Source organism: Gobius niger (assembly GCF_951799975.1).
Source record: "Gobius niger genome assembly, chromosome: 1".
Lineage (NCBI taxonomy): Eukaryota > Metazoa > Chordata > Actinopteri > Gobiiformes > Gobiidae > Gobius > Gobius niger.
Genome location: NC_136852.1, coordinates 24,409,544 through 24,986,259, shown reverse-complemented (window position 1 = coordinate 24,986,259; position 576,716 = coordinate 24,409,544). Strand labels below are relative to the sequence as shown.

At 42.0% G+C, this 576,716-nt stretch overlaps 9 protein-coding genes across 16 annotated transcripts; 6 read left to right on the top strand and 3 right to left on the bottom strand.

Annotated features, from left to right (window-relative positions):
* Positions 1–2,018: 2,018 nt before the first annotated feature.
* On the bottom strand, positions 2,019–4,430 carry LOC306975425 (uncharacterized protein). The gene is made up of 5 exons (XM_079572958.1): positions 4,266–4,430; positions 3,319–3,660; positions 2,824–3,069; positions 2,418–2,446; positions 2,019–2,275 (listed from the first exon to the last, which is right to left on the bottom strand). The coding sequence occupies exons 1-5, from the start codon at positions 4,318–4,320 to the stop codon at positions 2,174–2,176; spliced, it is 774 nt and encodes a 257-aa protein (XP_079429084.1). The 5' UTR covers positions 4,321–4,430; the 3' UTR covers positions 2,019–2,173.
* Positions 4,431–5,201: 771 nt separating this feature from the next.
* Positions 5,202–24,248, top strand: blmh (bleomycin hydrolase). Its single transcript, XM_079566399.1, has 12 exons — positions 5,202–5,427; positions 7,646–7,849; positions 8,054–8,163; positions 8,744–8,885; positions 10,347–10,435; positions 10,509–10,601; positions 16,856–17,011; positions 17,639–17,797; positions 17,886–17,953; positions 18,673–18,790; positions 19,026–19,092; positions 23,957–24,248. The coding sequence occupies exons 1-12, from the start codon at positions 5,418–5,420 to the stop codon at positions 24,103–24,105; spliced, it is 1,365 nt and encodes a 454-aa protein (XP_079422525.1). The 5' UTR covers positions 5,202–5,417; the 3' UTR covers positions 24,106–24,248.
* Positions 24,249–37,738: 13,490 nt separating this feature from the next.
* slc6a4a (solute carrier family 6 member 4a) lies at positions 37,739–56,627 on the top strand. The gene is made up of 14 exons (XM_079558304.1): positions 37,739–37,897; positions 38,736–39,479; positions 42,179–42,313; positions 43,730–43,952; positions 44,617–44,755; positions 46,004–46,138; positions 46,397–46,500; positions 46,583–46,710; positions 46,785–46,897; positions 53,102–53,233; positions 53,300–53,399; positions 53,671–53,771; positions 54,854–55,021; positions 56,039–56,627. The coding sequence occupies exons 2-14, from the start codon at positions 39,029–39,031 to the stop codon at positions 56,111–56,113; spliced, it is 2,004 nt and encodes a 667-aa protein (XP_079414430.1). The 5' UTR covers positions 37,739–37,897; positions 38,736–39,028; the 3' UTR covers positions 56,114–56,627.
* Positions 56,628–74,733: 18,106 nt separating this feature from the next.
* ssh2a (slingshot protein phosphatase 2a) lies at positions 74,734–110,387 on the top strand. Of its 2 annotated transcripts, XM_079558189.1 has the most exons (15): positions 74,734–74,938; positions 78,514–78,557; positions 97,541–97,653; positions 98,944–99,008; positions 99,170–99,291; positions 100,187–100,252; positions 100,612–100,677; positions 100,829–101,023; positions 105,172–105,265; positions 105,453–105,581; positions 105,966–106,012; positions 106,199–106,345; positions 107,160–107,360; positions 107,440–108,319; positions 108,517–110,387. In XM_079558189.1, the coding sequence occupies exons 1-15, from the start codon at positions 74,876–74,878 to the stop codon at positions 109,936–109,938; spliced, it is 3,654 nt and encodes a 1,217-aa protein (XP_079414315.1). In that variant the 5' UTR covers positions 74,734–74,875; the 3' UTR covers positions 109,939–110,387. The 2 variants fall into 2 exon arrangements, with proteins under 2 accessions (XP_079414315.1, XP_079414314.1); XM_079558188.1 differs by lacking the exons at positions 74,734–74,938; positions 78,514–78,557 and adding an exon at positions 89,656–90,060.
* Positions 110,388–114,044: 3,657 nt separating this feature from the next.
* ankrd13b (ankyrin repeat domain 13B) lies at positions 114,045–145,060 on the bottom strand. Of its 2 annotated transcripts, XM_079558327.1 has the most exons (16): positions 144,978–145,049; positions 144,569–144,850; positions 129,593–129,728; positions 128,807–128,931; positions 128,129–128,174; positions 125,551–125,694; positions 123,600–123,840; positions 121,197–121,263; positions 120,195–120,276; positions 119,269–119,333; positions 118,196–118,326; positions 116,598–116,755; positions 116,255–116,425; positions 115,889–116,052; positions 115,685–115,761; positions 114,045–114,353 (listed from the first exon to the last, which is right to left on the bottom strand). In XM_079558327.1, the coding sequence occupies exons 2-16, from the start codon at positions 144,674–144,676 to the stop codon at positions 114,158–114,160; spliced, it is 1,911 nt and encodes a 636-aa protein (XP_079414453.1). In that variant the 5' UTR covers positions 144,677–144,850; positions 144,978–145,049; the 3' UTR covers positions 114,045–114,157. The 2 variants fall into 2 exon arrangements, with proteins under 2 accessions (XP_079414453.1, XP_079414452.1); XM_079558326.1 differs by having other exon boundaries at positions 144,569–145,060.
* Positions 145,061–146,208: 1,148 nt separating this feature from the next.
* Positions 146,209–163,559, top strand: git1 (G protein-coupled receptor kinase interacting ArfGAP 1). Of its 5 annotated transcripts, none has more exons than XM_079577639.1 (21): positions 146,210–146,593; positions 150,175–150,308; positions 150,736–150,848; positions 151,133–151,238; positions 151,653–151,739; positions 151,862–151,992; positions 152,195–152,289; positions 152,378–152,420; positions 152,994–153,020; positions 155,053–155,101; positions 155,323–155,395; positions 155,874–155,971; positions 156,681–156,792; positions 157,433–157,560; positions 158,994–159,146; positions 160,049–160,378; positions 161,349–161,429; positions 161,517–161,593; positions 161,671–161,844; positions 162,028–162,091; positions 163,334–163,559. In XM_079577639.1, the coding sequence occupies exons 1-21, from the start codon at positions 146,542–146,544 to the stop codon at positions 163,547–163,549; spliced, it is 2,343 nt and encodes a 780-aa protein (XP_079433765.1). In that variant the 5' UTR covers positions 146,210–146,541; the 3' UTR covers positions 163,550–163,559. The 5 variants fall into 5 exon arrangements, with proteins under 5 accessions (XP_079433766.1, XP_079433765.1, XP_079433764.1 ...); XM_079577638.1 differs by having other exon boundaries at positions 157,433–157,566; XM_079577640.1 differs by lacking the exon at positions 152,994–153,020 and having other exon boundaries at positions 146,209–146,593; positions 157,433–157,566.
* A 3,577-nt stretch (positions 163,560–167,136) lies between these two features.
* Positions 167,137–170,028, bottom strand: tp53i13 (tumor protein p53 inducible protein 13). The gene is made up of 10 exons (XM_079561172.1): positions 169,937–170,028; positions 169,684–169,863; positions 169,542–169,616; positions 169,366–169,401; positions 169,023–169,081; positions 168,874–168,952; positions 168,662–168,790; positions 168,405–168,581; positions 167,494–168,331; positions 167,137–167,320 (listed from the first exon to the last, which is right to left on the bottom strand). The coding sequence occupies exons 2-10, from the start codon at positions 169,783–169,785 to the stop codon at positions 167,214–167,216; spliced, it is 1,602 nt and encodes a 533-aa protein (XP_079417298.1). The 5' UTR covers positions 169,786–169,863; positions 169,937–170,028; the 3' UTR covers positions 167,137–167,213.
* A 2,309-nt stretch (positions 170,029–172,337) lies between these two features.
* Positions 172,338–192,401, top strand: LOC306962594 (uncharacterized protein). Of its 2 annotated transcripts, none has more exons than XM_079555775.1 (32): positions 172,338–172,449; positions 173,139–173,260; positions 173,342–173,449; positions 180,386–180,466; positions 181,737–181,833; positions 182,952–182,986; positions 183,099–183,194; positions 183,281–183,385; positions 183,622–183,747; positions 183,839–183,946; positions 184,039–184,152; positions 184,236–184,263; positions 184,946–185,019; positions 185,102–185,138; positions 185,217–185,335; positions 185,444–185,521; positions 185,630–185,719; positions 185,800–185,901; positions 185,997–186,044; positions 186,127–186,183; positions 186,897–186,977; positions 187,604–187,717; positions 187,948–188,058; positions 189,071–189,181; positions 189,412–189,522; positions 189,629–189,748; positions 189,994–190,083; positions 190,410–190,517; positions 190,585–190,644; positions 190,759–190,818; positions 190,899–190,934; positions 191,190–192,401. In XM_079555775.1, exons 1-32 carry the CDS (start codon positions 172,422–172,424, stop codon positions 191,901–191,903), a joined length of 3,369 nt encoding a protein of 1,122 aa, XP_079411901.1. In that variant the 5' UTR covers positions 172,338–172,421; the 3' UTR covers positions 191,904–192,401. The 2 variants fall into 2 exon arrangements, with proteins under 2 accessions (XP_079411901.1, XP_079411902.1); XM_079555776.1 differs by having other exon boundaries at positions 183,099–183,200; positions 184,958–185,019.
* Positions 192,402–200,133: 7,732 nt separating this feature from the next.
* Positions 200,134–442,706, top strand: igsf11 (immunoglobulin superfamily member 11). The gene is made up of 8 exons (XM_079558355.1): positions 200,134–200,696; positions 245,113–245,142; positions 329,964–330,127; positions 435,399–435,606; positions 437,016–437,171; positions 438,982–439,104; positions 440,104–440,251; positions 440,832–442,706. The coding sequence occupies exons 1-8, from the start codon at positions 200,636–200,638 to the stop codon at positions 441,574–441,576; spliced, it is 1,635 nt and encodes a 544-aa protein (XP_079414481.1). The 5' UTR covers positions 200,134–200,635; the 3' UTR covers positions 441,577–442,706.
* Positions 442,707–576,716: the final 134,010 nt, after the last annotated feature.

Here is a 576,716-nt window from a genome sequence, read left to right as displayed (position 1 = left end):
TGATTTTAATCAGGTGAAGAGCGATGACAGACAACCCCCCCCCCCCTCCTTTTTTGCCCTAACTTGAACCGCCTCTAGGTGCGAGCCATACCAACCCAACCTGCTCCACTCCTCCATACCGAAAGGGACACTGCCAACTCGCACTTAAAATATAGCCAAAGCCGCGCCTTAAACAATCTACTTTATCTCCTCATTTCACCGTGAGAAAGAAGAAATACTTTGGGGGTCGGGTTATTTGCCACAGAGCGACTCCTACATCAGCTGAAAATAGCCTTTGCACTCGCTCCAAAACATTTTTTTTTTGCCTTCTTTAAATACTGCACCTCCCTGTTAAAGAAACAAACTTGATGTATCTGTGGTATATATTTAGTAGATCTTTTTACCTGAGGATGTGACCTTGGCATTTCAACGGGGCATTAGTTCATCTGCGAAGGCATTTTGAGAATAGCTGGGGGGTTGGAAAAAGGGTGAACCACCATGGGGGGAAAACGAAACGAAAACTTGAATTTCCTTTTTTTTCTGACTGAAATGTACCTATTCAAATATAGTTATGAATTACCCTAAGCGTAAAATTCATTGTTAACATGCACAAAACAATACAATAGTCTTTAAATTGGGTTGCACAAGCTGTGAAGTATATTTGAAGAACATAAAATGCTGCTTATTTTAGTCAACTGTTCATTTCTACACATTACTATATGGTAGTACTTTTTCAGGTCACGAGTGCCCATTATGTTTTGAGATTTAATATATGGGATTTTATTGCAATGAATGAATCCTAATGTGTCTAACTGGCCCATAGCTGTGGGGAATGTCTCTGTTTCATAGTACAGTAAAAATGTCTGAAATCTTGTCTGTGTTAAAATCATTTACAAAATATATGATGAATGAAATCATCAGAAGAAGATATGGTTCTGCCGTTATAAAGGATACTTGAGACTTAACTCCAAGGGATCAGGGAATGAAGCTCTTTATAATGTTTTAGTTCAGTTTTGTAGCAGGTTTTGCCCCCAAAAATGTTCTGCAGCTTATTTCTGTTAAAAAAAAATACTTAATTTATTATAACATTTGTTTGTTTTTTTGCATTGATGTCTTTTCACTTGTAAATGCAGAGTACGCTTATTAATAGAGTTTAAAGATGAAGGAAAGATACAATTATTAGAGCTGTCTCCACATGTATATGTATATTTGGTTATGTAATGTGCCATGGAGAGTTTATTCTAAATTAAAATGTTGTATTTTGTGTCATGATGTTTCAATATTCAATCATATTTCTACAGATTATACATTTAATTATATATTTATTTATTTATGGAGATGATTTAACCTCGAACTAAAGCAGCTATTGGTATTTATTTTGTAAATGGCAATGAAAAGTAATATGACAGAATTAGCTAGAAGTACTGACATAAACCCAACACAGCTAATAAGCACATAAACATTGCCTTTCACTGATCGATCAATTAATAAAGATCGATCGATACTTTATTTATCCCTGATTGGGTGAAATTTGAGTGTCCAGCAGCATACAGTGTGTGCCATCCAGCACTCCAAGCACTCAATACAATACAAGCATAAGTACCAAATAAATTTAAAGTTTAAAAAGCTTCTATCAATAGTAATAAAAACAGTACACATTACGAGGGTCCACAGTCTTATTGCTGCCAGGACAAACGACCTCAAGAACCTCTTATAAATAAATAAAATATGGAGAATGTTTTTAACTATGTTTGAGTGATCTGCAAATACACAAAACACACCCAGTGGCTCAGTGTTTAACTGTGTGAGGAGTTTACATATTCTCTTCATGTATGGGTGGTTTCAACACAAACTATGAAAAATATACGATGTAGTTAAGTAGTCTGGACCAAACCAAGCTTAAAATCGGACAAGAAATGTGATGATGAGTAGAAAAAGAAAGTGACATCAATTTTGACATATACATAAAAAACAGAAATTGCAATTGTCATCAAACATTTTACCAGTCTTGCAGTTGCTTATTCCATTCCATTAATTCCATAAGGATAGCAGCTATACAATATTAACATTCAATAACACAACATGTCATTATTAACATTTTGTACATCTGCACATTAAAGGTAAGCATTTGTATAAAAGACAACTTTACATTTAAAAGAGCCATTCCATGAAACATTCAGGTAGTTACTTTGAGTCATGCAAATCTGAGTGAGGAGTAGACTGTGGATGACTGCTCGGACGGTTTGACCCTCTGCTGTTGCCGCAGAGCATCCTGAGAAATATCTGCGTACACCACCTGTAACAAAATGGCACTGAGAAATGACTAAGGTCAATCATAAAACAATAGGGCAGACTCTTAGGTCAAACTGGCGGAGGAGTAGATAGATAGTTTAGGGCAAAGTTAAGGGCATCCTGTAAGGAAGAGGATGTGCACTGACCTCTGTCATCTGCTTGGGCTGGTGTGGAGCTGTGGAGGAAAAATGATATCATCAACATGGTACAACATGGCTTCTTCTAACTATTCTTTCAATATGCTGGACAAAGGTTGATCCACACTGCTTACACTTTAACTGCTTATCAACCTCCCTTACATAATAGCTTAAGTTTTAGAAAAATTAAAACCCTCATGAAGATGATTTGGACAATAAGAGTTTAGTTGTTGGAACAAGCCTTTTGACTGGTTGAGGACCTGGCTTAGTGAAGCCAATACCTAAAGATGTGGTGTTTGCAGAGTTGAGTGAAACAAAAATCTCAATTTGGCCAAAGAATTAACTTGGGTAATCATGCTAATAATCAGCTAAAGGTCTTTCATTTCCCTATAATTCCCCTTTTCAGAGGACGTACTGTTTTTCTGCGGTGCATTTCGTCTGGGAGGAGGTCGGGGGGTGCTCTGGTGCAGCGGAACCTGGTACTCAGCTGCTGGGTGGGGGATGGTGCGAGGTGGTGCCACAGGGGTGAACTTCCTGTGATGAGACAGCGGTCCGACCTTTGACCTTAGATAGAAGGCCAGGCCCAGGATGACAACGACACAGAGGGCAACACCAAAACAAATGAATATCCAGTGCAGCACTTTCCTGTCAACAGAGACACCTATGGGAAAAACACATGAAAGTGCATATTATAGCGTCGTACATGTATTTGTCTCACAATATATTATTACTTATTGTACATGATAATGGGTAGGGTTAGGTGCTATGATTTAAATGTACTCATTTGACTATTAGTAAAATCCTAAAGTGCTACAGCATTAAAAGACATAAACAAAAAAGTACAACAAAGAACATTAACACAGAACACACACACAGTTTATCTTTGTTCGCTAGATTCTGCCAAACGCACCTGCTGTGACGTTGATATACATTAAGTGCCCTTGGTCGACCTCTGCTGAACTCCACTCAACTCTGCACCCGTAGAAGCCTTCATCCAATTCACTCACTCTCTCCAAATCCAGAATGAGCTGTGTTTTATTGGGTGACAGGGACACACTGGCCAAACTGTGGCGACTAGTTCCTGAAACCGAGTCAAAGGTGTCATGTGTTGAGTTTTTCCAAATCCATTTCCAGGTATACTGGTCCCCACAGTGTTGGACAATGCAGGACATAGAGAGGCTTTCTCCAGACGCTACGTTATAGGTCTCTCTTCTGTTTAGAACAGTCTTAATGCAGTCTTCAGCATCGGCACCTGTAACACACAAGTGAAATTCAATGATAGGATCACATACAGGGTAATGGGAAATTTAATATGGCACATTATGGTGTGATTAAGTGCAAATTACATTTTTACGTATAAGCTGTATTTGCGATTTAGCTAAATCCCTGGTATGGCATTTTGTGATATTTATAATTATTTACAGAGAGGCAGAAGTTAACAATAACTGCTGAGAAATGGGACATGAGCGAGCCCTATTTCTACCTCTATCTTTCTTTCCTTTAAATTTTGGAACATAAATATCTATCTTTTCTTCTATTTCTTCTATTCAATTGTTTTCTTCATTTGAACTATAGGCTTTATTGTCCTAGTATACAGGGAGTATACTGGGACATGAAGAATTCGACCCATACTTCATTACCACTATGAAGAACAGTGGGTGACAGCAGTGCAACACCACATCTAGGTCAGGAGTGCCAATGCTTCGGTGAAGGGGAACCAGATTACTTGAACAAAATCCAAGACACAAGACAACAATAACAGTGGGACGACTTGTAGAGACTAAAACCATTAATCTTCTCGTAGTGCAAATGCAACCAAGCCAAGATATAAGTCAGCCCACAACTGAAACCACTTACCCAACAGCGAAAGAATGCAGAGAGAGCTGATGGCACAGCACAGAGAGCAAAACATGTTCCAAGTTTTTTCCCACCACTGGATACAAAATGCTGGTAAAGTATAACGCTTTCCATTTACAGAGGTTTCTTTGGTGAACTGCTGCTCGAGGTGTAGGCTGCAGATGTGAGGGAGGAAGGGAGTTTGGCCAATCTCCCTCACTCTCATTTCCTAAATGTTCAGGAACTGTAACGCTCCACCCAAAAGGGTAATTTGAGACAGAATGAGAACTCTATCATTTCAACTGGATTGTAGGAGATTAAATGTGTTTGTTTTTTCACCCTTATTCACATTTTAATATAACATTTCAGAGTAGCACAAACATAGGCGGGGTAGGCACCTATAATTCGGGGTATAGGCACCTATAAGCTTTCTTGCTTCAGCCTACTCCCTTTGAGTGTTTCTGTTCTGTGACTATGTAATGTAAATAATGTAAACAATGTAAATATATTAACTCAAATAAATCATAAGCCTAAACTGGCCTTTGTTTTGCTACAGTGCTTTAGTCCTTGAATTGCTGCAGTAAGTAAAAAAGTGAACAGCAATGATGTAGCAATAATAAAGATTTAAGATGGGTATTTCACATGCATTTTTGACTCATTGACACCTCACATAGGAAGTGAAACCAAAACTTAATAGAAGTTGTTCATAAACAGGTTATGTGTAACATGTTTGGCCAGTGTTGTTGACTTTATTCCTTCACACGAAACTGATTTTAAATCTACAGCCATCATTATGCGTTTTCTAGTAAATGGCATGAAATAGAACTACCTCAAGCTTTAGTTTTACTTCACTTTATGATTTGAGCAATGTACTCGTGAATTTATATACACTCTTTGCAAAAATAAGAGTATGCACAGAGATGGAATAAGTTGGGCCTATGCTCCTCTGCCACTTTTCACAGCAGGGTTGCCCCACGGGGTTGCCAGGTCTGGAGCAGTGTTCACTGAACGGGCAAGGCACTTCTTTACCCCGCCCCGCCACGTCAAAGACGCGCCCTGAGTGCATAAACAAGCGCACCCCCCGCTCTCACACGGACTGCTGTCTGTGAGAGATAAACAAAGAGCCGGTGACTTTTCAGGAACAGAGAAACCACTCCCCAAGCACCCGGAATCATGGAAATGGGTGAGATATGTACCACTTTGTGTCGTTTCTGTCATGGTCTCTGATCGAGCCTGAAACCGGATCGCGTTTTGTATTTGACAGCTCCCGATGACAGCTGTGGAAGCTAACAGGCTAAGCTAACACTGAATGAGTTAGCATACGAGACTATCATAGTGTTGGCATTATTTTACAGCGGTCAGCTATTATATGTTGTTACATTACAATAAGCTAAAACACACCGGCTGAAGACAAATCCGTTGCACTTGTTTTTTTCAACATCGTTGCTGTTGATGATGTGAATGAAATGTGTTAGCATCGGCAGCTAGCAAGTGTAGACTGGAGTTGCAAATACCTGCATCTGTCAAACTCTTTAAAGTGGCAGCGGTGCACTGTGGCATTGGTTTCGGCAACACCAAATAACAAAAAACAAACCAACTTTGTATTATTTGCTTGAATTTATCACACCGTGGTGTTTTGTAGAAGCGAAAGCACGGAATGTACAATATGTGACAAGTTTGATTTGAACTATCCACGTGTCTCAATCTCAGTTTTCACGATTTTCACGCCAGCCAATTGACAGAAAACGATTTCTGAAAATTCAATTTCTTTGACATTTTGTGGTTAATTTTAATAGTGTATTTTTTTCCACTCATCATTCATTGATGTCTTAATGGTACAAACAATAGTTTTGATGTTGGCTGCACAATGACACGTTGTATAACCGGGAAATTAGGAATTATGCAAGTCAGTCACTGCTTGAACTTTGCCCTATTTTGCTATTGAAAACTACATCTTTCCTCAATCTAACGCTTGCCTTTGATTTAAATGCGGCCCTTTTGCATTCAGATCCTCTCCCTTGAAATACCAAAAGCTCTTGGTACTTGTTTCAAACCACAGAGGGAAGTTGAATCTTGCCAGCTTGTATTACAAGGTCACCTGATTTATCAAAACTGCTACTGTTCAGGAAGGATGACTTTTCATTCTTATGTAATCGAAACTAAAGCCTGACACTAACTTTGTCAAGTTTTATACTAACTTGCAAATTAAATATATATATAAATATATATATTAAAGAGGTCTGTATACTTTCTGAACCTTCTACGTAACTTTATTGCCCTCCTGTGCCTGCTTGAGCTCCTCAACTGCTCAAAACTGAGCTTTACACTTGATGAGTTTTGACAGTGACCCTCTGTGCAGAGTTGCTTTGTGTTCGTGGAAAATAACAGAATGCAGCTGAGAGAGAAGGGTCAACTCCAGGCAGCATGCATGACTAGGCAATGTCCCTCTCAATGTTTAATTGCATGGCTTTATTATTTGACGGAGTCGCACACACACCACACCAGTGCCAGTTTGATTTCATCGCAGTGTTCATCACACGACTCCTGTTTTGCTCGGACTAGCTGGACTCCCTGGGTTTTCCAGTGGATTCTTTATTTGGAGCCAATTCAGACAATTGATTCCTGCAATGATAGTGATGTATCGTGTGCAATATTTACAAAACTGAACTGTACTTAACGAAAGCTTAACCATTGCTTAATTAGAGCTCGGACTAAAACCGTCACCAAACACTAAACTGCTAGTCCTACTGGTCTGGGGCTCAGCGCCAGTTCCAAGTTTGTTTGATTTTCTGTGTATTTCGTTATGGAAGTATACATTATTAAATAAGCTTTAAGTCCAATTAGCAATACATTGTACAGACCTGCCACTACCTGATCTTGTGGTTTTCTGTGGTCACAAATGGCTATGTCCATACCTTCTGGATGTTTAGTTTCCACTGTATCATGTATTTGTTTATTGTTGATCGTGGAACAAGCATTATGTCAGTCAGTGTTCGATAAAGGATGTTTTACGCTCCGTTTATGAATATTGATCGTGGGGTTTTCCGGCCATTATAACGATGTCGTATAACTGTGAGAGTGCCTATGGATCAGGCTCTAAGTGGGAACTGTCTGAGCCCAGTGCGCACAGGACACATGGGAATTAGGACATTCCCATCCCAGCGGAAATTCCTTTTTGGAGTTCATATCTGCACTAGACTTAACATTTAATTGTTATTTCAGTACATTGGTCAAAACATGTCTTGAATATCCCAATAATTAATGACAATGCAATTTGCAATTTGAATTTGAATTATTATCAAATCCCTATATTATTTACAGTACTGGTCAAAAGTTTAGAAACTGTTATTTTGTGTATTGTTTTTTCATTTTTACATGATCTGTTTATCTGGCTGCTGCAGGTACAGGTCTGAGCCAGGAGAAGGTGTCCCTCTTTCAGAAGCGGCTGAGGTCCGAGCCGCGGTACCTTTTGGCCCAGAACGTGTCCACGTGTATTGACCCGCTGGAGGTTTGTCTGCACCGACAGACCGTTCAGGACACAGTGCACATCTTCCAACACTCTATCCCCACAGAGGGCAAGCCTGTCACCAACCAGAAAAACTCAGGTATGCTTTACAAAGGATTTATGTAATGTGTTATAGAAAAAGAGATTTAATATGTGAGGTTTATGGCAAAGGAACACTGTGTAGATGGAACAATATGCAATGATAGTAAATACAGTAAAACAAGTACAATCTTAAATGTTTACAAGGAGTTATGTGATTAAAATAAAGTCATACTTAAACAATGCTTCTGTTTTCCTACTCAAGGGAGATGCTGGATCTTTTCGTGCCTCAACGTCATGCGACTTCCCTTCATGAAGAAGTTCAACATAGAGGAGTTTGAGTTTAGTCAGTCCTACCTTTTTTTCTGGGACAAGGTAAGACTTCAATTGCTACATCTGCTTTTGAATTGTGCAATGATATGCAAAAAACACCTTTCCATCACTTTGGTGGTAAGCGGTGGATGGCGTATTTGAACATGTTGTTTTGCAGGAGTGTGATGCCATGTGCCGTTTGTCATTATGTTGCACTCTCTTCAAACGCAGCCATTGTCCAACTTAAGCCCTTTTTTGTTTGTTGAGTTCACCACCTTTCCAGAATTACGTCACTCTGACATTGCCAAACATGCCTTCCCTTGTAAAAACCCAATTTTTACCATTTCAATTCAAAGTGAAATAAGTATTTTACATTCAGTACATGCACATTGTGAAACATATCACACCTATTGCAACAATTATGGCATTGAACAAAAGCATGTAACATTTATTGCAAATGCCAGTGCTGTAGTTAAAACCACACCGTCATTCCAGATTAGCCGGAGGTTTCAGTCACATGACCATTTCCTGTAATCTAATAAATAGTCATAGATATGCCACTGAAAGCCCGAATGAAATAAAGTGATGTTGAAAATGCTGCGTAACAAAGATTCTTGTTCCTCTTGCCTGTGTTCACCCTCAGATCGAACGCTGTTATTACTTCCTTCACGCCTGTGTAGAGACCGCTCAGAGGAAGGAGCCAGTTGACGGGCGCCTGGTTCAGTTTCTGCTTTCTAACCCCACCAACGACGGAGGGCAGTGGGACATGCTGGTTAACCTCATCGGTCAGTTCCTCTTTACGTAAATACTGCAGAGTGGTGAAGTTACAACGGTGGACACTCATTTGTTCACATCTTGTTGGTCTGCCAGACTCAACTCACTTGGTTAATCCGCATCAGTCTTTCATATAGATCAGGGGTTCCCAAACTGTGGTACGTCGTTTGTGTACGCAAAGAAATTTTGGAGAAAACAAAAAATCCCAATCTGATATCGATATTAACCCGTTTAAACCCGCCGCACGGAAAAGCGCTTATACAGGTGAAAGAGTGTTATCATTCGTAGTGTAATAAAACGTAGATCAGCTTGTTCTGAACCTAAATGTGTCCACTCCAAAACAGAGGAGCCTGTGCGCCGTCAGACTGATGGTGACTTCGGGAGACGCAGAGGGGGCGGGGCCAGAGTCCAAACCTGAGTCTGATGTTCAGAATGAGTGACAAAAGCAGCAGAGTCCTGGTCCACTGGGACAAAGCAAAACATTCAGCTTTACCCATTCACGCTAACAGCCTTGTTTTCAAAATAATATGATAATATCACCCAGACAAGCAAAAAAATATACAACGTGGAAAATCTGCTTGAGTTCATTGTAATAATGGAGGGAATTAACATAATATTACATGTGATATTCCCAGTGTTGTCAATCGCGTCAGAGTAGGGGATACGCGACTCGTCACCCAAAGCTTCAGGGGGTACGCGGCTCCAAAAAGTTTGGGAACCACTGATATAGATCACTTTCACAGGGCGCAGTAACAGCATTAGCCAAAAGGTAATGTAAAGTATGTCAGCGTTTGATGGAAACACAGAAGTGGACCTTTATTGTACTGCTTTATTACTGCCGACTTTGATAGATCATATATTAAGTTTAACGCAGCGATATTGAATTGATATCGATCAGCACCCACACTTTATGACATCTGCGTTGTGTTGGCAGATTTAAACTGTTGATGTGAGAAAAAAAAGGATTTAGTCTGCACTTCATCCACTCGTTTGTGGTGTAACTTTGACCAACTCGCTCCTGTTAGATGCTCATATGTTTTTATGCCTCCTACGGCATTTTATAACATTGATTTTTTTCAGTGAATTCTCTCATGTTGGTTCTTGGTTTGTTTCTCATTTGGTTGATGCACACCAGAGTCAATTTGTGTTCATCAGCTGCACACGCGTGACATATTTTGTCAACAGAAGCACCAGGGTTTGCTTCACCAGGGTTTGGCCTAAAACTTTAAAGATAATTTTGTGGACTACATAATCAAAATCTTACAGAAATAAACTAATTACAAACTATGCCTGTTTCATTAAGGAGTGAATGGCACAGATCGTTCTTTATAAAAGCAACAGGTAAATGGTTAGGATGCAGTGTAAAAAGCAGATGGTGATAGCCTGTCCTTTATGTTTATGCATTGATTTGAGTTATATTGTAATGGATCATGTTGTCTACTTTGACTCTGAAGCATTTTTCTTCTGTTCAGAAAAGTACGGCGTCATTCCAAAGAAATGCTTCCCAGAGTCCCACAGCTCGGAAGCGTCCCGTAGAATGAACGACATTTTAAATCATAAGGTGTGTAGCGACTTATAAGACCAATGCTTATTTCAGGAGAAGTGAGTGGCGTAACATTGTGTTGCTTTTCCAGCTGAGAGAGTATTGCCTAAGGCTCAGGAACATGGTCGCCAGCGACGCCTCTAAAGCAGAACTCGATGATGCCATGGACACCATGATCGAGGAGGTGGGACATGAACATCACACTCAATGTTTATAGAGGAAGGTGATCCATGATTTCCTACTGAGTATTTTGGGAGGGGCAAAGTGCAGAGACATTTAAGAAGCACACAAAACACACACACTGCTCTACTTTTGCTAGATGCTAAGTCAAAGTTGTAATAATAATGGTAATAACAGTAATAATGCAGCAAACTTGTGTATAGCACCTTACATACAACAAAATTAACTGAAGAAATTTAAGAAAAAGACAGTTTTATTGTGTAATCCTTCCTTTAAGCATAACAGCTCTTTTACTACATTGTAGTTTGAGGCAGCAAGGTCATAATATCTTGCTTTAGCTAAACTAGTCACTCCACGTTTGTTTCACACTGTAGAATTTAAATCAATAATCCTCTCGCTTCTGTGTGAGATAATACCTCTCAAATATTGTTCAGCTGCGCAACCGTAAACTGTAACTTCCTCCTTGGTTTGGTCTGCTACATTGTTTAACCAGAAGAGGGAGCTGTCAAATAAGCTTTCATACAGTGCCTCAACATCGCCAGGTATTACAGTACACTGTGCTTGTTTGACCAAGGTGGATTTTAAAATCACAGCCAGAAAAGTATACTTGCAGCTGAGCCTGTTAGCTTATTTATCTCTACAGTGAGCAAAGCTTCATTCATGAGTTAAACAACGAGAGGAAACGTATAAATTAAGGAGGTGTTGATTTTTTTTGTTACATCTTTATACTTTAACAGATTAAGAAAGTAGTGATACAGTAACAATGTACTTCTTCAGAAACGCAAGCAGCCATTTTAATAAGGACATTCACATTCATAACAACAAAACTCATGTGCTCAGCCCAGAAAACAAGAAAGACAGATAATAGAACACTGCAAATGGAGTTTGGCATTTTATAATAAGCAATTTCAGGTTTAATCATGGTTATATTTCAGTTGTTACTTCTGTGAGGTCATCTCTGGGCTATATTTTTTTCGTATTAGAACACACGATATCCCGTGCGTACTTCACTGGTTTCGTAGACTGATAGTGATCTTGTTTACAGAAACGGGCTCCAAACATATGACGCGTTGGGTTTTTACTGACTAAAGTTGGAACTGTTAACACGGTACTGTTTCTGCAGAGAAGCAGTGTTTGACTTTGAGGCCATGTGTGGACCGAATGTTGAGGCCGTACCTTGACTTGAAGCGGTTTCCATTTTGCCAGATGCCCTTTCTGATGCGACCCATTGAGATCACATGGAAGCACACTGAATAAAAATCGCTTTCTGAGTGGCAGAAAATTGCAAAGACTACGATTGCTTGGGTACAATATCCTTTGCCTACGTCGTGTATGGGACTGGGTTGATCGACTTGAGGACAAAATAGCAATGACCGTATATTCCGGACTATGAGTTGCTCCGGAGTATAAGTCGCACCAGGCTTGGCAACTACCTGGGCATGGAGGCATAACTGCACCGTTTACAAGCCTCTCCCGGCATCATGTTCAAGCTCTCATTTGCAAACTCCTTCCTCTAGCTGTGGCCATCGAGCTTTTAGACCGCGATTAGCTATTTTTGTAGCAAGAGTAACCTGCTTTTCACTAGTCCCTCACAAGTTTCTCACTCACACCAAACTTTGCCCTTTTTTTCAGTGGTACAGTAAGTAAGTAAGTGATTTATTTGTCATTGTACAACTGTACAGTAGTAGCAGATACCGGTACACAAGCCTAGAGCCCAAAAGCGACTTTGAGCATCTGGAAAAGCGCCATATAAGACTAATGCATTATTATTATTGTTATTATTATAGTCCGGAAAATACGGTACATATTTTTTATTTAAGCATGCCGCTCTACAAAACACTGTATCCTATTCATAGAGGTTTTACTGGGCCATTTTTGTCACTTTTTTGTGCTCCATATTTTTCTAAACTCATAAAACGCTTTGACGACTAAGTCTGTCCGATCAGCCCCATCGATCTCCGCTTTTGTTATTCTGATACTGTGCGTACACTGGCGGCATGTTTAAACCGCGTCCCTCACCTCGCCACACCTTCCTCCTCCCGTGGATGCTCACTGGCCGTCACCACCTCCTCCAGCTCCCAGTCTCGGGTTGTGTAACAGAGCCCGGGACAGACGGGAGAGAGGGGTAGAGGGGTTGGGGCGGTGGTGGGCGGCAAACTGTCCCGTGTTTGTTTGTGCACCTGGAAGTGGTTTGTTTTACGAAACGCCGCGCTGTCACGGCCACTGCTGATGTGGGATTTGCTCATGGCACAAGAACGACCGGAGGAAAAGTTTAAAGTCAAATTACGGAGCTTTTACGGGGATTGTTGTCAAGAATTTGCCCTCAAGCCTTTGACTCCACAATTAAAGGTGGTGCAGCGAATAATAATATATAGATAATGAATGTTTTTTCTGCGCATACTGACTAAGGTTGCCCAAATACCAATCTTTGACTGTATATTAAAGTTGGGTGGTGGTCTGCCCCATTTCAGTCAGGAGCAGGGCAGCTATGGCCACAAAAGTGTGTGGGAAGAGAATTAATAATGCAATATAAGGGATTAATACATCAAAATATGTATGTGGAAATAAACACTTTTCATGTTTTAAAACGATCTCTCAGCTTTAATTTTAAGTCACTTTTAAATGAAGCAACGGTAGATGAAGCCGACATGCACAAAATGGAAACTGCTACAATTAAACAAAGATTTGCTATAGCTGAAAAGGCATTGGATTAGCATTTATGTTTTCTCCTTTTGCGTGTTGCACTGGTGTTTGCTCTTGTGGTTAGCCTTTAAACAAGGAAAGTGGCATTTCCTCACAGCCATATGTTTGCATCTATGCGTGCACACGTGTTTTTCCCCATCAAAGCGTCGTGTCAGCCCTGGTTTGGCGTTGGGAAGCGGATGCTGTGCACGCTTCCTTCTCAGAAATGCTGTTTCTCATCACTCTCACCCCCAAACTCACAGCTCTGACAGACAACCGGGTCAACTCTGCTTTCACTTAGGCTGGATTTTATGGATGGACAGTTTTTAGATATTTGGGACAGGTGGATACGAATTTGATTTTATAGGGGGGGAGAGTGCCAAAAGCCGAACACGCAAGTCCAGTTACATGGCTCAGAAAATGTATTAAGGTGAAAGTGGAGAGTTCCCGAATATGAACTACTTTTTAAGTTCTTAACCCCGACTTTAACCAAGCACATTTTCAGTTTGGCTTTACCCAGATCTGAAATCTTTTTGGAAAAAAGCAACAAAATAGCAACAAAACAAGTGACAAAAAACACAACTAAAAAGTGACAAAAAACACAGCTAAAGAGCAACAAAAAATGCTAGAAAAGAAAAAATAACACAATAAATAAGCAATAAAAAACGTGACAGAAATGCAACAAAAAAAGCGCAAAAAAAAATCAACAAAAAGCGACAAATACGCGACATAAAATCAACGAAAACATGACAAAAAACACTTCCAAAATGTGAAATACACGTGGCGAGAAACGTCTTCGGTCAAGAAGCTTTTAGATTGGAGTAAAGCCGAACTGCATTTAAAGCTGCACTCGGTTAAAGTGACAGTCTGGCAGTCTAAATATTAAACAAATTGTATAAAATGTGCTCAATCGACCACCTGGTCTTGTGCATGTTGATGTAAATATACTGTGTATTATTATAAAGAAATTTTGTTAAGTCCTTCATTCCCGGATCTCAGCAACTAATCAGTCTAGCATCCTCCTGCGTCGACCAATGAGACGAGCTTTTCCTGTGAACCAGCCTGTCCTGTCCAATCGGGAGGGAGCTTGATCATTTCCTTTTAAAAAAATTGTTCCAAACAAAGAAGGACTTTCCAGTTAAAGACGGGAGGAATTTGATTTGGAACGTCACTATATCCCTCCTCACTTTGCAAACTTACAGACTATCACTTTAAGAGGTTAAATTTGAAATGTAAACTGTGGATCAAACAAAATGCCTTTCAAGAGTCGTCGCAGAATCAAATGAATATTCTCACCTTACTGTTTTAGTTTCAGCTCTGCATTTGCGTGAGAACTCTAGTCTGTGCCCATAACTAACCCTGACTTACGCTGATCCGAGTCCGTCACCATTCATCTTCAAGGCGTTTTGAAACCAGCACCTGCAGTATCTGCCCGTCCTCCATCTTTCTTCCTGTGACAGTGCCCATATGGTGATTTATCAAGGGAGCGGGGATTAGTTTCAAAGCGTGCTTCCTCCTGGTATATCTGGGTTTTCTCCACGTCTTTGTGCCTCTCTTTACATGGATGGAAATGAGGGGGATATTTTTGACTCCCAGATGCGATCCTCAAGCTGTAACTGGACCAAATAAACTACCATAACTAGGCTATTAATACTTATAAAGTTAGACTTTGTACCGATTTCTAGACCTGTAGTCTTGAGGCTAAATGTTCAAAGAAACATTTTCAAATTATATACTATATATAGGAGGGCCCTTTACTTCAGCGTTCACTTCATTCCTGACTTGTTGTGGACGATGTGGGTGGCTTCCTGTGTATGTCTCAATTTTAGGGGTCTGCGGCAATAGCCTTGGCAGTTTTGACCTGTCAGGCTAAAATTACCTCAATTGTACAACGGCCACATGTGTTGCTTGTTTACAAAACACGCAAGTTTAATCAAAACCCAGATCATTTTTATCCAAACTGTTTTGCATGCGGTCATTTGCTTACACTCACTTGTCCGGCTTCTAGACAAAAGTTATACATTGTCCAGATTAGAGACGGGGGCAGGCCAGGTCTCGACTGAAATAATTATATCCTGGCTCAAAGAGATTTTGAAAACGGGAACATTGAAAGTTTCAAAGCACAGTAAATGGTATTCTTAATTTCACTTAATTGTTAACGTTTGGGGGGACTTGAATTCTGTACGTAACCGCGTGTGCTCGTATGAAAATCGATTAGTGTTGGAACAAGTGCACAAAAGGTTTAAATCAATACGCTTTTGAAATGTGAGGAATTCCAAAGGGTTCACAGACATTGTCCTCGCACTGTATGTTGTAGTTTGGTTTAGTTAACTGAAAAAAATCGCACTTTGAACAAAATGAAAACATGTTTAATTCCCGCCCTGGCCCAGATGGTTAATTTTTTTGATCTCGTGTCTTCCTGTCGTCAGCGCTTACCACCGCATCCTTCAGTCCGTCATCGCAGAGGCAGGTGTTTCAATATTGGCCCTCCTCTGATGTCACTGATGTGTTTATGCCTGCATGTGTGGGCACCGGGCACAGAGCGGGAGGTTCGGCTGAAAATTAGCACCTTGTTCTGATCACTTTTGCTGACGTTGTGTTTTACAGCAGCTGTATAAGCAGGTTTAGCCAAGTTTAAAAGTGCAAGAGACCTAAACAACTGCTTTCGGATTTCACTGTGGCAATCCCGTAATTGTAAGAGAAATGTTGTGCACGACGTGATGAACGTGAGCAGGAATGCCTAAGTTTGTTTTGCAGTTTGAGCGTGTCAAAAGGCACTGGTTGAGGGTGAAGGAGGTGTCTGTCTTGTCCCGCTGCCAAAGGGGCATAAAACCTAGAAGAAGCAGACGGAGAGATGGACGTAGCGGTATATACTAACCCTGATCCAGCCTAAACAACAGGGATTGTACTGATGCCTTTGTTGTCTCTTCTCAAATGTCTATTTTGTCTGCCACTCTGATGAAAATGATTTATTTGAGTGGCCACTTATGTTTGCTTTGCTCAAGTTACAGCACCACATACATCATGCAATAAACAAAAAATACGCAAAGTTGGGATACAAGGAACGTTGAAGGCACTGCTCCGATTCCTCATGGATTTTACTGCATTACTAGCCGCAAGCTAATGAAAGTAACTGGAATCTTTACCCTTTTTAACCCTCTTGGTCGACATTGTGATTGATTCCTAATGGTCCGATGTTCGCTTGCGCTACATTTTATAGCTCTGAATAAATCACTGTCCTGAAACACTTTTATTTTCCTTCAACAATGGCCAACAGTGCATGTTAATTTCCCAGCTCTCTAATCATATTTGATAGCAAAAGCATGTGCTGCAGGGAGTAAGAAGGGGTGAATTCCTGGGAAAGCTGTATCCGGGGGTTAGAAGGGGCTGAATTGAAAGACTATGATCCAAACAACCCCGATTAACCCACGAGAACTGGATCTGAACTCTCGATCTGACGAGAGGCAGAGCAGGCAGGAGGAAGGGGAAAGTTGAAGCATATCGTCTTTTGTGTCTGATAAAATAGATGAGTTATGCACGGATTATTGAGGTTTATGTTTATTTATTTTTTCTTAGGTGTTCAGAGTGGCCAGTGTTTGTCTAGGCAGCCCCCCGGAGACCATCTGCTGGGAGTACCGCGACAAAGACAAGAACTTCCACCGAATGGGACCCCTCACGCCGCAGGACTTTTACAAGGAGCATGTCAAACCCCTTTACAACATTCAGGACAAGGTGGGGGTCACTCATAACACAGGGCTGTTCCCGGGAGTGAATAAACCATAGCCCCCCCTGATTAAGGTTTTTACTCTGTAATAGCATTGTTTTTGCAATATTGGCTAGCGCAGTAGTATAAACTTGAAACTACATGTGTCACAATGAGGTTCTAGTAGAGCTTTACACTGTCTTTTGTTTTTGTCATCTATGCACTTGATTTTGGATCAGTTTGGCTAATTCATGCCAGATAGAGCCTATTTAAACAGAAAAATAACATGGATTGTCTTATAAATAGGGATGAACGATACCCAATATCGATAAGAGTATCAGTTTGTAAGTAATATTTACAGGCTACTTTTGATTGAGGATGCCAGCAGAGTTAGAAAACAAAAATCATACACCAAAGTCCTTCCTAGAGTGAAAGATTATAAACCAAGGCACTCGTATAAGCAGCACAAGGTAGTACTTTATTGCCACTCCAATTTATGATTTTCATTAAGTGCTCAATTTACTGTAAGGCAAGTCTCTGCTCGGTTTGGTTGATTCCCAAAAAATCTATCAATATCAGGAAGCTGGATTTTCACCGTATCGTATTTTCCCGTCTTTTTTCTTCACATTGTTATTGTTCCATGTCTCTGTCATCAGATCTGCCTTGTGAATGACCCGCGGCCGCAGAATCCTTACGGGAAGCTGTACAGCGTGGAGTTTCTCGGGAACATGGTCTCAGGCCGTAGCACTCTTTACAACAATCAGCCCATCCAGCTGCTCAAAAAGGCGGCAGCAGATTCTATCAAAGACGGAGAGGTAGGGGCTCGACATAAAACGCTGTTCGCGTCTGCCAGTATCGTAAATCTGAACTTACCCAATGTTTTGACTGTCCCACGCTTTCTAGGCCGTGTGGTTCGGTTGTGACGTCGGAAAACATTTTCATGGGAAGCTGGGAATAAATGATATGAATGTGTGAGTATAAACTAAAGCAGTGTAAAGTTTGTGTAAGAAAACCAACTGTTCTGTCGCAAAATGAATTGTCTGAAAGGTTTACAAATTTGTGTTTCACAAAGACTAAACAGTAGGTTTACAAAAACGCAAAAACCTCACACAGTTCTTCTACTAAGAAATTCACCAAAGAATGGCAGTTACAATTCCATTTGAAAATCAGATCATTGTAGCAATGATCAACATTAAACAAAATGATCTTTGGTCAAACCTTCTTTTGAAAGGTTCATTAGTTATGTCCGAGTTACTGGCGCCAGGCTAAATTTATCTCCTGAACCTGTTCACTGTGAACGTCTGGCACCATCTGTGCCGAAGCTCATCATCTCTGCAGCGCTCTGAGCTCTGGTTATTCTCATTGAAATGTGCAAGAAAAGTTATGAAGTTATGTTCATTGTCCAGTGTCATTACCGCAGTAGTGTAAAATAGAACCACAGATTGTACAGGCAACACCGCCTGGTGCGAGAATCACATCCTCAGTCATGAAAAAATGTCCCAGGCTCGATTTCTTTGCATTGGTAGACTTTATTGTGCCAAAGGTAGAGGGGTTTTCTAGAAAACACATGTTTATGTACAGGAAAAAAAAATCTAGGTAATATTGAAATCTAGTTGAAATCCCCACACAAAACTAAGCTCATTAGTATCTTTTGATTAAACTTGAATGTGTTCTTCTTGTGTGTTCCCAGGTTTAATCATGAGCTTGTATTTGGCGTCTCTGTGAAGAACCTCTCGAAGGCGGAGCGACTGATTTTTGGAGACTCGCTCATGACCCACGCCATGATCCTGACCGCCGTCACAGACAAGGTACGCACTCGCCACGGCACAGGTGCGTCACTGTCCCCAAAGCGCGTGCAAACACGGGCTAGTATTGCATCAAACATTGCACACTGTTTATGCCACTTTAATGGGCTGCAGTTTCTCACAGTGCTGTCAATTTCATTCATGTAAACAAGCCCAGCTGTCCCGACACGTTTTTGACTGGTGATTCCGCTTGTCCTATTGCCCACCTGGTCATATACATGCGCTTTCTGTCCCTCAGGAGGGGAAAGAGGGCTACGAGAAGTGGAGGGTGGAAAACTCGTGGGGAGACGACCGCGGAAACAAAGGTAACATTTCAAAATATTAATACACAAAGCTGTTTTCCAAGTCACAACAGCTGACATATTTCCACATGAATATAAACACAAATGTATTTGTTTATACCCTGGATATATTAAACCTATACAGAATTCCCTCACCTTTCAAGTGAAAGTATGTGAGTTTCCTCTCTTGGAAACGTCCTGTGGAAAAAAAAGCCTTCAGCATGTTCTCGATCAAGCTCCTATTGATTCACACATCAGTGCACCCGCTTTATCTGGGGCTGGGTCGCAGCATTCTAACCACAGACGCCCAGACATCCATCTTCAGCTTCCTTAGGAAATCCCCTCGTGGGATATGCCCTTAACATTATCAGGGAGGCATCCGAAACAGACGCCTCTCGATGTGGAGGAGCAGCAGCAGCTCTACTCCAAGCTCTTAACAGCAAGTGCTCTTAGACAGCCACATTCCGGTTATGTCCCAGAGCTCATTACCACAGGAGAGTAGGAACATGAAATCCTCCGACAACAACAGTTCGATACATCTCACGCTCGGTCTTTCCCACATTTTTTCCTTTTTCCTCTCTGCCTTGTCATGAAACCATCCTCACCAGTTTTGTTTTCACTGAACTATAAGCAGTATCGGACTAAAGGCTTCCCCGTGTGGCTGCTTTATAAACTTATAATTGGCTGTGTCCTGGTAGTAATACTCACTTTGTGTTTTTGTTTTCCTTAGCTCAGAGCCTTTGGGGGGGAAGTTGCATAAAGTTAATGTTATAAAATGAGTCAACCTCAAACCACTGGAGAAACCACAGTGACTTTGTTCATTAGACCTCTCGGTGGCTGGGGAGTTTTGTTCGCCACAACTTGGCTGTGATAACCGAAGTCCGGTGGTTTCGCTACCACTATAACGTCATTTAAGGCAGGTTTTCTGCAATACACAAATGCTGTTATTGAATTTTATCAGATTTGACGAATGACAACTTTTTAAGTATGGGGAAAGGAATGGCAAAGAGGTTGAATTTTTATATACCGAACTTCAAACCTTTCTTAACACTTTCATTTTCACACGTAGAATTTAAAATATTCCCCCGCTTTGAAACGTCAAGGCTCTCCTGGCTTTTGGGAAAACATCTGCAGACCTCTTTTGTCAAGTCGAATTTCTTTCACACATATTCCGTTGCATAAACATCAGGGCAGTCTGTCGGCGGCCAAATTAATAAAGTTTGAGAGAACAAAACGTTTTTGAAGACGTGGATCTCCCCTGGGAATCCGGCCGCTTTGTTTGTTTGACAAAAGCTGGAGGGGAAAAGACACACAAGCAGAGGCGGTAGGGAAAACACCGCGGGAGAGAGGAGAGGGTTTTTACACACGGGGACGATGACGGACTTCGGGTTTAAAATGACAACGCGTACATTGGGAAAGAAATGCTGCAGAAATGTCAGGATTAATCAATTTAATCATTGTCAATTGCACCATATTCCTTTTTTTTGTTTTGTTAACCATTTAACCCCCACCTTAAGCAAGCACATTTTCTCCTGTTCGGGATAACCCAGATATAAAAGCTTCTTGGGACAAAAAGAAACATGAACATGAAATGAAGAAAACAACACGGCAACAATGCAAGGACAAAGACCCATCATTTGTATAGATCTTAGCTTTCAAATGAGGCGTGATACTGGCCTATAGGTTGTAAACTCCAGTCGAGAAACTTTTTTAGATTTAGGTAATGGTGAAATGGAGAAAACGACAGATCAATTTGAGCAACTGTCCACAGCATTTGACTTGCATACCAGTCTTTACACTAGTCCTAAGTTACTTTTATTTAGTCTTTATTTGATTCATAGTTTCAAATCACTGGAAGGGTCAGTGGAGGTTCTCTTAATTCAGGATTGTATTTATCTAAGGCCTCACATCGTTTTCAGAGCTTTTATTTCCTCCTCGTCCCTTAAGGGGCTCTCCTGAGAGGTGTAACTTTCTGTTTTCTCCATCTTTGAGCCATCAATCACACTGTTATGGCTCTGATTTCAATGTAGTTCTTTACACTTTGTCCGAGAAGAATTTTCTTTCTGAATCTGAATGTTAACCCTTACCACAGTTTTTGGGTAAACGTTTTCTATTCCTGTGAATCGATCGGACCCAGTGGGTTGTGGGTAATACCACTGAGGGCTTCTTGTATGGCACCCATGGCAAGAGACAAGTGAAAACGACTAAAGGGTGGTTGTTTCCTTTATTGACATGTGCCTTTTTTGTGCAAGTGCAAATCTAGAAAGCAAAACCCAATCTTCAAATGTAGAATAATTTATTTTTTTCTTTATTTTCCATGTTATGTATGTTGAACAGAATCTGCCTCTCCCTCAAAACAAATAGTGACGCCCAACACTCTCTGTGCCACCCAACACGCTTCCAGGAAATGTTCCCCTGCAATCGGAGTCAGACACCGCGGCGAGCGTTTAAGATTTGCATTTTTGAAACACGCACACAGCCGTCTCAGACACGATGTTTTGAAGTGTGGCATGTTTTTGTGGTTATTCTGACGTCTTTGATATCGTCAAACAATGAGGGTGGTGAGAAGAACTCAAAGGAGTTACATGGCTGATATGAATAATTTATACAAGCTTGGATACCACTTGGATACCACCTTTTCCTCACATGTTCCAGGCAAGAAATGTCACTGCCAGTCAATTACAGAACATGAACGATCCTGTTTATTCATCATTGTTATGGTCAAGTCAAATGTACGTGTTTTAATGCCACAAACACAAAATCTGCATCTTGTAATTTCATTTCAACCATTTCATCAAACAGGGGGAAGACAGGACAAAAGTGGCTCCCAAAATTTACTTTTGAATATCCAATTTTCCCCTAAGTTGTACACTATTTTTGCTAAAAACTGCAGTTGAAATATGTTTCAGACCCCATTTTTGTCTTTTTGATAGATTTTCTCCTAAGAAATTAAGATTTAATGCTAGTTGAAAATTTGAAATCCAATGCAATGCTTTTAATTACATTTAAGGCCCCAATTTCTAACTTTTTAGCAGCGCTTTTTAGCACACAAAAACACTCGCAGACAAAAATAGTCTGAAGGTGCGTACACACCAAAAGCGTCCACGCCTCCAACTTCCATGTTAACCCTATGTAGAGGCGCTTCAACGCGCTTCGAAATGCAAGCAAAGCTGTCCGCGCGTATTGAGCGTAGCAAACGCGAGCGGATGAGGAAGGACGCGCGTGAAAGCCAGGGAGAACAGCGCGGTGAGCGAACAGGGAGGCCGCGCCCACTGCTTCATGCACTCAAGTAATCCAAGCCACACGTGCGTTCATTTATGCCTTGTTAACCAATCAGGGATACTGACTGGGCTCAGGCGTCACCTGTTACCTGCAACAAACCATGCCCGAGTCGGACTCGGTTCCGGACTTTGGCCGCTTGGAGGAGGTGGGCGGAGCGCGGCTCGGTTGCTCGTGTATGCGCACACGCACAGATACAAGCGGCTGTTGTATGGGCGGGTGCATTTGTCACGTAAAACAGTGAGAAAAGGCTGTATTTATCAAACAGAGCAGCGGCTGCCTCGCTCTCGTCTCCCCGGCCCCCGACCGCTTCTCTCCCGGGCGGCTCCCCGGACCCCCGGCCACATACCGCTCGTCTCCCCGACCGCTCACCCCGACGCCCTGGACGCTTCACGCGCGTCTCGGGCTGACTATACGGGGAGCGGCTGCGCTTCTCCCGCCCTCTCTGCTACTGTACCCGGTTTGGCCACAGGCTTTAGTGGGACAGATAAAACCTGCGGGTGCATTTAGATCACTTGTGATTTTGGTGCGTTCGTGTTAAGTGCTTTGTTGTAACGTAAAGCGTAAACTTCCAAGAGTTCGCCAACATAAAGCTGTTTAACCAGTGGCCGAAGCAGCAATGAATGACATAAACTGAGAGTCAGATCTTCTGTTCAGGCTGTATATGACTCCAAAGAAAGGCTCAAAGCGGCAGGTGCCGTGTGTGAGTGCGCCCTCAACAACCGGTGGCCAGACACGCCTCCCATGTATGACGCTTGCCAACCTTCACGCGCCAGCAAACAGGCGTTTGTCGCGTGTGTGAAGCGGCGTTGTTTGGCGTCCAACGAGAGGCAGATGGGGCGTGGACGCACGTTTGGTGTGTACGCACCTTTAGAGTTGTAAAAACCTGCTCTAAAATCATTGGAGTTCAGTTGAGGGATCTGTCTGTTTCCTGTGACCAGCAGATCTCCAGGAAAGCCAAGACAATTCTTGCTTCACCAGAGCATGTCCTATATGGTGAATTCTCATTGTTGCCTTCAGGGCGTCGTTAGGCCTTGCCATGCGGTAAGAGGAACCGCTATATGAAATCTTTTGTCCCGGAGGCCATACGACTCCTGAACTCTCCTTAATTTAATTTGAGGTTGTCACCTGCCTGTGTTTCAGACAGACTGTATCTATGTGTGAGCTCCACTTGCTTGCTTAGTTCATGTGGTTTGTGTGGCTGTTTTGTATATTTTATGTTTTCTGCTCTAAAGGAATTCCCCCATGTGGGATAAATAAGGTTTACTGAACTGAACTGAACTTATCCAAGCACGTCCTCCTTATTTAAACGGCTCCACATTTTGGACACAACCTCTTGCAATTGAGACATTGTTCTAGTTTTTATCAGGGCGGGCGTGTTGAGGTGATGGCTGATGTGGGTTGTTGGGTCGGGAAGTGCACATGTTTCCCACATCATTTAGCTGCCTAAAACAATAATACAAGGTTATGGGTGAGAGTGCTGATAATGAGCGCTTGAACTGACGGCCTAAGTCATTTGTGTCACGAAGGCACACGCAGAACTGGATGGACGATGAGACAAGAAAATGGCTAGACACTTGACCTACACTCGTCTCCTCTCTCCTCACAGGCTACCTGATCATGACGGACGACTGGTATTCCGAGTTCGTGTACGAGGTGGTGGTGGACAAGAGGTTCCTCCCTGCAGAGGTCCTGGAAGTGATGCAGCAGGAGCCCGTGGTGCTTCCTGCCTGGGACCCAATGGGAGCGCTGGCTTAACGGGAAAATTCGGATTCAGCCCCACAACTGTCCGGCCTTTTCCTCTGCTGCTTTTATCTCTACACCTCCTCCCCTCCCCCTCACCTTCAAATCAAACTCTTCTAGATAAAATAATAAAGGTTTTGATTTCTTTTTTTACCAGACTTCTTTGTCTTTGTGAGTTATATTATTGCAGATCGGGTGTTTTACTGGTTACTCACTGTAAAATGGGTCAATTAGGCAATACCAACTTTTCAAGTACTTTATGGAAACCCCTGGCTACAACTGTTGCCCATAATGTTGTTGGAATTATTTCAATTCTCCAAAACCTTTAGACGGTCCAGATTGACGTTAACGTCCTCATCCTCCCATAAATATATCAGATTTTGACTGATTTACCACATAGGCTTAAGTAAACCTTACATTTGGTAACCGTGCAGCTCCTTAATATTTCAACATACATGCAGTGCACAGGTCACTTACATTTAAAAGTGTAAGTATTTTTGTCTTCTAGCCAACATAAAGCTGCTCTCGTGTGATTTTTGTCTCAATGTGGACTTTATCAAGAAGCCGCAGGAAGCCGCAGGAAGCCCCCTCCGAAACCAATGAATCACACGTTGGAATTAAATGCAGGTGTAGAGGGCCTCGTACCTCAACCCAAAACACAAGACGTATGGTTGTCTTCAGCCTTATTTCAACTTTTATGCGATAATAATGTCATGCCAAGGTGTTATTCAGGAGCCGATCAACAGTGGATATCAGCACAGTACATTTTTTGCTCTATATTCAAGGCACAGAGGAAAAGTTGAGGCGGGTTTTTTGGCTGCTCAGTAGTAGCTTTCTGAAGTGGTGCATCTTTGAGTCGTTTATTCACACAGTACTACTTTAATTTGAAGTTGTACTCATACTTAGGCGACATGAGTAAAACATTTTGTTACTCTCCACTGTGAGTAGAAGTCATGATTTTATGTTTTAGTGAACGTTATGACAGTTCACTGTTCATTTTGCTCAGATGAATTCCGTATAAAGACTAACGGTTTAGATGGTGCACTTGGCATGACCTGTGTTAAATGTAATGAAAAGATTGAGAGTGCAGGTTGCTCGTACACGTTAAGTTTTTAGATTAAGTTCTTTAAAGACCTAAACACTTGAATATTTTTGCACTAGAGCGCATTTTGACACAGTACAGCAGAATTGTGCACGTCTGTTTTATTCATTACCAAAATAAAGATTTTTTATTTGAAAAAACATTAAAATTAGAGCTTTTATTTACCATTTTCCTGCCTTTGCATTTAACCCATTCTCCAACCACAGACTGGCAGGATCAGCGGGCGAGCTCAGTGAGCACTCCAGATCTTAAGCCAGGATGTTTTAAGGAATAGCCTACCTAGCAGCTGAAGGATTAGCCTCCTGTGCGAGAGAGTGAAGATAATGAAGAATGCATGCTGTACAGCCTCATACAGTGTGATCCATATTTCTTTGTTTTGCCCAAATGACAACAATGAAGGAGCAACGTGTCCTTAACATCTGACACACTGAGGGGAATGCATTGTACTTGAAATTATACAATTATCTTGCATTATAAAAATCTGCACAGTGACTTTTTAACAGTGACTGCTTTTGCTATTTTTCAAGGTTTGTTGATGCACTTTACAAATCTCAAAGTGTAACAGTAAAATGTAAAAGTAGCCAATGGTTTAAAAGTATACAGCACTGAATAAAAAGATGTTTTTTAAAAGAGTCTGCAGACTACGTGGTGCCCTGGATGTTCTGGAAGGGCATTCCAGAGCCGCAGGGCTGTAGCCTGAAAGGCCCCGTCTCCCATGGTGCGGAGATTGGTTTTAATTTTTGAGTGGGTGACGGAGGTGACTGCCTGTGCTGTGGAGTCTTCTGGTGGTGATGTGGGGGGTCAGGAGTTTGGTAAGATATGATGGGGCAGTACTGTGGAGGCATTGGTGGGTGAGGAGACAGATTTTGTACCCTGTGCTGGATTGGGGAGTCAGTGCAGTGAGCGGAGTATGGGGGTGACGTGCTCATCAGGACCCTGGCAGCGCTGCTCTGGATGAAGACTCTTGCCAGGGATTGGTGATGAGGAGTGCGCGTTGCATTAGTGTAACCTGGAGGAGATGAAGGCCTGGACCAGCTTCTCAGCGTCTGCAAGAGAAAAGGACCAACAGAGTTTGGAAATGTTGCGTAGATGAAAACATGTAATCTTACAGATTAGACACTTACATTAAATGTTAGGTGGGGATCAATTCAACCCCAGATTTGTGATAGTGGACGAGAGCATGGTACTGACCAAGAGAGTGAATTTGATTTTTAGAGCCAATAAGGATGACCTCAGTTTTAGGGCCGTTTAGCTGGAGAAAGCTCTCAGTCATCCACACCTTTATCTCCTCCAGGCAGTTTGAAACCACTTAAGAGTAGTTCCACAGAGTCTGGTGGTGTGATGAAGACAGTGCAGCTGTTTAACTACATTTATTTAAAAAAAAAAAATATATATATATATATATATATATATATATATTTAGTTGAGTTTTATAATCGGGGGTAAAATATATCGAAATTGTATATCAAGTTTTTAATAGAAAAAAATCAAAAGATTTTTTTTTTTTATAAAAATTCGATCAAAGATATTTTTGTAGGAAAAAAAGACAAAACAAATCTGCGACCTCTAACCTTTATACATTGTACCTGCCAAATTTAGAACAGTGTAATCTTCTTTGCAACAATCTGTAATAACTTGTACTGTGCATTAGTAGTTTGGAGGAACATAATGTTTCAAGACACAAGGGTTACAACTTACTTACTTGTGTCTCATTACATTATGTAGCTCTACATTACATTGTACTAAATTTGGCAGGTACAATGTATCAAGGGTAGAGTCAAATAAAGTCACAACAGTCCGATACAGTGACCGCATCACTGCTGACGCCGCACCGATCTGTCTGTCGATCTCACGCTCCGCTTCTCACTCGTGAACAAGACCCCGAGATACTTGAACTCCTCCACTTGAGGCAAGGACTCCCCACCGACCTGTAGAGGGGAAACCACCTTTTTCAGGTGCAGAACCATGGCCTCGGAATTGGAGGTGCTGATCCTCATCTCAGCCACTTCACACTCGGCTGCAAACCGCCCCAGTGCACGCTTGAAGGGCCTGATTTAATGATGCCAACAAAACAACATCGATTCGTCTGCAAACAGCAGAGATGAGATCCTGGTTTCCAAACCGGACACCCTCCGGCCCCTGGCTGCGCCTAGAAATTCTGTCCATAAAGGTAATGAACAGAACCGGTGACACAGAGACCAACAAGCACTGGGTACAGGTCCGACTTACTGCCAGTAATGAGAGCCCAGGACTTCATTTGGGTCGAGGATCGCCCAGTGTCTTGACGGACAGCCAATTGGAACCTCCTGCTCAGTGCTTGTAAAGGGTTTTTTTTGTCTTCCACTTGACTTTTATGGTCTATTACCCCTTGGATCTTTTCAGAAATTCTAAACGCGTCCCATTTCAGCAGCGATGGCGCGCTGCTTATGCGTTCAAATGTTGTTTTTTTTCTTTATAAAGGACGTCATGACAGTGTGAACACTTGTGAATACTTGACACCGAATCCACATTTTTGCACAGATGTGGCATGAGGTCCTAAACCTTTGATCAGTTGCAAAACAGCTAATATCAGTTTAATTGTGGTTTTCAATAAAAGGTGTCAGCAGCCTCTACCAGCTCTGGTGACCCTGGGAAAAGAGGGGCGCTCGTGAGTGCAAATTGCGTACGCAAAACAATACGCCAAACTCACCCGCGAGGACGTTCCCAGCTGACCAGGCGCCAAAACCAGCCACCGGAGCACTGAACAGAAAACGCTGTTGAGCGCACATTATTCACACATGGAGTTTAAAGGGCGACAACAGAACTCACCGACGGGGAGAAGAAAGAGTGGTGATTGCATGAGGTGACCACAGCGTGTTTTAACCCTGGTTAGTCAAGCGTCAAATCCCGCTCTGCGTTGAACGCACCTGGCTGCTCATCAGTTCAGCCCGTGGGAGCTGCACGTGTGGAGGCGGTTGCGTTCAACGCAGAACAGAGAAGTTTACGCACACACGTAAACCAGGCATAGCGTAGCTTGTGAGCCCCCAGTCAAGGCCCCCCATTAACAACCCGTTATTCTGAAGTCTGCAGTAAACGCTTGATGATTTCCTAATGATTTGGATGGTGCAGTTACATCATCTATCCACCAATGCTCCGTGGCGCTGTTCATCTCCATCCTGCTGCATGCTTTAGTGAGTCATGGTTCCCTAATGTTCACTTACAATGAGCAGTGGACTTTTTTACTCATGGCTCCACCAGATTATGTTTCTAATAGTGAAAATAGTTTATTGTAACACGCTTCATGACCTAAAGAACCTCAGCCTTATGTTCTGAGGAAAACTTATGCAAAGAACTGCATTATGGGAGTTGTCAGGTGACCCGCTCCTGCCCAAATGATGTCCTCTCCCAATGCACAGTACATCGATCGATCGGCCACCAGAGGGCCCCCACCAACATTCTTGCTTAGGGCCCCTTGGTACCCTTGCTACGCCACTGACCAGGCCTCAGCCGCCACCGGTGCGGGCACAACTCCACGGAGAGATAACAGCACATCCGAGCCACAACGGACCCGCTTCTGTCCCTTTGGTTCCCACACCACGATCAGCACCAAGCCAGGTGAGTAAGGAGCGGCGCCCCAAGAAACAGACAGGGCAGGGACGCACTTCTTCAGTTTTTTTTTTTTATTTTCTCCGCGGTTGCAGGGGCGCACACTTTGCCACACCTTCATATTTGTGCGCACGTTCTGATGGTCAGACATGTTCCTCAAGTCAAGTCCCGCCTCATGTGTTCAGTTGTCAGTGGTTGAGTGACTTCTTTCCTAGTTAGCCAGGCGGTGTCACACAAACACATTACCGTAATGATGATAGGGTTATTTAGAAAGCCCAATGGCTCTGCTTGGAGGCACAGGTGTGTTCTCAAATAAAGTTGTGGAGTGATGGGATCTGTGGCTATTTCATTGGCATCTGCTAACTTAAGAGAGCTGTTCAAAAGACGGGCTTTTTTTTAATATAATGACTTTTTAATAAGCCAGGAAACTCGTATTGTCTGAGAACTAATTTGTAGGTACACATTTAGATCATTACTGCTTACAGAGGGCATCATGTTAAAGGTACACTGTGTAACATACATTTTGTTTTCTTCTGTTGCCAGTCATCGCTACAAAATGCACTCCTTATGACCTGCTAACAGCAAATATTATTTCTGGATAATTAAAGGATGGATTTGGATGAGAAAGTAACCTATTTGGCAGCTTTTAGTCCACATCTCCATGAAGATGAGCTGCCTGTAAAGTTACAGTCAGGTGGTCTTAAAAGAGGTGAGCGGCTTAGAGCAAACATCACTACTGGGTAACTACAGTGGGTCTACATCTGAGTTCCGCGCGTTGGGGTCTGGCAAGGGTTCTAGACCCCAATTTATAAGTTGTAGTACTCTGGTACTCTTTGTATTATTATAAAAAAAATAAAGTTTATTCTTTTTTTCCCCCTTTTAGCTATGCCAGGAGCGCCACACTGGAATAATTGTCGCATTTGGGAAAAGAAATCCACACAAAACACATAGTCTATAGTAGCCTTTTTTCTTTTCTTTTTTTTTTTAACAACATGGTAGTTTCTGTGCTATTTATATAGGCCTAAAGATTATATTCAACAGGCTGCTGTAAAGCTGTTACTATTGGGCATAATCTCGAGCATGTGCAGAGCTTAGCCTACACTACAGAGATTCAAATGTTTTGATTGTGTCCATTTGCCACTTGTATGTGACAGGTCAGAATCACACCTGCTTTGACCTGTGCACGTTTACCTCCTCCTCCTCCTCCTCCTCCTCCTTGTGTGCATAAGAGTGGCTTCCTTTCGTGTGTGTGTGTGTGTGTGTTGCAATGAGGAGGAGGATTAACCCAACACTTCAAGCTGATGCTGATTGGAATGACGTCCAACACCCAAACAGGCTGCTTTCGTCTGCAGTGAAAAGTCACGGGGCCTTGACATAGTAAGTAGCCTAATGCAAGAGCAGATTAAGAGGTCAGTAGATATATATTGATTTGATTCAACTGATTAACTGATCGATTAACTGAACTTGATTAACTTCATTGTCCTCAGTTGGAAAATATATCTTTGGCTCATTGCACAACCATTCAAATTCAAATTCAGATATTGACTATTGGCAGCTTTTTATTTTCATTGTCATCAATATCCTACTGAGCTAAGTTGCCTGGCCATCCGCACTGTACTTTGGCTTGTTCCCAATGGCCCAATAAGTTGCAGGCGGCATTAAACGGGTTAGTTACAGCAAGAGCACAGACAGGATTAATCTATCTTTGAAACAAAATCTCCCTTATAAGACGTCCCAGCCATTTATAACCTAATTTATGCATTTGTGGCTCTCGTGTTTCTCTTTGGCCTCTTATGAATATGCAGTAAGGAACCAAGGATTAGGGGTAAGAATCCTTTTCTCTGGCTTCATGTGGTGGAGTGGTTGCTGCCTGCTCGGTAAGAGGCTGCCTTCTGCATGCATGCTTGAGGGTATATGCGTGTTTGTGCCTTAACTAAGCCAGTGGCCAATGCAGAGTATGGCCCGCTGTGTAAGCCTACGCATGTGTGATCTGTGTGGGTTTAGATGGAGCTGAGAGAGGAGGAAAATGACAGGAAGCCCACAGACAACACATACAGACATACCAAGGTAAGATTGCAAAGTTTGTCTATAAACTTATCTTCTGGGCGAGGTGGGTGCCCTGTTTGTATATAATTAGGTCTGTAGTAAGTACCATGCCAATCCTATTACCATCTTGTTGCTGTGCTCTGAAGTATTTTGTTAAATCTGACATATTTGTTTAAAAATGTAAATGTAGTCAATTTAGAGAGAGCATTGAAATATTGACTTGTTAGCTATAAGCCTACAAGAATCACATGACTGATTTATGCAGGTCTGTAGGTCTAATCTTTTGTTTAGGTCAGTAATTAGGAATTATTTTGAAAGTATGATTTTGTGTCATAGTTGGATAAGAAGAATTTAAGAAGAAAATATATGAGATCAAAACAAGTATTAGGTGATGCAGAATGCGGAAAAAAAGTTTGATTGATAATCATGTATCAGTTTGGTTATCTAATATTAATATACAATGAACTTAATTGTGGAAATATTGCACTATGATGCCGATAATGCGACAGTCACCTGACAATGATTGTTCAAAACAGTGAACTGCAAATCAGTATCACTTGATTTGTGTAAAACTCGTGGAAAATTCAGGTCAAACTAAACTGAAATGTGGCATAAATCCAGATTCCAGAACATTTCTAGGAAATCCTTTAGTAATTAACACAATATGAGGCAAGCCCTGACTTCAATCAGCAACAGGTTTTTCCGAGAGGAAAGACTTGTTTCTCAGTTACAGGGAACTTAAGAATTATGACTCTTGCAAAACCTAAATAATATTTGTTTATCAGTCAGTGATACGTGCCAGATGTTGGTGTTATGGTTTATCTGATTCCATTTTTAGATGATTTGTGTTTGCAGGGTATTATTGAAAAAAACAATAGATACAATTTATACAAATACTTACATACGCATTATTATCTGCCATAGGTAATAGATCAATAAGTTATTAACATATTAAAACACTCTCAACAGTATCTGTTCTCACTTCATAGAAAATTATAGTAAATAAAGTCTAGACCTGTTGAGGAGTCAGGGAACAAAAGTCTCACCTGTATCACCAGTGGTGAGGGTACCACTGTTTGAGAACCACTGGCTATGTTTACATGCAGGGCACACATCTGATCATGATCTTATTTCTGGAGTTCTCAGATTATTAAGGGAGCAAATAAACATGATCTGATATAATGAGATGATTGTGTCATATGTGAAAGATATCAGATTATATCAGAGACAAATATTAAAAGATATAAAAATATTAAAATAACCTTTTTCAATTTGAATTAAAAGCATCTTTTATAAAAAATAAAATAAATAAATAAAAAAGGGTCCTTTAAATGAATCCCAAAAGATAGCATAGCTGAAGGCGGCTGCACGTGTTCCATCCTTGTGGGTTTGAGTCCCAGCCCTGGTTATTTATTGAATTGGGCGACAATGGCGCAGATGGTAGAGCAGGTCGTCTCATGATCAGAAGGTCAGGGGTTCAAATCCCACCTCCTGAGTGCACACTGTTGTTGTGTCCTTGGGCAAGACACTTCACCCACATTGCCCCCAGTGTCTGCGTACATTGGTGTATGAATGAGAGTATGAATGGGTGAGTGGATCCTTGCTGTAAAGCGCTTTGAGTGCCTAATGTAGGTGGAAAAACGCTATATAAGTTGAGACCATTTACCAATTGTCTCTCCCTAGTCTTTATATCCTTTATAAAAGTCAAAGAACAGTTTATGCTATTTTTTGAGTTTTACTTTGCTGAAGATAATCATTGTTTGTTTGTTTGTTTGTATACTTAATTATCCCCGTAGGGAAATTTGTCCTCTGCATTTAACCCATCCTTTGATGCCGCTGGGGCAACCCGTAAGGAGCAGTGGTCGACGGCAGTGCCGCGCCCGGGGACCCATCTCCATGATGTGGAGCCAGGCTGATGGTCAGAATCACCTGGCTGGAGGATTCACCTATTGCACATGTTTTTAGTGGTAGGGGAAACCGGAGTACCCGGAGGAAACCTATGCAGACACGGGGAGAACATGCAAACTCCACACAGAAAGGCCCCGTTCTGGTGGGAATTGAACCCAGTCAGCTCCACCCGGTTCTGCAGATGGGTTTGATTGAAGAGAGAGTTTTGGTTCTCCCACTTCTATAGGTGAATATAAACCAGATGTGATCGTTGAGTCTGATCATTCCAGATATCTGATATTATGACCATGTACCATATATGTCTATAGCCGTTGCTTTTCATGCTCTGCCTATTTTCTAAGTGGCTGCTCAATGTCTCTCAAAGCCGAGGTCTGTCATAGGATTAATCTCGCCTTGTGACTGTGTGCTTGTTCATTATACACCTTTTTATTACTTTTGATACAAGCCTGCTCTATTATCTGTGTATCGTTAAAGTAATGGATTTTTTCTGTATTCATTTCATGTTTTTGAATAATCAAGGTCCTTCTCCATTCTCCACAATAAGATGAAAATGTATATATCATAGCATTTCTTTACGATTTCTATAACTATTAAGTTGGATGGACCTTTTTTTTATTAAATAGAAATAATTTAAGCACAATAACAATGACATAGCACCAAGGATAATCCATCAGTCGACCCTTTAGCATCTCATTCCCTTTCTTTGTCATTTCACAGACAGGATGGTGGAAACGCTGCTGCTGGGGGCTTGTGTTAATATCCCCAAAATATCCCAAATGAAAAGTGTTTGTGTCCAAATCATGGCCCATGTCTTTGGCTAAGCACAGACAAATGACTGCATGTCATCACATTGGATTATGTGAAGAATACAGTTGCATAAGAAACATTAAGAAACAGAGGGGACTTGAGGATAGAGTGAAAAAAGATGGTTATTGTCAGATACCCATACATTTGCAACATGTTTTTTTAGACAAATTTTGAATCTTATTTAACCTTTTAACCACCTGAACTGAGCATATTTTGTCCAGTTCGGCATTACCCAAATCTAAAAGCTTCTTGAATGAAGTGTGAAAAATAGCAACGAAAGCGAGGATGAACAACAAAAAAGTGAATAAAAAGCAATAAAAGAGCAACAAAGGCGCTGTTGTCAGAAAAGCAACAATAGCACAACAATAACACTACAAAAAAGTGACAAAAACATGTCAAAAAGCATGGCTGTGTAGGCTCTCAGTCGTACAGGGGTTGTCCATCTTCAATGAAGGTTCTTGAGTGACAAAAAAGCCACGGAAAAAGCGATCGTTCTTACATAGTAAATCCACAACAATCTGGCGTCACGCACAGGATTCCATCAAGTGGTCGTCTCAGAAGAAACCCATCAGGCCTGGAGGAGATCTGGAGAAGGGAGGGCTGGGTTACTCTTCTGGTATCATCATCGTTGGGATTGGAGGAAATACAGAGCCCTGTTGTGGTGAGTGTTAAAGTCTGATGTCAGAATGCTTTAGGCAGGTCTTATAGGTTATGTGTAAACAAGGCCAACTGAGGACGCACTCGTTGCTTTGGCTGTCGTTTGTTTCTCTTCTGTGCATACTTGTCAATGGATGGAGGGAAACATTACTTTGTGTTAGATCCGGGATCTAAATCAAATCTAAACACAGGGAGACCTCTAGCGATCGAGCTTCCTCTCGAGACGTCCTGAACATAGATAGTCGCAAGTCCAGTTGGAAAATTGAGCGAAATCAAAGTGTGCGGTTGACTTCCCTGAGTCCCCTGTGACATTTGTAAAACTGTCATTACCTAAAAAACAGGACGGAGTTGGTTGAAACGACTTCTCAATATCTTGTTATTGCTGTATTCAAGTGTGTTTCCCTAGAGCAGGGAGTCGGCAACGTCAGGCGTGGGGGCCAAATCTGGCCTTCCAGCATAGAACCTTTGGCCCTCAAGATGATGATTTGAGAAATATTTGTATACACTCAGAGGTACCTTAACAGTTTTATAGTTTAACCTCTTAACCCACGCCTTAACATTTCTCCACTTCGGCTTTACCCAAATCTAAAAGCTTCTAGACTGGAGCTTACAACCTATAGGAGTAATGCCTCATTTGAAAGCTCAGATCACCAAAACTGATCTGTGTTTTTACCTTGCGTTGCTGCAGTGTTGTCTTCACTTTTATGTTGTGTTTTTGTCGCCGTTCTGTTTTTTTCCATCACTGATTTGCCGCACGTTTTGTTTTTGCGTTTTTGTCACTTTTTCATATTTTTTTTGCTGCGAGTTTGTCGCTGTTTCTCTTTTGTCGGCCATTTTCTTTTTCTTTTTTGCGTTTTTGTCGCTCTTCTTTTCAAGCCTTTTACATTTGGGTAAGGTCGAAATGGAGAAAATGTGTTCGGATAAGGATAAGTACTGTGAGAAATACTGTCGATTACTTAAACACCAAATTAGATAATCTATTATGCACAGCACTGGCATTTGTTGAAAGTGGTGCTTTACTTTTTGGCTGAAATTGTCAGGCTCGGCCCTTGGCCTTTTTACATTGAAGAAAATCATCCCTCCACCAAGCAAACACGCCTACCCCTGCCCGAGAGAGTGCAGTGCATTTTCTAATGCAGACTAAACTTTCTGTTGTTAACACTGATCTGCAGCATGTTGTGATCAGTGAGACCGGTGTTATTCCAATGTTTTGAAGGCAGGAGGCGGATGTTCTCTATGGGAGTAACAAGGATTGGATTAGGAATGACAACAACATGAGAGGGACAGTTTGTTTTATTTGAGATGTTTTGGAAAGTCAGGGAGGCCGGATAAAGTACTTTGAACATGTACAGACGGATGGATAGTGAAAATGAGTGGAGGATGCAGAGGTTTATGCAGTCAGGCGAGAGGAAGAGTAAAGATAAGTTCTGTGGATGAGGTGAAAGAGGACATCAAGTGAGCATGGGGAGATTTCATGATGCAAGTTCAAACAACTCTATGATTGTTCCACTTTTATGCCACCAAAAAGTTACATTGTGCTCGAATAAATATCCCGTTTCGTAGTGTTTTAATGAAGCGCTCACAAAAAGGTACATCTTTATGTCTTAAAGCAACAAAGGATAAAGCTCGTTTTAGAAAATGTGATCATCTTAAGCTTAAAATGATTCAGGAAACTCCCGAGAGCTCTGATAAGCACATTATTCTCATTCAACCGTTTCTGAAGTCTGCACGATAGGTAGTAATCGCCTACACTCTCCGCTTTCTTCTCCTATAATGTAAATAAGTCAGTGTCGCATAGAAACCGAGGAGAGTCAAGTGTTTTTAGTTTGTTTTTTTAGGGAGTAGCTAGCACCACCTCCTCTGTGCGTTAAAGCGCACGGTCCGAGCCCTGCGGTCCGCCTCGCCGAGGGGGCACTTTGTTTTATCACCCGGAGACGTAAACAAGCGGTAGCTGCAGTAAATTCCTCAAAACGTGAGCTCTTCCAAAAGTGCAGCTAAAACAGGACTACGGACGTCATTTGCAGCTCTGTTGTAAAAGTCTCTCCTCTGAGCAGGTGCGTGTGAGGCTGTCGAGGCGCGACTGTGACGGAGGTGGTGACATGAGGAGAGCTGTTTGTTTGAATGATGTTTTTTTTTTGTCTTATTCTGTCACAAAATCATGAGTTTTTAAAGTCCTCATAGCGTGGTTCAGGGACCGAAGGTGGACGCTGACATCCCCTGTTACCTGCCGTCCTCCCTGATCAGGGGACTAGGGTTAGGGTTAGTTAACCAGGGTTAAAAATGGCAATTATAACATGTGTTTCACTCACACAGATCGCACACATATTATTTAGAAACTAGAAGGTCTTGGCTTTCAAATCAGGAATCACACTTGCATACAGGCTGCAAGCTCTCCAGTCAATACGCTTTGAGATTTGAATGTAAATAATTGTTAACCCTAATCCTAACCCTAAGTGGTTAACCTCTAAACTGAGCCCATTTTCTCCAGTTCAGCCTTACCCAAATCTAAATGTTTCTTGACTGGCGAGCTATAGGCCAGTGTAACATAACAGATCGTTGCAAAACAGATCTAAACGTTGCTGTCCCTTTTTTCTTATCACCGTTTTTTTTTTTTTTTTACGTTTTTGCTGCTCTTTCGTTGCTTATTTGTGGCTTCGTTGCCACTTTTTCCATCGCTCTCTTGTTCGTTTTTTTCCCGCATTTTTGTTTTGTTTTTGTGTCTTTTTTGCCATTCTTTTGTGGCTTTTTTGTCGCCACTTTTTCCGTTGTTTTCTTGTCATTTTTTTGGTTGTGCTTTTGTCCTCGTTGTTTGTCTTGTTTTCTGACGCTATTTTGACACTTTTTTGGCACGATTTGGGTAAAGCCAAACTGGAGAGAATGTGCTCAGTTCAGATGGGGGTTAAGAGTTGAAGACTTAAAGTGAATTTTTGTGTCTTTTTTTTTTATGCCTGAGGGTTGTTCCAAGCGTATGGCCTTGATTCTAGTTCGAGTCAGAATATCCAATAGTTGGCAAAGCTCACTTGCACGGGCAAAAATTACAACGAATATATCTGGATTTAGTCTCTCTTCAGGAACATCCATTGGTTTTGTAGGTGGAGTGGTCACCTTGTTATCAGAAACAGTTTCAATTGTTTTTCTTATCAGGCCCACTGCAATGAAAAGCACAGTTTAAGATCAGTGCCTCTTGTTATCAGTAGAGAAAGTGTAATTCTGATTTTGTCTTATGTTTGAGGGCCACTGGGCTCGAGTATTTCAGCACTTCGCGACAAAATGAGTGTAATAAGAGTCGGCGCAGACCTCACAGTGAACTTGCGCGTGTCCATTACTGCTGTTTAGATTATAATTGTGTGCTTTGAGCCAAACTTCCTCGTGTCTCGCTCTCCGTGTGGACTATGTAACCTGTACGTAACACACACATGTGGCTCTGCATCTCGAACGGCGCTCAACTAGAGAGAGAGAGAGGGAGGAAGAGAAACGGGGGGAGAGAGAAACCGGGGAGAGAGAGAGAGAGAAATGAGAGAGAGAAAGGACCGAGGTTTTGAGCGCTCAATGTGCAACACACTGTTCTGATAGGCTCCTGTTGGTAGTTCCTCCTGCAACTTTTACTCTGACGCGGATTTGTAAAGTTTCGGGTCGCGGCGCCTCCATTGAGCTGCACCAGTTTGTGCAGAGTAGTTTGCCCACTTTTTGGATTCTGAATAGGTAAAGTACAAGATTTTTGTTTCTACTGAGACTGTGTGAGGGAGATTATTTTGTCTCTCTACATCAAAGATTTAAATCATTTTTATCAAACTTTATTTTTTCAACTTTAAACTGTCCTTGCTCTTTAAAAAAAAAAGGTAAATTATGTGAGTATTTTATTATTTTTGAAATATTTAAATACATGTACATTCAAATTTACTATTTATTGACTATTTATGAATCAATGAATTTGCTATTCCTTGTGTGACTGAAGGCGTGTGTGGCTCTGACTTATTTCCATATTATTAAAAATATTATTATCTTCTATCTCTATTCTTACATTTGACCACCGAGCTTTATTACTCATGGAAATTGTGGAAATTGTGGAAATTTTAAATGATATAAACAGAAAAGTAGGGTGTTGCTTGTTATTTGTGGTAAATATAATTCAAATGTTTTTAACTTAAAAGGGTTTTTTCACCCAACTTAGTTTAAAGCATATTGTCAAATCAATCGATCTGTTTTGACAAGACCCCGCACTACAAAAAGTGAATATTTAAGCATTGGTTTAAATGAATAGACTTAAGAAAGTAAAACTGCCAATGGGATAAAAGACAAATTTTCTTACCCCATTGGCAAAGAAAATGACCTGAAATAAGGACAGAATGTATTGAATCAAGTCAGAAACATCTCGAAACAAGTGAAATAATCTGGATCAAATGCCCAACTAAATCTTGACTCGTCAAAACAGCTCAAATGTGAATAAGTATGCTCAAATTGAGACATTTAAATAACTTTTTGCCAATATAGTTTGGAACCTGTTTTTATCTGACAATGCTTTTTTCTTTGTGCCTTTCAGATCGTTCGCCCAATGGAGACGTCCCGCTGCCCCAGTAACTTACAACAGTAGATACATTGACTCTCTGTAGTTACACTCCTCTGCCTTATTTCTCTCTCTCCATTTAGTTAGGAAGGAAAAATTTAGTTCAAATTTAACCAGTCCAAACTTCCTGAACTATCCCCGCTGTCCCGGAGCTCTGTTCCCCTGATGGGCACCTTATCACACTCTGAAACCGCATTCCCGTCTTCATTCCTGGGCTCCTCTCTCCGCCCCTAACCGACCTCGCCAACACCAACAAGCGGCTCGACCCGATGGAGACGGAAGACGTGATGATGACAAGCGCCCTGACCAAGGACAAAGGGGACCACAATGAGGGGCTTATGGAAAGGAACGAGGAGGCGAGCGAGCAAGGGGACGAGAAAGTGGTGCTTGTGGACGGGGTGTATCAGAAGGGGCCCAAAATGTCCAACTCGGATCAACAGGTGTCCAACGGCTTCACGACGACGACAACAAGCGGCGCTCAAGGTTCGAGAGAGGGGCAAGGGAGCGGGGCAGGGTCCGGGGGGACGGCGCCCGGCCTAGGACACAGCGCCTCCGTCCCCGTGGGAGGCTTCAGGACTCTGGTCGTCCAGCAAACCAGTCTGGAGCGGCCCAGGGAGACGTGGAGCAAGAAGATGGACTTTCTGCTGTCGGTGATCGGCTACGCGGTGGACCTGGGGAACGTTTGGCGCTTTCCGTACATCTGCTATCAGAACGGAGGAGGTGAGGAGGGGGAGGGAGGGGAAGAGAGAGAAAGAGGGGAGTGGATGGATGAGGTGTGTTTGGCACTAGGGAGGTCTTTCTGAGAGGGTTGTGAAATAAAGAAGATAATATTTCAGATTATTGTAGAGAAATGGAGACAGATTCTGCCTTTTGACCACCCGGTTTATTAAGTATATACAGAGTCTGCTGTATTTAAAGTATGAGCTGACGTTAAAAAAAGGAGCCTCGTTCAGCCAGGGAGTTGGTCCAGGAAAGATTTGCAGTGGTTCTCAGGTCGCAGGATGATTTTCATGGGATCACAGGCTTTTGTATAGTCCGTCTTTTGATCAAAGCTTGAATCAGCAGAACTCTGAGACTTTATATTGGGTAACAGGGTCAAATTGCAAAACATTTTTATTATGAGGTGAAATTAATGTTTTATTTGGGTCGCAGCATGTCATGATATGTTGGCGAGTGGTGGGTTGCTTGGTCCCGAAGTTGGGAACCACTGCTTTAAAGCAATAAGACATGATGCAGGGAGGTGATTGTTGTGCTTGTGAAGATTAAACATTGACACATTTATAGCCATTAAAGCAACTGCAAAGAAATACTGTGCTTGGAAAAAAGTGCTTCCTTTCTTTGTTGGTACAACTTATCCTTAAGACTAGTAGCAGTGCAGCAGCTGCCATCCAGTGCCTAAGAACCACTCTCAATATTTAGAGGTTGGATTTTGGTCATTGTGCACCAAAGTTTACTTTATCTAAACTTTATTCAGCAAATCCCCTAAAGTTTTGAGGCATTATATCATTTGACCTATCCTTTTATCTTTGCTGTGACCCTTTTTTACAAGAACAAGCAGTGTTTAAAAAGTCACTGTTTTTCAGTGTTATATAGCGCCTACAGACACTTCAAAACTGATATCAAAAGTGCTAAATTGAAACGTCTGAAAAGAAAGGGGAAGGTTAGCAATGGGTACATCAGAGGGACAGCTAATGTCACACGTTTTGGAGTTAAAGTGAGGCCAGACGGAGAGGGTTCGGACATGTACAGAGAAGGGATAATGAATTTGTCAATACAGGGTCGATGTCGGGGTTAGAGCTTCCCAGCAGGACGTCCAGAGGTAGAAGACCATAAGGGAGGTTTACGGATGTACTGAAAGAGGAGAAGCTGTTAGCGAATGGAGCCAAATAGGGAGATAGGGAGTTAGGGGGACATAGGGGTCGAACATTTGGTTTCATTGCTTGAATTGTTGCCATTTGTTTTCGTCAGGGGGCCAGACTTTAGATTGCTGTAATGTCTGCATCCATGTTTGTTTTCAATTGGATGAGTGACTTACACGGATCTTTTGATATTGTTTTATTTGAGTCGGACACAAACGCTCCGGCTCATATTGACACAGGGTATGCATCGAGACTGTTACTACACATCGTCCACCTTGCAGCAAACAGGACCTCCCTTTTATTGGATTTGCAATAATAAAATCTTTGCAATTTCCTGTGCTGTGTGCGTGTCTCCCCGAGCGGGGCAGAGATGGCGGCCGGGACACACTTGATAGAGGCAACGGTATTAATTGTGTTTTTTTTTTTTTTCATGAGAGCGCTGCGAGTTTCTTTCTCCTTACTTAATAACCTGTCTCCCAGGCTCCCGCTCCACCAGGTCCTTATCTGTGGCCCCATGTCACGAAAAGACACTGATGTGCACACAGACACGGCCGCGCAAGATAAATGATAGATCTGCTCTTAAAAGAGGACGCGGCCTAAGTAATAATGTGTGACCAAAAGAAAACATACTTACCTTTTTCTCATGTCATGCAGTCTTAGTGGTATGTAGCCACAGCTGCCCTGGGGCAGACTGACAGAAGTGATAGATAGATAGATAGATAGATAGATAGATAGATAGATAGATAGATAGATAGATAGATAGATAGATAGATAGATAGATAGATAGATAGATAGATAGATAGATAGATAGATAGATAGATAATTCAATCATTCATCTGAACTAGGTTGTTTTAGAGGTGTTCAAGATCATTTTTAGTTGTAATTTGCAATAAAACAAAACAAGGTGACTGGATTAGTAGATCACAAATGATTTACTGTAGAAAGCGCAAATACAATACAATACATATATCCATACGCAGCACTATTTTGCTAATGAATTGTGTGAAGTTTTGTGGATGTGTTTTGGTGTTTTGGTCAGTACGCAGTTGAGTCAATAAGTCTCCAAACACATGACTGAAGAAGACTTTATATTTTTTCAATTCCTTTTGTATTGAGCCAGACGAAGTTGATTTCGACAAATGTTCCTCTTGTGTGCGCTCACTCCTCCCCCTCCATAAAACTCTTTGAACGTTATGCGTCTCCGTTCACATTTCAAATTGATCACATCATTAATCCTCGCGTGGGTTGAATTTGCTGCAGATTTTATCCAGACATTTAATATGAGCAGAAACTAATGCACTACGGTCGAGGAGTTTTTTTTTTTTAATATGAGGAATAAAAAACACACCTGTCACACCTATCGCTCAACATTCCAGATGCGCAGAAGTAAATTTGAAAAGCGAACACAGAAATGATGTGTTATTGCCGCATTTCATCAGGGTTCGGATTAGAGACGACTCAAAATGTGAGCAACTGAACTGATCGTTTCACAAACAAAACCTCACGACTAAAATGCTGAATGTTTTGAATGGTCAGTGATGCAGTAATTTGAATTCACAGGTGCTTTTCTGCTGCCCTACCTGCTGATGGCAGTGTTTGGGGGAGTGCCTCTGTTTTACATGGAGCTCGCCCTGGGCCAGTTTCACCGCAGCGGCTGCATCTCCATCTGGAAGCACATCTGCCCCATCTTCAAAGGTAACACGGGATAGTCACTGAAGGCTGATTAGTCATTAATACGGCCCCGGTGGATGGAGTTGGGCTGCACTCTCGCCTCACAGCCCGAAGGTGCTGCGTGTTTCTTCTCCGTGTCTTGGTGTTTTTTTTGCTCCAGGCGCTCTTTTCCTTGTCAACATGTACAATAGGCTACAACGCTCTGATTAATTGTTTACCGACTTTTGGCAGTGAGAGACAGCTCCCCTCACCTCTGCGTGCCCTCAGAGACAAGCCCTCGTCTCACTCTTACATCTGTGGACTCTCTGTAATGGAAATCCTCACATTTTGCTTCCAAATGCCAAACGCTCACAAACTCGATCGTATGTAAATGACCGAAATGCCAGTCATTTTTACCTGAAGAGACTTGGAATGAGCTTGAAACGCCACTGATCTCCATAAAAGCTTTCCACCGTGTGACTGAAGCTGCAAAGAAAACATTTTTCAACTTTCTTTTTTAAACAATGAGTCCACACTTAGCGGTTGGGTCCCAGGCGTCTCAAATCAACCTTTAGTTTAGCTAGTTTTGGATTGTGAAAAGGCTTGTCCGCTGCACCCATAAATTTTGCTGGGGCAGCCGGGATAAGAGGAGCTATCTTGAGCTAAACACCTACATGTTTTAGGCTGTCCCGGATCACATTCATACAGGCATTAGGGCCCGATCGATATGGATTGGGGGTCCAATACCGATACCAATACGAGCGATCGCTGTTATTGTTTACTTCCGCAATTTTAGCCGTATGTTTTGGTGAATGGTCGGCAACAGCTGATGCATACAGGTCTCTAACTCGGTTTTATAAAATGATAGATCTGTTACAGCGCAAGAGAAGCAATGCCCTGTTTATGGACATTGTTTTTGCTGATTATAGGATTTTAATAAAATGTTTATCAAATATGAAAATGTAAAATGCCTACCACGGCCAACGGATGTGACGACATCGCGATCGCTCATATATGAAGGGCTGATAGTCGATATATTGGCCGATATTTTAAGTATGTAGGATGTAATTTTTTTTTTAATCTCTCGAATAACCTAATATCGGCCTGATATATCAGCTGGCCGATATATCAGTCGGGCCCAAACATACACATATTGGCAAGAATTTCTGTTCAAATGTGTTTGGGGCATTTTTCGTGTCATTTGAAAGTTTCGGATTATTTCTTTAATATTTATAAAGTGTGAGTATTTGTGCCGCCTGTCCTTTGGAAATTGAGAATTTGGCTTTTAATTGGGCCCGGGACTTTTTTCGATCAATTCCAAATAATTAATTGCATATGGTATGATTAAAAATATTAATCGAAATTAATCACTCACACACACTTTTTCTGAAACTGGGGGGTACTGGGGTAAATCACTCATAAAGTCACCCCTCTCTTCTTTACGTCTTTCTTTGATCTCAGGTATAGGTTTCGCCATCTGCATCATCGCCCTCTACATCGCCTTTTACTACAACACCATCATGGCGTGGGCGCTGTACTACCTGCTCTCCTCCTTTCGGCCCGTCCTGCCCTGGACCACCTGCACCAACAGCTGGAACACGGCCAACTGCTACCGCTACACCTGGACCGACAGCAACGTGACCTGGTCCAACTCCTCCACCTCCCCCGCCCAGGAGTTCTATACGTAAGTGCATGTAAGTGGGAGGGAAAGGCTGCGGAGGTGAGGGGGAAAGGATGCTAGGGACTCGACGTTTGCAGTGAACTTTTCCCTTGATTACGGCACACACTGTTTCAAATAACAGAAGTTGGAGCCTTTTCCTTCAGTTTGTCATGTTTGTACAAGTACCTCTCAGTCTAATAACAGGATTGAGGCACTTAGGAGTCCAAGCTCAACCGTGTTTAGTCAAGATCCTGCCCCTATCCCACTGCAGCCTCTATCTGATCTCAGGTGATTTGAAGCAAAGTCAATATCCTCTGTTTAGGAGCACCTCTGCGCCTCTCATATTCCCCCATGTTTTCAAAGTCTAATATCTACCGGCTCAGGCTTTGTCTCTGTGTTTGTGCAGTGGGACATGTCCAGGGTTTATCCGGAGTTGACTTTTCCTTAATCGCATTTTGAAGTAACAAATTCCCCACCTCAGCCCGGCGCCAGAATTTCCTGTTTTTAACATTTATCAAGTCTCGGTTTTATCTACGGAACTACATGTTGCTTTGCCCTCTGAGTGGATTTGAAGGCGTTTCAGTCATGTGCTACCTGATGTTGTTTCATTTTCTAACTGTTTACAATCTACTCTTCATGATGCCATTTAATGATGTTACTATATAACATTGTATTTTGCCCACAACAGTCGGCATGTGCTGCAGGTGCACCGCTCTGACGGCCTTCATCACCTGGGCTCCGTGAGCTGGCAGCTGGCCCTCTGCCTCCTCTTCATCTTCACCATCGTCTACTTCAGCATCTGGAAGGGAGTCAAGACGTCTGGGAAGGTACTGTAATGCCCGGCGCCTCTGCGGCTGATGAGGGGTCGGTTATAAAGGCTGGATGGATAGATATGTGGATTGGCAGAAACACAGAAAACAGAAACTCATCATCATGAGCATGTAGGTTTTTAGATGGGCAGAGGCATTCAAGAATATAGGAGAAAAAAGGAAAATATGTTTTATGTAATATATCGCCAAACTATTCCTATGGACACGGTGAAGTGTGCCTTTTATAAGACAGTTCAGATAAACAGTATTTGGGGAGGGTTGGACTTTTTTGTTTTGTCTTTGGACGATGATTCTTTGCCCAAATGTAATAGAGCGTGAGATTCCTGGTGCGTTCCATAATAATAAACCAAAGGAGATTTTAAAATGCAAAACGCTGCAGTGACGGTTCACATTTAAGCATTAAGACACTTGTGTTTTTTAACTGGGGCTGTCAAAGTTAAAACTTTAACTCAACGATTAATGGCATGGAATAATTAGTGCATTAATCATGAATTAATCACAAATCATTCATATAAGTTTTGACCAAACACACTCCTGTTTCTGAGAGCACACGTCACCTGAACGACAAAGCACTGGTATTTGTTGGAGAATTAACAATGGTGTTCGAGAGGATAGCTGAAGAATAGGCAGCAGTCTGGATGTCTTATACAGGAGAAGTTTATTTACCATCGGTACAGGACTCGGAGACATGAACTCGAGACATTGCGCTAGTCCTACCATTCAAGTTTGTCTATGCTTCCACAGAAAAGGGATAAATACCCTCTCAGAGCGTCATACTTATACGCAGAGAGAGCTAAGTGTCTAATTATGCTACTTCAACAAAAATGACTTTAATTTTGTCCTTTTATGTATCCAACAGTTTGCAGATTCTGTTAAAAAATGTTCTGCACCAAAGCCAATGTACCTAAAATATGACTAATAAGCGCAGGTAGAAATGCCTTGGGCTATGAATTATGAAACTGTGAATATTTGGTTAATGAAATGTGAGCAATATTTTATATTTGAGCATTTCGGACAAGTATTAAAGGGGGTGGTGCTATGTGATTGAAAAAAGCATAATACCCCCTCTTTAATAAGGAATATAATTATTTGAGAAAAATGTATTGCGATTAATTGTGATTAATCGAATTTCACAAGTGTGATTAATCCGATTTAAAACATGAATTGATTGACAGCACTAGTTGTAACTCATTTCCTATTTGTCCGAATAATGAATACATTTCCTTCCTTCCTCCTCTATGTCAGGTGGTGTGGGTGACGGCCACCTTCCCGTACCTGGTCCTCCTGGTGCTGCTCATCCGTGGGGCCACTCTGCCTGGAGCCTGGAGGGGCGTGGTCTTCTATCTCAAACCTGACTGGCAGAAGTTGCTCAGCACTACAGTGAGTTCACTTCTAAAGCAATGCTGGATTTACTTTATCATTATTGTTAGTATATTGCCATAAAAAGTATAGTTTTGAATGACTTTTTCTGCCCGTCTAAATTTCCTTTGGGGGATTTACGTTTCCTATGAGCATCTCTTTGATCTGTAGTGTTTTGATATTTTTTTTACTCAACATGCACTATGTTCTGGTCAGTTCCTGTAGTGCATGTCTTAAAAGGACTCTCGTGTCACACACTTCTTCTTTCATAATCTTCAGGTGTGGATTGATGCTGCGGCTCAGATCTTCTTCTCACTGGGTCCGGGGTTCGGGGTCCTCCTCGCCTTCGCCAGCTACAATCCTTTCCACAACAACTGCTACAAGTAACGCGCACTTCTACAGTATGTCTCGTCTTTCTCAGATCTAAAGCGAATAAATACAAATCGATTCCTACTTGCTTCCCAGAGATGCCCTGGTGACCAGCTCCGTGAACTGCCTGACCAGTTTCATCTCCGGGTTCGTGATCTTCACTGTTCTAGGTTACATGGCGGAGATGAGGCAGCAGGACGTGGACGCTGTGGCCAAAGACGCCGGTAAACAAAATGACATTCGACGTCTCCGAGGCTAAGTTTAACTCGTGACTGCATCATCTCTTTTCTTTTTATAGGCCCCAGTCTGTTGTTCATCATTTACGCAGAAGCCATAGCCAACATGCCGGCCGCCACGTTTTTCGCCATCATTTTCTTCCTAATGATCATCATGCTGGGTCTGGACAGCACAGTGAGTCCCATCTAACCTCTGCTTTACCCCTGCTGCTGTCTGTGTGGTGTTTGTTCTGTTGCCAAGCTCTTGGTGTCTTTTTTAAACCATTAAAAACAGTCCAGTGTTTACCTGTTGCCTCTTCATAGTAACTGGATGTTTATTCTTCTCGTGTTTCGAATAACAGAGCAGAAAAACAAAGTGATAGTCTGTGATATGAGGCAGAGAGGTGATACTGTCTCTTATGTGCCTGGGTTTATCAGGGCAGAAGCAGCCAGCTGGAGACAGGACCAGGGCTGTTATCACCCTGTGATAATCAGGCCTGAATCAGAGGATATTACAGCTTGCTTTCATTGCACATGTTTTTAATGCTGCTGCTGCTTGACGGGTTTTATTTTTCTCTAGTCCATTACGCAAGGTCTACAAGAGAAAAAGACTCATATTTACACATATTTTCTTGTACTTGATTTTAAAATCCACGTTGTTTCCTTGCATTATGTTATTCTTTTTTTTTTTTTTTTTTTGAACTTCAAGTTTATTTAAATAAAGTATGAATGTTATGTTTAAATACAACATTGACAGAGGGTTTTACATTCACATTTGCAAATAGTGTGTCACTGGGGTCCATCTTTGTGAAAACAACTCCATTTTCATTTGGAGTTTTGCGGTCAGCTGTTCCATTATGTAGACTTGTTTAAGTCTCTGCGTCCATTCTGTCGTTGTTGGAGGGGAAGGTTTTCTCCACTTAACAGTGATCATCTTCCGCGCAATCAGCAAAAGAATGCGGAGTATGTACTGTTGGTCTTTATCATTAATGTTTTCAGGTATAGTTCCAAGAAGAAAAAACATTGGGTCCTTGGGGATCCTGACAGTCAAGATATTTTCTATCTCCTGTTGAATGTCCTGCCAGTACTTAAAAAGCGCCGGGCAGTCCCAAAGTATATGTGTGAGATCAGCCACTTTGCCACAGTTTCTCCAACATAACGGTGACATATTTTTGTAAAATTTAGAAATTATTAGAGGGGTTCTGAAATATCTAATTTTAATTTTCCAGTCAAATTCTTTCCATAAATTGCTATTGATACCTTTATGGCTGATCCCACACATATCCCTCCATGCTCCATCATCAATGATAACATTCAATTCCAGCTCCCACTTGTCTCTGACATCAAATGTGTTATCTCCCAGGTTTCCCATCAGCATTTTGTATATGTGGGACACATGATTCTTGATCGGCAGGTGTTTTTCTCTTAAGGTGATGAAGTATTGCTCTATACCTGTGGGCTTTGCTCTTACTTTGTCCCAGTTGGCATGACTTTGGATATAGTGTCTTATCTGCAGGTATCGAAAATGATCTTTTGGGGGTAAGAAAAACTGATTTTGTAGTTGAGAAAAAGACTTTAAGTGATTACCTTCAAATAATTGATTAATTGTACGCAGACCACTGCTCTCCCATCTTTTAAAGCCACTGTCCCACAATGACGGCTGGAATTCAATATTACCACATATAGACATGGCCCGTGATAAGTTAGTTGCACCTCCTAGTTTTTTCCTTACTGAATTCCATATTTGTAGTGTATGTTTCACCCATACATTATTCAGTTTGAGTTTCTTCCAGAGTTTTTCATTCAGAAACGGTAGGACTGATAGTCGTACACCTGATATTGCATTCTGCTCTATTTGGATCCAACCCGCCTCCTGGTCATTATTTATCCACTGTGTTATCGCAAGTAATTGTGAAGCCCAATAATAATACTTAATGTTTGGGAGAGAGACTCCACCCAGGTCCTTTGGTGAACATAAAATTTTTAGTCTAACTCTCGGCCTCTTATTTTGCCACACAAATTTGGAGAGCATTTTGTCTAACTGGGTAAATGTGGACATAGGAACCCATACCGGTAAAGATTGAAATAAGTACAGGAGCCTCGGTAGAATGTTCATCTTGACCGTCTCCACTCTTCCGAATAGGGACAGGGGTAGAACCTCCCACCTCGACAAATCTGCCTTTATTTGTGTTATTAATTTATTATAGTTAGATTTGAAAAGTTGCATTGGATTTGGTGTTAGAGTAATCCCCAGATACCTAAAGCCCTGATGGCATTGTCTAAATGATGTTGTCGTATTTAGTTGGCTTGGCCATGTTCCAGACATCATCATTGCTTCAGACTTATTCTCATTGATCTTGAATCCTGAAATATAACCATAATCATGTAAGCATCGAAGGAGTGCTGGAATGGAGGAGTCTGGATTCTTCAAGTATAACAACACATCGTCTGCAAATAATGCAATTTTGTGCTCTGCTCCGCTCTCGTCTCTTATGCCCTGTATGCTTTGATTTTGTCTCACTGATTCTGCTAGTGGCTCGATGCTCAAGGCGAACAGGACTGGACTGAGCCCATCGCCCTGTCTTGTTCCTCTACCCAGGCTAAAAAAATCAGAGCAGTGTCCATTAGCCCTAACTCTTGATCTTGGATTTTTATAAAACATCATTATCCAGCCCACAAATTTATCTCCAAACCCCATTTTTAGTAGTACCTGTTGCAAATATTGCCAGTCAACTCGATCAAATGCCTTCTCGGCATCTAAGCTGAGAAGCATTGATGGTTCTTTTTTTGAGGTGGCAAGTGATTGCAGGTTTAGGGTCTTTCTGATATTATTTGAACCGTGACGGCCATTAATAAAGCCTGTCTGATCAGGCTTTACCAGTTTCTTAATATATTTTTGTATACGTTTGGCAAGGATACTTGTTAAGATCTTAAGGTCGACACACAGAAGACTAATAGGCCTGTAACCAGTACACAGCGTGGGATCTTTTCCCTCTTTCTTGATCACCGTTATTATCGCATCTGACCAGGAGGCAGGTGGGTCTTTGCTGTTCAAAACATCATTATATATTCTTGTCAGAACTGGAGATAGTTCATTTATAAACATCTTGTAATATTCCCCCGGGAATCCGTCAATTCCCGGTGACTTGTTATTTTTCAAGTTACTAATAGTCTCTCTGACCTCAGCTATTGTTATAGGCTTTGCCAAGTCTGCAGTCTCATCATTAGTTAATTTAACCATGTTAAGTGGCTCCAAGAATCCTGCAATCTTTTCAGTTTTATCAATTTGGCTTTGGCCTTCATATAGCAAAGTGTAGTAAGCTGCAAATGCTTCTGCTATGTCTTTAGGTTGCGTTACTATATCATTAGTTATTGGATGTTTAATTCTTGTCACAATTCGGCTTGATTGAGCTTTTTGTAGTTGGAAGGCAAGTAGTCTACTCGCTCTGTTACCCATTTCGTAGTATTTTCTGTTTACAAACCTAAGGGCTCCTTCTGCCTTGTAAGTAAGTAATTCGTCCAATTTCTGCATAGTTTCTTTTAGTAAGGGGAGTATTTTTTTGTCTTGTGTTTTCTTATGTTCGTTTTGTAACTTCCTTATATTGGTTTCTAGTTTCCCTTGTTCATTTAGTCTTTGTCTCTTTATCCTAGAGGATACAGCTATTATCTTCCCCCGCATTACAGCTTTGCATCCATCCCATAGAGCAGATGGGGGAACATTGTCAAGATCATTAAGATTTAAGTATTCAACCAAATCATTTGTTAGCTCTTGGCACACAATATGATCAGTTAAAAGAGAAACATTAAGCCTCCAATACCTAAAGGATGGCTCTACACCCAGACGGATACGCAATGTAACTGGAGCGTGATCGGAAATTGTTATGGGTTCAATTTTGCTCTCTATAGTTCTATATGATTCTTTTTTTGATATAGCAAAGAAGTCTATTCTTGAATAGGACCCATGCACATGAGACATGAATGTGAAGTCCCGTTCTCTTGGGTGAAGGGAGCGCCAAATATCCACCAGACCTAGTTCTTCCAGCATTCCTTGCAATGCCACCATCTTTTTAGCTCTTGGCCCAACATCTTTAGGTAATCGATCCTGTGTCCTATTCAATATACAATTAAAATCGCCCCCTACAATAATTATTCCTCTTCCTTTGTCGGCCAAGATAGAGGCAATTTTCTGGAAAAACTGTGGGCAGTCTTCATTAGGGGCATACAGATTCAGAACTGTAACTTTTACGTCATCAATTTTGCCTACTACCATGACATAGCGACCCTCATCATCCTGTATTAGTTGTTCATTATGAAAGTTAACTGATCTGTGAAAAAGAATTGCAACTCCTCTTTTTTTTCCACTTTTACACGAAGCACTGTATACCTGATCTACCCATTCGCGTTTTAGTTTCAAATGTTCTTTATCCGAGAGGTGCGTTTCTTGAATCAGTGCAATAGAGCAACACAATTGTTTTAGCTGACTATACAGTTTTTTCCTCTTGATGGGATTATTAATACCTTTTATATTATAGCTGACCAAATTAACCACAGACATATTTCACTAAAATACGTTTTAACAGAAAATGGTTATCTTTACTATATTTTTCAGTGACAAAACACAATGTTTTATGATCATTTAAACCCAGAACATCTGTCAAAAAACAGGGAACATAGAACCTTGGCCGAACCGTTGCCAAAACATGTTCAACTTCCAAGTAACCAGCTGGTCTTAAAGTGATCAGCTCCCGTTGGTACAGGGGCAGAGATAGGTGACGAGCTATCTCTGGGATTGATGTAAGGCAAAATGCCAGTGCAGTCACTTTCGAGTAGAAGAGACTGCTTTGTGAGTGCATTACACTCAGGGGACACTCCTTATCGTCCAAACTAAAAATATGTGGTAAAATTATACAGCGTTTAGTTATACTCTACAAAATTCTTATTGAAAAGCAAAATAAATAAATAAAATTAAATTAAAAAAATAAAAATAAAATTAAATATTCTCGGCATGTTATTATTGTAAACTTAGCGCAACTTTTCTTGATAAGGCAATACTTATCTACTGCATTTCTTTAAAGAAGGTGTTATAGTCCGCAGCTGCAAGCGTCGCCTCTCCTCTGCGCGTATCTTGTCCTGCTAACAGCCATCTGTCCTCCCTCGCCGCACTCTCCAGCCGCTCTCGCTCCTCCGTCCGCACAGCGATGCCCATCTCCTGTAGGTGGGTGGCGGCCTCCATCAGTGTCGCGTAGGTTTTCTCTCCTGTCTCATGATGAATCTTGAGTTGAGCTGGGTACAGACATTTCGCACTGATACCCTTCATTTTGAGTTGCTTGATCACATTCCGGACTCGCCCTCGCTTTCTCTGCAGATCAGGGGAGTAGTCATGATCGAAATAAATCAGTTTTCCCTCAAAGAAAGTTTTCTTCTGGCCCCATGCAAGTCGAAGCACGTTTTCTTTCACTGTAAAGTCTAGAAATCTTACGATTATGGACCTTGGGGGGGCTTCGGTATCTCGGGGTTTAGGCACAAGCGCCCGGTGGGCTCTCTCAATCTTTAGCTCCATGTCCGGTTTATTGAGAGCTTGGCGAATGAGACCTGGTATGAAGCTCATCATGTCTCGTTTTTCGCTGCCCTCTGGTACCTGGTAGATCCTTAGATTGTTGCGTCTTAGTCGGTTTTGCAGGTCCTCGCAGCGCGATGTAAGCTCAAGTTCTCGGTGAAGCAGGTACCTTAATGTACGCTCATGCCGCATTCCCCTGTCCTCATTTTCGCTGATTCTCTTTTCCGCCTCATTTAGTCTGTCTTCGTGCTTCAAGATCTTCGTGTTGAGCTCTTGTACTGAAAATTCGAGTCGATCGAGTGAGGTTTTGGTTCGTGCGTGGCCCTCCTGGTTTTCAGCCCTCACTTTCTTCAACTCTGTCAGTAGCTCTGCGATGCTATCTTGTTGCACACCTGTAGCCGCATTGCTAGCTTTAGCATGGTTAGCGAGGCTTTCATCCATTTCGTTCTTCGCATTGTCGCGTCTGGTTGTAGTTTTGTTTACTTTACTAGGCCCACTCATGTTGTCCACTGTCCAGGGGTAAAAATGCCGAGATTGAGTGACGCTGTATACTTAAAATTTAAAACTTTTGGACGAGAGCCCCCTCTTCAAGCTGCAGTTGCAGGCATGACGTCAGCGGAAGTCTCGCATTATGTTATTCTTAAAACATTTGGAGAAAAAAGAAGCCGCTTCACTGTCTCTGCAGCCTATTATGTTTTGTGCGTGTGAAAGTCGTGAAACTTGCTTGTATCTTCACCCCGGGATGTTAGGAATGTGTTAGGAAAGCTTAGAAAAGAGTTGAAAACGTGAAAAATTGGGTACGTAGTTAAACCCATATAGATCTACATGCAGTTTTCTCCAAAGTTTGCAGGGCTGGAGGGGGTGATCACCGCAATCCTCGACGAGTTTCCCCATCTTCTCGCGAAAAGACGTGAGTGGGTCGTCTTTGGCCTGGTCTGTATCTGCTACCTCGGGGCACTCTCCACTCTCACTTATGTAAGTTAATGCCATCATTTTCAGTGCAAACGGGTATAAATAAAGTGCTAAATGACTTGTTTTCAGGGTGGAGCTTTTGTGGTGAAGCTGTTCGAGGAGTACGCCACAGGTCCAGCGGTCATCACTGTGGTCCTACTGGAGGTCATCGCTGTCTCCTGGTTTTATGGTAAGATGAAAAATTACTTGAAAGTAAGAAAAACACATGAGGAAGAGGACATATTTATGCAACTGTGAAGCACTTTGAGTTTCCTTGTGTTTGAATTGTGCTCGACAAAGAGTCTGTTGTGTCCGTTGGCTCAGTTCACCCAAGGGCAACTGTGGCTCCATACGTAGCTTATCACCGAGTATGGAGTAAATGTCCCTTGTGAAGCACGTTGGGTGACTTGTGTCACATGAACTCTATACAAAAAAGTTTCCCTTTTCCCTTTTTGTTGCAGGCACCAATCGTTTCTGTAATGATGTGTACACAATGATTGGCTTCTATCCGGGGTGGTTCTGGAGAATTTGTTGGGTCGCGATCTGTCCCTGTTTTCTCCTGGTAAGTTCCAAATTATTATTATGCTACAGTACGTGTCTGCGACCTCAGGTCACATTTTGGCTTTGGCTTTTTGTTTTCTCCACGCCTCAGGTGTTGCAGATATCCAGTTCAGACCAGTGACCAGGTTCACTGACCATAATGCTATTACTTCTAGTAGAAGACAACTTGTACTTTTTAAAGTATTTACTGTCAAAGTACAGGAAGTAATGCATCTTCCACTTAAAACAAAAAAGACTAACCGTTCTCTCTGTTAAAAACTCCCTGGCTCCATCTAGTGGTCATGTCTGTTAATCAGCTGCACCTGCTGCAACAGGTGGATCTAATTGAGCTTGATTACACCTCAACAAACAAATGGCCTCTGTGACGCCACTGTCCATGTTCTTCATGTTCTCCATGGCTGCTTCCGAATAGGGCTGTTAGTTAGGAAGGAGGTAGGGAAAGGAACTTCAATGCTTCTTATCATACCTCCTTTAGCATAGGGACCTCTGGTGGTTCCTCACTGGCAATTAGGAGCTTTGTGACATTCAATAAGCCACCGCACCGCCAAGAACATTGCACCAGCCCCCTCTGGCTCCTCCTGCAGGTGGTGGGTTCACAAAAACACGGCCTCACGATTCTATCCGGGCCTGTTGGTCTCTCATAAGAGGCTTCTGAACCGCTCTTTGTCTGACCCGTGAAATAGGACCTGTTTGCCATGTTTACCAGGGGCACGAAGCCCCCGACAACAGAGCTCCCAGGATCATTCGGGTGCTCAAACCCCTCCACTACGTTAATGTGGCATTCCAAGAGGGGGGTTGCTTTTCAGTTTTATTATCTCCCTCAATTATAGTAACTATAGTACATTTTATTTATTTTGGAGAAACTCCCATGAGTCTTTGCACTTCCAGAATCGTGGGGATGTACTGTTTCATTGAATTAAATTAAATTTTACTGCTTCTTCATGTCTTGTGCTTGAATACAGGAGAATCAATCACATGAATTCTAGTTTATTTCATTATATATTCTTTTTTCATATTCTTTAATTGGTACGTTTTATCTGCTACAATATCCATCTATATATTTTAACTGTTCTCTCTCCCCAGTTCATCATCATCAGCTTCCTGGCCTTCCCTCCTGACGTGAAGTTGTTCCACTACCACTACCCTCCCTGGACCACTGTCCTGGGCTACTGCATCGGCGTGTCCTCATTCATCTGTGTGCCTGCCTACATGGTCTACTACTTGCTCAACGCCAAGGGCACTTTCAAACAGGTTCATCTGTATATTTCATTCATAAACCCTGTTTGGATATTGCCCAAAATGTTTGTGTTTATGTGACGGCTCTCAGTCATCCAGGATCGTAGTGAATATCTTTAAAAATTGTTGCTGGACTGAATTAATATAGTGTTACCCAATATCACAACAAATGGACAATAGCTGCAAGAGCATGTCTGCTGGTCATTAGACAAATAAGCTCATTTGTAAATGCCATTGACATTCGACAAACTATAATCTGAATTATACCATTGCAGGAAAAACAGAGCAGGTTTGTTCTTTGGAAGAGTTAGCAACGTAGCATCTGGGATTACAGTCTGTGATTAACTGGAGGTTCTCTTTTCCCTCTGAACCATACAAAAACATGGAGAAGTTGTATCTCAGAGTTTATGAGCATCTATTCACATTTCCCCTGTCTCTATATTAAGCTTTTCTATTCTGCCAAATTAGGTTGAAACACTAAACATACAAACTATTATCTAATTATCTTGAGAATGTAAATTTGACTACACTTCCAGCTACCTCAAGTACATTTCCTTTTAAGGTTAGACAAGTCTGATTGATCTCTCCCGTCATGATTGTAAATTCACCTCTTGCACATTGTGAGAGCGGCGAGCAGCCCATGTCGAGCCAAAGGGTCAGTCTTTGGCTCCTGTCCAGTATTGACTCTACTGTCAGTAGACACAAAGGCGGCGTTATTATGACCTGTCCACACGCAGAAGTCAAGCTTTGTGCCCAGGCTTCATGAAATGTACACAGTCAGCAGTCAGCAGAGCAAACAGCATACTGTTCAGCATACTAAAGGTGTTAACATGCAGTCCGTGGCTCAGTGAGGGAACAGAGGTGAATCAACATGAGTTAGTTGTGTAAATACAGCTCAGTCTATTGCCAATTCAGAGCATTGTATTATTATTTCTCTTTATTTTGTTACAATAAAAGTCATACAAAAAAGTTTCAGGTTAATAATTCTCACACCCCTGACTTGTTAACATTTCTCTCTTTCCTTTCGTCCAGCGTCTGTTGAAGAGCATCACGCCAGTGCCGTCCAGTGAGCACCACAGAGACTACATTGTGACAAACGCAGTCTGACCAAACCCTGATGGGAGAAGGTGCCACTCTAGACACTGCCTAGAGCGCCCTCTACTGGTTACACTGCAAATCTACAGGACAAGGGGGCTACCTATCATTGCCTTTGCCTTTTCTCATACCTCTTCTTAATGTATCCAGATTAATGTTGGGTCAGTCATACATTTGTTTTTGTTTTTCCTACTAGACTTATTTGTTCTACTCCTGATGGAAAAATAAATCATTCATCTTTTATTCAGGTTCAGGGGTAGATAAAAATGTGAATAGCTCTGTTTTTCACTAGATACAGTAACTGTCAGCACAAGACGCAAACAGGAGCAAAGCCACTTACTCCAAACCTCTTTAAGAATTTCCACTTATTTACATGTGTGCCTCAAACAGGATGCTTTATAATAAAAAAAAGTGTTCCTGAAGGATCAAAATATAAAGCCATCTTTGTTTGTTTATAATGTTAAATTTGCGACCCATAGCTACATTGCAAAATTGTACCATAAAGCACTTGATTTGTTGAGTGCCTTTGCATCTGCGGTAAGCACACATGATCACACGGACACATCCGTAGTGTCCAGGCACATAACTAAGTGCAGGGTTCAAACCACCAACCATAGTTCCCCGTTTTCAAGAGCAGAGCCGTAAAAGCACTTTAAACCACCAAGCTGCACTGCAAATCGGCCTTAAAAATCACAACACACTAATTATTGGCTTATCGTTTTAGTTCTGTTAAAACTGTTCAAACTCCATATTCATGATGAACCCCAAAGCAGATAAACGCCTGGACTCTTCCGTTCTACAGTTCAGTGAGATTATCATTAGTTTCCATGTTTTGTGGCCTTTTCTGTCTCCCCTGTTCCCACACTCAGTCACAGTCCTGTCATGTGTCTGTGTTCAGAACGTCCAACGCACTGACATCTGTCCCGTCAATCACAGGCCCCGCCCTCATTTCCCATCTCCCCCTCTGCCTCGTCTTTGCCCACATTTCCAACATAATACACCCCAAACAAAAGACAAAGACTGTTAAGCGCTCCTGTTTGCTTCTTAATGCATAATGCCATATTCAGGAGGAGAACGAAAGCTCTCTGAAAACCCTACAAATACTGGACTATCCATATAAGGAGGCAGCCATTTCTTGTATTTTCTTTCGAAACAATAATGATACTGTCAGCACATAAAGTAATAATTCAACTGTCTGCTATGTCTGTCATAGTCGTATTTTTATACAATACTGTTAGGTTTTGCATTTCAATAAATAGCAAAATTCAGGTATCTTTTAAGTTTGTTGCTGAAGCCAAATATATATAGTTTCAATATTTTAAAGCCTCCGACGGTGTTAGATTTATTGTCACCATTAATTTGTGTCTATTTTTGTGATTATTATGACAAAGGGACATGGTTCGCATTAAGTTCTCAACACTGTGAAACGCTATATAAATGTGTGGTAAATATATGAATGTGTAGAAAAGAGAGACTGTTAACAGAAAATCATGGACCAAAACCAATTTTGTGTTTTTAATTGCAATATAAGAGATCTATTTATTTGATTTATTAATATATTGTGAACTCCATGTGTCTCAATACTGAACCCTGTGGAGTCCCGCTTACTCTGTGTCATAGTCATAGAAACCAAATAAGGATTTAGAGATGACATTGCCATCAATTTCATGGACCCAATGCTCTTTACTTTGGACCAAAAATGAGTGTGTGTTTTGAAAATGTGCCTATGTGAGATCCAGCCGTGTGTGGGTGTGCGTGGGTGTGTGTGTTTGTAAAGCCAATGGGAGCAGGTTACTATGGCGAGTACTGTACCTTTTAATGTGTATTTACAAGTCAAACCTATAGTATTGTTGTAATGATCTATTTAGTACTGACCTGTCTCCTGTGTGTTCGGGGGTGTGTGCATGCTTTCACTTGTGTGTGCAGTAGAGGTGGGAGATATGACAATCTAACCCGGTGACGAGCTCCCCAATTTGGAGATATTGTTTATACGTATGGAGATTCAGTGCTTTTCTGTTTAATGTAGCTCTATGCTTAAAGATACAGATACACGCTGTCTGCCTTTCCCCATTCACTCCTCGTATTGGTCGGCCTCTGTCAAGCACTGAGTGAGTGACAGGCGGATAATCACATTGAAGTAGACAGCTTAAGTTATTTCGTAAGGCAATATAAAGCTACGAAGTTCAAAATTCTAGGAGAAAATTGTCATATGATTTTTTTTTTTGCCATATCGCCCACCACATAGTGTGTACGTGTGTATGTCGATGTATCCTCCTGTCGTCTTAACTGCCAAAAAATCCGATAAAGGAAGTTGACTCCCCCTTTGCCTCTCTCACTGACCTCTCAAGCCTATGTAAGATCTATGTATGTCAAAAATGTATTGAGAAACACATGTGTATAGAATAAAGATATATAAATATATGGTAATAACAGAAAATATTAATAAAGGTATATGGAGAAAAATACATCTGGTTCATTCATTTGTGAGGTTAAACTGAGCGTTGTGGAATTGGGCAAGACACTTCACCCAGTGCCTATGTGTGAGTGGTTGGTGGTGGTCGGAGGGACCGTTGGGGCAGATGTGAGCAGCCGCGCTACTGTCAGTCTACCCCAGGGGAAGCTGTGGCTATAACTGTAGCTTACCACCATCAGCATGGAGTGAATGAACTCTCCCTTTCATGTGTGAAGCGCTTTGGGTGTGACTTGTGTCATATGAAAAGCGCTATACAAATAAGATTCCCTCCCTTTTCAGACGTAACAATTACAAAATATTTCCTTTTTTTTACAATGGTAATAGGCTTCTAATATTATGTTATAAAATATTGGCACTCCAGTAGAAATAATATTAAGGGAGGTACTTTTTATAGTCTATTAATTGATCCTGTTACTACAGTCATGATACTTGTACAAGCTTTCTTGCTTCTGTTTCAAAAGGATTGTAACTGATACTTAATTGCCCCTGTACTTGTATAGATTCTTTTTATAATTCTATTTTGCTATGTAGTTGAGACGGCGCATGTGAATGAACACAAATGAGACACACACATGGCAAAACACTGCTGGATTGAAGCCATGGGCTAATTTGCATCCGTTGTCCCTGTACCCCTAAACAAATAAACACAGACACTGCAGGCCACATGGGTTAAGTGTCTGCCCCTGTCCAAGAACACACACTGGCCATATGCACTGGTCAGAGCTGCAGACTTTTTGGATTTGTGCACGAATGCTGAAGCCACTGAGCTTCTATTCTGTTGGTATAGTGCTATAAACACAATGCCAGGTGCTCAGTGTCATATGTTCAGGAGTATCTGGTTGGAGGGTTTAGCCCTGATGAGTATTTGGAAACCGGATCACTTGGAAGAAATCCACTTAAACAGGGCCTGGCAAATCACGATTGTTCTAGTTAACCATCCATGCTGTGCGATAGTTTCGACATGGAAGAGGGAAAGGTTGAAAAATGCCACGTCAGGTACCAAGACTAAAGTAAATGGACATAGAAGAAAGGGGAGTGCAGAAAAATAGAAATAATAACTTTTGTTCATTTATGACAACTTGCCTGATGCGCCTACCTTCATTTCGTGCCAGGCCCCTCTCCTCATATACTCTTGGTGTGTGTTTGTGTGTGTGCTTTATTGTGGCAATTTCCTATCACCTCACTGCTCCTGCTGATGGGCACATTGTGTATTCCCCGTATCGACCTTATCACAGCAGATCTATATTAAACAGGAGCCTGGTGCCCAGCTCTACCTTCACTTTCTCTCCTTCACTATCTTCAACTCATCAAGACCTCCAGCTCATATACTCTGCTACCTCATTGCTCATATGAAGCTTTTTGGACAGTTTGCTCAAAATGTATATTTTAGAAATGTTTTGTTACATACACTGAGATTACTTTACCTTTAAACATTTTTTGGAAGGCCAGATGACGATGTCATGTCCTTGGAAGCACAAGTCTGGATCATCCTTGAGTGCAATTTCAAGTTGCCTGAAGGTGCCACATTCATTGGTTCAAACAATTATACGCAAGTATCAAAAAGATGGAAATGTCCAGCGATTATACAGATCAGAAAGAAGGTTCTGTGTCCCAGAGGCCATGCACTGTGGTCTGAAATGTGAATATTAACCCACAAACAAATGCAAAAGAATTGTTTGGCCATAATAAATATCGTCATGTTTGGAAGAAAAATGGGCAATCTTGCAAGCCTGAGAACACCATCCCAACTGTGAAATACAGGGGTGGCAGCATCATGCTGTGGGGTTGTTTTGCTGTGGGAGGGATTGGTGCAACAAAATAGATGACATCATGAAGAAAGAATTCTATGTGGAAATATTGGAGCAACACCCCAAGACATCAGCCTGGAAGTTAAAGCTTTGGCAGATGGGTCTTCCAATTGGACAATGACCAAAGCATATGGCCAATACTGGCTACAAAGTGGCTTAAGGAAAACAAAGTCAATGTTTTGAAGTGGTCTTCACAAAGTTGCAATCCAGTTGAAAATGTATGGGCAGAGCCGAAAAGGCATGAGCACGCAAAGTGGCCAACAAATTTGGCTCAATTACACCAGTTCTTTTTTGGAGGAATGGACCAAAACTCCTGCCAACTATTGTGAGAAGCTTGTGGAAGGAAATCCAAAACGTTTGACCTAAGTTAGTTTAAAGGCAGTGCTACCAAATATTGATGAAATGTATGTTAACTTATTGGGGAAATCTGTCCATTGCGTTTGTCCATCAATGTAGAGGCAGTGAGTTTAATTTAATGGTCAGGAGTAGCTATCAAGCCAGTGGATTATAGTGCATGTAATATGATATAATATAGAAATGTATCAATCTCACAGTAGACAAATTCGAAGATAAAAAAAAAGGTGGCAATAAGACTGTCGGTGAAAGTGAAATATAAATGTCAAATGATCCTGAAGTTGAATTCAAATCCCTTTTCAAAACTATTATTTGTTTATTCTTATATATGCTGCTTTTAAAACTTAAAGTTCCTCATAAGTTTTATAGCACTTGGGAAAACCCGTAGGCCTTATCACTTTCTAACTTCAGTTTGACATATGCCTCCTGCTTTCCCAATCCACCCACAGTTCTCATATAAATATTTCTGACAGCAGTCTAGTTGAAGGTCACTATTTTGACAGCAAATCTTGGCATTTACCTCTCCGACTTGCTCTATCCACTGCCTGCCTTCCCCTCCTCTCTCTCTCTCTCCTTCTCCCTCCGCTGATCCACTGATACGACCCCTACCTCTGAAGAACAGGAAATGAAAGTGCGTTTTTCCCTCCCGATCTGTCGCTACCGCCTTTATCACACCGAAACCTTGCTTCCCCGGCTGTGGCTGTCTCTCACTCCTCTAATGAACTCATTTTGCACGAAGGGAGAATACCATCTTATCTCCACAGACGAGGCAGGCAGCTCTCCTCGCGGTCAAAGGCACTCTCTCTTTTCCACATCGCTCACACACCAACCCGACAGGAGGCCTTGCATGGGGCTGCATGGGAAGCTGCGACCTGTGCGAGATTAAGGAATAGATCATTATAATAAAAAACATGTCAGAGTTGAATTTAAAGATGCAATATATTGATCACACTACATTTGAATACTATTGTAATTTTGTAAGAAAGACATGTAACCCACTGAAAATGGTCCTGCTGCAACCCACTTTTGGATGCCGACCAAATGAGAATCCCTGATCTTGACTAGGTTTGTGCCCATAGCCATTCGACTATATCGACCTACTTTACCATCCATAGTTCTGTTAAGCCCGCCAAAGGCCCATGGTAGTTTGCTTGTGCCACACATCAAATTAATAAGAATAAGGCCTATAAAAAGAACATTGTGGATCAGATAGTTCATTTGAGCAGATCATCACACATAATGCACTGGAGACTGTAGAGAGATCTTAGGTTTGAGATTTACCTCCAGCCCCTTGGCAGGTTGATTTTGAACATGGTCGTGTCTCCCTCTGTTGGTTTTCGGCAGCCATCACTCGGCCCCTTCTGACCAGGGAACTTGCATTGGCCGAAGTCCACCACAGGAGGGACTAGAGCTCCGTGAAGCAGAGAGATGGACAGGGATGTGGGCATATCATTTTTTTGTTTGTTTTGTTTGTTATTCATCATCTCATTCACAGCATATTAAGTTCTATTTTACAAGTTTAAATCAGGCATTGTTTTTTAAAAGTTGGTTCTCTAAATCTGTGCTCAAGAAATGACATATTTTATAGGACATTCAAGATAAAACCTTACTTGCCACAACAGCTACTGCTCTACTACTACTACTACTACTACTGCTACTGCTATTACTACTTCTTCTAATTCTATATGTTAGGACTTTTATCACACACTCACACTGCTACAAGGCCACTATGAAGCATGAACAATATCCATCACTTGCCGATCTAGGAAAAAAAAATTGAAATTTACTTTTTATGTGGGGAAAAAAAGTTGATATTTGTGGGTATTTGACCTTGTAGTGACCAAGCGGCTGGGTGAGTGGTCAGTACGGCACCTTTTTTTTCCCCACTTAAAAAGTTGCATTATACATCTTTAAAGACACACCACGCAACGTTTTGGATTATACTGTTGACAGCAATACAAGACATGCTCCTAATGATATTTTTGCAGTGGGTAATCAATGAATGGAATTGGATGGGAACCTATTTAAATGTAATATATTTAACAATCTAATATAACATCTCCACGGAGACGAGCTGGAGACGTCCCCACTCCCAGTGAAGCTGTAGGCATGTCTTAGAGGCGACACAAAGACACATGTGTGCTTGTTTTCTATTAATAATATCTGTAATAAAATGAATTATTGCATTTTATTCTATTCATTGGGTGAAATGACTTTAAATGTGCTTTTAAAACAAACTATTAAAAAAGCATAATAGCTACTATAGAACGCTTAATGTCTGTCCCTGCTCTTCATGTCCTTCCATACTGCGTTGTCCTATCATATAAAGCAAACCAAAAAAAGAAAATAAGTGTGACTTTCTGACCCCTCCATGACCCAGGAAAACAACCTAAAATCCAATAGTGAAGAGATTTAGGCTGCCTCCCTATAACCCCACACACAATACCAAATACCTGCTGTATCCAAATCTCCGCATCCTTAATTACAGGAGGATTGTCTATAGCTTCTGCTGTACCACTAAGTCCCTGTGCAGCCGACTCATCCTCTTCGCTAATCCTAATCCCATTTTCTCCATCTCTCTCCTGTCTTTCCCTGCCCCTAAATTCAGTATACCTGTCCGCCGCCACCTGCCACCATTCGTTCTGTCCTCCTGCACCACTCCCATCCCAGCTGTCCCTTTGTCATTCAAATAAATAGTCTAATATGCGAGGGGAAATTGCATAGAAGTGGGAGACCTCTTTCGCCTCTCTCATGGTTGGCTGGATAGATGCAGCGCTGTGGACGCGGGGAGAGGAACACATTGTGGGGATACGCCATCAATCAACCTGTCAGCCCTCGCCCCGAATAATTTCAACTATTTGCATTTTCTCATCCGTTTACCTTGCGCACATCACTCCAGCTTTGCGCTCCTTCATGGCAACATCAACCACTTAACAATCCTTGGATAATAGTTACATTTAGGCCTACTATTTATTCAATGGTTTAAGTGATCAATACAGAGATGGAGGAGGGGAAGAAGAGCCAAGAGGGACAGAGAAAGAGGCAGTGACCCAGATAATGCAATGAAGTGAATTGAAATGAGACCCATGTCTTATTAAGGGGGGATATCCAGAACACCTTCAGTGACCATTGGGACCGATTGCCATTTCTGATATAGTGCTTCTCATATGGTCGTGCATGTACTACCAATGGTACTAATGGGAGTCTTGATTCCTGATTTAGTTTAATCCAAGTTCAATCCTGACCTATTGACCTTCAATAGACCTGATATAAGCTTTTTTGTGAGAGCAATGGAAGAAACTCTGTCCAGGTTTTTATGCTGTTGACTTGCCTGGTATAAACCAGTGTAGGGTATGAGGGTTTATTAATCAATTAATTAATTAATTAATTAATTAATAGGTTGTAGATTAGCCTTAAAATTTAACGGGGCACCAGTTCGAAAGGCGAACAAAATAAAAGTAAGAATAGGAGGCTAAACTACAGATTTATCTGAAGGAAGTGAGGTCTTGGACGTACACATGGACCCTTAGTCTGAATAATAAACACAGACATTACCAAAGCAAACTGTGGTTTATGGAGGTTTAATGATCAAAATCAATTAACAGACGGCATTAAATATTAAAGTGCAAACAGAATAACCTAGAAGGCTAACAGGATGAATAATCAGATAAAATGTTCTAAAATTGTATCTGAAAGTCAGTAAGGTGGTTATGTGAGTCTTATTGAGCTAGGTCTGTGAGATACGCTTACGACCGTGAGAAAGGTTTTCCACGCCAACTGTGGTCCGGCGATCCAAAGTTCTGGTGTCCGACGGCCTGTTTGGTCGTGGTCTCTCGGGTGGCAATTCTCAAGTTGATGCAGGCGAGGGGGTCTCTCTCCAGCTCCTCGGGGCCTTGGGGTTTGGATTGACCAGCTAGACTCAAATTGGTTTCGCTGAAAGCTCAGCGATCAAAAATGTTGTTGTCTTGTAGGAAAAATGCAAATGTTCTTAAAAGAAGTAACTGATAGTTACAAATTCACGTCAAATGACGGGCTCAAACTTAGAGTTCTTGTGGTCCATCTGAGACAAAGGAGAGGTCAGAGTTCAGCGGGGGATGTCATGCCATGTGCTCCCGTCCGTCTCTCTCTCTCCGGTCCAACTCAACTCAGAAGCGGTTTCAGAAAAGAAGAGCAAGGGTAAGGGAAGTTTCTGGCTATTTCTCCTTCCTTTATACCAAGGGGGCGGCCCCTTTTTCTCCGTGGATTCGACCAATCGACATTCAGTCCGTAACTCGATATGACGATCCCAAGTGGGAATGTCTTTGGGAGAGAATTCAAGAAATACATTTCTATTGCGATAAACACATTAACAACTTCACAACTTTCCAAACAACATTTCGACAGTATGTTTGTACATTGCGTCTTTGTTGACCTGGGGAAGAATTCATCATTAGAACAGATTGGTTGAGTTCATTCTCACTGTCCATGAATTAAAGAATTGGCTTATTACTCAAATCGGATGTTTGAGATTCAGTCTTTAGTCCAATTCGAAGGTCAATACAGAGTTCTCATTTCTGGTTGTGAGGGTTAGGATAGATCGTCACAGTCTTTTTCTCCTGAACTGTATTCGATCTTATCAGCCATTCACAAGACAGGAAGTGACGACATCCCAAAAGTCATAAAATGGCCTAGGAGTTTTGGAGTGGGGTTGAGCTGCTCTCTGGAATGCGTTAACAATGGCGAAAGGCAATAGGCGAACCTTCACACGCTACAGTCCCCTCTTCGTGGCAGGCTCCACCCTACGGCGGAGGTTGGCACGCCATTTCCGTGATGTGATGGGATGGCCGTTGACTGAAGACGATGCCCGATGTTCATTGACACAGAGTCGGCTCAGGTGTTTGCTAACTGTGGCAATATTAGGCTAAATGTGTGTAGCAATAGGCAAGTGTGTTTACAGACTAGGTTTAGTCTTACGTGTTTGTTGCTGTGGCTACAATCTTAGCTAGAAGCTACATGTGTTGCATTGTGTGCAACTATGCACGACTTAAGTCCTAAGGGTTCAGGTTTGACACCTAAATTTGGAAAAGCGGTAGAAGCGCTAAATTTACTGAGGCGGTCCATTGGAAAACAAAGTCTCTAGAGTTGCTGATATCTAAGGCTGCGAGTTCACCAAGATTTCCTTTACAACAAAAGATTTTGCACAATGGATTGAAGAGTCTTAAGCAATACTTGAGCATTGACAACTGACTGCTGATTGAATTGTATTCTGTTGTCCAGAGTTTAACTGCAGTCAAACTGAAAACAAAGCCTCAATAGTTATGACAGCATGCATAGAGGATAGCAGAGGTTAGTAAAAAGTTTAAAGTAGCTCCCCCCTTTGGTTAGAGAAGGAATTGCTATTGAAAAACTTTAGTGATTGCTATTGACACTGAATAGACTGGCTAGTGTCTATTTACAAACAGGAGCTGTGTTTCCTGTTTATTTACAAGTGTGCATCTGGAGCACCAAGTTCATCTGTCCAGTGGACTAGATGTTTTGTTTCAGAGCTTGGAGGCAGTTGCGATAACTTACCTTGTTCCCTGATAACTTACCATGCCATACTGGTTTGGTAATGGCAGGTGTTAAGTGTCTCTGTTTTTGGAGATCGTTCTGTTTGTCTCCAAACCTTTGGTTTGTGGGCTTTACCCATTTCTTCAGACCTGTTGTCTGACATTGGCTGCAGGTTGACCTGTTAATCGTGCCTTTATCATATGCATTTGTACATGCATGTGGGCAGCAGGATTCCTTTTGCCTTATTTCTCGCACTGTCTGAGTGCCTTTGTGGGCCGACAGAGAGGCTTTATGTGCTTGAGCCGGCGCTACCCCCCTGTGGTTCGGGTGCACCATGAGCATAAGAGAAGTGAGTGTGTCCGGGCCAGGCTGGACCCGTTGGCGGGACCAAAGGCCGAAAACATGAGGTAAGGATCGTTCACAAGCAGTGTCTGTGTTAGGGACGACATTGGCGAAGGCATCAGACCGAGGTGAGGCAAGGTCTGATAAGTGTGAGCAGGGAAGCTCAGAAAGGGTGGAGGAGGGGGTTGAGGTGGCCAATGAGGCAGCGTGAGGGGCCACAATAGAAGATAGGGTGGGAAGGGTGGGAAAAGGCTGAACAGAACCTGGCTGGGTGAGTTGGGGTTCTAGGCTAGCCTTTAAAGCGTTGTCATCAACGACTGCCTGCTTGGATAAGATCTTCAATGAACTTTGAAGTTCATTGTTTTGTCTGGGGTCACAAGGGTGACCTTGAGTCTTCTCTGGGTGCATTTGTGGACAGTTCAGCTCAGGTAGAGCTGTGTCCTTGTACAAGAAGTTGGTTTGGGGTCTCCAGACGTTATTCTGAGACTGAGGTGGGTCAGAACCTGACTTCTTGTGTTTGTAGTCCTTATGTTTTGGGACAGGTGTATGTGTTAGAGTGGCACACTGAAAGATCTCACCATAGTTTCCTGGATGTGAGAAAGGCCAAGGTTTCAGCACCTGTGCATAGAGTATTGATTCTTTGAAATCAATAAGAGGCTCAAATCGATTGAGGAGATCCTTTCCGATAAGGAGAGGCATCATATCAAGTGGAGACACAAAGAATGGATGGACCACTGTCATCGGTCCAATTGTCAAGCGAATGTACGCCATTTCTGTGAATGCAGTTTGAATGTCTGCATATGGCTGGATTTCAAGGAAGCAAGAGTGAAGATTTATTTTTCTTCTTTTATGTTGTAGTGCTTCCTGAATTTCACTAAAAAGAGAGGTTGACATTATGCTGACGTCAGCACCTGTGTCAAGCATTGCTTCCTCTTGGAGAGCATTCTCAATAGTGGTTGGCATGTAAAATTTTCCAGCCAAACCTTTTTCAGTGAGATTACACAGAAAACGTTTGAAAGGTTGTTTAATTGACATTTTATCACAGCTCTGATGGATTAAAGAGGCTAATGAGGATAGCTCAGCTTTACCATCATTGTCTGGAGTCTGTTCAATAAAAGTGTCATTTTCATCACTGAAGTGAGTCAGATCAGCTGAGCTGTCAAGTTCACTGACTTGGTTTTGACAGCCATGATTCTGATTTCTTTCAGGTTCTCCTGACGAGAAGAATTGAGAATTTTTGTGTATTCGGAGATGCTTTGTGCTATCCCGATTTTCTCTGTTCTTACTGTGATGAGTGTAATGACCCCCCTGTTGGAGATGCTGCTTTGTTTGGCACTGTTTGCCATAGGCGGGGTTTTGCCTACACTCAAGTTCAGGGCTGGAGAGCAGCGTTTGCTTATGCTTCTCATTTGTCTGTTGACATTGGGCCGGTTTTACTTCACTTTTGCGTTTCTCTGCTGGAGAAGAACGCATGTTTGAACTGCTTGACTTGCAGTTTTGAGTTCTTATCTGTTGTGAGTTCTTTAACTCGAGATTAAGAACTGGGGAAGGTTCTGGATGTTTTATCATCGATTGTTTGTGTTTCATGAAAGCACGCATCGCTAGTTCACGAAGCTGGTAGCTCGTTTGAGTAGCGGGATCTGCGGTGATGCCAAGGTGGTACTTTGTTGTGGGATGAAGATTTAGAACAAAAAGTGTTTTAAAGTGGAGATCTTCCTCCATCTCAAGTTCATTTGAACTAAAGTAGGCATCGCGCAGTCTGCAGTAATAAGCCTGTGGAGACTCTTGTCGAGTCTGCTTCACATTTAAGGCTGCAGTTAGGCCGGTAGTCAGGCAGTTTGAGAACTCTTTTGTGAGAGCTTGGCAAAGGCGACCATAGTCTGCCTTTGTGTGACGCGCCTGTCTATCAATGAAACTTCCCACATTTCTACTTGAAGTAAACCTGATTAGGTAAATTCTATCTTCTGCCGTAGAGTCTGGAAATCTACGCAGGTAAAAGTCAATGTCATTTAAGTAGGTGCTTGTGTCGTTAGCACCATCAGACTTGGGTTCAAAGCGAATGACATGTCGTGCAATTTTGTCAAGATCTTTGATTGAAACACGATATCCACGCTCAAACTCACCAGTGGAGATCTTGACGGGATCGTTTGTTTCCTGTGAAGCATAACGTTGATCAGGTGGCTCAGAGATGAGCCTGTCCAACCGCTGCAGGTGCGGTGGCTTGGGGTTCAATGTTAAAGCAGGTGGGGGAGAAAAGTCCCTTAAGGACTTATTTGTTTTCTCCTGAAGTGTTCCCAGGGGATACACTTGAGATCTCACTCCTTGTTCAGGGGGATCTTCTTGCTCTCTTTTAAAGCTCTTTTCTTCCTCACTGATCGTGCGCCGTAGCGTCGTGTGATCTATTTTAATCTGAGCTGCTGTAAGCTGGCTCTGAATGTGAGTTAGTTTTGTTTTGTCCTTTTCTTGGTTTTCTTGGAGAATCAAAATTTCCGATTTTAAATCTCTTACCTCTAGGGTGGCTTTATTGAGAAGGCACTCAGACCTGTTAAGGTTTTGAGTCGTCCTGTCTAGCTCAGCATGGGCTGTCACTAGTTCCACTTCTCGTTCCGAGAGGGTTCTGCTAGTTTTGTCAAGTTCTGAATCTGCAAATTTCAGTTCTTGCTCTTGCTCGAAGAGTTTTTGTCCAACCTCTTGATGTTGGTTTTCTAGATGTTTAGTTTCCTTGTCACTCATAAGCTTTGCATTCTCTTCTTGGAGAGAGGCATTTTGTGATGCAAGTTCATCATTTTGTCTCCTTGTGTCTGTCAATGCTTCTTGTGTTTGTTTAAGTTGTAAATGCATTGCAACTGCCATTTTAGCTAACAATGTCAGATTCTCCTCTTGTTTTCCTGTAAGTGATGTTATACTTACTAAAGATGTAATTATGGATTCAAGTTCAGAGGGATCTGTTCCCTGCATTTTGTCTACACAGTCAAGGACGTCTCCCTGGCCTGGTCTGTAGACAGCGGCTGTAGACAGGTTCTTTAAGTTTCCAGGAGGCATGTTGCTTTATCAAAGGTCTGACAACTTTAAAGTCTGACTTGACCTTCTGTGGGTCACAATGAAACAAACCAGTTTTAATTGTGCTTAACTAAAACCAGGGTTGATAGATGGAATGAAGCAAGACATGAAAGGGGAATGAGCCAAAAATGAATGAGAAGAAAGGACATGGACATGGAGAGTGATTATTGAATTAAAATCAAATTAATTAATTAAATTCAATATCAAAATTTGACTTAACTGATTGGTGACTGTCCAGCAGTCAGTCAGTTAAAATTGATTTCAAGAGGTGGATGAAAATTCACTAAGTTTTACTTAGAGAGGGTAAATTTGAATTGAGCCCTTTAGCTTAAAAATTGTAAAATTTTATGCGTTACAATTTGAGATTGCAATTTAAATTGCAAGGCTGAGCATTGGTCTAGATAAAGGCAAATAAGAGCTTGTAGTGTGGCCACAAAACAAGTCATTAAGTTAGACCCAATCAGAAAAGACCAGTTAAAGCCGAAGACAAGTGTTAGTCTTGAGAAGGAAGAACAGTACAGTAACTGTTAAAGATGGAAAAGGACAATGTTTTGGCTTTATTTTCAATAAAACAACAGTAAACTAAGGTACAACTGAATGTGTTTATAGTTTAAGTTTTCTTGTCTAAGTTACTCAAGTAAAGCTTACTTACTTGGAAGAGAGCGTTGTGATCAAAGCTCACTTAAAAATCACTTCTGCCTCTGTCTCCTCCTTCACGGTAGGGGGCAGAGATAGTGGCACAGCCTTCGGTAGGCGGGCTCTAAGGAAGTGATGTCATTAAGACCGGCCCACTCTGGGGAATGATTGACTCATTTGGCGCCAAAAGCTGCCAGTGGAGGCATCTCCTCTTGACCAGAGCTGTAGGGAGGGGGTCTAGGGTGTTATCTGTATCAGGAGGGGAGAACAGTTTAACACCAGTGCAGTTTCAAGTTACAATTTCTGGAAAACTCGCAGACAAATTATATTACTTATTGCAAAATACAGGTAATTTTTAATACTGGAAAATTCGCAGCTATTAAAATTTGATTACCTTAAGGCCTTTGAGAATTGTGCTTTTGATAGCACAAAGAGAACATGCATGTTTGAAAGTCACATTTAAAATAATGTGCTGCGACCTGTAACGGTAGCATTGAGAGAGAGTTGCGCAGAGAGTTTTGTTTCCAATGGACACTTTTAAAAATGCATTTTTCTTTCTTTTTCAACAACTTTTTGATAAGATTGAACCTCAAAGTTTGCTTTGGAATGATCAGTGATCATTAATAACAGATAGAGTTTATGACGGCTCACACGGGGGCGCCAAAATATATGTAGGGTATGAGGGTTTATTAATCAATTAATTTATTAATTAATTAATTAATAGGTTGTAGATTAGCCTTAAAATTTAACGGGGCACCAGTTCGAAAGGCGAACAAAATAAAAGTAAGAATAGGAGGCTAAACTACAGATTTATCTGAAGGAAGTGAGGTCTTGGACGTACACATGGACCCTTAGTCTGAATAATAAACACAGACATTACCAAAGCAAACTGTGGTTTATGGAGGTTTAATGATCAAAATCAATTAACAGACGGCATTAAATATTAAAGTGCAAACAGAATAACCTAGAAGGCTAACAGGATGAATAATCAGATAAAATGTTCTAAAATTGTATCTGAAAGTCAGTAAGGTGGTTATGTGAGTCTTATTGAGCTAGGTCTGTGAGATACGCTTACGACCGTGAGAAAGGTTTTCCACGCCAACTGTGGTCCGGCGATCCAAAGTTCTGGTGTCCGACGGCCTGTTTGGTCGTGGTCTCTCGGGTGGCAATTCTCAAGTTGATGCAGGCGAGGGGGTCTCTCTTCAGCTCCTCGGGGCCTTGGGGTTTGGATTGACCAGCTAGACTCAAATTGGTTTCGCTGAAAGCTCAGCGATCAAAAATGTTGTTGTCTTGTAGGAAAAATGCAAATGTTCTTAAAAGAAGTAACTGATAGTTACAAATTCACGTCAAATGACGGGCTCAAACTTAGAGTTCTTGTGGTCCATCTGAGACAAAGGAGAGGTCAGAGTTCAGCGGGGGATGTCATGCCATGTGCTCCCGTCCGTCTCTCTCTCTCCGGTCCAACTCAACTCAGAAGCGGTTTCAGAAAAGAAGAGCAAGGGTAAGGGAAGTTTCTGGCTATTTCTCCTTCCTTTATACCAAGGGGGCGGCCCCTTTTTCTCCGTGGATTCGACCAATCGACATTCAGTCCGTAACTCGATATGACGATCCCAAGTGGGAATGTCTTTGGGAGAGAATTCAAGAAATACATTTCTATTGCGATAAACACATTAACAACTTCACAACTTTCCAAACAACATTTCGACAGTATGTTTGTACATTGCGTCTTTGTTGACCTGGGGAAGAATTCATCATTAGAACAGATTGGTTGAGTTCATTCTCACTGTCCATGAATTAAAGAATTGGCTTATTACTCAAATCGGATGTTTGAGATTCAGTCTTTAGTCCAATTCGAAGGTCAATACAGAGTTCTCATTTCTGGTTGTGAGGGTTAGGATAGATCGTCACAGTCTTTTTCTCCTGAACTGTATTCGATCTTATCAGCCATTCACAAGACAGGAAGTGACGACATCCCAAAAGTCATAAAATGGCCTAGGAGTTTTGGAGTGGGGTTGAGCTGCTCTCTGGAATGCGTTAACAATGGCGAAAGGCAATAGGCGAACCTTCACACGCTACACCAGATTGTCCTGCACCTTAGGAAATGTCTAGCCTATTTGAAAGGCCTATGAGTGCACGCAACAATGAAAAAATACTATATTAAAGATGGTACAAGAGACTGGGACTTAATCCTTAGTGCTAAATATTGATCCATATGTTGCATGTGTACTATTTTTTCAGGTAAAAAGAAACATATACAAAAACATATTTTCTGTGATGGTACGGCACACCTTGAAGTCAAAGGCTTTGAGTACAAGGGTCTATTTCCTATTTCCTAACCTTCTTGCTGTGACCCTCTTCTGACTCTTCAATCACGGTGTCCTCAACTCCTCCCCCCAGCTTGGAGATCACACCCCCATTTCTCATCTCCCCAGGGATATCGACCGCTCTGAGAGAACATAAAAATGTCATGCGGGTCTTAGATCCAAGAACACATACAGAGGTATTTCTTTTATGAAGGACACCCTATGATACGTATTATACGTATTATACACGTCCAAAATAAAAAGAAAAGGTCAACAATTTGTCCATCTTTTCCAAAGTACAGATCCAGCCTGCCAATCATGAGCAATTTCCCCCAAAAACACATAAATAATAGCCTATTAGACTTATTGCAACACATCTGTTAATCATACTGATGCTAACATCCACACAGCAGCAATACTCTCACTGAGAAGGCTTTGCAGCAGCTAAAAAAAAAAAGCATACTAAGTAGCCATGTGCTTCTGGTGTGCGCTGAGTCAGGCCTTCAAAATAGTACAATAGAGATGGAAAGAGCTGAAATAACACTGTCACAGTGAGAGTTAGAATAATGCCTGTTTTTTAACCCCTTAACCCCCAACTTAATTGAGCTAACTTTTTCCAATTTGGTATTGCTCAAATTTAAACGCGACAAAATAGCAATTAAAAGCGAGGCGGAAATGGGGATCAAACCCATAGACTGTAAAAAATAAACCACAACATAAACGTGATAAAGACGCGACAAAAACAAAACATGAAAGTCATCCAAAAAATGATGAAAACGCAACACAAAAAGTACAAAAAAGCATCCAAAAAGAGAAAGAAAAGGTTCCAAAAAGGCAACATAAAAGTGATGACAAAATTTTTTTTTTTTTTAAAAGCAGTGAAAAAGAAAAAAAAAATGACAAAAGAGTGATGACAAACACGGCAACAAACCAAGGGAAAAAAAACTAAAATAGATGCGTTTTGTAGATTTCAAATGAGGCGTTACTCTGGCCTATAGGCTGTGAACTCTCCAGTCAGAAGCTTTTAGAATTGGGTAAAGCTGAACCGGAGAAAATGTGCTTGGTTCAGGTGGGTGATAAGAGGTAAAATGGGAATAAAAACAAACAAGTCCACTATATCAGCCCCATTCAAAAGTTCTGTGGTTCAATATTACCTCTTTATAAACACACGAGCCAACCACAACAACAAACAAATTTAACCAATTTAGAACTACAACATTTCAAAACAACAATGCTTTTAGATTGTTGTCAAATGTACATGTGGGTCCCATCTACAAACACCCAAGTTCACTGCCAGTGCCAAGGATGAATGGATGAATGGCAATGGTCTGAAGAAGCAGCGGTTTGACAGCTGGATTCTAACGCGCATGCGCAGAAAACCGGCGAGGCATTCCCTCAGTGTAAAGCTGTAATGAAACACTCGAGACAAAAGGTTCAGTAACTAAACAATAAAGTGCCTAATGTTCTTTAACCTCTTACCAAACCGAGGGCATTTCCTCCAGTTTGGCTTTACCCAAATCTAAAAGCTTCTTGAAAACAGTGTCTAAATAGCAACAAAAAAATAGACGAAAACGAGGATTTAAAAATGCAACAAAAGAGCGTAAAAAACGTGTGGAAAAAGTCTATGAAAAAGTGACAAAAAAGTGACAAAACGCGATGACGAAGTGACAAAAGAGCGGCAGAAAAGTGAGAAAAACGCAACAAAAGAGCGACACATAGGTCGACGTGAGAAAATAAAATCAATGAAAAAGTAAGAAAAAAAATCGATGAAAACGTGAGAAATTTTTTTGATGAAAACGTGACAAAAACGCAAAAAATGGCAAAAATGTGTGACAAAAACGTAACAAAAAAAAGCAATGAAAAAAAAAAAGTGAAGACAGCGAGTCCCCAAGAAAGACTCGTTTTATCAGTCGTAGATTCAAATGAGCCGTACTGGCCTAGAGGCTGTAACCTTTTAGATTTGGATAAAGCCAAACGGGAGAAAATGCACGTTGGTTTCACATTTTTCCCCCCCATACACTTTCGTCTAAGTAACCTTTTGAGAAATGCCACGAGTTTACGATTATGGTCATTTTATTTTGAAGGCGCTAAACCGGATGCTGCACTCTCCTCTCTTTCCCCTTCACACTTCTGAAGACAAGCGGAGAGACGAGCGAGGAAATAACCTCCAGAACTCGGCATATTTCCCCGGCCGAGCAATAACATGCGCATCCCGGGGCTTTTCTCGCCCAGGTGACCGCAGTCCAGGCCCCGATCAGCCGCGGGCAGGATGGCGCTAGTGACGGTCCAGCGATCGCCGAGCCCGAGCGCTACCTCCAGCCCCTGCGTGTCTGTGAGTACCGTGAACTGGTGTGACATTTGCACTGTGGGGGTTCGTTTCTGCTGTAGGTGTGTCAAATACAGGGGATTAAGATAGTGTGCGCACATTTCAGATCACTTTATTAGTATGATGATGGAGCGATCGGATTATTGATGGGAACTCACTTTTAGGAATTTGGTGACTTGGGTATTGCTTTACACACGTGATTGATAGAAATTGCACTACGTTACTGCACATTTATGTATTCACTGGTTCATATCCACCATTGTGTTAGATGTAGATGTAGCCTACCTGCTGTAATAAACTTGTAATTAACAGTTAAAAAAAAAAAAGTCTTATTAAATCTTATGCATTGTTTTGGTACAATTTGTTATCAAGTAGCCTGAAAATAACTTGAAATGTCTGTTTTTGTTTTATTATCGATCCATGTTATAACAGAGGGTCTTACTAAATCAATGTTGCTGCATTGATTGTAACACAAGACATGGATGATATGCACTTTTACTGGCCAAAGCGTATCAAATCTCCACATTTCAGCACTCTTACAGCAGTACAAGCAATTCTATCCCACAAGGGCAAGATGATATTGTATCAAAAGAGAAACTTTCCAAACTTTTTTTTTTTTTTTTCATGACTCACAGTTTTCTGCCTTTAAATACAATGACAAGATAACTTGTACGCGCTGGATCCAGATCATGTAAAGTCAGTCGAAGCTGCAGATGTCAGATTGTTGCTCATTGTGCCAGTCACATGCACGGATAAATGAAAGGCCGCAACACACTCATAGGGCTGAACGAGTTTGGAAAAATGTGCTCCCCCCCCCCCTGTTGCTATTACTATTGATTGTGCACATTGTAAACCATTCCAAGATGAACCTTTGATAGAAGAAAATGTGAACCGATCAAGTGATACAAGCCTCACATGTCCGTGGAAAGATTAGAGAGACTATTTCTTGTTTTCAGTGAAGCCATAAAACCATAAAGCCATAAAACTTTCCACAGTTCACGTACGTATGTATATCGACTTTGGATGAGGGTAAGCTATTTAAAGCAGGTTAGTGTAACAAGCCTGTCAGATCATTCAGACTTAGCGGGACAGTTCCCTGATCCATGATGACATTTTGAGGCTTTGTGCTTTTTAGCGTCAACCCATAAGAACACTGTGGCTGTACTGAATGTTACTTTGCTCTGCTGAATATTATTTAGGAGATCTACTATTATTCTTGTACCAAATATTACTTTAATCACCCTATGGAGCGGCCGCACTTGTTATAGTAAAGTCAAAGCCAATATTTCTAAACTAGTATAGACAGCATTATTGCAAGAATGCCAACACAGATTTGTATTTGAGTTTGTTGATGGAGTATAACTCTCCCACGCAAGTGAACATAAACAGATTATTATGAAAATCCCCGAGCAGAAGCAGGGTACAAATGACTATGCTTCAGAAATGCAGCGAGTTTACTTCCATTAAATGTGCCTTAAAACCTCCGTTAGGACCAGCGCTAATGCCGTCCCTTTGATGGAACGAGGCCATTACACAAACAGAGGTTCTATTGCTATTGATTACGAGCTACAACCAAACACTGTATTATAGGCTGCTGAGATCAAAGTCATTTGCCACATTAGAGATGTTTTTGTGTGTTTTTTTGTAGCTTTGAGGCGGTGCGGAAGCCTGGGCTGAGGTTACCAGCTGCTTGTCATAAGACCATGAGGAGAGAGACAGCCGTGAGCTCTATGCTACTGCCAGGAGAGCAGAAGCGTAAAAAAACCAAAGCTTGTAAATAATATTAAGTACTTCCTTCAAATTTGAGCCAAAAATACAAAACAATAATGACCTTTGACATGAGCTGTTGACATAAAACAATCAAATTCCTAACTTTGCACGCAACTTAACCAAGGCACTTTAATAAAGGTGCGACTACAACATAATAAGTGTATTTTAAAATGCGCTCTTTTCACATTTTCGGCTACATCGGCGACATACAGCTACATTTGAGACCATATGACGCTTTAAAAATGAACCCCCACCAATCCTTTTAAAAGAATCAACGCGATGTGCTCATTTGCATATCGCTAATGCCATACTGTAGGCTGTGTTTTTCCCGCTCTGTGAACACCAGACCCTCCATCCGTCAAATGCCAAATAATTAAAAGGCATTTTGGGGATTTGGCACGACTTGACGTGAGCACAGCGGGGGTGATGCTCTATACAGCGGTGCGCTAATCTGCCTAGCTGCACACAAATCCTGCCTTTGGATTGGCCACAGCGGCCGCTCCCCTATATGTAACCATGGTGACCAGCCCATATAGCGTCATGTACACGATGGCAGACCTGTCACTTATTCTAGTATTGCGGTAATCCTTTAAGTTACGGTCATGCAAATGTAGGGACTTATTCTTGCCATAAAAGCTTATTCGGAAGTTCAATTGAGCGTGTTGTTCACATAATAACAATATTTTCCGTTAATTCTCTTTCAAAGTCACTTTTTTTTGTCAACCCCAAGTCCAAGTCATGTTGTAAATGATCTTAACAAATTCCCATGCGGTGAGTTTAAAACGTTGATTACTTTGTAGAGTGTCATTGTGAACTACTGCAGTCGTATCGCAGTCGAGGAGAATGTCGGGCAAGTACTTGCAGTAAAGTAAAGCCTAACCCAGTTTTGAAGATACCACTTTTCCATTTGAGTTCTGCTGACTCGGGTGTATTGACAGAGAAGTGAAGACTCCTGTTGTTTCAGCAATAATCACATCTGCGGGAGATAGAGCACAGTCATAGATACACACCCTCAATCTTTGCTCCGTACTGAGTGCAGTTCTACTATTCCTCTGTGGGAAGAAATATATCTCTCCCTGCATGTTGCAAATAATTACACCTTTAATGTCTTCTATCGCTTCTTCATTAATTGTGTCACATCTTTAAGGCGGTCGTCAACACCAGAAAAGTAGAAAGTATTCAAAAGAAATGTCTCCTATGTCTCCTTCAAACACGATACTTGTCTTTGCCGGTGTCAGTTCAACAGACCGAAGCCAGAGGAAAAGTTTTTTTTTTTGGAGGGATTACCGGAGCAGACGGGATTAAAACTGTGTGTACGTTTTGTGTGCTTGTTTGTACAGTTGTGCAGTGATGTGATGTGTTCCCCCAGCAGTGAGCGGGGAGGATGGGGAGAGAGGGGGCGGGGGGAGGATGGGAGGATGATTGCGTTTTGGAAAAAAGAGGGACTCTGCGTGGACTGGACACTAAGTCGGGATCAGCCTTATCCCGGCTTCCTGTGAAAAGCCCCGGTTTGATTAAGAACCACTTTGGGTCAAACCACAGTGAAGGAAAACTGCTTTTTGACATTTACTTTAATTTATCGTGCCTTTTTTTTTCAACTGCCAGGTTCAACATAATGTGTAGACTTACAGTTTTCAATTGATGGAGTCGGGTGGTGGTGAATGACTATTTTATATATGCGACTTGTCAATGATTACATTCATGCGTGTGGCCTTTTCTAATTGGATTTCTTAGGTATTCGAGTATTCTATGATAGTATTGTAAAACGGTCCGCCTGAATTAATAATGAGTATTTTTGTTTGCGTTTCCAGGAGGCAGGAAGTGGGGAGGATGACCGTCGCTCCCAGCAACGGAGGTGAGACCACTTCCTGTTATGTCACACTGCAGCTATTTCCTGGAAAACATATTCAATCACACACTAAACAATACACAATCAGTATAGAACCGACTCAAGTGTGTAAGCGTGCGTGTGCACCACTAGGGGGAGTCTCTGCTTCAGCACTATGAAATCCAAGCAAAGAAGCTCACAAGGAACAGTAGATACTATCATTAATGTAGTACAAGTTGGTAAGTCATATTATTAGGCATCCTTGGCAATCATCTGTCATATTTGATTATTTTTTGATTGCAGAGATTGAGTTTTTAATGTTTACTACATCTTTTGGCATGTTCGATTCATGTGATGCAATACGTCGAGACAGAAGGTCCGTGCCAACAATAACAAAGTAGGAGTGAAAAGTTTATCTCTGCGAAAACATGCCGTGTTTGGATAACTTCTTCAACTTTTGTTTCTCATAAGTTAAAACAACATGCACTCGGGCCAATCAAACCATTGCTGTCCATCACTACAGAAAATGTGCTTTGGTAATGTTATGAGAAGGTATTTACCGTGACATATGAGTGTCAACCAACCATCCTGCCGCTTAGGATTTCTCTCTCTCCCTCTGTCTGCTTATTGTATTAACTCCTTAACCAACTTAGCACATTTTCTCCAGTTCAGTTTTGCCCAAATCTAAAAGCTTACAGCCTATAGGCCAGTGTAATTCACTTCATTTGAAAGCTAAGACCTACAAAACTGATCTAAATGGATCTTTTTCCTTGCGTCGTTGCCGTGTCATGAGATTTTTGACACTTTTTTATCGCCTTTGTTATTGTCACTCTTTTTTTGCTTCTTCAGAGGCTCTATTTATTGTCCATTTGTTTTAAATTTTGCCACTTTTTAATAATTTTTTGTCACTTTTTTGTCACCTTTATGTTGCTTTTTGATCGCATTTTTACAATTTTTTTGTATTTTTGCCACATTTTTGTAATTTTTTAATTGTATTTTTGCCACATTTTAGTAATTTTTTTATTGCATTTTTGCCCATTTAAAAAATATATATATATATATTATTGCATTTTTGCCCAATTAAATTTTTTTTTTTGCATTTTTACCACATTTTTTTATTTTTTAATCATATTTTTGTAATCAATTTGTAATTTATTTGTTGCGTGTTCATTCTCGTTTTCTTTTCATTTTTGTTTTTTCAATACGCTTTTAGATTTGGGTAGTGCCAAACTAGAGAAAGTGTGCTTGGTTCAGGTGGGGGTTAAGCAGTTAAGGCCCATAGTTGCTTAAAAAAAACCCACAACCCTAGGATTAACCAGAAGCAGATGAATTTATAAACACACAAATGTAGGTAATCCTGGCTACACCCTCAACACTGTAGTATATCGTCTCTTTAAGCAAATAACTTGTCCTTACATAACGCAGGATTAGCTGTTGTTAGCATTGGTTTTGTATGCCCTTTTTGAAAAGTGTGTTAATATTTGGTCTGTCAGAGGCGGACATGGTTGTACATTACGGTGAGGCTGAAGGATTAGCGCTCCTTGACGTTCACATACTTTCACACAAAAGCCTGGGGACGTCATCACCTTATACAGTCCTTTTGTTTGGATGAGTCAGCTCATTGTGGCATCGCGCACAGGTTTAGGCCACTGCCCTGTGGCCACAATCATGAATGGAAACCTGCAGCGATTTGACAGTTACAATACAGTACAGTGCGGATTAGTGAGGCGCGCTATGTTGACTATAGGATGTAGGGCAGAGTGGTGTGAGAATAAAAAAATGCAATATCATGGCGATTTTTCTTACTATTGTGATTAGATTTAGAGATTTATTCACATTTAAAACAGACAGCTCGTATAAAAGTACCTAAAGCTTTTTTCTTAATAAATCCTTGACCCTTCAACCTACAAAAGTATCACATTGACTACTTTCAAAGGCCTCTTGGCTTCTTGCGCAGCTTGAAATCCATTCACGTTTACTAGGCGTTTTATAGGTAAACCTACAAACAAGGGAGAGGGACATTAAAGGCTATGCACCTTTTTCCTTTTAATGGACTGCTTTTCTTTGCCGCTCTTATGCAATAGAGTTCCCACGGTACTGATGTGACATGAAATGATAATGCTGCAGTTTCAAGTGCGGAAAGTTAAATTGAGATGAACAGCTTCATTAATGCAAAGAAGACATTTTAATAAGGCTATTCATTTGCTGTTTTTTGAATCCCATTTTATATTCTTCATTAGGAAGTGGGTCTTTTTAGGTTTTGAGGATTCAATATAATGCATGTACCACAGAACTAAACAATCTACTATTTGTATTGCCTTGGTAGGACTTCTAATAACTCCATACTTTGGGTTTTCATTGTTGAACACCGCTCTTTAGATAAAAGTCTAATTTGTTTGCATGTGTTCGCTAAAGTTGCAATATTTGGTATGTGTGTTCAACATTGCAATAACATATTACTGCAATGTTACTGAACTGAACTAGGAAAATCAAAACTAAAACAACTTTTGCACCTGTTATAAGTTTGGTGTTATTGGGTTTTTTAATAAGCAAAATAAAATGTGGAAAAGCACCGTGGTTTTGTGATATTTTTTGGCTTCTTTTTATTATGGATCAACATGGAAGTCGCCACACCCAATATCGCTATAACCAGAATTTGGTGATATATTGTGCATCTCTAGTGCCAGTCCATGTTTAAGAAGTGACAGTACCTTATGTAACACGTCTCTTATTTGGACCCTTGGGCATTGACCGCTGCCAGGAGCATCTCAGCTTTCACTCACGCTGTGGCTCTGAGACCTCTGACACTGTGCTCTGAACAAGTCTTTTGCTGGACAAACGCTCATGTGCATTGCGCATACTTTGGAAAGATTTTTGAAATAGATAACATTTTGTTCACAGGCATAAGTTGTCCATGTGGCAAACTTCAGGTCTGGAGAATAAATCAATACCTCTGCCAATTCAATATGCAAAAAGGAAAGTGAACGTTTGGCTCATGGAAAAAGTTGGCTAAAACAAAAAATATTACAGATTTATAACTGCATTTTTACTACCCAAGCAAATGCACTATAAACCTAACCCCTATAAATCTAGTGAAATACTTGAGACATGAAAACACATTCCTTTTCATGTCTTCCAAGTTGAGCAATATGTTCCTCTCATGTATCCAAGCGAAAGCATAAACAGTAAAACCGCAAATACAAAACAATGGTTAATCCATTGTTTTGTATTTGCGGTTTTACTGTTCTGATAGCCATTGGCTTGCACTTGCAGTAGAGACAATAAAGATCAAGGTAGAAACATTTGCAGCTTTTTTGTGGTACAGCTACAGTTTAAGTGCAATTCACTATAATAAAATTAATGCAATATTAAGAACATTTATTGAAAAATTGGCCCTGAAATCGTCCAAAACCATTCTATAACTGTGCAAGCTTCTGTAGAGCCATGAGCAAGTTCTACATTACTTATCTTTTCTTTGCCACTTACCAGTTCTGAAACTTAGATTTATGCCTAAAAGCGTCAAACCAAGTAATAATTGGAAAAACAAAAAAGTAATTTGCACTTGAAGTAAACGTCCATGTGAATTTGAGTGCAGATTACATAAAGTTGAAAAACACTGTGATGGATAAAACTGATGTCACGCATATTTGAAGGCTGAAGCACAGTGACCTCACTCCTGCACTGCTTCAACACGCCCCGATCGCAGAGAGAAGGACACGCCGCATGTTCTCAATTATCCGTTAGGTAATTGAACTCAACACCAGCGGCAGCAGCGTCGGTGAAGTCACCCCCGCGATGCAAGTGCAGGTCCTGATTAGGTGCTGTTTTATCATTAGAAAGCACTGACCTAAAGTCCTGCTCACTTTTGGCGCACACAGACTCTTAAAAAAGGCCCTTACTGACCCATAATAGGAGTTACATAAGGCCTCCACCCGGCATGTGGATCCAAGAAGCAGTGCATGGGCCTGTACCAGCGAAGACACAGGGCCCATTGATTTGACCACCGCCTATGGATCCAGCAGAAATGTTATGCATGATTCTTGTTTGCACCACACAGTGTCATTCTCGGTGCAACTGTTTATGAAGAGTGAAGCTCAAGACGTGCAAAAGTTGGCATTGGTTTCATTTAAATCAGATGCCCTCGCTGGTGCAGAGGGGATGATGAATTTAAATTGCTTGACATTGGCTCGGGATGTGGATCTGTTGTTCCATGCTCCTGCTCTGTGTAGGACTGTGTTGCTGTAGTTATTATGTTATATTTAATTTTACTTTGGCTTTCTGCTATTCGTGTTATTGCTATCAGACCTAAATTGTTGCTCACATATAACGCATCAGACCCTGCTGCAGTTGTAATGGGTTTGCCCTGTTTGTCTGTTTGCATTATGTCAGACGTCTGCGCAGTTAAAGGTCATTGAATCCCATCAATGGAGCACGCGTTTAACACTCTAAAATGTGTTTTCAGCAACTTCCCACTGCCGTTAATGCTCAGACTGTGCCCAGGGTTTGCAAACGTTTGTGTGTGCTGTGATGTTTTGCATGCATTTGTTTACCCCTTGTTTGTTACTTGAACCACTGTTACATACATGATGCAAACCCTGTTTCTAATGGCCACAAATACACCGCCTCATGTTGCAGTAGTTAAATGTGTCTTGCTGCTTTGTTTTGGGCCATGGTATGGTTGGTGTATTTTTATATGAAAAAAAATAGAAGCAACGCACACCAGAAGTACTCTCAGAGGTGCAGATGTTGAGGAAAATCTTCATAAATTAAAAAAAACAGCATCGCACACAGTGTGGTTCTAAGATGAAAAAAAAAGAATGATCTGATGAAGGCTCATGCAGAAACGTTATCATCCTGATTAAAAATTGGACATCGGCTACTTGAGTGTGCGATGCTGTTTTTTTGATTTGTGTAATATTATACCCATATTCAGTAGAGAGGCCGCTGAATTCTGTCAGGAGAGTAAAAAAAAAACTAAAAAAAGACGTAAAAGCGTGAAGTGTAATATCATTTAAAGAGTCTATGCAAGTTGGACATTTTTATACCCACTACTGCCACGTCAGGTCTTAGGCGTAACTGCAGGTTCTATATTAAGCTCGTGTATGATGGCACTTCGGACCTGAATTATCACCTTTTTGAGTGACAGTGCAGGATTTTAGAGGCAGTTGTGGTGAATTGGTCTGAGCTCATTCTACACATTAGGACTTTGCTGGAACATGTAGGGCGAGGAAAATACGCACTTTTAAACATTTTTAAACTCTGTATAGTCCCTTTAAGTAAACTCCGGGCAGCTTTTCACATCAGTGACTGCAACTTGGCCACACTTGAAACTGAGACAAAATGTTCTCAAACCAATAATACAATGAAAGAAGCGATTGATGAATAATAAGATTTGAATAAAATAAATAACCACTGCTGAAGCCAAGCGTTTGTATTTTAGTTTAAGAAATATCTGATCTAGCATAGTTGTAATTATCAGATCACTTAATGTGAGTTGTTTATATTGATGTAACCTAAAGCCTCATCACACCCAAGGATATTTAGTGTAGAAAAGTCATCCTTGTTAAATGTTTAGTTTTTTCCATAGATATAATTGATAATTGATCTGTAACATGACGATGAAATATGACTTTATTGATCTTATAATGGAGAAGAGTCAATCAGTTTTTTCACTCAGAGAAAGCCACTTAAAGTCTCAACATCGGATGTCGGCAAATACTCAAACCCCAGTATCGGTATCGGTGGCAAAAAAGTTGGATCGGTGCATCTCTAGATCTAGGTTCTCTAAAATGTTGATGTAATATAGAGCTCGTACCTAATTCTGAGTTCAGGACATAGCAATGCTCCCGTTCTCAATTGTGCATTTGCAAACACAGTATGTTTCTCGCTGCCTGTTGCTAGGCTTTGGAGCATGTTTGAACTTCTGCATGTGATATAACTGACATAACCCAGATCTCCTCGCGTCGAGCGGGTCGTCAGGCTTGGAATCTGATACGTCTAAGTGGAATTGGAACGAGAACGTGCTCCTGCTGCCGTTATGAACTCTGTGCTTGGGGGCAAAAACACGAGCGTGGACACGTTTCTGTTTTTTTTTTATGAGAGGTGCCTCGGCAGAGCTGGAACATCTGTCAGTCCATGCACCTGCTCAGTGTTGAACGGTGTCGCAGTATTAGACTCCAGATGAATGGCCAGCCTGTCCCAGGTCAATGTGATTGAAGGGGTGGCATTCATAGTTTTGATGATTTCAATTCTGAAAGCATTCATCTTTTCATACAATATCTTTTTGTATGAATATCTTTTGTGACCTACATCCACAAGCTGCAATGCCGGCCACCGTGACAATGTAAAACTTTATATCGCTTCCTTGTAGCCTGAATACTGTGAAATACAGTGGCTTCTTTTTCTCCCGTTCTCTGTGCACAAGTCGGTCTTTGTCCGTCTTATCTGGCCTCCCTGTTTCTTCAAGGTTAAGTGCTCCAGTATCACGTCTGAGCAGTTTGCAAACATTTGAACTTAAGGCGTTGTACCTGTTGCTGCTTCACTTATTGTGAAGCAGTTTTATTGTATTTGTCTAAAACTGCTCTGAATCTGATTTTTTAACAATTCAAATCTAATCCACGTTGCACTCATGTGGGATTGTTCTCAGATAAAACAACAGGGCTAATAGGTTGCATGTGATACACATAAGTGCGCTTGTAAGCAAACAGATAGTTGCATCGAGCTCTTGGGTGAACCACAAAGTGAGTTCAACCTTTTTAATTGCAGAAGTTGTGCCAGAAGAGGAGTTTCTGCAAGAGAAACGCTGCAGGGCTGCGTGTGAATAAGGAGTGTGCATCAGTTGAACATTTGCATTTTACTGGTGTTTGTCCAAGTCCACTGAGCTGTACTGTCAACAGCAAGTGTAATGGTTGGACTTTTCAGAGTCAGTGGGATGCACCAATGAACTGTGTAAATGATGGGAATAGTTATAAAACAGGTTCTCAGTGTAGGAACATCACTTGATTTTTTTTTTTATTATATAACTATTATCTACTTTTTAATTGTACTCAGTCTTAACGGTATACTACCTTTCCACTAGGGTTGCACAACATATCACAAAAAAATATCTTAGCGCGATATTTGGTGATGCAATATCCGTATTGCAAGACGCCGCAATATATCGCAACATCACTAAAGCTCTCATCTTCACACAAGTACATTTTTTGTTAAATATTTGCTTATTTTGTTTGAGATCGTGTGGGTGTCAGGGGGACCGCTTTGGAGTGGTTTAGGTCCTACCTGTCGGAGAGGTCGTTCTCCATCAGGCTGGGTGGCCTCTACTTCAACTTCTGCCCCGCTTCACTGTGGAGTCCCCCAGGGATCTATCCTGGGACCCATTCTTTTTGCTTTTTTAAGAAGCATGGCATGTCTTATCACCTCTACGCAGATCCATCCATCCATCCATTTTCTTCCGCTTTATCCGGGGCCGGGTCGCGGGGGCAGCAGTCTCAGCAGAGATGCCCAAACATCCCGGTCCACACACACCGCCTCCAGCTGTTCTGGGGGGACCCCGAGGCGACACCAGGCCAGCTCGGAGACATAGTCCCACCACCGTGTCCTGGGTCTTCCACGAGGCCTTGTCCCTCTACGCAGATGACTGTCAAATTTACATGCCCATTGCCAAGAATGACCACAGCCCCCAATGGTGTCCCAAACCTCTTTAAAAAAGCGAGGAGGGACCGGGTCTGTGGGACAGGTGGAGGGTTTAAGTTTTTTAACTATCCCGGTGAGCACAGACATGTTTGCCACAGCGAGATACCCGAACCACACGGTGATATTAAAAACAAGGACACTTTCAATCAGACTAACATAGAATCACTCAAGAATATATGGGCTCACTTCAAAGCCCCAGAGCTTCCTGATCATATACAGTCTCTGGTTGGTTTTCTTTTACATTGAATCCACATTTAGTGAGAAATTAAGTTTGTCATCAATGTGAGTACCTGAGTACTTGAAGTTATTTATAAGCTCCACTGGCTGGGCAGAGATGGACAAAGACTGAACAGGAGTGGAACAGCAAAGGATTAGCTCTTTGGCCTTGTCTACATTGATTATCAGAAAGTGCTGTTTACACCACTCTTCAACCATATGCACTTTAGCCTCATAACTACAACTGACGTTGTGAAACAGGGCAACAATGGCCATGTCGTCAGCGTACTTAAAGAGTTTAACATTACTATCCTTTATCTGCAGAGCATTTAAATACAAAGAAAACAACACAGGTGATGTCACACAACCCGGTGGTGCCCCAGTATAACGATTATAATCTGATGAGATAATACATCGGTCAAAATGATGAGATAATACAACGGTCAAAAACTTGACAGTGCTCACAAAATCTACATTTAAAGCAGTACTAGGTAACTTGTTTACCTTAATTAATCCTTTCCGTAGTCCCTCTGGGGGTGTCTCTGGCCAGAAAACCACAATTGCAACTTCGCTGCCAACTTGTCGGTGTCCCCAATACACACTAGTGGAATCACAAAGAAAAACAAACAGGCTTACGGGCAAAGCTAACTGCGGACTAGCGCCACTTAAACAGTACTTACAGCCAAGTTTGAGTGAAAAATATTATCTCCATTGTGTAATTGGATGTACAATATCCCTCTCTCCCTTTGTCTTTTCTGTCAGCGTAGTATTTACTCTCACGGACAATTAATGAGTAAAAAAATGCAACATGCTATGACAGCTGCAGTGGCACTTATGACCTCTAGGGGCATGAGTTACTTAATTCTGCTTTAAAAAGGATTCTTTCTACAACACACTTTCAGATGTACTTTATTCTTATACAAATCCCTTCAAAACAATGTGATTGAATTAGTGAATTTGTACTTCTAATGGACTCTTAAAACAAGCCCCTATGACCTCCTTGTTATGCCCATTCCCAGTCAGTGGAAAAAGATGATTGTGCAACTAGTCTGGACCAAAAACATCACAACAGCAGCTCGTGTTACAGACCACAGACAGGTCCGTTCCCACAGAGCACTGGTGACTTGGAGAACAAGGCAGTGGTGGGGCGATTTGGTGGGGCTTTGGTGTCGTGGTGGTGAAACAGGTGTTTGTGTTTTGTGGCTCAGTAAAACCAATGACACGAGTACAACAAATGAAACACCTGATGCAGGACGTGAACTGCATAGCTCTACACTGATTTAGTTTCTAAAAGTATTTAATTTTGATATTTCACAGTCATTTTTAAGCAGTCAACGTTCAGACTATCCTGAGCTAGATTGTGGTTGTAGTACTCATTGTAGTCAGATGTAGCAAATATTAAGCAGTTGCGGGATTAAAGTACTTAAATAAACTCCACAACCCTTTGGAATTAAACCGGGCTGCTTTTCACATCGGTGTCTGCAACTTGGCCTCACTTGAAACTAAGACAAAATGTTCTCAAACAAATAATACAATGAAAGAAGCGATTGATGAATAATAAGATTTGTTACGCAATTTGCTCGACGCGGTAGTAAATCTCGACTGAATTATTGTGACTTGCCTGAACAAGATAAATGTCGCTTCCACCTGATCCTCGACGACCTGACTGCAGGTAAATGTGCCAAAGGCGTGCATTGTATAACATAGCCTACACCATGACATAAGAAAGGCCCTGTTTCTCTGTGTTTTGACAGATTCCATTTCAGGTTATTGAAACTGGAACAAAAACTGTCATTATGACGAGCCCCGTTTTTATGTAATGTTGCCGTAACTGGAGAGTGGTGGCGAGAGCGGCCGCGGTGTATGGTTTTAGAGCGGTGGTTCTAAAACGTTCTTTCTTTTTTTTGGGAATGATGAGATGAGGTTTTGAAATGTGAGGCCCGTTTACTGAGTTACAAAGTATCATTTAAAAACTGTTCTGATTAACAATCCTTAACTCTCCACGCTGATAAACAATGATAAATAACATGTCTGAGTGTGATCTCCGGTAATGCCAATAACCCCATGTGTTTTGATTTAGCAAACAGGCCACTCGAGTGCAGGCTGGTGTGAGTGCGAGGAGGTGAGCCCGAGTTTTACTGTGTTTTGCAAATTGTTGTCAGCTTACATAGGGGTAACGGTTGGCAGTTACCCCTTAACTGCACAATAAAAGCGTTTTTTACAAGAAGAAAAATGAGTTAAACCATGGCATGTCAAGTCCAGTCTAACCGCACTTTCTGACAAGTTTGTTTTCCCCTAAGAGTCCACTATGTGAGCTTTACATGCGCTGACATCTGTTCGGCCCATGTCTGTTTCTCATTTGTTCTTCTCAATCCTTATGTAACACGCGGACAATGGCTGCTTGCATGGCCTTATATACGTGCCATAGCTGTCTGAGAGGAGGAGATCTCTAAAAAAAAATGAAACTGAACTTGACAAGCTCGAAGTTTACAAAGCTTAAGTTACTCTGCTCCAAAGGTTTTGAGGGAGGAGAGCTGTGAGGGGTCCTCAGTCCAGCCCAGTGCCAGAGTGAAAAGGTCATGTGGTTCCTAATTGACGTTATTGCTTTAAAATCAATGGACAGGACACATTGCCTCTTGACCCTTGTGTACAGATACTGTAACTGCTTTAATACGTCATAGGATTAGGAAATAGAATGAGTAGTAGTCCGTCACTGATAGTGGTTATTTGGGGCTTATCTCAGAAACTATCTTGGGTATATTACATCATGGATTTTGATCTTAAACCCATGAAGGAACTTAGTATCAAAAATAATTGGTTCCAAAATCTGGTACCAAAAAATGTTTTCTTTTAATTGCAAGTTTTGGTGCCTTTGTGACTTTGTTGCCTATATCCAAACAGTTGGGACTTTTAATTGACATACAGTCGGCCACATTCTTGGCAAAAATAAATCAGTCTTCCAGAAAATAGGTCAACGGTGCCTGCTTTCCACCTGCCGTGTAAATACCATAGACACCTGTATTTCCCCTGCCCATTGAGCAGACTGTCCGGGATCAGGACAGTGCACAGGAGGCGGCAGAGGCGCGAGGAGCGGGGTTCGGCCCTCCCTCGTGCTGTAATTGGCCGAGCCTGTTCCCAAACGCACGTGCGTAAACCCCTCCCTCTGATGACTTCTCTGGGACAGTTTTCTCCCAGTCATATGCTCCGCATGCGGCGAGCGTGTGGGATTACTGTCGTTAAATCGACTGTTTTAAGGACTTTTACTATGTTTTTATACTAATTGTTGGACTGCTTTTATTAACCGGATATTGCTTATATTTTATTGCGCCGCGATCTTCGCACATCTGTGCGGAACAATTTGCGTAATCGTTTTTTATCTGCGGACTTGATTTTAGAAAGAGCGGTCATCGCAAAAATGGGCACAGGACGCGCTCCTGCTGAGGAAGAGTAAAGTTCTCCCGGACTCCTGCAACTTTCTGCCCCACTCTGACGACATGACCCTGGGCTCTATGCCCGCCTCGGAGAGCTCCTCTGCGGTGAGCTTCTGTTCCTGCTGCGGGGCGAAGATGGTGCCCTACTTTAGCGAGGAGGCGGTGGTCAACAAGAACCAGATCAATCAGCTGTAAGTTGAAGGAAACGGCCTGCTTTTTGGTTTACCTGGTGCTACTGGGCTTTGAATGGTGTATGTGGAAACAAGCGTGTGTCATGTCCCATTCAAACTGACATCCCAACCGCAGAACTGACTCAAAACAGGCAAACCAGTGTAAATAGTAGCTAGTCTATACCTCAATACCTCAGAATGACTTATGTAAATGACAGACAACTTGTGAATGTTTGTTGCACTAACTTTGCTCTAATGTGGTCTTCTGTTGTTTAAGGTATTTCTGCTGAGGGTTGAGTGGGTCACTGTAGCATTTTTTGTGAATGAGTAGTGAACCCCTTCGCACATTTCATCTGATTGATCGTGTCATCCAAATTCTTGTGGGAACATAGTCTGTACTTGAGTAAGAGCTTGCAACATCTGTATTCCTCGGTGACTTAATCCCCGGTAGGCACCACGTTTTGTCCATATAAGAGTCATGCCAAGTGTGAATCACCTGCTTTGACGCAGACATCTCCTCCAGTCGGCACCTACGGTCGTAAAACATTTTATTGGGAAATGTTTACTCACAGCAGGTTGTTTGTCTTTGGGCTTCTTTTGTGGCACAGGTTTGCGTGATGACAGACTCAAACAGACAGAGCCTATTGTTTGAGATGGAGGAGCGGTGTGGTACAAAGTTGAGAAAAAGTGGATTAAGTACAAACTAAAAATGATCCAATCTACAGCCAAACATACATCACTATTTGGACTATACATGAATACATAAAATAACTGCACTCGAAAAGGGAAAAACTGTCTCCAAATTAAACAAAATCAAACCTACATAAAGCACCGTATGGAAATTGTTGTTTACTTCCTTGTAATCTGATACAACCGATAATTACGCAGCAACGTTATTCAAATCAATTGCACAAACATGTTGTTGCGTGCCTAATATTCAAATAAGCTTCTATTTTTAGTGTTAAGGGCATGTTGGTAAAAGCACTTCTCTTATGTGCCAACTCTGGGAAAGATTTCCATCATCCGCGATCAGGTCAGTTAATTAAAATGCTTGATCAAAGGCGGCGTGTTTCTTTGACTGTAAACCGGCGACGTCTGCAATAAGTTCTGCAACACGTCAAGGGTTAATCCAAGAAATTGCACGGACTGTTACTCAATTTGTGGTCAGTACCAGGTAGCGCCCTCTTGCCTGGTCATGCTGTCCCTCTCTGAGCGCAGGAAGCACATGATTGCGAAGTGGAGCCGAGTGAAGTGATCATGCTGGGTTGAACGGGCTGCACCCTGCTTTATGAGGAAATGCACTTTTTATTATTGCGTGTTGAGTTTGCGCAAGAAGATGCGGCATCAAATATTCCGGTACATTTGCACGGGGAACATCCTTATTGGTACATCATTTACAAATTCACTGTTATTTTCGCAATACCATACATGATGAGCTGCGCCCCATGTCTAACCGCTCAACCCCGTGATGACCCATCTCTATGTAATCAGTTTTGTGCACAAAGCAACGATGGCAGATAACTCCTAACAATTGATTTCTGCTTGTGTCCCTGACTGTACAAACTTTGACCTGTCCTCCTTATTGAATGTTTCTGAAGGGGTCACAGATGTGTATGGGACCCATAAACGGGAATCAGCCACCGTTGAACCGCACATACCTTACTCTGCTATTCTGAGGAGACAAGCACACGCAGCAACTAATGCCTTAGCTTGGTCTGTGGTTGAGACTTGGTTTTAGGCAGAAGGGAATAGTAACTGTAAGTTTTCAAGAAGTAGGCTTTACTTTTTGAAGATTGACCTGGTGCTATTGATTATATATGGAAGGCTCTTGTGGTGCCTTTATGTTCTGGTTTTGATTTTTCTCTAAGGAAGAAAAAGTTCTCATGTTTTAGTTCTAAAGATTTAAAGGTGCATTATGGAACTTCAATTTTTTGTGTGTAACTGACTTCTTGTGACCAAATGGCTGGATGGCACCTTTACTTTCGATCACGGCGCTACAGGATCAATTGTTTTGTAGGTTTTCTGGTGAGGGGGTCTGTCAGCTGTGAAAACCAACCAGAAACTCTAAAAAACAATTGATCCTGGAGCGTCATATAGGCCACTGTGATGGAAAGTAAAGGTACCATGCTAACAACTGGGTCACTAAAGGTCAATTCAAACTAATATACATATATTTTTTTCACATCAAAAGTTCCCTAATGCACCTCTAATCTGACTATAGTCCTGGTTCAGGCCCCTTGACTCGAGTTTGGTTGAGAAGAACTACAGTATTTTTGGATCTTCTTTTTATTCTTGCATTTTACCTGAAACCTCTTTATTATATGGCTTAGACCAAGCAATGACTATAGTTTGTGAAAGACAACACTTTGAAAACCCACTTTTAGGAGCCTAAACAAACTAATGTTCCAGTCTGTGTCTTGTCATCGTGCCTTGGTAACTGTGCGGCTGCAGTTTGTAGACGGTGTGACTTTAGGCATGTACTGTAAGCACTGACCTATATCCGGCTCACATGAACCGGAGTATGTCACGTTCCAACCGTGTCCTGCAGCGGGGGGAAAAAAAGAGTGGTTTATCTGGAAAATGAGTAGGTAACTATGGTGTTTTTAGATGCCATTTAGCGCCCAGGTATCATTTAAGTCCACCCAGTGCCCCTGCCCGGCCTGTAATTACCTGCTTGAAACACTGGTTAAACATTAGCACACCTCCCGGAGTCCACGCCGCAAAACAGAAACAGATCTATGTACACAAACATTACTGGAGAGGAGGGACGTGCGAATCTGCCACTAGTTCATGTTTTCGTGGCCAACTGTTTCTGCAGCAGTTGATATTGGGGCTATCTTTAGTTTGACGAGGCATAACTTCCACCTTTTTATCAGAGCTGGCCTCACACTCTGCTACAATCCTTTATGTGCCCCACTTTTCCAAACAATGCACTTTAAAAAAAAACTTAAGTGAGTCCGGGAACTCAAAATTAGCATCCATCCTTGTGGAGTATTTTTAGCTTCTTATGACAACAAAAATAACTGCACACCTGCGTAAATAGGTCACCATTTTGTTTCTCTATTGTCTGCCGCATTACTTTCAGCTTCTGTAGGCCATCTGAGTTTTTTGCCCAGAGCATATTTTACTTGAACTATTAGCGTTTCCTTCTTTTGACATTTTTTCCTCCCTTTTTTTTTATTAGCTTGGCATTAGCTACACTATCCCCCTAGCCTTGTGTCTTTCTTTCCCTGGTGCTTGCATTGGTCCTGTGCGCTTATACTGCGCCACTATATTTAACCCGCTCTGCTCCTAATAAGGCCAGGCCAGGGGAGGGGGGGGGGTCACCCAGTTATTTGCGCGCGATGGCGAGTGGTCCTTACATAGTGATGATTGTGTCTGTGACAGTTGCCCGAACAAGTCCCTCGCTCTTCCCTCCTGACCATAAGCTCCGCACAGGCTGCTCTGGGCCAAAAGATGACCCCCCTACTCAAACATACACTACGCTTAATAATACGGCGATTCTTCTGCTTTTTTCCCAATGTGGTTCTGTCCACCAATCTGTTTCCAGAACTAACCATTTCAAATATAAAGCATATGTCCCTACAAAGCCACAATATGCATAATCAACCAACGCTGGCTGGAGATCTGTTATTTCGCCACCGAAACTGACAAGCTATTGTCTATTAAACCCATTAAAGGAATAGGCCACCGTTTCTACATACTGAGATATGTTCTTACCTTAGCTTTGACGAGTTGATGTGGAACTGTCTGGTCTTTGTGCGTGCGCTCAGTCACACAAGACGTTGTTAGCACTTAGCCTCTTTGGAGCCATAGGAATAGCATATTCCTATGGCATATTCCTCTGGGGGTGAAGTTAGAAGCTACCAAGCTCTTCCACGTTTTCCCTATTTAAACACAGTTACGTGAAAAGTTACACGATCCAAGTATAGTTAACCAAAATTAAACATGTCGATTTTCTAAGCCAATAAAAGGAGGTACTATATTATGGCGTACTAATACCTTAGGAGCACTTCAACTTCAAAGTGCTCCTAACTGTATTTAAATAGGAAAACGTGGAACAGCTTGGTTGTTTCTAACTTCACCCCAGTTTGGAGCTATATGAATATGCTGGGAGAGGCTAAATGCTAACAACGTGTTTGGTCTATTTGAGTGACTGAGCGCACATACAAAGACCAGACAGTTACGCATCAACTCGTCTAAGCTCAGGTAAGGACATATCCCAGTATGTAAAAACGGTGGCCTATTCCTTTAAAGCTGCAGGCAAGTATCCGTGCCATATATAGAAGATGTTAGACCCCCCTCCAGTTCTATTGCATCTGCATTTTATAGTGTAAACGCCAGGAGGTTTCACAACGTGTAATATATCAGCCTTTAGTTTGACTTCAGTTTCAGAGGTGGTGGTAGTAAAGCTTGTACAGTAAATCAGCTGAGCCTCTCCGAACCCAATAGGTCAGACTTTGAAAGGACTAGTTTATTTTTAGCGTGTCTATTTCCAGCTCTCAGTCTTGCGTTGCTTGTTTCTCACTTGCAGAGAGTATATTATTGGGTTTGCAGGCTGCACATGCACGGCTGCCCTCCATGCCGGGTTCTTGGGCAGAGCCTGGGCTTATATTACGGATGACATTGTACAGTAGCACTGCTATACATGGTCACTGCCAACCACACGGAGCCATGTGGGAATATGGAGGGCCAATGATGCAGAGCGGAGGGTTAGGGGGAAGAGCCCAGTGTCCCATAAAAATACTTCGCTGTCACTTAGTTTGCTATGCTTTCACAGTTTAGATTTTTATTGTATTTATACTTAGGTCGCAGCTTGTCATGGAACGTTGAAGAAGTCAGCCCTGAAGTTTAATTAGTTAAGAACTTTTTGTAAACTTGACATTTTTGCTGAAGTTTATCCAAGCAATGCTTTTTGAATTGAGCTCAAATAATTAGTTTGTGTAATTTGTGCCTGTCCCAACTCCCAAGCCCTAATGGAGATGTTTACTTGAATAGCGCCCCTCATTAAAGTTGGCAAACTCAATGACTTGGTGCACAGTAGGAGGTAGATTCGTTGTAATGAACCCAGAAAGGCAAGGCAAAACGGGAAAGCGATGCTATCCTAAATGGACGCCGATTAAAGGTTGAAAGAAAGTTTTTCGAAGTCTATCAATCCTGGGAAGTAGGACAGGAGACGCAGCAGCGCTGGTGTTGAGGAAGCGGATACGGCGGGGTCAGCAGTGCCTGCGCCGTGAGGGAATAAGCTCAGCATGTTTAGTAATTTTTTTTTTGTGTGTGTGTGGGGTGTTGTTTATTTTTCCTTTTCTCTGTCTGCGCTTCTCTCCGGTCCATCATCCCCAACGCTCTGTCTCAGCAGATTTGAGGAAGGGCGGATGGAAGGACAGAGGGATGGAGTTACAGCAAAAGAGGAGATGACAGAGAGGCTAAACGGCAGACAGCGCTGTGTGAAACCGAAGAAGAAGTGTGTGCAGACCTCAGTGAACTGTCCAGGTTCAGTGAGGGCAGGCCTGTTGCTATGGTCCAGGGGGAAGCTGTGAAATGATGTACAGTAGTTAATATTTTTCTTTTCCATTATCAGCCACACTGGAGCCAAACTTGTTATGGCGACCGTCTTTCAATACCAATGAGCTTCACTCTCTTTTTGACTAGAGACTTTTTAACGCGCAGTTTGCATGTTGATAAATATTTGGGGCCTCAGATAAGATTGACATTGACACTGTCCAAGCTACTAACCTGACCTACATTTGTGTCTTTTCCCACCATTTGGCTTGCTCTTGATTTTTTTTAACACTGTCCAAATACACTGGTTGACCTAGAGTTTTTGCGTACTGGTGCTCTTTGCCTCCGTCACGTTTGGAACCCGGAGGCTGTGAAACCACCTTTTTATAATGAAGCTTTATTATTACTAACCCGAGCCACCTCCCAGTGTTTCCTCTGTTTTGTTCTATTTTTAACACCAGGGGACTCACGTGTTTACTTTGTACTGTCAGTTTAGCTCTGCGTCTCGGTTACCTCTTCAGGGCGAGGCCTGAAAGGCGGCAGTTCAGGCACAAAGATGGGAACACGGACATTTCTTTCAAAAATACAAATGACCCAGAAATTTAACTGGCATGCTTCGACTTCGACGCAACTGTACTCCCTAACACTGACTAATATTGATCTGACACTGAAGAAGGGACGACCATTCACTAAAAATCCCCAAAAATCGGCATTGGCCTTAGAAAAACCCATATCGGTCGACCTCTACAAATCACCACAAGAGTCAATGACCTCCATGATGTCCATAAGGAAACTGTCCTTTTTTCCCTCCCTTCTCTTTGAATGCTCTGCTGCTGCTCCTCACCGTCGACTTCTCCTCGGTCACATGCTCTTTGATCGGTATCTGCAAGAAATCGGGTCTCTCCACCTGCTTTAATGCCATTTTTGTGTGACTAGGTTACTGTGCCTCCACGGTAATGTCTGGACAAGCCCTCCAGTCTTTTCCTTCTCATGCAAGCTCACAAAGAATCCTCACATGCGTTTGACGGGCACTAAACGAACTTGTTTTTTATCGGACCATACGTACCTCCTCGGGGCAGCTTCAGTCACAGCTAATTCGATTTATTGTGAGAGAGGGGGGAACGGCCACGCAGTATACATGACCCGCAGGGCTTCGCAGCAGAGGAATCTGGCTACTTGTGATCTTTAACACACAAAATGATTTATGCTGTAGCAGTGGCGGATGTTCTGATGAGCCTGAGTCTACACAACGTGGGACACTTCTGGACAACTCTTCCAACCTTTGCCTGTCTGTTTAACTTGTCCAAATCTTGTTATCTAGATTTGGAAACGTCGGAGGAGTCTCTTCCCATTCAAACGCTGCGTCTTCACTCTCCTCCTCCCTATTGGCAGCTGCATTGTGTGTGTGTGTGTAGCCCAGATGTGAGATGTTGAGGGAGGGCAGGGTACACTGTGTTCAGAGCTTGTTTTCCTCGTGTCGGTCGCTCAGCGGTTATTTGGGGGGAAGAGCGTCTGTGGATCCCATGAATGGAGCTTTGTGAGAGTGACATAAGCCACTTCACAATGCGCAGCGTAGTCCAGATTTTGAGAAGAAAAATGACAGCAAGTACACGGCCAACACGTAGATGTCAAGGAGCAAGATTTTAGAAGCCGCTAATATGAGCCAAACTAATCTCAATACTCTTGTACAATTTAAAATCAGAAGCCTTTTTTTCTATCTATCGGTCTTGCCTCATTTTCACTTGTTGTTGCCCCTTCACCCCATTGTTTCAGATTGTACAGTATTAAAAAACGACTATTTGAATACTAGCTCATGCAAGCAAGCGTCATTTGAAGTGCTCAATCAATCTGTCACCGTGCACTGACTAAGAATTCTTATTAGAGCCATAAAAGCTTTTGTATTGCGTTGCGTTAAACTTGTCTCCCAAACATTCAAATGAGAAAAGTTGGCCCGGATCGCTCTCTGACTCACGGCCTGTTGTTTGTTCTCGTCTTTCAGCATCAGTGAGAGTTTCCTCACGGTCAAAGGAGCGGCTCTCTTTCTGCCCCGCGGCAACAGCCCGACCCCCTGCTCCTCGCCTCGCCTCAGCCAGCGCTGGAACAAGCACACAGGTATCCCAGTGACCAGGAGCCACCGCAGACATGTCATTGTTTCAAATGTACACCATGCCAAAAAAAGTTGCAGGAAGGAAATGCATTTAATTTTTTTTTTTGCTGTGTCCAGTCCTTGCTTGATCTACCTTTTTTTTTTTTTTTTTTTTTTACTTCAGGTGTTAATTTCATTATCATATCATATCATTCTAGAGAGCTTTTTTATATAGAGGTAGAGGACAGGTAGAACTGATCTTTTTACTGTCAAAATGCAGATATATATTTGGTATTTCTCGGCTTTTTCACATCAAACAATGTCTGTTTTCTGTCTGCACAAATGAACCCAAGATGCTTCTTTTTTCTTTTCTTTTTCTTCACTTCTAATAAAAAAAAAAGTGGTGGGCTTATTATATAATATCTTATTTCATTTGGAATCTTTAAGAATATTGCATGCGTTCTGTAAATTAAATAATCTCCCAATATCTATCATGGCAGCATTTCAGGATTTTGCATTTTGTTTGTCTTTTATAAACTTTGAATCACCCATAGAGTTTTATAGAACCCCTGGCTGGTGTGGTGAACACAACCTGTTGTCTGTGACCCAATATGAGCAATTAGGCTTCAGTTAGCCTTTATTGACCCTGGCAGTCAATAGTAAAAATAGTTTTTATCATTTGACTTCCTGCCCTACACAGGTATGTCTCTAACACCACAGCTGGTCCATCTCTGGATTTCTCCTGTGACTTTGAACTCTAGGAACGAGCCTCCTAAATACCTCCAGATTAAACAAGCCCTCCCTGGTTTTAATGAACACAAACTGCATCAGCAGCTAACAGCTGGTGGCAACAAGTATCTCAAAACAGAGCAGATTAGCTCAAAGTGCTGGAGCATGAAACAAAATGTCATAAACATAGTTTTCTGTACATTTATAGACCTTTACGAATAACCTGAATCTTTACTCCGGACTAAATAAAAAGTACATTGCTGCTGACCCCAAAAATACAATAAAGGTTTGTCGTGTGAACTTTGAACAAACGCCCTTGATTCAACGTGGCATTATTCAAATAAACAAACATTGCAACTGATACAGAAGCGGGTTTTATGTTGCCTGTCTAAACAAGTATTTGAGGAAACTACAATCAAAAGCATGTGCGGAGTCTTTTTGTGCACAGAGGAAAGGCGATATTGGGTCAGCGGTGTGAACAGGAGGTGAAACTTGCCACAGGCCAAACGAAACCGTACCCAGGATCTCTTTATTCTGGACTAAAATAAGCTGAAACTCGATGATAACGTGACGCTATTTCCATCCAGGTGACCTCCAAAAACACCTCCAGACCATGTTCACGCTGCTGCGGCCTGAGGACACAATACGACTGGTTAGTAACATGAAACTGCACTGTACATACTGTACTCATTCAGTAGATTTCACACCAAAGCACAAGATTATTACGTTGATCTGCAGTAGTGTGTGATTAAGACTTGACTTTAAAGCGCTTTGTATGTCTTGCTTTATTTGGTTTCCTTGTGTCTGCTGCAGGCTGTGCGTCTGGAGAGTGCCTTCCCGCAGATCACACGTTACATGGTGGTCGTCTCCACCAACGGCCGACAGGACACAGAGGAGAGCATTGTTCTGGGCATGGACTTTGTTTCCTCCGATAGGTCAGTGACAGAGGAACCGGACAGTCGTGGGCTGCGGAGAAGGATAAAATGAAGTAGTTTACAAAGGGTGGAAGAAGTATTTAACTGTACCGAAAAGAGTGGGTTATTTTTAACGTACGTTAAAGCAGATGTTCATTTTTGCAAAGCTTTTACCACACTACTCCCTCTGTAATGAACTAAAAAAAACATCTCAACTGAGCACATTTTCGGCATTACTCGTTATCTAAAACACAACAAAAACACAACAATTTTTTTTCACTAAAAATAAAAAAAAACTACAGAAAAGTAGCAAAAAATTGGAAAAAAAGCAACAAAAAGGTACAAAAAAAAGCTTGAAATAAAGCAACAAAACTCAACAAAAAATATTGACTAAAAATAAAAAAAAGCAACAAAAATGTAACAAAAAGCAACAACAAAAATGCAACAAAAGTTATAAAGGCGCAACAACAGAAAATCAACCAAAAAATAATAATAAAGCAACAAAATAGTTACAACAACAAAATCGGGGGAGAAAAAAGCAACAGAAAGGTACAAAAATTAATGACAAAAATCAACAAAAATCCAAACAAAGCACTGGCCTATAGGCTGTAGCCTCCAGTCAAAAAGCTTTTACTGGATAAAATGTGCTCGGTTAAGGTGCGGGTCTAGAAGGTTGATCCTAATATTATTGTTGCTCCCACTACAACTCTTCTCTATGAAAACATGTTTGAAGTGAGTGTGCAGCGCTCGGCAAACACACGAACAGAAGTGACCCCTGTTATCCTGACAGTAATGAGCGCGTGCGGTTGGAAAGGGCACGGACATATCCTCGCATTGTGTCAAACCTGCCCGGCTCGTTTTGTTGCTTTGTTGTTTTAACGTTCTCTCTCTCCCTCTTCTTCCTCTCTTCCTCCAGCTGCTGCAGCGTGGGCCTCGTGCTGCCTCTGTGGAGCGACACCCTGATCCACCTGGACGGAGATGGGTGAGCAACAAGGACGCGCTAATGCAAAACAATAACGGCTCGGACAATTGGGGCTTTGTGTCTTTCAAAAATAATAAAAACGTTATCATGCATTGACAAAACCACAGATGGCTTATATAGAATTTATAGATATACATATATAGATTTCAGTTGACTCCCAAATGTGTGGATATTTCAGCTGCCATACATTTTTGCGCAGTGCTTGCAGGACGCCACACCTTCCTCCGACTTCCTCCAAGTTCTCCCCAGGGATGTGCACTAGGGCCGACACATTCAATCAGAGCCGTTTGTTTTGTTGTTTAACTGTAATGCGTCCTGCCCTTTCTGAACATGCATCTCTTCTCTCTTTCTTGTTGCAGCGGTTTTAGTGTCTCCACGGTCAACAGGGTTCATGTCTTCAAGCCAGTTTCTGTCCAAGCCATGTGGTGAGTTGTTTTTTTTCTCCCCTGACCTACGGGGCAATAAAAATGGAAAGTCCCTCTGTTTGGAGTTCATTTGTCACATGAAACGATGATGGTTTTCAATCGCAAGTGCGTAAGTGTGACCGTTTTTTATTGTTTCATTCTTTTTCTCTAGGTCCGCCCTGCAGTCCCTCCACAAAGCCTGCGAGGTGGCCCGGTGCCATAACTACTACCCCGGCAGCCTGTTCTTGACCTGGGTCAGTTACTACCAGAGTCGCGTCTCCTCCAGCCAGACCTGCATCAACGAGTGGAACGCCATGAAGGACGTGGAGTCTCACCGCGCCCACTCCCCCGTCCTCTTCACCGACCTGTAAGAAAATGCACGGCTCGCTAACTAAGATTATTCATGTCAGTTTGTCATGGTTATTCGGAATTTTGAACATGATGATGATGAAATCGACTTAGCTAATCAAGCTTTAATCAAGCACAATTTCCACTGTTTGGCTTTATCCAAATCTAAATTCTTCTCAACTGGAGAACAATAGTGTAACACCTCATTTGAAAGCGAAAGACCTACAAAACTGATCATAACTTTTTGTCACGTTGTTGCCGCGTTTGCTGCTTTTCCATTGCTTATTTTGTCAGTTTTTTGTTGTTTCGTGTTTTCGTCACATTTTCGTCACATTTTTGTCTTTTTTTGTTGTTTTTTGTTGCGTTTTTGTCACTTTTTCGTCACTCTTCCGGCATATTTTTGTCACTTTCATGTTTTCATCCTCGTTTTTGTCGCTATTTTGATGATTTCCGTTTTGGGTAAAGCCAAACAAGAGAAGAGCAAGCTAATGGCGTGCTTGTGTAAGCTCTCAGTCATCCAGAGGTTTTTTATTATAGGGAAAAGTTTTCAAAAGAAAGCTTCTTGAACGACACACAAAACAACAAACCAGCCGTGACAACTGTTTGAAAACTTTTGCTACAATTTGAGGAGCAGTTATGCAGCATTGATCCTAAATAAAACAATATGCTCAGAAAAGACTTCACATTTACCGTGTTATGAATCAGGATTATCTGTAAATACTTTGATCTCCGCAATTTAATGTTGACCCCATCTACGGAAAGCGCGTAAATCTCATAAACATTCCTGCATTCGCACAAACAGTAACAACGCCCTGCAAATTCAGAGAAAAGCTGTTCAAAGAAGTCGTTTTCCCTGTTGCTCAAATAGAGACGTCTCCTTTCTCACCTCAGCACCGTTGCCTAACCTTTTTTTCCCATAGGCCCCGTGGCTGTAGGTTGGTGCGCTTAAGGGGAGGGCTGTTACTTAGACATTAGGATAGGGAGGTCACATGTCCCCAGGCTCCGACAACAAAGGCATGTTCTCCACGCCTGTCTAAGTTAATATTGAACATATCCGGACATAGATGGCTTTGTAGTTGTCGAGAAATCAGGGGGGAAAAATCCTTAAAGAAAGTCCAGGGGATGACGCGGGACGTGGGATTTATGTCTTTACCAACAGCAGGGAAATTCCCCCAGTGGCTGCCGGCTGGGGTCACGTGCGCTCTTCTGCTTGCTACCTATTTGTGGTGTCTCTTTATGTTACGCACACGCGGACTTAAGAAAGCCCCTGGGGTCTGAAATAGCGGAGTGATGAGCGGGCCAGATTTATGTTCGGAAAAAAAGGTGACAGGCAGGCAGATGATTGGACAGAAAGATTGATATTATAAGGGACAGGACGAGACAGATGGTACTGACGCCAGATGAAGGTGTCGATGGCCTTGAGGGGGACCGTTATTGGCAGCGGAATAAATAAAAGTTAAGGTATAGTTAGCTTAAGATGTTTGACTAACCCTAGCTCAGAATATCACTGTCATTGTACACAATAAATAATAAGAAACTTGGTAACACAGGCTTGTAAAGCACAATGCAAGTATAAGCCGTAATAGTTATTATTATAAATGCAAGTTTCATATCTAAGACCTACAAAACTCTTCTACGTGTATCTTTTTCCTTGCGCTGTCATCCCTTTTTTGACATTTTTTTCTCCATCTTTTTTTTTTTGTTTGTTGGGTTTTTCGTCACATTTTGGCCACATTTACATCGCTTTTTGTCACTTTATTGTTGCATTCTTGTCCCATATTTTTGCAACTTTTTTTGGTCACACTTTTGGCACCTTTTCATCACTTTATTTGTCACGTTTTTGTTGCTCTTTTGTTGCATTTGCATCCTTGTTTACGTCTCATTTTTGTTGCTTTTTTTCAAGAAGCTTTTAGATTTGGGTAAAGCCAAACATGAGCAAATAAGCTTGGTTAATAAACATAAACTTGTACTGTAAAAAGCAGTTTTCTTTTTCATAAACATTTCTTCTGTCTTTTGCCGCACTTTATAGGTGAACTAAAGTTGTATGGATTGGATTAAACTCGAGTGACTTCATATTTGAATGGCACTAAAATAGATCTGGTCATAAAAACACTGATATGCAAAGAGAAAATGATAGGATTCTTTACATTTGATCTGAAAATTATAACACAGTGTCTTGTTTATCTGCTGTTAACAGGAAGCTACCGCTGGGAAATAAGACTTGTATTCAAACAAACGATTTAATGGCTTGTTTTCCCGTCACGCGTTGACAATAAATATTTAACCAGGGATTTTTCTCAACTTTGAGCTCATATATTTATTGATAAGATTAGCGGCTTCAGTAAACGATTTCCAACATGTTCAGATGTGAAATCCCCATTAGTCGGACTTGCCAAACCTAACAACAGAGCCAGCCTTTGTTGACACCGCCACAACTTCCTGGTCTAGCCTCTAATCACAGGTGCAGATAGCGGGAAGCAGCAAAGATTTACTATTATTATCATTACGGGCTTTACTTTGAATTACCGATGGCAGCTTTCCATAAAGGTTCACTTGTTGTTTTTCATGAAACGTTGTGTCGTCATAAAATCAGCACGTCATTTTGGATAATAATGTCCAGTAAGAGTCCCGTGAGGCCGTCTAGGGGCATGTCAGGGCATATTTTACTGCTATGTTTGTCTGTGAGAATATAGTGTTGCCCTGGGTTGGTCTTTGCGACAATAACAGCTTTTCCAAGCAGGCTAAAGATAAAGTAAAGTCCAAAAATGTCACATATACACAATTGCAAAGTCAAATGCAGCAGGAAAAAAATGGTGAATATGTTGTTATTCTGTTGTTTCATGAAGTATATTATTCAGTATTATTTATTCTAATATATTTATGGATATTTACATTATTTGTACAAGGTCTTAGCTTTCAAATGAGGCATGGCACTGGCTGGAGACATGACAAAAAAGCAACAAAATAGCATAAAAAAGCGTCGAAAACACAGCAAAGTGATGAAAAAGCAGAGAAGCGTCAAGAAAGCAATGAGTATGTGACATAAACCAGGACGAAAAAGCACCAAAAACGTGACTAAAAAGTGATGAAAACGCGACAAAAAAGAGACCCTAAAGGGATATTTCAGGATTTTTGACATAGGGCCTCGTTTCCTAGTTATCCAGAGTGTTGTTGATTTCTGGAGATTTTTTTTTCTTTTTATTTCCTTCATGCAGTCCTTCTATTTGAAGAGTTTAGTGGTGCTAGTGCTAGGCTAGCGCATGTCTATGGTAACTAGTAGCCTGGTGGTTAATATAATGTTATATTTAAAACAAAAAAAATTCAGTCAACACAGACATTTACATCGGTAGTCTAGTGTTGCAAGTGATTTGCCTCAGGTGCATTGTGCTTGTGTCAGACTGTTTTTAATGCAGGCTACTAGTTACCATAGACATGTGCTAGCCTAGCACTAGCCTAGCACCACTAAACTCTTCAAATATAAGGACAGCATTAATAAAAAATAAATAAATAATAGTCTCCCGAAAACAACAACAGTCTGACTAGGAAATGAGGCCCTATGTCAAAAATCATGAAATATCCCTTTAAAGAGACAACAACAAAAAAACATGAAAGAGCGACAAAAAAGCAGTGAGTTCAATGACAAAAAAAGGACCAAAACGTGTGAAAAACGTGACAAAAAAAGAAGCAGCTTCTCCAAGAAAGTTATACCTCTACAATGAACAGGCTACACATCGAGTAAGTCTGTTTAGAGGCACGAGTCTTTGACATTTTTTCTTCGACTAAAATGTTCACATCGTAAATCTTAAAAATTTTCCATCACGGTGACGAGGGAGGGGGTAAATAACACTGCCGAACTCTATGGGACAATAGTCAGAAGCACTTCAGAGAAAGCGAGGCATCCCTTCGTGAGCCTGTCCTTCCGAGGGGTCATTAGGCCACTTGTTGCTATCATCAGTGTGACGTACGAAGGCTAAATGCGGCCCATACCAAAGTGTATAGTAACAGTGCTCGGGAAAACATCAGCGGTGTCAACAAAAGCTGCGTTGTTCCTGCTTTTGCGTTGTAACAAGTCCCTATTCAAAACAGCCTTTATTATTATTCATATATTCAGCGTGTTGTTTTAGGGAAATGGAACTGATGATGATGCTTTTGTTGTTGTTGTTGCAGCCCCACGGAGAGAGAGCGAACAGAGAGGCTGATCAAAATGCGGCTCCGGGAAATCATGATGCAGAAAGACCTCGAAAATGTCACCTGTAAAGAGGTAAGGGAGTTGGAATAATTGGATTTCTGTTGGTCTCGTACTATCGAAATACTACATTCCACCTGTTATTGGGTTTAGAGGCTGATTTTTTTTTTTTTAAGAAGAGCTTAGGCATGATTATGTAAAGGGAGACGAGGTCAGAGCGTTTACAGCCTCAGTCTCAAAAATGTCCATCCTTCACCCCCAGATCCGCACAGAGCTGGAGATGCAAATGGTTTGCAATTTGCGAGAGTTCAAGGAGTTCATTGACAACGAGATGATCGTGATCCTGGGACAGATGGACAGCCCCACAGAGATTTTCGACCACGTCTTTCTGGTGAGAAGCCTATTAGATTACTGAATTACTGAATTATTACAATGAATGGCTGGAGCTTTCCTTGTCATGCAAAGTTAGCCTACTTTTCTTGAAAATGATTATAGTCTCTTTGCTTTGGTTGCTTTTTTACATGTACAGTTTACAGTGTCTTTACTTTTTAAGCAAACATAGCATAACCAAACATACTTTTTCCGTGACAATTGCAACACCCCCCAAAAACAACTAGTCCAGTCCTACTGTCAACTATACCAATAAAAATATTAGTAGCTCATGTTATGTGAATTAGTGGTACTAGTAATATAGGTGACTTTGCGCTGACCTTTCAGAGCTATATACCAGTATGTTTTTTCCCTCACATTTTAATTGGCTTCATTTTGTCTGCAGGGCTCTGAGTGGAACGCCTCTAACCTGGAGGAGCTGCAGAACAGCGGGTAAGGATCACCTCAATGTGGTTATAACTCACGCAGCCACTGTTGCATTAAATTAGGTTTTGCGCCGAGGCAGGAGAGCGCGGCCTGCATCATGACTTTAATAATAATACGATTCTGCAGTGGTTTTATAGTTAAGGTCATTTCTTTAACCCGTCTCTCTCTCTCTCTCTCCTGTCCGTTCCGTAGCGTGCGTTACATACTGAACGTGACCAGAGAAATCGACAACTTCTTCCCGGGGATATTTGAATACCACAATATCCGAGTGTACGACGAGGAGGCCACCAATCTGCTCGAGTACTGGAACGAGACCTACAAGTTTATCACCAAAGCCAAGTAAGTTATCCAGGCGGTTTGGACATTTATGATTTGGGCTGGTATCGAGAAAAAGGTTTTGGTACTGCCGGTATTAAAAAAATTGAAGCAGGTGGGGAAAAAGAAATATAAAATATTTACAGTATTGGTGGGTTGCAGGTTCTAGAATATGATGGTGTCATCGGTCCCAACGGGGGGCAAGAGCCAGTTTTTCCTATTAACAGCATTACACTTTCACAAGTCGTAGCTAAAAAGAAAATATATCAATTAAAAAAATATATCATTAGTATCAGTCACTGGGTCCATGATCTCTCCATGATCTCTGACCAAACATTTCCTCAAAAACAAAATAATTTTTCCTCTATATAATAGTATAGGCCTTTAGAACGCTGTGATGTCACCTGCAACCCAGCAATATACATTACATTACATTACATTTCCGGACAATTTTGGAAAAAAAAAAACACTTAGAAAAAAGGGGAGAAAAATTGGGAGATTAAAGAAAAAAAATGAGGAAAATTTCCGTAAAAATTTGAAAAATATGAAACATTTTGGGGGGGAAATTGTTAAAAATTGGGGGGAAAATATATATATATATATTTTTTTTTTCTTCCCTTTTGTAGTTAAAGGACGTTTCTTGGTTGTTTCATCTCAAACAAATGATACAAATGTAAAAGAAATTAAATGGAAAGAAAAGGAATGAAAGGAAGAAGAGGATTATTCATCTGTTTTATGGTTCTATATGATTGATGATACTTTGTTACTAGAACTACAAAAGTATAGTGTTATAGTATAGTATGAATTCCTCCTAACATGCTTGGTCTATGTCCTGTAGGAAAGCGGGTGCCAAGTGCCTGGTTCACTGTAAGATGGGCATCAGCCGCTCGGCCTCTACGGTGATCGCGTACGCCATGAAGGAGTACGGCTGGGACCTGGACACTGCCTTCGATTACGTCAAAGACAAACGCTCTGTCACCAAACCCAACCCATCCTTCATGAAGCAGCTGGAGGAGTACCAGGGCATTCTGCTGGCCAGGTCAGTGCCTATTCTACACAAAAGACTTGAGTGCCTCATCTTTCAAAAGGTCTAACCGTTTCTCTCTCTTTTCTCACAGCAAACAGCGTCACAACAAGCTGTGGCGTTCTCACTCGGACAGCGACCTCTCGGACCGCTCCGACCCCTTGGGCAAACCCCCGTTGCAAACCCTGCTGCGCTCCGACTCCCACAACAACAACAGCATACCCTCCACCCCGTCCTTCAATCACTTCCTGGGCGTGGCCGTGCTGCGGGCTCTGGCGGCAGATCCCGAAAACGACTCCTCGCCCTCCTCTCCTGACTCCAGCGACGGGGACGAGTCGCCGTCCCGCGAGGGTGTAGCGGCAAACCCTGCCCCGTCCAGGCTGCCCCGACCGCGCGCTGCGACTGTTATCCCGGAGGAGAGGGCGGACGGTTCGAGTCGCGTCGCCATAACCGTGCCTGCAGCTATACCCCACCCCCCGCCTTCCATTCACATACTGCCCTCCACTCCCAAAACGCCACATGTCCAGTTAGCCACTTATCAGCTCGCCAACTCTGTGCCTAAACCCAAACTGTCTCTGGATTTGCCTGAAAAAAGTAGCTCGGACGACACCTCGCCCCTTACACTGGGGTCCACCGATACAGACATACAGGACTTGTCGGACCTGCCGAGCGAAAAGGTCACGCCTCTCAGTCCCGTAGTACCTCTACTTCCGCCTGCTCAAAGCGACGACAACAATAACCCGAGTCAGTTGCACATAGACGACGCAGCAGATGGGCGCGGCGAGGCGGACGGGTCGTCCACACACAGCGCGGACAGCATAGACTTCTTCAGCGCCCGGGAGAAGTTTTTAGGACTGGCCCAAGATGATGGGAGACCCCAAAGGCAAACGGAGCAGCTCCCGTCGCCGACCGTGGAAGAAAGGAAAGACGCCGGCACCACAGAGGACTGCAAACCTGAGAGTGGAGACAGCCAGGTATACGCACAGTTTCTCATATTAGTAAATATTTATCTGTTTGCTCTGAATGTAGGCAAAGTGTGCTAGCTCTGCTAATGCTAACGGCCGAAGGGACATTTAACTCCTTTTAGACGTCACTGTAATGCTTATAGTGTAATGCTCTACAATATATCACTGTCAAACCTAAGCATATTTCTTGTTTCTCCCTCTCCCAGTCTGAAGACGGTGCTGCCGACCCCAACCCTCACCATGACAACTGCGTATCGGTCCGCCATATCGTCACAGAGCTCGAAGCCATATCTCATCCCCTCTCTCCTCCTCCTCCTCCTCCTCCCATCGCCACAACCACCTCCCCCTCGTCTTCGCTCCCTCCACCGACCGCCCCCACTCTCCAGCTCAGCAGCCCAGAACCCGAACCCGAAGAATCAGAGGCTGACCCAGGCCCCGCCAGCCCCCCTACAACACTCCAGTCTGCCTCAGCGTTGTCCAGCGAGTGGCCGGTCGGTTCGGTGCGGCGAGCCACCAAGCAGCTGGAGCAGAAACTCAAACAGGAGATGCTGGCTACAAGTCCGCGGTCGCCTTTACATTCCCCGAGTAGCGAAAACTCCCTTATCCGCTCTCTGCAGCAGGCAAATGAACCTTCTCACAATTACGACTCATGTAGCCATTGCCACACTCAGGGAGAGGCCAAAGACTGTGATAAAACAGGGTCAAAACAAGACATTCAAATACTTGAGGCTTCAGATTTTCATAATTCAAGTTGTAGCCAAGTTTCAGGTGCTGTAAGCGCTACTGAAAGCCAAACGGAGATATCACAGGACACTAATAGCCAGACGGTAGGCGCATCTTCACATACCTCAGTCCCATCCCAAAGACAGCATAACATGATAAGCCAAGACATTGTGCCCAGAGAAGTGACTATAGACGGTGCAACTGTGAAGGAGTCGGACACTGACCAAGTTGGGCTTTTGGGGTGTAGTCCCGATTGTGAAGCCCAAAGCAGGTTAGCGCGTGGCAGCCAGGAACTCGCACGGATACAACAAACGATAAAGGAATTACAAGCATTTCTTTATGATGGGGTTGATCTTGAGAATCAACTTCCTGACAAAATGGACACTGAATTTTGTAAGGACCTGCATAGCTATTCAAGTTTAGACATTGCTGGAAGATCTGCTAATACAGAGGCAAAAAGAGCTCTGGAGTCCCCGGGATGGCGTAGAGCTATTGAACTGGAGGCGCGGCTACGCCAAGCGGGGCTAACCCCACCTTCGCTGATGAAACGCTCAGCCTCTTTGGCCAAGCTTGACTGTCTAGAGCTATCGGCAAATGATTTGAATGACTTGGACCTCACGTTGTTGCACTCCAGAAGCTACAAATCCCAACTCCACATGGATGACTCGTGGAAGAAGAAGCAAAAAGTCTTGGCACATCTCTCGAATCTTGAAAAATTACCTCTTTCTGTTAACCAAATTGCTCCGGATAAGTCGACGTCTTGTTACCAAAAAGAGAACGTAGTTGACAAGGCGGAACTCGCACAAAAACAGGGAAGAGGGCATTCAACCTCGTCTAGACGTTCTCGTAAAGTATCAGCAGATAAAAAGCATAGAGCTGTCACTGTGCTGTATAATACAATGTAAAGCCTGGACCGGAGCAGGTATAAACTGGATTCGGGTGCATGTATGTGTGAAATTGTCAGAATACTGACAAGTTGTACGTAGATGAGTAAATGTAGAAATAAATGGCGAGGCTGTTTGCATGTTAAACCACTGGATGTGATATCTAAACTGGATTTCAGGTATTATGAATGTCAATACAAAGACTGAACCATATTATGCATTATTACTGTATCCATGTTCCTTTTTTCTGTTTTGTTTTCAGTGTGTGGCTCTTGCTGTCTCTTTCAGCCAGGGGGCGCTCTCTCAAAACATGCACTTTATACTATTTTTTGGGATGTTGTTTTTCTGTTATTTGCCGTTTCTTATCCGGAGTATTCTTTGCACTGAACTCAGTCGGGGCTAGACGCTCCTCTCTGTGTCTTCGTTCAGATTTTTAAACCAGGACAAAGCTGACATGATATTTCTTAATAAAGGGCTTTAGCAATGTCCAATTTCTGACTTGTGTTTTTTTTTTTACTCATTCAACTACAGTGATTGTTTATTCTGGATTCTTAGACCATCTAGTGGCCACTATGAGTATTGCACATTTCCAGTGCTGCAGTCTGTTTGAGGAGTCATACTGCAGATTAGAAATCATTGTATCAAACTTTTTAAAAAGATAATGTAGACATGTACTGTGACTGCTTGTGCTCCATGACATAGATTACTCCAAGTCCCGCCTTACCCCTAGAAATCGCAATTTCTACTCTCTATAATCGTCAAGCCACGGGACTTTATAATCGTCAGGTTTACAGCCATTTCTTTGGCAGAAAGAAACCGCTCCCATATTGGAGTTTGGACGAGACGATGGAAGATTTTTGTGCGTTGAAGGAGAGCTGAACACTTGTCTGACTTCGTGAACCAGCGACATGTATTTAGAGTATCTTAATGATGAAAAAAAAAAAATCTAATCGAAAATCAAGATTGATCAAAATGATGGGGGAAAAAAACTTGATTTATTTTTATTTACCAGATTGTCACCCGTAGGCTACATTTTTCTCAGTTTTTGAGTTCTTGATTACAGCAGTGGTTCCCAAAGTGGGGGTCGCAGAACACTATTGGGTGATTCTTAGACTTTTTTTTTTTTCACATTTCGGACTGCAGGAACCAGTGCTGCCTCTACCCCACACTTTGATTATTATCCACACGAAACAGTCAGAGAAATGTCAGCCATAATCTTTGCTCTCAGCCCCTCCTCTGATCACTCACAGAGGAAGCTGGCGAAAAGGAAGGCGCCTATAGGAAAACAAATCAACTTTACCAATTCGCCATTAAAATCACTTACACACTTTCCTCTGGCATCTGCAGAGGAGAAGTTCTGAAAGCAGATCATTTGAATACTTCCTGAATATAATTTTGACATTTGAATCTCGATGAGGATGCTGCCGTTATCTCGGGGACTCCCAGAGCTGTCATTTCCATTTCTAGATTAAAATAACTCGCTGGCTGAAACCCCGATGGAGTGTGGGTAATTCGCTGGGAACCCTTGACACATGCGAAAGAGGCGGATGCTAAAAACAGACTCCCCTCTTGACAATTCCAGCTCGTTCCAATCTTGTGAGAAGTTAATTGGTTCTGTCTCTCACTCAGCCAAAGTTACAGTTGTGTGCTGTAGCTAAAACTCCCCTCGGCTCCCTGCGGATTTAAAGGTAGCGCTAATGAAAAGAGATTAGGACGGACAGACACGCATCACTGTTGGCAAGAAATCTTTATTGACATTGTCTATTTCTCAGCATACATCACCCAAAAACAAAACAAAAAAAAGTTTCTTGATTCGTCTTTGCTTCTTTTTAAGTACAAAACGTGTCATCATCAAACCAGCGAGCTATGCACAGGAGAGAAGGCATTGTCATTGGGTTGTGCTGTCAAAAGTGTCACTGTTTTTCTTTTTTTATTCTTTGAGTCTTCAAATGAAAGAGTACCGATCGATGGTTCATATCTTTATAATTCCCCCTTTGAGTCCTGCAATATTGTGAATCTTCGCGATTTTAGAAAGAGTATCATGAGGATCAGTTCAGCGGTTCTCAAAATACCTTCCCCTGTTGCAAGAGTCAAAGCTGGAACAACAGGCAGAACAGACGGGATTTACTGTGCAGAGATGCAATCCATGCGAAATGATAACATTTAACAAAGAATAAACGATTTTATATTGTGTCGATGACAATCCTAGTATTTTATAGCACATTCAAATGCGCTTTTTTTTTTTCTTTCAAGCTTGTCATATTGGTGGTTGTCTTGTGGTTAGGCCCCTAAATGTGGCCCTCAGGCATCTGGCTGAGTGGGCACACATCGCCGGAGATGACTGACCAGCGTCTGATGCCCTCCACGGAGTAAAACTTCAATGAGAGGCCCACGATAATAGACATTTGGACATCCCTGGTTAGGGCAAAGTGAAGCTAAATGTGGTTACTTTGTGCTCACCTACAGCAGCCAATAACAGTCAGTCCTATACAGTATTATCCCATCAAAAGCACAAAACATTACATCGGGACATTGTGCAGAAATAAAAAACACACTGAAGTTAATTGAACCATTGTTATTATGACTACATTGGCCGAAGTAATTACCCTCATTTCTTTTCAAACACTACTGCTGCCAGTAAAAGGTAAATATAAAACATACTTTGTACGAGTGAAGGCAGTTTAACCGCTTACCTCCCGCCTTAACTGAGCACATTTTCCCCAATCCGGTTTTCCCCAAAATCTAGAAGCTAAACAGCCTATAGGCCTGGGTAACGCCTCATTTGAAAGCTAAGGCCGAAGCTCTTTCCTCGCTTTTGTTGTCAGGTTGTCGCGTTTTCCGTCACGTATTTGTCACGTTTTTTCATCCCTTTTTTGTGTGGCTTCATCACATTAAAGGTGCATTATGCAACTTTTTATGCTGAAAAAAAAATGTTTAGATTAGTGCATATTTGATCTTGAGTGAGCATGGCGCCTTTACCTTCCATCACGGTGGTCTCCACAGAGCCCCAGGATCAATAGTTTTGTGGGTTTTCTGGCGAGAAGGTCCGTCAGTTTGAAAACCTTCCAAACAAATAATCCTGGAGCGTCCAATGATGGAAAATAAAGGCGCCATGATGACCACTCATACAGCCGCTGGGTCACTACAAGGTCAAATACACAGACATATTAACTTTTTTTTTCCCACTTCACAAGTTGCATAATGCACCTCTGAAGGGGCTAGATGCACATTGGCCATTTTATGCTCACTACTCCCACCGCAGGTCATACGTGTAACTGCAGCTTCTATATTAAGCTTGTGCATGACGGCCTTTCGGACAGAAGTAACAACTTTTTGAGTGATAGTGCAGGATTTTAGAGGCAGTTGTAGAGGCAAAGTAGAGGACATTGCTGGAACATTTTAACATTTTTAAACTCTGTATAGTCCCTATTACACCGAAAATCTAAATGCGGCAAAAATGTTACAAAAATTAGTTTCGTAGGCCTTAGCTTTCAAATGAGGCCTGGCCTATCGTCTGTAAGGTCTTGGGTCGAGAAGCTTTTAGATTTGGGTAAAGCTGAACTGGGGAGAATGTGCTCGGTTACAGCGGGGGTCAAGGGGTCAAGAGCTGAAATGACCAGCCAAAGGCGTATGGGCATCAAAACACTTCCTGTCACGTCATGACATCAGAGCCTTTTGAGGATACGCAGGATGAAAGAAAACTAAACTCTGGGAGGTTTTTCCAACAAAGATGAAATTGTTGATCAAGCCTAAAATTGGCTCCTTTTTTTTTTGCCAGTTCATTTGGTCTCAGCTCAACACTGTGCTGTCTATGACCTACATGTACTCCCTTTAATATCAAGATATAGTTATTTAGCCGCACGTCTCTCGAATATGAAAACAAAGTAGTAGTAACCGCGGTGGTCCGTTGCAGAGCTGGTATTGAAAAAACACACTCACATGCACACAAAGGAAAATCAACTCGACATCATACATCCAATAGCGTGACCACCGCGTTTGGTCAAAGAGGCATTCCACTTGTTTTTGTTCTTGTTAAGTCGCTTTGTTGCTTTGTAAACTGGTCAGAAGTACATTGTGGCACCAGAGATCACCTGTAGGAGGCGCCGGGGGAGGGAGGGAGGGAGGGAGGGACGGGTCTGACTTAAATTTGAGGAGTAAGTGTGCTTAAAATGTGCTCTTTGCTCCTGAATAGTCCTTTTGCGATGCAGACCCCGCCCCTCCCCAGCCCCTGCGAGCCCGATCAATTCTCCATGAGTGACAGGCGGATGATTCGCTGCAGCTCCTCCTCCTCTTGCCGCCGCCGCAGCTCCGCCTCCTCCTGTTCCCGCGCGGAGATCTCCATGGCGATGCGGAGTTGTTGGTCGTAGCTGCACGGTTGTTTTTTGGAGGGAGTGGGGCAGAGGTTGGAGGCGGGACGGGGCTTGTGCTGGGGTGTCCTGTGAATGGGAGAGGCAGGGGAGGGTGAATCAATCTGGTCAATCTGCTCTTTGTGCCAGCTCCAAGCTTGGTTAAAAGGGGAGTTATTTTGGCACGGAAGGCATTGATGTGCATCAGAACTCCAATAGTTTTTGTCCATTTATACACAGCCAAAAAGGTCACTGGAAACCGCTATAGAAATGATCACAGAAGTTCATTATATTCATTTATTTGCAGTTGTTATTTCTACCTCCAGCATTGACTGGATCATTAGGGGCCAAATTGTATCCATAACCACATAATGTGGCATCTCATTTCCCATAACTGTACTCGGCTGTCCTTGTAGGAACAGGGGAAGCTATAAAAAGAAACGATGCAACATAAAAATGTGCTGATGGCCGACAGAGGGGCTGAAACAGGAAGTGGTAGAGAACAGCCACTTTAAGGTAAGGCTGAGGACTGCCAATAGTGCAGTTCATGTTGGCAAATAAAAGCCACACAAGCTCGGGATTATTGTAAACAAATCAAAACCGCAATTTAAAATGTTTCTCTTTTTTTTGTGGCAGTCGGTTTCACTTACAAAAGTAATATGTCTTATGCAAAGTATCCATGCGGTCTTATGTATGGAATGGGATGAAATCTAATTTGTTTAGCAATTTTCACCAGTCGCCCAAAGCGCTTCACACAGGGTAGGGGATTATGTATTAGCTAAGGCTGAAAACAAACATTAACAAACATGATTCTTGGTTGACTTCAGGTGTTCATTTTCTGTCTTCACTCACATGATTGCTTGTATGAACTAAATCTTGATTGTAAAAATAATTTTTAACTGATCGAAAATAAATAAATCCCGAAATCATGCAACAATCCCACCATTATATTTGAAAAAACATGATTGTGTAGTTGCAAATAATAGACCAATCGTGTCATGACTTGTTTATTGTTCTCTTGTTTTTGTATGTTTTGTCTTTGATCGAGTCCTGTGTTTTATTTTACGTGTGTTCTGTCCTTGTGATTTTGCTTTACTTCCCTCGTTACTCTCCGGCCCCGCCCTGATGTGTCTCACCTGTGCCCCGTTTCCTCTTGTATTTATACTCCTGTGTTTCCCTTGTCCTTTGTCGCGTCATTGTCGTCATCAGCCCCGGTCTGTTTTAGTTTTGTCTCTGGATTTTGTTATTTTGGTTTTCATCGTTCATTATACATCACCAGTTTTGTTGCAGTCCTGCATTTTGGATTTTATTTTCTTCACTCCACCACAATCCATGACAAATCAATCTAATCTAATATTCCGCTTCATCGCGAGAAGAAGACGAAGGAATGTTTATATTTTAAGCATAAATGTGTGTCTGACCTGTCCAGTCGGCTGGGGTCACATGACAGCGAGTGTGTCCCTGGTTTGCTGTTGGTCAGTGCCTCCCAGATGGTCACCTGAAGATCAGACAGATTCAGTTTTTTTGACGAAATGAAAATGACCCTCCGAAAATGCCAGAGTGAAAACATGTAGATGAAAGGGACATGACAACTGTATCCTTTTTTCAATCATTTCAAGTAGTACCTGGTCGTACTCAGACCCCGCCTCTAACAGACTCTGCTGGATGGCGAACTGCAGCAGGTCCTCCTCCTCCTCCCTCAGGGGCTCAGCGTGCCGGGACCCCAGCAGAGTGTAGCCGGTCGGGGGTTCGAACACACACGGGGGGATCTCTCCGGCTCGGCATGACGCTACAGCAGCAAAAGGGCAACACGTATGGAGACGGATATTAGAGATTACACAAGACTGTAGGCTAATCATTAGGTCTGGGATGAGTAAAGAAAACAAGTACTACTATTCATGAGCACAAACATTTGCTTTTAATGTATGGAACCAATTGGAAATTTGGAACCTTGACATAATGAATGTAAAGGATTGTGTTTTGCTGCTCACTTGTGGAGCTGGAGCTGGACACGCTGGAGGAATCGCTGCCCGGGGACGGTGTGTCTGAGCTGGGATGGCTCCGCTGAGTTCCCTCCTCTGAGTCTCTCCTCAGCCCCTCCATCCAGCCGTTCAAGTTACTGAAGGTGATCCGAGCGTTCAGGACGTGGTACAGCGGGATCTCTGCAAAGACACAGGTCAGAGGCATGCATTTCTTTATTTGTTGTTATGCTTTATGTTCCCAAGTGGAGCAAATTTAAAGTTGAACGTCAACGCTCTCCTTCTCCACAAATACTACAGTTTCACTCATTACCCCGCCCTCATTTGATTCATTACGTTCTGGGGATCAGCTCACCGATCTTGACGGGGAACCCAGGCGGCAGGCGCAGGGTGATGAAGTCTCGCAGTTTGGCGAACAGAGCGTTGGAAATGGCCATGAGGTCGATGATGGGCACAACCTGCTCAGCCAGAGACAGAGGGTGGGACTCGCACAGCCACAGCTTCGCCTTGAACCTGCACAGAACCACACATAAAATTACAAAGATTATTGGATTTAAACGTTTTGAATGCTTTACACTGTACACCTTTCAAACCCATAAAAAACAAAGTTAACTGAGAAATAATGATTATATGTATTTGCGTAAATGTATTACATCAAAGACCAAGCAAATTTTCTCCAATTCAGTTCTACCCAAATCTGCGTTTTTGTCCCTCATTTGTCATGTTTTTGTAGCTTTTTCAACACTTTATTGTCGCCTGTTTAGTTGCGTTTTTGTCGCTCCTCCTGATTTTTTTAACCTCTTAACCCCCGCCTGAACTGAGCACATTTTTCTCCAGTTTGGCTTTACCCAAATCTAAAAGCTTCTGGGAAAGTTTCCAACAAAATCCAACAAAAAAGCGATGAAAAAAATAAATAAATGTAAAGTTGATGACAACGCAAGGAAAAAGATCCATTTAGATGAGTTTTGTAGGTCTTAGCTTTCAAATGAGCCGTTAGTTTTGCCTGTAGGTTGCAGCTTTATGGATTTGGTTAAAGCTTAAAGGGACAAGATGCAAGTTGGTAATTTTTGTACTCACTACTGCCACCTCAGATCTGACGCGTAACTGCAATCTCTATATTAAGCTCGTGCACGACGGCACGAACATGTAGGGGGAGAAAAATACTTCATTTTAAAAATTTTAAATTCTGTATAGTCCCTTTAATAGGAGAAAATGCTTTCGGTTAAGGCGGGGGTTAAAGAGTTAAATTGATATTAGTCTTAAATCTTTGCCGGTTTTAATTAGTGTATCTGAAGTGTGGTTTGAAAATTAAACAACATCTTTAATCTTTATAGCTTGAAAGCCCGCCTCAATGGCTGCAAAAATAAAATTGGAGAAGCCGGTATTTCTGCCACGGTTAGACGGAGCAGAAGACTTCGATTGCTTTGGTGAACATCAATTGTCCACAGATCTGCTAAAGTCGTGTCCAAACACAGCGACCAATCAATGCTACAATTTCAGCCGTAATGAACGGAAGATGCAGAGCCGCGCCGTGTCTGTTAGACAGGAGTCGAACACTGAGAGAGACTGACAGCTGAAATAAAAGCGGTTCCCAAACGCGATGGGGTTTATTATGGGGAGTGAATGGCGTTTACTGTGAAGTGATCAAGTGTGAAGACGCCAATAAACCTCCGGTGTGATGTGATGCTTGTTTAAGTGGATCTGATGATTTGACAAATGCTGTAAAGTGGCCCGTCAGAGTCTTCCCATTGCTTTCAACACACTACCATTTAAAACAATAGGACATTTACAGCACAGAAGGAGGAACGCTTTTTATACTGCTTGCTACTTTTTGTCCCATATTGAGACATGCCACCCCGGATGATCCCCCTCTTTCCCAAGTCTGAGTGACACCGCTCTCCTGTTAGGGCGTCCTGTGCGGCCGGCTGTCAGTTCGTGAGTGTCTCGAGGCACCTTTGGGTCTTGGTGGTGAGCTGGCACGGGTGTCCGATGTCCCGCTGCGTTAGGGACGGGTTGAAGTATTCCTCTGCTGTCAGCGCGGACGGGTTAGTGACGGCGGGACACGACATCTGCATCACCAAGGCCTGAGCAAAGTGAAACATGGACAAACGGGTCAAATGACTGTGGCAGCTATGCAAATGGAAGGTTTGATTCAGTTACGATCAAGTCCGGGCGCACAGAATATACGATGTTTGTCAGAAATCAACAGCGACAGTGAATTATGAAAGGTCACAGTCAGTCTGTTCTCTGCAAATACTTTTGGACAACTTGGCCTTTGTATTTATGTGTATTATGGAAGTCTTAGCCTGCGTGTCAAAAAGGGAATGGTGTTAAGAAGTTCAGATAAAAGGGAGCTGCCTGCAGGCTCATAGCAGGACATGTTTTAACGAGAAAAGAGCCATTCCCTAAAATGACGAAGTGAAGAAAGACGGCTCGTTGCACGGGACACACTTCCTGGAGTAAGAATGCACCACCTCGTGACATCAGGACGTGGAACAAGGCTTTTCTTGCTTCCGAGACACAGTATCACAGACGCAGTTAGGTCCAACAAACCAGCAAATCTATATGCTGTTTTTTTGTGTGTAATACTTGGTGACTTGGTTGTTGCTCAGAGTCCACATACACAGCAAAACTCTTTCATTTCTTATTTCAGACTCAAACGTTAGGGTCTAGACAGCTCTGCCTCTGACCTTTACAGCTGCACCAAATATCTGCAAAATGCCATGAGGCTGATTTCCTTTAGTCAGCACTGCAGAGGTGCAATACAGTCTGGATAAGGAATGAGAACGTGGATAGAGGACCTAAACCAGACGGCGAAATGTTGTCCAAATGCAAAATCAAATCAATAAAAAAATATATGTTTGTGATCAGATTCAGAACCTTTGACGAGGGATTATATCACTGTCCACAAACAGTGTCAGGTTTATGTTTTTATCTGTATGTTTGTAAGTAGCCCTGTTAATTCTATAGTCAAGATGATTCATGTTTAAATACTACGCCTCATCATAATGTAAGCCAGTACTCACTCCATTGTTGGGGCCCATGTGTTGCTCAGCGATGCCCAGAAAGTTCTGCAGCGGAGTCCTTCCACCTGGAAAACACAAAATCGAGTCTGATATTTTGCTCATAAATAAAAAGAATTGTCTCTATTATTCAATTTGGATTTTTCTGCAGTCTAACCGTACACACCCTTACAGTCTATGGCAGCCCAGCGGGGGACAAACCAATAATTTATAAATGTCCCCAGAAGTTCAGCCTAGTGTGTTAAAAATACACAGTGTCTGTTTTATTTAAGGATGAGCCGATTCTGTCTTGCCACAAGGGGTCACAACAAGTCAAAGTACTTGTCAGTTACAATTACATCATGGAGGACACCATAATCCTATGTCAAATAAAATCCCACAAAAACGACACACTAAGCTATTTTTTCAATCATCATTACCATGGATTGGTGCGAGGGATCAGACACAACCTACAATGAGGTGAGTTACATTAATAATTGGCACAACTTGGAGGATACAGAGACCAGTTCCCATTACCTTTTGAAAGTAAGCGGCGTGTAAATGTGTGATGAAGTCTTTCCTCAAGGCTTTTTATTTATGTTCATGCACAAACATTGCTATCTGACTGTAAGCAGCCATTTTACCACCAGATGCAATGGAAGCTTATTTGTACGTCGCTTTTTCACATGACATAAGTCACCCAAAGCGCTTCACACACTGTCAGAGATTTGCTCTTCTTCCACTCCACACTCGGTGATGGTGAGCTACGCATGTCTTCAGTTTCCCCTGGGATAGACCGACAGAAGCGCACATCATTCATCCCTATTGCACATGTTATTAGTGGTAGGGGAAATATCCGGAGAAAACCTACACTGTCACATAGAGAACATGTAAGCTCCACACAGGAAGGCCCCGTCCAGGTGGGGAATCAGTAAATGTACGAGTCCTACCTTTGGTTTTGTTCTTGTTTTGGTCTGTCAAGTGGTCCGTCCTGGTTCGGGTGATCAGCTCCACATTGGACGCAGCGTAAACCTTTAAACAAACAAAGAATATGGTGTAATTTAAATGGCTCTGCATCTTTTTCATAAATATTCATATGTTGCAACCACTAACATCAATCTATTAATGTTAGATTGATGTTACAATCTAACATCAATTAGATTGTAACATCCATTGTTACAGAATGGATGATACAATCCATTCTGTAACATCTTCAGACAAGAGTACACTTCTCAAACAGTCCTTTTATATATTAGTGTAAATGTATGTATTTTAGTAATACAACAGTAAGCAGACATAGTGGTGATGATGAGGAGCATCAGAAAGAGATCATCAGGCCACCGTTTTTCCACACTGAAATATGTTCTTACCTGAGCTTAGACGAGCTGATGCGTACCTGTCTGGTCTTTGTGCGTGCCCTCAGTCATGCAAAATGACCAAAGATGTTGCTAGCGTTTGCCCTCTCCCAATGTATTCCTATGGCTCCAAACGGGGTGAAGTTGGAAGCGACTGCGCTCTTCCACGGGCACGCACAATCAACTTGTCTAAGCTCGGGTAAGAACATATCTCAGTATGGAAAAAATGGTGGCCTGTTCCTTTAAGAGAACTAAAACTTGGTTAAGGTTTTCAAAATATTAACCAGTTTGAATATTCATATTTTACTCATCATCATAAGATCATCATCGCGTTTGGTCACAGGACAGTCTTCATCAGGGCCTTTTCACAAATCCATGCCTGTCTTTGAGTTTAGGGCCAAAAGTCCTCCTCTTATGAAGGCGGAACATACAGTATTTTCCCATGTCCTCAGACGTCAGTGCCGAAAATAACTTGAGTGATTCTGGACAAACCTCCGAAATGAAGAGGACTTTCTGGAAATATCAAACTGAGCCACGACACACTGCGCAGATATATTTTGTCTCTTTAACATAGCAGCAGCTGTCAGAGTGCGTTACCTTGGCTTCGTATCCGTTCACCATCTCCGTCTTCTCACTCCTCCAGCCCAGAATACCTGACTTATTCCTGGAAAATCAACAAAACAGAAAAATGTCAAGGCTTAGATTTTGCTCTCAGTACATTTTTTACATTGTGTTTGCTCATATTACGTAAAGTAAAGTAAGTCGATGTTCAACAAATAAAAGAAAAATGTTTATGTCATTGTTTGTCGTCTCGTGACAGCAGCCCCGTGGAGCCATTAGGAAGGATCTGCCAAGAAGTAAGCGAGGCAGTGATCATCAGTGTAATTCGCTAATGACCAAACACTGACAGATCTGGTGTCTTCATTTTGAAAAGGAAAAGAAAACATATATTCTTCTACTCCCACATTTTCATTTTTATCTTGCAAATAAGCTACTGATAGCATATTAGTAACTGAAAACTCAGACCTGCATAGTTATTTAAAACCTCTTAAACCCCACCTGAACCAAGCACATTTTCTCCAGTTTGGCTTTCCCAAATTTGAAAAGCTTCTTGAAAATAGCGTAGAGTAAAATGAAAAGATGAATGAAAACGTAACCAAAAAAAGTAACATAAAAAGCCACAAAAGAGCAAAAAAAAAAAAAGAGACAAAAAAGTATCTAAAACGCAAGAAAAAGGTGACAAAAAAATGAAGACAGTGCGGAAAGAAAGTTACAAAATGGGATCAGTTTTGTAGGTCTTAGCTTTCAAATGAGGCATTACACTGGCCTATAGGCTGTTAGTTCCAGCCGAGAAGCTTTTAGATTTGTGAAATGCACTCGGTTTAAGGCAATGACCTTGAAACTGGGAGGTTGGTGATTTGAATCACACTCTTTTCTTTTATAGAACAAGGCACGTCTCTACTGCTTAGCATTTACTGAGTGTTCATCAGAAATATTGAGTTGCAACTGGAACTAGTCAATTTTAAATCCCCTTATTCATACGCTTGTTTACCGCAAAGGCACACAGCCATGTTGTTTTTTTTGTTGTTGCTGTTTTTTTCACTTTAAATCAGTCCATGCATGTCTGTTGTTGCCACAGTGTAGCATTTGGTTGAACTTAAATGTAATCAGTTTTTGTATGATTTTACTTATGTTCGGGATATGTGCGTGTAGAGATATATCTTCTTCTAACCCTCCATCCTCATGCGTGACAGGTAAAGGAGCACTCCCTCCATGCAGTATATGTGTACTGTATATAACGTGGGTCTGAAGCTTCATAAATACATTATTGTGGACAAGAGCGCTGAGTCGGGCGTATTGAGATGACACGTGTCAGACATGGACATGATCACAGACCTTTCACTCCATATACGGTTGCGTTAACACTGACTTCCCGTCGCTGCGTCTCAAGGCTCCGATCAGTCACTATTTTTGACGCCTGATGAGAGCTGAGAGGACTTCAAAGAACTTACCAAAAGTCTTGAATAGAATCGATGTCCTCTTTTAAACAAACAGCGTCATCAGCTGAAATACCAGGCGACTTGGCATAAGCCTCAAGCGCAAACACTGTATTTACTTTCATGTTATGATGCACTACTACTACTACTACTGTGACTTTAGAATGTTATTCATCAGCCCTTTAGTCCAGGCTTTTTCCCTTCATGATGCCGCTTTCTATCAAACTTTGCAGTTACAATTTCCTCAACTTTGTGACAGGCAACAAGGGGCTGAGGCCGAGTCCGAGTGATCGTTGATAAGCTAGATTTAATCATATGGTTGTCTGTACTTTTCAATGCTGAGGCCACAGAGTCATTTTGACAGCCAGGGATCGTGCCTGACCTTGTGACTCTTCTGTGGGCTGCAGTGTGGGAGATGCAACTAACAATAGAGAATTCTTTTTGTCGATTGAGAACAGGAGCAGCAGTCATGGGTTCAACGTACACGTCAAGCATTACCCCCGACGATTAGGTTTAAAGGTCAATGAATCAAAGAAAAATGTAGCAAAGTGCAAGCAGAAAGAAAGACGCTGCAAAACCTATGAACTACAGTATGTGGGAGGAACCTCAGAAAAAATCTAGCTCTCTGGATACTATTGTGAGTGATATTTCCCCCAATATTCAGGCAGTTCTCTGAAAATATCTCACACTGGCCAAGAAGCACAAAGTACAACATGTTACAATTTATCAGCTGTTTATCTGCTTATCCCTTATGTGGGCCAGCTTTGGTTAGATTTATTAATTGAGGGATTGTTAGATTTACATGTTTTCGACTGCTACAATGAGAACGTATTCTATTGTACTCTTGTCTCGCCAATTGTACATGTTTTTCTGGTAGAGCCCAGAGGAAACCTCCACAGACCCTGGAGGAAAGTGTAAACTCCAGAAAGGCCCTGTCACAGCCACTGCTAAATAACGGCCTGAGTGACCACAGCTCCGCTCATTGTAGTGATGTGGTCCTGACCTCTCGAAGGCGATGTTGCGGGTGTCCAGTTGAGTTGTGACCACAGGGGCAGACAGCCGGGCCGCGACCTGCTCGTCGCTGGGCAGAGTGGCCCCGAGGAGCCCCAGCGAGGCCCCTGTGCCACAGCCGGCGCCGTTGCTGCCCCGTCCCGCTGGGAGAGAGGCCAAGGACGAAACGCACAGGGTCTCACAGAATACCAGCTGCCTGTCGTGGTCCACCTCCATCACCTCTGCGCTGGAGTCTGGGGAGACAGGAGACACCAGTGGGTGAGCAGATAAAACTGGGGGGGAGTTAAAAGGGAAGGCTATTGTTTAACCACTGTGGCATTTCCAAAGTTTTGAAACTAATGTTACAGTAAAAAAAAAAAAAAAAGATTTTCAATACAAAGTTCGGATGCCTGGGGGATCCTAAGACAGCGATATATGATACTAGATAGTCCCAGGATAAAATAAATGACAAAAACAACTTTTTCGGCTACACTTCATTGAACACTACACTTTACCTTCCAACTTTAGTACAATATAATAACCTGCACTGATGTAGTACATACACAATTGAATCATGTGTATAAGACCCTTAGAGTTAGGGTTTCATGTCTAATTTCATCATGCAACTCCAAACTGCTAATACACATTATTCCATTGTGTATGTGACCCATAGGCACAAGTTCTACAGATTGCTACATAGCACATTACATTGTATGAAATGTGATAGGTACAATGTATCAAGGGGAGTATAAAAATAGCGTTGCCAGTAATGAATATTTTATGAATTATATAGATGTTTAAATATATTTTAGAAAATAATCTTGAAAATGATATGAATAAGGGAGATTTGAATGTCTTTGACAGGACTTGGTTGAGGTGAGGACATTTTGGTCCATCTTCAAAAGCTTCTCACTAATGTAGTCAAAAGTAGACATAGAAAATGCAGAGGTCTATTTAAACCATGGTCATAACCCACCCTTTTTGTAAACAGTTTCACATATACAGTACATTCAAATAATTTTAAAGGCCACACCGCCTTTGCTCTGGCGATTCCATCAGACCTTGGAAGCTAATCAGGGAGGGGCCTGTTTTTGGATGGGAGACCGTTTGGAAACACCAGGAAGCCTGGGTGAACGTAGTGTGTGAGTGGTTAGAGGTGCTGATGGCGCAGACTGATCTGTTCTTGTATACCACAGTTACATTAGCACCCCTTAGAAGCAAAATATTCTAGTTATTATTAAACATGGATTCCAAGGTCCCGGTGGCCCAAACCTCTCCATTAATCACTGGACAACTTCAGTTTGTTGGTTTTTGGGGTCAAAATTCTATTGACAATGCCGATATTAATGAAGGGCACTGTGCACAGCAATTAAAGTACTCTTAATCAAATTCAGCACATTCACTTTAATGTGATTAGAGATTAATGATGAGCCGCCCTGGACTCCTCACACGTCTGCTCTGTCACCGAGAAGAGCAGAGAATAAGGCATTATGCAGTTAAGTGCAGCGAGGAGGAGGGATATAAATACACGGAGGTGGGTGCAGTTGACATGCAATGTGACAGAAAAGTATGGGAGGAAAAAGCAATAATCCCAAACAGTAGAAATGAGCTCAGTAATAGAAAGTATAGACTTTCTCTCTTCAATTTGGATTAACTCATCTATTTTGTGTTAAGCAACTTAACTCGAGTAATCAGAAATGCAACCCCTCAGTCAGAGCAAACCAGGATCTCATTATTTATTCAGCATGAATGTAAACAGATAAAAAGAATAGTACAACGTGTATTTCCGCTGGAGATCAATACACATTATCCAAGTCAGCTCCAGTCGTTCTTGTTCCTGTTCCATAAGCATGAACGTTAACCCACATTTTGCAGTTTTATGCATGAGGTAGATAACAGAATGTTGGTGTTTTGCCATGCTAATCATTTTCACCATTACGGGACGGGGGAATACACTTTCTGACCTTGTCCTCTGAAGATGAAGCTGCGGTTCCCTCGTTGCCAGGTCATCTGCTCGAAGCCCGTCAGAGTGGTGTCCACGCGCAGGCTCTGTCCGCTCTTCCACACCCGATAGGTGTCGCTGGGGCAGATACGGGACACCAGCGGCACTGCGGGGCGGGTACAGGCACATGCATTCACTAGTAATCGAGTATCCGCACTTGCAGTGGTAGTGTAAGTCTTAAGTGTAGATGTTGTAGTCAGAGTTAAGTAGTTGCTTATGCTCTGACATAACGCAAAGCTTACTTACTCTGACGGCTATTGCTAAATCCCTCATTCAATTGTATCATGAGCTGTTTATCTCATGGCAGGCATTCATCGCAACCCAGTCGTATCATTTACAATCACTTAATGGGTTTGCAAAATTTCACAGCAGCAATCCCATATGCGTAGTGCCCCCGCATTCCCCAATGGGTCTGATGTGTAACGAGTCAGCACAATTAGTCCACTTAAAACATGGCCTCGGATGCTTTCCAGTGGACGCACGCTTAGACTGCGTGAGGCGAAGGGAGCGGAGGAGGAACAGTCGATTGTCAGCGTCCAAGAAAACAAAACAGGAAAAGCAAAGCATCATGGTCCCCCCGGAGGCAGGTCATAATAATATTAGCGCAAAGCCGCCTCACTCAAATGGGACAAATATTATTGACCAGTCAGACGGAGCTTACGATGGCAAGACTGTTTAATTGGATTCCTACGAAACAGTGATGATAAAAATGAATTCAGAATATGTATCTTGATTTGATTTCTAGTCGTTTAAATACATTATATTGAGCTGAGAAGTGAATCCATGCTGCTGAGAAACAGACATAGGCCCTGGACGGCTTTTCAGTTGACGGATTAATTAATCTCTATACTATATTTTCTTACTTTCCGGCACATATCGGAAACAACCTGTTATTCCTAGCCCACCCCTAATAAAGTATTTTCTATATTGTTTCTTGAGGCAATTATCTCCATTGATGAGTGATTGAAGCGCAGTCCTTCTAATCAGTAGGAATATCAGCTAAGTGAATGACCTGACTTAATAACGGAAATACAATCTCTAGATTTTAAATGAGTGATTTAACTGTGTGCTTCACAGTAATTAAGATCTGAAACTGTTCACTGGCTGTAATGAGATATTTTTCAAAAGGTTAATCTGATTTCAATTAAAAGCTTATTGTAAAACAAATCAGCGGTGGAAAAACAAGAGCTCATCCAGGAGGGCACTGCTAGTTATTGATCTGCTTTGACCTAAAGTCGACCTCGATGAAATAAGACAGTGAGCTTCAAAGTTCAGTTGGATGTGTAATAACAATTTCACCGAGGGAATGTTGGGTGAAATTATTTAACTGATTGACTGCGGAATCTTAAGCAATTTATTATTATATCTTTGTCCGGATTTTCAGCAGCTTTTAGCGCTTTCATGCACATTTTTCCCATTATCTTGTCTTGTGGGGCTTCCGCAAATTCATGGTTTTCAGACATTTTTACGCTGTTTCTGCAATTTCTGCAAGTTCAACTTCCGCATCTTTATCAGTTTTCAGAAAAATTCCACCTTTGGCAGTTTTCCAGTTTTTTTTCCACTGGATTAGGATTTTTTCCCATTCGTGTGTATGTGGAATCCGGCCCATGCATTTTAATAGGATTTCAGGGACTCCAGGGGTTTCCGCCATTTGCGCAGCTTCTGAGATTTCAGCAGTTCAGCGATTTCAACAGTTTGAACAGTTTATGGAATTTAAAAAGTTTATGCAAGATAATTCATTCATGCAAATTAACCAGTTTATGGAATTTAACCAGATAATGCATTTTAAACAGTTTATGCAATGTATATCATGTATGCAAATTCACCAATTTATAAATTTCACCAGTTTTTGCAATTTACCAGTTTATGCTTTTTTATGAGTTTATGCAAATTAGATTATGCAAAAAAAACTTAAATGTATGCAATTTCGGCATTTGTGTCTGCAATTCCGCACAGCCATTTCAAAAGTTTCTAGTTGCTAATGTTATATAATTCTTCAGGTGTGAGAATCTGTTGAGCAAAGTTGATTAAACCCACACTGCGGATCAGTTCAGTAAACTGTCACATAATGCTGCATAATCAAACCTGCCAGCAATGAGCGCACTTGTTTGTTATACGAGGCTATATTATTCCTATTGATACATTTTATCCAAATCTATATAGTTTAGGTAAGATTCATGAAAAACTAGTATTATTTCCCCCTAATCAACTAACCTTACACAAAACTTTATGCCTATTTTATACAAAGGATCTTCCACTTTATGATTGATAGGTGAATTCAAAACAGACGTGGCCGTGTTTTTAAGTAAAAAGAAATGGTTGAAAGAGGACAAATCAATGCAATATATGTCAAACAACATCTATTTCTGCTAAATTTCTGCTAAATACAATAGAGAGTAGGAGTGACAGGTTCACCAGGATATCTCTTAACCAAATCCTGCGCATACAAATCTATCATGTGATAATACAGTACTACAAGTTTTTAACTAATTGCAATATTTTACTCTAAGACATTTCACAAAAATGCTAAATGGACTCACCCCAGCTGGTGAACTCCCACTTCATCTCCACGTAGAAGTCCTGCGCCTGCATTTAGAGAAGGAGAGAGACAAATGGAGGAGAATATTGGCTTTGATAAAGGGGAAATGGTTTGAGCGTGATAAATTGTTCGCTAGACGCAAAACACCAGCAAATTAATGCAGTGTTTGTGCGGTGGCGGCTCTCTCTTTGTGTGGGATTTTAACAGATGAGACAGATTAGAAGATGCAGTGGGAGCAGCATATGACGAACAGAGTGCAGTGTTTTGCACTTCTCCACTGTGAATATGCTGTGTCAACTGTGTAGCTTTGCGCTTACTTACCATATGTGAGCAGTACTAACAATCTTTTCAGAAACTCTAGTTGATTTTTTTAGGCATACATCATCATCATTATCATTCCCATTATCTCCTAAAACTGCAACTGTCATTATATAAGAAGTCCCTGCACCAGTCACTGCTCTGGGAACAGCGTGACTCACCCCTCCCAGAGGCAGGGAACCTCAAAAACAAGTGTTTCCCGTGTCACATAGTAAACAAGGCTATTAATACACTCGATCTTAAGCACACAGCTATAATACTGAGGGAAAAGAAATAACCACGAAGGAAAAGAACAAATGTTTGTGATGCCATCGGAAAACCACCATCATATGCGTGTTTGTTTGCATGTATGAGGTCCCACCTGTCTGAGCCTCTCCAGCAGGATGGGGATCCCCGCCAGCCTCTTAGCCGTCCTCTGGTAGTCACGGTAACGCAGCACCAAGCGCACCAGATCGGGGTCCCGCGTGCTCACCGCCTCCTGCAACACTGCACAAAGGAGATACAGAGGGAGTGTCAAACCAAACGTTTATGAAGAATATACGTCTTTCTGAGCAACAGATTCTTCAGTGAGCGGATTACATTATGGCCCAATTATGTAAAGTCAGGCAGGTTTTTTTCATTTGTCAAGTTTATCCCACCAAATTGTCCTATGTACAGCATGTCTCTAACACATTCTATTTTTTTTTTAAGTGGTCCACGACTGACCAGTGACTCGGACCTCATTCAAAATGTATGACAAGCAGACATTTAGGCAGAGCAGTGGGAAGCACTTACACTGAAGCAGGACAGGGGAAAAGGCCGCTCAGAAAAGGATGAGCGAGTCTCATTCATCTCAATGAGCTTGGATCAGGACAGGTCCATTTAAATTACAGGAGCTGAACAGTCAAAGCTTATACCAGACAATTTGTTAAAGCAAAGTGAGCTGTCTTTTTTTTTTTTTTTTTTTACAAATCCAAGGGAAGAAGTAAAATCGTCTGCTGGTTATTGATGTGAGGGGAAGTGGGAGCCCATATCTGAATCATTCCGGGTCTCAGGAAACATGTTTGTTTATTTCTATATCTGGTCTTTTGGACTTTTCAAATGCTGACCCATAGTCCCATATTTGCTTTATACAATACTGTGTGTGTTGATTCTCGTGTGTCCTTACCTGTCCACCCATTGCGGTTCTCCTTGGACACGTCTGCTCCGTGCTGTAGCAGGACGCTGGCACACTCCAGATGTCCCAGAGTCACCGCCAAATGAAGAGGAGTCCTGCCCCGGGGGTCCACAGTCTCCAAGTCCGTCTGCAACACAAACACGCACAGACAAAACTGCTTCAAAATGCTGTAACTCTTGCCTTAATAATTTGTTGTATCAAATGTGCTGTACCGGGAAATAGAGGTCAACCGATATGGGATTTTCTAAAGCCGATGCCGACTTACTGGGATTTTTATTGGCCGATGCCGATATGCCTGCCCGATATTTTTAACCAATACTTGGACACTCCCGCAGTGGCCGATTTTATTTTATCACTGTAGGTGTAGCTTTAGCATATTGTTTCTAGCCACGGCATTTTGCGCGGTGATCAAACATACAATTGCGGAGGTTAAAACTAACTCATCGAATTCTCCAGGTTCTGTGCTTCAACATGACCTGCAGCATGTCCATATTGACTGAAGTTTAGTTGGTGAAACCTGTGTTAGTGTTTAACAAACTTGTAGCTAACCAAGTTTCATCGTGATGTTTCTCTAGGAGGTCTAGGACGTTGTAGGGGACTCGTTTTAAAGCCCCGACTTACAGCTCTTTCCAATGCAAAAAACAGGAAGTCTCTATCCTTTTCGATCCCGGAGATATCGGCTTTTATCCACGTTACATCGGCCCGATAGCCAACATTGTAAAACACCCAATTATCGGTCCGATATATATAGACCGGCCAATATATTAGACACGTCAGGTTAGACATGTCAGCAGGAACTAGTTTGAAAGGTTTTTTGTTTTATGTGTGTTTATCTGCTCTAACTCTAACATTGCTCTTTGATGCAGTTGTGCCTTTTTGTGTTGTTAACTGAGGAGCTATTTGCTGCTGGTTGGAAAACCTGCTCAGAAATCTTAATTACAAAAAGAAATAATGGGTAACTCGAGTCCCAGTCCAGTCGGCGATATTGGAAAATTTCTATTACAGGGCCACAAGCTGTTACTGCTGTTAAATTGGCTTGAGACAGGAGGATTAAAAACACAAACAAATTCCGCTTAATTGCACAGCCTTTATACAACCTGCCAGTCTGTCTAATCCCACAACCTCATCTGAAATCAATGCCACCTACTCATATTTATTTCAGAAAAGGCAAGGATTTTCATTTGCACGCGCCACACCTCACAGACCACCACACAAGTGCCGAAACAAAAGGAGAGACTATAAAAGCTGTGCAAGGGAGGCATCTGTCGGAGGAGAGATTGATGTGGCAAGTCAAACAGGCTCTGCGCCGCCGTAAAGGATGCTACGGCTCCACAGTGAGATGGTAAAAAAAAATATTCCGTTTTTTTGAAATATGTCAGACACTGAAAAGGAATGTGCCGTTTCTGAATGATGAGCGGTGAAGTATTTTAAAAGTACATGAAAGTGTTTGACAGCCAATCCCGTGGCAGCAGCAGCGCATACAAATCTTATCTTCTCATGAGCCAAGTAAAAGCCATAGTATTTACTTGTCTTTAACAGTAAAAAGCACAATATAATCGAAAATTGACATTGATCATTGAGTGGAGCAAGCAAACGGGGAGTCTAAATAAGAAAAGATGTATTTGGTCCCACTGAACGACTCCAGAAACAACGCCTGCTGCATGTAGAGTTGACAAAAACAATGCTTTTATCACCCCCCCCCTCTGTGAAATGTGAGCAAAATCTTCAAAGTATACAAAACAAAAACAGATTGTAGTAGAGAGAGAGGAGCAAGAAGCGAAAAAGAAAGGAGACGGGAGTGTCTAGTCTCAGCTAGAGCTATTACTCTGCAGCTGTGCCATTTATCAACTTTCTCATTGGTGGATGTCCAGGTCCAATCTGTCCGGTTACGCTCACACTCTTATTACGGTATCATTGTGCAGCCCGGAGGTAAAAACGGTCCATAAATTATTCGAGTGAGCGTAGGCTGTTCTGCTCTCACTGCATGAAGCTGTCTCCGACTCCTCACTCTCTACTCTGCACAGAAAAGAAAAAAGAACCTGTTTTTTTTTTCTCTCTCTCTCTTTCTTTTTGTAGAAATTCAGCACTTTTCTTCTGCCTGACCGACACCCGCTCTGTCACACGCTTGAACAGAGCTGCTGAACACCGCGGTATATATACAACAGCAACTGATCCAGGGTCAAATCTGTCCCGGGCCTGAGTTATAGCTAAAGCTTATTCAACAAAAGATGAGGTTTGTCCCTTTGGAAAAAGATTTAAAGTGCTGTTTTCCAAATGGTCCAATAGTCCTAATGGTGGTTTGATCAATGTGAAAAAATGTTGGTGCTACCTTGAAACTGCATATTCTAGTACTGAAATATGACAATTTATTGGACTCTGGGCAGACACCTTTGTGGAAGATTTTATGTTTAATATATATTTGCCAGGCAGCCATTGATGCAGCAGGCACCGGCTGTTGTTTGTCTGTATCACTCTTTTGAAATGATCAAAAGCAATTTATGTGTTGTCGGCTTTTCAGAGGGACTCTATAAATACTAATGTATGTAGAAATGTAATACAAAAGTAGTCAACTATTGAAAGATGGCAAATTGTACAAGGACAAATTCACGTTAACCCACGTCTGCCTCGTTCCCCAATCATGCACCTATAACACAAAACTCGCAAGAACCTTTCCGATACTTTCCAATAGCATCACCTCCTTTGTGTCCTTTCTTGTCCAAGAGATTACGCCGGCCTCTTTGAGGACTTGAGAGCAAAAAATAAAGTGCATGGCAGTCCATAGCCTATTTTAACTCTGCTTCTCGGAAACAGTGAGGGGAGAGATAAGGATCGTCTTTAGGGAGAGGAGAAAAAAGAGGGATTTCTAAAGCAATACCATAAAAGAAGAAACCAAAACACATTTATGTTGATAAGTACTGATGCCATAGTGATATTTATGCAGCTAATAATGGTTTAATAAACGGGCAGTGCTTGTATTTAGCTACAGAATACTGAACACTTGCCTAATACTGATTACTTAGAATACTTTCACATTGATTTGCTTCACATCTATGCACAAATGTGGTGTATAGGCCTACAGTATATGATGAAATAAATTTGCCTTTATAAACACAGTGTGTGCTTTACGCTTGTTGTCTCGCCTGTTTTGAACTTATTTGCCACAATTAGAAAGGTAAAAAAGAACACTAGCGGCACGGTAGCGCAGCAGTTAGCGCTCTTGCTTCACAGCTAGAAGGTCCCGGGTTCGATTCCCACCTGGATAGGGCCTTTCTGTGTGGAGTTTGCATGTTCTCCCCGTGTCTGCGTAGGTTTCCTCCGGGTGCTCTGGTTTCCCCTACCACTAAAAACATGTACAATAGGTCAGGATGAATGATGTGAGTGCATGTATGGTGGTGGTCAGAGGCACCGTTGGCGCAGACGTGTGCAGTCGCGACAGCGCTTCTGTCAGTCTCCCCCAGGGGAAACTGAAGCTACAAACGTAGCTTACCACAACCGAGTATGGAGAGAATGTACAATTGTCTCATGTAAAGCGCTTTGTGACTATATGTCTGTGAAAGGCGCTATATAAATAAAGATCTTCTTCTTCTTCTGTGCAATAGCACACCGGGTCATTTTGATCTTTTCCCTCTTGTTATATGAAGCTTAAATTGAATGATTGAGTACCATAATGTATCCCCATGATTTTAAGAAAGTCACTGTATTCTAAAAACCCTAAAATGAAAGAGAAGTAGAGAGAGAGAAGTAGCTGTACCTGAATACAGTTACTCAAAATGAGCATTTAGAATACATATTCTAAATACATGTATGTATGCATGTATATACTACCCAACACTGTAAATTCCCTCTTAACCCTTAATCACACCTTTAAGTTACATTAAGGGAGCTTCGACACAAAAATCAGCTGTAGTGACACATAATCTTCGAGAACAATATGTTAAACAACATGTGGAAAAGTGCTGCAAGTGTTACTGTTACTGTGAAGTGTCATTTGCAAGGGAAATTAGGAGCGTAAATGCATGTTATTCTGGCCAATATGCAAATGTACTACTTCTGAGTTATCATGCAACTTCCATATCTGACTCAACTGGTCATCTCCTCATGCAAAGGTAAAAGAAGTAAGTAAGTCAACAGTATCTAATGGATATTACACTTTCAGCGCAACACTGTCAGATACAGTTCATGAACCAAAGTACGGGGTGAGATTTTTTATTATATTGTAGGAACACTACACTCTATAATGATTTAGTTCTTAGCATGATACACAGAATCCATGGTGGTGGATTGTTTAGCGTCGTCATGTGGGGCCTGTCTATGTGGAGTTTGCATGTTCTCCCCGTGTCTGCGTCGCTTTCCTCTGGGTGCTCTGCTTTTCCTATGACTAAAATCATTGTGTTTCTGATTGCAAGAGTGAATAAGTCCAAAATCAAAATGAAAAACTGGTGGGGCAGATTCAAACAAATCATGTTTGTGAATGTACAAATGCCTGACAGATTTAGCTTGCAGGCACGACTACAAAATGCAGCCAGGTAGATAAGACGGAAACAAAGAAAGCAAAAAAGATGGAGGGAGTGGTTTGTAGCAGCAGGAGGTCTCCCCCAGGGAAAGACACTAAACCGTGGGGACAGGTCTGAGGAACGATTGAGTCAGCTCAGTTTGTGTTTATAGTGACACAGAGAGTTTCCTAAGAGCCATGTAAATACACAGCTCACGCACCATCAGCCCCATGTATTTATAACACCAGGCAGATCCCATAGTCCCAGAGGACACGGCAGAGACCAGATGGTACAAAGGCACACTTAGGACGAAAAACGAACAGTCAATAGGAGAAGGCACAGTTCAAGCAAAGCCCGTGATTGAACCTTGAAGTAACACAAACTGACAGGGATTCTGGCAGATTTATTTCTTAACATTTCAAACTCTATAGACTACATTTTTGCCTGATGAGAACTGAAGACTATGCCAAAAGGGAGGTCTAGGGGAACATAATAGGTAGTACTGTCAGCTCAAAAGGAGATAAATTAACCTTTTGTGAGTTTTTATTATTTCAAATTGATGTCCGTCTTGAACAAGAAATGGATGATGGTGCGTGGGTGAGCTCGTCTGTTCATTTGGACATCATAGTGTGACAGCCCAGCTTAAGGCAGAACAGGCCAACTAACCACACAATTATCTCACAGTGTGGAGAGAGTTAATGAGGTATTTCACAGACCTCTTGGAACCCTCATATCTTAGTGGGAATTGTGCTGCATGTATAAAAAAGAAGAGAAAAATAGACTGAAACTCTCAAAAGGGAGAGGGCATCGGATCACAAACCTGATCCTCTGTCTCTGTTTAGCCTGATTCAGTGGAGTGTTTTAAGTTAAAGTCACATTCAGGAGACAGGAAACATCATTTGGTCATACTATATGATGATTGGTACCTTCAGTATAAAATGAACAGAAAAAATACATTACTCTATCAATTCAGTTCAACACCTTTTCACTCACAGTTGGTGGTTGGATAAACGATGGCTCCTCTCCTTAGTGCTACTTTGTCTCACTTTAGACTAATTTATTTAAAGCAGTACTACGTAACTTGTTTACCTTGATCAATCCTTTTCCTAGTCCCTCTGGGGTAATACAAGTGTTAATGGGATGATTTGGGGGTCTTTCATTTCCCCCTGGTGTCTCTGGCCAGAAAACTACAATTGCAGCTTTCCCTGCTCCGGGTCGGAGGCCCTGTGAAGAAGCTAACACAATAGTATTTACAGCCAAGTTTGAGAGAAAAAAAAATATCTCCATTGTGTTATTGGATGTACAATATCCATCTCTCCTTTTGTCTTTTCTATCAGCGCAGTATTTACTCTCAAGGACAATTAATGAGTAAAAAAATGCAACATGCTACGACACCTGCAGTGGCGCTTATGGCCTCGAAAGGGCATGAGTTACTTAGTACTGCTTTAAGAAGCAGCAAACTAAGTGCGATTATGGAATGACAGTCAAAATCTTAGGTTTATGTTATACGCACAACTACAGCTGACATTTCCAAAAGTTGCTACACTTTTTTTTTATCGGCTCTATAACTTTCGGAGATCCTGGCCTACTTATAAACTCAATGACTCACATATTGTATGTCACAGCACTATTGTTTTAAAAGAATATAGCAATGCCATATCTACTTTCACAGACTATGTGTAATGATGTGTAATGACAACATCCATTCACATGGATTCACAGAAGTTTGAGGCTGTCTAAACTAAACTTAGTATACTCTGACTCAAACTAATAACTCTTTGAAATGTTCATGATTGTCTCCTCTGTTGGATGCTTTTCTAGATTGAAAAGCTAACCAAACCTCTTTAACCAACACATGCGATATATTTGACAAAATTTCTCTAAAAAACTAAAACTAAAAGCATTCTGAATGAAATGGCTTCAAAACTTAAAGTATGGCATGTAATATAGTGTTGTAAATAAGCAGCATTACTGTCTGCTTTCCCATATTCGAACACTGCCTCATTAGTTCACTTCACATTTCTTTGACCTTATAAACCTTGTCTCCTAATTACACCTCAGCCTTTCGGTTCCACTGCATGCCTTAAGTCGACTCAGTGGACACTGCATTATTGATGGCCGTCACTATCTCTGGCATCTGCTTCTCTCTCTCTCTATCTCTCTCTCTCTCTCTCTCTCTCTCTCTCTCAGTAGGTCCCTAGTTTGATGCAGCCTGGCAGGTACTTAGGCCCGCATCAATCTTTCATAAAAACACACACACAAGAGCTCAAAAAGTCTCAGAAAATGTTTGTTCACGGAGCGTACGGCGTGGCAGAGGGAGGGCGCGGGGTAAAAATAACCTTGGTTCCCCGCGCGTGCCTCCCTTTTGTGATGTTTTAGTGCAACAAAGACAGTGACAAATGCTACAGCACAGTGAAAACCTTCTCAGTTTGACTGCACTCTAGAAACAAACGGGACAGTTTGCAAAGGTCCGACATGAGATGAGCGGCATGTAATGAATACCAATCACAGTCGAATCAAAATTGCAATTTTAATGGTCACAATTAACAAATCGACAAATCAATCGACAAAATGATCTGTCCTCTTTAAGGAATTATGAAAAACCTAACAGTTTAAACTTCTGCAAACAGGTTAAAACATGTCATTACTGTATTAGTCTAACAGCTCATTACTTAGTCTTCTCTTTAATTTGATCTTGTGCCCAATTAAAATGAGCACCTGCATAGAATATTGTTTGAGGTGTACTGTTTGTGTGTGTGTGTGAGTGGGGGGGGGGCGTGATTGCCAGACAGCATCAACCAATTAGAGCAATGCTAGAAACGTCACAGCAACAAGCGGCAGGAAGCCGTTCCAAAAATGTAGGGATTTCATATTTTCCAAATGATTTAAAACAGATGAAAGAGCAGAAGAAAACAGTGTATCGGTCGCCGCGCCGCCATCTTTAATGTTTTGGAAGAGTATGTGGTGGTGACAGGTGATGGCTTCTGTCTCTTGGTGTGTGATTGGACCGATGTGGGTAAAATTGTGAAATGATTGGCTGCGAGCAGACGGTTCTTCTTTTGAACAGAAAGGAGGAGTGTCTGGCAGGGCAGGCAAGGGTTGTGGGGGATTGGGGGATGAACATGTGCATTTGTTTTGTTCGCGTTTAAGGCCAAGCGAGGACCGATCCGCGCCACAGCAGGACCGGCATAGGCTACGTACATCTCTGACATCAAGACACAAACATTGTTTAGCTCACGATGGGGTTAATTAAGTTTTAAGTTTGACCTGTGAAAGCCTGTGGAAGGCAGCACGATGTAAACAAGAAAATGTTTACATCAACCTATGACATATAAGCGACGCCCTCTCGCAAGTGGCGTAGGCACATAATGCAATGCAGCGCCACTCACAAGATATGCGTTCCTTTTGTCAGTTTGAGTATGCACACTCCTTTCACCAGGCACAAGATCTGGCCCAAACAGTTTTAATAGAAAAGGAACCTGTGGAGCCTATTGCCATTTCCTCTTAAGCTTCAGCAGCTAATAGTGTTGCTACGTCCATGTTTTTCACAGTCTTTGGTTAAAACAAGCCTTATGAGTTTGCCAATGATGCCAAAGATTCAGCAGTGTTAAAGAATATTAAACAGGAATGTTAACATGCGATGAAGGGAGAATATAAGTCAATTTGACCTGGTAAATATCTCTGGGATGACACCACTGCTGGTGTTGGTGGTCAGATGGTGGCTGAGGGGGCTAATGGTTCTGCGCCTGTGGTGGAGACGGAGTGGCTGAGGGTTTTTGCTTGGAATGCAGTCTCATACCGTTTTCCTGTTTAATTTACTCCACCTTTGCTTCCATCATCATAAACCGATGGTATTATAACTATGCTTCATTATCTTAATTGTCAGTGGTGTACACACTTTATGTACCAAATTATGCTTCAAATGCAACAGTTTTATTATAATAATTTGGGGTTACAAAAGGCAAGTGTAAATCCCATACGAGCAACTATGGGCCATATGGAGGACATCTAGTCAGACCCTGCTTATGTTAGCGTGTCACAGCACAGGAAAACACAAAACATAATTCTCATTAATAGATTTTAAAAACACAATGTACAAACCCACTTTTTATGGCAGACCTACACTGTGTAGGTCTGCCATAAAATCAAACCATTGCAGCCAAAGGCACTGGTCCAAGTACAGATGAACACAAGCTTTAAAAACCTATTTCTTTGTCATTACTTTGCAAATCAGTGAATGATGTTATCAGACTGGTGATTCACTGTTCTGCGTTTGGCTTCTCCTCCTTTATTAATAACACCAGCGCAGTGGAAATACCAGCCGCACCGAGTGAGTTCCCTGACCTACATTACAGTTTACTTGATGTTTCTGTGTTTCTCCATCTTTTGCCGACATCTTCACAGTCTGCTGATAGACGGACAGCTGGACTGAAAGACACAACAAGCCTGCACCCTGATAGCTCCATCAGCCTGCGTGATGTTTATCTGAAGACGCCGACAGCTTCTTGTCACAGGGAACCATCTTAAAAGCTCTTCCAAAGATGGGGAGAAAGAATGTATTTAAATTAAGCAGCGTGTGCGGCATATGATGAGTTCACATAATGCAGTGCACTAGTGCGAGACACACCAGCTGTTGCTCTGGATGTTCTTTCTAAGTCTGGGTGTGGGTTTAGATGTATCCAATTAGAAATAAGGAGACTGTTGACTGACCCTATCTGACAAAAGGGAATAGGGAATATTTTACTTAACACATTTCTCTTGGGAGATTAATAAAGTAAACTAACTAACTGACTAACTGACAAACTGACAAACTAACTAACTAACTAAAAAAAACCTCCATATGGACTAGATGGCATAGAGAGCTTACAGCGCACTGTGGCAGAGAGGGTATCTCCTCCGAATAAATGTGCATGGCTATCTACCCATGTATGTTATGGTCCATGTATTAGGCTTTTGGAATTCATCAAATTTCTATCAAATCGTGATTAAGTCTAAAGCTGGTAGCAATTATAAGGCATGGTGGAAATAGGGCTGTCACGATAATTACTATATTGATTAATCGATCAACAAATAACAGATAAACAATACATTTTTGGGCTTGATATTTATCGTCTGTACATTTATTAGTATTTATCCCCTACTTTATCTTCTTAAAACTTTGATTTTTAACTGTAAGTTCAGTAAATTTTAGGATATGATTATGCACTTTTAGAACAAAGGTTTACTGTCATGGACGGATGGAGCGTGAGGTCGACAGACGGATCGGTGCGGCGTCAGCAGTGATGCGGTCGCTGTATCGGTCTGTCGTGGTGAAGAGGGAGCTGAGTCGGGGCAAAGCTCTCGATTTACCAATCGATCTACGTTCCCACTCTCACCTATGGTCATGAGATTTGGGTCATGACCGAAAGAACAAGATCGCGAATACAAGCGGCCGAAATGAGTTTCCTTCGCAGGGTGGCTGGGCGCACCTTTCGAGATCGGGTGAGGAGCTCGGTTACCCGAGAGGAGCTCGGAGTAGAGTCGCTGCTCCTTCATGTCGAAAGGAGCCAGCTGAGGTGGCTCGGGCATCTGTTTCGAATGCCTCCTGGTCGCCTCCCGCGGGAGGTGTTCCAGGCATGTCCTAGTGGGACAAGGCCTGGTGGAAGACCCAGGACACGGTGGTGGGACTATGTCTCCGAGCTGGCCTGGTGTCGCCTCGGGGTCCCCCCAGAACAGCTGGAGGAGGTGTGTGTGGATCGGGAAGTCTGGGCATCTCTGCTGAGACTGCTGCCCCCGCGACCCGGCCCCGGATAAAGCGGAAGAAAATGGATGGATGGATGGATGGTTTACTGTCATTTTTATGCCTGAAAGTTGACAGTATCTAGTATTGTGTCAGTAATATTGTTTATTGCGATACTTTCCTGCCTCAATATATCGGACTTCAAAGTATGTGTGAAAGCACATAGTAGGGATCTACTCTTATTGGGGGTTGGCTCCAGAAGCCTGCCCTGTCCTGAAGATCAGTCCCCAGAAGCAGTGCTATAATCCCCCAGCACCTTACATAGTCTTATAAGAGGACAATATTTGAGAGGTCCACGCAAGGGGATTAAATATCTTTGCTGATTGCCACAATTAAACACTTCTGCCACAAATGTACACTGTTCTAATAATAATAATAATAATAATGCATTAGTCTTATATAGCGCTTTTCCAGACGCTCAAAGTCGCTTTACAATTTCGTGCACTATTCATTCACTCCATACTCGGTGGTGGTAAACAAGGCAACCAGTCTGCACACATCAGCCACCACCACCAACCACTTACTACATGATCAATGTCAATAGTTTAAATCGGGTCAGAACTACCCTCTTTTCAACCAGTCTTTGGACCAGTATAAAAAGACTAGCGGCTTTTAGGATACTGCTCCACCATTAGTGCTCCCACATGAGGTTGATATAAACTTGCTCTTTAAGACATCTCTTAGTTGCAGTCTAGGAAACCGACAGTGTGTTGAACACTTTGGACAATCCCATGGAGATGATAACTGACCCAGAAGATTACATGTCAAACATGTGCCATCACCTTGATTTAAACAATGCAACATTAAATATTTAGACGCCTTGTCCTTCCATGAGTAACTGATCCGGCCTTAAGTATGTAAAGCTTTCTGTGCACCGGGATACCACTCAACTAAAGGATTAGAGAGCATCTTATCTTCGAATATCTCCGACAAGCTCGAGACACAGGATTTTATGAAGACTGGAGAGGCTTTATGCACACAGCACTTTACTTTAGATCAGTTATTAACAATATTTGGTTTATGAGAAGGACAGTAGCACACAATTACTTGTTTTCAAACTAAAAATGCCACGCCATTGACATTGCTTATTTTTAGCAAGTAAAAATTGTTTTGCAGTTCAGCTTGGTCATGTTCATTCATTGGGTTATTTCTGATTGACCAGTTTCTTTGAAGGTAGGTTCAAAGTCTTCACAGCATAGGCCAAATAAATGTCTTATAAAGGTCAATAAAGGCTGCTGTGAGTCACAAGTCTTTAAAGCCAATGCTGTGTGATGCGCTATCTTCAAGATGAACGCCCAATCATTAGCCGGGGTAGTACAATCCAATGCCATTTTTTGTCTTTTATATTCTTGCGCCGCACAGTTGAATCACCCAGCCCCACAATGCGGCTTGGGGTCTGGACAAACAGAACCCTGAAAGTCCCATTTGTTTATATGCTGTGTCACTTGCTCAGGGCTATTGTAAAGCCTTCTGCCCTAAACAATATAAACCAATGTAAAAGTAACTTGGCAGGGCACTTGATTGTTTTACACCAGCTTTGTTTTGTCTTGTTCAGGGTGTATTGTTCTATCTTTGGGATGTTGCATCGACTCGACTAAATCTGACCTCATCTTCTTGTGGTTTCGTGCGCTTGCAGTTTGCGCTTGGATTTCATTACGCCGTTGAAAGTGAGAGGACTGCGGATGGGCCTGACAACTGAACGCGAAAGAACAAAGACAAGTACACAAGATTTAACCAGGCAAGAGGTGAAGAAGTCAGTTTGGTTTATGTGCACTGGAATAGCAGCAGCAGCAGCAGCAGCAGCAGCAGCGCTCAACAGTGAGGAGGCAGATGGCTGGTGTAAAGCTGATGAACCTGTGAAAGTCAATTTGCAGATTGATTGATGCGATAAAAAAAAAATAACATAAGATTTTACCATGTGGACTTAACATTGCATAATCATCTGTGTATAGATGCCTGTGCCAAATCAATAAGTCACTACATATATGCAGACACTATAAGACTTACAATATGTGTAGAGTAGAGCTAGTAAGGATGTTTGTGATGTAAAAGACAATGCCCTATATCACCAAAGATACCACAGACAAAAGGCATTATAACGCTGATAACATTAACAAAGTCGACAAAGTATCTCGGGCCAAAGCTGCAACAGAAAGCAGAGATGGTAGTGACGTTTCCTGGCTTTGATTTAACATAAACTGCCATCCTTTATCCAGAGCTGCTTTCTCTCAACAGAGCTGTGTTTTGTGAGGCTGCGGAGAGACTGTTCATGGTCAGAATCTGTCACTAGCCTCCCCTAATGTCCACCGGCCCCTCCCCTGTGCACTATAGTACAGGGTTCATTCATCAACGGTTTGACTTTACCTCCATTCTTCTCTCCATCCCAGTCACCTCCTTTTGTCTATTTATTTTTCTTTCTACTAGTTTAGCTCAAAGGCAAATGTCACGATTTAACTTATGCCCAAATCTAACAAAATGTCATGCTGGTTTCTTGCATAACCTCGTCCGTTTAGCTAATGTGAGACAGCCCAAAAGTCAGTGAAGACAATGAGTTGAAACAAATGACACGATGTTCTCTTTTGATTTGACCTGGAAACTGCAGCATGTCAGCGAGAAATGTAGGTTTGTTGACTGTGAAAGTTACGATCCATCTGTCTCCAAATGCCCTGGCCAAGTAGGACCTTATTTAGGGCAATATTCTGAACACAAGACTGCTTTCTTTCTCCCGCAATCCCTTTGACACAATGAAGCAATCCAAACTCAGGCATAGGCTTACAAACAGTACAGCAAATACATTATATTATCGACATCATATCTTACATATTGTGCTTTAAAAACAGCTTCTGAAATCATCATGTATCAATATACACTCACACCTGCACACTTGGTGGTGGTAGGCGACCTGTAGTAACAGCTGCCCTGGGGTATACTGATGGAAGCCAGGTTGACCTCTCTGACCACCATCAAACACTCACTCACACAGTACATTCCCACATAGGTGAGCAATCTCATCATAATTTGCAATATGAAGTAGCCAGAGCAGGATTCGAACAGTCAACCTTTTCAGTTATACGACGTCCTGTCTGTCGCCTGAACAACAATAAAGTGGAATCCTTTAGCTGCATAGAGTCACCTGCATCTTACATTTGATTCAATGGGTGAGACACTGAGTATACAAGTCAGCAAGCAATGCGCAAATGGACCATTGATGTAATAAGCAAGAGCTAATGATTATGGGTAATGAATGGAAAACTTCAGCTCTTCGGCCTCATAAGATATTATGGACAAAGGAAACGCTTAAATCACATAAGAATGTCGTGTTTTTATATGGCCACACATTTTGCAGATTCGTTTCCACTGGAATGTAAATTAATTTGTATATGTAAAATCAAAAGCATAAAGCGACTATGACTTGGGTATTAGAATGACGAGGATCATGGTCCTCTTTTAGCAGCTGATGGGTTGTAAAATTTGCATCATGAAATATTTACAGAAGACGTAGTTTTCTGAAAAATAAATTAGGAGGTTCTGGAAACCGGCTACAACTCCCCACAACAACAAATGGTAATTAAAAAAAAAACTATACACATAGTCCATGTCCAAAAAGAAACACATTGAAGATTTTGTTGCAGTAAGAAATATCACATCTCCATAAAACACATTTGGTTAGCAGTAATATTTGGATTTAATGTGTAGGAGATTTGTAGGAGGCTTGTAGGAGTAGGCTGTTATGGTTACAGCACTACACATTTCTCTTATGGGGACAACCACTGCGTCAGTCAATATGTAGCATATTGTGTGACTTCACAAACATATCCCAACAGTCAGCGCATTCATTGAGTTGATTTGTTTCAGTAATGCCACCTCAAAAAAAAAAAAAAAAACACACAATAAAGCCTTCTTCCAACTGTGGTGGCAGGTCTCCTCACCCACATAACCACACCGTTTACATCGACTCTCCTCCTCACGCTTGGTTTCGTTGGCGGAGATGGGCATCCCACACCAATGAGTGGGCAGGACGACTGTACACTGCTTCTGCAAATGCACACGAGCATTACAACACCTCAGGGCCTCGTCAATAATGCTCAGTAAGTCCAAACTGATTTGCCACTGGAAGAAGTGCACTGCAGTGGCAAAGATTAGTGGAGAGATGGCCTAAGGATTAATTAGGATAAATCTGACCGATGCCTGTAATTATAGATGGACGACTAATTCCTCCAAGACCAAACAGACCAAAATAGTAATACAAGGTAGAAGCCTTTATTAGCTGAGGTAATATATGAACTTTATTTTTATTTTTTTTAAGTGTTTCATGATACAACCTTTGCAGTGCCCCTGAGGTCCCCCATGGGCCATGGCAGCACTTTTGGAACCAGTTCTAGATAACTTAAATTCTGATGACACGCACAGTGTGTATAGACATATAAGATATAGGTACAACAATAATAATTAGGCTGCAGCAAAATAAACGAATTGGTAAGGACTGTCAATGTAGCAAATACAAGGTTTGATATCCACAAGTATGCTGTAGCTTATTTCTAAAGCTATAACCGCTATTTTCGGGTAATGCACGTTGGGTACACGCACTATCTTACATATTGTCAATCCATATGCAGACCTACATTTAAATCACCTACCTGTAGCCTGTCACACTAAAACAAACAGGCCTAATACTGTTCACTGTTCTCTTCTTACCTGCTCGTTGCTCGCAAGCTCCCTCTCCAGCTGGCGATGCTTGTTGTGCCACACCAAATAGTGGACCGGAAAACGGCACTTCTCCGGAGTTTTCTTGGCGGATATCATCCTCGGATCATAGTTTGTCTCCTCTCCTCCCTTGACTGCGGGTTTGGGCAACAGTTTTTTTTGTGTGTGTCTATTCACGCTATCATAGCCAATGTAACATCACCATCCATCCTCCCGCGGCGACATATCCAGAGGCGTATCGGAGTCGCCCCGCGCTCCCAGGAACACCGCTGGCTGTGCAAAAATTTTAAAAAAAAATGGCAACCAAAAAATGAAAGCCCTCTTCGGAACTATGGGTGTTAAAGCGAGGTCTAGGTTGCCCGCAGCTTTTATTCGTATCCAGCTGCACAGTATCCCCCACCTTGTCGCTCTCTCCCTCCACTCTCTCCGGAGCATCTGGTCCTACCTCCTCCTCCACGCCTCTTCACTCGCATCCACTCCAGTGCTGGCTGATGCGATGATGACAAGCTGCAATGAAATGTGTGCGCGCACTCTCAGTCAATAAGTGGTCGTAAAGAGTTACAGTTGGTCGTGGATCACTTGCTTTTCACATAGGATATTGCAGACAAAAGCAATGTGCATGAAATAATAACAGTGCATATGACAGGTTTTAATGCTTTTGAAAATATGATTGATTTAGATGAATAATAATCTGTTGTTGCCTAAATAATTATCATTTTATTCTAATGAAGCAGCAATTTAAGGAAGAAATGTTGGGCAGAAATGTTTTTCAAGCTGCTGACAGGAAGTGACATACAGTAGTAGATGTTAAGTTCCATACCATTTTTCCTCACTCATTTCCCATTGACATAACATGGTTGGCACGGCAACAGTCTGCAACTGTTGTCCTCTATGTATGTCACTTCCTGTCAGTGTCCAATAAGGAAGTGGAACTATGAGGAAGTGGAAGCGACATACAGTAGATCGGCTTAGTTCCATAGCATTTGACTCACTCATTTCCCATTTCCCATTGACGTCACATGGTTGGCACGGCAACAGTCTGCAACTGTTGTCCTCTATCTATGTCACTTCCTGTCAGTGTCCAATAAGGAAGTGGAACTATGAACATCACAAAAATGGTCAAACTAAAGAAAACTGGGAACATTTATTTTTCTCAAATATTTGTGAAAATAATGACATTTTTAGAGTACATTATGATGTAAATGTAATGTATTTCTTCAAAATTATCTTGGGGCCAAAGGTTTTATGCTGGAGGGCCGGATTTGACGTTGCCTAGCCCGGCTTAATACGAACGAATAAAGGGTTTAAAATAAGTAAATGCTGTGTACGGTTTGTCCGCATACTTGCCTACGGCTATTTGCGGTGAAGTGTTAAGGTGCCACCATAGATTTAAGATGGAAGTGCCACGTACAAAAAGGGGGGTGGTAAACTACTTCATTATTGCGATGGCATGTTCATGAAGACATAAGTGCACGGCAAAGGTATGGGAGCGCAGAGGTGAAGTTACTCTGCTGTTGGCCTGGAGCAGGGCTGTCAGTGGCCCCTCCCTGGCCCTCGGGTGGCTGTCGTAAGCGTTAGATGCTGCACCGTGGGCTGGCTACTTGGCTCACACCGGTCCAGAGCTGCCGTCTCCCGGTCAGAGGGCGTCAGTGCACCCATAGACGCATCAAAAAAAGTCCGCTATGAGCCTCACACAGCTAGCGATAACACACAGTCATTATCACGCTCCAGTAACTTGGCTCCAAGCTCTGATTTGAGACGTGGACCCAAAAGAGTGGAGGCGGACACAACGGGAAAGTTCACCACTGTGGGCTGGCCCCGGTAGAGCCGACCACACTGCAGCCGGCTTCCGGGGACTGAGGGGCCGCAGCGGCTGAAGGCAGACCGCGGCAGCTCCGGGGAGAAAGGGGCGAAGACGCACATCACCGCCGCTGCTGCGAACTCATCTCTCGGCCACTTTCGACATGTCAAGAAAGCTGCAAAGGGCTGAAATCTGCGCCGACTGCAGTGCGCCAGGTAGGATTCGCGTGAATAGAGGAAACCGAGCGATGCTTTGGAACAATACGCGGACAAGGCGAGCGTTTTGGGACAAGGGCCCGGCCTCCTGTCACTGTCAGAGGGTCCAAGGATCAGGAAAGCGGCCGGGGCTCCCCAACTGCGCTTAGGCCCCAAATAAACACAGCGAATATGCGTGTAATCTCAGCGCAAAGGCTTTTCTCTGGTAGCAGTTCAACACTACTGTGCTCTCGTTCAGAGTTTGTTGCCCGTGCATTTATTTCAGTGCCAGACTTTGTAAAATGTGAGTATCGCCTTGTCGAGCAAAGCCGTTTGTTTTGATTTTCGTGACTGGGGGGGGGGGGAGACTTCTCAGCAGATTAGCATAGCCGGCTAGCAGAACGAGATGGTTTTTATTTCTGGCACAGATGAGATTTGTAGTAAACTTTTATCCAACACGACCTCTGCGTGTGCTTTACCTCCGCTGTTAGCGACTTCAGCCAGATAGACTGACGTAAAAACCAGTGAGGCTAAGTTAGCTACGGCGTTAGCTAGCTAATCTAGCTAACTTTGGCTACATAAGTGATTAATGCTAAAAGTGTCATTTGCTAACAGGCGTCCTGTCAGAAACCCTGTCGTCGCTTCGCTGTTTCCGTATAACACAACTGTACGGCCACAGCACGTTTGAAGCTAACCTGTATCTTGCAATAGGATTGGAACAAAATTCATAATGGTTTAAGTGCTTGGGGACAATTCATAACTATTCATGAAATAATCCAACAATTTGAGCCTGTATGTTCGTCAGTGGCCAATGTTTTTTCCATTTCTCCCAAGAAACTTTCCCCCCGAATGCCCTCAAGATATATTTCGCAAGTGTGACAGCAGTTCATTGCTCAAACTTTCATTCATGTGTAGCTCACATATTTGTAAAACAGCTGCTCTCTTCACAGCTGCTCCCAGTGGCAGTCTGTGCTTAGGAGTCCTAAGCCTTTGGGTCAAAGCCAGCAGTGTAACTCATGGAATAGCTGAAATAGTTTTGGTTGTAAATTTGTTATTGTGCGGCTGCATGTGTCCATCTATAACTTGTATTGTTACTTCTTTTTTTTTTTAACACCTCCACCTACAATGGCATATAAACATATTCAAACATCCTTATTTTGTCAATCCCTTATGTATACAGGTTGGTCTCCTGACGCTCAGTGTAATTTGCAAGAGTCACCTGTTTTAAACATATTAGCACCACTAGATTTTTTTTTTTTAACCTTCGCTTTCTCCTATGCACACTAACAATACCCAATTTATTAAACCATGAATTGATTGATTCTTTTCTTTTTGCTATGGCCTCTACATTAAACACTTCCTCAGGAGACGTGCACACACACGCAGTGAATTCTGCAAAATGCTGACCTAGCCGCCAGTGGTGACAAGCCGCCTCCCTATAGTCCCTTCCACTGCTCACTGTGTGTCTTGATACAAGGGGCTAACTTGATGGCACTGCCACAAAGGACGATTGATAACACACTGTTGAGCCAAGCAGCAGGAAGTTTTAATTGTATGCCACGGCAGTCTATGGTTTATGGTAACAATGAATCATGTCATGTCTTTATTAGGCTCACATGCGATGGCATTTGGAGCTCAAAATCTTGCAGCATGTTGTCAAATTCTGTGCGTTTTCCACTACGTCGTCCATACAATGATACTCAGTGTTTGTCTGGCATTTGACTCATTAGCCTGTTCCAGCTGCAACGGATTTATCTATCTTTTTCAACAGATTTAAAAAGCTGTGAAAGCTAGTGCATAAAGATGATGCATGTTGTCTATACTCTTGAAGCATATGAAGTCTAAACTGTGTCTTGCTGCAGATTGCTGCTATTTAGACCTAATAGCTTAATGTTCAATCTTTAAATTGAGCCAAGTAGATTGCATCCCCTCTGGGCTTTCTTAATGTTACTCTAAACATTTAGGAATTAAGTTGCTGATGCCCAGAATGAAATGGCTGCCTTTCTCAAAACCATGCCACAGTCAGTGCATTTGTACTATACTCTTAGTCGACAAAAACTTTGAAAGATCAAATATATCAGTTGATGAAATTAAAACTTGTGTCAGCTCAATAATGTCAGTATTCTGGGTTATTTTAGCTCCATTAATACCATAAGCCTGGACTGTTTATCCCAGCCACAGACTAATGCCATGGTAGATTGATGTGTATTTGGTTAATTCACTGCTCATCAGGGTCCCCCATGACCAAGTCCGTGACCCGTCGTCACCCTTATCACCAGTGAGTCACCCGTGTCAATTCTTGCCTATAGCTGCCTGTTGTCTTTCTCAAATGAACTATGTTGGCCCAACAACTGTATGTTTTCTGCAAACATTGTAAGCTAAGACGGTTGCAAACTTTGTGCCTCCAGCTTGTTTTTTTTACCCCATTACCAACCCCTACTTGTCCTAACAGCATCAATCGACCAAATCTTGACTACATAAGGTACAAATTTGTATTTATCTAACCTGTTCCACAACCATGGATTCAGGTCTTTGTAATAAAAGACATTTATTTAGCTTTTGTGGATTGTGGTGGAGATTGTAAGTAGTTGACCTAAACAGATTTTTGCTTCTTATTTTTAATCTGTCACAGAAGCAGAAATTAAAAATAAGTAAACAGCTGTTGAGGCAGCGTTGTTGTCGAGTCCCAAGTCACCTCATTGTTTTGAATCCATATTTGAGAAAAGTAATTTGCCTAATCTTAATCTTGGGGGCATTGTATATTGGAAGAGCTAACAAAAGAGTTACAATTATGATTGTCTTGCATCCTCATGTAATTTTAGGAGAGAAATAATTAACAAGTGTACTAAAACCACCAGGCTTTCATTTGTGGTGACTTCAGCCTAAAGGAATACAGTGGATTGTTGTCTGATGCTAGTCAGTGTTTTGTTTATAAATCTGCTGACACTCCATTTGAGTGCTATAATAAATATTTGGGTCACTACAAATCACAGGCCTAAATGCCTACAGCGGACTGATAAACCAAACTGAGGTCTTGACTCGCAAGCAGTTTTAAGCAGTTTATAGAGAGGCTAAAGCCAAGGCTAGTCAGAATATAAGTAATGGGAATATTCAAAGTATTGAAGTTGAAAGTTGACAGATTAAACTATATTGTGTTTGACTGACTCCCATGAATGTATAGTGAATTTAATATTCTATGTGGCCATACCGCCTTTGCGATGCCCAATCCCGTCAGACCTTGGAAGCTAAGCAGGGAAGGGCCTGGTCGGTACTTGGATGGGAGACCGTTTAGTAACACCAGGAAGCCTAGCGAATGTAGTGAGTGAGTGAGTGGTTGCCTCGCTTCCGTCAGTCTACCCCAGGGCAGCTGTGGCTACAATAGTAGCTTACCACCACCGGGTATGGAGTGAATGAATAATGCAATGTAAAGCGTCTGTGAGTGTCCAGAAAAGCGCTATATAAAACCGATGCATTATTATTATTATTATTATGTAAATAATAACATGCTCCAGTAATGGTAACCAGTCCATTTAATTTTTGGTGTTTGGGTTCTTGATATTCCTCTTCCTCTTATACCCTCCCATTTCTCTGTCCCCCTTCAGACCCCGGCTGGAGCAGCATAAACCGAGGCGTGCTGATCTGTGATGAGTGCTGTTCGGTCCATCGCAGTTTAGGCCGCCACATTTCCATCGTGAAGCACCTGAGGCACAGCGGCTGGCCTCCCACACTGCTGCAGGTGAGCACTGAGCAGCAAAAAGCCTTTAAAAACACACTGCGCCCTGTTTATCTAAAACAATGCGTTAAATGAGATTGTGGATGCGCTGCCTTGGGTAAAGATTTGCACAAAACCAGCTCAGCGAAGGAAATGCAAATAGATTTTTTTCTCACTGGCCTCCCCTGCAGCATTTTCTGTCATTGTTGCAATCTGGATGCTATTCTCAGTAACTGTGGTCTTCTTCATCTATGTTTGCATACTGTAATTGGCCTTCGCTCGCATTGTTTGGACCAAATTGCTGGGTTTTTAAACGTTTACATAGTCTAGCTTACAAACAACTTTGTGCAGCATGATGAAAATATCGTGAGAACTGTAACAACATCTAGTTGCTCTAATATGACTGTCCATAATAGCAAACAAACTCTCCATATTTTGCTTATGTTCACAGATGGTTCAGACCTTGGCCAGTAATGGAGCGAACTCCATTTGGGAACACAGTCTGCTGGACCCTGCGCAGGTGCAGAGTGGTCGTAGGAAACCCAACCCCCAAGACAAAGTCCAGTGAGTATACTTTACTATTACTACTCCTGCTGCTACTGCAGCTACATTGTGTCTCTTTCAGGGGGCATGGAATTATTGACTATTTTTCATGGACACAGTTATATTACTTGGTGTGTTAGCATAATGGCTTTGTACCAATGCAGATTAGAATAGTTTGAACTCGATTTTCTTTTATTGTCCTTTGGACAGTTTTAAGTTTGCAATTATTCTTTCTAAGAGGCTTTTGTATAAGCTCTATTAGTATAATGTACTTTGCTTCACTACTTTCAATGTCTCCCTCACAGCCCCACAAAGTCAGAGTTCATCAGAGCCAAATACCAGATGCTGGCGTTTGTGCACAAGCTCCCCTGCCGAGACGATGACGGCGTCACTACAAAGGACCTCAGTAAAGTGAGCAGCACATCTTTTGCTTTTTACTAAATTGCAATAACATTCAAGGGAAATAAATGTAGACTTTTCTTTATGATTTCAGTATCAGGCTGATAGTAACTCATAACAAAACAGAAATAGTTTAAGGTGTTCTGAAAACTTTCTGAACCCACTGTATAAGCACTGATTTAAAGCTTGTCAGTGGAATTGGTCTCCTCCTCCTACATCGTTGTTAAACCCTCTTTAGCAGGAAGTGTGGTGAATGATGCAGCAGGATGTAATAATTATCTGTGTAGCATGGAGCTCCACTGTGGCTAATAAGCGGATTCAGCCCATTGTGTGTCCCGGAGTACAACTTTAATCTTCCCAGCTCTCACCCACGGTTTACTCATCTGCCCCTCTCTCTCTCTGTCTCTCTCATTTGTTACTCTTTAGCAACTTCACTCGAGTGTACGAACAGGCAGTTTGGAAACATGTCTCCGACTCCTCTCCCTCGGTGCCCAAGCCAACTTCTTTCATCCGGTCAGTTTAACAACAGCAAAAAAACACTTGCTAAGCCACTTGGGGCTGTTATTAGCAGTGGTGTTAAGGCGCCCCTCTGCGTCAGGAAGTGTTGTGTGACGTTTGTGCTTGTGACCTTGCAGGAAAAGGGCACCACCCCCCTCCATGTCGCAGCTAAGGCGGGCCAGATCCTACAAGCAGAGCTCCTGGTGGTGTACGGCGCGGACCCAGGAGCGCCGGACCTCAACGGGCGCACACCTATGGACTATGCTAGGTACTTGTCACATCTGAGATGGGTTACATGAGTTGAAGACATTTCACTCAAATGATTAGTCGACAAAAGTGAATAACATTGTTCACATTTACATTTATTTGATGACAATGACTTTTCACTGTTCACTATTGGCTTGAAAATAATTACATCCCATTAGTTGGACTTTCTAAGGAAACATTGCCTATTACTTGTTGTTTTTTAGGCAGGCGGGCCATATAGACTTAGCAGAGCGTCTTGTGGAGTGCCAATACGAACTGACGGACAGGTTAGCCTTCTACCTGTGTGGCAGACGCCCAGGTGGGTCTCCTTCAGCGACAGCTCCTCCTCCATCACGAATACAGAACCACTCTTACCCTCGTGTAACTGCTTTTGTCTCCCGTTGCAGACCACAAGAACGGCCATTATATCATTCCTCAAATGGCAGACAGGTAAGTAGTTTGTTTGGATCCTTGGTTTGAGCGCATGGCATGGATTAACTCTGGTTTTACTTTACGACGTTGGCCTCAATCTGCAGTTTCTCTTCCCACTGGAGTTATTAGATAATCCCCTCATTACAATTTAATGCTCTGGCCATAGGGTGTCTCCAAAATATATATTCCCATTTAGCCCTTGTCTGCCCCAGTCAGTATTGTATTTCTGTTGCTAATTCTGCTTCCTTAAATGTGAACTTAAGCTAAAAGTTTGCGCAGAGAGACATAAATAAATCAATTTCAGCATTTCTTGGCTCAGCTCTTAGCGAGTAACTTGAAGAGAACGTGTACTGCATTTAAATGAACCAAATAACAATTTCTTACTCGGGTTGTTTGCACATCTGGGCTTGTCATCTCACTCCACCTGCATCTCTTTTTTTTTTTTTTTTTTTACTTTAGTAAATGCTACTGCTTCAGAATAACAATTGCAGTGGATTTGTTTGTTGTGGCTTTTCCTATCCCTGCTCCTGTCCTGTTTTTTTTTCTCACTTGGTTTCTGTTCTCTCCGTTTTGCTGCGCTCGGTGGACCAGAGCTCGTCCTAAATGTCCAACACAGAGGTATCTTCACTTTCTTTCATACTTCACTGACGTCTTTTTTCTTTTCTACAGTTACAGCGCATTTTAAATTTCATATCTATTGATTTTTCCTTTCTACAATTAACATTTTACCTCAGCCAGAAGCTACATCGTGGCTAAGATCCATATTGATTCTCAGTTAAGACATTAAAATATGCTAGGGGGAAAAAAAAGTTCAGTCTGATTGCGTGGTCTACAATTTCTGTGGACATTTAGAACATCCTTTGAGCATTCAGGTATCTGTTAGGTGTGCTTTGAAGTATCTATTTTCCTCCTTTAGAGTACCGATAGTTATGAGTCAGTGACAGGGAGAGCATGCCATAGTTACTGAAATATATTCTACTCTGACTCTTAAAATTTTATACTGTATGTACCTATGGACTTTCCTGATATCTACAGTTGTGCTTAAAAGTTTACATACCCTGGCAGAATTTAAGATTATTTATTTTTTTGGTACATTTTTTAGGGAATATGAAAGATAATACAAAAGTTTTTTTATCACTCATAGTTAGTGGTTGTGCGAAGCCATTTATGGTGAAACAACTGAGTTTACTCTTTTTAAATCATAATGACAAAAGGAAACTACCAAAATGAACCTGAGCAAAAGTTTACATACCCCAGTTCTTGATACTGTGTTGCCCCCTTTAACATCAATGACAGCTTGGATTCGTTTGTGGTAGTTGTGGATGGGCCTCTTTATTTCCTCGGATGGTAAAACTGTCTATTCTTTTTGGCAAAAAGCCTCCAGTTCCTATAAATAACTGGGCTGTCTTGCATGAACTGCATGTTTGAGAACATGCTGCATTCATCAATTTTGACCAAGTTCCCTGTGCTTTTGTAGCTCACACATCCTAAACATCAGCGATCCACCTCCGTGTTTCACTGTAGGAATGATGCACCGTTCATCACAGGCCATGTTGACTCCTCCAAATGTAACGTTTATGGTTATGGCCAAAAAGTTCAATGTTGGTTTCATCATTCCAAATATTGTTTCAGAAATGTTGAGGCTTGTCTCTGTGCTGTTTGGCATATTGTAAGTGTATACTTTGCCGTTTGGGAAGTAATGACTTTCTTCTGGCGACTGTCAACAATTTAATTTTTTTTAATTTTTTCGAGAGTCCTTTATTTCAGCTAAAGTTATTTCTTGTTTTTTTTTTCTTTTTCTTTATCACCAGGGTATGTAAACTTTTGATCAGGATCATTTTGGTAGTTACTTTAGTCATTATGATTTAAAAAGCGCAACTGTATATCATTTTACTGTACCCAATTGTACCGTGTAGATCCAAAGCAATGATTGTGTTTTGTCTATTGCTAAAATGACCCACCACCACAATGCCGTTTTAGGGCCACATGAAAAATACAAATCTGAAATAAATAAGTAAAAAAAAAAAAAAAAAAAAAAGAAAGGCTTTATTTTATGGGAGTAATCCTCTAAATCCACTCTTAAAGAGTAAAAACCTGTGCGAAAAAAAGTAGTTTTCGAACTAATAATCTTAATAACTAAGGGACTACAGTTGAAAACGGGCTTTATAGCTAAAACTGGTACATTTTCAAATATGTTTAATATGCATTGCCCAAATAAACAAATATAATGAACAAATAAATGAATAACTGGTTAACCAAAAGTTTATCTATTTACGTTAAAGCACAGCAAGATTCTGAGCATTTTTGAGTTCATCATTTTTGTTTGATATTTGGATTTTTGACTAAATTGAGCAGAGAGTGAAGTCATTCAGCTTGCACTCACTGGCCACTATCGCACGAAACTTCCCACCCCGGTTTACTTAGCCTAACAAACTAACCACCAATGAGTTCAATCTCGCAACTTGTTTTCTCATATTACCCCGTTTATGTCTCTAAAACGCTGTCGTACACCACAGTGTAAAGTAGTGCTTAATTTCCCTTGTAGCCAGTAAATCCTCTCTCCACCTATTTTCCAGTTCTTCTTTCTGCCCCATCACTCTCTTTCACTCTGGTCCTGAGGGCACTGACAGACTTTATTTTTATCTTGTAGTTTGGATCTCTCAGAACTGGCCAAAGCTGCCAAAAAGAAGCTTCAAGCGGTAAGTCCACTACAATTACAGCACACGTTCAGCATGGTTGGAACATCTTGTTGCAATGGTTCCGCCTTGCCTTGCAGAGACTGAAAAAAATCACTGCTCTGTGTATACATTTCCTAATATAGCAAACATTAAAATCTGAAATATTTTTAGGTTGCTTCTTTTGTATGCATGAAGATATTGAGATTAATTATGTATAACAAATTGCGGTGTATTTCTGGCAGCTTAACAACCGTCTGTTTGAAGAGCTGGCGATGGATGTGTACGATGAAGTGGACCGCCGGGAAAACGATGCAGGTAAAACCTTTTGTTTTCCCTGAACACTGTTGCTTACACTCTGAGCTGAAGACGCACTACCATAAAAGATCACTGACTCCACTCCGACTGCCTGGAAGAGATACTAAAAAAGGCAGCCGTGGTTTGGAGAGCAGAGTGAAAGAGCGAAGGAGGGAGGAGAGAGAGAGGAAGTGTCTAAAATCCTTTCTCTCCTTTCTCTCCTCCTCCACAAGTCTTTTTGAGTCTCAATTTGAGTCTTTTTCCCTTCTCTTTGCTCCCGTTCTGTTTGTATTGAAAAAGTTGTCACCGACCCGAAGAACTACAGGTAAGTAGCAGGTTCTGTCTGCACAAAATAACTTTTGTGTGCACATTCGGGTTATTTTTTAAAAATTGTTTGTTTCCTCTTTTAGACAACACTTCGGAATATTGCAATAAATTAACATATTTCTTGCATTTAAACCACTTGGACATCTGCTTTTTCCTATGTTTCTATTCTTAGTTTGGCTCACGACCCAAAACCACAGCACTTTGGTAACAGAACGCAGCGCGGTGCCATTTTTACCAGTCAACCCCGAGTACTCTGCCACACGCAACCAGGTAAGACCTCTTATAGAAACACTACAGGTTTTCAGTTGTTCAGAAAGATGGCTACACAATTGGAAAAATACATTTCTTGTCGTGGTGTGTTGCTATGAATAAGACCATAGTACGACTTTTTACTAGGGTAGGAAAGCTATAACCCAGCTTTGTGTGTCTGCCACACTCCTTTGTTGATCCCATTTAGACAGAGAAACCACATGTCTCTGCGCAGTATAGTACACTGTTATGACATAAACTTGCACACTTGGAAAAAAATACCCGTGTGGCTGCGTTTACTTTTCGCCCATTGGACAGTTCACTGTGGTCAGCTACTGCAGACTATTTATGGAAGAGGAGAAACACTTTGAACTCTTTACTCTAGTGGTTCAAACTGTGGTAGGCAGGCTGCTTCAGGAGGTGCTGTGTAATGTTCAGTTTGAGAAGCACTGCTCTAGTTTCTTGTGAATGAAACGATTGTGATATGCAGTTCAACTTTACAAGTTTCTTAATGCTTTCTTGCTCATGCAATTCCAGGATTCATGTGTGAGATTCAGTGTGTTTGAGTGGTGTGTTCTTCTGACTGTCATTTTCCACTCACCACAGTCATCTCCAAAAGCACAAAGTGGGGGCTGAATCGCATTTGTACACGATAAAGCCAGGGTTAAAAGGCTGTGCAATATGTAAAATCTGGAAGTTTTAACTTTGCTGCCACATCTCCTTCTTACAGGGCAGACAGAAGCTGGCTCGGTTCAACGCCCGGGAGTTTGCGACGCTCATCATCGACATCCTGAGTGACGCAAAGAGGAGACAGCAGGGAAAAGGTCTCAGCAGCCCTACCGGTGAGCAGCAGGGGAGGGAGGGAGGGAGGGAGGGAAGGAGCGCAGGGAACAGATAAAAAAAACACCCAGTGCACTGTACACATGGAGTCACATTAAGAGCGTTTGAATAGTCAAAAGATTACAGCCTCGAGCCATACATTGCTCATACCTGTTCCAGAAATTATACTTGGTCCAGATCTTACTTACCAGTCTTACTTAATCTCTGTTAACTTTAGTACTGTGTTAGTTCTGGTTCTCACCCGTTTCTCTTGACTTAACACTTATTGGTTGGCCTCTGTTTTAGTCCTGAATTAGTTCAGATTTATTTCTGCCCCAGGTGTGAATTAAAACTAGTTCAGTTTGGATTGAGATAAACCTGTATTAGAAAAGCTTTAATTCTGACATTAGCTGTATCTAAAAGCAGCTATATATACTGTATAGAAATAAGATTGATCGTTATTGAACCTCTTCCCAAAGTTACTGCTTCAGGACAAGGTAAAATGTGTGCTACCAGTTAAGTTATAAGAATGAGATGTACACATACACATATTTTGACAAAACCATGTTGCTCCGTTCTGGACAATGGTCACTCTTGGAGACATCACCGGCCTGCTCCCTTCAAACAAACAGTATTTTGCTCAGTACAGTCTCTCTTTGTCAGACCCGTTGGACCTGGGCATCGAAGACGACGACCAGCACGACTACGACAGTGTTGCCACGGACGAAGACTCGGACAGCGAGCTGACCACACAGAACAACAACAACACGCAGCGCAGCAACCGGGCCAAGGTAAAGGTACTCTCTTTCACTTCTCTTTTTCCACTTACACGTACATAGGCCTGAACAACACTAGATGCATGTGTGGTGTTTCTATCCCCAGCCTTGGCTAGTCTTTTCCCTACATCAAACCGCCTGTCCCAGCATGCATTGCAGGGAGTGGCTGTAATAAGGGTTGCAGCATAGCTCGTGAGTGACATCACCAGCTATTCCGGGCTCTTGTTAGGAGGCCATTGTTCACAGAAGGAGTGAGAGGAGTGTGTTGTGGAAAGGAAGAGGAGGCAGAAGTGAGAAGTAGAAAACAACTGCAAAACGTTGCCTTTTTTCAAATTCAACATGTGGAATTTTGACCTACAGTATGTATGTATCAATAAACTTCCTGCCCAAAAAAAACCCAGTTCTGTTACCCATATGAAGTAGTTCAGCACTTCCAGTTTATTGAAAATGTATTGCTGAGGGTAGTTCCATTCTAAATATAGACACAGTATTCCTAATGGTATAAGTTGTAAAATGGGTGTATATACTGCGGTTGAGGTTTTATGAGGGTGAGGGAAGGAGGTTGTTATTGTTACCCTGGTTAGTGGGAGGGGTTTGAGCCTTGGACTCGGGTCACAGGAAGTGTGGGTGGACAGTGCTCTGTGTGTAGACCCAGCTGCAGCGCTGGCATCCAGGCTCCAGTCAGCACTTCCTCTGCCCTTCGTGAACTCTTAAGTAAAGGACACGTGGAAAAGCAAGATAAAAAATGAACCCCAAGTCTTACGGTTCAATTCCACATGAAGCTGTTAGTCGAGCTGTGAGTCAGCAATGTAATCTGATTTATTTTAACTGATCACTGGCCTCAAGTATTGGCCTGAGGCGGTTTCATTGACAGCCAATTGTTTTTTTTGTTTTTTTATCATAATAGCACAATGTTTAGAGTGAAATTGGGAATTTGGACAGAAAAGGGTGAAGGAGTGGAAAACTTCTCTACTATATTTACTCCTTTTACAAAAAAATATCTGAACTCCACATTGATCGATATGATTTTTTTCCTTCCGGCTAGCAGTTAGCATTTGACATCACTCATCAATTAAAGGTGATCTAACAGCTCAAAATCATTACAAGTTTAGGCAGGGTGTAAATCGATAGTTATACAGATGACATTTGTTTAAGATGAGTTTTAGTCGCATTACTGACCTGTTGCAGCCCTAAAGAGGTTTCTGAGTTTCGGCACCGCCATTATCTAAACTATGCTGTCACATGATTCACGTGAAATACTTGACAGGTATGTACACCAGCTGTGTGTTGAGTGCTCTAAATAGTGACATTTATTTGCTTTGCAGTGGTGGTTAGGTAAAAGTAGAACCAAAAGAATATATCTTACTCTATCGTCAAACAGGTCACACAGACTTGAAATAATAAGTCATGTCTGTCTTATAACTATCTCTTTGTTTCTGTATGTCCAGAGTATGGACTCTTCAGACCTGTCAGATGGACCTATCACGTTGCAGGAGTATTTGGAGGTGAAGAAAGCCCTGGCCTCGTCTGAAGCCAAGGTCCAACAGCTCATGAAGGTCAATAACAACCTCAGCGAGGAGCTCCGGCGGCTACAGAAAGAGGTATGTCCCAGACGACAGCCAGTGTGTGCTGGAGACGCATCCTCAACAATCAACAAAACAAAAAGTGGATTTACATTTTAGAAAGATGTACAAGCAGAGATTTAAGACCAGGGAGAGTTTTTTCTTTTTTTTTCTTTTCACTTCATCATTTCACCTGTATTTAGTGCATTGATTGTTACACATTCTCAGTACATCACTGTATCCATCACGTGTCTGTCATTTTTGTAGTGGCTGTTGTAATATACTTTATTTGACTTACAGAAGTATTTTCACATTCACACCTACGGCAGACTCACAATATCAGTGCTTCAGACAGGCTGAGCTGTTTCCATCCATTTACTTAATGACAAACATGAAAACTAATGTAATATCAGTTTGAAGCCCTCCCCTTCCTTTGTGACTGTTCCTGCACATGTCCCCCTTCTGTTTGTTGTGTTAACTACACTCAACAAACGTTCATATTGAACACTTTGCTTTTGCTCCAGTTTTCTCAATCTCAAACCGTTATACTGTATAACAAAAGTGGAAACTATTTGCAGACGCACTGTACTGGCCGTGCTAATGAACAACATGCAGCTTTTCTTGCAGTATGATTAGTGCTCTTTGGCTCTAAATTTGTACAAAGCGATTGAATTGCTGCAGGTATTCAAGTCCGATTAAGTTTGATGCTTTAGAAGGGTCTTCAGATGACTTGGTCTGAATGGGCTGTAAGTGTTTAGCTTCATAAAAAAGCACTCCAAACATTACCACTGTGGTAAAAACTAAGAGCAAGAGCTAAAGTGCTGTTTATGATATTGTTGTTGAGTGTAAGCTATGAAGTTTTGATGCCTGTGTTTTGACCTCAGCTGACCCCTCCTCATGTCCCCCCCTTCACCCTCCATCCTCACCCTGCTCTCCTGTAGATCACGCGGATCCAGACAGAGAACAGTTCACTGCGGGGGGGCCAGCAGGCTGGGGGTCCAGCGGGGCAGGGTCCGGGGGGTCCCGGTGGAGGAGGACAGTGGGTGGGCAGTGGGGGGCGCACAGGGGTGACTGTCGGTCTGACTGTGTTTGGTCCAGCCACAGACTCCCATGGCCGGTCTTTGTCTTCTTCTGTGGCCCCTCACTCCCATCACAGGCGAGACAGACAGGCTGTGTCTATGTATGAACCAGGGGCCGCCCCGGGCCCCACCCATGGGCCCCCTGCACTGGACTCCCTGTCAGCGCGCCTGCAGCCCCTCCACACGCCCAGTGTAAGTTAGACCCCAGACTACCGTTGCCCTGCCTGCTGTAAGCACCTCTGAGCAGCTCTGCCACTGAATCTCCTCTTTCACCTCCAAACTTCCTCTCTCTGACGCCATCTTTCTTTTTCAAAACTCAGTTGTGCATTTTTCTCTCAAACAGCTCACATTATGTTGGATTATTTCTTGCACTTGCAAAACAAAACCCCTTAAAAGATGCGCTGGGACAGAGGAAGTGCAAAACGGTCTCCTGACGGACTCCAGGCTGGTCTGTTGCCTGGCAACAGCTCTGATCCTCATCTTTAGTGCTGCATCTTTGACCTTTAACCTATACTGTATCTTCATTTTTTTAAACGTCAAACTTGGCTCGTCTGAGCTTCTAATACCACTTCATGAGGCTTTTATTACACAGAATACATGTGCACACACTGCAGCAGATGATAGTGCTTCAGATCAATGCTGTTCATTCAAACCTCAGAGCAGCAGTCATATTTCCATGTACACCTCATGGACATTAAGTCGACTCCACATCGTGTCTTTACTCACAGATTTACCTGTTTGTCTGTTTCTTTCTGTGTTTCCCACTGTCCTCTGCTCTGCAGCTCAGCCGTGCATCCTCTGGATGTAAGCATCTGTCTGTCATTGTCTGTTTCCATATCATCTATGTATCTAGCACTGTATCTGTTCATCACTTCTGCTTCATTGGCTAATACTGAATCAACATTAGTGTTGATGAGAAGCTGTGCGGCTTTAGCTAGTGTTATTGCTGGGTAGAGGTAGAGGCATGGAGGCCTGAAACAGTGTTCAATCGATCTCTATACTGTTGCCACCATGGCCACTTCAATATGATGTCACTTGTTTTTAATGTGTTCTCTCTCTGCCCCTTCTGTTTTCCTTCATGTTAATCTCTCTCTGCTCCGTACTTCACGTTCCCCCCTCTCTCTGCCCTCCTCTGTCCCTCTGCCGTTGACACTGTCTACAGATGAGGAAGGGAAGCACAGGAGGACCAGTGTCTTATGGAGGCCATCATCTGTCCAGCACAGCAGAGATGGGCCGATACATGGTGAGCACTTCCTGAAAAGTCAATTCTACGAGCATGTGTAAAACATATCAGTCTACAGTTTTTCCATCACGTTGATCATTTTTGCAGGTGCCTAAATCAGAGAAGCACGGCAGCGGCACAGACAGCGACTATGACAACACGCAAACATACGACGTCTCGCTAAGGTTAGATTCAGCTGCCATAGTTGTTTGTATGGGACCTCAAACTATGGCAGATGTCTTAAAAAGTGCCTTGTTTTCAGTATGGGCCGCAGCAGTGAGGAGGAGGGCCGCGGGGAGTCTGAGGAGGGAGGAGGTGAGCTGGGAGAACCTGACCCCACTCTGCCCTGCACTGAAGACGTTATCCTGAAAACTGAACAAGTGACCAAAAACATCCAGGAGCTGCTGAGGGCCGCGCAGGAGTTCAAACACGACAGGTAAGTGCCAGACTGATAATTGCTGCCTGTCTCTTCATCACAACACAAGGAGGAAAGTCACAGGGACTAACACCTATTAACTTCAGTTGGAGACCTTGTCCTCAAAGCTGTTTATAAAAAACAAGTCTGTATTTATTTGGAAATACCTCTGTGCTGACTAAATTACTGTTTTTCTGTACATAGCTTTGTTCCATGCTCTGAAAAGATCCACTCCGCCGTAACGGAGATGGCCTCCCTTTTCCCCAAAGTAAGTGACTTTGTTTAACTACCCTAAGCATATGTGATCTACAGATGTCTTTGAAACACACAGAAGTGTAAAATTGTGTTGGAGTTAGTTACACATACATAGCTTGTCGTTTGTAACTTTGAAACTTTCCTTCACTGAAAAAAGTTGAAAGGCTTATTAAATGTGCTTCAAAAATACCCAGTGGCAGCAATTACGTGATAGATCACAAAAGAATAGCTCAGAGATGTTCACGTTTATCCCCTCCTGGAACTGCCACCTTAACGTGGTGGAGGGGTTTGAGCACTCGATGATCCTGGGGGCTCTGTTGTCGGGGGCTTCGTGCCCCTGGTAGGGTCTCCCATGGCAAACAGGTCCTAGGTGACGAGTCAGACAAAGGGCGGTTCAGAAGCCCCTAATGAGAGACCAACAGGCCCGGTTAGAATCGTGAGGCCGTCCTTCTGTGGACCCACCACCTGCGTGTGATTTGGGCAGCTCCAACAGCTGCCCCCACAACCCGGAAAAGTGGAAGAAAATGGATGGATGGATGTTCACATTTATAAGAACTATATAGAAAAATATGATATTAAAAAAGAATTAAGTAGCTGGTTTACCTTAATAAATCCTTTCCGTAGGTTCTGGGGGTAATACAAGTGTTAATGGGATGATTGGGGGGTCTTTCATCTCCCCTGGTGTCTCTGACCAGAAAGCCACTATTGCAACATTCCTACACACTAAAGGAATCACGAAGAAGAAGCTAACGGGCAAAACTAACTGCGGGCTAGCGCCACTTAAACAGTATTTAGTGTAAAAAATTATCTCTTTGTCTTTTCTTTCAGTGTAGTATTTACTCTCACGGACAATTAATGAGTAAAAAAACGCAACATGCTACGACATCTGCAGTGGTGCTTATGGCCTCGAGGGCATGAGATACTACTGCTAATTTATAATAATTATATAATTTATATTCATGGTTTTAATATGATCAAGTCAAACCAAAGCTCTAGAACATTTATTTTACTCTGAAACATTTTATACAAAGCAGTTTACAAGCTGCGGCACTGATGAAAACGTATATACCTGTAAAAACTATAGGCGGACAAAAAATAGACAGTTAAACGCTTAATTAAATAGAAATGAGAGCATCAAAGCCTACAAACTAAGCAAGGTGAGGGAAGACTTTGCTGTATGTTGAAAGCACTAATGTGAAATGAATTGAACTGAGTCCCCAACATGACTCCTGTATCTCTCCTGTATCCCCTGTAGCGTCCGGCTCTGGACGCGGTGCACTGCTCCCTGCGGCTGCTGGCCTCCAGCGCCTCGCGGTTACAGGTAGAGTGTCGTAAAGCGGCCCCCACGGATCCCGGGGCCCCCGCCGTGGACTACCAGCTCCTTACACAACAGGTCATACAGTGCGCCTATGACATCGCCAAGGCTGCCAAACAACTGGTCACCATCACCACACGAGAGAAAAAACAGTAATAACGTGGAGTAGCTATTAAGGATCGAAGGGCTTCTCAAATGTGGATCACACGAGGGATTTGTACACACACGGGTGCGAGAGAGGGGAGTGGTCAACCTGTCGAGATGGAAGATGGATGACGGTTGGACCAATGCAAAGAGAAAAACCACTACAACGCTAGTTTACAGCAAAGGAAGAGAAAGCGGAACGAGGGCATTCAATTTTAGTCGACTGGAAACCGTTAAAACTGTGATGCACCAAATCAAGATAAAAAAACAATGTTGCACAGAGAACTGGAAACACTATTTATTTTCTGTCTTCCCCAGTTTTGGAAGGAATTTTCTACTATGAAACGGTTGTCGATGGAGACCTGTCTTGGCGCACTCCTCTCTCCCTGCTCCCACTCCACCGGGCCACCCTCTTTCGTGCCACAAAAACCCGTCCCAAAACCCGGATTTCTCTCAATTCAGAGAAGGACCCCATGTAGCGCTACACTCTACTCCTCGCCCACCCTCCCGTCTGCCCCCTTCAGGCTGTCGCTGGGAGGGTTAGGAAAGGAGCATCTTCTCCAGTGCCCCCTCTACTGGTGGAACACAGCATGATCCGGCATGTTTTCATTTCTCAATGTGTTTTTGTTTTGTTCTTTTTTTTTTTTTTTTTTAAATAAGCAGATGGGCGTATGTCTGCCCTGCTGAGGACAAGCATTACTGACTCACAACACTTACACTGGATTAATTATTGTTCTTGTTCATCCTATGTTTTTGTATTGATATTTTATTGTTAATTTGACTTATCTATGTTATCTCCGACGTCTCGCTCAGTGGAAGCAGGCGACGACACACCCGGGGGAGGGGAGGGTTATCATTCACTTCACTGCGAGACGGTCCTTATTTCTTGCGGTTGGAATTACAATGAAGAGTTACAAAGTTGCCAAATGTGAAAACGAGGCAAGTTCTGGCCACGCTAAAGGCCCCTGTTTACTCGACAATATTGCGTGGTCTCTTTTTAAAACGTTTTGCTTGAGTGGACAAAAGCCAGGCGAATCATCTCAGAAATCACGTTACCTGTGCCAATAACATGCAAATAAGCACTATATTAAGATCTTTTGTTGTTGCACTCAAATGTATTCATCTCTATTGGGGAATCTGTGGTGGACAGCGGCACAGTGTCTTTCTCTAAGGAGGTGGACTCGTTCGTAAGGCTCTTATACCTGGAACACTAAATTGCCATGAATAAATCAATAAATGTTTCCTTAAAATAGTCACCCACAGCCTTTTTACTTTCAATTTCGGGAGTTCAATTTTGTAATATTAAGAAACACTCTATGAACGACCTTCTGAGAATGAGGTTAATCATGAGACGGGCTCCTTATGTGGCCTCTTGTTGTGTGAGAGCATTGGGAACAAATACTTCAACAATAAATCTCCATGTTTTTTGTGATGCGTCGTGAACTTGATAAGTTCAGTTCTATTTTCGATAGTAGCCATTTTTTTTTTTTCATTTTCTAAGTGTCTTTTGGCTTTAGATTCGGTCTTTAAACAGTAACACCGCGCTTCAATTCACTTTTCCAGCACATTTTCTCCGCTCGTGTCTTTAGCTGCGAGCGTTCCAAAAATCTAAGTTACCTACACTTGAAACGACAACTTAAGCGTAACTTCTTACCTCCCCCCCCCCCGTGCTTTTACTGTACTGAAATTGCTTATGTGCCACTTAGATGGGAGACGAATGTTCAGATTGTATCGTTTTGAATTTTGGATGCCTTGCACATGATCGTCGCATAAAACTGACCACTTAAAATGTAGAGAAAAACAAACAAACACTACAACAGAAACGCCGGTAGCCCAGTTTCTGACAAAGCCCAAGTTGCTGACAAATCCTTTTTGGGACCCAACTGAATATGAATGGCTATAGATTTTCATTTTATGCCATTACTAAGCTTATAAAGGTTATGGGTGACACTTTGTAATTACTACACATTTTGTAAAGTGTTGGTAAATACTTAGTTCATAACATTTACAAAGCTTTCCTAATTGTTCATAATTTATGAATGCCTAAGCAATGCATATTGTGTGTCTGGTTAAGGTAAGATAAAAGGTTACATGTTCTGAGCAATAACAACCACTATTTTTGTGCTTCTAAATGATTGTAATGTGTTCTAAATGATAAATTAAGTATTTACCAAGGCTTTGCAACTGTAACTTAATATTGTGTAGTTATTATAAAGTGTTTGTTTATACAGTAGTTATGTTTGAAGAGATACAGGTATAGTGCATGTTTAATTGTCAGCTCAAATAGGCTTCAGGCTCAAGGTGTAACATCCACTTCAAACAATAGAAAAATAATATCTATGAAAATGACATTAGGTGTGGTTAGAGATACGAAAATTGGGACATAAATTAGCCAATCCATTCTTTTGATGTGATTTGATTGTATAGTTTATTTATTTTTATATCGAGATAAGCAATTTTCCATTTGAAAGGACGCAACTAGTTCTGACTGGTGCATTAATGATACAATGTCTGTCTGTCTTGCTAAATGCTTTGGGTGTCAGGATAATAAAGCCTGAAGCTTCTTTTTAGGCGTCGCACTCTTCTCATCTCAATACGGACGGTTTCAAACGCACATCCCAGAATTTCATGGACACTCGATGGTGCCTCTCGTGTGAATGTTTAAAAATGCGTGATCAAATTTTCAGCACATACTGTACTTTCCAGATTTTAACAGGTTTTTGTTTGTTTTTTCTTTGGGAGACTCAACAACTGGACCAACCTTTCCACGAAATAGAACGTTTAGATTATTTGCAGCCAGTCAAAGCGGAGCCACTGGCAGTGCATTGTGGCCTGTACTGGCATGTTTCAACACTTTTGGGAGATGGGAGATCTATCTTTTAACAGATAATAATGTATAAAATAGAGGAAGTAAAAGACTTACTGGGGGTCAATTGTAATGTAAACTCATAAGCTGTACATTTGTAATAAAAAAAAATAAATCAATGAGTTGTTTGTATTATTATTTGTGCTCTACAAGTCAGGGGCAGGATTGAATCATCTTGCGGGCCGGATATGTCCCATGGGCTGCCCGTTGGACACCCCTGTTACAGGACATTCAACTCGGAAGCTCCAGGTGTTTTAAACATGCACTGATCTATATAATATAAGGACGGGACAAATGTAGGATTTATTTCATGTCGACAAAGGAAAATATACAAATCCTGCCTTTACTTGGATGATTTTCTGTTCCACTACTTAATATTCAGCGACACTTTGTGAAGTTGAAGTTTTATTTTACAACAAATCTTTTCTCTTTTAACTTGGTTGCATTCACTTGGAGTAGCGTGCATCTCTCATTAAAACACAACACTAATGCACTGTTTAAACCTCACTATATCCACCAATATTCTCCTTTAAGCAGCGTCTAATCATTCAGCTCATTTACATTTTTGTACCATTCAAAAGTACGTACCACAGCATTGCTTAAAACAGCAACATACACGTCTGTAGCGTAAAACATTGTACATAACACACAACATTTAAGCAGCTAATTCGAGAAAGTTTTTGTATGTGACTGTCTCCAATCATATTAACAGCCCCCGAGCGGATAGGAGTGTATAAGAGGAGTGTTCTTGTCGAGAGCCAATATAAAAATGCCCCATTGTTGCGCATAAAAACAGTCTGTGATGTTCTTCTATGGATATTCCTCTGAGCTGGAGGAGCTGGGCAGCAAAACACACTCCTTTTTTCTACTTCTCTTGCGCCTCTTTTTGGCCAAGCGCAACCTTCTGCGGATCACATCTGTAGGGCATAAAATGTTAAAGCAAATTATTCAAAAAATGTTTATGTACTAATAAACCCTGGCACCGGTTAATGGTAGTACCTACAGTAAAGCACTAGGTGGCAAACACCAAAAAACACCCCAAAAGATTTATTGATTACAGTATGTTTATTATATTACAGCTTTTGTGTACCTGCCACGCTGTCGTAGTCCTGCTGTGGGTCGTGCCAATACAAGCTGGTCCCTCTCCTCCAGTGTTTGTAGAGGCGCGTGTGGAGGATGGACAGGGTGAGGAGGACCAGGAGGAATCCCAGGGCCCCCGCAGCCCACACCGCCTCATCTGTGCGGGGCGTCCTCTGAAAGCCGCCCCTCACTCCAGCAGCAGCAGCAGCAGCAGCAGCAGCGGCGGCTCGGCTCTGGTCTCCTGCTCCTTCACCGCACTCACAAGGTTGATCCACTTTGCACTGACAGACGCCAAGATCACCGGGTGGCTGGGAGTTGGGCGAAGAGTCCGAGCCATTTGATTCACTCTGTTGGGGGTTTGCACCGTTGTTCACATGGTCAGCTTCTCTTTCTTTTACATCTATCACTTTGTTGTCTGAATGAGCAGCAACATCAGCTGATTCACCGCCTTTGTGATTGGCAATCGCTTTAAAAACGTTACTCCTCCTCTTGCTGCTTGATTTCTGTAATTGTACTTCTGGATGTATCACAGGAATATTGTTGGTTGTAGTCCGTGAAATAGTTGCGTTTTTAGGAAGTGGATATTCTTCTAAACGGATGCTTTGATCCACAGTACTCTGAGAAGAAATCGTTTCTAGCAGTCCATTGCTTTGAAGATTGTGGATTACTTTGCTGGTCTGATTGCTTGAAATCTTGGGGGGGTTTGTCGTTGACCCTATAGCTGCCCTTTTCTGCCTTTCTTTTATTTGTTTTCGGCTTCTTGATTGAAAGTTTGAAAGCAGTTGTGTCTTCTTCTTGTCTTCTGTTAGCGATAAGATGGTCTGCTCACAGCATTCCATCAGAGATCCCTGAGAAAAGTCAGATATTAAGAAAAAAAATATCATTAACATATAATTCAGTAGATGTAGAAATATTATAAACCTTATTTACTTTGTGCTTGTCCTGCTCCACGGATCTTGTCAGGAAAAGGTTGTACTGATGTTTATGTGCTCTTTCACCAGCATTTATTTTACTTGAGGCGTTGAGCCAGTCGCATATTTCAGACGAAGCTGCAGTGGATACCTCCAACGTCCGACCCCAGGACACTAAGGCTACGGGCTGAAAACAGAACGTAAAAAGTAAGACATCATGGCGCCCAAAGATCCATTGAAAGATATCATATAAAGCTGCTCTCAAACCCTGCTTTTGTCCAGGTTCTTGTGGGGTGTGAGGATGTAGTCGCTGATGCAGGATTGTGCCAGTGCAGACAGAAGCAGGCGCTCGTCCAGAGGAGAGCAGGGATGGTAGAGCAACACTGTAGCACCACGCTGGACAACACATGAAAATAATATGAACATGCACTGCGTAAGAATTACACTTTTTTTTAAAATGTTCTTGCATTCTGACTTACATGCACGTTATTGAGCCATCTCTGCGGGGGGCAGAAGAGGTACTCGCCGCTCTCGGCACCCACTGGTCTAAACGCACCACTAACACAAAACACATGCACAGAGTAATTAATGTAAGCAGGAGAAAATCAGAAATGCATTAACAGCACACCTGTTAGGAATGGAGTGGTTGAAGGTAATATGTTGGTCCATGCAGGTCAACTTGGGAGGCTACAAAAGGAAAATGGGGTTAGCATGTTTTAAACATAATAAAAATAATGTAGAAAAAAAATATGATTTATAGCGTTCTATTGCAGTCTTTACAAGTTGCGACACAAAACCATTTACATTTTGAATTGTCATCAGTTGTGCAGCCCCAGTTATTACATGGTAGTTGCGTATACCCATCAATCTTTTCATTTTAGGGAACACCCGTGTTATCATTGGGTTCACAGGGCCAAAGTTTAGGGAAAATTCAATAAAGATAACAGTGAGTAAAATGTGTGTTTACTCACCTCCACATCATGCACTGTGTCCACACTGTAAAGTCTCTGTAGATAGATAGAGACAGAGCAAACTTCCCATTAAAAGTTGTGAAATTTCCTGCTCAATTCCACTGATTCTATTTTGAATTTTCATATCTGTAAAAGTTCAAGGAAGTATATCTCAGTAATATGTGATCTTACACTACCTGAGATTTTGTCCACAAAGGGGTCGGACAATCCCAGTGCGCTGCGTCTTTGGGGAGGTCTGTATCCAGCAAAACCTGTCACACAATCAGGGACAATAAATCAAGGGTGAACAGAAGGAAACAAACGCTGTGATCGCTTTACTTTTCCATTGTCGCAGCCTGACCGCGGAGACTCGCCCAGGCACAGGACCAGACCGACCCAAAACGCCGCAATAACAGTGACACTCCCCGGGAGGGTTGACATGCTGGTTTCCACACATTTAAGCGTTACCAATATTAATCACAATATGAGTGATCATTTCTGGGGTTGATCTTGGAACCCCTTAACATGTAGGACGAGGACTATACAAAATAGCTTCAGCTCCAGAAAGGTCTATGAATGGAGCCAGGATAACCTTAGTAAGAACACCATATGGTCGCGTTTTGCGGATTAAAATACTGCTAAAGACGAGACTTTTAAAGGGAAAGATTTCAGCTTCATCTCTCTTCTAACTCCGATGATCAATGAGCAAAGTAAACTACAAGCTGACAACTTTTTAGATGCATTTCAAAATAAGAGCGTAGTTAAGATAATTAACTACGAGCAATGTTACAATAATGTCATTGATATAATGTACACATGTCTTTTAAGTCTAGAGTAATTTTATTTATGTCTATTATCTTTAATTGTGTGTATTGTGTGATTTTCAAACACCAGTGGGACTTTTATTTTACAGACTTGAATCTTACTTCCGCTTTTGTCGTGCAGCGCGCAACGATAGCCGACAGAGCACAAAATAGTGATTTTGTGATTAATTTGTGTAACTATTTAAACAACACAACCTGCTTTTAAACACTTTTGGGCATCAGTGCAAATATATATCCCCAAAAATATATGGATTACTTTTTTATGTATTATAGCACGATATTTGAGTACACTTTATTCAACTGGTCTTGCAGGTAAAACTTGCACTACCTGTTGTCGCAGGTGAAGCTGTAGCACATTCAATAAAGTTATACTTTCAAAATAGAATCCTGTATTTTTTATTCTACAAATGCCCCCATTAGTAGTCCTTTTACTTCATTACATGAATGATATAGGCGGATGTTGTAATATCTACTGCTTGTTCATTTAAAGGGGGGGTATTATGCAAAATCGACTTTTTCAAGCTTTACATCAGGGGTGGCCAACCCGCGGCTCTCGAGCCGCATGCGGCTCTTGGCCAATCAGAGTGCGGCTCTTTGCATGATTGGATATGTTTAATACAATGCGGCTCTTTGCAAAATAATTGGTAAATATTTCCCATAAACTGTAACAGTCTTTGACCAAAAATCCAACCATCGTCCTACAGACCCTGTTTCCATCTCTACATGAATGAGAGTCCGTATCTCTCTCCTTTTCGAGGCGGGGTGTAAAAGGAGCCCGTGCAGCCTCAGTCACAGCGGGATGTAGGTTGAACAACAGGCAGGCAGATCGTGGCACTAGGATTAGCTTTTGTGCTTTTCAGATTTCTGATCAGCTACTCTTTATTTGATGTAATTTGGCCACATATTCACAGAAAAAGATCAAAATTAGGAAATGGAAAAAAGCGGAGCTCTTATTAAGCGTATGATGCGAAGCGCGACATCGTAACGCGGAAATACGCAAAGTCATGACTTTTCTTTCACACGTGCTATAACTGTAACAGATGCAACTTAAAACAGACTCTCAGATCCTCCAGAGGCTCCTGGTTAAAGTTCATGAACTTTGTGCAGCCTAGAGTGCGTTCTTTGCACAGTCCAGTCAGGACAAAGCTGCAGGCACTGAGCGCACAGGCCAGGGGCGAATCAGAGAAGGGGGCTCAGTGGGCAGGGCCCCACATACAAACACACCCCAGCATTAAAAAAAAAAATAATAATAATAATAATAATCTAATTCTGTCTCAGTCAGAACAGGAAACACAAAATGTCATTTAATATACATGTATTTCAATCTTGTTGAGGAGTAAAACCATTCAATCTAACACAATTATTTAAAAAAAAAAAAGAAAAAGGCATAAAGTTATAGTTTATTGTGATTAAATAAAACGGTCACATTCTATTTAATCACAATAAACTACCGCCCCGGGATCTCGCTAATGGTCGGTGCCTTTGTGGCTCTTCACAGGATCATGGTTAAAAAATTTCGGCTCTTGGTCTCCGACTGGTTGGCCACCCCTGCTTTACATCATGTTATTATGTCACTCCCTCATTAAAAACATGCCTGAAGTGTTGCCTTGGCACATTCACGTATTTTTGAGTAATCTGTAAAAACTCTGATGGCGGCCATTTTAGGGATAGGTTTGCCTGAGTCCTCCTAGGAACGCCCCCACCTCCTGGAGACGCCTCCGAGCTTTCGTCACCAGCCGAGTAACCAACCACTGCTCCTCAGCAGAACCCCCTCCCCACTGATGCCACAGACAGCGTGTGGAAGGGGGCGTGTCGGAAAGGGTCAGAGCTTCTTAAAGAGACAGAGGCCTATTTCAAGACATTCACTACAGCCATTTTGAGAGAGCAATTTTATACAAGGCAGTTATTCTAATTTACTGCATTTACAGACCAACAGAAGGTTTGGTCATCATTGTAGTGTGCTATAGACTGGTGCTATGTGATTGAAAAAAGCATAATTTTGATCCTACTTTTGTGCCTAGAAAAACCTTTGAACCAATTCATTGTTGATTCGATGAATGAAGTGGCTTACTATGAAAACTTAATTGTTAGACACTCTGCAAAAACTTTCTCTCATTTTACTTTTGGCAAGACTGTGCGTGTGAAATGACTGTCTCTTTACTGTTTGCTCTGTGGACACTCCCCTCTGTCTTACCCTCTGCGCACACACCTTAAAAACGCTCAGGTGGAGATTGAAGTGGCGCATTCTGGATCATGGAGGTCGCCACCCTCCCCAAAGAAGGTTTGTTTTATTCTATTATTATTCATATTATTTTGTATAACAGACTTTGAGTAAATCACATTCCGCTGAACCTGAGCTCTCTACTTGCTTTAAGTCTATACAATCTCTTCCTTCTGAGCATTCCTATTGGTAACTTAGACTGACAACCTATGTATTAGGTTACAGGTCTATTGAGGATTCTCTGTGTTTAGACATCATTTTAGAATTGACATGCTCTTATCTATGGGTGTTAACAATGCCACTATAGTTATTGCTATTTACGCACCATTGATGTTGCCTGAACCTTTTCCCATTTGAGGAAGTTGTCATGTGGCTGTCACAATTATTACTTGTTCCTGCAATGTCATGCCAACTATTTATAGGTCTTTCCTTTAGATACCTTTTGATCCTGAAATGTAATACAACTGAAGAATATTTTGGGAAAGGTGGAGGTGAGAGTGCAGGCGTGACACTGTATTAGGTGTGTTAGTGGTATAGTAGTAGTGCTAGTAGTAGGCTTGCAATAGTGGTAGTTATTATAACACTTTGCAAAATACTTGCAAAGTGGAAATGTGCCAAGTCCCTAATAATGGCATTGCTTTGGAAATGTTGACAGTGTTAAAAAAAAATGACTCCCCCGTTTTGTGGAATGAAACTTTCTGCAGGAGTGAAAATGTAGCCTAAGTGTCTGTCTATCATGCCTTCCACAGGTGGAGGTGAGAGTGCTGTGGTGGAACAGCCCCCTGTCGTCCCGAGCGCTGGGGGAGTGCAGCCACAGACAGAGACCGGAGATGAGCCGCTGTGCCCCATAACAGGAAGTGGAGATAGAGAGGTCAGCATACAGAAATACCCCATTTTGATTCAGCATATTGTAAGCATTAAACACTTATTAATTGAGCATTGCCTTTTCTAGCAGAGAATTTACTCGGCCGACAGCTCTCCGGACTCTTCTGACAGCGAGGATGAAGGCATAGGAAAGAAAGAGAAGAAGAAAAAACTGAAAAAGAAGAAAAAGAAGAAGGTATGCACGTAATTAGATGTATGAAATAGACTTCTACTAACACTGTCAATATGACCTTTTCTATTATTTCTAGTAGTATTCTCATACTTGCCCCAAAAGTATTCAACTAGTTACTACTCTAATAGTACTAATGGTTGTGCCAGTCCCGAAGATAAGTAGAGAGGTGGGTCAAGAAGAATAAGCTTATATTCCTGTGTAAGTCAGTATTCAAAGTATACATGCTCTATGCAGATGCTTGACCTGAGGGGAAAGGCCAAGTTACAAGGTGCTTTTCAGGCTGTGTCATAGGTCATAGGTCTATTGTTTGTGACTACTTTGCTTGTTGGATTAGTACTTTCTGACATTAATTTGATGCAAGTTATTGTTTTACAAATAGACAGTACAGGGTAGTTCACAAAAGTACCATAATAATGTTTATGTCTTCATGTTATTGCTTAGTTGTTTATTAGGCCCGAGCGGCCTGCCGTCGCAAGGGCCTATTGTAATCGTAATCACAGCGCAGTGCGCGCAGCGCACTGAACCTAAGTGCGCGGAGCGCACAAAAACAGCGCGAAGCGCTGTCCCCATGTCAACCGTAAACTCACCGTGTAAAACAGTGACAGCCCACACCGGAGGTGTGGGCCCTTTATACTTATTATTGCATTAAAATGAATGGGGGTATATAGTGTGAATGGGGGTATATAGTGGATGACGAGCGCGAAGCGCTCGTCATCCACCCAGGACCCCCACGGGTGCGTGCGGTTCGTTGAAAGCTTTCCAAAAATGTATATTATGATATCGTCGCGAAAGCGACGATATTGTTTTTGTAAAAAATATTATTATTAGGCCCGAGCGGCCTGCCGTCGCAAGGGCCTATTGTAATCGTAATCACAGCGCAGTGCGCGCAGCGCACTGAACCTAAGTGCGCGGAGCGCACAAAAACAGCGCGAAGCGCTGTCCCCATGTCAACCGTAAACTCACCATGTAAAACAGTGACAGCCCACACCGAAGGTGTGGGGCCTTTATACTTATTATTGCATTAAAATGAATGGGGGTATATAGTGTGAATGGGGGTATATAGTGGATGACGAGCGCGAAGCGCTCGTCATCCACCCAGGAACCCCACGGGTGCGTGCGGATCGTTGAAAGCTTTCCAAAAATGTATAATATAACATTGTCGCGAAAGCGACTATATTGTTTTTCTCGGAAATATTATTATTCTTTCTTTCTTTCTTCTTCTTCTTCTACTCTTTGAGCAGGAATTTGACCCCCTGAACATTGTCGAAAACTCACCAAACTTTGCCCAAAATTCAGGTCCGGCGAAAAATTAATTAAAATGTGTGTTTCATATTGGGGGGAAAAAAAATGGCGCGACAGCGCCACCTACAAAAATCAAAATACATTGCGCCAATGGGGGAGGGGCCGAAGTAAACTTTGTCGTAGAGCGACGAGATTCGGTACAGATATTCGTCATGTGACGAAAAAAAAAAAATATTATTGTGGCCACGCCCCCTGACAAACCGGAAGTCCGCCATATTGACAGGAAGCCCGGAGATTGCTGAGTCAGCGTTTTCGCTGACGTCGCATTTTAACGAACTCCTCCTAGGGCGTTTCACCAAATGAGCTCAAAATCGCTCCAGCTCATCTCGAGATGTGGGACATCAAAAGTTATCCAAATTTTTTGGCTATGTTTTACGGTTTGTTTGCGGCGAAGCCGCAATCTTTCCGAAGTATTTTGCGATTCATCAAAAACTAAAAATCGCTCCCATTCGCACAATCAAACTCCGATTAAAAATCGGAAATATACATTTTATTGATCTTTCACCCCTGGACACAACAAATGTGTAAAAGTAACATTGGGCGCGATAGCGCCCCCTCCAGGTGCAGAAGAAAAAATGCATTATGGGAAAAAAATTAGTTTGTCGGAAATGGATGAAATTCGGTACAAAAATAGTTGATGGTGTCCCGATCCAAAAAGCCAATGAGACCCATATCGTATTTTGTACGGTGTTGCCATGGTGAATCAAAATACATTGCGTCTATGGAGGCGGGACCAATCTGGGCCAACGTCAACTTTGTTGTAGAGCGACGAGATTCGGTACAGATATTCGTCATGTGACGACAAACAAAAAATATTATTGTGGCCACGTCCCCTGACAAACCGGAAGTCCGCCATTTTGACAGGAATCTGGAAAATGCTGAGTCAGCGTTTTCGCTGATGTCGCATTTTAACAAACTCCTCCTAGAGCGTTTCACCAAATGAGCTCAAAATCGCTCCAGCTCATCTCGAGATGTGGGGCATCAAAAGTTATCCACATTTTTTGGCTAAGTTTTACGGTTTGTTTGCGGCGAAGCCGCAATCTTTCCGAAGTATTTTGCGATTCATCAAAAACTAAAAATCGCTCCCATTCGCACAAACAAACTCTGATTAAAAATCGGAAATATACATTTTATTGACCTTTCACCCCTGGACAAAACAAATGCAACAAAGTGACATTGGGCGCGATAGCGCCCCCTCCAGGTGCAGAAGAAAAAATGCATTATGGGAAAAAACTTAGTTTCTCAGAAATGGATGAAATTTGGCACAAAAATAGTTGATGGCGTCCCGATCCAAAAAGCCAATGAGACCCATATCGTATTTTGTACGGTGTTGCCATGGTGACGCCCGGGGCTCCCCATGTTATTGTAATGGGGCTGACACATGAATCTCACATTATGCAACATTACAGCGCGTTAGCGCCCCCTGTCAGGAGCGTGTGGACAGTGGTCATTGAAATACGGCCCGTCAGGGCCGTCTGATGCTAATTGTGAAATTAGAAAGTTTATGGGCGCGCTAGCGCCCTCTGCAGGCTGGAGCCATTATTCACATTGAGAGGCTAAAAATTTTGTTTTGATGTTTACTGACAACGATTAATGGCACATCAGGGCAATAAAATGCAGTGTGGCACCCTTGGTAGGGTTACATAGACGCGGCAATAGAGGCGCTAAACGAGGCACGGCCCGCGAGGGCCGTTCGATGCCGCTTGCGGCTTTAATTAGGCCCGAGCGGCCTGCCGTCGCAAGGGCCTATTGTAATCGCAATCACAGCGCAGTGCGCGCAGCGCACTGAACCTAAGTGCGCGGAGCGCACAAAAACAGCGCGAAGCGCTGTCCCCATGTCAGCCGTAAACTCACCATGTAAAACAGTGACAGCCCACACCGGAGGTGTGGGCCCTTTATACTTATTATTGCATTAAAATGAATGGGGGTATATAGTGTGAATGGGGGTATATAGTGGATGACGAGCGCGAAGCGCTCGTCATCCACCCAGGACCCCCACAGATGCGTGCGGATCGTTGAAAGCTTTCCAAAAATGTATAATATGATATCGTCGCGAAAGCGACGATATTGTTTTTGTAAAAAATATTATTATTCTTTCTTTCTTTCTTCTTCTTTCTTTCTTCTGCTCTTTGAGCAGGAATTTGACCCCCTGAACATAGTCGAAAACTCACCAAACTTTTCCCAAAATTCAGGTCCGGTGAAAAATTAATTAAAATGTGTGTTTCATATTGGGGAAAAAAAAAATGGCGCGACAGCGCCACCTACAAAAGTCAAAATACATTACGCCAATGGGGGAGGGGCCGAAGTAAACTTTGTCGTAGAGCGACGAGATTCGGTACAGACATTCGTCATGTGACGACAAAAAAAAAATATTATTGTGGCCACGCCCCCTGACAAACCGGAAGTCCGCCATTTTGACAGGAAGTCCTGAGAATGCTGAGTCAGCGTTTTCGCTGACGTCGCATTTTAACGAACTCCTCCTAGGGCGTTTCACCAAATGAGCTCAAAATCGCTCCAGCTCATCTCGAGATGTGGGCCATCAAAAGTTATCCAAATTTTTTGGCTAAGTTTTACAGTTTGTTTGCGGCGAAGCCGCAATCTTTACGAAGTATTTTGCAATTCATCAAAAACTGAAAATCGCTCCCATTCGCACAAACAAACTCCGATTAAAAATCGGAAATATACATTTTATTGACCTTTCACCCCTGGACACAACAAATGTGAAAAAGTGACATTGGGCGCGATAGCGCCCCCTCCAGGTGCAGACGAAAAAATGCATTATGGGAAAAAAATTTGTTTGTCGGAAATGGATGAAATTCGGTATAAAAATAGTTGACGGCGTCCCGATCCAAAAAGCCAATGAGACCCATATCGTATTTTGTACGGTGTTGCCATGGTGAATCAAAATACATTGCGTCGATGGAGGCGGGGCCAACGTCAACTTTGTCGTAGAGCGACGAAATTCGGTACAGACATTCGTCATGTGACGACAAACAAAACATATTATTGTGGCCACGCCCCCTGACAAACCGGAAGTCCGCAATTTTGACAGGAAGTCCGGAGAATGCTGAGTCAGCGTTTTCGCTGACGTCGCATTTTAACGAACTCCTCCTAGGGCGTTACACCAAATGAGCTCAAAATCGCTCCAGCTCATCTCGAGATGTGGGGCATCAAAAGTTATCCACATTTTTTGGCTAAGTTTTACGGTTTGTTTGCGGCGAAGCCGCAATCTTTACGAAGTATTTTGCGATTCATCAGAAACTATAAATTGCTCCCATTTGCGGAAACAAGCTCCGATTAAAAATCGGAAATATACATTTTTTTGACCTTTCACCCCTGGACACAACAAATGTGAAAAAGTGACACTGGGCGCGATAGCGCCCCCTCCAGGTGCAGAAGAAAAATTGCATTATGGGAAAAAAATTAGTTTGTCGGAAATGGATGAAATTCGGTACAAAAATAGTTGATGGCGTCCCGATCCAAAAAGCCAATGGGACCCATATCGTACTTTGTACGGTGTTGCCATGGTGACGTCCGGGGCCCCCCATGTTATTGTAATGGGGCTGACACATAAATGTCCCCTTATGCAACATTACAGCGCGTTAGCGCCCCCTGTCAGGAGCTTGTGGACAGTGGACATGGAAGTACGGCCCGTCAGGGGCGTCTGATGCTAATTGTGAAATTAAAAAGATTACGGGCGCGCTAGCGCCCTCTGCAGGCTGGAGCCATTGTTCACATGGAGAGGCTAAAAATGTAGCTGAGATGTTTGCGCACAAAGATTAATGGCACATCAGGACAATAAAATGCAGTTCGTTCACGCTGGCACCTTAGGTACGGTTATATAGAGGCGCTAAAGGAGGCACGGCCCGCGAGGGCCGTTCGATGCCGCTTGCGGCTTTAATTATTCTTTCTTTCTTCTTCTTCTGCTCTTTGAGCAGGAATTTGACCCCCTGAACATTGTCGAAAACTCACCAAACTTTGCCCAAAATTCAGGTCCGGTGAAAAATTAATTTAAATGTGTGTTTCATATTGGGGGGAAAAAAAATGGCGCGACAGCGCCACCTACAAAAATCAAAATACATTGCGCCAATGGGGGAGGGGCCGAAGTAAACTTTGTCGTAGAGCGACGAGATTCGGTCCAGACATTCGTCATGTGACGACAAAAAAAAAATATTATTGTGGCCACGCCCCCTGACAAACCGGAAGTCCGCCATTTTGACAGGAAGTCCTGAGAATGCTGAGTCAGCGTTTTCGCTGACGTCGCATTTTAACGAACTCCTCCTAGGGCGTTTCACCAAATGAGCTCAAAATCGCTCCAGCTCATCTCCAGATGTGGGGCATCAAAAGTTATCCAAATTTTTTGGCTAAGTTTTATGGTTCGTTTGCGGCGAAGCCGCAATCTTTCCGAAGTATTTTGCGATTCATCAAAAACTAAAAATCGCTCCCATTCGCACAAACAAACTCCGATTAAAAATCGGAAATATACATTTTGTTGACCTTTCACCCCTGGACGCAACAAATGTGGAAAAAGTGCCATTGGGCGCGATAGCGCCCCCTCCAGGTGCAGAAGAAAAAATGCATTATGGGAAAAAAATTAGTTTGTCGGAAATGGATGAAATTCGGTACAAAAATAGTTGATGGCGTCCCGATCCAAAAAGCCAATGACACCCATATCGTATTTTGTACGGTGTTGCCATGGTGACCCCCGGGGCCCCCCATGTTATCCAATGGGGCTGACACATACATCTCACATTATACAACATTACAGCGCGTTAGCGCCCCCTGTCAGGAGCTTGTGGACAGTGGTCATGGAAATACGGCCCGTTAGGGTCATCTGATGCCAGTTGTGAAATTAAAAAGATTACGGGCGCGCTAGCGCCCTCTGCAGGCTTGAGCCATTGCTTACATGGAGAGGCTAAAAATGTAGCTCTGATGTTTACTGACAAAGATTAATGGCACATCAGGGCAATAAAATGCAGTGTGGCGCCCTTGGTACGGTTACATAGACGCGGCAATAGAGGCGCTAAAGGAGGCACGGCCCGCGAGGGCCGTTCGATGCCGCTTGCGGCTTTAATTCTTCTTAAAATTGATTTAATAATATCATTACATTTATTATTACAAATTAATGGGACATTACACAAATAATATTTGATTCATGTAATGGGCAAATCTTTTTTATTTAAAAATCAAGTCAAATAATCCTTCAGTTTAATGCTCTGTCCTCACCTATTTCACTGCTGCTATTAGATTCAAACACACATACTAAACTAGCAGTTATATAATGTATAGAGAAATATATGAGTCACAAGGTGTTTTATGCTCCATTCAAATGATCAGTGGGTAAAGTTCAGCACGTTATGTTCAGGAAAGATCAGGCTCAAGTATATGAGTTGGTTTGATTGAAACATTTCTGGATTGGGTGTGTGTGTGTTCCTCCCTCTGAAACACTTGACAAGTGTTTGAGTAGCCCCGCCCACCACGATTACTGCATAGTTTTTAATTCCGAAAGTATGGCTCATTTGTTAAACTGTATTTTTTTTTTTCACTTTTAACACACAACTACAAGCACAAATGCCAGTTTTAATGTGTGCATAACAAATAATTCCCTGCCTTGGTTTGTTTGGTTTGTTTCAATAGGACTCAAGTTCATCTTCCTCCTCCTCTTCATCCTCATCCTCTTCCTCCAGTAGCTCCTCTGACAGCGACTCTGACAGTGAGGTGGGTTTTGACTTAACCTATACTTAAGTTGAATAAAATGACATAAGCTAGAAGATCTGTTATCTATCTATCTATAGTTCTATCTAAGAACTATTACGAGAGAAATCTAAAGAAATGTATTGAATTTCGGCAAATACAAAGACTAACTTCTCTTAATACTCCTGCTCCAACATTTAGTATCTGTACTATTATATTTTCTATGTTATTACGGATGGACTACTATGCACAATATTTTGACCGTTCAGGACAGCTCCTACCTTTTCATTTATTCTGCAAAGGTTATAGATTCTCAAAATAAAATAGGAACTCTGCTTTAGTGAAGTAGCACCATCTCTAAATTGCCTTCTCACACCAAGCAGTTCTAATTCAAAGTTTCGACATGTTACACCTGTGTTCCTGTCTCCAAGAAAAACACAAGGAGTGTCTGCATGTTGGTTTTGCATTGTAAGCAGTGCAGAATCAGTTAATGCCACACAGTTCTTGCTATGGCCACTCCTAATGGCCTTTCTTCTATTGTTGTACAGAATGCACTTTAAATCTTGCTAAAAAAAAAATCACTTTAGTCACAGCAAATTGTCACTGTGTGTCCTGAATGCTTTGGACTAACCTGTTAGGCTATTCAAAGGCAGTCCAGAGCATAAAAACTAGTCATAAATTCTAGTCAACTGCCACATTGAAAGTAGCACCTGTTACCATCTGAACTCCTCAGTGTGACTCATCAGGACATTCAGGTAAAACAGGTGACATAGCACAGGCTAGTCCCCAAGATAAACGCAGTGTCACGGCCTTTTATATTTTTCACCATATGTAACCGACAGGACCTGCCTTTTGAGAAGCATTCCTGGGCAATGTTTAGACTGTGTCATAATGGAGGGAACTATTCACTATTCACGATATCAGAGACACACGCCCAATTTTACAACATTTCACACACGTATTTTATCAGCAAGTCAAGACAATAAACCTCGCAGTGAGTTAGTATGTCGTCAGGCGTGTGCAGGCGTGTGCAGGTTTGTGCATGACTGCCTCGTAACATAGGCAGGTCTAAAAAAAAAAAGAGCGTCAAAGCATTCCTCTCATACTCGATAGCATAGTGGAATTCATTAGATACAAGATGAACTTCTGTGTAATTTAGTAGATGCTAGTTGTTATTTTTTTGTTACACGCAAAGGTATTGGTCCATATTTGTTTACTGCAACATGTGGCCAAATCTGAGAAATAAAGTCTTCCTGGTTTTTACGCTACATCTTCATTTAATGTCCCGTTGCAGGATGACAAGAAGAAGAAAAAGAAAAAGAAGGACAAGGATAAGAAGAAAGACTCCGGCCCGGAATCTGTTTGGAAGACTGTCATCATAACCGAAGACGGTGAGGAGTCTTAAAGGAATAGGCCACCGTTTTTACACACTGAGATATGTTCTTACCTTAGCTTTGACGAGTTCTTTAGGACCTGTCTGATCTTCCCCCGTGCCTTCAGTCACGTAAACACAGCGCAGACGGCATTAACATTTAGCCTCTCCCCCTCTCCACTATAGCTGCAAAACAGGTCAAGATAGAAGCTACCAAGCTCTTCCACGTTTTCCCTATTTAAATATGGTTACGTGAAGTGTTCCACTACAAAGTATAATTACACAAAATTAAACAATGTGGATTTTCTAAGCGGATAAAAGGGGGAACTATATTGTAAGGCGTAATAATACTAGGAGTAGTTTGGCATCCTCACAGTGAAGATTACTGCGCGGATTTCGAACTACTCCTGGTATTATTATGCCTTACATTATAGTTCCCCTTTTATCCGCTTAGAAAATCCACATTGTTTAATTTTGTGTAATTATACTTTGTTGTGTAACACTTCACGTAACCACGTCCATTATCTCATCGTGTGTGTGTGTGTGTGGCTGCGTGTGTGTGTGTGGCTATGGGGAGGGGGGTGGGGTGAGCAGTGTTGTCTGTTTGGAAGAGTGGGTGGTTGGGTGGGCGGGAACTGCTTTTAATCTGTAAAGCACTTTGTGTTACAACCTTGTAGGAAAAGCGCTTTATAAATAAAGTTTTGATTGATTTGATTGATATTTAAATAGGGAAAACGTGGAAGAGCTTAGTAGCTTCTATCTTGACCTGTTTTGGAGCTATAGTGGAGAGAGGGAGAGGCTAAATGCTAACGCCGTCTGCGCTGTGTTTACGTGACTGAAGGCACGGGTGAAGACCAGACAGGTCCTAAAGAACTTGTCAAAGCTAAGGTAAGAACATATCTCAGTATGTAAAAACGGTGGCCTATTCCTTTAATACTTTCAACACTTAAGAGAAAGTACTCTCCGCCTCTGCCAAAAAAAGGTTGTGGTTTGTGGGTGATGCTCTTTCTGTGTTGCCAAAGATTCTTTTTTTTTTTTTTTACATCTTTCCACACACAACTTTCACTCCAACTGATATAATCCTATAACCACTTGAAATATGTTGTTTTCAATGCATTTTCGACATTTTGCTTCCAGGAGAGAGGATAGTGCAGTGTGAAGACGGCCTAAAGGTGAGTCGCTCAAGCCTGATGTGTGTGTGTGTGTGTGTGTGTGTGTGTGTGTGTGTGTAGAACAATAAATCCCAACTTTGGATGAAATACAAAACGCCCGTCCCCGCTTTAGGACCCCGACGATAAAACTGAGAAGAAGAAGAAGAAAAAGAAGGATAAGAAAAAGAAAGATAAGAAGAAAAAAGACAAAAAGAAGAAGAAGAAAAAGGTGTGTGTTAGTTGCAGTAGTAGTAGTTTTGTGATAGCATCAGCATTCCCGTCTGATGTCAAATGCATTCAAATTATTTCTTCCAGGATTCCTCTAGCTCCTCCTCATCTTCATCGTCTGACAGTTCGTCCGACAGTGAGGACGACAAGAAGAAGAAGAAGAAGAAGAAGAAGAAGAAGAAGAAAAAGAAGGTAAGATTTTAAGCTCTTGTTTTAACGGGGAACGTTGTTAGAAGAGTTTCCTTTGTATGTGTACTCTTTTCCCATTTTCTTTGACTATTTTGAAGTCGAATAGTCATATTTAAACTATAAACAATAGTTAAATCTCTTAATTAAGCTTGTCAATGGTGGTGCAAAATGTTGTGGGCTCTTTCAAGATTTTGTTGTGTGTCTATTGCTTATTGTGTTTTTTTATTCCCCCCCCCCAGGACTCTTCGTCTTCCTCTGGTGCTTCTTCATCCTGCTCCTCCTCCTCCTCAGACAGCGACGACGACAAGAAAAAGAAGAAGAAGAAAAAGGACAAGAAGAAGAAGAAAAAGAAGGACAAGAAAAAGGTCAATAAAGTTTATATCCTTTATAGCAAAAACAAACAAACAAACAGTCGATTTGTAAAAAAAAACTGAAATGTGCAATTCATATTTCCAGGACTCGAGTTCCTCGTCTTCATCATCCTCATCATCCGACAGTGAAAAGGACAAGAAGAAAAAGAAGAAAAAGGACAAGAAGAAGAAGAAAAAGAAGGACAAGAAAAAGGTCAATGAAGTTTTCCGTTTATATCTGTTATGTAAAAAAAAATAGAAAAAAAAATTGATTTGTAAAAATAAATGTGCGGTTCATATTTCCAGGACTCTTGTTCTTCGTCTTCGTCTTCATCATCATCCTCATCATCTGACAGTGAGAAAGACAAGAAGAAAAAGAAGAAGGACAAGAAAGACAAGAAAAAGAAAGATAAGAAAAAGGTAAGTGTGTGTATCTTTGCAGTGTACGTAATGTTAATATCATTATTTCTTAACACTGCAACTCAAGTTATTGTGTATTTCAGGATGAAGAGACAACACCCATTCTATCTGGTGATTTAATTATTTTATTTATTTATATAAAAAAGTCAAGTTAGTTTTAGTCATAATCAAACAGCAAAGCAAACATTTGGAGAGTTAACCTCTTAATCCCCACCTGAACCGATCTGAAAGCTTGTTGAAAAAGTGCCAAAACAGCAACAAAAAAGCCAAAAAAAAGCAACAAAAGAGTCACAAAAACGTGGTGAAAGCGTGATAAAATCCCCCCCCCCCCCCAAATGAGGCGTTGCACTGGCTTATAGGCTTATAAACCTTTTGGATTTGGGTAAAGCTGAACTGGAGAAAATACACTCAGTTAAAGTGGGGGTTAACTTAAAGGTGCACTATGTAACTTTATATGTGGGGGGAAAAAATATATATTTGTGCATATTTGACTTTTCAGTGACTCAGTGACTTTATGGGTGCAGCATGGCACCTTTGCTTTCCCTCACATTGGCCTCTATGATGCTCCAGAATCAATCGTTTTGGGGTTTCTTGACCGTTTCTGGTACGAACCCCTAAAAACATTTGATCCTTTAGCTTCATAGACGGAAATCAAAGGTGCCATGCTGCACCCATGACGCCACTGAGTCACTAAAAAGTCAAATATGCACAAATATTAAGTTTTCTTTCCCACATATAAAGTTGGATAGTGCATCTTTAAGAGGTTATTAATAAAGCTCGATGGATATTTAAGTATGTTGTTCAGATGGCGAGACTCCAGGACCGAGCAGTGAAGCAGATAAATATATGTATGAAGTTATTGAAAAGGTAAAACTCATTCACATTTTAGCTTAATGTAGCACATGCCCCTTTGCTACAGAAGGTACTGAGTCTGTCTGCCTCCTCACAGGATGCTGGAGAATTGGAATCGGCCTCTGGATTGGCTGGTATGTGGACTACAAATCAACAACGTTTGTAGAAATGTGTTATTGTGTTTGTTAATAATGATTTGCGATGATTTGCAGATCGTGCCATGTCCTTCACTTGCGTCATCGAGGAGGGCAACCTCACAGATGACGAGGGCGAGGGAGGAAGCCCCGACGAAGACAAGAAGAAGAAGTTGAAGAAGAAGAAGGAGAAAAAGGTCAGTGGTGACACATACATTTTGTGACTTGATTAAAAGTAAAGAAACCTGTGCTCAAAGATCACTCCAGTAAAAGTTGATAGTTTATCATGTTTGCTTTCCCTGTAGGACTCTGGCTCTGGTTCTGACAGCGATGATGAGGACGACAAAGACAAGAAAAAGAAGAAGAAGAAGAAGAAGAAAAAGGTCAGTGGTGACACATACATTTTGTGACTTGATTAAAAGTAAAGAAACCCGTGGTCAAAGATCACTCCACTAAAAGTTGATAGTTTATCATGTTTGCTTTCCCTGTAGGACTCTGGCTCTGGTTCTGACAGCGATGATGAGGATGACAAAGACAAGAAAAAGAAGAAGAAGAAGAAGAAAAAGAAGAAGAAAAAGAAGGTAAATAGACACATTTCCAGTCAGTGAACCCTGCTCCTTTGCTTTCACAACTTGAAACGGGTTCTTTGCTTGAACCACAGGCCTCCTCCAGCTCTTCTTCTTCTTCATCGTCATCTTCTTCATCGGACAGCGAGGATGACAAGAAGAAAAAGAAGAAGAAAAAGAAGAAGAAAGTAAAGAAGGTATCAAAGCATGTCTAGCTTACTATTATTACATCAATAGTACATAAACGCATGTGTTTCTGTGTCCCTGATCTAAACAACTATATTGTTTACAGGACTCCAGCTCCTCGTCTGACAGTGACAGTGACAGTGACGATGACAAGGTAGGCTCTTCTTACCAATTGTGTGGCAATGCATGTTTTGTCTTAAAGTTAAACTTGAACAATATTGTTTTTTTTATTACAGAAGAAGAAGAAAAAGAAGAAAGATAAGAAAAAGAAGAAGAAAAAGGACAAGAAAAAGGTTAGTTATTGGCAGAGTCGTTTTTTCCTATACACAGATGATGCAAAGGCCTCGTATCTCAGTCAAATTCTGGTGTTGTTTCGCTTGTTAATCAATGCGTTGTTACAACGACAGGCACTGATAGCACTCTCTCACTCTCGGCCTACTCATATCAGGACAGTGGTTTGGTGGATAGAAAAGAGCAAAGCTGTTGTATTTGTCTCAAAAGGCAGCTGAATCTAGTGGCTCTCATGGGCGCAGCAAGTTACTTTCAGTAACTGCATCTCAGTTCTCTGAATGTGCATGGTCTAATACAAATTACCGTCAGACTAATTCTCAGTGGTAAGATGGAAACACCCAGTCAGGTGCAGGTTTCAGCTAGTTTAAATCAGCGGTTCCCAAACTGTGGGTCAGGGACAGGAGGTCAGAGAATGTGATCATTTACCTAATATCATTTTAAAAAGTGGGGAAAAAAATAAACACCAGTCTGACAGGGGCAAATGGTTAGTGGTTCTCACTCTCAACTCTTTTGACCATAAATGGATTTGCTCTTCGTCGATTAGCTTTCCGATGCTCATTGCAGGGGCCCTGAGTGGACTTTTGCTTCGGGCCCCAGAAAGGCGAGCGTCAGCTCTGGATATTGGCAAAAATATAAGCTGTATAGTTACAAGGCCCACTGACGACATGTGAGTTTAGATATTACAACATATATTTAGAAATGACCTTCTGTGCAGGATTCTTCATGTTCCTCATCTGGTGACTCCAGTGATGATGAGAAAAAGAAGAAGAAGAAGAAGAAGAAGGACAAGAAAAAGGTAAAATATTTTGTATCTGTGAATGGTCCTTTACAACACAATGATAGAAGATGGACATAGTTACTAAACAGTGGGGTGCATCAAAGTTTCATGGAGATTCTCATCATTTTAGTTCATTTTAATGCAACTAAAACAGAGGGTTCAAACATTTGGGATATAACTAAAAGTACAATGGATATAGCTTTTATTCCTTCATGTCAAAGCACACCTCACAAGTTTCTCGCTCACTCCAAACTTTCTTTCTGCTGCTCATTGCAGTTTTTTAAATCTTCAGTGGTAAAGGAGTAGCAGCAGTAGTGTACTGGTACACACAAGCCTAGAGCGCCCTCTATTGTTTGTGTGAAATTAACAAACGTGTGAAATTATATGTTTTGATATATAAGTCGTACCCCCAGCCAAACTATGAAGAAAAAGTGCAACTTATAGTCCGGAAAATACAGTATATATGCCTTTTAAATGCAACTCTGAGAACTCCCCTGTTCGGACTTTGGTGAATCCAAGTGTCGTATGTTACCAGTAAAGTCTTTCATAATAATTTTAAATGTATGACAAGCTGACAAGAAAATTATTTGTAACAATATCCTTCTCTCATTTTTCATTTAAACCTTTATGATGCTTCTGTTCAGGATTCGTCTTCTGAATGTTCATCATCCTCATCCAGTGACTCTAGTGATGATGAGAAGAAGAAGAAAAAAAAGAAGAAAGACAAGAAGAAGAAGAAAAAGAAGGATAAGAAAAAGGTATGTTTGTTTACCAACTACAATTTTATTGTATTATATAAGAAAAGTACCATCAAGGTAGATCAGCACCAAACTCGGTATAAAAAGGTTCTAAAATCACAGATGACCCTGAGTACCATTTAAAGAAGCTCCTAAAACTGTATTTTTGGCATAAGTTTAACATCACAACAATATTACTACAATGTCCTTCTCTCTTATCTTATTTAAACTTTGATGATGTTTCTGTTCAGGATTCGTCTTGTGAATCTTCATCATCCTCATGCAGTGACTCTAGTGATGACGAGAAGAAGAAGAAAAAGAAGAAGGACAAGAAGAAGAAGAAAAAGAAGGATAAGAAAAAGGTGAATAGATCTGAAATGTGTAGCTGTAGAATATCGTTTACACTGATTTTAGTTTTGAAATATAAGCGATGCGGCTCATTTTTTGTGCTCCTGGAACCATCTCCATTAAACGAGGTCTTTTCACACCCAGGATGTCGAGTACCACATGGTTTGGGCAATAAAACCAAATATCTGCTGTCGATGCCATACACTTTATGCCTAAGTGAACATACTTGTCAGAAGATTCCATATGTGTTCAGAACATACAAGATGCTTGCACTTTTGATGCTCTCATGAGAAATTGAATGTAAAGATTTACCGTCATTTCCAGACTATAAGTTGCACCAGCCAAAAAATGCATAATGAAGAAGAAAAAAACATATATAAGTCGCTCCGGAGTATACGTCGCACCAGCCTTGGCAACGACCTGGGCATAGAGGCGTAACTGCGTAACCGTTTACAAGCCTCTCCCGGCAGCACGTTGTTCAAGCTCTCATTTGCCAACTCGTTCCTCTCGCTGTGCCCATCGAGCTTTTAGCCCGCGATTAGCTTTTTTTGTTTTCTTCATTGCAGTAAGAATAACCTCTGCTTTTCTCAGGTCCCTCACAAGTTTCTCGCTCACTCAAAACTTTCTTTCTGCTGCTCATTGCAGTTTTTTAAATCTTCAGTGGTAAAGGAGTAGCAGCAGTAGTGTACTGGTACACACAAGCCTAGAGCGCCCTCTAGCGGCTGTTAGTGTGAAATTAACAAACGTGTGAAATGATATGTTTTGATATATAAGTCGTACCCCCAGCCAAACTATGAAGAAAAAGTGCAACTTATAGTCCGGAAAATACAGTATATATGCCTTTTAAATGCCACTCTGAGAACTCCCCTGTTCGGACTTTGGTGAATCCAAGTGTCGTATGTTACCAGTAAAGTCTTTCATAATAATTTCAAATGTGTTGCGTGTTTGACAAGCTGACAAGAAAATTATTTGTAACAATATCCTTCTCTCATTTTTCATTTAAACCTTTATGATGCTTCTGTTCAGGATTCGTCTTCTGAATGTTCATCATCCTCATCCAGTGACTCTAGTGATGATGAGAAGAAGAAGAAAAAGAAGAAAGACAAGAAGAAGAAGAAAAAGAAGGATAAGAAAAAGGTATGTTTGTTTACCAACTACAATTTTATTGTATTATATAAGAAAAGTACCATCAGGGTGGATCAGCGCCAAGCTCGGTCTAAAAAGGTTCTAAAATCACAGATGACCCTGAGTACTATTTAAAGAAGCTCCTAAAACTGTATTTTTGGCATAAGTTTAACATCACAACAATATTACTACAATGTCCTTCTCTCTTATCTTATTTAAACTTTGATGATGTTTCTGTTCAGGATTCGTCTTGTGAATCTTCATCATCCTCATGCAGTGACTCTAGTGATGACGAGAAGAAGAAGAAAAAGAAGAAAGACAAGAAGAAGAAGAAAAAGAAGGATAAGAAAAATGTATGTTTGTTTACACCATGTAAAACTAAACATCTAATGTGCCATCTATCGCATTTGTGTGATTGTGCATTGTTTTAAAACACTACATCTGTGGAATTTTGTTCAGGATTCTTCTTCAGAATCTTCATCATCTTCATCCTCGTCCAGTGACTCTAGTGATGATGAGAAGAAGAAAAAGAAGAAGAAAAAGGATAAGAAGAAGAAGAAAAAGAAGGATAAGAAAAAGGTAGCAAGACTGTAGACCAACATTATTGCTTTTATCACACTATTTGTTTTGATTTGTTTTTAGGTGATTTGTTGTATATAGTGTGATTGTGACGATAGAATGAACAAATGACAACGGTATATTGTATTCTATAAATGTGTGTATGGATATTGTCCTGCACAGTCTGTAAAGACATTATCCTTGCACATAATGACGGCATATCACCTACACGTATACTGTTTATTACTTTATCCATTTCTTTGTAGGATTCTTCATCATCTTCAAGTGACTCTAGTGATGATGAAAAGAAGAAAAAGAAGAAGAAAAAGGACAAGAAAAAGAAGGATAAGAAAAAGGTATCGGACACAATTAAAGACGGCCTTTACTCTTCATTAAATTGTAAACTTAAAGCCGCCATAAGCTGGCCCAGAGTTGTTGCATTCCCATAATGCATTGCTACCTTCAAAACAGCTGTTAACTTTGCCCTGCTGGAGCAAGACAGGTTTTCTACTGACAATAAATAATCCTGCAGAATAGCTTGAAGCATTTTTAATGTTTAATTTATAAACATAAGTAAGTAAATAATATGAAATTAATCACAAAAGTCAATAATAGAATAAATCGGCGTGGCTTTAGGCATGCATTCACAAGCAACATTTTATTCATGATTATTTCCTCGCAGGATTCTTCATCATCTTCATCCTCTTCAAGCGATTCTAGCGATGATGAAAAGAAGAAGAAAAAGAAGAAAAAGGACAAGAAGAAGAAGAAAAAGAAGGACAAGAAAAAGGTAAGGTATACATAGAATTTGACAATGATATTACAATATGGCAATGCTAATAAATGTGTCTTTGTAGGATTCGGACTCATCTGGCAGCGACAAAGACAAAAAGAAGAAGAAGAAAGACAAAAAGAAGGTAAATACAGTTTACAGTTGATTAGATTCTGTATTTAAATTGAAACATGAATGAAGTATTGACATTATCATTACAAGATGTAAAGCCTGTAATGTTTGACCCTTTAATAACTAGGATTCAAGTTGTTCAAGTGACAGTGACAAGGAAAACAAGAAAGAGAAGAAAAAGGACAAGGTCAGAACATCTAGTGTTTAAAAGTTTAAAATCACATGAAAACACTGTATGATTTGTCCTTTGTTCTGTTTATCCCTTAGGCTTCTGGTTCAGGAAGTGACTCTGAGAAGAAGAGTGTAAGTTTTAATCATTATTTGTTGGTAAAATGGTAAAAATGTCAATACACCTGCACTTGATGAATTCACCAGAGTTAGACAGTCGGGTACTGCTTCAATTGATTATCATTTCGAGGCGTCTTCAGTGATTTTGATGACACTCGTCTTGCTTTGTGCAGAATAAACATGTCAGGAAGCAAACCAATCTGAAATCTGACAGCTTGAACGTAACCTTTGCTACCCCAATGGTTTATCAATCCATTCTGTGAATTCCAGGAGAGCTCTATGAGTGTCAAATTAGAGGACGAGTCCAAACTGGAATCCCCCTCGAGCCCCGGAGGCAGTGATCTGTCGGCCCCCAGCGTCAGCAGCAGCGGCGGCATCAGTTCTAAACCTGCAGGATCTACTGCCAGCACCCTGTCCATCAAACCTCTGCCCTCCAAACCCGTAGTCAAAATGGACCCTCCCAGTGCCTTCACTATGCCCAAACCTGTGGTCAAAATGGACCCTCCCAGTGCCTCCGTTGTGCCCAAACCCGTGGTCAAAATGGACCCTCCCAGTGCCTCCGTTGTGCCCAAACCCGTGGTCAAAATGGACCCTCCCAGTGCCTCCGTTGTGCCCAAACCCGTGGTCAAAATGGACCCTCCCAGTGCCTTCACTATGCCCAAACCTGTGGTCAAAATGGACCCTCCCAGTGCCTCCGTTGTGCCCAAACCTGTGGTCAAAATGGACCCTCCCAGTGCCTCCGTTGTGCCCAAACCCGTGGTCAATATGGACCCTCCCAGTGCTTTCACTATGCCCAAACCCCCCACCACCACCACAGTCACCTCCACCATGACCATCCCTGCCCCTGCCCCATATAGGCGCCCTATGAGCCCCATGGAGTCCCTGTTGAACAGCCCGAGAAGAACCACCAGTACCACCACCAGTACCACCACCAGTACCACACCTAGATATCTGACCAGCAGTGACTTATACAGAAAATATTAGTTAACAATACAAGAGGTGTCATGCTACTAAGAGGTTTAGTAGAGAAATATTCACTGTTCTCCATATAGTTACTGTGACTGTTCTTGGACTTCAGTGAATATTTTTACTAACTATTAAGAAAGATCTGTCTGTTTTTTTTTGTTCGCTTGTTTTCAATCAAAGCAACCTTTTCAGTTAAATTATAGCAAGAAGTATACAAGGCTCACAGTTAGTTAATAATGTTTTGAATAGTTCTGGTCCTATAAGGATAAATATTAATAACAGGAAAGGTGCCAAGAGTTTAAATCAAGAAATCCCCCACAGGGTGAATCAGAAAGTTGCTTCACGATAATAATGATCATTCTAAAAAGCCGGTGTGATGTTGTTGTTTTTTAATGGTGAATTCTATGGATGGATGAGGATGCTTAAGCACATTTATCAGAGAAATACATGAAATCATGAGGTGCAAAATACAGTATGACGTGTGGATTGTTGGGAATAAAGATTGACTCAATCTCATTCTGGTGTCTTTCCTTGAAATGGTATAAAGATAAATATGCACATAAAATTTAAAGTGCATATGTCTAGTTTTAGTGCTTTAATAAATGTGACTGAAAGATAACATCAGTTCCAAGTTAATCAGTTGTATAATTATCATTTTATTTCAGTCAAGCAGCAACTTTAATGAAGAAATGTTGGGCAGAAAAGTTATTTTTATTTAAAATTTTAAGCTGCTGACAGGAAGTGACATAGATAAAGGTAAAGTTCCATGTCCAGCAGTTTGACCATTGAATTATATTAGCTTGACTCGCTCATTTCCCATTGACTTAACATGGTGGGCACGGCAACAGTTTAAAATTGCTTGCCTTCATCTATGTCACTTCCTGTCGTGTCCAATAAGGAAGTGAAACTATAAACATCACAAAAATGGTCAAACAAAAGAAAGCTGGGTACAATTCTTAAATATAATTGTGTTGACTATGTTATAGCAAAAATTGTGTCTGATGCACTTTAAAGGCACACTGCGTAACATTTTGGACTATGCTGTTGCTATATAGAAAATGCTATTTCTGCAGTGGGTAATCAAAGAATGGATTTGGATGAGGACCATACCTGTTTGAACCTCAAATTCTGCTGACTTTAGTCACATCTCCATGGAAACGAGCTGGAGACGTACCCACTCCCGGTAAAGTTATGTCATGTCTTAGGAGAGCTGAGGCTGCTCACAGCAAAATGACATGTTTGTTTGAGATATTTTTCAGTGCTGAAAATATCTGTCATAAAATAAAAGCTTGTATGTCAATTTTATTTTTGGGGTAAAATTCTACGCGGTGTGGCTTTAAGTAGAAAGTAGTGCAACACTGGAAAAAAGGCAAAAAAAAAAAAAAAAAAAAAACTATTATGCCAGCCTTTTGTGATTGCTGTCTCAAATTGTATTAACTAAGAAAAGAAGAAAGTAGACACGCTACATATTTTAATTTTCGTTTCATACTGATTATGATGCAAAGAAAAACAGTCCGGTCTATCAAGGTGATGCACTTCCTCGTTGGGCGTCAAAGGGGCGTGGTCTGGAAGGTTGACTTCTCGATAAAGCGACATCCGCGCTTCACTGCTTCGATCTGCGCCACACTACATCGATATAACACTATGTCGTTTAACTTAGGCGACGGTAAGCTCACGTTCCTTAACTTATACTAAAACGTTTAGTTCAACACTGTGGTTTCGATCATCATGAAGCCAATGCATTCAATTGTTTTGTTGACTTGAATTTTTTTTTTTTTTTTAACAAGTCAATCTCTTTAAAATGCCTCACCTGTTCTGTTTTGTGCAGCTGTTGGGGAGGAGGCGGTGAAGAAAGAGGAAGCACAGAAGGATGAAATCAATTGGCCCTGGAGCAAAAAGGACAAGGTACTAAACTAATTCAATACAGGATTTTTTTTTTTAAAGTTGACAACTTTTATGGTGATCATAACATTATTTTAGGGTAGATTAAGCATTAAAGCTCTGAGATTTTGAACATAGGCCTATGTGAACAAATCTTTCAGTTTTCCCCTCCTTTACAATAAATGTGTGCATATCCTTTTTGAAAGCGCTATTTAAGTTGTTGTAATATTGTTATTAATTGGAGGCAAATCTGTTGTTTTAGGACGACAAAGGCAAGTCTGATAAGGGCAAGTCTGATAAGGGCAAGTCTGATAAAGGCAAGTCTGATAAGGACAAGTCTGACAAGCATAAGTCTGATAAGGACAAGTCTGATAAGGACAAGTCTGACAAGCATAAGTCAGACAAAAAAGACGACGGGTCACACAAGAAGAAAAAAGAAAAGAAACACGGCGACAAAGACAAGAAAGACGGAGACAAAGACAAGAAACACGGATCTGACTCAGAGAAGAAAGAAGGACATAGTGGATCCTCTTCATCATCATCCTCTTCCTCCAGTGATGACGAGGTACAGAATGCAGTAACATTCGTAGTTGTATTATTAACTCAGTTGTAGTACTTTTACAGACACTTTGGTCACATTATGATAAAAATACACCTAAGCAATACAAAGCCCAGTTCAGGTAATATTGTTGATGCATATTAGGGAACATCCACTTGATGAAACCTTGTCCAAAAGTCAGACGATCTCCTTTTTTATTTTGTTTTGTGTGTGTTTGTGTGTGTATGTGACATTATACAGCTAGTTTTACTCGTAGGCCTTCTCCCAATAATTAGGCTGACTAGTTTCGCTGCCTTCTGCTTTGTCCCATGTCTCTTACTATCAGTCACAGTTAACCTGTAAGTTTAAGTACACTGTATGGAGCCGGACTGGCGGCATACCTGTCACGCCTGCTTTCAAGACCGACAACTAGATGATGTATGCAGTGACCTGTGTCATCATAGAGTTACCCGTTGGTTCAGTTTTGGTCAGACACACCTTGCCCTCTTCTTTACTTTCCATCAATCACTTGCACTGATGAGCGACAACAAAAGCAATGTGGCTGCATTATTTAGAATGTATTTATTTTTTTGTTTTCTTTGCATTTGTGGTGGTAAAAACTCAAGGCCTTTCACTTTTCACTCTTATAGCTGCAATTACAAACGACTGTGTAGGGTCTCATTCGTCCAACAATCCTCCATTGTAGAAGAGATGACCTACTGTGTGTTGATTGGGTTTAGGATGTTTCCCCTCCATCTTCAGAGCCTTTTTCAGCTAGCGAGTCCAATAAGACATTTGACAAAATAAGCAAAACATCCTAAAGTCAATCAGCACAGTTCGTGGAATCTCTAATATAGTTCCTGTTAAGTAGAATGTGTAGTGGCAATAGCAGTAAAAGGCAGTGGGAACCCAGGTTGCTGAGGGTGCTGCAGCATCCTCTGGTGGATTGTTTTAATTAATTATTACAAACAATATTGATAAATAGGAAATAAGTAAAGGTTATTTTGGGGAGCAATCTTGTCCCTCAACACTCCCTTACCAAAAGATGTTTCCACGGCTCTGGTAGCGTGGGTGGAGTAGTTGTTGTGTTCATAATAGTACTTGTCAAACCAGTTGTGTGTGTGTGTGTGTGTAGTATGCATTTGTAGTTGTGTATGTTATACCAAGTCAATGTAACCGTAGCAGTAGTTGCCTTTTGACAGAAGTTGCTTCAATAGTCGTAGTAGTCTTTGTACATCTGTACACAAGTAAAAACAACTACAGTACTGAGTGTGAGTATTACAACCACCTCGGTATCAGTAATGGTCGTCTATGCAAATTGCAATAAGCAAAACAGAGTAGAGACCTTTGTGTGAGAGTTTACTATAGACGAGTTGGGTTGTTGCCTGAGCTTCTCCTCATATTTCTGAACATATTTTTGTCCTGCCACAACCTGACTCGAATTTATGACCATTATATAACCATCTCTGCTGGCTTTTGGTTGTTTTTTGTTGTTGTTTTTTTCCCACAGGGTTTTTCTTTATGACTAAATAAGCAGTCTGTATTAAAACATGCATCTTTTTGTTCTCTTTGCAGGACTGATGCTTCCTTGCAGACCCATCTGTTCATCTAATCTATTGTAATTATATCTGCATTGCATCACTGTACATTTAGTCCCATTGAATTCTATTGTATGTTCATTTAAATTATGAGAACACTAGATTTATATCAGTGCCCTGTAGATTGCAATAAATAAATGCTATGACAGCTGCTGAACATGACTTGGTCCGTTTGTTAAGTGTAAGTGTACGTTATTACCACAAGATGGCAGCACAGCGCACGTGCAGTAGTCTATACTTGAGCACTTGAAATGCTTCCACTTTTCCCTCTTGGCTAAGTTCTAAGCTGTAAGAGTGGTGTATATACACAGTGCTACGACCATTTATTTCTGGAAGTGTGAATTACGGTAACATTTTATAAATAATTGCATGTGTATATTTAACAGACATTATGCTAATATTATCTTGAAATGCTTTAATTGCATGTTTGGAGAACCTAAAAAAAAGGCCTAAGCCAGTCCTGTGTTACCCAGTACTGTACAGTAACTTAGATCAAACTGACACATTGTTAACTCTAAAGAAAATGAGACGGGGAGGAATACAGCATTTATCAGTGAGTATCTCCTTGGCTCTGAATATTTGATGCAGGCGCAGGGGAAGAAAAATGGGACCGTTTCATGAGGAATCAATAATAAATCAAGAGGACGTCTTTCTTGAGCCTCTACAGAAATCCAATCCAACTTCTCCACCACCAAAAGCCTACATTAATCCTATAATAGCTGCAACGATGACCCCCAGCAAACTTTTATTTTTTTTTCACATTATTTCCACTTTGTTGCATAGTCTTAAGAATATATATAACATTATTTATCATCCTTTTATTCTTTCATAATTGAATCTGAGCAGTTTGGAAAAATCTCAAAGGTGCATCTGCATCTCCAAATGCAACGGTGACATCAAAATATACTTTTAATGAATGTGTCTGTTCCCCTTTTTATTTCTTGTAGCAGCGTACGCGTAAACAAGTACGATAGGTAAACTATGCACTCGCAAGTTCAAGCAGTTCAATTCCTGGTGTAATTCTGAGAGCTTTATTCCAGGGTTAGGTTTAGCTGCGGACATAAATTTGTAATGTTAAGTGAATTTAACCACTGAGCCGGTCTTCTTGGGGGAAGATAAAGACTTTACTCTTTCCTGTGCTGAGAGAAGGTTAAAAAAATCCCCCCAAAATGCTCTCTTTATCCCTATGAGTTATGAAATTGTAAAGGACAGTAGGGTGTTATGTAAAAGTATTAAGTTACGGCATGTTATAAATCTGAATTCAACTGAGAAATAAAACCATATAGCTTACAACCAACACTTATCTTACTTACCTGTGCCTGTTCTGAAGCTCATAAATCAAAGTGGAGAGCGTCCTGGGCTCTTCTCTGGGTCTGTTCTCTGAGTGTTTCTCCTTGGTGCTATGGGAGAGGAGTGGAGAGTGAAGTACTAACAAAAAAAAAACAGTTTGTGTCCAATACTTGATCTGGCTGCAGAGCATTTGTCTATTTTGATCCAACTTTGCAGAATAGATAGTGCTGGATCCAGACTATGTGTTTGTTGTGGCCCACCAAAGGTAAAAAGAAGTTTGCACATCTCTGGTTTATGAATTTATTTGCAAAAAAATGGATGGTAAAGATCACCCCCCCTGGCAGATGAAGAACCTTAAATGTATAGAAACCGTGACCATAGTTCGTGTTCACTGCAGGATGTTACTTGTCTTGTTTTTTTTAGCTACGTATATCCGGTTTAGAGCATTGACAGGATTAGCTGATGGAAGGTACCCATCATGACCCAGATATCCTTTTTAATAATTCGTCCAGTCGTGGGTCTTGGCGGGACAGTCGTGGCTGACCCTGCACATCCCGGTCTTTGTGGCGGGGCGAGAGCAGGCATCTGTGAAGGAAGAAGTTCATGTCTTTCAGGTTCAACGTGCAGTCCCGGATTAGGCGTCGGATGAAGCTGGAACGAGATTTAATACGTGATAAAAATGGATGTTATGTGGCAGTTCACGGTTGACAGTTATTTCTTAATTGGACGCTGTGCCTGACACATAGCACTGCACACTTTGAGTCCAATTCTCACTTCATCTCATTTTTTTTTTTTTTTAAAAGATGCGTCAACCTTTTGCAATAGGTGTTGCGTTTGCTGAAAGTGAGGAATGAGCGTAAATGTGTCCAGTGCTCTGACCAAAAGAGTTGAGTCTTGGAAACTTTGTGCAAACCACGATCTGCGTTTCAAGGCTCTGACAAGAGAGTCGCGTTTTTTTTTTAGTAATGACTTGTCAGTTTTGTGCAGCTACAGGTGGCACCTTCCGCATATAGGAGACTTGATGAATTCACTCATTGAGCTCCAGTGACATTTACATTACAAATGATCCAAATGACTCACTGTTATTAAGGGCCTAATATAGCAGCAGCACAATTCATTCAAAGAGGCTCGTCAAACAGAGAGGATTAGGCAAATAGAAAATGGAGAGAAATCTGTCACTGTAGAGGATCTTGTTCATGACTAATCGTATTGTTTGGAGAGGAAGAGAAAGGCAAGATAAAAATTATGAATTCTTTTGTTCTCTCACGTTGAGCCCTGAAGATGATGCCGCTGGTGTCGACACAAGGGGGCGCACGTGTCTCTCCGTCCCCGTGTTCGCTCAAGGATGGCGTCACTGGTCTCTCAGCAACAGCCCGTGCTCAAATCACTGCTGCTGAGAACTGTCAAGCCGCACACACATGAAACCGGAAGTCTATTGGAAAAGAAAGGCTCCTGATGACGCTGTATTTTCATTGAAGGGAATTATTTTGTTGCCATGCACAGACTTTTTTTTTAAAACACTTTTTCTATCTTCCACAATTTAGTTACAAACCCTGGAGGATTTTAATCTTCAAAAAAAGTCTACTGAAATCTATTCAAACTATACTTTAACAGTGTTTATAGTCATTTTGGTGTCTGGATATTGACTGTTTTAAAAGCAGTGTTAAACTCTTAGGCTATTCTTTTATGTTTCCCAAATTCGAAATAATGATGACTTATGGGCTCTGTCTTTTGTGGTGCTTTATGTGTGTCTTTTGAGATAGTTATGTGCAAATGCTTTGTTGTTTAGATTAAGTAGCTGTAAGGTCTCCCTACTGTGTGTTATGTGAATTTCAGGTCGAGTAGGGAAACGATTCCTCACTAGTGTGTTCTATGAAAATCAGCCAAAGTTTGCTTACAGATTGAACAGCTGCAGGGTTTCACTGGTGTAAGTGTTCTTATAAGGCCTTTTTGGTTTGTTTCTCACAGGCTGTTGAACAGCTGTGTAGCCTCTATTCAGAGGCGGGTAGTACATTTACTCAAGTAAATATACTTGAGTAACTTTTGAAGAAATTGTAATTCTTAGAGTAGTTTTATCATATGGTATTTTTTACTTCTACTTGAGTAAAACTATAGTGAAATACCTGTATTCTCACTAGAGTAAAAATAATTGTTAGTTTATCCATTGTGAGTAAATGTTTAAGTGGCAAATGCTTGTTCTTTAGAATTGAATTTGCTATTCTGTATTTTCATTTTCTGGGAATTTTCTTTATAAATATCACACCACATAATTGTATGTTTTGTTTCACACAATTTACGGCGTCATTGAAAATAAATCTGACTTTTTCACTCAAATAGTTACTCAGTTACTCACACTGCTCTCCAAGTACTTTATTTTACAGTTACTTGAGTAATTGTTTGGGCCATTACTTTTTACTTAATTACAATTATTTCAATGCAACGTTACACCTCTATATTTGAATGTATACAAGAACAGTACCTTTTAGGCTTACAGATTAAACAACAGGTTGAACTGCTGCAAGGTTTTTCTTGTAAATCTCTCTTTTAACTAACTGGCCTGCTCCTCCATGTCCGTTCCTGACATGTCTCCATTCTCTGACAGTGGCAACCTTTTCTGGTGTTGTTTTTTTTAGAGTTTAGCGCCTCTTGGTTACCTTTCGTCAGTCTTCATCATTGTCGGTGCTCCGTTTGTCTTTGTTGAAATACTGTGGGGTCTCTTCTGTCTTTACAATCCAAACTACATCAACGCTTACTGGCACAAAAACAAAAAAACAAAAACACCCACCACACACCAAACGAGCGAAAACATTTCCCCAGTCGTCATCCAACCCCGGCTCAGGTGCGCGTCCTGTGTGCCAGCCCCCCCCTTTTATTGTGACATCACCGGCTCCGGAAGTCCCGCTCGCCTGTCACTCCCGGCCGTTTGGCGCTCGCAGCACGGCGCACGGCTGCAGCAGCAGACAAGAACACACGGGAAAGCATGGAGCGCAACAAGACGCGCAGGAGACACTCGCCAGGCAGACTGTGGGCAAGTGGCGCTTACTGACGCCTCACTTTCAGCGACAGAAGGACGGCGTCTCCGGCCCAACAGGTGGACTTTGCGCTCTCCCAGACGAGGCGAGGATTTCACAGCGAGAGTGTGATTGTACTTGAAGTGAGCAGCGACCAAAAGGAGTAGAAGGAGACGGTACAGCGCGGGACTCGGATGGATAGAGTCCTCTGGTCATCTTTTTTTTCTTCTTTTCTTCCACATTGGGGAATATCGCTGGAATGACTTGCTATGATTTGCTGTTTAATTTGATGTTCACGTGAATATTTCTGCAAGATATCACTTTTGCTGAAGTGAACTCAACTCTAGCCCTGCACACACACACACACACAAAAAAAGAGCGAGGCAAGTGGTCTCCAAGTGAGGACGCGCGAGGCACACGCAGTCGGGAACCATGGTGAAGTTTCACAACTCGGATCTATGGATAGCTTGGACGGTGCTTTTCTGCATGGGGGGTAAGTACGCCGCCCTACACACCAACTTACAAGCATCACACAGGGATATTAAACGTGTCACGTGGATAAGTAAGTCACCACTACAATACGGATCCGCACTTTGACAATAGCAGCAGATGCGACAACAAAACGCGCGCCACGGCCATTTGATCCAACCTCCTTTAATACAGTATGTTTGGATCACGTTGACAAATCCCTTTGCTTTCCCCCCCATAAATAAATTGAAACTCCCGATCGGGATTGACTCGCCCTGCTATCTTTCAGCAAAAGGTGCCCCCCTCTCTGCTCGCAAAGACCCCACATGAACGCGTTCGGAAATTGTACAGTAACGGCGCGCGTCTGGGTCCGCTTTTTTACGCAGCGTCGGTGGGAGTGTTTTGAAATAGAAACGGAGCAGACGGTAGAGGGCTGCGCTGGTAATCCGCCCGATTAACGGGGAAGGCGAGGCAGGGACAGCAGACAGTTGCAGCAGGCAGACCCCTAGAGCCGGGGAAATCGCCGTATACACGCCTGTAATGCTATCCCACCGGGTATTACGCGCGGGGGCTTTTCGTCGGATGTTGCGTGCGTTGTTTGGTTGGGAGAGATGCTTTACGTTTGCTTATCTTTATCTTTACTTTCAAGTACAGCAGTTGTGATTATGCGTCTCGTAATCCCCTATATCCCCTAAGAACAAGTAGTGTAGTGCGACTTGAGTGACTTGAGCAAGTTGGCCGTGTGTGCAGTGAAGTATAATAGGAAAGTGAGAGATTTTAGAGCTTGCTTTACTTTGCTTTGATCATGAATTTACAGTACATTGATTGGGGTTTGCTCATTTATTACACCCTATAAAGCAATACATTTAATATTACATTGCATTCCATATAATTATAAACATCAGGGAGCATCAATACAGAAGCTCTCATACCAGGTGCAGGTGCCAAGCAAAAGAAAGAGGATATTTTCAAACTATTGGCTACTGCAAGGCGATAATAAATGTATCATGTAAAACAATGATGTAAAGCAAGCAAGTATTGAACAAGTACTGGACCGTAACCACAAATGATATACATGTAACTTATACATGATTTAAATCCTCATGTCAAACTTCACAACTGCAACACAGTTCCATGCACATTACCTATTTTGCTTGAGTGTACTTTGGGATTTTTAAGATAAGATAAGATAAGATAATCCTTTATTGATCTCACAAAGGAGAAATTCACTTGTTACAGTCGGCGTTCAGTAAGATCACTCAGAGTTAATAAAGTGCGGCTGATACAGAGATTATTGCACATGTTACTTCACAGTCTTATTGTACAGTCTGACAGCAGTGGGGATGAAGGCTTTGCGGTAGCGCTCCGTCCTGCACTGAGGGTGTCTCAGTCTGCCACTGAGAGAGCTGCACAGCTCTTCTACAGTCCCGTGCAGTGGGTGGGAGGTGTTGTCCATGATGGAGGTGAGCTTGGCTAACACCCTCCTGTCACTCACCTCCTCCACAGAGTCCAGGGGGCAGCCCAAGACGGAGCTGGCACTCCTGACCAGCTTGTTCATTCTGTTCTTGTCCCGCTCTGTGCTGCCCGGGGCCCAGCACACGGCAGCGTAGTGGAGAGCAGAGGCTACCACAGAGTCATAAAAAGTTGTTATATAAAGTTGTTGCATAAAAGTTTGTTGTTGTTGCTTTTATTAGTGAAAGTCTAATTGTTTGTCCATTGGCCAAATAATGTGTTAATAATATCATTTAAGTTGTTGTGTGGTTTTTAAGCATTTGCACCTTTTAAGTTGTGTACTTCGGGGCAGCCCTTTGGACAACGACTAAATGTTAACTTCAGCTTTAACCTTACTGATCCCAGATTCCTCTGCTGTACAAAAACAGCATAGCGCAGCAGAATAAGGCTTCAATAGCCGCCAACTCCCTCCAAGCCTTAGCCGAATGAGGGACAGAAGCATTCTTTCCCCCTGTAGAGACACACACGGCCGCTGTAGTGACACATCAATTTGGACACTACCCGTGCCCTGATTGAATTAAGTCCGTGATTGTCCAGGTGCTCCGCTCCGGCTGGCTACATTTAGCTCTATAAAAGTGAGAGAAGACTGCCGAGGGAGGAGGAGAACCCAAGACACTGTCCCGGATTGGCCCGTGGCTGGTCCGATTAAGTGGCTCCAAATGAAAACAGTAAATTGCGGTCTCCTGTACAGTTAGAGTCAAAGTGAGGAGGAGTGGTGTGGTCAGGACAGTGTTATTGAAGAGAGAGAATTGGGCCCGCTGCTGAACTGTCGTATTGGATAAACTTATATGACCAAAGTGTTGTTGGACAATAGTGTAACTCTAAAAAAAAAAAAGTGTCCAGTTTCAGTGTACAGCAGTATCACTTAAGTGGGGCTTTCCATGTTTCCCCCTGTTTTCCTGTGTTTTCCTGTTAGATTAGTACAAGACATATCACTCCAGGCTCATCGTTGCTGGGATAGCCTCAAACAGCCCTCTGTCCTCGTCCGGAAAGACTGTGCAACAAATCTCCAAAACTAAATGACTTTGCATAGATCCGTTACTCGCACTGTATGTTGCCTCAAATAAACTTGCTTACACACAAACTTCTTGCTCCGGACACTTTCTCCTGTCTTCATCCGAGAGCCGCCGCTTGCTTTTCTATAAATAGCTCTGGTCTGGACAAACAGTATCGATCGCGGTCGCTTGTTTTGGCCGTGTTTTCTGACCTCCACTTTATACATGCCACGCTCATTGTCACTAGATTGACCTGATCAGTTTGTCACGTTAAAAGAGTTCTCACACACTATACAGGCTCCATTGATTCACCTTGCTGCTACTCTGAAAGGGCTATCTACCGGAAAGAAGATAGTCATGCAATATTTCATAAGAAGTGTATACTCAGTGGCCACATTATTACATGCACTTGATTCAGTCCTTCTAATTTCCCATCTTTTCAAGGGAAACAAAAAGCAAAATGAGCTATCATTTTTTGCAGACGCCGTGCTAGTTTGTCGATGGTGCCGTGATAAAGTCCACAACTGCTCAGAACAGGTCCAGTGATAGTTTGTGGGCTTTAATGCGCTATGGACACTTTTGTGGGCGGATGTATTATGCAACTAAATCCAGGAAATACAGGTCAGAGTGCCTCAGGTGTAGAAGAACAAATGATCAAATCAAACAGGATTACACAAAACTGTGTGGATGAAACACATTTCTGATGAGGGAACAACATAATAACTTGGGTCTAAATCTAAAAAAAAAGTAGATTTAGCGTATTATGTCTTGAAAGCAACTGGGTACCAAGGGTAAGTCTTGGTTTTCAGCTGGGTTGGGCTCTACATAGGCACTAGTCTTATATCGCAAAACACTAAACATAGTGTGTCCTGATCTCACACTGGTAATTTATGGTCTCACGGTGGACTTCAAAAATAATATATATATTTTCTATGGCTTTGAACACTTGTGGTATTTTTATAGCTTATATTAAAAACTTCACAGTCACCATTTGATAGCTATTGGGAGAAAAACAAACACTGTAAGTGGCTTAGACAGGTGTCATTTTGAGACAAGTTCAAGTCAGGGCTCCTCATCCTGTCCTGCTCTTGGCCATCAAGCTCTGCATAAATATTGCATCCTTCTATCCCTCTTATCAAAGTCAGAAGGCGGTGACGGAGTTCTGTGAGTTTGTGGAAGTCAAATGTGAAGCGCTCGTCTGTTCTATGCTCACAATGTTACTGCTTCGAAATGCTGTCAGCAGAAATCTCCCATCGGCGGCTGTTTGGACGGTTCGCTCGCAATGACACGGACAACACCAAAATCAATTCCGTGAATTAATTTGGGGAAGGAGGTGGCTTTGAACTTTTCAACTGATGTTTGTTTATCTGGCTGGCATAATAAGAGCTTATGCAACAGCTCAAATTAGCACACAGTCAAGTGTTTCTTTGTTGTTTTGGGTTTAACTGTTACTGTCCCTAATGTTTGTATAGAGTCAGCATTTGCTCTGATCAGTTCAGTCCAGCTTTATAGGTAATTCTACCGCATGTAAAGCGCTGCACAGAATGGGGGGCAGCAGAGGGAGTGGGAAGACTAAAAGCTTCCTGACAGACTGGTGGATAAAGCTGCTCTTCAGTCAGCTGGACCTGTCATGGATCAAGACTCTGCAGGCTGTGAAATCTGTGCATTCTCATAGCCTCATACTTTGATCGATATAGCTACTAGCAGATGAGTAAATGAATTGTCGTGAATTTTAGTGGAAGTTAGAGTTGACATATTGTTTGTATTGGCATTGCCTCATCTCGGCAGCTCAGATTTGTGTAGCCTGGATGCACATGGGTTCACTGAGGGACTGCAGTGATTGGTTGCAATAATTACAACTGGTGAAATTGGCTGTTCATGTGAAGATTGTTTTATAACTTATACAGTAATCATCCTAATGAAGTGTTAAAACATTGATTATGCTTCAGCCAGTTTAAAGTAATAGGTCTTGATCTGGGCAAGCTATTGTGAACGTACGCACAGAGCTATAATGCAAAAATGGCATTTCATTGTCTCTCTCCATCTCAGTCATTACGACAGGGGAATGTAGGAGAAAGCTTGATAGAAGGCAAATACTGAAAACAATGTTCGGTGTGTTCAGTCATGGATTTGTCACGCGAGAAAAGTGTGGCTTGGAATTATACGGATGCGACAACTGTTCTAAATGGCACAAAAAAGCAACGATTTATTGAAAAGGCACTTTAACAAGTGCCACATTGGTAAAGAATTATTTCCTCTGACAATTGAGTTTAAAGTAAAAATGGTACAGATAATCACGATTCCTTTATGCATAGCTTTTAGCACTTAAAGTGATTGTCTGTAAGTCTAAATGTTTTATACATTTTATAAAATGTGCAAAATCGACCACCCGTTCTTGCATTTTGATGTGAAGTAAAGTAATAATATATGTATTTGTTGTTGTTGTTGTACAGCCCCATCTCAATCATAGTCTAGTATCCTCCCGGTTTGACCAATGAGACGAGCTTATGAACCGGCCTGTCAGGTCCAATCAGGAGGGAGGGGGAGGAGCTTGATGGTTTACTTTTGAAAATTCTGTTCCTGTTCTCCTCGTTTTGCAAACTAATGGCTTTCTGGTTAAAGAGGGGGAGGAATTTGATTGTTTACTTTCAAATTTCACTCTCTCTCTCTCCTCACTTTGCAAACTTACGGACTATCACTTTAAGAAACCCCACCCTACTGTCCTACTTTGAGATTTCTTTCTAAATGCAATATTCTGCTTACCGTATTTATCTTTATCTCAATTAATTGCAATGTCTTCCAAAGAACAGCCATATGTTCCCGAGTTCCAGCTTAACACAATTTGAGACACTAATTTGCATACGAATGCTCCTAACATCCGGGTTGTGCATTTCATCCCATAAGCACATAGTATTTTTCTCCCTCGTTCTCCGCCTGCCGCTAAAAAGGAGCAGCTGGAACAAGAGTGTTGGCCAGATGGAACCTTCCACCTCGATTATTTTTGACACTAAAAATAACCTCTCAAAAATTAAAAGACCCTTGGGAGCGCTCTCAAAGTGCGTGTATGTCTGTGTATGAGTGACAGAGGACTTCGCATGACCATACCTCAGATGATGACGCCGTCCCGGGACCGCGTGAATGAATAAATGATGGGCAGATATTTTAGCAAGACATGGAAGAGAGAGAGGGGGGGGGGGGGGGAGTGAGATACCCAATGGTCTCTTAAGCGCGCATTAGAAGCCGTGTGGGGCCCAGAAGAGGTGCCGCTGCCTGGGCCAAACATCTGCGCTCGAAACATCATCTGAGCTGGCCCGGGATCAGCGCTTGGATGTGGCCCTTGAATCGTGAGGAAAGAGGGAGATGTGGATCAGCTGTGGTTGCTTCGGATCTGGGTTAGAGGCTCAGACACTGCCTCATGGATGTGGGTTGTCAGTGAATGAATAAACAAGGAAGTGACTTACAACATATTTAAAGTTAGCTACAGGGAGGAGGATATAGCCTCTTTATTCGTGGCGACTAACTGGGCACTGTTTATCCCACCAGAAGCAGAATTCCAAAATCGCTGGCATCTTGAGTGCACCCGTAAACAAGCTTAGCGACACAAGGAAAGTGGTAAATATCCACAAACTCATCAACAAACATGAGTCACCGTACGAGCCTTAAAGTTATAAATGCTCCTGGGATGAAGCTCGCCGTGACAGATTGGATCTTTGGGAGGGGACGGGGGGCTAACTTTTGATAAAGCAGTGTGTGTCGGTGTGTGTGTGTGTGTGAGGGCCTTGAGCTTATCCATATTTAAAGCAGATGTCGCCGTCTCGTCGCTGCTCTTGAACATCCTCCTCTCCAAATGAGCCGTTTTGCCTCGCTGGCTCTGGGGGGCTTGACAGGGTTAAGACGGGACGTTTCACCACACATGACAAACAGGCACTTTGAACTCTCACATAAAGGTTGATGCTATTTCCTATTTAATAGTGAAATATAGCAACATATTACATTCAAGCATGTCTGAGAAAAGGCTCGGCTTCACCACTCATACCTCACACATGACGACTGGTGCGGTCATTAATCTGCCTTTGCCACAAAATGTTGTCTTTTCGAGTCCTGTTGGTTGCTGTGCTTTTTGTAGTTGAATATTCCATTTTTATTGAAAGTGAAAGTCCGTGCAAACAGCAGTGAAGTTTTAAAGGAGTAGAATTTAACCTCTTACCCCCCGCATTAACTGAGCACAACAAAAATGCGTTTTATTCCACATTTTTTGCCATGTATTTGTCATGTTTTTTGCCACCTTTTTGTCATGTTTTTGCCATATTTCTTGTCACATATTCATTCCCCTTCTGTCATGTTTTCATTGCTTTATTGTTTTTGTAGTGTAATGTAACATTTTTGTGATCCTGCCACAAGAATGTGACCAAAACATGTCAAGTAAAACACAACAAAAACGTGATGAAAACACGACGAAAACGACAGTCATAACAAGGAATAAGCTTAGATGAGTGTTGTGGGTCTTAGCTTTCAAATGAGGCTGCAAGCTCCAGTCGAGCCAGAAGCCAGAAGCCAGAATTAAGCATTTAGGCATTTTGCAATGACTCTTAAAGGAACAGGCCACCGTTTTTACACACTGAGATACTTCACCCCTGTTTGGAGCCATAGGGATATGCTGGGAGAGGCCAAATGCTAACAACATCCTTGGTCTTTGTGCGTGACTGAGAGCACGCACAACGGCCAGGCAGGTACGCATCAACTCGTCTAAGCTCAGGTAAGAACATATCTCAGTATGTAAAAACGGTGGCCTGTTCCTTTAAGTTTTGGTTAACAACGATGTGGTAGTTATTTCTCTGTCATGTGTCTTTCTGGATGTCTCAGTCACAGCAGAGCATGACTGGAGGCGGGGATTTCCAAAACTCCCGGGTCCAAATCAAGATTACATAACTTTCACAAACAATAAATCTTTTTCATTTGTATGCACTCGGTTACTTTCTCCTTAAACACACAGAGGTTTAGAGATAGTCTCCTTTCACCCGCAACCCGATGAAGTAGTTAAGACATTTTTCCATATCCACAATATTAATCCAAGATATTAATTTTTGCCAGCGTCGCCTGCAGCCTTAACTCAAGCAGAAACTTCACCTCCACACTCCCGTCCACCCGTGAGTTATAACAGTCCGCATCACACATTCATCGCCGGTAGGATCTCTGCTCTCCGGCAGATCCCACCAAAACCCATTCATTGCCTCTGCCTTTGTGAGCCACAGCCACACTCCATCAATGTCTCCCCATGGGTCGTTATGTTGATCTCTGGTATTACAAAGGAGCGTCGGCGTGTTTATCATTGTAATCCTTCACGAGCCCGAATCGATGATGGAGAAAACGCTGTCTCCACTCTTCCCCCATGGCCAACAGGCACCGCAAGTCTGTCTCTCCAGCCCCCTCTACCTGGGACTTCATAACTCCCATTGCAAATAAATTACAGTAAGTCCCCCCCCCCCCCACCAACGAGGAAGAAGGTTTCCCTGGAACAAAAGTGACGTCATCGGCGGCGTCGGCCAATCGGAGCGAGGCCGCGGCTAGAAAAGTGGGCCGGCCTTCTAAAGGTTCATTAAGCTCATTTACTGTCCCCTGTGAGCGAGCGGTGTGGAGGACGCAGACGGCGAACATCTCAGGGGATTGTAGATAATGTTCCCAAAGATGAGTCGTCAAGAAAGTAATTGGTCAGGTACGAAATAGCAATTATGTACAAAAATGCGGGGGTGAAGCATTTGTGGCAGTGATTAAGTGGACAGCCGCATCTGTACAGAAATCGTGAGTCTAGGGTTTTAGATGGTGCCATTGTACGGTCTATATTTAGATTAATTGTGCTTTGTTATTTTACGGTATACATATTTGAAACTATACCATATATTGGTGGACAAAAGCACTTGTTGGGCTGGGCAAAAAGTTTAAATAGTTAACGTTTTCCTTTATATTGATCAATCTTTTTTATTTTTATTTGACTTCATATTATTATGAAAATTATACAAGCAGCAACCTCCCTCTCTATACAGTACAGCTGCGTTTTTTTTGCCTTTTTCTGTGAACTGCATTTGTGGTTTCTGTGCTCCACATTGTTTTGCTGGATGCTTTTGTACGTCTTTGCCGTGTTTTTGTGAGGCTCGGTGGATTTTTTTTACTGCATAATGGTGCTGAAGAAATCAGCTTTTTAAAAGTCAACAAACAGCTAGCGTATGAGCTAAAGACATTTGAGACCTACAAATGTCTTCTTCTCAAACACTGAAGAGGCACCAAGAGCTCTCCACACGTACAGCACAGTGGAGGCGTCATAAGAGGCGCTACAGGAAAAAAGGGACAAACAAGGAGGTATCCGGGCAAGACTCGCAGCTAAGCCACACATGCCATTATCCCTACCAAATTCTGCGTTCTGGCTAATGGATGTTCACTGGAGAATAAAACTGTAAAGCTCTTCCCAGAAGATGATGAAGGACTGTTGTAGGGGGGAGAGGAATGAGGTGGAGGAGCTGACCAGTGCAGGACACCATGCTCTGAAACAGGGACAAACCCAGGAGACGCTGCACCATTTCAGGATCAGAGGAGATTGAAGGCAGCCAGCCAGGTTTCTTCCAGGTGCTACGGTTTCCACTACCTCCAAAAACATGCTGGTCAGGTTGACCCACAGTGGTCATTGTACAGTTATACAAAAAGCACTTACTTACAAAATATGTACTAATATGGATCATTAATCCTGAGGAAAGACACAGACAAAGTATTAAAATGTTCCTCCCAACTCCAACCCACATGCCGTTACTGCTGTAAGATTGTGTAGACTAAAGAAGCACCTTGCGATCAATGACCTTGACCATAGTTTGAGATTGCACTTTGGTTTAAACGTTTAGAATTCAAGTAAGTGCACTGCCGCTTCATGTCTTGTTCACCCCTAATTTTTGTGTCTTTTGTTTAGATTGGGAGCAAATAGAAAACTTCAGGCGTGTCAAACTCATTTGAAGCTGCAGCCCGAATGATAAAAACCTTGCCTTTTAGCCAAATGGTAATGATATTAGTATAATGATACGCTTTTACAGGCTTTTTAGCAGACTACATTTTCCCACTTTTCCATAAAACAAGAGCCATAAGTCACTCAGTCGATATTGAATCATAAAGTAGGAAAGTATTACAATTGGAGCATCAACATTTGACAGATAACTTACCTAATTTACAAGGAGCACATATTTGGAAACATGTGCCAGGTTTTACGCATGAAAACTTCTTGAGAAACTGTTTTTAGCTGTTAAAGTTTACCTTGATAATCGCAGACTTTCAATACTTCGATTCGATTGCCCGTCCCCATGCTCTCCATCTCCATATTGGTTTGCATTGTGTCCAGATTGATATTGAGCCACAATTGGTTTTGTTCTTGACACTGGTCCTGGAGCGGGGTCTATATATAGGTATCCCGCTGTAGTCCCCCGGGCTCTGTGGCCATGCTGCACTAATTTGAAATTGATTGTTAATTGATCCACACAGCGGCTAAATGACCTCCCAGCTCCTGATAAGGCCGTACACCGTCACAGAGAGAAAGAGACAGCGCCTGCTTCAGCTTATAGGACTGTGGGTCGCCCTGACTCAAATCATCTAAATATACACACAGTAATTTCATTCTTCTGAAGAAATGTCATTTAGTAAATTGCTCGACACAAGGAGCTCTCTTTCTTCTCTGTAATGGCTAATTCGGCTTCCCGGCTGAGAGTAAAATGATAGATTTTAAAAGCTTTGGCCTTCAGAGGTCCTACTGATGATGCTGGTAATGCCGGGTTTTGAGAACAGCGCACATGGAAGAGAAGTTGTATGTGGATGAATACAAAGGTGGATGGAGTAAAGTTACTTCAAAGGGTACTTAAAAAATAGATCTATAAACGTTATTTAGGGTGCCTCAGCATTGATGTTTATGTTTTATAACTTGACATTATGTCTCTGTCAGAATAAAAAGTAACAATGAAATACAGGTTCTCGAGCTGGTGAAAACCTTGCCTGGGGCTCCTCCTGTTAACAGCTGTAGGAGTGACATATATATATATATATATAAAAAAATGATAAACACACTTTGAATAGATCCGATACAATATTGGATTATGGGACAATTTGGGGTTTAACAATGACACACATGTTTCCAAAGAAAATGTCATACATTGTACACAAAAACAACTTTAAACACAAACTACATCTATTTTATGTATCAAGAAGTTACTATTACTCAAGTAAGAGTACTGATACTTGTGTATTACTCAAGTAAAAAGGTACTGTTAAAGTGACTCAAGCGCATGTGTCTCTGTCTCTCATCAAAAATGACACAAATAAAAGGAAACAAACCAATATTTCTGACATTATTTCCCCCACATCCTTCTGAATCCCCTGGTTGTTACTTCTAATCACAGCAGATGTTTTGAGGCGAGGCCAGAGAAAGCAGCCAAAAAGGGGGAAGCTTGTGAACATAGTGAAAAAAGGGGACAGATTCTCGTGCATTAAATATGTGCAGGGCTTTCTCACTTATAGGTAATTCATAACCCCACTGTTGGCTAAAACCCGGCTGTTTTTTTCCCCCCATTTTTTTTTATGCCTCCTTCAACGCCTCGACTCAAAACGCATTAACTTCAACATCGCAGAGACGTAGAAAAGAGCAGAGCAAGCAAATAGGCTGGTGTAAGAGGACATGTCATATGTTACGGGGTTTATTGTGTACCATTATATCCTTGCACTGCAGTCTATAGAAAAAAGGATATAAAAGCGGTGTTTCTCAATACATATAGTCAAGGCCAGGTAACCGTGGACACGATAATACTATCAAGACCAGGGCATCTTCCATTCACAAACAGTAAAGCCCTATATATTTCTACAGCTACTCTGCAGGTTACTTGTTGCTATGTCAGAAGATCAACCAAACCTCAACAAAACATTATCGCTCCTGACTGTGATGGGGGGTCGAGCCGGGTTGGCTATAACATAGAATTGTATGACCCAGACCAAAATGCAGCAGGCCTCATTGTGAGGTAGAGATTACTCGCCTGGCACAGTCGTCCCCACTACTTTATCCACAAGATCAACACTTGATTCCAGGCACATATCTGTTTAGCCGTAGTGGTTTGCAAAAATAGTCATCTTTGTTTTAATTTGAAATAACACAGGTATTTCAGTGTAGTAATTTTATTTTCAAATATAACATCATTGCGTAATGTGACCGAAGTAATAACGGCTTACACTTGTATTGCGCTTTTCAAGCCTGAGTCACAAGTTTCTCAAAGTGTAGTCGTTATTCATTCACTCCACACTCTGTTCTCGTAAGCTTCATTTACCACGTGGCTATAATATGTTGTTTATATCCTGATCTCTTATGTCAGTGCCCCTGCTGGACACATGTGGAATTCTTTTTTATTTATTTAAGTTGCCCCCTAGTGGCTGGAATGAGTATACTTAGTAAAAGAAAAAAACTTAACTCTGCACAGAAATGGGCTAGAGACTTACTTTTTTTTTGACATACTCAGGGATTTGTTCTCTACAAGTCCGGGGCCGGTTTAATACCAAATGTGCTCCTAATGCTTAGCCGGACTCATTACTGTTTTTGGTTATCAAAATATAGGATTTGGAAGAGTAGTAACGTCATTCTTTGTTGAGCACTGCACACGGAAAGGACTTTTCTGTAAGAGCGCTAATGGAGCCACCTGTCTTGCAGCCACTGAGCTACTGTGGATATCGTTTGCCACAACAGAGTGGTGACTGCCTGCACAGTTATTACTGACTTTTTTGACCATGTTGTTATTTTTTTCTTAACATTTTCAAACTCCAAACGGCGTAAAACTGAAAGGATGTTGGATTGAAGCATCCCAGGAGATGGCGATGTTTATATTGAAGGTCACAAAACGTCTCTCTTGAGGACATTCCTGACCTAAACTTGTTAGCTTATGTGTCTTGATCAATAGTGGGTGTGTTTTCACTTTTCTCACATCGGCATTGTCTCATTGTCGGCATTGAGCTCTGAACACCTTTTACTTCTCGACACTTCAGGTCAGTTTGCTGACAATGGCAGCACTGGTTGATAATGGATTCCTGTACTTTCCTGCGTCTTTTTCTTGTCATCTCACTTCCTACGACCCTTTTGGCTTATTGGCAGCAAAACGTTTGATGGTTCTATTGTCCTGTCCCAATATTATTATTATTTTCGATCTGTCAAGAGAGCTGCATCCAGATGACCATCTATTAGACAATTATGCATTTTCAGTCATTTCTAGGTGTCTTTTCCTTCCCATTTTGTATGAGGGAAAATGGCTGCATAGTAATTCTGCACCCTTAACCCTAACCCTAACCCTAAAATGTCTTTTTTTTTTTTTTTTTAACACATTACAATAGGTTTTGCTGGTTGTTTCTTTCTGTTCTCCTGGCCCTAATACTGTATCTCCTTTCCCCTCATATCCCATCTTTAAAGGTTAACTGTAGGTTTCTTTAAACATGCATTCTAATTCCTGGGACAAAGTTTTACTGCAGTTTGCAGTTCCCTCTTCAGCCCCTCTTTAGTTCCACCCCGTAGAGGCCATGTCCTGCTTGTGTTCTCATCTAAGGTGACTCCAAAATACTCTTCAAACTTTCTCTGTTTTCCCTAATCTGTTTTCCTCTTCTCCCACTCTCCACTCCTATTGTTCTGTGTATTGGATTTTGGTGGCATCCACATCTGTCTTGCCATTGTTTGACTTTTCAATATAGTCTCGGCTTTTACACACCCTAATAGAGCCCATCCTGGTGTAAGGCTTCCCAAATAGGCTTCTCCACTGCTTCCTTGCTACACCAATATAGTTTAGGTTTACACATTGAATGTCTTGCGATAATGTTTTTAAAAATACACATCTCGGTATTGCTCATAATGTTGTCGCTCAGTTTATCTTTTATCCCGTTATCGTCCTAAAAACCCTATTTTCCAGAGAGACTGCTGGGAAGTGTTCTGTGATGTTCTGAGACTGCTCTCAACCAATGAGCTAGTCAGATGTAATGGTTACGAACAGATACACAGAAGCACATTGAGAGAGAGAGAGAGAGAGAGAGAGAGAGAGTGGAAGAGAGAAGAGAGACAGAGGGATCCCATCTGTGGCCATTGTTTCAACAGACTGCACCTCAAACACTGGGGCTGCTGGAGCAATCCACACAGGAGGGGCACAGGTGGGCGCTACATTCTGACTAAATACTGGACGCTCACTTCCTCATTTATTCGCTACGTTTAGGGCCAGTTCAGCACCCTGCCCGCACTGCCCATCTTCATGTTTAGAACAAATCGGATGAAACATTATATTGCTCATTTATTTGGTTGATGTCATTACGCCGGATTTGATTTATTGGTTTATTTGGTCGGGACAGTGCATGTTAATGAAACATACATGGGTCTCATGCATGTAAACACGCCACACCAGATTGTAGCCTGGGGGATTTCAATGACAGATCTCCACTCAGTCTCCCGTCTTGCATGTTATTCAAAAGGAAGAGACTCTGCATTTCTTTGTGACTTAAATCGAGCTACCTATCCGCCTGTCCATCTCAGTTTTCGTTCACTTTTCCTTTTTTGTCTTGACAACACACAGCAGCAAAAAGAGACAGAGGAAAAGCATTAGAGAGATCCCATCTGGACTTCAGAACAGACTACAGCTCAAAAACAGGAGGAGTGGGGCCACAGGTGGGCATTCATCTCCGGAACAAGCACAGGCAGCAAGAGAAAAATAGAAGAATATATACATACATCACTTGACTCTGAATGATCCATTTCGACAATTCACAGTTGCTTTGCGCCGAATGCACATGCCATCACACATGTGGTTTATGAACACGCATGGATGTCCAGAACATGTCACACGCGGGCGCGCAGCTGAGCGGTGAGACACTTCACAGCACATAGTTAAATAAGACAGTGTTTCAGAGTGGACTGGAGAGAAGTGTGCGTTCAGAGCAGATCTCCTCTCCATGTACCGGCGCACACGCTTTGACAGGCGCGAGGCGCAGCTCCACTGAAGATTCGATGCAAGACGGCGAAAAATGATGAATGTGTGATTTCCTGATTTATTATTCGGACACTTTAGGTGTTGCGCTGCATGTAGCTTGGGAGTAGTTTTAAATTACACTTTGTCCTCGTATCAGTGACAGAAAAACGACAGAGGGAGGGAATAATCAGGGCAAATTGACCTACTCCTTACCCTAAAAATGTCACCTTTTTGTTCCGATGCCCGAGTTCTCCACATTACATTTCAAAGTAAGTCATCTGTGTTTTGAAGTCTTGCCAGAAAGTCGTCACAGTCAAGTTTCCGAGCATGAGCAGTATTTGTTTAAGTTCTAAACCTGCTGAGATTGTAACATGATTGTAGCTCTAATGATAGAAATGAATAGGGCTGGGCACCGTTGATTTTATTTTTTATACCGGTATTGCTTTTACCTGAACAATACTTTTTTCAATACATATGCTAAATGATTATTTGTCATCTAGAACCATAAAACTAATAAAATTAATTATGTTAATTTATTCCTTTTCCTTCCATATATTTTCTTTTACATTTGTATCCTTTGTTTGAGGTGAAACAACCAAGAAACTTGCCTGGCCTGCCAAACTACCGGTATAAGACATGTAGACTGGGAGCGAGCATGATCTCAACGATTTCCCGGCGGGCGTGATTGACAGACGGCATCAACCAATCAGAGCAACGCCAGATACGTCGCAGTAACAAGACCCGGAAGTCTTTTAAAAAAAATCTTTTTTTACGAGGAACGCCGTTTCTTGCTCCAGTTTTAGGGATTTTATATTTTCCAAATGATTTAAAACAGACAAAAGAGCAGAAGAAAACAGTGCCGCCATCTTTAATGTTTTGGAAGAGTGCCGGTTGACGGTTCTTCTTTTGAACAGAAAGGAGGAGTGTCTGGCAGGCCAACCAAGAAACTTCTTTTAACTACAAAAGGGCGAGAAAAAACCACTGCCCAAGTTTTTCTTATTTTTTCCCCAAGTTTTAACAATTTTCCACATTTCCACATTTTCCCCCGTTGGTTTCCCCAAATGTATTTTTTCCCCTCAATTCCCCCCCCCCCCCCAATTTTGCCCCCAAAACTTTTTATCAACTCATGTTTCACTTTTTTTGTTTCCTTTAAATTTTGATGATTTATATTTCTTTTCGGTGGCTGTTTTCAATGCTTTTATTATTTTGATGCCAGTAGTACCTAAACCTTTTTTTTATCTACACCAAACTGGCATTGTTTAACGGTACCCAGCCCTAGAAATGAATCTTTATCATTAACTAAGAGCGGACTGACAAAGCACTAATTCGGGATACGTTTTTCTAAGCAAGGACTTGCATGCAAGAATGTTATTTGTAAACCGACATGAACAGGCGTAATTGTAAGGCATCCACTATTTTTTGGTTGTGTCTTCACTATGATACTACAGTATATGTTTGGTGCAATGACTTCCTGACATAGAACAGCTACAGTCTATATCTCCTTGGATGTTCCAGTTTCTGCGTTGGCTCTTTGGCCGTCGACTTGATTCACAGCCACAGCCCTCCCGACCTACAACACGGGACCCTATGACGGCCGTGTGTGAGCAGGCGGCGCCCTCTCCGTTGACCCTCTAATACAGGGCATGGATATCAGGGTGCGCCATTTGTCCCAGTGTCCCCCTTCAACTCTTTGTAATCCTGCACACAATTTTACACGTACTGCCCGGAGCCTTCGTTTTAAGTCTGTAATATGATTGCGATCGGCAAATCCACTTGGACAGTTTCATAGCCAAATGCTGAGCGTGACCTACCACTGTCCCGTTAAAGTCATGAGGTTTTTTTTGCGCCCACTTAACTTCTAAAAGCAGATAGCATTATTATCTGACACACTGTGAGCATGTGTCCTATTTGTCCATTATCCCGCAAAAAAGCCGTCTAAGTGGATTTGGGGTTTTGTTGGAGCTTTTAATAAGCATTTATATTCCCAAACATTGACAGTGCAGGCTTAACCCACATGATACAAATGGAAAGGAGAGGTTTTTTTGCAGTTTGGTGCAAAATGTGAGCCGTATGGGACTGTAGACTGTTGAAATGGTTTAGTATAATATCACATAAATATGATCGCAGTATCCAAGAGCATATTGGAAAACTTTGCATTTTTGTGTCTTTATCTGTATTGTGATTAATGTTAGTGCTATCATCAGGCCGTTTTCTCTCTTTATTGAGGTTCCTTTTGTCACCAATAACACAGAAGGCTAAGTTAAGTCGGTAAAATATGCTTGATCTGGTGTGTTTTTGTGTTAAGAGGTGATTTGTGGATGTGGAACAATGCCTAAGTCCCGAATGATCTGCTAAAGGAGGGTTTGCAGCAGATTACGTGTGTCATTTAGTCAGCGCAGGCTTATAGGTTATGGATAGATTGTGGATAGATCTGGCTTCACTTAATCAGCATATTGAAATGAAAAGGTCCCTCGTCGTGAGGTCAGATTCACACAGATGTGTCTTGAATTTGACCGTGAAATGAGATGATAATATACTATCAGGAGGCAAAACATAACCCATTTTGTAAATATCATAAGCAATTGGAAATGGTTAACTGCATTTCACACAAATATAATCTAAGGCTACTTAATGCTACTATATGTTTTGTTGTGAAAAGAGCTTCTTAAATAGTAAAACTCTCTAGTTCCTCCTGCACCTGAAGCAGATATTATTTTTATCTGCTAAATGAGTTTCTGTCAGGTCACTTTGTTACCAGGCAACCACAACATTCTTCTGCTCTTCCTGATCAGGGCTAAAATGACCGACACTGGCTTTAGGAAATGAAACATACAATTTGGGCAGCACTATTAAAATGCATGCACTTTTGACCCGACAGTTCAAGCTATTTTAATTAGTTTCCACCCCCCAATTTGTTTTCTTTTTTTTTTACACGTTTCTCATTGGTGTTGTTCTGCGACAGATTTCTCTCCGACCAATCACAATCAAACGCAAATCAACATAACACAGACTAACCTAGGAAATGGTTTGTCAGGCTTAGCCATAAAGTGATAAACCCAATGCACATCTCTGTACTTTACTTAATTACTGAATGGACTCTCACATGACAAAGGGCTTTCATACAGTATGTACGGGGTTGGTTGGGAAATGCACTGGTGCTTCTTAATTTCCTGTGCGATTGTTTGTGACAGGAAAAGAAGATGATGCGAGATAGCTGTGACTCTGAAACATGGTTAGAGTAGAGGTCGACCGATATGGGTTTTTCTCAGGCCGATGCCAATATTTTTGGGCCAATTTTTCCCAAATGTCTGCTCTATAATCCTGTATGTGGCCACTTCAGCAGTGGCAAATTGATTCAGTCATCGTTTCTGCCCCAGCTTTGATTAGTTGACATTAGCATTAGTATGCTGCTGTTAGCATTAGCATACTGTTGCTAGTCACTTGCGCGCAGATCAAAAATACAATTGCAGAGGTTAAAACTGACTCAGCGATTGAATTTTCCAGGTTCTAAGCTACAAAATGACATGCAGCATTGAGGTTTAGTGAAACTTTAAAGCAGTACTAAGTAACTGGCTCACCTTAATAAATCCTTTTTGTAGTCCCTCTGGGGGGTCTTTCATCTCCCCCTGGTGTCTCTGGCCAGAAAACCAGAATTGCAACTTTACCTGCACCGGGTCGGAGGCCCCAAACACACTTAATAGAATCACGAAGAAGCTAACAGGCTAATGGGGCAAAGCTAACTGCGGGCTAGTGCCACTCAAACAGTAGTTACAGCCAAGTTTGAGTGAAAAAAAATATCTCCATTGTGTAATTGGATGTACAATATCCCTCTGTCCCTTTGTCTTTTCTGTCAGCGTAGTATTTACTCTCACGGACAATTAATGAGTAAAAAACCATAACATGCTCCGACACCTGCAGTGGTGCTTATGGCCTTTAGGAGGATGAGTTACTTGCTGCTTTAACCAACTTTAGTCAAACTTGTAGCAAACCAATTTTCATCACAAAGTTTCTGTGTCCCCCCCGAGTCTTTATCTCTTTCGGTCCCAGAGGTATCGGCTTTTATCGGCACTAGATCGGTCATTGTAAAATTCCCACATATCGGCCCGATATATCGGTCGACCTCTAATTTAAAGCATGCGGAGACTGGCTGATCAGACTGTGTACTAAAGGCAAGATGTAACTGCACATTATGCTACATTATTAAATTATATTGAAAGAAAACCCCCAAACAAATACAAAATACAAATTAGCTGTAAAAATGATTAATCTACCGATGCAATTATTATTACGCTTCTATTTAATCAACTGCTTTGTCTGCTACAGATACCACCACCCAATTCATCACTGAAAAACAAACAATTTGCCATTACAGAGGTATACAAAGATGCCCCCAGCACGCACAATTTCCTGGAGAAAACTCGCTAAATTGTTCTATTTTTATCCAACTTTCCCCCCTCTCGCAGTTCGTTTTGTACCCTCTCTCACCGTTGGGCCGCTGTAACACCTGAGGACTCTGCTGATGATCTGTCCTCCGTTTGTTTAGGAAACGTAGCGATGCGGTTTCGTCCTGCTGTTTCCACCAACAGGCTTTCCCGTGGATATAATTTCTTATCCCGTACGCGCACGCACTCGTCACGCACACGCGACCACACAATGTCAAACAAACCAATTAGCCACCATCTACACAATTGGGGTAATTATGCGTAGACTATTAAGCTGTTGTCTTTCGGTGCACCATCACAACTGTAATTATAGCGAACGAAACAATGACGCGCGATTACTGTTCACCCACACAGTTCCTTCGGGTTCGGCGTCGGGCTGAACTATTTTGGGAAGCTCCAGTACAGCAAACGGATCCGGACCGAATATTATTGACTTGAAATGCCGAATGGAGGAGAGGCGGCTGCATGGAGCCCACTTACTCGCCGCGCTAACTCTTCTTAAACATAGTATATTATAATCAATGGGTGAATATCAAGCCATCCATCTTCTGTGGAGTGTAAACGCTTGACATTTTCCATTTATTAGAGCCATGAGACGAAGGCGAGGACTTTAACGATGACATCACATGATCAATGGGCCTATTGTGGTGTGCTGCAGAGTGCTTTGTTATTAACACCCAGCATTTTCCCCAAACCGGAGCGATTTCTCTGCATTTAAGGGTGATTTCCCCCTCGTTGGAACGTATATGTCTCGGGTGGCACACGCTGCTGCTGAGGTGCTGATAATCGGGGGGGGGGAAAAAAAGATGTGGCAAATGTCAAGATAGAAGAATAAAGCTGGGATTAGCCGAATCTTCATCTGTTTCAATAGAATCCATGACATCAGCTTTAGCATTTTTAACTTAACGTTTAAAGCAGACATTTGGAGCCAAGCTGAAGAAGAGACCTCTTAACCCTCGCCTTAACGGAGCACATTCTCTCCAGTTCGTCTTTACCCAAATCTACAAGAGCTGAAGTCTGGTACAAAGCATCTATTCATATGCTGATTAATGCTTCTGTACATGAACGAACGTGTCAAATGAATAAAATAAATGAGGCGTTACCCCGGCCTATACTGTAAACTCCAGTTGAGAAGCTTTTAGATTTGGGTGAAGGCAAACTGGCGACAATGCGCTCGGTTAAAGGAACAGGCCACCGTTATGTTCTTACCTGAGCTTAGACGAGTTGATGTGTACCTGTCTGGTCTGTGAGTGTGTCCGTGGAAGAGCTTGGTCGCTTCTAACTTCACCCCGTTTGGAGCTATAGGAATATACTGGGAGAAACTGGCCAAATGCTAACAACATCTTTGGTCTTTTTGCATGACTGAGGGCACGCACAAAGACCAGACAGGTACTCATCAACTCGTCTAAGCTCAGGTAAGAACATATCTCAGTATGGAAAAACGGTGGCCTGTTAAGAGGTTGCATATACACATTATGTCGAGGATACGATAGAACACGTTCCATTATTATTACCAACATCAATTCATAATGTTGTGGTGGCTGACAGCATATTATGGGCTAATGCTCCAGCTTGGTAATCCGTGACGTCTTGACCAAGAACCTGACTCAAGATCAGGTGAAGGATGCTGCCCAAAGCCTCTTTTATTTCACACTTAGAAGTTTTCTTAACGGTGTGAAATATATCTTCATCTATAAACACCTGTCTTTACTCTCACGTCTCCTCAGGCTTATAACTTTGCTGGGGGCGGGACATCTCAAGCTCATCTCCATCCTGATGTTGCTGCTTTGCTTTGACTACAGATAGCCAAACAAGAGCTTTAAATACATTACATCCTCTCTTCCAAATGCATTATTTTGATAACCCCACTGCGGAAATGACATCGTCTGTGACTAAGCTGCATTAGGAGCACTTCGGGCTGGGCAATTAATGGAAATTGAATCAAAATCGCTATCTCTGCTTGTAGGTCTGCAACGTAAAGCCTAGAATGTTCCTTATTGTTGCTCTAATGATAATTCACATGTAAGAATGTTGCATTGTGTGGAGCAGAATATAGGCCTGTAGGTGTAATGGCACCAATAAAAGACTCTGGTACCAGTCTCGGTTAAAGCTGTGATATTACAATGGTGGATGAGCGCTCCGCATATGGATTACAATACGGAGCGGTTATTGTCAACGCGAGGCAGGTCGAGAATAGCAGGGGCCTATTGAGACTGCCACCAGTATGAATGCCACTATTGTGCCACGTAACAATAAAATACTAGTTAAAATCCCCGGAAAGCCAGTGCAGTCATTCGATAAAGGATTACACCACGGCGGCGGGGGGGGGGAAGAGGGTGGAAAGAAATTACGAATGGAGTTTTAATTAATCCTTGTTTGAAATAGGACGAAGAATTTGTACAGTAAATTGGCTGTGCAGACGAGATGAGCCGCGCATGATACGGGGGGGGGCTGGGGCATCAAAGCATTGGAGAGAGAGGCATGATGGGATATTAGCCGATGCTATATAGTGTAAAGTGGACGGACTTTAAAAAGAAGAGGTGAGCTGCAAAGATTTCACACCTGGGCTTCGTGAGCGTAGAGGACGCAGCTAAACGGGACGGCTCATATAAATGATAGAGGGACCAGAGGCGCACAGGTTTAAATATAGCCCAGGACAGTGAAATCAATATTTTACACTTTTTTATCATAACACAAAAAGACCTAGTTTTGCAGTGTTGCAGACTCAGCAGCTCACCGTTTGAGGAACAGCAACATCCGGGCTCTAGATTTATCGCTATTTTAGGTTTTAGGTGATGTTTGATAAGATTTTTCACTTACTTTCTTTACTTTGTGGTGAAGTCAGATCATAAAAAGTCTTTGAACCTAAGATTGCGGGTTCTAAAATTACTTAAAAGGCGTTTTTATAACAAAGACTATCTGTTAAGTATCTTACATTAAAAAGAAAGGCGTGTGCTCTCATTTGCATTGTAAGAGTGTTGGTGTAAATGGGTGGTCCTCATCTGCACTATAATGTTGTTTAGAGAAGACATGTCACCTAGCATTTCTTTTGAAATTTGTATGACATTTTTTGTTAGAAAAAAATATTCAGGATATAGTAAAAATGCAATTTGTACTGTTATGGTACAGTTTATAGTTTTTTTTCTGGGTTTAGTTTAGGGAAATTGTGTATTGAATGATCATATTGTCCTATTTCCTTGAAATACCAACATTACCATGTTATTACACTTATAGTAACTTATAGTAACTGCACCTTATTTAATGACTACTTAACAACGAATAAGTGAAGTACGTGAAGAACTATTCATTATGATTTAGGCATTAACGGTACGTAGATATTAAGTATTAAGTCACTCTCAACTAATGGAGTGTTCATGATGAATTTTAACTTTAAATTTTAAGTTTTAAGTTTTAACTCATCATTTATTAAAGCAGTACTAAGTAACTCATGCCCCTAGAGGCCATAAGCGCCACTGCAGGTGTCGTAGCATGTTGCGTTTTTTTACTCATTAATTGTCCGTGAGAGTAAATACTACACTGACAGAAAAGACAAAGGGACAGAGGGATATTGAACATTACACCATTTTTTTCCCCCCTCAAACTTGTCTGTAAATACTGTTTAAAGTGACGCTAGCCCGCAGTTAGCTTTGCCCGTTGGCCTGTTAGCTTCTTCTTCGTGATTCCATTAGTGTGTATTCCGCCTCCGACCCGGAGGCAGGAAAGTTGCAATTGTGGTTTTCTGACCAGAGACACCAGGGGGAGATGAAAGACCCCCCAAACATCCTGTTAACACTTCCCCCGGAGGGACTACGGAAAGGATTTATTAAAGTAAACACGTAACTTAGTTCTTCTTTAAGGCTAATAAAATGCAGTTATTATAATGTGTTCCCATTACACTTTTAGGTCTAAGCTACTTTGATCCTTTTATTACGATGCTGTAAAGAAGTGTTACCAAAATGCATCTATTTCAATGCTGCGCTGGGTTCTAAAGCCTCTAAATCTCTTCGCTCAATTTCCCTCACAACATTAACACATTAATCACTTTCTTTTCTAATGTTGAAAAGGCAGACCACTTTCACAAAACCTGTTTGAATCAAATGCCGCTCTTTGCGTCTCTCTTCTAAACCCGCACACTTTTTGTGTTTTATCTCGAATAAACCAGTCGTGACCGCTCCACGTGCTAGAATGCGTTCATGTGACTTCTCATACCACCGGCATTGATGTGAGCAGAGGAGAGGGCCCCAGTATGAGGTCTGGAGCCTAGCCAAGACATGAAGGAGTCGTGTGGGACCAAAGTGCATTCTCTGATTAGGTGAGGAGAGAGAGACTGGAGGCCGGGTGCTGCTGGGATAGAGATAAAGAAGAGAGGCGGAAGTTTAATTTGGCTCTGAAACAGAAACGACTGATATAAGGCCCAGCTCACCTTTGGTCAATGAATAATTAGTGTTGTAATTAACTTGGTGTATAATTTTGGGCTAAATTTGTACGTGCATACACAAAAATGGAGGTAAAAGAAATCAAAATGAGCTTACCTGGTGTTGTGAAAGGGTATCTGATAATAAATCTACCTGCAAAATCACTATGTTTTGCTTTAGCGTGCTCTGAACAAAATGCAACAAGAAAGAACAAACTTACTGAGCTTTTTATCCATGTTTTTGTGTCTAGTTTCAATGTTATTTCTCCGGAACCATAAACAACTCTTTGAGAAGGCACAAAATGTCCACTGACCTCAGGAAGTCTCTCCCTCTCTTTGGTTACGCTTGTTTGCTCGATACCATTCATCCCTCTCTTTCACTTTGGCAGACTTCTCCAAATGTGCCCCCAAAAAGCTTTCTGATTTCACCCTCTTCGCCACTCACTTGGAGCTGATGAATAGAAATATATTCAAATAGCTCCAGCAGCCTTAGTCTTCAGTTCATTTGCGCTGCATATTTTTGCCGGTGCTGCCTGGTGCAGACTCAGGTGGGCCCGGGTATTATTAGCTGCTCTCCGTCGGTGACGTCAGTAGAAATCACACGTGCGCCTCTTAACGCTTAAATGGTGTTTTGTGTTAGTTATCCACATCATTCCGAGCTGCCGCGCTCTTAGCACTTGTCAGAAAGAAGAAGAAAAAAAAAAATAGAAACCTGCCTTCCTGCCTCCTGTTCTCAGATAAAAACCTGCTCTTTTTTTCCCCGCTCTGACTGTGCCGCTTGAACCTGTTGCTAACCACTCTCTACTCTTTTGAAGCAATTGGAACGCGCTTTCAATCATATATGCTTTGAGTAAGTGAGAAGGCTGGAGAGGAGAGCGTATGTTGAGAATGTTGCCGTTTTGCAGCATTTTCACATATTCATTCATACTTGTTTTTTTTCCCCCTGCAATGGCACAGATTGGTGGCCATCCTCCCACCAGTTTGCAACAGGTCCACCACTTATTGAACCTACCCATAGAAAACAAAAACAAAAACACCTCAAATATCCAGGGAAACAATCCGAGTTTGGTGAATCGGTACAACTGGACATTTCTTGACACAAACTGCTGATGTCTGAGATTCATTCAAATCCCTTCTCCAGACCCAAAGCTTGTGACAGGATTTCCACCAGGATGCAAAAGTGGGCAGTGTGTCACTCAACATTGCACAGCAGTGTTGTGGAGAGTGCAGTGATTCTCTGCCAGAATGTTTCAGCTTTTTTCATTTTGTTTAGATTAAATCAGAATTTGGGCAGTATTTAGACACACTTTCTATGGTAGGTGCTTGTCATTGTACAGTGAAATTTCATCCAGGTGTTGGGTTGGTCCTGAGCTGCCTTTAGTGCTCCTCTGATCCTCTGAAACGGTGCAGCGTCTCCTGGGTTGGTCCCCGGGCAGCTCCCTCCGCTCCACAACAGTCTTTCACCGTCTTCTGGTAAGAACGTAGCAGATGATTATTATCCAGCTTATTCTCCAGTGAACGAACATTAGCCAGAACAATAGTAGGCTTGTGTGGCTTAGCTTGCCCGTATACCTCCTTGTTTGTCCCTTTTTTGTTTCTTGCCGCTCCTCTTGTGACGCCTCCACTGTGCTGCAGGTGTGGGGAGCTATCGGTGCCTCTTCAGTGTTTCAGGAGAAGACATTTGTAGATCCTTATTGGGAAATTTGTTCTCTGCATTTGACCCCCCCGTTAGTGTCATGGGGACCACAAGTCAGATACACCTAGTGGGGAGGATCAGCCTGTTGTGCCTGTTTCAGGAGGATGGCAGGCTTTAGTAATTCTCTTTTGGACTTGGATCTGAGCTGCCTCAGCTACAGCACCGCCATAAACAACATGGGAGTCTTACTCGATTCCTCGACAGTAACTTCATTGTTTGTGCGTCCACTGCTTGTGTCAAGGCACTAATAGCCCTGTGCTTCTGTGTGGCCCCATAGAAAAGCCCCGCAGTCTGGTCTATGCCGGCTCTGTACTTGCTGCTTGTGTCTATCGCAATAAATACCAGTCTGTCTCCACCAGGCCCTCCATCGCTCCCGTCTCCGTGGAGATGAGACCGGCAGTCGGGTCATACATACTGGTCTGTGACTCAGCATGGACCTCATTTCAAAGCAAATGACACTGTACCGTCAAATAACTGCGGGACAAAGACAATAGCAATTTAGATTATGTGGTGTCACGTCTCTGCGGGGTATGACACAGAACGCTTGTGACTGACTACATTCTCCAAAACGCTGGATTGTTGTAGTTGCTGAGCGTACCGAGCTCAAATTCAGTCTTTAGGTTGAATTTAAGTGTTGCAGATGTTTCACCCCAAACAGTTTTGTTAACGACTGATGATCTTTTTATTAGCAGGCCGAATACTGTGTTATACCGATCTCGCAGAAAGGGTTTTATTTGGAACCAGCCTCTATTCTGACGATGGGTGGCCAGTGTTACCAGCCAAACTGTAATACGTAGTCTGGCTGGTAAAGAAGAGTCACGACGTTACTTGGCTTAAAGGCTGGAACGTCATGCTTGTCTTTGGCCCACTGTACATACGCAGCAGTGGCCGGAGAAAGCACCTCGGACATGCATTCACAGCCTCATTATCATGTGAATGCACCACATTTCCTGTCCCTGCCAAACAAGCGGGGCCTTGTTCTGAGCGCCAGGCTGGAGCTCCTCAGCAGCTCGAGCAGCCAGGCCCAACGTGGTGCTTTCAGAGCTGGCACAGTCCGCCAGGAGTTTAGGCCCTTCCTCCGTCACTCCATCTGCACAGGACATCTTCAGTCTGTGGAGCTGGAGCGGGCCATTCAGAAAGCTTTCTACAAGCGTATTATTGTTTGCAAATCTGCACGTGTCACTTTGTTATTGTTGCTTGAACCGGCAAACAAGACAGTCTAAAGCAATTTCATTTTCACAAACCAAATATTGCCTCAGAGTTTTTTTAACGTGCATATAGAAACATTAGTAGCAACATTATGGCTGTAATGTATATGTTTTTAGTTTGGCAGTAGTTAGTTTGTTGTGGTAATGGAATAGCATTGTATGGTTACCTAGCGATACATTTAAAAAAAAATTTTTTATGAAAATGAATGAGAAATGTACTTACAGGGCTGCTGAGCTGTGTAGGCTATGGATTTCTAAATTGAACCACATATCTTATACATTTCCTCTCGATGAACACATATGGTATTGAAGCCATGCAGGTGTCCCTGTTGACCCTTCCAGCTTGTCCCATTTATTTGCTATTATCTCGCACTCCTCTTACCTCCCTGAAATCCCCAGATTATTAAAACAACCCAGCCGTCTATAATCGAACTTGTATAAACCGTCCATATTCCCAGTGCGATATGGCCTTTGCCTTGTACCATCATTGGCTCACTGACTTGCTAAACCTCCTCTCCCGTATGTACATATGTCTCTGTGTAGCTGCTGGATATTGATTCGCCTGACAGGGACTAATGCCGTGACTCAGGAGGCCCCGAGGCAGAGGTCAACCCTGTGGTCCGAGTACCTATCTCGCAAAGGGACCAATTTAACCGCCCCAAATAGCCCAGGGTCCTATCCCAACGGCTCCCGGTGCGCATGTAAAACCTGTGCAGGGGAACAGCATGTGGTCAAATTAAGGTATTTTACGCACATTACAAAGTGGGGTGTAAACTGCAGAGGCAAGTAGCAGCTTTGACTTGCATGTGAGACCCATGGCGTGCACTGCTTACCATGTACAAACGCGGAGGACAGCGCTTCGTGATGGCTCTGAGGAGGAGGATGCTCACATATTGATGAGGTGTACTAACACGGTGTGAGAGCATACATGTACATGGAGCTGGTGGCTTTAGGGGCTTACACCAGGAGTGGAGGGTTAGAGAAATCATTCTGAAGCTCTCGCAGGAAGTCAGCTCACATCTCAGTCCGATTTAGTTTCACGGTAATTAGGCATACACATTTTTTTATTTATTGAATGTGTTGCTGTATTGTATTTTTACTTCGAGCAAGGCAAGTTTATTTGCAGAGCACAATTCATACATAAGGCAATTCAAAGTGCATCACAGTTAATTAAATTATAAGAAGGCAGACACAATCGATCCATTAAACATCCATATAATCATTAATTCATTTCATTAAAAGTGAAGAGTGCAGATAAAATATTTTCAGTGTCATATGCACGGCTAAGAAGAACTGTTTTCAGCCTGGATTTGAACTTTGTCAGAGTTCACATCTTCTGGAAGTCTAAGAAGTCTAAGAAGTTTCCACTCTTAGGCTTTCTGCAAATGTTGTGTAAGCTCTCTGTTATTCAGGAGTTTACACATAGAGAAGTTGTTTCCAAAGTAATTGACTGGACTGGGTTGTTGAGGTTTCGCCTCTTCACAAAGACATGATGAGGATCACACAATTTCTTTTTTGTTGTTAAATTCTCATTGGATTTCAGCTACAGTGGGTTGCATTAGTATGGGCCCCCCTTTAACTTTTCAACATTTTGCCATACTATAGACCATAAACAAAATTATATTTAATTGAAATTTGATGTGAAAGACACACACTAAGCGACACACAATCGTGAAGTGAAATTAAATTTAGTTATTCTGTGGACAGTTTCCCCCACCTGAGCTGTGGCTCTCTGCAGTTCATCCAGGGTCATAATAGGCTTCTTGGTAACAGCTGTGGTCAGTGCTGTCCTTGTTCGGACAGTAAGTTTAGGTTTGCAGTGATGTCGTACTCTTTGCATTCCTGAATGGTGTATTTAACTGTACTTTGAGAGATGTTCAAAGCGTTGGGAATCTTTTTAAAACCTAACCCAGCTTTATACTTCTCAATAACTTTATCCCGGACCTGTCTGGCATGTTCTTGGACTTCATGATGCTGTCAATAGTATGGCAAAATGTCAAAAAGTTAAAGAGGGGTTGATACTTATACCACCCACTATATATCACTGATTTGGCAATCAGTTCTGGCAATAAGTTGTCCAGTCAGATCTACCAAACTTCTAACAGAACTGAATAAAACCATTGTTCATCCAGGTAGTGTTTTATTGACCGGAGCAGACATTTTTATACTCACTGCTGCCACCTCAGGTCTTACGTGTAACTGCAGGTTCTATATTAAGCTTGTGCATGACGGGCTTGACGGCACTTCAGACCCGAAGTAACACCTTTTTGAGTGACAGTGCAGGATTTTAGAGGCAGGTGTGGGGAACAGGCCTGAGCTCATTCCACACATTAGGACATGGCTGGAACATGTAGGGGGAGGAAAATACATAATTTTAACATTTTTAAACTCTGTATAGTCCCTTTAGGTAAATATGCAGTTCACATTGGAATAGATAGATCCTGGACAACTGTGAAACACGTCGGTGCCAGACAGTAAGTTAGTCATTCTCACATTCATCCACAAGGGCCGCTTTCTGTTCACCAATTGCCCTCGCATGCATGTCCCCGGTGGCTGGGGAGCTGCTGACAGAGAGGGCTGCACGGGTTGAGGCCGGGTCATAGTGAGCTCAGCCATTTCAAATTAAGCTCCTTGAAACGCTCTCCCGAAGTGGCGAAGAAAAAGACGTGCTTTCTCTCCAGTCAATGTTCATTATTCATTTCAGTTCCCAAATTAAGCGAGCGTCGTCTCTACTGTGGGTTTGTTCTGTCAAGAGTGAAAGGGAAAGCGTTGGAAGTGACACCAGCATGTTTTGTGGTATGGAGACACTGGCGCAGGAGACAGAGCTGTGAATGTGTCGCGTTTTTCTTCTGCGAGCGACAAGGCGGATTAGAAAATAGGGGAAAAAAAACATTGATCACGTATTAGCTCTGAGGCCGTGATTTGGGTCTCATTCTGAACACATCCGAGTGCCTTCATACTTGAGAGTGTGAAGTGAAAAGTGAACTGCTAATCTAATACAAGAATCACATGCAATCACTGGATATTTAGTTTGAGAAGGCCCTCACGTCACAATAGCGAGGACTTTTTCGATGTAGTTACAGAAACAGGAGGTTAGGCGCAACATGAAGGCACCGACGCCCGCAAGAAAAGATGAAGTGTGATTAACAGTAAGTATAAAAATAATCCCGTCTTGCAGGCTGACTGTAAATTGACCTCACATTAAAAAAAAAAAAAAAAAAGCGTATGTGATCCGCTAAGTCTGCTCCAACACTCCCAGGTGCCGTCAACGCTGTTTTTCTTTCACACTTGTTCCAATTACAACTTGACTTCTGATGAAAGGAGGACGGCAGTCTGCCTCAAAATACCCGACACAATGACGGCATCAAGGACCTCTGCGCCGTCACCTGGACTTGCAACAGTACACGCCAGTCAATGAGTCGATCATTAGGCCCGAGCGCCATACATGGCGATAGGGACTATTGCTTCTGCAACGCAGGGGGGCACCAGGGTGCGCTTCGATGGCGTACGGAGTGCACAACGGACACGACAGCGACCACCGACCACGACAGACGCATAGGACTCGGCCAGAGCTTTCCGAAAATGTCTAATGTGTAAAAACAGCTACAATGGAAAAACACCTATATTGTTTTTGCTTTTGCAGAAAAGCCTTCCCGGGGGCTTCAGCGGCCAACCGCGCGCTCCACGTACACGCCAGAAAAAAATGACCCACAACTTTTTTGTGCGCCTTAGCCAGAGCTTTCCAACGGTGTACAGCATGTGGTGGTAACGGCAACGGCTTAGGTTTTTTTTGGCAAAAAACGATTATTAGGCCCGAGCGCCATACATGGCGATAGGGACTATTGCTTCTGCAACGCAGGGGGGCACCAGGGTGCGCTTCGATGGCGTACGGAGTGCACAACGGACACGACAGCGACCACCGACCACGACAGACGCATAGGACTCGGCCAGAGCTTTCCGAAAATGTCTAATGTGTAAAAACAGCTACAATGGAAAAACGCCTATATTGTTTTTGCTTTTGCAGAAAAGCCCTCCCGGGGGCTTCAGCGGCCAACCGCGCGCTCCACGTACACGCCAGAAAAAAATGACCCACAACTTTTTTGTGCGCTTTAGCCAGAGCTTTCCAACGGTGTACAGCATGTGGTGGTAACGGCAACAGCTTAGGTTTTTTTGGGCAAAAAACGATTATTTTTCTTTCTTTCTTTCAATCTTCTTTCCCACTCTTAAAACTGGATTTTCACCCCCTGAACGTGCGCGAAAACTCAATTAAAAATCACCGAAAAATCCGGTCTGGTGAAAAATTTACGAAAATGTGAGTGTCCAATGTGGGACGTGCAAAATGGCACAACAGCGCCACCTGCAAATTTGAAAAAAATAATTCAGTGACGGAGAGCCTCCACCAACTTGGACACACACTCGCGCCTTTGGGCCTTAAGTGGGTTTTAAGTGGTTCTAAGTGGTCCCACCCATCCTCTGTGGAAATGGCCAGAGGTCTTAGCCAGGCAGCATGGTGGCCTCTCTAAGAGTTTTCTCTGAAATTCGTCATTTTTCCAAATTTCCTCCTTTATTCACAACGGCTACAGTTTTAGACTCGTACATGTTTACACTACCCCTCTGTCACAGAAAGATGCTTCAATTTTGATGTTTTTGACTCCAAAATCAACTTTTTCTAAAGTTTATAGTGACAGGAAGTTTAGTTTACCCGTTTCCTGTCCGTCCCTCTGTGTGTTCCTCGTACTATTTCGCTCTCAACTAAATATTCTTTATATGGAGGGTGCTGCTGGGCTGGTGCACCCTCTCATCAAATCTTTGGGCAGTTAGAGGAATTTACCCTCATTAAAAAGAATGAAATATATTAATGCTTAAGCTGTAATTTCCATTTTCTGCAAATACACAAGTGCAGTCTTTCATAACATTAATCTTAAATTGGCTGCAATATTCACTAAGCTTGTGAAGCTCCATTGGTAGAGTGCCAGGTTCCTATACTTTAGGTTGATGGATCGATCCCAGCCATCACCTTTTTTTTTTTTTTTTTTGGACTCGGTACTTTCTGGTCCCAACCTCATGAAAAATGGGAAATGATCCCTCTCCTCCAGTGGGGTGCTGTCACCTAATATTGACCTGAGAATTGAGAGAACCCTCACCCTCATCAGGCCCATGTTTGTATGGACTTATATCTCAGTAGTAGCAAGGTTTTCTTCAGTGAATGAGCTAGTCCTAACACAGCCTTCACACTTTTCTTATGCTTTCTCATTTTACATGGACCACTGTACACATTGTCTCAGCCTAAGACCATGCGTGCGTGTGTTTCATAATATATTTTTTTGTTCGACTAATACCTTGTCTGTGCCTGTATAGTGTCATGGGAAGAGCATTGGGTTTATAACAACGAGGCCCCTGGATCAATTCTGACCTTCATAAGTTTTTTTTTTTTCTTTCTTTCTTTCTTTCTTTTTTTGGCCCTTTCTGGGAAGAACATGAATTACCGCCTATGGTCCCACCCTCATGAAAAATGGGGAAATGTTCCCTCTCCTCCAGTGGGGTGCTGTCCCCTAATTTCGGCCCATTTAGAGAAGCCTTGCCCTCATCAGGCCCATGTTTGTATGGACTTATATCTCAGTGGTAAAAGGTCGTCTTAGGTGAAGGAGGTAGCTAGTCCTAACATTTCTAATGCACGGGGAGTTTCATAAGACATTTCTTTGTTCAGCTGGTATTTTAATTGTGCCTGTATAGTGTCATAGGTAGAGCACTGGGTTCATAAACATGAAGCTGCTGGATCGATTCTGACCTTTACTATTTCTATCTTTTTTTTTTTTCCCCTCGGCACCTACTGGAAATTACATAATTCAGCACCTATGGTCCCACCCTCATGAAAAAAGTGGAAAGAACGCTTACAGAATTTGCATAACTAAAGAAATGGCAGGATAGTAGGGCAACTATTGAGGCAACACCAGGGACTATGTCGAAAACAATCAAGAAAATGGAGGGGGAAAATTGACCAAAAATGACCTCTCCTCAGGTGCTGGGACCTAATTTTGGAGTGTTATTCTAGAGAATACTAGCCCACATCAGGCCAATGATAGTATGTCGTTATAGTTCAGTGATAGTGTGCTGGTCTCTGGTATAGGAGGTTGCCAGTTCAAACACTGCCATGACAATTTTCCAATTCTTTGTTTTTTCACATGATTCACATATTTTTGAGCCTGATAAAAGTACACAATGCGAACCAAGTAATGTGACACAATTGTGTATTCCCTTCCCCCTCTTCACTCGTGCAGCCCATTGCAGAGAGGTGTTCCATTGAAACAACCCTCTGGTTACTTCCACATTACAGTAAAACGTGTCTTCCTACAACAAGTATGAAAGGTTTGATGCAACGTCTTTTTCTGATTCTCCTGTATCCGTTTGTCATCTTTGATAGACTTACATTACTTATAGACTTGTGTTACTAACATCATATCTGGAACAGCAGCCCAGGCTGAGGACAGGGGGCCTTCAGGCTGAGGCAACAGTGGGCCGGCACCAAAGCTACTTGGGACAAGAGTGAGGCCGGTGTGTGACAAAGGCTGTAAGACAGTGGTTTGGGTGTGAGACAGAGGCTAAAGCAGGTTTGGGTGACACTGAGCGTGGGCATTCGCAAGGGGGGAGGTCGCCAGGGGCAAGAGCGATCAGAAGGGCTCACAAAGAGCATAGCAATCGGGGGGCTCGCATGGGGCGACAGCGAGCAGGGGCGATTGCAAGGGGGGGAATGCCAGGGGCGAGGGCCGCACGACGCCGCTTGCGGCTTTAATTCAGTTTATAATTCAAGTATCCAAGTACAAGTCAGTGTGTCTCCTCTGCCTTCCCCTACATTCTGTTGGGAAGAGCATCTGATGCAAAGAAAAAGCCCAATGCCCATTATGAAAATCCGTGTTTAATCAGATTTTATCGCATGTATTCCCATTAGCCATTATTGTAATAACCTGCTGCGTCCCGTGCGCCCTCTCCTCCTTTAGGTGCAACGTGTCTTTATTAGGATCAGTGGGTCTTGTGTTCTCAGCTCACACTTTGGGTTAATTGACCCCTGGAGACTCTCCTCTAAACCAGCGCTCCGGATTATATGATTATTCTGCATATGCGTTAGATGTTGGGGTTTGTCCGCTGCTTTGCTCCTGATTGGTGGCTCATTATTCGTTTCTCGCAAGTTATTGCAGCATGGATCGTAAAAACGGGTCTTTTGATGAATGCTAAACCTAAGGGGCATATGGATTGGCATTTCGATTAAACGGCTTTGGGATGGCGGAGATTAATTTGATGTGATTTTCTGTCTGCTGCTTTCATGTCAGAAGGTGGCATTACATTGTATTAGGCTAAATGAAGTGAGCACATTGTAACCACTTTATGTTCAAAGATTGACCTTAATTTGCATTTTGATCCATCTCGGAGATAGAGACATGTGGCAAATTCGATTTATCATGCAGCCACCTCATGTTTCTCACGCAACGCCTGCTCCCGATCATATACAATTCGGCTGTGCTGATTGTCTTAGACTCTTCATTAGAGGAAGGAATTCTCAAAGGTGAAGTCACCAATTTGTTTTTTCAGATAATTGCAGTCAATTTACTTCACCATTTGCCTATATTAGCTCGTTGCAGGGCCTGGCTATGCTAATTCTTCTACCCTGAAATGACTTGTGCCGGGACTTCCCATCCTAATCATTGCCCATGAATCGGATTGGAAATACTTGTTTGGATGAATATATAAGATTATGTTGTGAACAGCAGGTTCCGAGAGGATCACTTACTGTGTGTTAAGAACTCGATGTACACCGGAGTAGATGTCTGTGTGGGCGAGTTTGCCTTAAAGCTAAAGGCGAACAAAAAGTTCAATAAAACAACTAAATAAAAGACCATTGTTTTTTTAGCTGATCAGTTCAGAGTTGCAGCACTATTACGTTCATGTAAGTCTGCAGTTATAAACAAAGACATCTTCTCCGTTGAATTGTTAAATCTTACACCATCTTTGTGCTCTTAATTTTAATTTAGCATACACATAGCAGTTATCATAATGTTTATCTCTAAGCTAATGTTGGCAACACGTTTCCTTTCAGTTAAGTCCAAACTCACATATTCACCTCATAGCAGTGACCCTTCATTTGCTGAATTTCACGTATAATATGAAGAAAATCGTGCAGGTCTGCTCATCAATGATTAATTGTCTTTGTGCTGTAATGTGGGTTAGGGCCCAGGAGGCGCGCGATGAGAGCATAAAACAAACAAATCATTCTCTATAAAGGAAAACATCTTTTTAACACCCCCTCTGCTGCAGCTTTGTTCCCAACCTGCATCCCCAATAACAGAAACATGGAATAATGGAGTCATGTGGGGCTTTTGTTGTAAAATGTGTGGACAGTGGAAGTATTCATTCCTTTCTTCGTTTTTCTGTTTTTTTGTCTGCCGATGAAATCATTATTTTTCAGTTGTAAAAAATGCACACAGGTTTACATCAGCTTATACCGAAGTATGTAACACACGCTAGTATCTGTGCGCAACCTTACAGTAACGCAGGCCAGGCAGCATGGTCAAAGTTAGAATAGGCATAATCTAAAAAGTCATAAACACTAGCTTTTGAGTTAGCATGTCAACCATTTTGAAGTTTTGAAACACTTGTGCTATTTTTTTATGTATTGTACAGTATGTTAGACCTGTTAAGCCAACCACGCTAATGATTCATTTGTATTTCAGACATAATAAAGCACTTGTTATATTTCAAGATGTGCAGTAAAACCTATAGTCATCCTCGTTACAATAGTAGTGAGAGTTACAATAGTACGATATTGCAATAATAGATAGTATTTTCCTTTGGAGCTTGGCATTTGATTACTTTAGTTACCAATAGGGCTGGGCATTGTGAAATGGTGCCTTCTTGGTACCGACCGAAAAACTAGGGGGTGGGATCAAAATAAGTTTTTTTTTCTGTGCCAATTTTCAGTACTTTTTCTCTCCAGATGTCAATAAAGGATCCGCAGTGAGTCTAAAAAAGCAACCTGAACCCATGAGCAGATACTGAGCAGCTTCAGTGCAAATGCAGACGTTTTCTTAAAATGTCTGAGGCTTGGCCAGGGCTAAACAACTAAACTGCTTAAAAACCAGAACTGAGTAAGAAAGTAGAGTTCTTAGACAAGAAATTACGAAAAGTTTATCTGAAAGAAAACAGTGTCCTGATGTGGATCTGGTCTGTCCCTGCAGCTCAGGAGGTCATAATGTCTTTCTCTGTTTTTATCGCTGCTTAAGTGGAAATTCTCCTCAAAAAAATGAAGTTACAGGTGATGTGGCTGCAGCCTGTGTTCTTCCTGTTGTGCTGTTTTAGGACTTTCTCCTGAACGATATTTTTTTTATACACATTATTTTAATTCAATTAAAGTAACATAGGCATCGATAAAAGGCACTGGTACTGAAAAGCAGGAATTGTTAAAGTTTTGGTATTGAAAAAAAAAAAAAAAAGTGGTACCCAGTCCTAGTTACCAACGCCCAGAGCCTGCAGTTTTTGACTTATGAATATTAAAAACAACAGGTATTTTCCCATCGCCGGAAGTGCCCCTCATTTGGTTGTTTTCCGTCTTGAGAGAACTGGGCTGCTTTTGGAGGAACTGTTTCAGCTCCTACCTTAGGTGTAGTACTTTCTAGACAGACCAGGAACTCTTTGGTGATGTGGTTACGCAGCAATATATGCATGTGAAGCCAGTCCATGTGAATCACTGGGCAACTATCTTTAAATACTGATTAAAAATGCACAACCCAGCTGCTAATTTCAAGCCAGTTAGACTCACCCGCTTTAATCTTTGCTGTGCGGAGCTCCTCATGAAAAGAAGCAACATAACTCTGTGAACCCTTGTTTTTCTGTAAATTCCCAAAGCCTGCTCATTGCACGCTGTATTGTTTTGCTCAATTAACACTTTTCCACGGTGTAAAATGCGATCTGGATGCCTTCGGACACCTGCCAGTTAGCGTGTACAGAGGCATATACGGCACTGACTGGGATCGTCAGAACAAAAGTCAGACTGCTGCAAAATATAGAAGAAATTCAAGGGATCTGCCACTTTCTGAACCCATAGAATGTTATTTTCAAAGATGCCGTGTTTAGATGAATTCCCCAAGACATATACTCTGGAGTTAATCAGACTTGTGACAAATGAAGACGACTTTAAACAAACACGTTGATTAGGGCTCGGGAGGGGGGGGTTCAAGCGTGAGCGCTTGCAGGTCGGAAGGTCATGTGTGAATCTGCTTTTTCACTGCACTGATGAGCTCAAGTTGTGGCCTTGTTTCTGTGCTAAAAACAAACAATGAACCTGAGCTTCCACCCCCGAATTCCAACAGCCGGCCTTCATTAACATTGCTCACATACGAAGCGATATCGAGTAAATGCTACACTGTAAACCTTAAAACCAGCACAGCAAACGCATTTCAAGTAGTCCGTCTCTTCGGGGAGTGTGTTTGGACGCGTTATCTCCTACAGAACGCTGCACTACCTGGTGAGCATTTTCTGGCTCTGTACAGAGGAAGCGGTTGCCTCTGGGATTCACGTTTGTGTTTACTTTGAAGCTGCATATCTTCCGTGTCCAGCGGGCAGCTCTCTCCTTTATTACACGCACAACGGGAGGGCTCCGAGCGAAGAAACAAACCCGCCATTTTGGAGCGACACTGCAGGAATGTGTACAAATTGATTTATGTCTTTTAAATTAGAAGTTGAGGAGTAATTTTCGGCAATATGCAGATCTGCCGTGGCGACCCCAGAACACAAAAGCTCGCCTTGGAGATGTGCAGTTGGTGGGTTCTTTGCTGATTGCTGAGCGAGAGCTGAAGACGCTTTAACACAGCGCTTAGTGGCAGTTTAGGTTCCAGATTGAGCGTGCATTACCTTCTCACTAATTCTCCAAATGCCCACATCTTTACATCCATTCTCCATAATGACTCTAAAGCCCGCGGTGTAAGTGCCAGGGAGCTGAAAGAGAGCAGTAAGAGCATTTGTAAACACAGAGACAGATGCCGCAACAGTGAACAATGGTGCATAAATTAAAGCAGAACAACATGTTTCGTCTGCATTCAGACCGAGCAAACCTTACTGCTATTAAGAACAGATTTCTACTATTTGTAATGTGCAGAAAGGATTTTAAACATGTTCATTTGGATGATAACGTTTTGGTCAGCTTAAAAAATACTTTTTGTAACAATTTGGGCTCACTCACTTTTTATTGCAGAACGGTCTTTCTTTAGTGGTGTCTGAAAGTTCTGTAGCTGCATTATGCGGTCGCTGTATCGGCCTGTTGTGGAGAAGAGGGAGCTGAGTCAGGGGGAAAGCTCTCGAATTACCGATCGATCTACGTTCCCACCCTCACCTATGGTCATGACATTTGAGTAATGACCGAACGGACAAGATCCCTGCGAGTTTCCTTCGCAGGTTGGGTGGGCACACCCTTCGAGATCGGATGAGGAGCTCAGTTACCCAGGAGGAACTCAGAGTAGAGTCGCTGCTCCTTCACGTCGAAAGGAGCCAGCTGAGGTGGCTAGGGCATCTTTTCGGAGCCCTTGTGGACGACCCAGGACACGCTGGTGGGACTATGTCTCCGAGCTGGCCTGGTGTCGCCTCAGGGTCGCCCCAGAACAGCTGGAGGAGGTGTGTGTGGTTCAGGAAGTCTTTGCATCTCTGCTCAGACTGCTGCCTCTGCGACCCGGCCTCGGATAAAGTGGAAAAAAATGGATGGATGATCTAGATTTAGTCATGGATTTGTTCTGGAGTTCCTTTTACTTTAGAGTAAGTGAATCCTGACTTTTTGTTTTGATGCTAAAGAACTGAAGCTCCAACAAGGACTGGACATTCTGCGATCTAGGCCCGCTGTGGGGCTCCCATTCATCCTGGGTCTCTATTAGGGCTGAAAGATACATCGTTACAGTATCGATCTCGAGATGTGAACATTCATGATCTTAATATCGAACAAGCAACAATATATCGTTATCGTATTGATATCGAGATATGAACATTCAAAACATGAAAAATTGAAAAAGCAAGATATTAACGATTCTTTATTTTCATGTTTTGATTTTTCTGAAAAAATGCTTGGTTTTCACCTAACCCATAGTTATATCGTATCGTATTGATATGGAGACATCTGGCATGAATATCGAGATATGAAATTTTGTCCGTATCGTTCAGCCCTCGGCTCTATTGCCTGTCCGTCCATGGGAGTGGATCTCTCCTTCTGTGGTTCTCCCTGAGGTTTCTCGTGTCTCACACTGGGTTTTTGAGTTTTTCCTCGCCGTGCTGGAGAGTCTAAGGACGGGGCCACCCACACGGCTCGTCACCACCTGCTGCTGAGACTTATTTGCCTGGATATTTAATTTGCCTGAACTTTACATCGTCTTATTTACTGTCTTGTTTTATTGCCTTAATGTTTGGTGCAGCCCTGTGAGGCAACTCCTACTGTGATATTACCCCACTATACAAAGCCATTGGTTGATGCTTGGCACTGATTTTGGTTAAATCTGGTGAAGACCGAGATGTTTTTTTGGTCCTGGGTTAGAACTGGATATGTCCTAATCTTACTCTAGATTCCTCCAAATTTACACTTTGGTCTTTAATTAAGGCGTCCATTTGTCACAACCTTTCTGCGGAACCTTACTTCCTGTGGGGCTATTGTTATCCGTGGTATAACTCAATGTCTGACGTCAGGTGTTGACACAAAGACAGTTTTGAGATTTCAGGATGAAGCTTGCCTGATGCGTGTCTCTCCCAATGGCTTTTTAACATTTTTATTTATTTATTTTATTTTAAATGTGGGGTGTTGTACTTGGGGATTGGTGCTGTAGTCTCCATGGAAACTGAAGGTGCTTGGAAATTGTTGAGCGGCGGTAATGGTTTGAAATTTTCTCCCGTGAAGTGCCTCTGAGGTTGAGATTAAATGCAACCCGCTCGGAGTCGCTAATCACTGCATCGTTTCCGCCAGAAGAGAGAAAAAGGCTTTGTGCCATTCAGACAGGGAGAAATTTACTGTGCTGCCTTTTAAATATTGATGCTAACAGATTGGTTTTCTGGTGACTGCCTATACCACTAAATTAAATGCTACTTTTCTTTTGCAGGTAAACACTTAAGTCAGTGGAGTGCGGAAATGGGTCGCCATAACAGCAAAGATCTTTGGAATTATTTCACATAAAAATGTTAAAATGTAAAATACTCAAGTTATTATTGAAAAGTGTTGACATGTTACATTTACAAATAGGTTCACATTGTTTTGGCTGATGCAGTGGTATCGGGAGAGCCGGTATGTTTCCGATTGGCTGTTGCACTTTTGGGCAGTCAGAAATGATTCATTAATAATGCACTCCCAACATTTGGTGACTAGGCCTAGATGCATATATTTGGGCAGCGTGTGAAGCGACTGTAGAAGTAGTATAATGTACTTCTCATTGTCATTGTCTCATTGTCATTATGTTACAAAAACATATTGACTATTTGGATTGACCATACACAACAAATGGTAATATGATGCAAATTTCAAGCATCAGGAAATGATGACATTTTTTACAACATACTTTTATGGAGAAACAAATATTCTACTCTACAAAAAGTTACTACAAATATCTTATATGAGTTATTCTTTAACACCATTTCATAAACTGAAACACACACACTTGGCCGCTCCAGCAGTGGCAGATTTAATTTTATTAGACTTCTTAAGTGATCTAATCATAGTTTCTGACCCAGCTTTAATAAGTTGCTGCTAGCAATAGCATACTGTTGCTAGCCACGGCATTTTGTGCGATCCAATTCACAGAACTTAAAACTCAGCGATTTAATTCTCCAGGTTCTTAGCTTCAAAATAACATCCATGTCCATATGCACTGAGGTGGAGTTTGTGAAAGTTCTGTTTTTAAGGCGGTGAGAGCCAAAACTGGTAACGGTTCAGTATTGGATATTTGCATATATTGTATATATTTTTTTTCTTTGTGGAGTTTGCATGTTATCCCTGTGTCTGCGTAGATTTTCTCCGGTTTCCCCTACCACTAAAAACATGTACAATAGGCCAGGATGAGTGAGAGTGCGCAAGGGGGACGACGGATGGAAATTAGCCCAAGGCTACATTCCGGTGTGGCTTGTTTACATGCATGTTTCCATGTTCATTAACATGCACTGTCCCAACCAAATAAACAAATAAATAAATAAACCCCATGTAGTGACAAATATGACATCATGCAGATTATGCAAATTATTCCGCTCAGGAGGAGGCAGGTTTTGCTCATTCAATTTTGTGACATTTCATCCCTTGGAATGAAAGAATGAAGAAAGAATGAAACCCATTATGGGTTTCATTCTTTTGTTAAAATGATTAAATATAAAAGTTACAGATTACTAAATGGTGTGAGAAAAAGGCGACCAGAATTCAATACAAAATACCCGTATAGGTCAGACAAAGAGACATTCATCAACATGTCCCGTCCCATCTATTTTGAGTCCATCTTTTGCTGTCATCGAAGTTGTGTGCCAAATAAAACTTCTCTTTGAATGACTTTATTTCATTTTCTGGGCTATATATGAGGCACATTGAAAAAGAAAAGCTCTCAACAACAACAGCACTGATTTTCTGCCACTGTGGATTTTCCCATGATCCTTTGCGGCTGCTGGCAGAGCTATCTAAGTGCGAATGGTCAGGCACCGCTGCTTAACAACTGATGAAACGCTGCATTGAGTGACAGGTACAGTGAGGGCTGCGAGCCGCCTGCCAACTCAGGCACGAAATACACCAGATTATAGGCCCAGATCGTGTTTGGATCAGGGCTCATCGTCGCGGGGATGGCGTTGTTGTTGCCGACTGGATTGCTGCTTGTAAATGCGGGTTTACCTTGATAAGAACATGACACATCTTCTCCACTCGGTGCTCCGTTCGCTTCCATTAGATCTGATCACGTCTCACATCGCAGAAATGTAATGGGATTCTCATTAGAGCAAGAAAATGGCAAGAAAACCTGCACCAGTGATTGAAACTCTTGTAAAGAACATTAAAGGGAAGACGAAGGAAATTCATGAGGTTTTATGACAGACTATGTGTTTAAGCAAAGGGTTTTCCTTGTGTGAATGCAATAAGTTCTAAGGTTTTGCCCTGTCTCAAGGTTGATTCAACAAAGACTTTTAATAATAAATACAATATCATGTAATTACTCTAATAACATTTTGATGGCCACTTTACGGTGCACGTTTTATGATTGATACCGTGCGGTGCATTAGAGTATTTAAAATCGATTCATGCATGGATTAAATGGACAGTCCGGTGTAGTTGGCGAGAGGTGTGGTCCATGATGGATGAGAGCTTGGTAACAATAGACAATGTTAGGTTGGTAAGGCACATGGAAAAAAGAAAAAGAAAAGAATATATGATGGTCTCTTATGAACATATTTCTTAAGAGAACCTTCACTTCCTTTATTCTTATTAATTAGATTATTTCATTTCTGTGTAGACATGGTTTCCACCCAGTTTAAACACGTTTTAGTCCAGTCCGGTCTAGTTTTTGACATTTTTTAGTTCTGGGATAATCTTGATTTGATCTTCTTCAATCTTGGTGGTACTTGATGGTATTTGTTTATTTATTTAAAGAAATTATGCTTTAAAGGTGACATTTTAAATATAAAATACATTATCTAAAGAAAAATCCTCTGTGTCTCCATTGTTTCAATAGCAGTCTGTGTGAAACACTGCTTCCTGTTCATGCAAGTACCCAGTGAGGATGAGTAAAGCAGTGCTGGCCTGGAGGAGATGAAGGAAAATAATACATGAAGTCTTGGGACATTTCACATTTTATTGTCAAATTTTCAGATCTCACTGCATAGTTGACTGTGTGTGTCCACAGTGCCACCATATACACATGATAATTGTATCATGTGTTCTCCACCACAGCAGTGAAACCATCAGCCACTTGAGCCTCTCCATCTTCTTTCACCACTTGACTGCGAAGTTCGATGACCAATCCATGGCAGCTTACTCACTCCAAGTCTCTTCTGCTTTCATTTCAATCAAATGACGCTTGATTCTGCTGTCTCTCATGTGCAGCCCTACCAGTGCATCACTTTAACTAGAAATCACGGGAAACTGTGGGCAGGTCTGTTCGGGGATCTGGGGAAACATGTAGCTTTGGGAAATTTACTTCTGGCTGCAGCGTGGGCATAATTTGGCACTGGGAGGCCTATTAAACTTTAATAGATAATCCCAAAGCATGCATAATTAATCATGTATCAAATTGTGGATGCAAACATGGACTTATTATGAAGCCCTTGGTCATACACCATATTGAAAAGCCTGATTTGAATGCCAAGACAATTACATGTCCACTTTGGGATGATATGCAGAGTTTCTTTTATAGGCTGTCGTCTTTGTTTACGTTTTGGTGTGAACACAGAATAAACAACCATTTTATCGCTTGCACTATGAGCAGAGGGTTGCTCTATAGGTCAGTGTAAAGAGTCAATACAGGATGTCATTGGATGTGACGGGCCAGTGACCTCATGGCAAATTGCAGCCTGATGAAGAGGGCAAGCTTGTCATTCGATATCATCGTTACTCAGCACAGCCCCTCATTGTCAAAACTGTTGTCTGATTTAACCAAATAATATTTATTTCACTTGGGCTGATCATACGTCCTCGAATACATCAGAAAATGTAAATACAAAACTTGTTGATTTTATATTTGTGTGGTATCAAATGCCATTGGCTGCGACTGTGCCCAATTGCCAGAAACACAGAATTAAAACATACGTCAGATACAGTGTGTGAATGTTGGCAAGGCAACAATACCAGAAGTTCAATTAAAGCAGAACTAAGTAACTGTTTTACCATAATAAATCCTTTTTATAGTCACTCTGGGGGTAATACAAGTGTTAATGGGATGATTGGGGGGGTCTTTCATCTCCCCCTGGTGAATCTGGCCAGAAAACCACACTTGCGACTTTCCCTACCTCCGACCCGACAGGTCAGTCCTGACTGTATTCCGTCTACAGCTTTCGGTTTGTTGATGAACCTTTTGCAAAACGTTATTTGGTTTTTCAGGATCAGAAGAAGCTAACAGGCTAACGGGCAAAGCTAACTGCGGACTAACACCACTTTAGCAGGATTTACAGCCAAGTTTGAGGGGAAAGAAATATCTCCATTGTGGGTTGTGGCACAATGTACAATATCCCTCTCTCCCTTTGTCTTTTCTCAGCGTAGTATTTACTCTCACGAACAATTATTGAGTGAAAAAAAAAAACCACCTAACATGCCACGACTCCTGCAGTGGCGCTCACGGCCTCTAGGGGCAAAAGTTGCTTAGTTCTGCTTTAAACAAGAAAACCCATATGTGTAGGAATGTGTTTGATGACATTTAGAACTGTGCTACCCAATGTCTTTAAAAAAGTATGCTTGTACTTTGAATATAGCAAAAATAAATGTACTTTGCTACAAGAAAACAAAAAGCTTTAACCTCTTAATCCCCACCGGAACCGAGCACACTCCCTCCAGTTTGGCTTTACCCAAATCTAAGAGCTTCAAAACAAAAAGCATAAAAAAGCCACAAAAAATGATGCAAAAATGTGTCAAAAAAAACAACAAAAAATGTGACATAAACGCGGCGACAAGGTGACAAAAAAAAAGTTACTATCACTTTTGTAGGTCTACAGGCGTGAATAAAGCATTATTTGTGTGCGCAGCATTTGTCACCCGTCGTCCGCACAGAGAGATGCGGACTCGTGTTGGATCTGGCTGCATGCACAATAATTACTCTGCGCTAGACGCCGGAGAAGCCATTTAATTAACTGTCCCCTGTCGGCTCCGATAATTTGTCAATACCGTGCGGACTCCCACTCTTTTATACAAATATAGCCCAAGTCAATATGTTGTCTATTCACACGCTTCAGACAGGAATGTACAAACAATTACTGGTGCTCCGCAGGAACATAAAGCAAGAAGCCTGAGTGACGCGGCTCGATAGGGCAATTACAGGCCGAGATCAGCTGCCTATGGGGACGACACAATGCGTGGTGTTGATTTTTTTTTTTTTTTTGCCCTAAACCGCCGCCTCATTGACTCAGCCCGTCGTAGCTTCACGCCTGATTGTGCCCGCGCGGAACATCACTGTAATTATGCCTCTTCTTTTGTTTTTTTATTATCTTGCAGGTTTGAGGTTGGAGCCGCGCACCGGGAAAGGTAAAAAACAAGTTCACTCCCACTGTCTTTTTCTGTCTCTTTCTGTCTGGTTTTCTGCTCGCTGAGTTTGTGTGCGGGGAGACAGTGATTAGCCGGGGATTATAGTTGTGTGTGCGATGTTGTGTGCTCAGGCTGTGTGCGGAGCCAAACTTCCACTTGATTGTGTTTTGACAGACAGAGTCGCACTCCCTGCCTGTGATATTCAACACACTATGCTGGGTGAAGTGTGTCACCTGTTGTTAAAATGGACTTGTTGGATTCTATATCTAACTTAACGATAATGAAGTTATAATCAGCACCATTAACTCTTATCCTGTGGTCTTCACGTTATACCTGATTGACCTGTGCGGTTCAAAGCGGCGAGGTATTCCTTTGCTGTGTGGATTAAAGGTGTCTCGAGGTGTTGGTCAAACTCCACTATATTAGAAGCGGCGTTGTCAGCACAAATGCACCTGCTCCGAAGTAAAGCGGCTGTCCTATATAATCCTACGTACTTCTTTGAGATCTTATTCGACTCTATAGAGATACTGTGGTGGGGAAAAAAAAAGGCTTTTTGAAGTTTTGTATAAATAGACACTCATTTGTTCTCGTCTATGTACAAAAGCTAAAACTACCTCACTGTGCTTGCTATTTTCATGTTGATAAAATAGTTGAGTCCCAGCACAACGCTTGGTTTGCTTTTTTTTACTTTCTTCTTCTGCTCCTCCTCCTCTTCCTCCTCCTCAATCTCCTTCTCCTACTTTCTTCTTCCTCTTCTCCTTCTTCTTCTTCTTCTCTTCTTCTTTGTTCTCCTTTTTCTTCTCCAACTACTTCTTCTCCTTCTCCTCCTACTTTCTGCTTCTTCTCCTACTTCTTCTTCGTCTTCTTCTTTGTCTTCTTCTTCTTCTTCCTCTCCTACTTCATCTTCTTCTACTTCTGCTCCTCCTCATTCTCCTACTTTCTTCTTTTCCATCTTAATCTTCTCTTCTTTTTCTCCGTCTTCTCCTGCTTCTTCTTCTTCTTCTACTTCTGCTGCTCCTCCTCCTCATTCTCATTCTCCTACTTTCTTCTTCTCCTTCTTCACTTCTTCTTTTTTCTCCTTCTTCTCCTGCCTCTTCTTCTCCTCCTCCGACTTCTTCTCCTTATTTTTCCCCCTCTTCCTTCCTCTTCTACTCCTCGTGTTGTGCGTTGACTGTGACGATAGTTTTGTACAGTAGTGGGGGTGAATCTCCATCTCTTTTTGGTCTATTTCTGGCAGATGGGAGTCCGTTACAGTTTACGTCCGTGGCCTTCCCTCTGTAGATCCCTCAGCGTTTTAGTTCAGGGTAATCCTCACCATCTGCCTTCTCCTCTACTATGCTTTACCACTCTCTCTCTCTCTCTCTGTCTCTCTCTCTCTCTGTCTCTCTCTGTCTCTGTTGCATTTCCTGGCTTTTTGTTGTCCATGTATTGTTTTGTTTGATCCATGCCCTCCCAGTGATCCCGTGGTTTGATGCCCTACTCTGTTCCCCATTTGGCTCGGCCTCTACCTGGACTACTCATTCTCACAATATCCCTCTCCTATACGTTTTATTGTTTTTTTTTTGCTGCAGCTCATATAACAAAGACATTCAGGTAGCTTACAATTTGAAAGGACTTTAAGGAGATACTGAGCCGCAATTTACACAGTAATTGAAGAGGAATAAAAGACTTGAGTCTTGAATCGATAAATCCATCCAAGCTTTCCCTGAAAGTACCTTAAATGGTTGTAGCGAGTTTTGAAGCAGGGTTGCACATGATTGGATTGGGGAGAATTAGTTGAAGCCACTACACTGTGCAAGGTCCTGTGTACAAGTGGTCAATGCTAGTGACGATCTCTCTGAATGGAGTTTGTATCTCCTCCATGTTTTACTTTAGGGTCTTGTGCTTTTTGCTGCTCAAAACACTGACAACTTTAAGTGAATATGCACAATTATTCGCTGGTAAATGTACAGCTATACCATTTAACCAATCAATGTGCCAACATTACTCTAAGCTACTACTTTCCCATCAGATAATAATGAAGTTTTTACGCTGAGATGAAAGATGATGGAAATGCCAGAGCTTTTCAAGGTATTCCCTTCTGAATGCAATCGCACCTGTAAAAGGATCGTTGAATTGTCAAAAACTCATCTCTCATTTCCCTCTCGCCGGCGTCAAGGGAGAAGCTACCCGTCTTTCCCCGCAATTCCGCAACAGTTATTCAGCGCCAGCTCCCAAATCCTCCTTCGTGTCTCTTCTGTGGTGTTATAACAGGGGATGAACTCTTTGTCAAAACCAGTACAAGTGAAAACATGACAAACAGGGATTCACTTAGCGCGCTGCCGCATGCTCGGGTGACACTGATGATCTCCACTGAGAGATGCACCGTGCTGTATAATGTGAAGGCCGCGGTACAAGGTTTATTCTGTCTCGTTCAGTCAGATGTGGCCCTGACAGTAAGAACTTTATTAGAGCCAGGTAAGACAGCAGCATCCTGAGACTCTTCTCCCATAGGAAAACAGTTGTGCAGGGTGGACAGTAGACATACTCAAGTCATTAAGAGAGAGTAGATGTTTTAAAAAAAATGTTTTTATAAAAGGTGTAGTGGATGAGGGCTGCTTGCTTGCTGTTCCACGGGCACAGGACAGTGAAAGCCGTAATGACTTTGACCTCTAGTAGTTTCTAGAATCTTTAAACCGCACTGAACCCCCTGAACTCTAAACTAGACCTTGTACATTGAGTTATTTATGGTAAAAAGGGGCAAAATAAAAAAAACAAAAACAAACTGTTGTAGTATATTTACCACTAGTGTATTGATTAAATCTCACTAGGATCATCACATACTGTTAATGGACGGATATGACCATATTTTGGCGCTGAATGCTAACATGTTGCAGTGCTCCAGATTTATGGTACTGTATATTTAACCCACTCAGTCACACCTCCCCCTCGACATCAGATTCAGCATCTGACCCAAATCCACCCGAGACATGCATTACCGTCTGCTCACAGGTTTCCTGAATGACCAGAGTCTGTGCTTTTTTAGTCTGAACTGATATGAATGGTCATTACTGAATGATTTGATTTGTTGACTAAGTTATAGGTATATCCAGTATTGTGATCTATTTGGCATTGCTGCACAACGGTCACATTATTTACACAAGGGAGTTTAAACTGATAGATACAGACGGCCTTGTGTCGTACAAGAGGGCATCGAACTATGTATTGGGAAACACCATTTTTCACTCTTTTTAGCCATTTTCTGGTAGAATATAAACTCATTTATCACACACAAATAAAGTCAAGTCTAAATCGGGTCCATATTGATGTTTTTTTCACAGCCGATTGTTCAGTAGAAAGGAAAAAACGGCAGTTGTAGCTAGCGTTAGTATGTAGCGTGATGCTAACATGAAGCATCATGTTAGCATTCTCCGTTATGATGGGCTGTTGAACGTTTTTGCTCCTCTCCATGTCTCTGTATCCTTATTTAGTAGAAAACTATATTGATAATTCAGCATTTGTTAAAGTAGTTTTGGAGTAATCAAATAAAGTTTAGATCCCCCCCTTTCTATGAAGAAGATGACTGTGGGTGTAATTTATGAGTTTTTAAAGTTTGCACGTTCGTTGTTGTTGTTGTTTACATTAACTTGGCAGTAATGCTACCTAAAAGCTGTCAAATGTGCATATACATTTGTCCCAAATGCATTAGGAAAGTTAGGTTTGTTACAGCCGCAGCTAAACAAAAAAGTTTAATTTCACTAATACTACACACATTTATAGAAACTTGGGCCAAAACCAAATCCTCAGAATGTGACTAATAAGTTAATTCCTGTAATAGAATGAATGTGAGAGCCAATGTCGGACTAAAAAGCCATTGTCAACATGAATGCGTACCCTAATTCAAAGAGGGTTGCTGTTGATGCCACTTTTTCATCACTATGAACACCAGAATACCGAGATAATATCACTTATCTCTTCCCCTTCTCACTTATGCAATGCACTTCTTAGATTACTGCATTCGAACAGCGCTACTAAAAAGCCAGTGATGATTATAAGCCGTGCAATCTGCCGCTCCGCCATTCTCAACCCTTGTAATTGAAATTCTAAAAAGGCTTCTGCTCCGGCTAATCAGCTTAGAGATGTCGTCCACATCGGAGGCATAACAAAGAGGACTTACAGTTAGAGAGTCTATTACCCCTCAGTAATAGGAGTTAACGTCACGCGGTGGCGGCACAATGGAGAGAGAAGAGGAGGTGAGAGCGGGAGGCGACGAACTGTAGCGGAGCGGGATGGAGTATCACGGTATAGGCGCCGTTGTTAGGTTTCAGTTTTTAGTCTCAGGCTCTTTTCAGATGGAAGAAGATTGGATTGTGTGAATATGTTGGACGGGCAGGTATATTCCATCATCAGTGATAACAATAGATATGATGCGAGAAAGGCCGATGTGTCCAGAGAGAGAGAAAGGACTTTCTTCTGGTTGAAAGAACTGGCCACTGATTAATCCTTGCACTCGTAAGCTGTTCAGAACTCGACTCAAATACAGCACTTATACAGCAAATACCACTTAAGAGTATTGTATCCTACATCTTTCTGACATTGCGTCGGGCCCTTCAAGTCTATATAATTAAACCCACTGAATGCAATTTCTTTCTTGACAGTTTATTCAATTTCGCTGACAGACAATCAATTACAACCATGAACAGATTATTTCTGTTTTTTAAATGCATGTTCTCCATCCGATAACCTTGTCCTATATATACATTTGACAGTCATAAAAGCCTTCATTTGTCCAGACGGTAAAAAATGTAAATCATATCTTGCTGTTGACAAGCAAACGGATGCTGGCAACAACTTCCTAAATGTTTGGCGTTTTGTCCTTGGCGGTTTCAAGTGAAATGCGTCTTCCACCATAAAAAAAAATGTGCACAAACAACATAAAACTAGCTCAAAACCTATTCATAATACTCATCGTTCACGGAAAGGAATAACATCTTGAAACATATTTAAAATGTTCTCATCAATCCCGAAATTGCTGCAGTGTAATCCCTTTAACCACATCCCTCCATGGTCCTGACCTTTGCCGTAGCCTGTTTGACAATTCGTCCCACTATGGCAACAATGCATTTGCCTATCACTGGTCCCTGCCCCAGCTTCTGTAACAGAGTGAAAGCGCGGGCCTCTGGAAGCCTCGTACGACCCCATCTCTGAATCACTCGTTGACAGGGCGACATCTGTGACATTTGAGTTGATAATCACAAATGGCTGACAGGTTTAGGAGCTCAGGAGAGGCGCGATACATCTGAGAACCAATGCCCATCCGCACCTGTAAACGGGAGGATAAAGCCGGCATCAATGATTGTGCCTCGCTGCAGTAAACATAGGACGTGGTGAAGTGTGGGACCTTCCTCTTGACATGTTTATTTAACATATCATGTTACAAAGCGGGTCTTTAGTACACCATAGTTCGATTCAGGTTAGAACGTTGTCAGTGAGCTAAAGGTATAGGCTAAGTATCACTGTCTCTGCTTTAGACCCTTCCTTCAGATTTACATGGGGAAAAGAGCAGAGAGTGACATAATGTAGCACACAGGAAACCAACCCAGTGAGAAAAACAAGGAAACCTCTCACATTAGTCCTGATTTGATCTTAGTCTCGGCATGGATGGTAAAATATTCTATGAGGTGGTACAAAAAAAATGTAACAACCTGTCTAATATCTTAACGTTTTTGGGATAATGGTATAAACACTCAGCAGGAGGCATTATTTGGGGTTGTAGCAAGTCTACTAATTGAAAGACGGAGCCAATGATACTGAAAGATGCAGCAGTGTTTGAGTAATGAAACAAAAATACAATTTTAGGCAACAAAAAAGGCCAAGTATTTTTCACACAGCCACACAGCATGATCCTTTTACTTATGAGTAGCATAGCTGGGGCAAAAAAACAAAATGTGTTGGACTTTCGAAGGGTCTCAGGCAGTCGATATACTTCAGTACATACTTCTTTCCTCTGTACAAGGCTGCAAGGACTTCTGGACGCTCATCTTTCTCTCACTTTCTCTCTGTCTCGGCTCGCTCTGACCTCTAGCCTCTCTTTCCCACACAGTGAGACGCACATATACACCGAGAATGTCCGAAGCTCCTGTTAACGGCACACACTCACATACACCGGGGGTCACGGCTATGTAGTATTTGTGGAATGAAACCAGACTCACCAGCACCTTTCGCGGACGCCAACTACTGTGCTGACAAGACTTGGAATGTAACTGCGCTTAGCTCAATTACAGGGTTTGTTTGGAAGAATGCTGTTTTAATCCCATTAGTGTTGAGACAAACTGCTCTGGGTATTAACTTGGCATGGCTCGGAGCTATTGTGGGGATTTACACTGATCGTATGTCCATTTCAAATTAACCTGTCCTTGTGCTGACTGTCCTCAGACATGACTGCAGACAATAATACAACAGATTCAAAACTATTATTTCCAGATTTAGGTCAAATTACAATACATTTTCATCTCACATCTGATGTGTGATGTTGCTGTGAATGAGTGAGTGATTTAGTTATCACTACAAGCCTGTTGGCAAAGAGTGGCAGTCATATTTAGCAGTCAGCCCCAGGGCAACTGTGGCCACAAGGAGTATTTTCAAATCACTGCTGACTGAACAGGAAGGCAAGACAAGTTTAGAGATTTATTCGAGATTATTTGTTGCATTTTGTGCTCAAAATCCTTTGAACCAGCATTAAGTAACTAATGCCCCGATAGGCCATAAACGCCACTACAGGTGTCCCAGCATGTTGTGTTTTTTTACTCATTAATTGTCCGTGAGAGTAAATACTGCACTGACAGAAAATACAAAGTGAGAGAGGGATATTGTGCATCCAATTACACAACGGAGACCATTTTTTTTCACTCAAACTTGGCTGTATATACTGTTTAAGTGGCGCTAGCCCGCAGTTAGCTTTACTCGTTAGCCTGTTAGCTTCTTATTCATGATTCCATTAGTGTGTATTGGTGACTCCGACGTGTGGTTTTCTGGCCAGAGACACCGGGGGAGATGAAAGACCCCCCAATCATCCCATTAACACTTGCATTACCCCCAGAGGGACTACGGAAAGGATTTATTAAGGTAAACAAATTACTTAGTACTGCGTTAAAGTGCTTAACTAGACATAATATATATATTAAAGTCCACATAACTCTTTAAAAAGCCATAGAATCAATAAAACATACAGCAAATAATCAGAGTGCAGATTTATACTTTCCGTTTTCATATGCGCATAGCAGTTTTCAGTCTGGTTTTGAACAGAGTCGAGACCTGTCTCACATCTACATAAAAACTTTTCCTGATTTCAGGTGTCGGCTCAAACGCAGCCTCAACCGACCTTTGTCACTGATCTTCATTGTCCGTCACCTGCTGCTTCTTCACTTTTCCTATAGACCAACACTGAACCTACAGAGAACACACAGCAAGAGCTGCAGTTTTGGAAAAGCATTCAGTTTGTGTGTCCAAGTCTCATTCTGGCCATTGTCAAACTTGTTAAAATACAAATATTTTTGTACTAATGTATACGTAATATGAAGTGCAATGAAGACGAGATACTCTCCGTTGTTCACTTCACCTGTCATTGATAATGTCTAAAGCTTAATCAGAGTAAGCCAACATTTTACCATTTTCTTCCCCTAGTAATGCAGGTACTCTGTTAACATATTGTCTGTTTGGTGCCAAGAATAAAAGATTCAGCTATAGCCTCCAGCGATGCAGGTCCACTTTCCCCCTACACGTGTAAGCAGATGCCAGTCGTAGAGCCTGAAGATAAGGGCAGCTCTGGAGTCCATGCGCTCATTAGGACTAACAATGCTATCATTAATCATAAAGCCTCTGAGTGCGGCAGGCCTGCTCCATCTAAACTGTGATGTGGGGTGCGGAGGTTGACAGAAACGGGCTGTATGGACTTGTATTTTTTAGGCCACAACGAAATGACAACGAGTGTGATTCTCAAGGTTAGCTGCTGTGAAGCGTGCTGGGCTGTTAGTGGGTCAGGCACGGTCACGTGGAGAGTGGAGGTATAGTTTGATTGTCTTTTATTATTAATTTAAAGCATACTTGAAATTTGAAAAGTGATGTAATGTTTTGTGGCATCTTTGGCTCTTCAGAACCACCTTTAACAGCCATTATTACAAAATGTATGTGACCTTTTATCGCCTGCTATGTTTTCTATGCAGCACTGTGCCTTTTCAAGCTATTCACATACGAGGTGCCAATCTTATGATTGTCATGCCTCCTATAGTGTGCAGAGCTTTGCATTTGCGTTTTGCATTAGGTTATATGTATTTTTCAATCTAATACTGGAGATTTTATGTACATTTTACAGTAACTGCCTTTTGACTTAACCTTTAGGGCTTGAATTACCACATTTGAAAGACCTTCTAGTTTCTAAAAACATGTGTAAGATCTGTACGAGTGAAACACAATTTACATCACACTTGCCACCTCTAACCCTGACCCTACGCCCCTGATCAGGGGGGTCGGCTAGTGACAATATTTTAAATAAACATATATTGCTGATACATCCCAGCTGGGGACAAACAACAGAAATGTTTTGGTTGGAGTCGGGGTCATGCCCTTAAGATTGAGATTAGTCTTGAGTGGTTAATTTAGAAACTGTGGGGTGAGTGTAATTGGAGATGGACAGAACCTCTATATCCCCATATAAACTTGGACACTCTTTCTGACAAAGTCACCACTTGAGATCCTCCGAGATTAAACTCATAATAATTTAGACGGTTTTGAAATATTCTATAGATGAAATGTGATGAATAAGAGAGGTGTCGGGTCTTGAATTAAGTTGGTCTGGGCAGGAGCAGGACATGAGGAGGAGGAGGAGGGGGTGAGGAGCAGCTGTCTTCAGATGTCTGTCTCAGCATTAAACTGTGGGACATCCCTCTCTTACCACACTGGACCCTGAGCAGCTTTAATCTTCAAGAAGGACTGGCTGTCTTCAATATTAGAGATATATTTTTAACCTTGCTTGTCTGCTAGATAGGTCAAAACCAATTTGGGAAAAATTACTTGATTGTAATTTTCTGAAGACTAAAGATTGGAGACTTAATTTACTTTCTTGCCACAACACAGAGCAAGACACTGAGCTCTGGACATAAGTACATTCTTCTTGTTATTTCGATGTGGTGTCAAAGTTGCTGGTTTAGTTAATAATGATCATACCAGTGCCCCAATTCAACATGTTTAATGTTTATACTGTAATAATATCGAATATAGTGAACTGGTTTCACAAAACTGAGCTGTACTGTTTTTGTGCTCAACACAGAGGCATCTTGTTTTAGCCACTTTACTAAAACAAGATGTAAATAAGGTCTAGAATAGTTATTGAAGACATTATAAAGATGTCTTAGAGAGCATGTATAGGTAATTATCGTTGAAAACAATGCAAATCATTGCAAACAATGCAAATTAGTCCATCTCGAGTTAGCACCGTGCAGTCCTATTAGCATGATTTTTTTCAAAGCTCTGCTTTCTTTCACTAAATGAAGACATACACTGGTAAATGGACACAACTTATACAGCGCTTTTCTACCTTCATTAGGCCCAAAGCGCTTTATAGCAAGGAACCAGTCACCCATTCACTCTCTCATTCATACACCAATGTACACTTGAGGTAAGGTGGGTGAAGTGTCTTGCCCAAGGACACAACAACAGTGTGCATCTTCAGGAGCTGGGATTTGAACCCCCAGCCTTCTGATCATGAGATGACCCGCTCTACCAACTGCGCCTCTGTCGCCCCAAGACAAATCATTCCCCATCAGGCTCCAAGAAAACGGAAAACACAGTGAAAACGCCTCTCTGCTTTTATATGAAATGTAAGAGAATTGACACTGCAGTTTCAGACCATTGAAACGACAGTGCACACCTCTGTCCAGTAAACAGCTTCCTTGAATGCTGTGGCTTTTTCAGGCAACTCTTTCTAAAGCTTTGTAAAGTAAAAGTAAGTCAATACAAATGATTTACAGGTCGTTATTTGACAAAATCTAAACACACAACACAATGACATAACCATTCTGCATTCGTCCTCCTCCTGCTCATATGAGGCAGAGCGGCTGAGAACGACCTCCCGCTGAGACATTGAGGAACTCCTCCTCCAGAGTTTTCAGTGAGGCCATGTGTCCGGCGATGAGATGTACGTTGCTGTGTAAAAGAAACGTGCGTCTGATACCAACGCAGTGTTGCATTGTCGCTGTGTAAACTGCAGCTTAGAGTAGTGTCCAAGTGCTAGCATAGCATCAGTGGGGCTCTCCACCTGCGCCAGACCAAAAAACTGGTTGCAGTGAGCAGGCAACTTAGGTCACGGCATTAAAAACGGAACAATATGATATGGCCGAGTCCTTCTCGATCAACTACACCAAACGGCAACGCAGTTTACCTGTTTACCTGTTTCTGATTCAACGTCAATAACAAGTCAATACTGGTCTTGTTTGCCCTAGAGAACAAGTAACATTTCCTCTGTATAATGATCATGTAAATTGAGAAACTCACCAGTCCTGCTGTTCCCACTGAGACTTCCCTGCCCCCCTTTAGATCGGCATTAGCCCAGTCGTTCAGCAAATCATTCCGGCAAGTGCAGCTCTTTTCATCGACTAACCTTTTGACAACTCGAAAGCCTCCCGTCGCGCCACCGGGGCCCCGGCGCCCTTGAGCCAAGCACCTGATCCATACACGCGCATCTCCTGCAGCAGCCGTCGTAATCACCGGAGCCGCGCGGAGGAATTGGCCCGGGCAGGTATTGATTTCCGCTCACTGTCTATTGTAGCTTTTGGCTCACAGGCACTCGACTACATCGTGGTGCCCTGTTAACTGCGTAGCGCCGCTGGGACGGAGGGTAAAAAAAGAGCCCGTCGGTCAATCCGTCTTGTCCTGAACGGGGGAGAGTTTGATTTTTGCGTCGTTTTCACAGCTTCTCTCCCGCTCCCTCACCTGACCGCCCTGACACGCCACTGATCGGTGTCTTGTCGCTCATTGATTATAGGGATTTTTTTGTAGGTTGGAGTGTTGCAGTCTTTCTGAAACTATGGCACGTGCACCCGACATGACCATGAATCTATACCTCAAGAGCTGGAGATGTGTTTCCTCAGCCTGCATTGAAGGAAGGATCAAGTACAGAGGACACATTTCCTTACAGAGACTATAAAAAGTATCGTACACACAAATAAAGGCCATAATGATTTCGGTTCACAGCAGTTCAAATTGTTTAACCTTCTCTTTTAAACAAGGCTCGTTTCTTGTCCGTTCCCACCTCGCAATCGCTCCCTCGCCTCCCGCTCCTAATGCCCTGTCACCAGACGACTGATCTGTTGCACGCAGCTTGCCGTCTCATTGATTTTCCGAGACTATTTGTTTTGGATGGGGAGGGGGGGGGGGGGGCGTGATTTTGGCTCTTTTGCATTACGCCGAACACATTACACACTCCATGGCAGCAGAAAAGCAATAAACCGCGCTCTGTCATTTGTTATTCCCCTTAAAATTAAAGGTAATGCGCCGATACCGAGCGCTCGCCAGTGGATAACGACGTTTGCCAGTTATTGTTTCTGATAATTCCGGACACATCATTGCATCTGACTTGTCTTGCCGTATTGCCGCGGCGACTTTTTAATCTCATTACGTTCGGCAGGGAGGAAGATGAAATATTCACTTTAAAACCAATGAATATCAATGAGAACTTTTGAGGTATGGTCTTTTCCATGCTACACATCTGCGTGCATGTCAAATTCGTGCAGAGGAGAAGTCATTGCTCAGCACAGCCGCGATCTTGTTTCATTTTTCTAAGGTGAAGGCCACCCGATATATTTTATTTACACTGGTGTGAATTATTCAGATGGGGATCTTTCTCGACGGGACTTGCTATGGCGCTAACTGACAAGCATGTGGGAACGTCAAGAGTGATGCTATAACGACCCTCAACTCTCCCCGTGTGCGCATTAATGCACGCCCACAGGCTTCGGCACCGCCACTGATCAGAGAGCTTCCCGAAGCACGATTGAACTTCAAGTGCATGTGACACATTAGACACATAGTAAACACAATTATATTTAGGATTCTGCTAAATACGTACCCAGCTTTCTTTAGTTTGACAATTGTTGTGATGTTTATAGCTTCACTTATACGTTTGTTAAGTGGTGACATCACAGCTCTGCTCCCGGGTACCGAGATGGGCGAGAAACTACAAAAAACTCTTTAATACCACAATCAATATTTCTGAAACACAACGGAGAGTTACTGAACATACTTATTTATCAGGCCCATTAGCTAAAAATGCTGTTCCTACTGCTATGAAAGTCATGTTTACCAAAATCAGTACATCCGGGTTAGCGGAGATAAATGCTATCGGCGAAGCAGCTACGCTAACCCCGGAAATAGTGACTTTAGTAAATATGAGGTGCAGCATTTTTGGCTAATGAGTCTGAGAAATAAGTAGGTTCAGTAACTCTCCGCTGAGTTTCAGAAATATTGATGGTTGTTTTTAAGAGTTTTTAATGTTTATTTCTGGCATATTTCCCGGTCTGCTTGTACCCGGAAGCGGAAGTCGTGACGTCACATTTAACAAACGTATTGTACACTGACAGTAGGTGAGATAGATAGAGGCAAACAATGTCAATGGAACTTGTCTATGTCACTTCCTGTCAGCATCTTGAAAAGTCAAATGAAATTATAATAATGACAACCGATGTCATCCATCCAAATAAGTCATATTGTCTGAAGCTTTAAAACCTGTGTTTTGCACTTTAAGTGGTGATGCTATACACAAGCAAGTTGCATTTTCATTGTTCGTGACCATATTGTTCTAGTGAGAGGCTCGGATCCTGCATGACACCTTGGGTGCATGAGAGCATGCAGGTGATATCACAGCATGGCATTAGACGACAAATGTGTGAAGGTTGAGTTAAAGCCACACCGCGTGGAATTTTACCCAATAAATAAACTTGACCTACATGTATTTATTTTATGACAGATATTTCCATCATTGAAAAACTACCTCATAAATATTCAAACAAACATGAGCTTTTGCTGTGAGCGGCTCTGCTCTCCTAAGACATGACTATAACTTTACCGGGAGTGGGTACGTCTCCAGCTCGTCTCCATGGAGATGTGACTAAAGTCAGCAGAATTTGATATTTAAACAGGCTAAGTTCTCATCCAAATCCATTCTTTGATAACCCACTGCAGTAATAGCATTTTCTGTGTTGAGCTGGTCATTATAGCTGCATGGGTCTTATTGATGGCAACTTCATAGTCCAAAATGTTACGCAGTGTGCCTTTAAGACTCTTTTGAATTCAAATCCTGTACCTTGAAGTGCCTCTTTTTACTGATGGATTGATTTCAGTCTCATGGCGAACAGAGGGTGCAGTAAGTCCAGTGGTGTAGAAACTTGAAATGGTACCACTCGAGGTATAGTAGTACTGTCAATATGCTTTTACTTATGTAACACCCACTACTTCAACATGAGTACCCATTTTAAAAGTACTTATACTCTCATATTTAGACTTTTTTTTTTTTATCTCGGCATCTCTCAAACTTCTGCCCACTGCTAGCCTACAGTAGTTTAGTCTCTCTTGGTCTTTCTTTCATCTGCCTTCTCCATGCCGTTCACTCCTTTCATCCTTCCCTTCCTCTCCTCTGACATTTCCCTCCTTCCTCTCCTCCATCTTAACCCGCTCCATCAGGCCCGCTTTGAAGTGACCAGAAGACAGACTCTATCAAAAGCGCGTTTATAAGAGCAGCTCACTGTATCTGCTCTTCAACAAGGCCTGTTTGTGCTGCTCCGGTGTCGGGGAATTTCGACCTGTCAAAAGTGCCGACAGAGTGTTCAAACAGATCTCCACTTTAGAGATGTGCCGTGCCGTGGCGCCAGGAAGTGTTTCATTCAGAGTACAGGTTGGGGATAATCTTTTGAAATGTCACCGTCAGATGTGCGGTACAGCTTCCTCCATTACCTCTGAAGGGCGCACGCTGTGAACGGGGCGAGTGCGGGGCGAGCGTCTTTACGTGCACGCCAATTTTTGAGAGACGGGAGAAACTGGCACGAGCTCAGGTTAATTATTCTAACGAGCGAGCAATTATCACGGCAGTGCAGTAAAATGCAGCAAAGGAATTGTGTTAAAGTGAATGTCGTTGAAAAGCGTACAATTTGTTTCCAGCCGGCATCGAAATAAAATTCCTCTGAAAAGAATGACGTTGCGTGGTCTTTTAGGACAAAAATACAAAAGGAAAATATGGTCCAAAGCACATTCAACTTGTTTTGCTGTGAATGTTTGCTCAAAAGTTTTCTCAATTTGTTGAATATAGATACAGTTGGCATCGCGTTATATGAGGGGGTGTGGCCTCATCGACAGGGAAGGAAGTATGTTTTGGGAAACACACATTTTCACTCTTTTTAGCCATTTTCTGACGGAATATAAACGTATTTATCCTTTCATCCATCCATCCATTTTCTTCCACTTTTCCGTTGCCGGGTCGTGGGGGACGGCCATCTGAGCTGCCCAAATCACATTGCACCAGCCCCTTATGACTCCTCCTGCAGGTGGTGGGTCCACAGAAGAATGGCCTCATGATTCAAACCAGGCCTGTTGGTCTCTCATAAGGGGCTTCTGAACCGCTCTTTGTCTGATCCCGTGACCTAGGACCTGTTTGCCATGGGTAACCCTACCAGGGGCACGAAGCCCCCGACAACAGAACTCCCAGGATCATTCGGGTGCTTTAACCCCTCCACCATGTTAAGGTGGTGGTTCCAGGAGGGGATAAACTTATTTATCACACACTAAATAAAGTCTAAATTGGGTCCATATGGATGTTTTTTCACAGCAAATTGGTCAGTAGAAGCGAAAAAAACGGCATAGCTAGTGTTAACATTAAGCATGATGTTAGCATGATCCGTTTATTAAGTAGAAAACCATATTGATAATTCAGCATTTGTTAAAGTAGTTTTGGAGTATTTATAGAAAGTTTCCCCAATGGCCGCTGGATGCTCTGCTTTGTGATGACACTAGAGGCCGCCATTGCTGTAGTACCTCCATATAGCCGCTAGACCCCATTGGAATGCATTGCACCTCAGACACTTTAAAAAAACTTTAATGCCTGGTTTCTAACTTTCCTAAACTTGCTACAGCTAGATATTCCTCCTGTGAAAATGCCGGGTTAGTTACAATAAAAACCAGGCTGGTTTTCGTGAGAACATTTTTAGAAATACTTGTACTCGTACTAATGAGGGCCGGACTGTTAACATTGGAGCTGCGCGAACTACGTCACACAAGGGCCGAATCAACATGAAGATCCCGCCCTTATGCCCTTTTTAGGAACATGCTTCGTCAGTGTGTGAGTGAGGGATGGCGGTCTATTGATAATATGTCTATGGTTTTCCCCCATAACTGCTTCAAACATGACCATATATGGGCGATTCCGTGATGCCGTCTGTGTATCTATATTTTAAAATATCAAAAATCTTACGTTTGCAAATCTTGAGAAATAGAGAAATAGCATAGATTTGCCGAGTTTGTGGCAAGGCATTTTTTTCTTTGAGCTTGTAAAATGGCAATAAAAGGTCCTACATTTGACTGGCTGCTTTACCTGCATGAACCCCGAAAGCTGCCCCGGTGACAGAGGTTTGCGGGATAAATGAATGCGTTACACACATGGCCCCTTTAGTAAAATGCGCGTGTTAAACAATTCCAGGTTCTTCCTCTGAGAGTTGGCACCATTACTGGCCTGAATCACAGAGAGTTTGAGCGCGCTGAAGAAGTAAAAGTGGTCTATTTGCATCGGTCTCAAGCCAAAAGGTGTATCCAATGTCTGGGGGGCAAAGAGAGGCAAAAAAAAAAAGAATGAGGAAAAAAAAAAGCGACACGAAGCTCCCACTATATATAGCGGCTAATCTGTCATCGCACTTTTGTCATCTCCCTTTCGCCGGTTTTCGCTTTGAGGAACGGGGGGGGGATTGATGTTCAGGAGATCAGAGCGCGTTCAGGGGGGAAGGAAGGCGAGAGAGAAAGAGGAAAGAAGGGGGGAAGTGGGACCGGGGAGAAAGTGCTGGAGCTACTGCTGTTTTTAGAGACCCACATAGAACTGGCCACGATCCAACATGGCTTCAACTCCAGCTATCTCGGGGCTGCACAGGGAGAGGACTTTGGAGCGTGCGCTAACAAGACACTGCCTAGCGTATACTGTGGAGTCAGGATTTTATTGAACAGAAAAAAGAAAACAACGACGACTAGTGCTTTGATAATGGACACTCAATGGGACGAATAAGCACCGTGTCGTACAATGGCAGAAGAAAAAGCCAAGCTAAACTGCTCTATACAAATGGGATGTCCTCTGTTCCCCCTTGTCCGCTCCTGTTAAAGTGTGTCAATAGACTGTGTGTCAGGCTGCAGATTTACGCCCTCCTGGTGACGCGCGACAATATTGTAAAGTATGGATTAGTATAAAGCAGTAAAAGGCCACGGATAATCTCGCGCTCTTGCTCCGTTTGCCGCCACTCCTCGGCGTCCCGCCCCGCTTTATTTTCTCGAACACGGATCGCCGCTCAGTGTCGGATTTATGTCGTGTTTAGAGGCTCGTATTGGATTTGTGGTGTCTCGCTATTCCTCCCTAAATCACATTAACAAACGGTCACAGAGGCGTGAAGACAGCGGAGTCAGACTAAACAATTAAGCGGTAAAGGGGGGGGAGAAAGTGCGAGCTTTAGATTCCACGACAACAGAGGAGGGCAGATATTTCATTATGGGAGGAGAATTGGAGAGTGAATAACTACAGGATATTACAAAGAGCAGTAACAGAATGGTCAAAATAAGTCAAATATATAATAAACTTAAAGCAGACCAACAAATAAATGAAGAATTAGTGTTGTGTTGAATACATTAAATTTGCTGCAAATCTGTTTTTTTTTTGGTTATTGGTAGGGATGCACTAATCCGATACTGGTATCGGATATTGGAGCCGATACTGGAAAAAATACGATATCGGCTATGGGCTACATATATCCATATATATCCAATACTGAACCGATACTAGCTTTGGCTCTAAACGCCTTAAAGAGACTAAATGCAAGTTGCTCATTTATGCTCACTACTGCCACCTCAGGTGGAAGCCAAGTGTTTGTATTTTAGTTTCAGAAACAACTGATTTAACCAATGGCCGCTGGCTGCCCTGCTTTTTGACCACAAACGTGGGGGCCGCCATTGCTCCGCCGTTGCTGCAGTACCTCCATATCGCCGCTAGGCCCCCATTGAAAAGCATTGGACTTTAGACACGTTAAAAACTACTTTAAAGCCTGGTTTCAATTGTTTCAACGCTAGACTAGGCTAGATCTTCCTCCTGAGATAACGCTGGGTTAATAACAATATATGAAACCAGGCTGGTTTTCGTAATATGATTTTTTGAAATCTCGTATTTAATGAGGCTCGGACTGTTAGCATTGGAGCAGTGCGAGCTACACGTCACGCAAGGGCCGAGTCTACGGTGAAAATCCCGCCCGTATGTCCTTTTTAGGAACATGCTTCGTCAGAGCTGGGGAGGGGGAGCCTGTAAATCCGCCATGAATTGCCCCACGGCCGTGGTCATTCTGGTAAACGGGGAGGAGTGAGCATAAGACGTCCATTATTTTCTACAGTCTATGGATTTAACATATTTGTAATGATCAGATCACTTCATGTGAGCTTGTTTAATGTTTATCCATTAGTCTATTAATTGGTGTAATTGATAGTTAATCTGTAGCATCATGATAATAAAACTGACTTTATTGATCTTAAAATGGAGAAAAGAGTCAATTAAATTTTTCACTCAGAGAAAGACACTTTTTTTTATCCCCAGTTCAGGACACAGACACTTCAGTCACTGTGCCGTCTACATACTATATTATTTTTATATTGTGGATCTTTTACAAAAATCTCTCTTTCATGGAAGTCATGGATTGAACCTGGGACCTTCTTACTGTGAAGAAAGAGCACTAACTGCTACGCCAACCCAGCCGCTCATCATATTATCAGTGATGTTCTTTGAGAGTGCGTGGAGGTGGCCAAGAACGACCAAGAGTTCACAAATTTCAACATGCTTCCTATGCTGTTTGTAATTGTTTGTATTACCTCTCCCTCTGCTGTGGGAGCAAAACAAACGTTTGAAGCGTTGGTTTAATTAGGCTCTATTCGTTACAGCAGAAAACCCACAGTGGCTGGAGGTTAAACTTGTTCAAACAAACAAATGTCTTTGCCCCAAGGCCGCGGCGCTTCAGATGTAACGGCATTATTTTTTCTGTAAATTAGCAACAAAGTCACTGCTTCTATTGTACAACACAAGCCTCTGCTCTCTGCTATTTATCCATTCAGCTCCGCGACTTCTCTTTCACTTTCATCCCAACATCACTAGCATTTTAGTGCGAGCTCTTTCTGTCACTATGGAGTATGAAAGCGAACTTTCATCTTAGGAGGAGAGCGATGGGAATGGCTGAAGAAAACCAGTGCTGTCTTTGACTCATAAGTGAGGTCATCGCATGATTTGGCTGAATAGAATTTTTCTGACCGGTGTTAATATAGGGGTAATATTTGAGGGAAGACTGTGTTTTAACTTCTAAACTAATTCAAGAATCCCATTTCAGAGCATGCTTGTAGGAGATATTTATACATATCAGATCTATCATGGTGATGTCATGCTCCTTACAAATATATTTCCAACCTTTCTGATTTGAAAATGGGTTTATCTTACATCTCAAATGACTGCACCTGTCCACCATGTTGCTCATTTCATACTGTGCTCTCTCCTTTGCGCCACCAGCATATCGTTTTTTTTTCCCTCTAAAGATGAAACAAAAATTCAGGAGGACCATAGACAAATCGGAGGCGCAGACCTGTTCCTTTTCACGCTGTGAGGGGAAGGAGAGCTCCGTTAGCCCATCTGACATTCCACTTAATTTGATTCATTACTGCGCGCTGACGCTATTGTTGCCACATGCAGAGAAGTGGGCCAGTCGCATTCGCGGGGAAAGCACTGATGGACGATCGCGAGGACAGTGCGAGCTGATAAAACATGGAGCAACTGGTGCCGCTTTTGGAGGAAAGGGTTTGATGTGCAGATCATGATGACGGAGGTTTTTGACATTTTTGAGAGGCTACTGAGCAAAAAGAGGTTGTTGTATGTTACCCACGGGGTTGAGAAAGCAATGAAGGCTGATCATTATTACATTATTATGGATTAACTAGCCTCCACAGTATAGCCCTATAGTCAACAACAACTATTATATGCAGTAAAAGTACTCCATCGTTTGTCACTCATGGCTGGCTGGCTCGCTCAAACCTGACATCGGAATCGCAAATGGCTGTCCATTTGCGTTCGCGGTCAACGCTTTCCCGTTTGGCGGCGCCGGCAATATGTTCGGCGGGAGATGACTGAGCAATGCAACAATATGTGGCAAGCGCTATCAGTGACATATGAGTGGACTCAGATGGAGCGCAGGCCACAATCTGTCTGTGTGTGACTCACGCAGTATGGACAGTGCGGACAAACGCTCGCGGGCCGTCCACACACTATATATAAGTTACACTGACTCCGAATGTCTGCTTCTCAGGTAGTCTGTAGAAGGGCTGGGTACCGTTAAAATAAATGTAAGTATTGAAAGCAGGGACTGAAAAGAAATATAAAATCTTTATATTCAAGTTTTGATGCTGTTGGCCATTGAAAAGACAAGTTGAATTTTTTTTTTACAAAGGGTGAGAAAAAAAATGGGACAAAATTGGGGAATTTTTTGGATAACAATTGGGAAAAAAATTAATTTCGGGAAAAAACACCTAGAAAAAAATGGGAAAAAAGTTTAAGAACATTAGAGGGAAACTTGGGGGAAAAAAATGTAGGAAAGAAATAAGAAAAACTTGGAAAGTGTTATTTTCTGCCCTTTTGTAGTTAAAGGAATAGGCCACCGTTTATAAATACTGAGATATCTTCTTACCTTAGCTTAGACGAGTTGATATGTAGCTGTCTGGTCTTCACACGTAAACAGAGAACAGACGGCGTTAGCATTTAGCCTCTCCTCTTGTCATCTATGGATCCGAATGGAGCTTAAAGCAGTACTAAGTACTGCAGGTGTCGTAGCATGTTGCGTTTTTTTACTTATTAATTGTCTGTGAGAGTAAATACTGCTGACAGAAAAGACAAAGGTAGAGAGGGATATTGTACATCCAAATACACAATGGAGATATTTTCTTTCACTCAAACTTGGCTGTAAATACTTTTTAAGTGGTGCTAGCCCGCAGTTAGCTTTGCCCGTTAGCCTGTCAGCTTCATCTTCGTATTAGTGTGTATTGGTGACTCTGGTCCGGTGGCAGTCAAGTTGCAAGCATGGTTTTCTGGCCAGAGACACCAGGGGGAGATCAATGACCCCCCAATCATCCCATTAACACTTGTATTACCCCCAGAGGGACAACGGAAAGAATTTATTAAGGTAAACAAGTTACTTAGTATTGCTTTAATTTAGAAGCAACCAAGCTCTTCCACGTTTTCCCTATTTAAATATGGTTACATGAGCCTTTACACGACACGAAATATAGTCACACAAAATTAAACATGTAGATTTTCTAAGCGGATAAAAGGGGAACTGTATTGCAAGGCGTAGTAATATTAGTATAGTTCAGGTATCAGTATTGAAAAAGAGCCAAAGAGGGTAATTTATGCTATAGTTTTTGGATTTAGGTATCTGCAGTTGGCAAATTACCCCCTCGGTCTGTCCCTATGCAGATTCTGTAGTTTGTTTGTTTTTTTGATTATATGTCCATAGTATGTGTCCATAGGTCTTAATAACATACTGTTCATTGAAAATCTAATTATAAAATGTATATAGATATGAAATGCAATCTGCTATTCCCCCTGTTTCCTATTAATTGCATTTTACATCCCACTGGTTCCTGGACGCGCTACATTGACGTATTATTTGTTTGGCAGAGCACAGTGCAATGATAAGCGCTTGAGCCCGGTGCGTGTAAACGTCCAGAAGCCGTGCTGTTTGGTATGCTGCGATGTCTTCTTGTTAGTTAAGAGCCACGGGGATCGGCCCCGTACTGAAGGCCACACATCACAGGGGTGCGCTCTGCCATTGAAGTGTGTGATATTAATTCTCCTTTATTAGAAAAAAAAAAAAGATTATGAATACATGAAAACACAGTGCTGGTTGTATTAACATACTAAACATAAATCAGTGCTGCCTGCTTTGTCTAACATCAGCAAAATCACGCATTTAGATGAGTGATTATCTTTTCTAGTGTTTGTTATTCCCAACGGGGAGGAAGACAGTTCTCACGTGGGCACATGTAAAACAGTAAAGATGACAGTAGGTAGATGTTACTGTTCCTGATCGATTCTGCTCTTTTATTCTAAGATGGAAGGACTAACAAAACGAAATGAACATAGTGAAAAAGGACACAATGTACTTTTTGCAAAATCAAATCTAGCATTTTTCAACCTCCTTGTCTCTAAATCTCTTCCAGGACGGGACAATAGGCAGAAGTTGTCAGCATATACCCCCGGTTTGTCTTACAAGGACAATTAAAGGCTGTATTGTTGTGGACATAGAGAGCCGTGCTTCCTGTAAACCCACGTCTTCTGAAGTGAGATTTATGACAGTCATCCAACAGGACAGGGCTAGCGTTATGTGGGTCGTCTCAAACTTTCCAGGATGGATAGTTCTGTTTTCCCGTGTCTGTATATGGCCGAGAAACTTACACACAAAAAGTCACTGTTGCTTTATCTGCTGTCATTGTCAGCCCTGAATATTCATCTGAGTGCTCAGCTTTTATGTTTTTTTGAATGAGCTCAGTCTAATAGTCATTTTCTGTCGATCAAAGCTGTAAAATAAATGTTTAACTTGAGTAGTTTTTGAGTAGTTTTTAAAGCAGGTGTTCATGCAAACAATCTGGAACTCCCACCGTCAAAAGAAATGAATAATGTAAACAATATCAAGCCAATTAAACCAACATTTAAAGCAGTACTAAGTAACTCTTGCCATAAGCGAGGCCATAAGCGTCACTGCAGGTGTCGTAGCATGTTGCGATTTTTTAACTTAGTAATTGTCCGTGAGAGTCCATTAGTTGTTTATATTGTTATCTTACGGTGATAGTCTGGAAGTTTAAGTGTATTACAAGGTTTATAAAATGTGCAAAATCAACCACCTGTCTTGCATTTTCATATATACTACATACCATTTTTTGTAAAGTCCCTCATTCCCTCCTCCCAGATCTCAGCAACTAATCAGAGTCTAGTATCCTCCCCTGTTGACCAATGAGACGAGCTTTTCCTGTGAGCCGGCCTGTCACATCCAATCAGGAGGGGAGGGGGAGGAGCTTGATCGTTCACTTTTGAAAATTCTGCTCTCCTCATTTTACAAACTAACAAGGGCTTTCTGGTTTAAGACGAAGGAATTTGATTGTTTATTCTATTTCTCCACACTTTGCAAATTTACAGACTATCACTTTAATACATTTAATTAGAAATACTGTTTATAACTTCTTGACTTCATCAAATCATTTTTTTATAGATAGCTCCTATCTGTTAAAACAAGTTGAATAATCACAATAATGTGTTTCCTGTCTTGTGTTTTTATTATTTTCCAGAATTCTCACCTTTTTAACCTTTAAACTGCAAAAGTAGAGAGCTGCTTTTGCTTGCAATTTGTCAGGTCAGTGGTTCAGGAGGTTCAGGAGGAGGTTCAGCAGTTGTTGAAGCGGGAGCAGAGGTAGCTTTTCCCTGGTAATTACTTCTATGCCATATTTTCAACATCTTTGAACATTGATTAAGCCCGGTGTGAGTGTCCTGTGACTTTATACGTGTCTTAAAATGCATTGAACAGGAGATTCTATTTAAAGAAAGGGCCTCTGTGTTCGCTCACACAGAGGAAGATGATTACTGCCCTGACCACGGCCCTGTGTGGAGAGATTGAAAAGCTGCTGGAGAACAGAGCCCGTGTGATTGGCATGCAGAGCCCACCTTCATTTATCTGGCTACGCTTTCATACACCGCCACAAGTGATTTTAAACCAAGCCATCCACCAACTTCATCTGCCGTACCCCCGCTTTCCCCCGCCATAAATCATCATCTAGCCACAGGCCGCCGGGCGCACTGAGCAAGGTGACACTCCACCTAGAGCTGGAGTGGAGGGATACGGCGGAGAGGGCACTGGGAGGAAGGGCAGTGAGACTGACTGTCACAGAGGGAGGGAAATCTTTGATGTGGAGTCTATCAGTGTTTGGTGTGTAGAGTCGGAGCTTTGGGCCAGGGGAGAACAGAGACCGGTTCAAGGCCCTTAGAAAAAAATCCCAAGACAATCCTGAGTGAAAATTTGTGTAAAGGCTGAAAGGTGATTTGAACAGAACAGAATCTCGTCTGATTGGGCTGATGTTAGTCTCCCTGTAGCTGTTTCTCCACAAGCAGGCGTTCGATTCCTGCTGTGTGCCTGTAACGGCAGAACCATTACAGAATAACTTAGCACCTACAACAAACATGTAAACAACTCAATCAAACTCAAACGATTCTTTTTTGCGCAGGCTTGTTCAAAACTTTGCACTAGTTATAATTTTTTATTTTGTGTTAGCCGTTAGCCTCAAGACAAACACAGGTTTCCTCCAGTGAAGTTGTTGCATCTCACCTAATGTTTTTAACCTGCTCCAGCCACATCCTAACTTTTGCTCGCTGTCCTTTACCAAATCTTGAGCTATTGCTTCATTTGTGCTATTGCTTCACTGTGAATGAGGTAGGGGAGAGGAAGGACAGCATATAAGTTGTTGATCGATCTCGATTTTCGACAGCTCAAAAAAAAAAAAAAATGCTTTCCTCCAGCATTATTTAACCCACAAAAAACAATCTTCCATTGTCTCATCCCACTTCCAAAACTAGGAGCTCTTCCTGCCAAATAAATGACTGTAAACCTGATGATTATAAAAAAAAAAGAAAATTGTCGAGCGCCAGACTCAAACCCACAGTCTATATACCCACTGTCAGGCGCTCTTCTTCTTGAGCTAAATAAGCGATACCTCCTTGTAGCTGCCACAGTTACGTATATCAATATATTGAATCATCTTAAAGGAATAGGCCACCGTTTTTACATACTGAGATATGTTCTTACCTTAGCTTTGACGAGTTCTTTTGGACCTGTCTGGTCTTCACCCGTGCCTTCAGTCACGTAAACACAGCGCAGACGGTGTTAGCATTTAGCCTCTCCCCCTCTCCTCTATAGCTCCAAAATAGGTCAAGATAGAAGCTACCAAGCTCTTCCACGTTTTCCCTATTTAAATATGGTTACGTGAAGTGTTACACTACAAAATATGGGGAAAACGTGAAAGAGCTTGGTAGCTTCTATCTTGACCTATTTTGGAGCTATAGAGGAGAGGGGGAGAGGCTAAATGCTAACACCGTCTGCGCTGTGTTTACGTGACTGAAGGCACGGGTGAAGACCAGACAGGTCCAAAAGAACTCGTCAAAGCTAAGGTAAGAACATATCTCAGTATGTAAAAACGGTGGCCTATTTCTTTAAGTTCAGGGCGTCCTAGCTGCGTTTCAGTCAGACTCTATGTTTTAATTGTGTAAAAAGGCTATGAAACATTAACATTCAGTTGATAAACATCCTCCCTGCTGAACACTCCGGTCCGTTTATTGCAAAGAAATGCCACCCGTCTAAAAATACCCCTGACTGACAGGACGCGGTCAAAAGAGTGTTTAGCTGCTCCACCTGAGATCACCTGCCCCTCTGCTCTGTCTGCCCCTTAAATATGTCCAGGTAATTGGCAATTTTGCAGCAATCATGTCACGTGGGCTCGAGGCGGCTAAAAATGACTCCTTCAAAGTAAGCCGCGTGATTGCTTTTACTTAGCAGAGCGTTTTCTACTACTATGTGCTTCTCTTCTCACTTTACCATTTATGGGTCATCACAACACAGTGATGTCGTCTGCTGTGCGAGCGTGTGATCATTTGCATATTCATTCGGTGTAGGTTTTTATGTCGCCGCTGCTTAATGAATGTACTGCGTGCTCCATTCATTAGGACTGGCTTGGGCGTGTTGCAGTTGTGGCTAATAATAGACTTAGATGCAAAACAGGAATCTGACTTAATGATAACGACATGATGACAAAAAACGCAACTAACAAGTGACAAAAAAGCGCTTCCAAAAAAGTGGCAAAAAGGCGGAGATGGCTCGGACAATCACAAACCCCATCCCATTACAACCCCCCTGTCCCGAACAATTCCATGCATTGACAAATTTGACAATGTTCCGATGAAAGGCGGAAGAATAAAGTGCCGACGAAGGTGGCATTCCTGTGTGCATGACCGACCACTTGTTTGTTTATGATTAGCGGGTTCCACAGGAGGCCAGCCAGTTTCATTGTGAGCTACTAGAGCATGAAGGTTGTTCCACTTTTGTGTCCCTGTCCCATACAAAAAAAAAGCGCAGGTGGTCTCACAGTGTTTACTACAGATCGTCCAGACAAATACGCCTTCACACGCGGCAAAGCCTTTATCTCCGATTCATTTTGTTTGGCGGTAACAAGAGCGGTGATTTATTAGGCCGGCATTAATCAGCGCTCAGATGTAATGAGCGCGTAGAAGCGGGAGCAGGAGGTCTTGATGGCAACTGCTGAACTGGGAGTTGGCTGCACTTAACCTGGGGGACGACACGGGGCACTTCATTTGAGACGGTACGAACAGCTAGCACGCTCAAGTTAACGAGTCAACTAAACTAATCCTATATTTACACTGAAATGACTAGGGATGAAGTGAACAGACGGTTTATAGACTGACTTTTTCACAGCAGATTAGTTTGTAATTAGTTCATTTACTCATTTACATTTCCTTGAGTAAAGGAGGCGACACTTTTAAGAGAAGTTATATCAGAATTCAACAGATGCCATTTTTTTTCATTCAATATCATTTAAAATTTTTATTGCACTGTCCATCATAGACTGAACAGCCCATGTCCAAAAGCTCTTCAATGCTTGTACTTTATTCATTATCTATAGTATTGAGATGGTTATTTATTTCTACTACTTACGGCAGCTAAATGGTCTCTTTTCGTCTTTAATACAGCTCGGTGTGGATTTTCCCGTTTTTAAACTTTATAGCAACTTAACCAGTCGCCTACTGCGTTTTCATTGTTTTTCTGTTGCTCAATTTCACTCAATATGAACATGCTGTAACTCTATATTTTGGATTTCTGAAGACTTTTTAGTCACTGGGTTAGTTAGACAGTTGAAGTAAGCCCCTGGGCATAAAGCGGCTGAAGAATCGCCAGAAGTGTTAAGTATTAAGCTAGCGCCTAATTAGCAACACTAGCCTCTATCATGTAAAAACTGCAGACTCCATGCTGCAGCACTAACAACACTTAACTCTTGTTAAATCTAGCACAGACTCTGATTTAGAGAGCGTAGTCTGTAATAAAGTCAGCTCTATGAGGAATATTGTATTTCCACTAAAGAATTTTTAGTTTGCTGCTCTTTTCTTTCCTCAGCTTAGAGCTGCGTCATGCAGGAGCGCTGGCCACACGTCATGTGGTATCGGTTTCTAGTATCGGGACCACATTTATGGGACTGTTAAATAATGTTCAAATTATGTGTTTTCCTCCCCCTACATGTTCCAGCAATGTCCTAAGGTGTAGAATGAGCATCTAGCCTTTTTAATGAGTACGAGTATGAGTATACTTGCCTGTGGTATCGATACACAATACTGGTATCGGTATCAGTGCATCCCTACATTGACATTGACCGAATGTATTGACCCAGCAGCAGGAAATCCCAACTCTTAAAATAATAGTTATAGTCTAGTGTTTCTTCCTTCTTTTCAAAATCAGAAACATCTGATTTATAAATGTCCTAACATGAGGAGTGCTTTATTAACTTGGTAAGAGTGGGTGTCTCTGCACTTTGTGATGGTAAAGCACCTGTGCACTGGAAGCTTCGAGTGATAGTGTTATAAAGTGTGCCCATTGGCTCGTTTCATTCCTCATTTCAAACGCAGATGGAGGTTATTGTTGTTGTGTTGCTATTATCTTAAGCTTCCAAAGCCAGTTCAAAGAGACGCTAGATATTCTGCCACTGTGTTATGGTTTTGGTCAACCTACATTTGAGGAATTATTCCCAAACCTCTCTGTATCCTCAGGCACATTTTTATAACAACTTACAGCGCCTTATTGCCTTTGTCTCAATAAAAAGTGGAATAAGCCATTTTGTCCCTCACATCTGTGGCTGAATTGAAGCAGGCAGCCCGGTGTTATGGCATGAGATTGACCCAGCAGGAACCCCGCTCGATACACGTTTATTTCCGAGTTTATAAAGAGGAGCAAACGAGGGTGAAGTCGACCATTCATCAAGGCTGTGATGGTAACTAGGACCGTTCTTGTCGCGCAGTTTATGAGAACGGCACAGCAGGAGAGGGTTATGAAGAAAAAAAAAGATAAAAAACAATATGGCTTCCCTTTCTTTCCCCTGTTATTACGTCTTGCTCGTCACCGTGGTATGTGTTGGTAAATGGGAAGGATGGGAACATTGCACTGCGTGACCAAACAATCATAGCATGTTGTTTTTTTCCGCTGCTCGTGGGGGCGTACATACAGTATGTTTGTGTTGGGGAAAAAGAAATCCAGCAAGATGGCAGCGCTGACTTTTTTGTATATAAAACCTAGCAGTACATCAAAGCCAAATCGAACAACTGCTAATGCAAAATTCGCAAGACGGAAAAAGACTTTTGTTGAATATTGTGATGAAACAACTAAATGTACGTTACTGTTTGGCGCAGTGTCTATGGCAACATGCAAGTTTCGGGCTTCATAAGTAATTGTTGTTTTTTTTAATTTTTATTTCTATGCTTTATAGCCTTGGCCAAACAAAATTTTTAACCTTCCGGCTTTCTGCAGAATTCTAGCAAATTGCGATTGGTTGTACTTTTAATGTTTATTGTTTAGCAAAAATAATACAGTACTTAAAACTCAAAACAATTATGTGACAGAGACTTAACTACTGATGTGTTCACGGCATAATCGTATTCTAGAACAAAGAGAACTGGCGAACTTGACTTTCTGTTATGATGTGCTCATAGAGTGTGTATTTAAGAATGGACAGAGGGCACGTGGCTTCCCTCATAGAGTTCAGCGCAAGCTCGCTGAAGCTCGTTCATGCTAGCAATTTGGCTGGGCTTTTGGAGCCAGAGCCAGCTTCATAGGGCAAAAATAAAAGTTGTAAAAGAATAAGATTAGGATGATGGTGCACACTTTAAGACAAACACATGGAGGTCAGAATGGCAAGCCTGTGTTCAGTAGCGACTTAAAGATGAAAAACGTTTTCAAGGAAAATCCATTGGAACTTCTGGAGCCATCCATTTCCTTGTTGTTTCAGGAAGAAGAAGGCCACAATGAGTCCATTCTTTATTTTACAGTCTATGGATGTGCTAAAACACCACCCTTTTAGTTGTTTTCAGTAATGTGGCTCACCATCTGAATACCTGAATACTGTCCCTTTCTACCCTAGGAATTTCAATCCAAGTTTTTTTTTTAACATTTTACACTGTATTGAAAGAGCATCATGCAAATACTGTGTCGTCCCTTTTTTGCGCCTGTGTATTTTTTTTTTTTAACTCACCCCAAATGGCCACAGTCCTATCAGTCCTCTCTGCTCGCGCATCATTAGTATGAGCATAAACCTAGTTGCGGTGATTGAGTAGCCTCCAGTGTGTTGAGGCAGAGACAGGCGTCCTCCCTGGAGCTCTTCAGTGACTGACCATCAGACACACAGACGCATGAGAGCAGCGATTTCCTGATGTCAGCTACAGATGGCCCGTGCCATGCAACATTCATAACAATATGAAAAATCTATGCCGTCCCCCAGCGACTCTGTCTCTGCGCACAGTGATGCAGAAATCAAATGGCTTCAGGTTTTTTCAGCTTGGTTTGAATAGTTCCTGTATAAATGTTATACAACTTGTGAGATGATCAGTGCTGGTAAGATTTGTTGTATACTTATAATTACGTATTACCTACTACAGTCTTTGCAGCAGAGCTCATTTTTGCGTGACAGATATCATTGGGAGGCGCTTGAAAAAGAAAAATGCAGTAGAAATAAAACTTTATTTTGATGTTTTGAAGGAAAAAGGGTAAGTATAAAAGATCATTTCTATAATAAACTGTATGGGCCGCTTTTTAAACTATGATACAATAAAATTCTCTTTTTCTCTTCAACTCTATATCAACTTGCACCTGTAAATCCTATTACATAAGATTTCTTTTTTTTTCTCCCTGGCAGTGAAAACCAGAGAAGCAACAGCCCTCAGTACGAGACAGAGACTGGAGCAGGGCTGAGAAAGACACTTCTCACCCCCCCCCCACACACACACACACACACCCACTACCACACACACCAAGAACACACTGTCGTCTCTGTCGCTGCGGGCGCTTCTTCTGCTTGGTTTGCAGTGCTTGTCCTCTTGTTGGCTAAATTGCTCTGGGAAGCAAAGCTCGCACACTTTGTGGTAGAAGCGCTTACCATTTAACTGGAGGGATTTTTCTCTTGTAAAACAGTCAAATCTGAGCGGAATTTTAAAACGGCCATAGCCGTGATTTACAACTGACATGACACGCTATATACAAAGTTAGGTTTTACCCCTATTGACCCGAGTTGTTGATAAAAATGGAATAAAATGTTAACATATTGTTGTTAACAAATTTCAAATATTATTTGGCGGTTTCCATAGTTCAAAGGTGCCTAGTTATATAGTAAAAAAACAAGACAAAAAACAAACCTTTAATAAGGATAATGCTGTTCCTGTTCCTGTTCCTTATTTTTTGCCTCTTCCACCAACTATTTCTACTAACAAAGCTCCACAAATTTGTACAAATAGCGACAACAACAACAACACTTAGATTTTTCTCTCATATGCAGACGGCATCTCTGGAATCGCCCATATATGGTCATGTTTCAAAACAGTTAAGGGGGAAAACAATGTGGAGAAAGCTCTAAACTTTCTCTAATTATTCAAAAACTACTTTAACAAAAGCTAAATTATGTTATGTTATGTTTTCTACTAAATAAAGATACAAAGAAATGAAGAGGAGCAAAGTGGTTCAACAGTCCATAAATATCATGCTAATGCTAATGGATAGCTAGCGCTAACTACGACTGACGTTTTTTCACTTCTACTGAATAACCTGCTGTGAAAAAATATCCATATGGGCCCGATTTACACTTGTCTTTATTTATGTTTGGTAAATAAGTTCATATTCCACCAGAAAATGGCTAAAAAGAGTGGAAAATTGTGTTCCCCAAAATATTCTATTTTCCCCCTCGGCGAAGCCACGCCCCCTTCTATGACGCAATGCCGTCTGTATCTATAGGCCAGTAGTAAATAAGAAAATTGTGTTATTTTAGGGATTACACAAAGTATGTCAAACGTCTTTTAATAACTTAAGCGGGCGAGTGTTCCGCTGCTACACACTGGCTCTCCCGTATGAGCTGAAGCACCCAACGGCAGAGTTAGCCGTTAGCACCCTGAGCTGTGAGTTGTCATCGCTTTTGTATGTCTCCTGCCTCGTTCCCACTCCTCACACATGCTCGGCTCTATTCATATCCAGCCCCTCGCTGCTCTCTTCAACTGCAGAGGGAGAGGTGCGATCGTGTTTTAGAGTGAAAAGACTGTTTGTTGGCCACACCGACAACAAGTGGCGCACGTCATGAGGCAGCCGTAACTTCAAAAGAGCATGGATAAACGATATTAAGTGTTGGAATATTTAGAAGTTAATGGGAGGTGTGCTTGTGATGCTTTGAGGAAAATGTTACTGTCGAGAACAAGACAGCTTTTTGAGAATAATTGGTTACTTTATTGCTCCTTGAAAGTTCCTAAATGGAAAGCCTGTCCTAAAAACACAAGTGACTAAAGCACCATGTTCTCATTAAATTTTGGACAATTTACTCATCTGTTCAAGTCATGGACCCTCTTAACCCCATTCAGTCGTATTCAGAAAGGTTGTGGGCTTACAGACAGTATATAGAAATATGTGGGGCTGGACTCAAGGATTGGATTTCAGAACAGTTCACCTCCTGGGAGATATCAGTGCTTTGCTTTGACTACATGTGGCCAAACACGAGGTTTAAGGTGGCTTTATTTTCATGACCTACCACAAAAAGCATGTTTGCTGTGGCTGGCAGACAATAGTTGTTTATAAGGCGCATTGAGTTGCCTTGTGTACGAAATGCGCGGTATAAATAAAGTGGCCTTGCCTTGCCTATTTTTTAAAGGTTTTAGAACAGCTTAGTTGGTCTTAAGCACCGGGAATGTTCTGTTGTATTGTATTGCGTTTTTTGATTTTTTTTTGTATAAATATTGTGTATCATAGAAAGCTGTATTATTTTTTTGGGACATCATATGCAGGTTTATATGTGCTGCTGCCTTAACCACTTCTATCCTCTGCACACCAGAGGTCTTTCTTTTTTTTTCGGCGACTGTCATTTTTCTATTAATTTCCTAATGCCAGCGGTGTGCCTTCCTGCCAGAGACACAGTGAACCCGCCCCTGCTGTGTACAGTGATTGTGGCAGTCCTCTCTTTCCAGTTGAGAAGTGCGACAATACAGCTCATGCCCCGTGCGTGTGAGGGGCAGGTAGTAGCAGGCCACTGACCCGTCGATGGATATCACACCTTCTCACCTATTCTGCAGGTGTTTTTATCAACACACAATTCTGAGATCGTGATCAATGTCTTGTCCGTGAGCTCTGGTTTTGAAATTGCAATCAGTTTTATACGTGCAGAATACAAAGTGAAGTATTCAATGAGTGAGAATAGCTACATTTCTTGATATGGAATGAGGTTTACACATGCAAAAAAGGCCTGCTACTATGAGACGTTTATGTCCTCCCTCGTGCTGCCCCTGAAGACTGTGTCCTATTGGTCTAAAGCAGTGATTTAATAGTAGTTTCTTTGACTCGTGACCACACCAGCCGTGCTCGGGGTGTCGTCTGGCTCTGCACAAAGCTCCTATTGTGTCTCCGTTCCATTTGTACAACTGCATTGCATTCAGCAGATGGATTGGTTGGATAGGAGAAATAAAAAGCATGTGACAGGATAGTAAGTAAGAGTGATTCTCATGGTGATGTCTAGGAGGATTTAAAATGATGTCGGGATTAAGTGTGAGCTCCATTTGACATTTAACTAATGGGTTTCCAATTGAAGCACCTTTATTAAAGATTATCACATCCTTGCATGTCGAAGGACTCGCGATTTGACTTATGCAGGGCTGGAGATAATGGTATGAGCGAGTTTGAGCAGTATCTTCACAGACGATTTAACGAATGAAGGGAAAAAACGATATTAGGATTTTGGAGTTCAAGAATAGCCTTTATGGAAATTTGTCAAAAGTCAGAGAGAGTCTTGGTCAGGTGTCCAAGTTACAGAGCAAAGACCTCCATCAAGGCCCTGATCCATGTCTTACAGTGATTAAAAGGAGCCAAGACATAAAAATGCCCTAATGAAAGGATAAATGTTCTCTCCAGTCATCCATACCATCGGCGATGTCTTTCTTCTGTCCATACTGGGTCATTTTTCTTTACGTCCAGGCCCTGGAAGACGCGAAAACAAGCTTATGCTCAAAAGTACACTCAACCCTTATTCAAAACTGAAAATACAATTCTCTATTTCACAAATCTTTGCACTAAAACTTTTGCACTCGACATCTATAAGCTGTACTTGACATTTAACTAAAAGCTTTCCAATCGACCGGCCATTATCTTGCCGGATCCCTCCTTTGCATATCTTCGGGGCTTGTAATTCGCCATATATCCCGCTCCTCCTCGCTCAGAGACTTAACACTTATCAGCACCTCGTACCGACTTAATGATTTCTTGAGAGACACCTCGAGAAAAGATGGCGCTATTTTTACTCACGTGGCAGCTGAGGCATTTTGAACGGCTTAGGAAATGTCGCCAAAGGTTATTTTGAGAGGGTTTTTTTACGCACCTATAGCCAGCCTGATGCCATAAACCGACTGATCTGTTTGTGGCTTGAGGGGGAAAAAAAGAAGGTGAGAGGGGCATGAGTGACCCCAGTGAAAGTGAGCTAAGGATCGAGTTGCCGTGCCGCTAAGTGAAGTGGGCTATTCCAAGAGGAGGTCTACAGTTTCATCTTTGTCAAGTCTAAATGCCAAAGCCTGGGCTGGGTCTGCCTGTCTGTCTTCAAGACGCCTCCGCATACCTTTGGACTTAAGTCTGAGTCCCATCGGAGCAGGCCTGTGTTTGCTATGAGAATGAGAAAAACAAGTATCAGCTATCAGGGAGTTTCACTGCATTTTGGTCATTATTTACTAATCCTGGAAATAACTTTAAAGTCTAACAGATACTTCAAATGAGTGAACCTTTTACAAAATCACATTATCTTCTCCAATTTGAGAGTTCAAAAACTCAGTGTTTTACCTTCAGGTTTATAGGATAGTTTGCTTTCTCTCTCTTGGTCGATGCCAATATGCTTGGCCGATATTTTTGACCATATTTTTAGCCGATTTTTCCAAATATCTGGTCTATAATCTAAATACTCCAGCTGAGGCAGATTTTATTTTATTACTTTAGGTGATTCAATCATAGTTTTTGTCCAGCCTTGATTAGCTGCCGTTAACATTTAGCCTGGCACAAGCCAGACTGATCCTCCATAATAAGTGATACCTGGGGATACAGTTTGGAATTGTGCGATTTGAGTCTCGCTGACTCCGGCAAAACCAAGACGAGCCAATCATTGCACGGGACGAGAGTTGACGGTGCGTCATTTTCCCTGCTAAGATTTCCCATCAAACACCAGTGGCCGCAACCAAAACAGTGAAAATGGTGGCCGCGACACGACGATCTTTTACCAGTGCCCTAACTTCTGTTTTAAATGAGCTGGACTTGCCCTTAAAGCCACAGCAAGAAGCTGCTCTGAGGGCTTTCACCGGAACATTTACTCAACTTCACGTGTGGACTACAAACAAGCATGGTGGAGGACGTAAAGGCAAAGCGTAAGTCGCTTTGTGTTTGATTGGTTCTCTCTCATTCAAACTGTGATCGTTAGCCCCACCTCAAGTCTCAATTTGGAAATCGTGTCCTATTTCCACAATTCCAGACTGTCTTTTTATGTAGTGTTATGGTAAACAATTAATTAATTAATACATTATAAATACATAAATATAGTCAGTCTGGCTTTATGCCAGGCTAGTTAGCACTAGCATGCTGCCATTAGCACACTGTTGCTAGCTGTGGCATTTTGCGCAGGTTAAAACTACCTCAGCAATTGAATTCTTAGCTTCAAAATGACATGTAGCATGTCCGTATTCACTGAGATTTAACTCTTATTTAAAAAACTTATAGCTAACCAATTTTCATCACGATGTTCAACATCTTTTTCAAGCCCTGGCTTCGCTCTTGTAGTTCCTTTCACTTTCGGTCCCAGAGATATCGACTTTTATATATCAGCCAATAGCTGATATTGTAAAATCCCCAAATATCGGCCCAATATGTCGACCTCTAATTTAAAAATATCACCGGATCTCCACAATGAGGTGTTATTATATATAATTATCGCTCACATTGTGACATCTCCCCTTAAAATATTGACTTTTTTTTTGTTCTCTCAATGTTTCTTTTCAGAAGCATTTTTCCAGAAGCCCGATTTATTGAGCTTTAAACTTCCAAAATTAGGCAAAATCTTTATTTTTACTTTACTAACTTATGATGAACCCCAAATCGAGATGGGTTGAACCACTTGTCTATATGTAATGGATAGCTCACTGCATGAAATCAATCTCAAAGAATATGTGAACCACACTTCAAAAAGTGTCATAAATAAATCTGTTCTATGAAAATCTTTCACACTTCAAACGTATGAGAAATATCTCCCGGACTGGCCTCATAAAACGGTCCAGGGGATTTGCTTCTCCCATTGGGATCAAATAAAATATCTGAATCCATGAGTCGCTTGACCCTGCATGAAAGTGGGTCAAAGAGCTACTGTTTTAATTGACCTGTGTTACTTAGCACCCTCAGCACTATAGAGCTCCATGTGTGGCTGCAATTAGCCTCTTCTATCTCCAACCATGTCCATTAAATGATATCAGATATGGCCCAGTGATGCTATCGGGCTCTCTCCTGGGCTTCACATTTGCACAATTATTCTAATAGTATATTTTACCAAGCGTATCCTCAAGGGCTGTTTAAATTAAGCGTAATGTCTGGGAACACGTTTTTAGGCAAGGAGTGGGAGTCTGGGAGACCACTTCATTTTTAGTTGAGATAAATGTACTGATTATATCCAGTGAAAAGTTAGTGAATTAGGAAATTGCAAGGCAGTTTTCATTTTCATGTTTTCGTACATACTTTGTTTTTATTCCAGAATCTCCTTCCTGTCAAGTGCATCATAATACAATGCTGAACAATGGCTTAGGTCTGTCACATTGACTGCCGCCGCTCTGACAAGTTGCTGAATGTATTCCCATTATTATTTCTAGAGAGTTTTGTTGTGTCAAAATAAAGGGAAAAAAGTAAGATATTTTCACTGTTGACCCTATTCATTTAAAATGACGTAGGGCCGTGGTTAGTGCTCTCACCTCGCAACAAGTTTGCATGTTCTGTATAAGTCTCTAAAACCTGTACAATAGGGTCATCTTTCAGGCCAGGTTTCTGTTGAAAAAGGGATTACATCACAGTTTTTTCCCCCACATATTTTTTCTCATCACTACAAAGTTTGATGGAATAATTTCTGCGGTAAGCAATATCACAGGTCTTGTGAAGTGAAACGGCCATTTCACTTTAATATTAGTGACATAGACAGAGGGACAGTTCCCCCTGACTTCTGAGTCAGTCATTTCTCATCACAGTGGTGGAAATTCTCCCGCATTGTATGTCACAAGTGTCTAAGTAAGTGAGAAAATACATAAGTAAGTACATAAGTAAGTATATAAGTAAGAACATAGGTAAGTAAGTACATAAGTACATAAGTAAGTAAGTAAGCACATAAGTAAGTAAGTACATAAGTAAGTAAGTAAGTACATAAGTATAAGTATATAAGTAAGTACATAAGTAAGTAAGTAAGCAAGCACATAAGTAAGTAAGTACATAAGTAAGTACATAAGTAAGTATATAAGTAAGTACATAAGTAAGTAAGTACATAAGTACATAAGTAAGTAAGTAAGCACATAAGTAAGTAAGTACATAAGTAAGTAAGTAAGTACATAAGTAAGTATATAAGTAAGTACATAAGTAAGTAAGTAAGCAAGCACATAAGTAAGTAAGTAAGTAAGTACATAAGTAAGTAAGTAAATAAGTACCTAAGTAAGTAAGTAAGTAGGTAAGTAAGTAAGTAAGAAAGTAAGTAGGTAAGTAAGGAAGTAAGTACGTAAGTAAGTAGGTAAGTAAGTAAGTAAGTAAGTAAGTAAGTAAGTACATAAGTAAGTAAGTAAATAAGTACATAAGTAAGTAAGTAAGTAGGTAAGTAAGTAAGTAAGTAAGTACGTAAGTAAGTAGGTAAGTAAGTAAGTAAGTAAGTAAGTAAGTAAGTAAGTACATAAGTAAATAAGTACATATGTAAGTAAGTATACAAGTAATCAAATAAGTAATTAAGTAAGTACATAAGTAAGTAAGTACATATGCAAGTAAGTATATAAGTAAGTAAATACATAAGTATGTAAGTACATAAGTCATAAGTATGTAAGTAAGTGCTTTATGTGTCATTGTACAGGCATTAGTCCTGTCATATAATGTGAATAAAAATGTCAGACACTTAAAGTTTTGTTTTGTTTGTTTTGTTTTTGTTTATTACTTTATTTCAACAGGGACAATGTGCAATAAAACATTAATAAAAGATGTTTTGCACCAGATTTAGCTTGAGCACTTTACAGGCATCTGTTGACAAGTTTCTCAAAGCTCTATTCTGTATGCAGTCATTATTGATTTACTCCATACTTGCTGATGCTAAGCTACTATTGTAGCCACAGCTGCCCTGGGGTAGACTCAGTCGCCAGGCTACCAATCTGCACTCTCACTGACCCCCAACTACTCAGCCACACACTACATTCACACGGGCACATTGATGGCCTGCACATTGAAGAGCCGGTTATCTTTATGATCACTAAAGCTTTACATACGCACATTTTACATACCAAGGACTTCTAGTGTTTAGTATATATAAGTACTTTTTGGCTGCTATTCCAAATCATACCGTCAGCGACTGTTCTAATCAATTATCTATTCCAGGAACCCAATTTGAATAGTTCTAATCAAATACAATCAAAAGCCGTTTCGTGAGACCTCCTACTTCTCGTTCATCGTCTAAACGCGCTTGATAAATATCCTTTAATGTGCGATGTTGAAAAGCCAGAGGACAAATTCCTGGTGTGCATGTCTAACGAGCGGCAGGAATGAAACGGGCCAAAATAATTAGTCCTCACCAGCAATCACCACGCCTGGTAATGAGCTTAGAGTCAACCGTGAATGCGTAAATAGCCCGCGCGCTATAGTCCTCAATCCACACAACATCACACGCGCATGTAATTACCGTCTGGATTGCACCAAATCTGTGAATCTTTAGGCATTTACCAAGCAGACTGCCATCTCGAATCGATGCAATTATTTATAGGCCTAACGGGGGAGCATCATGCAAATAAATCCCTTCTAATCAAGGTTTAAGACGGAATGATGAGGGATTTGCCGAACAATAGGGTTGGGCTTAAATGTCAAATACATAAATAGTCCCGTGAAAGCCTTTCTACCTGCTACTCTTTTTGTTCAGGTGACATTATTCAAAAGCCTGTGAGAATGAAATGGTGTTAGCGCTGTGTCTGCTGGGTTTGGTGCAGAGTGGAAGACGTTGTCAGGTGGAGGTTATTGCATCAGGACCTACATCACCTTATCTGTTACAAGCTCTACAACTCTGTGTAGCTTGAATCTATTACATATAACGTGAAATACCGTATGTCCCCTCGCTTATTATTGAGATATACCTATATAAATCAGGTAGCGTCATGATCAAAACAACTAGTGACCAGTCAGACAAAAATGCTAAAGTATGAGTGATGTTACTGTGGGTTTGCATCATTTAGATAGAGGAGGGACTTTTATTGGGATATTTGCTGCCGATTTGGATTGGCGCACCTCGTCTTAAGCCTGGTTCACACGGGAAGATTTTAAAATTGTCGGTAGATTTTCCAAAACCTGAGAGACCCCACACATGGCAATAAAAAAATCACAGGTTTTAACAGTTTTGTGGTGCGGCCACACGGCCAAATCAACACATCACACAAGAATCGATTTCGCTCACGGACATTCCCGAGAAATCTCACCAAACCTCTCCAGATCAAACGTGACTTCAGAGTAAAGAAACATGGCAGATGGAGAAGAGGCAGCGGCGATATTTTGTAGTTTGTTTTTAACAGGGACAAAAAACCCATCTCCGACTTTCTTCATGACAGCTGTTTTGATTTTGGATTCCCCCTCCATACTTCCCGGTGCTTCCTCGCCGCCTCGTCACCTCGCGTTCTGTGTGGCTACAGGTAACACGTGCTTGTTTGTCCTTTGGGGGCTCACCACACCATGAGAAATCGGGCCAAAACAATCCAACATGTTGAAAAAGTCTCTGTGTTGCAAGTAGACAGAGTGCGACAGGTTTTATCCTGAATTGAACTGAACTGAATAAACTTGATTGTCCCTCGCGGGGAAATTTCTCCTGGGCACATAGTCCAGGTGCAGCTGACAACATATAATACAGCAACGGACAAAAACAACAATCAGTGCAAATTAATATGAAATTGGCTATAAAATAAAATAAGTTCAGACTTGTGCAATGTGATAAATAAAAGCATTTAAGGAACAAAAAGCTTGATCATCTAATCAAACCTGCGCAGACGTTCTATATTAGGTGCCCTAAATGTGCCTTCTCTTACGCACCTGTTCCAAACAAGAGATGTGCGTGTAAACCATCTTTAATTCATATCAATCAAAGTGCTTGTTGTTGTCATGAAATGTAAAATGCTTGCTGCAATTTGTCCAATCCCCAAGCAAATTTGAGCCTGACCTTCTGAAAATGCAGATCTCGCAATCAAATCAATTCCCTTTGCAGCAAGCCAGGTCAGGGAAAGCCTTTGAATTGGTTCTGCTGCCCTCTTTTGAGCCCCGACCCACCCGTTGAGAACCACTGTTGTATTTGGATGCTGAAGTTGTGGCTCCTATACTTGATCAGAAAACCAAAACGCTGTGTTGGGATATTGAGAAGCCGTCAAAGCCGTTACCCACGCAGTGTAAATATGCTACATCAAGTCAATGTATGTAAAGTGGCCCAAACTGCTTTTGAATTGCTCATGATCGCCTTGATAGTGCGTTCACGCCGAGGCCCGGTGTGCGATTCCTTGTTGTACACGATGATTTATGAGAAGAGTTGACCCGCTCATTATTCCCCGGTTCCAACTGAGTTCACACACGCAAGATCTTTCTTCATCTTCCTCTCCTCCCTCCCTCGAAATCCACCCACCTCTCTCTCTCTCTCTCTCGCCATCCTCCCCTCCTTCCCGTGTGCCTGTTACAAGTGAGCGTTGCCTGTTTTGCATGATTTACGAAAACACCTTTACTGGGCCATATGTAGCCTAAACCACTTGTGTACATTCCCAAACGTGACTGTTGTGTTTGCCGAATGTCTCGTTACCTTGTGCGTTCTCTAAGCGGGGAGTGAGCCGGTGTTATGCGAGTCACGTCATCGCCAATTAAGCTGCAGCCTTACCGGAGCCCCCTTTAAGTGTGATTTTTCACAGGAGCCGGCGCGAAATCTCGAGGATCGGGAGGAAATTACACAGTGCCTGTATCAAGATCACAGATTTATATCATCTTTGAGGCATCTGCGGCTAATTGTATATCAGCCAGAGTGAGGCCAGGTTTATAATAAATAGCACTGAATGAGAAGCCAGGTGTTTCCTCATGCGGGCCTATGGAGAACTACATTACTGTAACAAGTTGGACTGAAGAGCCACAACAGGTTTGGTCATGTTTTGAGGTAAATCATGAAACTTTTCTGTATATATACACTGCGTTCCAAATTATTATGCAAATGATTTTCTAAATTGTCAACTCAAATGAGAGTCAGCATAATTTTCAAGTCTTTAACTGGTAGAGGATCATTTAAATGTGGCTGAAAAAATAACAGTATTTTTTTCAAAAATAAATGTAGTAAAAACCTCAAAATCCACTGTTCCAAATTATTATGCAACTCATCGTTTCAATACATTTTAAAGCTTGTAATTAACTGAAAATGTTCACACCTTCAGGGGCCTAAAAGGGCCTAAAGGGGCCGACCAGCTCTCTCACCATGACTCTGGCCCAAAATATAACTCAGCCACCTCCTTACTGACGTCACAGCCTTGTTGGGACATAGTGGCCATTCACCAACTATCCACTACTCCATTGATTTGACCATCCAGGGTTACACGGCCTCATCAGTGAACAAGACTGTTTGAAAAGGAGTCCTCATGTATTTCTGAGCCACTGCAGCCATTTCTGTTCATCAGCATTCAATTAACAGTTTAGGGGAGGCCCGGATAGAAGGTTTATGCACAACTGCAGCCTCTGGAGGGTCCTACACCTTGATGTTCAGGAGACTCCAAAGGCACCAGCAGCTTCAAACACCGGTCTGCTGCTTTGTAGCAGCTGTTCTCTTTATCTGATGTGTTTGTCTGGCAGAAACCGTCCATATTGTGCCTTCATCTGCACAAACCCGAGTGTGCTCTGAATCATCCACAAATCTCTTATCAGTTTGATGATCACGCTTAATCTTTCATGAAATATCGAAGGTTTTCATACCTAGACCAAGGTATTCAACTATTTCACGCTTTTCATCAGCAGAGAGATCCTTTTTCTTTCCCATATTGCTTGAAAATGATGATCTGCATAATAAAGTGGAACATCCTTTTTCAGTAGTTTTTCCCTTAAAGGAGCTATATCATGCTATTTTAGCCATTCCAAAGTTAAGTATAGGCATTTATATGATATATTGTACCTCTACCACTATGGAGCACTCATTTTTGTGATAAATATAAGTGTTTTCTGGAGGTATTTTTCGAACCCGGAAGACACAACGCTTCGATTCAGTTAACTCCGCCCCCTCTCTCCGCGCATACAACTTTACCGTAATATAAATAAACAGCAATAAGTGAAGTCACTTCACGATGCAGTTATACGGAGTTGACATCTGCAACACAGCTTCATAAATGGCTAACACACATGCTAATATGCTAACACACAAGCTAACACGCGTTTGGATTGACTCACCGCTCTGCTCCATCGCTGTTTACATTGTGGGACTCGCGTTGGTTATAAAAGTTAATCCACTTTGATTCTGGCGAAGGTTCACCAAACATCCATCAGAGACAGTCACAGAGAAACAATATTTTGGTGATAGTCGCTGAATCCCGGAGAAAAAAACAGCTGAGTGGCCTCTTCTTGAAAAAGGTTGAATAAACTCCGTAGCCAAACGCGCTTCTTTTTCTCCGTCCGTGACATTATCGTTAGTTAAGAATGAAGAACAGATGTGTCAAGAGTAGGTAACGAGCTCCATCTTCACAGCTGCAGCGCAAACATGACTGATCTGTTCAGACGCTCAGGGTTTGTTTTGGCCACAGCTGACCTGGAAGCACCTCGGGCACATCCTTTTTTTTTTTTTTTCGTATTTTTTTTTTTTTTGTATTTTTTTTTTTACTCTTTGTTTCTCTCTTACGACAGAAATAATGAAAACGCTGTTTTCCAAATTAAAATCCGGCCGTAAGCATAGAATTAAGACATTACATTACAGACGTCGAGCACTTCCGTTCCGCTGTTACGACACAACTGAACACTCAGCCGTTCACCAGGAGAGGGAGGAGCAGCTGCTCAGAGAGCAGGATTCAGGAGGATTACTGAGAGCTGCGTGAATGAAGCCACAAACCACTCTGGGGGTGTTTTTGATAAGGAAATAGCATAACAACATGGCTAAAAGCTCCAAAAAGTCGATTTTGCATGATATAGGACCTTTAACTGGGCTTAATCTGACAACTAATTATCCCAGGTCTCTGAGATTAATGTCAGTGATTCATAGAGCCCCGAGACATGATACCATCCATGAGTTTCATTATTATTATTTTTTTTTTTACCTTTTTGATACAAAAATACAATTTGCATAATAATTTGGAACGCAGTGTACATGTACAATCGCATTTGCAGAGAAACAGTCAAACTAATACGGTATGCGGAGCAGTTTGTCACAGTAGCGCTCATCTTTAGTGAGGGCCTCCAGCTGGACCCCACATTATCATACTTGTTCGTGAGTCTGGCCCGGAGCAACAGCGGCGCGTTTGAAGCCGTTTGATTTCAAACCACCGTCGGGCTGAAAAGCATCCCCGGACTTATGGCTGAATCATAAGCGCTCTGGGACCCTCTGTATGTGTGAAGCGCAGTGTGATACTTGAGAACTACCTCTGTCAGGATTTTGGATGGTGATGGTGATTTTGAAAAACAACACGAGTCAAGACGCGATGTCCTCCTGTTTATAGTTTCAGATGAATCATTGTCAAGGCACGGGCCAGGCCTTGTTAAGGTTTGGTTTAGTCCTATTTTAGTTTTGCATTCAGCATTCTATTTTCATTGACTTCTTTTTTTTGGGGGGGTTTGGACCTGTTGTAATCCTGTTTCATCCCTGTTTCAGGCTCATGTGTGAATCTCAGTGGGTATTACTGAGAAAAGTGTGAAGTGGATGCGACTGTCAGTTTGTATTTTTAGACAAAGATTTTTAACAATCCCCTCCTCCCTCGCTCTCATCCTCCCCCCCCTCTCTCTCTCTCTCCCTCTCTCCATATTTGGTTACAGTGTTGTGAGTCCAACCGTCCCAGCAGACACATTAGATGGCAAATAGATGAATGAGCCGATGTTTATTTCATAGCAACTTGTATTACAGTCCCTAATGATAATGCTCTGCTCTTTTATTTTTAAAACGTCTGCAGTCATGGAAATCTAAGACAACACTGTGCGCCTTAAAAATAACTTTGTTCTCTGTTATTAAAGAAATTGACGGTCATAATTCACATCCTTAAAGAAGATATCGTGGTACTTATTTCAAGTTGTCAAGATTGGAGAAATAGATAAGGACAGCCCTGTTTCTGTTACATACTGTCTTGTGATTTTTCAGTCCAGTCCAATCACAATGGTTCCATTTGCTCTGATGTGTAAATAATAATAATGACTAAATAGTAGCGATAATAACATTTATATGGGGAGTAAAAAACGTCGTTTGGCGGAAATGTTTGAAATTTGGTAGAAAATTCCATTTGGTCGTTCCTATCAAAAAGTCAATGAAACCCTTGTCATATTTGTCATGGTACCGTTACCGTAGCGATGACCAGATTGGCCCCATTTACATGGAAACATTGTATAATTGAGCAATTTTACAAAATGACAAGGGCAAATGGAAACATTGTTTTTCTCATTGCTTATACCAAAAGGTTTCCAAAAACATATATGTTTTCATACTCTCCACGAAAATCCCACCACAGTGGAAATGTAAACATAGTGAACCAGACTACAACTGTGTACCATTTTAAGTACCACGATAGATGTACCACTGTAGACGTCTAGGATGTACTACAGTGACTATAGCATTACCGGGTATCAGGTATATCGCCTTTAAGATAGATTTACATATTATGCAGTAACTTGCTGTTGCCAATGCAGTGTTTCAGATTAAAAAAGGGAAATAGGATACTTTTTTGAATAATATGAATTTGCCACAGTGAATGTTTAATGGAAATAATGTTTTGTTGGAACTCAAGTTTACCCTCCAGTTGGAGCTTACACTATTACATTCGCTAAGACTTGAGGGGGTTCTCAAGAGTGTAACACAAACAGTCATTCAAAGCACTCACGCAGTGGCTCCCCGGTCTGTAGGAGTGAGCGAGTGTAGCTTGTGTGGAAAGATAAGGCGTAACCTTGTCCAATAGGCCCGGATCATGTGCTGATCATCCTCTTCTGACTCAGCCCCGGGACAGGACGCCTTTCTGTGAGGGCCCTCTGTCTGCAGAATTAATTAGCTTAGTGTCCCGCTATGGTTTTCCCAAAGTTCGGAAGTGTCCACAAGTGTCTGTTTGGTCACTGTGCAAATTTGAAGCTGGAAATAGCCCCAAAAAACCCTAACAAAAACAAAAACATAGGGTTATATCAAAGTGTAGTCTGTTATATAATAAGTTTAGTGACATGTGACTCTGTTTGTAAGAAGAAACAACAAGTAATTCAGCTTCACTTCATTGTAGAAGGTTTCCCACGCTGCTGAAGTCGTCATTACAGCTTCCACTGTACTTGTTCAAACCACAATAAGATTTCCCGGCGTGACAGAGTGTGTGACGAGACATAGCAGCACGCCATGTCAAATCATCAATGTCACTATTTTCTAAAAAGACAGTAATGAAAGATGTCTCGCAGATGACCTCAGGAAGTTGATAAGAGAGCTTAATAGATCCGTTTACACATAACAAAGATGAACATTCAAACATGTCACAAATGATGTACTCGTCAGTGTCATAATAACATAATAGTAACATAACAGTTAAAGGTCATGCTTTATGCTTTGTTCGGGACTATTTTAGCCTTGATGTTTTGGTAGTACCACTTTGTCTCGATGTGTCTCGATAATACTCCGACGTGTTAAGAAGTTGTGGAATGCACTTATGCAACACAACAGCAGAGGTCGCGCTATTAGAGGATTAACAATGGCGTTCGAGAGGATAGTTGAAGAATAGGCAGCAGTCTGGATGTGCTATACAGGAGAAGTTTCTTTGCAATTGGTATGGGACCTGGAGACATGAACTCGAGACATTGCGCTTGTCCTACCATTCAAGTCTGTCCATGCTTCCACAGAAAAGAGATAAATACCCTCTCAGAGCGTCATACTGATACACAAGCAAACATTCAGTGGCTGAGAGGGGCCCCTGAGCACCACAGTCAAGGCTACGACAGAGATAGTACAGACTTACTTACATTATGATAAATAGCGATTTAATGTTATCCTCTAGTGCTTCTTTCTTGTGTGCAATAATGAACAGACCATTAAACATGACAGGATTACTTAAACGTGTGTAAACTCTTTGATTGAGATAACAAAAAAGTTTGAGAAATACTGTCTGCTCCGGATGCCTCCTGGTCGCCTCCTTCCGGAGGTGTTCCTGCAGGCTTGTCCTATTGGGAGGAAGCCTCGTGGAAGACCCAGTACAGCGCTGGCCGAGGCATCCTCGGGATCCCCCAGAACAGCTGGAGGAAGTGTGCTGAAGACTGCTGCCTCCGCAACCCTGTCCCGGATGAAGAAAATGGATGGATGTTTTACACAATCCAAATCAAATTTATTTCATTTTCATTCAAAAGCCTTTAAACATTTCTATGAATATCCCTTAGGCAACCCAGGAGGGGTCGTCATTGCATTTCGACAGCTCACAAACACTGTCCAGAGTTAAGCAATTCCCCAATACGATACCCTGCTTAACTTGCTTAACCCTATCTATCCCCCGCCTTTCATCTCCACAGAAGCCTATTCTCTGTATGAGCCGGGAAAAAGACACTCTGCATCCCCCCGAGGAGAGTTTCACAGAATTGGTTGATACTAATTGATATTCTAAACTTGCCTGCCCATGCCCCAAGGCGGCCCCTTCTTCCATTAAACGATACAGAAGAACCCACAAAACTTCTTTCTTGACGATCTAAGCAGAAATCCTCAGAGCACATAAAAGGAGGGAGGGACCGCTTCATGGATGAAAACATTGTGCTTATTATAGTGTAATGTATACAGTAGCTATGGCTTAAAAAAAAAAAAAAAAAAAGTCACTGGATTCCCTTTTCAAGAAAATAGTGTTTTCCCAAAGGGCAGTCTGTTGAGCCACTTTTGTTTTGCATCGTCTCTATTTCGATGTGGTTTTATCCTTACTCTGATTGTTAATGTACTTTTCTTCAGGTACATCGAGACCGTGGGTGAAGTGTCTTGCCCAGGGACATAATGGCACCCACGGTTTCACAAACAGTATGAAAACAAAAAACAAAAAGCACAAGGCAACTAATGCAACGTAGGCAACTAGGAAGCCAACGTAGGAAACTCTCAGTGCATGTGAAGAAAAAAAAAAATACTTTGGTCTTTTATTTTTAGGTTAGCAAATTATCTCTTGACGGTACATTTTCACCAGTGAGAGGGAAGTGCGCTGACATAATTCAGTTGTAATTCGTTCCGAGTACCTGGATCCCCTCGCCGCCCCCCCCTCGCCACCTTCTTACTCCTCACCGTCTCTGGGCCCCTACAGCTAACGCTCTCTTTCTAGGACTATCCCCGCGACTGGCTGCGCGTCTGAACCAAGGTCGGCCATCCATTCTCCAGCTGTGACAGTTCTGTGGTACAGATATGGGTCAAAGCTCTGAGCGTAGTCATAGCCTGCCTTTTCTCTCCCCGACCCTCCTCTTCTAAAGGGCTTCCGTGTGACTCCGCCTGTGGAGCCGCCAGTTCTTCTTGGATGTCTCTGAGGAATCCCTGTATAAATTTAGCCTCCTCTTCCTTCTCCTTATACCCACCAACATTACGCGCTGGGGGGGGGGAATCCGCAAATGATCTTTCATTGATTCGGCAGCGCCATACGGAGGCCCATTAAATGGATCGCGGTGGCAGTGGCACGCGTCTCTTTCACTGGGGGTTGTATTTTGCAGGTGAGCCGTGTCATGAACAGACGGATTGTTTTTTTTTTTTTTTTTTCATCATTGTTAATCGTTTTGCGCCGGGACAGCTCAGTAATCACGGCTTCATTAGTTGGTGTCACCACATGGGACGAAGAAGAAAACAAGGCGGGCGAGGGGAGCATTTTGTTGCAATGTACAGCAGTGGCTCCTCTCGCGTACTGTCAGCTGTCTTCATATTGTGTTAAAGGTTCCCAGCGGACAGGCTCGCACTCGATCGGCGCTTCTAAACCCCGAATTGTGCTGGATTGTCTTCGCTTTGTGTAATAGAAACACAGCACAAAGGCATTAGAACATGGCGTACCCTCACTCCAACAAAAAAATCTTTGTTTAATGACTGTGTAATATCGCCATTACGCCCCTATGCCGCAATCATTTTTCTCCACTATTTAATAATCTAATGCAATCATATTCAGAGGGGGCTATGCAAATGCCCTATTCCCGGAATGGCATTTTTCATTGCATTTCTTCCAAGGTTGGATGTCAAATTAGCTTTTTGCTGCCCATGCCCCTTGAATATATATATAGACAAAAATAGGTTGATTTAAGCATGTGTTAAAATATGGATATGTCGAGATTGATACACGGGGGCTCTCTCGCCTTCATAAGGCAAATCTCGAGACATTTTCGAGTCTAGAGATGCAGCGTGGGGGGATGTGAAGTGATCCATTTGAGAAATCGAAAGTTCTTCAAATACGGTTAAAGATGAAGGCATGAATCATTCATAACATGGAGCGAGCCGCGGCGAGCGTGATGGCTGCCTCACGTCTCCTTCACCAAGTCATTTATTTCTCCATGCAAAACACTCGCGGAGTCTATCTGTGCTTAATTCCTGTGATAGATCCTTTTGTGTATGCAAAGAGATAGACACAAAGAGCATAAAAACGTATCTGTATCTCCTTATTATAGTTTAGCTCAGCTTTATTTACTTAAGCAATAGATGATATCCAATGAACATAACCAAAAACAAAAAGGAATCCCTATCCATCGATGTGGCAATGGTACCAGTATAAAACAGTCAAAACGCTGTTATCTACCTTTTGAATGGCCTTCAACTTGAAGTCCTGGAATGAGATTTCAAATGTTCCCTGCAGGTACAGATCATTCACGCTGGTTGTAATGTTAAAAATAAGCTATTTCAATTGTTTTAGTGCACATCGAGTCTCACGGGCGATGGAAGGACAATGAGGGGTTTGGAATGTCAAACTTGATTATTGTTTCTATTCATTTGTCCACTCTTAATGAAACCTCGACTTCAGATAATTTCCTCATAGACGAGCACAGTGCGACCTCATTATCCGCAAGGAGAGTCTGAAACAACACGGTATAAAATGTCTAGATATGCGGCAATGGTTGTGGCTTTATCGCATCACAGGTGGGGAAAAATCTGGTCATCTCAATTTTAGGTCAATTTCTACGTTTTTTTTATGATTGTAAGGCGTAATAGCGTGAACTTTTACAAATAAACAACTCATAATTATCACCTCCCATTCGCTGTTATTGAGATTTTAAAATAGCGTTCTTATTATTGTAGGTGGTGGTGAAAATCGATGTGTGATTAGTATCTTTAACAACCTGTGTGCCTTAGGAGTGGGATAAATCAGCCTGTAATAGAAGCACCAGGCCCTCCAGCCTTGTTCTGATTTCTTATTTTTCTCCCCATTGGGGGGCAGGGGCACTTGGGTCAGCGCGGAACGAGCTATTACTGATTGCCCAGCGGTGTCACAGGGCCCTTTTTTTAGGTCAGCAGGTATATGAAATGATTCTAATTTAGACCTGAACATATGGTGTTTAGATTGGTGTGCAGTTAGTTGGTCAACGCTTCATTTCTAAAAGTGCCAAATAAAGTGGTAATGGTTGGATTTGTGGACATTAAAATATAATCTATAGTGTAAACCATGGATAAACAAGTTTCATGACGTCAGTATTGAGTGTCTTTTTTGTGTAGATTTTGTTCTGACTCGAATATCAAACCAAGACTTCGCTTTAAACTAGAGGTCTATATGTGTTTTTCTAAGATCATATAAAGGCCATTATTTTTCTAAATGTTTTGTCTATAATGCTGTATATGAAGCTCCTAAACTGTAAACTGTCTTTAGGGAGATTTGAAAGACAAAAATCAGCAGATTCCGAAACAAAAAATGGTAAGTCCCTATCTCTTTTGGTTTCGAAATTATAAGCAAAAGCCTGCAACACATAACGAAATGGCATTATGAGGTGTATAAACCTTTAACCTTTTCACCGTGATGTTTCTCAGCTCCCCTGCTATGAGGTGAGTTTGGACTTGTGGCAGGGCTCATCATAAAGCTCTGACTGTGCTCTTTACAATGCCAAAAAAACATGAAGTCTCTACCACTTTTGCTTTCAGAAATATCGGCCCGATATATCGCTCGATCTTTGACAACTTGTGTGCCTTATGAGTGGGATAAATCGGCCTGTAATAGCACCAGACCCCCCAGCCTTGTTCTGATGTCTTATTTTTCTCCCCACTGGGAGGCAGGGGCACTTTGAGGCTTTCCTAGCAAAAAAAAGTATTGTACTTTTCAAAGCCTCTGAGCTGTTTCATTCTGTTTGTTCTGTTCAAATAAATCATAGGACGATAGATCAGAGTCATTTTCTTCCATTCAGTCAGTGATAATTTCGGCACTATTTGCTATAGATGGCGCTCCTTACGTTTCCCTCGCCTGGTCCGCCATAAACACCTGCTTTTGTAGCCTATGTCTTCAAATGGGAAATCGGGGAAATACAACACATTTTTTTATCACTAATGATTTGTATGGACCAGAAAACATCCGCGGTGGCAGCACAGGGAAACGCTCTGAGCCGATGACCCGCTTTGAGACACGCAGCTCAAAAAATAATGAAGCCGTGTTCGAGACAGTTACTGAAACAGGCTCCGACACGGTGTTTCGAAGCAATCAGAGTTTTTGCCCATCACTATTATTGATGCTTGGGCACAGGAAGTGACATAGAAAGAGGTAGAATTTCGTGAACCCATCTCTAACCTGAAGTGTTCTTAAAGTGGCCACTTCTCTGGCGAACAATCAAAATGAATACTTGGTAAATCAGGAATCAGATTCAAGCGAAGAAAAAGACATTTGAAAACTTCCCCGACTAAAGCAGTTCTGATTTGGACTGAAGTTGGACTAAATCATGAACATCACTTTACGTGTAGTAAGCATAACTCCGCGTCAGTCACTCAAATATTAATGACAGTGCCTGAACATTTTCAATTCCCTCACGGAGCGATGACGCAGGCAGAAATCCCCTCCAGTTCATGTGCAGTGACTGTAGATTTGGGCGGATTTTCCTCTCGCTCTTCGGGTCCCTGAGTCCCTGTCCTCTGTGGTTCCATGTGCACCGCAATGCAGCTGCTGTTACATGATGCGCTGTATGGACGGACTTAATCCCTTTTATCCATATGTTATAAGAAAGCTGCATCAAACTATATATTGTCCTGCCAATCTGTTCCTCTTGTGTCGTCGGGAAAAAACACCGGCGTCTATAAACGGGATTATACATGCAGCGTTTAGCATGCGTCTTAAAGCTCATGCGGTGTAATCGAGTTGCCTTTCCTGAGACTACCTTGATGCGTAGGTGATTCATATAGTCTATAGCCTTGGAAGAATATTGTTACGGGGGTTAAGAGATTTAAGCAATGCACAAAGTACAAATATACATTAAAAAGTTATTTCAATCCACATTTTCTGTCATGCATTGTAAAGACAAGCTTTGAGGGCCTTCAACCCCACACTGGGAATCACTGATCGAAATCACATTCAACTGTAAAACTCCAGGTTATGAATTTTCACGCTTTTAATGAATGAGGTTATTGGAAAGTGCAAAGGTTTCACTTTACATCTTGGTGCAATATCAGCACAGCTATATCTGTGCATATAAGAGACATTCTTCACCGAAATGGCACAGTATTCACTCACTCAATGGCTGTTTCCATTTATTTCAATACATTTTTGAATTTATTTGTACACATCCTCATCTCTTAACGCAATAACTTTACTATATCCTTCCAAATAGCATCTGTTCTCTACCGTCGAGATGAATTTAAATTTGCCTGTATGGGAATGCTATATTATAACTTCAGCACATTCATCAGCCATAAAACATTAACATTAACCACAATGCTTCAGGCCCACTTTGTATTTTAATGGGCCCATATTAAAACACTTATTCAAGGGGAAATCCACGGGCGGATATTTCTACAATGACGTCAAAGGGGCTTTTCTTTATCCCGTTTGCCTATAGTATACGTATATCGGGGGCATAACCGCATGCTGTACTTAAATATAAATACCATTATACCATAATCTGTTTCTTTGGCCCAGGTGGCTTTTGTATTGTCATCCGCTCCTCTCCACTCACAAAGCAGTATCCCTCTCTTCCTGGCGGACGACTGCACGTTTCTACGGATGATTAGATTACATAAGAAAACACTGCAGAGCCCTAATAGTTGGTAAACCCAGATTACGCATGGATTATGCTCTCTTCTGCCCCACCTCGGTCCTTCCCCTCCTTGGTGCGTGTTCTTTCGGGCCTTTGATGGTTGATTTTGTGTGTGTGTGTGTGTGTGTGTGTATGACAGAGGATAAAACAGTAGGAGCAAGCGTCGCAGGGCCATATATTTTGCTGTGTGTGTTTTTCGTGGGGCGGGGAGTGAATGATGCCGCAAACACCCGGGCCAGATGGGACAGGACCCCTAAGCAGCTTAGAGTCACAGTAATCACGAGGGCTAAGTTGCCATCAATGGTGTTCGTGCATGTTCATATGAGTGTGTGTTGGTGTCTTCGGTATGGCGTGCGATGCATTTGCAGCGATAGACAATTGCTGATATGGGAGAATAATTGGGAGAGGAATGGCGGGGACAATGCCCTGCTATTTCTATGGCGGGATGTGTAAGTATTGCCTGTCAATAGCGCCCCTGTGCTGATGTGCGGAGGGTGTCTTGTCGTACCAGTCTGTGCCTGCAGCAGATTGGGCATTGACAACTGGATTATTTGACTGAGTTTGTATCTGTTAGAATTCATGTATTGATTTGCTTGTGGGTTTATTTGCTATCTCTCTCAGTCTGCAGGCATATCCCATATTGTGCTGAAGATTCCTTAGGGGAGCACACTATACATGCATCTCGAGCCAGATAGTGAGTACTATTGACGTTCCAATAGGGCTGGACGATATGGCAAAAAAAAAAAAAAAAAAGTCTGTGTCATATTGATCGATCTCAATTTTTGATTTTACTTTATTATTATTTCAGAATTAAAGCAAAGGTAACGCTTTATATGAAGGTGTGCTCGTTAAGTATTAATAAGGTATTAATAAGCATTAATAATGTGCTTGTAAAGTATTAACACACTGCTTATTATACTTTTATTCTGTTAACATACTCATAGGCCATTAATAATACGCTTATTGATAGCCAACCCTTAACCTAAACCTAACCCTAAAATGATTACTAATGCTTATTAATACTTACAACTAAGTATTTACCTCCCCCTACATGTTCCAGCAATGTCCTAATGTGTAGAATTAGCTCAGAACTGTTCACCACAACTGCCTCTAAAATCCTGCACAGTCACTCAAAAAGGTGTTACTTTGGGTCTGAAGTGCCGTCATGCACGAGCTTAATATAGAGACTGCAGTTACGCATAAGGCCTGAGGTGGCAGTAAAGAGCATAAAATGATCTAGTCTCATCTAGTCTCTGAGAGCTCACTTTTATCTAAAGTGATACCAAAATAAATATATGTGGCCGATTCATCATCTTAGACGTACTTTTTATACAGACCTCAGCTCTCAAGGACAGATATGTCTTTAACGCATATATATCTTCAATTGTCTCCTCCAAACCACAAAACTGCGCGCTGTTTCTGTTCATCGCTATAAATCTGTTGATTATATAGTCCCATGACGATTATTGAGATTGCTATTTTGATTAAATATCAATTAATTGCCCAGCGCTACTTACCAAAGTTTGTCGGATCTGAACATTTTTTAATATTTACCCAACGGCCCAACCAAAGTTCAGCATTCAGATGTTTGATTGTTTTTTTTTAAATCTTGCTTGCTCTTGAACTCGGCGGGAATTTTGTGTTTAGTCTTAGGAACTAACCAATGGATATATTTTCTTCTCTTGGTTAAAGGAATAGGCCACCGTTTTTAAATACTAAGATATGTTCTTAGCTCACTTTAGTCGAGTTAATATATCCCCGTCTGGTCTTTGTCCGTGCGCTCTGTCACGCAAACGGAGCACATACGCAGCCTCTCCCACATGTCACATAGCTCCGAAAAAGCTCACGATAGAAGCTACCAAGCTCTTCCACGTGTTCCCTATTTAAATAAAGTTACGTGAAGTGTTTTCATGCGAAGTATATTTACCCAGAAATGTAGCATGTCGATTTTATAAGCAAATAAAAAGGGGGACTATATTGTGAGGCGTAATGATACGAGGAGTAAAACGTCCGCGCAGTAACTCCTAAAGGTTATTGACGGAAGTGAGCGGGGGAAGTCTTTAGGAGTTACTACGCGGACGCTGTGCTCCTCGTATCATTACGCCTCACAATATAGTCCCCCTTTTTATTTGCTTATAAAATCGACATGCTACATTTCTGGGTAAATATACTTCGCATGAAAACACTTCACGTAACTTTATTTAAATAGGGAACACGTGGAAGAGCTTGGTAGCTTCTATCGTGAGCTTTTTCGGAGCTATGTGACATGTGGGAGAGGCTGCGTATGTGCTCCGTTTGCGTGACAGAGCGCACGGACAAAGACCAGACGGGGATATATTAACACGTCTAAAGTGAGCTAAGAACATATCTTAGTATGTAAAAACGGTGGCCTATTCCTTTAAGACACTTCACCCAGCTTGTCTTTGTATGATATAATGTGTGGATGAGTGATAGTGGTTGGCTCCACCTGGAAAGCCAGACTTCCATCCACCCCAGGGCAGCGCTTTCTATATAATTATGTATAATGTTGGTGATTCTTTTTAAGGACATTATGGGGGACTTTTGGAGAGTCCAGCCTGCTCCTCTGTCAACCAACGGTGCTGCTGTGGAGAGGAGCGACAAGCACCAAGTTCCATCTCAGAGAACCTAGTCCTTTCTCCGCATCTACAACTGAACAAGAAAATAGCGACAAAATAGTGACTAAAATGAGACGTAAATGACGATGAAAAAGCAACAAAAAAGCTCCAGTCGAGAAGCTTTTAGATTCAGGTTAACTATGACCCAAACAATGCTATGCTATGCTTGAGAATGCGAGCCCTACACTATTGTATGGTCAAGGTCCCGAAGGAGACGTTTGCTGTGGCAGATACAGTAGCTGATCTGAAAGGAGCCGTTGTTTGGTCGGACGTGGACATTACAGAAACAATGGAGTGGGTAACGTCGCTGTGTGTCAGGATTCACACTTATATCTGCCCCACGGGAACAGGGGTCGATAGCTGCCTGCCAATAGCAATCAGCTTTGAAATTCCCCCTCACATTGACCATAGCGGGTCAAACAAACAGCGCGCACATAATACACCCAACATGCATGCTCTTACAGACGAACGATGAAAGGATACTTTAAGCGCCGCGGTCGTGTTTACTGTAGTCCACCGTGTTGCCTATAGGAGCAGGAGTGAGAAACTACAAAGGCAAAAATAAATAAAGTACTGCGAGGCCCATGAGAGGCGCCGGCATGAATGTATTTACCTACATGAATATTCAATAATAGTCGCAGCACTTTACAAAGGGAAGCAATCACTGATTTATTTATTAGTGTTTTTGACGTGCTTCGCGCTCATGCCACTGCAGGCAAGCTGTCGAGCTGCTCTCTGCCCTGCCCCAGAGCGCTGCGCTGTGGCGGCTGTGTAGTCAGTGTGTGTGTGTGTGTGTGTGTGTGTGTGTGTGTGTGTGTGTTATGTCAGTGTAAAGATCGGATAGTGATTGGAGCCAGGATCAATGGTGATGATTGTTTGTTGCACATGCACAATAATAGGGATCAATGGGGAATGAGCGTGTAATGGCGAGGCATGGGAGGTTTACGAGAGAACGCTTAATACGCACAGTGGCCTCAAAGTGTTCAAAGACTTTCCAAAATCGGTGTGAAATTTGATTCAAAGCGGAACTCCTGAATGAATACTTCCCGTTGTTGTGCACAGCTATAGTAGTAGAGCCATTTTAGGGCCTGGATTTGAACCTTCTCGCATCTTCAGTCTTGGCATAGTCTTGTCACTGATATAGCTGTCGTGCACCTTCTTCTGTCGTTCATACCCATTAGAGGGGTCACAGTGGGCGGAGCCTATCCCGGACCCACAGGGAACAAAGAAGGACATTCTCATTGCAGGCTAATTGGTTCATATAGGGTCACCATTCATCTAGGGCTGGCGTGTCATTGGTTAGAAGCGACAAAGTGTGAAGCCAGGATTCACACACTCAGCAGCACAGTGGAAGAGAGGATGCAACTCGAACATCCACGTGGTGCAACGTTCATCTACATCACGGGTAGGCAACGTCAGGCCCAGGGGCCAAATCCGGCCCTCCGGCACAGAACCACTGGCTGAGAAATATCATTATGCAAATACGGGATCAAATACCTGTTAAAGTACTCTAAAAATGTGTGAAATAGTGTCAGTATTTCCTGGCCCACTTATATAATGTAAAACAGTGATTCTCAACTGGTGGGACGGGACACAAAAGTGGGTCGTGAGCCTATAGGGAACTTTTTTTCCAATATTCTCTATCTGAAACGACATGGAAACAAACCAGAGTCTGTAAAAATGAATGTTATTGGGTTGTTTTGATCATAATAATAATCTACTGCTTTTTCAATAAAAACATGTGAGGAGAATACAATATTTTAGACGATATAAGACAAATTACAGTTTTATTTGGGTAATGTTGGGTCCCGAAGCCAGACCACTTGAGAACCACTGATGTAAAATATTGGCATTTGCAGAAAATTGATCTTTACTTTAGGCTACAGTGGTGAGGTTCTGCCCTCGGTGTTTTGGCAACACCGCCTTAGCTTCCAAGGTCTCGTCAGACCTTGGAAGCTAAGCAGGGAAGGGCCTGGTCGGTACTTGGATGGGAGACCGTTTGGGAACAACAGGAAGCCTGGGGGAATGCAGTGAGTGAGTAAGTGGTGGTGGTCGGACGGGCCGATGACGCAGACTGGTTGCCTCGCTTCCGTCAGTCTACCTCAGGGCAGCTGCGGCTACAATAGTAGCTTACCAACATCAAGTGTGGAGTGAATGAATAATGCAATGTAAAGCGTCTGTGTGTCCAGAAAAGCGCTATATAAAACCGATTTTAGTATTAATGATCTACATAATAAAGTAAAATAATACTGTTATGGTTACACTGTATAAAAATAATCATATTTGAGACACAGTAGTGGAGTGGTTGTCTGTCCTCCCTCACATGTATGCATTCAACATCTCACTTCCCTTACACTATAGGTTCTATAGACATCTTACCGAAAACAAAGGTGAGTGCACAAGTCAAAATGGCATATACTGGTATAGCTTTAATGATGTTTTACAACTTAATATTACAATTTTGCACGCCGGCAGGAACTGTTACTGAAAGTAACAGAGAATCCACAAATGTTGAATCTCATCATTGTTTGTTGGGGATTGGGTCCACAAATTTCCCATATCACTTCAAGTCCTTTCAGCTGTCAAAAAATCGTCCAATCTGCTATAGAATCCTGACCTGTCCTCCACATCATGGGCTCTTGTGACTTTAAATATATCATTTCACATTTTGCCTTTCCAGTCAATCCCACAGTGTTTTCCCTTGTCAATGCTCTCATATTGAAATGCCACATTAAAAAAAAGGACTTATTGGCTCTGACCGTGCAGCTTCCTCTCCGTGCGTCTGTGGTCTATTTCTCCTCTCTCTCTGGAAAAGTGGGTGCTGACAGCTCGCCTCACTCAGCTCCTCATTGAACATTCAGCTTTGCTTTTGATGGAATTAATTTGAATGGTAAATGACGCAGTGATGGCAATGCTGTTATTGGCCGGGGCCCCGCACCACTCCCTTGATGTCTGAGCTCTTCTCTATAGGAGCAGACGGCAACAATGACACGCTAACGGTTTATGAAGCGACTGCCTTCACCCGAGCCACCGCGCGTAATGAAAACGATCAGCCGGTTTTTGGGGCGATGGGCTTGTCAATAAGTGCCGGGGAGAAATGGAGATGGATCCCAAAGACTTGTAATCAGTTGCGACGCTGGCATCAGAAAACATTTTTACAATTCTGATTGAGATGGTTGTAATGACGGAGACGGTAACAAAGCAAAGCAACTTGCTTTGAATTGGGACAACAACACTGGGACAAAAAGCAGCATAGTTCTTCTGAGAGATTTCTTGATGAAAACAACACAAAACAGAATAAATGGAATGAGTGTTTTCAACTGTAAAACATGGATGCAGTTCCTGCTTTGTGTTGAATAAAGGAATGCCAGTTGAAATTGCATTGGAAGAGTCTGGTTATAAATCAAATGAGTCTATCTTTTACCCAAAAAGGTTTAGTATATCACTACACACATAAGAGAAAGCTTAACCTCTTACCTCAAACCCCAGCGTCAAAAAGTGACTAAGCAGCAACATGAAATGGCCAAAATGGGATGAAAAAGAATGTTTTTTTTAATGCTATAGGACACCTTTAAGGGACTATACAGATATTAAAAATGTTAAAACTGAGTATTTTCCTCCCCTAACATGTTCCCGCCATGTCCTAAGGTGTAGAATGACTCCGAATTGCCGACATGCACAAGTTTAATATAGAAGGTGCAGTTACACATATGACCTGGGGTGGCAGTAGTGAGCATAACATGACCAACTTGTATCTAGTCTCTTTAACATTGATATTTCCTATTTTCATAATACATCATAATACAATATGAAACTTAGGAAAACAGGGGTAGTCTTCTAAAGAGGGAGTGAAGCATTTTGGAATAAAAAAAACAAAAACAAAGTTTGAGCATAGAAATGATCAGAATGAGTCAAAAACACTGCTGTCTGGACTAGCACCAACTCATGACATCGGGACGTTTTTGAGAAGGTACCAACTTGAAAAATTCAGGATCACTCAAACGGAAATGAAACACCACACCAGGTTTGTTTTCCATGAGGTAACAATATCATAACATTAAAAGCTAAAAAATAAAGAGTCAGTTTAGGATACTATGGGGCCTTTAAAGCGGCTTACCTTGATACCCATTTATCCAAGCTTATCACAGGGCAAAATGCTTGTGACCCCAGCATTGGCTATATTTAGCGACTAATACACTTACTCCTAGGGGCTATATTAAGCTATCGAAATGAACTGTGTCTATTAGCGCGCTCCTTAACCTTACGTCTTTCTTTATTGAAGGTGGGTCCACGCTCCTGTGAATCAATCCTAGTCTATTTGAGCCTCATTAAAGCTCCTATGGATCTACAATTTATTTTCCCCCAACATGTGGCCCCCACCCCTCGGCCACTACTCACTGCACATTTATCGGGCAGCCCGGGCTTCCTTCATGTTCATGGGCCTAACATGCCATTTACCTTTCCTCATCTTTTACGGCGGCATTGATTTCTGCTATCAGGCTCCGATGTGGGTTTGCCCTGTTACCCCTCAGCGCCGTACATCACCCAACATTAAGGCTTCGACCTCGATATCTTGCCCTGTATATCATCATGCCCCTCCGACACCTCCGCCGTTATGGCCCGCTATGATTTTTAGACTGATGCCTTACGCAATTGCCACTTATCTTTCCCCCGCGAGAAAAAGGGTGATCTTTTTTTGAAGATATCTTACCGTCATATATTGTGGAGTGATGCTCGTGTTCATTTGGTTTGGCAGAGGTTGCATGTCAGATGTCCCTCCATCTTCTCCCATCAAAAATGGGAATGGGACAAAAAAAAAAGAAAGGGAATAGCATACATGTGTGGCAGCTTGGGAAGAAGATAGAGATGTGGTGCCGTGTGTCGGCTGCATCAACTGGTGAATTGCCAATAAAATCAATAATGGAAATGACTGCTTGCTTTTTGGGGGGCGACAGTGGCACAGATGGTAGAGCGGGTCGTCTCATGATTGAAAGCGCATATAAGTTGAGACCATTTCATCATTTTTTAATTATTTGATCTATTTTTATTGCATGATTCCTTTTACAAATACATAGATGGGCTTCAAAAACACTGGCAGTTTCTTTCTTTTAACCACGCCATCTCTTCACTGTAAACCATGCCACACACCAGACAAATAACAGAACAAAATCAGTAAATAGGCCTTCGTGGCCAGCACCCCCTCCCACCACCCTCACTTGTCCCATATCAGAAACATCATATGTCTGCAGTAATTGTGCAATACAGACTATGAGAAGTGTCCGCAACCGCAACCACAAAAGAAACATAATCATGGGTAATACATAATCTTATATTGTAGTTAGTAGTAGATGTGTACCAGAAAGAAAGAAATACATTCAAATATCATTTTTGACTTAACTTAAAAGACATGGGGCTTTCAATAAGTTCCATGTTTTGGCAACTGAGAGCTCCACGTTCAAAATGTCCAGTGCAGTGACAATCCATTGTTGTTTTGATAACTTTTTGGCTGCTGCCCACTTTTGCCTCTTTTTGCCTTGTCTCGGCACTTCCGTTGTATTGACACTTCCGGTCGAGTGCGAAGCCCATTCATTTAAACGGAGAACGAGGGGAACAGTTTGTCGCTCAAATCTGATGTTTAGTAGATTGATTTGTGTAAAATGTCCAATGTTCATTTGCACCAACAAGCCAACACTGCAACGTTTCTCTGTGCCGCCTAAACATGACTTTGTTTTTGTGTAGTAGCTGATTTTATCTGGACTTCTCCAGTCCCATGTTAACTGATAGGAGAAAAGGGTCGGGCACAATTTATGGCCCACGGGAACTTCCGGGATAAGGTGAATACAGCGGGACATCTTTGTCATAGACATTGAGCAGGACAGGGTGAGGCCGGTACCTTGATATTGAAATTCCACATTTATTCAAAGACACCTGGGACCCCTCCCAACCTCTCTCCAAAGGGAAGAGGGTTTAGGACAATAATGGGAAAAAGGTGGGGGACAAAAAAGAAAGAGAAAAAAATATATAAAACTGATAAAAGAACAGAGATTGTCCAGCTTGTTAAAGGTGAGCATAATATATACTTGCATACAGCATTAGTACTACTACTACAATTACTATTACTGCAACTCTATTTAAACGGATTCGAGCAGAGAATCTCAGCAGGTTTGCCCGGGTTTGAGATTCTAGGACTCCTGATTCAGGAACAATGATCAAACACTGTAAAGTGACAGTGTCTTGTAGTGGCCAACCAAAGCTCCTATAGGAATGTGTCGCTATCACTATTTTGTTGTATTCTCTGTATTTGCCCACTTCCACGGACAGCTTTATGCCACTTCCCATTCCAATCCCTTTCCAGAAGTCATCAGCTCATTGTTATTGAGTTACTTACTGACCATTGCCACTTATCTTCCCTTGTGACAAAAGAGTGACAATCTTGCAGATCTGTCCACGGGCGACGTCTTAAACATTTTTCAACCTTGTTCTTTACCGGTGTAACTGCATGAATCAGTCAAGATGTCACTCAGATGCCTTCCTATACCACTCTTATCTTTCTGACTCTTTCCAAGGTGTAAGAATCTCATAGTATCATTTGGAAAAATCGTCTCTACGCTGTTCTCTCTGGGACTCTTTGAGACAGGAATAGACTGATGAATTGTGCGGCTGCCTCCACAGTAATTATGCCGTGAATGCGTTCGTTCTGTGCGTAGCCCCGGGCCAGTGAATAGCGCGACTGATTATTGAGGGGTGGGCTCTTTCTGTGTTAGTTCGTATAAGTGGATGTGTGCCTTTTCAGGAAGATGTGACAATACCGGAGATGAAACAAAGACTTTGCACGGCAGAATGGGAGCAGAACAACCTGTGAACCCCAATGTTGTTCGAATGGACCGTCCTGGTCACCCTTAATCTCTCAGAGTGCAGTGGCTTACAAAGGGATCTGGTAGAAACTTAATACGAGATGGTCTTTCTGTATCTGATATCACCACCTTCTTGAATGTGCCATGGGTGCGTTCAGAGAAAACGTATAAAGTCGTCTTTTCACTGGGGTCCTATCAGGTCATTTGGTGTCAGGTCTGCTTCTTACTCTGTCATTTGGTGATTTCGCTACAGAAATCGAGCCAGCTGCTGCTGTTTCTGCAAGAAAACCATTTCTCTGCTATTGGGCTATATTTCAAGTCAGACACATATCAAGCCGTCAACATTTTAAACCCCTTGGATGGATGTTAAGCTCCATTAATAATGGCACGCTCTGACTGTCCGGCTCATATGGATTTTCCTTCACTGAGACACGCTGTGGAGATGGATCATAGAAGCTTCATGTAAAACAGAGCAGCCATTGATAATTGATCAATATTGGCATTAAAGGATTACTATCCAACCTTCACAACGAAAACGTGTGCTTGAGAAAAACAATCCATTTTGGTAACAGAGATTTGTTGAAATGTAGGTGTAAGAACAGCATTAGGAATGATGTTAACAAGTTTTCAAGTGTTCAAGTGGATTTTTAGTGAAATTAATTAATGAAGATCGATATGTCACAATTCACAAAAGATTCAAATTTTGTATAGTTAGATTTTAACAAGGTTCCAAGTAGAACTTCAAGATGCAACAAGAAAAAAAAAAAGTGTAAAGCTTTTATTGAAAACAACAAAGAAACTGAAATGTTTTGCGATCAAAAGTTTAGTACCACATGCCTTTGAAAGGCCAAATCTGTGCAGGAAATGTGGATTCAGTGTCATTTTAAGTCATATATTCACTCAGGCAAAAAGATAATTATAGTTTTGAGCATGGTCAGTGCACCATTGCTATGAGGTGGGACGCTGTAAGACAGTTATTTTAGATTTCCTATCCTGAGGGTTAAGATACAGTCCAATTTTTTTGGTGCCATTTTTGTCTGAAACTTTTGATCGGGACTGTAGTGCACGTCTACAATGGTAAATGGTAAATGGCCTCAACTTATATACAATGTTTGTATAATAACTGTACAAAGAGTTCGTTTTGGCATATGCTGATTTGTTTGAGCTCAAAACAGTGTCATAAAATTGACATTCTGTTTAAAAGGCCTAATATAGAAGCTGCAGTTACGCAAAAGACCTGAGGTGGCAGTAGTGAGTATAAAATGACCAACTTGCATCTAGTCTCTTTACGTTATGCAGTTGAGTGCATGCAGATGATGTCATGCCAACAGAAGCCAAATGAGTGACATTGAAAGAAGTGAATACATATTTAGGGCTCTGTTTAAAATAAAATAAAAAATTTGTATTCTGAACAGGACCCTCACTGTTTTGAGTGTCAAAGTAAATAAAAACAATGAGGAATTGCCACTCATTTGGCTGCCGTTGCTGTATGTGGCATCATCTGCATATGCTCTATATAAAGCTGCAAAGTGAAATTTTATTCCCATATTCCCCAGTCCCCAAAACGCACCATAACTTTATGTACATAAAAGTGATTCAACTCTGGAGAGACCTGCTATCTCTCAGTGAAATGGTCTTGTCCAGTCAGTTTCACATGACCAGGCGGCCTCACTCAGCACACAGATAACACAGTCATACTTCACCTATGGGGCCCCGGAGCCGGCTCTGAAGCTGCCTGTCAAAAAACCACAGAAGTCTCCATGGAGCGGCACGCACAGAAAACATGCAACAGAGATCAATGCACTCACGTTTATCAACCTCCATATCTCCCACCGCACAAACAGCCGCCCCACGCCAGGCCCCGTTACGGCAGGCGCACGGGAAGTATTGATTTCCTCATATTAACCCAGCCTCCGCGAAGGTGCCCCGGGCTGCCGGAGGGGGGAGTGGGCGGAGGAAGTACAGGGCAGGAATTTCAAATAGCAGGTGAAAAAAATGAGGGCTGATATGTGGGATTGCAAATTGGACCGAACAATCTGAACAGCTGACCGATTTGAGCAATGGAGAAGTCTGGCCTTTTGATATAAAGCGAACCATCCTGCCCTTCCAGCTTTGGGTCGGCCACACTCCCTGCCTCTCCACCTGATGGAGTCAAAGCATCAGAGTTGATCAGATCCTCCGAACAAACACACTCATTTGTCTGTGTCTTCTGAAGTCGAAAAGTCATGTTCTTTTCATTGCGATACATGGAGGGTTGGAGCACCCCCCAGTAACTACGAGATACCTTTTCGTGATGGTTATAAATTGCCTTACAGAGCTGACATTTAGACAACCATCCTCTCCCACGTGCCTTCCGTACCGTTCCATTGTTTGGGCAGATGAAAACAAATGAGTTGTCATCCATTATCAGGCCCTTTGCACGGCTTTTTAAGCACCTTTCATCTTTAATTGTCAGTGATAACCGTCAACCTCTTTTCCCCGTACATGATGCAACCATTAGCAACTCCTGTACTGTACTGCGCCATAAATAATAGTCAAAGTTCACAAAGCAAACACGCGCCTCTACTGTTGGGAAACTGATGGGCAGGTTGCAGCAGATTCGGCGCTTTCAAGCTATCTCACGAAATACAGTGCAGGACCGCAGTTGAGTCAAGTGTAAAGAGTTTGTATCCTTGGGCAAAAGACTTCAACCACATTGCTTATATCAATGTACCGGACCTAGTCTAGTCATCAAAGGTGGAAACGGTCTGTAGTTTGTTTATGTAGATGAACTTCTTCAAATATCGAACCTGTGTTTTGACTTTTTCCCGCCGACCCTTTCTAAGCGCGCGTTGCGTAAGCGGGGTCCATGTTGTGAGGCCTTTAAACCATTATCCCGTGTGCGGTCGGTCGGGCCGGGGCTGGTCTGCTGATCCTAATAGGCCGCACGTGTGTCTCCTCACCGTCAGCTGCTCCTCCTCTGCCCTCTTCGCCGTCGCTCTCCACTCGTCACACTCATTTTCCCTTTTCACCAAGAACTCTTGTGTTTCTTGGGCCTTTTGTGGGGAAGGATTGCGAGGCGTGTTTGCCAGCCATATGGCGGTGCCAGGGGCGTCCGGAGCAGATGTGCCCTGCATTGGGCTCTGCTCTGTCAAGCACACCCACACACACACACACACACACACACACACACACACACACACACACACACACACACACACACATACACACACACACACACACACACATACACACATACACACACACACACACACGCGCGCCCTCACACGGGATAGATGGGGAAACGCACACGGGCGAGCATGGCTGAACACAAGAGGCCAGTATATTCACTGGCGACATTATCTAACGGCCAGTCATGCAGCAAGACCAGCCACAAGGCCCCAGTGAGCTTGTAAATACCTGTGTACAAATGGTTAGTTTCTGTCTTAAAGCGGTGATACTTTGCTGCTCTGGCTTTTTCAAACTTTTATAATGTTCATCCACACATGTTTTAATCCTGCATGCTCTTTCTGTCTCCTTCCCAAGAGCTCACACTGCTCCGTTTCACCTGCTGATGTCACTTTTGTAGTCTAGACATAGAAGTTGTTCAGGTTATCAGTTCTTAAATTGCTTCCACTACACTGAATGCCTAACCACTAGCCAGCAGCTGTTGTTTTGACCGTTCTTTAAACTGCTTCACTCCCATCTTTGACAACCAGTGAGTCCAGGTGTTTTAGATGCTCTGCCATGAATACCCTTTTCCAACATATATACGCCCATGACGTACGGTGAGGTTTGTTGCTAATGAGGCACATGTTGTATAGACTTCAATATAAAGTCAACAAAACTGCAGTAAAATGCAACTTGCAGTCTCTGGTAATTGTGTAAATGTTACGTACTTTACGTACACATGCTGATGATAGAAAACCGATGCACCCCACCTAAAACCTATTTACAAATGCCCCGCTTGCTTTACACGACAACTGATAAAAGATTTGGGCATTTTTAACCATGAAATTGATTAAAATTGTAGGACTTTTTAAAATACATTTTTTCTAGAGATGCACCTATCCAGCTTTTTTTGATACCGATACTGGGCTTCAAGTATCTGCCGATATTTGATATTTACCGATACGAAAAGAAAAGAAAAAAGTGTCTTTTCGTCATATTTTATTGTCATGATGTTACAGATCTATTATCATTGTATATTGTATTTATTGAAAAAACTCTTGGATAAGGATGACTGGACGTTTTTTCACTAGATATCCTTGTGTATATGGGAGGCTATAGGTTATATTAATATGAACAACACACATAAAGTGATATCATTTTAAATATGTCAGATCAGTTAATTCTTAAATTAAAATACAAACACGTGGCCAAGCCTCTATCGCCACACTAAAATCAGAAGTTATATTTAATCTGGAGACCACCAATTCATTTTCTCGTAGGAGAGGTGTGGTTTACGATTGTCCATAGCCATTTACGAAAGTCAGTCATATGCGTCTGAACGTAGCCATAGCCAGTCGTATCAGATGACGTATGACATACCCGCTGTAAACTTTCAAGCTAAACTATTTAGAACACGGTCTAAAGCTTGAACGAAAGATGGCGTCACATCTGCAGCTGTCATGTTGGATCCGTAAATAAACTTCCTTTTTTTAAAATCCGTAAACAAACCATTAGTTTCCGTATGTTGAATTGTGCGTCATCGCCTTGCCGTCTCTCCTTGTTCTGTGATTGGTCCCAAATCCATGCGAAGATTTTGGCCACGGTCCCCAGGCTGCTGTGCAGCACACACAGCAGTCTGGGTATTCCCAGGCTACTACCACCCTTGATTAGTTGACATTAGCATTAGCATGCTCCTGCCAGCTTTAGCATACTGATGCTAACCACAGCATTTTGTGCGGTGATCAAAATACATTTACGAACTCAGCGATTGTATTCCCCAGGTTCTTAGCTTCAAAATGAGGTACAACATGTCTATATTCACTTAGATTTAGTCAATGAAAGTTGTGTTTTTTCAGCGACAAAAGCCAAAACTAGTGTCTGTTAAGTATATGATATTCGTAGCCGATTCCCGATATAACATTTCTTTCCAATATCAGCTCCGGTCCCTAATTTTTTCTATTTACTTTTTCATGATGACACTGCTTCACTTGCCCCCCCCGATCACACGTCACTGATAAAGTTAAATTCCCTGCAGAGGATATCCAAAACTACACAAAGCGTCCGTGATGGGATAAAGGATGTAACCTTTTGATACAAGCGCTCCACTTTGAGAAGTAGTTCTTTTTGACACCGTCTTTCGCAAACTTGATCAGACTATGATGCTTGCGCCTTCTGGGAACATGCTCTTTTATTATTATTTTTTGCCCGGAGAGTGTCAAGTCAGCATGTTTGTTTTGATTTTTTTCCTCGCTGTTTTTGCTGAGTAGTGGGGGAACGGCGGAGGTGTGTGTGGTACAGTGAGGTTTGCGCTGAATGAAATGGGATGTAAATTTGACCAGTGTGCAGAATGAGAATGTAGCCCGCGCCCTGGTGCCTGCTGAGCCAGCGCTTGACCCACATCAAACATCCAAAAGCAGCATAGGTTTATATGAAAAAGAGCTTCCTGTTGCTGGTCCAAACGGAGGCATCAAAGTGGCTGGGCTCAAAAACGGAGCGCTTTGCTTTCAATTACCATTTCAAACAAACCCAGATGCTGTGTGTGACTTTTTGACCGAGGACGTTGATGAAAATTGAATTATTTTGGACTATAAACAGCGTTCATCAAGTAATTGGACAAAGTTGAAAGTGTGGAGGGATTTGTGGGAGCTAGAAACGAGTTGAGGGCAGTGTAAACAGCTTAAACAGCTTTAAATAAATAACTATGTTTGTGAAGGTTCTCAGTTGTACAGGAGTTTTCCATTGTGGACAAACCTACTTACTGTACTTAACATTTTGCCAAGCACAAAGGACGACTTAAGGCCATTTGTCAACATTAGGCCCAACTTAAAACTTTACTGAGTCAAACTATGAGAAATTGTTCGCATTGTTTTGTGAAAAACTGTCTTAAAGAAATAGTTCACTGTTTTTCCATTCTGAGATATGCTCTTACCTCAGTTTAGACGAGTTGATACGAACCTGTCTGGTCTTTGTACGTGCCCGTGGTCGCTTCTAACTTCATCCAGTTTGGAGCTATAGGAATACATTGGAAGAGGCCAAATGCTAGCAACATCTTTGGTCGTTTTGCGTGACTGAGGGCACGCACAAAGACCAGACAGGAACGCATCAACTCGTCTAAGCTCAGGCAAGAACATATCTCAGTATGTAAAAATAGATAAGGGGAGACACTACAGGCAGAACAAAATGTTTTCAATATAATTAATGCATAATGTTTTTTAATAAACAGCTAATTTTTAAACTAAACCAGATATCCAAATTCTCCTCTTTGTAACTACTATGTCAACAAAAACATACATTCAAACCTGGCTCCATTATTCAGATGTTGTCGCTGAAAACATAAAATGACACAAAACTCACAATATATTTTTTCCTCTTATTTATGACAGTAATCTACAGCAAAGGTTTCAAATTGATATCTCTCAATTTACAAAGTTTTCCTGTTCACCTGTAGCAGTATTTTTAGTCTTTTCTTTTGCAAAGGCAGACATCACTTGGTCTGATGTGTCATCATGAGTCAGCTGAGGGCAGTTTTGAGATCTCACTGGATCACAGAGTTCAAAGGTCATCGCTGAGAAACATGGTCAGCTGAAAACAAGGGCTACTGTTCTTTCAATCACACAGCTTACTTTGGATGCATCCTCCAAGACGCCCGATTTGTCTTGGCTTGAGAGGTGAAAAACTTTTTTTGCCTATTTTTTTTTTTGTCACCTTAGACAGAGATTGTGCTGTGAAGATAGAAATAGTGGTATCTCCAGTGGGGAAATGATCTAACAACACATTCACTCTTGTCTCGTCTCTGTCTGTCTGTCTGTCAGTGAGTGGATGACTGTGTGACTCCTGCTGTGCTCCACAAAACAGGACAGATGAAGCTTCCTGCCTCAGAGCGGAGAAGATTGTGCTCCTGATAAAAGGCTTCTGGCTAAAATACTATGTCAAAACACTGCTGCAAGAGATGGGCAGATTTTTATTGCATTTAATCCTGCAACGGAGCAGTGCAACATTTAACAATCCATTCATTTCATTTATTATTCATGGGCTCAAATTGCTTCAACATCAAAACCACAGCTTTAAACTTTGAACAAATGCTATTTTGAAATGAAAATGGTGCGAAAAAAGTTCAGAATCCAGGGTTAGTACAGTATGTATTGTACAGCAGTGGTAGTTCATTTTAGCTGAGTGAAGTCAGATAAGTCACAGAACATTACCAATTATGGCTATAAGTAAATCCGTATAAGTAGAGTTTAATGAAAAAATGTTGGCCTAAAAAAATTAAGTTAAGTTTGATGAAAATTTAATTGCATTGAACTTAACAAAATGAGGGGATGGCACTGTAATTTTGAGTTCAATACACCAAGTTTGTTCAACTTAAAATGATTGGTAATATAATTGCTTAGCCACTTTATTCCACTATTAATTTAAAGAACTACAACATGATTAAACTTAAAAACACAAGTAATATCAATTGCTTTACATATTTATTCCACTTAGAACTTTAAACTGAATACACTAACCTCCAAGTTGATTTACAATAAAAAATCCTTTGCCCAATTACACCACATGCGATTTGTATTACTATTTCTTTATCTTATGTTATACTTTGTTCCCGGTGCGTGTTGGTCTCCGCCAGGGCTGCCCTTTGTCACCGGTTCTGTTCATTACATTTATGGACAGAATTTCTCGGCGCAGCCAGGGGCCGGAGGGTGTCCGGTTTGGGAGCCTCAGAGTCTCATCTCTGCTGTTTGCAGATGATGTTGTTCTGTTGGCTTCAACAAACCAGGACCTTCAGCACGCACTGGGGCGGTTTGCAGCCGAGTGTGTAGCGGCCGGGATGAGGATCAGCACCTCCAAATCCGAGGCCATGGTCCTCCACCGGAAAAAGGTGGTTTCCCCTCTCCGGGTCGGTGGGGAGTCCTTACCTCAAGTGGAGGAGTTCAAGTATCTCGGGGTCTTGTTCACGAGTGAGGGACGGATGGAGCGTGAGATCGACAGACGGATCGGTGCAGCGTCAGCAGTGATGCGGTCGCTGTATCGGTCTGTCGTGGTGAAGAGGGAGCTGAGTCGGAGGGCAAAGCTCTCGATTTACCGATCGATCTACGTTCCCACCCTCACCTATGGTCATGAGATTTGGGTAATGACCGAAAGGACAGGATTGCGAATACAAGCGGCCGAAATGAGTTTCCTTCGCAGGGTGGCTGGGCGCACCCTCCGAGATCGGGTGAGGAGCTCAGCTACCCGGGAGGAGCTCGGAGTAGAGTCGCTGCTCCTCCACGTCGAAAGGAGCCAGCTGAGGTGGCTCGGGCATCTGTTACGGATGCCTCCTGGTTGCCTCCCGCGGGAGGTGTTCCAGGCATGTCCTAGTGGGACAAGGCCTCGTGGAAGACCCAGGACACGGTGGTGGGACTATGTCTCCGAGCTGGCCTGGTGTCGCCTCGGGGTCCCCCCAGAACAGCTGGAGGAAGTGTGTGTGGATCGGGAAGTTTGGGCATCTCTGCTGAGACTGCTGCCCCCGCGACCCGGCCCCGGATAAAGCGGAAGAAAATGGATGGATGGATGGATGGATGTTATACTTTAGTTTAGACATGGTTTACATCCATTCTGGGCATAGTTTAGTCCGATGTAGGTCGATGTTAGTCCTGATTTGATCTTGATCTAGGTCTACTCGTACTTGGAAGGTCGACATTTTATGAGGTGGTATTTGGTCTGAAATGTTTGAGAACTTTTCTCTCGATTCGATACTAAAGTTATTAAACATTCTGTCCTTAAGTTTCATTATTTATTTGATTTATTTGATGTTTTCATTATGAACAGCCCTCTCTTAATAACACATCCACGGGATAAAGCAAAGTATTACACAGAGCCCCCATTAACTGTACTGCCTGCAGTATATCTACCGGATATAGACTTTCTTATAGACTTATAGAAGGCCCACAGTGGGGGGTTAGTACAGGGCGGAAACACTATAAATCTTAGCAGGCTCTTATTGCTTGAGACCAGAAGTACTGACCAGATCACCTGCTGAGGCGCTAGTCCCATGCGGCTGGACTCAAGAGGCCAGACTGAGAATCACTGTGTTCATTTGCAGGCAACAGCAGAGACATAGCAGCATGAGGGAAAAAAACAGTTGTAGGATGTGTTTAAAAGACTACTTACAAATGAAGAGTTACAGTATTGCAGTATTCCTTCAGTGGTAAGGCCACAGTTCTTCGGCTCATGATAGACTGATTCAGAGTTTTACAGAAGTACTTAGAAATGTAGCTTGAAATATTATTATGTTGGATTCATTTTGAGTAAGCTATACCGAATGCAGTATGAGTTCACTGAGGCTAATGTGATCACAAATAATGTAGCTCATGCCCAATAGGCTTGTGTATGACGAGTGACGACAGCATCTCATCCATTCAGAATATAATAATCCATTGTATTTTTAGAGAAATGGGGCAGCTTTCTTCGGCTGACAGTGTATTTATTGTATGGAAGTCTGCGTCTGCACTGTTTTGACACTTGTCGCTTTCCAGTCAGGCGTCAATCATTCTCCAACAACACACTCGCTCCTCCAGTTCATTTGAATGTCTTTGGCAGAAGTGGACCGTTGTCACCCGTGGACAAGGACTTGTGGGAGACAGCTGCCAAATAGCAAAACACAGGCCTTTGCCAGTCATGTCGTCTTACTGGCAGATCAGCGCGTATGCCAGGATGACGGATTTACGCGCAGACACAGCGACAGGTTTGCCAAACATCAAAGTGTGCCAAGAAATAGAGTTACTACACACGGAGACTATAGAGCACAAGGTGGCAGGAGCTTGACGGTAGTTGGCGTGTTTGGGGGGGGGGGGGGACGTTCAAACGCGAAACAGAATAAAGACCACATGACACGGCACATTTCAGTCTGAGCGCGGTTATTGAGTGTGAATGCTATCACTTAAGGCTGAGCGATGCATTTGTAATTGTGTCATGCTCTGCTGAGAACAATGGAGGATTTTTTTTTTTGCACCATTTTCAGGTTGTCTTAGTGGAAAGCTAGAGCGCACCTCACCATGTCGAGCCGCTATGTGGGGATGTCCAGAAGTTTTTTCATAGGACTACACATCAACAGATATCTGAAGCAAAGGGCCGCGTCGTCTTAGCATAAAGTCGTGTAGGTGCGTTTAGCAGATTTACTGTGCACCGTTCTGCCTTCACACCTCTATTCTGGCCAGTCTCACACAAAAAAATGTTTGTTACTGATGTCGCGGTGGTTAATAATGCTTAAAGGAATAGTTCACCGTTTTTCCATACTGAGATATGCTCTTACCTGAGCTTAGACGAGCTGATGCGTACCTGTGGAAGAGCTTGGACGCTTCTAACTTCACCTCGTTTGGAGCTATAGGAATATACAGGGAGAGGCCAATGATAAAAACATCTTTGGTTGTTTTGCGTGACTGAGAGCATACAGTTCTTTCATACTGTGATATGTTCTTACCTGAGCTTAGACGAGTTGATGCGTACCAGTCTGGTATTTGTGCGTGCCCGTGGAGGAGCGTGGGAGCTTCCAACTTCACCCCCGTTTGGAGCTATAGGAATACATTGGGAGAGGCCAAATGATAACAACATCTTTGGTCTTTTTACGCGACTGAGGGCACGCACAAAGACCAGACAGGTACACATCAACTCGTCTAAGCTCAGGTAAGAACATATCTCAGTATGTAAAAATGGTGGCTTGTTCCTTTAACTTTGGGCATATTTTGAGAAAATTCAGGCCTAAGAACCAGCAAAAAATTGTCTGCCGCATTCGGTTTATCGTGAAAGACTCAACTTTACAGGTGGTTTGGACCAATTGCATACCGGGTCCGTTTGACCCAAGCTGAGAACACGGTTGCGACAGAAAAACACATGAGGTCTTGTGTTGCGTAAATGGCCAACAATGGGTCTGGCCATGCGGCATGCTCTTGGTGCTGATGGTGCCCCACAGAAGTTGGTACGTGGTGTGTTCTGAAGCGTGCCCGTCTCTGCGTATGGGACCGTATGTGTATGTGTGTGCGTGTGTGCGTGTGTGTGTGTGTGTGTCGGGGGCTGCATGTGCGGGGCCATCTGTTTGCCGCTTTAGCCGTAGTCTTCCAGTGCCCGGGCTTATCTGTGCACCAGGGCAGTGGCCTACTTTAACCTTATGCTCAGTCACTGCGTGGCCCTATGCTGCTTCTTTACACACAGACGGCAGCTTGGTCAGAACCACTCAAGTCGCTCAATGTGACGTCGCTCTGGAAACGAATAGCCATTGCAACCTTCTACAAAATGATCACTTCAGTTTTTTCTTGTTTTGGGGGGGGCAAAATCACCGTTTTAGAGCTTTTTTCCATGTAACAATGTTGTTGTCTCATCCAAAAACATACCTAGAGTTGTGTTTCGAGTCACTAGCGCATCTTTGAGTAAGCTTTGGATCTTCCCCGTTTGCTGTTCTTGGACATGGAGACAAGACATTTAGTCATTTAAACATTCCACTCCCTAAATTATTGTTATCTATGCAATCAATGGTTGCTATTTGCACGCATTACAATTGCAACTTAAGAACAGTCTAAGACAAAGTACAGACAGGTCAAATAAAGTTACTCAAGATTTTTTTTGTCACATATGATTTTGGAATGCTCTTTTTGTTTCAAATATTTGCACCAATCTCAAAGGTAGGAGGATACTTTGTCAACAGTTCACAATAATGACATCAAGAATCCGTCTATCTATTATTCATCTTATTTTTAAGCTGTATAATAAACAATATGTGTCTTGCTTAACACCTTTTGCATCACAAAACTATGCTATGGAGCTGATGAGTGGAGTATAATGGTAGACAGCAGACGGGTACTATGCTGCGTACTGTAGTAGTGGCTTATGAAAGCAATAAGCTGGGCGTCAGACTGTACTTCACAACGCAGCATTAGCGATGTAGGCTCGGCTAGTAGGCCCTGTTAGCGAGTTGGCTGCGTGGCTAATAGGTCAACTGTAAGAGGCGGGGCTGGGATGAGAGCGGGATGAACGAGAGATTGTTGGAGCTTTTTTTTTGTTTCTCTTTTATTGGCCAAGAGTTTGTCAGAAATAAGCTGAAAGGAGGCATGCAAAACCTTTTTCCAGATCCTGCATTTTCAAGGGCCCTATATCTGATTTACAGACAATAAAACTCCCAATTCGCTCTGTGCAAGTTGTAAGACACACTTCAAAACTCATCCATGTGTTAAAGTTTTTACCCTTCCTGTTTTATGGCTTGCAAACCGGCCAAAAAGCAGGCACCGGCCCTTTAAAGCAGCATATTAATTCATTTGTGCTCCTCAGTAAGCCGAGGCAGTTTGAAGTTAAATATGGATGGCGACCTTTATGTAGCGGTCCCTATAGAGATATAATTTACACAGTCATCTCAAGGTTGTTTGCACTTCCATCTTGCCATGAATTTGACACGATTATTTTCAAATTCAATTCAGGAACTTTAAATATGCAGACTATATGATGCGATTTGCCGATAGCATAACCAACCAACTGTAAAGGTTTGCACTGTCAATTACACAATAACTGCGCCAGATGAGTACATGAAAGTAAAGGATTTCATGTAACAGCTGCGCAATGCTACGAATAGAACTTAATATATAGTTTACACTACGCCGCTTGATTTCAATGCTATTCTATGGCCATGAAGGTAGCATGAGCAGACTCCAGTCATGGGTGAAATTGTTTCCCTTCCTGATTAGGGCTGGGTACCGTTACATTTTTTTCATTTCTTTAACAATACTATCGATACCGATACCTGAACAACACTTTTTTCCCGATACCTATGCTAAAATATTTGTCATCTAGAACTAGAAAACAGAACAATAATGTGTGAAAGATCTGCAAATGTACAGTATCGGGTCCATCAAGAAATGTGCAAAATATGGGGAATAATTTGGGGGATAAGTGAGAGAAAATTTGGAGATATTTAAGTAAAAATAAGGAAAAAAATTGTGTTAAAAATGGGGAGAAAATTGGACAAAAAATTGTCAAAAATATTGGGAATAAATTAGGTGAAAATGGGGGAGGATAGGGGTAATATTAGAAAAAAAAGAGAGCAAAAATTAGGGGGTGGAAATGGAGCAATTATTTATCTATTTTTATTGGGAAAAATTAGGTAAATAGTAGGCAAGAAAAAAAAAAGGGAAACCTTCTAAGTCAATTACTGTAATGCAACCAACCGCATCAAAACTTGGATATGAAGGTATTGGGGCGGGTACCTGCTTTCGATATTTTTGTTTTGTCGATACCGGTAGTACCTAAACTTTTTTTTCTATACCAGACTGGTATCGTTGAACGGCACCCCTCATGCTGATGCCACTCTTTGATTAGGCTGCGATCTTAGTGCTATCTCTTTAGCGCTTACACTATCCTCTTCCCAACAGCACAGCATTTGAGATGATTCAAAACTTACAACGACGCCAGCGTTTGAACTGAAACCACCTTTTTACCCCATTGCCTCAGCTTTAAGTGCGCACTTGTTTAATTGTCGCCTTCAGTAACATCACGTTTGCTCGTTCATGCGTGCGCGAAAAGTTTGGAACCTCGCATAAACTTGGCTTGTGGCTCTATTTTTTTTTTTTCTTCTTCTTTTACCTGGCTTTGAACACATCTCTCCAAGCACGCAAAGCAGCAGCTGAGCACACCACCTGAGCGTCTCCCCGAATGCAAACCTGGCCCGGCTGTTTGTTGGTCGGACCGCCCCCGGTGCCTATGTGTTCTCTGCTCGGGACAGCGTTGCCATCGGGTCACATGCGCCGCAACAAAAAAAAAAAGAACGAAAAAAAGGGACCGTCGCTCCAACTATGCGTGGGCACAGGTGTCGGGCAGGAACTCGTGTGCGGTCGCTTCTGTGGCGCTCCACGGCTGCGCTTTTCACTCAATTACTCTCACGTACCCGCGGTAAGACACTGAGGCAATCACAATCGCCATGTGGGCCCCAAGAACATTTCAGAATAAAAGATGATGTTTTTGACGTGCAATGCGATCAGAGCTGCCAACTGTTGTGCCCAGAGCAGAAAGAGACTTGATTTTCCGCTCGATCTCCCTCCTTCTCCTCGTCTTACATCGGAGAGGGGCTGCTGCTGACTAAAGGTGGCTATCACGCAGAGGACTGGCCAACTGTCGTCTTGGCAGGCAAAGGGGAAGTTAATTGTGGCGTTTAGAGAGATTTAAAGGGACAGTTGGGGTTTCATCACATAGCGAAAAGGTAGAAACAGTAGAAAGTTGTTACTGTTTAAGTTACAGCGAGTGTAGGCTATACATTGTGCTCGCTAAATTGTAATGGAATTGTTGAAATATTTTGTCTACTAGGGCTGTGTGTGCAGTTAGTCCAAATGGAGGTGAAATCGCAATCTTAAATGTAGTCAACTCTTTGTGTTTAATGGTCCTGGAGTGGAAAGTGTTCATATCTTGTTTGAGCTATGGTTTGTTAACCTCTTACCACCCACCTTAAAGGAACAGGCCACCGTTTTTCCATGCTGAGATATGTTCTTACCTGAGCTTAGACGAGCTGATACGTACCTGTCTGGTCTTTGTGTGTGCACGTGGAAGAGCGTGGTCGCTTCTAACTTCACTCCGTTCGGAGCTTTAGGGATACTGGGAGAGGCCAAATGCTGGAAGAGGCCAAATGCAAACTACTAACTTTGGTCATTTTGCGTGACTGAGTGCACGCACAAAGACCAGACATATGTATCAACTCGTCTAAGCTCAGGTAAGAACAGATCTCAGTATCGAAAAACGGTGGCCTGTTCCTTTAACTGAGCGACTGGACTTAAAGAGCTTGGCCACTATGCCGAGCACAAGTGCCTCCATCATTATCAACAACACACAGCTATCCGACACCGGGACGAACCAGTGCCTCCCCGACGGAGGGGGCCGCAACATCGGGGTCGTGGGGCTCACAGTCCTGGTTAACTCTCACACACCAAACACTGATGAGATTAACGTTAGGAAAAAGGCTGCTGCATTATGGTATTAGTAAGTACTTTTTATTGACCCATTTTCTCCAGTTCAGTTTTACCCAAATCAAAAAGCTTCTCGAGTGGAGATTGCAGCATAAAATCCAGTGTAACGCCTCATTTGAAAGCTAAGACCTACAAAACTGATTGTAGCTTTTTTGTCGCTTTGTTGCCCCTTTGTTGTCACATTTTTGAAGCGTTTTTTTTATGTTGTCATCATTGTGATTTTGTCGCTTTTTTAAATTGTGTTATTGTTGCTTTTCCGTCACGTTTATGTTGCTCGGCCATCACTCTTTTGTTGGATTTTCATCCTTGTTTTTGGTGCTAATTTGACGCTTTTTTTAAAGGAACTATACAGAGTTTTAAAAAGTTAAAAAACAAGTATTTTCCTCCCCCTACATGTTGCAGCCATGTCCTAATGTGTAGAATGAGCCCAGACCTGTTCACCACAACTGCCTCTAAAATCCCGCACTCAAAAAGTTGTTGCTTCGGGTCCGAAGTGCCGTCATGCACGAGCTTAATATAGAAGCGTAAGACCTGAAGTGGCAGTAGTGAGTATAAAATGGCCAACTTGCATCGAGCCCCTTTAAAGAAGATTTTTAATTTGCGTAATGCCAAGCTGGGCTTAGGCGGTGGTTAAGAGGTTCAAAAGGTCTTGTCTTTGTTCAAGAAATATATTAGCAAAATCTATGAATTGACACAAATAAATATGAGAGGGGGGATCGTTTTTTTTTTGTCTTTTTACTCAACCCTAATTTCTAAAAATAGCACAAGAAAGTCACAGCATTTTAAAGGTTTGCACTTTGGATACACTTTACCTCACAGCAAAGAGGCCCTGCAGTGTCTAATGTGAAGAATACTCTCTGTTCATCTTTAAAGGCTGGATGTACTTCTTCAACCTTGAAGTAGTAAAGTATTCCTCTCCTTACCTGGACTCCACCCTCAAACCCTGCAAGAACTCACTTCCTTGTGTTGGTTCAATCCCCGATTAATGACTGGGGCTGCATCAGGAAATCTTTGCACCTCTATTTCGAAACGCTTCCTTAATTCCAACCCCTTTGAACACAAGCCAATGTGAACCGTAAAAGTCAGTCAGGTGTGTGTCTCTTCATCATCAATCACTCCTTTTAACCGGGTGGTCTCATGGTTGGCGTGCGCATATCTATCTACGCGTCCCAGCAAACACCCCCCCCCCCCCCCCCCCCCCCCAACTCAACCCAACCCGGACCGGCGCTGGGGCCCTGTCACATCACAGCAGCTGTTTGAAAACCCAAATAAAAAGATAACGCCTATGAATAAAAGAGCACCATGAATAAAAAACACAGAGGATGCAAATGACTCCGCGAGCGAGGATTGTCTCTCTCTCGTCTATCCTGAAGTGTTGCATTCGCTCCGCATTTGTTCTGTTTCCTATCATAGCTGCACTATAGCCTGACTGACACATCCCCCCCCCTACACTTGCGTGAGGTGTATCTCATGCATTAATCAGCAGTGGTTTTGACACTTGGCTGCAGGAGTAGGGGAGGAGGAGAGAACGAGAGCTCCTCATACCTTTCACCACCAGCGTTGCCTGAGGTGACTCGATCAATTAGGCCTCGCCGGTAACACGGGCGCATCCTGCCATCACCCGGCAAGTATATCCCCCCCCCCCCCGCCTGCCCTCTTTTCATCGACTCTTCCCGCGTGTCCCTCCCAACAGGCCAGCTCGTGAATCCGTGCAGGAGTCGTGTAATACAACCAGGATGCTTGGTCCTTGCCCAGGGGCTGAACAATGCAATGGCGATTTTATTGCTGAAATAAAACAGTTGAACAAAACGGATCCGATCGTGCTTTGGGTTTTCGATTTTCCCACACTTAGGTGCATGAAAGTCCTTCATATCACCTTTCTGCTCACGCGCGATTAGTGCATTGTTTGATGAAGCAAAATGGCCTGTCCCTGTTGTTCAGACTTGCTCTGAGATGCACGTGACTCCAGTATTAGTCGAGGAGTTCATGCTTCCTCGATTGTTAATGCTGCTGGATTGGGTTTTTTAAATGTTGACTGTGCACCAAATATGGATTTTAATAGATGTTAGGGGAAAAAAAGCAAATAGATATTTCCCCAAACTCACGTGGTTCTAGAAATAAGTCCATAATTCCTACAGTCCTCTGCTCATGGTGAGTGAAAATCCAGCTTAAAACTAAAGATTTATTGACTTGTCTTCTGCAAATCTTTAAGAACAAAGCTATAAAGATTAGAAATAGAAAAAAAAAACTATGCTCTAAATGATCCTCTCTTTAAGCTGAAGGCAAGCCCGCTGGCATTGCCTCACTTTGCCCTGAGTAAAATACATCTTAAAGAAAGTACATCTGTTAAAAATGTTGGAGGGAATGAACAACTTTGTTTTGTCTTTGTCACCAGAGCGGATCTTAAGCCTTTCATGGTCGCGCTATTCCCACCACCTCAACCTGGAACCTCTGAAATTTCCCTAAAGCAACTAACGGGATTTGAGCTTGTTATTTACTCATGTCTGAACAAAGTCTGCCTTTCCTTCGTTGTAGAAATGTTCAAATATCGTCGACTGGACTGGGTTGCTTACACAAACATCTGTCCAAACAAAGGCCAAAGATTGAAAAAAAAAAGTAGGTGCATGTTCTATAAAACACAGACCTCTCCATTTTCACAATGGCACCCGGTGGGACGACCTTACGTCACTCACCTCACAGCGGATGAATTTTAAGGCACGTATTTCTTGTATCTGTCTCGTGTTTAAAGCCTGTAATATGGGGAATGGTGGTGAGTGGTGTGTGGAGCAGCAATGGCAGCTCGTATGGTGCTTCCTGCTTCCTGTCAGTCAGTGGATCTGTGCCCGGGGGGTGGCTCGGGGCACGAGATGGGAGCAAGATTTTCATTTCATTTCATTTATTTATTTATTTAATATGGACATAGCAATTACATTGGACGAACCAGATGCATTGTTTAAAGTGTTATAGCACATGTGCTAATTTTCAACACCTGTCCATAGGGGGCTTGATGTTTTGTCGATCGAAAAATACAGTGGCATGGCATGGTCATGCTGGTGGAAGGGGAACGGTTCATTTGCATTATATCTGCTTATTTGCCGGAAGACATGAGAAAGATGATTGGATTTCATGATAGACAGAAACAGATTAGGAGGAGTGTACAGTGAATAGAAATGGAAACTACTAACACATGAAGTCTTGTTTGTTTGTTGGGTGGTTTAGTTTCGCAAAGTGTGTTGAATACATAAATAAAACAACATAGGTACTGAACAAAGGGCAGTACCTAAGGCAGAAATCATCTTTTACAAATCCCAGAAGAAGGAAAAAAAAACAGACAGCTCAGTTCATCTTTTATTTGCCAGCTTGGTCACTGCATGATCCTATTTGCTCAGACTGAAATCGTCTTGTTCCCCCCCCCCTCCACCCCCCCTGTAATATTCTTTGGCTCTTTTCTCGTGGCTCCTTTTGTAAACCGCAAAGGCTGTACGGGCGAGCGTTATCTGCGTGGCCACATTCGACAGCGAGGCGCTAACCGTAACCGTATCAACCCGTTCGACACCGCGGTTTCTGGAGGAGCGAGCGACTCCGACTACCGGACACGCTCCCAGCTTTTTGGCAGAAGAGGAGCGCAGTAATGAGGCAATGCCAAGCAACTGCGGGCTCCACTTTATAGGATGGGAAGCTGTCAAGCCGTTTTATATCGCTCTCTCCTTTAGAAGTGTCCCTTAAGGGCCGCCGTACGCTGCAGATGACACACGTGTGATGCCTTTGACTCAGAGCTGATAGGGACAGTGGGTGGTATCGCGGGTCGGGTTGGGTTGGTTGGTTGGTTGGTTGGGCGGGTGGGCATGTGTCTCTGCTGAAATTGTGCATATATTTTCATGCCGTATGTGCGTGGATGGGGAAGTGTAAGTTTGTAAGATGGTTGGTCGTGGGAGCTTTTTGCAGGCTGAGTGCGCGGCGGTTTCATAATCTAGTGTTTTGAAATGAGCCCTCCAGCTGTTGTGGGCCTTAGAGAGAGCTGCTCGAACAAGGCTTACAGGCGAAAAGATGCTCCTTCTCTCTTTAGTACAGCGGGTTCGCCTTTTGCGCACCAAGTGGCACCTTAGAAGCACTTTGGTTTTCAGTGCCATCTTTATAAGGTTGAACTGATAAGCTTGACTTCACCCAAGTCGAAAAGCTTCTCGACTCGGAGCTTGCAGCCTAATAGGCCAGTGTAACGCCTCATTTGAAAGCTAAGACCTACAAAACTGATCGAAGATTTTCCTTGCATTGTTGCCATGCACGTTGTCGTCACTTTAAAAAAAAAATCATATTCTGACCGTTTTTGGAAATTTTTTGTCAACTTTTTTGCTTCGTTTTCATCCTTGCTTACATCTCATTTTCGCTGCTATTTTGAATCTTTTTATTTATTTATTCAAGAAGCTTTTAGATTTGGGTAAAGCCAAACGGGTAAAAATGTCCTCATTTAAGGCGGGGGTGAACTGAACTGAACAAAATTAAAAAGAGAAAGGAGGAGGAAGTTTGTCAATATTCTTAGTTTCCATTATATCAACAATAGGAGGACTAATAGTGTTGATTTGAGAAACTCTTTGTAACATGAACACTGTTCTAATTTAGAATACGAATACTAAGGCATTGAATAATTGTTTTAAAAAGCCTGCATAGTGCATAACATTGAACATTTAAACCAATATCCCCCTCAGTTTCCCCCCTCTTGACAATTAACAGCCAAACAGATGCTAGTTTGTCGGGGTTATAGTGTCTCGCGAAGTTCCTTCTTTTTTTTTTTTTACTGTTAATCCTTCAATAAGAAGAGAGATTAATAGCCTTGAGGAAGCGAGCTCTGTTCGCAGTGGATTGAAGATGAGATTAGAGGAGTGACCTCAGCAGCATCTTCATAAGGATGCTCTGTGTTTATAGACGTCATGCGGACTAATGGGAGGTCATTAGCTGCACTGAGCGAATGCAGAGGTGGGTAGATAGATGGTGCTTTACTTTATTATACTCCACGACTCCACCTCCAAGAGTCGTGGTCGTGCTATAGTCAAAGCAACTGTGTGGCAACTTTTTGCTTCTGGTCAGGCAGCGTATGTGTACCATGTGTGTGGATGTGAGAGTGCATCGGTTAGTTACCTTTCAAGCCATGTCTAATAAAACAAATGGAAAGTGCAATCAATCGTTGTGTGTCTTCGGTCCTTTAAAGTGACAGTCTGTAAGTTTTCAAAGTGAGGAGCGATACAGTGAGATTTGAAAGTAAAAAATCAGATTCCTCGCCAAACTTTAAATCATAACAACGCTGCCCAAGAAGTGACTTCCTGTTTCAATCCAGCACACCAAAAATAAAAGCACTGCCTAACTATTAAAAGACAAAACAATTAAAGTGTGTATTCAATGATGTTCTTGTAATGTAGCAAGTACCTGCAGGACAAACCAATGAGAAGAGCTGTGTACTTTTATTTTGGTGTGCTGGATCGAATCAGGAAGTCGCTTCTTGGGCGGCGTTGTTTTGATTTGAAGTTATGCACAGAGTCAATTAACCAGACAAAAGGCAAATGAGGAGAGCAGGAACAGAGTTTCCTGATTGGACCTGACTGGCTGGTTCACAGGAAAAGCTCGCCTCATTGGTCAACGCGGGAGGATACTAGATTCTGATTGGCTGCTGAGATCCGGGAAGGAGGGACAAAAAAAAAAAATACTTACTTTACATCAAAATGCAAGACCAGGTGATCCATTTTGCACATTTTATAACATGTGTCATACATTTAGATCACTTTAAGGTAGGGACTTGACTTGGACTTGGACTTGCACATTCAGGACTTGGCCTCGGCGACTTGGACTGGAGAAATTGCAACTCGACTACAAAGCTGCATCACACGACGATCCCTTGAAAGTGCATACAAGACAGCCATAACACACACGCCGCAATTATTCATAAGCCGTGCATTTAAGAGTTGCCTCAAACAAAATCCAAGATGACAGCGCTGATATAACGCTTTATTTTGCATAATTCATAAAGCACAGAGCAATTTCCGCGTAAGTATGTCTCAGCTATGGTTAAAAAAGAGCCGGAGCGCGCTTGTAGCCGGCGCTGAGGCTGTGGGGAGCGTGGTGTCTGCCAACGGGAGGAGAGCGTGGGATGTCCGGCAGGTTTTTGGGCCGACACAAGGAGCAACAAGCAGTCTGTCGGCGAGAATGAGACTGCAGTATTCAAAACTCGACTTAAAGGCGTCTCGGTGCATAGCATGTACGATTTGGACACTTTCAACTGAATGCCCTTTCTGTGTTGTTTGAATGTCTGTGCTGTATATTTGTAGACTCAGTGTCTGGTTTTGGAGATTGTAAATCCCCCTCTATCATCTGAACGCGATAATATCTCCCCTGCTTAAACGCTAATCTATACATTGAATTATGCATTGCGAGCGCGTGGCTGACATTTGCTTTGACAGCTCGATGACAAACTTGTGGTCGCCGGCGCTGCTGTTTGTGGCATGACCATCATCTGACATTATCGCTAACAAGGACGATTCGCAGGACATGATCAATTACGGCTAATCATATCAGTGCCATCGTCCGCCTCACCGCGCTCAGATAAGAGGACTTCCCGCCGCGCTTTTTGGACAGGGATACATGCTTGTGGGGGAAGATCTAACTTAATTTGAAGCGTAATGTCTTTAGCCGGTCTCGAAATAGGATCCAGCATGGATACATTTGTCAGCGCGGGTCTGTTATACCTGACAGCTGTGTTCGGATGAGGTGCATGGACGGTTTGTGGTTAGCAAACGGGGAAAAAAATAAAAAAATGTTTGTAGACAAAAATGGGCCGGAAGGAATCAGTTTTGGTGATATGATGTAAACATACAGACGACTATGCGTCATAACCAACCATAAACCATAAAGTTAACGTTAGCGTCGCTAGGTTCCTGGTTAGCATTGTTCAATTTTAGTATTTATGGGCGGTTGAACCACTTTGCTCCTCTCCATGTCTCTGTCTCTTTGTTTAGCATAAAATTATGTTCATAATTCAGCAATTGTTAAAGTAAGTGGTGGAGAAATGGGAGAAAGTTAATTTTCTCTTCTTTGTTTTCCCCCTCGGAGTGCTTCAAACATGACCATACTGTATGGGCAATTCCAAACATATTTGACGATCTGAACTGATGACCAAGAAACTGGATCACCTATATACTGTACACTTTAAAGTGACTGTAGAGTTTAATAATGTTAAAATTAAGTATTTTACATGTTCCAGCCATGTCCTAATGTGTAGAATGAGTCCAGACATATTCAACACAACTGCCTCTAAAATCCTGCACTGTCACTCAAAAAGGTGTTACCTCGGGTCCGAAGTGGCGTCCTGGACAAGCTTAATGTAGAAGCTGCAGTTACGAGTAAGACCTGAGGTGGCAGTAGTGAGTATAAAAATGACCAACTTTCATCTAGTCCCTTTAAGCCTTTTTTGTAGCTATTTGTCATTATTTATGGTTTGTTTTATTGTATTATTGTTTACTGAATTTAATTTAATGTATTTATTTATTTATTCTATTAAACTGGAGTCTATCCGGGCATAATGTGTGGTATTTCAAATGGCAAATAAACCCGGCTGGCACATCTTGGAACTGTCTCTGTTCAATTCTCTTCTTTGCACAAAGTTGGAAGGAAAGAAAAACAGATCTCTGCTCTTGAAAATGAATGCACTCTCTTACTCTTAATGCGGGATCTATATGCCCATACAGAATGTCAAAAATAAGCCTGGCTATCCCCAGTGGGCATGTTCTCTTATTAATACCAAGGTTGTTGCTTTGAAACAGAAATGAAGCGAGTTGTTTCAGACAAATGATTTACTCTGGAGACGCTCTATCATGTTTTCCCATTAAACTGCTACATGTTTCATGTGATCCTCCTCGGTGTGATCTCTGTTTGTCTCTCTGCCGAGAGACTTTCAAAAGACTGGCTTGGATCACAAGGCGAGCTTATTTTGCAATTGAGATGAAAAGTAGAGATGACAGTAGCAGAGTGTTGTGTATAACTGCTTATTTACTATCGAAATGTGCCATTTTTCCAGCAAAATGTTTTATTGTAATTGGCTTATGTTTTGACAGTGTTTCTCAATGTTTTCCCTCACTGGAGCCTCATTACCTGTCAGATAAAGTGTATAAAAGCTGTGTAAAACACAAGCCTGTTTTTCATTTTGGCAGCTTGGTAGATTAAATGCAATTTGGCTGTCTGCAGTGTTTTTCTCTGCGAGTGCTGCATGCCATCTCGTGAAATTAGTCAGATTTTTTGTGACCATGACTTTTTTGAAAGCCTCGCACAATCGTGGGGTTAAGAGAAGAGGGGATTGGGCATTTTGCAAACAATTCCACGCCACAAAACTTGGGTCATCATCACAGGTTATGGCATGGACTATTTAGGGTGCATCAAAATGAATGATTTCTTGAGGAAGTGCCACTATTCAGTGATTATATATGCATAGGGAACTTCAAGAATATGAACATGAATGTGTGCGGTCTGTGAATTAAAACAAAAGGTGTTGGAGGTGAAAAGGCTTTGTAACACTTTTAATATTGTCACGAAAACAAGATATGTCTAAAAACGAAGAGGTGGAAGGAGTTTGTTGTTTCAATGCTTCAAAGTGTTCCTCTTTTAGCCAACACCTCGACTTTTCCATGAATGAGTTCCAATTGAGATAGAAAATTGAAAAGACCTCGTGCTACTAACACAAGACGATCAGATAGGTTTGAGCATTGTCGAGGTGATATGGTGTTTCATTGCTCGGTCGTATCTGTTCCTCCCTGGCTCCTTCTCTCCATCTGAATGTGTGAGCATAGGTTGAACAGTGAAAAAGACTTGGTACTAGAGACACAGACATATATCCAAAGTTCCTCCCAGGTCCATCTGAACGCGCTCCATTGCTCTGCGTCTTATCTGTTTGCCCCTGTCCTCTCCGGCGCCCTCTCTGACCAGTGCTCTACCTTTCTCTCTGCGCAGTGTGTGTGGAGGCCCTGGATGTGACCGTGTCCCAGAGCAGTGTGCAGGTGGCGCGGGGCCAAGCTGCCGTCCTGCCCTGTTCGTTCACCACCAGCGCTGCCCTCAACAACCTCAACATCATCTGGATGGTCATCCCGCTGTCCAACGCCAACCAGCCTGAGCAGGTGCGTCCCTCATAACGCTGTCAAACCCAGCAAACGGAACAATTAGCATCCATTTATTCATTTTTGCCCTTATTTTTTGGTTTGTTTTATTCTTTAACCTATAGCTAGACTCCAAATGGTGAAAAAAGGATTAAAATAAAGTAAAAACAAAGTGAAACACAATTATCATTTCTACGTTAATACATTTGCTGGGCTTTTCAGTCGTCACTTGGAGTCTCCTTGCTCTGTGTTCTCATATCACAATTTGTTTTGCACAACCACTGTATATGCATCATGTGGATGGCCTGCCGACATTTCAGTCCAAACAGGTACAAAATGGCCCTTTGACATTAAGGTGTGATCAGATACAGCACAAAGAGACAAATTAAAAGGTCAAACCCGTCTAAAACCGGACTATTAAAAATGGGAGCGTTCACACAATGCATCTACAGCCAGCTTTGCAGCACCAGATAATTGATCACACTGAAGTCAGTGACTAATGCTAACAGAAACACTGCTCCTTAAATGTCACAGGGATAAATATCACTGGGATCAATTCAGATTGACTTCAGGTCTTTTATTTGTAGGACTGCAATTTCTTTATGCTTGCGTACAAGCTTCCAGTGCATCTGTAAAACTAAGCTGCAAAGTGTGCAAAAAAGAATTGCTTCTCTTTGTAGCGCATCTGACCGCACCTTGGTGTTAGCTCTAGACACTGTGAGGAATGATAGTCAGCAGTAATAGACGTGACCTTTGAGCAGTAGTGTATGATACTCTGATTGTCTTAGAACAATAGTTGTGACCTGCAAATGAGTTTTTTGTTTGTTTTTGACATTTCCTTTGTTAGACATCGCGCTTGAATTGAAATCAGGGAGAATGTTCCTCATGGTGTTTAATTCAAGATTATACAGTATAAAACACCCACACTACTAGATCTCCTGCATTGCTTTAGTCCTGAAGAGTAGCTGATCCAAAGGTCACCAGTTCGACCACTGCTTACTGTCACCCGATCCGCCTTGCTTCCAGCGGCTGAGCATGAATGAGAGTGTGATTTTTTGTGTGAATTGTTCCTTGAAGCTCTGTGAATGCTTAGTGCAGTCGCCATGAAAATAGCAATCCTCAAAAAAAGCATTGTGTACAGTATATGTCCAATAATGGCTCTGCTTAAAGGAACAGGCCACCGTTCTTCCATACTGTGATATGTTCTTACCTGAGCTTAGACGAGTTGATGTGTACCTGTCTGGTCTTTGTGCCTGACCGTGGGAGATCGTGGTCGCTTCCAGCTTCACCCCTGTTTGGAGCTATAGGAATATACTGGGTGAGGCCAAATGCTAACAACATCTTTGGTCTTTTTGCGTGACTGAGGGCACCTAGTTCTTCCATGCTGAGATATGTTCTTACCTGAGCTCAGACGAGTTGATACGTACCTGTCTGGTCTTTGTGCGTGCCCGTGGAAGAGCTTGATAGCTTCCAACTTCACCACCCGTTTGGAGCTTTAGGAATATACTGGGAGAGGCCAAGTGCTAACTATATCTTTGGTCGTTTTGCATGACTGAGGGAACGCACAAAGGCCAGACAGGTGTATATCAACTCGTCTAAGTTCAGGTAAGAACATATCTCAGTATGGAAAAAAAGGTGGCCTGTTCCTTTAAGCGCCCGATCCCTGATTGCTGATTGCCCTCACAAAGAATGAAAGACTTCCCTTATTTTTTCCGGATAGTTATGGTTCAAACTCATTCCAAACTTTCTGACTGCTTTTCACCATCCCACGAGTTTAAAGGCACAACACTGCCACGGTAATGTAAACAAAAACGGCTAATCTCAATAGCGAAGTTCACACTCAATTAAAGGGCTTGATAATTAAATGCGCCGTAAACGTTTACGATATATATGGAAGGACTTAACAAGTTTTTATCAAACTCCTGGAGAAAAATGGTCCGTTCAAAATGTAGCAGTGAACATTAGGCCGTTCTTGGCACTAAAAAGACGTAGTAAGTACCGAGCTGCCCCTTACAACTTACATCATATAACAGCCTCATTACTTTCCCACATGAGAAGTGTCTAAACTCCCCCCCCCCCTCTCCTCCTGTCTGGCACGTTCCTGTGTAATTTCTCTCACCTTCTCTCTCTGTATCCTGGCCCTCGCGTCCTCTTCCTCGTCTGCGCTTCCGTTCGACTTGTTTGAGTGCAGCTGCGGGCCGTATGCGCGCTCACCTGCCTCCCTCCACTTTGAACCGGCGAATCCAAATAACACAATCATTTTATGCACTAATTACCACTCGCCCACTACAGGCTCTATACCGCAGCTGTTCTCTCTTCACACACAGAAAGAGCAAGAGCAAGAGGCCAGTGTCAGGCGAAGGGGCTGCTGGTGCACGCACACACATGCAGGGATTATTTATATTTACATAGGCGTGAGCGTCGCCAAAGTGTAAAAGATGACCGTGCATAATGGACGCATAGGCAGTCACACACCTGGCGTAAAGTTATATATACTGCGTGAGGTTGAACGGACGCTCATGTGGAGCTGATCATGTCACGTGCACATGGATGAAGAGCTGGTGACGTCCAAAGCGCGTTCGGTCAAAACAGCTGATACATGTTTCTGTGCTCTGTTGCACTGTGCTGTTACGCGTGTCATCAGGTCACATTGCATAATGCTTGAAAGCAAGTTTTTTGCTCGCTTTCTGATCAGAAAGCGTTTTTAGACCCCTGTACTTGACCCAAGCCCTGAAAAATGTTGCTTTAGGAAGGGCATCAAGGTATCATCCTAAAGGGCCTATATAACACAACTTTCTTATGACACCATGTTATAATGTTTTATTCTCATCAGAAAACAGACCTGAAGTGGTGTTTTGTTTTAGTAAACCTGCATATTTAGTCATCTTTTTCTAAGTTTCATATATACATTGCTGCTAGTGGCTGGTGTACTAAACAAGAAGGTGCTCCCTCTAGTGGCATTTTGATAACTGATTATAGTACTAAGCAGTATTTCTCCACATATACAGTTGTGCTCTAAAGTTTACATACCCTGGCAGAATTTTGGATTTTTTGACTATTTTTCAAGAATATGAAAGAAAACACAAATAACACAGCTGATGGCATAAGTGAACCAGCTCCATATTTCACAGTAGGTCTGGTGCACTTTTCATCAGAGGCCATCATTGGCCTTGTTGACAACAAAAAAGTGCACCATACCCACTGTGAAATATAGAGGTGGTTCGCTGATGCCACCGGCTCCAACAGAATAAAGTGAAGGTCCCGTTAGTGATCAGTCTCCTGATCTCAATATCACTGAACCGCTGTGGGGAGAGCCTCATCCACAACTACAACAAAATACTCCAAGCTGTCATTGATGCGAAAGCATCCAATACACAGTATTAAGAACTGGGGTATGTAAACTTTTGATCAGGGTCCATCCATCCATCTTCTTCGACTTGTCCGTTGCTGGGTCGTGGGCGGGGACTTTTGGAGCTGCCCAAATCACATTGCACCAGCTCCTCCTGAAGGTGGTGGGTCCACAGAAGGACGGCCTCATGACATTTTGGTATTTTCTTTTTTCATTATGATTTAAAAATAGCAAACTCACTTGTTTCACCATAAATTGCTTCACACAACTAATTTCACTATGAGTGAAAAAAAAAAAAAGTTTTTGTGTAATCATCGTTCATTCATAGTCTTTGAAGAAAAAAATGTACAATTCTGCCAGGGTATGTAAACTTTTGAGCACAGCTGTATGTTATTTTAACTTAAACTATAAAAAGTCTGTATCAAGTCTGAATAATGGAAAATACCTGTAATAGAAACTAACTGAAAGGTGTATTTTCATTATTTATAAACAGAAGCAAAGCAAAACAAAAAGTTGCAAAATCTCCACTACTAGATAATACTAATTGTTAATTATTTCAGATGAATGTACGTGGCAAGACAATGTTTCCTCCATATTTCCTTCATTATTGTTCCTTCACACTTCATATTTCAATCATACTGAATATATTTCTTAAGATTACAGCTGATTATTTGATCGGATAAACTTGAAATGTACTTTTTCACTTCTGCAGCTCTGCCCATCTCCACAGCAGCGCGTGCCTGCCCGCCACACACATGCACAGTCGTCACATGTTCACATCTGTGCATTGTCACCAGGTGCCCGCGACCACACATGCCTGCACCGCGGCGTTATCGGCCCGCTGTGAGCTCGGCGAGGTGGGCACTGACAAATGAAGTGCCTCCAGTACAAGGTCATTTCGGAGGAAACCGTCGTCGTCAGTGATTAAAGTTGATGCTAAAAGCCATTAAGAATTAACTCAACACCAGTCTGTCACGACCCGCATTAGCCGCTCTCCCAGACCACTCATTCACGCCGTTAAATCTTCTCCCTTCATATGTACAGTGTTATTATTACAAAGGCCTTGATATACGACGCAAGCCATTAGGCACTTGACAACTTCTCAGACGTGCTTGTTCTGTGTCGACCCCGTTAGCACAATGTATGTTTAGCCACCATGTCTTAATGTAGTCCAGGCCTTAAAAGCCGGTAGCCTGCAGATTATGGGCTGTATAATGTAATGGTTCTAAGTTATGAAGTGCGGCGTCTGGAGTGCGTCAATGATGCTAGAAATATGGTAGATGACAGGGCGCCGTGTGCTGTTTCAATGTGAGCTCGTATACAGTCGAACATGAAATATTGGTTTTTGTTGCACGGTTTGATGTGTTGCAAAAAGCAGAGAGCACTCCCTGTTCCTCAATCCGCCGGCTGCCAGTTGGAACCTTAGTTTACGTTGTTGTTTTTTTTCCCCCAAACATAGAAAATGTATTTGGTTATTGTAGCCGTTGCCAGTAGAGGGGTGCGCACTCACAAGCCCTCGGTGTTGGGACATCATCAGCATAAACGCTATCCACCTTATTGCGTGGGCGCCGCCATGAACTGTGCCCACCCATCCACTCCTATTAGTTTACATAGGACTGGAATAGTCAAGATACAATCAGTTCTACACGGACACAAAGGCTGTTTCCCAACTCATAGGTGCCTCGCCTTGGTGTTGAAGGCAGTACTTTCAGACTTACTTCCTTTCAGTCCAAGGCAAGTGTCCTGCCTTGGTCCAAAAAGAGCCGCTTATGGAAGACACTTCAGAGCTAAAGGAAGTGGCATCGCAAAATAAAAAAGGAAGTTGTGTTTCGTGCAGGGGAGGATCTGCTGAGGAGGGGGATTCTGAAGGCTGGTGGAGTGGAAGTAATTGTATTTTTACCTATAACTACAAATATATAAATAAATAAATAAATAAGAAGCAGTCAGAGACGATGAAACCCATCTGAGTGCCTCATAGCAATTAAATGCAATGCCCACGAAACAAATGAAGTTCCTTTACTCCAGCAGCCGTGACATTTCCTTGTATGTCTGAATCAAATGATGCACAAGAGCCGTGGTGGATTATGGGTGATTTTGGCTGGAGCAAGGCAGTGAAGGCAACACTGATGTATCCTTGGTAAATTAGCCACATGCTAACCAATGAGAGGACACATGCCCCTGGACGATTTGAACATTGGGCGGCGAGTGATGACGTAGATGCCTGACCACGCCCATTTTTGACCAAGGCAAGGCACAGGCTGTCTGAAGCACTGTTTAACTCAAGCTCAACGCAATTCTGGCCTTTGTTTTTCACAGTTTCATCAAAAAGAACCATGCCATACTTTGTTGTCCTGACTGATAAAGTGTCACTTGCACGAACAATATGTATTTCTGCCATATTTTCCATCACGAAAAAGCTTTTTCTCATTCAATTAGTACAGCATTCTTCCCGACCTAAAGTGCAATTTCTTTCATTTGATCATTTTGTGTGAAACCAGGCCCCCAAACTAAAGCCTACTGCATAAAATTAGATAAATGACTTTAACAACAGAGACAGTTGCTGCCCTCTGTTGTCTCTGCGCTGTGTTTACATCCATGACCTGAGATCATGCTCTGTGCCGGTGTAGGCGTGTGTCCTGTTGCACTACCTGCATTTTGGCGCCATGTTTGGGCAATCTGTCCATCAGGCTGTAGTGGTGATTACATAGTGACCCCTCTCCCCTGTGCAGTGCGAGGTGTTTGGAGTGATATAATCCTCCCCTCTCTCACTCTCTCACTCACGCACACACACAGCTCATACACAAAAGCTCACACTGTCAACAATAGATTTAGTTTCACAGTCGGGCTTGATCCTCTTTAAAACCTGGATAACAATGCTGCAACAATACATGCCCCGGCCGCACATCTGTACTTTCCATTCAAAATCGTACCATTACATTGTACTGGTAATACAGTATTCTGTGTGGTAGCCTTCTGAATGTGTTGATGCAATGGGTACCATTAAACAATACCAGTACGATATCGGGGGAAAAAAAGAGTATAGGTCCTACTGGTATTAAAAAAATAAAAGTATTGAGAGCAGATAAGGGAAAAAAAATTTGGTGTTTAGAGACAAAGTTTTGATGCTGCTGGATCCAGGGACAGCAATAAAGAAGGGTTACTTTGTTGTTTCAGCTCAAATAAATGACATTATTGTTCTGTTTTATGATTCTCTATGACAAATATTTTAGTGTAGGTATCGGGAGCGAAAAACCAACTATTGTTAATGTACCGGTATCAAAAAACATGTAGCCTATAGTGTACATAAGCCCAACACAATGTACTGCCAGAGTATTGTTAACGTGTAATTAGGTACATTGAGTCCCGGTAAATCGCAAAGTCTCTGAGGTCTTCCATCTGACTGAGATTTAACCTCTGAACCCCCACCTGAACCAAGCACCTTTTGGCATTACCCAAATTTAAAAGCTTCTTGAAAAAGTGTAAAAATGTGGATGAAAACGCAACAAAAAAGTGATAAAAAAAGCTATGAAAAAATTGACAAAAACCCAATAAAAGGATCCCCCCCCAAAAAGCAACAAAAGAGTGGCAAAAAAGCAATGAAAAAGTGGCAAAACTCCAATGTCAACACGGCAACAACGCTTTGTAGGTCTTAGCTTTCAAATGAGGCGTTTGACTGGCCTATAGGCTGTAAATGTTTAGATTTTGTTAATGCCGAAGTGAATTCGGTGAAGGTGAGAAGTAAGAGGTTTTTAAACGCACTTGCTAACATAGCAGAAGAAGAAGAAGTAGAACTGATGTACAGCGCCTTTCACAGACATAGTCACAAAGCGCTTTACATGAGAAAATTGTACCTTCACTCCATACTCAGTGGTGGTAAACTACATTTGTAGCTTCAGTTTCCCCTGGGGGAGACTGACAGAAGCGCTGTCACGCCTGCGCCAACGGTCCCTCTGACCAACACTATACATTCACACACACATCATTCATCCTGGCCTATTGTACATGTTTTTAGTGGTAGGGGAAACGGGGACAACATGCAAACTCCACACAGAAAGGCCCCGTCCAGGTTGGAATCGAACCCGGGACCTTCTAGCTGTGAAGCGCTAACCGCTGCGCTACCGTGCAATGCAACTTAGAAACAAAATGTGTTCAAATGTACCATGCTAAAAAAAAAAGCATTAATATTTTCATCTTGATATTTAAGACAGTTATAAAACCTCATGTCATCATGCCCTGTCATAAACAGGACGGACTTGTTAAAGATTAATGGATGGATGTTGAGTGCTTTTCCTTTTGAAGCACGCAAATTCAGCTCAGCACTGGCACATTATGGGGGAGTTCTGAAGTGGACGCCCGATGAACCCAAAGAAGGCATTGAGACACTTTGATATGTAGTTGTTGGAGATTTTATTAACCTATTCAGCCTTATGTTTCTCTGGCATTTCAAAGGTATTTTCACATTAGTTCTATTCAGTAAAGGAAGAAGATTTACAAAAGATCAAAGATGATTTGATCTTACGGCTGCCAATGTTGCTCACTTGCTTAAGTTTGAATGCATTTCTTGTAGGCTACGGTTTGAGATTGGGGAGCCGCTGGTGTAAATGTATTTATCTTTATACAGAACTCTACAACAGCATTTATCATTAGGCCCGAGCGGCCTGCCGTCGCAAGGGCCTATTGTAATCGCAATCACAGCGCAGTGCGCGCAGCGCACTGAACCTAAGTGCGCGGAGCGCACAAAAACAGCGCGAAGCGCTGTCCCCATGTCAACCGTAAACTCACCATGTAAAACAGTGAAGCCCACACCGGAGGTGTGGGCCCTTTATACTTATTATTGCTTTAAAATGAATGGGGGTATATAGTGTAAATGGGGGTATATAGTGGATGACGAGCGCGAAGCGCTCGTCATCCACCCAGGAACCCCACGGATGCGTGCGGATCGCTTAGAGCTTTCCAAAAATGTATAATATGATATCGTCGCGAAAGCGACGATATTGTTTTTCTCGGAAATATTATTATTAGGCCCGAGCGGCCTGCCGTCGCAAGGGCCTATTGTAATCGCAATCACAGCGCAGTGCGCGCAGCGCACTGAACCTAAGTGCGCGGAGCGCACAAAAACAGCGCGAAGCGCTGTCCCCATGTCAACCGTAAACTCACCATGTAAAACAGTGACAGCCCACACCGGAGGTGTGGGCCCTTTATACTTATTATTGCATTAAAATGAATGGGGGTATATAGTGTGAATGGGGGTATATAGTGGATGACGAGCGCGAAGCGCTCGTCATCCACCCAGGAACCCCACGGGTGCGTGCGGATCGTTGAAAGCTTTCCAAAAATGTATAATATAACATTGTCGCGAAAGCGACTATATTGTTTTTCTCGGAAATATTATTATTAGGCCCGAGCGGCCTGCCGTCGCAAGGGCCTATTGTAATCGCAATCACAGCGCAGTGCGCGCAGCGCACTGAACCTAAGTGCGCGGAGCGCACAAAAACAGCGCGAAGCGCTGTCCCCATGTCAACCGTAAACTCACCATGTAAAACAGTGAAGCCCACACCGGAGGTGTGGGCCCTTTATACTTATTATTGCATTAAAATGAATGGGGGTATATAGTGTGAATGGGGGTATATAGTGGATGACGAGCGCGAAGCGCTCGTCATCCACCCAGGAACCCCACGGGTGCGTGCGGATCGTTGAAAGCTTTCCAAAAATGTATAATATAACATTGTCGCGAAAGCGACTATATTGTTTTTCTCGGAAATATTATTAGGCCCGAGCGGCCTGCCGTCGCAAGGGCCTATTGTAATCGCAATCACAGCGCAGTGCGCGCAGCGCACTGAACCTAAGTGCGCGGAGCGCACAAAAACAGCGCGAAGCGCTGTCCCCATGTCAACCGTAAACTCACCATGTAAAACAGTGAAGCCCACACCAGCGGTGTGGGCCCTTTATACTTATTATTGCATTAAAATGAATGGGGGTATATAGTGTGAATGGGGGTATATAGTGGATGACGAGCGCGAAGCGCTCGTCATCCACCCAGGAACCCCACGGGTGCGTGCGGATCGTTGAAAGCTTTCCAAAAATGTATAATATGATATCGTCGCGAAAGCGACGATATTGTTTTTGTAAAAAATATTATTATTAGGCCCGAGCGGCCTGCCGTCGCAAGGGCCTATTGTAATCGCAATCCCAGCGCAGTGCGCGCAGCGCACTGAACCTAAGTGCGCGGAGCGCACAAAAACAGCGCGAAGCGCTGTCCCCATGTCAACCGTAAACTCACCGTGTAAAACAGTGAAGCCCACACCGGAGGTGTGGGCCCTTTATACTTATTATTGCATTAAAATGAATGGGGGTATATAGTGTGAATGGGGGTATATAGTGGATGACGAGCGCGAAGCGCTCGTCATCCACCCAGGACCCCCACGGATGCGTGCGGATCGTTGAAAGCTTTTCAAAAATGTATAATATGATATCGTCGCGAAAGCGACTATATTGTTTTTCTCGGAAATATTATTAGGCCCGAGCGGCCTGCCGTCGCAAGGGCCTATTGTAATCGCAATCACAGCGCAGTGCGCGCAGCGCACTGAACCTAAGTGCGCGGAGCGCACGAAAACAGCGCGAAGCGCTGTCCCCATGTCAACCGTAAACTCACCATGTAAAACAGTGACAGCCCACACCGGAGGTGTGGGCCCTTTATACTTATTATTGCATTAAAATGACTGGGGGTATATAGTGTGAATGGAGGTATATAGTGGATGACGAGCGCGAAGCGCTCGTCATCCACCCAGGAACCCCACGGGTGCGTGCGGATCGTTGAAAGCTTTCCAAAAATGTATAATATGATATCGTCGCGAAAGCGACGATATTGTTTTTGTCGAAAATATTATTAGGCCCGAGCGGCCTGCCGTCGCAAGGGCCTATTGTATTCGCAATCACAGCGCAGTGCGCGCAGCGCACTGAACCTAAGTGCGCGGAGCGCACAAAAACAGCGCGAAGCGCTGTCCCCATGTCAACCGTAAACTCACCATGTAAAACAGTGACAGCCCACACCGGAGGTGTGGGCCCTTTATACTTATTATTGCATTAAAATGAATGGGGGTATATAGTGTGAATGGGGGTATATAGTGGATGACGAGCGCGAAGCGCTCGTCATCCACCCAGGAACCCCACGGGTGCGTGCGGATCGTTGAAAGCTTTCCAAAAATGTATAATATGATATCGTCGCGAAAGCGACGATATTGTTTTTCTCGGAAATATTATTATTCTTTCTTCTTCTTCTTTCTTCTTCTTCTGCTCTTTGAGCAGGAATTTGACCCCCTGAACATAGTCGAAAACTCACCAAACTTTGCCCAAAATTCAGGTCCGGCGAAAAATTAATTAAAATGTGTGTTTCATATTGGGGAAAAAAAAAATGGCGCGACAGCGCCACCTACAAAAGTCAAAATACATTACGCCAATGGGGGAGGGGCCGAAGTAAACTTTGTCGTAGAGCGTTGAGATTCGGTACAGATATTCGTCATGTGACGACAAAAAAAAAATATTATTGTGGCCACGCCCCCTGACAAACCGGAAGTCCGCCATTTTGACAGGAAGTCCGGAGAATGCTGAGTCAGCGTTTTCGCTGACGTCGCTTTTTAACGAACTCCTCCTAGGGCGTTTGACCAAATGAGCTCAAAATCGCTCCACCTCATCTCGAGATGTGGGGCATCAAAAGTTATCCAAATTTTTTGGCTAAGTTTTACGGTTTGTTTGCGGCGAAGCCGCCATCTTTACGAAGAATTTTGCGAATCATCAAAAACTAAAAATCGCTCCCATTCGCACAAACAAACTCCGATTAAAAATCGGAAATATACATTTTATTGACCTTTCACCCCTGGACACAACAAATGTGAAAAAGTAACATTGGGCGCGATAGCGCCCCCTCCAGGTGCAGAAGAAAAATTGCATTATGGGAAAAAAATTAGTTTGTCGGAAATGGATGAAATTCAGTAGAAAAATAGTTGATGGCGTCCCGATCCAAAAAGCCAATGAGACCCATATCGTATTTTGCACGGTGTTGCCATGGTGAATCAAAATACATTGCGTCCATGGAGGCGGGACCAACGTCAACTTTGTCGTAGAGCGACGAGATTCGGTACAGATATTTGTCATGTGACGACAAACAAAAAATATTATTGTGGCCACGCCCCTTGACAAACCGGAAGTCCGCCATTTTGACAGGAAGTCATGAGAATGCTGAGTCAGCATTTTTGCTGACATCGCATTTTAACGAACTCCTCCCAGGGCTTTTCACCAAATGAGCCCAAAATCGCTCCAGCTCATCTCGAGATGTGGGGCATCAAAAGTTATCCAAATTTTTTGGCTAAGTTTTACGGTTTGTTTGCGGCAAAGCCGCAATCTTTACGAACAATATTGCGATTAATTGTAAACTAAAAATTGCTCCCATTCGTTCAAACAAACTCCGATTAAAAATCGGAAATATACATTTTATTGACCTTTCACCCCTGGACACAGCAAATGTGAAAAAGTGACATTGGGCGGAATAGCGCCCCCTCCAAGTGCAAAATAAAAATTGCATTATGGGAAAAAAATTAGTTTGTCGGAAATGGATGAAATTCGGTACAAAAATAGTTAATGGCGTCCCGATCCAAAAAGCCAATGGGACCCATACCGTATTTTGTACGGTGTTGCCATGGTGATGCCCGGGGCCCCCCATGTAATCCTAATGGGGCTGACACATAAATCTCACATTATACAACATTACAGCGCGTTAGCGCCCCCTGTCAGGAGCTTGTGGACAGTGGTCATGGAAGTACGGCCCATTAGGGCTGTCTGATGCTACTTGTTAAATTAAAAAGTTTATGGCCGCGCTAGCGCCCTCTGCAGGCTGGAGCCATTATTCACATGGAAAGGTTAAAAATGTAGTTTTGATGTTTACTGACAAAGATTAATGGCACATCGGGGCAATAAAATGCAGTCTGGCGCCCTTGGTACGGTAACATAGACGCGGCAATAGAGGCGCTAAAGGAGGCACGGCCCGCGAGGGCCGTTCGATGCCGCTTGCGGCTTTAATTATTCTTTCTTTCTTTCTTCTTTCTTTCTTTCTTCTGCTCTTTGAGCAGGAATTTGACCCCCTGAACATTGTCGAAAACTCACCAAACTTTGCCCAAAATTCAGGTCCGGTGAAAAATTAATTAAAATGTGTGTTTCATATTGTTGGGGGAAAAAATGGCGCGACAGCGCCACCTACAAAAGTGAAAATACATTACGCCAATGGGGGAGGGGCCGAAGTAAACTTTGTCGTAGAGCGACGAGATTCAGTACAAACATTCGTCATGTGACGACAAAAAAAAAATATTATTGTGGCCACGCCCCCTGACAAACCGGAAGTCCGCCATTTTGACAGGAAGCCCGGAGAATGCTGAGTCAGCGTTTTCGCTGACGTCGCATTTTAACGAACTCCTCCTAGGGCGTTTCACCAAATGAGCTCAAAATCGCTCCAGCTCATCTCGAGATGTGGGGCATCAAAAGTTATCCAAATTTTTTGCCTACGTTTTACGGTTTGTTTGCGGCGAAGCCGCAATCTTTACGAAGAATTTTGCGATTCATCAAAAACTAAAAATCGCTCCCATTCGCACAAACAAACTCCAATTAAAAATTGGAAATATACATTTTATTGACCTTTCACCCCTGGACACAACAAATGTGAAAAAGTGACATTTGGCGCAATAGCGCCCCCTCCAGGTGCAGAAGAAAAAATGCATTATGGGAAAAAAATTAGTTTGTCGGAAATGGATGAAATTCGGTACAAAAATAGTTGATGGCGTCCCGATCCAAAAAGCCAATGAGACCCATATCATATTTTGTACGGTGTTGCCATGGTGAATCAAAATACATTGCGTCTCTGGAGGCGGGGCCAACGTCAACTTTGTCGTAGAGCGACGAGATTCGGTACAGATATTCGTCATGTGACGACAAACAAAAAATAATATTGTGGCCACGCCCCCTGACAAACCGGAAGTCCGCCATTTTCACAGGAAGTCTGGAGAATGCTGAGACAGCGTTTTCGCTGACATCGCATTTTAACGAACTCCTCCTAGGGCATTTCACCAAATGAGCTCAAAATCGCTCCAGCTCATATCCAGATGTGGGGCTTCAAAAGTTATCCAAATTTTTTTGCTAAGTTTTACGGTTTGTTTGCGGCGAAGCCGCAATCTTTGCGAAGAAATTTGCGATTCATCGTAAACTAAACATTGCTCCTATTCGTTCAAACAAACTCTGATTAAAAATCGGAAATATACATTTTGTTGACCTTTCACCCCTGGACACAGCAAATGTGAAAAAGTGACATTGGGCGCGATAGCGCCCCCTCCAGGTGCAGAAGAAAAAATGCATTATGGGAAAAAAATTAGTTTCTCGAAAATGGATGAAATTCGGTACAAATATAGTTGATGGTATCCCGATCCAAAAAGCCAATGAGACCCATATCATATTTTGTACGGTGTTGCCATGGTGAATCAAAATACATTGCGTCTCTGGAGGCGGGGCCAACGTCAACTTTGTCGTAGAGCGACGAGATTCGGTACAGATATTCGTCATGTGACGACAAACAAAAAATAATATTGTGGCCACGCCCCCTGACAAACCGGAAGTCCGCCATTTTCACAGGAAGTCTGGAGAATGCTGAGACAGCGTTTTCGCTGACATCGCATTTTAACGAACTCCTCCTAGGGCGTTTCACCAAATGAGCTCAAAATCGCTCCAGCTCATATCCAGATGTGGGGCTTCAAAAGTTATCCAAATTTTTTTGCTAAGTTTTACGGTTTGTTTGCGGCGAAGCCGCAATCTTTGCGAAGAAATTTGCGATTCATCGTAAACTAAACATTGCTCCTATTCGTTCAAACAAACTCTGATTAAAAATCGGAAATATACATTTTGTTGACCTTTCACCCCTGGACACAGCAAATGTGAAAAAGTGACATTGGGCGCGATAGCGCCCCCTCCAGGTGCAGAAGAAAAAATGCATTATGGGAAAAAAATTAGTTTCTCGAAAATGGATGAAATTCGGTACAAATATAGTTGATGGTATCCCGCTCAAGAAAGCCGATGGGACCCATACCGTAATTTGTACGGTTTTGCCCGGGAACCCCCATATTATTCCAATGGGATGGACACATAAATATCACATTAAACACCATCACGGCGCGTTAGCGCCCTCTGTCAGCAGCGTGTGGACAGTAGTAATTGAAGTAAGGCCCGTAAGGGCTGTCCAATGCTGCTTGTGAAATAAAAACATTATGGGCACGCTAGCGCCCTCTGGAGTTTGGAACAATTATTCACGTGGAGAGGCCCGCCCCCTGATAAACCGAAAGTCCGCCATTTTGACAGGATGTCTGGAAAATGCTGAGTCAGCGTTTTCGCTGATGTCGCATTTTAACGAACTCTCCTGGGGCCTTTAACCAAATGAGCTCAAAATTGCTCCAGCTCATCTCGAGATGTGGGGCATCAAAAGTTATCCAATTTTTTTTGCCTATGTTTTACGAACAATTTTGCAATTCATTGTAAACTAAAAATTGCTTCCATTTGCGCAACAAACTCCGATTAAAAATCGGAAATTGGGTTGGAGCTGTTTCTCACATGGAGAGGCTAAAATTTTACCTGAGAAAGGTAAAATGCACTGTCCCCCATTCATATGTAATCTCATCTCAAACAGTGACCAAACATATTGTTGTTGCTGGAAAGTGCCACTCAGTCACGTTGAGCTTTTTTTTCTTTTTTTACAATAATCTTCTCTGAACATTTATGGGAAAATACATTGACCTAATTTTATACATGTTTTACAGAAAATCCTGAACATTGTGACAGATTTTAGCCAAAAATCAATCAGCACTTTTGGATGCCTTCATGAAAAAGTCATGTGACGTTAGTTCATGTGCTGAGAGAGAAGACGCTGGACCTTGGGACAAGTTTTCTTTCATATGGATAGGTCCAGCCATAAACCAATAGTAATCATGGTTACCACAATAAAATTTGTAACTGTGCCAACTTGATTTTAAATTGTAGGCTGTTTGTGACATCATGAGAACACAACCTAATAATGCAATATTTTTTTTTAGAAGTAGAAAATATAAGACAGATCTTTATACAATGGAACCATAGACCAAAACACCGATGGACCTCACTGAAGTGCACTCAGTCTCTACCCCGTTCATCCCAATACCATAAGAAATAATCATAAACATGAGTTTATTTTAAAAGTACATCTTCAGTTGAAAATGGATTACAAACGCAACTGTTTTTGCACTTTGCGCCATGTTTCCACTGATCGTGGGTAAACCTGCTCTGCAGCCTATTTGTGTGTGCCCTGGGAGTTTGGAGTCTGCCTGAGGAGAGAGTGGTGAAGAGGCAGTTTCCTGGGTGAGTGGGATCCTGCACTATGTTGGCTGCACGTGTGAGCAGTCGAGTGGCGTAGATGTCATCCAGGTTTGGCAGAGAGGAGCCCAAGATCCTGTCTGCTGTCCTTATCACATACTGCAGGTCCTTCTCAGCAGCAGCTCGCGTACCATGCTGTGCAGTAGTATGTATGTAAGCAGTATGCTTTCTATGGTAAAATGATAGGCGAAAGTGATCCTGAAAAGTGACCCTGCAAGTTGTGAAAAGTACCGATTATTTGCTATAAAAATATCAGATATAGGGACTTTTTATAATGCAGGTGTTTACACTCCATGGTGGATGGTCAAATACTGTCAGGTCTTTATAATGTTTCCTGCCATTTTAGCTGCAACGTCTGAGCACAAAGAAAACAAAAGAGGTCATGATTGATTTTGGGAGAGAACGAGAAAACACCTCACAGTGGTCTGTGGACTGATGGGGTGGAGGTGGAGAGGGTCTCAGACTTCAGGTTTTTGGGTGTGCAGATCAGTGAGGACCTAACAGTATTTGACCATTTAAGATAAACATGTGTCATGTATCTGAAACACTTAATCTGCTCTATATGTCTGTGAATTCTTTCATCTGATGCCTTTGTAATTGGTCATAAAATTTCTACACCAGAAAAATGGCCAAGCCGTAAGCAAAATCAATGACAAGTGTAACAAAACATTTATTGAGTTGAATACTTCTTTAAATTGACAACACATTTATACACATGTTTCAAACGATAGCAACTGTCCCTTAAAATACAAACAAAACATTTTCAATTTCTGTCACATTATTACAACATGAATACTTTTTAAAAAGCTTGTGAATACATTCAAACCCATTTACATCATACACAACAACAAAAAATGAGGATAAATCAGTGAAAACTTCATTGTAGTTTAATTTAATTTAATATGATCTGAACCACTCTTGGTCTGGCCTGTCACCTAGAACCTGTTTGCCCTGGGAGTCCCTACAGAGGCATAAAGCCCCTCACAACATAGCTCCTAGGATCCTTCAGGCGCTCAAACCTCTCCACCACGATAAGGTGGTGGTTCAAGGAGAGGAAAATTTATTAACATTATTAGTGTCATTATAATCGAATACATGATTTACATCAATAATACATTATAAAATACATAAAAGTACATAAAAATACATAATATACAATATAAATACAATACATACATTATTATTTGGCATTTATATATACATTACATAATTAAATTATTCAAGGGACCCTTTGAACCAGTCAGAATGGTTCAAGACCAGAGACAACAAACCTTACAGTATGTGTGCACGCATCACTGTAAGGTACAACACACAATAAAGCCACAACTAAAACAGTAACAACAATTACAACCAAAAGCCCTAAAACTGCAACGCCTAAATCAGCAAACACATGATCCAAAGCTAAGCAGTCTCTTCACAGACAGGTTTGTTTGTTCACCTGCTTTACAAGTTTGGTTTTTCTCAGACACCTCCCTCTTCACATGATGTCACTGTGTAGAGGCTTGTAGTTTTCTAATGTACTTTTGTCAGACAAAATGGAAAACGCTAACTGCATGGTCACAGATAAGTTTTCCCAGTCTGACAAAATGACATAATAAAACTACAAGACTGAGCACAGCTTCACCTAATAAAGAGGACGAGAGGAGGAAGACCAATATTGTAATGCATGATTCACAAAAAACCTGTCAGCAAAGAGAAAACCTCTGCAAATAAATATCTCAAAATACTCCATCACTGAATTTCCATGATCCAACATCAAAGGCTATCATCAAAACAAACCAACACATAAATATATACAACACTCGAAATGTTTCCAAAGACAAACACACACAAAAGTCAAAATACATGATTACTGCCAATTGTGAAAATGTTATGTACAATTTTGACAAAGGATCAAACCCTGAATGCTCAATAATCAAGAGAGGAATGAACTGCTTAGGGCATGATGAAAGGGCATGGGAAGACAAAGTTGTAAGCAACAAAAGACATGTCACATGTAAGGAGCAATGTGATGAGCCGACACAATAAACAACAGCTGTCCATTTTAACTATAAAATAAATCTAATCTAAACGCGGCATTTCAACGCACTTCCCCCTAAAAGAACAGACGATCCCTTCATGGTCGCTAAAGTATGTTGGCACGACTGAACAGTCACTGTCGTAATCACTTGACTTTAGATAAAAATGATCAATTAATGTCCCTCTCTCAGTTGTGGGAGATGTAACGTATTGAACATATCCTCTTTCTACCATAAAATTGCAGAGACTTGTAGATTTCAATACGTCGTCATTAAAATCTCCCATCACAGCCACAGTGGCACAATGTGAGCTCAGCCAATTCAATAACCTGTCAAAGTTATATTTGAATAGAGACATGGGATAAGACGGTGGCCGGTAAATTACTGCTATGATGATTTGATGCTCTGCAAAATAATTAACTAAACACTCCAAATCGAAATCTCGTACTGTGATTTCATAGTTACGGTTTTCCTCACAGTACATGCCAACTCCACCGTACTGTTGGCCACGTAAACTAACCAACGCTGTGTGGTTACTGCGCTGGTAGGAGATACTACGGGGACGACTATGAAAGGTATAACCTTCAATTTGGCAACCATCAAAAGATGAGTCTACAGATAACCATGTCTCTACCACAGCGATACAGTTAGGCTGCAAAAGCTGTGTGCGTGAAGCTAAGTCAGACACATGTCGGGCTAATCCCTGTACATTCATAAAAAATACTGTCAAAACATGTGCCTCTTGTCTGTGCCAGGGCAAACTGTCGACCACGAAGGGAGGCAGGTTCTCTAACGCGGCTCTAATGTTGTCCTTGCAGTAAATGGCCTTTTCCGAAAAGTCTTGAATTACAAGACCCTCTAAACTCCGGACGCGACTTAAGGCCACATACGCCTGACCCGCGGTAAATATTTTCTTCAGGGACACCACAGCTTCATCTACAGTTACCCCTTGTACTTTGTGTACTGTACAGGCCCACGCGAGTTTAAGCGGAAATTGTCTACGCCTCTCGGTGCGTTTATTCACCTGTTCTTCAGCTGGTCCTATGCGGGTAGAACCAGTCAGGTCTGCAGGGGTACGGGTCTGTTTCCTTGTCTTCGCACCTACTCTATCGTCATCGAATTTCACGTAAATAGCTAAAGGAAACCTCTTGTTCTGGGGATCTTCGACTATATAGGTTACAATGCCACATACCCCATTTACTAGACCGTCAGAAAGATCTATGTTTTTACAAAGCATAACGCGTGCATTGACGCCGATATGCAGTGCCTCCGCCAAACTAGGTTTCATTTTTTTGGACTTATGGAAACACAGATGACCATGGAGTTCCTTAACTTTACCTGAGCCCTTATCGATCCCAAAATCACGCGCCTCTATGGTCATCACCTCTGAACAAACGCTACTAAGCTTTGTTAAGTTATATTCCCCAACATGAACCCTCCTCGCGAAAATATGCAATACGTCGGGCTCTTCGCCTGTTTCACGACGCTTCAATATGTCTATGTCGCTTTGGAGCATGGGTGTCCCTCTCGTGCGCACTCTTAACCGGTTTAAGAGGTCCGCGAAAGTACTATCTTGTTGTCTAACAACAGTTTTTAATTCCGCTACTTTAAACAAATCGTTGAAAAAATCGACGCCTACATTTTCTTTATACAGAACCTCCCCCCCAACAGGAGCTAACTGATAAAAATCCCCAACTGCAATAACGCAAACGTTTCCAAATTTAATCTCCTCATCCGTCTGTTTAATTTGACCCAAACGACCGTCAATCCACTCAAAAACCCTTTTGTCAACCATCGATATTTCGTCGATTACAACAATTTCAACATCGATGTATCTAGCGCGCAGTGTACTTAACTTTTCCTCTCCGAGCTTACCATACTTTGCTGGAGGATTCGCAGGGATAGAAAACGTCGTATGGATTGTCGCCGCCTCTAAGTTATACGCTGCTATCCCGGTCGGAGCCGTTAATAAAACGCTAATGTTATCGGGACTATGACAAATAGGAGCCAATAACCGCGACGCTTCGTACTGAATAGCCCTAATCAGGTGACTCTTCCCGGTGCCAGCTCCACCTGATATAAATACGTGCAATGGCTCAGGGTTGTTACCGGCAACCTTGTCTAAGCACCATTGCCGTATTTTGTAAAAAATGGACAGCTGTTGCTCATTCAGGCTTCGCAAAAGTGCAAGACCCTCCGGACGACTCATAACATATGTCCTCTCCAAATGACAAATGTCCTCGTTCCTTACAGCTAAGTCAGGGATGGGCTCTTGCTCATGCTCAGAGAGGACCTCCTGCAACATCTCCCTAAACTCCTCCTTCGACTCCAACCTTTCAACTTCCAGCTCTGGGCAGAGATCGGCCCATGCCTCCTCCAAAAGCTCTTCAGAGTTCATTGCCTCTTGGATCTCATCCAGATCCTCAGCCTCCACTTCAAAACGACACCTATTCGCGTCAACTATCGCCTTCACCGAATGCACCGACCCGTCACTATAGCGCACTTCCCCATTTTCATAAAAGTCCTTATATGTTTCATATGGAGCCGGCTTAAGGTCGGCTTCATCGCGATACGGTAAAAATAATTGAAGGATGCTTAGATGGAATAACTCTGAATCTTTTGTCTCTGAAAAACGTGCATACCTAACAATTGCAGGCTTGGTGTTCTGCCGTTTAGCGACAGCACCTAAAGAATTTTGCAAAGGAATAGCCTTTTGACAAGTATCTGTTTGACTAAGTACACGGTATTCAGATACAAAAGAAGCAATACACATATCATTAAAAGTACTATCGTTTGGCCTACTCTTAAAGCGATCTATAATGTTGGTCATCCAAATATCGTCCGCAGCCGAATCACCATCTAACTGACTGATAGGTTTGCTCAATCTAACAATGTTGTTTCCCGTCGGAATGAATTCCACTTTACGTGAGAATTCCTTAAGGTGCATGTTTGTAACGCGATAAACAGCTTCCTGCGCAGAGACATCACGGTTATGCAAATAAACGCGTCCTAACTTTTTCAATGCCTCTTTTGCACTAACATTATCTTTGGAAGCTTCTTTTTGGGCAGCGCCCAAGAGCAAACCCATCTCCCTCTCTGCCTTAGAAATATATGAAATTATATAAACTATACACGCCCACGCATCTACAACAAACTGAATATCCATATTCGCATCCCAAGCATCCAACAATTTCGCGTTATAATTATTAATCCAGACTTCCTTAATCCCCCGCTTTAAAACTACATGAGTGTGACCGCCTAAAGCCTGGTACACCATTTCAAACGAGTCCTGTGTTAAACCGGCAGCTGCAAACAATGACTGCACACTATCAATGGGAACATTCTCGTCTACAATAGCATCTTTAAGTGCAGTCATAAACGCCACAGCTTCCTCTTTAGGCATAATCGGTTCGCTCTCCGGGTCTACTTTTTTAATAAACGTACGCATGGACGGAGGACGTGGGAAATTAAAGCGACACTTCTTTTTTCCCTTTTTACACGTTTTTGAATGACGCTTTGAATGCTGCTGCACTGAAGTAACTTTTTCCAATAATTTTGGATCAGAGGGTAATTCACAACTAATGTACTTGTCAATAAAATCAATTACCTCCTCGTCTGTATTAACTCCGAGCTTGGGGGCGTCTCTAACCCAATATAAACAATGTACATGAGGGCTTCCGCGCTGCTGAAACTCTACACGATAAAAGGAATCTATAATTTCGCCTATCGGGTGAGCCGGGGACTTCAGGACGGTATTTTGAAATCTATGCCACCGCTGATCAAACATACGGGCGACAGTTGTGGGGTGGCGACGCAAAAGATCACATCTGTCTGCCCAATTTAAGTCCTCTACGCTCCTGGTACTACCCTCTATTTTTAACAGTGCCTCGAGGACTTCTGGCCAACGCATATCTGCCGAACTAAATGAACAAAACCATGTTGGAATACCGAGCTGGCGCACCATCGCGATTAAGTCTTTCAGTGTGGCTTGCCAGTATGGGGGCGTGCCTCTAATAGGCTTTAAAAAACGATAACCGCTATCAAATTGTAATAAATTTTCCAAAGATTCTTCATCTGCAGCAGCATTACCCAAACCCTGACACGCATGTCCCTTTCGCAAAGCTATGGAGACCTTCGATACAACCTGCTCTACTTCCAACATGTACAGAGCCATGAATAGAAATTTAAGATTACGCGCAAAACGACCATCCGCGTGCAATAGTCTGTTAATAAAATACCGGCACAAAGTAATACGAACAGGCCTACGGGTGTGAAACGTATTACGCCCAAAGGGGAACTCTTTTGGGAAGCATTTAGCCTCATTTTCCTTATCAGTGAGCAAACTAACTGGACTGTTCCCCTCCGCCGGAGCCAAATTCAGTACACCCTGGAAGTAGTGGTCAAGAGCCTCCTGAGCCATATCTGCAGGCATAAAGAAGGTGTCCTGGAACATACAATGACGCTGACGGTCATGGAGATGCTCATCATCTAAATCTTCATCCTCTCCCTGTGCTGCCTGTCCCTGTGCTGCCTGTCCCTGTGCTGCGCGTCCCTTCGCTGCGCGTCCCTTCGCTGCGCGTCCCTTCGCTGCGCGTCCCTTCGCTGCGCGTCCCTTCGCCAGCCGCCCCTTTCCCCCCTGTCCCTCCTGTCCCTGTGCTTCCTGTCCCTGTGCTTCCTGTCCCTGTGCTTCCTGTCTCTGCCCCTTCTGTCCCTTCACTGCGTGTCCCTTCGCTGCGCGTCCCTTCGCCGGCCGCCCCTTCACCGGCCGCCCCTTCACCCCCTGTTCCTGTGCTTCCTGTACCTGTGCAGCCCCCATCTGCGCCTGCGTTGCCTGTCCCTGTGCTTCCTGTCCCTGCGCCGCCTGTCCCTGTCCTTCCTGTACCTGTGCAGCCCCCATCTGTCCCTGCGCCGCCTGCCCCTGCGCCGCCTGTCCCTGCGCCGCCCCCATCTGCCCCTGCGCCGCCTGCCCCTGCGCCGCCCCCATCTGCCCCTGCGCCGCCTGTCCCTGTTCCATCGGTGTCGCTCCCGTATCCATAGCTTCCTCTTCCTGCCTCATGAACTCATTCACCCACTCTTCATCAAACTCTATGTCCAAATAATGTTGGTTGTTCGCTTTAAGAAATGCTATCGCGCTCTTTATCCGACCCGTGTCGACGTATTGATATTCATAATGGCCTTTGTAAGTAAGTTTACGCTTTAACTTCACAGGTAATAACCATCCGTCCATGCTACGACGCGGTAACAGCTTAGTGGTGTCAATGATATTGGATGGCACACATGTGGCCGGACCATGAGTCCCCCCTTGTCCCCCTTTTGGCAGAGCGTACATCTGCATAAACACTATATTGAGCGCCACTAAATGCTGTTCGACTGTGTTCAAACACGCGAGTTCAGGAGGAATATCATCTAACTGTAAATTGTTTATTGAGCATTCAGCCGGCATTTGACCCTTTTTAAGTTTGGAGTTACAAGTGTAGCAGATCCACAAACTCCCTCTACAATCAGACAGCGGACACGGTGACGGACAACTCTTACTGCACGTATGTAAATAGGCATCTGAGATACAGGCCTCAGCAACAGCAGCACATTTAGGATCAGCCATAAAATCATCCTTTCTACAAGGTAAGACCTGGTTGATAAATAATAATTTAAAGCACACGCAACAAATGTGTTCAGGACCGTGTTCAACTTCCCGCCAAAAGCGTTCCTTAACCAAATCAAAATTATCGGCCAATTGTTGCTTAATTTGCCGTTTACGATTTCTGTAAGCAACACGAGTTTGAGCTTTGTATTGCTCATCTTTGTGGTATTTAACTTTACTATAGGTTTTTACTTTCTGCCTATGTTTGGGACTATCTTTGTACTTCTGTTTACTGGCGGCCCTGACATCGTGTTTGTGCTTTAAGTTCTCTTCATACTTTTTAATGCTAGCTACCTTTTTCTTTTGTCTATACTCTGTATTAGCACAATATTTATCTTTATTTGCTGCCTTGATTGCCACTTTCCTTTTCTCTCTATAATCTACATCGTCTCTATATTTTAGATTGACTGCAGCACTGCTTGCAGCCTTCTTTTCCTCTTTATAAAATACATTCTCTCTATATTTAAGGTTGACTGCAGCACTGCTTGCAGCCTTCTTTTGTTCTCTATAATCTACATTGTCTCTATATTTAAGATTGACTGCAGCCTTCTTTGCCTGTCTATAATCTACATCATCTCTATATTTAAGGTTAACTGCAGCTCTATTTGCGGCCTTCTTTCCCTGTCTATAATCTACATCATCTCTATATTTGAGGTTGACTGCAGCTCTATTTGCGGCCTTCTTTCCCTGTCTATAATCTACATCATCTCTATATTTAAGGTTGATTGCAGCTCTATTTGCAGCCTTCTTTCCCTGTCTATAATCTACATTTTCCCTATATCTACTTCTCAATGTTTCACGCAGTCTATCTTTAACTGTGGCATATTTGTTTTTTAAATGTTTATGCTTTTTGTTTTGAATGTACTTGGATAATTTACTGTGTTGTACATTCGCTTCAGTGTTTGGACTAACCACTGATTGGGCATCTACCTGTCTAGACCTAGTGTTGTAACCCATAAGAATAGAACTATTAATTTGGCAGCTTCCGTAACAACTATGGGTCACAGGGTTTTTAACGCAACTTACATTTTCATAATGAATATTGTTAATATTTTCTAGGTAGATGCCGCTGGTTGACAAAGGCCTGGTAGTACAACCATATTTAAGCCAACGTCCACTCAAAAACGTATATATATCTACACATAAAAGATCTGCTGTTGTTTGGATCTCTATCTCAGTGGCCCACGTGTTAACTCTATGCATATTACTATCGTTAATATACTGGGCCACAGAAGAGCAGCCATCGCGCAAAAGACTACTGTATTTTGATGCATTACTTTTAAGATGTTTAACGACCGCAAGTCTAAGTTTCCTATGATGTTTCTGCGTGCCACTAACAGCCTGCGAGATCGAGCGAAAGAAACAGTTACCGTCGGCAACGATTTTATCATTTGTACACGGCACATCTAACTTTAACGATCTCAAAGGATCTGTTGTTTCTGGTTCTGCTACAGCGAGTCTCTCATAGTCAATGTTTAGGTTCTCACACAGTGCCCTACAAACATTCTCCTGAAGAGGAATAAAATCAAGAGCATCATCTGTGGCACCGGTACAAACAACATCCCAATCAACATCACATTCACGATCATGTTTTGTCTTTTTAGGTGTGTGTGTGTGTTTGGGAACAGACAACTTAGCTTTAACTGAGCTTTTACGCTTCGGCTTTTGGTCAGAAGTGTCAAGCTTCGGAGGGGAAATTACCTCAGACGCTTCACACTTCAGACTAACCACCACGACAACAACGCCTGTAATCTCAAACAACTTATATTTAAGTCCATAACACTCAGCTAACGCGCAAAAATGAGCATACACTTCATCCAGGCTGCTAAAGTAAACAACAACACTCTTACCATCAGGGTCAACCATCCCAGTCGCACTACGACTGTGTGAGTCCACCACCGCGTATCTACCGCTGTCTTTAATGACTGCACAAGTGTTGCCACACATCGTCAGTAGACATGCATCATAGTGTGCCAACATCTCCCCTAAACCACCATCTAAGGTGACCCAAGAACCAGAAACAATAAACTCATGCTCCACTACATTTGCAGCCCCAGCGACCGGCCGACTGAACTCAAACTCAAACGGTTGACCATCAATAACTGACTCTTTGGGCAAGTCAGAAGGTAGTAAGTCATCATTCCCATTAGTCAGGTCGTTACCCCTAAGCTCTGTGTAAATAGCATCACCAATCACTAAAGTCCTGTCTAAATCCTTTTGCTCCCATGTAAACACACTGGACACAGTGTGCCTAGCTAATGCCACCAGAGCTATGGCTGCACACTGCACCCCTCCATACGGGAACCTGCTATCAGCCTGATGAAAATTACCCCTAACACAACTCGGAATATCAACGGGAACGCTATCCTCCATAACTATATCAGAACACGCTACAACAGGACTATCAACTGGAACACTATCCTCCATAACTATATCAGCACACACAACATCCAAATCGTCACATTCACGTTCACGTTTCACCCTCTTACTTGTGAGTGTGCGTTTGGGAACAGACGACTTAGCTTTAACTGACCTTTTACGCTTTGGCCTTTGGTCAGAAGTGTCAGGCGTCTGAGGCAAAATGACCTCAGACGCTTCACACTTCAAACCAACAACCACGACAACAACGCCTGTAATCTCAAACAACTTATATTCAACTTCATAACAGTCAGCTAACGCGCAAAAATGAGCATATAAATCATCCAGGCTGCTAAAGTAAAGTACAACGCTTTTACCATCAGGGTCAACCATCCCAGTCGCACTACGACTGTGTGAGTCCACCACCGCGTACCTACCGCTGTCTTTAATGACTGCACAAGTGCTGCCACACATCGTCAGTAGACATGCATCATAGTGTGCCAACATCTCTCTTAAACCACCATCTAAGGTCACACAGGTACCGGAAACAATAAGCTCACTCTCTAGTACATTTGCAGCCCCAGCGACCGGCTGACTGAACTCAAACTCAAACGGTTGACCATCAATAACTGACTCTTTGGGCAAGTCAGAAGCTAGTAAGAGCTCGTGCCCATGAGTCAGGTCGTTATCCCTAAGCTCTGTGTAAACAGCATCACCAATCACTAAAGTCTTGTCTAAATCCTTTTGCTGCCATGTAAACACACTGGACACAGTGTGCCTAGCTAATGCCACCAGAGCTATGGCTGCACACTGAGCCCCTCCATACGGGAACCTGTCATCAGCCTGATGAAAACTACCCCTAACGCAACTCGGAATACCAACAGGAACGCTATCCTCCATAACTATATCAGCACAAGCTACAGGACTATCAACCTCCATCTCTACATCGCTACTACCAAACGTGATAAGGCTTTCACTATCACTAACATCTATGTCAGACTGTGCACAACAAATGCAAGACTTATCTTGGTCCCTGGCGTCAGAAGCGCTCTCCCCGTGGACAGCTGGTGGAATGCTGCGGCGTGGAGAAGGCTGACTGGCTGAAAGGGGGCTGGTCCTCTTCATCTACAAGTCACAAAGAAAACACATAACCATTAGACATCTCTCAAACTAAAGCGGATCTCACTCTGTTCAGTGTAGCTGCTTTTGAAAATGATACATAAAAATCATCATCTCACCTGGTCCACGAAGACCACTGGGGCGGGGGAACTGGTGAGTGATGCTCCTGGAATCACCCCCACATCCACGAACTCCAGCTGCAAAAAGAATAACGTGTTAGATACTACTTCATGACAGATCATAGAATGTCAATTAATAAAAAGTACACACACCTCCTCCTCCAGGAAGCCGTCCAGGATGACCACGCTGGTAGGTGACGTTCCTGGTGTCACCTCCACGACAGCTGCCGCCACCTAGAGGACAACGTTTGTTAATAATCAAAGAAGTTACAATGTAAAAACGTATTCAGCCTCTTTAAACGACACTGACCTGGTCCTCCTCCATAGAAGACACGGAGCTGGCAGATGAGCCGGGTCTCACCGCCACAACCTCTTGTGCTGCCCGCGCCTACAATAAACAAAATAACAAATATGCATTAGTTTCTTTAGAACGTATAAAGAGCACAGCCTTAAAAACACCTACCTGCCGTGTGGGCCGGCGTCTCTTTGGGGCAGCACGCTTGCGACGCCTCGCCCGAGACGTCTGCAAAAAAAAAAGATGTGTTACTTCACCAGCTTAGAAATCAAGATTAAACAACAACATTTCACACAAGATCTGATACTTACCTTCTTTCCCGAAGGAAAGGAGCCGATGCCCTGGCCACAGCCGCCGTGAGATGGAGAGAACCGCTCCATCTCCACCAGCATGGCAGGGCTGAACAGGCAAGGCGACAGGGGAAAGGAGAACACGTTCTCCACCTCAAAACAAAGGAAACAGACAGTTTAGTCACAGCACTCACAATCTAACCATAGCTTTATAGAGTAGAACACTAACCTCCTGCGCCTGCAGCAGTCCCTTGGGGCTCACGGGGGAGACCCCAGGCTGAGTGACAGAGATAAACACAAAGCAGTCAGTATAATGCAACTTTAGTTAACAATGCTTTAACAAAACAGGAACAGTATCTCACCTTGCTGCCCCGTCGAACCTCGGTCCACTCAGGAGGGGGTGGAGGTGGCACGGGCAGCGGCTCGGGCACCTCCACTCTTGGGGAAACCCTCCTGGTGACCGGGCGGGGCGGGGGAGGAGACACCGGCGCAACAGCGGCAGCGTCATCCAGCTCCAGCTGCATGTAGCACGCCTGCCACAGCAGCTGGACGAGGATGGGCATGCCAAAGTCGTCGCTCAGGTGAGTCTGAAACACATCATTCACCCACGTTAAATAAAACAACAGTCATTAAAATGGTCAACTTTAAAAGAGAGAGACTGTACTTACACCATCCCTGGCCCACAGCTGCCCTTCGCTCCGGGGAAACTTGTGTGCTACACGGAAGTAGCGGATCCCTAAAACAGATGTTAGCAACAAAAAGAACATGTTAAAGTGTGCGCCACTCTAAGGAAAATAGTGATGACAGTTGCATTTTTTATACATACCCATGCCAACAGCGATGCGGTGGTACGCCTGCCGAAGGAGGGTCTGAATCTCCACCCCAGCGCTAAGCCGAGGTGGAAAATCCACGACACACACCTACGAACACAAAATTACAATTTAGACATGTTAAATACAATAATGAAGTACTTTCAGACCTCATAGAAGTGAAGTACACACCTTGGGCCAGCGTCCACAGACGTAGGCCAGGAGCTGGCCGAACTCCCTCGCAGCCTGGTCCAACGTCCGGCACGTCGTCAGTCCGTTGCAGGGTGCCATCAGAACGACAAGAGCTGGCTCTGACAACAAGAGAAGGGTCAGAGGTCAAACGTGCTGAACTATATGAGACATTTCAAAAATGTAAAAAAAAAAAAAAAATTTTTTTTTTTTTTTTTTTTTTTTTTTTAAAGTAAAAAATGTTGCTAGTACAACTGTACCCACCTCGGGGCAGGGTGGTCCCAGCCAGCTCCCTGTGGATGTGCGAGGGTCCACCACCAGGCGTCGCGCTGAAGCCGAAGGAATAGTGCCCCTCCTGCATCGGCACGTGCTGGTCCACGATGGCTCGCAGATGGGAGTTCCCGACAAGCAGAATGAACTAAGACCAAAAAAGAAACAATCTGTATTTAGTGATTGTCAGCACATCAAAAGTCACACATTTATTTCCTTCTCAAACTCGTGAACTTGCCTTCTTGTCGGGAGACTCCTGTGGGAGCACCAGCCGGTGCTGCTTCCCGGACACTCCAGTGGGCCAAACCTGGGGACGGTGTCGGTAGCCGGGTCCACGGGCTTCAAGGACAAGAGAAATCATTGTAATATCAAACAGAATTAAAAAGGAGGTGGAAGTATTCTGAAATCCACTTACGTTCCTCGACGGGGGGCCAAAGAGGAGAGGGATCGAGCTCCTCCTCAGGAACAGCCGACTGCCCCGGGAGCAGCTCGACGGGAACAGCGGACTGCCCCGCGAGCTCCTCCTCGTGAACAGCCGACTGCCCCGGGAGCAGCTCGACGGGACCAGACGACTCCCCCAGGAGCAGCTCGACGGGAACAGGGGACTGCCCCGCGAGCTCCTCCTCGGGAAGAGCGGACTGCCCCGCAAGCAGCTCGTCAGGTACAGCGCACTGCCCCGGGAGCAGCTCGACGGGAACAGAAGACTGCCCCGCGAGCTCCTCCTCAGGAACAGCGCACTGCCCCGCGAGCTGCTTCTCCCTCCTCCTCTTGGCCGCAAGGGATCGCCTGGACCCCTTGCCGCGCGGCATCTGAAATACAAAAGTGGAATGAGTAAACAACACAATGGTCAAACAATCAAACCGAAGTAGCCATGTCTTAAACTAAAGTCAGACGCATAGAGAAACAACACTTCATATCATCCTAGCCTCAGTCTTGTGATGGTGCTGTAGAAGGTACTGACCTCATTCTGGCATCAATGGACTGAGGCAGAGACGACCACAGCATGGACTGGTATGACTCAGTCCACACTGTCAACAGCTAAAGATTTAATTCAGGTTTAATGTGAAACAACTTCTGTCCTCAGTGTCCTCACAGACAGGACCAGACATGGACCAAGCCAGAACCAGCAAAACCAAAACCACATGATCCTAGATGTATCTAGTTTAACACCAAATATAGCCTAAAGTGAGATTTAGTCAACCTGCCAGACACAGACAATACATTTCCAAATCTGACAACAGAAAACGCTCAACTTCCCAAATTTTCACCAAAGAGTAACAAAAGAAAGACCTTATCCCAATCAGTACTAAGCCACTATCTCAGTTGTACCAAGAAGACAGTCATTTACGGCCCGTTTCATCAAAACATTCCACATAACATAAGCAACTAAAAACTATTAACTCAAAACAGTCAAATGATCTAAACTGTAGAATTCATCTGAACTGTAGAATTCATCATTAGTGGGACCCATCAGGTATAAGGCAATAAACAAAAAAGACGTACACAAGACACAGAGCCACACCAAGTCTGCACCAACAGTGTTATCATCACTACATTAAAACATGACGCTGCTCCACAACAAGAAAGAACCAACAGGTCTAATATATTGCCTTTAAACTGACAAATTTGGATGCTACAAATATGTTCCGAAAGTTAGGAATGAGTTTGGCCCACAAACAACATTTTAATTTAGTGATTTCCTTTTCTGTGTTTGCAATCAACAAAGTCACATAGGGCCTTTAAACACAGGGCAGCTCCTCCTCCTACCACAGACATGTCACAAATACAAACCCTGCATCAGGTCTGAAACAGTACCACTCTGAGGCTGAACCCTAAGCCAGACCAGAACACTACAGTAAAGTTCACATGAATCAAGAAAACAGCCGCTGTCAAACACAAGGTAAAATACCCACAAATATCAACTATTTTCTCCACATAAAAGTTGCATAATGCAGCTTTAAGTGAGACACAAGGACATTAACAAACAGAACGAGAAACAAACCTTAAACTGAAACATCCGCACCAAGCTTGGACCAGAATGCAAACTCTATACAAAACATGTAGACAGTTCCACCAGGAACAGAACTCATTTAGATTAAATCTTAGAGGAATCTATCAAGTTAAAATTAGCTTAAAATGAAAACAAATAAATCAAATCAACAAGACACAGAACCAAACCAAGTCTGCACCAAAACAAACATGAATACGCGACACAATGAAACTGTTCCACAACATGAAAGATGAGAAATCATGAACCAAAACATCTGAGACAAAATGGCCGCTCTCTATCACACAGATGTGCTGTCACAACAATAAACACTACATCAGGTCTGAATGAGCACCATACTGAGGCTGAACCTTCAGCCATGCCAACGCTCCTGTTCTTAACACACGCTCTCACAGCATCTATCCAAACATCACACAATAAAACAGAATGACCTGCAATACACACAATGGCCACCCAGAGCACTGCACTTCAGGGTCAAGGTCAAATACACACAAATATAAACTCTTTTTCCACATGAAAGTTACATAATGCAGCTTTAAGACACAAGGACATTAACAAACCTTACACTGAAACAAAATCTGCACTAAGCTTGGACCAGAACTCCACAAACTACAAACAAACCATGTAAACAGAGTCCTCCCAAGAACAGAACTCATTTAGATTAAATCTAAAATATGAACAATGCACTTTTAAGTAAGACACAATGACATTAACAAAGAGAAAGAACCAAACATTACATCCTCTTACATGACACGCTCTCACATGTACCAGAACACGACATCAGGTCTGAACCAGAACCTGCGTACTACAGCACTACAGTAATGTTCACATGACACAAGAAAACAGAGCCACTGTCAAATACAAGGTCAAATATCTACAAATATCAACTCTTTCCACATAAAAGTTACATAATGCAGCTTTAAAGCAGTACTAAGTAACTCTTCCCCCTAGAGGCCATAAGCGCAACTGCAGGTGTAGTAGAAAGTTACGATTTTTTTACTTATTAATTGTCTTGGAGAGTAAATACTACGCCAACAGGAAAGGCGAAGGGAGAGAGGGTTACAGTGCATCCAATTATACAATGGAAATATTTTTTTTCACTCAAACTTTGCTGTAAATACTGTTTAAAGTGACGTTAGCCCGCAGTTAGCTTTGCCCGTTAGCATGTTAGCTTCTTCTTCGTGATTTTATTAGTGTGTATTGCTTTCTCCGCACCGGTGGCAGTCAAGTTGCAAACATGGTTTTCTGTCCAGAGACACCAGGGGGAGATGAAAGACCCTCCAATCATCCCATAAACACTTCTATTACCCGCACAGGGACTACGAAAAGGATTTATTAAGGTAAACACGTTACTTAGTACTGCTTTAAGTAAGACACAGGGACAATAACAAACAGAACGAGAAACAAACCTTAAACTGAAACAACATCCGCACCAAGCTTGGACCAGATATCTACAAACTCTACACAAAACATGTAAACAGTCCCACCAGGAACAGAACTCATTTAGATTAAATTCTTAGAGGAATCTATCAAGTTAGCTTGAAATGAAAACAAATAAATCAAATCAACAAGACACAGAACCAAACCAAGTCTGCACCAAAACAAACATGAATACACGACACAATGAAACTGTTCAACATAAAAGATGAGAAATCATGATCCAAAACATCAGAGACAAAATGGCCGCTCTCTATCACACAGACGTGCTGTCACAACGATACACACTACATCAGGTCTGAACGAGCACCATACTGAGGCTGAACCTTCAGTCATGCCAACACTCCTGTTCTTAACACACACTGTCACAGCATCTATCCAAACATCACACAATAAAACAGAATGACCTGCAATACACACAATGACCACCCAGAGCATGGCACTTCAGAGAATATGTACTCCTGTTCATCACATGCAATCTCACAACAGAGAACCAGAAAAAAGCAAACAAATAGGTGCCAACTGTGTCAAAACTGGACATTTTCACACAACACTACAGGCTACACCAACAAGACTTGTTCCCCACAAACAGTTAAGCTACTAGAACAAAATAGTTTTAAATGATGATTTATTTGTGAAGTGTCACAGTCGAGCCAACAAGTCTAATGCAAACACATTAGCAGTATCATATCTGACACAAAATGGCGGCTGTCCTTAAACACACAGAACATCGTCCCTCCTCTCACAAGTACAAACCCTACATCAGGTCTGAACCAGTACCAGAACACTACAGTAATGTTGACATGAATCAATATAACATTACATTTATAGGTAGCACTTTATTTCACACTACCACTGATACATTGTACCTGCCACATTTAGTACAGTGTAATCTGCTCTGTAACCATGTGTTCTATGTAACCATGTGTTATTACACACCCATTTATATTCACATCATACAATAAAACCGCCTGAGCAACTGTACTGCAAGACACAAAATGGCTGCCTATTACAGTTTTGTTCTTTTAGCAAGACAGACGGTTTAGCTGATCTGCTTCACTAGTTTTGATCGCTTCCTGTGATCTTCCTCATCTTCCTCCTTCCAGAGGAAGATCACAGGAAGTGATCAAAACTAGTGAAGCAGGTAATCTAAACCTTCTGTCTTACTAAAATAACAAAACTGTAATAGACTTAACCTAACAAGACAGTATGAACCTTTTACAAAGACAAAATGGCCACCCACAGCACTGCACTTCAGGGTCAAGGTCAAATACCCACAAATATCAACTATTTTCTCCACATAAAAGTTGCATAATGCAGCTTTAAGTGAGACACAAGGACATTAACAAACAGAACGAGAAACAAACCTTAAACTGAAACATCCGCACCAAGCTTGGACCAGAATGCAAACTATACAAAACATGTAAACAGTCCCACCAGGAACAGAAATCATTAAGATTAAATCTTAGAGGAATCTATCAAGTTAGCTTAAAATGAAAACAAATAAATCAAATCAACAAGACACAGAACAAAACCAAGTCTGCACCAAAAACAAACATGAATACGCGACACAATGAAACTGTTCCACAACATGAAAGATGAGAAATCATGAACCAAAACATCTGAGACAAAATGGCCGCTCTCTATCACACAGATGTGCTGTCACAACGATAAATACTACATCAGGTCTGAACGAGCACCATACTGAGGCTGAACCTTCAGTCATGCCAACACTCCTGTTCTTAACACACGCTCTCACAGCATCAATCCAAACATCACACAATAAAACAGAATGACCTGCAATACACACAATGGCCACCCAGAGCACGGCACTTCAGAGAATATGTACTCCTGTTCATCACAAGCAATCTCACAACAGAGAACCAGAAAAAGCAAACAAATAGGTGCTAACTGTTCAAAACTGGACATTTCATCCAATGCGAACAGGCAAAACCAAGCACAAAGACTTCTTTACAACAGTTTTAAATGATGGTTTATTTGTGAGGTGTCAGAGTAAAAACAGATCAAATGTGTGTATTTGACCTTGTAGTGACCCAGCGGCTGTGTATGAGTGGTCAACATGGCACCTTTACTTTCCACCACAGTGGTCTTTAAAACACTCCTGGAACAATTGTTAAGTAGGTTCCCTCCTGACCGCCAGAGGCGGTGCTGTAAGCACTGACAGAGAAGCTCTGGCGGTCATCCGGGATTCATAGAACCGTAGTTACATACGTAACTTTCGTTTTCTGATGAGGCTCAGTCAGCAGTGAAAACCTTTTAAACAATTGATCCTAGAGCATCCTAGAGACCACTGTGATGGAAAGTAAAGGCACCATGCTGACCACTCATACACCCACTGGGTTACTACAAGGTCAAATACCCACAAATATAAACTATTTTTCCACATAAAAGTTACATAATGCAGCTTTAAGACACAAGGACATTAACAAACCTTACACTGAAACAACATCCGCACTAAGCTTGGACCAGAACTCAACAAACTACAAACAAACCATGTAAACAGAGTCCTCCCAACAACAGAACTCATTTAGATTAAATCTAAAATATGAACAATGCACTTTTAAGACACAAGGACATAAACAAACAGAAAGAGAACCAAACATTATATCCTCTTACACGCTTTCACAAGTACCAGAACACTACAGGAAAGTTCACATGAATCAATACAACAAAACCACTGTCCTGTGAGTCACAACATGGCCACAGCACCACAGAAACAACAAGAGTAAACATAATGCCTTTTTAAAATACAAAGCCTTAGAACTACTCCTGTTCATCACACACAATCTCACACAGAGAACCAAAACATACACAAACAGATCAACTTAACTGTTGCACAAAACTGTACAGTAAAAACGTGACACTACAGGACTAAACCAGAACTAGAACTCTGCATGGCCTACACAAACAATAAGACCCACCAGGGTCAGACTTTATTGTGAATAGAAGACCTGCCATATTAAAATGATCCCCAAAACACAGAACTAAACCAAGTCTTCAACAAGACTGTCATCATCACTGCATGAACATTCACATGACTTGATAAAACTGTCCACAACATTAAAGATGTTTAAATCATGAACTGAAACGTCTAATGCAAACACAGCTCAGCACAGACGTGTTCTTCAAACAAGGACAAACACGTGTGAAACATAACCTTAGTCAGAACATTACATTTATATCATCACACACGCTGTCACAGCATTTATCCTCACTTCACACAATAAAACAGAATGACCTGCAATACACACAATGACCACCCAGAGCACTGCGCTTCAGAGAATATGTACTCCTGTTCATCACATGCAATCTCACAACAGAGAACCAGAAAAAAGCAAACAAATAGATGCCAACTGTGTCAAAACTGGACATTTTCACACAACACTACAGGCTACACCAACAAAGACTTGTTCCCCACAAACAGTTAAGCTACTAGAACAAAATAGTTTTAAATGATGATTTATTTGTGAAGTGTCACAATCGAGCCAACAAGTCTAATGCAAACACATTAGCAGTATCATATCTGACAGAAAATGGCGGCTGTCCTTAAACACACAGAACATCTTCCCTCCTCTCACAAGTACAAACCCTACATCAGGTCTGAACCAGTACCAGAACACTACAGTAATGTTGACATGAATCACTATAACAGTACATTTATAGGTAACACTTTATTTTACACTACCACTGATACATTGTACCTGCCACATTTAGTACAGTGTAATCTGCTCTGTAACCATGTGTTATGGTTACATAGAACATTACATTGTACTAAATGTGGCAGGTACAAAGTAATCAAGGGTAATGTAAAATAAAGTGTTACCCATGTATATTCACATACAATAAAACCGCCTGAGCAACTGTCCTGCAGACACAAAATGGCTGCCTATTACAGTTTTGTTCCTTTAGTAACACAGAAGGTTTAGTTTACCTCCTTCACTAGTTTCGATCGCTTCCTGTGATCTTCCTCATCTTCCTCCTTCCAGAGGAAGATCACAGGAAGTGATTGAAACTAGTGAAGCAGGTAAACTAAACCTTCTGTATTACTAAAAGAACAAAACTGGAATAGACTTAACCTAACAAGACAGTATGAACCTTTTACAAAGACGAAATGGCTGCCCACAGCACTGCACTTCAGATATTATAATATAAACACCTGTACATCACACACGCTACCACAGCAGAGAGTCAGCAAAAAACACCACCACACAGAGGCTAACTGTGCTCCAAATTTCACCCAATGCAAACAGGCAAAACCAAGAACAAAGACTTCTTCACAACAGTTTTAAATGATGATTTACTTGTGAGGTGTCAGAGTAAAAACAGATCAAATGTGTGTATTTGACCTTGTAGTGACCCAGCGGTTGTATATGAGTGGTCAACATGGCACCTTTACTTTCCATCACAGTGGTCTTTAAAACACTCCTAAAAGTTACACAATGAAGCTTTAAGTAAGACACAAGGACATTAACAGAACGAGAAACTAGCCTGAAATGTACAGACCATCACTTTAAAGCCACACAGTGGGAACATTCCAGATTATATGAGCAACTGAAAACTATTGCCAATTTCAAACATTCACAAACAGATCAGATAAGCAATTGCAAAAAGCGGACTAATCAGAAATACACGATGCAACTTAAAACACAAAACACCAACTCAATCTTAACCTAGAACATCAGAACTAAAGCAGAAATCTTCATAGAGAACATGTGCAATAAATCTGAATGTTCCACATCATGAAAGATGACAAGTCATGAACCAACAGGTCGACAGCATTGGCTGCAATAACAAACAGAGGAGCAGCATCCTCCCCCTCACAGCAGGTCTGAACCATAACCTTAGTCAGAACATTACACAATTACATTACATTATCTTCACATCACACAATAAAACAGCCTCATCACACACGCTCTCTCAGCAGAGAAACACAAAAAAAACACATCACCACAGAGGATCTAACTGTTAATAACTGGACCATTTCACCTAATGCAAACAAGAAATAAGAGTGTTCCTCACTAACAAAACAACTTCAATAAGATAGTGATTTGAAAAGGATAGAAAAGCCAACTTAATCTCCATAAAATCAGTTTTTAAAAAAACATGCTATTTTGTTTAAGAAACATTAGGTGTTAAGTGACACTATAAAACTGTTCCAAAACATATTTACAACATGACGAATAAAAAAAGATGAACCAGCAGGTCTAATGCAAACACAGTCCCAGAATCAAAATGGCGGCTCTCCATCACACAGACACCTCTCACGAGGAGGAACATTAGGTCTGAACCAGTACCACACTGAGACTGGACCATGAGCCAGGGTCAGACTTTATTGTGAATAGAAGACCTGCCATATTAAAATGATCCCCAAAACACAGAACTAAACCAAGTCTTCAACAAGACTGTCATCATCACTGCATGAACATTCACATGACTTGATAAAACTGTCCACAACATTAAAGATGTTTAAATCATGAACTGAAACGTCTAATGCAAACACAGCTCAGCACAGACGTGTTCTTCAAACAAGGACAAACACGTGTGAAACATAACCTTAGTCAGAACATTACATTTATATCATCACACACGCTCTCATAGCATTTATCCTCACGTCACACAATAAAACAGAATGACCTGCAATACACACAATGACCACCCAGAGCACGGCACTTCAGAGAATATGTACTCCTGTTCATCACATGCAATCTCACAACAGAGAACCAGAAAAAAGCAAACAAATAGATGCCAACTGTGTCAAAACTGGACATTTTCACACAACACTACAGGCTACACCAACAAAGACTTGTTCCCCACAAACAGTTAAGCTACTAGAACAAAATAGTTTTAAATGATGATTTATTTGTGAAGTGTCACAATCGAGCCAACAAGTCTAATGCAAACACATTAGCAGCATCATATCTGACACAAAATGGCGGCTGTCCTTAAACACACAGAACATCGTCCCTCCTCTCACAAGTACAAACCCTACATCAGGTCTGAACCAGTACCAGAACACTACAGTAATGTTGACATGAATCACTATAACAGTACATTTATAGGTAACACTTTATTTTACACTACCACTGATACATTGTACCTGCCACATTTAGTACAGTGTAATCTGCTCTGTAACCATGTGTTATGGTTACATAGAACATTACATTGTACTAAATGTGGCAGGTACAAAGTAATCAAGGGTAATGTAAAATAAAGTGTTACCCATGTATATTCACATTGCAATAAAACCGCCTGAGCAACTGTCCTGCAGACACAAAATGGCTGCCTATTACAGTTTTGTTCCTTTAGTAACACAGAAGGTTTAGTTTACCTCCTTCACTAGTTTCGATCGCTTCCTGTGATCTTCTTCATCTCCCTCCTTCCAGAGGAAGATCACAGGAAGTGATTGAAACTAGTGAAGCAGGTAAACTAAACCTTCTGTATTACTAAAAGAACAAAACTGGAATAGACTTAACCTAACAAGACAGTATGAACCTTTTACAAAGACGAAATGGCTGCCCACAGCACTGCACTTCAGATATTATAATATAAACACCTGTACATCACACACGCTACCACAGCAGAGAGTCAGCAAAAAACACCACCACACAGAGGCTAACTGTGCTCCAAATTTCACCCAATGCAAACAGGCAAAACCAAGAACAAAGACTTCTTCACAACAGTTTTAAATGATGATTTACTTGTGAGGTGTCACAGTAAAAACAGATCAAATGTGTGTATTTGACCTTGTAGTGACCCAGCGGTTGTATATGAGTGGTCAACATGGCACCTTTACTTTCCATCACAGTGGTCTTTAAAACACTCCTAAAAGTTACACAATGAAGCTTTAAGTAAGACACAAGGACATTAACAGAACGAGAAACTAGCCTGAAATGTACAGACCATCACTTTAAAGCCACACAGTGGGAACATTCCAGATTATATGAGCAACTGAAAACTATTGCCAATTTCAAACATTCACAAACAGATCAGATAAGCAATTGCAAAAAGCGGACTAATCAGAAATACACGATGCAACTTAAAACACAAAACACCAACTCAATCTTAACCTAGAACATCAGAACTAAAGCAGAAATCTTCATAGAGAACATGTGCAATAAATCTGAATGTTCCACATCATGAAAGACGACAAGTCATGAACCAACAGGTCGACAGCATTGGCTGCAATAACAAACAGAGGAGCAGCATCCTCCCCCTCACAGCAGGTCTGAACCATAACCTTAGTCAGAACATTACACAATTACATTACATTATCTTCACATCACACAATAAAACAGCCTCATCACACACGCTCTCTCAGCAGAGAAACACAAAAAAAACACATCACCACAGAGGATCTAACTGTTAATAACTGGACCATTTCACCTAATGCAAACAAGAAATAAGAGTGTTCCTCACTAACAAAACAACTTCAATAAGATAGTGATTTGAAAAGGATAGAAAAGCCAACTTAATCTCCATAAAATCAGTTTTTAAAAAAAACATGCTATTTTGTTTAAGAAACATTAGGTGTTAAGTGACACTATAAAACTGTTCCAAAACATATTTACAACATGACGAATAAAAAAGATGAACCAGCAGGTCTAATGCAAACACAGTCCCAGAATCAAAATGGCGGCTCTCCATCACACAGACACCTCTCACGAGGAGGAACATTAGGTCTGAACCAGTACCACACTGAGACTGGACCATGAGCCAGGGTCAGACTTTATTGTAAATAGAAGACCTGCCATATTAAAATGATCCCCAAAACACAGAACTAAACCAAGTCTTCAACAAGAATGTCATCATCACTGCATGAATAGTCACATGACTTGGTAAAACAGCAGCTGCACAACATTTAAGATGTTTAAATCATGAACTAAAACATCTAATGCAAACACAGCTCAGCACAGACGTGTTCAAACATGAACACGTGTGAAACATAACCTTAGTCAGAACATTACATTTATATCATCACACACGCTCTCATAGCATTTATCCTCACGTCACACAATAAAACAGAATGACCTGCAATACACACAATGACCACCCAGAGCACTGCGCTTCAGAGAATATGTACTCCTGTTCATCACATGCAATCTCACAACAGAGAACCAGAAAAAAGCAAACAAATAGATGCCAACTGTGTCAAAACTGGACATTTTCACACAACACTACAGGCTACACCAACAAAGACTTGTTCCCCACAAACAGTTAAGCTACTAGAACAAAATAGTTTTAAATGATGATTTATTTGTGAAGTGTCACAATCGAGCCAACAAGTCTAATGCAAACACATTAGCAGTATCATATCTGACAGAAAATGGCGGCTGTCCTTAAACACACAGAACATCTTCCCTCCTCTCACAAGTACAAACCCTACATCAGGTCTGAACCAGTACCAGAACACTACAGTAATGTTGACATGAATCACTATAACAGTACATTTATAGGTAACACTTTATTTTACACTACCACTGATACATTGTACCTGCCACATTTAGTACAGTGTAATCTGCTCTGTAACCATGTGTTATGGTTACATAGAACATTACATTGTACTAAATGTGGCAGGTACAAAGTAATCAAGGGTAATGTAAAATAAAGTGTTACCCATGTATATTCACATTGCAATAAAACCGCCTGAGCAACTGTCCTGCAGACACAAAATGGCTGCCTATTACAGTTTTGTTCCTTTAGTAACACAGAAGGTTTAGTTTACCTCCTTCACTAGTTTCGATCGCTTCCTGTGATCTTCCTCATCTTCCTCCTTCCAGAGGAAGATCACAGGAAGTGATTGAAACTAGTGAAGCAGGTAAACTAAACCTTCTGTATTACTAAAAGAACAAAACTGGAATAGACTTAACCTAACAAGACAGTATGAACCTTTTACAAAGACGAAATGGCTGCCCACAGCACTGCACTTCAGATATTATAATATAAACACCTGTACATCACACACGCTACCACAGCAGAGAGTCAGCAAAAAACACCACCACACAGAGGCTAACTGTGCTCCAAATTTCACCCAATGCAAACAGGCAAAACCAAGAACAAAGACTTCTTCACAACAGTTTTAAATGATGATTTACTTGTGAGGTGTCAGAGTAAAAACAGATCAAATGTGTGTATTTGACCTTGTAGTGACCCAGCGGTTGTATATGAGTGGTCAACATGGCACCTTTACTTTCCATCACAGTGGTCTTTAAAACACTCCTAAAAGTTACACAATGAAGCTTTAAGTAAGACACAAGGACATTAACAGAACGAGAAACTAGCCTGAAATGTACAGACCATCACTTTAAAGCCACACAGTGGGAACATTCCAGATTATATGAGCAACTGAAAACTATTGCCAATTTCAAACATTCACAAACAGATCAGATAAGCAATTGCAAAAAGCGGACTAATCAAATACACGATGCAACTTAAAACACAAAACACCAACTCAATCTTAACCTAGAACATCAGAACTAAAGCAGAAATCTTCATAGAGAACATGTGCAATAAATCTGAATGTTCCACATCATGAAAGACGACAAGTCATGAACCAACAGGTCGACAGCATTGGCTGCAATAACAAACAGAGGAGCAGCATCCTCCCCCTCACAGCAGGTCTGAACCATAACCTTAGTCAGAACATTACACAATTACATTACATTATCTTCACATCACACAATAAAACAGCCTCATCACACACGCTCTCTCAGCAGAGAAACACAAAAAAAACACATCACCACAGAGGATCTAACTGTTAATAACTGGACCATTTCACCTAATGCAAACAAGAAATAAGAGTGTTCCTCACTAACAAAACAACTTCAATAAGATAGTGATTTGAAAAGGATAGAAAAGCCAACTTAATCTCCATAAAATCAGTTTTTAAAAAAACATGCTATTTTGTTTAAGAAACATTAGGTGTTAAGTGACACTATAAAACTGTTCCAAAACATATTTACAACATGACGAATAAAAAAAGATGAACCAGCAGGTCTAATGCAAACACAGTCCCAGAATCAAAATGGCGGCTCTCCATCACACAGACACCTCTCACGAGGAGGAACATTAGGTCTGAACCAGTACCACACTGAGACTGGACCATGAGCCAGGGTCAGACTTTATTGTAAATAGAAGACCTGCCATATTAAAATGATCCCCAAAACACAGAACTAAACCAAGTCTTCAACAGGACTGTCATCATCGCTGCATGAACATTCACATGACTTGATAAAACTGTCCACAACATTAAAGATGTTTAAATCATGAACTGAAACGTCTAATGCAAACACAGCTCAGCACAGACGTGTTCTTCAAACAAGGACAAACACGTGTGAAACATAACCTTAGTCAGAACATTACATTTATATCATCACACACGCTCTCATAGCATTTATCCTCACGTCACACAATAAAACAGAATGACCTGCAATACACACAATGACCACCCAGAGCACGGCACTTCAGAGAATATGTACTCCTGTTCATCACATGCAATCTCACAACAGAGAACCAGAAAAAAGCAAACAAATAGATGCCAACTGTGTCAAAACTGGACATTTTCACACAACACTACAGGCTACACCAACAAAGACTTGTTCCCCACAAACAGTTAAGCTACTAGAACAAAATAGTTTTAAATGATGATTTATTTGTGAAGTGTCACAGTCGAGCCAACAAGTCTAATGCAAACACATTAGCAGTATCATATCTGACAGAAAATGGCGGCTGTCCTTAAACACACAGAACATCGTCCCTCCTCTCACAAGTACAAACCCTACATCAGGTCTGAACCAGTACCAGAACACTACAGTAATGTTGACATGAATCACTATAACAGTACATTTATAGGTAACACTTTATTTTACACTACCACTGATACATTGTACCTGCCACATTTAGTACAGTGTAATCTGCTCTGTAACCATGTGTTATGGTTACATAGAACATTACATTGTACTAAATGTGGCAGGTACAAAGTAATCAAGGGTAATGTAAAATAAAGTGTTACCCATGTATATTCACATCGCAATAAAACCGCCTGAGCAACTGTCCTACAAGACACAAAATGGCTGCCTATTACAGTTTTGTTCCTTTAGTAACACAGAAGGTTTAGTTTACCTCCTTCACTAGTTTCGATCGCTTCCTGTGATCTTCCTCATCTTCCTCCTTCCAGAGGAAGATCACAGGAAGTGATTGAAACTAGTGAAGCAGGTAAACTAAACCTTCTGTATTACTAAAGGAACAAAACTGTAATAGACTTAACCTAACAAGACAGTATGAACCTTTTACAAAGACGAAATGGCTGCCCACAGCACTGCACTTCAGATATTATAATATATACACAATTGTTTTGGAGGTTTTCTGGTGAGAGGCTCAGTCAGCAGTGAAAACCTTCCAAACAATTGATCCTGGAGCGTCCTAGAGACCACTGTGATGGAAAGTAAAGGCACCATGCTGACCACTCATACACCCACTGGGTTACAAGGTCAAATACCCACAAATATAAATTATTTTTCCACATGAAAGTTACATAATGCAGCTTTAAGACACAAGGACATTAACAAACCTTACACTGAAACAACATCCGCACTAAGCATGGACCAGAACTATACTGAGGCTAACTGTCTAAAAGTGGTCATAGACAGATTTTAATTAAATGCAGATAAGGTAAACAGGCAAAGATGGACAGACCATCACTTTAAAGCCACACAGTGGGAACATTTCAGATTATATGAGCAACTAAAAACTATTGTCACTGTAAAACATACACAAACAGATCAACTTAACTGTTGCACAAAACTGTACAGTAAAAACGTGACACTACAGGACTAAACAAGAACCAGAACTCTGCAAGGCCTACACAAACAATAAGACCCACCAGGGTCAGACTTCATTGTGAATAGAAGACCTGCCATATTAAAATGATCCACAAAACACAGAACTAAACCAAGTCTTCAACAAGCCTCATCATCACTGCATGAACATTCACATGACTTGGTAAAACAGCAGCTGCACAACATTTAAGATGTTTAAATCATGAACTAAAACATCTAATGCAAACACAGCTCAGCACAGACGTGTTCAAACAAGGACAAATGACCTGCAATGCACACAATGAACACCCAGAGCACTGCGCTTCAGAGAATATGTACTCCTGTTCATCACATGCAATCTCACAAGAGAGAACCAGGTTACTACCAAGTCAAATACCCACAAAAATAAACTTTTTTTTCCACATGAGAGTTACATAATGCAGCTTTAACTAAGACACAAGGACATTAACAAACAGAACGAGAAACAAGCCTTACGCTGCTTTACCAAAGCACTGCACTTCAGAGAGTTCATCACATGCAATCTCACAACAGAGAACCAGAAAAAAGCAAACAAATAGGTGCCAACTGTGTCAAAACTGGACATTTTCACACTACAGGCTACACCAACAAAGACTTGTTCCCCACAAACAGTTAAGCTACTAGAACAAAATAGTTTTAAATGATGATTTATTTGTGAAGTGTCACAGTCGAGCCAACAAGTCTAATGCAAACACATTAGCAGTATCATATCTGACACAAAATGGCGGCTGTCCTTAAACACACAGAACATCGTCCCTCCTCTCACAAGTACAAACCCTACATCAGGTCTGAACCAGTACCAGAACACTACAGTAATGTTGACATGAATCAATACATTACATTTATAGGTAACACTTTATTTTACACTACCACTGATACATTGTACCTGCCACATTTAGTACAGTGTAATCTGCTCTGTAACCATGTGTTATGGTTACATAGAACATTACATTGTACTAAATGTGGCAGGTAGAAAGTAATCAAGGGTAATGTAAAATAAAGTGTACTGCACTTCAGATATTATAATATAAACACCTGTACATCACACACGCTACCACAGCAGAGAGTCAGCAAAAAACACCACCACACAGAGGCTAACTGTGCTCCAAATTTCACCCAATGCAAACAGGCAAAACCAAGAACAAAGACTTCTTCACAACAGTTTTAAATGATAATTTACTTGTGAGGTGTCACAGTAAAAACAGATCAAATGTGTGTATTTGACCTTGTAGTGACCCAGCGGCTGTATATGAGTGGTCAACATGGCACCTTTACTTTCCATCACAGTGGTCTTTAAAACACTCCTAAAAGTTACACAATGAAGCTTTAAGTAAAACACAAGGACATTAACAGAACGAGAAACTAGCCTGAAATGTACAGACCATCACTTTAAAGCCACACAGTGGGAACATTCCAGATTATATGAGCAACTGAAAACTATTGTTAATTTCAAACATTCACAAACAGATCAGATAAGCAATTGCAAAAAGTGGACTAATCAGAAATACACGATGCAACTTAAAACACAAAACACCAACTCAATCTTAACCTAGAACATCAGAACTAAAGCAGAAATCTTCATAGAGAACATGTGCAATAAATCTGAATGTTCCACATCATGAAAGACGACAAGTCATGAACCAACAGGTCGACAGCATTGGCTGCAATAACAAACAGAGGAGCAGCATCCTCCCCCTCACAGCAGGTCTGAACCATAACCTTAGTCAGAACATTACACAATTACATTACATTATCTTCACATCACACAATAAAACAGCCTCATCACACACGCTCTCACAGCAGAGAAACACAAAAAAAACACATCACCACAGAGGATCTAACTGTTAATAACTGGACCATTTCACCTAATGCAAACAAGAAATAAGAGTGTTCCTCACTAACAAAACAATTCAACTTCAATAAGATAGTGATTTGAAAAGGATAGAAAAGCCAACTTAATCTCCATAAAATCAGTTTTTAAAAAAACATGCTATTTTGTTTAAGAAACATTAGGTGTTAAGTGACACTATAAAACTGTTCCAAAACATATTTACAACATGACGAATGAAAAAAGATGAACCAGCAGGTCTAATGCAAACACAGTCCCAGAATCAAAATGGCGGCTCTCCATCACACAGACACCTCTCACGAGGAGGAACATTAGGTCTGAACCAGTACCACACTGAGACTGGACCATGAGCCAGGTCAGAACACGACAGTAAAGTTAACATGGATCAATAAAACAGAGCCCTGTTACACATGAGACACAAAATGGCCGCCCGTGTCCTATTATGCAGATAATAGCACATGGAAGAGACGTAATGGCCGCCGGAGCATGAGACGCAACTTCAAAGGCACAGTGACATAGAAAAAAAGCCTACTAGCCGTATTAGCATATGAAGAAAACACGAGGCCTCCATCCACAACTAAACCTACAACAGCGTGATAGCACATTTAGCATCTTTATGCCAGTATTTTAGCTCTATTATGTGATCACTGAACATGTGGCACAGGGCACAGGGACAGAAAAAAAGCCTGCTAGCTGCATTAGCATATGAAGAAAACACAAGGCCTCCATCCACAACTAAACGAAAATCAAACTAAAGCCAACATTAATGAACTCTGTCAACCTACAACAGTGTGATAGACATTTAGCCAACAATAAGCATCCAGCAGAAGTAAATTAAATCACACAAAAGCCAGCCTTAATGCACAAGGTCTTCAAACACCACCTGCTAGCAACATTAGCATCTGAGAACAATAGGCTAACAAACTAAACTAAACTTAATCACAAAAAAGCTAGCACTTTACCCCACATTTGAAATAAACAGCAATAAAGAGAGTAAAACATTTTTTTTTCTTACCTTCTCCTGGGAAAGTGGCTCTTTGCTGAAAGTCACAGACGATCAGACGGTCCTCTCTCCAGCCGAAGAAGATGTCCTCAATCCAAAAAAAAAGTCCACACAAAAGACGATAAAACTCACAAAAGACTACAAAAGACTAACAACCAAAAAACAGTAATCCAATGATCCGATGATCGCAAAGGCAAGCCAAAGTTAGAGAAGACAAATCTGGTTCAACCACAGCTGACTTCTCCAGAAGTCTGGAACGTTCTGTCCTCTCCCCCTTCTATTTATAGACTCCAGTGAGTCACAGATAGCGCCGTCTCTCCACCAATCAGAGCGGAGGGAGGGGAGGGTGGGGCTCGTGGGGGAGGGGAGGGGCGCTGTTGCTGGGCAGAAAATACACAGGGATGGGAGGGGCTGAGGAGACGTGCTCTGAGCAGAAACAGACACAGAAACAGCCTCCGTTTGGACATGATTAGTTTAGTGAGTTTAAGGACTACAAATATAAACCAGGACAGGAGAGATTATTTGTTTCTGAGATACTTATATCTGCACAAGAGCTGTGTGATCAGGGGAGAGTTATTTGATCACAATTCTTAGTAGATTTCTGTTTCTCTTTGGCTCAATGGTTAATCACTCAGACTGGAGTTTGAGAGATGTAGTTTCTAAACTGGGAGTTCTTTGTACTTTATATACAGATATTATACAGATATACTTTTACTCCTGTGATGACGTGATTTACAATAATTAAATAAGACATGTATTATACTGATGGAAAATATTTGCTCTTAAAGAAAGGACAGAAAGTGGCCAGAGAATGCATATTTGCATTTGCAACAATAGCATGACATTTATTGAACATTTAAGTCGTTTTTTTGGGGGGGGGTTACTCAAATAAATCAACACAGAAGCTAAATCTGTGGAATAGTGGTTCATTGATGACAGGTGGAGATGCATAATGAGATCCTGTGTTTGCCTGATCGCTCACATGATTTAATCACACTTAATGTAAGTAAAGTCAGAAATGCCAGGCACGTTGGTGCCTTCTGTATGTGTAGTCACAAAGTTTTACTCAATGTTAAAATGATTTTTATTTTTTTTAAACATGTGTTCCATTTGTGGGAAATAAAAAAGGCGCGACAGCGCCACCTACAAAAGTGAAAATACTCCCATGAAAAAAAGATAAACAGTATGTTGACCCTTCACCCCTGGACACAACAAATGTAAACCAATGACAGTGGGCGCGATAGCGCCCCCTCTAGTTTGAGAAGAAAAAATGCATTGGTAGTCAAACAATTAGTTTGTAGGAAATGTATGTAATTTGGCAGAATAATAGTTGATGGCATCCTGATAAAATAAGCTAACAGGAACCACACGGTGTTTTGTACGGTGTTGCCATGGAGACGACTGAGGCCCACCATGTTTTTCTGACGGGACAGACACATAGATCTCACATTATACAACATTACAGCGCGTTAGCGCCCCCTGTCAGGAGCTTGTGGCCAGTGGTCATTGAAGTACGGCCGTACAACGCTGCTTGTGAAACAAAAAAGATTTGGGGCGCGCTAGCGCCCACTACAGGTTGGAGCCATTATTCGCATGGACAGGCTAAATATTTAGTTTTGACAAAGATTAATGGCACATCAGGGAAATAAAATGTAGTTGGCGCGTTAGCGCCCTCGGTAGGGATACAGAGGCGCGGCAATGGAGATGCAACAATCGAGGCACAGACGGTGGTCAGTGAAATAGAACCCGATGCTGCTTGTGAAATTAAATAGATTATGGGCGCGCTAGCGCCCTCTGCATGTTGGAGACATTATTCACATGGAGGCAAAAAATGCCGTTTTCATGTTTACTGACAAAGATTAATGGCACTCAAGGGCAATAAAATATAGTGGGCGCGCCAGCGCCCTCTTCAGGTGGGTGCCATTATTCACAAGGACAGGCTAAAATGCAACTTTTCGTCTGTGTTTACTGACGGATTAATGGTACATCAGGGCAATAAAATGTAGTGGTGTTACAGAGGCGCTAAAGGAGGCACGGCCCGCGAGGGCCGTTCGATGCCGCTTGCGGCTTTAATTAGGCCCGAGCGGCCTGCCGTCGCAAGGGCCTATTGTAATCGCAATCACAGCGCAGTGCGCGCAGCGCACTGAACCTAAGTGCGCGGAGCGCACAAAAACAGCGCGAAGCGCTGTCCCCATGTCAACCGTAAACTCACCGTGTAAAACAGTGAAGCCCACACCGGAGGTGTGGGCCCTTTATACTTATTATTGCATTAAAATGAATGGGGGTATATAGTGTGAATGGGGGTATATAGTGGATGACGAGCGCGAAGCGCTCGTCATCCACCCAGGACCCCCACGGATGCGTGCGGATCGTTGAAAGCTTTCCAAAAATGTATAATATGATATCGTCGCAAAAGCGACGATATTGTTTTTGTAAAAAATATTATTATTCTTTCTTTCTTTCTTCTTCTTTCTTCTTCTTCTTCTTCTGCTCTTTGAGCAGGAATTTGACCCCCTGAACATTGTCGAAAACTCACCAAACTTTGCCCAAAATTCAGGTCCGGTGAAAAATTAATTAAAATGTGTGTTTCATATTGGGGAAAAAAAAAATGGCGCGACAGCGCCACCTACAAAAGTGAAAATACATTACGCCAATGGGGGAGGGGCCGAAGTAAACTTTGTCGTAGAACGACGGGATTCGGTACAGATATTCATCATGTGACGACAAACAAAAAATATTATTGTGGCCACGCCCCCTGACAAACCGGAAGTCCGCCATTTTGACAGGAAGTCCGGAGAATGCTGAGTCAGCGTTTTCGCTGACGTCACATTTTAACGAACTCCTCCTAGGGAATTTCACCAAATGAGCTCAAAATCGCTCCAGCTCATCTCAAGATGTGGGGCATCAAAAGTTATCCAAATTTTTTTGCTAAGTTTTACGGTTTGTTTGCGGCGAAGCCGCAATCTTTACGAAGAATTTTGCGATTCATCAAAAACTGAAAATCGCTCGCATTTGCACAAACAAACTCCGATTAAAAATCGGAAATATACATTTTATTGACCTTTCACCCCTGGATGCAACAAATGTGAAAAAGTGCCATTGGGCGCGATAGCGCCCCCTCCAGGTGCAGAAGAAAAAATGCATTATGGGAAAAAAGTTAGTTTGTCGGAAATGGATGAAATTCGGTACAAAAATAGTTGATGGCGTCCCGATCCAAAAAGCCAATGAGACCCATATCGTATTTTGTACGGTGTTGCCATGGTGAATCAAAATACATTGCGTCTATGGAGGCGGGGCCAACCGGGGCCAACGTTAACTTTGTCGTAGAGCGACGAGATTCGGTACAGATATTCGTCATGTGACGACAAACAAAAAATATTATTGTGGCCACGCCCCCTGACAAACCGGAAGTCCGCCATTTTGACAGGAAGTCTGGAAAATGCTGAGTCAGCGTTTTCGCTGACGTCTCATTTTAACGAACTCCTCCTAGGGCGTTTCACCAAATGAGCTCAAAATCGCTCCAGCTCATCTCGAGATGTGGGGCATCAAAAGTTATCCAAATTTTTTGGCTAAGTCTTACGGTTTGTTTGCGGCGAAGCCGCAATCTTTACGAAGAATTTTGCGATTCATCAGAAACTAAAAATTGCTCCAATTTGCGCAAACAAACTCAGATTAAAAATCGGAAATATACATTTTATTGTCCTTTCACCCCTGGACACAGCAAATGTGAAAAAGTGCCATTGGGCGTGATAGCGCCCCCTCCAGGTGCATAATAAAAATTGCATTATGGGAACAAAATTAGTTTCCCGGAAATGGATGAAATTCGGCACTAAAATAGTTGATGGCGTCCCGATCCAAAAAGCCAATGAGACCCATATCGTATTTAGTACGGTGTTGCCATGGTGACGCCCGGGGCCCCCTATGTAATTCTAATGGGGCTGACACATGAATCTCACATTATGCAACATTACAGCGCGTTAGCGCCCTCTGTCAGGAGCTTGTGGACAGCGGTCATGGAAATACGGCCCGTTAGGGCCGTCTGACGCTAATTGTGAAATTAAAAAGATTATGGGCGCGCTAGCGCCCTCTGCAGGCTGGAGCCATTATTCACATGGAGAGGCTAAAAATGTAGTTTTGATGTTTACTGACAAAGACTAATGGCACATTTAGGCAATAAAATGCAGTGTGGCGCCCTTGGTACGGTTACATAGACGCGGCAATAGAGGTGCTAAAGGAGGCACGGCCCGCGAGGGCCGTTCGATGCCGCTTGCGGCTTTAATTATTAGGCCCGAGCGGCCTGCCGTCGCAAGGGCCTATTGTAATCGTAATCACAGCGCAGTGCGCGCAGCGCACTGAACCTAAGTGCGCGGAGCGCACAAAAACAGCGCGAAGCGCTGTCCCCATGTCAACCGTAAACTCACCATGTAAAACAGTGACAACCCACACCGAAGGTGTGGGCCCTTTATACTTATTATTGCATTAAAATGAATGGGGGTATATAGTGTGAATGGGGGTATATAGTGGATGACGAGCGCGAAGCGCTCGTCATCCACCCAGGACCCCCACGGGTGCGTGCGGTTCGTTGAAAGCTTTCCAAAAATGTATATTATGATATCGTCGCGAAAGCGACGATATTGTTTTTGTAAAAAATATTATTATTATTCTTTCTTCTTTCTTCTTCTTCTTCTGCTCTTTGAGCAGGAATTTGACCCCCTGAACATAGTCGAAAACTCACCAAACTTTGCCCAAAATTCAGGTCCGGTGAAAAATTAATTTAAATGTGTGTTTCATATTGGGGAAAAAAAAAATGGCGCGACAGCGCCACCTACAAAAATCAAAATACATTGCGCCAATGGGGGAGGGGCCGAAGTAAACTTTGTCGTAGAGCGACGAGATTCGGTACAGACGTTCGTCATGTGACGACAAAAAAAAAAAAATATTGTGGCCACGCCCCCTGACAAACCGGAAGTCCGCCATATTGACAGGAAGCCCGGAGAATGCTGAGTCAGCGTTTTCGCTGACGTCGCATTTTAACGAACTCCTCCTAGGGCGTTTCACCAAATGAGCTCAAAATCGCTCCAGCTCATCTCGAGATTTGGGGCATCAAAAGTTATCCAAATTTTTTGGCTATGTTTTACGGTTTGTTTGCGGCGAAGCCGCAATCTTTCCGAAGTATTTTGCGATTCATCAAAAACTAAAAATTGCTCCCATTTGCACAAACAAACTCCGATTAAAAATCGGAAATATACATTTTTTTGACCTTTCACCCCTGGACACAACAAATGTGAAAAAATGACACTGGGCGCGATAGCGCCCCCTCCAGGTACAGAAGAAAAAATGCATTGTGGGAAAAAAATTAGTTTGTCGGAAATGGATGAAATTTGGCACAAAAATAGTTGATGGCGTCCCGATCCAAAAAGCCAATGAGACCCATATCGTATTTTGTACGGTGTTGCCATGGTGAATCAAAATACATTGCGTCTCTGGAGGCGGGGCCAACGTCAACTTTGTCGTAGAGCGACGAGATTCGGTACAGATATTCGTCATGTGACGACAAAAAACAAATATTATTGTGGCCACGCCCCCTGACAAACCGGAAGTCCGCCATTTTGACAGGAAGTCCGGAGAATGCTGAGTCAGCGTTTTCGCTGCCATCGCATTTTAACGAACTCCTCCTAGGGCGTTTCACCAAATGAGCTCAAAATCGCTCCAGCTCATCTCGAGATGTGGGGCATCAAAAGTTATCCAAATTTTTTGGCAAAGTTTTACGGTTTGTTTGCGGCGAAGCCGCAATCTTTACGAAGAAATTTGCGATTCATCGTAAATTAAAAATTGCTCCCATTCGCATGAACAAACTCTGATTAAAAATCGGAAATATACATTTTATTGACCTTTCACCCCTGGACACAGCAAATGTGAAAAAGTGACATTGGGCGCGATAGCGCCCCCTCCAGGTGCAGAAGAAAAAATGCATTATGGGAAAAAAATTACTTTCTCGGAAATGAATGAAATTCGGTACAAAAATAGTTGATGGTGTCCCGATCCAAAAAGCCAATGAGACCCATATCGTATTTTGTACGGTGTTGCCATGGTGAATCAAAATACATTGCGTTGATGGAGGCGGGGCCAACGTCAACTTTGTCGCAGAGCGACGGGATTCGGTACAGATATTCGTCATGTGACGACAAACAAAAAATATTATTGTGGCCACGCCCCCTGACAAACCGGAAGTCCGCCATTTTGACAGGAAGTCCGGAGAATGCTGAGTCAGCGTTTTCGCTGACGTCACATTTTAAAGAACTCCTCCTTGGGCGTTTCACCAAATGAGCTCAAAATCGCTCCAGCTCATCTCGAGATGTGGGGCATCCAAAGTTATCCAAATTTTTTTGCTAAGTTTTACGGTTTGTTTGCGGCGAAGCCGCAATCTTTCCGAAGTATTTTGCGATTCATCAAAAACTGAAAATCGCTCCCATTTGCACAAACAAACTCCGATTAAAAATCGGAAATATACATTTTGTTGACCTTTCACCCCTGGACGCAACAAATGTGAAAAAGTGCCATTGGGCGCGATAGCGCCCCCTCCAGGTGCAGAAGAAAAAATGCATTATGGGAATAAAATGTGTTTGTCGGAAATGGATGAAATTCGGTACAAATATAGTTGATGGTATCCCGATCAAGAAAGCCAATGGGACCCATACTGTAATTTGTACGGTTTTGCCATGGGAATGACCGGGAACCCCCATATTATTCCAATGGGATGGACACATAAATATCACATTATATACCATCACGGCGCGTTTGCGTCCTCTGTCAGCAGCGTGTGGACAGTAGTAATTGAAGTAAGGCCCGTAAGGGCTGTCCAATGCTGCTTGTGAAATAAAAAACATTATGGGCGCGCTAGCGCCCTCTGGAGTTTGGAGCCATTATTCACATGGAGAGGCCCGCCCCCTGATAAAGGTTAGTGCTAGATTGATTATCCGGAGGGACGGTCTGCTGTGAGTTTGTTTAGATCTATGAGTTGGTTTGTCTAAAAATACAAATAATCCTAATCCTTAAAGTTAACCCCTTAACTCCCACCTGAACCGAGCACATTTTCTCCAGTTTGGCTTTACCCCAATCCAAAAGCTTCTGGAAAAAAGCTGTGAAAATAGCAATAAAACAATGATGAAAATGTGACAAAAAAGTGACGAAAAATTTATGAAAAAGTGGCAAAAATGTCACAAGAAATTGACAAAAATGTGACAAAAAAATTACAAAAAATGGATGAAAAATTGATAAAAAATTGTCAAAAATGTGACAAAAATTTGATTAAAAATTGACGAAAAAATGAAAAAAATTGATAATAAATTACAAAAAAATGACAAAAATGTGACAAAAAATTGATTAAAAATTGACGAAAAAATGACAAAAATGTGATAAAAAATTACAAAAAAGTTACAAAAATGAGTTGAATAGCCAACAAAAAATGTTGGAAAAAAAATCTGATGACGTGAGGAAAAAGATCCTCTCGGTTCAGGCGGGAGTTAAGAGGATAACCATTTCCCTGGCCCTAACCTTAATTTGTGTCATGATATCTCACGTTTTCACAGCAGACTGTCCCTCCGGGGCATACGATCTAGCACTAACCCCTGATAAACCGGAAGTCCGCCATTTTGACAGGATGTCTGGAAAATGCTGAGTCAGCGTTTTCGCTAATGTTGCATTTTAACGAACTCCTCCTGGGGCCTTTAACCAAATGAGCTCAAAATTGCTCCAGCTCATCTACAGATGTGGGGCATCAAAAGTTATCCAATTTTTTTGCCTATGTTTTACGGTTTGTTTGCGGCAAAGCCGCAATCTTTACGAAGAATTTTGCAATTCATTGTAAACTAAAAATTGCTCCCATTTGTGCAACAAACTCCGATTAAAAATCGAAAATATACATTTTGACCTTTCATCCCTGGACACAACAAATGTGAAAAAGTGACATTGGGTGTGATAGCGCCCCCTCCAGGTGCAGAAGAAAAAATGCATTATGGGGAAAAAATGAGTTTTTCGGAAATGGATGAAATTCGGTACAAAAATAGTTGATGGCGTCCCGATCAAGAAAGCCAATGGGACCCCTCTGTTAGGTGCGTTTGGACAGCGGACATGGAGGTACAAATTCCCTTCTGAAATGAAAAAGATTTTGGGCATGCTAGCGCCCTCTGTGGGTTGGAGCTGTTTTCTCACATGGAGAGGCTAAAATTTTTCCTGAGAAAGGTAAAATGCACTCTCCCCCATTCATACGTAATCTCACCGTCTCAGTGACCAAACATATTGTTATTGCTGGAAAGTGCCACTCAGTCACGTTGAGCTTATTTCTTTTTTTCGTTTTACAATAATCTTCTTTGAACATTTATTGGAAAACACATTGACCTAATTTCATACATGTTGACAGAAAATCCTGAACATTGTGACAGATTTTAGCCAAAAACAAGACAAATGAAAAATATCAGCACATTTGAATGCCTTCATGAGAAAGTCATGTGACGTTAGTTCATGTCCTGAGAGAGAAGACGCTGGACCTTGGGACATGTTTTGTTTAATATGGATAGGTCCAGCCATAAACCAATAGTAATCATGTTTACCACAATAAAATTTGTAACTGTCAACTTGATTTTAAATTGTAGGCTGTTTTTGTGACATCATGAGAACACAACTTAATGATGCAATTTGTTTTTTAGAAGTAGAAAAGATAAGACAGATCTTTATACAATGGAACCATAGACCAGAACACTGATGGAGCTCACTAAAGTGCACTCAGTCTCTACCCCGTTCATCCCAATACCATAAGAAATAATCATAAACATGAGTTTATTTAAAAGTAAACCTTCAGTCGAAAAAGGGTTACAAGCACAACTGTTATTGCACTTTGCGCATGTTTCCACTGATCGTGGGTAAACCTTTTATGCAGCATGTTTGTGTGTGTGCCCTGGGAGTTTGGAGTCTGCCTGAGGAGAGAGTGAAGAGGCAGTTTCCTGGGTGAGTGGGAGCCTGCAGTATTTTGGCTGCACGTGTGAGCAGTCGAGTGGCGTAGATGTCATCCAGGTTTGGCAGAGAGGAGCCCAAGATCCTGTCTGCTGTCCTTATCACACACTGCAGGTCCTTCTCAGCAGCAGCTCGCCTACCATGCTGTGCAGTAGTATGTATGTAAGCAGTATGCTTTCTATGGTAAAATGATAGGTGAAAGTGATCCTGAAAAGGGACCCTGCAAGTTGTGTAAAGTGACGATTATTTGAAATAAAAATATCAGGTATAGGGACTTTAATAATGCAGGTGTTTACACTCCAGGTTTTTGAGTGTGCAGATCAGTGAGGACCTGACATGAAGTCTGAGACCCTCTCCACCTCCACCCCATCAGTCCACAGACCACTGTGAGGCGTTTTCTCGTTCTCTCCCAAAATCAATTATGACCTCTGTTTTCTTTGTGTTCAGAAATTGCAGCTAAAATGGCAGGAAACATTCTAAAAGACCTGACAGTATTTGACCATTTAAGATAAACATGTGTCATGTATCTGAAACACTAAACCTGCTCTATATGTCTGAATTCTTTCATCTGCTGCCTTAGTAATTTGTCATAAAATTTCTACACCAGAAAAATGACTAAGCCTTGAATGTAAGCAAAATCAATAACAAGTGTAACAAAACATTTATTGAGTTGAATACTTCTTTAAATTGACATTGACAAAACATTTATACACATGATTCAAACATTAACAACCGTCGCTTAAAATACAAACACAAAACATTTTCAATTTCTGTCACATTACAAAATAACTACTTTTTAAAAACCTTGTGAATACATTCAAACCCATTTACATCATAAAAATAAAATTAAAAAAATGAGGATAAATCAGTGAAAACTTCATTGTAGTTTAATTTAATATAATCTGAACCACTCTTGGTCTGGCCTGTCACCTAGAACCTGTTTGCCCTGGGAGTCCCTACAGAGGCATAAAGCCCCTCACAACATAGCTCCTAGGATCCTTCAGGCGCTCAAACCTCTCCACCACGATAAGGTGGTGGTTCAAAGAGAGGAAAATTTATTTACATTATTAGTGTCACAACAATCGAATACATGATTTACATTAATAATACATTCTAAAATACATATTACATAAATTACATAAAATATACATTATAAATACAATACATACATTATTATTTGGCATGCATATATACATTACATAATTAATTCATTATTCGAGGGACCCTTTGAACCAGTCAGAATGGTTCAAGACCAGAGACAACAAACCTTACAGTATGTGTGCACGCATCACTGTAAGGTACAACATACAATAAAGCCAAAACTAAAACAGTAACAGCAATGACAACGGAAAGCCCTAAAACTACAACGCCTAAATCTGCAAACACATGATCCAAAGCTAAGCAGTCTCTTCACAGACAGGTTTGTTTGTTCGCCTGCTTTACAAGTTTGGTTTTCCTCAGAAACCCCCCTCTTAACATGATGTCACTGTGTAAAGGCTTGTAGTCTTCTAATGTACTTTTGTCAGACAAAATGGAAAACGTTAACTGCATGGTAACAGATAAGTTTCCCCAGTCTGACAAAATGACATAATAAAACTACAAGACTGAGCACAGCTTCACCTAATAAAGAGGACGAGAGGAGGAAGACCAATATTGTAATGCACGATTCACAAAAAACCTGTCAGCAAAGAGAAAACCTCTGCAAATAAATCTCAAAATACTCCATCACTGAATTTCCATGATCCAACATCTAAAGCCTATCATCAAAACGAACCAACACATAAATATATACAACACTCGAATTGTTTCCAAAGACAAACACACACAAAAGTCAAAATACATGATTACTGCCAATTATAAAAATGTTATGTACAATTTGGACAAAGGGTCAAACACTGAATGCTCAATAATCAAGAGGAATGAACTGCTTAGGGCATGATGAAAGGGCATGGGAAGACAAAGTTGTAAGAGACACAAGACAAGTCATGTAAGGAGCAATGTGATGAGCCGACACAATAAACAACAGCTGTCCATTTTAACTATAAAGTAAATCTAATCTAAACGCGGCATTTCAACGCACTTCCCCCTAAAAGAACAGACGATCCCTTCATGGTCGCTAAAGTATGTTGGCACGACTGAACAGTCAATGTCGTAATCACTTGACTTTAGATAAAAATGATCAATTAATGTCCCTCTCTCAGTTGTGGGAGATGTGACGTATTGAACATATCCTCTTTCTACCATAAAATTGCAGAGACTTGTAGATTTCAATACGTCGTCATTAAAATCTCCCATCACAGCCACAGTGGCACAATGTGAGCTCAGCCAATTCAAAAACCTGTCAAAGTTATATTTGAATAGAGACATGGGATAAGACGGTGGCCGGTAAATTACTGCTATGATGATTTGATGCTCTGCAAAATAGTTAACTAAACACTCCAAATCGAAATCTCGTACTGTGATTTCATAGTTAAGGTTTTCCTCACAGTACATGCCAACTCCACCGTACTGTTGGCCACGTAAACTAACCAACGCTGTGTGGTTACTGCGCTGGTAGGAGATACTACGGGGACGACTATGGAAGGTATAACCTTCAATTTGACAACCATCAAAAGATGAGTCTACAGATAACCATGTCTCTACCACAGCAATACAGTTAGGCTGCAAAAGCTGTGTGCGTGAAGCTAAGTCAGACACATGTCGGGCTAATCCCTGTACATTCATAAAAAATACTGTCAAAACATGTGCCTCTTGTCTGTGCCAGGGCAAACTGTCGACCACGAAGGGAGGCAGGTTCTCTAACGCGGCTCTAATGTTGTCCTTGCAGTAAATGGCCTTTTCCGAAAAGTCTTGAATTACAAGACCCTCTAAACTCCGGACGCGACTTAAGGCCACATACGCCTGACCCGCGGTAAATATTTTCTTCAGGGACACCACAGCTTCATCTACAGTTACCCCTTGTACTTTGTGTACTGTACAGGCCCACGCGAGTTTAAGCGGAAACTGTCTACGCCTCTCGGTGCGTTTATTCACCTGTTCTTCAGCTGGTCCTATGCGAGTGGAACCAGTCAGATCTGCAGGGGTACGGGTCTGTTTCCTTGTCTTCGCGCCCACTCTATCGTCATCAAATTTCACGTAAATAGCTAAAGGAAACTTCTTGTTGTGGGGATCTTCGACTATATAGGTTACAATGCCACATACCCCATTTACTAGACCGTCAGAAAGATCTATGTTTTTACAAAGCATAACGCGTGCATTGACGCCGATATGCAGTGCCTCCGCCAAACTAGGTTTCATTTTTTTGGACTTATGGAAACACAGATGACCATGGAGTTCCTTAATTTTACCGGAGCCCTTATCAATTCCAAAATCACGCGCCTCTATGGTCATCACCTCTGAACAAATGCTACTAAGCTTTCTTAAGTTATATTCCCCAACATGAACCCTCCTCGCGAAAATATGCAATACGTCGGGCTCTTCGCCTGTTTCACGACGCTTCAATATATCTATGTCGCTTTGGAGCATGGGTGTCCCTCTCGTGCGCACTCTTAACCGGTTTAAGAGGTCCGCGAAAGTACTATCTTGTTGTCTAACAACAGTTTTTAATTCCGCTACTTTAAACAAATCGTTGAAAAAATCGACGCCTAAATTTTCTTTATACAGAACCTCCCCCCCCACAGGAGCTAACTGATAAAAATCCCCAACTGCAATAACGCAAACGTTTCCAAATTTAATCTCCTCATCCGTCTGTTTAATTTGACCCAAACGACCGTCAATCCACTGAAACACCCTTTTGTCAACCATCGATATTTCGTCGATTACGACAATTTGAACATCGATGTATCTAGCGCGCAGTGTACTTAACTTTTCCTCTCCGAGCTTACCATACTTTGCTGGAGGATTCGCAGGGATAGAAAACGTTGTATGGATTGTCGCCGCCTCCAAGTTATACGCCGCTATCCCGGTTGGAGCCGTTAATAAAACGCTAATGTTATCGGGACTATGACAAATAGGAGCCAATAACCGCGACGCTTCGTACTGAATAGCCCTAATCAGGTGACTCTTCCCGGTGCCAGCTCCACCTGATATAAATACATGCAATGGCTCAGGGTTGTTACCGGCAACCTTGTCTAAGCACCATTGCCGTATTTTGTAAAAAATGGACAGCTGTTGCTCATTCAGGCTTCGCACAAGTGCGAGACCCTCTGGACGACTCATAACATTTGTCCTCTCCAAATGACAAATGTCCTCGTTCCTTACAGCTAAGTCAGGGATGGGCTCTTGCTCATGCTCAGAGAGGACCTCCTGCAACATCTCCCTAAACTCCTCCTTCGACTCCAACCTTTCAACTTCCAGCTCTGGGCAGAGATCCGCCCATGCCTCTTCCAAAAGCTCTTCAGAGTTCATTGCCTCTTGGATCTCATCGAGATCCTCAGCCTCCACTTCAAAACGACACCTATTCGCATCAACAATCGCCTTCACCGAATGCACTGACCCGTCACTATAGCGCACTTCCCCATTTTCATAAAAGTCCTTATACGTTTCGTATGGAGCCGGCTTAAGGTCGGCTTCATCGCGATACGGTAAAAATAATTGAAGGATGCTTAGATGGAATAACTCTGAATCTTTTGTCTCTGAAAACCGTGCATACCTAACAATTGCAGGCTTGGTGTTCTGCCGTTTAGCAACAGCACCTAAAGAATTTAGTAAAGGAATAGCCTTTTGACACGTATCTGTTTGACTCAGTACACGGTATTCAGATACAAAAGAAGCAATACACATATCATTAAAAGTGCTATCGTTTGGCCTACTCTTAAAGCGATCTATAATGTTGGTCATCCAAATATCGTCCGAAGCCGAATCACCATCTAACTGACTGATGGGTTTGCTCAATCTAACAATGTTGTTCCCCGTCGGAATGAATTCCACTTTACGTGAGAATTCCTTAAGGTGCATGTTTGTAACGCGATAAACAGCTTCCTGCGCAGAGACATCACGATTATGCAGATAAACGCGTCCTAACTTTTTCAATGCCTCTTTTGCACTAACATTATCTTTGGAAGCTTCTTTTTGGGCAGCGCCCAAGAGCAAACCCATCTCCCTCTCTGCCTTAGAAATATATGAAATTATATAAACTATACAAGCCCACGCATCTACAACAAACTGAATATCCATATTCGCATCCCAAGCATCCAACAATTTTGCGTTATAATTATTAATCCAGACTTCCTTAATCCCCCGCTTTAAAACTACATGAGTGTGACCGCCTAAAGCCTGGTACACCATTTCAAACGAGTCCTGTGTTAAACCGGCAGCTGCAAACAATGACTGCACACTATCAATGGGAACATTCTCATCTACAATAGCATCTTTAAGTGCAGTCATAAACGCCACAGCTTCCTCTTTAGGCATAATCGGTTCCTGTTCCGGGTCTACTTTTTTAATAAATGTACGCATGGACGGAGGACGTGGGAAATTAAAGCGACACTTCTTTTTTCCCTTTTTACAAGTTTTTGAGTGACGCTTTGAATGCTGCTGCACTGAAGTAACTTTTTCCAATAATTTTGGATCAGAGGGTAATTCACAACTAATGTACTTATCAATAAAGTCAATTACCTCCTCGTCTGTATTAACTCCTAGCTTGGGGGCATCTCTAATCCAATATAAACAGTGTACGTGAGGGCTTCCGCGCTGCTGAAACTCTACACGATAAAAGGAATCTATAATTTCGCCTATCGGGTGAGCCGGGGACTTCAGGACGGTATTTTGAAATCTATGCCACCGCTGATCAAACATACGGGCGACAGTTGTGGGGTGGCGACGCAAAAGATCACATCTGTCTGCCCAATTTAAGTCCTCTACGCTCCTGGTACTACCTTCTATTTTTAACAGTGCCTCGAGGACTTCTGGCCAACGCATATCTGCCGAACTAAATGAACAGAACCATGTTGGAATACCGAGCTGGCGCACCATCGCGATTAAGTCTTTGAGTGTGGCTTGCCAGTATGGGGGCGTGCCTCTAATAGGCTTTAAAAAACGATAACCACTATCAAACTGTAATAAATTTTCCAAAGATTCCTCATCTGCAGCAGTATTACCCGAACCCTGACACGCATGTCCCTTTCGCAAAGCTATGGAGACCTTCGATACAACCTGCTCTACTTCCAACATGTACAGAGCCATGAACAGAAATTTAAGATTGCGCGCGAAACGACCGTCCGCGTGCAATAGTCTGTTAATGAAATACCGGCACAAAGTAATACGAACAGGCCTACGGGTGTGAAACGTATTACGCCCAAAGGGGAACTCTTTTGGGAAGCATTTTGCCTCATTTTCCTTATCAGTGAGCAAACTAACTGGACTGTTCCCCTCCGCCGGAGCCAAATTCAGTACACCCTGGAAGTAGTGGTCAAGAGCCTCCTGAGCCATATCTGCAGGCATAAAGAAGGTGTCCTGGAACATACAGTGACGCTGACGGTCATGGAGATGCTCATCATCTAAATCTTCATCCTCTCCCTGTGCTGCCTGTCCCTCTCCCCCCTGTCCCTGTGCTGCCTGTCCCTGTGCTTCCTGTCCCTCTCCCCCCTGTCCCTGCCCCTCCTGTCCCTTCGCTGCACGCCCCTTCGCTGCACGCCCCTTCGCTGCACGCCCCTTCGCTGCACGCCCCTTCGCTGCACGCCCCTTCGCTGCACGCCCCTTTGCCTGTTCAGCCCCCATCTGCCCCTGCGCTGCCTGTCCCTGAGCCACCTGTTCCGCCTGTCCCTGCTCCGCCTGTGCCGCCTGTTCCTGCTCCGCCTGCGCCGCCTGTTCCTGCTCCGCCTGCGCCGCCTGTCCCTGCTCCGCCTGTCCCTGCGCCGCATGCGCCGCCTGTCCCTGCGCCGCCTGTCCCTGCGCCGCCTGTCCCTGCTCCGCCTGCGCCGCCCGTCCCTGCGCCGCCTGCCCCTGCGCTTCCTGTCCCTGTGCAGCCCCCATCTGTCCCTGAGATGCCTGTCCCTGCCCCGCCTGCCCCTGCGCCGACTGCCCCTGCGCCACCAGTCCCTGCGCCGCCTGTCCCTGTTCCATCGGTGTCGCTCCCGTATCCATAGCTTCCTCTTCCTGCCTCATGAACTCATTAACCCACTCTTCATCAAACTCTATGTCTAAATAATGCTGGTTGTTTGCTTTGAGAAATGCTATCGCGCTCTTTATCCGACCCGTGTCGACATATTGATATTCATAATGGCCTTTATAAGTAAGTTTACGCTTTAATTTCACAGGTAATAACCATCCGTCCATGCTACGACGCGGTAACAGCTTAGTGGTATCAATAATATTGGATGGCACACATGTGGCCGGACCATGAGTCCCCCCTTGACCCCCTTTTGGCAGAGCGTACATCTGCATAAACACTATATTGAGCGCCACTAAATGCTGTTCGACAGTGTTCAAACACGCGAGTTCAGGAGGAATATCATCTAATTGTAAATTGTTTATTGAGCATTCAGCCGGCATTTGACCCTTTTTGAGCTTAGAGTTACAAGTGTAGCAGATCCACAAACTCCCTCTACAATCAGACAGCGGACACGGTGACGGACAACTCTTACTGCACGTATGTAAATAGGCATCTGAGATACAGGCCTCAGCAACAGCAGCACATTTAGGATCAGCCATAAAATCATCCTTTCTACAAGGTAAGACCTGGTTGATAAATAATAATTTAAAGCACACGCAACAAATGTGTTCAGGACCGTGTTCAACTTCCCGCCAAAAGCGTTCCTTAACCAAATCAAAATTATCGGCCAATTGTTGTTTAATTTGCCTTTTACGATTTCTGTAAGCAACACGAGTTTGAGCTTTGTATTGATCATCTTTGTGGTATTTAACTTTATTATAGGTTTTTACTTTCTGCCTATGTTTGGGACTATCTTTGTACTTCTGTTTACTGGCGGTCCTGACATCGTGTTTGTGCTTTAAGTTCTCTTCATACTTTTTAATGCTAAATGCCTTGAGCTTTTTTCTATAGTCTACATCCTCGTGGTATTTATGTATGGTCAGTGCCTTTTTCTTTTGTCTGTACTTAGCATTATCACTATATTTAAGTTTATTTGCTGCCTTTATTACCACCTTCTTTTTCTCTCTATAATCAACATCGTCTCTATATTTAAGGTTGTCAGCAGCCTTCTTTTCCTCTTTATAAAATACATTCTCTCTATATTTAAGATTGACAGCAGCACTGCTTGCAGCCTTTTTTTGTTCTCTATAATCTACATTGTCTCTATATTTAAGATTGACTGCAGCCTTCTTTACCTGTCTATAATCTACATCGTCTCTATATTTAAGTTTGTCTGCAGCCTTCTTTCCCTGTCTATAATCTACATCATCTCTATATTTAAGTTTTTCCGCGGCCTTCTTTCCCTCTCTAAAATCTACATTTTCCCTATATCTACTTCTCAATGTTTCACGCAGTCTATCTTTGATTGTGGCATATTTGTTTTTTAAATGTTTATGCTTTTTGTTTTGAATGTACTTGGATAATTTATTGTGTTGTACATTCGTTTCAGTGTTTGGACTAACCACTGATTGGGCATCTACCTGTCTAGACCTAGTGTTGTAACCCATAACAATAGAACTATTAATTTGGCAGCTTCCGTAACAACTATGGGTCACAGGGTTTTTAACGCAAGTTACATTTTCATAATGAATATTGTTAATATTTTCGAGGTAGATGCCGCTGGTTGACAAAGGCCTGGTAGTACAACCATATTTAAGCCAACGTCCACTCAAAAACGTATATATATCTACACATAAAAGATCTGCTGTTGCTTGGATCTCTATCTCAGTGGCCCACGTGTTAATTCTATGCATATTACTATCGTTAATATACTGGGCCACAGAAGAGCAGCCATCGCGCAAAAGACTATTGTATTTTGATGCATTACTTTTAAGATGTTTAACGACCGCAAGTCTAAGTTTCCTATGATGTTTCTGTGTGCCACTAACAGCCTGCGAGATCGAGCGAAAGAAACAGTTACCGTCGGCAACAATTTTGTCATTTGTACACGGCACATCTAACTTTAACGATCTCAAAGGATCTGTTGTTTCTGGTTCTGCTACAGCGAGTCTCTCATAGTCAATGTTAAGGTTCTTACACAGTGCCCTACAAACATTCTCCTGAAGAGGAACAAAATCAAGAGCATCATCTGTGGCACCGGTACAAACAACATCCCAATCAACATCACATTCACGATCATGTTTGGTCTTTTTAGGTGTGTGTGTGTGTTTGGGAACAGACAACGTTACTTTAACTGAGCTTTTACGCTTCGGCTTTTGGTCAGAAGTGTCAAGCTTCGGAGGGGAAATGACCACAGACGCGTCACACTTCAGACCAACAACCACGACAACAACACCCGTGATCTCAAACAACTTATAGTCAAGTCCATAACACTCAGCTAATGCGCAAAAATGAGCATACACTTCATCCAGGCTGCTAAAGTAAACAACAACACTCTTACCATCAGGGTCAACCATCCCAGTCGCACTACGACTGTGTGAGTCCACCACCGCGTATCTACCGCTGTCTTTAATGACTGCACAAGTGTTGCCACACATCGTCAGTAGACATGCATCATAGTGTGCCAACATCTCCCCTAAACCACCATCTAAGGTGACCCAAGAACCAGAAACAATAAACTCATGCTCCACTACATTTGCAGCCCCAGCGACCGGCCGGCTGAACTCAAACTCAAACGGTTGACCATCAATAACTGACTCTTTGGGCAAGTCAGAAGGTAGTAAGTTATCATTCCAATTAGTCAGGTCGTTACCCCTAAGCTCTGTGTAAATAGCATCACCAATCTCTAAAGTCCTGTCTAAATCCTTTTGCTGCCATGTAAACACACTGGACACAGTGTGCCTAGCTAATGCCACCAGAGCTATGGCTGCACACTGCACCCCTCCATACGGGAACCTGCTATCAGCCTGATGAAAACTGCCCCTAACACAACTCGGAATATCAACGGGAACACTATCCTCCATAACTATATCAGCACACGCTACAACAGGACTATCAACTGGAACACTATCCTCCATAACTATATCAGCACACACAACATCCAAATCATCACATTCACGTTCACGTTTCACCCTCTTACTTGTGAGTGTGCGTTTGGGAACAGACGACTTAGCTTTAACTGACCTTTTACGCTTTGGCCTTTGGTCAGAAGTGTCAGGCGTCTGAGGCAAAATGACCTCTGACGCTTCACACTTCAAACCAACAACCACAACAACAACGCCTGTAATCTCAAACAACTTATATTCAACTTCATAACAGTCAGCTAACGCGCAAAAATGAGCATATAAATCATCCAGGCTGCTAAAGTAAAGTACAACGCTTTTACCATCAGGGTCAACCATCCCAGTCGCACTACGACTGTGTGAGTCCACCACCGCGTACCTACCACTGTCTTTAATGACTGCACAAGTGTTGCCACACATCGTCAGTAGACATGCATCATAGTGTGCCAACATCTCCCCTAAACCACCATCTAAGGTCACACAGGTACCGGACACAATAAGCTCACTCTCTAGTACATTTGCAGCCCCAGCGACCGGCTGACTGAACTCAAACTCAAACGGTTGACCATCAATAACTGACTCTTTGGGCAAGTCAGAAGCTAGTAAGAGCTCGTGCCCATGAGTCAGGTCGTTATCCCTAAGCTCTGTGTAAACAGCATCACCAATCACTAAAGTCCTGTCTAAATCCTTTTGCTGCCATGTAAACACACTGGACACAGTGTGCCTAGCTAATGCCACCAGAGCTATGGCTGCACACTGAGCCCCTCCATACGGGAACCTGTCATCAGCCTGATGAAAACTACCCCTAACGCAACTCGGAATACCAACAGGAACGCTATCCTCCATAACTATATCAGCACAAGCTACAGGACTATCAACCTCCATCTCTACATCGCTACTACCAAACGTGATAAGGCTTTCACTATCACTAACATCTATGTCAGACTGTGCACAACAAATGCAAGACTTATCTGGGTCCCTGGCGTCAGAAGCGCTCTCCCCGTGGACAGCTGGTGGAATGCTGCGGCGTGGAGAAGGCTGACTGGCTGAAAGGGGGCTGGTCCTCTTCATCTACAAGTCACAAAGAAAACACATAACCATTAGACATCTCTCAAAGTAAAGCGGATCTCACTCTGTTCAGTGTAGCTGCTTTTGAAAATGATACATAAAAATCATCATCTCACCTGGTCCACGAAGACCACTGGGGCGTCGGGGGAACTGGTGAGTGATGCTCCTGGAATCACCCCCACATCCACGAACTGCAGCTGCAAAAAGAATAACGTGTTAGATACTACTTCATGACAGATCATAGAATGTCAATTAATAAAAAGTACACACACCTCCTCCTCCAGGAAGCCGTCCAGGATGACCACGCTGGTAGGTGACGTTCCTGGTGTCACCTCCACGACAGCTGCCGCCACCTAGAGGACAACATTTGTTAATAATCAAAGAAGTTACAATGTATAAACTTATTCAGCCACTTTAAACGACACTGACCTGGCACTCCTCCATAGTAGACACAGAGCTGGCAGATGAGCCGGGTCTCACCGCCACAACCTCTTGTGCTGCCCGCGCCTACAATAAACAAAATAACAAATATGCATTAACTTCTTTAGAATGTATAAAGAGCACAGCCTTAAAAACACCTACCTGCCGCGTGGGCCGGCGTCTCTTTGGGGCGGCACGCTTGCGACGCCTCGTCCGAGACGTCTGCAAAAAAAAAAGACGTGTTATTTCACCAGCTCAGAAATCATGATTAAACAACAACATTTCACACAAGATCTGATACTTACCTTCTTTCCCGAAGGAAAGGAGCCGATGCCCTGGCCACAGCCGCCGTGAGATGGAGAGAACCGCTCCATCTCCACCAGCATGGCAGGGCTGAAGAGGCAAGGCGACAGGGGAAAGGAGAACACTGTCTCCACCTCAAAACAAAGGAAACAGACAGTTTAGTTACAGCACTCACAATCTAACCATAGCTTTATAGAGTAGAACACTAACCTCCTGCGCCTGCAGCAGTCCCTTGGGGCTCACGGGGGAGACCCCAGGCTGAGTGACAGAGATAAACACAAAGCAGTCAGTAAAATGCAACTTCAGTTAACAATGCTTTAACAAAACAGGAACAGTTTCTCACCTTGCTGCCCCGTCGAACCTCGGTCCACTCAGGAGGGGGTGGAGGTGGCACGGGCAGCGGCTCGGGCACCTCCACTCTTGGGGAAACCCTCCTGGTGACCGGGCGGGGCGGGGGAGGAGACACCGGCGCAACAGCGGCAGCGTCATCCAGCTCCAGCTGCATGTAGCACGCCTGCCACAGCAGCTGGACGAGGATGGGCATGCCAAAGTCGTCGCTCAGGTGAGTCTGAAACACATCATTCACCCACGTTAAATAAAACAACAGTCATTAAAATGGTCAACTTTAAAGAGAGAGACTGTACTTACACCATCCCTGGCCCACAGATGCCCTTCGCTCCGGGGAAACTTGTGTGCTACACGGAAGTAGCGGATCCCTAAAACAGATGTTAGCAACAAAAAGAACATGTTAAGGTATGCGCCACTCTAAGGAAAATAGTGATGACAGTTGCATTTTTTATACATACCCATGCCAACAGCGATGCGGTGGTACGCCTGCCGAAGGAGGGTCTGAATCTCCACCCCAGCGCTAAGCCGAGGTGGAAAATCCACGACACACACCTACAAACACAAAATTACAATTTAGACATGTTAAATACAATAATGAAGTACTTTCAGACCTCATAGAAGTGAAGTACACACCTTGGGCCAGCGTCCACAGACGTAGGCCAGGAGCTGGCCGAACTCCCTCGCAGCCTGGTCCAACGTCCGGCACGTCGTCAGTCCGTTGCAGGGTGCCATCAGAACGACAAGAGCTGGCTCTGACAACAAGAGAAGGGTCAGAGGTCAAACGTGCTGAACAATATGAGACAAAGTCAAAAAAAAAAAAAAAAAAAAATTTTTTTTTTTTTTTTTTTTTTAAAGTCAAAAATGTTGCTAGTACAACTGTACCCACCTCGGGGCAGGGTGGTCCCAGCCAGCTCCCTGTGGATGTGCGAGGGTCCACCACCAGGCGTCGCGCTGAAGCCGAAGGAATAGTGCCCCTCCTGCATCGGCACGTGCTGGTCCACGATGGCTCGCAGATGGGAGTTCCCGACAAGCAGAATGAACTAAGACCAAAAAAGAAACAATCTGTATTTAGTGATTGTCAGCACATCAAAAGTCACACATTTATTTCCTTCTCAAACTCGTGAACTTGCCTTCTTGTCGGGAGACTCCTGCGGGAGCACCAGCCGGTGCTGCTTCCCGGACACTCCAGTGGGCCAAACCTGGGGACGGTGTCGGTAGCCGGGTCCACGGGCTTCAAAGACAAGAGAAATCATTGTAATATCAAACAGAATTAAAAAGGAGGTGGAAGTATTCTGAAATCCACTTACGTTCCTCGACGGGGGGCCAAAGAGGAGAGGGATCGAGCTCCTCCTCAGGAACAGCCGACTGCCCCGGGAGCAGCTCGACGGGAACAGCGGACTGCCCCGCGAGCTCCTCCTCGTGAACAGCCGACTGCCCCGGGAGCAGCTCGACGGGACCAGACGACTCCCCCAGGAGCCGCTCGACGGGAACAGGGGACTGCCCCGCGAGCTCCTCCTCGGGAAGAGCAGACTGCCCCGCAAGCAGCTCGTCAGGTACAGCGCACTGCCCCGGGAGCAGCTCGACGGGAACAGAAGACTGCCCCGCGAGCTCCTCCTCAGGAACAGCGCACTGCCCCGCGAGCTGCTTCTCCCTCCTCCTCTTGGCCGCAAGGGATCGCCTGGACCCCTTGCCGCGCGGCATCTGAAATACAAAAGTGGAATGAGTAAACAAAGCAATGGTCAAACAATCAAACCGAAGTAGCCATGTCTTAAACTAAAGTCAGACGCATAGAGAAACAACACTTCATATCATCCTAGCCTCAGTCTTGTGATGGTGCTGTAGAAGGTACTGACCTCATTCTGGCATCAATGGACTGAGGCAGAGACGACCACAGCATGGACTGGTATGACTCAGTCCACACTGTCAACAGCTAAAGATTTAATTCAGGTTTAATGTGAAACAACTTCTGTCCTCAGTGTCCTCACAGACAGGACCAGACATGGACCAAGCCAGAACCAGCAAAACCAAAACCACATGATCCTAGATGTATCTAGTTTAACACCAAATATAGCCTAAAGTGAGATTTAGTCAACCTGCCAGACACAGACAATACATTTCCAAATCTGACAACAGAAAACGCTCCACTTCCCAAATTTTCACCAAAGAGTAACAAAAGAAAGACCTTATCCCAAGCAGTACTAAGCCACTATCTCAGTTGTACCAAGAAGACAGTCATTTACGGCCCGTTTCATCAAAACATTCCACATAACATAAGCAACTAAAAACTATTAACTCAAAACAGTCAAATGATCTAAACTGTAGAATTCATCTGAACTGTAGAATTCATCATTAGTGGGACCCATCAGGTATAAGGCAATAAACAAAAAAGACGTACACAAGACACAGAGCCACACCAAGTCTGCACCAACAGTGTTATCATCACTACATTAAACATGACGCTGCTCCACAACCAGAAAGAACCAACAGGTCTAATATATTGCCTTTAAACTGACAATTTTGGATGCTACAAATATGTTCCGAAAGTTAGGAATGAGTTTGGCCCACAAACAACATTTTAATTTAGTGATTTCCTTTTTGCCATTTTATACTCACTACTGCCGCCTCAGGCCATATGTGTAACTGCACCTTCTATATTAAGCTCGTGCATGACGGCAATTCGGGCCGAAGTGACACATTTTTGAGTGACCGTACAGGATTTTAGAGGAAGTTGTGGTGAACAGGTCTGAGCTCATTCTACACATTAGGACATGGCTGGAACATGTAGGGGGAGGAAAATACTTAATTTTAACATTTTTAAACTCCTTACAGTCCCTTTAAACACAGGGCAGCTCCTCCTCCTACCACAGACATGTCACAAATACAAACCCCGCATCAGGTCTGAAACAGTACCACTCTGAGGCTGAACCCTAAGCCAGGCCAGAACACTACAGTAAAGTTCACATGAATCAAGAAAACAGCCGCTGTCAAACACAAGGTCAAATACCCACAAATATCAACTATTTTCTCCACATAAAAGTTGCATAATGCAGCTTTAAGTGAGACACAAGGACATTAACAAACAGAACGAGAAACAAACCTTAAACTGAAACATCCGCACCAAGCTTGGACCAGAATGCAAACTCTATACAAAACATGTAGACAGTTCCACCAGGAACAGAACTCATTTAGATTAAATCTTAGAGGCATCTATCAAGTTAAAATTAGCTTAAAATGAAAACAAATAAATCAAATCAACAAGACACAGAACCAAACCAAGTCTGCACCAAAACAAACATGAATACACGACACAATGAAACTGTTCCACAACATGAAAGATGAGAAATCATGAACCAAAACATCTGAGACAAAATGGCCGCTCTCTATCACACAGATGTGCTGTCACAACAATAAACACTACATCAGGTCTGAATGAGCACCATACTGAGGCTGAACCTTCAGCCATGCCAACGCTCCTGTTCTTAACACACGCTCTCACAGCATCTATCCAAACATCACACAATAAAACAGAATGACCTGCAATACACACAACGGCCACCCAGAGCACTGCACTTCAGGGTCAAGGTCAAATACACACAAATATAAACTCTTTTTCCACATGAAAGTTACATAATGCAGCTTTAAGACACAAGGACATTAACAAACCTTACACTGAAACAAAATCCGCACTAAGCTTGGACCAGAACTCCACAAACTACAAACAAACCATGTAAACAGAGTCCTCCCAAGAACAGAACTCATTTAGATTAAATCTAAAATATGAACAATGCACTTTTAAGTAAGACACAAGGACATTAACAAAGAGAAAGAACCAAACATTACATCCTCTTACATGACACGCTATCACATGTACCAGAACACGACATCAGGTCTGAACCAGAACCTGCGTACTACAGCACTACAGTAAAGTTCACATGACACAAGAAAACAGAGCCACTGTCAAATACAAGGTCAAATATCTACAAATATCAACTCTTTCCACATAAAAGTTACATAATGCAGCTTTAAAGCAGTACTAAGTAACTCTTCCCCCTAGAGGCCATAAGCGCAACTGCAGGTGTAGTAGAAAGTTACGATTTTTTTACTGATTAATTGTCTTGGAGAGTAAATACTACGCCAACAGGAAAGGCGAAGGGAGAGAGGGTTACAGTGCATCCAATTATACAATGGAAATATTTTTTTTCACTCAAACTTTGCTGTAAATATTGTTTAAAGTGACGTTAGCCCGCAGTTAGCTTTGCCCGTTAGCATGTTAGCTTCTTCTTCGTGATTTTATTAGTGTGTATTGCTTTCTCCGCACCGGTGGCAGTCAAGTTGCAAACATGGTTTTCTGTCCAGAGACACCAGGGGGAGATGAAAGACCCTCCAATCATCCCATAAACACTTCTATTACCCGCACAGGGACTACGACTTACTTAGTACTGCTTTAAGTAAGACACAGGGACAATAACAAACAGAACGGGAAACAAACCTTAAACTGAAAAAACATCCGCACCAAGCTTGGACCAGATATCTACAAACTCTACACAAAACATGTAAACAGTTCCACCAGGAACAGAACTCATTTAGATTAAATTCTTAGAGGAATCTATCAAGTTAGCTTGAAATGAAAACAAATAAATCAAATCAACAAGACACAGAACCAAACCAAGTCTGCACCAAAACAAACATGAATACACGACACAATGAAACTGTTCAACATAAAAGATGAGAAATCATGATCCAAAACATCAGAGACAAAATGGCCGCTCTCTATCACACAGACGTGCTGTCACAACGATACACACTACATCAGGTCTGAACGAGCACCATACTGAGGCTGAACCTTCAGCCATGCCAACACTCCTGTTCTTAACACACACTGTCACAGCATCTATCCAAACATCACACAACAAAACAGAATGACCTGCAATACACACAATGACCACCCAGAGCACGGCACTTCAGAGAATATGTACTCCTGTTCATCACAAGCAATCTCACAACAGCAAACAAATAGGTGCCAACTGTATCAAAACTGGACATTTTCACACAACACTACAGGCTACACCAACAAGACTTGTTCCCCACAAACAGTTAAGCTACTAGAACAAAATAGTTTTAAATGATGATTTATTTGTGAAGTGTCACAGTCGAGCCAACAAGTCTAATGCAAACACATTAGCAGCATCATATCTGACACAAAATGGCAGCTGTCCTTAAACACACAGAACATCGTCCCTCCTCTCACAAGTACAAACCCTACATCAGGTCTGAACCAGTACCAGAACACTACAGTAATGTTGACATGAATCACTATAACAGTACATTTATAGGTAACACTTTATTTTACACTACCACTGATACATTGTACCTGCCATATTTAGTACAGTGTAATCTGCTCTGTAACCACGTGTTATGGTTACATAGAACATTACATTGTACTAAATGTGGCAGGTACAAAGTAATCAAGGGTAATGTAAAATAAAGTGTTACCCATGTATATTCACATTGCAATAAAACCGCCTGAGCAACTGTCCTGCAGACACAAAATGGCTGCCTATTACAGTTTTGTTCCTTTAGTAACACAGAAGGTTTAGTTTACCTCCTTCACTAGTTTCGATCGCTTCCTGTGATCTTCATCTCCCTCCTTCCAGAGGAAGATCACAGGAAGTGATTGAAACTAGTGAAGCAGGTAAACTAAACCTTCTGTATTACTAAAAGAACAAAACTGGAATAGACTTAACCTAACAAGACAGTATGAACCTTTTACAAAGACGAAATGGCTGCCCACAGCACTGCACTTCAGATATTATAATATAAACACCTGTACATCACACACGCTACCACAGCAGAGAGTCAGCAAAAAACACCACCACACAGAGGCTAACTGTGCTCCAAATTTCACCCAATGCAAACAGGCAAAACCAAGAACAAAGACTTCTTCACAACAGTTTTAAATGATGATTTACTTGTGAGGTGTCACAGTAAAAACAGATCAAATGTGTGTATTTGACCTTGTAGTGACCCAGCGGTTGTATATGAGTGGTCAACATGGCACCTTTACTTTCCATCACAGTGGTCTTTAAAACACTCCTAAAAGTTACACAATGAAGCTTTAAGTAAAACACAAGGACATTAACAGAACGAGAAACTAGCCTGAAATGTACAGACCATCACTTTAAAGCCACACAGTGGGAACATTCCAGATTATATGAGCAACTGAAAACTATTGCCAATTTCAAACATTCACAAACAGATCAGATAAGCAATTGCAAAAAGCGGACTAATCAGAAATACACGATGCAACTTAAAACACAAAACACCAACTCAATCTTAACCTAGAACATCAGAACTAAAGCAGAAATCTTCATAGAGAACATGTGCAATAAATCTGAATGTTCCACATCATGAAAGATGACAAGTCATGAACCAACAGGTCGACAGCATTGGCTGCAATAACAAACAGAGGAGCAGCATCCTCCCCCTCACAGCAGGTCTGAACCATAACCTTAGTCAGAACATTACACAATTACATTACATTACCTTCACATCACACAATAAAAAAGCCTCATCACACACGCTCTCACAGCAGAGAAACACAAAAAAACACATCACCACAGAGGATCTAACTGTTAATAACTGGACCATTTCACCTAATGCAAACAAGAAATAAGAGTGTTCCTCACTAACAAAACAATTCAACTTCAATAAGATAGTGATTTGAAAAGGATAGAAAAGCCAACTTAATCTCCATAAAATCAGTTTTTAAAAAAACATGCTATTTTGTTTAAGAAACATTAGGTGTTAAGTGACACTATAAAACTGTTCCAAAACATATTTACAACATGACGAATGAAAAAAGATGAACCAGCAGGTCTAATGCAAACACAGTCCCAGAATCAAAATGGCGGCTCTCCATCACACAGACACCCCTCACGAGGAGGAACATTAGGTCTGAACCAGTACCACACTGAGACTGGACCATGAGCCAGGTCAGAACACGACAGTAAAGATCACATCAATCAAGAAAACAGAGCCACTGTCAAATACAAGGTCAAATACCCACAAATATCAACTCTTTTCTCCACATAAAAGTTGCATAACGCAGCTTGTAAGACACAAGGACATTAACAAACAGAATGAGAAACAAACCTTAAACTGAAACATCTGCACCAAGCTTGGACCAGAATGCAAACTATACAAAACATGTAGACAGTTCCACCAGGAACAGAACTCATTTAGATTAAATCTTAGAGGCATCTATCAAGTTAAAATTAGCTTAAAATGAAAACAATTAATCAAATCAACAAGACACAGAACCAAACCAAGTCTGCACCAAAACAAACATGAATACGCGACACAATGAAACTGTTCCACAACATGAAAGATGAGAAATCATGAACCAAAACATCTGAGACAAAATGGCCGCTCTCTATCACACAGATGTGCTGTCACAACGATAAACACTACATCAGGTCTGAATGAGCACCATACTGAGGCTGAACCTTCAGCCATGCCAACACTCTTGTTCTTAACACACGCTCTCACAGCATCTATCCAAACATCACACAATAAAACAGAATGACCTGCAATACACACAATGGCCACCCAGAGCACTGCACTTCAGAGAATATGTACTCCTGTTCATCACAAGCAATCTCACAACAGAGAACCAGAAAAAGCAAACAAATAGGTGCTAACTGTTCAAAACTGGACATTTCATCCAATGCGAACAGGCAAAACCAAGCACAAAGACTTCTTCACAACAGTTTTAAATGATGATTTACTTGTGAGGTGTCAGAGTAAAAACAGATCAAATGTGTGTATTTGACCTTGTAGTGACCCAGCGGCTGTATATGAGTGGTCAACATGGCACCTTTACTTTCCACCACAGTGGTCTTTAAAACACTCCTGGATCAATTGTTAAGTAGGTTCCCTCCTGACCGCCAGAGGCCGAGAAGCTCTGGCGGTCATCCGGGATTCATAGAACCGTAGTTACATACGTAACTTTCGTTTTCTGATGAGGCTCAGTCAGCAGTGAAAACCTTTTAAAACAATTGATCCTAGAGCATCCTAGAGACCACTGTGATGGAAAGTAAAGGCACCATGCTGACCACTCATACACCCACTGGGTTACTACAAGGTCAAATACCCACAAATATAAACTATTTTTCCACATAAAAGTTACATAATGCAGCTTTAAGACACAAGGACATTAACAAACCTTACACTGAAACAACATCCGCACTAAGCTTGGACCAGAACTCAACAAACTACAAACAAACCATGTAAACAGAGTCCTCCCAACAACAGAACTCATTTAGATTAAATCTAAAATATGAACAATGCACTTTTAAGTAAGACACAAGGACATTAACAAACAGAAAGAGAACCAAACATTACATCCTCTTACATGACACGCTCTCACAAGTACCAGAACACTACATCAGGTCTGAACCAGTACCTGTGAACCAGAACACTACAGGAAAGTTCACATGAATCAATATAACAGAACCACTGTCCTGTGAGTCACAACATGGCCACAGCACCACAGAAACAACAAGAGTAAACATAATGCCTTTTTAAATACAAAGCCTTAGAACTACTCCTGTTCATCACACACAATCTCACACAGAGAACCAGAGCAAAATACTATACTGAGGCTAACTCTGTCTAAAAGTGGTCATAGACAGATTATAATTAAATGCAGATAAGGTAAACAGGCAAAGATGGACAGACCATCACTTTAAAGCCACACAGTGGAAACATTTCAGATTAAACAAGCAACTAAAAACTATTGTCACTTTAAAACATACACAAACAGATCAACTTAAAGGTCCTATATCATGCAAAATTGACTTTTTGGAGCTTTTAGCCATGTTGTTATGCTATTTCCTTATCAAAAACACCCCAGAGTGGTCTGTGGCTTCATTCACGCAGCTCTCAGTAATCCTCCTGAATCCTGTTCTCTGAGCAGCTGCTCCTCCCTCTCCTGGTGAACGACTGAGTGTTCAGTTGTGTCGTAACAGCGACAGCAAAGATGGACAGACCATCACTTTAAAGCCACACAGTGGAAACATTCCAGATTATATGAGCAACTAAAACCTATTGTTACTTTAAAACATACACAAACAGATCAACTTAACTGTTGCACAAAACTGTACAGTAAAAACGTGACACTACAGGACTAAACAAGAACCAGAACTCTGCATGGCCTACACAAACAATAAGACCCACCAGGGTCAGACTTTATTGTAAATAGAAGACCTGCCATATTAAAATGATCCACAAAACACAGAACTAAACCAAGTCTTCAACAGGACTGTCATCATCACTGCATGAACATTCACATGACTTGATAAAACTGTCCACAACATTAAAGATGTTTAAATCATGAACTGAAACGTCTAATGCAAACACAGCTCAGCACAGACGTGTTCTTCAAACAAGGACAAACACGTGTGAAACATAACCCTAGTCAGAACATTACATTTATATCACACACGCTCTCATAGCATTTATCCTCACGTCACACAATAAAACAGGCTGAGCAAATGACCTGCAATACACACAATGACCACCCAGAGCACTGCGCTTCAGAGAATATGTACTCCTGTTCATCACATGCAATCTCACAACAGAGAACCAGAAAAAAAGCAAACAAATAGATGCCAACTGTGTCAAAACTGGACATTTTCACACAACACTACAGGCTACACCAACAAAGACTTGTTCCCCACAAACAGTTAAGCTACTAGAACAAAATAGTTTTAAATGATGATTTATTTGTGAAGTGTCACAATCGAGCCAACAAGTCTAATGCAAACACATTAGCAGCATCATATCTGACACAAAATGGCGGCTGTCCTTAAACACACAGAACATCGTCCCTCCTCTCACAAGTACAAACCCTACATCAGGTCTGAACCAGTACCAGAACACTACAGTAATGTTGACATGAATCACTATAACAGTACATTTATAGGTAACACTTTATTTTACACTACCACTGATACATTGTACCTGCCACATTTAGTACAGTGTAATCTGCTCTGTAACCACGTGTTATGGTTACATAGAACATTACATTGTACTAAATGTGGCAGGTACAAAGTAATCAAGGGTAATGTAAAATGAAGTGTTACCCATGTATATTCACATTGCAATAAAACCGCCTGAGCAACTGTCCTGCAGACACAAAATGGCTGCCTATTACAGTTTTGTTCCTTTAGTAACACAGAATGTTTAGTTTACCTCCTTCACTAGTTTCGATCGCTTCCTGTGATCTTCTTCATCTCCCTCCTTCCAGAGGAAGATCACAGGAAGTGATTGAAACTAGTGAAGCAGGTAAACTAAACCTTCTGTATTACTAAAAGAACAAAACTGGAATAGACTTAACCTAACAAGACAGTATGAACCTTTTACAAAGACGAAATGGCTGCCCACAGCACTGCACTTCAGATATTATAATATAAACACCTGTACATCACACACGCTACCACAGCAGAGAGTCAGCAAAAAACACCACCACACAGAGGCTAACTGTGCTCCAAATTTCACCCAATGCAAACAGGCAAAACCAAGAACAAAGACTTCTTCACAACAGTTTTAAATGATGATTTACTTGTGAGGTGTCAGAGTAAAAACAGATCAAATGTGTGTATTTGACCTTGTAGTGACCCAGCGGTTGTATATGAGTGGTCAACATGGCACCTTTACTTTCCATCACAGTGGTCTTTAAAACACTCCTAAAAGTTACACAATGAAGCTTTAAGTAAAACACAAGGACATTAACAGAACGAGAAACTAGCCTGAAATGTACAGACCATCACTTTAAAGCCACACAGTGGGAACATTCCAGATTATATGAGCAACTGAAAACTATTGCCAATTTCAAACATTCACAAACAGATCAGATAAGCAATTGCAAAAAGCGGACTAATCAGAAATACACGATGCAACTTAAAACACAAAACACCAACTCAATCTTAACCTAGAACATCAGAACTAAAGCAGAAATCTTCATAGAGAACATGTGCAATAAATCTGAATGATCCACATCATGAAAGATGACAAGTCATGAACCAACAGGTCGACAGCATTGGCTGCAATAACAAACAGAGGAGCAGCATCCTCCCCCTCACAGCAGGTCTGAACCATAACCTTAGTCAGAACATTACACAATTACATTACATTACCTTCACATCACACAATAAAACAGCCTCATCACACACGCTCTCTCAGCAGAGAAACACAAAAAAACACATCACCACAGAGGATCTAACTGTTAATAACTGGACCATTTCACCTAATGCAAACAAGAAATAAGAGTGTTCCTCACTAACAAAACAACGTCAATAAGATAGTGATTTGAAAAGGATAGAAAAGCCAACTTAATCTCCATAAAATCAGTTTTTAAAAAAACATGCTATTTTGTTTAAGAAACATTAGGTGTTAAGTGACACTATAAAACTGTTCCAAAACATATTTACAACATGACGAATGAAAAAAGATGAACCAGCAGGTCTAATGCAAACACAGTCCCAGAATCAAAATGGCGGCTCTCCATCACACAGACACCCCTCACGAGGAGGAACATTAGGTCTGAACCAGTACCACACTGAGACTGGACCATGAGCCAGGTCAGAACACGACAGTAAAGATCACATCAATCAAGAAAACAGAGCCACTGTCAAATACAAGGTCAAATACCCACAAATATCAACTCTTTTCTCCACATAAAAGTTGCATAACGCAGCTTGTAAGACACAAGGACATTAAAAAACAGAATGAGAAACAAACCTTAAACTGAAACATCTGCACCAAGCTTGGACCAGAATGCAAACTATACAAAACATGTAGACAGTTCCACCAGGAACAGAACTCATTTAGATTAAATCTTAGAGGCATCTATCAAGTTAAAATTAGCTTAAAATGAAAACAATTAATCAAATCAACAAGACACAGAACCAAACCAAGTCTGCACCAAAACAAACATGAATACGCAACACAATGAAACTGTTCCACAACATGAAAGATGAGAAATCATGAACCAAAACATCTGAGACAAAATGGCCGCTCTCTATCACACAGATGTGCTGTCACAACAATAAACACTACATCAGGTCTGAATGAGCACCATACTGAGGCTGAACCTTCAGCCATGCCAACACTCTTGTTCTTAACACACGCTCTCACAGCATCTATCCAAACATCACACAATAAAACAGAATGACCTGCAATACACACAATGGCCACCCACAACAATAAACACTACATCAGGTCTGAATGAGCACCATACTGAGGCTGAACCTTCAGCCATGCCAACACTCTTGTTCTTAACACACGCTCTCACAGCATCTATCCAAACATCACACAATAAAACAGAATGACCTGCAATACACACAATGGCCACCCAGAGCACTGCACTTCAGAGAATATGTACTCCTGTTCATCACAAGCAATCTCACAACAGAGAACCAGAAAAAGCAAACAAATAGGTGCTAACTGTTCAAAACTGGACATTTCATCCAATGCGAAGAGGCAAAACCAAGAACAAAGACTTCTTCACAACAGTTTTAAATGATGATTTACTTGTGAGGTGTCAGAGTAAAAACAGATCAAATGTGTGTATTTGACCTTGTAGTGACCCAGCGGCTGTGTATGAGTGGTCAACATGGCACCTTTACTTTCCACCACAGTGGTCTTTAAAACACTCCTGGATCAATTGTTAAGTAGGTTCCCTCCTGACCGCCAGAGGCCGAGAAGCTCTGGCGGTCATCCGGGATTCATAGAACCGTAGTTACATACGTAACTTTCATTTTCTGATGAGGCTCAGTCAGCAGTGAAAACCTTTTAAAACAATTGATCCTGGAGCATCCTAGAGACCACTGTGATGGAAAGTAAAGGCACCATGCTGACCACTCATACACCCACTGGGTTACTACAAGGTCAAATACCCACAAATATAAACTATTTTTCCACATAAAAGTTACATAATGCAGCTTTAAGACACAAGGACATTAACAAACCTTACACTGAAACAACATCCGCACTAAGCTTGGACCAGAACTCAACAAACTACAAACAAACCATGTAAACAGAGTCCTCCCAAGAACAGAACTCATTTAGATTAAATCTAAAATATGAACAATGCACTTTTAAGACACAAGGACATAAACGAACAGAAAGAGAACCAAACATTATATCCTCTTACACGCTTTCACAAGTACCAGAATACTACAGGAAAGTTCACATGAATCAATACAACAAAACCACTGTCCTGTGAGTCACAACATGGCCACAGCACCACAGAAACAACAAGAGTAAACATAATGCCTTTTTAAAATACAAAGCCTTAGAACTACTCCTGTTCATCACACACAATCTCACACAGAGAACCAAAACATACACAAACAGATCAACTTAACTGTTGCACAAAACTGTACAGTAAAAACGTGACACTACAGGACTAAACAAGAACTCTGCAAGGCCTACACAAACAATAAGACCCACCAGGGTCAGACATTATTGTGAATAGAAGACCTGCCATATTAAAATGATCCCCAAAACACAGAACTAAACCAAGTCTTCAACAAGACTGTCATCATCACTGCATGAATAGTCACATGACTTGGTAAAACAGCAGCTGCACAACATTTAAGATGTTTAAATCATGAACTAAAACATCTAATGCAAACACAGCTCAGCACAGACGTGTTCAAACATGAACACGTGTGAAACCTAACCTTAGTCAGAACATTACATTTATATCATCACACACGCTGTCACAGCATTTATCCTCACGTCACACAATAAAACAGAATGACCTGCAATACACACAATGACCACCCAGAGCACTGCGCTTCAGAGAATATGTACTCCTGTTCATCACATGCAATCTCACAACAGAGAACCAGAAAAAAGCAAACAAATAGATGCCAACTGTGTCAAAACTGGACATTTTCACACAACACTACAGGCTACACCAACAGAGACTTGTTCCCCACAAACAGTTAAGCTACTAGAACAAAATAGTTTTAAATGATGATTTATTTGTGAAGTGTCACAGTCGAGCCAACAAGTCTAATGCAAACACATTAGCAGCATCATATCTGACACAAAATGGCGGCTGTCCTTAAACACACAGAACATCGTCCCTCCTCTCACAAGTACAAACCCTACATCAGGTCTGAACCAGTACCAGAACACTACAGTAATGTTGACATGAATCACTATAACAGTACATTTATAGGTAACACTTTATTTTACACTACCACTGATACATTGTACCTGCCACATTTAGTACAGTGTAATCTGCTCTGTAACCATGTGTTATGGTTACATAGAACATTACATTGTACTAAATGTGGCAGGTACAAAGTAATCAAGGATAATGTAAAATAAAGTGTTACCCATGTATATTCACATTGCAATAAAACCGCCTGAGCAACTGTCCTGCAGACACAAAATGGCTGCCTATTACAGTTTTGTTCCTTTAGTAACACAGAAGGTTTAGTTTACCTCCTTCACTAGTTTCGATCGCTTCCTGTGATCTTCTTCATCTCCCTCCTTCCAGAGGAAGATCACAGGAAGTGATTGAAACTAGTGAAGCAGGTAAACTAAACCTTCTGTATTACTAAAAGAACAAAACTGGAATAGACTTAACCTAACAAGACAGTATGAACCTTTTACAAAGACGAAATGGCTGCCCACAGCACTGCACTTCAGATATTATAATATAAACACCTGTACATCACACACGCTACCACAGCAGAGAGTCAGCAAAAAACACCACCACACAGAGGCTAACTGTGCTCCAAATTTCACCCAATGCAAACAGGCAAAACCAAGAACAAAGACTTCTTCACAACAGTTTTAAATGATGATTTACTTGTGAGGTGTCAGAGTAAAAACAGATCAAATGTGTGTATTTGACCTTGTAGTGACCCAGCGGTTGTATATGAGTGGTCAACATGGCACCTTTGCTTTCCATCACAGTGGTCTTTAAAACACTCCTAAAAGTTACACAATGAAGCTTTAAGTAAGACACAAGGACATTAACAGAACGAGAAACTAGCCTGAAATGTACAGACCATCACTTTAAAGCCACACAGTGGGAACATTCCAGATTATATGAGCAACTGAAAACTATTGCCAATTTCAAACATTCACAAACAGATCAGATAAGTAATTGCAAAAAGCGGACTAATCAGAAATACACGATGCAACTTAAAACACAAAACACCAACTCAATCTTAACCTAGAACATCAGAACTAAAGCAGAAATCTTCATAGAGAACATGTGCAATAAATCTGAATGTTCCACATCATGAAAGACGACAAGTCATGAACCAACAGGTCGACAGCATTGGCTGCAATAACAAACAGAGGAGCAGCATCCTCCCCCTCACAGCAGTTCTGAACCATAACCTTAGTCAGAACATTACACAATTACATTACATTACCTTCACATCACACAATAAAACAGCCTCATCACACACGCTCTCACAGCAGAGAAACACAAAAAAACACATCACCACAGAGGATCTAACTGTTAATAACTGGACCATTTCACCTAATGCAAACAAGAAATAAGAGTGTTCCTCACTAACAAAACAATTCAACTTCAATAAGATAGTGATTTGAAAAGGATAGAAAAGGATAGAAAAGCCAACTTAATCTCCATAAAATCAGTTTTTAAAAAAACATGCTATTTTGTTTAAGAAACATTAGGTGTTAAGTGACACTATAAAACTGTTCCAAAACATATTTACAACATGACGAATAAAAAAAGATGAACCAGCAGGTCTAATGCAAACACAGTCCCAGAATCAAAATGGCGGCTCTCCATCACACAGACACCTCTCACGAGGAGGAACATTAGGTCTGAACCAGTACCACACTGAGACTGGACCATGAGCCAGGTCAGAACACGACAGTAAAGTTAACATGGATCAATAAAACAGAGCCCTGTTACACATGAGACACAAAATGGCCGCCCGTGTCCTATTATGCAGATAATAGCACATGGAAGAGACGTAATGGCCGCCGGAGCATGAGACGCAACTTCAAAGGCACAGTGAAAAAAGCCTACTAGCCGCATTAGCATATGAAGAAAACATGAGGCCTCCATCCACAACTAAACGAAAATCAACCTAAAGCCAATATTAATGAATGTGGTCGACCTACAACAGCGTGATAGCACATTTAGCATCTTTATGCCATTATTTTAGCTCTATTATGTGATCACTGAACATGTGGCACAGGGCACAGGGACAGAAAAAAAGCCTGCTAGCTGCATTAGCATATGAAGAAAACATGAGGCCTCCATCCACAACTAAACGAAAATCAAACTAAAGCCAACATTAATGAACTCTGTCAACCTACAACAGTGTGATAGACATTTAGCCAACAATAAGCATCCAGCAGAAGTAAATTAAATCACACAAAAGCCAGCCTTAATGCATGAGGTCTTCAAACACCACCTGCTAGCAACATTAGCATCTGAGAACAATAGGCTAACAAACTAAACTAAACTTAATCACAAAAAAGCTAGCACTTTACCCCACATTTGAAATAAACAGCAATAAAGAGAGTAAAACATTTTTTTTTCTTACCTTCTCCTGGGAAAGTGGCTCTTTGCTGAAAGTCAAAGACGATCAGACGGTCCTTTCTCCAGCCGAAGAAGATGTCCTCAATCCAAAAAAAAAGTCCACACAAAAGACGATAAAACTCACAAAAGACTACAAAAGACTAACAACCAAAAAACAGTAATCCAATGATCCGATGATCGCAAAGGCAAGCCAAGGTTTGAGAAGACAAAGCTGGTTCACTCACAAGTGACTTCACCCGAAGTCTGGCACGTTCTGTCCTCTCCCCCTTCTATTTATAGACTCCAGTGAGTCACAGATAGCGCCGTCTCTCCACCAATCAGAGCGGAGGGAGCGGAGGGTGGGGCTCGTGGGGGAGGGGAGGGGCGCTGTTACTGGGCAGAAAATACACAGGGATGGGAGGGGCTGAGGAGACGTGCTCTGTGCAGAAACAGACACAGAAACAGCCTCCGTTTGGACATGATTAGTTTAGTGAGTTTCAGGACTACAAATATAAACCAGGACAGGAGAGATTATTTGTTTCTGAGATACTTATATCTGCACAAGAGCTGTGTGATCAGGGGAGAGTTATTTTATCACAATTCTTAGTAGATTTCTGTTTCTCTTTGGCTCAATGGTTAATCACTCAGACTGGAGTTTGAGAGATGTAGTTTCTAAACTGGGAGTTCTTTGTACTTTATATACAGATATTATACAGATATACTTTTACTCCTGTGATGACGTGATTTCCAATAATTAAATAAGACATGTATTATACTGATGGAAAATATTTGCTCTTAAAGAAAGGACAGAAAGTGGCCAGAGAATTGCATATTTGCATTTGCAACAATAGCATGACATTTATTGAACATGTAAGTCGTTTTTATTGGGTTTACTCAAATAAATCAACACAGAAGCTAAATCTGTGGAATAGTGGTTCATTGATGACAGGTGGAGATGCATAATGAGATCCTACATGTGTTTGCCTGATCGCTCACATGATTTAATCACACTTAATGTAAGTAAAGTCAGAAATGCCAGGCACGCTGGCGCCTTCTGTATGTGTAGTCACAAAGTTTTACCCAATGTTAAAATAATTTTTATTTTTTTGAAACATGTGTTCCATTTGTGGGAAATAAAAAAGGCGCGACAGCGCCACCTACAAAAGTGAAAATACTCCCATGAAAAAAAGATAAACAGTATGTTGACCCTTCACCCCTGGACACAACAAATGTAAACCAATGACAGTGGGCGCGATAGCGCCCCCTCTAGTTTGAGAAGAAAAAATGCATTGGTAGTCAAACAATTAGTTTGTAGGAAATGTATGTAATTTGGCAGAATAATAGTTGATGGCATCCTGATAAAATAAGCTAATAGGAACCACACGGTGTTTTGTACGGTGTTGCCATGGAGACGACTGAGGCCCACCATGTTTTTCTGACGGGACAGACACATAGATCTCACATTATACAACATTACAGCGCGTTAGCGCCCTCTATAAGGAGCTTGTGGCCAGTGGTCATTGAAGTACGGCCGTACAACGCTGCTTGTGAAACAAAAAAGATTTGGGGCGCGCTAGCGCCCACTACAGGTTGGAGCCATTATTCGCATGGACAGGTTAAATATTTAGTTTTGACAAAGATTAATGGCACATCAGGGAAATAAAATGTAGTTGGCGCGTTAGCGCCCTCGGTAGGGTAGGGCAATGGAGATGCAACAATCGAGGCACAGACGGTGGTCAGTGAAATAGAGCCCGATGCTGCTTGTGAAATTAAATAGATTATGGGCGCGCTAGCGCCCTCTGCATGTTGGAGACATTATTCACATGGAGAGGCAAAAAATGCCGTTTTCATGTTTACTGACAAAGATTAATGGCACTCAAGGGCAATAAAATATAGTGGGCGCGCCAGCGCCCTCTTCAGGTGGGTGCCATTATTCACAAGGACAGGCTAAAATGCAACTTTTCGTCTGTGTTTACTGACGGATTAATGGTACATCAGGGCAATAAAATGTAGTGGTGTTACAGAGGCGCTAAAGGAGGCACGGCCCGCGAGGGCCGTTCGATGCCGCTTGCGGCTTTAATTCTTTCTTCTTTCTTCTTCCGTCTTCCGTCTTCTTTCTTCTGCTCTTTGAGCAGGAATTTGACCCCCTGAACATAGTCGAAAACTCACCAAACTTTGCCCAAAATTCAGGTCCGGTGAAAAATTAATTAAAATGTGTGTTTCATATTGGGGAAAAAAAAAATGGCGCGACAGCGCCACCTACAAAAGTGAAAATACATTACGCCAATGGGGGAGGGGCCGAAGTAAACTTTGTCGTAGAGCGACGAGATTCGGTACAGATATTCGTCATGTGACGACAAAAAAAAAATATTATTGTGGCCACGCCCCCTGACAAACCGGAAGTCCGCCATTTTGACAGGAAGTCCGGAGAATGCTGAGTCAGCGTTTTCGCTGACGTCGCATTTTAACGAACTCCTCCTAGGGCGTTTCACCAAATGAGCTCAAAATCGCTCCAGCTCATCTCGAGATGTGGGGCATCAAAAGTTATCCAAATTTTTTGGCTAACTTTTACGGTTTGTTTGCGGCGAAGCCGCAATCTTTCCGAAGTATTTTGAGATTCATCAAAAACTAAAAATCGCTCCCATTCGCACAAACAAACTCCGATTAAAAATCGGAAATATACATTTTTCTGACCTTTCACCCCTGGACACAACAAATGTGAAAAAGTTACACTGGGCGCGATAGCGCCCCCTCCAGGTGCAGAAGAAAAATTGCATTATGGGAAAAAAATTAGTTTGTCGGAAATGGATGAAATTCGGCACAGAAAAAGTTGATGGCATCCCGATCCAAAAAGCCAATGAGACCCATATCGTATTTTGTACGGTGTTGCCATGGTGAATCAAAATACATTGCGTCTCTGGAGGCGGGACCAACCGGGGCCAACGTCAACTTTGTCATAGAGCGACGAGATTCGGTACAGATATTCGTCATTTGACGACAAACAAAAAATATTATTGTGGCCACGCCCCCTGACAAACTGGAAGTCCGCCATTTTGACTGGAAACCTGGAGAATGCTGAGTCATGGTTTTCGCTGACGTCGCATTTTAACGAACTCCTCCTAGGGCGTTTGACAAAATGAGCTCAAAATCGCTCCAGCTCATCTCGAGATGTGGGGCATCAAAAGTTATCCAAATTTTTTGGCTACGTTTTACGGTTTGTTTGCGGCGAAGCCGCAATCTTTCCGAAGTATTTTGCGATTCATCAAAAACTAAAAATCGCTCCCATTCGCACAAACAAACTCCGATTAAAAATCGGAAATACACATTTTATTGACCTTTCACCCCTGGACACAGCAAGTGTGAAAAAGTGACACTGGGCGCGATAGCGCCCCCTCCAGGTGCAGAAGAAAAATTGCATTATGGGAAAAAAATTAGTTTGTCGGAAATGGATGAAATTCGGTACAAAAATAGTTGACGGCATCCCGATCCAAAAAGCCAATGAGACGCCTATCGTACTTTGTACGGTGTTGCCATGGTGACGTCCGGGGCCCCCCATGTTATTGTAATGGGGCTGACACATAAATGTCACATTATATAACATTACAGCGCGTTAGCGCCCTCTGTCAGGAGCTTGTGGACAGTGGACATGGAAGTACGGCCCGTCAGGGGCGTCTGATGCTAATTGTGAAATTAAAAAGATTACGGGCGCGCTAGCGCCCTCTGCAGGCTGGAGCTATTATTCACATGGAGAGGCTAAAAATGTTGTTTTGATGTTTACTGACAACGATTAATGGCACATCAGGGCAATAAAATGCACTGTGGCAACGCTGGCGCCCTTGGTAGGGTTGTGGCAACAGAGGCGCTAAAGGAGGCACGGCCCGCGAGGGCCGTTCGATGCCGCTTGCGGCTTTAATTCTTTCTTCTACTTCTTCTTCTTCTTTCTTCTTCTGCTCTTTGAGCAGGAATTTGACCCCCTGAACATAGTCGAAAACTCACCAAACTTTGCCCAAAATTCAGGTCCGGTGAAAAATTAATTAAAATGTGTGTTTCATGTTGGGGAAAAAAAAAATGGCGCGACAGCGCCACCTACAAAAGTGAAAATACATTACGCCAATGGGGGAGGGGCCGAAGTGAACTTTGTCGTAGAGCGACGAGATTCGGTACAGACATTCGTCATGTGACGCCAAAAAAAAAAAAATATTGTGGCCACGCCCCCTGACAAACCGGAAGTCCGCCATTTTGAAAGGAAGACCGGAGAATGCTGAGTCAGCGTTTTCGCTGACTTCGCATTTTAACGAACTCCTCCAAGGGCGTTTGACCAAATGAGCTCAAAATCGCTCCAGCTCATCTCGAGATGTGGGGCATCAAAAGTTATCCAAATTTTTTGGCTAAGTTTTACGGTTTGTGTGCGGCGAAGCCGCAATCTTTACGAAGTATTTTGCGATTCATCAAAAACTGAAAATCGCTCCCATTCGCACAAACAAACTCCGATTAAAAATCGGAAATATACATTTTATTGACCTTTCACCCTTGGACACAGCAAATGTGAAAAAGTGACATTGGGCGCGATAGCGCCCCCTCCAGGTGCAGAAGAAAAAATGCATTATGGGAAAAAAATTAGTTTGTCGGAAATGGATGAAATTCGGTACAGAAATAGTTGATGGCATCCCGATCCAAAAAGCCAATGAGACCCATATCGTTTTTTGTACGGTGTTGCCATGGTGAATCTAAATACATTGCGTCGATGGAGGCGGGACCAACCGGGGCCAACGTCAACTTTGTCGTAGAGCGACGAGATTCGGTACAGATATTCGTCATGTGACGACAAACAAAAAATATTATTGTGGCCACGCCACCTGACAAACTGGAAGTCCGCCATTTTGACTGGAAACCTGGAGAATGCTGAGTCATGGTTTTCGCTGACGTCGCATTTTAACGAACTCCTCCTAGGGCGTTTGACAAAATGAGCTCAAAATCGCTCCAGCTCATCTCGAGATGTGGGGCATCAAAAGTTATCCACATTTTTTGGCTAAGTCTTACGGTTTGTTTGCGGCGAAGCCGCAATCTTTCCGAAGTATTTTGCGATTCATCAAAAACTAAAAATCGCTCCCATTCGCACAAACAAACTCCGATTAAAAATCGGAAATATACATTTTCTTGACCTTTCACCCCTGGACGCACCAATTGTTAAAAAGTGCCATTGGGCGCGATAGCGCCCCCTCCAGGTGCAGAAGAAAAATTGCATTATGGGAAAAAAATTAGTTTGTCGGAAATGGATGAAATTCGGTACAAAAATAGTTGATGGTGTCCCGATCCAAAAAGCCAATGAGACCCATACCGTATTTTGTACGGTGTTGCTATGGTGACGCCCAGGGCCCCCCATGTAATTCTAATGGGGCTGACACATGAATCTCACATAATACAACATTACAGCGCGTTAGCGCCCCCTGTCAGGATCTTGGGGACAGTGGTCATGGAAGTACGGCCCGTTAGGGCCGCCTGATGCTAATTGTGAAATTAAAAAGATTACGGGCGCGTTAGCGCCCTCTGCAGGCTGGAGCCATTGTTCACATGGAGTGGCTAAAAATGTTGCTGAGATGTTTACGCACAAAGATTAATGGCACATCAGGACAATAAAATGCAGTCTGGCGCCCTTGGTAGGGTTGTGGCACGGATAGATAGAGCCGCTAAAGGAGGCACGGCCCGCGAGGGCCGTTCGATGCCGCTTGCGGCTTTAATTCTTTCTTTCTTTCTTCTTTCTTCTTTCTTCTTTCTTCTGCTCTTTGAGCAGGAATTTGACCCCCTGAACATAGTCGAAAACTCACCAAACTTTGCCCAAAATTCAGATCCGGCGAAAAATTAATTAAAATGTGTGTTTCATATTGTGGAAAAAAAAAATGGCGCGACAGCGCCACCTACAAAAATCAAAATACATTGCGCCAATGGGGGAGGGGCCGAAGTAAACTTTGTCGTAGAGTGACGAGATTCGGTACAGACATTCGTCATGTGACGCCAAAAAAAAAATATTATTGTGGCCACGCCCCCTGACAAACCGGAAGTCAGCCATTTTGACAGGAAGCCCGGAGAATGCTGAGTCAGCGTTTTCGCTGACGTCGCATTTTAACGAACTCCTCCTAGGGCGTTTCACCAAATGAGCTCAAAATCGCTCCAGCTCATCTCCAGATGTGGGGCATCAAAAGTTATCCAAATTTTTTGGCTAAGTCTTACGGTTTGTTTGCGGCAAAGCCGCAATCTTTCCGAAGTATTTTGCGATTCATCAAAAACGAAAAATTGCTCCCATTTGCGCAAACAAACTCCCATTAAAAATCGGAAATATACATTTTTTTGACCTTTCACCCCTGGACACAGCAAATGTGAAAAAGTGACACTGGGCGCGATAGCGCCCCCTCCAGGTACAGGAGAAAAAATGCATTGTGGGAAAAAAATTAGTTTGTCGGAAATGGATGAAATTCGGTACAAAAATAGTTGATGGCGTCCCGATCCAAAAAGCCAATGAGACCCATATCGTATTTTGTACGGTGTTGCCATGGTGAATCAAAATACATTGCGTCTATGGAGGCGGGACCAATCTGGGCCAACGTCAACTTTGTCGTAGAGCGACGAGATTTGGTACAGATATTCATCATGTAACGACAAACAAAAAATATTATTGTGGCCACGACCCCTGACAAACCGGAAGTCCGCCATTTTGACAGGAAGCCTGGAGAATGCTGAGTCATGGTTTTAGCTGACGTCGCATTTTAACGAACTCCTCCTAGGGCGTTTCACCAAATGAGCTCAAAATCGCTCCAGCTCATCTCCAGATGTGGGGCATCAAAAGTTATTCAAATTATTTGCCTATGTTTTACGGTTTGTTTGCGGCGAAGCCGCAATCTTTACGAAGATTTTTGCTATTCATCAAAAACTAAAAATCGCTCCCATTCGCACAAACAAACTCCGATTAAAAATCGGAAATATACATTTTGTTGACCTTTCACCCCTGGACGCAACAAATGTGAAAAAGTGACATTGGGCGCGATAGCGCCCCCTCCAGGTCCAGAAGAAAAATTGCATTATGGGAAAAAAATTAGTTTGTCGGAAATGGATGAAATTTGGTACAAAAATAGATGATGGCATCCCGATCCAAAAAGCCAATGGGACCCATACCGTATTTTTTATAGTGTTGCCATGGTGACGCCCGGGGGCCACTATGTAATCCAGTGGGGCTGACACATAAATTTCACATTATACAACATTACAGCGCGTTAGCGCCCCCTGTCAGGAGCTTGTGGACAGTGGTCATGGAAGTATGGCCCGTTAGGGCCGTCTGATGCTAATTGTGAAATTAAAAAGATTACGGGCACGCTAGCGCCCTCTGCAGGCTGGAGTCATTATTCACATGGAGAGGCTAAAAATGTTGTTTTGATGTTTACTGACAAAGATTAATGGCACATCAGGGCAATAAAATGCAGTGTGGCAACGGTGGCGCCCTTGGTAGGGTTGTGGCACGGATATATAGAGGCGCTAAAGGAGACACGGCCCGCGAGGGCCGTTCGATGCCGCTTGCGGCTTTAATTAGGCCCGAGCGGCCTGCCGTCGCAAGGGCCTATTGTAATCGCAATCACAGCGCAGTGCGCGCAGCGCACTGAACCTAAGTGCGCGGAGCGCACAAAAACAGCGCGAAGCGCTGTCCCCATGTCAACCGTAAACTCACCATGTAAAACAGTGAAGCCCACACCGGAGGTGTGGGCCCTTTATACTTATTATTGCATTAAAATGAATGGGGGTATATAGTGTGAATGGGGGTATATAGTGGATGACGAGCGCGAAGCGCTCGTCATCCACCCAGGAACCCCACGGGTGCGTGCGGATCGTTGAAAGCTTTCCAAAAATGTATAATATGATATCGTCGCGAAAGCGACGATATTGTTTTTCTCGGAAATATTATTATTCTTTCTTCTTTCTTCTTCTTCTTCTTCTTCTTCTGCTCTTTGAGCAGGAATTTGACCCCCTGAACATAGTCGAAAACTCACCAAACTTTGCCCAAAATTCAGGTCCGGCGAAAAATTAATTAAAATGTGTGTTTCATGTTGGGGAAAAAAAAAATGGCGCGACAGCGCCACCTACAAAAGTGAAAATACATTACGCCAATGGGGGAGGGGCCGACGTAAACTTTGTCGTAGAGCGACGAGATTCGGTACAGATATTCGTCATGTGACGACAAAAAAAAAATATTATTGTGGCAACGCCCCCTGACAAACCGGAAGTCCGCCATTTTGACAGGAAGCCTGGAGAATGCTGAGTCAGCGTTTTCGCTGACGTCGCATTTTAACGAACTCCTCCTAGGGCGTTTGACCAAATGAGCTCAAAATCGCTCCAGCTCATCTCGAGATGTGGGGCATCAAAAGTTATCCAAATTTTTTGGCTAAGTTTTACAGTTTGTTTGCGGCGAAGCCGCAATCTTTCCGAAGTATTTTGCGATTCATCAAAAACTAAAAATCGCTCCCATTCGCACAAACAAACTCCGATTAAAAATCGGAAATATACATTTTATTGACCTTTCACCACTGGACACAACAAATGGGAAAAAATTACACTGGGCGCGATAGCGCCCCCTCCAGGTACAGAAGAAAAAATGCATTGTGGGAAAAAAATTAGTTTGTCGGAAATGGATGAAATTCGGCACAAAAATAGTTGATGGCATCCCGATCCAAAAAGCCAATGAGACCCATATCGTATTTTGTACGGTGTTGCCATGGTGAATCAAAATACATTGCGTCTCTGGAGGCGGGGCCAACGTCAACTTTGTCGTAGAGCGACGAGATTCGGTACAGATATTCGTCATGTGACGACAAAAAAAAAATATTATTGTGGCCACGCCCCCTGACAAACCGGAAGTCCGCCATTTTGACAGGAAGCCCGGAGAATGCTGAGTCAGCGTTTTCGCTGACGTCGCATTTTAACGAACTCCTCCTAGGGCGTTTCACCAAATGAGCTCAAAATCGCTCCAGCTCATCTCGAGATGTGGGGCATCAAAAGTTATCCAAATTTTTTGGCTAAGTCTTACGGTTTGTTGGCGGCGAAGCCGCAATCTTTACGAAGAATTTTGCGATTCATCAAAAACTAAAAATCGCTCCCATTCGCACAAAGAAACTCCGATTAAAAATCGGAAATATACATTTTATTGACCTTTCACCCCTGGACACAACAAATGTGAAAAAGTGACATTGGGCTTGATAGCGCCCCCTCCAGGTGCAGAAGAAAAATTGCATTATGGGAAAAAAATTAGTTTGTCGGAAATGGATGAAATTCGGTACAAAAATAGTTAATGGCATCCCGATCCAAAAAGCCAATGAGACCCATATCGTATTTTGCACGGTGTTGCCATGGTGAATCAAAATACATTACGCCAATGGGGGAGAGGCCGAAGTAAACTTTGTCGTAGAGCGACGAGATTCGGTACAGACATTCGTCATGTGACGACAAAAAAAAAATATTATTGTGGCTACGCCCCCTGACAAACCGGAAGTCCGCCATTTTGACAGGAAGTCCTGAGAATGCTGAGTCAGCGTTTTCGCTGATGTCGCATTTTAACGAACTCCTCCTAGGGCGTTTCACCAAATGAGCTCAAAATCGCTCCAGCTCTTCTCGAGATGTGGGGCATCAAAAGTTATCCAAATTTTTTGGCTAAGTTGTACGGTTTGTTTGCGGCGAAGCCGCAATCTTTCCGAAGTATTTTGCGATTCATCAAAAACTGAAAATCGCTCCCATTCGCACAAACAAACTCCGATTAAAAATCGGAAACATACATTTTATTGACCTTTCACCCCTGGACACAACAAATGTGAAAAAATGACATTGGGCGCGATAGCGCCCCCTCCAGGTGCAGAAAAAAAATTGCATTATGGGAAAAAAATTAGTTTGTCGGAAATGGATGAAATTCGGTAGAAAAATAGTTGATGGCATCCTGATCCAAAAAGCCAATGAGACCCATATCGTATTTTGTACGGTGTTGCCATGGTGAATCAAAATACATTGCGTCTATGGAGGCGGGACCAATCGGGGCCAACGTCAACTTTGTCGTAGAGCGACGAGATTCGGTACAGATATTCGTCATGTGACCACAAACAAAAAATATTATTGTGGCCACGCCCCCTGACAAACCGGAAGTCCGCCATCTTGACAAGAAGTCTGGAAAATGCTGAGTCAGCGTTTTCGCTGACATCGCATTTTAACAAACTCCTCCTAGGGCGTTTCACCAAATGAGCTCAGAATCGCTCCAGCTCATGTCGAGATGTGGGGCATCAAAAGTTATCCAAATTTTTTGGCTAAGTGTTACGGTTTGTTTGCGGCGAAGCCGCAATCTTTACGAAGTATTTTGCGATTCATCGAAAACTAAAAATCACTCCCATTTGCACAAACAAACTCCGATTAAAAATCGGAAATATACATTTTTTTGACCTTTCACCCCTGGACACAACAAATGTGAAAAAATTACACTGGGCGCGATAGCGCCCCCTCCAGGTGCAGAAGAAAAAATGCATTATGGGAAAAAAATTAGTTTGTCGGAAATGGATGAAATTCGGTACAAAAATAGTTGATGGCATCCTGATCCAAAAAGCCAATGAGACGCTTATCGTACTTTGTACGGTGTTGCCATGGTGACGTCCGGGGCCCCCCATGTTACTGTAATGGGCTGACACATAAATATCACCTTATGCAACATTACAGCGCGTTAGCGCCACCTGTCAGGAGCTTGTGGACAGTGGTCATGGAAGTACGGCACATTAAGGCCGTCTGATGCTACTTGTTAAATTAAAAAGATTATGGCCGCGCTAGCGCCCTCTGCAGGCTGGAGCCATTATTCACATGGAGAGGCTAAAAATGTTGTTTTGATGTTTACTGACAACGATTAATGGCACATCAGGGAAATCAAATGCAGTGTGGCGCCCTTGGGTGGGTTGTGGCACGGATATATAGAGGCGCTAAAGGAGGCACGGCCCGCGAGGGCCGTTCGATGCCGCTTGCGGCTTTAATTAGGCCCGAGCGGCCTGCCGTCGCAAGGGCCTATTGTAATCGCAATCACAGCGCAGTGCGCGCAGCGCACTGAACCTAAGTGCGCGGAGCGCACAAAAACAGCGCGAAGCGCTGTCCCCATGTCAACCGTAAACTCACCGTGTAAAACAGTGAAGCCCACACCGGAGGTGTGGGCCTTTTATACTTATTATTGCATTAAAATGAATGGGGGTATATAGTGTGAATGGGGGCATATAGTGGATGACGAGCGCGAAGCGCTCGTCATCCACCCAGGAACCCCACGGGTGCGTGCGGATTGTTGAAAGCTTTCCAAAAATGTATAATATGATATCGTCGCGAAAGCGACAATATTGTTTTTGTCGAAAATATTATTATTCTTTCTTTCTTTCTTCTTTCTTTCTTTCTTTCTTCTGCTCTTTGAGCAGGAATTTGACCCCCTGAACATAGTCGAAAACTCACCAAACTTTGCCCAAAATTCAGGTCCGGCGAAAAATTAATTAAAATGTGTGTTTCATATTGGGGGAAAAAAAAATGGCGCGACAGCGCCACCTACAAAAGTGAAAATACATTACGCCAATGGGGGAGGGGCCGAAGTAAACTTTGTCGTAGAGCGACGAGATTCGGTACAGACTTTCGTCATGTGACGCCAAAAAAAAAATATTATTGTGGCCACGCCCCCTGACAAACCGGAAGTCCGCCATTTTGAAAGGAAGACCGGAGAATGCTGAGTCAGCGTTTTCGCTGACTTCGCATTTTAACGAACTCCTCCTTGGGCGTTTGACCAAATGAGCTCAAAATCGCTCCAGCTCATCTCGAGATGTGGGGCATCAAAAGTTATCCAAATTTTTTGGCTAAGTTATACGGTTTGTGTGCGGCGAAGCCGCAATCTTTACGAAGTATTTTGCGATTCATCAAAAACTGAAAATCGCTCCCATTCGCACAAACAAACTCCGATTAAAAATCGGAAATATACATTTTATTGACCTTTCACCCCTGGACACAGCAAATGTGAAAAAGTGACATTGGGCGCGATAGCGCCCCCTCCAGGTGCAGAAGAAAAAATGCATTATGGGAAAAAAATTAGTTTGTCGGAAATGGATGAAATTCGGTACAAAAATAGTTGATGGCGTCCCGATCCAAAAAGCCAATCAGACCCATACCGTATTTTGTACGGTGTTGCCATGGTGAATAAAAATACATTGCGTCGATGGAGGCGGGACCAATATGGGCCAACGTCAACTTTGTCGTAGAGCGACGAGATTCGGTACAGATATTCATCATGTAACGACAAACAAAAAATATTATGGTGGCCACGACCCCTGACAAACCGGAAGTCCGCCATTTTTACTGGAAGCCTGGAGAATGCTGAGTCATGGTTTTCGCTGACATCGCATTTTAACGAACTCCTCCTTGGGCGTTTGACCAAATGAGCTCAAAATCGCTCCAGCTCATCTCGAGATGTGGGGCATCAAAAGTTATCCAAATTTTTTGGCTAAGTTTTTCGGTTTGTTTGCGGCGAAGCCGCAATCTTTCCGAAGTATTTTGCGATTCATCAAAAACTAAAAATCGCTCCCATTCGCACAAACAAACTCCGATTTAAAATCGGAAATATACATTTTGTTGACCTGTCACCCCTGGACGCAACAAATGTGAAAAGGTGACATTAGGCGCGATAGCGCCCCCTCCAGGTCCAGAAGAAAAAATGCATTATGGGAAAAAAATTAGTTTGTCGGAAATGGATTAAATTCGGTACAAAAATAGATGATGGCATCCCGATCCAAAAAGCCAATGGGACCCATACCGTATTTTGTACGGTGTTGCCATGGTAATGCCCGGGGGCCCCCATGTTATCATAATGGGGCTGACACATGAATCTTACATTATGCAGCATTACAGCGCGTTAGCGCCCCCTGTCAGGAGCTTGTGGACAGTGGTCATGGAAATACGGCCCGTTAGGGCCGTCTGATTCTAATTGTGAAATTAAAAAGATTACGGGCGCGCTAGCGCCCTCTGCAGGCTGGAGCCATTATTCACATGGAGAGGCTAAAAATGTTGTTTTGATGTTTACTGACAACAATTAATGGCACATCAGGGCAATAAAATGCAGTGTGGCAACGCTGGCGCCCTTGGTACGGTTGTGGCAACAGAGGCGCTAAAGGAGGCACGGCCCGCGAGGGCCGTTCGATGCCGCTTGCGGCTTTAATTCTTTCTTCTTTCTTCTTTCTTCTTCTTTCTTCTGCTCTTTGAGCAGGAATTTGACCCCCTGAACAAAGTCGAAAACTCACCAAACTTTGCCCAAAATTCAGTTTTGGTGAAAAATTAATTAAAATGTGTGTTTTATATTGGGGAAAAAAAAAATGGCGCGACAGCGCCACCTACAAAAGTGAAAATACATTACGCCAATGGGGGAGGGGCCGAAGTAAACTTTGTCGTAGAGCGACGAGATTCGGTACAGATATTCGTCATGTGACGACAAAAAAAAAACATTATTGTGGCCACGCCCCCTGACAAACCGGAAGTCCGCCATTTTGACAGGAAGCCCGGAGAATGCTGAGTCAGCGTTTTCGCTGACGTCGCATTTTAACGAACTCCTCCTAGGGCGTTTCACCAAATGAGCTCAAAATCGCTTCAGCTCATCTCGAGATGTGGGGCATCAAAAGTTATCAAAATTTTTTGGCTACGTTTTACGGTTTGTTTGCGGCGAAGCCGCAATCTTTCCGAAGTATTTTGCGATTCATCAAAAACTAAAAATCGCTCCCACTCGCACAAACAAACTCCGATTAAAAATCGGAAATATACATTTTATTGACCTTTCACCCCTGGACACAGCAAGTGTGAAAAAGTGACACTGGGCGCGATAGCGCCCCCTCCAGGTGCAGAAGAAAAATTGCATTATGGGAAAAAAATTAGTTTGTCGGAAATGGATGAAATTCGGTACAAAAATAGTTGACGGCATCCCGATCCAAAAAGCCAATGAGACGCCTATCGTACTTTGTACGGTGTTGCCATGGTGACGTCCGGGGCCCCCCATGTTATTGTAATGGGGCTGACACATAAATGTCACATTATATAACATTACAGCGCGTTAGCGCCCTCTGTCAGGAGCTTGTGGACAATGGACATGGAAGTACGGCCCGTCAGGGGCGTCTGATGCTAATTGTGAAATTAAAAAGATTACGGGCGCGCTAGCGCCCTCTGCAGGCTGGAGCTATTATTCACATGGAGAGGCTAAAAATGTTGTTTTGATGTTTACTGACAACGATTAATGGCACATCAGGGCAATAAAATGCACTGTGACAACGCTGGCGCCCTTGGTAGGGTTGTGGCAACAGAGGCGCTAAAGGAGGCACGGCCCGCGAGGGCCGTTCGATGCCGCTTGCGGCTTTAATGTGTCACTTGTTCTTCTATGTGGGATGAAGTCGATATACATCATTAAGGCTGTGTCACGTTAACGTCACCATTCCTCCTTGCATTAATATCCATATCATAGCTATTGTATGTCACCTTCTTCCTCTCAGGGAAACTCACAGGTTCAATTAAGGCCTTGACATCCACGTAGGACATGTTGATGTTTTGTGGTGACTTGCCGTAGCTGCATCGCCCGTGCCAGCTGCTCTGATCTCCATTCTTTCATTACACCGACATGATCCGGCTATCGATCAGCTCAGATGAACTCCTCTTTATTTGCTCGGCCTTTCTCTCGGGACAAAGTTATGCGCCGTCAGCACCCTGCGTATATGAAGTTGTTTTCAAGCCACTCTTGTTTTAGTATCTGCTCTCAATATAGAAACTTTATACCCCTGAAACATCGCGTTCCTCTCCAGTGTTTTTTTTTTCGCAGATCGCCTTGCAAAAAGTACAGGTGTTCTCAGATTGTAACAAAATTGCAAAGCGGAGTTAACCGAGCAGCAGTAACAGTATCCCGAGTGACAGTGATTAGTAAGTATTTCTAATGACTACAGAAGGTCTAATGCAAATGCAGACACGCTCGCATCGCCGTAGATGTTAGAGGAAGTTACAGCGGCTTTGACAACATGGAAACTTTGTCAAAAAACAGGGACTCGATTGATGCTTGCAGGCGGGAGCATTCGCCATATTGTTCAGTGCATGCCTCAGAGGATTGGAAGAGATAACAGTGGCAGCTTACAGACAGTAAATTGAAGGGAGGCCGCAGGCTTTAGGGGTTTATTTAGGCTTTATTTGAAAAGAAGGACTCGCGTTTGAGCCAAAAGCATCTCTAGGGTCAATCAGATCTGGGCTGCGTGATCCAGAAACCCGCATGAGACTATTGTGTATACGGGAACGTGCGGCGCGTGTGACTGATATTGTTGATACAGTCGATTTTTTTTTCTCCTAAAGCTGCTCTAAAAGAGACCACCAGCGTAATGTTTTTTTTTTTTTTTCTTTTTTGCTGTAGCGGATTTCGTGTAGAGCTGCGGCAGAGGTTTAGCGTGCGGGCCAGCAGAGCACAGTCCAGCTGAGATCTTAGGGCCGACTGCCATCTGAAGTCCGGCCATGACCTCCTTTTTGCCTGGGCACGGCGGCAAAGCCAAGCCCATCATCGTGAGGGAGAGAGGCGCAGTCTGATGTGAGTGGATGCCGCGGACACAGGGAAATATAAATATGCCTTGGACTGGCTTCTTCCCGCAGGCGGTGGAGTAGAGTAGTTTTACATTTTATTTATTTGTTTCTTTAATTCATCTCTTTTTGCTTTTTGCACTCTACCTCCAAAAGAAAAAACACAAATCTAGAAACGTCCCATAACAACTAGGACAACACCGGCTGAGGTGCGCTGAAAAAGTTTCCAAAAGTTTTTACCCATGTAGCAGTACTTTTAAGTTACTTTCAATTCATTTTACTCACGTAGAAGTAAAAAGTTTAGAACCAAATGGCTTCTCAAGTAAAAGTTAAGGTGAAAATACAAGCTTAACTGTCTGATCTTCTCCTTCTTCTTCTACAGTGCCAGCGCCTCGTTCTGTACTTCCTGATTTCAGTTGCATCATTGTTCAAAACTGTCCTCCACATTTTTAAAGCCCATAATCCAACATTATTGTGTTTTTCCAACCTGGAAGTTATCGAAGGAAATGATTCCTGTAGCTGCCAGCAGGGGGAGCCCCAGTCAGGATTTTCACCCGCTCTTACACCTGCATTTCAGCGTTCAAGTCTATTTTAGGCTCCATATGTACAACATGTCCACTTTAAGAATCCTTAAGATGGTTTGCCAAACGGCTACACCCACTGGTTTAAGGCTGATCATTGATAGGAGTTTAAGCTCGCGAGGAAAGTGATGTTCTTTTATATTCTGTTACATGACAGTTCATATTGTGTTACATGACAGGGCAGACAAGTAGCTTAGCTTTTGTTATAAAAAAAAATCCCCAGTCGTTTTTTTGGATAAATCACCAGGCGGGGCAAAGGAAAAGCGTTAATGCCGCTCAAATGAAAGCGCATGGATAAAGACTTCTGTAAGCCTGTTGATACATGTAATACAATATATTGATTTGGCCTTTGACTCTTATATCTAGTTGTTCCCATACAGACTATAGGCTTATCCGCTTCTGCATCGGTCCATTTGTAGAAGTGGGGCAGCTCTCGGTGGTGCTGTTAACACGGGGTGCTTAATGCTGCACAGGAGCCGTTAATGAATAGTGTACGCAGAACGGCAACACGATTCAGCAAATTCTGTTTACCACAAGGCAATGTTCACGAGGACTGATTCTGTATTCACAAACAATTGAGAAGTGAAAGCGCGTGCTGCAGTCATTTGTATACATATGCATCAGTTGTTGGGTCAATGGGATCACAATAAACATGATGTTAAGGAAAATATATAGTTGTAATGCAAATACGTTTACCACGTTGTTTATGCAAATCAAACATTTATCATCTGCTTACTGAGTTTGGAGGTTGCAAGTGTCTGGAATCAATCCAAACTCATTTGTCACATAAGGCTGTACTTGGTGACACAGCGACAGACACCTGCTCATTCATTACAGGGGAAATTTAGAATCACCGTTTTTTTGGAGACGTGAAGCACTGACCAGTGAACCTGCAACCTCCGCACCTCCAGAGAGCAAATCTTTAAGAGTTACTGTGCCCGATCTTGTGTTTCTAAACGCAGACTCTAGCGTAACATTCGCACTTTGAGGTCTTGCAGCTCCTAGACTTAGGCATTTAAGTGGAAAGTACGTGGGGCGAAGACACACCCATGACCAATGGTGGTGTTATGTACAACAGCCTTTTCCTCCAACCAGGCTCGGCGGCCGGGAAGGGGCAAGGGAGAGGGAGAGGGGGGTTAACATGTGCTTTTGTTTTGGTCACGTTGACGCAATTACGGCCGAGCGAGTACCGACCCACAACACTGCGGGACCGGCTGTAGGTTGCATCTCTTTCTCTCGGGACATGAACATTGTTTAACTCACGATGGGCTTAATTTTTAGTTTGTCCTGTGAGAGCCTGTAATGCTTAAAGAAGAACATAAGTCAGTGCTTTATAAACACGGAAATGAATGTGAGGCTGCCATCAGAGACCGCTCTCAGTGCTGCTTGCAATAAACCACACCTCAGCCGACCTCTTTTTTTATAAGCAACGCCCTCTCGCAAGTGGCGCAACTGCGTCACTTGGTAAATAATCATCACGTTTAGAGTTTGCGCTGTCCCACAATGTTATATCCTCAGCAAAATGTACTTTAATTCTGCATAGTATTATTATTCTTTCTCCCTCTGCACACAAAACGCCTGTCCACACTTCAGTCTACTACACATTGTAAGTTATACCAGGCAAACCATGGCATATTCTGGTTAAAATCAATCATCCTTCCTCCTTCATATTTTTCTGGATGAGTGAGATTCATCTTCATCAAATTTCCAATTGATTCTAAAAGGTTCTTGCGCTCATTCAGTCTCCACAGCTACACAACATTACTTTCTTGCATGGGTGCCATTGATGAATCACATAAACATTGCTAAACCCATGTTTTAGGGGATTATTTATTTTTGTCGGAAAGTAAATATGAATGCATCCTCCTGCAATGTCCAGGTAAAATGTATGGCCAAGGTTCTGCCCCTCTAATCCCGGTTCATTCATGCTGCCGGGACGTGGCGCGTGATGCAGCCCATTGATTGGATCACTTTCACGCAGCATGCGGCTTATATTGTTAGGTCATCAGCGTGTTATTGGAGCTCCAACTGTCAAGAGAGGGTAAAAGAGGCCATGTCGGCAGAAAAACTGAGGGAAAAAGATATAGTGATGATAATGTCATCGGCGCGCATGTATTTGAAGAAGCAGTTGCAGGTTCTCATCACACTGAAGGAGCACGGGAGCTGCCCATTCATCTGCACAGAAGAGGACAAAGCCACACTCAGGAAATTGCAGCCGGGCAATTTATAAGCGGCGAGCAGCAGTAGAGGGCGCGCACACACATTATTCATCATTCTCACATAGGCGTCTCACACATGCACCGCTTGTTTGGCAGGCTGGTGCTTTGAACGATTGAATGGGGGGGTCTTTTCACCAAACTGAATAGCCCCTCTGATTCCCCCGTCCTGCTCGGGCATGTGTGTGTGTGTGTGTGTGTGTGTGTGTGTGTGTGTGTGTGTGTGTGTGAGTACATGGTGTGTGTGTGGGTATACAACCTCTTCATCTTTTGTTTGGGCCAGCTGAGGGTGAGAGCTGTTTTGCATGTGGCTCGCTCGCACAAATGAGCCGCTCGGGCTAATTTAGTTACCAAACTCCGGCTTCTGAAACAAACCAGTCACTCTACACCCTGAAGTGGTGTCAAAGATGTTTTAATCTCCAGGCATTGGCACACCTTGTTTCAGAGACTCAGAATTGCAATTTCTGAACATCTAGCATGCAGTATTGATGTTCAAATTTGGAGTGATTACTCAGCAGGGCTGCTGAGTACTTCCCCCCCCCCCCCCCCCCCCTCGGGATGTAAAGCCTCCTTTGAAATGTATCCTGCTTCCCAGGAATTCTGTTATAAATACGTTGTTTTACACTCAATCTGTTTTCCCTCGACTTACCATAAACAATGTCACCAGCCTTCCCTGTGTGTGTGTGTGAGTGAGTGAGTGAGTGAGTGAGTGAGTGACTGACTGACTGACTGACTGACTGATGCTGAGGCCAATGACACAGTTTGCAGCCTTTCCTCCTTCAATCTACCCCAGGGCGGCTGTGGCTTCAGTAGTAGCTTGCAGCGTATGACAGGGGTTCCCAAACTTTTCAGGCCACGACTCTCAAAATCACAACAACTGTTAACGTTAGCATTTATAATAATTTAAGGTGCAACACATTTAAAATCTGCTTTAATGATGGGTCCCAACTTTGGGAACCATTAAAGACTGCGAGAGGCTTGTCAGGCTAATAAAGTGCAACTTTAAGAAAGTGGAAACTAAATGAGATTGTAGCGGCACAGTTTGTATTATTTTACTCCATTAATTAAGTAATAAAGCAGTTCATTTTACTGTGCTTGCAACTTAAATTTGATCCACCAATTTTTTACGCTGAATATGGGATTTTTAAATATATATACACATATATGTGTTTCTGTATGAGGGGTTGTGTATTGAATAACCTGGACAAAATAATAATAACTCTGTATTGGCAGATGTTATTACTGATACTGTTATCAGTTGTTAAATGTTTTAGTATTATTTTGGAAGGGCTTTTGTCTCTAATTGTTGAAGCTTTACTTGAATCGCGCACAGGGTTAGCTATATAACTATAACAGCCTAAATGTTCATATCAACATCCTATGTGCCCTTTTTATTTTTACTGGCACATTTTTCCTAAGCCTTGACATACTGTGTTCATTTCAAAAACTGTGGCTGACCTTTCTGTACTAAACACTGAATATGTCAACCCTTTAACCCCTCGACTGTAGCTAGAATATAAAATACAATGCTCATTCGTTGATTCTACTTTTGGTTGCACACAGCAGTTTGCAAGTTGACGTTTTTCAATTATGCATACCATTTAGAAGAAGCTTTTATCCAAAGAGCACCATAGAACTATCTAGCAGAGAGACACTTTTAGATCGTCTCTCAGGACTGTTCAGAGAAGAAGAAATGGATACTTACAAATGAAAGGTTTTCAGTTGAGTCCGTCTGTTTGTCTGGTGCCTTAAAAAAAAACGGTCATTTTCTCTTCTCTTTGTCCACTGTAGTGACCCCGCTGAGCTTGTTTAGCAGTACTAGGTCTCCATCTAGTGGCAGACTGCAGTAACACACCATTAGAAAGAAGAGCCCACCAGTAGTATTTTCTTCATTGGGACCCAATTCACCAAAAATACTCTCTTGATGTGAAATTTGTCTGTTTAGTTTGATTAGTTCAATCCTTTGTTGCAGTAAATAGTGTTTAATGCGATGGAAGAAAACTGAGCCGTTTCCTCTTGCTTCCAGGTGATAATCTATCAGAATGGGCAGGTCTTCCGTCTGGCCAACCATCTGAGTGACCGCGTGGGCTTCGTGGCCACTATGCCGAGCACAAGTGCCTCCATCGTCATCAACAACACACAGCTATCCGACACCGGGACGTACCAGTGCCTGGTCAACAACTTTCCCGACGGAGGGGGCCGCAACATCGGGGTCGTGGGGCTCACAGTCCTGGGTAACTCTCACACACCAAACACTGATAAGATTAATGCTGGTGCATTATGGTATTAGTAAGTACTTTTTTTGACCCCCAACCTTAACCAAGCACATTTTCTCCAGTTTGTTTTTACCCAAATCAAAAAGCTTCTCAAGTGGGACTTAGAGCCTAATAGACCAATGTAATGCCTCATTTGAAAGCTAAGACCTACAAAACTGATTAATTTTTTTTTTTTTTTTTTTTTTGCATTCTGACAAATGGCCGCTGGTTGCACTGCTTCACGACTGTGACGCTAGGGGCATTGCCCGCCATTGCTGTAGTACCTCCATATAGGGGCAGCAGCTAAAGCTAGTTTTCCATTAGAAAGCATTGCACTTTGCACGCTTTTCTTTTTACGTTATAAACAAGTGTAAAGCCTGTCTAGTTTTGTTAAAGCTTCTACAGCTAGATATTGCTCTTGTTATAATGCTGGGTTAGTTACAATTAAAGAAACCAGGCTAGTTTTCGTAAGGAACATTTTAGAAATCTTGTATATTAATAAGGGCCAGACTTTGATTGACAGGCCGTTAGCATTAGAGCTAATGGCACGGCTATGACTTAACAATGTGCCCCGTGAGGGCCGAGTCTACAGTGAAGATCCTGCCCTTATGCCCTTTTTAAGACCATGCTTCGTCAGAACAGGGTAGGAGGAGTCTGTAAATCCGCCATGATTTCTACTTCGAACGTGGTCATTATGGCAAACGGGAAGGAGTAAGAAGACGGAGTCTATTACCGTGTTTTTGTCACATTTTTGATGCATATTTAGTTGTGTTCTGTTGCTTTTTTGTTGTGTTATTGTTGCTTTTCCGGCATGTTTTTGTCACATTTTTGGGGGTGTTTTTTGCCACTTTTTCATCTCATTTTCGACGCTTTCTTCAAAATGCTTTTAGATTTGGGTAAAGCCAAACTGGAGAAAATGTACTTGGTTCAATGGGGTTTAAGAGGTTAATGCCAAATAAATTTTCCGTGGAATGCCCTATGAAATACGTATTTTTTTTAGATGCAAATGTACTTGGCTGAACAACAAAGTATTATACAGTCCCAAAATTGCAATGTTCAAGTCTCCATCATCACGTTGGTATAATAATAATACTGATATTACAATAGACTGGCGGAACACGCTGTAGTCTTACATTAGATAAGAGTTTCTGTCAGAAAAACACATTTTGTTTTGCTACTAAATGGCCTCATGTAACTAGGAAATACGCCTGCATTTTCTATATACACAAGAAAGCACTCACAAAGCAGAAGGCTTTTACTGCTTTTAGCCTGGTCGTCATAATCAAAATAATAAATAGCTTCCTTGTTTTGCGACGTGAAGCATTTATGAAGGTAGCATTATTAAAAAAAACAGAGCTTGTTTGACTCTCTCTTCCCCCCTCTCCCAGTGCCCCCCTCGGTGCCCGCGTGTAGCATCCAGGGCACCCTTGACGTGGGCAGCGACATCATGTTGTTCTGCAGCTCGGAGGAAGCCATCCCCACGCCCTCCTACTCCTGGGAGAAAGTGGACGCGCTGCCCAAGCTGCCACACAATGCCATGCAAGGTACTACACACAAGCTGGCCATCGGAGTGCCCTTTTGCCCGACCTTTGCCGGTAAATCTTCAACGCAATCGTTCCAAAGAAGTCAGGTGCCATTCTCCAATTCCTCCTGCCCAAGCTCCGCCCAACCTGCTGCCCCCTCCCTTGACCCCGAGGGGTGATGCGGATGAGTGAATGGTTCAAACAACAGTGTGTTTGTGGCAAAGTGACAATATAAGTGGTGTCTGTCTCATGCTGAACACCAAATGAACCTCTACGTAGAATATTGGTTTTTCAGCATTGGATTGTGCTGCTTTGGTGCGCTGTCCTTTCTTTTCCAATTGTGTAGTGGTCATTCCAGTCATTGAACATTGTATACCACTAGGCACTTGCAAGGCTTGGCTTGATAATAAAACATTTAAAAAAAAAAATTATATATGTATAATTATATATGTATATATATGTATAATGAAATAAATATATACATATTTATTTCATTTATTTATTTATTGCAGCAGAAAGTAGTTATATAATCTTTTACAGAAGAAAGAAAAAAACAAGACTATTGTGTTCAAAAGAAGTAGGAAGCAGTTCAAAAACTTTTATAAACTTACCCCTTATCTCTTATGCATCGCAACATCACATAAACTTTCAGCATGATTACACTCATCTGGGGCCGTGTTTTAACTTTTCAATCAGTTGTCTTTCATTTTCATCCTGAGTAGAAGTATTGTTACATGTTGTATTACTGCAAAATGCTATTTTGATGTTCAAAAAGGCCACCGGAACTATGCGTGATGTCATAGGATTTCTCGTTTACAGCCGTGCAAAATGAATGACTCATACAGTATACCATACCATAAGATTTATGCACATCTCTTTTCAGATATCCTTTTCATTTCATTCATCATACAAAAATAAACCATAAACACTGCAATATCGCTCAGCCCTGATAAACCAAATATGTGTTGTTTATGTTTAATCATGTTTAATCATGTTTAATCATACAGAAATAACTGTGTTCGATTCCCACCTGGTTCGATTCCCACCTGGGCGGGGCCTTTCTGTGTGGAGTTTGCCTGTTCTCCCCGTGTCTGCGTAGGTTTCCTCCGGGTACAGGTCAATAAATAAAAATTAAGATTGACGGGAAAATGTTACATGTATACTCAGCTAACATTGTAAATATGTGTTTTTATTATATAGTCATGAAAAACTAGAATAGATCAATTGACCTTGTTTTAAGGTCATACAAACTGAATGTAATGTTGTTAATGCTCAATGATACGTTAGAGTCTTAACTTTCTATATTTTTCTATATCACAATCAATTTTGACAGAAAGTAAAAAGCTAAATCCTTGGGCTACTCCTACAAAACGTTAACAATGAAGCTGCTGAATGGCAAGCTAATAGTACAATGGTACATGCTGTGTCATAAAATAGGTTTATTTTCATCTGTAAGGTTTATGTTCATGGATTAGAGACAAAACATTTTCAACATTAAAATGACCCACCCAGATGACTACTTTTTGAAAACCTTCGCTATTATGGAACACGCCTGGACAACCAAAAAACTCACCCCATTAATATGCAGAACTTACAGGACTTCCAGGCATGGTTTTCATGAAGGAATAACATTACAACAAGCCTACAATCTCAAAGAAGAAAGCCTAATTTTGGGTCTTTTTAAAGAATACCGGTGCCCAGTGTTATGCAGCGTGAACACTAACCCAAGACTCATCATTTGTGAAAGAAAGGAATTTGCGCATGATTTTCACAACCTTTGTCGCTCCATTTGCATCATAACTGTTGACTTGTTTCATCCGTCTATTTCCAGATCAGATGCAGGGAACTGTGACTCTGAGAAACATTAGCACCAGCACCTCAGGGCTCTACCAGTGCACCTCCAGCAACGCCATCGGCAAGAGCACCTGTCTGCTCAACGTGCAGGTCGCGGCCCGTGAGTATTGCCTTATCCACCTCTTCTAAAGTGACCCTAATGCTCCGACACGGCTGGCCCGACCCGGCAGCCCTGCAAACGCTGTCTGCTGAAAAGAGTATCTCTGATTGGCACTTCAACAAAACAAGACAATAATAAAAAAGGACAAGTGTATTCACGACGAGAGGGATTGTTGGTTTTCAAGTCTCTTATTTTGTTTTGTGACAGCGAAAGGCTCAATGTCAGTGGAAGCCGACAGACAGCTAAGTGCCAACTGTGTCTGTCGAGTCAATGTCGGAAAACACTGCTTGCCAAATAGACAGAGAAAATGATGGAGAACTAGCATTTTCGCACTGCACCGCGGCCGCCCTCTGCGCCTTTTAGGTTGTCCCGGCAGAATCGGAAGAATGGGTCGAATGCATGGGACAAGTTCACAGTGGAACATCTTGACCAAGCAGTGAACTTGGATGTTTTTTCGGGGAGATTGTGACTCTTGTTGGCTCTAATAATAATTAGTTTGTTTTGTCTAGACACTTCAAAGCCAATTGACTTGCTTCTCCGCACTTCTTGGCATCCCCTCTTTGCCAACTGCTAAAACAACTTCAGTGTTTTTGTCGCCTGGCTGAGCTCATCTCGTGCTGCCACAGATGATTACTCTTCACTGTCCCTCTTGATTTCTTTATGATTATTAATGAGTTTGACCGCCACCTAATGTCCATAAAAAGCTGCTTTCTAAACAGGCTTCTACACTACTTCCACAGCCAAAACTGCCCCCCTTTCACTCAAACTCCACACTTGAACTTCGGGAAGGCATGTGAATTTCCCCAGAGGTGCATTAACAGGAGGAAAGGAGGTCAATCAGGGTTGTGGACGATTGTTACCAAAGAGCCACTGTCGCCTCTCATGACGAGTGTACATTGAGCATTTACATGTAATACTAACATGTCTTAGTCGTAGTGCATTTACAAGAAGGAAAATCGGTGACTTCACGTAACCATATTGTGTCGTTCTGTTGCACAGCTCCGCCCCAGAGTGTTGGCCTGATTGCAGGAACCATTGCCACAGGGATCCTGGCGGTCATCATCTGCGCTCTGTTAGTGGTGGTCTCGTTGTTTTACTGGAGAAACAAGAACAAATACGACGAGGAGGAGATTCCCAATGAAATCAGGTTAGTCCATTGTACAAATTTCACAGCAATTCCATGAGCGCTGCGTTATCTTGGGTGTAATAAAACTCTCCATTGACAGGTCAAATATAGCGTTGTATGGTTGTATATTTTTCATTATATGTGACATTTATGGGTATTTTTAAATTGTGTGCCATCATTTCATGAGTCATTTGGAAGATTAGTGATCACTCAGACATTTCAGCTCCGCTTGATTGGGATAACATCTGTTTCATTTGGGCTAAACACAGTCCTACAAGACTGTTCACAGCATTAATTAGAACAGAGATAACATGACATTTTAACAGCCATGTTTCTCTGCCTTTTATTACTTTTCCACGCAGCCATTGTGTCAACAATGAGAAACCCCGTCTGCATCTTGCCTCATGGAGAAAAGTTTATGATAAGGTTTTAGCTGAAGTTAATTCAAACTATGTAGATTCTGCATTTTGACAGCGAGACAGCCTTAAATCTTAGTGTAATATTGAAAAGCCCACTTAGGGTTTAGTTGGTGATCTTTGCTTGTTGATAAAATTCTTAATCCCAGAAAAGATTCTGATGAACATATGTGTATCCATTCCAGAGAGGATGATCTTCCTCCAAAGAGGTCCTCATCAGTGAAGGCTTTTCATGCAGATGCGTCCTCCTCAGAAAACGACACTCTGACCTCCACCAACACTTACAACAGCCGCTACTGGCACAACCCCAAACCCAACTACGACACCAACTCCTACACGCGCTACAACGGGGACACGCGGCAAGCCTTCTCCACTGCCACTGCCGCCCAGGGGGGGACACACGCAGGACATGCACCTCATGCTGGACATGCACCTCATGCTGGACATGGACCTCATGCTGGACATGGACCTCATGTTGGACATGGACCTCATGCTGGACATGGGGGACATGGGACCCACCCAGGGCACGGTGCACAGGCAGGACATGGGACACATGGATCACATGGTACGCATGGGACTCATGGACATTCTCACGGACAGTCTCAGGGTGCCCCACACACCCACAGCTCCTCAGCCGCAGCCCCTGGCTCAGCGCCCCTGTCCCGACACACGCAGCCCGCTCAGAGCACCACAGCGTTTGCTAATGGCAGCCATACTCTGCCGCCTCCTAAGACTCTGGTGGTGACCACAAACTCTGCGCCTTCACCTCCCGCCATGCGCAGTAATGGCTCTGTGAGCCTGAAGCCCGTGGTGACATCCACACACGGGCAGCACACGCACTCGTACGCAGTGAGCCAGGCCACGCTGGAGCGCATGGGGGCAGTGCCAGTGATGGTGCCTGCACAGAGCAGAGCAGGATCACTGGTCTAAGGCCTGGATATCAGACTCTGTGAGACTATAGTGTGTGGTTGTGATAACTGCAAACACAAGAAAACATATGGGCTGAAACAGCCCACTGCCCTTTACAACTGTGTCTTTCTGTACCTTTGTATCTCCAAGTGGATTACAGCCAGAGTTCGCTTCATGCCAATTCCTTGCTGGACAGGACTCTTTTTGTAAACCAGACCTAAACAATGACTGTTCTCTGTTCAGTGTTTTCTGTGGAGTATTTCCACTTGGATGATGTCAGAGCTGGAGTGAGTTTCCTGCACAACAGTCTTATTCAGGGCTGGGTCATTGTCATTGTTTAGTTGTTTGGATTTATTTTTGGTTTTATTTGAAGCAACACAAGGAATTTTCTGCTGTTGTCCATGCTGCATGGTCAGGCTGAAAAGAGCTGGGATTTCCAAATATGCATGTGTCCTATGATTTCTGATATGATTTCTTCTTAGCATTTGTTTGAAGTTTTTAATAATAATAATGGTAATAATAATAACATGGAATGTTTGGAGAGCAAAAGCATGAGAATGAAAAACAGATTGAGATGGCCTTAGACGCTTAGGGTGAGGAGTTTTCTTGGTGCAATACAGAGATAAAACACTTTAGTGAATGCAAATGTTGTAGTTATGATTTAGCACTTTTTAAAAACCACTGTATGTCAGAACTGCTGTCTCAAACTCACTCTTTATTTTGTCTTAATAGGGAGATGGTCTATCCCAGCAACAGCCAAACTCATTTAAAATCACAGCCCAAGAATTGATGCTGGATAGTGGTTTGTCTTGTAGTTTCCTCAATATCGTTGTCACTGTCCACTCACTCGCTGCTCTCACAGACATGGATGACTGGATGTCTTATTTCATAAATACTTTATAAAGAAACAGATCTATATTTAATAACATGTTCCTTACAACTAACTGTTTTCTACTGTACATACACATGCAGCAGTGGGCTAGAGCCAAATACAGGTCTTACAACAAGGTACTATAAACATCTAGTTTATTCTCACGCCGGGTTTTTAAAGAGGCTCTTTCTGATACTGTTATAATCAACGACCTCAAGTACTGAAATCATTTCTTATGTTACCTAATTGCCATTGTTGGGAAGAATCACTGTGTAGTTTTAACCAAGGTGTAGTTGCATATTATTGCAATCTTCTTTTTTTTTTTTACTGTGCACTGACTAATGCACCAACTAATCATATTTTTAATCTTAGATGCAATATTTGATGGAGCAATGGCGACGCGGTACATGCAACAGCTGGTGCTTGATGCAACAGGTGGTTTGTTCCTGTTTTTTTTTACATTTTCTGTGAATCCAGATCAAATTGAAATGTCCCCTGCGGTCCCTCAACATAAGCAACATTAGTGATGCATTTCTGGCTACAGTTACACCCAAAATCTGATCATCTGTCATCTGTTTTCCTAAATGATTGAGGCGGCTTGTAAGCATCATAATCTGACATGGCATTATGGGATATACATGTAATCTGATTTCTTTCTGATCTTTCCACCTTGCGCAGAAACATGACACAAGAGGGCAAATGAAAATAACAACAGAATTAGAATGAAACGCTAAAATCATTGTGTTGTCACTTTTTCAATGCACAGAGAGCACTATGATTACCTAAAGCGGGGGGGTATTATGCTTTTTTTTTTTTTTTTAAACTGTGTAACAATGTTGTCCACTCATCAAAAACATAAAACATGTGTATTTATTCACTTGCACATCTTTGAGCGATCATTGGATCTTCGCCAGGGTGACAGCTCCCAGAAAGCGCCTCCTTTTTCCCTAAAACCTTCTTCCTAGGTGTACAGGAAATGCTTTCCTCACCTCTCCATCTCTTGCTAAGCTGAATCCTTTCATTGCCAAGTAAAAACTCTCGCCATATTTCTCTTTACTGAAACAGCTGAAGGAGAGCAAGATGAGAGGGGTGGGAGGGGCTTACAGGGAGATCGCGTGAAAACCAGGAAGTGAAATTACTGGATATTTCATACATGAATACGGCGTTTTCTCACTAACAAACAGTGTTGGGGGCAACGTATTAACAAAAGTAACCAGTTACAAAAATACATAGCTTTTTTTCAGTAACTAAGGAATATAACATATTACTTACACAAAATACCGGAATATATTTGCCATTTCAATTCAAGTAACTCGAGTTACAAGTGCATTTAAATGTAACAACGAAAAAAAGAAAAATAAGTCTTTGACAGTAGTTTTGCTCAGTGGCATTATTGCTATTTTTAGTTTATATTTTACCAAAAGTAACTCAAAAGTAACTCAAAGTAGTGTAACTCAGCTACAATTTTGACACAGTACTGTGTAATACAAACATACTACATTTTTATAGCTGTAACTACTAATACAGAATACATTACAGTTTTAAAGTAACTTGCCCAACACTGCTAACAAAGTGTGAGACAGTAATAAAGATGTGTTTATGAGATTATTGCCAAATACCCGCAAAAAGCATAATACCCCTACTTTAAAGAATATGAAGCCCCATATACTGAGGGTACAAACAGGGCTTAAACCATGAATCTTTTGGGCTCCTAGTGCTCTACCAATCACTGCTGTATTGAGTGCAGGAGGACTGAGGCAACAGGGTGTTAATGTGGTGACACGGTGAGCTGTCTCTGATTGAGGACGGGGGCAAGTTGCAGTTTCTTCAAGAATCCACAATTGAGCTCACGCGTGTAAAACCTGCAGACGTGGATTATCAAAGGTTATATGATACAGTATATAGCAAATGGGTCAACTCAACGGTGCTTTGTTGAATGAACAAAACAAAAAACATTGAAGAACTTTGCACGGCTTAAAAGGAAAAAAAAAAAAAAAAAAAAAGTTTTGTGTCTTAACTAAACTATTCCCCCAACTCGACTCTTCAAAGGTCTTAAGAAGCCACCGTCCCTCACACATGCATTTTTCTTTTTGATTGAAAGTTTTTGGTCTTTGCTTCGGCGTGTGCCCATCTACATTGTGCAAGTTTTGTTCTCCCTGATCAAAGCTGCTGTGGTCGTCTGTGCAGAGGTCAGAGTCTGATACATATTTGTCTGTCAGTGTTTTCCAAATGATCTTAACTTTGTAGATCCAAAACCCTTAGCTCTTGTTTGTCAAACTTGCCGCAAAACATGGGATTTTTGCTCTCTCTCGCTCTGTTTTTTTTTTCTTTTTTGGTCTGTAAGCGGCAGTAATGAGGGTAGAACAGCACACAGTGTCACTCATTTTGAATAAGCAGGCTTAGGCTCTGCTCTGGACAGTCTGGGTCGTGTACATAGATCAAAAAGACGTGATATATTACTAATGGTAAAAGTGTACATATGTAAAATGATGTTCTTACTGTCGGGTTGAAATTACTTAGGAAAATAACACTGGAAAATGTAGTGAATAAACAATGTTAATACATTCTACGCGGTCTCCTGTCTTTTTGATCATAATTGTGTGGTGGGAAAAAACTCCAGCTTGGTCTGGTGATTTATTACGCACTACATGAACAGGGCACAGAAAATATGCAAACGCACATTTTGAACACTTTACATTGAAAGGCACAGTGTTTTTTTCTTTTTCTTTTTTCTTATTTAACATTTACCAGCGTCTCCTTTTGTGCATGACTATAATAATTAACCTTGTCATTCTCGAGTCAAATTGGATTTCTGTGCAACAGCATGTTTGCAGATTCAAATCTATTTCGCGTGTGCATCTATTCATGCGGAGCCCTGTTATGTGGAGGAGAGCCCGGTCTGTTCTTGTCCTTGGTCAGTATCACCCTCAGCGACGTCTCTACGTGTAGTATGAATAAGACATGTTCAGCTTTGAGCAAAAAACGTTCGATGAATCTTCTTTCTCGAGCCTTTGGTGCCGCTGTAGGCTGCTAAGACGATCAAGAAGACAGAGGATCTGAATAACAATATGAAAAAACATGCAAGTGCGCCAGATTCCCTCATGCGCCTGTGGGTTCGATTCCCAAGAGGAGTTGAAAAAGGAAAAAAAAAAAAGCCTAGGAGATAGAAAAATGCCTTATGCTCGCAATACATCACCGAAACATAGCCATTAACCTGCGAGCAAGTCTATATGTCTCTGCATGATGAATGTGAAATCACACCATTGCTGCTGTCTCGATATATGTTGCTTGATAGATGTCACCGAACCGTGCAGTTCTCATATGGAGCAGTAGGGGGCAGCCTTTACGCATAGTTCCGTGGGCGCCGCAGTGGGTTGCTTTGCATGCCGCTCCCATCTGTTTCTGTGTTCGACGTGATGCCTGCTCTTCCCCCCGTCAATCACTGTTACACATCACTGGAAATATACGGACTCCCACGCTTTTTTTGTCACTTTATTGAGTTTTTCAGCCACGCATTTAAATCTTTTACCTGCAGAAGGATACATTGTGTGGAGCGATGTCTCCGCTCTTGCTCCCACGATGTGTCTCTGCAGAATCTGAATCAGAAAGACTTTATTAGTCCACAGGGGGGGAATTCTTATTGTTACAGACAAATGCCTCCGCCAATTGGGAAGGAAACTTTGAGTTACCCAGGACTTAATGAAGTGAACCTCACCTCATAAGATTAAAATAAAACACGAGTTATAATCTAGGATATGACCAAATCTCTCTCTCTCTCTCTCTCTCTCTCTCTCTCTCTCTCTCTCTCTCTCTCTCTCTCTCTCTCTCTCTCTCTCTCTTTCTTTCTTTCTTTCTTTCTTTCTTTCTTTCTTTCTTTCTTTCTTTCTTTCTTTCTTTCTTTCTTTCTTTCTATCTATCTATCTATCTATCTATCTATCTATCTATCTATCTATCTATCTATCTATCTATCTATCTATCTATCTATCTATCTATCTATCTATCTATCTATCTATCTATCTATCTCTGTCTCTCTCACTCTCTTTCTTTCTTTCTCTCTTTCTTTCTCTCTCTCTCTCTCTTTCTCTCTCTCTCTCTTTCTCACTCTCTTTCTCTTGCTCTGTCTTTCTTTCTTTCTCTCTCGCTCTTTCTTTCTTTCTCACTCTCTTTCTATTTCTCTCTCTTGCATTCTCTCGTGCTCTCTCTTTCTTGCTCTCTCTCTCTCTCTCTCTCTCTTCCTCTCTCTCTCTCTTTCTTTTCTTTCTCACTCTCTTGCTCTCTCTCTCTCTCACACACACACTCTCTCTCTTTCTCCCTTTCTTTCCTTCTTTCTTTCTTTCTCTCACACTTACCCTCACTCACTCACTCTCTCGGACTCTCTCTCATTCTTTCACTATCTCTCACTCACTCACTCCCTCACTCGCGCACTCTCTCTCTCTATCTCTCACACTAACTCTCATTCACTCTCTCCCCTTGATATCATGCAGACTTTACAGAGAGGTAGGATATGCAAAGTACAGTTATTTCAAGGGGCAGAGTTCAGTCGTTGGATGGCGACAGGCACTTCCTGTGCCTCCCAGCGTGGCTGTAACCGTCTGTTACTGAACGAACTTTTGCAGTTGACCAGCAACTTTGTAGAGAGTGGGTGGGAGGGAAAGTTCAGAACAGTCTTATTCGACGATGATTCAAAAGTATGTAGCATTTGGGCATCATCTTCCCTCCTGTTCAGATTGTCCTGCAATGCAATATTTAACATTGCAGAATATTTTACAGAGCAGAACTTCATCGTTAAATGACAAATCACAAATCACTGCGCAAAAATAATGGCTTTACATGTCATGACTGCCTAGTGATGTTTGAGGGTTCAACAGGCGCTGTGACATCCACTGCCGGCACACCGACTGCTCATCGAGACACCAATGACAGATGCAAGGCCGTGTGCAAAGTTGTCAAAGGGAATAAAGTGCCCGAAAGCTCATCTATCCCCACGAGTTTTTAAGCACACTCCAGCCGACAATGACAGAATACCAACAGCTCCAGAGGTCAGCGATGTCAGAGGGACTAGTCCTCCTCCAGTCAGCGGAACTCAAGATTTCAAAGTCCATTTTAAAATGCGACTGGCAGCCGCTGCCCATGTGATTAAATCTTCAATCCCCGTCGGCCCTTTTCTGATTTCAGTGGAGGTTCTGTGAATTCGATCCTGTTCTTTTTTAAGCTACATCAAAAGTGCAGCGTCAACCAAAATCATATACTTCCCGTCAGCCTGGAAGATGAAGCTGTCCTTCAGTGGTGGCTAATCTGAAATCAATTAGTATTGTCTCTGTTCTTCATGGTCGGTTTGCTTGGATGTATCTCACAAATGTTTCACAGTTGTTAGTCTGTGAGGGGGAACTGTCTCAGTGCCTGACAGTGGTCTGCTGCTCTCTACAACATTTGCTACAAAAAAAACAAAAAAAACACACAGTGGAAAAAAAACTTGTCTTAAAGAGGGGGTATTATGCTTTTTTCAGCCACATAGCACCAGTCTATGGCACACTACAATGATGACGAAACCTTCTGTTGGTCTGTAAATGCAGTAAATTAGAATAACTGCCTTGTATAAAATTGCTCTTTCAAAATGGCGGTAGCGAAAGACTTGAAATAGGCCCCTGTCTCTTTAAGAACCTCTGACCCTTTCCGACACGCCCCCTCCACACGCTGTCTGTGGCATCACAACAACACTGCGCTCGTTGTCTCAACTGTATTGAAACTACGATCGGTGCATTTTAATTTTTATTGTTGGAAAGGAGCTACTGTTTATCACTTTGTGAACAATGGCCACACAGGATATTATTTGGAGATGAACCTTCCACACCGGACGCTTGGAAGGGGCTCTTGCCTGAAAAATAACTGCTGTTTGGAGGCTATCTCTTTGCATCTGCCATGCCCTATGGATCTCTAACTATACCCCCATGGACGACACCAGGATCTGCAGGAGCCCATACGATTCAAAGACGGACATTATCTGAGCAAGTGGACAGTGGTTTTTCGAGGTTACCCGTTAGCTTGTTATAATCGACTACAGCTCATTGTTGATGAAAAGTCTGCAATAAACCACAAATGTGTAAAGCCAGGCTCATTGTGTGATCATCGTAAAGGCTGCTTCGAGTAGTTGCTGCTATATTGACGTTATCTGTGCATAATATGCTGCCTGTTTTCAATGAATGTTGTGAAGGTGAAGGTTGTTAGCTTGTCGTGGCTAATAGTGCCTTAGCTCCGGGAGAAAACCACTCGGCTACGACTCACTGTAGATGAAATGTGAGCAATAAACTACAAAATCAACAAGCCAGGCTCCGTGTGTGATCATCATAAAGGCTGCTTCAAGCAGTTGCCTGTTTTAGTGACGTTTTCAATGCATAATATGCTGCTTGTATTCAGTGAATTTTCCCGTTAGCTTGTCGCGGCTAGCTTGTTAGCTCCGGGAGAAAGCCACTCGGCTATGACCCATTGTAGATGAAATGTGAGCAATAAACTTCCAAATCAACAAGCCTGGCTCCGTGTGTGATCATTGTTAAACGGTTCTTTATGTGTGTGGTGGTTTTATTGACTTTATGTGTGCATATTTCTCGTTTTCACGTGATGACTCGAGGTTTAGCTTAGCATTAGCTTTCTCCGGAGGCTCTGTGCATCATCAAGGCCCAGCGCAGAACCAGACACTGAAATAAGCGTTCTTGTCACCGGTTTTAATCCTGGGTGTTTCGGTAACAGAAACACTGATGTGTGTCTTTTTATAAGTCTGCTGTGGCTCCGGTTCACAACACATGAAGCTAATCCTCCATGATGACTCTGTTTACATCTTAGGGCTAGACACTGTGGGGAGGGGGTTCTGCTGAGGAGCAGTGGTTGGTTACTCGGCTGGTGACGAAAGGTCGGAGGCGTATCCTGGAGGTCGGAGGCGTTTCCTGAAGGAATCAGGCGTTTTATCCCTAAAATGGCTGCCATCAGAGTTTCTACAGATTACTCGAAAATACGTGAATGTGCTAAGGCAACACTTCAGGCATGTTTTTAATGAGGGAATGACTTAATAACATGATGTAAAGCTTGAAAAAGTCGATTTTGCATAATAGGCCCCCTTTAAAGCATCCAGTGTCTTCCCTTCAGTTTCTCAGGACTGCCCTCTGGCTCCTCTCCTTTCTGTCCCGGTAAGTCCTCCCTGTTTATTTGCTCTCACACTGAGGCGCTGTGACTTCTGCCTCTGCTCCCTTCACCTCCTGACCCTCATTTCTCCAGAGTCCACGAGCCACCGGTCTGCCTCCCGCTGAACCGCTCTGGTGCAGCTGTCTCCCACCTACTGCCTTTGTGTCGGACGAACTGTGAGGGCCACGGAGCTGGCTTAATGCACGTCCAGCCAGGTGTGTCGGTTTACACTTCCTTTTATTTCTCCATTCCAGTAACACACGTCCATTTCAAACGATACGATCGAGGCGGGTCGGTGGGAGATGGAGTCGAGCGAGATTGAAAATTCTAATTCCGCAAAAACAACACAGCTTTGCACAAAGTTTTAAAAGAGGGAGCTCGACTGTCAAGGAAGGTTTTAACTTGCCTTTCATGTGTTAATTGAGTACAAAGATCTCCTCTGAAATGCAAAAAAACTATTCTAATTTCCGTTCATTATACTTAACAAAACCTTCGGTGAGGGCAACTTGTGTGACTGCCGAATTAGCCCGTACACGATTATACATATTTCATCAATCAGAAATGAAATCTCACGGCTAAATATGATTTATTCTGTAACATTTATTATTGAGGATGAAGTTTCTCGCGCTAACCGTCTGGTAATGGGCTCATTTAAATTCGCTTGAGTGGAGTGGGGAGCTGACAGAAACACTTGTCTTAATGCAATCTTAATTATTGCCTTTTTGAGAGTCATTCATCCTTATCAGTTTAGTTCTAATCTCTCTTTTTTAATCGGGCTGCTTTTATTCCGCTTTCTTACGTGCCTGGGCAGATTTCAGGGTGAAGGAAAGCCAGTGACCTTTGAAAACTGCGGTGCCAGAAAAGTCAGCTTTGCAGTGGTATTTATGAGTCTATACGGTGCCAATGAAACTATTCAGAACGTGAAAAGTCTTATGTTGGAGGCTTGATTGCGTGAATTGACTTTCGGCGTGCGCAACGTTTTATTGCAATGGGAAGAAACAAGACAGAAAGAGGAAAAGGCTATTTCCCGGCAGCGGACATCTGGTCACCAACCAAGATACAAATGTCCAATCAGAGTGTGCAGAGGGGCTATAATGAATACGCAATGGTGTTTCAGAGAAATCACTTTAAACGTCTATTACACGAAGCGCTCCCAAACACCGTGCGCTCCCCTGGGCCCGGCCTTCCCATAATAGGCACAGAGCTCAGGCTCCTGTTTTTGTCTCTCGGCTGAAAACGGCTTTTTGCAGTTTGAAAGTCTGCAATGAATTCTGCTTTTTGACAGTGTTTGAATGTAACTCTTACTATGTAGATATGTACGTTTACTTAAAGGTGCATTATGCAACTTTTTATTCATAAAAGTTGATGTTTGACCTTGTACTGACTCAGCAGCTGTATGAGTGGTGCCTTTTTCTTTCAATCACGGTGTTCTGTACAACGCTCCAGGATCAATTGTTTTGTAGTGTTACAGCCCCAGGCCTCCAGGCTCCCTCCTTTTTGTATATCTGTTTGTGTGGCCTAAACCTGTCCTTTCCCTCCATGGAAATCTGGCTGTGTGAGCTCTGGCCTGCGATTGGAGGACTGGTTTCAAGCTCGGTTCTGGTTGGCTGCTCGTCCCTGGTCCTGATTCGTGTGGCATCTGAACACCTGGCCTGAATCAACCACCTGCCGCAGCCACACCTATAAAAGCCCACACTTTGAAACATTCGGGGCTGCTGGTCTTTGTGGCCAGTTTGCCATTCTGTGTTGTGTCCCTGTCCCTGTCCCTGTCCCTGTCCCTGTCCCTGTCCCTGTCCCTGTCCCTGTCCCTGTCCCTGTTGTGTCATTTAATGACGTTGTGTGTCCAGGGACCACTCGTGTTTAGTACGCTGCTGGCCTTTGTAGCCAGTATGCCGTTTTGTGTTCTGTGTCTCTTTGTTGTTAGTGCTAACTTTTGTGTATTCAGAGACACTCGCTCCCTGTTGCCGTTTGTGTTGCGTCACTTTTTGATATGTTCACGTTTACGTGACTTGGGATCAAGTGACACTTGTTTGTCTAGTCGTGGCTTTGCTTTGGTTTTTGGTAGGCCTAATTCTGTTTGTTCACTTTATGTTGGCTTAGTTTAGGTAACAGTTTTGTAAACCTTATGTAAATACCTTTTAATTTGGCTATTTTGTTACCCTTTTGTTTACATTACCTTTTACACTCCTTTTATTAAATTACAACTTTATTCAACCTTTTCTACATCTTGGTTTTTGTTGCAACTTTTTTAATCTAGCTGAGCCGGGTGGGAACATGCAGGTTTTCTGGTGAGAGGCTCCGTCCGCAGTGAAAAGGCAAGTTTATTTGTAGAGCGCAATTCATACCCAAGGCAATTCAAAGTCCTTCACAGTTGCATAAAATTACAAGAAAGCAGATCAAATCAATAAAAACATCAGCACAAAAATGAATCAATTACAGTAAAAGGCAGGAGTGCAGATAAAATACTTTCAGTTGTCATATGCACGGGTAAAAAGAACTGTTTTCAGCCTGGATTTGAACATTGTCAGAGTTGAGGCCGGTCTCACATCCTTGTGAAGACTGTTCCAATTGATCCTGGAGCGGCAGAGACCACTGTGACGTAAATAATGGCAGGTCATGCTGATCACTCATAGCCACTGGGTCACTACAAGGTCAAATACGCAGAAATATATATATAAAAAAAAGTCCTCATAAAAAGTTGCATAGTGCACCTTTAATGGGTCCAGCCATGTCCTAATGTGTAGACTGTCACTCAAAAAGTTGTTAATTCGGGTCTGAATGCACAAGCTTAATATAGAAACTGCAGTTACACATAAGACCTGAGGTGGCAGTAGCAAACACATGTAAGTATATGTAATTTAAATTGTCAACCTCGTCCCTTTAAGCACGAAAATGTAGCACTTCTATCACTGCTTTTTGACGTCAATGGTTCAAAAATGAAACTAAAGATTGTCTTTGTTTTTAGCTGTGCACTTGACAATGCACTTATCTACTGGTCAATCACAGGACAGCAAACGGCCAAAATGACTCCCGAAATCAACCATCTCATTAGACTTTGTGCAGCAAATATTTAGTAACTTAGTATCTGCTTCCTTTTCCTTAGGCGTTTGGATACAGGGGCAGGATTTCAGATTCAGTTATTCCTCATCTTTTGCATTTTTAGTCAATATAAAGTAGGAACTCAAAGACTGCATAAAACACTGTGGATATTTTCTGTCTGAGCCTGTGCTTCGCTCCCCCATTATGTGCCAGTGCTTCCCTCGCCGTGTGAGGCCCATATGCTGCAGGTGTGTGACAGCGTTGACCCTCCCTCCGGCGGGATCCACCTGAAGCCGCTGTCTGTCCTTTGATGCTGTTATTTTTGGGAGAGTGGAGTGTGGAGCTCTCCGTGGTGCTGAAGCCCGGTGTCACTGTTCAGGGACCCGTTGTTGCTCACAGTACTGTCCGTAACTTCACTCTGCAGGAAGCGACACCGCTGAAAATGATGTTGGCGTTGCCTTGAAAGCCAAGTTTGCCAATGCAGAATGAGAATCGCATCAAACAAATAAGATTAAGACGTAAACGAGGCGGCTCAGTGGTTAGAGCATTTGCCCATGGATCTGGAATCTCTGAATGGGGCCTATTGGGCAAAAAAACCTTATTGATTAAAAAAAACAAACATGGAAAGCATCTTTGAACATCAAGGGAAAATATATTAGGTCAATACATTCTGTTTAAAGGCAGATTTCAAAGATTCCCCAAGTCATAGAAAACACCATTCTAAAAGTACTTTCAATTGTTCAAGAAAAGTAAAAGTCCAGTTAGTTGTCTTTGGGTTTTTTTTGGTACTGATCTCGTGAGGTCTGATGGAGTTGAAGAAGTTGTGTAGATGCAGTTAACCTCCGGAGACCGGGGTCACAGCAGCCCATCTGGGAGAAAATCAAAGGAGGGAGCGGAGGAGAGAGCAAAAGAAGTGATAAAACGTATTAAGGTTGGTAGTGGACAGGTTCACAGACGGAGGAGGAAGAAAGCAGTCGGCTCAGAGTAAAGGAAAACAATTTAAACTCGGATCAAAGGGAGATGAGGTAACTTGGTTTTGTAAGAAATCCACAGTGGAACATCCAGCTCACATGACGTGAGGCTTTGTTTGGGCTGTGGAACAATATCCAACTTGGTTTTTAAACTTCTTATTTGTATATTTGTTTTTTGCACAGATTTTCATTCAAAGCAAGATCAAAAGAATCCAAGAAGAAGAAAAAAATGTCACAGAAAATTGGGAAAACAAGGTTGTGAAACAAAATAGAAGCCTTTTGATTGTTTTACATGGTTAATATAAAAACAAATCGCTTTATAATAAGGGTTCATGAATTAATGCATGAATTCATCATAATTCATGAATTAATTCATTATAAATTCATATGAGGTCATGATGCTTCATGATGAAATACTCATGAAGTCACTGTTTGTTTGTTTGTTTATCAGGACAGTGACACATTATGCTCGAGAGAAAAGATGACCGCACCAGACTGTAGCTTCTCAAGCTAATTTCCATCTGTCGTCTTCAGGGGAAAGTGTCAAATATACACAGTGCAGTCAGGGGTCATTCATTAGCATCACATCCAACAGATCACTCAGTCTCTAATTATATTTCATCAATTCAGGCAATGAACTCATTAATGATAATGATTAATTCATCATGATCATGATGAATTCTTTGTTGTCATGAGTGCCCCTTAAAATGAAGCATTGCAGCTTTGATAACTTTATAGATATAGAGCCTGTTTTAGGAGATCAATTTCACACAGAAGAGATCTTTAATCAATATTCAAGACTTTTTTATTCATTTATTTAAAAGAAAACAAACATTTACTTTTAAACATGAATATAAGCTAGCAGCTGCATGCTCAACCAACATAAAGATAATATAATAATAATGCATTGGAGTTGTATAGCGCTTTTCTGGACACTCAAAGACGCTTTACATTATTCATCCACTCCACACTCAGTGGTGGTAAACTGCTGTTGTAGTTACAGACAAGTGAAGCAACCACCACCACACGTTCACTCTCACACTACATTCTCACAGGCAAGGTGAGTAAAATGTCTTGCCCAGGGACACGACAGTGTGCGCATGTGGGAGCATTGATTCGAACCCCCAACCTATTTGCTAGTATGTTTACAGTTATGAAAGCTGCAACACTTCATTCATCATGAATTTATGATGACTAATCATGAGATCATTTTTAGTCGTAGGTTTGGTCCTCACCACCGTTTGTTTCTTCTGCACAAGAATTTATCATGATCATGATGAATGAATCAATATCATTAGTGAGTTCATTGCCTGAATTAACTGTGAATTCATGAGTATTTCATCATGAAGCATCATGAACTCAAATTAATTCATGATGAATGAATTCATGAAGCCATGATGAATTCATGTGTGAATTCATGTACCCTTATTATAAAGCGTTACCGACAAAACTTGGTGGAACTATGCTTAGTAACAATGTTGAAAGAGGATCCAATGATGAAAGGCACCTGGCCCGAAACATCACTGCTATTCTGATATGGTGTGAATATAAAGCAGCTCCTACTGCTGTGAGGATCCTCTTTCTACATACTGCTTCATTTTTGGGTGACGCATGCAGCCTAATCTGAATCTGGATGTGCGTGTTCACGTCTATGGAACTATGATTAGAAAAAGTATGTACCATGTTTGATTATTTAATGAGCGTGGCAGAAGTGGTTGAGCGTGAAAGAGCTACCAGCCAAAGTGGAAACCTACCAGAGTTTGTCTGTGTGGTTATAGTCGTCGTTAATGTCAAGCCCTAAATGCAACACTGACAAATTCATGTGTGTGAAAATGAAAGAAATACACTTTATACACACTGCATGTTCTTACTTTTACCTTTTGTTTGTGTGAATAGTCTCTTAGTTTTCGCCAAGGTACAATAAGACTGAATTGGCCGATCGTGTTGATGCATGCGATGTGCTTCCGTGGCAGACAGATACTACATATTTACGCCCCGCGATGTGCTGCAGGTGTGTGACAGAGCTGACCTCCCTCCAGCTGGATCCGTCTGAAGCCGTTGTCTGTCTTTTGATGCTTTTATTTTGGGAGAGCGGAGTGTGGCGCTGAAGCCCCGTCTCTCGCCATCACAGGGGACCAGCCAGACACACAATACTGTCCGTAACTTTTCTCACCCAGAGGCAAAAGATACAGCACTTACACCCTCAGCATTCATATTAATGCCAGTGTGAAAGACATGACACCTTTCTATATCTTCTCCTGTGACGCGTTCCAATCGCTTGCACATGACGCAAGTGAACGGGCCTGTATTGTGCTTAAGTTAGTAAGGAGTGATAAAAGTGAATAGGTAAATGCAATCTGAACATATGGTATATATGAATGCACAATAAGGAGCCATTATTTTGTGCAGACCAGGTGGGAGTATACAGGCTGTGTGGCTGTCTGGCAGTAATTTTACCCCTATTCACTGTTGTACACGATGGAGATATTTGACAACCCTTCCCAGCAATGTTTTGGCCAAACTTTCTAGATTTGCTGAACAATAGAAGGCATTGTGTATTGTATTGTTTTTTTCTTTCTTTCTATTTGTGTGTTGAATCTCTATGAGGAAACTGTCTTATTCTGATTTTGATGCGCGCTGGGAGAAGGCCAGACCAGCAGTGTTGAATTGTTTGTTGACAGGTTTCTGATGAATAGATAGAAGGAAGAGAATTGTCTTTTGGTGTCTGCATGCATTTGGTGTTTGAATGAGAGTGTGGATGGGTGAGTGGTTCCTTGATGTAAAGCGCTTTGAGTGTCTAATGCAGATTGAAAAACACTCGTTGAGACCATCACGCATTTACCATCTGTCCTTAGCTTGAGTAGTTTTTGTTATTGAGAATTTGGTACTTTGAGGCTCCAAAGTAATAACCCAAAATCTGTCAGTCAGTATCTGGTGTGCCCATGCAGTGCAGTATATCTCCTTTGTATAGAGTTGATCAAGTTGGTGATATGCACAGGTGCATATTTCGAATACACAGAGATACTGGGACAGGATCCTGAGGCACATTGTTGTGCCATTCATCCACGACCATCACCCCATGGCCCCATGCTGCAAGGACCTGTGCACAATTCCTGGAAGCTGAAAACACGGCAGTTCTTGCAAGGCCAACATACTCACGTGTGAGTATGTTTTGAGCATGTTTGGGACGCTCTGGCTCGGCGGATACGACAGTGTGTTCCTGCCAATATTCAAGATTCAAAAATTTTTATTTGTCAAACCATGTGAATGGTTTGAAATTATGTTTCTCTCATCCTTGAGTGTGGAGCGGGAGGAGGGGGAAGAGGGGTGGGAGGGAGAGCAGGGAGTTCAGCTTCCCGGTCCTGTGTACGAAACTGTTCCTCAGTCGACTGGAACTGACCCGTAGATTCTGCAGTCTCCTCCCTGAAGCCATTACCTTGAAGAGACTGTGTGATGGGTGCGAAGGGTCCCTGGCGATTTTGACGGCTTTGCGGGTGAGACGGGTCGAGTATATGTCCTTAATAGAGGGGAGAGGAGCGCCACAGATCTTCTCCGCTGCTCTCACGATGCGCTGGAGGCTCCTTCGGCAGGAGGCAGTGCTGGCGCCGTGCCACACAGTGATGGAGCTGGTCAGGATGCTCTCTATATTCCCTCAGCGACATTGAAGAGGAGTGGAGCAACATTCCACACGCCACAATCAACAACCTGATCAACTCTACGAAGGAGATGAGCTGCCCTGCGTGAAGCAAAGGGCAGTCACACCAGACACTGACCAGTTTATTGACCCTCAGCTCCCTGATAAACGGAAAATGAACATTTCACTTTATTTGTGGCCAGCCTAAGGCACACCTGTGCAATATTCATCCGGTCAAATCAGCATCTTGACATGCCGTACCTGTGGGAAGGATTCTCTTGACAAAGGAGAAGTGCTCGTGGACAGATTTGGACAGATTTCTGAACATTATTTGAGAGAAATGGACATATAGAAAATGTTTCTGAGTTTAGTATATGAAAAATGGGACTAAAAACAAAAGCGCATTTATATTTTTGACCTGTCTCTATGTGATAAATCATGACATAAAATCATGATTAGGATATATGATTTGCTGTAGTGAACCTTGAACATATCAACTGAAAGAAGACCAGTGCTTCATTCTTTACATAAAAAGGTATAAGATTGACTCAAATGTACCTTAAGGCAAGAATGCAGCAGCGTACATTCATTTCACTTCAACAGAAACTAATGGCCATCTGTGTTGCTGTACAACTTCGTTTTTTTGACCAGCAACCTTCGCTCAGTGTACAGCGCTGTAGTTTTCTGCTTTGTGGTGCAGCAGGTGGGTGTGCTGTGAGTGGGCTGTGACAGACACCAAATAGACACCGCTCCACATAGAAATACGGAAAAAAAAAAAAGAACAAATTCTCCAAACGCAGCGTTTCGCCTCTCCCACCTCCTTTCTCATTTGCTCGCGGCATTGAATCAAATATTCACAGTGCGACTGGTAGAAGGCTCCTTTTCATCCCGTTTTCAGAGGGAAAGATGTGCAACATGAGGCCAGCTCCTTTCTGGAACCGAGCCAGTGTTTTGTGTCTGTAACATTTTAATGAATGGGGGAAATAGATGACTGTGACTTCTGGTGAGAATAAACTCTTTATGAACTTCTATGAAGAAACTGTCTGAATAGAAATGTTAAGAGGAAAGGGACCTTTACAGACAGACTTAATATGATGCTTAATTTTTCATTCTGGTCACTGCAAACCCGGTCTCTATTGATGATGCCAATATCCTCACGGCTTTTAATGAGCGAGAGTTTAGTCGGTTGGATGTTGCAACTATAAGGTATAAGATTTGTATTTGATTCTTCAATGCCTGCCTTGGTTTGAGCTGCTTTTTGCCAATAAAACTTTACAAGGCGATTTTCCTCCCTTCTGCAAAGCCATTAAGCCCGTGATAAACCTGCGCGGCCATGTAGAGAAACATCTGTGTAATGAAATGCTTTTGTGAGGACAATTCAAGTGAAACAAAGGATCATTGCTTCCTCCATCTATCCTCCTCGATCCGAGACAAAGCCCAGCCACAATCTCATCTCACACTCACACGTTGGATCTGCTCAAAGAGACGCAGTTACCGCAGAGGAGGCAGATGATTGTGAGGCAGGGAGCAGAGGATATTGAAGAAACTATGATGGGGATCAGATTTATAGCTGGTGTTAAGGCCTCACCAGCTGTCAGAGAATCAGCTTCCGTCTCCACTCCTCAAGCCCATGTGTCCGTACGTTGCGCACGTTATTCCGGCAACTCATACAAGACAAACGTTGCTTGCTACAGTTTAGCAAATGAAAATAAATGCCAAGTTATGTGGCCGCGGGATCACCAGATCATATGGAAGGCATTTGATCTGTGGAGTGAATAGAAAATGTGCATTGTGGGGGTCGCGAAACACCATCAGATGTCAAACTACTGAAAATAAGTTGAGAACCACTGGTCTGACCTTTGACAACAAGAGCGATAGGAAGCTATGAGCACTTTTTATGCAAAAAAAGCCCCTTGATAGTTGTTCGGCGAGACACTGCAGGTGAATAGGGAAAAAAAAAAATGTAGAGATATCAATTTGAAACTTTTGCTGAACATTACTGACATAAAAATAAGGCATTTTGAGCATTAAAATTGCCAAAATTGCCTATATTTTGGGCAACAAAATCAAAATAATGAATTGAGCCATATTCAAATTTATGGTTTTATTTTATTGATACATTAATAACTAAGATTTTTTCAGAGGGGATTTTGGATATATTGTTTAGTTTTTCAATAAACTAATCATAAGTGAAAAAATCTGTAAAAACTCAATTTCCGCCTTGTTTTTTGGGTTCAAAGCTGAATAACTCAGGCTAGGAATTAGATATTAAAAAATCCCTCTGAAAAAACCTTCAAAATATTGTTAAGTCTAAGACTGGAAAGTTTAGAGTCTGTGGGAGCGACTATAAGGACTCAGGCGCTGCCCGAGTGCGGCCTTCTGTCATTCAGAGAAAATGAGCCCTGAAGTTTTGTAGCGAGTGCGCATGCGCAGCCCGTTCTTCGACTTTTCCGCTCCAGGCCTCTCGTAGGAGGAAAAATACCATATTTGGGTGAAAGCGTCATCACGGGAACCCTTAGCAGCACACGTGGATGTAAAATCTGTCAATATTTGTGAATGAATACCCGCGGGAAAGACGATCTTTCTACGCGGCGCAGCAGCTACTTCCGGGTTGCCCCCACCTCGCAGACGGACAAAACATCATAAAATAAACATCATGCGGGGTGAGTTTTGTCATTTTTATATCTGACATGAAAACTAAGATGTAAAGGGAGGAAAATAGATAAGAAAATCTTCACTTCGACCACTGCGTGAAAAATCAATACTTTCACCTGCCATGTCTGGCCTTTTAACTTTTTGTGACCCAGCGCTGTATGGCGGGCGCCTATACTTTCAATCACGGTGGCCTCAAGGCTCCAGGATCAATTGTTTTGTAGGTTTTGTGATGAGAGGGTCCGTCAGCGGTGAAATCCTACCAGTAACTCAAAAAACAATTGATTCTGGAGCCACATGATGGAAAGAAAAGGTGCCATGCTAACCACTCATAGCTGCTCGGTCACTAAAAGCTCAAATACACTCTTATGGAGAGGGTTTTTTTTCACATAAAAAGTTCCATAATGCACCTTTAACCTCTTACCACCCGCCTTAACCAAGCTCAGTTTCTTTAGATTTGGTTTTACCCAAATCTAAAAGCTTCTGGACTGGAGGTCACAGCCTATAGGCCAGAGTAACATTTAATTGTTTGTTTGTATACTTTATTGTCCCTGTAGGAAACTTTGTCCTCTGTGGAGCCAGGTTGATGGTCAGAATCACCTGGCTGGAGGATTCACCTATTATACATGTTCTCTGTCATTTTTTCTATCTTTTTTTAATTGTGTTTTTGTCACATTTTTGTGGCATGTTGTTCATCCTTGTTTTCTTCTCATTTTTGTCGCTATTTTGATGCTTTTTTTCAAGAAAAAACCTTGGTTCAGGTGGGGGTTAAAAGGTTAAAGGCAGACTGTGTAACATTTTGGTTCATACTATTGCCAACAAATCAAAAAGATGCTCCTAATGACCAGCTAGCTTTTGCAGTGGGTAATCCTGGAATGGATATGGATGAGGGCCTAGCCTATTAAAATCTCTTATACCATGGTCTGGGTGAATACTCGATTCTGATTGGCTGGTGGGTGCTAACAAGCGTGCATTATTTTCGTATAACCGCACACGTAGTCCGGTAGTTAAATCACTGGGATATCACTCCGCTGTGGGCATCGCCATAGCAACGCATGACACAGCTGAATCAGATAAACACGTAATTAGTGACTGACAGGAACGTATGAGATGGATTTTGTTTAATTTCAACGTTTTTGGCCAAAACAAAATGTTTGATAAATGTGAAGTAGAGGAGAGTGAGCAGCTAGGTTAGCCTACTGTTAATAAAATATGAGCTCTCCATTTCTATTGAAAACGGTTAAGGCACTATTCATGATTTTCAGGCGTACATAAAATGATCCTGCATTTAAACATATTTGTCTGGATTAGTAAAGTCAATCATAAAAGTTTCAGTTCGTGGGGCCCGGGTGTAAGCGACTCCACCGCAGCTGTTTCCATAAACAGTTGAGCTCGTTGAGCTAGCTAGCTAGCTTCAGGTTAAACAGCGTAAAAGTGAAATAACTCCTGCCCATGAGTGCCGCATATCGGTGTTTACTTCCACGGAAAAGTGCCGGGTTAGTCCTGTTGTGTTGTGATTCTGGCGATGCAGCGTGTGCTTATGTTGTGTCGTTGAGCCTGACTGAGATCCTCGTAATAGCTGCGGAGAATGACTCGCTCTGAGACGAGCCTTCAGTGACCGGCTAATAACCCACATAAAATAGTCCCGGTGGTCTGGCATATTTAGTGAGTTTAGTAAATGAAACAAATACTTATTATAAATGTTACGTTTGTGGGACCATGGTATAAGCGGATTAAACAACTCGGAGCCGTGCATCAGACGGTTATAATGCACTTCGACGGTTATAATGCACGACTCCGCGTCGTGCATTATAACCATCGAATGCACGGCTCCGAGTTGTTTAATCCTTACATATTTGGCTGCCTTTAGTCAACATCTCCATGGAGACGAGCTGAAAACGTCCCCGCTCCTATACATATCCATATACAATACAGTTGTCAGTTGTCAATACAGTTATTTTTTCCAACAATAAAACATTAATGTGATGAAATTAAAGTTACGTGGCGTGGCTTTAATTATTTGCATGTGTAGATTGCGTAAAGACACTTATCATCAGTTTTTTGATAATCCACATTGGCTTTTAGTGACCAACCAAAATCAAAATGTGTGTTTTGGGATTTTCCAAAAGCAGAAGCCTTTTGACAGTTACCTGATAACGCGAGGCAAGTTTAGAGGAGCCAATTTACTCCAAAGCCTATAAAGCAAGCGCATTGTGATTGCCCTGAGAAACGGGTGTTAACTGGCTTTCTTGAACAATCACAAGTCTCACGCAATCGAAGTCTCCGTTTTTTTTTTTCTCCTAGCGAATCGCCCCACGCCCGCCTCCCGACCGCGGCCCTGATGACCCTTTGCACTCCGTCATTTTCTGATTGGGCTCTTGGCTCGTTATTCTCACTTCACCAACACAGTTCAGCTCGGGTTCTCTGCCAGATTCACAGGGCTGTACGACGTCCCCCCAGCTGTTCGCCAAGATGCCACTGATTCATTCTTTCAGCTCCCTTCACGGCAGCTTACAGCCTGATCATTTGTCCTCGCACAAGCCTGAAGAACCACATTCATGGAGAAGATATAATATGGAGTCATGAAAAAATGTGCTTGTTTCCCTGTGAACAAACGCCTGACCAGATAGTGGATATTGCCACAGCAAACCTCTACACATTGAATGATTGTGATATGAATGGTGTGGTGAATGAAGGATAGTTTTTAAGATGTGACTGAGCGAAATAATGATTGCTTCTCGAATTGACTTTTGGAAGTATAACATCAAACTGTCCAGGGACTGAAGGGTGGACATTTTGATTTTTTTTTTTTTTTTTGCTATAACCTGACACCTGAAAGAAAGGAGGATACTTGAGTAAGATTCACTCATACACACTACGTTCTTCATACCAGTGCTCATAACGGATTCCACATCAGATAAAAATCATCTATATACAACAACAACGACAAAATGAATAACTAAAAATAATTACATTTAGGCGCCGGAATAGCAGACTGTAATAATATTGTGTAGTCATCCTAATGGTTAATCTTTTAACCCCGACCTGACCAAGCGCACCTTCTCAGCTCTACCCAAATCCAAAAGCTTCTTGAAAGTCAAAACACCAGAACAGTGACAAAAAAATAAGATAAGTGACAAAATGCAACAATAGAGCGACAAAAATATGACTAAAAAGTTAAAAAAAAAATTAAAAGCAATGAAAAAGAGGCAAAAATGCAATAAAGTGACCAAAGAATGACAAAAAAAGCCAAAATATGACAAAAACACAACAACAAAACAAAAATCAATGATAAACGTGATGATGACACAACAAAACAGTGACAGAAGATTGTTTAAAAAAGTAATTGAAAAAGAAATAATAATAATGGTGCCCTACTGACCTACCGCTTCCAATCAATTCTTGAGTAATGCCTTTCTGACATTTATTATCTAATTATTTTTTTCATACACAATCAAGACGTATCTTAGATATAAAAACATCCTCATTTTGCCTGGAAAAATCTATATTATTCTCAGCTACTTCTATTTCAGAAGAAGATTCAGTCGCTTTTTTTATTCTGTGTTTATCAATGAGGCTTTTTTTTTGTATTTCAAATTTAATAGGATCAGTCTTCTAGCAAGCACTGAGACAAAATGAATAACAGTTTTCTGCCTGTTAGTAAGATTAGCAGTTACTGAGGGTACTGCAAAAAGTGCACGCACTGGGTGAGGGTGTAACTGTGTTCCACAAACATCAGACATCAATTTGATCATTTTAGTCCGGTGAGCTGTTATGTTAGGACAGTTCCAAAAAGTGTGAGCTAGTGAAGGCTTTTAAATATGTGCGGGGTCGGGTCGGCAAATTGAGACACATTTTTTTGAGTCAGGTGAGTCGGGTTTGATTTTCCTGCGCAAGCCAAGGTAGTATTTCAACATAGTGAAAGAGATACTACTGTGTATGTATTCTTTGCAGGTTGTGCTCTATGGTTATGTCATTCATTGTTTTGCTTAGACTGCACTTATATTTGACTCATACAGCTTATTTAGAAATGTAGAAAATCTTGGGTGGAGAGCGACCGCAGGCTCCTAAACTACAGGTTGGAGTATCCCGCAACACAGAATTTTAAATAATGGTAAGCTTGTCTTGCGTTCTCACTTGGTCTTGTTCCACTATCACAAGTATAGAGTTACTATATACAGAACATGGTGTTGAGGTAATTGCCTGGTGCTTACTTTTCCCGACGCTCTCACTAAATGTGGAAAATGCCTGGAGCATCTGTAATAGAAAACTCAAACACTCTACAGTACAATGTACCAACGTAGTTCCTAGTATATGCTCTGTGCATTGCTATCTGGAAACTGCACATCCTGTTAAAACATTAAAGATGCATAATTACCTCTTTCTTTGTTTGTTTGTCCGTATTTGCTTGTACTGAAAGTAAAGTACCTATAAAGAAAACCCTTCATGTTCCCCCAGTGAAATACAGTATGCCTTATTAATTAATTTAGCCAACTACAGTGTGTTTCATGTGCCCTAAAGGCTACATTTTGTCACGCCTATGGGCAGGCTGGCGCCATTGAGAAGGCCAGTTACAAACCCAGCATTCCTCCAGCCATTTCTCTTAGCACAAAATGTTGGATACGGGAGCCAACAGAGCAGAAAATGTGCGGAAGTGTCTCGTAAAGCTCAACACGCACGGAGAGCAGTAATGAACAAACGTAGAGCAGCTGTGGAGACAGGTGGCAGATGACCGGCGCGCTGGTCTGCTGATGTGGCCCTATAAACAGTGTGTGCACGGGAGCGAGCGGAGACGGCGGAGGCATCACGGTGACAGTAATGCAGCGCTGCAGAGTCCCAGGGGGAAGGAGAGTCAGTGAACAGGGCAAGGATACATTGGATACAGCTCTGTGCATGCGCTTCCCCTTCACTGACAAGTTTCTTTTTTTTTTTTTTTTTTCCCCTTTCTCTTTTAGGGCCGTTGACAGGCAATCAGCTGCTCAACAGGCTGGACAATGCAACCCAGCCAGGATGTGGAAAACATGCAGCGGTGCGTTGGCTCATTATTTTGACTATACGCTGGGGGAATTTTAAATGATGCCACCTGCGAGTGTTTTTGAATTTGAGTTTAACCCACTTTGAAATATATAATTTCAACTTCAGAGTGTTATTGGGGGACATAACACAAGTGTTATTATCATGCAGAATATCAATGTGAGTGAAGTTATGGTGAATGGTCTCAACTTATATAGCGCTTTTCCACCTACATTAGGCACTCAAAGCGCTTTACAGCAAGGATCCACTCACCCATTCATACACCAATGTACGCAGACACTGGGGGCAATGTGGGTGAAGTGTCTTGCCCAAGGACACAACGACAATGTGCACTTTCAGGAGGTGGGATTCGAACCCCCGACCTTCCGATCCGTTACCATATTTAGTTAAAGGAATAGGCCACCGTTTTTACATACTGAGATAAGTTCTTACCTTAGCTTAGATGAGTTCATTTGTACCTGATCTTCATGCGTGCCCTCAACGAGGTGAAGATAGAAGCTGTACCAAGCTTCCACGTTTTCCCTCTTTAAATATGGTTACATGAAGTGTTACACTATATAGTTATATATATATAGACCGACTTTCCCTTACCGTTTTGACCGTTTACCGCTGTCCTCTGGGTTCTCTTTCGTCAGCCACCGCAGCTGCCATGGGTGCACACTTGGCCGCTGCTCGAGCCTTTTCCCATCCATAGTTTACTCCGAGTTGCAAACATTTTCTCCAGCACAGCCAACGCAGGTGTAAGCATCTTCTGCATTATGTTTGCGTCATGCACAGGGCACAAACCTGTGACTTCCCATTTTCTGTGTAGGATTATTTTATTTTTCCCGTTTGGAAGATTTTGAGTGCTTAGTACACAGATTGTTGTCTGTCGTTATTTTGGGGATTTTTCTAAACAAATTACTTCGTGATTTGGTTTCTGTGCTTAATTGTGTTGTGGGAGGGGCATGATGCTATATGAGGGGGCCTTCAGCACCACAGAGGTAGTGTGTGTGTATAAAGGGGAGCTGAGTACAATGCAGGTACCAGCTACAGGAAACAGCTGAGAAGGCTGGACTGTGACCTTATAAATATTGTACAGGACTGCACGTGGATCTGGAATCTGTTAAATCTATTTTTTTGCACTTTTTGGGCAGACCAGCACAATAAAGTCACCCGACACGAGTCTGACTAAGCCATATCATTTGTTTAGAGGCAGAACCTGCAACAGTGGATTTTCTAAGCGGATAAAAAGTGGATCTATATTGTAAGGCGTAATAATACCAGGAGTAGTTCGACATCCGCACAGTAAAGTGAAGATTTTACTGTGCGGATGTCGAACTACTCCTGGTATTATTACGCCTTACAATATAGTTCCCTTTTTTTAATCTAAGCTAAGGTAAGAATGTACCTCAGTATGTAAAAACGGTGGCCCATTCCTTTATTGTTCACACCTGTCATAGGCAAGAGCTTCTGTAATGTGATTGTGCTTTACTTGCAGTGGGCGGGGCCAGTGACCTCCAATATTGTTTGCCTTGAAAATGTTTTAAAATAACCTTTTTGGTAACACAAATACACAGTCCTAGGTTCTTTTGTGAAGAATAGGCATGCCCAAATATGGACAAAACAAATCAACTTTAGGTTTAAGTGATCAAATATGGTGCTTACCTTTTTGATGCTGTAATTTCACTTATTTCACTGCCTCATCCAAAACCACCACATATATCATCATTTAATACAATCATTCACCAAAAAAATGTGTGAGTTTCATCAACTTACCATGGTTAGCTTTCAAGTTATGCAAAGAAATGTACCATGAATATAGCCAGACTTGGGTCTTTTTCAGACTTCAGAGGAAACAGGAAGTTGAGAGCGCGACCGGTCTCTGCTGATTGGTCAAATGCCACAGTAGTGGGATCTGTGATGTAAGGTGATCTCTTCTGATTGGCTGAGTGAGGACCACATGCTTCTTTGCCTGACTGACGTGCAGCAGGGAGGCCATATATAAAGTGTGTGGAAATGACCCAAAAGAGTCACTTGGCCTATAAAGGGTTAAGATTTTCTAAGTAAGTCTGGAAACCGCATCTGCAAAATGGGAGCATGTGCTGTCTGCATCGACGCGGGTGTGTGTGGTTTTCTATGCCGTGAAGGAGGGTCTAAGGACAGGGGACACCTGGGAACAACTGTCCATCTGCTGCTTCACTCTTGCCTGTTCATTTGGAAAGCACCAGAATCAGTGCCCTTTCAGACGTGCCTTTGCCTTATCCTCTTTTCTCTTCTTGTCTGCTTTCCATGCAGTGATAACGCCAATGTTGTCAAATCTCGGAATCTGAGCGATGCTGGGGCCCGCTTCGTACCGGAGGGGAGAGTTCGTCCACGGGGGCACTTCACCTCGCCTTTATTCAAGTACGGGATGTGCGAGTGAGTTATAAGTAGCCATTGCCGCACATTGGCAGCCACGGTCTGTCAGTCTACTCCGGTGTGGAGACTTGAATGTATAATGGTCTCTTGTGCAGCACTTTGTTACCTAAGAATAGCACTGAAATAACACCCCACATTTCTGATCCGTGCAGTGTAACATTAAACAGACTTACTGTAATTGTGCCTGACGAAAACTTTGTTCTCCAAGCTGCCGTTATAAATACTACGCTACAACTTAAATAGAACTTTGTGTTGTGTATATGAAAATAGCTTCCCTGCTTGTGAAATCAAATCAGCCACTCGTTATGGCAGCAGAAGTAGCTTTCGCCGTCCAAAGGAGGGAGTTGATTTCATAAACGAATGAAGCTCTAAGTGCCAGGGCAGCATTGTGAGCACATTTTTAATACATAAAATCAGGGACTGTCCCCAGTGCCTCCCATGAGTGCATCACATTACCATGCGGCCCATGATTCCAATCGAAACAGTATGGCATCGTAGAAACAGCGGCACATATATATACAGTGGGGGAAAAAAAGTATGTGGCCAAAATCCAATAGAATGTCTATGTGAAACTGACCAAATACTTTTTTTCCCCACTGTATAAAAGAGCCTAATAGCATTTCCGCCACACAGGCACAAAGGCACGGTGCTGAACGGGCAGCATTAATCCAACTCATTTTCAGCTTTTGTGCGTTGCCAAGGGCTTTCAGGGGCTCAGCACAGAGCATCACACCTACATGTTCCCATACACCAACACCGCACTTCTGTCCTGTTTACTGAATAATAATATCACATAATTTACCCTTTGCTGACTCCCGCCACTGAATGGTTTGATTCGCACGCGGGTGTGAAATTAAAGTGACTGCTGGAATCACCATGTAAACTGTGGCCTGGCTTAACATGAACAGTGGAGAGTGATGAATGTGGTTTGTCATTTCCATCTTTTTGGAGAAATGCTCAAAGGGTCTAGATACACGGCGAGTGATATTCTTATTCTGGAATAATAAGGGGGGGGGGCTACAATTTATTATGCAAATTGCTCCTTTGTTTCCAGAGCTGGTTCACAGCTGTAGTTTTTTTTGTGGCAGAGATATTAACAGCACATTTTTGTCTATCAACATCCCAGCTGCGTCCAAGAAGAAATGTTTGTACAAAAAAAAAATCCATGTCTCTGAAGCCAGGTCCTAAGACGGGAGAATCATTTTAATTTGCCGGGAGAAAAAGAATAAAAAGAAAATCCCAAAAACTTCCATCCCCCCCCTTTTTTTTTTACGGTGTCTTTTTCTGCCTTGATAAAATAAGGCAGCGCAATATAACGGAGACACCAAATGGAGAATGGAGAACAGTGGTAGCCTCATGAATAATGCACGAGGACACACTGTTTGTATGCTAAAGCGGGTCTTCAGATGCCAGGCGTCACTGCAACTTTAACACTGACATGAAACCGGACTTAACCCGTCATTAGCGATAAACTCAGCACAGACACGCGTCCTCCGGGATCCTTTCAAACTTCCTCCTACTTTTTCCCAGTGCATTGAGGTTTGGTTATGGAATGGCCTTGCTGCTGTTGGGTGTATATAGTACAGCACTTGCACAAAAGGCGTATGAGTTAGAGCGGCCATGACCATTGGTTATTCACTTCCCCAAAAGTAGTAGTAGTGTTTTCACAGCGCAAGAAGAGACTGCAACTAGAGCAATGTTGCTTTCGAGTTTATTTTTGTGGCCTCTCAGAAGGTCACCACTTGACCCTCACCATCCATGCAATACTATGATCACGATTATGTGTAGGGTTGGGCACCGTTGCTTTTTTTAAAATCATCTTAACCCCATGAGCGAGCACATTTTGTCTTGTTTGGCTTCACCCAAGTCGAAAAGCTTCTTGAAAGAAGTGTCAAAATAGCGACAAGAATGAGAAGAAAAAGAGTAATGAAAGTGCAACAAAAAAGAGGCGGAAAAAGGCGATGAACGTGTGAAAAGTGATAAAAACTCAATTAAAAAAAGTGCCCAAAATCTGACGAAAATGTGGCAAAAACGAGATGGAATGACTGTGGAAAAAAGTGACGACAACGTAGCAGCAACTTGAGGAAAAAGATCTGTTTTTGTAAGTCTTAGCTTTCAAATGAGGGGTTGCACTGGCCAAGAGGTTGTAAGCTCTGGTCAAGCAGCTTTTAGATTTGGGTAAAGCCAAACTGGAGAAAATGCACTTGGTAAAAGCGGGGGTTAAGAGGTTAACCCATGAACTTATGGAGGTGGAAGGAAGACTCCAGACCAATAAAAGTGTGGTATAGAGAGTATTTACAAAAGGTATAAGGCGTTTTTTTCACGACCCATGTATATAACTTTATGTAAATATATTATAATAGAGCATGTGCATTCTTAATGTCTTTTACTTGTTCTTCCAAGATGTGATTGGTCCAAATACAAAGAAAAAGGTTGTTTTGGAAGAGGAGGCCCCTTATTGGAACCATATGTTCGACATGTCCCTTATGGGCCGTATAGTCCTTCCTGAGGCCTTACAATAACACGGGAGATGCATGGCATGTGAGGGGCCCACACATGGTTGCAAAAGTACCAACATTCTCAGTTGTGCAAAACATAATGAAGTTATTATCCCAAAATTCATAATTTATGATTCAATTTGTGATTATAAATTGGGCAAACATTGTGCAAAACAATTTGATAAAGTGGACCAACAGCATCAAAATTTGGATCTTTTTTTCAGTACTTGCTTTCGACTTTTAATCTTTCGATACCTTTAGTAAACTTTTTTCCTGCGCCACACTACCATACTATCGGTTTATGGTACCCGGCCCTTATTATGCATAATGATTTAATTCAGTATTTCTGATGCTACTAACAGGCAAAGTTCAGCGCCTGTTTCCCTGAACTCCTGCCTCCTTATCTTCGCTAAACATTTCTGCTATCTCTCCTCAAGTACATCCTGAAGAACATTTCCATATATCAGAAATGTAGTGTACATTCATAAATATTCATTCATTCTCTGTTGTCACCTCTACCAACATTGCAGTGTCAGCTTTCAGTGTGGCCGATGCATTGTTGCTTGAGAGTAAATATTTCACATCCCATTACTCAAAGTCGAGCCGTGTCACGCATTTTGCCATTAAGCGCTCTCCGAAGCCAAAACACAACGCCGTCCCGACGCGTTCGTGTGCAGCTAATACGGGAGGCCGGGTCGCTCTTTGGTTTTGAGGCAGCTTTACGTCTACTTCCCTCCTTTTCTGCCGAGTGACAAATAAAATAAATCACTTTGGAATAATTCATGAGTCGCCCGCAGTTCGCCAACATTTACAAACTGACTCACGGCAAATGTTCGCTGTACGCTGTGTTCCTGAGGAAGGGCTGCTGTAGCCGTTCTGCTGCCTCCTGAATTATTAACTCCGTCACATGGAAAAAAAAAACAACAAACACATAATTTACCAAAGCTGCATCTGTGTGCATCGTTTACAAGAGTCAAAACGTGTTAAAAGGGAAAATGCAAATACATCTGTGGCGATATACCTCTAGAGGGGCCTGTCAGGAGTGGTCACCCCCGGGGCATCCGGTTAGTCGGATACCGAGTGCCAACTGCATTGTGTCCAGGGGAAGTGGAAGTGATGGCCGCGCTATAGCAGCGTTGTAGACTCGGCAATAGCAATGCGTGCAGATGTTTCTTCCACCTGCATATTTGTTCACTCCTTTCATGCCACTTTGAATGCCTACCTTTTAATGAAGAAAACAGCCCAAGGAGGAGAAACGTCTCTTGAGATAAAAGCTGAGATACGAAATTGTTCAAATCGCTCTGATCATCATCGTTTTTCTTCTTTTTTTTTTTTTTACAGAAATCAACAGAAAAAGAGAGTAAGAGCTGCATTAAATGAAAGCTTGAACCATTGACTTGAAGAAGACCTTGATTCCTTTCTTCTATGATATTGAGATAAATAGTTATTAACTGTCAAACACAATTCAACCTGAAAAGACTCACAGGCATTAGGAAGTTTTATTGAACAAATGTGAATTATTGCGACTCAGAACCCAGCGGAAGATTGCTCGAACGATAGGAGCTGCACGGCGTTGAGCGCTAGCCAGAATCTTCCCCGGAGCCTGGACACTGGTGGTGGTAGAAGGAGACCCGGGGTGACCAGTCAACGTTGAGCAGAGCCGAGGAGAGGCCAGACAGAGAAAGGGGTGGAGGAGGGTCGTAGCACGGCTGGGAAATTCTGAGTGATTGACCAGGGGGCTTAAGAAGAGGAACCTGTGCGAAGAGTGACTGGAGCAGGGACGAGCGCCGTGGTGATGAGCTGGGTCTGTGATTGGATTGTTGAAGAGCTGCCGGTGATGAGGCGATGAATGGATGCAGCTGGTATTCCAGGTTGAAGCTAATGTTAAAATAAAGTAATCAGAAAACATATTACAATCAAAAGAAAAACATTTCCCACCATGTTATACCCAATGTGACAAAGAACCCCTCAGTTTTTGTGACTAATAAACCCGAGTGTCCACTTTACCAACAATATAAGCAAGCAAACAAACTGATTTAGCACGTTAGCTCTAAAACGGCTCAAATCAAAGCTAACGTGTCTGTCTTTCAGATCAGTGTCTTTAGTTTAAGGCACTAACTAAAGAAAAGCTCTCACTACAAAAATAACCCAGACATTAAAGTTCGGGAAAAGGCATAAAAAACATTCACATGTGTCTTCGCCTCATGTCTTCAATCCATGTGAGAAAATGATTATTGGAAGAGAAGAGGAATTCCAATACCCCTACCTCACCTACAGCTGTTCTTAATTCTCCCCGCAGCGGTCTCTTTCCTGTAAACCACATGATTCTTCCCTAAATCCCCCGGATGCGTACTGTTTTCAAGGACCCTACACGAAAAGAAAAGTTTAGGAGATTTGAAACAAAAAAACAAAAAACGTGGAAGCGATAATGCATGCTAATCTGTGCGAGTTTTCTGTGGAGACATATGGAGGAGAGCAAAGTGTATATTCAAATGCAAATACTCATGGAGGAAAAAAAAATGTTTAGCTGTATAGCATCTATATTCCACTTAGGGTTTTGTGACGGAGAGTTTGCACACTTGCATCGCTTCTGAACAGAGCAACAGGCTGCATGGTCAGAGGTGGAGTCGACAAGAATACATTAGTGCACCAATTAGCATATGCCAGTACTTTGAGTTCCAATTTAGTAAAGCAATCAAAAACCCCAAGCACAAACGCTTCCTCCTACCAACAACTTCCAGTGCTACTTTGCTCCTCTATAGGCAACATCAGTTTGAGTTTGAGAGCACGTGGGCTGCATATTATTATCACTTTTCCTGTCAGTGCCAGAAAATGTAACTGTATTTATTTCTACGCCGTATTGTTTCAGCTTGCGGTTACATTGTCTTTGGACATGTGCACACACATACTGCGTTTGTGACAGAAATGTATAAATCTGTTTATCTCATCAGGCGTGAGTCATTATAGTTGCACTCGCGCTTATTAGTCATTGCCAAGAGGTGTAATAAATGTACCCAATTATAGAAGCTCAATTTGTGAAAAGGCATAAGCATATTTTGAAACTTGTCAAAGATGGGGAATGCATTTCAAGCGGTGCAGTTTTCCCAGTTTTTGGTGTATCGCAGAGACCACTTCGCTGCTTCTCTTCTAAATCTGTGTTCCCAATTACCGTGCCCACTGCTCCTGCCCCGTATGGCATTGAAGGATGGGTCAAACGGTCGACAAATATACAGTACCCTTGTCAACAAATAAAGACATGATAGGCATTCCAAAATTTACATTGTGCGATTCTCCTTGAAGACAAACTATGAATGAACATGGGATTACGTAGGAAGCAAAAAATGGTGCAATACATTCAAATTCTTCAAAATTGCCATAATTTCTTCTTGGCATGTGCTTTGTACGGTGAAATGGTTTTCAACTTTCTGTGAAGTCAAAACTATTTTCTTGCTACTATATCGTGAAGCCCATTGAGAAAATGTCAAAATGTGCAAAGCAGTAATCAAAGTAAAAGGTGGCTATTAGGCAGAATTTATCATTTTTTTGGGTTGAAAACATCATTCCAATGTTCATAAATGCATTCCTTCAGCTAGAATCAACAATGGAAATAAAACCAATACATCTCTTTGTATCAGGATTGTCATGGTCTTTGTTTGGCACTGCCTAAATCAATGGTGCCCAAAGTCTGGCCCGAGAGCCAAATGCGGCCCTCAGACCAATTTTTGTTGGCCCTCATGCTTCTTGTCAACAAGGCACACATCGCCAGAGGTGATTTTTACAGCAAGTTTCATAATTCAGCATGATAAAAACCTCAAAAATTTACATTTTATTGTGAGACAGAGCTGACATTATGGTTCACAGTTGAATGTTTGACCGCGCTGACGACCAATCTGTGCCATGGCCCTCAAGGTTGTACACACTTCAATATACGGTCCTCAATAAAAAAAAGTTTGGACACCCCTGGTCTTAAAACTTCCACTAATGTAGACATAGACAGGATTCCTGACCAACATTTTGGGTTGGTTCATCGAGGTGCATCAGATTCAGGACAAAACTGCTATTACTGTCTCACAAATACAAACATTTTGTAAAAGGTTCATACTGTCTTCTTCGATTTAAACTATGACTGTTTGTTCTTTTGGTAAAGCAGGTTGTTTTATCTTGGTCGTGGCACACTGGACCAACTCTATACCCTTCATCGGGTACTCGAGGGTTCGTGGGAGTTCGCCCAACCAGTCCACATGTGTTTTGTGGATCTGGAGAAAGCGTTCGACCGCGTCCCTCGTGGTGCCCTGTGGGGGGTGCTCCGGGAGTATGGGGTCCGGGGCCCTCTGCTAAGGGCTGTCCGTTCCCTGTATGACAGCAGCAGGAGCTTGGTTCGCATTGCCGGCAGTAAGTCAGACCTGTTCCCGGTGCGTGTTGGTCTCCGCCAGGGCTGCCCTTTGTCACCGGTTCTGTTCATTACTTTTATGGACAGAATTTCTAGGCGCAGCCAGGGGCCGGAGGGTGTCCGGTTTGGGAGCCTCAGAGTCTCATCTCTGCTGTTTGCGGACGATGTTGTTCTGATGGCTTCAACGAACCAGGACCTTCAGCACGCACTGGGGCGGTTTGCAGCCGAGTGTGTAGCGGCCGGGATGAGGATCAGCACCTCCAAATCCGAGGCCATGGTTCTCCACCGGAAAAAGGTGGCTTCCCCTCTGCAGGTCGGTGGGGAGTCCTTGCCTCAAGTGGAGGAGTTCAAGTATCTCGGGGTCTTGTTCACGAGTGAGGGACGGATGGAGCGTGAGATCGATAGACGGATCGGTGCGGCGTCAGCAGTGATGCGGTCGCTGTATCGGTCTGTCGTGGTGAAGAGGGAGCTGAGTCGGGGGGCAAAGCTCTCGATTTACCGATCGATCTACGTTCCCACCCTCACCTATGGTCATGAGATTTGGGTAATGACCGAAAGGACAAGATCGCGAATACAAGCGGCCGAAATGAGTTTCCTTCGCAGGGTGGCTGGGCGCACCCTCCGAGATCGGGTGAGGAGCTCAGTTACCCGGGAGGGGCTCAGAGTAGAGTCGCTGCTCCTTCACGTCGAAAGGAGCCAGCTGAGGTGGCTCGGGCATCTGTTCCGGATGCCTCCTGGTCGCCTCCCGCGGGAGGTGTTCCAGGCATGTCCTAGTGGGACAAGGCCTCGTGGAAGACCCAGGACACGGTGGTGGGACTATGTCTCCGAGCTGGCCTGGTGTCGCCTCGGGGTCCCCCCAGAACAGCTGGAGGAGGTGTGTGTGGATCGGGAAGTTTGGGCATCTCTGCTGAGACTGCTGCCCCCGCGACCCGGCCCCGGATAAAGCGGAAGAAAATGGATGGATGGAGGTTGTTTTATCTGCTTTACCAAGTGTTCGGGCTCGGGGGCGTCTTTGCTTCATGGAGGAAAAAATCAAATAAAATTAAGTCTACATTGACAAATATTCCTGAAAAGGGAAAATTTAATCCAACTTGCTGCCCGGGTTATGCATTTACTTTGGACAGTTTGTTGGCAGAGGGGAAAAGTAACAAGCTCGTTGCCAAAGTGGGTAGTGGAGAGTTTTACTGAAATTGTACAAAGTTGAGCGGACTAATTGAAACCTTTTTTTCAAGGAAGGTTACGCAGGTTGTTTACCTGCTTTACTAGTTTCAATCACTCCCTGGGATCTTCCTCAGAACCGTCACCTGGTGGTGGATCAGCGCTGGATCAGAGAAGCCATTAAGATCAGGAAACGTGCACCGACATCTATCAACCGGGACGACGGAGCGTACACCTTATCCCACACCTTGGATGCCGTCCTGGATTAGGCGCCTGTCAATAGGGGGCGTAAGCTCTCCCTACTGAGTTTAAAATCCATATAAGCTGCCTCAGTAGGGAGATCTTACGCCCCCTACTGAGTTTAAAATCCATAGAAGCTGCCTACGACACGTCACCTCCACCATCAAGTGACGCTTGTGAGGAAGATCAAAGGAAGTGATTGAAACTAGTAAAGCAAGTAAACAAACCTCTTACTAAAAGAACAAATAGTTATAGATACAAACATTACTCTCTCAAGAAAAATAAAATAGAATAAAACAACTAAACTCAGCTCTTCATAGGTCGTACCGGTGCAACCAAGGAAATATTTAGTTGCACCCTACACTTTTGGCTGCATCCAAGTTGGTTTCACTCTGGAGCCTGCACATACAGAACTATTTTCATACCATTATAATTAGGCAGTTGTCGTCTGGCATGAATCTCATTACGCTGAATAGAATTGTTTGCCATGAAAGACAAAAAAGAAGAATCATTGCGCGTGTTTCCGGGCAGTAGACAGCGGCGTGGTCGGGGATCCACATTTGTTGCTGTCCTCCCCACAGCGGGACTGTGTTCTGGATGACTATAAGCTACAAGCCACACTTCATCACAGTGTCCACAAGGAGCTGTGTGATCCAAACGCCTTGAGTCAAATTTAGATCAAAGCCCCAGTGTTGTACAGCTGAGGAGCGCAGCAGCATGTCGGGAAATGCCAGAAGTTACATCAGGAAAAAAAAAAAAAGGGAGGGAAGAAATCTTTTGTGCGGCGTGAGTGTTCGTGCTCGGGGGCGTCTTTGCTTCATGGAGGAAAAAATCGAATAAAATTAAGTCTACATTGACAAATATTCCTGAAAAGGGAAAATTTAATCCAACTTGCTGCCCGGGTTATGCATTTACTTTGGACAGTCTGTTGGCAGGGGGGGAAAGTAACAAGCTCTTTGCCAAAGTGGGCAGTGGAGAGTTTTACTGAAATTGTACAAAGTTGAGAGGACTAATTGAAACCTTTTTTTTCACCCCTGGTACTTTGCAAATTCGTTTTACTTGTAGAGCCATTCTTAAATCCAGAAGAAGAAGAAAAAGTACCCACATTAATCGTAAAGCTGTTTCTGAAGTCAATGGACTATACGCACCATTTTTCCCTCTATTTTTTATTTTATACCATCACTAAAACTCTTCATCCCATTGTAAAAGGTCCTTGTACGTCGAGAGCAGTACATTCCGTTCCCTGCTTGTGCGTCAGTGCCTCAATCCTATCCTTTCATTTTGTGTAACTTTGGTTGTTTACATGCATTACAATAAAACCTGGGGGGAAACAACCATTTCGCAAGATAAAAGCAAGATTCAAAATGAGCCCGATTTCTTAAAGATAGATAGTCTTTCATCTATATGCAATGTACCAGGCTGAGAGACACCAAATGGACCATACCAGCCCCTATCTGCTTAAATGCAACGGTGTATCCTCTGCTCTGATGCTCCTGACAATGGCAAAGGTACTATTGGCAATTTCCACCGCGCCATCTGCAGTGCACCATACCCCGGGGAAACCAGGGGAAACATGGAGAGCTGACAACCCCCTGATCTGTCTCACACAACGCTAAACAGTGCTTAACAGGGCACTGGTTTAATTATTTATGCTTACAAATCATTTGGTAGTCATTAATGAATATTTGATTTCGTAAGCCGCTTCGAATTGCGCAACTGCTTGTGTTGCAATGACACACATTAGGCAGCAGAGAGTTTTTGTGGCAATTTCTCAATAGGAATACTGATGCACAGTACATTGTGAGAGGAAGAGCTGTGCGATCAATCAAATTGTATTCAGTTCAGTTCAGTAAACTTTATTTATCCCACATGGAGCAATTCCTTTAGAGCAGAAAACATAAAATATACAAAACAGCCACACAAACCACATAAACTAAGCAAGCAAGTGGAGCTCACACATAGATACAGTCTGTCTGAATAACAGGCAGGTGACAACCTCAAATTAAATTAAGGAAAGTTCAGGAGTCGTATGGCCTCCGGGACAAAATATTTCATATAGCGGTTCCTGAAGGCAACAATGAGAATTCACCATAACTGAACTGAACTGAACTGAACTGTCTTGTTCATGAGTGAGGGATGGATGGAACGTGAGATTGACAGACTGATTGGTGCGGCTTTGGCAGTGATGCAGTAACTGTATCGGACTGTTGTGATGAGGAGGGAGCCGAGTTGGGGATAAAGCTTTTGATTTATCGGTCGATCAACGCTCCTACCCTCACCTATGGCTATGACATCTGGGTAGTGACTGAACGGACGAGATCATGCATACAGGTGGCTGAATTGAGTTTCCTTTGCAGGGTGGCCTGCACCCTTCGAGATCGGGTGTGGACTTCAGTCTCCCAGGAGGAGCTCAGAGTAGAGCCGCTGTTCCTTCACATCAAGCGGAGCCTGAGGTTCTGGGCATGTCCTATTGGGGGGAGGACCCAGGACCCACTGGAGGGACCAAGTCTCTGAGCTGAGCACAGGGCGAAAAGGGGTGAAGAGCGAGGAGATATATGCACTTGTCTAAGCTGAGGCTTGAAGCCATGACGCTGAAGACAGAACACTCTCACATGGTGGTGCAGCTGAAATTGGAATATTATTATTTTTTTTAGTCGTGGCTTGGTTATATTGGTTCTTGAAACTGCAGGGTCACAGTTAAAATGAAATAGCATAACAATAAAATTCCTTGTTGTTGTCAACATCTTTCTCCGATCACCTGTGCCATGCATTCACTTCCAACATGCTTCTTCCCTTAGTGAACTACTTAAATAAGCCATTGACTACTGCCTGCAAATGTTTTGGAGGTTCTCTGACTTAGTAATGTCACCATCTCAATCACTATAGTCAAACTCTCTCAAATCTTTGTCCAATTGTTGCACATCACACTTTGAAATGTTGCCTGCAGGTCTTTGGGTGAATTGGACAATTTGCCAAAGAAGTCGGAGCAGGTGAGGTAAAAGTTGAAGTATTTCAAACACACTGCTGTGCCAGTACTTTCACTTGGGCATATTTGGTTATTTCTTTCATATCTGTTTATCTGAAATAGCCAGTTCAAGTATAATTTCCAACAAAATTACCCTCTAATCAAGTCAGAAAAGCAATTAAAACCCACTAAAACACACAATAGGCTTGGCAGCACCTAATGTAAAACCCAATCGAGCAAAATGAATCCAAATTGCATCTGATATTAAATAATGAGATAGTGATTTCTAATGCTTTTTTGTGGCCATGGGGATCCGATCATCTTCTCGAATCGACATTTAGCGGATTGATTGCGGCATCACATGAGCCCCCATGCTTTGACTAAAATCTCCATGACAACTTCAATTAACCCTGATTCATTCCAGACACGCTTCCTCCAGCTCCACTGAGACGACAGATTGCCACAATGTATACAGCGGCTCATTGGGCTTAGCTAATAACGCGCTGGGGCTTGGGGGTTCCCCCTTCACAGATACAGTGGGTCCAGGAAGTATTTATACAACCAGCCTTTGTTGTTATTGATTATTTCTTTTAAAAACTAAAGAATACACTGACAGAGGCTGTACATTTTCCTTATCGGGGCTATGATTGGGATTGACCACAGAGCTGAACTTTCATGGAAGTTCATTTTGTTGTTGTTGTTTGGTATTATAACAATGTGTAACAATGTGTAACTATTGGAGCCACAGCTGCCCTGGGGTAGACTGATGGAAGCGAGGCAACCAGTCTGCGCCATCGGCCTCTCTGACCACCACCCACTCACTCACTCACTCACTCACTCACTCACTCACTCACTCACTCACTCACTCACTCACTCACTCACTCCAATCGCCAGGCTTCCTGGTGTTCCCAAACGGTCTCCCATCCAAGTACCAACCAGGCTCCTCCCTGCTTAGCTTCCAAGGTCTAACGGGATTGAGGCGGTATGGCCACGAAGTTAGGGTTACAGTATAATCGTATTACGTTTTATACCTAGCACCTACAAAAGCATATGATTCCATTGTGTATGTATGTTATGCTTATCTGAGCAGTTTCAATGTTTCTACACGCTCTTCTGCATAAATGTCAACATTGTAACCCCCCTCCCAAAACAAACCATATCCTTTTTGTTCAAATGCATAAAAATATCGATTCCTTTATGTAATGTTGCATAGTTTACTGTCAGATTGCTAAGAAATTAGAAATAGAAATCACTGAAAACATTGACCAACTGTAGACCCGGGTCGACTTTACCGACGCTAGATGGCACTATAGGACAGGAGGCGAGCGCGCAAACCACGTCAGCTGCTCCGTGAGTCGGTCCTCTCCAAGCAGCATCTCCGTGTGCACTTGTGCTGTTCCGTGCCGTGCTCTGTGCTGTTTGTCAGTCACTTTGCGACTGTCTTTCCCCCGCGGATAGCTCCTTGCTACGAGGCGAAGACGATACCCCGGTTGGACGTCGGATCCCCGCCAGGACTGGTCACCCAAGTTTCGGAGGTTTGAGCCGCCGCAGCCGATCAAAGGACGACATGCATTACTTCTGGATTTACAGCGTTTGGATCCCCGGCGCAGCGTTCCTCTTCGGATTTCAAGGCAAGGATGCCCACCTTTGGCACATTTTTGCATTTCAGTGAAAGCAGCCTGAAAGCTTTTAACACCAATCTGTTGTTTTGACATTGTTTGCCCAGTGTGTGATGATGGCAGCAGCAGGGGCGAATGTGTTAAAAATGCAGGGGGGGCCACTTGGAGTTGTTGCGCTTCTGCCACACAAAACATAGTAGCCTATCCGTGGCTCACGCGTGATTGAAATGCCAAAGTGGTCCGTGTGGGTAGAACAGCCAGTGCTTTAGACACACAGATACAAACTCATACATGTGTTTTTTGTGTGGAAAGAAGCAGACAAGATCATTCATAGAGACGTGTCAGATACTTGCTTTATCCAAGCGGAACTGAAATCTGTTGCATTTAGAAACCTTGGGGGCTGTGCTGCCATTTGAGCCTCTCTTAGTTCTATTGAGTGGGCAAATTGTTGTTTATGAAGTGGCCTCTCGCCTTTCCTGATGTGCCATCTCAATACTTTGAAACAGATGTCAGAAAAGTTAATTATTTTGAACCCTATTATGGCAGACAAAAAGCTTTGATAATAAGCTGTCAGTGAGGAGGCAGGTTGATCAAAAGAGCCCGATATTGTCAGTGACTTTGATTGAAAAGGGTTAGATGTTGAATAGTTTATGAACTGCGACTTTGTCTATTGGTTTTAGTCATTTAAACTACATTGACAGTCACCAGTTGGCACTTTTTTAGTCTGGAATTGCAACATGTGTTTCCCCCAATCACCTCTAGGTTGTGCTGTATGCATGCAAGAAGCATGAGTCCGATTATTGGCTGTATGGCATTATTATGGCATAATCACTGTGTCAGGGGAATACTTATTTGCCTCTTGTCTTCAACAGTTTCTGTTGAACTCGGGCCTGGTGGCCTTGGCATATTTTTGGTGAATCTCAAGTTGTTTTTGCGCATCTATGCTACTTTTAAAATGAAGGGCTTAAGGATGATTCCACACAACCCCACATAAACCAACTCTGAAGAAAATCAAAAAACAAGCTGATGAAAGAATAGACATAAACTATATATGATCAACTTTATTACAGACTCGAGGTCCAACATTTGAAGACAACACTCATGAAAAGTTTTTTCTGATAACACAGCATAGGGTGAAAAGGGGATGAACAGCGTGGAGAGACAGTCTGTTAATTGTCAGTGCCGGGACTCTCACATCCTTACCCATTAGGCTGTCGGCTGCACATTTATGGACATAAATTCACACAGTAAGTTCTCAAAACTGCATGAAATGTGCGTCCTAGCAGAAACAAAGACTTTCCCATCTTGGCCTCATCAACTGAGGTGTTAAGCAGTTATTGCACTGCACATTTTATTTCTTATAAAACCTCAGCTCTACTGTATACTTTACTGTACAATACATTTTGAACAACAATCAGTTTGCAGTGGCAAAACATACTCTTCTGTGCCACTTCATAAATTTCTTGCTAGTTATCAGTTTATGCTTGCTTGCCCGTGACTATGCTTGAAATGTATTTGAAAGTTTTTAATGCCGGTAGGATCTTGCCTCTGCCCATAAGTGATTCAACTCAGAGCAACCTGAAAAGCCAAACTGAAATTGGATTATTCGCTTTTAAGACTCGGCAAAAACCCATCAGATCAATGCAAGGTTTTAAAATGCCTATTCCTTTAAAGAGTCCTCCTTACTGTAAAGCGCAAATTGACAGTCTGCACTACGAGTAACCTGACCCAGAGAAGTGATATACAGCTGTGATACATCTCCTTCCCATGGCTTTTTATTTAGACTGGAGCTCATCTTCATTCATCTGCGCTGGCGGACCGCTCAGGTTTCCTCCCTCCTCTGCACTTACAGAGCTGGCTTGGTCCATCACAGGGAGATGAGCTGAATCGATGAGTGTCTTTTGTCTCCCAGAGGAACGCTGTACTAGAATAGAGCACACTCTGACCAAGCAGATAACACCGTTCGCATATTGGACAGAAGCCTGGATCCTGTGAAGTGTGAGGGAGGAGGAGGAGGAGGAGGAGGGGATGAAGAGGCCACAGAGGGGAACAGCGTGGGAGGAGAGGACAGGGCAGAGAAGGGAACCAGAGGGGGCGCACTGATTCAGTGATGGACGCTTACAGTTTATATTGTAATGTAGTATTACGTCATTCATGTTATTGTAGTCAGCCAGTCAGTATTGGAACACCACCATGAAACATTAACAGGAGGCAGTGGATTTATTTGATATTGATGGTCCTTTGGAGTTTGAGGCGAGTTGCTTGTCATTGCTTTGACAATATTTCACAGTGACAGTGGCGCAGATGGTAGAGCGGGTCGTCTCATGATCGGAAGGTCGGGGGTTTGAATCCCACCTCCTGAAAGTGCACACTGTCATTGGACAAGACACTTCGTTCGGCAAGACACTTCACCCACAGTATGAATGGGTGAGTGGATCCTTACTGTAAAACGCTTTGAGTGCCTAATGTAGGTGGAAAAGCGCTATATAAATTGAGACCATTTACCATTTCCATTACTTTTTTTTGGGCAGAGTAATCTAAACGTATACACTTCACTTGCTAACAAAACCCAATCTAAAGGTTTAAGACTGAGTGGAGGTTTATTGGAGGTGTATTGTATTTCATCTTTGTTTTTTTAATGGGGCGGCATGTCTATGAGAATAATCACGTTAAAGGAAAACAAAACAAAAAGTTCAGATCATAATCTGATCGGAATCTGATCAGATTACATATGATAAAGATGTAATCTGATTTCTTTCTGATCTTTCACACTTGTGTAATGTATAAACTAACCAGGAAAATAAAGCAAAATGGCCAAACTAATTTCACAAAAAATATATATATATATATATAGTAAAAAGACTAAACATTTTCAATGAAAAAGAAAAAAAAAAGTTACCCATGAAATAAATCCCAAATTTGTTTAAAGGGACATACAGAGTTTAAAAATGTAAAAGATAAATTCCTCCCCCAGCCATGTCCTAATGTGTAGAATGAGCCAAGACCTATTGCACAAGCTTAATATATAGACTGCAGTTACGCATATGAGGTGGCTTGCATCTAGTCTCTTTAAAGTGAAAGCACAGCGTGCAGCTGATAGTCAAGTAGAGCTGCTGCACGTGCAGAATATTGCTCCATCCTCAGAGTTGTGGGTTTGACTCCCAACCCGAAATATTTACTAAATTGTCTCTACAGTTCCTCTCTTACATCCTTATTAGAAGTTATATTGCAGTGTAGCTATTTGTATTTAACTTTGCCTAGATCGCTACAATTACGAACACACATATTGCACAGTTGACGAGGTTAGAATCCTGGACCTTTGAGTTTCTTAACCTGTGCTATCTACACTGGGCTGACAAGAGTGTAATGCCACATGGAGCCTTTTGATTCCAAGTCCAAATATGGAGGTGCAGTCATTCAGTGGAGATGATTGGAGGGAGAAGTGGGGAGAACATTCAAAAACTGCTCTGGCTCATGTAATATCCAGTGTTTTGGATAATCAGATTTCTGGGTTGATTATCAATTATCCATCCGCTGCTTGACCGTCAGACCTTCAAACATTTCATTTGCTCTTCTGTTTCTTTTATTTGATTTGTCAAATTTTTGATTCTTCTTCCGCTTAAAATGATCTCTCTGTGTTGAGCCCTGTGAGGCGACGGCTGTCGTGATATTGGGCAAAGTTTTAAAGCTACTATTTCTTCTTAGCTTTTCAGATACTGTCATGCACAACAACAATGCAAGGCAATGTTTGGGGAGAGCAGATATTTCCAAAAGGATCCAAGTGATTGATTTATGTTGGTACATCCAATGTGAAGGATGAAAACTGTTGCGTGGTAACTGGTGCGTAACTTTAGACTTTGCCTCATTGGTTTTAACATGTTGCATATTTGCAATGTAAATCTGCATTAGCTTTATAAAATATACACTGAAGCGATATGAATCTAAGACACACAATGAGTCTCAACCTCTCATCCACTTGACAACCGAAAAGAGCTTGTGCACATCACACAGGAGTTTTAGAGGACCGGCAGTCGTTCACTGTGCAAATGGTTGAGTTTGAACTTTAACACGAAGCTGACGAATACGTACTAGATAAATACAGTAGCTCTCTCCCCTCTCCCTCATCTTACTCAAACTGCTTCCTTCTCTCAACTTGAGAGTACAGAATGCGATCTGCCACTGTATCCGCCCTGTGCTGTGAGCTGCTGCACATTACTATGGCTGCACAGACTCTTTCTGAGGATCACACGGAGAGAGGAGCAGAGACGGCGACAGTAACACTCTACTGCTTCCTCTGCTCCAGGGAAAAAAATATTCACTTTGACACGAATGAAGCCATAGATTTAGCATTTTCAGCGCTTGTCAAGACTCTTTCACACTTGCACTCCAATCAGAAACCTGCTCAGGGCTGCGTGGCGATGCAGAGAGAAGCTGTGAGGAGGAACTGGAGATGGCAAACGCTGTCATGAACTCTAGGGATTGAAATTCTGTGTAAAAAAGAAACTGTAAAAAGGCATTCAACAGATGACTCCACTTACATTCAATGCCTCCATTTATATTTGAATGAGCTACATTAGTTCCCCAACTCCTCTCTATCTTCTTCAGCTGCAATAATTTTGATACAAATCAAAGATATCCCCATGACCTTTTCCAGGCTGAAGTATGACACACTCTGAGAGCTGCATTTTCTCATCTGGCATTAGCTTATTACAAAATATAAACACATAGTTTCACAACTTGTCCTAACTGCTCAAAAACCTGTAAAGCTTTAGTAAATAGGGGAGAGTGGGGAGGGTTGGGCCACATAGGGCATTACTTTACTGCCAAGCCTTTCATCATTCTGGCACGATACTAAGTATTCATACTTAGAGACCTCTAAATCATGAGGCTAATATTCATCAGAAACAGAATAAATTCAATTCAGATTATTGCAAGGATTTGTTCTAACGCTCCCTGTGACCGGGAAGGAGGGGAGGGTTGGGACTGTCCAAGGGGAGCGTTGGGACACTATCCTGAAGGGTTGACACACTAACATTTATCTATGACAGGATGATATATCTTATAGAACTGTTAGTGTTAACCATAGTGTTTGTCATTATTGAACTTGACTTAGGGAAGCTGATAACCACTAACGCTTCCATCTACACCAAACATAATTGATGGAACAGATCTGTCAGTACCTTCTACAGATAAAGGGGAACAGCATGAGAACAGTCTCTGGATTCATAAGTTCTGATATGGTCTCCTTGTCTGGGTTTGCCAACAAAACAGAAGATCCACAATAACAGACCATCTGCCACTTCTTACTTTACTCAGAGTTGGGGACATGTATACCGGGCATTAAGGATGAAAGGTTTGGGACATCACTGTCTTTTGTGTGCTCCACACAACATTTGACCCAATGCTCCCCAGTCGGCTATTTGAAATGTTGTCACCTCCAGCCAAAAACACATGGTATTTAGTCAATGATTAAAATACCCTGTTAGTCTTTAGACTATGACTATTCATCCTGGAACTTAAAGTAAAGTGTGAAAGTTGACTCTTACTTGGCAACCAAAACTTTACAAAAGTTGGTTTTAGTTTGTTTTTCTCTGGCTTCAGGCATCTGCCGTCGAGCATCCGTGAACAGTTCGTGACATCACACTCTATGACCATGACTTCTGAGTTTAGCCAGGTCTCTCTTATTAGCTCTCAACAAACTGCACGTCACGCATTGCAATATAGTGTATTACAAATGTGTTGAGTTTTCAAAATGAGGCTTAACTTTAACAACGGGAAAACACTATTGAGAAGAATTAGTAAAGTACTGCTTAAGTTGTGAGTTGTTTTATTGACTTCAGTGAAAGAACCTAAATTCAATTTGACAGAAAACTTGTCGATGGTGTGAATGCTGTGATTGTATAGAGTGGCATAGTGCGGCAAAATGTGTTTTGTTCAACAGATGTGTTATACAGTAGTTACATCTGTCTCATCAGGCAGGTGTTTAAGTATCTGCTCCTGGGGAATTGAGTGCGTGAAAGAGAGAGAGGATTCACAGTAGTGTAATACATGTGTCAGACTGCTACCCTTCACTTGGATATCACACCTGTTTCGTGGCTGTGACAAACATCTGTGTGCTCTGTGCGGAGGATTCTGACAATGATATTATTGGGGGAGTAATGAATATTCCCTATGTAGCATTATTAAGCGAAGGCTGTCCAGGATGTAAACGATTTTACTGATTTGAAATCTCTCGTTTGATTGTTGTGCAATAATATGCTCTTGTGTTGGCGCAATAAATGCTTCAGTGCAAGTGAAGTAATGAGTAATGCCTATCTGAACACGCCTTTCGTTTCCATTTTATACAATTACTCACTTTTATATATTGGTACGCCTGCCACACGCACTTGTAAGGCCAGAGTGAAAAATGGTTTGAAAAGAAAAATCAGCGTTCTTAATTCGTGCTTTTAATCGTGCTTTATGTCATATTTCTCCCTAATGTTTACTTCCAACTAGGGATGCACCAATACCAGTATCGGGTATCGGGCTGATACCACACGCTTGTACTCATACTCATACTCATAAATGAGGTCCCGATACCAGAAACCGATACCCAGTTCTCAGCTGGGGAGACAAAAGAGCAACAAACTTGAGAATTCTTTAGTGGAAATACAATATTCCACATAGGGCTGACTTTATTACAGACTACACTCCCTAAATCAGAGTTTGTGCTGGATTTAACTGTTGTGGAGTCTGCAGTGTTTCTAAGATACAGGCTAATGTTGCTAGCAGATTTTTTTATTTTTTTATTTTTTTTATGCCCAGGGGCTTAATTCAACTGTCAAACTAACCCAGCATAAAAAGTCCTCAGAAAATCCAAATTAAAGAGATACAGCATGTCCATATTGAGTGAAACTGAGCTGCAGAAAAACAATGAAAATGCCGTAGGCAATTCGCTAAGTTGCTATAAACACACGAGAAAATCCACACAGAGCTGTAGTAAAAGGCGAAAAGAGACCATTTAGCTGCAGTAATAAGTAACATCTCAATCCTATTGTTAAATAAAAATAGATTAATGAATAAAGCACAGGCAGTGAGGAGCTTTTGGACATGAGCTGTTCTGTGACAGTGCAATAAAAATTCGAAATGATATTGAATGAAAAATTCGAGAAATAAAATGGCGAATGTTCAATTCTGATATAACTTCTCTTAAACGTGTCGCCTACTTTACTCAAGGAAATGTAAATTAGTAAATGAATGAATTACTAACCAATCTGATGTGAAAAAGTCAGTCTATAAACCATCTATTCACTTCAAAAAGTATGTTCAAGAAAATGCCTTGTACTCGTATCAGTAACGGCAAGTACTTAAATCAAAGTACTCGTACTCATATCGGTTTTGGAAAAATCAGTATCGCTGCATCCCTACTTCCAACAATAAATCAATGTATTTCATCCAAGTCCATCAAGAGTTTATGGCTCAGTCTGCAGCACTTATTGAACACTTTTATTGTAATGGATATTTGATAGTTGCATGAGCAGCCACAAATAATCTCATTGTTCTTGTGATGTGATTACAAAACCAAAATGCGTTTTGCACCGAGATGTTTGAGAAACTAAAGAATCAGTGCTAGACCCCGTTCTGAGAATAGGTGAAGTGTAAAAGTATCAGACATCACTTGATTTGTGTTTCTTTACACAAGACATGCTTTTGTAACTACATTGAGGTACAAGTTATCCTCTTTGCAAATCGATACTCTCAGCCTATTCTCAGTCTAGTACAAAGACCGATGTGTGAAATAAATGGATTCAGATTGCTGTCAGTCTTTGCTCACCAATGTCTTTCATTTGTTTTTCCCTCGTCTCCGCTTCCTCTTTTGGACGGTTTCATTTTCTGTGTACAACATCTAAGACTGCATTTCCATTTACTTCGGAAAAGAAAAAAAAGGTTCATAGATAAAAATCCAAGTGGGATATTAAAAGATTCATCAAACATTTACCATAATTCACACTACGTCAGCCTGCTCTATATAAGCTCCACACTCGTGGCCAGAGATAACATCGCTGAGGCACTGAGCCAACTATATCATCCAGCTTAATGGCATCACATTAATAAAGACGGTGTGTTATATTATGATAATTCCCCCATTAGAGTAGATTGGGTAAGTTGATGGGAACTTTTGAAGCAGCAAATCAAAAGTCCTTTCAAAGTGGGGTTGGGTGGAGGAGGGAAGACCAAAGTGTAGATTTATGGGTGTAGTAAAGGAGGACATGAAATTACTTGGTTTGAAGAACGAGGATGCCCGGGGATAGAGGAAGATGAAGGCAGTCGATGAAGACACCCGTGACGACCTCTTTCGAGAAATTGCCTGTTGACATTAAAACTACGTCTTGACTTTGAAACTGCATTGTTCAGCCATGACAATGTTCACGTCAGGTTTGTTTTCAACACCACCCATGTTATTCATCTGTTGTATTCCTGCAAGACCTTCTCTGGCGCTTTACGGAGGACTTGTAGTGGTTTGGAAAGAGTGTGATAATGCACACAGTTGGCGAAGGAGAACCGGTGTAACAGGCCAGAGTGTATTGGTAGTTCAAATCCATGCTCCTGCAGGTACAGGCTGTTGTTGTGTCCTTGGGCAAGACACTTCGCCTACCTGTGCATGAGTGAGTGAATGAGTGAAGGTAGTGAGTGAGTGAGTGAGTGAGTGAGTGAATGAATGAAGGTAGTGAGTGAGTGAATGAGTGAAGGTAGTGAGTAAATGAGTGAGTGAGTGAATGAATGAATGAATGAGTGAGTGAATGAATGAAGGTAGTGAGTGAGTGAGTGAGTGAGTGAGTGAGTGAATGAGTGAGTGAGTGAAGGTAGTGAGTGAGTGAAGGTAGTGAGTGAAGGTAGTGAGTGAGTGAGTGAGTGAGTGAATGAGTGAAGGTAGTGAGTGAGTGAGTGAGTGAGTGAATGAATGAGTGAAGGTAGTGAGTGAGTACTCTCATTCACTCACTCACTCCCTTCACTCATTCATTCACTCTCTCACTCATTCATTCACTACCTTCACTCACTCATTCACTCACTACCTTCACTCACTACCTTCATTCATTCACTCATTCACTCACTACCTTTACTCATTCACTCACTCACTACCTTTACTCATTCACTCACTCATTCATTCATTCACTCACTCATTCATTCATTCATTCACTCACTCACTCATTTACTCACTACCTTCACTCATTCACTCACTCACTACCTTCACTCATTCACTCACTCATGCACAGGTAGGCGAAGTGTCTTGCCCAAGGACACAACAACAGCCTGTACCTGCAGGAGCATGGATTTGAACTACCAACCTTCTGGTTAAAGGACAACCCACTCTATCACCCTAAACTACTGCTATAATTGGGGGTATAATCTGGCCTGGGGGGGTATAAAATGGCCTAGGCCATAATATACCCCGGGGTATATTTTGGCCTAGGCCATTTTATACCCGGGGTATGAAATGGCCTAGGCCCCTTTAACCCCGGGTGTAGTCTGGATGGGGGTATACTCTGGCCTGTTACACCGGTCCTGTTCAGATGGCGTAGTCTAGGTCAAAGTATAGAATTTATGGCCTGGCTTGATGTTGAAGGAGCTCGTGTTAATCAAAAGGAGCAAGGACACTTCTGCAGATGTTATTTTGGTTTGAGACACCTCCGTCCTCGCGAGTTTCCCTCGCTCTGCCTCCTGAAGGTTGTGTCGCTGCCGTGTTTGGATAGACCCCGATGATTTACAGTCTCAAGGTGCGTACACACCAAAAGCGTCCGCGCCTCCAGCTTCCATGTTAACCCTATGTAGAGGCGCTTCAACGCGCTTCGAAATGCAAGCAAAGCTGTCCGCGCGTATTAAGCGTAGCAAACGCGAGTGGATGTGGAAGGACGCGCGTCAAAGCCAGGGAGAACAGCGCGGTGAGCGAACAGGGAGGCCACGCCCACTGCTTCATGCACTCAAGTAATCCAATCTACACGTGCGTTCATTTATGCCTTGTTAACCAATCAGGGATGCTGACTGGGCTCAGGCGTCACCTGTTACTGCAACAAACCATGCCCGAGTCGGACTCGGTTCGACTTTGGCCGCTTGGAGGAGGGGGGCGGAGCGCGGCTCGCGTTTGCTCGTGTATGCGCACACGCACGGATACAAGCGGCTGTTGTATGGGCGGGTGCATTTGTCACGTAAAACAGTGAGAAAAGGCTGTATTTATCAAACCGAGCAGCGGCTGCCTCGCTCTCGTCTCCCCGGCCCCGACCGCTTCGCTCCCGGGCGGCTCCCCGGACCCCCGGCCACATACGCTCGTCTCCCCGACCGCTCACTCCCGACGCCCTGGCCGCTTCACGCACGTCTCGGGCTGACTTTACGGGAGCGGCTGCGCTTCTCCCGCCCTGTGTCCGAGCTTCTCTGCTGCTGTACCCGGTTTGGCCGCAGGCTTTAGTCGGACAGATAAAACCTGCGGGTGCTTTTAGATCGCTTGTGATTTTGGTGCGCGTTCGTGTTAAGTGCTTTGTTGTAACGTAAAGCGTAGACTTCAGGAGTTCACCAACATAAAGCTGTTTAACCAGTGGCCGAAGCAGCAATGATTGACATAAACTGAGCGTCAGATCTTCTGTTCTCGTAGCCTTTTTTGAAGGCTGTATGTGACTCCAAAGAAAGGCTCAGGGCGGCAGGTGCTGCTCCACCCCCCGCCTCAGCTGAGCGGGACAGGGGGACGCGCACTTCTCTATTTCTCTGCTTTATTAAAATCGACTGTTATATTGACCACAGCCCTTTTTGTTAAACGGTAGTAAAATGCAAAGAAAAGTGGAGTGAAGAGATTTGACAGGGCTCATAGTAGACATTATTTCACGCAGCTGCTTAGGTTTTTTTTCTTCCTCATTATGTTGCGCTGCTGCTGCTCACGTGCACTTGTAAACAACTCCTCGTGTTCGGCCACGGCTCGGTTCGTTTGTGTAAGTGTGAGCGCGGGCCGTTCGGGGCATCCAGGCCTTTCCTCAAACGAGCTGGAGAGTGGCAGGTTCGGATGTCAAGTGTGAGTGCGCCCTGAGTCAACAGACACGCCTCCTATGTTTGACGCTTGCAAAACTTCACGCGCCAGCAAACAGGCGTTTGTCGCGAGTGTGAAGTATGTGAAGCGGCGTTGTTTGGCGTCCAACGAGAGGCAGATGGGGCGTGGACGCGCGTTTGGTCTGTACGCACCTTCAGAGTGTCACATAGGACAGTGCTGGAGGAGGTGCTGGAGAGACAATGCCGGGGTGTAATGAGATAGAAAGAGACAGAGTTTTAGCACTGTCTTTAAATGGGCCCCAGACGGGTCTCTCTCTCACTCTCTTCCCTGTGGGTTTTGGAAAAATAAAGCTAGATAAGCAGACACAGTTATTTATATGGTAATTCAGCCAAGAAACACATCAGACGTGGGGAATTCCAGAGTGAAATGAGATACCTTCTGTGTGGGTGTCCAGCCTAGTGGTGAAATTATTTTGGATCACATGAGGTGCTTGTACAACTTAGCCCCAAGAGCGCTTGCTTTCTGGTTGAAACTGTGGCTCAGTGGTTGGCTCTCACGACAACAAAAAAAAGCAAATGCGAGGATCAATTCCGAGACCAGGGTGTCAAGAGCATTTCCATCTTCCTTCTTGTTTGAAACCCCAGTTTTCACTTAAAAGTTGATCAGTGTGTTCAGTTTGGCTCAGTCCAGCAGCATCCGTTCATTTTATGAGCAACAGCTTTTTACATTCACTTCATTAAATATGTTGCAACATGTGTTTACTGTTATTCCAAGTTCAGAGGTAAGTTTTGCATGAGCCTTGAAGTCACCCACACATTTACCACTGCGAAGGCTGACTTTGCCCAGTTTGCTCATCAGGCTGCATTGTTCTGTTAACCGGGGGTGAACTCGACCCAGGCAGAGGGACACAGCTGGAGGGAGGTCAGAGGTCAGAAAGAAATGATCACAACACAGCTTCAAACAATCACAGCACCCAGCTGTGATAGGTTATGAGCTGCTACTTTGTGAAAGAACAAAAGTTTGAGTGAATGTAGAATATAGCACTGTTTGTGGCAAACCAAAAGTGAAATCTTTCAAATACTGCTTTTTTTTTTAGCTGTAATTGTTTGAATATTTTCACATTTAACTCCTTTCCTCTCGGGCTGTTTGGCACTGTCAGTTTGGAAGGATTTATTTTGTGCCTAGAATTAAAATGATCTTGGTATTTTCATTTACTAAAGCCATAGTCATAGTGGGTGGCGGTTTTATTATCCAAAGTAAATAAAACAATAAAATGATTCTAATCACAAACAGACTGTAATTGGGAAACCGTAGTTTGGTTTTCTGCAAGCACATTTTCAGCACTGCAGGCCCTGGCTATGAAACAGAGGAATTTGCAATTAAACACAAGAAAAAAATTATCAGTGCAACAGTTCCACAAAAATCTCATTTTCTTCATGTTGACAATGATTAACAAACCAAACGATAAAACAGCATGTTTATTTGCTCCAATTGGGATGAAATACACGTTATATTTCACTCTTACTGACTTTACAAATACTTTTCCTAACTTACACGTTAATGTACATTACTTCGCATTACTTCGACCCATCGCATATGTTATGCTCAGTTTATTTGTACTTTTAGCAGATTCTTGAGTTATGCCCCAAAATACCTATAAACAATAACAATAATTTTGATTCGTAGTGTGTCTCTGGTGCTTTTACGCCTCATCCGACGCATCAATGCACTGAAAATTCTCTGGAGATCAAGTGTGGTGCGACAAACACTGAGCACTTGTGCTTCTTGGAGGAAAAAAAAAAAGTGAATGTCATCTCTGCTTTTTAATGTAACCAATAACTTTGTGTTTGAGATATTTTTTTTTTTCCTTCTCCTTCTGTAAATCGTAGACAAAAGTTTTGGATCCATCATCTGTACTCTGTAGTTTAGGTGTTGTATATTTCGCCCTTGAATCATGAATCTTGGTCAGTGACAGTGACGGTAATGACCCTGCTCATGTCAGAAAGCAAATAACCCTCCAGTGGAAAGGGGTTTAACCAGTTAGAAAAAGTACCACCCATGTTTGCTCTGTTTGAGTGAGGGTTAAAGAAGCCATTGAAGAACCTTTGTGAGCTCACAAAAAAGCGCACTCTAAATGCCAGATCCTGCGTTGTGCGGAAGATGACTAATGGCCTGCCACAGAAAAAGTTAATATGCTTCCCCTAATTTGTTTGCCATTAAGTGCATTTTTAAAAAGCTTTTCCCTTTATTTCCTCTGCATTACATCTGAGATTGCAGACTGACATTTACAGCGTTACAAACAGGCGACGTTTCTTTGAGCGATAAACACATAAACACGATGAGTAATCGACTTCAACTTCTTTCTGCACTTTGTTTTGTGGGGTTTTTTGTTGCCAAGGACTAGCATAATTAGCTTTTTTTAATCTTAAGGCTTGGAGTTTGTTCGCTGCACTTATACAAGGCTGGGTTGTGAGTCTGAAGGGCTATGGTATTATGTTTAACTGTAGTATAGGATGAAGCAAATAAGAGAAAGCAGTTTGTTGTAGCATTGATTTATTTTGTTTACAAGGATTGATTAAACTGTTGCTGGCGTTGAAGTTGTGGTTGGATCTTTTGTCTCATGCACGGGGTTATGGGTCCATAGATTTATAACTGACACCTACTGGTGAGTAGCTTTAAGGTCAAGCAATGATGCATTCAGTGTTGTAGAACGGTGACTTTTCGTCTCCCAGTGCATGAGTGGCTGTTATACGGATACTCTGCTTTGGACCCAAACATCTACAATTGGCTATAATTTAAAATCTTGTAGCTCAAGATCTGGACATGGATTCCCTGGGCGCTTCACTGTGGCCTCTGATAAAATGGTGTAGCTTAACCTCAGCCTCCGTTTTGGCAGCGCAACTTTTGTGTCAAATATAAACTTAGATGCTAAACAAACAGGCCACATATGAACATGAAAGAAAAAAAATAAAGAAAAAACTGAGCTGCGTGAGATTCAACTAGAGAGCCCTCAAGAGACCGGATAAAGGCTGCGTTTCTGTGTGGAGAAACAACCCCTGGAGCAAATAACAGGGGTTTGAGGTCAGATGTGGGAGCATGTCTCTGAGTTCAGAGAAAGACATTTTGACTCTTGAGCATCACTGACAAATGTGCGCGTTTGATCAAAACCCATAAGCCTGGTGTCAGTTCCCTCAGGACGAGCGGACAGTGTTTAGTTTTATAACAGTTGTAGGAGGAGGCCCTGTCAGACCCAGGAGTTACCTGTGTTGAAGTCTTTCATTTTTTTTTTTTTTTTTTTTTAGCCCATGGGATCCTTTTACACTGATATTGAAAGGATTGAATAGAACTACTAGTACAAGCACAATGCTATTTTTACTTCACATGCTCACTTTTGTTCAACATTACAGGGGGAAATAAATCACATCACAGGCATTCATCTCTGAAGCTGTCAGCGCATCTTATTGATATAACTCTTTGATTTATATACGTTCGCCGCTGAAGCCTTTATTAAATAGTCAAGATGGCAATGTTAAGAAAATCATCTCAAAGACACTGAAAGCTGCAACTGCATTGTATTTTCTTCCGAAGAATCTATTTTTTCTCTCCATGATTAGATCGGGATTACTGCGATCACGCTCGCAAGCTTTTGTGCGGAGTCCGTACATGCAACTTTCAAAGGTTAAGAGTTGACCTTTACTCGTTTGGTAATGAAAACCGTTCAGACAGGCAGCGTGTGGGAGCTGAAACAACGCAGCTTTTATCAAATATATTCATCCACTTAATGTAACCCCATATTGAAATATATCTCTTAGCTGGGGTTAAACGAACTCTTATAGCACATGAGCAGCTTGCTGAAAGGTCACCATGCGGCATCGTTTATTTCTGAGCTCGAATGCTGCATACATTTTATTTTTTGTAATCACAATACATATCCACAGGAAATGGCTCTCATGTGCGATTTCTGTGATTTAAAAAAAAAAAAAAGAAAGAAAGAAAAAATCTCCCCCTGGCTCTGTAATGGTTGAACTGCGTAGTGTGCGGATGGATGATGGATGTGTCTCATCTTCCGGGGTGCTCAAGCTGTCATCTGCCCACATTTGAATTACTCAGAGCAAACAATTGTCAGTGGGAGGCGTTGCATATTCATGTGTTTTCTAAGCCAAACAAAAGGACTGGAAAAACCGCCGAAAACGCGCCGCGCAAAATGGGAAAGATTTGTCCATTCGGTTGCATTACGATGTAAGATATGAATCTCGGAAAGGTTTACAGCTTGTGATGGTTTGGGTACTTCTAATGCTTTTTGGCTTAGACGTACATTACGGCGTCATGAATAATGTATAAAAGTATGCAGAGTAGTAGGAATCAATCACGCTCAAGGGGCTGACAGCAAATGATCCTCTGCCAAACATATAAAATGCCATCAACATTTCCAAAGCCAAATGCGCCTGTACTTTCATACTTTTATTCTCATTTTTTGGGGTTTTCTGCATGTTGGTGCACTGTTCAATACTGCAGTGGGCTTTTAAAGAGATGTCACCATGTCGAAGCACAACACAACTCTGATCAATCAGCCTTTTCTCTCACCAAGAGATTATGACCGCAACCTTACCTTCAAGTGGAAATCATCCTTTTGTCAGAAATACATTCTAAATGACAAATCTTTTTCATGGCTAGTATCACAGATGAAATCCTCAGAGTGCTCTCCCTTAACGCTACAGCTCATCTAAACCTTCATCACGCAGGCCCACTAGTGCTGCCTAAAAAAAAACATCTCCTACTTCATCCCCAGTCAATCGGAACTACTTTGTGATGAATCTGAAAAAAAAACAAATTTCATGTTGATGTGAGGGAGATGAGAATATTTTTTTTCACGAGATTCATTTCGGTTCGAGTTGATGATCGGTTTCCTGTTAGGCAGCGGCTCAGCTGTGGCACATAACTCATGGATTTACTTGGACTGAAGCTTCATTAGAAAGAGCATTGTTTCACCGCAGCTAATATAAACTAATATAAACTAAACAAATTTATTCCATACAACTTGTCTGGCTAGATGTGATCTAACCTGGGTACAACTAAAAGACAGACTGCGTAATAAGGTCATTTATAAGCTTGATGAACTTCCCAAAGCGTGAAGGCCACCATCCCTTCTGCCCCGTCGGGAAACGTGTCTGTGATCCCGGAAAACAGACTCTTCAATTACCAGTCAACTCACTCAAACATATAGGCTGCACATTTGCACCTCAACAGTCATGGACTGATCCGAGCAAGGGTCAAACTGTCAACCCTCCGGTGTTAAGATGGCTCTGAAACTGCCACCCACCGAAATGCCATAGTCTAATTGCGCTGACCTTTTTGGAGATGAATGTCTGAATTAATTGATGCCATAGATACACATTTGTACCACGGCTGTTGATCAGTAGCACCGGTTGGTTTGTTTACTGTCTGACAGAGTCTCTAATGAGGATGAGGTCAATAAAGAACAACAGAAAATGTCCTTTTACTAATGATCTTCCTGCTCACCAATAAACACTGTCAGAGTTAATCAACTGTTGGGAAACGGTTCAGTGAAGTGTGCGGTAGAAGTGTCCTGGTTTCTTAATGTTCGGTTATGAATGGAATAAACAGTGGCCAAAAGCCTTCTGCGATTGAAGACTGAGAAGTGTTTTCTTGAGTCTGTTCATGGAAATGCAACAAGTGGAGAACCGTTCCAGCGGCAAATTTTCAGACAATGTATGCGACCCTGTGTGCCAGACCTATAGGGACCCTTCTCCCCATCTTGAGCAGGATTTTGAGTCAATATAATACGCCTGACTGCAATGTTCTGGAAAATGTATGCGTCTCCAAGTCAGACCTCGCATCCGTGCATATTAGTTTTTCTATAGAAGACTTGTATGGAGCGTGTAGTGATTAGAAAGCAGAATCCAGACTTTACTTATGTTATGTCCTCCCTTTCTAAATAGAATAAACATTTTCTATTCTAAGCCACAGTCCTCTCAAATCCTCTGAGTAAAGACGCTGGCCTCTGACTTTTTAATGATGCGATCTGTTTGCGAAAACACGCTTTAGCGCTTTAAATGTGAAAATGGCCAACGATCTGCAGATCAACCGAGTGCGCGCGATAAAAAGCTGGAGGAAAGTAGTGTTCTTAGAGAGCAGCAGTTCAGGCTGACATTACACCCCTCACAAAAGAGCAGCAGGGTGCTTTTAGAATTTAATTCCCACTATTCAACTCTCGAAAGACTTAAGAATAGGTACGCTCTCGCACCATATTAGTAAAAGTCATTTATCTTTAATGACGAAGAAAAAAAAAATCAAGATGAATTAATGTGAGGAAAATCCTACCGTGTCCGCCTTTTCTTTGAAACAAACCTCTCCAGGATGATGTTTGGATGCTCAGTGATGTTTGTGCGACTCACAGAGAGCACAGTCTTTATGTTGTCAGCGTTAGTTTGGTAGTGTGCAGTGCGCTCTGCATCAGAGGTACTCCGCTGAGACCCAGCACAAATAATAACAGCCAGTGTGTCTGGGGGATGCACTTACTGTTGGCTCATACATCATTGAACCACCAGAGAGAGGGGGGCCATAGTGCCGAGGCTGGTTGGTGATTACCCACAAGAGTTAATACAGTCAAACGTTTGACCATATTGACCATAGCATTACATCTCTAGGTAAAATGCATTCATTTCATTACAAAGCTGCTCCAGAAAGAGGCAGCCAGCATTGATTTCAAAAGCAGCCATTGTAACTTTTGCTATTCCTACCGTGTCACAGCTCTGAACTCTGGGTGCATCCCACCAGCGCAGGTCTGCAGAAATGTAAAGTTACAGAAAGTGAACATAAATCATTCAGAAATGTGTGAGGGAGGCTGTCACATGCTTGGCCACACGCTCCTGCAGTCTAGAATATAAATTGGACCACACTAAAACTATGGCATGGTCCCGAACTCAAAGGCCTGCTAATTAGCCATTCACAAGACGACTGGCCATGCTATTTACAGATGTGTGCTTTGTTGGCTTTGTTGATGCTCTTGATTTGTATTTATAGCATAACCTGTAAAGTAATGCTTTTCTCCAGAGATAACATCTGTAAGCATTAACCTGAGGTGTGTCACATGCAGCAAGTCAGAAAACACTCTCTCAAGAATAGATCGAAGATAGCTTGTACATTAACTAATCAAAAAACAAGAATCCACAGATTGCTGTAATCTATAAAATGAAATGTTGCCCTCAAACCAAAAAACAACAACGCATTTTTCGTGTTGAGGATTTTTTTTTTCCCCCTTTGCCTGATTGACACTGGCTGGGAGATTTGCTGTTTGAGATCTCAAGAATCAATAGTGTTCATTGTCGAACATGATCAGTCCAAATACTGGTAAAAACCTCAAGTCCTGCTGAATAATGGTTCTGCCCATTTAAGACACACCGACTAGAGGTTACGCAGACGCATATTATTGTAGATTTCTGACTTGGATAATTTATGCAATGTCTCTCCCTGCTTTGCTTAATAATTTCCTTCCCCTTATCAACTGTCCTGACAAATGAGGCTTGAGGGAAAGTTTAATATCCGGCCCCAATACACATTTTCATCCCTGATAGCGGTCGACAGTGTTAAACATTCACGTTTATTGATTTTCTCATGGAAATCGTGTAATATTTCACCAATGCCTGCGCTGGCATTTGCTAACATGATATATCAAAGTGACTGCTGACCTTGTGCCTTTTTTCTTTCTTTCTTTTTTTCCAAACCAAATGAAAAGAAGCATATTCTAGTGTCTGTTTTGCTTGCGGTGACTGCTTTTTAATATTGGCGGCTGTGATCCATGGGTCGGGGATGCATTGAGACGGAGGCAAAAGCGGACTTGGTGACCTTTGCTTTGTGCTTTTCATGTATTATTTCGGAAATGGCAAAGAAATCCTGGGGCACATGGAGAAAAGCTGCAAAATGACACCTTGTACTTTAGCTGACTCACAGTACGGAACATGGCCCTGCAGAAATTAAAAACAACACCGAAAAAACAAGCAAGAACTGTTTTTGAACGATTTCAAACTGATTAGTCCCTTCAATTCAAGGCTTTTAAGAGCAAATATAAATGAAGGGTGCTTTTGGTTTTTCTTTTCTCTCATAAGTTTGTGCTCCCTTAACACCAAAGAGCAGCTTCACCACAGAGCAATTATTAGACTAAAACTTCTCGAGCACTCTGAAATTGGACTTTTTGGACAGCATTAATTCGTTGTTTGAGACACCCATTCAAAAAGTTTACGCCTAAAGCAGAACTAAGCAACTCAGGCCCCTAGACATAAGTGCAACTGCAGGTGTCGTAGCATGTTGCAGTTTTTTACTCATTAATTGTCCGTGAGAGTAAATACTACGCTGACAGAAAAGACAAAGGGAGAGAGGGATATTGCACATCCAATTACACAATGGAGATCATTTTTTTTCACTCAAACTTGGCTGTAAATACTGTTTAAGTGGTGCTAGCCCACAGTTAGCTTTGCCCATTAGCCTGTTAGCTTCTTCTTCGTGATTCCATTAGTGTGTATTGGTGACTCCGACCCGGTGCAGGAAAGCTGCAAGTGTGGTTTTCTGGCCAGAGACACCAGGGGAAGATGAAAGACCCCCCAATCATCCCATTAACACTTGTATTACCCCCCAGGTAGTACTGCTTTAAAGAGATCCAGTTCTGTCATGAAGCAGATATCACTTACAGTACACGTATCTTGCATTCTCTCTCTCAGAATGTTTTGTTTTGCAAGTGTTGTTGGCTTGGTACGGTGTACATTATAGGACATCGTCATCCTCAGAATGCTTTAGTCATTCTAGTCAAAAGTCCAGGCGAAGATGACTGACAAAGTGAACGCATGTGAAGATGACAAATGTCAGTCATCCTCACTTGGATTTTGTCAGAGTCATCCTCACTTGGACTTTATTGGTCAGAGTCATCCTCACTTGGACTTTGTTTGTCAGAGTCATCCTCACTTGGACTTTGTTAGTCAGAGTCATCCTCACTTGGACTTTGTTAGTCAGAGTCATCCTCACTTGGACTTTGTTAGTCAGAGTCATCCTCACTTGGACTTTGTTAGTCAGAGTCATCCTCACTTGGACTTTGTTTGTCAGAGTCATCCTCACGTGGACATTGTCAGAGTCATTCTCACTTGGACTTTGTTAGTCAGAGTCATCCTCACTTGGACATTGTCAGAGTCATCCTCACTTGGACTTTGTTAGTCAGAGTCATCCTCACTTGGACATTGTCAGAGTCATCTTCGCTTGGACATTGTCAGAGTCATCCTCACTTGGACTTTGTTTGTTAGATTCATCCTCACTTGGACTTTGTTAGTCAGAGTCATCCTCACTTGGACTTTGTTTGTCAGAGTCATCCTCACTTGGACTTTGTTAGTCAGAGTCATCCTCACTTGGACTTTGTTTGTCAGAGTCATCCTCACTTGGACTTTGTTTGTCAGAGTCATCCTCACTTGGACTTTGTTAGTCAGAGTCATCCTCACTTGGACTTTGTTTGTCAGAGTCATCCTCACTTGGACTTTGTTAGTCAGAGTCATCCTCACTTGGACTTTGTTTGTCAGAGTCATCCTCACTTGGACTTTGTCAGAGTCATCCTCACTTGGACTTTGTTAGTCAGAGTCATCCTCACTTGGACTTTGTTTGTCAGAGTTATCCTCACTTGGACTTTGTCAGAGTCATCCTCACTTGGACTTTGTTAGTCAGAGTCATCCTCACTTGGACTTTGTTTGTCAGAGTCATCCTCACTTGGACTTTGTCAGAGTCATCCTCACTTGGACTCTGTCAGTCAGTCAGTTGATCGTTGTTAGTCAGAGTCAGACTATTTCACAACAAAAGCAGCATAATGCAACTAAATGGGTATTTTCACAATAAAACAAAAATAATACAAATAAACAGAGATTTTCACAATAAAAGCACTTTTATTGTGTATCGTCACACATTCGATGACTCTGACTAACAAAGTCCAAGTGAGGATGAATCTAACAAACAAAGTCCAAGTGAGGATGACTCTGACAATGTCCAAGCGAAGATGACTCTGACAATGTCCAAGTGAGGATGACTCTGACTAACAAAGTCCAAGTGAGGATGACTCTGACAATGTCCACGTGAGGATGACTCTGACAAACAAAGTCCAAGTGAGGATGACTCTGACTAACAAAGTCCAAGTGAGGATGACTCTGACAATGTCCAAGTGAGGATGACTCTGACTAACAAAGTCCAAGTGAGAATGACTCTGACAATGTCCACGTGAGGATGACTCTGACAAACAAAGTCCAAGTGAGGATGACTCTGACTAACAAAGTCCAAGTGAGGATGACTCTGACTAACAAAGTCCAAGTGAGGATGACTCTGACTAACAAAGTCCAAGTGAGGATGACTCTGACAAAATCCAAGTGAGGATGACTGACATTTGTCATCTTCACATGCGTTCACTTTGTCAGTCATCTTCGCCTGGACTTTTGACTAGAATGACTAAAGCATTCTGAGGATGACGATGTCCTATAATGTACACCGTAGCTTGGACAAATGTCAGCCTGGAATCGTGGATAGACTGAACATGTCTTTGCTTTCAGGTGTGTCTGTGATTCAGTAAAGTGATGCTCTTTGCTTTCGATAGCTCTCGTGTGCGCAACCTTCTGCAGTGTGTGGAGGTATTTCTTATGCACTCTGCTAGGGCTGTGCAATTAATCGAAATTCGATTACGATTTCGATTATTACACTAGACGATCACAAAAATAGCATAATCGAGAAAAAAACGATTATTAAGGATGCCCTCCCACTCGTCCATCCAAAGCGCAAAAAGTCTGTCCTGCGCGGTTTGTGTGACGCGTCTGATCAGCTGAAACACCAGCGCAGCGTGACAGAACTGTAAATAATATCGTACTAATATTTTTTATACCTAACCCTTGAGATAACGCCACTGTTAAGTGCTCACCTTGTGCTGAAAGGAGAACAGCTGTTTTAAAAGCCTCGATATCCTTTGCTCAGGCACTGGTTTTGTTTAGTAGAAAAGTCTAACATTTTTCTTCAGGAGCAGATCTGAACGGAGCTCTAAGCAAACTTTTATTATTTTATGCTGCTGTGATGATTGTTTCTGTTCTCTTCGCATTTCATGTGCCAAAGGCTCATGCTTTGGTCTGACATAAAAACATTAGCGTGTGTGATGATGTCAATAGGCCGCGCGGCTCTGTTGGACAGGTGTGAGGGCTGGCCAGCAGGGGGCAGGTGTGAAACGTGAACATATTTAAATTTGTTGTCCAAAAGAAAATGTAGTCCATAGTTGTTTTTTAGGGGAGTTTGCCCAACCAGTCCACATGTGTTTTGTGGACCTGAAGAAGGCGTTCAACCGTGTCCCTCGTGGTGCCCTGTGGGGGGTGCTCCGGGAGTATGGGGTCCGGGGCCCTCTGCTAAGGGCTGTCCGTTCCCTGTATGACCGCAGCAGGAGCTTGGTTCGCATTGCCGGCAGTAAGTCAGACCTGTTCCCGGTGCGTGTTGGTCTCCGCCAGGGCTGCCCTTTGTCACCGGTTCTGTTCATTACTTTTATGGACAGAATTTCTAGGCGCAGCCAGGGGCCGGAGGGTGTCCGGTTTGGGAGCCTCAGAGTCTCATCTCTGCTGTTTGCGGATGATGTTGTTCTGATGGCTTCAACGAACCAGGACCTCCAGCACGCTCTGGGGCGGTTTGCAGCCGAGTGTGTAGCGGCCGGGATGAGAATCAGCACCTCCAAATCTGAGGCCATGGTTCTCCACCGGGAAAAGGTGGCTTCCCCTCTTCAGGTCGGTGGGGAGTCCTTGCCTCAAGTGGAGGAGTTCAAGTATCTTGGGATCTTGTTCACGAGTGAGGGACGGCTGGAGCGTGAGATCGACAGACAGATCGGTGCGGCGTCAGCAGTGATGCGGTCGCTGTATCGGTCTGTCGTGGTGAAGAGCGAGCTGAGTCGGAGGGCAAAGCTCTCGATTTACCGATCGATCTACGTTCCCACCCTCACCTATGGTCATGAGATTTGGGTCATGACCGAAAGGACAAGATCGCGAATACAAGCGGCCGAAATGAGTTTCCTTCGCAGGGTGGCTGGGCGCACCCTCCGAGATCGGGTGAGGAGCTCAGTTACCCGGGAGGAGCTCGGAGTAGAGTCGCTGCTCCTTCACGTCGAAAGGAGCCAGCTGAGGTGGCTAGGGCATCTGTTCCGGATGCCTCCTGGTCGCCTCCCGCGGGAGGTGTTCCAGGCATGTCCTAGTGGGAAGAGGCCTCGTGGAAGACCCAGGACACGGTGGTGGGACTATGTCTCCGAGCTGGCCTGGTGTCGCCTCGGGGTCCCCCCAGAACAGCTGGAGGAGGTGTGTGTGGATCGGGAAGTTTGGGCATCTCTGCTGAGACTGCTGCCCCCGCGACCCGGCCCCGGATAAAGCGGAAGAAAATGGATGGATGGATGGATGGATGGATGGAGTTGTTTTTTAAAATAGTAATAAAAATGAATAAATAAAATAATGATTTTTTTTAAGGCAACAAATAATTGTTTGAATAATCGTGATTTCAATTATTGCTAAAATAATCGTGATTTCAATTATTGCTAAAATAATCGTGATTATTATTTTTTCTATAATCGAGCAGCCCTACAATCTGCTGCTCTTGTTTTACGTCCAACTGCGTCCTCACAACAGGGTATATTTACCCAAGTCCCCTGTGAGTGGTTCTTTCTGGGATTTCCATGCTCTGTACTCCGTGAATCCGTTTGAAACCAAAAGACAAAAGCCGAGACTCTACCTTTCTCATGCGTAGTTTCTGCAATATGGCATAACATAGCTGACGTGGGTATCGTATGGAAGCAACTTGCAGAAAGAAAACAAATCAATAAAAGCACGCCTGAAGCGAACAGTTATTACACAGCTATTTTCTTAATGGGCTGTAAAAGGCAATGGGGTGAAATGAGGCCAAGCACCTTTTTGTGTTTTACTGAAGTTCTCTAATAGTTTAAAGCTCTGAGTGGAGTTTGATAAAAAACAAAAACAAAACAACAACAACAAAATGAAGCACATGTGAAATATGTATTTTTTTCTTTTTTTGCGGTTTTCACACACCTGTTGTTAACATCGGGGCTTTCTTGGTTACAATGGACACTAGACACCAACTTTAGCAGAGCATTTGCTACTTAAAATTAGATTAATTGCCCAGATGTCAAAGTACTTCAATGAAGCTACTGTGCATTGGGTTCAAAGGAGCATTCCATTTGTTTTGGCTGAGAGAGAGAGAAAGGAAAGTAGCGTACTCAGCATTTCCCACAATGCATTCTGAAAAGTAGTGAGCAGCGATAGTCACTAGATGAGTCAATATAGACCACAATGCATTGCGAAAGTAGGAGAACAGCAGACAGCGACGGGTCTTCAAGTTAACGTTAAGGTATACTTTATTGATCAGCGTTTGACCAATCCTTTAAGGCCACTGGGGCGACCTCTAGGAGCAGAGGGCATCCACAGTAGGCAAGCGGGCAACCTATTGTACATGTTTTTAGTGGTAGGGGAAATCCGGAGTAATTGCAGGCACAGGTGGTACATTTTAAAATGGTAAAGCATTTACATTTACAGACTATCGCTAAAGGGTCTATCTCACTAGGAGACTAGGAGGAGACTCGAGTTTCCACTGGTCACGGTGTTGTCTCCAAGACGTCCCCTGGAGATAAGGCGAGTCTCCAGGTAGTCTCATTGAAAACCAACAGGTTTGACTTGAAAAAGTCAATGTCTCCAAGATCTGTCGGATACCAAGGAGATCTCAGAGAGACTCCATACGACTCTTTGAGACCTTCTTGGTATCCGACAGGTCTCCAAGACATTGTGGGGACGTCACAGAAATATTTCACAGGATTAGGATAGCAAATAGGGTTGGCACAGCTGCTTGAGACCTCTCGGAGACCTCTCAGAGACCTCTCGGAGACCTCTCGGAGACATCTCGGAGACCATGTGGAAACTCAGCTGAAATCAAACATGTTCTATTTTACTGAGACTACCTGGAGACCCCTCATCTCCAGGGGATGAATCGAAGCCTAGCGACTACTCTAGTCTCCAACTAATCCCCAGGCCCTGCCATGCTGGAGAGTCCCTGCTGGTTACAGAATTGTCCTTTAAATAAGATTTTTTACTCTCAGTAAGACTTCCTGGTTTAGAAATAGAATCAAGCCAATGATTTCTTTACCCTTACACTCTCGGAGAAGTCCAACAGTGATTGAAATGACATGATATTTAAGCGCTTTGATGCAGATGCACTTGTTTTAACTGACCCATTTTTCACACTGTTTAATGATGCTCATCAGGGTCTAATACCCAAAGCCATGGGATTCTGTGTTGACTTATTTACGTTCAGCGTGTCTTGGTTAAGTGCCAGATTGGTGAAATATGCTGGTTGTTAACTTCATGCAGAGAGAACAACACATTTTTGTCCTGAACTGGAATACATTTTGCTGTAGTGCTCCCACTGGCTCGCACTCGAAGTCTGGCACTAAATAATGATGCAATAACAAGAGTATAGGGGGCTCTTATGGAGACTTGTTGGTCTGAGGGGAGAAAGCTACTATACAATACTCGATTTGATGTAGGATTTGTTGCTTCACAGTTGCTGTATTGGGAATGGCCAACATCTCGCAAACAGCTTATGGACTTCACTGCAGGGTCATTTCATGTTAAATTGACAAATTTATGAAAGAAAAAAAACCTGGTATGACGATCTCAGACTAGTTTCTGACGTGGATGGCCTGCCAAGTCTTGCCTAGTATCAAATCGATTTCAAAATTTCATAGCTGTACAGTTTGAATTTACATTTGCAACACCTGCTTTCACATTTGGGAACATCACATGATTCAATGATTACCTAGTTTTGTTGAAATATCACAATTTGCAGTTTAAACATCAAAGCAGGCACCTTTTTTAAATCATGTTTACATTCATCTTTGTTGCATCTAACAACATTAGAATTACTGGTTTGACTGATTAACACAAGACAAACTAACTAACTTTAGATAAGGCAAACTTCAACAACAGTCATTGAAACTTTCATAAGAGCACGGCGGGTCAGTTTCTTTAAAGGGTCTAGTACTTGAATAATTTCTTCTAGTCTGACTTATCCTCTCATCTATACCCCCACACACCTCAAAGAGCCACTTGAAGAATCAAAGAAAGGTGCTCCAGACACTTCAGCCTCCAGGAAGGCACACACAAATTTATGAGCTACTTTTCAAATCACTTTTGGCAAGGCTAGTGTAAATTAAAATGGAAAATCAGTTCATTTACCTATCTTTATAATGTTTATTTCACATCACCGTAAACAATGGAGAAATAGCCTAAATGTTTGGTCCAAATAGAAATAAATCTTTGCCAAATTTTACCTCGCATTACATAAATCACAATAATAGTTTCCTCCGTATGTAAGTATTAAATGTCCACTTATTGCCTCCAAATCATATCCTAATTTACTGAAGCTGATTGAGGCAGAGACATACTATTAAATTAGAGGCCCAGAGATTGCTCCATAATTTGACAGTGATGTATTACATGGATATTTAGCCAATTTTCTGTAACTTGATACATAACTAACCTTGCTAAAATGTTGGCTGCGGGCCTGTAGTCCTGCAGTTTTTGTCTTGGTCCTAACACAGTTGAGGCTTCTCAGTGTAGTTTGGTGCATTTTACTTTTATTTAATTGAATCCAATGTTTCTTCACTAGTAAATACATGTTCTATTGTTCATTTGATTGTTCAGATGATGATGTTTTCACTTCTCTTCTGTCAGTCACAGTAAAACTGACATTCCAGTAAGATCTAGACCTTTAAAGCTCATTTTGAAAACCAGATGCCAGAAATTATGGCCCATGAAGCACCTTCTGTTTTTCCAATGTGTCCAGATCGGATAATATAGACTTTTTGTACTCAAACTGATATTCCAATCAGAAATGAGGGTGAGCCTCTTGCTACCAGATCCAAATTGAACCTTAAAGGTCTCTCTACGTGATCTCAATTAGGGATGCACCGATCTGATTCTGATATCGGATATCGGAGCTGATACGGAAAAAATAAGATATCGGGCATCAGCTACAAATTTCCGATTCTGAACCGATACCAGTTTTGGCTCTCAACTCCTTAAAAACATAACTTTTACCACCTAAATCTAAGTGAATATGCTGCATATCATTGGAAAGCCAACAACCAGGGAACCAGGAGAATCCAATCACTGAGTTAGTTTCAACCTCAGCAAACACATTTTTTATCGCCGTGCAAAATGCCGCGGTTAGCATCAGTCTGCTAAAGCTAACTAATCAAGGCTGGGACAGAAACTAACGTAGAAAGGCCGAAAGTAGCTTAATAAAATATAATCAACCACTGCTGAAGCCAAGTGTTTGTATTTAATTTAAAGGGGCTAGATGCAAGTTCGTCATTTTATGCTCACTGCTGCCACCTCAGGTCTTACACGTAACTGCAGCTTCTATATTAAGCTCGTGCATGACGGCACTTCGGACCCGAATTAACACCTTTTTGAGTGACAGTGCAGGATTTTAGAGGCAGTTGTGGTGAACAGGTCTGAGCTCATTCTACACATTAGGACATGGCTGGAACATGTAGGGGGAGGAAAATACATAATTTTAACATTTTTAAACTCTGTATAGTCCCTTTAAGAAATAACATACATTATGCTTGCTAAATGCGTCCTAGAGGTTTTACAAATGATTCCTATACAATAAATTGACTAGTGATGCACCGCCCAGATGATATTTTTGCTTGTTTTTATTAAGCTCAGTTATTTAGCTCGGTCTATTATGAGTAATAAGGTAAAATTCTTTTTCATTTCTTTTGTGAAAAAGAAGAAAGCATGGTCAAATACCTTTCTCATGTGTTTCAAAGCCATGCGTTTCAGATTGTATGACTGGCACCTGCTCCCATGTCAAATTCCCCCAGTGAAGGCTGTCACTACAGACGTATTTTACCGTCACGGCCATCGCAGGCGGAAAATAAAGGGCAGCTTATCTGCTTCAGCAGGAGCCCTGAACAAATACATCCTGATAACTTTGTGACCTCAACAGCAGCACACTCACGCACACACTGTGGCAGGGCTGTGATTGAAATCCAGAAACAATAGACCTGAATTGGAACGAGCAGTGGATGTTTGAACAGTGGACTTATAGATGATTGTACTGGAGAAATTCAAACTGCTTCATCGAACAAAAATATGGGTGCAATTTGGTTGGTGTGATGTTTGTCTTCTTATCATTCACATGGAAGAAAATTAAAGTATGGCATCAGTGCAAAGCAGACTTGCCATTTGGACATATCTGCTTTGCCTACCCTCCAATTATATCTATTTTAAGTCCATTTTACGATTATTATATGTCCAAGTGTATTTCTCTTTAACTGGATTAACAGCTAGCACAATGCACACTTTTATGTTTACTTTTCTATATGTTGTTTGTTCCACAGTTTGTGCCAAAGCCTGAAAAGTCAAGGTGTTGGCCGCTGCTTGTTAGAGGAAGTGTAGTTATTCTGCACTGGGGTCTACATCACCCGCCTTTCACCGTCTGTTTTCTTTATATTACAGACTGAAATAGTGCAAACTCAACTTCTAATTAAGGACGTCGTTGATTATTAGCCAGTGTGCCGGCTCCATGTATGAGTTAAACAACATGGTAAATGCCAAGGTGTTCTGACGGACAGCCTCAACTTGTGACAATTAAAGATCTGTGCACCCACTTAAGATGTTGCACAGCGGGTGGTCCAATCAATGTTGTCTGGCTCAGTAAAGGTCAGGCGAGTCAAGAAATATAATGTGTCTGGATGAAAAATGCACCTGCCATGACTGAAGTTTGAAATGGCAAGAGGATCATTACAAAGATGCACGACCAAATACAGATGGGAAGTTTCCTTTGGTTCCACGTGATCTACGACTGCAGTTACTTTATTCAGGGCAGTCCTGTGTCTTCATACTTGCACTGTTCACATTCAACACACAATGTGATTTTAACATATGTCTCAAATATTAAAACATGCAACAAGCCCTTTCTCTATTTTCTTTTCCTGGTTTTGCCTTTCCAGCTTTTTCATTCACTGACTGCACTATCTATTTTCCATATTTCTACTGGCTTCTCACTTGTGTATTATTGAACAAAAGCCTTTTCTTCCCAGGGAAACCTTTAATTAGAGTATTGACTATTGTTATGCAAGACACCCTGTAGCAAACACAGGAAGGAAGCATACAATAGTTTATAAGTAGAGGTTCTATATTTTATGAGGGGTGCGCTGTAAACATTGACTGTAAGACCTTGATTTTAAAAGATAGTAGGACTATGACTTACCATTGCATTCCAGTTGTGTACAATGTGCATTATCTGGAGGAAAATGCAAGAATGGAACAAACCATGCATGGTGTAGGATTATTCAAGTCAGTTTAGCATAGTGGGGTAGGTTTTGGCTTTAGCTCCCAAACCTTATCCACAGCGGCATAAAGACAAGGAGATGTGAATTTGAAAGTAGCACTGTGCTCTTTCTTTGACAAGTGAACTGAGTGTGTCACCCCTGCCACTTCTGTCACAGAGAACATAGGATGCCTTTTCTCTGGATGTGCTGTCAGTATGGAGGTTAAAGTTGTGTCCATGCCTTTTATTCCAATGTGCGGACATAAGCTATGAAATTGCAATATCCAACTGTGTGCCCATATAACTACTATTGAAATGGTAAAGGAAAACGCATTGAAGTCTCCTCCGACATTTCAAGTGAGTTTATTGCTGTGCACCGGCAATATAGCTGGAGTGTTTGAAGAAATATCCCTTAAGAATTTGATTTCCCACTCAAGCCAAATAATATAGAGCATAGATTTTCATTTGTTCTGAGGGATAGGCTAAACAATTTCTTCCCTCCCTAAAAAACGAGTATCGAAGTAAAGATCAACAAAGTCATTACAGGAAAAATCCAAACACACAACAACAGTCTGCAGGAGCTGGGATTCAAGCCTCAACCTTCGTGTTTTGAGGTCGTTTTCACACATGTTGGAGCGCCTTGTAGGTCGCCTCGAGACCGCCATAGCTCCAACTACATTTACCCCAAAGTTAGTTAAGTCCGTGTTCACGTGCGCTCGCACAAAACATCCCAACATCAGCCACGTAGCAACGATCAGGTGTTCAACGAACTTATTCCCATGACAACGAGCATCAACCTGTCGATGTGCCGACACGCGCGCACGTACTGGCACACTTCCCCAATGTTACGCGGTGGTCACTCCTCTCCCTCGTGGTTGAATACAGTGAGGGTGATATATACGTGAAGTGCGGAGAAATTAATCAGCACATGGAGAGGAAAGTTTCACTGCAGCAGGAAAGGAAAGATGGAAAAGAGAGGCGTACCTGAATGATTTAAAGTTGATCCATTTTGCCTCGTCAGAGCAGTAATCCAAACATCCTCAGGCAGCACGTAGTCATTCTTTCTTAATGCAAAAAAGAGGCATCAAAGCGAGAATAGTTCACCAGACGTCGGCCACATTCACACCACACCCACTCTCACCGGCTCAGGCCGCTCTGAGACCACCTGTTGCAGTCGGAGCGGCTGTTTAAGCCGTCTTAAAGTGCTGCGCTCAGATTCACACTGACCCTAAAGTGCCGGGCCAAAAGTCCCTAAAGTCGACCTAACTACAGCCTGTGTGAAAACACCCTAAGACATTGTTGTTGCTTCTTGTTGTTGTCTATTGAAAAAGAAAATGATAATACTCAAAGAATATAAGAAAAGTATGCACAGCACTGTTATGTATATAGGGCAAAGAGTAGGGCTGTCACGATAATTACTATATCGTTTGCCACATAGCATAATTACCTAAGTCATGTTGTGTTGTTACAGTGGCAATAAGAGAAAACCAATATGTTTCCTAAAAAAACCTCTTTTGTCATGTTTCCCAAAATCAGTGGAACAATGAGTTAGGCAATGATGCTATGTGGCAACGATCTTGACGTATCGTTCAATAAATAACTGATAAACTATATATTTTTGAGCTTGATATTTATCGTCTGTACATGTATTAGCATTTACCCCCTATTTATACTTTGTATATTTTTTAACCGAAGCAAACTGAGTTACATTATATTTCATGTTTATTGCAGCTTGTGTGGTATTTTAGGATATGATTATGCACTTTTAGAACACAGGTTTACTGTCATTTTCATGCCTGAGAGTGGACAGTATCGAGTATCATTAGAGTCAATAATATCGTTTATCGCGATACTTTCCTGTCCCATTATATCGAACTTCAAATTTGTTATGGTGACAGGCCTAGCAAACAGACTGTACATAAGCATCAATAAACATCAGGTATTGTGTCTACAGCAGTGTTGAATCCTGGCGCAGTATGACAAAGGCAGGAAGGGAAGATCAGGAAGGGCATCCCGCGTAATCAGTGAAGTCTGCCTGTGCCTGGTGTGCTGTGTCGAAAAAGAGGCCCCTCAAAGGCCAAGTCGTTTGAATTCTTTCTTGTTTTATTCTATAACTGATAACCCATAGTTTTAAAGCAGTGGCTTAATTACATTAGCACAGTCTTAGTGTATGTGTGACAGTGTTTGTCACGCCACATTAATTCTCCAAGTGCACTGCAAAATTAATACGCATTTATCTTCGGCGGATCTGTTTATTTTCCACTTGGCTGAACTCTGTGGCACTTTAGTCTCTCCGGACTTTCTTCCCATCGCATATTTATATTCCGAGTCTGTAGCTGTTCATTCACCCAAATACAGCACTGTTGTAGTAAAGTGCTGAAGTAAAAACTAATTATTCTCTTCTGGCACAGACTTTTCCAGCGTTCGCTTTAAGTTCACACAGACCGGGCGCATCCCACTGTGCACCGCCACTGCATGAAACACTTACAAAACATCATTGACATTTTTCTCTGAATCGGAATGGGAGAATATGCTAATGTGTCCTTTTTTGGCCTCCCCGTTGATACTATTTTGCATCCGAGTTTGACGTCTCGCCGAGTCCCCTGTAATCGCCGCCGTTGTAATAAACCAAAGGTAACGTGGTTATTCGCAGACAGACCCTGCCTAATGATTTCCAAGTCAAAGTCACTCATGTTAAATTCCTTCAGATTAGGCTGCATGTTACTGGGAATACCCCGGTGAGTCTAGTGGGTGGTAGAGCAATTACCGCTGTGTCGTCTTCAATATCCTCCCATCTTTCCCCTTTCACGCACAGTATTCTCTGCAAAGATTATGCTCAAACCCCTGGTGCAGATGATTTCCTTTTTTTAGTGTCTAATCAGGAACTTTGTCTCCTTGTGTTTTTCAGGTAAGATGGCCATTTCTTCATTTCGCTCCTCATGTGTACTGCCTTCTTCGTGGAGAGATGGACTGTGTACTGTTCTGTAAGTGTGGTTGGTTTGGCGCCAGCCCAGACTTCGGTGCATGTACGTCTGACAGGGGTTTCCAAGAAGTCTCTTTGAATTTTACAATCGTGACACCTTCACCAAACTTGTTCTGATCCCCTCTCTGGTCAAACCCACTTCCCTGCGCTCATTACCGGCTCTACTGGTGCTTTATCCACCAAAGCAGGAATAAGCACACTTGACATGTTGTATACCTGCATTTTATGTAAAATCTTATAATCGGGGGGCAATTTCAGACTCATTAAATTGTACTTCAAAGGATACCAAGACCAGCGTGTCTAAAGTAGTAGGAGTAAAAACCTAAATAAACCCTGATGTAGGAACTTAAAGCGAACATGAAACATGATATCGGTTCTTAGCTGCTCTGTGCTCAAAGTGTGTTTATCACGCTGTGCTGAAGCTGTAAATCACGCCTCATATCAAAAGTGAAAGTTAATAAATTATTCCTACAGCTCCCAGCAGGAGGTGCTCCTGTCAAAGTCTTCACCAGCTCTAGTGCCTGTATCTCATTCAACTATTTAATTCATACATAGACATAGTTTCAGATTATAACACATACAATATTTATGGTGACATAAATAAGACATTTTTTAAGAATGATATGGCCACTTTAAAGTCTAATGGTCAAGTCAAATATTCCTATTATGACGCCAGTATACATGTTTGTCTTGGGGTGTTGTTTTCTGTCTTTGGTGAGCTTTGTTCTATATTGGCAAAGTGTATTATGCTCTATCCATTCAGTACATCCATCAAGCCCTGTTCTCCAAAATGCTTTGCAAATGGCTAGCTCCATCAGAGTTGAATAATTGGCCTGTATGGCGTGTCTAATAGTCTTTGAGGTTTGAGAATATGGTAGCAAACACAGTGACAGTTTAATTGGGGTATCTCAAGTGTTGACTTACCCTCTTGACAGACATTTCTTATATTTAGAGGAATTAAATGGTGAATTGTCAAAGCCATTTGATGTCTACAACTCAGGACTCATGACTGCTTTTTGAAAAACCGTTCTCATCAGACCCATGTAAACCAAGGTTGAAAACACTTGATACTGTACTACAACGCTGTGACGGAGTAATTATTATGGTTGAGAACATTGGTTTTACCATGCCAATTCCATAAATCCTCCCAATGAACCTTCGGCAATAACCTTTAAATTGTCTTCAGTGAAGCCTTCATTTGCCCTTTAATTTCAGGTAATTATGGACCAAATGAAGTGTGTCAGATAGATTAGACCTCCCCCCCATGTGCTAATGCCTCCTCTCAGACCTCCAGCCTCAGGTGTGACAATGAATATTCATTTTGTTTTAAAGAATCAATCAAACCTGGCGCTAATGCGCCCCATATGGAATACTCGAAAATGTACTCTGTGGTAGATGGCAACAGAATTTTATCATTAGGACGTTTCTTACTCTACACAGAGGCGGGTACTAGACTGACAATCGTCCATTGGTGTGGTGCTGTAAGGTTGGGCGATATATGGCAAAAGTAATCAAGTAAATGTAGCTTTTACTAAAATGCTTTAAGAACCAAGACAAGACACACATTTAAATAAATAAACAAACTCACAAACCCAATGCCACACAGCTTAACATTTAACCCAACCCACAGCTTAACCCAATAAATAGAGTGTTCCAGAACCATTTAACCAACAAAGATATTACATTTTACCCATTTCAAATTCCAAACCGTGTTTTGGTAGTACTATCAACTTAAAAAAAAATATAAAACAAAACATGCCAATAATTGAGAATATCTAATTGATGGGGTTGTAAAAATCTGACTATATGTACCGTACGAAAATGACGGTGCAAGTTTTCATCTATATTTCTTAATATTTAAGTTCCGTGGCGCGTGTCATGCGTGTGTGCGTGCACACAAACACAGAGCATGTGTGTGATCATCATCACCTAATCTGAAGGCGGAACCTGTGTAGCTTTGAAAAGGTCTCCCCTGCAGACGACCAGGCTGCGATGAGTGATAGATCCAGTGCACCAGACAAATGCGTAAGATCTTGGTCATAATACGACCTCTAAAGATTTGTTTCCAAAAAAGTCCAGTGTTGTCCAGGAACCGCCCAAACATGAGCCTCACACCAAATACACTACTGTGAGTGTTTTAGCTGCCGTGTGGAAAGCAAAACTGAAACTTATCGTTTATCACTTAACGAGCACGTGGCCTGCACTTTCTTTCTTTCTTTCTTTCTTTTTTCTTTAGCGCACTACAGTTTTGTATTGTATTGTGAGCTTTAATTATAAAGCAGCTTTGAAAAAATGGAAAACATTTTCTGTTTTATTCTGATACTGTAAACACTGCCAAATGATGAATATTTTGCTATTTCATTTCAAAACAAACTTTATTTTTTTATATTATACTTGCATGTGATGCACTGAAACGTGGGTCCTGGACCGTGAACCGAGCGAACCGAGCCGTGAGAGAACTGAACCGTTACACCCCTACCAATGGAGATTGCACAGCCCTCCTGGGATTTCTACAGAAGTGAACAGTGCATCACTCTGCTCTGGACTTGGCTTAAAGATTTAAATTGAGTGATAATGCTGCAAATCGTAGTTAATGCTGTATTGAATTCAACTAATAGAAAGACACTGTGACAAACCGCTCCTTCCTAAAGACAGAGAGTGTAAGGCCTGGCTAACTGCACACGGCAGAGATTTATTGCAGCTTTCCATCGGGTCAAACTCGCAATTGATTTCCTTGTGTCCGTTTTCCCTCAGGAACAACTATTGGTACCACTAAATCATGTCCCAAAGCAGCATCCGAACTCTTTACTGGCCCATCTGCCCTCGACTTTTCTGTACTAGCTTAGCAGATGTACCGCTCCACCGCTCGCAAAGTAAGCAGATAATCAATATGTGTATTTAGGAGTGAAAGCGTGGAGACGGGTCCAGACTGTATGTACTTCAAAGTTTGAGGAAGAACAGTGCAGCTCAAATAACGTCACTTGTCTGAATTCAAAGCACGCTATTGCATCACAGCACAGAGTCGGCAGGTCATCTACTGTAGTTTGTCTGTTTGACTAAATAATGTATAATAACAAACAATGACTGCATGTGTTGTGGATAACAGTGTGCTCTTAAATAAGTATAAATGGAATAGAATTGTAGACTATCAGCGAAGGTTTTCTTGTGTGTAAGATAAAACATATCAAATGTGAAAACCATGGCTTCTAATGTACTTTCTAATCTTGTGACAACTGTGCGTACCATCTGACTTTAATTATTCAGAGGAAGATTGTGGTAATTAATGTTATGATCTGTTATATTATTTGCGCATTTGTCATACAGTATGAAGCAATAATTAACCTTTCTAGTATATGCCTTGCGTGGTTGGTTTTGAAGTTGTTAAATCTTATATAGTATGCTCTGTATATACGATTGTTAATTTGGTATAAAAGAGAGAATAAAATGATTCTTATGGACTTAATTTGAGTTTAGCTTGTATTCCAACTTGTAGCTGGCAGTTTAAATAGATCTCAATCTGTGGTGACCATCGCCATACAATATTTGAAAATCTCGACTACAATCACCATTCAACTTCTTTTTAAAACTCGAAATAAATCCACGTACCCCTGCTAAGTGCTGTGTACCCCGAGGGTTTTTTATGCCTCGCGTAATTTAGATGATGCAAATGGTGACTGCTGCTTCAGACAGTGACTCTGCAATGGAACAATGCTCGAAAAACAGATTTGGGCTTGGGGTTTTATTTGACAATAAGCCTGGCATCTGAAACCTAAGCATCGCCCACTGGATCACCCTGAGCTGCGGAAATGCGGCGTAAATCTCTCATAAAGGCACTCAGAGGGGAAGTGTGATAATATAAAGCAATGGTTTCACATGCGATGTGACAAAAAAGCATCAAGAGGAACTCTCCCACACAGCTGTCTCCAGAGCTGCTGAACAGAAAAGGTCAATGCTAAAGAGCATGGCGGGCTGTTGACATATAGCCAGAGTTCAGAGCCACAGACGGTATCAACGCCCAAGAGCAACTCACTGAATTACTAATGTGCAGGGGTGCAATCCAATCCATTATTCTATTACATATTTTTACAAACAAAGCAGGTTCCTAAGTACCACCACAGCAGTAAGTAAGTAAGTATATCTGCACTAAACCAAGTCTAACAAGATCTACATTGGAGGAAATTATGTTTATATGGGTGTGTGTGTCTAACAAAAAAATTCTTATTCAAGTTAAGAAAGTCTTATGTTGCAGAGGATCATGAGAACCACCAGTGACACATGTGCCACAGTTTGAGAATCACTGCATTACATCATATTTAACCAGGCAACGCACTATTGATTAAGGACTTTTCAATGTATATTACTTAAACTGCTATGGAGTTGCTCGTTTTTATTTTTAGCTGACCACATGTTTAGAACCTTTGCGTTAAATGAAATTAAAAGTTTTACTCAAACGATCCCGTCTCATCTTTAGCGGCAGAGGCCTTGGACTTAAATGAAAAACAGTATTGAGCAGTTTTGAACCAACATTGTTCTCTCCAGTGGTGCAGAGTGAGAAAGAAAATTGAGAAATGATCATGAAGGGAGCGGCGCTTCTGAAAAATGCTGCATCCCTCTGGGGCTGTCTTTTGTTGTTACTAAAAAGAAAGGGACGAATTAGAACAAATTGGGATGAAGTTGCATGAGAAAGAACCAAAGCATCCTACCCCAGGGATTCTTGCTGTATAACGTCACATCTCTCTGTTTAGGGTAAACAAATATTATACTGCGCTGAAGGTATTTATTGTTTTAATGACCAAAGCCCTACTGTAGTTGAAGTTATATCCACACCGCATGTACTGTTCATGTAGACTTCAGAAATGCTCTTTCATCCTCAGGAAAATTAGGGGAAGCTTCATGTACCTGCCCTGTCAAGTTCTGTGGGAGCTCACAGTTGGAAGGGCACACTGGCACTGAATGCTTTGGGTTCTGCGTGGACTGATTCCCCATTGGCTTTCCTCTAACACAAATGTTCCTGCATGTAGTCTAATGCAGGACCAGAAAACCTGCTGAAAAATGCATTTCTTTCTGTTCATTTCACAGTCTGTCAGGGCATTCTAAATGTATGATAAAACATGTGCGTACATGTGCATGTCAAAGATCACCTTTTATTTTCACTGCTCAGATGAGAATCAAAGTGACATTTAGTTTTAGCTTTTAGCTGAAGATTGAAAACCCATATTCATCTCCCACTGCATCCTCAAACAGCTGAAGTGCAGTGGGGCATTTTAGCTGTTCGTTCACCTCAGTAAAACTCTTTGAGAGTCGAAGGATTGCAGCTTGTTGAATCATTTGAGAAGCACTCCCAATCCCCTGATTCTTCATCACACGGTAATGCAGTGTTAAAGAGGACACATCGTGCGTAACTGTGGATTACAAACCTGCTTTTGGGCATCTGACATTTTGCGTTTTATTTTTAAATTCATGTGTCATATGGAAACGGCCCCTGATGAGTACAGACCGCTCTTTTAAGATGCTTGTGTGTTGCTTGGAGTGCCCTCCGCTGGTAGCCAGTGGAATTAACCATTGTAGACCCAATGGTCATTTTTAGCTCATTATTACTTTGCAACCTTAAAATATTTTCAAGATTCAAATGCAGCTTCCCATTAGCGATCTCGCATGCTTTGCACTGGCCTCAAGCAATGCAGACAGCTGCTCATTTGTGGCTAAATAAACACTGTGTGGCAGTTGATTTAAGTGCACTTCCAGAGACTAACAATGTCCGCTCTCGGAGGCTGCAGCCAACTGATTTTTGACTGCACTAACAAAGTCAAAATGTACTTTAAGTTATTATTAAGACTCGGTAGAAAAAGTCAATGTGCTAAAAGTGATGTAAGGATTAAACAACTTGGAGCCGTGCATTAGGCGGTTTTAATGCGCGACGTGGAGTCAAGAACACTACGACGCGCAGCAGAGTGCATTATAACCGCCTAATGCACGGCTCCGAGTTGTTTAATCCGCTTATACCATGGTCCCACAAACGTAACATTTTATAACAAATGTTTTTTTCATCTACTAAACTCACTAAATATGCCAAACTACCGGTACTATTTTATGTGGGTTTTTAGGCAGTCTTACACTGTCTGAAGGCCGGTCTCAGAGCGAGTCATTCTCCGCTACTACGAGGATCTCCATAAGGCTCAACGTAACAACAGAAGCACACGCTGCATCGCCAGAATCACAACACAACAGGACGAACCCGGCACTTTTCCCTGGAAGTAAACACCGATATGCGGTTCATTTTTTTAACGTTGTTTAACCCGAAGCTAGCTAGCTAGCAACTTGTAGCTTTACAAGCTCAACTGTTTATGGAAACAGCTGCGGTGGAGTCGCTTCCACCTGGGCCCCACAAACTGAAGCTTTTATGTGTGACTTTACTAATCCAGCCAAATATGCTTAAATGCTGGATCATTTTATGTAAATAGAATGAATAGTGCCTCACCCGTTTTCAATAGAAATGGAAAGCTCATGTTTTATTAACAGTAGGTTAACCTAGCTGCTCACTCTCCTCTACTTCTCATTCATCAAAAGTTTTGTTTTGGCCAAAAACGTTGAAATTAATCACAGAATCGATCTCATACGTCCTGTCAGTCACTAATTAAGCGTTTATCTGATTCAGCTGTTTCATGCGTTGCTATGGCGATGCCCACAGCGGAGTGATATCCCAGTGATTAAAAAAAAAAAATATATATATATATATTAGAGGTGGGCATAGATTAATTTTTTTAATCTAGATTAAAATGGCTTGCTTGAATTCTGCCGAAGCCATTCAGAATATGTGTGCTTTGTGTCAATCAATTTTCTGGTGACAAACTAGATCTCCTCTTCTGCACACTATGACCTACTAAAGAAAAAAGTCTCTCGCATAGGACAGTTGTGGCAGGAGTCCCCAAGTATTTATTTACGGGTAATGTGGGCCATCTTACCAGATCAGAAAATATAGGCCTCAGTTTGTGAGCGTGGGAAACATGTGCGTGTCTCCTGATTGGTCAACAGTGTTAACAGTGTCACGTGATCACTGTCACAACAACGCAGTTTATGCTACTGCGGCTACTGCTACTACGAGCTTCAACCTGGCGATAGTTCTATCAAAATGGAGATAAAGGTCAACAACACGAAGATGCGGGACGTATTTCTTTGGATTTGATAAGAAAAGGAAACGGGCGGAGCGGAGAAAGAGAAGGTAACGGACTCGGAGAAAAGGAGCATGAAAGTTCGCCTCCAAACTCCGTAAGTGCTGCGGTTAAACTCTGCTCGCGGTTGAAATGTAGCTGGAAAAGGCTCTCGTGAACTTTTGGTGAGTTGGGCTGTTTCGTGTGGGGCTGTGGCCATGAAATGAGTTGTTTATGTCGCTGTTTTGAAAGAGGGAGGCGACGCTGTGTTTTTCTGTCTTTTTTTCACTCTGTCATTGGCCGCTGCTTCTGTGTGTCGCTTTGGAGACGCTATATTCACTCACGTTTCTCCTGTGCGTTGGGCATAAAAGTCGTGTAATGTGTGTTGACAATAAAATATAACGGTGAAAGTCATCATAGCTTGCAGAGTATAGACCCAGCTCCCAACCCAGCTTTGAGAATAGATTAACGGCGATATTTTTTTTATCGCCCGATAAGAGTTCTCTGCTTTGACAGTGTGTCTTTCTTGTTTGACCTCAATGTTTTGAGTAGGCCTCGTCTCAATAGAGCTGTTTTTCGCTCAGTAACACGTACTCACAGGCTGCAGAGAAAAGCTGCTGAAGACTTTACAAATAGCTGATGGTTCTTAATGGCCACCTCTCTGTTAGTTTGTAATTAGACCTACTATCCCTCTCTGTGGCACCACAGCAATGATTCATAAACAGCACCTGAACTGGATTCTAAGCAGACCTCTGTCAGAGGGAAGTGTTGTCATCACAGTCTTGAGGGAAACTTCCACAGGTTTCACAGCAGCGAGAGTTTAATAAAACAGTCATAAATCAGAAAGTCTCAGAGGTCTGTTTTCAAGATGCAAACCAACCGAGACAAACTAGACTTCTCATTAGAGTCAGATGCTGCAGTGAATCAGACACTGCCCTGGAAATGGTGCAGCTGTGATCACTGTCCAAGGTGCTGAATGTTTAACACCACTTGTTCAGTGAAACTGTAAACATTTATTGCATTAAAGATGACTGGAAGAAGTTGTTCAGACACAACACTGATTTCAGGTTGTGTCGCTGTCCATGGTGCTGAATCCTTTACCCTCAATTGTTTTGTTTTTTCTACCATCTATTTGCTGTGTGCTCGAATCATTTTGAAGCCTGGGGACCATGGCAGAAATTTTCACATGGATTTGGGAACCAATCACATAAGGAGGAGGGATGGCAAGACGATGACGCGCTATTTGACGGAAGCTTGTTTGTTTACGGATAAAAACAAAACAAAAAAAGGTCCAACATGACAGCAGCAGACGCAACGCCATTTTTCGATGAAAGCTTCAGACCTGTTCTGAATCGATCAGCTCGAAAGTTTACAGCGGGTACGTCATACGTCATCCGATACGATGATACGATTGGCTAAGGCTATGTGTAGACACATATGAGACATTCGTAACAACCAATAAACAGATGGACAATCACAAACAACACCTCTTTTACGAGAAAATGAATTGGTGGTCCCCAGACAAAACATAACTTGTGATTTTAGTCTGCCGTTAGCCAGGCTAACCATCTATAACCTGAAATGACATCTATGAAATATCCCTTCACTACTTTACTTTGATGTTTAAAACTTTAACGTCACCCTTGCATTATTACTACTCCATAGTTTTCCTTCTGGAATCATTATTGTCTAAGTGAAAAGCTAATGCAGTGATTTCCGGGGGATCGTGCCAATTCACTACCACTGCCGCGGGCTTTACATTGTGTGTAATGGACTTATACTCAAGGTGCTATTGTAACTATACATAATTTAAACCTTGTGTGGCTTTTTTTCTTTTTCTAGCCCGGTCTTGTTCCTGCAGCAACATCCTGCAAGATCAGAAGAAGAGATTTAACCATTAGCATAAAAGCTAACAAATCTTTCGCCCAAAACTGACCAAATCAAAAAGAGTCAATGCTGTACCGTCCATAGATGAGCAGTCTTTTATTAGTGGGACACTTATTTTCAAATTTTTTTTTTTCATACTCAGTAAACATTGGCTAAATTATACCATTCATTGAAGTAATTGATTTTGAGTCTTCGGTCTAGAGATAGAACATACTCTTTGAGCTATATACAGGATCCGGCTGGTGCATGCCACTGTAATACTCATGAATAATGCTCAGAGACGCGGGGGTTGTGTGCAGAGAGCTCATTCACATTCATTCCTGTGATTGATGGCTCCTACAGTTTGAAGATGAAGCGTCAAACAAGACTGGACTCTTCTCTTCTCTTCCGCTGGTTACACATTGCCCTTGACATCCAACTGTATTAGATCACATGGATAGAGCAAGTCTTTGCACTGTACTGTAAGGCTAACTGGTGGTCAAGGATTCATTCTCTTTTCATGACTTCCGTCCTGGTTCAGTCCTGGTTTAGGCCCAACATTGTGGAGTGCTTTACTCCTGCACGTTAGACAGGTTGAGTGAGTTACTAATCAAACTGAGAAAGCTGGACTGCCAGTTAACACCTTGTTGTGCTGCACATGTGATTCAGGCTCCAACTGTTACAAATAGGTACAGTCTCAGGTACACATCTTATACCTTATCTGTCATTATTTATCCCGTTGTCACACCAAACGACACTCTAACTGGCAACGCACACTGTCACACGTGTGCATACAGAGGAAATAATGAACAGGACAGAAACAAATTTGTACTGCTACTGTGAACATGATGGTGAATCAGAAAATGATAACTTCTGCAGAATCTATTTCACAACCCATAGACTGGGTTACTTTTCGCTTTCCTTCATTCTCAGACTTCGTTTTAGTCATTGAAAAAAAGCTGCATTCTTCCAAGAACATTCTTGCAAGTATTCTGTATGAACTCCAGTATGGATTCCAAATCTTGCAAAGCGTCACTTAATCCTTGTTCTTTCATTCCACTGAAATACCAGGCTATTTTCAGGCTTTTTGTGCGGTTTGTCTCTTTGGATCAATTAAACGCAATTCAAAAGATATAAAAGACATTAACCTCATTATGACAAGCACATGTTTATTGGTATACAATGACAAAGCCAAGTGCATTGTGGAAAGGCGGCGTGGCGTTTATTTGAAATAAGAAAGATCGAGGCTGCAGTAGAGGGATTACAGGCTTAAAGCTATTTGGTGGTCTTAAAAATTTGCCCATTTAAACGCCCACACATGAACAGTCTTATTAATCCTTCATTCAGACAGGTAATCCAGTCAAGCGAAACATTTCACTGGCCTGGAGATGTTTTCCCTTTTCTTTTTCTCATTACATTTTATGGCTCTATTTGGGCTCTGAAGAAGATTAAGATGTTTATAAAAAAAATTACCAGAAGACATTTGCAGAGGAATAGATTTCTGAGAGAATTGCTAACCCTTTGAAGCAGGTATATATTCGAGGTGCCATTTAGATTAGGCTGGAATGGCATCGGTTGCTTCTATTTTGTCAAAACAACAAACTGGCACATAAATATGCAAGCCCCTGCCCGTTGCCCCCAAAATAGTCTTCAAAAGTAGAAATATATTGCTTTTACAGAAGCTTCAAATCTATCGTGTTTTTACTCGGACTTGCCACTTTCCCCCGAGTGCATATGTCTCTTGGCATGTAGGTGATTTTCCCCGTCAGCTGGATCGGAACTCGTCTACGGTCTATGGCAGTGCAGGAAATCCAGCTCCTGTCGTCTGGACGTGTAGAGTCGGTGTATCCATCAGCTCTCACGTCAAAGTCCACTGCTAGTCCAGTGCGGTCCGCTGTAGATTGGGAGGAAAGAGGACAGTGGTAAGAGAGAAAATGGATGATTGATGTTTGGGGCAGCGGGACAGACCTGTTCTCCCCTCTACATTAACAGGCTGTGTCCATGTGGTGTAGCCTCTCATTGTTGTTTTAGGACCCCGGCAGTGCAGACTTTTGTAAGGGTTATTTTGCACAATTAATTTTAACATTTGCAGTTGCGCCCCATGCAGCTCCTAAGTCACTGATAATGGCCCAAGAATGAACCATATGAAATGCTGACTCCACTTGACTGTGATTGCAGATTGAGTTTTAATTAAGAGCGCAAATGAAGTGTAGACGAGATGGAAAAAAAGGTCTCACCCCGTTATCACGCGCCTCATGTACTGCGCTGTACCCATATATATAGTTTTCTGTTCAAACATTTCCTTCAAATCTGTGACAATCTAATTTGCATCTCTCAATACATGTCTGACACATTAGAATCCACTTTCTTTTGCTCATTTTGTAAACCCGAAACAGTGCAGCACATAAAGTGAATAAGACGGAATGACACAAAGATGTCTGTATAAAAGGGGACATCACATGCAACCTCAACTTTTTGAGCTAGCCATGTTTTCACTTTGTTCCCACATAAAATAATAATATATAAAAAAAATAAAAAAACTAAGGTTGTATTATTATTATTATTATTATTATTTTCACATTTATTCAGGCACATTAAAAAGCAATAAATGGAATTCACACTGGCATTAAATCTAAATTTATTGGAAAGTTATGACATCGCTGGACAAGTTTATTGAAAATACCAAAAACGATGGTCAAAAACATGTTCAGCTACAGTTTGGGATTAAAATTTACCACATTTTATTGCCACAAAGTTTCCCGTTTTGTCAAAGTATCTTTCTGTTTGATGACATCCTAAGAATGCAACGATTTTTTTATGTTGTTTTCATACTTGTGGTATTTGGACTTTAAAAAGTTTGGGGCTTGGGGGCTTGACGCTCGCTTTACTTGGCCTCCATATGAATGCTGCTGTCCTCCTTTTCTTCACTTACTCTGCAAACATATTGCAATACAAATCAGCCCTTACCGTCCCTATAGAGGTGGCAGTCTGTAGCTGAAATATGGACGGTCTGTGTCCCTGGCCAACTCAGCTTCCAACGCTCACCGCAGCACCTAAACACTACATTATTAATAACATGCTTGCAATATTTCCACTCGGCCTGAGACGGGCAGATGTCTCATATGTAAATGCCAGGTTTCAGCGCTATTCTCAGCCCTGTGCGACAGGCCACTTTCTCGGTGCTAATCCTCCTGCCGCCTCTGACATTTTGCCTTTTTTAAATTTATTTTCAATCGAGAAAAAGATATAAAAGATATGATACAATCCGTGATATTCTGCAGACGCCGTTTCAAAGTGGTTCCGAGACCAAAAGCAGGAGCGCGTGTGTGTGTGTGTGTATGAGAGGATGAAACCGCTTAGACAGGAGGAAAAAAAAAACACCACAAGGCCAGGTAGAGATTATGTTGTTTTAGACTTTATGAAGATTCTTATTTAGTTTATTTTATAATCTAAAAATCTTGCTATAGGGCTTTATTATGCATGTTTCTCTTTCCTCTGTACTTTGCAGCGAAGGTCAAGGCAGTGTAAAAGTAATATAATAATTAGGAAAAGCTCTAGGTGTCGTGTGTTTGTTCCTTGTTGTTGTCAAAAGAACTCCTGCAACAACATGTGCACAAACAAAATTAACAAAGTATGGCCATTTGTGGAAAAAAAACAACTGCTCTTCAATATTCTAATGTCAATTTTAATGTCATAATGTGTGTAGGTCTTAATTGTGGACTACTGTTAACACACAATGGGAAAAAACGTACCTCCCAACACTTAAAACAGCTCACTCCAGTCTGAGCGCCGCTGTCTTAATTCATAAAATATGACGGCTTTGGTTGACTCTCCAGATTTAGCAGCACTGAAGGAGGATGGTTGTATAATGCGCAGTGTCACTCAATGAGGTGAAGAGAGACAGCCGGAGGAGACCAGGAGTGGGACCCGCAACGCGATCCGCTGCCAAAAGGCACCCACCTCCACGCCGCGGCACTGTCAGCGGGCTACTGGCAAACAAGCCGTGTGCGCAGTGACGAGTGAGCTGGCTCCTATTATAGAGATCCCACTGGCAGCAGACACAGAGCAGTCTGTCACAGTGAGAAGAGGCCAGGAGAGCTGTGGAAGCCCCAGCGATACAGGCCACAGTGTAATTTAGACAGTGTAATTTTAGATTTTTAATAATGGCTAAATTATTCTACAACATTAACCTACTGGCGCGACAGTGGAACAGATGGTAGAGCGGGTCGTGATTGGAAGGGCCGGGGTTCGAATCCTGCCTTCTGAAGGTGCACACTGTCGTTGAGCAAGGCACTTCACCCACCTTGCCTCCAGTGTCTGTGTACACTGGTGTATGCATGAGAGTGTGAATGGGTGAGTGGTCCATTGCTGTAAAGCGCTTTGAGTGCCTAATGTAGGTACTGTCTGTTGCAGTGGTAGAGGACAGGAGCAGGGGAAACTCCTCTACGCACTCCTCGTAGCCTCGTGCTTGGTGTTGAAGCTGCTGCATATTTGCTGGGCTCGCCATCATAAGATTAATTGGTAGCTCCAGTAAATTTAAATGTCTCTTCTCACTCTTCACCTTGACCAGGGATCCTCAAACTTTTTTTCTCTGGGGGCCACATTATCGTTCCTGACTGTAATGGGGGGCTGGACTGGGTTGGCTATAGCATAGAATTGTATGACCCAGTCTAAAATGCAGCAGGCTTCATTGTGAAGTAGAGATTACTCGGCAGGCACATAATTGTTGCAAAAATAGTAATCAAGTCTTCACACTTTTTCAAAGTGTTTCAATTTGAAATACCAAAGGTATTCCATTTATTTTTATTTTCAAATAAACATCATTGCGTAATGTGACCGAAGTAATAACGACTTACACTTGTGCTTTACAAGCCTGTGTCACAAGTTTCTAAGATAAGATAAGATAATCCTTTATTGATCTCACAAAGGAGAAATTCACTTGTTACAGTCGGCGTTCAAGAAGATCACTCAGAGTTAATAAAGTGCAGCTGATACAGAGATTATTGCACATGTTACTTTACAGTCTTATTGTACAGTCTGACAGCAGTGGGGATGAAGGCTTTGCGGTAGCGCTCCGTCCTGCACTGAGGGTGTCTCAGTCTGCCACTGAGAGAGCTGCTCAGCTCTTCTACAGTCCTGTGCAGTGGGTGGGAGGTGTTGTCCATGATGGAGGTGAGTTTGGCTAACACCCTCCTGTCACTCACCTCCTCCACAGAGTCCAGGGGGCAGCCCAGGACGGAGCTGGCCCTCCTGACCAGCTTGTTCAGTCTGTTCTTGTCCTGCTCTGTGCTGCCCGAGGCCCAGCACACGGCAGCGTAGTGGAGAGCAGAGGCTACCACAGAGTCATAAAAAGTCCTGAGCAGAGGCCTGAGCAGGGAGTTGGTGTTGTGGGACCAGTCCAGTTTATTGTTGAGGTGAACACCCAGGTACTTGAAACTGTCCACCTCCTCAATGTCCTCCCCCTGGATGTTCAGCTGTGTGTGCGGTAGTGGCTTCCTCGTGAAGTCGATCACCATCTCCTTCGTCTTACTGATGTTCAAGCACAGGTGGTTGCGCTCACACCAGTCCACAAAGTCTAGGATGACTGACCGGTACTCCAGGTCGTTCCCCTTAGACACACAGCCCACGATGGCGGAGTCGTCGGAGAACTTCTGGAGATGACAGCTGTCCGTGTTGTATGTGAAGTCCGATGTATAGATGGTGAAGAGAAACAGTGAGAGGACGGTGCCCTGAGGGGCCCCAGTGCTGCAGACGACCACCTCAGACTCACAGCTGCGCAGCCGCACATACTGTGGTCGGTTCGTGAGGTAGTCGATGGTCCATGCGGTGAGATGTTCATCCACTCCCGCGTCCTCCAGCTTCCCCCGCAGCAGCGCCGGCCTGATGGTGTTGAAGGCACTAGAGAAGTCAAAGAACATGACCCTCACTCCACACTCAGCTTCATTTACCACGTGGCTATAATGGTTTGTTTATATCCTGATCTCTTATGTCAGTGCTCTCTGCTGGACACAATTCTTTTTTATTTGGCTGGAAGTGGCTAGAATGAGTATACTGGTTATTTAATAAAAAAAATATCATAAATCTGCACAGGAACAGGCTACAGACTTCCTCTTTTTTTTGACATACACAGGGATATGTGCTTTACATGCCGGGGGCTGGGTTAAATCATCTGGACTGCGGGCCGTAGTTTGAGGACCCCTGACCGTGACCATAAAGGCAGACGTTGTGGCAGCTAACAGGTTGTTTCAGTGGCACTGAAGGATGAGCCCAAAGCAGAGGACGATAAAGTATTGACCTCCTCCTCCTTAAATGATTATTCTTTGTTCTGTATTTCCTCAATTTGACTTTGATTAGGCAATACAAATTAGTAGAGTTGAAATTGTTCCCCTGATGCCTGGTTATTGTGCTGTCGAACACTCACAGCTCACGCCTGCTTGGGTTTTAATTGTTTTGTTGCACCTGTTTTGTCTGCGACGCAATTAATAACAATCAGGAGAGTTTTATGTGGGTTGAGTAATGGCTTGGTTTTTGAAGGCAAGGTAATAAACAATGTAATTAGGCACTCTATTGGATTATTATTTGTCAAACATAAAACAAAAATCCTGCAAAGTGTTAAGAGAATCTGATCAAACATTTGTAAAACATTTGAGGCCTCCAGGCCAAGTCTCCCGCTGAGGGGGCCAAACTCAAGTTTTGTAACAAAAAGTGGTGTTGTCGACAGGTGATTAGGTCTCAGTTATGTGCCGTATTTGGCCCCGGGGACGGATTTTGCCGACCACTCCTCTAGCCTGTAAGGGGGCCACATATCAACATAATCAAATACAAACACATGAACATGAAATGAAATGAAAATAGACGTCTGTTTTAAGTCGAAGTCTGCATGTAAGACTGACTTGCTGTAAACAGTACACTAGATCAGTTTGAAGCTTATTGTTACATAAAGCCAGTCCTGTAATCTCCAGTGTAGATCTGGGCTTCTTGCTGTGTATTTGATGAAGGTTGTGAAACATGACTGTCCCTGGATGAAACTAAAATGTAAATGCTCCATCAGCAGCTCTAAATGTGTCTACTCCAAGTATGCCCAGGGGAGCTAACATTAAAATAAACGGCTAAAACTAACATCTCATTTTGTATTTTGAAAACATTCACCGTTGCTTCAGTGCAACTGCCCACAGTATTAGCCATGTGCTTGGCAGTTCTAACCCATCTGCTATCACTCGGGCATTCGTCCTTCGAGTGCTATTTCAATGTCATTACCACTTCCTCTTTTATGGCAGCAGCTTTTCGCAGTTGGTAAAATGCTATTTAAATAAAGTAAGGAGACTAAAGCACAAGAAAGTCAAAGGATTTCACACAGTGATGCAACCATTACATCCAAGCATTGAAGAGTGTGAAGACATTCTTTTCAGAAAAGAAATGCTCTCATTTGCGTCAAAGACTCGTCTTTTACGTCGATTGAGCTTCCATCATTCTGCAAGACTTGGCATGTTTTTGCAATGTTTTGTGTGTTAAGACATATGAGTAAATTCAAATCCGATATAGACACTTGCTGTTCTTTCTGCTCTGCTCTTCCAGAAACACTATCACACCTATTTTGGCACTGCATACTGAACAAAACAAAAAGTACATTCATGCCATAGAGTTTCAGGATCAGACATAGGCCATTCTGCTGTGTCATATTTAGCTCGATGTGAAAGTCTCAATGCTACAGTCACCTGTGTGGACACCAGATGTGACCCAGATTTGGGTGCATTCTCACTTTTGGTCCTTGTAGCTCTAGTTATTTCCACAGCATCTGTATTTTCATTGTTAAGTCTGACCTGGTTTGGTTTTAAAGTTGTTATACTGTAAACGCATGTTACTCTTAAAACGTCAAATTGACCCTCACAAACAAAGCACAGAGCAAAGTCTCACCTGAAACCGATGCATGCCACGTCTTTTAACGCGACAGTGACCTGTGTGGAGACCAATTGACTGTCATAGGGCCCGGTCACACTCGGTCTATTTGAAGTGAGGCCCGGTGCACTTCCTGGGAACAACTGGCACAAAAGAAGCAGCTGGAAGTACACCAGGGAACACTTCACGGAGGACAGCACAGTATCACAGCTAGTTTGTGTGGAGTTTTCATGTTCTCTCCGTGTCTGCATAGGTTTCCTCCAGGTGCACCGGTTCCCCGACCACTAAAACATTTACATTAGGGTGTATGTGTGTTTGTGTGAGTGAGTGGTTAGTGGTGGTCGGAGAGGCCAATGGCGCAGATTAGCAGCGTCACTTCCGTCAGGCAAAACAGATGTGGCTAGTGGCTACCAAGGTACAGTAGCTTACCACCACTGAGTATGGTATGATTGAAAATTGTCCCAAAAGTGCTTTGTGACCAAGTCTGTGAAAGGTGTTATACAAATAAAGTACTTTCCTTCCTTCAAGTGGACCAAGTGTGAACGCACCGTTAGACGAGCTCCTCTCCTCCTGGGTCCCAGACTAGGACAACAAAGACTCTAGCCACAATCGTGATTGAAGCCATGTTAGGAGGCACCTGTTAGAGACAGTGTTAAACCTCATAAATACCACAACCAAGTTGAATTCTCCGCCCTGAACCCCTGTCATCTGAGGGCTGGACGTCTGTTGTGTATCATGTTTGGCTAATTGTGATGCCTCATAATCTCACGCTATGCCACTATCTGAACTGTGTAATAACAAAGCTGTTTTAGCTATAGTTTTTCTAAATAACTATTAAAATGATACCGCATGCAAATGTCACTGTCAGTCAGTGTCGTGAGAAAGCAGTAGCCACATTTGACGAAGCCCGGGGCAAACACGGAGCAACATTAGAGATGACAACGACGTGTTGTTGTCATGTTAGAAATGTCACTTCGTATGAGAGGAGCGGACGAGGACAGATGAGCCGACTGCATTGATTTGCGGGTGATGAATATGAAGATATCACCAAAAGAACCATTTTTTCTGTGCTTATCTCCTGTTTATTAACAGACAATAATACAATTATTGTCTATTATTGATAAAGATTAGTGAATGGCCTGTCATCATTTTTTGCCCTTTTCTGCGAACTGCATTTGTGGTTTCTATATTCCACATTGTTTTACTGGATGCTTTTGTACGTCTTTGCCTTGTTTTGTGGGGATCAGTGATTTTTTTTTTTACAGCAAAGAGTGCATAATGGTCTTGAAGAAAGCAGCTTTTTAAAACTAAACATCTAGCTTATCAGCTAAACACATTTGAGACCAACACATTTCTTCTTCTGAAACGCTGAAGAGGATCCAAGAGACCGCCACACCTGCAGTAGATGCGTCACAAGAGGAGCTACAGGAAACAAAAAAAGGACAAACAAGGAGGTATCCAGGCGAGACTCGAGAAGCTACAAATGCCTTCTATTGTTGTGGCTAATGGACGGTTACTTGAGAATAAAATAGATTAACTGCTAATCTCCTCCCAGAAGATGGTGAAAGACTGTTGTGGAGCGGAGGGAGCTACGCAGGAGGTAGAGGAAGGAGGTGGAGCTGATCAGTGCAGGACACCATGCTCTGAATCAGGGACAAACCCAGGAGGCAGTGCACCGTTTCAGAGGAGTCTGAAAGGCAGCCAGCAAGGTTTCTTCCAGGTACTACGGTTTCCTCCAAATCCAAAAACATTCTGCTCAGGTTGAACCACAGTGGCAGTACGGCTCAGTTGCAGCAGCTCAGGACTAACACCTGTACAATGACAAATAAAGCACCTACTTAAGAAGTCAATTATTGAAGCTTTCTGCTTTTAATATGTTTTATGGCAACACCAGCACACATTTTTGGAGAGCAACAAGGTAGTTTCTATGTTTTTGTAACAGAAGTAGAAATAGTACCAGATTATAAGTGGTTTAAAGGGGCTAGATGCAAGTTAGCCATTTTATACTCACTACTGCCACCTCAGGCCATACATGTAACTGCACCTTCTATATTAAGCTCGTGCATGACGGCACTTCGGACCCGAATTAACACCTTTTTGAGTGACAGTGCAGGATTTTAGAGGTAGTTGTAAATATGTCTGGGCTCATTTTACACATTGGGACATTGTTGAAACATGTAGGGCAGGGGTGCCCAAAGTGGGGCCCGCGGGCCAAATTTGGCCCGCCGAAACAATTCTGTTGGCCCGACAGAGGGTGACCTACTTTTGTGCTGCGTGTGGTTAATACTAACTCTCTTCCATTCATTCTCAATGGCAAATTTGGATGCAGTGCACTTTTTGACCACAAGCGTAGAATTGGGGGCGCTGTTTCCTTAACTTGCAAAGTTAAGGACACACTTGTGGTGTCTTTTTATTTATCAATTACAAAGTATTGTAGCATCAACTTTCACAGTTTTCCAACTTTATTGCAAAGGATGACATCAACAACAGTATATGTTAAAAATTTACTTATAAAAGAATTGATGCTGAACTGAATTTCAAAAATATCTAATGTGGCATTTTATTTGAGTTAACAAATGAGGTAAAGTTACTGTAGGTGCTGTAGATACAGGTGTTTATTTTTTTGCACTATATTGCTAGGAAAATACTTAATTTTAACATTTTTAAACTCCGTATAGTCCCTTTAATGCAGGGGTGGGCAATTCATTTTCAAAAGGGGCCACATGAGGAGCCTGAATTGAGTCGGAGGGCCGCACCAACAATAACTCAAACTTATATCGGGATATAAGTATAATATATCGGGAGTGTATCGCCGGGGTCCATGAACAAAAGCTCCAAAATAAAAAAAATGTTTTGATTGGGAAAATACATTGAGGACTTTTTTTCAATAAATCTATAATGATGAGTCTGGCAGGACGGTAGCCTCATAACAACGGCTTACACTTTACAAGCCTGTGTCACAAGTCTCTGCTACTTTGTAGTCAATATTCATTCACTCCGCACTCCGTGGTAGTAAGCTACTATTGTAGCCACAGCTGCCCAGGGGCAGACTGTCCATTTCCCACTTGCAAGTCACACAATGTGTTGTTTATATCCTTATATCTTATTATGCCAGTGCCCTTTGCTGGACACCTGTGGAATTCTTTACTTTTATTCTTATTTAATCTGCCCCCTAGTGGCTGGAGTGAGCATTCTGGTAATAAAAAAATAAAAAAAATCATAACTCCGCACAGGAATGAGCTAGAGACTTACTTTTTTTTTTGACATGCTTATGAATTTATGCCCTACAAGTTATGGGCCGGACTGAATCATCTCGCGGGCCGGATGTGGCCCGCGGGCCGTACTTTGCCCAGGTCTGCTTTAATGGTAGGTCAGGTCAGAGAAGAATGGAAATGGAACGATATAGGCTTATATTCACTGTGTATGCGACAGTGAGTCGAGCATCTTGCTGAAAGCTCATTATTACTTCACAAAGTTTTACTTTACAACCTTAAACTTCAGTGAATACAACCAGTGTCTATGTGCTGTCAGTGTAGATTTAGTTTCCATTCTACTGTATGCATTTCTTTAGGGACGTGGTGTAATGTATCAATGCGTCTTCCTTTACCCCCAAATCAGTTCATTATTTCTGTCTAATTACCAGTGCTTCTTCGTATTGACTGTGTGCATTGAGCACACAGTCACTAGCACTAGCACTCGTACTGAGCTCCTCTCAGCATCAGAGAGTCTCTGCTGTCTATGCTATTTAATGAACGTGTATGTCCTTTTTGCCTTGTGTGACAGTGTGAGCTCAGCTACTGTATACTGCAGCACTTTTTTCACAGCTCTATATTGTATTTTGTATAAGACTGAAGTAACGCCGACTGTAACAAGTGAATTTCTCCTTTGTGAGATCAATAAAGGTTTATCTTATCTTATCTTATTTATTAATGGACCCAAAGAATATTTTTGTCATTGTCGACATATGGGATTTGGCCTTGAGGAGGGAAATGTGTGTTCACTGAAGACTATGTTTTATATATATAAATAAAAAGAATATAATGCATGCTAGGTTTATTTATCACCCTTGATCCACGTGTATGTTGCCAACAAATGAAATGCCATATAGAACATTTGTCTTTTCTATTCTTTTTTGACAATCAACAAACAATGATTTTTTAAATTCTTTGGTAACTCTGTGCTATACTCTCGTCTGATTGCTCTGACGCAAGTAAGAGCTGAAATATTATCACTCTTTTTTTTGTAATTTCAAAATCTAGAATTGTGGAAAGACAACTCGCGTTTATTGCCAATTCTGTGTGACCAGTGGCTTATCTTTTCTGTGTTCTCATTGTGCACAGACAGACATGGTTAGCGTGAGCGTGTGAGCTGAATTACCTTAGTCAGGTCAAGCCGCCATCCTGACAGAACTGCTCAGGGCTCAAAATAAAAGCTTTAAACCCACCTTAGATTTGAAAAATACTAAGCAAGGCCAGATGCCCGATGTTGTGGTGATTGAGACTAAGGAATTCCACGTCGCTTGCCATTACTTTGTGATAGCTCAAGACCTGCTTCTGCTATGTCCCCGATAATGGTTTCATGCGGCCTATTCCTTCCTTGGTTTCCCGCAAATAAAATCGAAACCCGTCAAGTGAATGGTACTCGACACCGGTTGACAAAATGCCCTGTTGATTCATTGTGATTCATTTGTTTGAAGGTCACAACTTTTTGGTAAGATGGAAGTGTTTCAGATGAAAATGTTGTGTTCTGTGTCTTTGAAATCAGTCAAATGTAAGTCAGTCACTGGATACAGTAACATGAGGTTTCAACTGTCACTTTCATTTATCTGTGAGGTTCTCTTAAATTACTTTGAATGTTTACCATGAAAAAAAAAGGCAGACATCACATGATACAGCAATCTGGCTGACATAACAAGGAGCAGGGTCGTAATATTGACGAGGGCTTCGGTCTGACAGATGCTTGAACTTAAGACGAGCTAACAAGTCCACAGGGAGACATGGGATTGAGTGACAGGAGACAAGGGTCTGGACAGTGAACAGCTATTCACATGACATGAACTGGACTGGCAGTCAACCATCCACTCATTTGGCTGTACAGAGGTTCCATATTGTATCAACAAACCTTTTTTTTTGTAGATAAAAAGATAACAATTCACCATTTATCACATTTTGGTATAACAGAGACAAAAATGAGCATCGCAAGCAGTGAAAATGTTTGTGTGAATCAAACCCGATTACTCTGTACAACTCTATCTTCCCAATTTTTACTATATCTTCCCAGTTTCTGTTCAAAGGGTATTTGAAAAAAAAAAAAAAAACACACACATATTGTATAATTACGGTTCATGACCATAAAGTATCCGCGTTTGGGACTTCTAACAGGAGACGAAGGAGACGATGTATTATTATTTACCTCTACATCTTCCGCATAATGCGCTCCCATAGGAGATGCGAGATGGTATGAACACTGAACTGCTGTATGAAGTGTTGGAAAGTACACTCGGAGGCAGGGGTCCGTGAAGCCTGTCAGTCTTATTTGGCTGAGAAAATGTGCTCTTTGGGGCTGAAATGTCACTAAATGGCTGCGAGTCAAAGGATAAAGTAAAACGTGTCTGTGTTTGGCACCTCACGTCGCCGTCTCCCTGTGCAAGTTTTCTTCTCTTTCTTCAAATATTGTCCAAAGTTATTGCCCAAAACCAAAATGCTGTTGCTAATTCCACTGTGTTTTGGCTGTGTGCTCCGCCCGGCCTCTCCGTAACCATCCATAACATAGCATCTGAAGCAACTAGGGCTGTCACGGTATGAACATTTTACCTCACGATTATTGTGACCAAAATTATCACGGCTTTCGGTATTTTTTTTTAATGTGTGTTAATATGTTCAGAAAGCATTGATAGTCCTACACAAACTGAAATAGTTTAAAAAAAACTTTAACAGTGCTTATTATATTAAAAAACAAATAAGCCTTACCAAAAGTGCAACTTTTCACATCAAAGTAAAGGAACTATAACGATGTGTTGTTGATCGTTTCGAGGGTATTACATGTATTATTTATAGCGCCAGAAACGAAGAAGAATATTATTGAACTAGATAAACTAGTTCTCAGTTTCTCTAAAATTGTTCTCAGTTTGTGTCCTTCCAATGAGCTTTCGCTTTGCAGATTTGGGAAAATGCCATCAGACAGAGATCATTGTTAAATTCATAATATTGTGGCAAGAGTGAATCTATTGCAATCTGCCACTGGGAACCCCATAACGCATTGTGCCATTGTGCGAGGTATCCGGACACGGCTTATGCTGGCGGTGGCGCTGCGGCCGCACGATAGGGCGACTCGTTACATTCTCCCTCAACCCAAAGCCCCACATCAGCATTTCAGCTAAAACGCTAACGTTAACTTACTTGCTATAGAGTTGTGGGTGACGGTCAGGCAGGTAAGTCAGAGGTTTGAAGCATTGCTGCCTTTAGCAGACACTTTTTCCTGCATGTTCAGCAAACTGGAAAACAGTCTTCTATCAACTGTCTTTCAGCTTTCTTAAAATACACAAAATATGTCCAGACTTCAGGCTTGGTCCTCTCTGAAGGCTGATAGATCCTGTGCGCTGTCGTCTCGGACATGATTCCAGCTTCGAGATAGTTTTGTTTTGGTTGTAAGCTACAGAGTGCGCCTGCGCGGCAACTTCAGCAGATGAGACGGCGATAAGGCTCACTTTGCTGGTAATCCGCGCTAAAATATTTTTTCAAAAACAAGACGGTAATTATTACCGTCAACATTTTTGCCGCTACACCGGTAACCGTGACATCCCTAGAAGCAACTAAGAATTGTAACTCAGACAGGGATTTGATTGGCCAAAATCCAGCAACGTACTATAAAATCAAATTAAAAAAACATGAGCCATGAGGGAAATTTACTTATTATTTACAATAATAAGCTATATATCAATAGCTACAAGTTTGTAATAAAATCATTAATAATGCATAACAATAATAAAGTGGAGGTAAAGCAGGACAATATACAGATTTGTAGCCAGTATATGAATAGAATATATATTCAAATAGAAATATACATTTAAAATAAATTCATACAATACAACAATTCACATTTAGAAAAGCCACTTTTTTTTTTTTCTCACTCACACAAGCAACCTGGTGTTTCCTGTCCCGTTACTAACCAGGCCCAACCTGCTTAGCTTCCAAGATGACAATGGGATTCGAGTAGGGAAAAGTAGCATTGCCCTGACACATGATTTGTTTTCACTTTGAAGTATTAGTATTGAGTTTCTGGAACAGATTGCAGGAATACATTGTATGCACATTTCTAGAAAGCCGAGAGAAAGTTATACTTTCTTGGTCCACATGAGTCTAAGAGCAGAGCGCCCCCAAAAGCAGCCCTGTGTTACTGCAATTTGTGACCCCGAGCTCTGAAATAAACAGCCCCAGGAAACAAAAAGAACTCAGCTCCAGATCTGTGTCCTCCATCACCTCAGAGTTTATTTTAGTGAAAGTACAGTGGAACCGACTGGAGGAGCCTATTGGTACAAATAGGGTGTGATGCCTGAAGCACAATGCAGGAGGATGCATTGGGAATGAGTCTGGAGAATGGTTGTAAAGTTATGGAGGCCTGAAGCAGGAACTGTAAGATTGTTTTCTTCCCTTTTCTTACTATAAAGATAATGTGTTTTATTTCTCTGTTTGTGCTCTCTCCCCTTTATCTGGGTTGCCATTGTAAACAAATTGTAAATGATAGCAGTTTGTTTGTTTTTTATGCCAGATATATAGTTAACATACTGTAACTGAAGTGGACAATATGTCATAAACAGTGACCTACTTTGAGTTGGTTAGTATTAAATCCACCAATCCTCTGATTACAGAGCAAATGCTTAAATGTGCCACTGTTGGTGGGACTTTGGTGAGAGAGTAATAACATGGAAACAGGCCTGCCAAATGCATGGTCCCTGGTTATCCCAATGTACTGTTGCCGCACTGTGCAGTGAAGTGCAACTTTACCTAAAAGTCCATTAATTTTTAACATATTTAAGTTATTGATTTCAGCACTTCCTGCTGGAGCTTTGCCTTAAGCATAACTCCACCTTCGAGGTGTCAGACTATAGTTGCTGCAGGCACATTGCTCACAACAGGCAGCATTGATGAACATCCATTTTGCAGTGCTAAAATCAGGGCAAGATCACGTCTGATTCACTGATCATCTTGGGTGTCACCCACGGCAATGACTGCCGATTTCTCTCAAGCGGACAACATTGAAAATTCCTGTGAAACTCAATTTACAAAGATGTTTAATATTAAGAAGTTTAATTTTATCAGCATTTTATCAGCACTTTGTGATCTTGCCACTCCAGACTTAGCGCATTTAAGTGGGTGGAGACACACACATTTTCCTCCAACCAGATCGACTCCGCGTCCAGGAGAGTGGTTGTGTGGGGTGAACATGTGCTTTTGTTTTGCTTCGCGTTCACGCCAAGCGCTGACCGATCCGCGCCACAGCGGACGCTGTAGCTCTTTTTCTCTCGAGACGTGAACATCGTTTAGCTCATGATGGGGTAAATAAAGGTTTTAGTTTGACCTGTGAGAGCCTAAGGCTTAAGAAAGAACGCAAGACAGCGCAATGTAAACGAGGAAGTGAATGTCAGCCGTGTTTCAATCAGTGCAGTCACCTCCTCTTGTGACGCCCCCTCACAGGTGGCGGAGGTGAATGGCACATACAGCGCCGCCACTCGGAAAATAATTCGCCAAGAGCCTGCGCCGCCCCGTGCGCCGCCACAAGATCTGGCCCACGGAATTTCAGTCAACTCCACAATCACCCAAGTCTGATGCTTTCTCGATACCCAACGGCACGCCATGATTTGATTCAAGCTCATTCAAGTGTGATTATAGCCACAAGCGCTACACTGGTGTTATGTTTCTCTCTACTAACAACCCACAACTTGTAAATATTAACCAATTCTTTTTAGCAGAATTAAACGGATTAGTCTCGGACCAAGAGCGTTATCTAGGGCAGGGCATGGGGCCATTATTATTATTATTAGAAATATATTTTAATTGGATGCTATTTTAGTGAAGAAAAAATCCTTTAACCAACCTTTTCATTCATCTGAATCTCCATTTATAGTGTTTTTTTTTTTTTTTCATTTACCAAGGCTTTCCTGCACGTCTTTTTCGACGCATCTTCCTCTGTAATCTCAAATCTTTGTTGTTCTGTGAAAGGATAACAAGACTCCTGCTTAGCCCTTACTGCTCACTGTCATTATAAAAAAAATGAAGCGTTCACAGTCCCTGATTAATGTAATTATGAGTGAACCTCCTGAAGTCTTAGGTCGGAGCAGAAGAGCCAGTGTGCTGCATTTTGTTTATAGCATGTTCTTCCACACTGTGAATGCTTTTAGCTGATTGGATGCATGAGATACAGCCCCGGTCCAAGGCAGTTTGAGCATACAGATTAGACCTGGAACCATGTTATACTGTATGTCAAGGAAGCTGATTTATGTTTATCAAAGGCAGGATGGATAACAAGTTAATTCATGCCACAGTGCTCCTTTCTCTACCCACGTTGAGGAGTGAGATCATGCGCACGTGCTCCTTAACCACACTAAAAAAACAACAACAAAGGAAGGAGAGGAGAGGAGTGTAAAGTTTCATAGGTTTAAAACAGATTCAAATCAAAGAAAGCAACAGCTAGCAACGATTAGGATGAGACTGAATGACCGAGTTAATTTGTTCACTTCAGGCTATTAGAGGTAAGAAAATAACCTTCTGCTCCACAGACACAAAGATAGTTTCTACCAACAAGTGACTGCTAAGCCTGACTTAATACTTAATAGAGAGTCCATTTTCTAAAAGTACATTGGGGCATTTTGTCCAAATTGTGGGGATGGTTTTGCCGCCTTTATCTTCTTTGGTGTACCTTGGTGATTTTAGTCATATTTAAGTGCTGATTATGATGCTAAATAGATAGTCTAAGTGTAATTGGTAAACTAATGAATATGAATGTGGAAATGTGAGTAAAGTTTAATGTTTTTTTGGTTCAATGCTATGTGCACACTGATTTTTTTTATGACGACGTGGCTGTAGTACGTATTGGGCATGGATGAAATGGGCTTTTCGCACGCAGCAGTCAGTTTAGTGCGGCCGCTCGTGCTCTTCATGGCATGAAAGGCGATCTAAGCGAGTCAGCTCTTTCAGCTCCATTTTGTTAGGTGGTCTGTTGAGCGACTGTATTGCCGGTGGATGTCTCAAAATGAAGTGAGAGATATTACCAAGGTTTTGAGTGGGTTGCGTTGAATACGGACACACGGACAGTAAACAATAACTTTCACTGTGGCCTTGTTAATAAAAGCAACTACGTATCTACATGTTCAGTTTTCTTGGGGTTCTTCATTATATGCAGCCACCTGCGACCGGGCCTTGCTTTGCTGTTTTTCCTGCATTGTAGATACAACATCACAATATGGACAAGGACATGGCGTTCAATATATTTCAATTCCTTTTGCTATGAAGGGCCTCGCAAACTGGAGGGGACGTCGCAGTTTATATAAACTTCAGAGGAGGAAAAAAATAATATATATATATATATATATATATAAAACATGTTGCAGAAAAATCTACCCAAACATACAGTAGTACATTGTCATTTTGCCTCAGTTCTCTGCCATTTTAACAGTGCAAATCAGCCCTCTTTTTCCCCCGTCAGTGTAGCTCTTTGGAAGTGACATGCAAGTTTCCATCATTCCATTCTCAATTAGGATCCAGGTAATGGGTTCATGACCTCATCTTCACAGCCACACCGGCGTGTCTGCAGGTTGTTCTCTATGACTCTGTGGGGCCCTTAGCATTGGAATTGATCGCAAGTGGAGGGCAAGGGGAGGGGACTAAAAGAGGGGTCTAAAAGATTTGAAAGTTGTTCGACCCTTCTTGTGTAGAGACAGTAAAACCATTCAGCTAGCCCCAGTTTTTGCTTGTGATTTCGCTGTTGGGAACTGTACGTCATAAAAAGTAACGAGGGTCAGAAGCAAAGATTGTTCCAAAGAGTTACATTAAGAAGTTGCATAAAAAAGTTAAGAAATAGTCAGAAAAGGATTTGTCAATGAATGGATAGTTTGAATGCTAATACTATAGGTAGAGGTCGACCGATATAGTGGCCGATAAATCGTGCTGACATTTGGACATTTTACAATATCGGCTATTAGCCAATCTAGCGGCAATAAAAGTTGATATCTATGGGACTGAACGTGATATAGAGACTTCCCATTTTTTGTACTAGAAAGAGTTAAGTCATGACTTTAAAATGAGTCCTCCCACAGGGGAACAGAGATTGTAGCAGCGATAAAAATTGGTTAGCTACAACTTTAGTTTCACCAACTAAATCTCAGTGTACATGGACATGCTGCATGTCATTTTGAAGTACAGAACCTGGAGATCGCTAAGTTAGTTTTAACCTCCGCGATTGTATTTCTGGTCGCCCGCGCAAAATGCCGTGGCTAGCAACAGTATGCTAATGCTAACGGCAGCATGCTAAAGCTAAAGAAAATAACCAAAGCTTGGACAGAAACTATAATTGAATCACCTAAAGTATAATAAAATACAGTTTGCCACCACTGGAGTGGCCACGTCGCTATTTTAACAAGGTTATAGACCAGACATTTGGAAAAAAATATTGGTCAAAAGTATCGGCCAAGCGTGTCAGCATCGACCAATAAAATTCCCCAAAAATCTGCATCGGCTTTAGAAAAACCCATTCGGTCGACCTCTAACTATAGAAAGCACTTTTGGTTTTTCAACACTCACTGACCAGATTCAATCGAATGTACCTATCAAGGGGGGCCTGTAGGATGCCCACACATCTGTCCTTTAAAAAAAAAGAAGACAAAGGCCTGGTCCAGAGTAGACATAAAAGCTACAGATATTCTTTGTTTCAGGTTGGCGCATTCAAAGCAAGATTAGTTAAAAGAGTTGTTTTGTCCTCAAATGAAAGGAAAGTTGAACTGGGATTCGTAAACAAACTATGCTTCAAAAAAAAAAAAAAAAAAGGCTTCCGTCAAACAGCTTTGTGTGGTTGTGACTTTGAAAGCAGTTTCTATGGAGACACACCTGCTCCCGATTCAGACAAAATGCTTTTCAGAAGTTTGTTGTTGGAGGTTGGCTTGTGTTTGATTTGCACGAAACAAAGCGACACGATTGCACAGGAGATCACACAAATGGTTGCTTTAAAAACATGTTCTTACTGATCACATATGGTACTTGCGACGAACTTGGCATGTTTTCATAGTAGTAGCATTCGATTTATAGCAGGCTCTCCTGAACTCTATTAGAAAGTACACAAGAGAGCTCAGCCGTCCAGGAATTACCCATTGTAGTGAAAATTTTCAAATGTCATCGACTGGGCTGGGTGGATTGCATGCAGATGTTTTGCTTTTATCTTTAGATGCATCTGGCTTGATTCAGACAAGAGTGCAAAGAAACTTAAATGTCTAATGTTTTCCTACTTTACCATTTGTGAATTTTCAGCAGCCGCTTATGGCTTATTTTGCAGTCATGCCACAGATTCATATTTTAATTATTGAGTAACCTTCTGCATCCTCTCTCTGCTCTGAGGGCCTCCGTCGTCGCCCCCCCACTCTATTTTCAGCTCCGTCAGAGTCCGGCCGGATCGGGCTCCACAGTTCAGATTGCGCCGCACAGGATAGAGAACGCAAGCGACATCTGGATTTTCAAAGCAAATACCCTCTGCACGCACTTTATTTTAACGAAAATGTCACTATTTTACACAACATAACCTCAATATTGCCTCTCTGTTTGAGTTTCTCAGTTCAGGCCACAAAGACAATCACACGACCGAAAGCTTTTATTACTCTCGTTCAGTTAACTTTTCTCTGCCGGTCTCGCACTGCAGACAAAACTTTGTGAAAGTAAAATAGTAGAAGGGGACTAACTTTCTCCTTTGTTACAGGAGTTTACAGCTCATCTGCTCTTAAAATGTATTAACAGTTTTATTTCACAAACTCGTTGCTATAGTGCTGGGATTTGCGGCTCTTTTCTGGGAGCTCAGTGTTTTGGATCATTTCAAAGAGCCGTTCAAAAGACGAGATGTGATCAATAAAAGTAAAGTGCTTTATTTGTCATTGTACAACCGTACAACGGAATTGCGTTCAGGTGTTAGTCCTGAGCCGCTGCGACTCAGTGCGCCACCACTGTGGGCCAACCTGACCAGCATGTTTTTGGAAGTAGTGGAAACCATTGCACTTTTTTTTATTTAAATCATCATCTAAAATGACAAAAGGACTGATATTTACACTATGAGAAACGTGCCACCACTAATAAAAGGCTGCGACTGTCTGACGAACCATTTTAGTGCTTTTAGCTTCGACTTAAGTGCTACAAGCTTTCACTTCTGTGGCCTGTTCCAGTGTTGGGCTGATTCTTGTGTTCGTTCGGGGGAGTTCTGAGTAAAAATGACTGGAATAAAAAGATCTGGTTCTTTTCACAATTGAGATCCGCTCGATGGAGAACGTCACATCACTTGCGTGCTCTCTTCGAGCTCCTCGAGGACCTGGAGCGTGGCGGGCTGAAGTGGAGGTAGTAGTGGGCGCTAATGTCACTGTCATTTGGAGGCGGCCTTGAGCAGAGTAGAGCTGAGCGAACACTGAGGTGAGTTGTTTTGTTGTTGCCCTTCAACGTATTGTTTTTGTAACAACAGATAGATGCTTAACAAATGACTTTTAGCTCCAAGCAACAACACAAGACAAAGTATTTTGGTGTTTATTAGGGAACAATAGTTAGATTGTAATTCCTAACACGGACAATAACCCATGGGCTTCTCACAATGTAATATCCTGGCAGCATTTAACATGGTCAATAATAAAGTCTGGATATTGATCAAACTGCTCACAGCTAAATGGGAATTAACACCTGCTTTTTATTCATTGCTTTGTTTTGTTAATTAGCAAAGATATAGTCGGCTATAGCTCTAAATCAGTGGTTCTGCACTGGTTGAATGCAATTGTTAAATGCGACAAGGTTTACAATTTAGATAGATGATGATAAAAAAAAGTATTAAAAAATATGGAAAGTGAATAGATCATGCAAGAGCCAACACTATGCATCCTGTGCATGCTGTGTCCAGTTGTTCCAAGATTCAGGATTTTTTTATTTGGACACACCGATACAGATTTATTGTAGATTCCTTCCCAGAGCTGGCTTTCAGAACTCTGTCCTTGATAGAAATCACACAAAGACTTTGTAAATTGCGAGTGCCTGGCTTCACTGCAGTACTCCCTGGTAGAAAAAGGAATGATCAAATTGAAAAACAAAGTCCAGTTTGAATGCCTCTATGCTCCTAATTCTGCTTTTTATGGCCATTTGCAGAGTAACGACAGGACATTTTATTCTCCAAGGTCACAAAATGAAAAAAAGAAGCAATTACAGCTCTCCCACTCAGTTCGCTTATGGCATGGCTCTAAACAGTCTTTTATGAAAAAGTCAGAAGCTTATTTACATAATATTACTCCAGTGTTCTCGGGAGACAATGGGCCTTTGTCCAGGAATACTGTATTACAGCAACTCAGCTTTGTCATTTGGACTTGGATTATGTGGCTAAATGTTCTTTAAATGTCCGGTCTTCTGTGCTACTTAGATCCAATGAGCATATTGCTTCTTTAAAACGAGAACAGAGGCCCGTGTGGCTCAGCTGGGGCTCAGCTGGCCTTAGCCTGGCTTTGTTCGAACCATGAACTCTGTCTTTTAGAGCGGCTTCAATGAAACTGCTGTAGTGCTTTATTCAACGGCACAGAGGACATGTCCGCAGGCTATACTGTACTTTGCACAATCTTGTATGTTTTTTTTTTCATGCACTGCTCTGACATCGCCTTCCTCACTTGAGCTTGATCTTTGGGAATGCTGTGTCTAAAATTAGCAAAAGGAATTCAAATAACAAGGGAATTCTAGCTCCTGATGCAATAAAGCAGATCTATAAATACGGAGTGAAATCAATAGTAGTATAGTAGTTTTGTTAGTTGCGTAGGCTTTTGTTTGCTCGTCCTCCGTTTACCTTGTTTCTCCAGTCACCAGACAAGCAGCGGCTCTTCTGCAAGATTTTAGTATGCGCTATAACTTTTTGTATATTCTATCCTTCTGGTGTCTTTACTTTCGAAATTATGCAAACAGCTCCATGTGGTGATGCAATAAATGTAAATGTTATACTCAACAGATGAAGACAGTGATGCATCGCTCGAGCAGGGAGAGGAATATTAAGAGGAAAGGCAAGGCAACAAACAGAGCTAAATAAATCAGCTTGTCCCCTTTTAAATTAGTGTTTTGTTTTTTCTTCTTGTATAATGACCGAGTGGGGGGGATTTGTTTTAGGGAAACAAGACAATGGCATTACACCACAGTAATTCATCATGGAGTAGATTATTTTCCTTGCCTGTTTTGCTAACGGCATTCACAGGGTAAAGGCAGGCATTGTTTGAGGTATTAAAGGGTGTGTCTCATATTTTAAAGAGGGTTGACTCAGGGATCTCTAGAAATGCTGTTCTGGCGTAACATGAAGTCATCTTTTTTTTCGGTGTTCTCCGCAGCAGTAATGTGCAGCCGTGTGCGTTTTTCCTGTTGTGTTGTCTTCATTATAGTTTCGAGAGATCAACATAATCCTGCAGTCAGTGCGCACACGAATCCTCCGTGCAGGAGCTTTGGCTTTTATACAACAGCAGTTTTACATTCCTATTTTCAAACAGGTAATGTGGAACCCACGGTCTCTGAACAAAAGCCACCAGTGACTCGAGAAGAAAATGGATCGTTTCAAACCTTAATTAATGATATCTGCTGTTGAAATCTTCCTCCCAACTAGATAATATTCGTCCCCTCCATTCTAGCCCCCCTAAAACCAAAGTCCAACTGACACGGCGTCAACAACGTGTGATGGAAGTGTGTAATCACCAGAGAAGCGCTGGGAGGAAGAAAGAGACCATCCAAAATAATGATGCAGGATGATGGAGGAGATTTTCTTCTTTCCCCGCTGCCTCTGAATGCTCCCTGTAGCTACATTTATTGAGTCTACTCAATCTTTTCACACACTCGGGCTCGAAGGTGTGCTACAGTATTATAATGCACATGGGTAGTTCAGCGGTAGTTAGTTAGACAGCAGTTTGAATTGAACTGAACAGTGCTAATGCCTAACATGAGATCTCAGGGAATATTTGATCATTAACAGCGTATGACCAATATATTTTATTTTAGTTTTAGTCTTATCTTAGTCAGGATTTAGTAAAAAAAAAACCTTTCAATTTTAGTCTAGTTTTAGTCGACTAAAATTGCATGTCAATTTAGTCGACTAAAATGAAGACTAATTTAGTCAACTTATATTTATAATATTCATTATAATCATATTTAATCGTGGTCCTCGACTTCATGGAGCTGCTTCCCCTTGGCAGTGAATTTACATGATCTGAAGCTCTTTCAGATCATCAATAGAAGTTTGGATGATTTTAGTCTCTCCTTTTCATTTTTATTTAGTCTTATTTTAGTCGACTAAAATATCTGGACATTTTAGTCATAGTTTTATATCTCATGAGAAAGTTTTAATTTAGTTTTAGTCCTATTTTAGTCGGCAAAAATATCACTTTGACTAAAATGAAGACTAAATATTTTAGTCGACGAAATTAACACTGCGTATGACGAAATGAAAAATAACTTACGAAAATCACACAAGACTGAAATTGCGCCTTCTTCTGCCTAACAATCAGGTGATCTACCCACTCTATTAATGACTGTTGGAAAATGATAAAGGTCATTTTTAATCATACATAATTTGAGAGAGTTCTCGGAGTCTATTATAAATTAAAATGGGGGGCCTATTTGTTTGACTAGAATTTGCATGTTCACCCCGTGCCTGTGTAAGTTTTCCTCGGGTGCTCTGGTTTCCACTACCATTAAAAACATGTACAATAGGCCATGTTGAGTGAGAGTGTGGTTTGAGAGTTCAGGTGGGAGACAACTGTTTGAAATTAGCCCATAGCTACAATCCAGCGTGTTGTGATTATGTGCACGAGTCCCTTGTGTGTTCATTAACATGCGCTGTCCCAAACAAATAGATGAAAATATTAAATACTAGAAATGCACCGATCCAGCTTTTTTGCTTCTAATGTCGATACTGGGGGTTTGAGTATCTGCCGAGATCTGGCATTAACCGTTACCAAGAAACTTTCTTAAAGGTGGGGTTCCCTAAGTGAAATGTTAAACAAGATGTTACTTATCAATGATTAAGTGTATATATATATTAATAAACTAATAGAAAAACATTACACATTATCACTGGACTTTTCTACGAAATATCCTTGGGGAAATGACAGGCTGGGTTACATTAACTCACAGCATAAAGTGATCAAATCATTACAAGTTGTGCATCACAAATAGCCTATAATATCAGTCAGTCTTTAACAGCCTTTCATAAATTAAAATACAATCACTTGGCCCCTCCAGCAGTGGCTATTTAATTTATTTATCTGATCAATCATTAATCCTATCCCAGCATTGATTAGTAACCACTTGCAGTAGCATGCTGCCGCTAACATTAACATACTGTTGCTTGCTGCGGCATTTTGCACGATAACGATTAAAAATACGCCATATTCACTCACGTTCAGTACTGGATATTTGTAGCCGATACCTGTATTTTTTCCAGTATCGGCTCCAATATCTAATACAAGTATTGGATCAGTGCATCCCTATTAAATGCATATTTTCTATAGACCAAACCCACACATCATTTCTAAGTGAACTCATAACATTGCAGAAGGTGAGACCTGGGGCATATCTTTTCTTTTCTTTTCTTTTTGACCGTAATGTCATCAGAGATGGTGAGCTGAGTGATATTTAATGATAGGTTTGTACATTGCCTTTAGGTTTTCTCCACTACATCAAATGACAGTGGAGGAGGTACAGGCTGTGTTTCACACCTACACGGAAGCTTAATACAACACTGACATGACAACAATCCTTTTATTGTCAACGTATGGCTGAAATATTGATCTGGGATATATCACCAATTCATTTGTTCATGAGTATTCTTCTTTTTTTTTTAAACTTAATTACAATTACGAAGAAGGTTTACAATAGTTATGAGTGAAAAGGTAAAAAAAACACTCCCTTGCCTCACTCTCTCCCTGAAGAAGGCTATTTTGCTGGCCCATACGCAGATCATTTGTCATTTAAAATGTCCTTTTGAGGCGTGCTGGTAGCCTATTGTTTTCCCCAATATGATGGTACTTCAAAATATACACAAACAAAATGAATTCTAGGACAAAATTCTAATTTATTGAGGAGAAGGAAAGAGAATTTCAAAGAGCTCGAAGAGTACAAAGGAACAGAAAGTCTGAGTTTCTGTTTTCCAGTTTGTGGGAGAGTCAAAAACAGACTGCTATTATCAAGTTTTCACTGTTAAAAAGTTTCTTTTTGCTCTCTTCCATTTTCCAAAACTGCAAACTCTCAAAACAGAAAAAAATATATAGCGAAGCAAGCATCGTCAGGAAAAAGTTAAAATAAATGTATCACTGGTCTCGACTCAGTGAGAAATTTTGGCTTAGTGCTAACTATCTTTCTGCCTTTCAGTTTCTAATGATTTTGCGCATTGAGATATATTCACAAGAATTCTTTATAATGAACATTTTGGCTCTACTTTGTGTTTTTTTTTATTCTGCTTTATGTCACGTCAGCATTAAACCCGCAGTGGCACAAAACCCTTAATTCCTCTTGAGATTTGAAGCTCACAGTTTCACTTATTGAACACTGCACATTCTTTTTATGCAGATTCCTTTAAGGCGGCTTGCTGCCAGAATTTTTAGCTTTTACTGCACAAATAGAGTCTGAATAATTGATGTAATAAAGAGAGCGGTTTGCCTGATAGTGTTGTCGTGGGGAAAGAGTAGATACACAATAATGAATTCAAACTAGTAATGTGACTCGATGCAGAGACACCCTCGTCCATTGTATCCAGCCGATGAGATCATCTGTGTGTGACTGCTGAAGGAGGAATAGGTATAAAGAAGCTACATATATCTTTTCCAATGACTGCATTTATCCCAGATTTTCAAGCTTGCACAGTTACCTCCATCAAAGCCTGACAAATAAATACCAGACTCAGATGGACATTTCTCTGTGGTAGGATTGGCACAAAAAGGAACATTTTACAAACTTAAACTTGGCTTGTGTTTGCCCTTGGCTTGCCATCATGTGTTTCATTTAATGTCATTTAGACACGTTTATTTCTGTACACAGCGTTCATTTGATCAAATGATGTGATGTTCACAGCTCAAACGTTAAAACATTTGCACATTTCCCGACATTAGGCGTGGCGTTTGGAGGGCGGCCTCACCATTAGTGCTAAATGCTTTCAAATATACAAAATGTGAAGGCTTTTGCATGCTCATTAAATATGCATCAGGCGCAGAGGGAACGTTCCATCTAATGTGCGAAGACTTGAGTTCAATTCGAATGCCTCCATTAACAGAAATGCCACTTTGTATGTGTTAGGAATGCTATGAAATTAGGCATATAATTATAAAGTATGTACATAAACCACACATGGAATTAAGCTCCTCTGAATGATCAACATTTAAGTACTGAACTTAGTTGGTGGTGGTCTTGGCACGGCTTACATTTTAGACCCTCTTTGGATCTAGAACTTGTAACTTCAAAGGCATTTTCTAAGTTGAATTAAATGTTCTTAAATAACCCAAACCACATGTAAATGTAGCTTGTACTTTGCATATAGGCCAGTGCCTGCAGTGTTGTCCTATTGAAGGCAGATCTCGCATGAGCTGAACTCTGCCAGAGGCTTCTGTCTGTCCCACTGTGTCCAGTCCTTGGACCGTCCTCTCAGGTCTCTTCATCTGCTGTTGAAGCTGATCCAAAGTGGGACATGTGTGAGTGAGCGCGTCTCCTCCTGGTACTGTGTCATATCCACAGGGCTGACCCTTATGCTGTGTGAGTGGGAGGAGTCACTTCCTTAGCTCAGTTATTAATTCGCGTCTTCAAAATAAAATGCGTATCTTCACGGCCGTCTCGTGTCTCACCTTTTGAGGGGTTGTAATAATAAAGACAAAATTGCTCTAGACTTTGGGCAAACATGAACAAAGATGTGTTAACAAGTCGTCTGAGACTCATAAAAACAGCCCTCCTGAGACCTATGAAAGGTGAGAGACGAGACTGAGTGTGCGGAGTCTGTGAAAATGTAGCTCCAACAAAACTGAAGCAAACAACTGGATGTAAAAACCTCTGTTCTTGTCTTCTCTCGTTTGTGTCAGTTCAGACTCAGACTCTCACTCCTAAAGATTTCTCCGTGAGCCTCCGTCATCTCACGCATTCACACAGCAAACATGTCCTTTTCCCTCATGGCGTGGGCCTTTTCGCATTCGTAAAATGGTTTCACGCAGAATTAAACTTGTACGTGCAATCCACATTGTGTTTACAGTGCCAAAGTTGGCACACGGCGTCCCATTCATTTGCTGTGGGACATTGTTTCCAGACTTTGACTGGCATTTTTCATTAAACGAGAAATGAGACTTAACTGTTTCCTAAAGGATTCTTCGTCTAAACGGAACCGCAATCTCCTCCATCCTCCCCCACAGATGCTCTCATCTCTGGCACAATTCAAATCAATTTTCTGAGACTTCCTTTCTGTAGTTCATGTATAAGTTAATGTATAGATATTCCCATGAAAGCATTGGAGCAAAGGATCGTATTGGTGCAGCCTGTGCCTGTCTCCTGTACGGATTATGTCTTGTGTTTTTCCTGACTAAAGTCTCGTGGGTTAACACTGACTCAACTGTTCAAACTATCCCACAGTGAAGCATAAAGCAAAGGCGACGTACACATTTTCTGTACCCGACATGACGAGCGGAAACTCTGAGCAACAATTCAAGGATTTCAAAACTTTGACGTGAAAAGTTTGTTTAGATTGTAAGTACATTCTTTGCAAGACTAGTTAATGTACTTTTCGTCTAGCTTTTTATATACTGTATAGATTGTGTACAGCCATGGAATTCGTAATTACCACTTCATGCTGTCTCGGAACTTTCTGGAAGTTTTCTACTAATAAACAAAGTCTTATGAAATATTTGAACAGTCCATTATCCTCCCAGTCGTCTCCTTAGCTTTTTGTGTGTTTTGCGACTCCTGTTTGGCTGTAAATAGTGTGCCATCTGCTCTTTTTTTTGTTGTGCATAAATGTTTACATGCATCTTAACCATGAACATTCGGCGGAAGTTTTGAAAAGGTCTGCAGTGACGCTAAAAGAACAGCTGTATCGATTTATGATTGAAAGTGGAGTGAGGACGGCAAACTGAGCAAATCATCAACAATATGTGGGAAGCCAAATAGTGATTGATTCAAAGAGAGGTTACTCCCGTCATTCTGTGTTTATTTCCGAGGAGGCCGGTTTCAATGACATATTAGATTAGCATTGCCTTCAGAAGTTCAAGTTGACTATAGATCTGAAAAAATCCGTCCTGCAGTGAACTGTTAACTGCCTGTTTGGGCTTTTTTACAGGCTGAGTGTGACACAAGAACAAAACAGGTCTCATAAACATAAAATGGAGTTGTTTTCGGAAAAGGTTTATTGATGTTTGAACACACGGTTTATTAAATCTAACATATGGGGCACTTGAGATCTCAGAGCTTGTTTGCCACTCATATTTATCCCTAGTTTAATCTCTGTGTCTGTTTTATGTCTGTGCCACAGGAAATAAACCTGCTGCAAGTGCTCGGAGACTAAACAGCTGTGCGGTTATTGCAGCTGCTCACCTCGGCTTTATCTCCTCTGTAAATGTGGCTTAACAAGAAATAAACTGAAAACCCATTACACATTGTGCATAACATACAATTATTAATCCATACTCCCTTTGTGAATATAATGCATTCCTCCGTGCCTTTGTTCTGCCCGTTTCATGAGTTACATTTTCCTTGATGTAATGTTTTTGCAATTAAGGGAGATATTTTAAAACGATGGCATGGACATAAAAATGCACAACAACAGAGGATGCACCAAACGTTCATATGCAAAACAGCTTATCTTCAAAGCCCACATGTATTCATGTGCAGTTGTGTACGGTTCCCTGCCGGGGTTCAACAAACCAGATTACATTCTATGGGAAAAACAATAACGCGTAACCTAATTCACAATAAAGCCCCTTTGTTTATTTCTATCCTCGCATGCTGTGAGTCATTTGCTCGGCAGTACTTATAAAAAACAATACTATTTATTATGAAACCCAAAATAAATGAGATAAAGATCTGAAATGGTTGCAATGAGTTCGTTTCCAAAGATACGCGACTGTTGAGGCTGTAAAGGCTGTGTGTGGATCAGGCTTTGAGCGGTTCAGGACAGAGTTTGGAAACATTGGAAGGTATCATCACTCATAAAGTATCGGCATATATCTATCCATGTACTAAGATTAATTATAATCAATATCTGTGTTTATAGGGTTGAACAATTGTCCTTTTGTTGGGGAAAATGGCAAATATGGTGAGAGTACCTGCAGTAGCGCAAGGGCTAAGGTATTGTGTGTGTTAGAAGAAAGTTGACTGCTGCTGTCGTTGCAGTCAAGTCATCTAAGTGAATCCCATATGAATACATTCTCCAATTTAGCTGTTTCCTGATAACAAAGCTAATCATTCTGGTGACTGGGATAACAGTAGAGCCTTTTGTTGTCCTGTAAACAATGGCCTGGATTGTATTCAGCGATCTTTTATCAAACTGATTGCAGATTGGCAATGTATTCTGTAACAAGCATAGTGCATTGCCAATCTCCAGTTATCATTGCAAAACAGCTTAGCACAGAGCATGGACACAGAAAAAAACAAGCCAACATTTCCTCTGACTTATTAAAAATATTAGATAAAAAAAATACACTTCTTGAATCACATGATGATGACATTCACATCGAATATGAAAATGGAACATACTGAAGCCTTACAGTTTGGGATGGGATAATAAACATTGATATTGTTAATCGCGATGAAAAATGTGGCAATTAGTTGATCGCCGCATTTTACAATTTGGGATTATCACTAATTACACCAGAAAACCACCACCGGTCCTTCTGCTGGAACACACCTTATGGTGTTACAAAATGGACAGGTGAACCAGGTGGATCCGAATATCTCCATCTCTGTACCCTCTCCGGAAGAAAGTAAAGTCTGAGGTGTGGGATTTTTTTGATTGACAGCAAAAGAAAACTAAGATGAAACTCCCCCCATGAGGAACATGTCGAAGAAAAGTATCTGCACCGTTTGCACCGAGCTACAGACAAACAAACTTAGCGTAAGTAACGTGACTTGTTGAATTAAACATACTTCAGTCAGAAGCTTTCTCAAAGTTTGTCATATTTGCTGAGGCAGCAGTCGATGCAATGCTAGCTCGCAGCACAGTATAACTCTACTTCTGAAATAATAACCAGCGTGATGCTGACACAACCTAAGCATTGAAATATTTTTTAATGTTATTTGGCTCTTCTGTGTTATAGTGCTGCCTTTTAAAACCAGCAATGAATTGCTCTCGCTATGAAAAGAACATCTGGTTTTCGTTTTATACTTTTATAACTTGCTGCAAAAAAATAGTTTTTATGAGTTTTGAGTTGAATTTGTTTAAATACTTACTTTATACAGGTCCCACTTTATGACATTTACAGCAGACAATGAACAGGAATATTTCATTACCCTGTTCCCATAATTTCTGACATTTTGAAACCATCTGCAAATAATCCTGATAATATAGTTAATCACAATTATTTGGCGTGACCTAATCGTGACCTAAAGTTTCATTATCGTTCCATCCCTACTCACAGTATTATCTGAACCACAAGTCTCAGGACTGATTGTGTTTGTGACACCATCCAAAAGTGAAGATTCATGTAATAAAGCTTTCATCTCAGACTCAACAGGGACCTGTGCTCTCACACCGAAATGTCATTCTGTCAAAGCAGATTTAGGAGCAGAGTCGCACCTGTCTCGCTGAGCGTTGTCTACAAATCATGCTGAAACAATGTCACAAGTCAGGACATCACAGGTGTCGACGCGGCTCTGACTCGGGTTAAAATGATGTTTGTGGCAGATGCGGGTTGAGAGTTGAAGTGACCTACAGAGCCGAGAGACTTTATAAGAACAATCGACATATTGCTAGAAGTTATTGAGTGTTCCATGGAGACCTCATTGGATACTGTGGAACATGAGTAACTTTGTCAATCCTAATAACCCAATTTGTACTAGTTCGGAATTGTTTGTATTATTGTTCCCTATTTAGCCACATTTCTTCTCCTGCATTACGGGCTCCAAGTGGACTAATCCCATGAATAATCACACCCAAACACACGACCAGCAGCCGATACATCGCCCACCTCTTGCTCTCTCAGGAAATGGAGGAAACAGATTGACGCCGTAAAGGAGAACCCGTTGAGGCAGTTTTGTGTGGGCGAATGGTTTCCGTGTCTCCCGATGGGAAAATAGCGCTGAATCCAGCAGACGTAACGCAATAAACCCGAGATAATGGCTTTACAATTTGATCACTCATTCATTTTGTGCCCAGTAGACTATAATCTTTCTCTGCGCATATATTTGAGCACTAAACATTAGCATTCTGTTTTCACCTTTGAAATGGTAAACTGATGCGAGTGTCGATAACCTTCCTCTTAAAAACGCACGCCATATGAATGGGTGATTGTGTGCATGTTTGCATTATTGCTCGTCATTGCATCACATTGGAAACAACTGAGCCATTGCTTTTGACGGTGAACTTGAATGTGCAAAGTGTCCCTGCTCATTGTAACTTTATATTTATGAATTCGGCGCTCGCGTGACCTTCGGTGTTTTGTTAACTGGGTTTTTTTTGTTACCCAGTCGTCAAGCTTTTCCTGCCACAATATAAGGCCGTGCCAAAAATGAAATTTATCTAAAGGTGCTGCCCCTTCAAATTGTATTGTCCCATCCAACCCATCCACCTGATTTTAAATTAAACAGTGTCATAATCTTCAACTTTTATTCCTTGTTTATGGTGATACATATACATGAAGTGAGCTAGCTGACCCATAATCTGAAAACTCAATAGATTGAGTTTTGCCTGCCGTGTCTCGCCTTTACTTGACAACTACCTCAGGAGTTTCTTTGCCTTGTCAGGTTAAGTACTTTTTCTCCTACGCTCCTGTCACCCCCCCACCCCCCCTTTTTTTATAACGAGGTAGAACTTCACAGATTCAGCTCATTCTGTGTCTCCTAACTGACAAGCGCTGAAGTGGCTCCTTCTGTGAAGTCCATTTGCCTCCATTAACCTCAGCATTATGCTTTCTCAAGGGCAAACATACAGCATAAATGGACACAGAATTGTTTTGATCTGTGGTTCTCAACTGGTGGTTCAGGGGAGGCTTATTTTTGACATTATATAATTAAAACTTAACATAAACACACATAAACTGTGAGTTTTTTTTAATGAATTGAACATTGAAATTCATATATTTTACTCTGGATTGCAGTCCCAACCCCCAAGGCTACATCAGATGAGAAACAAATATCTTTGTACATGTACAAACATTACAGAAAGATTAGGTTGAAAGTGGGTTCTGGGATTTAACCACTATCTAAAAGGAATAATAGCAAGTATCAGTGGTTCTCAAACTTGGTCATCTGCAATTTGAGACTTTTTTCTTTCAAAATATGTAGATTCTTAGTCATCCAGGATGTGCTGTTGTTCAAACGTCTAACCCTAAAACTAAAACAACTGGATTTCTATTTACATTTCACGCTTCATCTTGGGAGCTTCCTTGTGGCTGGTTTTGGTGACCCCCCACATTCATTATGGATTCAGTATTATTTCATTCATGCTTTAGTTATTAAGGTATTTGTTTACACCTATAGTTAACACATAATTTAGCCCAATGTAAATGGTAAATGGACTGAACTTATATAGCGCTTTTCTACCTTTATCAGCCCAGAGCGCTTTACAGTAAGGAACCAGTCACCCATTCACACTCTCATTCATACACCAATGTACGCAGACACTGGAGGCAAGTAAGTTACCCAAGGACACAACGACAGTGTGCATTTGCAGGAGCCGCGATTCGAACCCACGACCTGCCGATCATGGGACACCCGCTGTACCAACTGCATCACCGTCGTAGATCTATTTTAGACCCGGTTTTGTCGTGATTTAATCTGGAACTAGGCATGGCTGTGTTTGAAAGGTCAAATATAAGGAGGTACTTGGAAGGTCAAATATTTAATGCGATTGTACTTTCAAAGTAATACACACACGAGAATGAGTGCAACAATTCTCAAGTGTCTTGTCCCATGTAGCTCATCTGATACAGATTGTATTTTGTTGTCAACACAATGGCTGCTGTGATGGCTAATTGTCGTTGGAAAGATAATTTGATCAGTCCTGTTGGTTCTCCACAGAATCATCCCTTTGTTGTCATCAAATCAGCATGACTGTTTTATTTTTGGACCAGCTATTATAAAACGCATTTTCATCCAGAAATTTGCCTGCATATGCAGGCTTTGTCAAGCTTTAGCTCCTCACTGACAGAGCATGGTTCAACATCTATGACATCTTTTGTGCAAAATTAAACACTGTTAGGCAGCCGCATACACTTGTCTATTCGGCACCGCTGGCATTTGTAAGTGAAGTAACAGGCACAGGCAAATGGTATTATGTTTCCATATTCTTTTGTATTGAGAGAAAAACAAAAGAACCAATGGTCAAGCAGTTAGAATGGGATTTTGGAGAAGCCATGATTTTGGACTCATGGACTGTCATTGATTTTGGAATGAAAAAGGAAAGAAAAAAAGAGGAACACAAGGAGGAGGAAGACAACGAGAATGAAGAAGAGGATGACGTCAAAGAAAATGAAACTGTCAAACAAAAAAGCCCAACACCCTCACACATGTACTGTTATAAACGTCACATTTGAAGCACATCCAAGATGGTCCTGCATCAGGCATTTGTTGATTCCACAAATACTGGCCCACCATTTTAGAGCCTTTTTTTATATTGATCATCAGAATAAATAAAAGACAATGCTAGACATATTTTAAAGGTGTGGAACCAAGTGTTTCTCAAGCTAAGCCTTTTAGACACATCTCTGTCTCCCCCTGAGCTACATGACGGGTCTGATTTAGGATTTGTGCAACTCTTGCCAAAGGGCGAGTCTCGAATCTCATAAGAGACAATAAAACTCAAGTTTGGTTTGGAGGAGAAGGCGGAGAAATGGCAGCATGGCCGTGTTAAAGAAAAGATGGACATTTACAGACATAGTCGCCTGTTTACAAGAGAAACGTACAATCTATGCTCTGTTAAGGGGAAAGGGATTGACATCGCTGTCATGTTGAGTGAGTTTGTGGATTTCCTTGCAGTCGTTGTTCTATTCAAAGTGTAGAGTCTCCGATGACACAACACTTTGCACTCTTTTAAGAAAGTGAACAAAAACAAATGTGTCACATCAGGAAACTGAGTGTGACATGCTCTTCGGAAATACAGTTAGGTGGAGGTGGGATAGTCCTGTTGTTACATGTTTACAATCCTTGCACTTTCACAACACACTTATTGTTGTGGTTGGAAGTATTAGTTTCCATAGCATTTTATTTGTAGTGATTTCTCTGGTGGATCAACAAAATGGCCACAAGAGCTCAAAGTAGCCACATAATAATTTTCTTTATGAGTAGTAATGGAAAAAGAAAACAGCAAGGTACAATGAGGCTGAGTAAAAATGTTTATTATTGAAACATAATGGGATCATGACCCAATTATGACAAAGTTCTGCCTTTGGAAAGAGGCTTACATTTGTATGTGTGTAAAAGAAATGCAGCATAACTCAAACATGCCTCAGGGAGGACATTTGTGTGCTCTTTTAATTTGCATGATCCAATACTTTACATAATGAACAGAATGAATTATTGCACCAACCCTTTTGGGAATGTTCTTCACCTGTAGTTGCTTCCATAGTTCAGTAGAATTTAATGAAATAGACCTAACTACAACCACACAGCCACTTCCACCATCTACAAGTCATTTTGAAAGTTAATTATGTCCACCCACACACACAGCGGTGGTGCCCAATGTTGGCACATTGCCAATTCAGCAGTACTTAGCAGTACTTTTTACTGCTGAATAATTCCACACAATACAAACTGTAACAGTTGCCCTTTTATTGTGAGACAGAGCTGGCATTAAGGTTCCAGGCCTACATAAAGGTGTGGGGAACAATTTAAGCTTCTCTTAAATGCACCCAGTTGAATGTTGACTGCATTGACCCGTGGCCCACACAGTGTATACACTTCAACATGCGATGAGAAACAAGTATTTGGACACCCCTGCGGACAACAATTCACACAAAGTAGTCCAAAGTGCTTTACATAACAAGAATGTTAATGTGCATAAGACATAAACAATACTCATTATAAGATTAAATTAGCAAAGAGCGCAGATAGAATAATTTATCATATGCAGAGCTAAATGCTGCTTTTGACATTCACATTTGTCCGAGTTGAAGCCAGAGATTGAGGTTGAGAGATAGAGCTGGAGAGCAAGAGACTGAGCGGGAGAGAAAGAAAGAACATCTCATTACATCAGCAGGTGGACGGCCAGCGTTATGAGCTTTGGAGGAGGAGAGAGGCTGATGCAGGATTACTCAAACGCGCATCTGTGAAATACAGTGTGTATTTAAAGAGGAAACACTATTGTAAAATGATAAGTTTAGCACAAACTGAGCTCTTTGAATCGAAAAGATGAGTTGGACTCTATAGCCTTTCCTCTTGAGCCCACCTACAGCATAAGTCTGTTGTAAGCTGTCTTGTTCTGTCTGCAAAGGCTTGTGTAATTTTGCCCTATGGAGCAGACCGGAGCTAATTTGGCCAAGCTCTAGTGGCCTGGTTTCGAAATCCCTTCTGAGAGCTGCAGTCTCTAGTGCAGCTGAGCTGAGCCCAGTGGAGATGGCCGCCCCCTGTTCCTGATAATTACATGAGAGAGGACACTCACCGAGAGGCGACTGCAGCTGGACTGTCTGGGCCAAAGCTGGCACCTAGTTAACACCTGAACTGCAAATCTCAAGAGACAAATTTCATATTCTATGCATAAACATTTGCTAATGTTTCTGCTTTCCTTGTTTTTTTTTTTTATGCCAGTGCTTATCATTTAAATGTGATATATTGTGTTTCCATACACCTGCACCGTGTTGTTTTGGTAACTTGTATCAGAAATACACTTTATTTAGACTGTTGGACTTTCTCTGACAAGTTGGCCTCGCTGACCTGCTTTACTTTCCTATAGTTCATATAGGTTTAAAAAAAAAAAAAAATCAATATGTATGTGTGCAGAGTATGAGGTTGTTGGTGGTAAAGTTCATAGGTCAGACAGTCTCTAAAACAAGACAAAGTTACTTGTTGTGTCACCACAAATTTGTATTTATTTATTTTTTTTTATCAAGGATGGCATTCTTAAGGGAGCAAAGGTGTATGGATATAGACATACACTACATAATCCACTATACATAATATGGTATATAGTTTATTTATATAGCTTAAGAAAAAGGGGTGTGATTTCTGTGGTTTCATTACAGACAACCAACCAGTTTGTGTTCACATTTAGTGCAAGTATTCTCATGATTTGCTTGGAGTGTTTTGTTCTGTTTGCTCCACAGCTTGAGTTAGACAGAAGTCTCTCACAGCAGTTTGTTAGAGGAAGTTTTAAATAATGCCTTGTGTTTTTGATCCATGCAGTCGGCGAATACGCTTGCCCCCTACCTGGGAATTGTGTTGTTTACTTATGTGTGTGTTGCAATGAAGTCTGCCCTGAGTCTATCCAACACTTAATGTCAAGGTCTTCTGACAACCTATTGAAACAATTATATTTTACCTTTTTTTTTTCTGGTCCGTAAAGGTCAAGTAAGTCAGCTTCTAAAATCATGCTTGATGGCACTACCTGACATGCAATATGTCGTCAAGTCAACTCGAAATTATTATTTTCTGGAAACATCTTTCACATGCATAACTTCACTCAGTGTAATAGAATCCGAATGATGTTTTTAGTTTATTTTTTTTGTGCTATATATATTGTGATGCTCTTTAGGCACACATTGACTCCATGCTTATGCTTATGTGATGAAACTGGGGGATTGTGGGTAATCAGATGAAGACACCTAAGTCTTGTCACACAACTGCATCCAACTGAATGGATATGATCATGGCATAGTCAGTTAGCATATTAATTGTGTGCAGAACCAACAGGGGGTGACTGCCCTGATGTTCTGATTTAAGACTCTAATTGAATAAATTCAGTGTTATACTAGCACTATTCAGTGTTATAGGACTACATGATGTTTATGGGGTTCCCCATTTTATAAAATCACAAGAACCTTTGTCTCAATTAGTGTGCCCTACACTTCAATAAAGCACTGTTTAACAACAAAATGGCTGACCAAAGACCAACAGACACTATACAAGATATAATGGGAAAATGCAAAACAGTGGCACAAAAACAGTGTGTTAACAGTAAAAAGTCAATACTTCAAACTAGTTAAACACCAAAGAGAACAAGGGGATATTGAAACCCAAGGGAATCATCCTGTCTAATGCAGGGGCAGCTCATTCCACAGTTTGGAACCAACAACAGAAAATGCTCGGTATTTTCGAAGTTTACACTTGGTCTGAGGAACCACAAGCACAGCTTGATCTGCCGACCTGAGAGAACTTGCCAGGGAATATGACACTAAAAGGTCAGACAGATAACGTGGGGCAAGGCCATTAAGGCACTTGGAACAAATAATAGAGTTTTAAAATCAATTCAGTTGCGGACTGGCAGCCGGTGAAGGGAAGACAGAATTGGAGTGATAGGATCATGCTTCCGTGAGCTATTTAAAATAATTCTATTACAAAAGTCCAGCTTTGTCCTAGTGATATTTAGTCTGGGAACCACCAATTCATTTTCTCATTTTCTGTCTGCACGTAGCCACAGCCAATCGTATCATCGTATCCGATGACGTATGATGTACCCGCTGTAAACCTTCGAGCTAAACTATTTAGAACACGGCCTAAAGCTTGATCGAAAAATAGCGTCGCGTCTGCTGCTGTCATATTTGATCCGTAAATAAACTACAAGCTTCCGTATATCGAATAGCTCGTCATCATCTTGCCGTCCCTCCTCGTTCTGTGATTGGTTCCCAAATCCATGCGAAAATTACGTCCATGCTCCAGGCTGCTGTGCAGTTCGAAATGATTTGAGCGGTCACAGCAGTCTGGCGTTAGCCAGGTTAGCTGTGTCCAGCACTAACGTACATTTTTTTTATATAATTAAAAGTAAAAAAAAAAGTTATGTAGCAGATATCTAAGATTTGATTTCATCAATGCACTTCAACAGTTTAGTGGCACAGAATGTATTCTCACGCTGAAGGGGAACATAGATTTGGCTGTCATTAGTGTAGAGGTGAAATGCCACTCCAAACCTTCGGGGAATAGATTCTCAGGGAAGCAGATACAATGAAAACAGGAATTGCCCTAGGATGGACCCTTGCGGCACACCACAAGACTGAGGGCTGTTGATAAAACAGTCACCAAGTTTGAGACAAAGCATTACAAAACTGGATTTGAACTTGAAGATTCAGTTGTTTTAGCTTGTTTTGGTTTATCTTCTCACAAAACATATAGGTGACAGCCTTGCACCTTTTTTTGCTTTCTAGAAATCACAAACTAACATAATGTAAGACTGTATACTTTCACTCACCATAGTTTTTTTTGTGTTTTTATTGTACTATGTCAAAGTTGAGTGGTGCTCCAATCTTCTCTCCACAATAGACTCTTATGACCTCACTTTTACCACTCCTGTTTTCATCTTCACTGTGTAACATATTGACTGTGAAGAATGACCCCTCAGCATTAGGTTTTCTGAGTGAATGACTATGTTATCTACTGGTGCTAATCCTACAGTGCTGCTCACGATAAAGAATGCCATCCCTCTTCCTGACAGCTCTGATATATGTGAGTGTTTATGCTGTGATTCCCCTCCCGTGGTGACACTTAACTCCTGCTGATTTATCTGCACCAGGTGTATTATACACTGCCGCTATATCGTAACATTAACTGTACAAATATGTAAGTGGAGCTGAAAAGAAATATAACCCTTTACATTTGTACTTGCTTCTCTCAAAATATAGTATCTTCTGCATGATTAAAGATGCATACCAAATTATTATTTGTTGTAGTAATCGGGGAGAAAATTACTTTATACTTGCATTGACCTTCCTCATAAATGCAATAATTTTAGAAAAACAGCTCCACACTTTCTATGGCAGGGGTCTCCACGTAAATTTCGATGGGGGTCAAAATATATCGGAAGTACTGCCGGGGTCCATAAACAAAAGCTCCAGTAAAATATGTTTTAATTGGGAAAATAATATTGAAACTTGTTTCAGTAAATGAACAATAATGAGCCTGACAGGACTGTAACCTCGGCTTACACTTGTGTTTCAGTTAACAAGCCTGTGTCACAAGTCTCTGCTGCACTGTTGTCATTATTAATTCACTCAGCAGTTGTTGGTGGTAAGTTGCTATTGTAGCCACAGCCGCCCAGGGGCAGACTGTCCATTTACTACATGGCTATAATGTGTTTATATCCTGATCTCCTATTATGTCAGTGCCCTCTGCTGGACACGTTTGTAATTCTTTTCTTTCTTTCTTTAAGCTGCCCCCTAGTGGCTGGAGTGAGTGTTCTGGTTATTTCTTTTAAAAATTCATAACTCCGCACAGGAATGGGCTAGAGACTTATTTTTTTTTATTTACATACTCAGGAAATTGTGCTCTGCAAGACAGGGGCCGGACTGAATCATATTGCAGGCTGGATTTGGGCCGCCTGTTGGAGACCCGTGTTCTATGGTGTTCTATGGTGTTCCCATCTGAAAAAGGTGTACACCCACTGCAAATTTCCATTTGATCAATTCACATGAACAGAAACGTTATGTCTGAGGGATTGCGAGAGTTAGAAATGAGTTTGGGCAGCAGCAGATGGCATATATTTAGCGTACTCCTTCTTTCACGATTTGAAGATAAGAGGCAGTGTCTTAACATGTGACAAGTCTACATGTTTCAGCTGGGTAGATGTATATAGAGGCACTAGTTTGTAGATGTCCTATATAAGATTTTCAGTCTGAGTAAAATCTGCATTCATTTGGTCAAAGCAGTTTCCAATGTTCCCGCTAAATTGACTGAACATCTTGTTTTCTGCTGCCTGTGCATTAGCATGGATCATTACACATCTGAAGTGATCATACAGTTTGTACTGAACTCAGCAGAACGGCTATAGTACGTCTCTTTTTATGACCCCTCACACGAATAAAGAATGTTTATAGCCTTTGCAATGTTGTGTATATCAAGTAAATACAAGCTGTTTGCCCATTGCTGTCTTATGCCTGTCACAGCCAAACATCTGCTTCATTAGATGATCGAGCTTCATGCCACGGAGGCAGAAAGTGGAAAGTGGATATTTATTGCTGTTCAACTTCAGGTCAAAAGCACGTGTTTGTTTTTCTTATGTGCTGCGAGAGCTTCACATTGAGAAGTATAAATAGTGGCGTCTTGCGAGAATGTTTTTAGTTTTGATTGTGAAATAAACAGCCAGATATTGATTCTGACACATTTATACTGTAGCTATACATTTACTAAAATAGTTGACTTTATACTGTTTAAGTGATTCTCAAGTTGGAGTCTGCCAATGGACCCTGAGCCATTCATAAATATAATATAAATATATAATATAAAAACATATTTTGTAATGATGCGATATGCTCTTTAACACTTCCAGAAATAAAATCACTCAGAACTATACAAATTCACCTAAATGTATTTTTACATAGGGGATTAATTCATTCGTAACGTCACACTGAGGGAGTGGAAGACGTTAGAGAGACTGGGATTCTGCTCTTTTCGGAAATGGTCCCCCCCAGGTCACAAATCCTTTGAAAAACCCTACTGTGTAGTATTAGATATTGTGTCACCGTTTATCATCCAGAAGGTAATTTATCTAAAGTGGTTTTGTACTATGTTATTTCTATTACAATAGCAACATGACATAATTAACCTTTTACTGGCCCGAGATAAGAAATTAACCGTAGCGCTGGAGGTTAATAAACAACGAGGCTTCCGTGCTTTTTTATTGGCCGCTTATTAATTTGGTCTTTGTTGCTTTGAGTTTGCCACAGTGAATTATTTGGCTACATGCTACCCCCTGCACATGCTACCCCCTCCTCTGCATCATCTACTCACACAAATGCAATGTCCAGCCATTTTACTCTCTTTCCTAATCCTACGAATCCGAGGATATCACATTTTTTGGCTCTGCTGCAGGCTGTCCATCTCTGACTCTATCATACAGTAGGTGGCTTTGTAGATGCATTCTGCCCTTTGCCCACTGTAAGTAAGTGCTTTATTTGTCATTGTACAAGGTGTTAGTCCTGAGCCGCTGCGACTGAACGTGCTGTGGGCCAATCTGAGCAGCATGTTTTTGGAGATAGGGGAAACCGTAGTATCTGGGGGAAACCAGGCTGACTTCCTTCAGTCTCCGCTGATCCGCTGAGACTGTGCACCGCTTCCTGGGTTTGTCCCTGTTTCAGAGCATGGTGTCCTGCACTGGTCTGCGCCACCTCCTCCTTCCTCTTGCTCCTGCAGCTCCCTCCGCTCGCCAGGTTCCTCTTCAGTGTTTCAGAAGAAGGAATTTTATTGTCACTTCATAATTTATTTTTGTAGTAGATCGTAGTGAGTGAGTGAAGCATTTAACATCATGATAGATAATTCAAATTTGGGCTGATGATATTTTTTATTGCAATATTAGGTGATGTAGCTATAATACATCGCAAAATCTCTTACTGAAATCTATACTCTTTTTTTGCAAACAGGCTAGTTTTATATTTGGCAAAAGTTCTGTTTTAGTCATTAGATTGACCTCATTTTCTCTCATTTTTAGCCTGGTCCTGGTTCTAATGAACACAATTAACAAAAAAAACATGAAGCATTGCTTTTGATGTTTGTTCAAACTTAATGGTACATACTTTGTTGAATTGATAACTGAAATATCACAATAATATCGCGATAGCTATTGAATATCGTATTTTTTTCCTCATATCGTGCCACACGTCAAATTGTTTGGAATTGTTAAATAAAATAAACTTACATAGACGAGTCAGCGTCATGATATATTTTCCTTTCTTTCAATTCCTTTATATTAAATCCACCCGAGTCTAAATCATTTTCTTTCATCTACATGCGGCTGATCCACTTGCTCAAGTGTCATTATTATTTAATCTAGTCCATAAATATTCATTCCAAGCTCACAAAGTAAGCTGCAGTGCTGATCTGCCTGCCCGATCATGAGTGACAGGGTAAAGTAAAGCTAACAAAAAGGGGGCTTTTAGCTCATTGTTCATTTGCACAAATTGACAGCAGCTTTTATTTAAAATAATGACAGTCTGGTATTTCCAATTTCCTCAAGGCCGGCACATTTAGGGGAACTGGAATATCTCGATAGTGAATACAAACATCTGAGGAAATCACAAAGAGTTTCAAAGATCGGAAAAGAATTGTGAATTGTGATTTTTTTTGTTTTGTTACAAAATTACATAAAAAAAACTTTCTAAGTATAGTTTGATTCATAACTCATCATATATTAATAGCCAACATTATAATCACGTTCTTTCTGCTCCGATGGTCTTGTAGGTAACACATATGTATGAAACACATACATGACCTCAGTATTATTAACAGAACAATTGTGTAGACGTGAGAAGAGCTGGAAAGAAAGAAATAGAGACCCCACGCTCAACCTCCCTTCCCCCAGAAAAACAACAATCATGCCAAATTTTTTTTACAAGTCAAGTGTAAATTACAGCATGTGGTATTTAAGATTTATCCAAACCTATAGTATATCCATATACAGTAGTAACGTGAGCGCAATGCCAGTTATTAAACACGTTTCCAGGAACTGAGAGCTGACAAAATGTATAATGTGTGGTTTACTTTGGCCTTTCACTTCTACATGTAACACATACACCCATGAAATCAAAATGCAGAAATTGGAAATGTTCCTCGCTGTTTTGATTACGACCCAATGAAATGTGTGGATGTGACACACGCTTTTCATCTTTTGCTGCTGTGCTGTTGCTATCAGAGGGACGTGGTTTGAAGCATGGTCTTTATAAACGTGTTTACATATTTTTAATGGAAATACTGTAATCAAAAATAATTTCCGAACAAAAAGAAGTGATATTTGCACTTTTATAACAATTGCTGCGATCTACCTTCTCTCTGCAGCCCCGCACAGATTGAGAGCTCCCACTGTGCAGCCATTGACATATTTGACATTTGTCTGTGTTTCAAAATGTGAAAATATGTAAATTTGTCCTTTCTGGGCTCCTGTTGATACTGCTTTGAATTTGATTTAGCCACGGTTATATTCTATGGCATAGTGTAGTTTCCCTTTGGTTAATCGGGTCGCACCAAAAGTGAAAGATCTATGTGAACTTTAACCTATCCAGTCCTCATGCTAACTCAGTGGTAATAATTTTAACTTCTTCTAATTGTAATCTTCTTGTCTGTTTCTCTCAGGTAAGATGGCTGTTTCCCTCTCTCTGTTCCTGTGATGTTGCTGATGGAATGACTGCTCTTCTGTGAGTGTGATAAACACTGGCGGGGACCAAAGAGACAGTTCATCGCTCTATTTAACACATTCATGTGTAACATCTAATGAGTTATGGTTAGGGGCAGCTTAGTGACACAGCGGCTAGCCCTCTTGCCTCACTGCACAAAGGTTCCAGGTTCAATCCCTTGTTGTAGCTCAAACTCTCAGGTCGTAGACCGTACAGTGAGACGGGGACAAAAGTATTAAAATATAATTGCACGACCAAAGGAGAGCTGCGACCGGCATCAGGCAATGTCTGATGTTTTGAAATGAAAGTCGCTGAGTGAGCCATCATCTTGTTGCAGCGATCATTTCTGTCAGTGTCCCGTCAACACCGCACGCCAGAGTCACAAGCAACAGACGCCAGACATGAGCGGGTCCGACTCCGCATTTTACAGAACTTTTCCTGCACTTTTCCACGGAAATAAACACCGCTAGCATGCGGCACTTGCCTCAGCTAAACACACGCCTTCTGTAGCCTGTTATTGGCTATGATAAGCTTTGGTTGTAGCTGCAATACTGTCTTTGAACCATTGCACAGTGGACACGAGTGCAGCTCACGATTTGACAATCCCCACGTCATGCAATGTGACATCTAAAAATCTTATAAGACACATAAATTCCCCATAAGTGTCAAATGTGATGTGTGATAGTTCCATTTTACTCTTCAGTTCGGAATAATATGTATATAATATATACTGCTGTTTAATTTCCTATACATGTTCACTAATTTTCTGTTCTACGTACTGTACCAAGTTAAGGTCGACAGTCAGTTTAACCTTATCTGCCAAGATCAGTGTGAATATACAGTACATTCTGCAGAGGTCATTTGTCATTCTTTCCTGCGCTACTTAAAATGGTTCCAAGCTGTCAGTCTTATCTCATTGACAGGAGTATTTGACTCTTCTGGCTGAACGCTGCAGGTTTTCCCTGTTATGAACATGTGTCAGACGGGTCAGACTTTGCCCGAGGAGATCCAACTAAAGCAGTCAAATCGCTCATTAGCCAAACACATACTTTCCGCCCACGCGTATATCCAAAAGTGCAGTTTGACTTTTCTTATTCACTTTTCGTGGGGGACTCCACATGGGTGAACAGTCATCTTCATTTTTTGCTCACTTTTGGGATTGTTTTATTTGCTTATAAGAGTTAGTCTGAAATAACAAAAATAATTCCATGACAGGAGTTTAAAGGGGCTAGACGCAAGTTCGCCATTTTATACTCACTACTGCCACCTCAGGTCATATGTGTAACTGCACCTTCTATATTAAGTGTGTGCATGACGGCAATTCGGACCCGAAGTAACACCGTTTTGAGTGACAGTGCAGGATTTTAGAGGCAGTTGTGGTGAAGAGGTATGTGCTCATTCTACACATTAGGACATTGTTGGAACATTTATGGGGAGGAAAATACATAATTTTTATTTTCTCTAAGTGATTCAAGTGATTTGTTTTGACAATGATTTACCAATTCCGCCTTCCTATCTATCCTAGTCTGTCCTCCCAATTTATGCACATCTACAATGTTTTTTTTGTGTGTGTTTTTTTTACCCACTGTGGCTCTTGACCTATTGCTACTCCCACAAACTTGTATTAATGTCTTTAAAACTCTCAAAACGAGCCATATACAGTAATGCTTTCAGCTCACACTTTATTTTACAAAAAAACATATCCAACAAGATGCTCATGCACTGTAGTTCCCTGCTCTGTTATCTGTATAAATGGCGAGACATTCATTAGATCAGTCTTTTTGAAATATACAACATTGGCAGTGGCAACAAGGGGTGAACAAACCAATATCAGCAGTTTCAATACTGAAAATAAAGTATTTCACCAAAATCATGCTTACCCATGGAAAATATAGCTGTTGCAGAAAGTGTTGATTTGAAATGGTGTTTTTAATTTGTGGGACAATTAGCTTAAAATGAACTCCTTAAATGGCTTTCTTTGGCTTTCTGATAAGTTTTTTTGCTTTCTTTTTCTGAGACCCTTGTTATAATCCACAACCAGCAGCACAATGGCCTGTCACACCAAGAGATTGTATTGCTCTGAACAAAGCTGAAGGTCATTACCCGCTGTCTCTTATGTGCTGATAGGTGTAACATATCGCACAGGACTGAAGTGCAATGAATACTCTCCCATTTCAATGATAAATGTGAAAAAATGCACACATTTGGTATTCAGAATCATTCAGCTTTTTTTTGTGATCAGTCAGTGTGACATTGTTATTGTTATTTCATTATGTGAGAACAATTTCTGTTTAATACATAGCTGGATTCAATCGTTTGACTCAAAGTTGCGTTTCTGGAGCGAGTTGGATGAATTAGTTTGATCAGATTGATTGGTACTGCTGAGATGAGAGGCGAAGAGATGTTTAAGTCTAAGCTTTTAGAATTAGATCGAAACCTTGCTGACAGTGTGTTGTTGCAGACCGAGCCACTGTCATGGAAACTGTAAACATATTCAGGCTTATTTTAGCGATGTCAATCTATCCCTGAAAGGTTGCACTTTTTAAACTTTCAACTCCAAAAGAACCTGTGTTTGTGAATTTGAGCGTGAGTGGGTTTTATTTAGCATTTTCTCCTGCATTTCCAGCTCCGTGCCCCCTGTCCAAAGTTGTGCATTTGGGGGATTGGTGAATGATCCCCTGCTAAACTTTTGAAAGACTTTTGTAAGATATGAACACCAAATCCTTTGAGGAAGAGTTTGTTTCCAGGTCTCGACAGGAGTCAACACTCAAGGCCCAGGCTGTCTGGACACCTCCGTTTTCCTGGAGCAGAATTATAAAATGCTAAGGTTTTCTGAACCCTGCCAGTATGAGTCTCCGGTGCTTTCTGTGAATCTCCGTGTCCAAATATAGAGCAGACAGTATTGCGTTTCTCTCAGAATAGTGCTGACCGAACCGGTCTCTGATACTTCCCATTGTTAGGGGTTTGAAATGTCCCCAGAGAAAGCCTATAATCTCGCCGCTGTCTTCAAGAACGGTGGTTGCAAGCAGGTTACAGATTTCACTAGCCTTACACTCGGTGGCATTGTTTTTGTTTCTCTCTCTCTCTCAATTGATTCATCTTTTGTATTTTGAAACACACACGTGATCTATATGTGTCTGTACGCATCTGCTGATGCTCTGAATTGCAACATTGAAGCCGCCCTAAGCTATTCCATTTGCCTGCCCTGAATGGTTGCATTCCCACAGTGCAACGCTAGATGCGCCACAAACCATGTGCAAACTTTGTTGCGCAGAAGCAGAGACGAACTCCCCACCCCACACCCCCCAGCTTGAACATCCATCAAATTGCCAAGTTACTATGAATTGAGCTCAATACTTTTGCAAATATTTTTTCTCTATGTATTAAATGGCTAATTGTCTTTGTTTAAAGATAGGGAAAACTGCAGGATTAACATTGCTTTACTTCCAAAACTGTAATGAATCAAAAAGAAATTGTCACGCTTTACTTGTTCCCTTGCTCAAGATTCACATGTGCTGTAAGATATGGTAAATGGTCTCAACTTATATAGCGCTTTTCCACCTCCATTAGGCACTCAAAGCGCTTTACATCAAGGATTCACTCACCCATTCACCCTCTCATTCATACACCAATGTACGCAGACACTGGGGGCAATGTGGGTGAAGTGTCTTGCCCAAGGACACAATGACAATGTGCCGTTTCAGGAGGTGGGATTCGAACCTCCGACCTTCCGATCATGAGACGACCCACTCTACCATCTGCACCACTGTCGCCCCTAATATGGCACCGGGTTACCATATTAGGATCATAAAAAAATGAGAACACCAAGTTTGCAGATAGAAAAAGTTTAAACTCCTCTACTGGGAGACCGGAGGAGCTGTGAATGTTTGCTATTACAGCCGACAAAAAAGTTTCAAGTGAACATATGCATTCTGCTGTGCTATGGTGGCCAGCTGCCCAACATTTAGCAGAGAAATCTAAAAATGTTAAACAGTCTACATCTGGCTCCCTCTGTCTCCTTGCTCTGACAACTTAGATTGGCCCCTGCCCGCTCTTGCTGTTCTCACAAACAAGTCCATAAGTCTGTGTGGACGGAGCCTCAAGACATTCAAGGCTCGACAAACCTTTATTTAGGATATTTTAACATTTTTCAGGCCTGGTGCTGAATCTGATTTATATTTTTTAAAGTTTGAGTTTGACATTTTACTCATTTGCCCTGCTTTGTCTTCTACCACCTGTTATCATTAACAAAAATAGCTGTATTTGTTAAAAAACTGTTAGTGGGAAGTTGAAAAGGGCGTTTTGTTTATCCGCACTTATCATATTTTATTTTTGCGTTGAGAAAACTGCCAGGACGTAGTGGTGACTTTACTAAAAATCTGAAGGGTCGTACCACATTTGTTGTAATTTTAAGAATAGTCATGGAAGGTTTGAAAAGTGGCTACATCTTAAGTGTTAAAGTTGACAGCTTCTGGACCAGCTCCACTCCACTGCTTTCACTCCTCCTGACCCCACTGCCCGTGACTTTGACAATTCACATCATGAGGAATATTTTTGGTTAAACTATTGCCCAGCCCTGGCTGTATCCCTCCTCTTGATGCGCCGAGCAATGGAAACATACATAATCATTTATCACAGAGGAGTTATTGACCAGGACTTACAGGAAGCATCTGTCACTGAATACATCAGGAACTTGAGTCCACATAAATGTCTCACTTGTGAGGTTGCAAGGCACTGGCTAGATTAAGCAGTTAGAAAAGCAATCTCTATCAAATAAAGCTGACGGTAAATATAAAATAACAACAAATATTTAGTCACTGCTGTTGACAAGCTATGTATATTAAACAGGCAGCAAGAAGAATGTCTGTGGGACTTTTGTAGACTAATTGTCTATATTTTCATTAAAGCTTTAACTAAACTTTTATTTCCTTGCCAATTTTCTTTGTAATTTGAATGCTTCAATCATTGTATGGTAATATTTGCTGATTAAGTGGAGTTTGAACACACGTCTCGATAGTGTAGTTTAAATATAGTTTCAATGCCAAAAGTGTGTGATACATTTAAAATGCTCCTCGGGCTGATACATAATTTAAGATTCAGCACCATGGACAGAGACAGAAAATAAACAGTGACGTCACAACTACACAATAAGAAGAGATAAAACCTGAAGCATTATTTAAGCCATAGCTTCCATATAAACCATATTCACACCTAATTTATTATTGTACTAACCTGCCATTAACACTACTTTTCACAGCTCACCAGAATATCTCGTTTAACATTCAGTGCCATGGACAGAGGTACATAAAGAGTATTACCTGTTCAAAGGTTTCTCATGTCAGCCATTGTCACACACATTAATCTCTTCTGACTGTTCTCTTTCAGTCAAAGTGAACCATTTCCAGTCCAGTTTCAGATGTAACATTTGCTGCGACTCTAATGAGAGCTCTCTTCACTCTTTTGGACTGTGTCCTGAATATAGCTTTCTGTGCATTTGCAGTACCTTGATCCCAGTGGTTCCCTTCACACCCAGCCTCAGCTGATCACATGGGCCTCTGAGAGTCTCTGATTTATGACTGCTTTGTTCTTATTAAACTTGAACTCGCTCTACTGCAGGGCTGCTCTCAGCTGCTGTGTGAAACCTGTGGATATTTCCCAAAGACTGTGGTGGTGACAACATGTCCCTGTGCCAGAGCCCAGTTCAAATGTGCTTTGTAGTCTTCCACAGAGAGGTTGGTCAAATTAACTTCACATGGAGACCAGAGAGGCCTGTGATGTCCGCAGAAATAGACACAATCCAAGTTTGGCATTGCAGCACAGTATTATTACCTGTGGACTTGATAAATAATATTTACAAGCCCTTTGTAACTAGGTTGGTGTGAGGGCAGCTCGTGGGTAAAACCCATAAAAAAAGTAATGTGACATTAATGGGAACATTATGTTTCTCCTTTGGACACTTATTAAACACTTGGTTTTTCAATATACCATAGGTCCTTCGCTCTTGACTCACAGGCTAAATGAAAAGTAATTGTATTTCTAGTTTATGGTGAAACATTGATGCTTGGTGATTTCCTCCATTATACATTGTTGTCTCTGTACAGTATTTTCTACCCTTATGGGAAAGGTCTTCATGCTCTTCCTGTCTACATAGGACTATTTAATCTGTGCTAATCCGCAATTCAGCATCTCATATTTTGAGCTCTGGACATTGAGCCTCATTCACGAACGTTCACAACACGTTCTTGCGCACATATTTGTTCTTAAGGCCTTTGGCATTCACAAAGCTTTTTCTATCAGAAAACATTCCTCGCTAAGAACAAATCCTAAGAACACTCAGGCACTTTTTTGTCCGTATATGGAGAGTCAGAGGCGGTGACATATGCTCACATGCACGCGTTTCCAAGTTGGGATTCACGAAACTCAGAACACCCGTGCGAAGGATTTTCCCTACTTAAGAACATGTCGTGAATCAGGCACAGTTTCCTGACACTGCCTTCGTAAAAACGGATTTAAGAAGTTTCTTAGAAGATGTTCATAAATGAGGCTCAGTGTCTATCATATCATCATATGCTCAACTGTATAGAAACAGGCTTTGTTACCAACATTACTTTCATAACCCGTTACATGTTGAATTGGGCTAACTTTTTAACAACGTCCACCTCACTTTAGACGGTGTGTCAAGATTTGCCTTGTCTTTGGGGATGTGTTAAGAGACACACTAAGTGTGGCCGAAGTCTAGACATTATCTGAGTGCAGATGTCCTTAAAGTGTCGACACCGGGGAACATGTGCACTTATCTGTCTGACACTGACCTCAGCACCACAGGCCCCGCCTTCCAAACCCCACTAAAGATTTTAGTTTTACTCCATTTCACTGAATGTGGGAATTGATCCCCACAGGAAATGAGTTGAGGGCAGAGATCAGATGCTAGACAATCACTTCTACCATATAAGAATGAGCATAGAAATATCATTAAAAAATTAATCCATTTTATCTATGTTTTATACAGTATATTTACTACCCCTGAATGACTGTGAACAATGGTGTGTTTGACCCACAGTGGCGGCGCTGCTCAGTCGCAGCGACTCAAGACTAACACCTGAACACTATTTCATTATACGCTTGCACAATGACAAAAAAAGCACTTACTTACTTACTTACTTACTTATTAAAATCTATCTGATCAGGAGTTATGTGGCAGATATAGTTTCATCCTTTCTTCGGGCTTTAGTGGCAGTGAGGTCACAGTTAAGCTGTGCCGGTGTCGGGCAGCTCAAGCCACCCACAGTGAGGTGAGGAAGACAGCAGGAGGGAGGAATGAGGTCAGGGAACACAATCCAAATCACCCATCTCCACACTGCTGCGCTGCCAGAGGTTACTGTGCCGCCAGAGGTTACTGTGCCGCTGCTATAGAGATCCCACTGGCGAAGACACTGACAGTAACAGCCTGTAGAAGAGACTTGCATATAGGTACAGTGCAGTTAGACAAAATGTAACCCCGAGGAGCCACAAAAGACTGTGGGTAGGTGAGTGACATCATGTTTGCGCACCCAATTCCTTTAATAGAACACAGGGGTTTGTAGCCACAATGTGTGTTTGTGCTGTTTACACTCACATTAGAACTGATATCACTTTAATGCGGCTTTACTGACAAACACTGGTCTGGATGTCTGCAGGAGCGACTCTCCCTTTCAGCTTACTACTGGCTCTAAATTTTTGAACAAATGGTATTCCACAGTATAAAAAATTCACAAGCAGAGAAGCCTGTGCTCACTTGTTTCTTAGTTTACGTTGTCACAGATTGGAAAATTTGACCATTTCAGTCGTTGCTCCCGGCGGGACACATCCTGTTTCCAAAGCACTTTTTGCTCTGTTTTGCATGACGAGACTTTACCAGGAGCTTTATAGTGTGCCCCGCTGCTGTCACGATTAGTTAAGAAGATACAAACAAAAATCAGCAGTTACAACTATAAAAGAGAATGGAAACTTCTTAATAAACTAAGGCTTATATATTCGCCGTGCATGTGGCAGGGAGTTGATCTTCGTGGTGAAAGCTCATTACAGCTTCCTCAATAAGTTCACATTTAAGCCTTTATTAAACTCCCAAGTGAAGACAGGCATAGTCTATGAGCTGTCAGTGGCTCCAGTTATTAAAAAAACCCATTTCGGAAAATGGCCTAATGCAACAAAATGTCCTCCTCCTTGGTTTCAGTTCAGTGTCTTTTCTTGTACTAATCATGTGTTACCTCACTCACGTTGACACCCATGCCAGTTCCAGCCCATAGGCTCAATTAAACATCAAAGTGAATTGGATTTCTGTGCTTACTATTCAATAATGTTTTCTATTCCCTCAAGCGTCTTGGCCTTTTGATGAAAAAAATAAATTTACCCATGGCCTGAGGTTTCTCCCGAGGGTGCACTATTGAAGTCTTTCTAATGTTCACTTTTGTGGTGACTGGATGCTGTCCTCTGGAATCTGCCATGCAGGTTAGCTCCAAAGGTTTGTATTGGAGGTTTAAAAAATAGGGGGAAAAAGAGCTGAAATGTATCAAAAGAAGGTCCACTGAGTACTTAACACTAAGGACATGAAGGACCGGGTTATTCCATAAATGGATTGATTTATTCCTTGATGATACATATTCAAAGATGACAACGCCAGGATTCGTAGGGCTAAAATGGTTGACTCTGTGGTGACCAATGCTACAGGGATAGAGGTGTGAAGTCGGGATACTGGCTGTTACTGCTCAATATCGCACTTTCTGCCAAACAAATAGCAACTTAGTGAACCATTTGTGTTCAAGATTAAATGAAATTATCACCATGTACCAACATAATACTCCCCTTAAAATGCTTCGCTTTGAACTTTCATCTCCCTTTCCAAATCTACGCCATCTTGTCAGTGCTTCTACCTCGTGTTTTGTCCTCTCGTGCTGACTGCTGAATTACATCGGTCAGGTGAAACTTTGTCACCGTCAGAACTGCTCAGTGCTCGTAATAAAGGCTTTAAACTAGATTTCATTTTTAGAATACCAAAGAGGCCTGTGTCCTGTTTCTGTGGTTTTGGGGAAAGTAGGTGAAGGAGACAGATTTGTTTCATGTCAGTCTTCATTACTCTATGTGATAGAGTAGATCAGCCGCCGCTATGTGGCTTTAAATAGTTTTTTTTTTTTTTTAAAGCCTGTTCTCCCAATGCGTTAGTTGGTATCACGGACATAGTGATGCTGCTAGGGCACTTAGCCTTGATATTTTGGATGTGTTTTGAAAATATCCCTTGAAGGATGCAATGCAAGGACGTAGGTTTGGTGGAAAAGCGGGGAGAAATTGCTTTTTGTTTAACTAAAAGGCAAATAATGCCTACAAACATGTCAAAGTTTCTTAACTTCAAAATATTATATGTTTTTTTGTAATTAAGTCTGTCTTTTCTCCCTGTGCGGCCCCTCCCTTCACTCCTCTCCCACTTAACTTCTCAATAAAACTAAGTAATGGAAAGAGCACAACAACTATTTTCAGATCGTTTTTTGAGTGAAACAATTTGTCCAAATAAACTAAAGATATTGTGTGTTTCTGTGTAAATGCGATCACCAATACAATTTCAATATTTCACAAAAGCATTCTTCTATGTTTTACATTTCAATTCTTTGATCTACAAAGCATCATTTCTACATCACTCATTCTGCGATTCAAATACAAAGTGTTTATAATGTGTTGCCATTTTAACTTAAATTTAAAGGTGCTCCAAATTGAGAAATGACATATTTTTAATTTGTAGTGAATAGAAGAGATTGTAATCACATTCCTGTAATTGCCAATTTAGAAGTTTGCTGTATAATAGCAGCAATACTTTCTTCTTCAACCCACATAAAAGAACCTTATAAAAAACAAATTACGACAAGGTGAAATGCGATCAGAAAAATTGTGCCTCTCGCCTCATTTCTCCTCGCCACGTTAAAGAAAACAGTTTTGAATGGGCAGCATGAAGAATGGTGTGTGACAGTTTAATAATGTTAAAAGGTTTTGACTGTGGAGCGTCGAATTTACTCTTGAATCTATCATAGTCAGATATATGACTGAGGAGAAAACAGAAAAGGATCACTTCAACTTTGTGATATCATCCGAAATGCTACTGCCGTTCATCGATGAATTACCTTTTTATCCTTTTAGTCCATGCTCAAATAATGTGTAATATCAAAGATTTATAAGAACATCTAAGAAATACTGCAGGTCAAAATCCCATTTCATTAAATTTTCTCTCCTAACATGTAAACACTCACTTGGAAACAAAAATGTCAAACCAACACAAGAAGCTACCTATTGGTCATTCTGTTATCTTTTATTAAAGAGTAGATAAATAGGCAATTCATTTCATATTGTTGTGGACATGATGCAATTTACGTAAGGATTAAACAACTCGGAGCCGTGCATTCGACGGTTATAATGCACGACGCGGAGTCAAGAACACCACGACGCGCAGCGGAGTGGTGTTACTCCGCGAGCTCAACTGTTTATGGAAACAGCTGCGGTGGAGTCGCTTACACCTGGGC

What these genes read in the sequence shown, in the direction of transcription:
- slc6a4a (XM_079558304.1), top strand. Translation starts at nt 39,029, where the DNA reads ATGGAGACGGAAGACGTGATGATGACAAGCGCCCTGACCAAGGACAAA. An exon ending in GAGTCAAGACGTCTGGGAAG is followed by an intron (nt 44,756 to 46,003) that starts GTACTGTAATGC and finishes CCTCTATGTCAG; the next exon opens with GTGGTGTGGGTGACGGCCAC. An exon ending in CACTCTCCACTCTCACTTAT is followed by an intron (nt 53,234 to 53,299) that starts GTAAGTTAATGC and finishes ACTTGTTTTCAG; the next exon opens with GGTGGAGCTTTTGTGGTGAA.
- LOC306962594 (XM_079555775.1), top strand. Translation starts at nt 172,422, where the DNA reads ATGGAGGTCGCCACCCTCCCCAAAGAAG. An exon ending in GACAACACCCATTCTATCTG is followed by an intron (nt 184,264 to 184,945) that starts GTGATTTAATTA and finishes TGGATATTTAAG; the next exon opens with TATGTTGTTCAGATGGCGAG. An exon ending in AAAAGAAGGATAAGAAAAAG is followed by an intron (nt 190,084 to 190,409) that starts GTATCGGACACA and finishes ATTTCCTCGCAG; the next exon opens with GATTCTTCATCATCTTCATC.
- ankrd13b (XM_079558326.1), bottom strand. Translation starts at nt 144,676, where the DNA reads ATGATATCCGCCAAGAAAACTCCGGAGAAGTGCCGTTTTCCGGTCCAC. An exon ending in AGCTTGCGAGCAACGAGCAG is followed by an intron (nt 129,729 to 144,568) that starts GTAAGAAGAGAA and finishes TTTGTGTTGCAG; the next exon opens with ACGGACTTGGAGACTGTGGA. An exon ending in GTCCAGCTCCAGCTCCACAA is followed by an intron (nt 116,053 to 116,254) that starts GTGAGCAGCAAA and finishes TTGCTGCTGTAG; the next exon opens with CGTCATGCCGAGCCGGAGAG.
- LOC306975425 (XM_079572958.1), bottom strand. Translation starts at nt 4,320, where the DNA reads ATGTTTTGCTCTCTGTGCTGTGCCATCAGCTCTCTCTGCATTCTTTCG. An exon ending in CTGCATTCTTTCGCTGTTGG is followed by an intron (nt 3,661 to 4,265) that starts GTAAGTGGTTTC and finishes TGTGTGTTACAG; the next exon opens with GTGCCGATGCTGAAGACTGC. An exon ending in GTATATCAACGTCACAGCAG is followed by an intron (nt 3,070 to 3,318) that starts GTGCGTTTGGCA and finishes TTTTTCCCATAG; the next exon opens with GTGTCTCTGTTGACAGGAAA.
- ssh2a (XM_079558188.1), top strand. Translation starts at nt 89,933, where the DNA reads ATGACCCTGGGCTCTATGCCCGCCTCGGAGAGCTCCTCTGCGGTGAGC. An exon ending in GAGGAGCTGCAGAACAGCGG is followed by an intron (nt 106,013 to 106,198) that starts GTAAGGATCACC and finishes TCCGTTCCGTAG; the next exon opens with CGTGCGTTACATACTGAACG. An exon ending in AAGTTTATCACCAAAGCCAA is followed by an intron (nt 106,346 to 107,159) that starts GTAAGTTATCCA and finishes TATGTCCTGTAG; the next exon opens with GAAAGCGGGTGCCAAGTGCC.
- git1 (XM_079577638.1), top strand. Translation starts at nt 146,542, where the DNA reads ATGTCAAGAAAGCTGCAAAGGGCTGAAATCTGCGCCGACTGCAGTGCG. An exon ending in ATTCCTCAAATGGCAGACAG is followed by an intron (nt 152,421 to 152,993) that starts GTAAGTAGTTTG and finishes TCGGTGGACCAG; the next exon opens with AGCTCGTCCTAAATGTCCAA. An exon ending in CCGCCGGGAAAACGATGCAG is followed by an intron (nt 155,396 to 155,873) that starts GTAAAACCTTTT and finishes TTCTATTCTTAG; the next exon opens with TTTGGCTCACGACCCAAAAC.
- igsf11 (XM_079558355.1), top strand. Translation starts at nt 200,636, where the DNA reads ATGGTGAAGTTTCACAACTCGGATCTATGGATAGCTTGGACGGTGCTT. An exon ending in ACGCCAACCAGCCTGAGCAG is followed by an intron (nt 330,128 to 435,398) that starts GTGCGTCCCTCA and finishes TCTTGCTTCCAG; the next exon opens with GTGATAATCTATCAGAATGG. An exon ending in GAGATTCCCAATGAAATCAG is followed by an intron (nt 440,252 to 440,831) that starts GTTAGTCCATTG and finishes TATCCATTCCAG; the next exon opens with AGAGGATGATCTTCCTCCAA.
- blmh (XM_079566399.1), top strand. An exon ending in ACCTTTTTTTCTGGGACAAG is followed by an intron (nt 8,164 to 8,743) that starts GTAAGACTTCAA and finishes GTTCACCCTCAG; the next exon opens with ATCGAACGCTGTTATTACTT. An exon ending in GGAATAAATGATATGAATGT is followed by an intron (nt 17,954 to 18,672) that starts GTGAGTATAAAC and finishes GTGTGTTCCCAG; the next exon opens with GTTTAATCATGAGCTTGTAT.
- tp53i13 (XM_079561172.1), bottom strand. Translation starts at nt 169,785, where the DNA reads ATGTCAACCCTCCCGGGGAGTGTCACTGTTATTGCGGCGTTTTGGGTC. An exon ending in CAGGCTGCGACAATGGAAAA is followed by an intron (nt 169,617 to 169,683) that starts GTAAAGCGATCA and finishes ATTGTGTGACAG; the next exon opens with GTTTTGCTGGATACAGACCT. An exon ending in AACCACTCCATTCCTAACAG is followed by an intron (nt 168,953 to 169,022) that starts GTGTGCTGTTAA and finishes GTTTTGTGTTAG; the next exon opens with TGGTGCGTTTAGACCAGTGG.